The sequence below is a fragment of the Camelus bactrianus genome, chromosome 9 (genome assembly GCF_048773025.1).
Source record: "Camelus bactrianus isolate YW-2024 breed Bactrian camel chromosome 9, ASM4877302v1, whole genome shotgun sequence".
Taxonomy (NCBI): Eukaryota; Metazoa; Chordata; class Mammalia; order Artiodactyla; family Camelidae; genus Camelus; species Camelus bactrianus.
Window position 1 is genome coordinate 46,850,142 of NC_133547.1, and position 576,716 is coordinate 47,426,857.

General features: G+C 38.9%; 3 protein-coding genes and 2 non-coding genes across 10 annotated transcripts; 2 read left to right on the forward strand and 3 right to left on the reverse strand.

Moving 5' to 3' along the window:
• Positions 1–23,024: 23,024 nt before the first annotated feature.
• GDAP2 (ganglioside induced differentiation associated protein 2) lies at positions 23,025–90,041 on the reverse strand. Of its 6 annotated transcripts, XM_074370279.1 has the most exons (15): positions 89,873–90,039; positions 88,555–88,679; positions 81,920–82,163; positions 80,846–80,985; positions 72,339–72,492; positions 71,830–71,918; positions 67,624–67,700; positions 61,989–62,148; positions 60,261–60,417; positions 50,807–50,883; positions 50,002–50,078; positions 47,327–47,466; positions 46,972–47,026; positions 37,570–37,713; positions 23,025–33,479 (listed from the first exon to the last, which is right to left on the reverse strand). In XM_074370279.1, exons 3-15 carry the CDS (start codon positions 82,093–82,095, stop codon positions 33,432–33,434), a joined length of 1,494 nt encoding a protein of 497 aa, XP_074226380.1. In that variant the 5' UTR covers positions 82,096–82,163; positions 88,555–88,679; positions 89,873–90,039; the 3' UTR covers positions 23,025–33,431. The 6 variants fall into 6 exon arrangements, 4 of the variants coding, with proteins under 4 accessions (XP_074226380.1, XP_074226379.1, XP_074226382.1 ...); XM_074370278.1 differs by lacking the exon at positions 88,555–88,679; XR_012509201.1 differs by lacking the exons at positions 23,025–33,479; positions 88,555–88,679 and adding an exon at positions 41,952–42,086 and having other exon boundaries at positions 37,578–37,713; positions 89,873–90,041.
• A 45-nt stretch (positions 90,042–90,086) lies between these two features.
• WDR3 (WD repeat domain 3) lies at positions 90,087–120,007 on the forward strand. The gene is made up of 27 exons (XM_074370277.1): positions 90,087–90,207; positions 93,525–93,725; positions 94,708–94,917; positions 97,329–97,447; positions 99,019–99,097; positions 100,269–100,364; positions 101,275–101,388; positions 101,544–101,645; positions 102,099–102,196; positions 103,133–103,240; positions 103,708–103,938; positions 106,901–106,994; positions 108,889–108,990; positions 110,418–110,503; positions 110,670–110,805; positions 111,529–111,585; positions 112,601–112,701; positions 112,922–113,033; positions 113,173–113,307; positions 113,598–113,648; positions 114,213–114,278; positions 114,777–114,869; positions 115,365–115,412; positions 116,079–116,122; positions 117,773–117,901; positions 118,880–118,973; positions 119,257–120,007. The coding sequence occupies exons 2-27, from the start codon at positions 93,555–93,557 to the stop codon at positions 119,410–119,412; spliced, it is 2,832 nt and encodes a 943-aa protein (XP_074226378.1). The 5' UTR covers positions 90,087–90,207; positions 93,525–93,554; the 3' UTR covers positions 119,413–120,007.
• A 5,694-nt stretch (positions 120,008–125,701) lies between these two features.
• On the reverse strand, positions 125,702–317,901 carry SPAG17 (sperm associated antigen 17). The gene is made up of 48 exons (XM_074370283.1): positions 317,781–317,901; positions 287,913–288,053; positions 287,249–287,332; positions 260,354–260,485; positions 248,316–248,502; positions 246,560–246,754; positions 244,632–244,813; positions 240,258–240,419; positions 239,002–239,089; positions 238,687–238,799; positions 233,570–233,707; positions 233,221–233,334; positions 232,459–232,609; positions 229,183–229,410; positions 228,869–229,087; positions 221,570–221,631; positions 220,893–221,006; positions 215,457–215,611; positions 207,997–208,175; positions 206,336–206,427; positions 201,925–202,161; positions 200,328–200,439; positions 198,238–198,399; positions 196,957–197,070; positions 189,870–190,045; positions 187,782–187,899; positions 184,162–184,340; positions 183,419–183,578; positions 174,392–174,609; positions 171,625–171,769; positions 169,660–169,814; positions 160,269–160,457; positions 158,306–158,451; positions 158,071–158,201; positions 156,188–156,315; positions 154,461–154,643; positions 153,382–153,495; positions 152,814–152,859; positions 150,612–150,711; positions 150,343–150,390; positions 147,526–147,625; positions 146,676–146,778; positions 144,848–144,979; positions 139,160–139,296; positions 133,506–133,690; positions 131,504–131,564; positions 128,541–128,685; positions 125,702–127,348 (listed from the first exon to the last, which is right to left on the reverse strand). Exons 1-48 carry the CDS (start codon positions 317,868–317,870, stop codon positions 127,209–127,211), a joined length of 6,690 nt encoding a protein of 2,229 aa, XP_074226384.1. The 5' UTR covers positions 317,871–317,901; the 3' UTR covers positions 125,702–127,208.
• TRNAP-AGG (transfer RNA proline (anticodon AGG)) lies at positions 254,250–254,322 on the reverse strand. The gene has a single exon. It is a non-coding gene; the product is annotated as a tRNA-Pro (tRNA).
• A 243,834-nt stretch (positions 317,902–561,735) lies between the features above and the next one.
• Positions 561,736–561,842, forward strand: LOC123612679 (U6 spliceosomal RNA). Its single transcript, XR_006719968.1, has one exon. It is a non-coding gene; the product is annotated as a U6 spliceosomal RNA (small nuclear RNA).
• The last annotated feature ends 14,874 nt before the right edge of the window (positions 561,843–576,716 follow it).

Sequence of the window (576,716 nt, forward strand, 5' to 3'; positions counted from 1 at the left end):
AAGGCTCAACCAATCTTCTGAAGAAAACACCCATTAACCACTTCTACGCAGCAGAAACTATCCTGGGACCTTATTCAAATAAGACCTCAGACTAGGCATGGGATATTCTAGGTCAGAGACTGGTAATGTTTTTTCTGTAAACAGCCAGAGAGTAAATATTATAGACTTTGCAGACCATGCAGTCTGTCACAACTACTCAACTCTGCCCTTGAAGCATGAACGTGGTCATAGACACTATGTGAGTGAATGGTGTGGCTGTATTCCAGTGACGTTTTACTTACAAAGTGGTGGGCCAGGTTTGACCCATGGGCCACAGTTTGCTGACCTCTGAGTTAGATCAACAAAAGGCTGTCATAGAAAATACAGACTTGTGGTTGCCAGGTGGGCGGAGGGTGGGAAGGGATAGACTGGGATTTCAAAATTGTAGAATAGATAAACAAGATTATACTGTATAGCACAGGGAAATTTACACAAAACGTTATGGTAACTAACAGAGAAAAAAATATGACAATGAGTGTGTATATGTCCATGTATGACTGAAAAATTGTGCTGAACACTGGAATTTGACACAACATTGTAAAATGATTATAAATCAATAAAAAATGTTAAAAAAAAAAAAAAAAAAAAGGCTGTCATTACTGAAACGGTACTTCCACATTCCGGCAGGTTACCGGAGTGTCCTGGGTTCCTCTGGGGAACAAGGCTGTGGATGGTTGACCTTGAGGGCAGGAGGTCAACAGCAGATTAATAGTCCCAGACTGGCTACTGCTTTCAAGGCCACCCTGCTGAGGGGAGCAAGAGGACGGACTTACCAAGGGTGTGAGGGGATGGGGGAGAGGGAAAATGAGAATGCATGGTGAGAAAGGAACTCTGGGTCCTCTCGATCTGAGAGAGTGAGATAGAGAAGGAATTGGGGAGAAGTTGGTGGTGGAGAGTAAGACAAGTGGGTAGAGGGGGACGTCTGCTTTAGCCAATTTCCTTTGTCTGGGGCTAGAACTGGAAAAAAACAAAAACAAAAAGCATTGCTCTGGGACATAGCTCACTTCTCCCAGCAACTTCTGGACAAAACCTTCAACAGCTGGAGCTGGGTCAACCCTCAGCTGGTTCATGGTTTTGAGGGAAAAAGACCTGGTCCATTCTTTCTGCCCTCAGCTCCTGTACCCCATCCCCTAAAACTCACTAACACATACTTACTTTCAACTGAATGCAATCAAACAGACGGTGTGCTTAGAGGTGTCCCGGGGCAGACCTATCTTCCCAGACCTGCTTCTGCTCTCCACCACTGCAGAGCTAATCTTGAGAAGTTTTGAGTCCCCAGGATTGTCATGAACTCCTGCTGTGTGGGAGGAAATACTCAGTGATTTTTCCTATCTTATGCTTCTACTTTTTAGACTGCTGAGGATTCTGTTCTGTTTGCTGTTGACAGCTCCCAAATAATGGATGCTCAGGTCATGAGATGACTTCAGAAATGGCAGTCAGCTCGGTGACAAAAAGCAGATCCTTCCAAGGATGCTTGTGCCCTTGAACTTGTGGAGTTTTGTGTTGTGCCTGTAAGAGGACTTGGTGGATGGATGCATGGGGCATGTAGCCCCACAGTTAGAAATTCTGAATAAACATCGCACTAGAAGGAAGCACGCAGAGGCTAAGTGGCTTTGGGAGAGACTTTTCTTCCCTCTCCTGGTCAGGACTGTTTTCACACGGACACTGGGGAGAACGGCAGAGTGCTTAGGAAGGCGGGCTCTACAGTCTGATGGCCTGGACCCTAAATCCCTGCCTTGACACATCCTAGCTGTCAGTGACTTCAGGCAAATCATGTAACTCCTCTGACCTGTATTTCCCTCCTCTCTAAAATGAGCATACTAATAATATTTAACTGAAAGGACTGATGCGAGGATTAATTGAAATAATCTACGTGAATTGATTAGGATAATAAATGCTTCTTTTTCTTCTTTCCTCCCTGTTATTTTTCAATGGATGTGAGTCAAAGGATGCAGAGAAATTCTCATAAACCTCCCTGATCTACTCGTATTCTGGCTGCTTGAATTCTCCACTGGAGATTCCTTTGGAATAAAGGTAAATATCTGTCTAGAGATAGAACCAGGTACATCACTGCTGGACACTTACATCTCAGGGAGAGCTGATATGCTCCTCTACGTGCGTTTTTCCTCACTTTAACGGAACACTGTCACATACATTACCTTGCTCAGTGCTCACACAGTCCTGGAAAGTAAGGCTAAGAAGAAACTGTTCTCATTTCACCAAGGGAAGGATGAGTCACAGCGTCCAAGTCATCCTGCAGGAGCCTGGACAGAAACCAAGTGCTTACTGCACTAGGACAGTATTTCTCAGAGTACAGTCCAACGATGCTCCCTGCTCCAGAGGTTATTTCAGGGGTTTTGCTGAAAATGCACATTCCTGGCTAACTTCCACCTGAGACCTACTTAATTCTACTCATGAGAGGTGGGGCCTGGGAATCTGCATTCCTAACATATTCCTTGTAATTCTGCTATGTATTACAGCTTTGAAAATCATTGCCCCGGAGTCTCCATCAGTGGTCCTCAACCCCAGCTAAGCGTCTAGATTACCTGTGGGGGATTTACTTAACAAAACACACTCAAGCATGCCTGAGCCCCAGAATTCTGATTCGGTAGGTTCAGGGTGGAACTCTGGCATCCACAGTAATTCCAATTTCCAGCTAGACTGAAAGTTTCGAAACTTGGCTGCAAGTTAGAATGACTTGCACAGGCTGCACCCCAGACTGATGAAGTCAGGGTCTCTGGAGAGGGAAACGGACCATGGATGTTTAAAAGCCTCTCCCAGGTGTGCAGCCACGGCTGAGAACAAGCGGTCTAGATCAGGGGTCAGTGAGCTTTTTCTGTAAGGTCCATGTAGTACATATTTTTTGCTTTGTGGGCCATGTGGTCTCTATCACAGCTACTCAGTGCTGCCACCGCAGGGTGAAAGCAGCCAAAGACGATACACAAATGAAGGGGCGTGCCTGGGTTTCAATACAATTTTATTTACAAAATTAAATGGTAGGCTGGACCTGGTCCACGTGCCATAGTTTGCTGACCTCTGGTCTAGATCAACGCTTCTCAAACTATCTGTGGTATAGGACCATTATTTTTTTTAAAAAATTTCCATTCTGTGGTAGACTAGTTCTCCTGTAAAGTACAATAAAGGTGAATTATAACAAAAATAAAATTTTAAAAGACAAAATGTAAGCCCACTGATTAAGCAATTGGATGTCATAGCAATGTCAAATTGCCATCAAAATTCCTACTTACAATATTTTTTATTTATCTTGCATAAAAGGGCAACAAACATCTTAAGACTGATTCATCCATGAGTTGCACTGATAAAATCACAATAAGTTTTCTATTTAAGAAATAAAGGTGAACAAAGTCAGATAAATTAACTGGTGTGTGTACCTTCGCAGAGAAGGAACTTTTGAGTCCAACTTTGCAAAAGATAATGGACCTTGATTAGTGAAGAAGGAAAGAGAAGGCGTCTTACCTAATTGCCACTTAAGAAACACTTAGTAAAGTGAGCTGGATTTGAATCAGGCAGGGAAAAGCAAGTTTTATTTGTTAAACAGATGGAGAGAAGTGTGTTTGCCATCGTAAACAGAGCAATGCTGAAGGTCTCCTAAGTGAGAGCACATTGAGCGGCTTTGAAATCAGACAGGATTTGAACCCTAGCATTGCCACTTATTAGCTGAGGTGAGGCAATCATTGACTCTTCCCAGTGACTTCGTCTGTGAAGACCAGGATATCATCAACTTCCCAGGATTGTCGAGGGGATTCGAATTACACACACCAAGTTCCTGCCTTAGAACCTGGCACTCAGCAGGGGACAGTGATTGTTCCGGAGAGCGTCAGGCCCACGGAGAGAATGCCATCACTGCAGACAGGCGGGCTTGAGCACAAGTTCCCAGTCCCAACACTTGGGTGGCACTGGGCCATTTAAACCTCTGTGACCCTGAGTTTATCTGTAAAACAGAGACATTGATACCCACCTTTCAGATTACACTATGGATTTAGGGATTACAAAAATATGAAAAGTGCTGGTACCAAAAAAGTGCTACAAAGGTAGAAATTAATTTTTTTCTCATATAACTTTTTATTGAGCTATATTCACATATCATAAAACTCACCCTTTCAAAGTGTACAGTTTAGTAAGTTTTAGTACATTCACAGTGCTGTGCAGCCATAATCACGATCGAATTTCAGAATCGCTATTTTTATAGCCCAATCCCATTTGACTCAAAAACCCTGAGGTTGGCCTCTGCCCTCTCACACTGCTGAAGGCCTTACTGAGTGAAACTCAATGAGGGACAAACCACACCACACAACACTCAGTACCAACTCTCAGCTCACTCTTAATAGTGTCTTTCCAAAGCCTCACACTTGGCAGCAGCTGCTCCCATCTACTCTCTGCCCTCCGGAGCTCCTTCTTGGCCAGCTCTGCTCCTCACCTGTCTCCCTTCCTTCAGAATTTTTGTGATCCTTCCCTGATACATTCCGTGTGCTTTTCCCTGTTGGGTGATGTGTCCCATTCTTTCAGCTTCCTTAGTTTGTCACCGCCAGTCATGACTTCACTGTGTCGGGGACGGCGCGCTGCTCTCCTGAGATCTGTGCTCCTCTCTCAGAGTGAGAAGTTCTTGAAGGGGACCTCTCCAGCCAGAAACTACATTTCTCAACCCCCTTTTGGATCTGGGGTGTAGCCATGTGGAGTAGGTAGACTAGTCCTCATCGCTGGGAGGGGAGCAGAAATGACGTGTGTCACTTCCAGGCCAAAGTGATTAGGAAGTGAGTATTTCTCCTCTACCTTCCCTTTCCCTGCCTGCCAGATAGAGGCAAGGGAGTCCAAGGCCCAAGGGGACAGCTAAGCCTCAAGGAAGGAACACGGGACCATGAATCACCACATGGGAATCACCACTATGAAATACCTTATTGGGACTGATGGGACTGTTTTAGTCATGCTACTGCCAGTTGGAGGATTTGCTTATTACAGAAGCTAGTTTTGCCTTAACTAGTACACTTGGTCAGCCCAAAGAGACAAGAGCTCTTTTAACCTCAGAAACCCCCAGATGAAGATGGTTGTAAATATTATGATTTATATAGATTTTTCTGTCACATCTCTATGACTTTTATTACGTACCCGATTCCATTTAAGACTGGATGTGCAGGAATAATATTAAGATGCCTTTGTTGACAAAAAGAGATATTGAGTTGCTCCGCTGGGAGGATGCTTCTGGGGCAGCTGAAGAGAGCCTGCCACCAGCTGGGCCCATGAATCTGGGAGGCAGAAGCAGTTGACAGGCCTGTCCTTTCCAAGAAGACCCAAGACCTCATGCAGAGAAGACGACAGGAGACAGGCAGAGAGGCCTTCACACTGACTCAAGGAGTAGCCGCAGCAGATGAATACAGGGAGGGTGGCCTGCAAATTAGCACCACTGCCTCAGGCTTGAGAAGGCCTCACACGGAGGGTGGGATGGTGACTTGGGTAGTGACTCACAGAGACAGCAGATGGGCGGAAAAGAAATGGGGGCCTGCAGATGAAGCTCGGAAAGCCCAGAGCCTCAAAGGCCATCCACGACACTCTTACCCAAGTCCACACTCCCGGCGGCCACCGCAGCGGGGTGGGCATGGGGCAGAGCCTCTACTTCCTTATCTGCACCACCCCGATAGCCTTCCTTTTATGACATCTTTTTCATCCTCCAAGGCTTCCTTTCATCCCTCTGTGTCCTTATTTTATCTTAATGTTGGGTGGTGGAGGAAAAAAAAAAAAAAAGCACAGTATGTGAGCGGGCAGAGGATTTTCCTAGTTGAGGATGTAGACAGCCCATCTCCCACCCTCTCCTGTACGACTGGATGCTCCAGCCCAACTCCCAAATCACTTAGTCATGGTATCAAGGCTTTCATAAATCTTCATAAATGCATTTATCCATTTATGCATTTACCCATTTATGCATTTACTTGTTCACTTCCCAGACATTTCCTGAGAACTTCCTTTGCAAACAGTATGATGTTAGGTGCCAGAGGGCATGGAGAAATGAAGAGGTCAGCATCCCTGTGCTTAAAAAGGAGAACATGGAGAGAGACAAGAGCAATAGCTTGTGATTAACTCTATGTCCAAGCAGTGGCAGCAACCCTCTGGCGGCGTGCCCAGGAGGCCTGGGGATTTGATGGGACCTCAAGAGCTGGAGGCCCCTGGATGCTCTAGGGCTTGTGGTCAAGAAAGGCAAAGCCTTTGGCAGCGGCTGCTCCAACGCGCAGCAGGACTAGGGTGGAGCCCGCTGGCATGGTGTTAAAGTGCAACAGTGAGAGATGCCGAGTTCAGCTGGCTGCTCCGAAGCGCTAGGGAGTGGGCTCTGGCTGACTCCAAACAGAGAGGTCACCCACCCTTCTCCCGTCAGTCGGCTGGAATAGTCCCAGAACAGAGCAGAAAACCTTTCTTGGCCTTAGTTTTCAGGCCACTCATACTTCTTCCCTCTCTCCTCAGGAAGGAAGGCAAGAGGATCAATTTCCCATGGCCCAGTGGGTAGACAAAACCAGCTTGAAATCCACCTGCGTTCTAATCCTGGGGCAGGTCTGGGGCCAGGTCACCCAAGGGTCTGGGTCAAAGCTCCTAAGCACACAGAGAAAACACCTAAATATTGCTTCTCCAATGGTCAGATCCCTCCGTGTGAAATGTTTCCTTAGTGCACTTGTTAAATGATGCTGCTGGAGGGAGAACTGCCCAGGGTTCCCATACATATCCTCCACCATCCAGAAGTTAGCCCTCTGTTTTGCAGGTCTGGGAACTTAATTCCATCCATTCCTCATAGATAAGCAGGCTCTGGAGAGCTGGTTCTCTAAGTAAGAGCCTGAGTGATAAATCACATGCAGACTTATCAGTGAGGGGTATCAGGTAGGATCACTGGTACCCAGCCTTTTCTCAGAGCGCTCCTGGGTCATCCCGCTGTGGATGCTGAAGCATAAAGCAGATATTCTCCACGTGGACAAAAGCAGAGCACAGCTTCAGAGTGTCCTTGTTTTTAAGGGATAGTTTGTCACTCTAGAGTTCTTGGGTAAGGTGCCCTTCTGCACTCGGGAGACATTTCTGGATAAACAGCGATGGTTCTCAGAATTAGACAGCCCCCACTCTGGCACAGGAGTCACCGCCGTCTGTGATGCCAGCGTTGCCTCAGACACAGTACGGTACAGTTGAGTAGACAACAACTTTCTTCACAAGCTAGAGCTTTACAACTTTTTGTACATCGTGCACCCAGAAACAACAGCCATGTCTGTAGGGCGTACTGGGTGGAACTGACCAAGAGACTCCAGTCATCACCCCAAGTCCTGTTCTGTCACCCTAAGGTTCGAAGGAAGCAAACGCCCCTGCACGTCTTTGACTCATCGTTTTGTTGCGACTCATCGTTTTGTTGCCCATCCGCGGGCCTTAGCACACTTGTTGGAAGGCTCTGGTCCACTTCACGACCTTCTTCACCAGCTTCGGGAATGTTGAGTAGAGATGGTAAGAACTCAAGTCTCAGCAGTAACACACCTTCTTTTAGGATCGGATTCTTCTGATGCTGTGTCTTGGGGTATTTTGATTTTATTTTCAGCAGGTGAATTCTTCTGACCCTGTCACTCACTCCCCAAATCTGGAATGCCTTCTGTGGAGGATACTTTTATATTCCCTTCAAGGTTGATCCATCCAGCTGCTGATGCCTCCCAGCTGTGTCCCTTACTAGGCTGTGCCCGTGGCAGAGGACTGCCTGGCTCAACACGAAGGTCCCTCCCAGGGGCAGCTCACTGACAATGACTGGCTGATACAGTGATATAAAGGTTGGGCCCCCTTACTTCAATTGGAAATAATTCTGAAAGCTCACTCCAGCTCCAGAGTTCCCTGTGAGATTGTCTAAAGCCTCAGTTACAACCAGATGTGGGGTCAGTTTCTCCCTTTGACCAATCCTTATATAGAAACACACCCAATAAAATTCTGCATGCAATTCTCTGTCAACAAATCTGCTCAGGGAACCCAATCTAAGCCCCACACTCTTTGAGGCCTCTTCAACATTTTACACACATAGTGTCATCTACCTTTCACTATATAAAATGAGTAGATTTCTATAACCACACAGAGGAAATTGTTAAAAATTACTTGATAATCTGAGGATTGGTGAGCAGCTAGAACTTCTGGGAAAGGACAATAATTCAAAAGAAAGATCTGAGTTTCCCTGTGGGAAAGGAGGGAGAACCCAGAGGGACTGAAAGGTTATCTGTCCTTTACATCTTCTAGGACAAGTCGCCTTCTCTTTCTGGGCCTCACTTCCTTCATCCATCATATGGCCACGTGACCACCTGATTGCTCTGCTCACACTTTCTATGGTTCTATAGTTCTCTGTTTCTCTAAAGCAATGGTTCTCACACTTGAGCATGCCTCAAAACCTCTTGAAAGACTTGTTAAAACACAGATTTGCAGAGCCCCACTTCCAGAGTTTCTCATTTAGTAGGTCAGGGGTGGGGCCTGAGAATCCGCATTTCCCACAAGTTCACAGTGGTGCGGATGCTAATGCCGTCAGCCTGGGGTCCACACTTTGAGAGCTACACCTCTAATAGTATGGTAAGGGCCGTTTGTTCTCTCAGAGGGAAGAAGGGCCATTTCACAAATTATAATGTAGTGGCACTATTGCTCAAGAGACTTTAAAAGAGTTAATTCTGCTTCTTTATTTGCCTGGTGAAAAACTCTCTGTCAAAGACGAGCCTTCCCAGCCCAGTAGAGGCCCTAACCATCTAAAGCTAAGTCTTATGTGAAAAAGAGATCACTTTTTCCAGAGGAGACTACAAAGATCATAAACCAAATAGATTTGGATTTCTGGCAAGCGTCTCTAGGCAGGAGAAGGGAGGGAAAGAAGAAACTGTCTTTTGGAGAGGATCTTTCTTGAAGACCCTTGCCACCTGAACACGATCTGAGATGCTGACAGGGTCAGATGCCGAGTCTCACTTGTGAGCAAGAGCTCAGACTCCAGCCCCCTGGGACTCCGGGGAAAGCTCTACGACCTGCGAAGGCACGCTCCGTGCCAGCAAGAGTCTTCCGCGTAGGGCTGCACTGCTGGAAGCGCTCTCCCTTCTCTGGCCCTGAGCCTCGCCACCCAGTCTGTTTTTACTGGACATCTTGGAGGTCTGAGAGCCCAGGCGTCAGGGCACTTCCTCCTTAAGAGTGTAGCGTCTGCGATGCTGCGCCTGGGCCTGCCAGTTCCCATGCACGCCTCCAGGCCATGACATAGCCCTGCTGGCTGGGGGAAGGCAGGCTTTGCCCGTTCTCAGCGAGTATTTGGTTGGACAATGCCCCAGAACTGTCCTCTGGCTGGATGTGGGCGCTGCATGGGATCAGGAAGATCTTCAAATAAATCTCCCCTTTCCCCTCAAAGGCAGTTTACCCATCTTTAAGGCATCAGAGGATCTCAGGACTCTGAGGGATCTTTGGAGGCCATCCGGTCCTGCTCTTTCTCTTCAGTAATCGTAAAATCTTATTCATATTAACGATGATAACATTTTACAGTTGGCAAAGCTTGCTTTAAATGGTTCATTATATATGACATCTTTCCTCACATGCTACGCTGACTCTGTTAGAAAGCCGTGTTGACTCTTCCTCAAAAATACATCTCCTTTTCCATCTTTTTTGCTACAACCCTAGCCACCCCTATCTCTTCCGCTTCCGAATCTGCTTCTCCTTTTGCCCTCTTGCCCCTCCACCATCCACTTCCCACATAGCCATCAGAGTGATCTTTTAAAAATATAAATTGGTGGTGATTGCACAACATTGTGAATACCACTGAAATGTTTACTTCAGAATGGTTAATTTTGTGTTATGTGACCTTCACCCCAATTAAAAAATATGTCTGCGTGTACAAGTCAGAATCCACCATGTGTTGGCAGAAAACACCTTCAGTGGTTTCCCACTGCACTTAGAATAGAATTCAAATTCTTTACCATGAGGGTACTAGGCCTACCTGATGGGCCTTGCAACCTTACCTACTGCACCTCCCACCACTCTGTCACGCTGGCTCTGTTCACAGGCACACCGACTTCCCCCCTGTCCAAGCACTCGGAGTTCAGTCCTAAGAACCTTTGCCTTTCCCCATTCTATAAGGATGCTTCACCCAGATACACTCAGTCCAGAGGAGCCCCACCACTTGCTATCCACACTTTGTTTTGTATTTTATTCACATCACTACCTGATCTTGCCTTGTTGGCCTATTTATTGTCTGTCTCCTTCAACACCATATCCCCAGGGCCCAAAGTGGTTGACTCGCGGTAGGTGCCTTATTTTAAGGGATTGGCTCATGTGATTATGGAGGCTGGCCCACTCAGAAGCCGCAGTGTTGGCTGGCAGGCTGAGGACCCAGGAGAGCCGCTGATGCAGGTGACGTCTGAAGGCCGTCTGCCGGAAGTCTCCCTCTTGCTGGGGGAGGCTGGTCGTTTTGTTCTAGTCAAGCCTTCAACTGATTTGAGTAAGACCCACTCACATTATGGAGGGTCACCCGCTTACTCCAAGTTTACCAATTTAAATGACAGTTTCATCAGAAAACTCCCTCCAAGTTGACACATAAAATTAACCATCACAGGGGGCATTTTACAGGTGTTTGTTAATGGAAGTATCTCATTTGATCCTTGGAAATTCTGTGATGTAGGGATTACTCTTCATAGGTGTCCCTGGAGCAAGGAGGTTAACTGATCCAGGTAAAAACATAGAGCTGGCAAGTGGCAGAGGCAAGGCGAGCCCACTCTTCCACAGCCGAGTCCAGAGCCTGCTTTAACAATTTCCAGCGCGCTCTGTATGCACACTGTCTCGTGTGCCATGCCAGGTAGGACTGCATCCAGAGAGTTAAGGATCTCTCAGTTCTTCTCTCTGGAAGTTCTTCTTTACACTTGCAAAAATCCTCCTGCTAGGACAGTGAGCAAGAAGAGTCTGAGGACAGGTGTGGTGCCTTTCCCTGGGACTCAATGCACTTGTGTTTGTTGGGTCTTTTGCCCTTCATCCCCTTTGCTTCGACCAGGTCAATCAGCAAAACGCACAAGGGAAAGACCAAGCCACGTTCCCCCTCTAGCCCGTTACTTGCTCAAGTAGTTGCCACGTATCAGAGGCCTACCATACGTCAGGAAACCGGAAAGAGTAGGTTGGATTCACTCCCATCTTTCAGTCGAGAAAACAGAGGTTTGGAGGATGAGTCACTTGACAGGGTCTCAGCTTCTAAATAGCAAGACAGATGCAAATCTTGTCTGACTCCAAAATTACAGTCTTCTCACCATAACACAGGGCCTCTTAAAAGAAATCAAGGCAGTGACTCATTCCCCCTTAACTCCCTCTCCACTCTCTTCTCTTCCTTTGCCAAACTGAAGCAGTCGGGTGTAGTGGACAGACCACAGGTCCTGGAGAGAGAAGCCCTGGGCCCCTTCCAGGCTGTCTGAACAAGTTATTTGGTCTCTTCATTATTCTACAGTTAATTTGTGTTTAAATGAAGGAAACAGCACAGCCGTTCAGATGAAAAGAGGTGATGTCTGCGATGCTGAGAACTAGAAAGTGCTGAATATATTGGTGTTGTTATCATCTACATGTCACTTCTTTCTAGATCTGAAGTAGAACTTAACTTGCAGGAATCCTTTGCTGATTGACGTGAACCCCTTTAATCACTCGCTTGGTATATACGTCTTGAGTGTTAGTAATTACGAACTCGTTCTCAGATGAATCTGATGTTTGCTTTGTCTCTTCAGATGGACTGTTTACTAAGGCAGGGACTGAATTTTCTATTTCTGTTGTATCCTCTTACCTTGCCCAAAGCAGCGATCCTCATTTAACAGGAACTCAGTAAGTTCAGGGCGAAGGACTGACTCAAGAATGAGAATTTGCGGGGAAAGTCCAGAACTCATTTTGCTTACAGAGGGTAGGATATTTGATGAAGACAGGTCTGGTGAACCTAGAAAGCGCCAATTAAGTTGGGGAGATACGTCCCTATATGGATTAGTGAGAAATAACTGGGCCACGGAGAGGGGCAAAGTCCCCAAATCCCAATGCTTACGTGGTTTTTTGAGGGCGGATATTGGTTCTTTCTGTCTTAGAGTTGGCATGGTGAAGTGTAAAACTTACTAAACCAGGAGTCAAAATCCTGGGCTGCAGATTTACAAGTCATTTAACATCTATAAGTCAGTTTAAACGTTTGTAACATGAGAAGCTGAACTAGACTACTGTCAGGCTATTATCTCCACTTCAAAAATGTTATATCACAGACAAGAGGCTAACTTTCTTTCTTTTTAAAAAAAAATTTTTGGAGGTAATTAGGTTTATTTCTATATTTTTAATGGAGGCACTGGGGATTGAACCCAGGACTTCATGCATGTTAGGCACGTGCTCTACCACTGAGCTAAAAACTTCTCTTCTGCCATCATTGTATCATCAATTTCCACCTTTAACTTCTAATATTCCCATCAGGACATAAATAATCCATATAATTTCATAACCCCCAAATATTTTCCCCTAACATCATGGTCCCATCCACATTTTAGAAGGTGGTAATGTGCAGAGAGTCAGACGGCTCTGCCACCATCTCACCAATGACCTTGGGTGGCTGACCCTGCACATCTCAGTTTTCTCATCTATAAAATGAAAATGTGACACTAGTTAATCTCTCAAGTCCCTTTCCTGGTTAACATTTGATGTGTATAACATATTACCTCATGCTGTATATATCTGGCCAGGCACAGGGCAGAGCCAGGCTGCTCAAGAAAGGTGTCAGGCAAAGCAAACACCACAGGGAGTACAGGGACGGGGAAGAACACTTCCCTACCTGTGAAATGTGGGGGCCTGGGACAAGGACACAAATGACTGACTCCATCACAAAGAAGACGTAAAACCGCATAACTAAGGTTCCAGTCTCTAACAGAATGAATGGGTCTGTAATAAAGAGAAAAGCATTTTTCTGATTAATCTGGTCAAAAAATTTTGGAAATTATCAAAAGAGAATAAATAAGTCATCCCAAAGTATTATTATACAATTTTTTTTCTGCTTGTAACTACGCATTGAACTCTGGAATCTTGTGTCTCCACATTGAAGGCATTATTTTCCAGGCTACCATGGAAGAATATCTATTTCTTGTTTCATACTGGGACATGCACTTATTTGGGTGTTGGCCAAGTCTTGTCACAGGAAGGGTAAATGTTTCATGACAGGACCAAATACATAGTTCTAAGATCAAATATACATTCCCATTCAATTGCTAGCATATTCTTGCTTGCTTTGTGTAAAGCTTAACATTAAACACCTCAGTGCCTAAGGCGCCAGTTGTGAGGTCCATAAAGCTGTGTTGGGAGCCTGAGAATCTGAATTCCCATCAATTCCCACCACCAATTCACAGGGTGTCCACGGGGAACTGTCTCTATTAATTGGAAAATTGGAAACCTGGAGACTTCAACACTAGGTTCAAATCCTGGCCCTTCCACTAATGGGACTCAGAGCCTTAATTCTCTTTGTGCCTCAATTTCCTCATCTGTAGAGTGGGGATAATAAAAGATCTAGCCTCACACGATTCCTGGGAGGATCAAGTGTGTTCATATACAGAATCATGCCTGGAACGAGGTAAGGGATTATAAATACTGGCCATTATTTTTCACCTCACCACGCTACTTCAGCCTCTCCCCGCGGTTCTCACTGCCTCCTGACAATTTTAAACACCAAAGGCCAGAACATAGTTTCAGTAAACGCAAATGACCGGGAAGCCGAATTCAGGATGCTCAGAAATGTGACTTTAGGCCTCCACTTCTCTCAGACTCCCTGGTGTGTATCCTATGATCAGAGACCCCTGGGAAGAAAGAGAGCTCTGTCAGATTTTGTGCTTTGAGGTGGTCAGTTATCCTCCGATTCAGCATGAATCTTTAGGAAAACTCGCCCCCACCCACCATGTGATCCATTTCCACCTGCCTTCTTCAATTTCTTGTTAGTTCCTTTCCCCTTTGGTTGGTTCACTGGCACTGGTTTTCCTTTCCTACACCACAGCCCATTTTCCAAGTGTGCTTATGTGTATATAAGACAGCAGGGCAAATGCAGCAGCGATAAAAGCCTGAAGACACTGGCTCAGAGCATCAGATTCTCTCCTAAGAGGTTGAGAAAAGAGTGCAGAGCCTCTGGGTTTACCCCATGAAAGAAACTGTTTTAGGAACCAGGCAGGAGACTTTTTGTCAATAGAATTTCCTCTGGAAAATAGGGAGAATATGCATTTTCTATTTCTGGGTGCTTTCCTCATGCTTGGAGCTAAGAGAGTTAAAACTTCAACTCAGGAGGGTCCACAGGAATGCTCTTACGACATGTCAAAAATTCAGCAGTTAACATACTCCCAGGTCTGACTCTCTGGAAAATCTCTACCAGGTCACACCTCACTAGCACCATGACCAATCAAGGACATCCTATGCAAAGTGGTCACCATGGAGTCTCTCTGAAACAGCCTCAGATTCAAATAAAGCTCTAGTCTCCTCAGATGCTCATTTGGAACTGTCATACCACATGTCCCAAATGTTTATTGGAAAAAAGGTACTAAAACTGTAAGACAAGAAAGTACAGTATACCATTGCTGTCCAGAGGTCACCCAGAGCAAAGGTCAGGACTCACAATTCTCTGCTAAAATGTGTTTGTTTTCAATGCTTCCCAGCAAAGTGGGATTCTTTAAATCAGATAGTACTAATTCAGTACAAAGATGGCCAGACCGCCTGGCCTTCATTGCTGAACACAATGTCCTTGTCAACTCCAACTCATTTCATGACATATCTGCTTGAGGAATCTTGACATTTTCGTCACTTCTTCTATCTCCAGGTTGGTTGCCAGCCCTTGCTGACACTGCAGCGGGATGTAATTACCGACCGAAACTCACAGAACCTTGTGAACTGCTTCTGTTGCACTGTGTTCTCTTTAGGAATTTGCCTTGGAAAAGTCCTTGTGTTTATTACATTAGACCTGGGCAGGCAGAGGCCATTTCTAAAAGATATAATTCTAGTAAATCCTTATAATATCCAGAGTCAAAGGGTTGTTCTTGATTTATAAAGGGTGTGATGGTGATACTTTACTAGTTGGATCCTGTGCTTTACAGTTTACAGTTTATCTTCAGCTACACTTTGAGGTGATGAAGTGTAATTATAAGAGAATAAGCCTAGAGATTAAGGGCCAGATAGAGAAGAAAACTGAGAAGCTGGGGTTCAAACCCAGGTCTTCTAACTTCACAGCCCGTGTTCTTTCAGCAACCTTCTCCCAAGTTAAGTGCTATAATCAAGGAAGACAAGAAGAAAAAGAACATTCAGTTCTTAAGAATACACTCTTCAGCCTTTCTCTCTAAACTGGGACAGGCCTTCTCTCACTTGCCAAAGGATGCCCTGTTAGTGAAAATGTATCCATCATTTTTTGTCTTTACAAATAACTCATGCCATACCCAAAGCCATTTAGGTACTTAAACAGGGCAAGACGTGGGTTTTCCTGTCTCTTTCTCCTCCCTTCTCCACCCTCCACCAATTGTAATGCATGCCTGTGTAGATACAAGCCTAACTGGTTTTCATGAAAATATCACAGTATGAAGTCAAGAACAGCATTTAAAAATGGGCGTGAGACACTTAAATACTGCCCCCACCCCTGGCAACAAGCAGGCTGTTTTTTAAAATGTAGAGTAATCAAGGAGTACAATGTCCTGCCCAGAAGTAACTATAAAGGGCAAGGCTTCCAATTAATGTGAGAATCTAAGGCAGCACGTAGTCCAATCAGTCAGTGAAAAAAAAAAAAAACCCCACACATTTAGTGCAGGTGTTGTGCTCAGCACTGTGGATACTGGGATGCTGAAAACAGGTACGGCATGGTTTGCCCTGCTGGAGCGTACAGTCCAGGTGGGGAGCTGTAGTCTTTCACTCAAACCCACATGGAAGGTTAATAAAGCTCCTGTTGTTCCTGCAGCAATGTGAAGAAAATATTTTGTAGCAGGCAGCAGCCAAAGGCCTATTTGCAGAACTGGAGAAGACGGGCAAATATGATGATGACTGCAAGGGTTCCCCAAGTAGCCAGTAGGTAGAGAGATGGCGGCAGCAATAGAAATACAGCTGCTGGAGTCTACACTTCCAAGCTTGAACTTGGAGCAACTGCTCATGGTGACAAGTAACTCTGAAATTTGTTGCTGTGTGGCAGGAAGGTCACAGGTCTCTAGCAGACCACCTGGATCCCACAAGCATGATAGAGACAGCATGATGAGAAAGGATCCAGATAAAAACAAGGCTCTCCTGAGGCGTGTATTAGCCTCCCGATGGTGGTTTTCTGCTGTCAGAGGAAGGAGTCATCTGGGACGGAATCATCATAAACACAGGTTGGGAGTTGGCGGCTCCCCTTCTGAGGTTGGGCATGTGGTCCCAAAACACATTCAAAGGGTAGATGTTAGTACTTAGAGAAAGATCACAGAGTGCAACACAGGAGGTCCTAGGCAAGGAAGGCTCCCAGAATGACACAGAAAGTGGTGAGTTTCGCAGCAGTGAAATCACGGCCAGCCCTGATTAATTAGAAAGTCTGTATGTATGACTGTGAGGGGGCCAACGATTCTATGTGCTTGCAGACATTCGAATGTCAGATACAGGGCGGTCATGGAGGGTGAGGCAAACACATGGCACACCAGCTGCAACTGTTAAATTTCAGCGCTTTCTCCTGCTCAGCCCAGGAGGGCGCCCCAGTCATTCTCGTCACAGTGCTGCGAGCAGCAGTGACCAGAGTTAGTATCCCAAACATAATCCTTTGGCAACACTTGGACTAGGCTTCCTCCAGACCTCTCTTATGCGTGGGGAAGGACTTACTAACTTGTTACCAGGATCCGCAGGACTGAGAGGGAAGGGAGCTTTCAGGTAGCGCATCACATTTCAGCACGGAAAGAAGGACTGACAGAACAGGCACTTCCCTAGTCCCTCCTGGCTAGGGATTGTGTCCAGGTCCTCCTGTGAGAGAACTGGTCATTGATATCAGATTCACACTTGTCCTGCATGTTTGCAAGAAATTAGAACAATCTAATACCTCTACCAGGCTATAAGATGCTTGAAGTTAAGGTCTATGACTCTTGTACAAGACTGTATTCCTGGAGCCCAGGGCACAGTAGTTGCTTAACAAGTTTTTTTTTTGAGTAGGTACTTGTGTGTAAACTTGTGTGTAGTAACCCTTTAGTAGGATAAACACAATAGCGTGGGTTCAGCTGCTCACAGCTACAATTGATTCTTAATATTTATAGCAGTTATGCTCTATAAAGTTGCCACAAACACCAGATTAGTGAATCCTGAATTGTTGCTCCTAGAAGAAATATAAGATGAGGTTTCTTTGAGCCTCTGGTCACCATATTTTCATCCACCAATCAGTCCTTAATTTTTTTTTTAATGTGTGTTTCTATTTAAAGGTCTCATGTATATTATTGATTCAGTAACAATGAACTCATGGCCAACAGCACTATAATCACGCCTGAATGACGCTTTATCCAACACACGTATTTCCTCCATAAGGCACATCACAGCCTTCTCGATTTTCGGAACACAAGACAGCACTTCAGCTCTATACTGGGAGCCATTTGACACAGAGAAATCAACAAAGAGCAAAAATGCGAAACACATGGCACCAAATAGAACAGAAAGGAAATGTGTTTATAGCATGAGAACTGAAACGAGAAGGCACAGCACCACCTTGCTGCACTCAATTATTCTGCTGTCCTGAGGAAAACAAGGGACCTCTCTGGTATGATTAAAAAGAGCAATGGACCCAAAAGTTTACCACTGGGTACCAGCAGTTCCCCCAAAACACGGGGCCTGATTAAGAGCTGTTTTCGTCTGGGGATGGTTACGTAAAGATAGAAGACATTGGGAAGGTGAGTGTGGGACAATGTGGTTTACAAATTAAAACAAACCGTAAACTGCTATGTTTAGCAGGTACTTCTTGAGCCTTAAAAAAAAAGGCGCACTTAGAACAAACAGAAGATTATATATCAGAAAAAAAAATAAGAGATGACATAGGCTGGAAATAGCTTCAGAAGAAGTTCGGGAACATTCAGAGGTGGCTCTTAAGGACAGGCAGGAAGTGTCAGAGAATTCTAAATAACGCACCGCACTGAAGTTTTTGGATTCTGCTAAAGTGATGTGAAATACACGTGTTTCCTCTCTGATTCCTAGCCTGACAAGAGAGATACACTGAGGTGCACTTTACCTGAGAGTAGCTCCGTGGGGAGACAGTAAGTATCCATCAGTGCTCACTCTTTCTCTCTCTCTCTCTCTCTCTGTGTGTGTGTGTGTGTGTGTGTGTGTGTGTGTGCGCGCGCGCGCGCGCGCAGAGGGAGGGCAGCTGTCAGGAAGGGCAGGCACAGCTCCGGTCACGCAGGCGTTATGGCTCATTTTAGTTATTCTGAGTAACTCAGTATCCACCATCATAGAAGACTGCACAAAACTCCTAGCAAGGCTGCCTCATCACCTCAGAGACTCCCCATCGCCTTCCACGTCTTGTTGGCTTAGCGTAAGATGATCAGCTGCCACCTTCAGGTCTAGTATTTGGTCATTAATGAGCCACATTTGGGACCTGAAACCCAGTTCTCACTTATATCCACCTTTCCTGGAAAAAAGCAAAAATTATTAGGAGTTAATGTTAGGCTGCTAACCAAAGGAAAGATCATTTGGCTGTTCACAAAAAAGTATTACTTGGGGACCCACTGACTCAAGTCTTTCCTGCCCCTGTGGCTCATCAAATTGTTCCCAAATCCTGATTGACCAAGTGGTCCTCCTGCTCTAGAGCTTGCTCTTTTGATACCATAAGCACAAAATATTTCATTTTTTTCTTTTAAAAATTATTTAAAAGCCGACTACAAATCACAGACAGTTCAAGGAGACACTGGGAACACTGCAATGAACAAAATGGAAATGTTTATACCCCTGGTCATTCAGAGAGATATATGGTAATAAACAGCGCGATATTTAAACCAGAATGGTCCTGGCACTGATCAATCAGAAGAGATGCTAGCCATAGTCTTGGGGTGGGGTTCTGGAAGGGCAGGAGGTGTTAACCCTTTAGCTGCTTGATTGCGGGGAGATCCAGGGAAACTGGGGGAGGGGGTTGGGTAGCAAAGGGCATTTGGAAGGCTCAGGATAGGAGCTGTTTACCAACTCATCTGGAGTGTTCCAGTACGTTTAACAACTGATGTGGCCGAATATGAGCCCTCGGAACAAGTGCTACGGAGAAAAACTAAATGGCGTGACATGACCAGAGTATGAATAGAGTGATTTGTCCCAGAAACAGTGAAGAAAAATACTCAAGGTTTAGAATGCGATTTCTTCGAGGGGCTGCAGGGAGAGAAAATGGGAAGGGAGCAGTCCGTGTATGCAGTACCTTGATGTTTTTAAGTCTCCATGAACAATAGATCCTGTTTTTATGATATTCTATGAAAACAAACTTCCCTTAATCTTACTCCTTACCTGGAGTGAGTCATGATCTCCAGGTCCGGATGTAAAGGATAAGGGTCTGTAAAGAAGAGATGCTGTATAGGAGGAAATTAAAAAAAAGTACCATCTGAATCTAATAATGTTGGAATATTAACCCTCTCTCATCGACCAAACAGGAGGCCATGGGGTAGAAAGCAAAGTGGTAAGCAACGAACAAGCTGCAGAAGCAGCAGCAGGCCTGTTCTGAGTAACACACTGCATTCAGATCTGGCTGGCCTTTGGGCAGTAAGGAGACAGTGCCCTCACAGCTGTGTTTTGAAGGCAAAAAACTACATGTTAGTCTTAATAGGCTTTGGCTTCTCCCCTTTTCATGTTGAAGCAGCTTGGACCCAATAAAAGTCATTTTTAAGGAACGTTTTGAGAAAGTGATTTTTAAGGGAATCAAGAGCTTTAAAAAGTGTGCCCAGGAGCTATGAGCAACTGTGGAGAAGAAAACATTTTAGGCCTTGTTTAATGCCTTTAATATCATGATTTCAAGAACAGGAAAGAAACAAGACATCTCCAAGTCCTGGTTTCATACTTGATGGAAAGAATTATAATCAGTATCATTCAGAACATGTAGACAGCATCTCCTTTCAGTAGTTGACCAAATGTTTAAGGCAAGATGTCTCAGTCTGAGATTTAATATATCTGGAGAGATGGTCTAGAACTTTTTGTGTCCCAAAGATATCCTTGATCTTGAAGAAGACTAAGAACCACTGGCATAATGGAAAAGCTCCTTCATTCATTTATTTAACAAGCACTTACACAATGCCTATCATATACAGGTACTAGTCCAGGCACTGGGGATACTGCACCGAGCAAGGCCAGCGAGGTCCCTGCTCTCATGGAGTCTGTGTTCTATTGAGAGGGTTGGAGGATTGATGGGAGTCAGGACACCCACGATTAGACACCGGTATTGTAACTTTCAGCAGGTTATTTCCTCTGAGCCTCCATTTCTGCATCTGTAACATGTGGATCGTCAGAGGGTTGGAACTAAAATGATTCAAATAGCTGGCACAAAGGTATGAATTCAATAAATGATAATTATTCAACTCCCTTTACCAGGAGGAAGTAGGTACAGGTCAGAGAGCTATTACTACTTCATTTTTATAGATGAAAAGGTTAAGCTCGAAGAGGTTGCATGAGTGTGTGAGACAAGGGAGTGATTAACATAGCCGTGATCTGGACCAGCTAGTTGATAGTCCAACTGCCTCTTACTCTGCTTTCTCCACATGGCTTTTCCCTGATGAGAACTTTGCTGACTTCATCAGCTTTAAAGAACCGCTGAATTATTTAAAAAGGGGTTAGCAAAACTATGGCCCACTGCCTGTTCTTACATGGCCCTCAAGCTAAGTGTGAATTTTACGTTCTTAAAAATGGTTGAAAATAAAGAGAAATAGTATTTCATTATACTTGAAAATTATTTACATTCCAGTCTGCATAGTCTTACCGGAACACAGGCACACCCATCTGCGTAAGCACTGTCTATGGCATGGCTGCTTTCACACTACAGGCAGCACGGCTGAGGAGTTGTGACAAGAGACCATACGGCCCGAAAAGCCTAATACATTTACTATCTGGCCCTTTACCAAAAATGTTTGTCAACCACTGATTTCAAACGTCATTTTCTCTGGAAGGAGAGACGTATCAAATAACCCATACATCTTCTAAAATGGTAATGTGACATAACTTAGAGAGCCAAGTGCATCCGACACACTTTGATCACAGCAACTAGAATATTTAAGTAAGACAGCAGCTAATATTTATGAGAATTTTAGAACTAGTAAGTCATTGGATTCCACCCAGCAACTCTCAGAGGTAAGTACTATTTACATATGAAAGGACTGAAATTCAAGGAGGCTGGGAAGGGAGTCCAAGGCCACAAGGCTAGTAAATGGCTGAGATGCAATGTGAATTGAAGCCCATGCTTCTCTACACCAGACCGATGCCACGAATGGAGAGTCCAGCAGTTTAAGCAGCTTTGTATTGGTAGATTTACCCCATCTTCTCTGCCTTTCCAAAACCTATTCCCTGATATTACCTATGGTTAATTTCTTTACTTTAAGAGTCCCCCCACCCCCATAAAATGGGGTAAATACCTAGCTTTCAAGGTTATTCTAAGGATTAGAGATAATACATTTACGATGCCTGTTATCCAAATGTTTGCATAAGATGCATGTATATAGTAAATCGGCTGAGGCAACTCTGGGGGCAGAGGGAGGTGGTAGCTGGAAGAGAGAAAAAGACAGCTAAACACGTCCCCTAGTCCCTGAAAGGCCTAGTGATCAGCCCAAGGCTGCCAGCTGCCAAAATTAGGCAGCTTATCCTCCTGGAGAGGGTTTCAGCACCCACAGTGAGGGGAGGAGCCGCACACGCTGCTGCAGGTGTGATGAGAGGATGGTGATCCACCCGAGAAGGTCAGTTCCTCACAGCTGATGGACAAAAATGCTTGCTTCTATCCTGAGCACGGACCCTCCGTGAGACTGAGCATCAGCACGGGGAGAGGAAACAGCCCTCAGCGCAGAAGCGGGAGAGGCCGCGGCTGTGAGGCCAGGGAAGGTAAGTAGCTGTAAGTTGTCCTCCAGGATTCTCCTTTTGGAGGAAGGAAAAGGGGAGACTGAGGCAAGGAAAGTGCTAAGCCACTACTCTGAACACCTAGGGTGGTGACCAGGGGAAATATCTTCTTCCAGATCAGATATCAGAGCAATCTGGCAGCAAGAATTTCCCCTGGTCGCCACCCTAGGGGTGTCTCTTTCATTGACGAACAAATATTAATGACCGTTTCCTAGTGGGGGTCAGGCACTGTGCCAAGTGCTCTGACCAGATTTTCTCAAGTGATTCTCACACCCATCCTATGAAGTAGATATTGCTACTGACATTTTATGGATCTAATATACATACGGAAGTGTAGGACTGAAACATGATGCTGTACAGCAAAAATGGACACCACATTGTAAACTGGCTATACTTCAAGTTAAAAAAATAAAAGTACATTTTGCGGATGTGAACACGGAGGCTTAGAAGGGGTAAGTGGCTCTAAACCCAACCCAACACCGCTAGTTAGCTTCAGTCAGGACTTGAATCACAGTCTTTTGACACCGATTCCACTTTCCTTTCAATTACTCCTTAGTTGCCAGCCCTGGCTAGCGGCTTCTGTGGGTATTAATTTACTCAACAAATAATTACTGAGGCACCGTTCTACCAGCGAGTGCAACATGAAGTGTCTTAGAGGGAGGACACATTGCAGTAAAACCCAGACTCAGGAGGGAGGAAGGAGGGGGGTGGGAATGGGGAATGACTGTTAATGAGCACGGCATTTCCATTTAGGATGTTGAAAATGTTCTAAAAGTAGAAGATGGTGATGGTTATGCAACTCTGAGTATACTAAAAACCACTGAATGGTACACTTTAAATGGCTGAATTTTATGATTTGTGAATTAGATCTCATCAAAGCTGCTGAAGAAAAAAAAGGGAAGAGAAAATAACAATGAACATACGAAAAAAGGATGTACTCTGTAAGATTAGAGTAGAAATAGGAGTCTTTATATTCAAAAGGAATATACGGTAGGATTGTATTACAATTTGATTTTGGTACGTGTTACAATAAATTACAAACATAAAAACAAAACGAACAAAAAAACCCTCTTAGACACACAGTGGTCTTAACACTGTGCATTTCACTATTGTGAATTTGAGAGTGGGCTTCTTGCCTTTTCCCCACTTCTTGTCTAACACCCATGGGGGGTCATGTGAGAAAAAGTTGGACCACACCAACAAGATGGATTCCACAAGCGAGTGTTAGCAGCTCGTAGTTCTGGTCCTGTACTGAGTGCTGTACAAAGAAAACCACCATGCAGCATCTGGACTTCACTTGTCAAATGTGAAGTTTGTTTCCCTGTGGATTGGAAAGCCAGATCTAAGTGCACAGGGGTGAATACAGAGTTAGCCTTAGATATTCCTATTTGAACTAAAAGGTTAGTGGTTCTTGGCTTGCTCCTTTCTTTGAGTGAAGGCCATAAGAATTAAGGTCTTTCAATTTATTTCCCAATTTTAAAGAATTTGATGCGTCTCAAGCAAACCACCCATAACAACAGTAATCATAATTTAGTTAAACTGGAATTCTAAAATTATAATTTATTATAAGAGAAAGTGGAAAAAGTCCTGTAAGCTCATATTAGGAACTGACTTTAAAGATGCTCTTAAGTCCCAGGTTGTATTCTTAGAGCGGTACACATTAAGCCTTATCTCTGATAACTTTCTATACCGACCATAAAGAATTAAGAGGACCAGTATTAAAAGGATGAACTTGAGGCACTGAAGATCTAGATGTGCTTTCTAAATCATCACATAAAGCAAAAATTAACTTTGATGTGCATATATTAAACTTACTAAATGAATCATAAAGATTATACTACTAAAACACACTTCCAAAAAGGTTGAAAACCAAGTTATTTTCTGGTTGAACAAAATTATTTCATCTGCAAATATCTGATTTCTCACATTTAACTTAATCTAAGGTTATGATACACGTTATGACTAAAATCCCTTAAGAAGTTAGTGTCTCTCAAGGTTCAGTATATTAGCAGATTGTTTCTGGGTATATTTAAAGTTTATAGCTTGATAAGTCATTGACTGAAATCACGGCTGCTGTCTACATTAGGGTTTACTAGGACAAACACCATTTGCCGACTTAGGAAATGTTTACTTTATCTGTGCTTACTCATTTCTAAGGAACACTAAGCCATATGAATAAAAAACCCTCTCACCATTTCAAAGAGCTAAAGACCTTAGTGTGGTATCAATAAGGGTTGAAAGAGGATGAATTCAAACAGTTCAGAGAGCTGTATCTCCTTACAGTTATTGTTAAAAGTAAAAACCTAGTGTGAGAAACCATCCAGTGCTTGCTAAGTGCCAGGTGTTATTTAATATTTGTGTACATTATCTCTAGAGAGCTACCCCAACATCCAATTACTACCCATTTTACAGATGAGGAAGTGAAAGGATAGAGAGACAGCAATCTGGTTAAACTCATACCAGTAAGCGCCACAGCCTGCGACCCTCAAACCTTAATGTGGATGCAAATCACCCGAGGAACTTTGATAAAACGCAGAGTCTGATTCCATGGTTCTGGGGTGAGGCCTAAGAGTCTGCATTTCTAACAGGTCAACACTCTTGATCCCCTGACTTTAAGTAGTTAAGATATTACAAGACTCAGTAAAGGGCATCTGGATGCCCCCCTATTCTGTCTGCTGTAGAGGATATGCACATTTGGTGATGGAGGGTCTGGATACTGGGAGCTGCAGTTTACACTTGTGTCCTGTATGCCACACCATGGGAATTTCTTCTAGGCAAAGCTGTGATCACGTGCCAGTGCCCTTCCCTGACATTTAACATACCTCGAGCGGAACATTTCTTTCATTACAGAGTAATTCATTTCTACTTCACTGGAATATATTTCTTACAATTAGTTTTCTCTAGCACATAGTAGACTGCCTAAATTATTGCAGAAAGCTGGGCACCAAATTCCTATCCTTCCCTTCCCGGGCCCACAGTTAGACTGCATTCCCTACCTCCTGGCCTTGCAGTAAGGTGGAGCCAACGAGAAGTGCAGTCTTCTGTACTGTGATCTTGCTCACCGATTCAGGAACAAGTGAAGGAGACAATTTCTGTGCTGTAAAACTAAACATCAGAAAATGCGCTCATGGATAAGAATTTAGCTTCTCCTGCAGAGTCTCTACGCTTTGAATACGGAGCCGATTCTGGCACACCTTTGGCACTGGAGAGGGAAGCACTGCCGAAGTCCGTGCAGTTCTGAAAGTGGTTTAAGTTCGTCACATTCAGATCAGCATTTTCTCAGTGTTATTTGGTTTCCAAAGGGATGGTTTCTCTCTATCTCTCTCTCTTTCAGCGGAGGTACTGGGAATTGAAGCCAGGACCTCATGCATGCTAAGCACACACTCCACCACTGAGCTATACTCTCCCCCAACCAAAGAGGTGGTTTTAAATGCCGCTTTCTTGTTCAACTTCTCTGGAAGGAGGCATTTTTATTTAAGAAGTGGACAGTGAATGGGAGTGAATGGATAGTTGGGTAAAAAACTAAAATTTCACACCTATAACTTCAAATTAACATTAACCCCTCAGCCCTAAATAGTTTCACAGTCCCTGAATGAAGACTGATAACCTCTGCTGTTAGTTCACTAACTTGGCTGAGCCAAGTACAACATAAATAGAAAGTAAACGATAAGAAAAAAAAATCTGCTTTGGAGGACATAAGAGGGAATGTCAAAGTCAAGCAGCTGTGCAAACACAGTTAAACCAAAGAGTTCCAGCCATAGGTGGCAAGGTTGTCCCCAAACTACCTATACTCCCCATGATCAGGCTATGAGTCCAACCTGCCTTGACCTGCCAGGGCCTCCACTTCTTCATCTGTAAGATGAGAGGCTTCAGTGATTCTCCACTGCTTGAGAACCAATGCCCACTTCCACAATGAATTTTAACACCAACTTTACTATAAGAGGTAATATTCACAGATGATATAACCCACCTATAATGCTTGAAAAATCAACGTGATGTTACAAATTATAATATGCATTTCAATATGAAAATGCCAGACACATCTAAACTCGAAGATGTGATGAAATAGGCAAATGCTTTATATAGCTACTTACAGAGAATAAATTTGGATTCTAAAGAAGCAAAAAACCAGAGGGCATTATACCCAGATAGTAAAAGAAATATTATAATAAACCAGTCACATTTAATATGAGAAAGAGGAAAATAACTTGAAGGAGGGCTCACAACCCAAATCAAATAACAGACTGCTAAAACGAAGAAAATCAGGTGGAACTGGGCCATCTCTGTAAGATGAAGCCAGAATCATTTTCTTATGCTGTGATATGGGATGAGGCAGTGAAGTAACACAGACAGCCTATCTTTTATCTTGATAACCCACATGTACAGAGAGGCATGCGTTCATTGAACGTAAAGCTCTTGCTGATGGGAAAAAGAGGCTGGGTTGGAAAAGGAATCAATAATTTCCACAACACAGACCATTACCAGGCTTCTATATAAGACAGCATAAAGAGGGAGATTTTTATAACAGACTTTTAACAAAATTCAATGACAGCCTCACATTTCACGTGTCTTCACTACTTCAATAATTTCTGCAAATGTTTCAGTAAAGAGAAGAATTTTAATTTGATACATACTATCTTTCTTAATACATTAGTTCCTCTTAAAACTCTCTCCTGGTGTTTTCTCCCATCATCCAATTAGAGGAAAAAGCAAAACAATTTTAAAACCCAGCCTACAGGTAAACCTGTTCATTTTTCAGAACGCCAGAATTTTTCTTTTTAGAAAACTAGGAAAAGATAAAGGGCTTACTAGAAACTATTTTAAAGGAAAGTTAGGACGATTATTAAAAATAGGTTTCACAGGTGAAAATGAAGATGCTTGTGTATTATTTCTCAGACTATTCAGGAATATCTGGATAATATTAGTGGGAGGACAACCATTTTTCTGCAGAAAAGCTCTACCGAGATTCAGGGAGAATCTCATGTTCCCACTGGTTATAGACCTTGAATGGGCAAGAGAACATAATGCACAGGTGAAGCCTAATGAGCTCTATATTCCTTTGCTGGACCACAGCCCAGCATGACAGCCTTTAAAGGAAATTTACATTTACTCCGTGTCAGTTTGATTATTAACACATCACACAACCATCAAAAGGAAACTTAAGTCACTTCCCCTCCAAAGAAACATCATTAATTTTAATAAAATTTTTTGAGAAAATATAATTTAAGATGAAATAATTTTTTAAATAAGCAACTTATGTTGATAGTCTATATTAGATTATTGTTTATAATAGATGCAGAGTCAGACTTGGATTTGAATCCTGATTCTACAACTCAATACATAACACATATAAAGAGTTTAGCGAAGTTGAAGGCACAGGAAGTCCTCTAATGTTAGCTATTATTATTTCTAATCAAAACGATGGTAGCTGCCGTTTATAAACACTTACTATGCACACTTTATAAACATGGTTGCGTTTATTTCTCTTAATTATTCAGTGATAATTATTATCCCTGTTTAATACATGAAAACACTGAGGTTCACAAAATGTTGAGACGGTCACGCCCAAGGTCTGAACCCAGCTGTGTCAGAAGCCAAAGCACCGATGCTATTAACCACCATGAAAAATTCTTGTTGGGAAAGAGAGAGAGGAATTGAGAGTCTATGTGTATTTGAGGGGGTGGGGGAGTCCATGAGTTTACTGTAAGTATTAGACATTTTTCATGTTGATGAAAATATTAAAAAGTAATTAATATTCATGTTCTGAATTATCTGGATAACTGCCTTGAAACCAAATCCTGCCAGAACATTTCAGTGCCTAGGTTTGCACTTGCATTTACTTGCATGTTAAGGCTGGGTTCTGCTTTAGTTGTAGAAGGCTTGTGGAGAACAGAGGCTGACTTAATAGAGAAATGATGCATTCAAACTAGATGAGGACCAAATAACATCACTATGTGTGCTAAACAAATGAAAGTGATGGTCTACACAGAGGAAAAGAGTGGGAGAACTGAGCTACCACACAGCACATGGTAGTAGGTACATGCTGAACACAAAGAAACTGTCCTACAGAACTCAGCACCATAACCACATTACAAGTGACGGCTTCATTTTGGCAAAATGTCATCCTCCATCATATTTAGCTAATGTTATTTTAAAATGTGTTAGTTTTATAGTTTTGCTTGTGTCTGATCTATAATCTTCTTTGTGCAAGAGCCATAAACATGAGGCATTTCTATCTAGCTTTATCTTTATATGTCCTTGGATAACATAATAAATAAAGTAAGAACTGAGGAGCTAAGAGAATTTTTCCTTATTAAAAGGGGATGTGCATTATTCAAGTCTGAGAGGCACTGCTCTATACTGCACAGCAGGACACGTAACTTCTCTCTATCACCACCCCTGTCACAGGATTTGTAAGAGGATTAAATGAGATAATGAATTGTGAGTGCCTGGCCCGCAGAAGGAATTACAATGATAGTTCTGTCTCCTTTACCTGAAACAGGGAAGACAGGGAAGCTAGATATGGTCTAGGCTCCTTTACTCTAAGTGTGGCCTTGGGACCAGGAATATTGGTATCACCTATGAGGCTTGTTAGAAACTGCAAATCGTGGGGGAGGGGAGGGGTAAATAAGGAGTACAGGTTTAACAGATGTAAACTACTATAGATAAAATAGATAACCAACACAGATTTACTACATAGCACAAGGAACTATAGTTAATATGTTATAATAACCTATAATGCAAAAGAGTCTGAAAAATATATATTATATATAACTTAATCACTTTGCTGTACATCTGAAACACAATATTGTAAATCAACTACACTTCAATTAAAAACAAACAATAAAGAGACTGAGAATCCCAGGCTGCACCTCAGCCAACTGTTCCAGAATCTGCATTTTAACATATGCTCAGCTGATTTAATATATGCACATTAAAGTTTGAGAAGCACTAGTCTAGGTCTCCACAGAGAATGTTGACAATAAAATCCACTGCATTTTGTACTGGTCTGTAAGCTAACTTTGGTGATTAGAGAAATGCCAGGTGTAAACAGCCAAAAATACTGTCCTATCTAGGGTTTAATATAAACATTACCATTTTACTAACTGGTTCTTACTAACTGGCTGTATTTGCATCAAATGGGACCTTCTTTAAAAGGGAATTAACTTATAATTCAGAAAGATCAAAATATATTTTTAAATGCAAAATCGCCATAAAAACTTTCTGAATTTTGAATAAATTTTAAGATCACATCAATCAAAACATTGTTAGGTTGCCTCTGCCCAGTAGAAATTAAAATCATTTACATATGTTAAGCTTTTATTTAAATATTTTGGGCCATCTGGTTTGACAAAGTCTTGGCAAAGTTTGTGATGACTGTGTGCTTACTTAACAAAACACATTACCAAAAAAAAAGTATGATTGTATATAAAAAATATATTCGTTTTAACTGCTGAACAAAAATATCAGATCACATTCAGCAGTTATGATTTTGTTAGTGAAATTCACCTACAGAGTATCTACGCTTTTCTTCTTGAACTCAGAGGCCCTATACATTTAAGACATGCTGAATTTAAAAAGATTCAAAGATACTGTTCTTGGAAACAGAAATCAAAGTTAACAACTAATATCCAAGAGAGCCACTAATGTCTAAAATGAGCTTGATGCCATCTTTCTAATGGCTATTTTGGTATAATTAAAGCTTGAATGAGGCTATTTATTGCTCTGTGTTCTCTACATAGGGGTCATAGAAACTGCACTCAAAGAATGTAAAGCAGATTATTGTGTGTAAACATTTACATATGTAAATATGCGTATATATGTATATATATATGGTTAGTTAGACCTACCAGGCATTTCTTACAATTTCTGGGTCCATGATATGACCTAGATTGCAAGCAGAACGCTTCTTTACCCTTTATGGTCTCAGGCAATTGCAACCCAAGGAGCCATCCTATACTACGAGGTATGTTAGCGCCAGTACCAGTGAAACACTCTAGAGCGCGCTGATCATGATGACCGTAACTTAAGAGAACCACAATCCGAGGCTCACAGGCTGACTCCAGTTTTAGAGGTTTACATGATATCACGTAGTCCCTCTGGTCCTCGATATAATCAATCCACTGTTCTAGAGCCATACAATTCTTCTCCTTCCCGTACTTCAAATTCCAATAATTTCTGTTCATATATTAAGCAATTTAGACTCTATATACATACATACACAATGTATCAGGGGAAACAGAGTGATTTTTAGCTTATACTGATACTGCATTTTCTCACTTTCCTATTAAGTGCTGCAAAGAAAAGATTAAATCATTACTTCAATACACAATATCTAAGCAAACAAAAGACAGGTAAAAGTAGGCAAGCCATGTTTTTCTACTACATTGAGTACACTCATCCCTCTCTAGAAATGGGAACTATTTAAATTCTTTTAAACTTCACATCCATTTATCCTACCCAAAATACTCTAAAAATCCCCTGTTAATTAGTCTCAAATGACTGTACATGGATTACTTTGAAAAAAAAATACAATAGAGCATCAGCCAATGGAATAAGATATTTATCAAAGAAAAGAAAATCTTTAATATATGAACCACTTGGTTTTTAAGCCTTAAGAGTCTAACGGAGACTGAGCTTTTTTCAAGACATCATTTTTGCTATCAAGAAATAGTGAAATAGATGAGTTAAGAATGAATATAGATGAGTTAGGAATCCAATATATAAAGCAAAAAACATACTTATTTTAAAAATCATATTATGCCTTACACGAACCAATTCATGAATTAACTTTATATTTTGTGAAGTGTTTCTTTCTCAATTCAACTAGCGTTGGGCAAGACCAAAGTTTAATTCAGTTAAGGACTTGGTGGTGCTATGAGTTAACATCAGATGCTAGGGGTCATCTCCACTCCTTTATCCTCCAATGTGTTCTTGAAAGTGACATGTGTTACCCAGGCTATCTAACTCTTTGATGAAGGCAGATACGTACTGAATGTTTCTTAATCATTTCAATATCAAGGTCACTATGTTCCCCTCCTGGGATTTAGTACACTGAAACAACTTCATTACATAAAACCTCAGACAGCTATAAAAGCATAAACTTGATCCCATACCAAATTTAGTTTCACTGAGAAGAGCAACCTTATCTTTACTCACCGTTAAATTATAAAATGTAGGTGATATGTACCACCTTTACACCCTAAGACACCAATGAAACATTCTTGCTTGTGTTACTAACCATTAACATACTGGTGTGAATATAGCAAAGGGACATCCTTTCAAAATTATTGCTTATAAGAAACTGTACATATAAGTTTGCTTCCTTTCAAATAACAAAGTAGCTTATACCCCCTATTATCTATACAGGAAATGATTTGGGCCAAATGCCAATTTGAGGTAGCCAAGTACAGCCTTAACAAAGAAAAGCTGACATATTTCTACAACTGTTCCTATTGAAAAGATGCCTCAAATATGATCTAACAACCGAGTGGAGAAGATGAAGCTAATTTATCAGATTTTTAAAGGTCAAGACTCAAGGAGTACTGTTTGAGAGGAAGCTCAGTACCAGACATCTGACTGGCTGTGTAGACCTGACGACCTAGGGAACAGAACAGAAGTCTTAACAAATGAGGGTATGTAAGGAACAAGTGGTTTTGATTTCTGGCACAAAACAAATGTGTCCATTACATGCCAAAGACAAGACTGCTGATCTAAGAAATGTTAAGCCCCTCCTTGTTTACGTGGGAAAATAGAGGATGGGGTTAACACAACTAGAGGGGGATTTCTCTACCATAAATTAACAAAGGTTTCTTTCCTCTCCACTGAAGAATTCACTTGGGCATAGGGGAATGGGACCCTTCGAAGCACCAATCCTGAGCACATCAGAACACAAGAGCTCTTTTTCTTCTCTGAATTGCCAGTGTACATAGGAGGGTAAGGAGGGTGGGGGTGGGGGTGAATGTAGGAATCAAAAGGAATACAAAGACACCCAGCTGGAAATGATAATGGCTTGACCTTAATTCAGTAAGTAATGTTTTTAAATGGCTAACAGATGCCCCTTGTTAAGGTGTAGCCCGGGAGGAATAATAGGGCCAGAAGCAATTCTGGACAAAGTAGGGAGGAGGTCCTAAGGGTTGGGATTTTGCACTAACAGCTCTTGTCCCAAGAAAAGGAAGATCACTTGAAAGGAGCCAAGGACAAGAGGAGTGCCTTGCGGCCCTCCCTCAAGTATACTTATTAGCATGTAAAAACCAACTGAAGACAGTCCATCACACAAACTCCTAGCATTTTTCATCCAAAGACAACAAAAGCCCTTTCTAAATGCTATCCTCATGATACCTATGTGAGGTAGGCAGCATAATTCTAATTTTTATTCATAAACAAGCTAAGGCACAAATTAAGCCTGAGTGGCAAAAGGGGTCTGGAATTTTGTTCACTGCAACACACTTCCTTCATATTGATGCAAGCAACTCAAGACACACCGCTAGGAAATGTCCTTAGAGGAAGTAGACCTAAGAGCCAAACAAAATCATTCATGACTCTGGGAAAACAGCACTCTCTCTAAAGGCTCCCTGATGGAGTTTCAGAAGATGCTCTCCATTCAAGAGTGCGACCATGTGCAGTCCTGTTGAAGAAGGAGAACAAATCACCTATGATTATAGGAAAAAGGTTGAAGACACAATCTAGTTTTTCCCCACTTTTGAAACCGGAGCAGTGACAATCATAACAAATCACACAATCTAAGGAACTTCAGTCCTTAAATCTTAGACTTAACTGGTGCAGTAAAATTCTAAGGCCCATATTTTGCTAATGATGTTGATGTTTTTGATCAGACACATTTCTACATCCCTGATGCCAGGCAGTTTTCTTTTATCATAACCAAGTTATCTGTGTAAAATGCAATGCCAGGATCTGAAGCAAACAATGCGTCCGGTCAGCATACATTGGGTCTATATATTTTGAGAAACACTCAAGTACACGAAGAAAGCGAACAATGTTAAAGAGATGATGTGAACAATGTTGGTGGCTTGTCTAACAGAGAATCCAGTGTCCCTGCAGGAAACTGAAGATACTCAAAAGTTGCTCCCCAATTTCTATTAACAACTGTCTAAAAGTGAACATTTTCATTTGATACAAACATACAAATTTAAAATAAGTGTACAGTATAGAATGGCCTACCATTTTTGGATTGCTTATGTGCCAGAAAATATATAGTCAATAAAAAAATACCAGAGAGGTGGGGACAAAAGGCTCTCTGGATCTATACAGCAAAAAGGAACATCACTTCAGCAGGTAGTGATCTGCGGAGAAAGGGGTGTCCTTAGAAACCAGTAGCATTGAAAGACAGCAGGTCACAAATCTGGTGACGGGGGATAAGATGCATAATAAGGCCCATTTTCCTGTGGAAAGAAACAAAGACAAGAACTTTAAGTAGTAAGATCAATTTAACTGGGAATATAAAAGAAAGGGATTTAGAGTCAACCACACAGCGTATGTAAAACGTCTAGCATGTGCCTGGCCCTGAGCAGGCCCTCGGCCATCAGAGTAGTTCCACTGTATTCAATCAGAGCTGGTGTAATGTAGGCAGAGGTAATCAGATGGTAATAGTCTCAAAAAAAAATTACCATTCATTGAACATTCTATATGCCAGACACTTTAATCACTTTTCTTTCATTATCCCTTTTTATCCTCACATAACACCATAAAGTAGGTAACATCCTGCTTTTACAGAACAGGAACCTGAGGATCACAACAGATTGCATAACGCACCTTAGGTGACAGAGCTAGCAACCAGAAGAGCCTGAATTTAAATTTAAACCCACGTCTATTCAAATCTAAAGCCCAGATTCTTTTTTTTTTAGACTCTGTTGTCTCACTGTGTGCCGAATCTTTTGAGTTATGAAACAAAAATTATCATTGAGGAATTTAGTAACTATAACTGTTGTGGCAGAAATGAGTCTTCACGACATGCCTGAGTGGCAAGGCTTTTAACAATGATAGTTTTTAGGGTATTTAGTTCAAAATCAACATGGAGAATTAAATGTCAGAATTTTAATGTCAAATGTAGAAAGTAACAAATCAGCATAAGGGGAAATTTTTGAACCTATTTTGGCTAACTTTATCTTAATAAAAATCAAGACAGTTAGCTTTACGGTAGATGGACCCTAAATTAGATTTATGAGACTTAAGATTCATTAATTATTATTTAGGAAAATATTTCTTTGATGAGTAACTTGTTTTTCAGTAGACCATTAAAAAAAAAAAGGCCTAGCATTAATGTAAGGTAATAGTTAGGCATGGAGAATAAGAGGTGGGATGAGAACAGCATTGCTATTGCATAAATACGGTATATTTACATCACAGTTAAGGAGCATCAACTGCATCCAGTCTTGAACACAGCAGGTAGTTAAATGGTCTCTGAGTGACTAAGTGAATCAAAAGCCCTGCAACTCTTCAGAGCAGATGCTCTGGAGTAGAAATTGATCCTGGGACCATAAGCAGGAAAATAAGAGACTATCTACAAAAACCTTACTTTCTGACTATTAATCTGACCAGGTAGCAAAAAGATTAAAAAAAAATTAGGTAGAAAAAAATCCTAGGATTGGCTATATTTTAGGATGCTTGAAAAAAATTAATGAAAACTTTCTTTTTGTATTTCAGAACTTCCTGACAGTCTGTTGTACCTACTAATCACTCCAGTATCCTCAATATGCATGGAAACTAAGCTTAAGAAACATGCCTGAAGGTAGGAGGGTACAAGATTAACACACAGAAGTCAGCTGCATTTCTTTACGCTAACAATGAAATAGCAGAGAAAGAAAGTAAAGAAATAATCCCTTTTAAAATCGCATCCAAAACAATAAAATACTTAGGAATAAATCTGACCAAGGAGGTGAAAGACTTAAACATGGAGAACTACAAAACACTGACTAAGGAAATTAAAGACGACTTAAAGAAATGGAAAGATATCCCACTGGAAGAACTGTTACCAAGTAAATCTGCATGTGCTCTTCTTTGACTGTATTTGTAAGAACGCTGACCAGCTCCCTTTCTGAAAATGGTCTAAGAACCATTTTGATCTAGATGGATAAAAATTACCTTCTAACTACTTTCAAAGGTTCCTCTTAAATATCCTACAAAATTTACATCACTATTCTAAGTCATATTAGACCCAGAAAAATAGAAGCTTGCTGAAACTTGCCAACAACCAATACCACATCATACCTTCACCAAATAAAGAACCTACTATGGGCAAGGCACACTTGAACATGATAAAATAACTGACTCTACACTCATTTCCTTTTCTCTAGTCATATTTTTAATTCTTCCTAGCAAAGGAAAATTTTGCTTTACAAGGTAATATCCAATCACCTTCTAGACCTCCACCTCAATGTCCCATGGGGCACCTCAAACCTGATTGGTCACAAACTGAACAGACCACCTGTCTCTTCTCACCAAGCTCCCCAAAGCTTTTCCTCTAAATTGCCTCTCTGGGACGGGGGCAACTAGCTCCCAAAGAGGTCTCCCAAAGCAGAAACTTTGGTAGCCACCTCAGGCATCTTTCCTCCTTCTTCCCCTCCAATGGCTGGCTGCTCAGTCACCAAGATGCTGTGGATTTTATTTCCTAACATGTCTACTTCTAAATATCTCTAAGATCTTTAAACCCTTGCCATTATCATGACCACTTCCCTGGCTCTAGTCTCATTTCCCCTCCAGCTTTCTCTAACAGCCTCCTGCTTGTCTTCTTGCCTACAGCCTTATCCTTGACTAGTCACTCTCTACATTCTTTAGTCATCTTTCTAAACAGGGACGTACTGGCAGTACTCCCTGCAGAACACCGCCCCTCCGCTACCAAGCAGCCCACATACTGCAGCACAACATGCAGGGCTCCAGAAACTGTGACCGCCCTCTGCCTGCCCTTCCCACATCACTGCCTGACACTTTCCTTTGCTTCTTCCCTTTTCTTCTTCTTCTTTAAACTTTACATGCAGATGGCCTAATACCTCAATTTTAGAAAGCTCTAGTACAGGTACAGAGAGATGATCCACTGACCTAAGTGTTAGATTGTAGATTATTTAATTTAATTTTGACTAATCACATTATTAATCAGGTCTGCATTTGATATACAAAATATTGAAAAAAAAAAACTAAACACACAAGCAAAACAAAACAAACAAAAAAACTAAAACCAAGCTTGAGTATGGTGTTGATATTTAATGAAAGCCTACTTTACAGGCCCTTAAATATACAGGAAATGTGTTGACTTACAAAACAGTCCTCTGGGTTTCCTAATAAGTACATCCTGATTTATATATTTCTACTCCAGAAAATAAATGACAAATCCAGATGTCAGCTTTGAACTGTCATTCCAAATTTTTGGTATCAAAGTGTCTTTCAGTGCCTTTCAGATTTCTGGCTATCCATTTTTTAAAATATTAATAAGAGTGATGTACAGTTCAAAAAAATAATAAGGCCATTTTCTGTTCCAGCAATCTGTAGTAAATAAAAACTGACACTCTTTTTTTCCCGTCTCCCACATATTCAGCAATCTTTGTATTTATGATCCAGCTACTCCCATTACAAATCCCCTCTGCGCAAAAGCAAAAAAAGGAATTTTATTAAATATTAATGTTAAATACTTTGCTTTTCACCTAAAGGGGAACAGAAATTATACCTCAAGTTAGAGAAATGTTAGAGAGAAAACATCTTGTAGGATATTTACTGTATATACATTGTACAATCAATAGAGAATAATTCATTTCAAGCTTAATGTAACCTTCGGATATATCCTGATTCATGCATGAGGATACGTAATCAGCAACAATTACATAAGGAGACCGACAATCTTTCAGCCAAACATGTTTCTTACTTTTTTGTTTTTGTTTTTGTATCACTAAACTGATAATGTGAATAAATAGCATGGGAAGAGCTTTGATGGAAATCAAGAGTAGCCCTTTGCTAGTTTAAAAGATTCATAAATGCATCTATAAGTAATACTGTTAATATTATTGGTTGTATTATTGGTTGATGCTCTTAAAACCATTATACAAGCTTTTAGCAAAATGAAATTTTTACTAGAGTAAAGACTAAGACAGGCTACCTGGTTTACATTTAATGCTGAAAATGTCAGATACCAACAGATTCTTCTGGCTCTATTTATGCAGATGAAAAGCCATTCAGTCTTAAAATTAGGCAGAGGTATATCTCAAAGGTGGCAGAAAACTGACAACACAAGCAAGGATTGGCTTTAAACCCACAGCAGAAAAATCTTCCACTGAAACGTTTACTGGGGAAAAGTCCTCTCTTAGAACCAAGCATTTTCCTAAAGTTACTATAGGAAAAGAATGTTAAATGATACTATCATGTTAAATAAAACACATTAATTGCATTAATATTCTCTTATAATAAAGATGTTGTGCTCATAAGCATTGCTCTAATGAGATAGTTAAGATACTACACCAGGTGAGGGAAAATTCTTGTACTTCTTACCCTGGCATCATATTCAAGGACAAAAGGAGGGAAGTCGATCTGTTCTGGTGAGATGGCAGAAAAGAGCTGGTGGAGGCTGTCCACATGGTGGATTTTGTCCTTCAGTCCTGAGACAGAAAAGGTGGTAAAAAACCATGTTGATACCTGATTAATAGAAGGAAAAAAACAATTTAAGCCAGTCGCCAGAATACAAACACAATTTTGAAATTTATGTTAGATGATTAAAAATGACTTCAAAATTGAAATTGATAACAAAAGAAAACTTGTAATAAGTAGTGTAGGCTGAGGTGCATCAGTGACTGATGCAATCAGTTTAGTGGATTCTGAACAGCACTAAGAACAACAAAAAGAAACATGCTAGAGCAACAATTACTAGGGGATGGAGTAAGAATGAGCTCTGTTCACCAAGCGTCCGTTTCTGCTGAACGGCTATGTGCTCCCACACACGTGGTGGGCGGCGATGCAGCGTGACACGCGTCTTAGGGAGGTCCGTGGTCAAAACCACCGCATCACTTGATGGAATAATTGATTCGCTGGTACTCTGAAAACGGTTAGCATCGCCAAATCTCACAAACTCTTTTTGAATTTTTTCAAATGAGCTCTAAAATTTCTGCCAACATTTGAGACATTTATTTTTCAGCTGACACTTGGCATGCAGCCTGTCACAAAATAAATATTCTGTGGACGTGGAGCCACCTCTGTTTGTTTCACTTCACCACATGCAATCCCTCAATAAAAGGTGGTCTGTAAAATTTGTTGGTTCCAAAAAAAGAAAGAATTCTTGATAGCAAATAATACTGGCATCAACTAGGTAATAGCCTGAACTTACAAATTATTTTATCATCTCTCCAAACTGACATTCATAATTAGTCATGTTTACCAACGGCTGATGTAACAGTTCCAGGAGATAGGCACAATATTATTGCTATCCCCATGTTATTTACAGAAGAAGGTAACATGTGCATATGAATTCTCAGTGCACTGGCATAGTACACTCCACATAGATAACTGATTACATTATACAAATACAGTACATGCCACTTTGGGCATTGTCACAGATGTTAACCACGTTGTTAATTTCTCTTTGACAATCTATCACATTTTTTAGTGGTTGTTCCAGAACTTTTACATATTCTAGGTCCCTTCTTCATACTTACTTATGAGAAAAGGCGTGTAGTAACAAAGAGAACACTGCACTAACTTATCTCTGTCAGAATCTTATTCAAACTTCCAGACTCGGTAGAGACTATCCCCACCATTATTTCTCCCTTACAGCTCCAAACAGATTATCGCCTCTATTGAATTCGCATCACCTTGTGTTTAAATCTCACGTATAGCCCCTACTCCTACTTCATAGGAATATGTGTAGGTTCTTACATTCACTTCTATAATTTCCCGAATACTTGGCAGACCATCATAGAATAGCCTGAAGTTTTATACAGCACAGACAGAACCTAAGTATTTGATAAAGAATGAGAGTGAATGAAGAATATAAGGCCTATTCCACAGTGACTGTTATGGCCTGGGTCATTATTCTATTCTGGCTATACTAATGACTGGTATAAAGTCTCCAATATTAACATTACTGTCTATACTGTCTCATTTTACCAAGTTTATTTGGCGGGAGGTGGGGGCAGGAAGAAGCCTTGCTAAAACCAAGTGAGTTAATTTAAATCAAATTAGATAGTCACTTAATCACATACCCCAAAACCAGGTTTTTGTATCAGTTTTTTTTTCTTTAAAACACATGCTGCTATATTCCTAAGTGACACAAACTTCTGAAAACTGGATTAATAAGACTTCCAGATGAGGAGCGCTACAGCCAGCTAAGAGGCAGCTGGTAAACTAGTAAGAGCTATGGAGAGACCACGGAGATTGCAGAGGTTCTAGAAAGAGTTAAAGAAAGTCAGACTGAAGAGGCAGAACAGAGAAGAGCCTCGAGGACGCTGGGAGACGCATTTGTGCAGGGAGTTACACATCTACTGGTAATCTACAGCAGTGTGTACGGTTGTAGGTGACGCAGGGTAACAGTGATGTGACCATTCCTGATGGGGGCTTAGATTCTAGTAAAGGAGCAGCGTATAAGCATAACGACAACTTCTCAAGGCAGGAATTACTAAGTGCAGTGAATGGCCCAAAGAAACGTGTGAATGCCTGTCATAGGCAAGGAGCTGTGCTAATCTGGAAAAGGTGTAAAAGGAAGGGGCAGACTGGACCACGCAGGGAATTTGTATTCCACTGTACCTTACCTCAGGACCTTTTGACGTTGTGCTCTTTTAGTCCTGAAACCCTCTTTCTCAATTCTTTGCCTGGCTAAGAACTGTCCTTCAGAGCTCAGGGCAGAATTCACCTCCATGAGGAAGCTTTCACTGACCACCTCCACCCCAGGCTGGAGAAGCAGCTTCCCTCTAAGTGTTCCAACCAGACTGAGGTTACTCGTATCGCTGCATAGCTAACATCCTGTGAGGGAGCAGTCAGTGCGCTAACAGACTGCATTCCCCCGTGTGGAGACTGCCTTCTTCAATACCATATTCATAGGGTCTAATTAATACCCAACATGAAAAGCAAGGAATTCAGTATGTGTTGAAAGAAGTAGCAAATAGTTTCTGGACTTAGTACTTTAATACTATTTAGAGATGGTCTAATATTCCTTCATTCTGCAAGAGAAATAAACTGTACTTCAATCTGGGCCTTGGTCTCTCCATCTATATAACGAGCAAGTCAGACTTAAACGAGTTATAAAGTCCCCTTCGTTATACGATTCTATGAAAGGGCTCTTGACTATGCTGCACATTCTGACACGGTGAGGTGGTGGTGGTAAACTGGTGAGGTGGTGGTGGTAAATTGAGAGAAGGCTGGGTTGGGGAAGAATGGGCAGTGACCTTAGGCAAACAATCTTTGAAAGACAAACAGATTTTTCTGTCGTATTTTTTCCCAACATCTCCTTTAACTTCAGGCGTTAGCAAGAGAAAATTACTCAAAGTAGACAGAAGTGGAAACCTGGTTAAAAGTTTTCTGATCAGAGAGACCCAAGAGCATTGTCTTCAACTTCTTCATTTTAGCTTTATATAGCTCAGCTTTTAATTTTCAATTATTTACTTATAACCTATCATAAACTTTTTGTTCAGATAAACTTGTATTACTCATTATCTACTATTTAAAAAAACTGAAAATAAAAAATTTGAAAAAAGACTGCTATGCTATTTTGTGAATGCTAGAAATTCTTTTATCCAATTATTCACAAATGCAAAGCCAAGAACATGGGGTCACAAAACAACATAAACTAGGAAAAGATTGCTCACACATGTGTGCAACTCCAGTAATCTAGAGCCAGAATCAAAAGTTGGTTTAAATACTATTAGTTCACATTCTATTAGTAAACTTGAAAGTAGAAAGAGAGTACTGATTTATATGAGTAGTCAATTTATTATCACTTTGGGTGGAGTGGCCTGGAAAAGATCTGAAGAGGATGGAAATCAGAATAGTGTGAGTTGGATTGTTTTACTATCTTTTGGTTTCATCTCATTATTTTATAATTACAAACACTCCATTTATAGTTTTTGACTTAGGATAAAATAATGGTGGATTTCATGACACATGGGTTTTACTTTCTCAACCCTCCCTCATTTTATCCATCCCAAAATATTATGAAGAGGTAACATAACGGCTTTCACATCATACATCTGGTCTTCAGCCTCCGTACGACCTGCCATTTGCACTGACTCCTATCTGAAGCAATCCCAACGGGCGTCACAGACAAGGCTAGTGGTTCTAACACTGAAATCTATGTGGTAATGTCCATCCATGATGTTACGGGGGGACAGTTATTTGCTGACTAGAGATAGTGCAGAGAAGGAGGGGTTAAAGTCGGATCTGAGCAAACAGTGGTTATGTATTCTCATTAGTCTGGGACCAAGGAACACTCTTTGGATAAATCTGAATTTGTAAAAGCTTTTTTCCACTACAAAATTATGAAAAGGTTCAAACATTCACTAAAGTTTAAAGAATTTTACAGGGAACACTGGTATAGCAACCACTCAGACAATTATTAACATTATCCTTATTTCTGTTCATCACATATCATCTCTCTACCCATCTATCAATTCATCTTATTTTTTTGCTGCATTTCAAAGTAAATTGCAGACATCAGTGAACTTGCCCTAAATACAGCATTCATATGTCTAACCAGAGTTAAATGTTTGTTCAGTTTCTTTGCTATAAAATTTACATTTGATGAAATTCTCAGTTTTAAGTGTACTTTTGCTGTTCAGACAAACGTACACACTTGTATAAGCAAAATTCCTATAAAGATAAAAAAAAATATATTTTCATCACTCCAGAAAGTTCCCTCAGGCCCTTCTCCCCAGAGAAATTATCATAACTTTTTTCAAAGAGGTTGCACAAATTCACATTCCAACTTATAATGTAGGAGAATTCCAGTTGCTCCACATCACTGGTAGTATTTGGCACTGTCAGTCTTTTAAACTTCAGCCATTCTGGTGGCAGTGTAGTGATATCTCATTGCAGTTAAAAAAAAAAAAAAAAAGGAATGATTTTATTAAGATATAACTGACTTACAATAAGTTAACCATATTTAAAGTATAAAATTTGTTCAAGTTCCGATATATGCATACATCCACAATATCATCATCACAATCGAGAAAATGAACATAATAATCACTCCCAAAGATTCTCAGGGTCCTTTGTAATTCCTCCCTCCTGGCCCTCCTCCCTGTCCACTGGTAACCACTGCTCTACTTTCTGGAAAAAATCGTAGTTTGTATTCCCTAGAATTTTACTATGAAGGGAATCATACGGCATGTACACTTGTCTGATACACACATATATACATCTTTTACTCACCACAATACAACCACTCACGTTGCTGCATATATCAATAGTTCATTCTTTTTTTTTTTTTTTATTGCTGAGTGGTATTGTAGGGATATGCCAGTTTGGGTAACCGATCCTCCCAGTGAGGAGCACACAAGTTGTTTCTAGTTTTTGGCTTAATAAATAAAGCTGCTATGAGTATTTGTGTACAGGTCGTTGTATGAATACGTTTTCATTTGTCTTGGGTAAATACACGGAGTGGAATGGCTGGACCACACAGTAGGTGTATGTTTAACTCTTAAATAAACTGTTAAATTGTGTTCCAAACTTTCTGCAACATTTTACCCTCTGATCAGCCCTTGTATAGGGAGCTGCAGTTCTTCCACATTCTCACCAACATTTGGTATGGGCAGTCTTCTAAACTTTAGCCATTCTAATAGAAATGTAATGATACGTCATTTCAGTTTCATTTGTACTTTCCTAATAACCAATTGTGATGGACATCTTTCCATGTGCTTATTTGACATCTCCGTATCTTCTTTGGTGAAGTGTTCTGTACAAATCTTTTGCCTATATCTAAATTGAATTGTTTCCTTAATACCGAGTTTTGAGATTTCCTTTACATATCAGGTAAATGTTTTATTTACAAAGATTTTCTCTCAGGCTGTGGTTTATCTTTTTATTCTATTAACTATTTTCAAAGAGAAGAAGTTTTCCATTTTGATAAAGTTTAATTTCTTTAATGGATTGTGCTTTTGGTCTTATATCTAAGAAATCTTTTGCTTTCCTCATGGTCACACAAAGCTTTTTTCTCCTACACTTTCCTCTACACGTTTAACAGTTTAATGTTTTACATTTAGGTCTTTAAACCATTTTTAGTTAATTTTGTATGAGATGCAAGATATGGATCAAGTTCTTTTTTCTTTTTTTTTACATATGGAGATCCAACTGTTCCAGTACCATCTGTTGAACAGACTAACCTTTTCCCACTGATCTGACTTTGTGCTTTTGTTAAATATCAGTTATCCATATTTACATGAGTCTATTTCTGGATTCTTAATTCTACTCCATTGATTTGTCTATCTTCATGTCAGTACCTCACTGTCTCAAGTACTGCAACTTTGGAATAAGCTTTGAAAGCAGGTAGTGTTGGTCCTCCAACTTTGTTCTTCTTTTCCAAAGTTGTTTTGGCTATTTTAGATTCTTTGCATTTTGACTGGTCAATTTCTACAAAAAAAGAAAAATGCTTGCTGAAATTTTGGTTGGGACTTAATTGAACCTATAGATTTAGCAAAAACTGACAATTTAACAATATTAAGTCTTCTAATCCAAAAATGGAGTATATTACTTCATTTATTTAGGCCTCCTTTAATTTCTCTCATCAATGTCTTACAATAACATAACTTGTACAGTGTACAAGTCTTTCATATCTTTTGCCATATTTATCCATGAGTACTTAATATTTCTTGATGCTAATGTAAATTACATTGCTTTTTAATTTTCAATTTGACTGCTTCTTGCAATATATAATAATTGATTTTTGAATACTGATCTTGAACCCTGGAACCTTGACAAAAGTGAGGACACCATAAGGTTTTCTACATAAATGATCATGTCATCTGTCATCAAGACAGTTTTATTTACTCCTCTCTAATTCTAGATACATTTTGTTTCTTTTTCTTGCCGTATTACCTGGCTACAACCTCCAGTATGATACTGAATACAAGTGTGGATAGCAGAGCTTCTTGCAAAGACATATTAAAGACAAAGCCAATCCTTCTGTTTGTCTCCATTAAAGAAGAAAAAATTTCAGTAACTACTGGATGAACAAAAAAATAAATGAATGATGAGATTTTGGGAAACAGTCAAAAACTACTTCTTAAATGCTACAGAAAGAAAAAAATTAGCCACCTGCTGAGCATAACAAAATAGTGGAAAAGTTAATAATATTATCTGATAAGACCATGTAATCAGAACTCAATTGAAAGAAGAATGGGAAAGCCAATTAAAGTCATTTAATTGACTGTTCACACATTTTACCTTTTTTTTTTCTTTTTTTTTAAAGCCTGGCTAAGCAGTGTTTCCATAAGCACAGCACTTACTGTGCTGTTCTAACACTGAAGGACCAAAAGGAAATTTGCAACTTCTGAAAGAATTACTTAAAATACTTCATGCAAATTTTAAAGATGGTATTTCATGAGAAACAACAATTTTGTAAACTGACAAATCCCAAAGTGGAAAACATTCTCACTGAAGTCTTTACTCATCTCTTAGTTTTGAAATATAATGAGGATTTTCCACTACTCATCTTACTTAATTTCTCCACAGTGCTTAAAATAATAACTATTTCTACCATCTTTGATGCTTTTCCTATCCACTGGCTTCCACAGCATTAGTCACTCTTGGTTCTCCTGCTGCCTTTTAGATTATTTCTTCTTGGTCTCCTTCCCTGATCCTAGGTCTCTGTCATTAGTGTCCTCTTTGGTCTAAGTCTGTGATTTTACTCATTAACACATTTGAAGAGTTAAAACTCTATTTACTTCATGATGACTCTTAAATTTATATCCCAATCCATGATCTGATGACATGTGGGAGTCATGGATGAAACAGTCCTTTCTTTCACCCTTACTCATCTAATAAATCACTAAATCCTGGGTTTTTACACCCAAGTAACTCATCTTTTCTCCAAATTCCACTGATATATTCAGATACTTTTTTCTTTCTTTCTTTTTTTTTTTGGCCTAGACCGGGATTGGAAAACTTCTGCAAAGGGCCCTACAGTAAACAATAAATATTTTAGGCTCCTTATATTAACATTATAAGAAAATGTCACCAGGCGGGCTTGAAGGCACTTGGAACAGTGCTATACCGGAGGCAGGACAACATGAATATTGATCAGGAGGTTGCCGTCTCCTTTCAGGTAGAAGATGATGGTGGCATGAACTAAAGTAGAGGCAGTGGGACTAAAGACACAGGCGTAGAGCTGGACAATGGTGAGCACACAGAACTGATGCACTGTGGTGAGAGGTGGGGCAGCGCTAGTACCCAAGGAGGCCCCCTTGGTTTCTGGTTTAGGCACCTGGGGCAGCAGCGGTCCCATTTACTAAGACAGGGAATACAAAAACCTGTTTGGGAGTGAGTGGGGGAGGAGGACATGAGTGGTTCTGTTTTTAAAACGCTGAACTTCAGGGGGCTATAAGACATGTAAGCAGAGATGTCTGATCTGCAGTCCGACACGCAGGTCTGAACACGCAGGAATGATGATAATAATAGCTAGCACTTACTGAGTATTTATCGCATGTCAGGTAAGGTTTTAAGCATTTTACACGTTTCCACTAACTTCATCCTTCCAACAACCCTACAAGGTGGGTACTATCATTATCCCCGTCTTATAGAAGATGAAATTAAAGCACAGAGAGGCTACATAACTTGCATGAAATAATGATTTGTTAACTGGTAGAGCTGGGATTAGAACATACGTCAACTGAATCTCAAACCTGTGTTTTCAAACATTAAACGTTACTGCCTCTCCACACATATATTTGGGAGTGTTGTTGAAAACACAGGAATGAAAAAGTACAGAATGAAAGAAGAGGGCGGAGGATTTGGGAACAATAACACTCAAAGGATGAGCAGAGAAAGAGGGAACTGCAAAGGAGATGGGGAAGGCCTAGCTAGAAGCAGAAGAAAAACTAGGCAGAAGGTAAATTTCAAAGAAGCCAAGACAAAGTGTTTCAAGGAAGAAGTGATAACTGTGTTTAAGGCTTAGGGAAACTAGAGATGATCAGCAGTCTGAGGGTGAGCAGCTATTGTTGCCATACTGGGATCTGAACCAGACTGGAGTAATTTTAGGTGTATGCAAAATGGAGATGGTGGGCAGAGAACAGAGATTTCACTAAAAAATTTTGGTTGTAAAGGGGAAGAGAGATAAGTAGAAGCTTTATCAAGTTTAAAAGTTGATGCGTTAGGTCCAGAAAAATGGGAGATAAGAAAGAGCGTAGTGCTTGCTGAAGAGAAGTCTCTGGGAAATGGAAAATACACCGTGTAGACAGGACTGTAGGCTCAGGAATTAAAATGCCTAGATTTAAATGCAGCCTTTGTTACTTACTAGTTGCTTACCTTGCAGAAGCTATTTAATCTCTCTAAGCATCAATTTCCTTGCTATAAAATGGGAGTAACAGTACTATCTACTTCATAAACACATTATAATAAGGCTTCAACAAAACAATGCAAGGGAAGAACTGGCACAGTAAGTGCTTGGAAAACACTGGCTATGGAAAAACTGGAGCTCACCCTGAGCAAGGGCAGAAAAATGCCCAGATGAACAAAGAGCACAGAGGCAAGGACTGAGGGGCCAAAGGCTTATGAGAGTTGCCTGCAAAGATACTGGAGTTACATGGGACCAAAACATTAGGACCACGACTTGAGAGCACTTAAAAAGGAAGGGTAAACAGAGAAATTAGCAGTCACAATGATGATAGCAAGAACCGAGATGATGAAATATATCTTAATATGCAAGTATGTAGTACACTTAAATTCAAGATTTAACTAAAGAGAAAAATACCGTACCTTTGAACGAAACGTTGGATGAACAAAATAAACAGCCTTCAAATTCCTCTTGTACCTGATTCAAAATTTTTAAAAAAGGGTCAGTATAAGCCATGCCTAAAACCAGTCACCATTATGAACAAGTGATTCTTTTTCTAGGTGTTCAACAGCAGGGAAACATATGAATTTACTTTGATACAAAATAAGGTAGAGTGAAGAAAGGCCTTCTATTATTAAAATATCCAATCTATGTATGATAAAAATCTTTGTTACATGAAATATCCTTTCACAAAATACACAGCAATGTCTGCTACTGTTTCATATTAGGAAAGAAAGAAGCTGTTTTCCCCCTTCATAATTTGTGAAAATAACTAACTTGATATCAACAACATCGTAGAGTTTCTTCAGGAAGTCAGAGTCCAGGTGATTGTATTCGCTGGTCAGTGTGTGAAAATACACTAATACATACTCCTTCACAGCAATGTGATCCATTACATGGATAAAATATAAGAGAGCCTAAAAGAAAAAAGAATGAATAAAGGTAAAGACCATTTTGCACAGTAATCTGTATTTCACAGAGGCCAAGAGAGAAAAACCCAGACGGTTAATCTAATCTCTGCCCCAGGCGTCGCAGACAGACATTTCAGACTAATGAGTATCTCTTTCAAAAGACCTTCAGGCAAGTGAATCACGCCGGTGTTTAACTGCTCTCGAAACACTAGAGTATGATCCCTTTGTGTCTGTTTCTAAGTGTGGAGAACAACCAGTCTCCATCCTCTCAAACGACTCTTCATATACTCAAAAGAGTGCTTCAGTCAACTACGAGGTTTTCCCTCTCTAGGATAATGACAACAAAATCATTAGAAGTAGAATTTCTAGACTCTTAATCATTCTTGAAAATTCTGCTTTAAGTCAGTGGAAGTCTTTGCAATTTCTACTGAGGATGGACTCATGGCTGTCATGTAACCAAGAATTTCTATAAAAGGACACTGTAAGTGATGGCTCACTTTGAGGGCTAATATTCTTAGCATCTTTTATGTTGAGCTGAATGAGGAAAATGCGAACAGGTTTGGTGAGTAGATGGGAATGGACTGGACAGCACTTCTAGGGCTCTGACTCAAATTTAATGGAACCCGGATCACTTAGAGATTATCCCATTACAAGAACAGATTTAAGAGAGACATTAAACACAAAGCAGAGATACAATATGGGCAGGGCCAGCATGACCCAATAGTGCAGTATAAACAATGACAAAGAGGTAGCTAAGAGGTAACAGCTATCAAACAGGCTATTTCCCAATTCTTCCTCAGGGGAGTCCTTGGCATTAATATGAATGAACGAACATGGATTAGGATTCATCTGCTAACAAAGCAGAACAGAGGTGGGCACTAAGAGAACACAGTATCTTCCCAGTTGTTACCTGGTTTGGACCTCATAATGTATCTCATTACTTTATGTGAAATGATGAACATGCAGAACACCATGCAGTTACATACCAAAATCAAATGCAGAGATTTATGCTTCTATTGGTATTAATCACATTATTAATGCTGATAATGAATGCCACACGGATTATCAGCCGAGTTTCTCCTGTGTGTCTGTGTATTTTGATGATTATTTCTGCTCTTACTAGACTGTTTCTGGTCCCATATCTATCCACTCTCCACCTCCTCCACAGGGCAATTAAGATGCCTATTTTCAGCTTCAAATTCCTCACTTACATCTTTTTCATTATAAAGAAGCATAGCCACATGACAGAAAAATGTAGAAAACAAATTCTCCCTAAAACCATGAAATCCATTTTGAGATACTGACTTCCAGTTTTTATTTTAATGCTTAAACTCTCTGCCCCTCAATCCTGCACAAGGTCAGTGTACATACAATTTAATGTATCACTTTGTCTCCTACTGATATTACATCATAAACATTTCTCTATAGTATCTGCCTCTATCACCATGATTTCTAAGAGTCACAGAACATTCCATTTGTGGAAGCACAATAATTACCTGTTAGGAATTTAAGTTATAATTTTCTGTAACAAATAAGCCTGTGAATAACATGCCAGGTCTAATGCTTTCACAATTTTTTTTACCCAAACACCAGTGACCAGGAGACTAAGAGCTTAGCCAGATGCAATTACCCACTTTTGCACAACAGTGTTTTATCTTAAAGTTGTGTGTAATTTTTACACTTTTGAATACACATTGTTTTTCCTATGGCTAACATTTATTAAAGCGATCCTCCTCCTTTGTAATCAGTTTCTAATAAAACTGATGCTCTAGGAAGAGCTACATATTAATCCTGTGCATTCAACTGCCCCTTCCCAAGTGATCCAATTTGGGTAGTTTCAGGGCCTACAGCTATTTCCATACCTAGTACAAATACCTTTAGTACAAATTCTCAGGAACGGAATTACTGAGTCAATGGGGGTGACTACTTTTACAGTTTCAATTCATCTTTGATGACAATGATTACTATTTAAAAGTGACGGCTAATTTTGAGGGTAAAAAAAGATACCTCCTTTTAATTCGCTTTTTTCAACTATTAATCATGTTGAACATCTTCTTATTTTATTTACCAGTGGTACCATTTCTTCTTTTATGAATCATCTATGTCTGTCCTTTACCTCCAAATGAAGGGATTAAGAAATTATGACACCTGTTAACTACATCTCTGGTTTCATCTCTTCAGATAGATACACGAGAGTTAATATCTCTTTTTCCAAGAAAGGCAGAATTTGATTATTAGTACAGTTGTGATATAGAATGATTCTAACTAAAAACTTGCCAGTTATGTCATCTCCATAACAAAGCAGCTGCATGTCTGGAAATCACATTCCAGCATTTCAGGATTTCTGCTTCTTCCAGGGAGCAAACCAAGCCCCTAACTTACTGAAATGATGTGTGCCAACTTGCAGAGCCACAGCTGCCACTCCATCACAGACACACAGTTCTGCCTCATCTCATATTCTAAGCCCTGGTTCCAAATTCACATCCTACTTCTTTTCTTAAATCAACATTATTTAGGAAACAAAGCCTTTTTATGGCTTACCTTGTCCATATCTATTAGTGTTACAGGAATGTTTCTTCCAACTACCACCATTACCGTGCGACCACAGTTATCGACACCTACAAACAGGAAAGGGAATCAGCATCCAGAAACTTTATTCCAAGAGTATTGTTTGTCCTGGGCTCTGACCTTATAAAAATATTCCAAACAAATGTAAAAGATTGCAAACCAGGAACATAAGTTGATCAAATTTCATCTTCAGATTTCTTTTACTATGTGGCAAACATCACTTTTTTTGAGCTTCATAAAGTTTTGATGACTGTCCTTACTTTTAAGATGAGGCCTCTTACAGGTTTTAAATCAGGACAGCCAAAGGTAAGGTTGCAGGACAAAGACCTTTCTAGAAACAGCTTTTTGTTTAAGCTAACTACAACTTTCAATAAACCCAGGAAAAACTAAAAGGAACTCAAATCTGAAAATTAACAAGTACTGTCTGGAAAAGAAATATAAAGGGGGATCTGATAACTTTCACTGTCTCCATGATACATTTATGTAAGGTTTGAATTCTGCATAGCAAGATTATAGAATTTTTAAAAGTAGAAGAAATTTTAAACGATAAGAAAAAGGACATTAAGAAGAAATGAGGCTGACCAATGTATGACGATTAGCTGAAAATTTTATAGGTTGATGTTATTTTTAAGATCTTGATGGTTGAGTAAAAACTACTTTCATTAGTACAAAAACATTTTATTCATAGATAAAACGGACAAAATCAGAGAAAAATGAAGTTTCTAAAAGCATGGTCTTTAATCAGTAAAACAGTAAGTCACCACATCCTTAAACTCACCTGTTTGGTATAAGGCTTTTAGAGAAGCAATATCAGATAGGTCCTCAGATCGTGCTTGGCATAACCAGCGATTGTAACTAGAGAAATAAAGGATAGTATGATTATAATAAACCCCTGTAAATTAAATTTATAAATAGAACCTGACTTTATCTTTCTCTGTTCCTAAAGAACAGAGTTTTATCATAATGAGGAAGAAGTTAAAGAGGCTGTTACACTATGCAGAATCTCTACTTTGTGTTACTGATTAAAAAAACCCACAAACGAGTTACTGAGAAAGCAAAGTGTTTATACTAGACAGTTAAAAAAAAATCTTTTAAGAGCAAATGAAGACTATTCAGATAATTGGCTAAGATACCAAGTACTCAAAGTGACACTGTTTTTAAATACTATTATCTTCCTTTATTAAACAAAAATGCAAAGAAAGCCTAAAGCAACAGTAGTTCTCCACAACAGATGTTCACTCACTGAACAAAGACTTACTGAGTGCTTGCTACACGAGAGGTATTGAGAATACTTTAGTCAACAGAAACTGCCAGTCCCTCAGGAGTTTACTTTTCGGAAGAAAAGCAGGTAAGTATTGTACATGTTATGCTGGAGCACAAAGAAAGCAGGTAATTTTTTCTGGGAAGTCCAGGCTTTTTAATGATTGGCTAATCAAACTAGCCCTGACAGCCCATGTATCAACTCATAGAGATTACAGTTTGGCTTCGGCTAAGAGGATGTTAAAACTGGAAGAAACGTGAAAGGTCTCAGAGAGCAGAAGTGACCTGCAAAAGGTCAAATTAATCTCAGAGTTAGCAGCCAGTTAACGGTGGAGCTGAATTTGAAGTTGCACTCAGATCTCAGATTGCCGGGAAAGGTCAGCACTTTTTCTACTATTTCACATTTACTTTCTTGAACTTCAAACTGCCACTTTTTTTTTATTGTGAAAAAAGTTTTCAAGGTACCTAAATGCATGAGAAGCAACTCTGACGCATCTAGGTCACATATGGCAACAGCACAAAACATAAAAAAACTAAACCAGGAGAGAGGATACTTGGGTTCCAATCCTACCACTTTCTGTGCAACCTTAGTAAAAGCGTTTCACCTCTATGGACCTCAGTTTCCTCATCTGCAAAATGGTGTTTATGTAGGCCATCTTTCAGCTGTAAAGCACAATCACACAACGAAGGAAGTCTATTAATATGGACTGTAAGCAATAAGTTATATGCCCACTAGTTTCATGGAAATTGTTATTGTTTGTTAAAAAAACACACACACAGTATTGCATGGTTCTATAGTTTGCCGTTTTAAATTTAGAAATGTGCCCACTTATACAAACTGAATTAAAAGACAACAGCTTTTAATTTTAGTTTAAAAAATAATCTGCAAGTCAAGAAAGGATGTATGTTTATTGTAGTTCTCCCTATTCATACGTACTATTCCACACAGAGTACTATTTTCACACAGAGTCATTTCCTAGGTTATTTACACGAACTCCCCAATTGTCCTGCTCTCTAATTGTTTTATGATTAAGTCATCTCCACATCAAGACTAAATAGAATAACATGTCTTAAATATCTTACGAGCATCACAAGTCATAGCACAAAACATGTAACAGGAATCCAGTAAAAACACCTGTTAATTTCTATACTCTATTCGTGTACTCATCAGCTCATTTTCAAAGATTTACTGCATAAATGCAATGCCTGCATCACAGCAGGAACTCAAATCTTTGCTGAATTAAATAATAAACATGAGAATTACTCAAGGTATTTTGGAGTCCTGAGAAGAAGAATGAAAGGCCCTGGGCATCAGAGTTTAAGGCTGAATATACGAGATAGACATATTAAAAGACAATTAATGTTGCAACAAGACAGAATGAGACAAACAATCCAGCAGATGTCTAAACACTCTACCAATCAAGTCTGTATACTGAAAGGGGGTAGGGGTCAAGCTGGGGGTGGCAGGGAGGCAAGGCCCAGACCTGCTGTAGAACTAACCGCTGGCTTCTTCGTATCACAAGAATTCTTCTCTGTTAGACCCCAGGATAGGGACGATGTCTTAGCTGTTTCTATATTTCTAGCAAATCTCTAGAGTAATTCCTAATACTCAGTTAACTACGTGTTTCTATAAAGAAAACAATTTTTAAACAGGAACTCAGATGCACAAAATAGAATTAACCACCCTTGGTTCAGAACACTCTCTTCACTGGTACATGTGTGGTTCTCGTTAAAAACTAACCATCTAATGAGTTATTTTTAATGGAGTAAGAAGCACTCTGAAACCTGCCCAAAACAAAAGTCAGCACCGTCACAAAAACGTACATCTAACACATGGTCACTTCCCTCCAATGCTAGCTAGACCCTGACTCTCCTCACACATCATCTGGGATCTCAAGTTCATCATTTTCCTCCTTTCCTTTTTACATCATTTTAATTCATCTGTATGTACCCCTAAAAAGTGTTTTAGCTGTTTTTAACGATTCAAAAAAGAAAAAAGCTTATCATGCTGTACATAATCTTTTGGGTCTTACTTTTTTTTAACTTATTATATTGCTAGCATTCATCTATATTGTTGGGTGTCAATGTTGTTCATCTTTTTTTGACTACTCTATATCATGTGTTTATACTATATAAAAAGTATAGTTTTCACCTACTCTTGTACTGACAGGCACTTCAGCTGTTCCCAGGCTTTTGCTACTGTGAACAGTGCTATGATCAACTTATTTTACATTATCTCCAGGTATATGTGTGTATGATTTCTCTTGGGTAGGCACGTAGGAGTGGAAGTACTATTTTACAGGGTATGCTCAGTTTTAACAGATAAGGCCAAATCTCTTTTCCACAGTCTTGAACTAACTTATACTTCTATAAGCAATGAATAGGAGATCCTATGAATCCATGTCCTTGTCAGCGCTTAGTATCAGCAGGTGTTTCAACCTTTGCCAATCAATTGGATTTGAAAATGTATTTCATTTCTGTGGTTGCTAATGATGCTGAGATCCTGTTCATAGCATTTGCCCATTTTTCTATTGGGCTGTTTGTTCTTTTCTCACTTATATGTAGGATTTCTTTTTACATTCTTGATACTAATCACTTGCCAGTTGTGTGTATTGTAAATACTCCTATTTCGCAACTTGCTTTTCACTTTCTTTAAGTGTAATTGCTCCATTTTCTAAAGCTCTTTATTTTAATACAGTCAAAACCATTTTTTCTCTTATAGTCAATGCTTTTAATATCTTGTTTAAGAAACCTATCTTTTCTCCAAGTTATGAAAGATACTTAATCTATAACTTTTTCCATGAATTTTAATTTTTTTTTAAATTTAAGTCCTTAATCCAACTAAAATTAATTTTAGCCCATGGTGTGAACTCTGAAATAGTGTAAAGTCTAAAATGTCTTTAACCTTGATCTGTGATTAATAACTTGAGATCCCAGGACAGGCAAAATCCATATGAACATGTTTATGGGAGAAGGTTTATGCTTACATCAGACCCTTAAAGGCTTTATAATTTAAAAAAGGTTTAAAATTACTGCTGAGACACTGGTACTGTTCCAGTTTCTAAGGACCCTGAGATGAATTCCATTGCAATAACTCACAACTGCAATCTTCATCTGGTTTCTTGTTTTAATTAAGTGTCCCCCATTCCCACTATAGATTGTGTAAATTTGATTTGATTATTTACTCAAGTTTTCTTTTCTTTTAAGTCAGTATTTGGAAGGAGGAAATAAAACCAAAGGTGCCAGCTTTATCTCCTCATCCAATAGAGAAACTATGCTTTCCCTGTTTCCCTCATCTATTCAAAGAAGATTTTAAATCTTCTGTTTTATCTCTGATAAACTGCACCTCACTTTTTGCTGTCGTTTCTGCGTTTTATTTCAATGAAGATGTACTCTTTCATTCTAATCCAACAATCAAAAGCTTAAAAAACCCGCAAAATAGTTTATTATTTTCCTACAGCTTATTCCAAATAAACACATTTCTATTACTTGATGAGTAAAATATAATAATCATGAGTGAGCAGTCACACAAAATATATCATAATGGCAGCAAAAGTAGCCACTACAAGCTCACAAGGCAGAAATATTGAGCAGATAATTTCTCAATAGGCTGCAGTCAACTAATGTTGGATGCTGTCCTCACAAATCTAATACCAGGCAATTTCTTCTAGTCAATAAATTATCCATCTGCACAGCTGCAAGTTGAATGATGAAAACTTAAGCTAAATTACTCTTAAAAGTCCAGTAATTAATCCATTTGTGTACAACCAAGGAAAATTTCAGCTTTGGAATTAACAGAAGCTTTTCCTGACTTTATGCAACTGTCCCACACTGGACTTGGATAAAACCCTTGTTATATACTGTTATTGTACCTGTAATTTAAATAGATCTTTCATATAATAATTAGTTAAACGTTCCTCTCCTCTGCAAGACCCTATGATCCACAAGGCCTGGGACTGTATCTGCCCTGCATGTCACTTTCTTATGTTTCTAGCTCAACACTTGGCACATTAGTAAGGGCTCAACAAATATTTAATAATGAATCAGATAAAGTTTTTTACTGTGAGAAATGACATAAGAGTTACAGGCAGTTGGATCTTAAGCCAACCAAGGAACACTAACGACAAAGAAAAAAGCTATTATAAGATAATTTTAAGAGTTTTAAAAGCTGTATCTTTGAAAAGAGTATTTAGATTGCTTGCTAATTTTTGTAAGTAAGCCAATTTCTATCTTATGATACACCCAAAGTAGTGTCACAACTGGATGGAGGACCTGGAAACATTAATCATGAGTTAGACAATATGCCTATAATTATTTTAGATATTAAAAAGAATTATTACACAGAGACAAGGCAATGCTATGAAAGGAGTGCTCTAACCCTATAGCCAATCCATGTGACCATTAGTTTTGTTACTGAAGAAGAACTGAAGACTTTCAAAAAGATACTACTTCCTTAAGACCTACTTAAGTCCTAAGAGATACAAAAACCAGACTCAATGTGTATAAATAGAGCCTGATTTAGAAAGAGTAAGAGAAACAAAACTTAAAAACTACAACCTTCAGTCTTAAACATTTAGCACATAGCAGATGTATGTATGTAAGCAGATGACTTACAGCTCAGTTATAGTAAACTCCCAATCAGTCATCAGTTCTCAAACTTTTGAGTCTCTGTTTATGTTTATGTCAATCATACCTACCAATATTTACCACATTAGGAATAAACAGAAAAAAATTTTTTAATATCAATTTGGAAACAATGAAAATCTATTATGTGACATAAATAACTTTTCATTAACAAAGCTATATTGAGGGAGAAGAGTTACACTATTACATTTCTGCAAATCTCTTTAATTTCCACTAGATTCTCACATCTAGTCTGTATTTAACCTACTGCAATATCACACGTGAAGCAGTCTCTGGAAAACTCCACTGAACAATGTGAGAATGAGAATAAAAAGGGCAAATAAGTCTTAGTAAGATTATAAAAATAATTTTGGCTTCACAGGCTCCCTGAAAGGGTCTAGGTTCCCCGGGCCACACTTTTGACCTGCTGTTATTACTCTGAAGTAATCTGACAATCTTTTGTTTCAGATGTAACTCATCCCTCAAGGGAACTTAGTGGTAGAGGTACGAAGCCTCTGTTTCTTGGTTCAGGCTTGGGGAGTGACAGGCTGTGCTCTCCCTCAAGCCTGCAGCTATGTGTTGGCTGGATGTGCACGACAACCAGAGCACACCGTACAGAAATCCACCCTGACATGTGAAGGCAGTGCGGCTCACTCATGAAGTGCCAGTCAAGAGGGACCACCTTATTTACCTGTATATTTCAGTTCTAGAATATTATCCTGTACAGAGTAAATATCCAACGTTTCTTGAACTGAATGGAAACTGTCAACTGTGTGACTCATTTGAATCTCAAGATCATGGCCTTCTACCAACGAGAAGGACACACTGTACTCACATTCCTTCCTAGAACCTATCCCTTTACTGAGGACCCTTTTCCAGAAAGCATGGACTCAGTGAATATAGCTTCATTCTAATAGTGGCTTGAATTAGTCATTATTAACTAAAACAAATCTCCTTATTAAAAGGAGACAGAGAGACACAGACATACAAGTATCCAGTCCAAACATACACGTAAAAAATTCCATTTTATCTGTATCACTCATGGAGCAATGAAAAAGGCATGTGTGTGTGTGTGTGTACACGTGTGTGTGTGTGGGGGGGAGAGACAGAGAGAAGGGGAGAGGAAGAGAGAGACAAGAGAGATAAAGAGAGAACCAGGGAACTGATTTGAGAAATATGACAACAGTGTAGCTCCTGTATACGAATACAAAACTCGTCTGGTCCTTTCCCAGCTTCTCTGAAGTTGAGTTGTGTGGGTGGGCTGAAGGCAGTGGTAGAGAAGGAAGATGAGCTGCTGCGGTGGCCACCTTGAAGGCTCTTCCTCAATTAGCTGTAACTCTGGGCAAGCCACTCTTGGGGATCAATTCACCCTTCTGTAAATTAAAGGGATCAGACCAGATCAGGTACAAAAGAATCACCTAAGAAACCTTAGAAGGCAGATTCCTGAGCCCTTCCCATACAGCGTCTGACTCAGGAAGTACGGTGTGGGGCCTATGAATCTTAGCAAGCATCTCCGGTGATGCTAATCCTTACAGACTGCACAGACCACTTCAGAAAGCTCTATCAGATGATTACTACAATTCCTTTCAACAATAAAGCACTGCTGACAGACCACGGACCAGTGGCTCTCAAAGTGTGGTCCACAGTCCCACGACTATTTCAGGGGATGTGCAAGGTCAAAATTATTTTCATAACAATACCGAAACCTCGTTTGCTTTTTCACTGTGTTGAAGTTTGCACTGATGGTGCAAAAACAACAGTCGGGTGAAACAACTACTGCCGTAGCACGAATCAAGGTGGATGCACAGGCTGTGCTGGTGGCCACTGTGTTCTTCCTCGTCAGAATGCTCACAGAAGAAATAAAAGCCAGTTTTAGTTAGGAACATCTCTGATGAGGAAGTAAAAATTATTAATTTTATTAAATCAACCCTTGGGAATACATCTTTTTAAAAGTAACCCATCACAAAATGGGAAGACCACACAAAACTCTTCTGCAGACTGAAGCACGAGGCTGTCTTGAAGGAAAGCATTACATGTCTGACTTGCAGGCTGCACTAGCTGCTTCTTTTCATGCAACACCCCGTTTTTCTTCAACTAATGACTGGCAGACAAGTTGTGATTATTCAGTATGAGTATTTGGCAGAAGTTTTCTCAAAAATAAATAAAGTGACCCTGTCATTTCAAGGAAACAATCAACAGCATTTGTTATCAATGATAAAACTTGAGCTTTAAAAAGCTATATATAATTTTGGAAAATTTGTATCCATCACCAGAAGCTAAGAAGTTTATAATACTTAAGGACCTTTCTGATGAGATCAGTGGTCAAATATAATTTTTTGATATTGTGTAACATAATGTGTCAATATTTGGAACACCTGAATAATTCAGTGAGTCAGGATTTTCCAGAAGACCAATGCATCATGTTATAAAATCATGCTATTAATTCCTATTATAAAATACACTCGAAGGGCAGGGTAGAACACCACAAAAATTCATAGATATGGTTTGAGATTCCATATTACAACTGCACATTATAAAACTACCACTTATTAAGTTATGGTATAATATCAAAGAATATCCCCAAGTACTTGAAAAGGCCATAAAATACTCCTCACTTTTCCAATTATGTGACTGTGTGAGGTCAGATTTTCTTCATATAGTTTACCCAAAACAACATATTGCAACATTTTGAATGCTGATATGAGAATCCAGCTGTGTTCTATTAAGTCAAACATTAAAATATCTGCAAAAATGTAAAACAGTGCCATTTCTCACTAATCTAAAAAATGGCAATTTTTCATGAAAACATAATGGGCTATTTTTAAATGAATTAATAAATAATTTATCATATGATAAATATTGGTAGGTATGAGCCATGTAAAAACAAAAGCTCTTTGGCACTGTCCGTAATTTTTAAGCATGCAAAGGGGACCTGAGACCAAACAGTTTGAGAACCACTGCCCTCCCTAGTTGAAGAGAGATACCTAAACCTAGCAGCGCATGAATCATGATGTGAAAAAGTCTTAAAATGTATTAGTTGCCAAAGTCCCAGTCATGGGAGGGGAAGCCCAGTCACTGTGTTTAAAAAAAATGTTTGCCAGATGATTCTTACACATGGCCAAGTTTAGAAACCACTGAAACAAATCATTTGCTTGTGCTTGCCTTTGGAAAAACTGTTCATTGGTGCCCCCTAGTGGCTAATTTGCTTTTGTTTATAAAAATAAAAGAAGGAAGTGAAGAAGAGGGACTCAGGAGAAACAAAATTCTAATTCTGTAAGAGACTCCGAGATCATCTAGTCCAATTCCCAGTATATAGATGGAGACTGACAACCGCCGCACATCATTACAGTACAATGTGATAAATGCTAGGCTGTGCTTTGGTTAAGTACAGGGTGTAAGAAAAAGCATACAGGAGGAGGAATCGATCCCAGACTCTATTCCATCTATTCCAGCTTATCTCCAGAGAGACAAGTCTCCAGAGGCAATCACTTCTGATCTGACACCTACAGAATTAGTAGGAATTGAAGGATGAGAGTACTCCAGTCAAACGGAAGAAGTACCAAGGCTCAAAGGAAAAACAGACCATAATTTGCTCAGAATTAAAGAAAACAGTGGTGACCAATTTAAAGAGCTTGTTAAGTACCAGATGCTGTGCTAAGCTCATTATATTATCTTATTTAACATTCACAACAACCTTAGGAGATGTTACCCCTCCAAACAACCCTATAAGATAATGAATATTAACCAGTTACACTTTATGATTTTTCCTTTCCTTTAAATTGTTTTGAAAAGCAGCTAGCTTTCTGGACTGTTTGTTACTCCTTGGACAAGCTTACCCAGAAGTACAACAGCTGCTTTTCTTTATATTTCAAAAAAGATTTATTCAGAATTGCTTTAGAAAACACCTAAAAGAAACGGAGTGACTTTATAAGGTCCTTGGGACACATCAGGAAGAAATAGAGCTCTTTTAAAGTTCATAAAACCGTAGATCATGCTTTAATTACAAACACAGTAAAGCTAAGTGAAAACTTTGTAACTCGGCTCTTCCCTTTCCCTACTTTCTGCTTTTCGAACATAACCTCAACCCAGAGGCACTGCAATTGTAGTGGAAAGAGTAGGGGCTCTGAAATCAGATAAGCATCTGAATACCGACTTCGCCACATGTTAACTGTGACCACTGATAAATTAACTGAATTTCTGCATCTGCAATGTGGGGATAAGGTCCTCCTTCCTGGACCATCATGAAGAATAAATGAGAACACATTACACGTAGATCATCTAGCAGAGGTAGGCCCTTTTCTGTATCTCGTGTCTTTATGTGTCTGTCAGTGCAAAGGGGTCTGCCTTACTTTCTTTGATGCTGCTTCTGCAGGGCTGCCTCTGATAACTGTCCTTGAAGGATCAGTCTTCTTTGCTTATCGATATCTCCTTCCATTCGAGCAAAAGCATGAGAGCCAATGAAAGACAGATCAACTCCCAAGCCTTCATCCTCCTCTTCTTGGTTGTCTGTAACAAAAATGCTATCAATAGAGAGCTTATGGCAAAGCTTGACAGGAAACGCTACAAACAGACTGTGAATGCTGCAACAGGGATGAGTGACGGCACAAAAGTGCAAAAAACTGGGATTAAGGTTATTTTTTTGAGCACAGAAAACTGAAATCGGATTTGGGCATTTGAAGAACTGAAATAATGAGAGAAACCACCTGTCCATGTGCAATGGAAGTTTTAGGAAAACATGAAATCAAATCAAGGTGACCTAGGTGTAATCTTAGAAAGGAAAGAACAGAATATAATCATAAACAAAAAGATAGAAGCAATTATACTGAAGGTGGGTTTAAAGAGACGGATTACAGCACAGCATCCAATGAAAGAGAATTATAAAGAAAAATCATGTTTGGGATCATATATCCAGAAGTCTTTAAGGAGTGAGCACTTGATTGGTTGGCACATAACCTTCAGTCCTTTTGTCAGGTAACCCCCGAAGAAAGATGGGTGGACCAGCAGGGCAGAGAATGATCCACATTCACTAAAATATGTTTTGATTGTAAGTTAGCATTCCGATTTTCTATGCTGGTCATGCCTACATAATCATTCTGGTCCATATGAGTTACAGTTCTCAATACAACTTAACGTTGGCTTTCTGATTGATCCATATGAAATTCACTCTACGTTTGGCTAGCGGAAACCAGTCCCTTGGGAATGGATCATCTCTTTGTGTTTTCCCCACTGCCTTACCAGATCTGTTTAAAACAAACCAAAAAAAAATTTTTTTAAAGAAAGAAAACCAAACAAACAAAACCCTTGAACCATGAGGAGTTTCCCAAGGCAATGCCGCCACCTGAAGCCCTGCCTAGTGGGCCACCCAGCTGGGACTTCCTCACATCCATGTCACTGCTCCTTAAACTGTGACAGGCAAGAGCTTTGATGAGTCTGCTTTTAAAAAATACCCATAAATGAATCTGTACTCCCTCAAGCAAAGCTGATTTTACATCTATTTGAACAGATGCAATATCCTAACAGAGCTTCTATCTATGAGGCAATGATATCTTTCGAGACATAGATGCAAATCAAGCTCTCTTTGAGAGCGCTGGACAGAGGGGAACCTTTGGCTAATGAGTTAGTCTCACCCACTGCCCAGCACTGCCATCGCAACTGGTCTTGCTTTTCATCACTCCTTGTCATCCAAAATATATTTTATCCATGTAGGAAAAATTACATTCTGTTGTGGGGGTCACAACTGTGAGGATTTCCAAAGGATGCTGAGCACATTTCAAGGGTGCACTATCCCCACTGGAGGCTCCCGAAAAGTACCTGTGCCCCTCTCCAGCAAAGCTTGGTTCACAGACATTTTCAGATGCTAAATCATTTATCATTCCCTGCATTTAATTTAAATCTGAGTACTGGTGATAAAAAGGAGACGCGTAGCCCTCCGCAGGTTTTAACTTGATGCTCATCTAAAGGTGTTCATTAATAGAGAGCATCCCAGAGGTCAGGCTGAACTTCCTACTCCTTTGGTGGTTGGTGTTTATCAGTCCCTTGGCTTCCTCAAGAGGGAAATTAAGAAAAGGAGAACTCACCCTCCGGGGCACCAGGTTTCTCACTTATTCTAATCTGCCGTTCAGGTACCACAGGCTCCCCTTCTGCGTTTCCAATATCTGCAGGTAGGTATGGCAACGAGTGACTCTCCTCCTTCAACGACCTTGGGAAGTACAGAGGTAGCAGCTTCCGGTAAGTAGCCTGTGCGAGAAAAGCCAAACATTCTGTGAGAAATAAGGAAGTAATGAAGCAGGCGGCAGCAGCGCTCAGTACTGTTCCAGGCTGTGAAGACAGACTCCATCAAGAAAGAAGACCTTACCACTTCCAGGCTCAGAGCAGACGCTGCCTGGGACCCTCAATCAGTTCTCCTTAAGGATCAGGATATTACTGGTCAGTCAAGTTAACATAATCTCCCATCCTGGCAGTTCCAGGTCACTGAACCTGGAATGCGTAAGTCCTGCTCCGCTGTCCCCATCCCCTCCCTTCACCTCACTGATGATACTGGTCTCTCAAGATTCAGCTCAGGTGCTACTTCCTTAATCCTCAGTGTGCCATCCATCTGACCCAGTTTAGTTTTTTGAGATTAAAAAAAAAAAAAGTTCTTAACCCTTTGTGAAGGATTGCTGTCTCATGACTTTTATTCTTTCTTAGAGGTTTCCCAAATAACAAAGGCATATCTTATTTTTTAAAAATTAGAATAAAACTCATTCTATCTTGTAGTTTCCATATAGGCTGGTCCATTGGACCCATTCCTAAAGCCATGATACATCATAGACATTTAGTGCTCTTATTTTTCCTGTATCTTGAAGCATTTTGCTTTTCCATCATCCTAGAATTATTTTATCATTACTCATCAATTATCTCCAACTATACTAAAAAAGACTAAAACAGAATACTAAGAAACTAGATGAATGATGGACTTGGTTAGAAGGACAATGAAATCATTCCAGAAATCATTTCCATCAGTTTTCTTACTGTGTCACGTGCAACACTGTGTCATCTTTCATGTATATAAATATGTAAGGCATATAAGACTGGGACACTATCTTTGCAACCTTTTTAAAAAATTGAGATTCAATTCACAGACCATAAAGTTCACTCTTGTAAAGTATACAATTCAGTGGTTTTTAGTATAGTCACAAAATTGTGGAATCAACACCACTATCTAATTCCAGAATATTCCATCATCTCAAAAAGAAAATCTAAACTCATTAGCTAAGTCATTCTCCATCCCTCCCTCCCCCAGCTCCTGGTAACCACCAACCTTTCTGTCTGTATGGATTTGCCTATTCCGGGCATTTCATGAAAATAAAATACAGTATATAGTCTTTTGTGTTTAGCTTCTTTCTCTTAGCATAACATTTCCAAGGTTCACCCATCCTGTACAATGTATCAGTATTTCTTCTTTTTAACAGGTTAATAACATTCCACTGTATGCGTATACCACATTTTGTGTATTAGTCCATCAGCTGACAACATTTAGGTTGTTTCCACTTTTTGGCTATTATGAATAATGCTGATATGAATATTTGTGAGAAGTGTTTATGTGAACACATGTTTTCAACTGTATTCGGTATATACCTAAGAGTGGAATCTCTGTTTAATTTTGGAGGAACTGCCAGGCTGTTTTCCAAAGCAACTGCACAATTTTCCATTCTCACTGGCTATGTGTGAGGGTTCTGATCTCGACACCCTCACCAACTCCTGTTACTGCCTGTCTGTGTAATTACACACTAGTGGGTGTGAATTTGTATCTCGTGATTTTGATTTGCATTTCCCTAATGTTTAATGTGATGAAGCATCTTTTTCCCGTGCTTATGTCTTTTCTGAAGAAAGTCTGTTCAAAATTTTTGCCCATTTTTTAAGACTTTTTTTAAAAATAGCAGTTTAAGATTCACAACAAAACTGGGAAAAAGGTACAGAGACTTCACAGATCCCCAGAGCCCCCACAGATGCATAGCCTTACTATCAACAACCCCCACCGGAGTGGTACCTTTGTTACAACTGACAAACCTACACTGACACATCTAGTTACCCATAGTTTCTATTAGGATTCACTCTTGGTGTTGTACATTCTACAGGTCTGCACAAATGTACAATGACTGGTATCCATCATTATAGTACCATACAGAGCACTTTCACTGCCCTAACAATCCTCTGTGCTCTATTCACTGCTCCCTACCACCTCCAACCTCTGATCTTTTTAATGTCTTCATAATTTTGCCTTTTGTGGAATGTCACAGAGTTAGAATCATACAGGATGCAGCTCTTTCAGATTGGCTTTTTTCACTTACTAATATGCACTTAAGGTCCTTCTATATCTTTTTATGGCTTGATAGCTTCATTTCTTTTTAGTGTTGAATAATATTCCATTGTCTGGATGTATCACAGTTTATTTATCCATACTTAGGACATCTTAGTTGTTTCCCTTTTGGCAAAGATTAATAAAACTGCTATAAACATCCTTTTGGAGGTGTTTGTGAGGACATAAATTTTCAACACCTTTAGGTAAATACGAACTTTTGCCCATTTTAAAATTGGGTTGTCTTTTTACTGTTGAAATCTAAGAGTGACCAATTTATCCAGTTTTATTTTGGCTGCTTCTGTTTTTGATGTCATATATATGAAACCATTGCCTAATGCAAGGTCATGAAGATTTATACCTATGTTTTCTTCTAACAGTTTTGTAGCTTTAGCTCTTACACTTAGGTCCTAGATCAACTATGAGCTTATTTCTTTTACATGGTTGAAGAGTTCAACTTCATTCTTCTGCGTGGGGATATCCAGTTGCTCCAATACCATTCGTTGATAAGACCACTCTTTCTCCATTGAATTGTCTTGGCAGCCTTGTCAAAAATTCTATCACATTGATCCATATGTTTATTCTCATGCCAGCAAAAACAGTCTTCATTGCTGTACTTCGAGTAAGTTTCAAAATAGGTCAAGTATAAATCCTCTGATTTTCTTTTTTTTTTTCCAGGTTGTTTTGACCATACTGGGTCCCTTGCATATCCATGAGAAATTTGGATTCAACCTGTCAATTTCTATCAAAATGTCAGTTGGGATTTTGACAGGAATTTTGCTGAATCTGTAGAAATATTTGGGAAATACTGTTATCTTAACAACATTAAGTCTTCCAAGCCAAAAAAAGAGTATCTTTCTCTTTATTGAGGTCTTTTAAATTTTCTTTCAAAGATATTTGGTAGTTTTCAGTGTATAAGCCTTATACTTCTTTGGTTTAGTCTTAAATATTTGATTCTTTTTGATGCTACTGTAAAGGCACCTATTTTCTTAATTTCATTATCAGATTATCCTTTGCTAGTGTGTAGAAACACTATTTTTTATACTGATCTTACATCCTGTAATGCTGCTGAACTCTATTAGTTCTAATAGTTTTTTTGTGGACTTCTTACGACTTTTTTTTGTATATGTATATTTTTATTGAAGTATAGTCAGTTTACAATGTTGTGTCAATTTCTAATGCAGGATTTTTTATATACAAGATCTTGTACCTGTGAATAGAGACAGTTTTACCTCCAGTAAAATACTGAATAGAATTGGTGAGAGTGAACACCCTTGTCTTGTTTCTGAGTTTAAGCAGACAGATTTCAGCATTTCACCATTAAGTATAATGTTAGTTATGGGTTTTCCATACATGCTCTTTATCAGGTTGAGGAGGTTCCCTTCTGTACCTGGTTTGCTGAGTGTTTTTATCATGAAAGGATGCTGGCTTTTGCCCAATGTTTCTGCATCTAATGAGATGATCATGTGGTTTTATCATTCATTCTATCAATATGGTGCATTATATTGATTTGCTTTTGGTATGTTGAACCAATCTTACATTCCTAGGATAAATCCCACTTGGTGATGTCATATAATCCTTTTACATGTTGCTGAATTCAGTTTGCTAATATTTTATTAAAAACTGTTGCATCTCTATTTTTATGTGCAGCCTGTTTTTAACTCTCATTGGAAAGATTTGAGAAATCAGAATTTTTCATTTTCAGCCCAAAATAGCAAAGAGAATACAACTGAACAAAGATGACATTTCAGAATTATTAAGGAATCAAAAATGAATATAAAGAGAAAGACGGCACCACTTTACTAATGATGAAGTAAGACTGATCATATAAAGTGAAATTTCAGACACTGAGTCTTCAGATGACAATATCCTAGATAATTTTTTTGGAGGGGAGGTAATTAGGTTTGTTTGTTTGCTTATTTACTTACTTATTTATTTTTAAAGAAGGTACTGGGGGTTGAACCCAGGACCTCGTGAACACTAAGCCCGTGGTCTACCCTCCCCTCAACAATATATTTCTAAGGACAAAGTGGAAATACGACCTTCTGAATTAGTCACCACAGGAAGGACTTACTACAGAATTTTGCAATAAGAACCTGGACCTATTATTTTACTAAAAAGATGTGACAGTACTCTTTCATCTTTTTTGATGTTTGTGCAACAAAATTTACATAATACAAAGAGGTTTGTTATGTTTAAATTCTTACTGAAATACTTCTAAGCTTGTTTTTCATTATCCTTTTATCCTTCAATAAATTATTCATAAATGATTTTTTTAAAAAGTCTGTTGGGCCTGGATGATAAACGTTGATGACAACTTTTTTCAGGTATACTGAGAGTGAAGAATTTTCCTCTGGTCCCCTGGGTCTGGGTCAGGAGCCCTGATGTACTGCCACAGCACTGTGATGTACTCTCCCAGCACAGCACTCACCACAGGGTGGTCTTTGTTTATCTGGCTACCTAACTATTAGCCTGCAAATCCCTGAGAGCAGGATATCTTATCTTGGTATCTTACCTGCTATCCTATTCCACTACAATGTCCAAATCTCTAGCCCACACTTCACTCCTCAGCTTTCGACTAATATGAACAATGGCCTGCTGATCTGCTGAATTCACTGCTCCCCTATGATTCAACATGTTCAAAAGAGAACTTGTCTTCATCCTCTCTCCCCTACAACTTTTCCCCCTTTCTACTTGCTATCTCACTCGTGGCACCATTATTCAGTCACACAAGCCAGAAACCTAGAAGTCATCCTTAGCCGCCTTCTTTTCCCCTCCATATTTATGACTTCCAACTCCAGCTGAACTTACTAAATATTCTGTGAAATTTCAACACCACTAGTGCCCTTATTCAGGCCTGATCATTTCTCACTTGGAGAACTAGAACCCCCGATCATCTCTCTGAGTCACCAGTCTTTCTCCTTTGCAATCACCCTCCACACAGCTAATGTAGAAATCAGACTACATCATTTGCCTGCTTAAAGATCTTCTATGTTTCCCCACTGCATAACTGATAAAGTCTAAGTTCCATAGCACAAGGCACCAGGACTTGAGTGGTCCTGCCTAATTTTCATTTTTGCCACTCCTAGCCTTAAATTTTATGCAGTGCACTACACTCTTTATGCTATTCCTTACTTGTACGCCTGTGTTTATGCTTGTATGACTACTGTCATTTGCTCCTCCCTTGGAAAATCTGTCTTTAGTCTCTAATATAGTCTTTTTCAACAAATGACGGTAAACCCCACTGCCAAATACAAACATAGATAATTAGGATTTGCCTGCTGGCAATTCAGTTAATAGATAATGAAGACCCAAAGGCAAACACTTAGAAGTTAAAATAAGATTTAAACAATGCAAGATAACCAGCAAAATACCTCTTCAAGTTCAGAGACAGCAAATACTACTTTTTCAATAGTCTCCCCATGAATTTCAAGGAATCTCCTTACAGTGCCTAAAGGAAAACAATAGAAAGATTATTCAATAAATAAGAAATTACTTGTGTGTGTAGAAAAATCAAACTCTCGAAAGTTTTATTTTTTTTAATGGATCACTCCTCATTTCGTTCAGGTCTGTGCCCAATGATACCTTATCAGTAAAGCCTGCCCAGACTACCCCAGTTAAAAGCCTTCCCCTCCTCTGCTCTCCTACAGAGCAACTATTCTAGATGTTTTGTGGATTTTCCTGTTTATTGTACATCCCCTTTGCCCTCCCGGCACCATCCATTAGAATGAAAGCTCCACAACAGCAAGAGCTTTATTTTATTTACTGCTTTACTGTCAGTAAACTGTGCCTGGCCAAAGAAGATGATGACTCCAGACAATTCTCCTTTATTCAGTATACTCTTCTTATTCTCTGGGGTCTCTCTCTGACCAGAATGATCTAGCACAAGTGTCTTTCCATTCATTCAGTTACAGTATTAGATGTCCTACTCAGCCCTTTATCCCTGTCAAGATCCCATCAAACCAAAACTGAATTATTTTTTCTTAATTTCTATTTTATCCTAATTCTTTCTCTATCAGCTTCCTAACAATGAGACCTAGTGGCCTTTTCTCAGTCCTTAACTTACTAGAGATCTCTCTAGCTTTAGTTCTAAAATGCCCAAGACCCACCTTCTAAAAATGTTGCCCCCACATTTAAAATTTTATATATATATATATAATATATATGTGTATATATACATAATATATATATATAAATACACACACATACACACATGTGTTTATTCATATTTATAATTTATATTCTTTTTCCTCTGGAGCTCACTAATTTGATGGTTAGGTACTACACCAAATGCCAATGGCTCCCTAATCTTTATATTCTCTTTTCTGAACAAAATAACTGAATCCCTTACTGCCTACTGGGCAAATCTGCCCAGATAACCCAGACCTCAAACTCAACACGTCCAAACCTGACTGCCATCTTCCCCCCGACACCTGCTCCTTTACCTGTATTCCTTCTTTCAGTTACATAGCAACATCCAACCACTCACCTAAACTAGAATCCTGAATTTTTTGATACTTCCTTCACTTCTTCCTTTATCCTGCATTTACAATGGGTTATCATGCCCTTTAAATTCTATTGCTGATAGTTCTAAGAGCCATTGCTTCTGTGTTTCTGCTGCTCCCAGGTGCTCACTGCTTACAAAGACTTTGGCAATACGTTCTCAACTACTCTCATTTCTCTTTTCCAAGCCCACATACTCACTGATGCCTGAGTTATCTTATGTCACCCTCCTTACTGAACACTTTTTTGATGGCTCTGCACTGCTTATCGGTTAAGACTCAAAGTCCCTAGCACGGCTCTCCACACTCTGGCAACTAACCACCCCTCCACCTCTGCCTCCTACTCCTATTTCTAATTTTCCTCCCACACATCTTACGCTTTAGCCATTGGCTTCTTCACCGTACTGAGAACATGGCCCTTACTTTTGTACTACCCTACCTCTGCCGGCACGGTTACCTTTATCTAGAATACTATTCATCTACCATGACCCTCTCTTAGTGAACTCCTACTCATTTTTCAAGACCCAGTCAAAAGCCGTCTCCTCTGAGTAGAACTCCATCCTCCCCTGTGCTCCTCCTACAATCTTTGGAATAGCCCTCCATTTGTGAACTTCTCATAGCACTTTATAGCTAGACGGAGCTTTCTGAAGGCCAAGGAAGCTTAACATTAACACTACCAGGTCCTAGCACACCTTAGGAATATGGCAAGCAATCATTCAAAGTAACTAGTAACTAAATGAACATTTTATGTCTCTAGTTATCGACATATTGCCTGCCTTGTTCACTACTGTTATCTCAAGGACCTAACAGAGGTGACCTATTTGTTGAAGGACTGAACACATCTTCATGATTCTCTCTTTGTTAGGTGACAAATTTATTTTTCATTTCCCCCTCTATTCTGCTTTAATCATTTTTAAAAAATAAAATTTCAAAACAAGATTTTCTTCTATCCTATTTACTCTGACACGAAGTTTTAATGTTCACACATAATAGTTCCTCAGGATGTAACTGTGGAATTTCCTCTGGAAGACAAAATATGATGCCAAATGATAACCAGATTGAATTCTCTCTGCAGCAAGAGTTCATTCAGAAAAGCAATGTTGCGAAATGAAGAAAAAAAGAAGTGATACTACAGCTACAAGGTTTTAGGACTAACTCCCAGCTCAGTCCACACTGCTCCTTCCAAAGTTTCATCTGCACCTCACTTTTAGTAAAAACTCTTTAACTTGAGAGAATGACATCTGGGATGTTAAAATTCCCAACCTGGAAACACAACAACAATCCTGTTGTCTTTTTTCTCACCACTGTATCCTCTTCTATACGGCACAAGGCCTAATTACTTAGTCACTCAAAGTTTTGCGGCATGAATAAATAACCTGATAAATTTATTTCAATGTAGATGTTTGTTTAGGCTTCTTCTGGTGAAGAACTGAACTGCACATGAACTAAGAAAAAAAGATAAATGGTCTTGATATATTGCTTAAGAAAATACTACTTATGTTTTAAATGAAAAAAATGTCAAAAATAGTTTAATACATAAGAAAGCTTTGGAACTAAGGACTTAGAGCCACATCATTAGACTTGTTCTTGGCCCATATATGCTACAAAAGCATACAAGTAATTTATTTCCCAGATGGTCAGAAAGTATGTGAGCAAAGGGCACAACTGTCTATGCGTGTTTTCGTGTGTGTATTTTTTAATGAGATGTTATAGTTTTGTTATTAGCTTTACAGTGTAATAAGTCAAACAGGTCTTATAAAATACAAGTTAACGTGCTCATCTTTAAGCCATACATTTCCTTTGTGCTAATTAAATTGCTAGAAATTGTCTCATCAAAGTCCCTTATACCTACTTTTGATCTTTATCTGCTGTTACTATAATTCCTGCTCAAAGCTAACATCTCTATGGTACTTTATCAAGTGATTTATCTGGGGCCACAGAACTAGAGTTAGACTGGTAAAACTGGGACCAAAAACCAGTCTTCCTGACTCCCTTTCCAGAGACTTCTCTACAAAATGATTCTGCCTCTTTAAATTCTAATCCAAAGAAGGTTTAGCTCAAGCTATGAGATGACAGCGCACAGGCGAGGTGAAATCAGAGAAAGTTGAGCCCTGCCAAAAGCCTTGCCAGGAAGAACTAGATAAAGGCAGGAATTTGCTTTGATAAGGCACCATTAGAACACACACAGACTAGCTATAACATAGCAGCTTCCTACCGAAGGAGTTCTAACTCAAGCACAGTGAATTATCTAGTCTAATAGACAGGTTACAAGGCTTGGGAGTCAGAGGCCTGGATATATGTTCCCAGTCTGCATCACCCTGAGAATGTGATACATTTCTGAGCCTCTTTATTTGTAAAATAACACCATACTAACTAAAACACAGGGTTATTGAAGAAATAAAGTGTAATTTCTTTATTCCTTTTTAAAATACATATTTCTTGAGCAAGTACCGTATGTAAAGCATTCTTGTCACATGGAAGCATTGGAAATACAAAGATGAAAAGGTAAGATCTGTTTCTTAAGAATCTTGGTGTAAATATAATCTATATAAACTGTAAACTATAAAACACATAAATTTACTACAAAATCCTTGAGCAACAGGGATCTTTTAACATAGCCAATTATTAAATAAGACTATTTAAGACTGAACATGACCTCACCCTAAATCTACACTATATAATAATAATTTCACACATTCAAACATCTTTAAAAAGTTTTGGTGGATATAAGACTTCATCTTTAAATTCTAGAGACAGAAAGGGTCTTAAATATCATCTAGTATAGTTTCCCTCCCAAATGAGATGGTTTCATTCAGCCTTTGCATCAACAGTCAGATCTTCTAAGCCTTCATTCAGATGGATAAAACTATCACCTTAGAAAGTAAACCAAGAATTCTACAACCTGTCAATACAAACTTCCCTCCAGGGTGCTATGATCAGCTAATCAACAAATCTTCATTGGCTGTAACTAACTAGTGATAAAAAAAAAACTTTTTAAAACTCATTATGGACAGCATCCCCAATCCTACTAACGAAGTGCTATGTCAATTTATGTACAGTACCTCCAAAACTACTTACGAAGTGCTATGTGTGTGGCATCCTCTAAAGGATAACCTCGTTTTGCAGAATTGATGACACAGAATCCAACAGAAGACATTGACTGCTCTCTGCAATCAAACAGAAAACACAAAAATTACACTAAAAATATTTATAATACATAACTAATTAAAAAAATGTACCTTAACTGCTCCTTCCCTGTCCCTTCAACAACAAATCTACTAGAATAATTAACCCAATTGTACTATCTAATAATTATATTAATATCTAATTTAACTGCACCATGTGGGGGAAATATACTCTTGAGTAAAATGGGAATTGGGTAAAATGGAAACAGGTTCAATTCTCAAGTCACCCAAAACCATTCCTTTTGTTCTGCCAAGTTTGAGAAGACAATTAATTCTATCTTCAGGGTCCTCCTAAATTATCTAAACCTCTCAAAATTTGACTTTTATAGCTAGGCTTCCTTTTAAAACCAGGGCCTTTCAGCACAAGTGGCACGCTGGGCCTAGGAGACGCGCCAGCCGTACTTTGCCAGCTGAAGGACGTTTCTGTAGCAGCTGTACAGGGAGCTCTCGGCGGCCGTGCGATAGCGGCTCTTGTACTTAGGCCCCACTGTGTGAATGATGAACCGGGCAGCCAGGTTGAATCCTTTCGTCAATTTTGCTTCACCTGTCCGGCAACCTGGGGACAACAGAGAATATATAAGTTGTGGAGGTGTCGGGAAAAAAAAAAACTCAACAAAACAATGCATGAAACTGAGAAAGTATAAGAACTCTGAGAAATCTCAGTTAAAAATATGGATTGAACACCAACATTTATCTCTGATCCCAAAATGACAATGAAGCAATGCAATAGGTATAAAAACAGAGACGAAGAGCACGGGAGAGAACGTGAAGCAGGGAAGCATCATCAGAATTTCGAACAGTCAGTGGACTAGAAATAACTGACTTAGCAAAGCAGAGAAACCTAACTGTTTGCAGAAATGGGGTAACCGTTATGAAGCAAGCTAGTCTGTTCTGAAAGGCAGTGTTGGATTGAAGAGAGACTGCTCTGCTTCAAATCCTGAGTCCACTCTGTTCCTGCTATGACACTCTGGGCCAGTGCTTGGCCTCGCCATGACTCAATTCCCTACATAACGGGGACTGCAGCGGTGCTTACTTCACAGGATTAACGCGTTAATATATGCAAAGTGCATATATGCATTAGCTATTATTGTTGTTGTCATTATTACTGCAGAACAATAAAAAGGCTCAGAAATTGGAGGTCCTAAGAACTTCTAAAGGCTGTGATGTGAAGTGGGACTAAAAAGAGGAGGCTGAGTTAAAAGTTTGCATAAAAACACTCAAATCTGCAGCCACCCTGCCCCGAGCCAGCACAGCAAGGTGCTGACTTCTTTACCAACACAGCCACAGGAAGGTTTATTCTTGGGAGATGCTGAACTAGAGAGTTTCTGGACTCCAGAACCCCAAGCACAGCTGAAAAGAAGGGATTTAGTTAAGGTACTACACTCAACAGTAATAGTTCTAGCTCTCTGCTCCTAACTGGCTTCCAAAACAGACATCCATGCTTATACCCCTGGAAGATTCCTCTCTAGGAAACTAAGAGGCTCAAACCAAAGGACCTACAGATTCTGATAAATAAGGGATGTTCCTCCATCAAAACAAGATCCCTACTCATCATCTGCCTCAAGATTCACCAAGTAATAACCCGTGTCCACGCACACAAAACTTCCCAGTAGCTTCTCAGTTCCTCCCTCCTGATCACAGCTGACACTCAAGAATCACCAGGAAGTGAGGAAAGCCACTCACAGTGGGGCGGGCAGGGGAGGGGGGAGGCGTGAAACAAAGCAAGCAAGCAAACATGTATTTGGCAGTCAGTTTGCGGAATCACTCCTGAACATGTCCCAGGACAAAGGTCAGAAAGAGAACAGAATTTTAAGCGTTCTGGACACCATGGTTTTTGGAATCACACCTTTCTTTTAATAATTGTTAATAAAAGCGCAGAACTCTGGAGGCTGGAGTCACGCAATGTTCTGCTATATTGCTTAAATACTGCTACATTGCTTTCCAATCTTTCACTTGTTCAAGCCAACCTAGATTTTTTCTAACCTAAAGCTCAAATCCTGGCATCACTGTAAACATTTAAGACACAGTCCTGAAAGTACTCTGAATCCCAGTAAAATAAATACAAATTCATGGAATAAGTTCACTGCAGCCATAACTCTGTCCACCATGTCTTTTATCTCTGGCTACAACCTTTGCTAAGGAGCACTGCTGCAATGATAATCTGAATACCTGAGTATCAAAAATTAGTTAGGGCTTCCCAATTTCACTTATTTCTCTCCAAATTCTAACATCCATAGTAGAAAACACAAAAGCTGTTTTAATATTATAGCAAAAAGAGTACTATTTGTAAGAGAACAGAGCAAGCAAAAAACGTGTAGGTACTCCTATCCTATTAAAATGTGTTGTTGATGGTGGTGGTAGTGGTGGTGTGTGTGTATAAAATACATGTGTGCACATATTATATACATTATGTATTTTATATATATATATATATATATATATATATATATATATATATATATATATATATATATATATATAATATGCAGTTTTGCTGCTTGAACGTTCTATATTACCCAGTATTTAAGTGTGTGAGTTTAATAGCCTACATTTTCTTTATTGATTCATCTGTCAATAGACACTTGGGTTGTCCCCATGTCTTGGCTATTGTGAATAATGCTGGGGTGCAGATATCTCTTTGAGATAATGATTTCATTTCTTTTGGATACGTACCCAGAAGCGGAACTTCTGGATCATACAGTAGTTCAATTTCAAAATTTCTGAAGAACTTCCATACTGTTTTCCATAATGGCTATCCCAATTTACATTCTTACCATAAGTGCACAAAGGTTCCCTTTTCTCCTCATCTTTGTCAGCATGTAATCTCATCTTTTTAATAATAACCATTCTAACAGGTGTGAGGTGATATTTCATTATAGTTTTTATTTGTATTTCCCTGATGATTAGTATTGGGCATCTTATTACGTACCTGTTGGCCATCTGTATGCCTTATTTGGAAAAATGTCTATTTGGGTCCTTTGTCCATTTTCCCACCAGATTATTAGTCATTTTGCTTTAAGTTGTATGAGTTCACTTATATGTTTCAGATATTAACTCCTTATATCTGATATATTTGAAAATATACAGTTTGCAAATATTTTCTCTAATTCTGTAAGATGCCTCCTTTCTGTTGATTTTTCTGCTATACAGAAGCTTTTTAGTTTGATGTAGTCTCACTTATTTATTTTTGCTTTTGTTACTTGTGCTTTTCATGTCAAATCCAAAAAAAAAAAAAAAATCATTGCTGGGACCAATTTCAAGGAGCTTTCTCCCTGGGAGTTTTTTCTTCTAGGAGTTTTACAGTTTCGTGTCTTATGTTTAAATCTTCAATGCATTTCAAATTAACTTCTGTGAGTGGTATAAGACAGGAGTCACCCTACTCCAAAAACCTCCCCCATAAAAAAAAAAGAAGAAAAAGATGGTGGTGCAATTTCATTTTTCTCCATGTGGCTATCCAGTTTTTTCAACACCATTTGCTGAAAAGATAATCCTTTCCCCACTGAGTATTCTTGGCCCCCTTGTCAATTTGCTGACCGAATATGCAGGGGTTTATTTCTGGGCTCTTAATTCATTCCATCTGTCTAAGTGTCTGTTTTCACACCAGCACTGTACTATTTCATTATAGCTTTGTAGTATAGTTAGAAATCAGGAAGAGTGTTGCTTCTAGCTGTGCTCTTCTTTCTCCATTTGCTTTGGCTATCTGGGACCTTCTGTAGTCCCACATAAATTTCAGGACTGTTTTATCTATTTCTGTGAAAATACCCCTGGAATTTCAATAGGGATTCCATTCAATCGATCGTTGGCTTTGAATAGCATGGATATTTTAACACTATTCTTTCTATCAGTGAACATAGGGTACCTTTCCATTTATTTATGTCTTATGTCTTCTTCAATTTCTTTCATTAATGTTTTACGGTTTTCAGTGTACAGATCTTTTATCTCCTTATTAAATTTATTACTAAGAATTTTATTTTTTTTGATACTATTATAAATGGAGTTGTTTCCATAATTTCATTTTCAGGTAGTTCACTGTTACTGTATAGAAATGCAACTGATTTTTGCACGTTGATTTTGTATCCTGCAACTTTACCAGATTTGTTGATTAGTTCTAACAGATTTTTGATGGCGTCTTCAAAGACATTTTTTTCTATGTAAGATCAATCATCTGCAAACTAAGAATTTTACTTTTCTGATTTGGATGGATTTTATTTCATTTTCTTGCCTAACTGCTCTAGCGATGTTGAAGTATGTTCCATCTGTACCGAATATATTGAGTTTTTACTGTGAAAAATGGGTTGAATTTTGTCAAATGCTTTTTCTACACCTATTGAGAGGATTATATAATTTTCATTCTTCATTCTATTAATGTAGTTTATCATATTTATTGATGCATATGTTGAACTCCTTACATCCCAATGATAAATCCCACCTGATCACGGTGTGTGATCCCTTTAATGTGCTGTTGAATTTGGTTTGCTACTACTCTCTTGAGAATTTTTGCATCTACATTCATCAGGGATATAGGCCTATATTTTTCTTTTCTTGTAGTGTCCTTATCTGGCTTTGGTACCAGGATTATGCTGGCCTTGTAAAATTAGTTTGGAAATGTTCACTCCTCTTCAATTTCTTGACAGAGTTTGAGAAGAACTGGTATTAATTCTTCTCTATATGTATGCAGAATTCACCAAGGAAGCCATCAGATCCTGGGCTTAGCTCTGTTGGGAGGTTTTTGACTGCTGATTCAATCTCCTTACTCCTTTGTTCTGTTCAGACTTTCTGTTTCTTCATGATTCAGTCTTGAATAGGTTTAGTAGGTTGCATCTTTGCTGGAAGTTATCTATTTCTTCTAGGTCATCCAATATGTTGGATATAATTGTTCACAGTAGTCTCTTACAATCCTTTGTCTTTCTACAGTGTTAGCTGTAATATCTCCACTTTCATTTAGAATATTTTTGTCACTTTTTTCTAATTGTCTTTCTAGTCTCTGTTTCTTTTATTTTTGCTCTAACCTTTGTTATTTCCTTCCCTCTGCTAACTATAGGCTTACACTGCTCTTTTTTCTAATTCATTGAAGTTTAAAAATTAGATTGTTTGAGATCTTTCTTTTCTCTTAATGTAGGTATTTACAGCTATAAATTTCTCTTAGAATTTTTTTTTTTTTGCATCCCATAAGTTTTGGCATGTTGTATCTTTCTTTACATTTGTCTCAAGATAATTTCTGATTTCCCTTTTGATTACTTCCTTGACTCAATGGTTGTTCAGGAGCATGTTGTTTAATTTCCACATATTTGTAAGTATTTTCACTTTCTCTGTTACTGATTTCTAGTTTCACACCACTGTGATCAGAAAAGATATCTGATATTATTTCAGTCTTCTAAAATTTGGTAAGATTTTCCTTGTGGACCAATACATGATTTATCCGGGAGAACGTTCCAAGTATGCCTGAGAAAACTGTATGTATATTCTGGTGCTGTTGGGTGGAATATTCTGTGAGTTCATTTGGACTACAGCGTTACTCAGGCCTGCTATTTCCTTAATTTTCCGTCTGAATGATCTATCTAATGTTTACAGTGGGGTACTGAGGTCCCTAACTATTACTGCATTTTGTCTATTTCTCCATTCAGTTCTATTAATAATTGCCTTAAATACTTAGGTGCTCCCATGTTGGATGTATATATATTTACAATTGTTATAGCCTCTTGACAAATTGGCCCCTTTACTGCCACATAGTGACCTCCATCTCTTGTGACCAATCCTGACTGCAAGTCTATTTTATCTAATGTAATTATAGCCACTTCTACTTTCTTCTGGCTCCCATTTTCATGGAATATCTTCTTCTATCCCTTCACCTTCAGCCTATACGTGTCATTAAAGTTAAAGTGATTCTCTTATAAGCAGCATACTGTTGGATCTCGGGTTTTTTTCTTTTTCTTTTTTTATCTTTCAGCCACTCTGTGCCCTTTAATAGGAGAATTTAGTCCTTTGCATTTAAAATAATAATTGATAGGTAAGGTTTTACCAATGCCATTTTGTTAAACTGTTTTCTGAGTGTTTTTTTAGTCCTTCATCCTTTATTCCTATCCTCCTGTCCTACTTTATTTTTTATTTATTTATTTATTTATTACTGATATGCTTTAATTTCTTTCTCTTTATCTTTTGTATATCTATAATAGGTTTTTCCTTTGGGGTTACCACAAGGCTTACATAAAATAAACTGTTAGACCTGTAAAATGTTTTAAGCTGATTGAAAAAAAAAAAAACCTCATTTGTGATGCTATGTAAAGATGCAATTTGATACCATTAGTATTTCCAGTAAAAATAATGCATTATCACCCTGAGTCTAGTCAATTAAAATCCCAGGGAACTTCTAGTCATTCATTTATCAGCTACTAAAAGGAAGCCTTCACTGATCTTGGTACTGGGCACATGGAGGCCAATAAGACACATAGTTCCTGTCCTCATGGAGTTCAAAGTTTAATGGGGACATAATAATCATTACATAAAAAATTAACGACATTATAATTGTGTTAAGAGCACAAAAGAGAAGTACTACAGGCTGGAAGCATATACCACAGGGAGACTGCTCAATTCTGAAATAAAAGGAAACAGTATTTTGAGCAAGAGATGTAAGCAAAGACTTAAGAGTAAGAGTTGAGAACTGGAAATATAACAGCACATACAAAACTAAAAAGAAGCGGGATGACAAGGCAATGAGAGGTCACTTTGGTTTAAGTACGTGAGGAAGGCAAAACACCTGCAGACTCAGTTTAAGGAGTTACAACTTTATTGTAGGTGTAATGGGAGTCCACTAAATGGTTTGAAGTAGGGGAGCAATAAGAAGGGGTTTATAATTTAAAAAGCAAATGCTTACTGTGTGTGGAAAATAGATATAAGAAAAGAATGGATGTAGGGAGACTAGTCAGGAGGGAGGCAATGGCTGTAGTCCAGGCAGGGGCTGACAGCACACAGCCTAGGTTGGAGGCAATGGTGATACGGAGATTCAAGATACATTGAGGGAATGATGACAGACTTTGTGTCGGGGATAAGGAAGAGGGAAGTGTTAACCCTACAGTTTTTTGCATGAAAAATGGAGTAGGCGACAATACCATTTTATGGAGATAGCAAATACTTTCTTACATAAGCAGAGTTGTCAAACTGGGCTTCCCCATCCTGAATTTGGGTAATTAATGTTTTAAACTTACTGCAAGACTTTATATTTATCCCTGACAACTTTTTCACTTTTTGGCTCATACTTCCAGTCAGTTCAGATATTAAAAATCTTTATTCTATCATCCAATGTGTCCTGTTACTCCTCCCAGCTTTTTACAATTTTGGTAAGTCATACTTCATAATCATTTATTAAGCTGCTATTAAAAATGTAATCAAGCGGATAGAATTAAGTATTCAGCTCTTCAGTGCATCATTAATATTTTCTCTTCAGGCTGACACTGATTCATTAAACAACAAAACTGAGGCCCGCAGCTAGCTAGCACCAGCAATAACATTGAACTCTGAGGAAATGCCTAGCACTTAACGTCCATTGTTGAATTTAGTCTTCACGATATCAATTTTTTCCATCTCCAAATACTCACTGAGTTCCTGTTATGTGTCAGCAAATGAGGCAGGAACTATTACCACCATCCTCATTTCAGAGATACGGAAACTCAGGCTCAGAGGTGAAGTAACTGGTCTTAAGTCACACTTAAGTTAGTAAAGGACAGAGTTATCATATGAGCTCCAGCCTGGAGACCCTCAAATATTTGCCGTTAAAAATTGAGTTTTTATTTTGTATGCGTAAATTTTTATTATTTTCTTTTTTAAATCCATAAGTACGGCTCTAAAGTATAAGTGAGAATACACGCAAACACACACACAGAAGCCATTAGGAATTTTTCTAGACCAGTTTCTCTGTTACTTTTATCCAAGAACTTCCTAGTATTATCTCTAATACATTTTCTAATTTCCACATGTTCTTCACGGCATCGTGTTTTTATTGAGGGCTTCTTCCCACTTTTGCCATCACAGTCAAAGTTCAGTTTCTGGATCAGAAAATACAGTTCTTCTCTGTCTGTCCCTTCTTTCATGGAGTCAGCATTATAAATATTCCTGTTCAAATTCTAATATCTTTCTAGGTTAAAAACCAACTATTAGTGTTAAATGGTGGAAGTTCTGAGAAATGAATTTTATATAGGTGGGATTTGCTAATTACATTTTAAGAAAAACTGCTGTATTTCATAAATACTTTTTATAAAACAGGATGACTGAATTTCACAATATTCCCTTCACACCCAAATAACGATAACAAAAGGTTGCCAGGCTGGTAATTTAAGAAAATGAATGCAAATGAGGTAAACAAGATTCTGAACAAACAGAACTCCTCCTGTCTCCAATTTCAAATAAATATTCCCAAAAGAAGAATGCCCTGGTTAAAAAAAAAAAAAAGCAGCAAGCACAATGCAAACCCAGAATGTGTTTGCTCTTACAATGCACTTTGGTTTTGTCAATAAGTCAGTTTCAGAAGTACAACACTCTATGTCCAGGGGGTATACAAAAAATTCTCTATCAATATCAAAGCACAATAAAAATGTTTCAGTTTAGACAAAGAATAGTTGTTTTATAAGGCTTATCAGTGCAAGACAATATACAGCCAAGAAAATGCTACCAAAGTTCTACCTGACTATGATGATTGCTATGTTAAAATCCAGGGGCACGATAGAGGAGTTTTGCTGAGTAAAGTCTCAGTGTTCAGCTTCTAACACTTTGTGGGCTTTTCAAAGGCTGTTTTAATTTAGTTTAAACAACAAAATAGCTACATCTGCTTAGTTTTCTCACTTAAATGCCAACATACTTCTTCAAACATCAAAATAAACGTTTCCTAAGCAACAACATACCTAAAAAAATTCACTCACCTCTAAGTTTCTGTAGGTCCTCCTTCAAATCAGGCCCTGCAAGCATGAAGATACTGTCTGACACGGGATTCTTATCTGTAAGACTTTCATTGCTGGTATTCACAATAGCTGTACAGTTCAGCAACGCCACATCTCCTTTCCTGAGAAAACAGTAAGTAAATCAGAGCAAGTGTGAGGAAGAGGAGGGAGGCAAGAAAGCTAGTTTTGAACTCTTCCAAAACATTCCATCTTCACTCCCTGCACAATATTGGTTTGCTAGCTCACAAGCTTAAGCAATACTAAAAAAAAGTTGTTCCTTATTCAGAAAGACTAATATGGCCTCTCAGATGGATCTTGAACGCAAGTGCTCTAACCCTGAAACTCACAAAATCATCATATCATTCCTTTGCTTCTTTCATAAAAGATGGGTGTGAGGTGGGGAGTGACAGCTGACGGGTACAGGACTTGGGTTGATGAAAGTGTAAAACTGACCATAGCGATGGTTACGCAACTTTGTGAATATGCTAAAAACCACTGACTCATACAATTTAAACTGGAGAATTGTGTGGTATATGAATTATATCTCAATAAATCTTTTCTTAAAAAAGAAATTTACTACTCCTAATACATGCAACAACATAGATGAACTTTCAAATAATTATGCTGAATGAAAGAAGCCAGACTAAAAAGAGTACATGATCCCATTTATATAAAACTCCAGAAAATGCAAACTAACCTACAGTGACAGAAAAGTCAACAGGTGCTTGGGGATGTGGAGGAAGGGAGGGGCAGGAGAGAGGGATTACAAAGGGACACACAAAAACTTTTGGGGTGATAAATATATCCACTATCTTGATTCTGGTGATGGGTTCATGGGTGTAAACATGTCAAAATTTACCAAACTGTACACTTTAAATATGTGCAGTTTATTGTTTGTCAATTATACCTTCATAAAGCTTTATTATGTAAATGCGAAGGAATAGTTCAATAATGCTAGGGTTTACAAAAAAAGTTTAGAATAAATTATAAAAGAAAGAATTTAGAAGAAATTATGAGAAAGCATTATCATATGACATGATTTAAACAAAGAATTACCAAAGAACCACTTTTCCATTGATATCCTTATTATAAAGAAAAGGTGATCTAAGAGTCTCTTCCTGATATGTTTCAGCTGCAGAATCAGAAGCATTTAACTGATCTTCACACGAGTTGCCCCAGCTTGGTAGCGTATCCACATCCACAAACTGGGAAGGTGCACCCAACGGATCCATGGAACAGGAACTTCAGCTTGTTTTTTCCCCAAATTCCTCACCAATTCAATACACACTGGAGACTTTAGCTTAAGAGAAAATAATCATTTTAATAGAGAAGCACAGATACTACATTACTTCTATTAGAGCAAAAAACAAAACTCTACTGTGAACTGCTCCAACAGTACATTGTGTGATTGTAGTCACTTAAATAGTCCATTAAAAAAACGAGTATACAACAACGAAGTACTACAGCTTTTTTAAAACAGGAAGAAAGGGGGATTATTTGAGCACAAATTCTTTTCGAAGAGTTACATCCATGTACACAATCACATGGCCTACCAAGAAATACAGGACTATTCATTAAACATTCATTGAGAATCTGCTATTGGAGGGGGAGTGTTAGGTGCTGCAGGAAATACAAAGATAAATAATATGTGCAACTTAAAGAGTTCAGTCTGATGATAATATGGAGGGTGAAAAGCAGGGAGGTTAGTGCAATCAGGTAGTATGAGATAACAAAGGTTTGAACTACATAGAGAAACATATGGAGAAGAAGGCACAGATTTGAGACGCCATATACAAACAAAGAATTAACAGGCTTTGACAACCTATAGAACATAGTGTAAGAGACACTGATGTGGTAGGAGGTTGGTTGTACAGAAACGGAGACATGAGAAGGGTGATAAGACACATAGCATCAAGTACTACAGAGAGCTCATCAGAAATTTAACATGAGAAAAGGATACTTCATTTGCCAATAAGTCAGACAGCTGTTTCAGTAAAATGGTAGATTCATTCATTCAGTAAATCTTTGTAAACATCTATTATGTGTCAGGTATTGTTCCAGTCACTGGGGATACGAGAAAAAGATAATACCTGAGTAGAGAGCTAAATAAAGTGAGAGAGCAAGTCACATGAAGCTCTGGAGGGTGGTTCAGGCAGAGGAAACAGCAAAAGCAAAGGCCAAAAGGGCAGGGAGGAACTTGGTCTATTCCAGGAAGTGCGAGGAGGTTGGTTTCGTTAGAGTAGCATGAGCCACGTAATGAGTAGCAGGTAATGAGGTTGGTGAGTGAGGGAAAGGCCAGATGATCCAGTCTGTAAGCCATGACTAGTTCTTCAGATCTTAATGTAAATGAGGGGAAGCTATTAGAGGATCCTGATAAAGATCATGACTTAATAATACAAAGATTACTCTAGCTACAGTGAAATTGAGTAGGGGCAAGAATAAAAGCAGAGACCAGTAGAAAACAATTGCAGTAATCTAGGTGAGATGGTGATGAAGGCGGTGAGAAATGGGTAGGGAACAAAATGAATTCTGAAGGTAGGGTCATCAAGATTTTCTAAATGAACACGATGGGTGAAAGAAAAGAACAGAATTAAAGATAGACTTTCTGCTTGAGCAACTGAACAGATGGAAATGCTATTTACAGGGAAGGGGAAGACTGGAGTAGGTTGTGGTGTGGAGTAATAACCAAAGCACTTTTTCCCTCATTTGTTTTTGCATGTGTTAGGTTTGAAGTGCCCAATACATGCCCAAGTATTTATGTCAAACATACAGTTGGCTACCTGATGCTAGAGCTCAGAGGAGAGGTCAGGCTAAAGATAGAAATTTGAAAGTCTCAGCATATGGATGGTATTTAAGGCTATGGGAACTGGACAAGACCACCAAGAGAGAAAATGCAAATGTATAAGAGATCCAAGGGCTGAGTCCTAGGGCAAAATTTAGAGGCTGGAAAGAGAGAAAGTCAAAAAATGAGACAGAGAAGGATTGATAAGAATGGAAGGAAGAGCAGGAACGTCTGGGCAGCCTAAAAGCCACATGAAGAAAATAATTTAAGACAGGATGCTCAGGTAGGATCATCTAGGGTTAAATGCTACTGAAAGGTTGAGTAACAGGACTAAGAACTGATTAGTGGGTTTGGTAAGTTGGAGGTCGTTGGTAACAATGAACATACATGAGAGCAGATGATCAGGGAATGACAGCTGGTGTGTGAACTCCTTGAAAAGTTTTTCTGTGTGATCCTAATGTTTGCCGTTCAGAGTTAAGGAAAACAAGCATATCCTTCTACACTTGATTTCTTGGTGTTTCTTATGGAGACATAGGATGCTAACTGTAATGAACCATGGATTTGACACAATATTTTCATCCTTGTACCAACACTGTGTGGTAGGAAATGTGCTCATTTCAAACAATTTCAGAAAGTCTTTGTAGATTACACCATGATAAAATTATACCAGATTATTATTCTTTGATACTAAGTACTCCTTTGATATTATTTTGAAATAAAGAGACCAATTTTATCTAGAAGTTGGTGTTTAGTCCCTCCAATTGGCCTTTGAAACTGGAGGCAATCACAAGTTCTGTTGATCTGTTTACAAGTACTCAGACGAGAACTGGACAAGCTGAGTAGAGGACACATGGAGACTACGCGAATTTTCCATGGTTGAACTGCTTCAAGCTCAATGGAATTACATCCTGCAGAAATTCATAATTTCAAAAAATTAGCCACAGATTTTTGGCAACAATGACTCATGCTGAAATTTCTTAAACATAATACCAAAAAAATTCCATTGAAAACAGTTTTCATTTTGCAAACTGTCAAATTTCAGGACAAAATTACTTCTTTAAAATAACTTTTCTCTCTAACTCTACGGAACACTCACAGAGTATCTGAAAAATGCCAAAAAGTAAGAGGGGGAAAAAACTTTCAAGATTTGATACAGTTCCTTTTTCTGTGATAGGTAAAATCATAAAATATGTACAATTTTGAATCCAGTTTCTTCAGCATTTTAAGGTAAATATTTCCACATGCAATTACACTGTGAGGCAGAAGCAGGCAGTACAAAGTAAAAACTTGGGTTCTGTTATCAGAAGGCCTAAGTCTGGGTCTAGGACCCACCACCTAATAGTTATATTATCCTTGACTCTAAGCTAGGGTTTTCTTATTTCTACAATAGAAGTAATACACTCCTAGGGTTATTGTTAGGATTAAATGAGATAATCTGTATTAAAATTGCACAGCAGAACACCTGGCACAAAACATGGCACAATAAAAGTTAGGTGTTATAACTTTCTCAGACCCAATGTGAAAGTCACACCAGTGCTGAGATAGATACATCTTCACTTTGCAAAGACCAAAACACTCGCTGTCAGACTCTCTAATAAACCAAACACAAATTGCTGAATTAAGATACACTCTTATTTACTTCAGTGTCAACCCTTGTAATGACTTATTAATCCCTAACACTTAGATCAACCCAACATCTGTTTTCTGATTCCCCTCCTATGTCTTTAGAAAAAAGAAAATCAGAAATTATCCTACCTGCTGTCAAAACAAATGCATGTTTTCCTATGTGAGCTGGGCCCTCAGTCAACACTATTGGGAAATTGTTTGAGTCATTTTCGGACGACTCTCTATGCTATTCCACAGAGCATCTGTGATAGACATCCTCCAAGATGTCCTTCAATGAAACCTGCCTCCTGATATGAATCCCTTGTGTAAATGCCTCCCATAATGAATAAGGCTAGTCTGTGTACCCAACTGGACATTGCAGAAATCACACTGGGTGACTTCCAACAATGGATTGTAAAAGATGCTGTGGCTTCTGCAGTGCTCTCTTGGACTGCTTGTTCTGGGGAAGTTAGCTCCCACGACTGGGGACGCTCAAGTAGCCCACGGAAAGGCCCCTATGGGGAGAAATTGAGAGTTCCTGCCAACAACCAGCAACAGCTATCAGGCATGAGACTCGCTCACCCCGGATCCTCCAGCGCCAGCTGACATCTTGACTGCAACCTCACGAGAAACCCTGAGCCAGAACCCCATGAATAAGCAAGTTTTGAATTCCTGACCCGTCGAAACTGTGAGGTAATAAATGCTTGTTTGCCTATTATGTCCCAGGCATTCATTCATTCAAGCATTGTTAAGTGCTGAGCCTGTCTAATGGAAGAAACAGCCCCACAAAAATCACAGAAACATAATCACAGAAATAAACACATAGTTCAAATCTATGATAAGTGTGCTACAGTGAAGAAGCAGCAGGGACTGGAGAAGCAGGGAATGTCCTTTCCTGAAAGTGAGACTTGAGACCAAAAGTAGCAAAAGAGTTTTACAGACAGCAGAAAGGGTACACCAAGGTGTCTTAAGGTAGGAAAGACCCTAAAACACTAAAGGAACAAAATAGGGCCACTGTGGAAGGGACAGTGAGCCACAGGGGATTAGATATGCTACCAATGTGCTTTCTAACCCTTACAGCAATCCCACAAAGTAGGTATTAAGACTCTTATTTCACCGTGAGGGAGGGCACCAAGACCAAGATGTTCAGCTATCAGCTCAAGGCAACAGAACTAGTAAGTGGTAACTTGAGATCCAAATGGAAGACCAGCCGGCATTAAAATCCATGCCATTTCCATTACATCACATCACACTGCCTCCCTTCTTTTCCTGATGCTCTAGGAGAAGTCATAGTTCAACTTAACTTCTCTCCAAATCAAAATTTCTCAATCTTCACTCAATCATTCCAACTTCTAAGTGATTTTAGGGTATAAACCATCCTTTTAAGCCTGCCCACTCACCTTCATTTGATCATTTTACTGCACCTGACTAGCTCTCCTCTAAGAGAATGTAATAACATCAACGCTCCCTTCACATTTGATCTCTCCTTCCCCTGTCTCCTATTCTCAAAATTTTTTCCTATCCCATTTCTTTTTCAGAGTAACAACTAAACTCCTCTTTCCACCATGTAACTTTTTAAGAGTAATCTGTTTGCCAGCTCTACTTCCTTTTCCTCTGTTTATTCAACCCACTGCAGTTTTGCTTCCATCTCTATAACAATACTAAAACTGCTTAGCCAGGAGGTAATCAAATTTTAGCTGCATCTACTATTGATTACTCCCTCCCTGAAATTCTATTATCTTCTTGGACAGCATACTCTGCTGGTTCTCCTTTATCTCTAATCATATCTTGTCAGTATAGTTTGTTGGATCTCCTGCCCAGATCTTAAAAGTCACTGTGACTCACAAGACAACTGGATGTTAAATCAAGTAACAAGTAATATTGAGAGATATTACTGTAGGGCAAGGTTTAATGGCATTATATGAAAGTGCCAAGGCACTGAACGAAAGATGAATTCTTTTTCAGCTCCATCTCTTAAAGAAATGTATTTTTTCTCACCAAAAAGAGATTTAAATCTCCCTTTTCCCCAACACAAACACCTTGGCAATAAAGCAAATGGAGCAGCAAAGCCAAGTTCAGCAGGAAAATCTGATTCCTGATCCTTAAGAAACAGTGGTTCTTAGCATTCTTGGGGTCACAGACCTCTCTGAGAATTAGATGAAAGCTAAAAACTCTTTTACTACCCAAACTGTGAGCACATGAGCTCAAACAAGCACAGATCTGGAAATAAATCTGAGAGGATTCCCAGACTCAGATTAAGAATCCCAGTGATGGAAAGAATGCAGAGTGCTCAGCTGAGGGAAGGCAATAGTAATCTAAGCTACAGCCAGAATTTTGGATAACATTAAAGAGAAGCAGGACTTTCCACTGCAGATCAATAGATCAGTTTTGTATTTTGAACAGGTTCATAAACAAACACAAAACCTTAGTAAAAAAAGTCTCCTGAAGCAAGGCATTTACGTCCCAGGATCCAAAAGTTTACATGGAACAAACAGAAGAATCCAGAATCGATCAGATCTACTTCCTTAGCCATAAAATCATTTTTGTCTGACTAAAGAGAAAATGATATCATTTAAAAGAGAAAAATAAGAACTTTAAATCTGTCTACTTGTGCTTCAAAATGCTTACACTGATTAGACAGGCCTGCATAAAAGTATAAAGAGAGTTGGTCCATGTTTCTGACCTCCATTAATTACCAGCTCTAAGCACTGCTTTTCTATAAATTATCAGTTCACCATTCTTTGTCTTTGTATTTGTATATTTAAAACTTTAGGATAAATTAGATATTTCTGCACAATATCCCTATCCCAACACCAAATCTATTATACTTAAGAATCACTCTATGCAAATAAAGAATGACTTTTTTTTTTTTAAGAAACCTTCTTAGATGGAAAAACTGAAGCTGTCAAATATGTGAACAATAAATACAGTATAACAAAAAGATTTCTAAGCTAGGTCATATCTCAGGTCATTTAACACCATCATTCAAAAACACCCATGCACATGCTCTAATGATGACTTAGTAGTATCACCTTCAATATTAAAATAACTTTACTATGTTTCAGTTATAATATTAATACATTGAGCAATTTGAAACTTAAGAAACTACAGACACACTCGATGATGCATTATCTTAGCACTCAACCACAGTTGCTCTTACACCAACTTTTATTAAAATTATTTTTCCATCTGTCTTTATCCCTCCCCTTATTTAATAATGTTAAATTATTTTTTCTTAAAAAGGTAAAATCATGACTCGTTCAAATGCAAAAATGAACATGGTTTAAGATTTTAATTAACTCACAAAGGAATCAGCCAGATAGTAGATAAAGGGAGTCCCAAGATCATATACATTAATCAGGAATGTCGAAATAAATGGACATGAGGCAAAACTTCCACGGAGCCTCTAAGAGAACAGAATTTTCATGTCTATGGACAAAATTATTCAATATTAATATTAGTTATCTACAGTTTACACAGCTATGTACATTCCTTAGACTCAGATAATCCAAGGGGTGTTGTCAAGATGGAATCTAAAGTTTTCTACTGAAGCACACATTTTCCCCTCATATACACACATTTTTCATATATATAATAATATAATGCACATCATCTATAGGCGGTATTAACCATACACACTCACCTAAATGCGCCCTTCCTCATCAGATTTATTGAAATAAATTGGTTGCCACAATTTCCTCCTTTCTCATTCATCCAACCCACAGTAATCTTGTTTCAAAACACTTACACTGCTACATCTATTCACAGTCTGATCGTATCCATTCTCTACTATTGCAATTTTCTTGACTATGGAAGACTAGCTGAACATGCCTTAAAAATTCAAGGAATGTCTGAGGAGTGTCTGAAAAAAAATCAGATAATGTCTAATTGCTAGGTTGACTGCAGATACCTTGTACAAAAAGTGGAGGCAAGGGCTTATTTCTTTTATATAGCTATACGTTAATTTTAATTTTCCAGCTACACACATCAGAACTCATTTCTGAACACTTCTATGCAGCCCAAGAATAAAATCAGACGGAATTGCAAGAGAGAAAAGCCAATTCCCGCTTGGTGACAAAGCACCTAAAACCTCAATTACCAAGCAAGGAGGAGTCAGCCCTGGTCACTTCCCCCTCAAGCTTTCAAGGAGCGGAAACAGAAAGCCAGAGCAATGTCACTCCAGGGACTGCGGGGATCCAGACAACTCAGCATCCTGGGCTCAGCGCCCATCCAGCCCTGATTCGAGCGGGTCTCGGTCCGTGGGACGTCCAGTCCACACGGGCGACCACACAGACTCGACTCTGGGGCTATAACCCGCAGAGCTCCCGGCCGCCCTATTTTCCCTGCACCCCAGGCGCGCGCCTCCTCAGGGGGCTACGCACCACTGTCCCTAGTGCCCGGGTCTGCCTACCCTCTGTCTTCCGGTGGGTAACTCGACCCTGACAGCGCCTCGGGCGAAAGAAACCCAACCAACAGCGGGACTAGAAGAGACAGGCTCACTCTTGCAGAGAACGGACCCTCTATGCCCGCACCCCAACCTCGGCTGAGTCCCGCGCGCCTCCCGCCGCGCCCCCGGCCCGCTCCGCCCCGCCTTCCCTCTCGGCCTCCGTCCCGCCTCTCACAGCACTCCGGCGGTCCCATCCGGGCGGCAGGCGCGGCCGGTTAAGTTCCCCGTGGAAAGCGGCCGAGAGGCATCCCCGGACAACCCTTGCCAGGGGCTCGGCGGGTGAGGCGGGCCAAAGTCCCGGGAGGCTGGGATGATCCGCCGCAGGAGCCCAGGGCTGCAAACCTCTGGCTTCCGCCCCAAGCCGGCGCTCACCAATCAGAGCCTGGATTTTACGTCATTTCCCCCCCGAAGGCAAAGGGAACGTCGGGCGGAAGAGGGTCCGTGAGCGGACCCGGAAGGGGCGGGCCCAGTGGGCGGGTCCAACCAGCCCGGAGCCTCGTGGAGGCCTAGGTGAGTACTGTAGGTGCGCGGCAGCCGAAAGCATTTGATCGGCTCCTACGAGTTTGTCTGGTTCTGGCTGAGGCCTTCGTGGTGCCAGCAGCAGACGAAGCAGAGGGGACTGGGGCCAGGTCGCTAGGGTAGGGGGTAACCTGAGCTACTGCGCGCGCCCCACCGCTCCAGGGAGCCGCCCGCGGACGCAGGAGGCTGGCGCGTGCGCCTGCAGGGCTAGCCTGCGATGCTCTCGCGGCGAGGTGGGTGTGCGGAATTCCCCCTCACCTTCTGACTGAAGACTCGGTTTAGGGACGTCTGGCAGGACTGTTACCGCGGCCCAGCCTTTCGGTGCATCATGGAAGCAGCATGTTTGGGGAGGAGGGGCTTTGGGCTAAGGAAACAGGGATGGTAGGGGCGCAGAGGAAGGTTAGGTCTTGCGCTCTCTCTTCAGAAAGTGTCGAGATACATGCACGTGGGTCAAAGTGACGAGGGCCAAGTTGTATGGAAGCCATTTGAAGTATTGAGGCAGTGGAAAACCCTGAGAGAAAACCCTGAGGGAAATGGGCCTTAGGGAGTAACATTGATTAAAATAGGTAGACGGGAGAGTGCTTGTTACTCTAGGTGGGAGGAACCATATGAAAAGGCAGGACAAGGAGGGAAACCAACTAGCCTGACAAGAGAGAAGTTTATTCAAGAAATACAGGACAGATACGTTGAGTTCTTGGGAACTGCAAACAGTTTAGCCCTTTCAACGGCTTTGGGGTAGGAAGAATGCATCTGAAAAGATTAGTCAGGCAGCAGTACTATTTTTAAATGACAAGAATGAAAAACACAGAGACTGAGATCCTACATAGAAAATCAGTGCAGGAACGCAGTGATAAGGAGCTGGAACAGAAAATAGTGGAAAGAGAAAAGGATTCTATGTCAGAGGAACAATCAGGCGAAGTTTTAGATAAGAAAGAGGCAGAAGCAAAGACAAGTAGTTTAGTGGTTAAAAGAAGGTATTTTTGGAGTTTGGCTTGATTGGAATCTGGTGTTGGCACTTAAAACTAGCTAAATGACTGGGTTAGTATTTTACATGTTTGTGCCTAATTTTCTTGTCTGTAAAATGGGGATAAGAATTGTACCTACCTTGTAAGGTACTTGTGAAAAAAATTTTGTGCTTAAATTTACAATATACTAGGTGCTTTTTGAAGTGCTTTACATACATTTATTCATTTAATTAACTCAACTGCTATATATAATTAAACAGCTGTATATGTTTACACTTTTAATTCGTTTATAATTTAATGTATCAGTTACCTTATAGTAAGCACTCTTTAAGTCTTGGCTGCTAAAATAATTTTATTAATGAGCCAAAGGTTGCTACAGGGTTTTGAGCCTGAATGGCTTGAAGAATTTTGTGTCTTCAAGTTAGGAAAAAAATGAGAGGGGTTCAGGAAGCAAGGTGGGTTTGGTTTTAGACACAGTAATGTGATGCTACAGGGTATTTGGATGGGGATGTCTAGTAAGTTTTTGGAACTGTGTAATTAGTATTCATGCATGTGGGCAGGACTGGAAATAGAGATGTGGGAGTCCCTGAGCCTGCTGTATGAAGCCTCCAGGGAAAATACTATGGAAGGAGTTGGTCAATGGCAAAGGACTCCCATGAAAAACAAATACAGTTAAGGGGCTGGGGCTAGAGGAAAAAGATGAATTGTGAAAGAACTGATCAAATGGCCAGGGCTAAGAGCATTATCACCATGTTAATATTACCTTTCCTTCATTTTTAGCTGGCTTTATGTTGGTTCCTAGGAGAAGAAAAATGAGGCCAGTTAATTATCATTAAAAGAGAATATTACCATCGAGTTGGCATTGAATATTTTCCTGTTAAAGTAGACTAAAACAACAGATTGTAATCAGAAAGAGACCCTGTAGCATTAAACCAAATAAATGAACCACCACCAACAAAAAAAACAGTGCTAAGAAAAGCTGTCACTTGTGTTTAATAAGCTTGTGTTTTTTAAGTTGCACAGGTGTTCTGGGGTATACTCATATTTCCATAGCAACAGCTGACAGGCTAATTAACTTAATCTGCTTCATCTGTGATCTCTTTTTAACCCATAACCATTGTTTTCAGTGAATTTGATACTTAGTGCAGGCGTTACCAAACCCAAATTGCATCCCCTTGTCTGTGGGCAGTAACACTGGGTTGTGGTGAAGGAAAGTGCAGTGTTAGATTGCAAGGCCAAGCAAGAACAGGCAACCAATGCTTAAAAGTCCAGAATTCTCACCCCAACCTTCACCTCCACCCCATGACTTTCAGGGAAAGGTTTTTAAAGACAGAGTGAGAGAGAGGGTAGTGCGTGATCAGCTTGTGGGCGGTCTTCTGATTGGTTAGTGGTGAGGTAATAGGGATTCAACACCATCAACCTTCTGGTTCCACCTGATCTGGGGTTTACATGCTGGTGGTCTGCATGCAGTTAACTTCTTGCCACCTGGGGGGTTTCAGCATCTGCAAAACAGCTAAGGATGTGGCTCAGAATATTACCTATAGCCCTTGAGGAACTGAAGTTCCTTGGCTTTTTCTTGCCTGACTGTTTTCCTTTGTTTCTGCATTTTTTTTCCCCACGTCTCTGATTAAATATGCTCTTTGGAACTTGGGGAAGGCTTAGGGTGCTAAAGTTCCCTTTAGCAAAACAGGCGGGTGGAGGACGTGGGGAGTGGTCTGTCCCAGGAAGGCCCCATAGGATTGCACTCTGTTAAACAGGAACTATTGCATCTTTCAAAAATAATGTGCCGAATTGCAGTACCATTTTTTGGCATGTGCCAGGAGGAGGTGGCTGCCCTGATTTGGAAGTCAAGGACAGACCTGAATGTATTAGCACAGTAGTTCTCAAAGTGAAGAACCGCAGTAGCAGCAGCATTTGGGAACTTGTTAGAGATGAAAAAGCTTGGGCCCCACTCCAGACCTACTGAATCAGAAATAGACACTGGGGAGGTGAGGTGGAGGTGGTTCCTAGCAATCTTTTCATAACTATCCCTTGGGCAATTTAGATCCGTACTGGAGTTTGAGAGTTGCTGTTATGGAAGGTAAGTGCTCCAAGATCAGGGATTTTGTTTTACTCAACACCGTATCTCTAGCATCTAGGTCACTGCCTGTCTAATTAGTATGTTTACAGTAAGTGCTCGTTGATAAATGTTTTCAGGCTCATGCTGTCAATCTCAATGGTAAAAACTTTGATGACAGTGGAATGGGCAGAAGTGAATTGTTTAGCTGCATCGAAGCCAAATGTTTGCTAGCCTAGCAGATCCAAGGTACCCAAAGAACTAAATTTTCATTGTTTGATGCTCAGCTGCCTCCCTGTGGTGTCGGACGTCCGAACATGGGACTCACCAAGCAGTACCTGCGCTATGTTGCCAGTGCCGTCTTTGGCCTTATCGGCAGCCAGAAAGGCAATATTGTCTTCGTGACACTTCGTGGTGAAAAAGGACGCTATGTGGCAGTACCGGCCTGTGAACATGTTTTCATCTGGGACTTAAGGAAAGGAGAAAAGGTAAGGCAGAGAGAAATCACCTGGGGTGATACAATACTGATCTATAGGTATTTGAGGATGGAGGCAGGAGTGAAAGAGCTTTGCTTTATCGTACACAGAAGTTTTTATGTGTGCGCGCCTAGAAAATTTTTTTTCCTTTGGGTCTGGCTAACCAAGTATCAGATTCTGTTGTGTTTTTCTGCACTAAGTTCTGAAAACCACAACCAAATAGAAGCTTACCACTTAGAGATCTGTTTGCAGTGATGTTTCTAGATCATGATTTGTGATTGTTATTCCCAACATGTCTGATTTTTCTCTGCTTTGCCAGTTCTCAGTTTTTCAACTTCTACTTGCCTTCACAACCAGATATAGAATATTAGGATTTAAAAGGAATATTGCTCTGCTATATTGACTGAATCGTTTTCTGAATTATACAGATGAGACCCAAGGGTTGTTAAACTAGCCTTTGATACTTTGTGTGACTCTGAATTCCCTAAGCCTACCGCTTCTGCCAAACCAAATACCAAGATTTTGATCTTGTCCACTCACTTTGTGACCTCCAAGAGGGTAATGCTTTTACACGTACAGTCCCCCCAACCCCAGAGTCCTTTGGGAATAAACCACTTCAGCATTCTAATACCATGCAGGTTGGTTTCTGAGCTGGAGCTCAATTAAAGCAAGTATGTGTTTATTACCCTTTATGGAAAGTCATTTGATGTTGACATAAAATAAGATCTTAGTAATATATTCCATTGCCTGAGAAGTTTTTGCATGTATTATGGTGATGTAGAGCTCTGAAGAAAATTTTACCGTTTCTTGAATGTTTCATTAACCTCGTACAGATAATTTATATATTAAAGAACTTGAGATAGAACGCAAATTTCATTATTATTCATAAGAGTGCTTTGGAATTACTGATACTCTTTAACTTTAATTATTCTTACACTTGTCCCTTGATGACATGCTTAACTCCTCTGCATTGTTTTGATTCTTATTATTTCAGATCCTAATCCTTCAGGGGCTTAAACACGAAGTCACTTGCTTGTGCCCCTCCCCAGATGGGCTGCACTTGGCTGTCGGTTATGAGGATGGGTCTATTCGAATTTTCAGCCTCCTGAGTGGAGAAGGAAATGTGACGTTCAATGGACACAAAGCAGCCATCACTTCCCTGAAGTATGATCAGCTGGGAGGCAGGCTTGCATCTGGGTCCAAGGTGAGACCTAGAATTAGGTGCCCAGATCTAGTAAAGGAGTGTAAGGCTGATGTTGAAGCAGGTTGTTCACAGAAACTGTTGGGTGACACAGTGGGCACTTGGACAAAACAGCATAGGTGGTAGAAATAAAATGAGGATGAGTATGAATTGGGAGGTTCATTTCGTTTCCTGTCATAGTCTCTGATAAAAGCCTGTTAAATACAGGAACAAGATGAGAACGCCCATGACAATGATTATGTAACATCATTGTGGACCTGCTACCCAAAATAGTACACAAGTGGGGGAAATAAAACAGGTTGGAAAAGGAGAGACAAAATATTGATTCTTGGCCTTTCATTTCTGTAAAATCAGTAGCTTTCCTACAGCTCAATCTTCAGTTAAAAAATATGATGTGAGTGATCCATTTACAATAGTACGTCAAGTAACAGGCACAAAAAGACTGTGAGACGTTACCGAAGAATGTTACAGAAGATTTGAATAAATAAACACACCATGTTCTTGAATGGGAAGGCAAAGTACTGAAAAGATGCTAGTTGCTTTCTAATTGGTTTATATAGTTAAAGCAATTAAAATAAATAGCCCAAAGGTTTTTTTTGTTGTTTTTTAGAACGTGACCAAATGATATATAGAGGCAAATATGGGAAAACAAGTAAATAATAAAGAGGAGAATTTGGGGAAAAAGTAATAAAAGGGTTTCAGATTTTTTTTTTCAGGATTTGTTTTTGTTTTTATTTTTGTTTTTGTTGTTTGAAGTTTCAGATATAAAATGCATTATGAAGTCATAATTTATAATGTATTGTATTAACCTGGTATCAATGCAAAAATGATTATTGCAACCAAATGAGAATCCCAGAAACAAATCCACTTAAGATTGCTACTTAGTATATTTTAAAGATGACATTTCTGGCGAGTGGAAAAGGGATGGATTACTTATAAAGTGGTAATGAGATAATTGGCTGTGTGGGGGGAAATTTTAAGCTAAAGCTTTACCTTCTGCTGTGTACCAAAATGAGTTATGGGTTAAAGACTTAAATTTTAAACCATGATAATTTAAGTAAACTAGAAGACATAAATACTTACCTGATACCAAGGTGGAAAAAGACTTCAAGCATAGCAGCAAGAAAAGAAACTGTAAGGAAAAGATGACTAAATTTGAATACTTAAATTTAAAATATTTGTGCATTAAAACAGTATAAGGAAGTTGTTAAGAGAATAAATCATGAGTTGTCATCACAAGGAGAAATTTTTTTTTCCTTTTTTTTTTCTTTTTATTGTATCTGTGAGAAGATGGGATGTTAGTGGAACCGTTTGTGGTAATTGTTTCAAAACACATGTAAATCAAACCATCATGCTGTATGTGGTTTTTTTTTAATTAAAAAAATTTTTTTCCAGCTTTATTATGTAGAATTATTACAGTTCAACTGCACATACACATTATATTGAATGTAAATACATATAAACAGTATACTGCACATTTTTTTAGTTTTTTTGTACTAATTATTGTTTCTAAGAACAGATTAGATCTTTGTGTGTGTCTTAAACTTACACAGTGATGTATGTCAGCTATTTTCTCAATAAATTTGGAAAATTAAGGAACAATGAAAAAGGGAAATATTTGATAGTTCCAGTATAAAAAGGATTAATATCGTGTCTTAATAACCTACAGTCAAGTAAAGGAAGATGAGAGACATGAATCAGCAGTTCAGAAGAGGTGCAGAGTGGTCAGTAATCACCACGGAGCATGTACAGAATTTCTCACTGGTATTCAGAAATGCAAATCAGCATTGACACAGCATTTTCAACTTGTGAAATTGGTGGTGGTTTCTGAGTAGCTGAGCATAACCAGAGCTAAAGGGATGGGAAGATTGGCCTTGTCACACATAATCCCTGGTTGTCCTGTAGGCTGGAGATGACCTTGATGGTGTGAATTGCACACTTAAAACAGAAATGGCTTTTAACTCAAGAATTTCCCTTTTTAGTCTTTATTCTGATCAGAGATATATATGAAGATTTATGTACAGGAATGTTGAAACAGAAAAAAGGTAAAATTATGATATATCCTTAAGGTTGGTTATTATGTGACCATTAAAAATGAAACAAGCCTGGAAGGACATGGAAAAGTGGAAATAGATTAGGTGAGAGAAAGGGAGAGGGTTATAAAATGATAGGAATAGCGTCATCTCAGTCAGCTGTGTATATACATGAAGACTGGGACCAGACAAAATAAATGTGGTGGTGAAGTCTGGGTGGGTGATTAATTGGTGTTTTTCCTTCTGTACTTTTCTATATGCTTTCCAAATTTTCTGTAAGGACTACTTACCACCTTTGTAATAAAAATAGTACATCCAGTTGTTTTTCAAGTTAGGCCTTATGTGATAAAGAAAATTCTTCTGTATTGTTTGATCCTTTAGGACACAGATGTTATTGTGTGGGATGTGATCAATGAAAGTGGTCTCTACCGCCTGAAGGGGCACAAGGACGCCATCACACAGGCATTGTTTCTGCGAGAAAAGAATCTGCTAGTTACCAGGTAAAGAAATGACAGTTTCGTTTCCAGTTCTTTTTCCAGGTGAACTCATCGGGGAGGATTTCAGAGAGGGAACTTGCTCCATTCCTTACTCGTTGCTCCCCCCTGTGCTCAAGCTCCTGTGCTGCTTGCCTGCTGCTCTCTGCTCGCTCTCCTTCCCTCCCCTCCCAAACAGTGTCATCGACACTATCCAGAGGTATTTTAGCATTTTTTAAATTCTCTTGTATGATTTGTCAGTTTTTTCCCCTGATACCAGCTTTTTCATGTTCCTTAACCTTTTGACAGACCTTTTATAGAATGAGTTGTCTTTACTTTCTGGATCCCTAGAGAGTCAGGAAAAGCAGAATACAGAGCAGTGGGGAGATGTGAACACCTGATGTTTGTTTCAGCCTACCTTTGGAGAAGAGGCATACTCCATGTCAAGGCCTTCTGAACATCTGTTAGGCTGAACGAGTTGAAGTTTCCAGTTGTGTGGGTTGAAAATCATGGGTCAGATACCAGCAATTTCATATCATTCAATCTAATGGTTATCATTCCTAAGGAATGGCCACCCGGGAGAACTTGGGATCCTAAGTTGTGCCGGGCAGTAATTAGAAGCCCCGTAGTGATGACCCGGAAGGGACTGTGAAGGAGCAGCACCAAGTGCTGTACCAGTGGTGGATTAGTTCCCATGGGATAGGACGCAGGGACATGTGTGTGTCCCTTGTTCTGGTAACACGCTCTGTGAGGGAGTGGCTCTGCTGGAAAATACACACGTTACAGCTCAGGGAATATAAGGGGAAGCAAAAATACCCTGAGGTGAGATTATATAGAAAAGATTTTGTAAGCCAGGTTTTTGGTTTTTTTCCAATTTTGTCGTGAAGCAGGATTGTACTGGATTTCATATTGGTGGAGAAGCCGGGCACGGGCATTTGAGGCACGAAGAGTGGAGCGCGCTGGCAGGGAGATGAAGAGCCAGACAATGGGAGGTTCGGGGAATGGTGCTGAGGAGCCTGGTTTCCATATCTCAGAGACCTTGAGCAAGCACAGACTTAGAAAATTGAGACTGTCTGACTGTAGTGTATTGGTGGGAACAGGAATAGACAGAGACCCGATAAATTACTAAAATAACCCAGGCAATAGGATTTAAATTCAGGTTTGTGTACAGAAACGGACTGGAAGGAATCAAGACTTAGAGACTTCCCAGAGGAGGCATTTTCAGGACCTAGTGACTGACTGGACACGGGAGACAAGGGAGCAGGCGAGATCTAAGATGTTTCTGTGCTAGACAGTATGAAAGAGGGTTGATGCTCTGGTCTTGGAAATGACAGGCGACAGATCCGGTTCTGTGTGCTGCTGCACTCTGAACTCAAGGCTGTTTTTGTGCTTACAGATTAAACACTTTATTGTCTACCTGAGAGGAGCCACATGGAGAGTTAGGATTCTTTACTTTTTGAAAGAAGGGTCAGGTACCATAGAAGCATTAGACATCACTGCTGTATATTGCCTTTTTAAGGCAACAGATGAGTCCTTGATCTCCCTGTTAGTTTAGTGATTCTTCCTAATAAGATTTTTTGTCCTGTTTCTTCTTCCAGTGGGAAAGATACGATGGTGAAATGGTGGGACCTGGATACCCAGCACTGCTTCAGAACAATAGTTGGCCACCGAACTGAGGTACCTGTAGGGAGGTGGGCCCAGGGAAAGAATGACAAGGCGAACAGGGAAGATGGTTTCTTCTCTGCCCCTTCATGGCTCTGTTTTTGCTGCTAACAGTAAATCATCGTCTACTGTCTTGAGAGAAAGAAGTTGGTGTGGTGGACGAAGTGCCAACCATCAGAGCAGATGGAGCTGCTCTGGCATTTAGTAAGAAATTGGCCTTTGATAAGTTTTTAACCCATGAATATGGGTTTCCTCACTTTTAAATTGTGTGTCCACCTTTATGATCGTAGGGAAGTTTAATGATAACTCTGTGTACAGTGCCTGGCCTGATGACAGGTAAACAGCAAATCACAGCCATCATGATAGTTACCTGAACATAGATCTGTTCCATAGAGATCAAGGAACGTTCTACATCTTTGCATCCTCCTTTGTGCTTTGTTCACACCAGGCTTTCAAAAACACATGCCTGGCATTGAGGGGAGGAACAAAAAGGAAGGGGATTAAGAGGTACAAATGTCCAACTATAAGATAAGTCATGGGATGTAATGTACACATAATACTGCAACACCTTTGTATGATACGGACGGGAACGGGTCTCTTGTGATCATTTCACAATATATAAAAATATTGAATCACTATGTTGTATGCCTGAAACTAATAGAATATTGTGTGTGAATTATAACTCAAAAAAATACATACATACCCTAGGATATATGAGAGTATCATGCCTTAGAATTAGTACAGAGGAAGAAGCAAATTAGGTTCTGTGTTGATTTACAGCAAAACTATTGTTTTCATTGCTTAGCTCTTGGATATTTGAGGCTAAAAAGTATGGTTTGATAGACATGAATGGAGCACCTTTTATTTGCAGTGCGCTGCTGAAAGCAAAGAAGAATCAGACTTACATCCTCACTGGAGGGGCTTCCAGTTATGATTTATGCTGAACAACTGTCATCTAAGTTTGCGGATAGGAGACGACAGAGGAACTGCTGGCTGTCACATATGCACAAGTTCTACTAAAAGTGGGCTTTCTCTTAGTGTATTTTGAAAGGGTTACCTTAATATTAGACTTTGCAAGAAGCCAACAAGAGTTCACCACAGTACACGTAAACTTTTGGACTGTCAGGTCCTGCATGCTGGAATCCATTAACAGTCAAGTTCATTTGACTCCTTTTACACTCTGTAGGTGTGGGGGCTGGTGCTGGTGTCCGAAGAAAAGCGACTCATCACGGGGGCCTCCGACAGTGAGCTGAGGGCTTGGGACATAGCTTACCTGCAGGAGGTAATTACTTTTTCCTGGTCATGGCAGTGCCATGTTTTAGCAGTTTCACAGGCTCGTTGAATTTAGAATCAGATGTAATTAGTGAGTCCTTCCTATAGTACCGGAAGGGATTTTCCCTTCACTAATAACCTACGATTTCTAAACAGTTTTTTCCTTCGTTCTTTGCTCCATTGCCCTCATTTGCACGTGGAAGGATAGCTTTAGGCTCGCAGCTTCTGGTAGTGCTCGTGTTTTAGTTCATAGGGCTCTCTGCCTCATATTCCGTGACCTTTGGGTGTCCATGGATGGACTTGGGAATATCTGTATCCCTCTTCCCTCAAACAAAAATCTTACATAAAACTTGTGCACGTTTATATAAATATGTATATTCTGAGAAGATCTATAACTTTTTCTCAGATCCTTAAAAGATTTTCTGTGGAAAAAAGGGTAATAGACCTTAGGTTTAGCTGGAGTTAGGTGTGCGGAGTTGCGTCCAGTAGGCATTTTGATGAGTTCTACGTTAGTAGGCCAGGGTTTATCTTTTCTTTACTTAAGGAGAAAAATGTAGCCTCTCATGCAATGCCTTTGCCATTCTGATGCCCATTTGAATCTTTCCCTCTAGAACATGGTAGGTTCACCTGAGAAGGTTTTAAAGTTAATGGGGGTCATCACTTTTTCACCTTGTTACAATAGTCCTTACACTATGGAAAGTTTTTGGAGCTAGTGTAATGAATAATGTCCTGCTTGCACTTGATGGAGTCAATTTTTAATATATTCTGGTGAATGTGCTGCCACTGAAGAGGTTTGATCAGAGAGATCACAAATAGAAGTTATCAGTGGCCATAAGGACAGGTTTCTAAGTCATTAGGGTTAGGAGTCACCTTCTGGAGCACATTATTTCAGCTTTTATTTTCCCATTTTTCTAAAACAGATTGAAGACCCAGAAGAACCAGAGCCCAAGAAAATCAAAGAGTCTTCCCCGGGAATACAGGACACACATGAAGCAGAGGACGGTACCCTTGAGATGGAGGAAGCTCCTGAGGATGTAATTCATTTTGTTTCTTATCTTCAGTTGAGTTGAGTGGTGGGAAAGTGTTCCTTTCAGGGAATATCACTGTTACCTGCATTTTTTAGAACCGTGTCTCCACAGGGGTCAGCAGAAATAACTATCCATCTTCATCTTTTCTCTTGCTTCTACAGCGCATCCTTACGTGCAGAAAAGCTGGTTCCATAATGCGGGAAGGAAGGGACCGAGTTGTGAACCTTGCAGTCGACAAGACAGGCAGGATTCTTGCTTGCCACGTGAGTGCCAGTTTTAGGAGAAAGTAACAAGGACCAGGCTGTTCCTTTCAGAGACTTGTTCTTCTCTTTCGTTCCATGTAGAGATGAATTTTTGATTCTGTTAAGAATTCATTATATGGGACTGTGTGCACCAATACTCCCTAGCTTCTGTTAGCGTAACAACGATAATAATTAATGATTATTGTTCTTATTAGCAAACATTTATTAAATCTCTGCTCTTCTAAGCAGTTTAAAAGCATTAATTTCTTATTCAGTCTTCAGATCAATGCTGTGTACAGGAAGTCGTGTATCCCCACTTTAAAGATGTGACAGCAATCCCAGAGAGGTTTAGGTGTTCATGGTAATACAACTAGTAAGGGAAGAAAAAGAAACATTATTGATTTGTTTTTACTGAGGAAAAGCTAAATTACAAATTGCCTCTCCTGGACTCACATCAATCTTTTGCCTTTCTAGGGAACCGATTCTGTGCTAGAAGTATTTCGTATCCTTTCCAAAGAGGAAATTCAGAAGAAAATGGACAAGAAGATGAAGAAAGCTAGAAAGAAAGCAAAGTGTGTTTTCGTGATATTTACTACTAGTGAAGTAGCCTGGGTGGGCCATATAAAAACTGGTAGAAAAACCATGGCTTCTCTAAGGGATTATGTACTCTGTTTCCAATAACCGTTAAAAGCTAGAGAAGATTTTGTGGCGTGCCATTATCCAAGTTTTTAATTTCTACTTTTTAGTACAGGTAACGTATTCCTGAGCCTTGCACTCAGAGCCATACAGGACCAGAAAGACAGTACAGATATTTAAAAAATGGCTTCTAAGTGACTTAATTCGCAGAGGCTAGCAATGTGTCTTCAGTGACAGCAGCCTATACAGCAGGAAGCTGACCTTTGGGGCTGTGAGAAGGAAGACTGGTTGGACAGTTACTGAAGTTTGGGGGAAATACAGCCTTAAAATAAGTCATTATAATTACGGAAATCAGTTTCTCAGTGGTTGAAATTTACCAAGTCTCAAAAGAAATAGTCATCTGATTTTTTTTTTTTTTTTTTTTTTTGCCAAGGCAAATCTTCTAAGACCTCTGGTTTTTTTTTGACATGGTTGGATTGATAAGTGCAGGTTAATGGATTTTCTAAAAAGTTCTGAAGTTAGAGAAGTTTACCAGAAACACTCCTGTGGAGTAATCTGAATGATAAAGACTTGTCCCAGGGAATTTCATGGGCTGTTGCATTCAGAATCCATTTATTGAGGGTACTCATCAGATGGAATAATGCTTTACATTGATTGCATTCTGGTTCACAAAGCATTTCTACACACTGCATTGTTTCATTCCGATGGTAATCCTGTGTGGTTAAGTGACTCTCCCAGGTTCACATAGGTTGTTGGTTTTAGACCAGAACTTGACTCAAGTACTAGTAATAGCAAAGCTGCTTCTAGAAGAGCAGTAACAGCGTGATAGTGTTTTTTTTTTTGTTTTGTTTTGTTTTGTTTTTGCCCCCTAGAGGAAATTCTTGCAAAGGTGAGGAGGAAGACCTTGAAGTCAGTGTTGAAATGACTCTGCAAGATGAGATCCAGCGGGTGACTAATATCAAAACTTCTGCCAAAATCAAGTGAGTAAAATGTAGTATCTGAAGTGTTATAGAAATAGGAAGCTACAAAGTTGTTTTGGCTTTTTCATGCTATTTGTAAGCAGTGTCTACGAATTATCTGTTCGGAGACAGTGATTGTGGGACTCACTCAGCTCCCCCCTCACCATGGGTTCACTCATCTCATACAGTTCTTTCCTGCTGCCGATTAAAAGGAAAAATGTGCACCCATGTTCTAAAAGGATTTGAGGTCCCTTATTAAAAAGTACACACACCAGAGCAGCTCAGTTCCACTATCTGAGCCCAGGTTTCTTTGTCTTAAGATCCTGTACCTGACTGCTGTCCAATATTCAGAGCACTCTGATTTGTAAAATCCTTCATAATTGCTCAGACTTGGTGTAGATGGAAGGCATTGCAAGGCCTGTCTCCCAGAAAAAGCTGCCCTTGAGAGCGAAGATGGTTGCTACATTTACGTGTGTCTTCTCATGCAGGTCCTTTGATTTGATTCTCTCGCCTCAAGGCGAGTTAAAGGCTGTCTTCCTGCTGCAGAACAACTTGGTGGAATTATATTCACTGAGCCCGTCCGTGCCAGCGCCTCAGCCTGTCAGGACGAACAGAATCACCATCGGGGGTCATCGCAGTGACGTGCGGACTTTGTCGTTCAGCTCGGACAACATCGCTGTCCTTTCAGCAGCAGCCGATTCCGTTAAGATATGGAACAGGTTGGTGAAATGATGCTCTGTAGCTTTACCCAGCAGTGTTTTCTTCCCTTTCAGTTAGTTTTTAGTACTCTTGATGGTTAGCTGTTAGTTTCTTGGGGCCCTAAATACAGTTCTCTCAAAATGTAACTTCAGCACATTTTGACCATAGGCCTGTGGAGTTTAGAGTAGGAAAAAAAGGCCTTTTCACATTTGGTGCAAAAAAATGCAAGTTTATTCCATGTCTGAAGCTTATAGCTATTCTCAGCCAGAGAAAAACACAAATACGCTGCCTGCTCTCAATTCACATAGGCTCCCAGTGCTGTCCAGTAATCTTACCATGGCTTCTCATTCGTCACTGGCCTGGATGCTTTTCACACCTTCTCTCTCCTTACACCTCACACACCTCTAGCCTCTTTAAGCTGATGACTTTGCTTTCTAGTTCACTCAAGAAATGGAATCATCTAAAAACCATTCAGATGTTCCTATAACATATGCCAGTTTAGCATCTGTATCCACATAATCTGTCTTTCCTCCTGTGACGCTGGTGCCCCTAAACAAAAGTCCATCATGGCTTCTATTTCTTCTCTTTCCTTCTAGCAGTTTTCCTCCCTCTCTGCTGGATCTTTCCCATCGGCATACAGATACGCTGTAATATCTCCCGTCTGAAAGAGAACAGTAACCCTGTCTCATCCTCCTCTCTCTGGTTAGCTCCCCCTCCTCTGATTTGTTTTCTCCAGGCTGTCTTCCTCCGTCTCCCGTCAGACATTTACCCCCACCACTTCCCCACGACAGCTCCCGTCATCTCGTCAGTGGTCTGCATGTTTCTAAATCCAGTGACCTGTAAGCTTCATTTGATGCTCTCCTTGGATTGATAACGTCTCCTCTTTGAAACACTTTTCTTTGACCTTTAATGACTTCCTCTTCCAGCTGTTTTTTCTCAGATCCTTTTTAACTTTGCTGACCCCTGAATGCTGGGGCGCTTCAGGGCAGTCTCACTTTCTGTGACCTCTAGTCAGGTGGCTTTCTCTATTCTGGTGACACATAAATTTATATCCCTGGTCCTAGCCTCTCCCCGAACAGCAGACTCGTATTTCCAGATCCTTTGTATCACCCCTTGGATGTCTAATTAGGCATCTCAGACCTTTATGTGTCTGGACCGTACTTGTGATCTTCATTTCTCTGGGTCTCCCCACCTGCTGTTCCTACAGACACACCTCCCCATCTTAGTACATGATTGCTTCCTGCGGTTGTGCCAGCCCAGAACCTTGTAGCCATTCTTGATTCTCTTTTATTTCCCACGTCCGGTTCTTTAGCAAATCCTGTCATCTCTACCTTTGAAACTAACTGGAATTCAGCCACAACTCATCACCTGCCCTGCCACGACCCGGTCCAGACCATCACTCTCATCTGGATTGTTGTAGGAACTTCCTGTCCGGTGTCCATGCTTCCTTACTTGCCCCTCTGCTGTCTGTTCTCAGCACAGCAGCCAGTGTAAGCTTTTTATCCTGGAAGTTACAGCACTTCCACTAGTTCTGTCTCATGCGGACTAGAAGCCAGAGTCCTTACAGACCTTGTTCTCTTACTTCTTACTTCCCTTCCCTGCTGCTCCACTGGAGCCGCACTCGCCTTTCTGTTACCCCTTAAACACGACAAGAACGTGCCTGTGTCGTGGCTCTTGTGCTCTCTCTCCTTTCTGCCTGGAACCTTCTTCTCCATTCGGCTATGGGCTTTCTCCCTGTCATCCCATCAAATGACAGTCCTGCTATCCCTTTCCCGCCTTGCGCTCTTCATCCCCTCCCCCAGGGCTGGGTTTCTCCACAGCACCTGCTGTCACCTGATACTCCAGTATCTGTCTCTTTTCCAAAGGATGTTAAGCTTTATGAGAGTCGGCCTCTTCTGTTTTATTCAGTTATATCTCCAGCACCTAGAAGAGTGCCTGGCATTGAGAAAATGTTGAATGAAGTGGGCATTTGATACATATTTGTTGAATGGATGAGTGTTTATGGTCTAATAAAATGAACTTTATTTGCAGGGGTATGATACGCTAATTTGACTTGCAGTCCTCTGGGCTCACTTTTTTATAGTGGCGGGTCAGGCTGTCTTGAGCCCAGCAGATGCTTTTCCCAGCCCTGCTTTTGTAGAATCTGTTCCTTAGGATTGGGAGCCCCTAACCAAGAAAACAAAGTTAGACCTAGAGATTATCACACAAAATGAAGTCAGAAAGAAAAAGACAGATATCATATGATATAACTTATATGTGGAATCCTTAAATATGACACAAATTGGGGAGGAGGGCATAGCTCATCAGGAGAGCACCTGCTTAGCATGCAGGAGGTCCTGGGTTCAATCCCCAGAACCTCCATTAAATAAACAAACCTAATTACCTCCCTTCCAATAAATAACAAAATAGAAAATGTTTTATTTTTTAAAAAATCAATAAAAATTAATAACTTATTAAAAAATAAAATATGATACAAGTGAACTTATTTATGAAACAGAAACAGACTCACAGACATAAAAAATGGTTACCAAAACGGAAAGGAGGTAGGGGAGGGATAAATTAGGAGTTTGGCATTAGCAGATACACACTACCATTTATAAAATAGATAAACAGGGTCCTACTGTATAGCACAGGGAACTATATTCAATATCCTGTAATAAACCATAATGGAAAAGAATATGAAAAAGAATGTATACATGTATAACTAAATCACTTTGCTGTACGCCAGAAACTATCACAACATTGTAAATCAGCCATACTTTGATTAAAAAAAAAAAAAGCTGAAAAAAAAAAGCGAAAACAAAGTCAGGTGCCATTTAATATTTTCTCCCTTGACTAGAAGTCAAGGGTTATTCAAAGGGTTTGTCTCCATGTTGATCGCTCTGTGGCTAAGTGTGCACTGAACGTACCTGCTGACCTCTCAGGTGGACAAGCAGGTCCTTCTGACACGTGAGCTCTTCCTTTGTTCTTTCTTTCTCCCAGGTCTACCCTGCAGTGTATCCGCACAATGACATGCGAGTATGCGCTCTGCTCATTCTTTGTACCTGGTGATCGGCAGGTGGTCATAGGAACAAAGGTAAACAGACTTTTTCTTGGATTTGGGGGACTTCTCTACTCAGTATTCTTAAAGCTGTTTGAGAAGTCTGCTTCCTTTTTTATCATCTGGGAAATGTATTAGAGCCGGATAATATGAGAGGGTGTTAGTTCACTGCCCTTTTTTGAGGTTTACTTTTTAAGTTTCTTTTCTTTGTTTTGTTGTTGTTGTTGTTTTTAAATCAAAACTTATGTTAAATTGTGAGGAAGGAAATTAAAATCATGACCCTGAGATAATTGTCATTAACATTTTGTTGATCAACCTCTTTCATGCATCTTTTTATATGCACATACGTAATTGTGTTGTGAGAAGACTAGTGATAAAATACATTAAGTACGTGCATCATGCTTGGCAGATGGAAGCATTCAGTAAAGACAGACTGAGTGACCAAGTGCTCGGCTGCTACTCCGGTTGGGAGATTACCATGAGGGAATGAGCAGACATGGATCTGGATTCAGGTTTTCCCCCTTTAAAATGGGTAATTTCGAGCAAGTCACGTAACTTCTTTAGTGTGATACCTTCTCTGCATAATAGGATGATGACACTTGATTTTTGACAGAGGCTCCTGCCCCAGATGGGCCTAGGTTTGAATCCCAGCTCTTCCACTTCCTAGCTATGAGACATCTGGGAAAGTTACTTAACCCTGTAAGCCTTGATTTTTTCATGTAAACAGAAGTCAGTAACCTCAGCATATAGCTAATAAGAGCTGGTTAGCAGAAGTAGCAGTAGGAGGAGTAGCGGGAATAAAATGGAATGAGGTCTATGGAATGTTTGGAAAAGTGCTTTGCAAGTATTTGTCATTATTGTCCCCCTAAACCAATGCCATATGTGCATGATTATTTTGTTAGGAAACCTATGTTATCATAATGGATGTTTTTTGCTTGGCAAAAAGCATAAAATAAGCTGGAGAAATTTTAGGGTCAGTGTCAGGGAAAGAGCATGAAATTTCAGTTAAAAGTTTCCCTCATTTTTTATTCACTCTTTCAACAAATGTCCATCCACGGTTTGCTATCGGGAAGACACTGCAGATTGCTTCCCAGACTGTCCAACTCAGGTCCAGTCCCCAGCCTGCTCTCTCTGCTGGGCAGTTACCGTACGTTATCTCGTTTAATCCCCACACAACCGCTGGAGAGGTTGGTGATATAAACTCTGTTTTACAAATGGAAAAACAGGCTCGTGGGGACAAGTTTACCAAGAGTCGCAGAGAGGCAGCCCTGAGACTCTTCATCGTGCTCTCTTCCCACACACGTGCACGAGCTCATCACAGGGCGGGCTTTGCCGCTGTGTGTTCTGTGCCGGCACCATGACCACAGCATATACAGCGTTCTAAATGGGAAGCTTGGCTGATGGTTTTCTCAGCTACTGCATTTTTTTTTTTTTTAAGTTGACTGCCCTCCCTAGCATGGTGGGGAGATTTCTCTTTCTCATTGTCAATGTATTGTAGAGGAAGAAACCAAAGCCAGATGGAGAAGAATTGGTTAAGCCAACTGTATTGTAGAGGATAGTCTACTTAAAGGATTACGTTTTAAGGGTTTTTAAGTTTCCCATGTGCTGTTATGTTGATTCTGATATAGCCCGTGGCCATATTTCCCTTTTGAAGTTGGGGAACCAGTGAAAGTACTGGCAAGAGTCCAGTACCACGAGGTGGTACTGTTCCATGGTGGTACAGCACAGCAACCCTGGCAAGGTTAACGCAACACGTCAGCAGGGGATTTGACGTTTATTCACGTGGGAAGTATAGAGCATGGAATGTGGGAGCCATTTCCTGAGCAATGGGCCATGTTGTCGCTGCTGGGCTATGAAATCTCTTCTAACCCGTGTAGATGTGCATCGTGGAGGCTGTGGGTGTGCTGATCTCATTTTGCATCTTCCGTAGACAGGAAAGCTGCAGCTTTATGACTTGGCCTCAGGAAACCTGCTGGAGACAATCGATGCACATGATGGCGCTTTATGGTCCCTGTCTCTCTCTCCGGATCAGGTAACTACACCAGGAGTCAGGGTCTGGACTCCAGCACCCTGGCTGCACTTCCTGTGTCTTATATGGGGTTCTGCTGCTGCCTGACAGAGACTTCTCTCAGATTCCTTTATAAAAAGCTTGCTTTTGGTCTGATCTTCAGACATTACATCTGGCTCCCTGGCCTGTGCCTGATGGTATGAGTAGCTGTCATTTTGACTTGAACTTCTGGTTCAGCTGCTCTCGGTCATCAGCTGCACGGCCTCACGTTGCTCACCCTCGTGACTTTTTACCAGTGTTTGTGATACTCCTTAAAAGGAAATATTTTCTTGGGCATCATAATGCAGAGGGTCGAGTAGACTTTTCTTCTCCCCTTTTCATCCACAATCCATGACTGTATAAGTCTAGAGATGTTTAGTAAATACGTGAGCCTTTCCAAGTCAGCAGCAGTGTGTTTCCCTTCAAAGGAGTCACGCTGGAAGAACTGCGTACTTACTCAGGGATGGTGCTGTTGCTCAGAACAGTGTGAGATATTTTTAGATGGTACTTTAAGAGATTGTGGCCCATTTATTTGAATATTCCCAATGGTGACAAACCTTTGTTCATTAGAAGTAGGTATTTGGGGGGGGGGGGGGGCGCCGGGGAAAGGAATCTGGAATTTAGACTAGGTAATGCCATTTGGGGTCAGAAATGAAACAGCATTTAACATTTAAATTTAAGTACTACTAACACCTTGCATTTGTAGAATGTTCTCTTTTCCAAAGTGTTTTCACATCCATGATGTCATTTATTAGTATTTATACAGTGGTTTTATAAACTAGGTAGTCTTTATCAGAGAAACAGCACTAAGGGTCATTATAAGGCCTTTCTCTGATGTTACAAATCTCTGAAATGGCAGACTAGACACTTGAGATCTAATTTTCTGACTCCATGTCCTCTGTACTTTATACTAACACTCCAGTGTGATAAGACCAATTTTCTTGATACTGGAAAACAGTTCTGAGCATATTTAAGCAGGGACTTGCAGGAATAAGTTTATATGCCATTCTAAGGTAAGTAACTTTGAATAAACTTATCTAGCTTATCCAGTCTATGTGTACTTGTCGAACGATTTTAATACTTCACAGCAAATTATTTTGATTGTTGCCTTCTTATGTGGAGTAAAAATAACCCATGGTGTCCATTGGGTCTTCATTCCTGACGCTGAATAAAAGTGTAACTAGGACCTTGGTCATCATCTGACTACATTTGTCTCTGCTGGTAATTTTCAAACAGATCTGTGGCAGCAGCCCCCAAAGAACAAGGAAAGGGGTTAGGGAGAAACCACATTTTTCTTAATTCTTATCCCATGCCATTAAATAAAAATGGTCTTTTGCACTGTTTTGATGTGTCTTCTTATCAAAGTTTCTATACTAAGATTTTTTTTAACTGAAATGTCATTTGATTTTCAGCGTGGCTTTGTGACAGGTGGGGCTGATAAATCTGTCAAGTTCTGGGATTTTGAATTGGTGAAAGATGAAAACAGTACCCAGAAGAGGTGAGTAGACATTTTTTATTTGTGACCATTTTTTGGAGTGAAAAACGGAACCACTGAATGGGCTTTTGAGATGTATGTTTCCGTTGAGCTCCAGAGGGTTTTTAGAATGTTTGTCTGCCTTTGTAGAGGACTCATTATTTTTCCTCGGTACTTTCTGTGATGCTAGGCTTTCTGTGAAGCAGACCCGGACCTTGCAACTAGATGAAGAAGTTCTGTGTGTCCGTTACTCTCCCAATCAGAAGCTGCTGGCTGTGTCTTTGTTGGACTGCACTGTGAAAATTTTCTATGTTGACACTTTAAAGGTACAATGGCTATGCCTGTGAATATTTTCTTTCTGACTGAACTTGGGTTGAGACTATAAAGAAGTGGCCTTGACTATTTCCAGCAGTAGTATGTTTCTAAAAATTTATGTGCAAATCAAAACCGGCACAAGTACCCTAGGAAGGCTAGAGTTTTAAAAGGCTCCTTTGGTTCATAAATTTTGTATAAAGCAAGTTGTATTTCATATGTTCAGAAACTCCGCAGACAGAAAATCCTGTCGGGGCCAGTAGTTGTAAGCATTGCTAGGTGTGCTCGGCAGTCACTCCACACTTGGCCGTACATCAGGATCATTTGGGTTGCTCTCAGAAATATAGATTCCTGGGCTGTACGCCCAGAGTCTCGGTAGGCCCGGACTGGGCCTGGGAACACAGTTGTGAAACAAGTGCTCCAGAGGCTTTACCACTGAGAAGTCCAGAGAGGACCCCCGCGCCACGTTCTGACTGAGGCAGCGGGCTCCTGGGGCATCCGCGGCCCCGCTCTGCGGCAGTGTTTTTGGCAAGTGCGTGCAGGGTTTATATGCTCGACATAGGGACAAGCTGCCTTCAGTGTTCTTGGTCATTGTCTTTGAAAATACAGACCTAAAGCAATCCACAACAGTGTTTAGCATTGTATTTTAAAGTTCTGTTTTAGATATATATGTCATAAAATTATGCCTAAATTTTATAGACAGATGTGTTATTTATATCCTTTTTTTTAACGTCTAGTTTTTTCTCTCACTGTATGGACACAAACTGCCTGTTATATGCATGGACATCTCATATGTAAGTAAAATTTAAATAGTGTCTCAGTAATGAGTTGTCTTTTCTAAAGCACTTCCTTAGTTCTTGGCTTGATACCTTCATTTTAGTGTTTATTTTTTCTGTCTGTCGTATAACTGACTATCCTAAAAAATTATCAAATAATCATACCGTAAATATGTATGTATTAATGCATTTAGAATATTTTCACAGACACCTGGATTAATCCTCATAACTAAACTCCCTGTGTTGGACCCCTCAAATGGTTATTTCCTTGTCTAAAACAATATAATTGGTAGAGCACCCTAAAGTATGAGGGACTTTCAAAAAGGCATCCCCCTTTGTTCTGAAGGATAACCTTGGTAAGAAAAATGGAGTTTTGCAATATTTATGGTATCTTGTACTATGCATACTTTTAGTTTCTTGACCAAAATCATATTTTTGCAATGTCTAGTTACGATTAGGAATGGCATTATATAGTTAAAAACAATGTCTAGTGTGTATAAAAGGAATTGGTACTGTGCTCTGTCTGTGATCAGTGCATTAACAGAATAAACTGGTGTCAAAAAATACTTTAGTTTTCTTATTATGTTGACAACCATTTGAACCAGGTGCCAAAATAGGAAGGAGAAGCAAAAAATAGTGATAAGGAACGTGGCATAAAAGGCAAGGTCATAAATTCTAGTAGATTCTTTCCCAGCCTCCTTCCTTCCATCTTTTTCCCTCTTCTCTCCCCATAAATCCTATGACAGAGATTAGAGATTCTTTGCTCTATTTAATAAAGTAAACAGACAGCCTACATCAAGACACAGCACCGCCCTGTATAGCCACAGAGTTCTTGCTCACTTAACAAGCTTTTTAAGTAGATCTCTAGGTAAAAGCAAAGATGTATGTGCTCTTGGTAAAGAGATGAAGTTAATTTGGGGGGCACTGCTATTAATGTTTTGAAAGAAATGGGGTACATGTTCTGGTTAGCTTTTCTCTATCTAATTACAGAGTTTCAGGTAATCAGGTAATGTTTTACTTCTCGTCCTCCTAGGATGGAGCACTAATAGCAACTGGCTCTGCCGACAGGAATGTGAAAATCTGGGGTTTGGACTTCGGGGACTGCCACAAGTCTCTGTTTGCGCATGATGACAGGTGGGTGTCGCCTTTTCAAAGGTCTCCTGTTGCGTCACCTGTCAGTTTCATTTCCCGGGAGCATCTGTGTCAGTTACTTAGTGTTCTCACGTAGTCATAGAGATTCTAAAATGTAATCAAGATACTCTAGAACTAATGGTTCAGAAGCTATTTATGTGCGTAAGACTCCTTTTAATAATGTGGAATTTGATGACATTTGGATACTTCTGTCACGTTTCAGTGTGATGTACCTACAGTTTGTCTCCAAGTCTCATCTCTTCTTTACTGCTGGGAAGGACCATAAGATCAAGCAGTGGGATGCGGACAAATTTGAACACATACAGACTCTGGAGGTAACCTCCTACCTTCTTTGTTTGCTTAGTACTTAAGAACTTCTTTTAAGATTGAGTGTTGATCGCCCACTAACATGAGTAGGTGGCGGTCTGTGAATAAGGGATTCTTACTCGGGATGTTTTTGCTCTCTCTGCCCAGGGGCACCACCAGGAAGTATGGTGCTTGGCTGTCAGCCCCAGTGGAGACTATGTGGTGTCGTCATCCCATGACAAATCTCTGAGACTTTGGGAGAGAACAAGGGAGCCTCTTATTCTTGAGGAAGAGAGGGAGATGGTAAGGACTTCGGGCTCGGTTACGAGTGTTCTGTACTGGTATCTGATACGCTGCCCCAGCCGGACTTTTCTGTCTGATGCTGCGACACCCCAGTCACTGCAAGTCCAGGGGCCTCCAGGGGACGTTTCCAGGACTGCTGACACCACTTGGGCAGCCAGAAGGAGACAGATGCTGTTAGGGGGTTGTATTTTGAAAGAAGCAATTTCTCACTATCTCATTTTACTTCACATAGGAACCATACTTTTTTTTTTTTTTTTTTTTGAAATGAATTTGTATCTGTCTCTTGGCAGCAAAGGGAAGCAGAATATGAGGAGAGCGTGGCCAAAGAAGAGCAACCAGCAGTAAGTGAATCTTTTGGGACCCTCAGATTGTGCCCTGTAATTATCCTCCTGGAATTTACTATGATTTTGAGAATTTCTAATGGAATTAGAATTGGGGTTAGAGGCTGAAGTCATCAGTGGCTGATATGGGAAGGAATCTGTATAGTTCTCCTTAATTTAACTGTATATCCTGATGTTATGGGACAAATGATTGACCAGATTTGGTATAGAATGACTGTCATTCTGGCTTTATTTTTTAAGGAGCTTCAGGGAATTATTTCACTGTAAAACAAAAGTCAGAAAAAATTTGAGAAATTGGGCATTCTCCTTACACATGTGTAGAGCAAGATATTCTTATGATAGTGCATATAAATATTTAATATTTAATTTCAGATTTCTAGGTGAAATGGATTGCCCAAACTCACGGTGTCTGGCACTAAGTACTCAGTTAATGTCAGCTGATAACAAACACCATGTTACCATTGTAACAGAGTCATGCCTGTTCTTTTCTGGACGTAAGATTAATTTATTGGCTCTTCAACACCTGTCAACAATGATGTTCAAGGGTCTCTTTGTTTCTGGCAGGTTCCAGGAGAGACTCAAGGTGACAATTACTTCACTGGAAAGAAAACTATTGAAACAGTCAAAGCGGTAAGTTGATATAGAATGTAGCTTATCAATTTTAAATAGGATCCCAATTTTTTAGTAAAAGTCTGTGTCAACCAAATAGCCCTTTTGTGGCAAAAAGTTGATGGAATTTATAGATGGAGATCATAACCTCTGTTCTCCCTCGGAGGAGGACTAAGGATGGGAGTAGTTTTGAATCTGTTTAATGAGTGCATGGTTTCTGGAAAGGAAGGCTTGATCTCCTGAAAGTGGCACCTCTCGGGTGTCCTAGGAGCTCCCTACTCAGGGTGTCCCCACACCATCTCACCTGAATCCACGACACTTAGTCTCCTCCCTGTTAATTAGAAATGAACAACCAAAGGCGTCTTTAAATGCTGTTTGGCACACTGCTGGCACCACTTTATTAAACTGATTCAAGCAGTCTGATTTGGTAGCACTCAGTCAGGCAGGCCTTCCACTTGCAGTGCTGAGGGATGACAAGTGTATTGTGATGGTTTCTGTCCTTTGTCACCATCTGTGTAGGCTGAGAGGATCATGGAGGCTATTGAGCTATACCGAGAAGAAACTGCGAAAATGAAAGAACACAAAGCCATCTGTAAAGCTGCAGGGAAAGAGGTAAGGGAGCCCATTAAGTTACGCTCCGAGAGACATTTATAAATAGAGACAGTTCCTGTGGGAAAAAACCATCATTTACGGATTTTTTAACTCAGATCAGGAAATGAGATAAATGGAACAGAATCTTTTCTAACTGTAATATTAGAAAAAAGGAATTGAGAAACTGGAAGGAAGCTTTGTCTTAATAAAAAGCAAAGGCTAGGAGGTTTTAGCTTGAGGTGACTGTTGTATTCAGTTAGAAACTCAACTTTAGTTCCTGCTTTAGTTTGGGATGCAGGGTAAGCATTTCAGATTTCTAGGTGAAATGTATGGCCCAGTCTCATTTGTAAGCACTATTGAAACTAAAAGGTTTGATCATTCTTTTATACTATTAAATAACTTAATACTTTTTTAAGGTCTCTCTTAAAAACTGCACAATACTGTTATCGCCCTGCCTGTGGTAAGCACCATGAAAGGCTTGTTTTTTAATGACCTGACTTAATAATTTCTTCATAGGTTCCTCTTCCCATCAGCCCGATCCTGATGGCTTATGGCAATATCTCTGTGAGTAGAACGTGTAACTGACGGTTTCCCCTTGGTTATTCTGAGGTTCCTTTAGGCACAAGAGAGGAAGTGAAGAGGCATTACGATTAGAGGATGGGTGTACTGGGAAATACTTTGCCATTAAAAATCTCTCCTGAATGTTGAACTCCTCTGGGATATTTTGTATTTCAAAAGGGCTGTTTTAGTATAACTTCCAACTCATCCTTTTTGGTTGGACTGAACTGGCATTTTTTTGTTTTTTAGTGCTTATTTGTGGTTAGTATCCAAGGCCCTCTGAAGATTCTCTTCATTGAAATTAAGTTTTTGGAGGAAAAGTTGATATAAATCAGTCCAGAGGAAGAGAGAGGGAACACAGTGGGACAATGTATGCTGATCTAGCGATGTTAATTACTTACTGCTCTACTTGCATGTAATACTGTGAGTCAGGGGGTCTTCATTAATAGACAGGAACCTGTCCTGACTGACAGACTGAAGGTAATGCAGTTGGTGAGTGGCAGAGCGGGACTGTGAGCCCAGATCTGACTCAGTCTAAGCCCATGCCTTGTGGTGCCATTTTTAGAACATGGTTTCTCGTGAGAGATCGATCCCTGGTTTTTAAGAGGTGGAAATTAGAGCGCTCCAGTTGATACCAGGAGTGTCGCTAATGCTGTTACACTTCCTTTACAGCCTTCAGCTTATGTGTTGGAGATTTTTAAAGGAATCAGGTCAAGGTGAGTCCCAGCACACAGTCATTGTCACTTGGCAACTAACAACATTTACTGAATGCCTAGTTGAACGTGAGACAAATAAATTGATGTTAAAATTGACGGTTATCTTAGAGGTTTAACTCTGTCAAAACTGTGATGGAAAATAATTTATTATAATGTTATTTTTGAATTAGAGTTAAGAGGTTCCTCCTAAAATATGAAGTGATACATTTTTAAGGACAAATGAAAGGTAGTGCTGCTTGGTGAGGAAATCGTCTGTAATTCAGTCAGAGGTAACAGCTGTAACTTTGCTGTAGTCTGTTTCCTTTGGCTTCCTTTCTGTGTGCATACACAACTGCAATCGTACTGTATACATTTTTATATCCTGTCCTTTTCACAGAATATTTCCTGAGCATTTGCTCATGGTAGTAATATTCTTTAAAAACACATACTGAATTAATTCAAAATATTCCATTGTACATATAGTTACTGCTGGGTGTTGCTTTTGGTGTTACTGTTGCTTCAGTGAACACCTTTATATATGAATCTGTGTTGTTTTCATTGGTTATTTTTCTTAAGGGTCCTAGCAGTCTGATCAATAGCCATGAGCATTTTAAAGGTTTATATCACTGAGTTACTTTCCAGAGTGCCTGTACTGACTTTTACCGGGCCTTAAAAAATTCTTTTTGCCAGTTTGAGAGGCAGAAGGTGGTGTATTGTATTACTTTCGTTTTCGGTTGTTAACAAAGTTAAAATATCATTGTATTTGTTGGCCATTTGTATCTTTTCCTGTGAATTTTTAGCTACTTTTCCTTTCTTGTGCTTTATAGTAGTTTCTATTACTAGTTTTTAAGAATTTTTTGTATCCTTTGTCATTCATTTTTGGATTAATGTTTGTTTATGATTTATCTTTTGATTTCAAGTTTGACTTAGAGTTACCATTTTTATAACAAATCTTAATACCTAAATGTATCCCTTACAAAAAATAAACAAGACTTACCTAAGATAATGAAACTTCATGAGAGATGTGAAAGAAAATTCAGATTAATGGATGTACAGTGCATCCCTAGATGGGAAGATTTCTGTGTTTTAAAGATTTGTTTTGTTTTTAAACTAACCTATAGGTTTGCGATTCCCCATTGAAATCCTCTTGAGATTTCTAATTGCAATTGATGAAATGATAATAGAGCTAGCTCAAGGAAAGTAAAACAGACCGAAACCAGAACAAGAGGGAGCTATTCTCGTAGATTAAAAAAACTAAAAAAATAGCAAAATTAAAACAGTACAGGTTATTGTCAGAATCAGTCATCAAAACAGACTTGAAAGCCCTGAAACAGACTCTGTATATAAAAGGACTCAGGAGCTGGTAGAAGTATCACCCAGAGATGGAATGTTCAACAGAACACTTTGGAGCAGTTAGTAATCTGAAAGAAAAAAAGTGAGCTTCTCCTACCCGGCCATGGACCGAAATGCATCGAGTAGGTCAAAATAGTAAATACAAACCAACCAAAACATTGACAAGAGAGAACCCCCTAGAACATAGATAAATACTTAACTCTGGATGGGGAAGATCTATTCACGTATAAACGTAGAAGAAAGAGATAGGAGGGAGAAGGTTTTAAAAGGGACCCTGCTGAGAAGCGTGGCGCTGTTAACGGTGACTCTCCCCCTCAGTGAGCTGGAAGAGGCCCTGCTCGTGCTGCCTTTCTCTTACGTCCCGGACGTCCTTAAGCTCTTTAATGAGTTCATCCAGCTGGGCTCTGACATTGAACTCCTGTGTCGGTGCCTCTTCTTTCTCCTCAGGTAACGTGCTTTCCCCAAAACACCACATCTCATCAGCCCGACTGCTCCAGCAGCTGCGCTACCTGAAGCTGTTGACGCTGTGGGATTAAGAAATGCGCTTTTTCAGTTTCAGGGACTGTCACACAATTTCAGTGCTGCCTGACATAGGTCATTTCCTGTCCTCTGGAATCAGTCTTGAAGGCAGGGGCCACTGCCTTGCTCGGGCTTGCTCCGGCCGGCACCGTCTCCAGTCTGACGTAGCAGCTCTGCTTCTAGTCAGTGCGCTGAGCCCCTCGCTCAATTGCCAGTTTGTCTCAGTGTCATTTCTTTTTAACTACTTCATTTAAATGGCTTGGTTTTATTTTCATAGCAGCATTTTAAGGAGTAGTCAATTTATTTCCCAGGTCTCTACAAGGGCATATATAGACGGAACTAAGAAACATAAAAAAAACATACTCTATTCTTATATAGGAAGAATTCTTAAAAATATGTAATGCTTAAGAATATATTATTCCTGTCTCCTACTCTGCCCCTAAGTCTCCAGCTGTGATATCAGAGAACAGGAACAGAGACAAACTGAGTACCTTAAAATGTGATTAGGAAGACAGGCTGCTCAGCCAATACCAAATAGTAAGAAGAAGAAAACGGATGTATTTGGTGAATTGACTTATTTTCATGATTCTTAGCTCTTCATCCCTTTCATTCTTTCAGTATAGTAGTGAATGAAGAACAATGATGATTCAGTTGCCGTATTTCCAATTTATTTTTTATTAAATGTTAGGGTAGTATTTTAAAAATTGTCACCAGATAGAACTGAATAGTAGAGAAGAAACTTCTTTAGCTTTTTTTTTTTTTGGCTGGAGGCATTTCTATATGCTCATGATTGATGAAATGAATTTTGTTTTTTTTTATATTTTGTCTCTTCGCTGGTTCTAGAAGAACCAGGTAGAGCCAAAACCACTACTCTTTGTGACATGCCTGGTTTTATTTTTCTATTAGGATTCACTTTGGACAGATCACTAGCAACCAAATGCTTGTGCCCGTGATTGAAAAATTAAAGGAAACAACTATTTCAAAAGTCAGCCAAGTCCGGGTGAGTATCTGTGTAGAGCTCGAATAAGGAGGGCAAGTCCTAGTGTGTGTGTGACTTACAGGTAGCAGCATGGCGTACCGCCTTGTCCCTGGTGATGACCTGACATAGAGGTGTACTTAAGGCTTTTGTGGAACTGATGGGCATAAGAAAAAAAAGAGGGGGACACCGCAGGCAGAGGATGAGTAACGACACAGGAAGCGTTGGTCCCCCTGACTCGCACGGGCTGCTGTACTGAGCGGAAGGGTGAGGGCATTTGTTTACTCTTTTCTGTATTCCTCCTCAGGATGTTATTGGCTTCAACATGGCAGGTCTTGATTATCTGAAGAGGGAATGCGAGGCAAAGAGTGAAGTTATGTTTTTTGCCGATGCTACCAGCCACTTGGAAGAAAAGAAGAGGAAGAGGAAAAAGAGGGAGAAGCTGATCTTAACATTGACTTAGAACTGAAATGCGGTGCCTTTTTCAACTAGGACTTCCAAACTAAGCAGCGGTAGAGTTGGTGTCACCTCTGAAATAAATAAGAGGCTTATCATGTTGCAGAAGATCCCAGGATGTGCTTCCCAGCTTTGCCGGAGGGAATTCCAACATAGGACTGTGGGCTCCACCTCCCTGAGGGACACAGATTAGTTTGAAATTTCTCTGTGCTCCTATGGTGAGCCCTGCAGGAGTCGTCCCCTTTATATTAGCAGGAGCAGAGAACTTTTGTTTTACCAGAGTTGAAATTAGTATTTCAAAGTTTTTATTTCTTTGATGTCAAAAGACGTGTTCGGTAATTGGTTACCTCTTTTGTATTAGGTTTTACCGCCTGCTGAGACAGTCAGGTGCCTAACTGATTGTCCTCTGCCCATAAATGCAGGCTCTTGGAGGGACCATCAGATCATCTACAACAGCCTCCTTAAATTGAACTTGCAGTTTGTTTTATCTGTATATAAAGAGATCCTAATTGCCAACTGTTTATATTTCTCTGAATATAGTTGTTTCTAATTAAAAGAGTAGTCAAGCTGAGAGGCCCGGCTGGGCTTCCAGGTGACTGATACATGGTGTGTATGTTTCTTCAAGGCAGGGGTGTGGGGAGGTGGGGACGTTTTAGGACAGGAAATTGACACATACCTTCGGGACGGTGCTTTTCTTTGTGGGAAGTTTTTAAATCCCTAATTCAGTCTCCTTGTTTTGGATCTGTTCACATTTTCCTTATCTGTCCGAGTTTCAGTAGTTTGTGTCTTTCTGAGAACTTGTCCATCTCATCTCAGTTACTGTGTTGTTGTGCAGCTGTGTCCTTGCCAGTCTCAGAGCTGCAGTCCTCTGTCCCAAACCCGAAGTCTGTCATTGCTCCTGAGTGTAGCAGTTGCTGAGCCAAGAGGTAAGGAACTGAGTAGCAGCAGTTTTTGAACAGAATGAGAGTAAGGAGAATTTTGGCTTAGGGTTCCTGAGGCTTAAATATGAAAAGGCAAGAGAATAGACAGTACGGTGGATTCTGGGTGCTGCTGTCCAGTCTGAAGAATAACCTTCCAGGCAGCTATTCCTGCCCCCAGGGACAGAGGAGTTACTTGATTCTCAAAAGATACCTTAATTCCTGATGAGAACAAAGGCTGAATCCATATCCTGTTTGTGCTTCTTGTTCCTCAGAACAGAAAGAAATTGCAACATTTTCGATAGTCTGCAAACCAGAACAAGTTCCAAGAGGGTACTCTAAATGTGTATGTCATCAGTAACTTTCTATTTTAAAAGTGCTGCTTTCCTATAGCATTGCCACTATTTAAGGCTGATCAGAGTGACAGTCCTAAGATCTAAAGGTGCCTCTGCCTTCTGTGTTATGCTAACCAAAGAGAAGGGGAACTTGCGAGAGCTGAGGAGATACGTACAGTAAGGAACTACTACGCCACAGCCAAATACTTGAAACGCCTTAACCTTCAACTTTGACGGTTAACAGATGAGTTAATTCTGAGCCAGGCAGATTCCTATTCATTAAATCAGCATTTACTGGTTTAGCCAGCCACTGGCTACATACAATCCTTTGTACTGAAACTGTTTAATGACTAGTATCTCTTGCAAATGATGCAGTGTTACCTGTGGATGCCTGTAATGCCGTAAAGAGGCCTGTGAATGGTTTATCAGGAGTATAATTTCTAAGCTTATTTAAAATATAAATATATCAGTCTCCATATGTCTATATATGTTTATTTTAAATGAGCTTAGCTGTTACACTCCTAATAAGAAGTACATGCCTAACAAGTTCAAGGTCCCTGGCTGGAAGTCAGGTGCTTAATGTACGAATTGTAGTAATTCCTTCTCAGTGACAAGTATCCTAAGTCATATCTCATCCCAGAGAAGCCTAGCAGAGGACCTAGGACAGTAAGCAAGGAGGCAGCGGTGTCTCACTGGGCACAGGACGATCTCCACGGTTCTGCTCACCGACACCAGAGCAGCGTTTCCAGGCCAGAGCAGACGGGAGCTTAGGAAGAAGCCACCTGGCCTACAGCGAGTATCTCCAGTCCCCCCTTTCCTCACCATTTGTTTCTGAGGTGTTACGGGACTCGAATGCTCTGATGTGACACGCCACTGGCCCGGCCCAGCCCTTGTTGGGGCCGAGCGCTTGTTGTTCCCTCTAAATGCAGGCTGGCCCTAAACTCTGGCTCCTAAAGAAGAGAACGCAGCAGAGGTAATAAGATGTCTCTTCCAAGGTTAGGTTCTAAAACACCCTGAATTCTGCCTCGCTCATGCGTTTTCAGGTCTTCTTGATTTTTCTGGTAAACATAAGCTTCTGTGTCGTGAGATGCCCTAGGGGGAGCGCAGCCTCCAGACAACAGCTAGGGAGGGACTGAGGCCCTCCATCTAATATCCTGCAAGGACCTGCATCCACCACCACTGCTGAACCAGAGTACCCACTGCTCTGCCTGGATCCTGACCCATGCAAGCCATGAGATAAACGTTGGTTGCTTTAAGCTACTCAGTTTGGGGGTAATTTGTTACATAGCAGTATCTAACTAATCCTATAGAGCACGTTCTATGGAGCAGATTACCTCACCTTGTTATGTTTCAGATTCCTCATCTACAAAATGGGCATAACGCTGCCTACACCATAGTTACTATAAAGTACTTACCACTGGCTCAGAGAAAACACAGAATACATTACTTTTGTTACTGTGTGAGATATACCAGATAGAAAACTACAGAATAACTCCAGTATATACATAAACAGAAAAGATTAGAAAGAAGTAACATTTTAGTCTGTCAGATATTAGAGAATCTTTATAGTGTTTATCTTTAATAAGTACAGTGGGCATCTTTTAATCTCATTAACTCAATATGAACAAAGAGGTATAAGGCAACATCACAAGATATTTCTTCTACTAGATAGATTCATGACATTACTTTTGATAGATTGGTTCCAGCAGGTATTATGAATCTATCTGATAGCTATTCTGTAGTTTTCAGAATTATCCAACTAGAGATGAAAAACCACTACTTCTCAGTTTGGGATAACTTCTGAAAGTCATAGACAAGAACTAAGATAAACCACACCTTAATCAGTGGTTCCCAAAGTATATTCCAAGTCCCTTAGGGGTCCTGAAGACTCTTTCAATGAGTCTGCAAGGTCAAAAATATATCAAAATGATGTGTAATAGATTTAATAGTGTCCAGAAACTCAGGTCCACCCATGACACCTATGAATGTGATCTTATTTGAAAATAGGGTCTTTATAAATATTATAATTAGCTAAAAATGAGGTCCTACTAGATTAGGGTGGGCAGTAAGTCCAGTGACTTGCCCTTAGAAGGATGCCACATGGACCCACAGGGAAGGAGGCCCCAAGACAACAGAGGCAGAGATTAGGATTGGCACGATGGCAGCTACAACCCTAGGAACACCGGGGATTCTGGCGACCACCAGAAACTAGGGGAAGAGGCATGGAACAAATTCCCTCAGAGCTTCCAGAAGGAACCAACTTTCGTAATACCTTGGTTTCAGACCTGAAGTGCAAGAGAACAAACACCTGCTGTTCTAATCCCCCAGCGTGTGCAGACTTGCTGTGGCAGCCTCCAGAAACAAACAGTGTGACCCCCATCAAATCGCCCAGGACATTTCCACAGAACTAGAACAAATCATCCTAAATTTTATATGGAATCACCAATGAGCCAGAACTGCCAAAGCAATACTGAAGAAAAAGAACGAAGCTGGAGGAATAACTCTCCCAGACTTCAGACAATACTACAGAGATACAGTAGTCAAAACAGTGTGGTATTGGCTCAAAAACAGACTATTGGATCAATGGAACAGAACAGCCCAGAAATAAACCTGTGTACTTACATTTGATTAATCTTTCACAAAGGAGGCGAGAATATACAATGGAGAAAAGACAGCCTCTTTAGCAAGGGATGTTGGGAAAACTGGACAGCAGCATGTAAATCAGTGACGTTAGAACACTCCCACACCACATACACAAAAATAAACTCAAAAGGGCTTAAAGACAAATATAAGACAAAACACTGTAAGCCCCCTAGAAGAAAACATAGGCAAAACATTCTGTGACTTAAATCATTGTAATGTTCTAGGGCAGTCTACCCAGGCATTAGAAATAAAAGCAAAAATTAACAATGAGACCTAATTAAACCTATAAGCTTTTGCACAACAAAGGAAACCATAAGCAAAACAAAATGACAACCTACAGAATGGGAGAACATATTTGCAAATGATGTGACTGACAAACGCTTAACTTCCAGAATATATAAACAGCTTATACAACTTAACAAAAACCAAACAACCCAATCCAAAAATGGGCAGAAGACCTAAACAAGCAATTCTCCAATGAAGACATACAAATGTCCAATAGGCACATGAAAAAATGCTCAATTATTGGTAATTATCAGAGAAATGCAAATAAAAACTACAATGAGGTATTACCTCACACCAGTCAGACGGCATCATTCAAAAGTCCACAGATGATAAATGCTGGAGAGGGTGTGGAGAAAAGGGAACCCTCCTACACTGCTGGTGGGAATGCAGTTTGGTGCAGCCATTATGGAAAACAGTATGGAGATGCCTCAAAAATTAAAAATAGACTTACCATATGATCCAGCAATCCCGTTCCTGGGCATATATCTGGAAGGAACTCAAATTTGAAAAGATACATGCACCCCAATGTTGACAGAAGCACTATTTACAATAGCCAAGACATGGAAACAACCTAAATGTCTAACAACAGATGACTGGAATACTAGCCATAAAAAAGAAGAAAATAATGCTATTTGCAGCAACAGGGATGGACCTGGAGATCGTCACTGTAAGTGAAGTAAGCCAGAAAGAGAAAGATACCACATGATATCATTCATATGTGGAATCTAAAAGAGGAAAAATGAAGACACTAATGAACTTTTCTACAAAACAGAAATAGACTCACATAGTAAACTTATGGTTGCCTGGGGGTAAAGGGGATGATCGGAAGGGATAAATTGGGAGTTCAAGATTTGCAAATATTAACTGCTATATATAAAATAGATAAACAACAATGTCCTACTATACAGCACAGGGAACTATATTCAGTATCTTGTAGTAACATATAACGAAAAAGACTGTGAAAACATGTATATATATGTATATGCATGACTGACACATGCTGTACACCATAAATTGACAGATCGTGAACTGGCTACTTTAATAAAAAAATAATAGCAGATTTTTGTACCAAGAAATTGGGTGCTGCTATAGCAAATACTGTAAAATGTGGAAATGTCTTTGGAATCAAGTAATGGGTAAAAACTGGAAGAATTTTGAGCTGCGTGATAGAAAAGGTCTGGATCATACCTTGAAGAGACTGTTGGTAGAAATAATGGACATTAAAGACAGTTTTGGTGAGGACTCAGAAGGAAGTGAAGGGGACAGTACAGAATACTTCAGCCACCTTAGAGAATTTCATATCATGAACAACGCTGGGAGAAATATGAACACTAAAGGTGCTTTTGGTAAGACCTCATGTGGAAACAAACATGTCATTGGATAGTGGAGGAAAAGTGATCCTTGTTGCAAAGTGGCAGAAAATGTGTCTGAATTGTGTTCTGCTTTTGAGTGAAAAGTAGAATTTGCAAACAATGAACTTGGATATTCAGCTGACGTTTCTAAGCAAAATTTGGAAGACATGGCCTGGTTTCTTGCTGCTTATAGTAAAATGCAAGAGGAAGGAAATGGTCAGCAGAAAGAAACCAGAACATGGTGATGTGGGAAATTCACAGCCTATCCGTGTTCCAAGGGATGCCGAGATGCGCTCTGGATAGTTCATCAAGGGTGCCGCCGGAAAACCCGGTGGAGAAATCAGGCTCGTGACACAGCCAACCATCTCAGCAGAAGCTCGGAAGAGAGATGAGACTTCCCAGGGAGGATCTGTGGGGACCTTTCAAGTCTACTGGTGTGCAGCCCCTGACGTCCATGGAAGACTGACAGTTTCTGAGGATGTTCTATCAGCAGGAACCCTGCCTGCCTGGCCTAGGGTGGGGGTGGGGGGACAGAGAGGAAATGAGGGAAGGCTGCCGGACCTCTGGGATTCTAGAAGCAGGAAATAGGCTGCCCAGAGGGTAAGACTATCCAGGCTAGGAACTGAGAGGGTGGGGCCAACAAGGCCCCCGAGGATCCAGAGGGTGAGACGGCGAAACCCCTGTGGCCCAGAGGGCAGATCAAGACACAGATGATTCTTCTGAGGCCCTGAAACATAAAATCTACCCCACTGCATTGCAAACACACTAGACCAGTGACTCCTTTATGCCTCCACTTTCTCCTTCTGGAATGGGAATGTCTGTCCTGTGCTTATCCCACCATTGTATCTTGCAAGCTGACAGCTTGTTTTCTCATTTCACAGGCCCACAGATGGGAGAGGTCACTAGGATAGGTCAGCAGAGCCTCCCCCAAACCTAATTTAGATGATGAGATGTGGAACTAACAGAGCTGATGATATTTAGATGAGATTTTGGACTTAGAGTTAATGCTGGAATGGGTGACGACTTCAGGGAATGCTGGATGGAGTGAGTGTATTTTGCGTGGGAGATGGATGTGAATTTTGGGGGTCTGGGGGAAGACTGTACTGAGTTTGCCCCCATAAAACTCATGTCTACCAGAACCTATGAATGTGACCTTATTTGTAAATAGTCTTTATAGATGCAATCAAGTTAAGATGAAGTAACGGCTGTTGCTCTTATAAGGAGAGACAGAAATACACAGGGAAGAATGCCATTGGAGACAGAGGCAGAGATCAGGGTGGTGCAGTTATCAGCCAAGGATCACCAAGGACTGCTGGCAACCACCAGAAGTTAGGAAAGAAGCGTAGAACAAATTCTCTCAGAGCCTCTGGAAGGAACCAACCCTGCTGACACCTTGATTTTGAACCTCTGGCCTCCAAAACTCCAAGAGAATAAATACCTGTTGTTTTAAGCCCCCTGATTTGTGGTACTTTGTTATGGCAGCCTCGGGAAACTAATGCAAGATGTTATTTGCCTTTTCCTCTCATTAGTGCATACAGTGGACTTTTCCAGAGACTATGTGATGTGTGATATGGTGACAGGCTGAATACAGAGCATATGTGATAATCCAGCCATGCTCTATTAAGCCAGACATTAAAGAAATTCATAAAAATGTAAAACAATGCTCCTCTTACTAAATTTTTGGAAAATGGTTATTTTTCATTAACAATTTATTTCTGTTAATGTACTGGGTTTATTATTTTTTAAAAAAAGAAATTTTAAAATTTCCCCAGTTTTAATTCTAATTTTGTAAATGTTGATAAATGTGACCCATATAAATAAAAGCTTTGGGGGCTCCTCAATAATTTTTAAGAACATATAAGGAGACATAAGTCCAAAAGATTTGAGAACCACTGGCCTAACTGAGTTCTCGAGTCCAAAAGGACATGTGCTGTTTCTTTTTGGGAGAGTCGCATCAACATCGAAAACAGCACTTGAGAATGAACTTTTAGAATCACTGAAGCAGGTGGGGTTTTTACTTCTTCAAGATTCTCTGAGCTTCATTTTCCTTATTTGTAAAGTGGGGAAAACATCTATTTTGTAGATGGTATGAAGATTAGACAGACAGTGAGTATAAAGGGGTAAGCTGTTACAGTTATTAAAAACAAGTATTTCCACCGGACTAAGAGGCTCATTGGTTCCTGGCTGTTAAGAAGACAGGAACAAACTCGAGGTCTAAGGCTGCAAATCTGAATGGGTGACAATCAAATTACCATTTATTACTTACCTGACCTACTGTGGAGAAATTTCACGGGACATGAAGACTCCAAGGGCAGAGGCAGAAATTGTAGAAATCCTCTGGACCATGGGGTTTTCTTTACCCTGGGGAAAATCTTTTGGTCTCTTCTCATAATTGCTGCTTGTTAAAACTGGTAAAATACTCATTAAGGACTATGATTTTCACGAACAAATGATTTGTATATGTAAACTCAGATAACATTTTAGAATTAGAATCTCTTCTCTAGCATCATTAGCTCAATTTTAGGTACTTTTCTATCTAATGCAAATTCCATGTGCTCAGGCTTAGGGGATGAAGTGTGGGTATTGATCTTCCGTGTATGTTTTTCTGCAAAGTGTGACTGGCCTTTCTATAGGAGCCATCAGTCACCATAATCAGGCCCCAGACTACATCAACATCATGCTTTTTTGGTGGGGAGGGGGATAGATATTGGGAAATAGTTTACGAACTACCATTGTTTACATTGGAAGTAGATTAAAAATCTAATAAAACTCTTTCCCCATCTTTCTGTGCCTGACAGGGTGGTCTCTGTAAGCAAGGAAATAGAAATTTTATTAGCATAAATGTAAAATTATTTAATTGCTGTGATCAACAGCAGGGTTTCAGTTACTTTGGATCACATCTAGGTGACTCGATAAAGAAGTTGTGCACATATACATACACACACACACACATACACAGACACATACACAATGGAATATTACTCAGCCATACAAAAGAATGAAATAGTGCTATCTGCAGCAACATGGATGGACCTAGAGATTATCACACTAAGTGAAGTTAAGTCAGAGACAGACAAATGTCACATATCACTTATATGTGGAATCTTAAAAAAATGATACAAATGAACTTATTTCAAAGCAGAGATATAAAGACATAGAAAATAAACTTAGGGTTATCATGGAGAAGGGGAGTAGGGGAGGGATGAATTAGGAGGGATTTGCAGATATTGACTACAATATATAAAACAGATAAACAATAAGGTCCTACTACATAGCACAGGGAACTATGTTCAGTATCTTGTAATAACCTATAATGAAAAAGACTATGAAAAGGATTATCTGAATCATTAGGCTGTACACCAGAAATACAACACTGTACATCTACTGTACTTGAATGAAATAAAATTTAAAAAAAAAAAGATGAATGAAGACAAGTCCTTGCCCTAAGAAATTTAACTCTCTGGTTTTAAAAATAGAATAAATGGAGTTACGGAGTGCAGATCTGAGGGGACTGGACAACAGCATTTTGACTTCTGTGTTCTCCTTACTCAAATGTAGTTTTTGCACTGCATGTGACTATTCAGATGGAACTCTGAAGGATATTTGCTTCCACGGGTAAGAAGAGGATGTCATGCTCAGTCATAATCTCAATATTGTGGGAGATGTGTGCTGACCCCCGGGCGCCGTCCTCTCCGACAGCCATGGCAAATAACTCCACTTGCAGCTCTGTCTGCAGACCAGCTGCCACCTACAAGACAACGTAGCTTTAGAATCAGGCATGAATGAGTTCTAACCTTGGTTTTAACATGACTTTGGACAAGCTACTTAAACTCTCTGATCTTGTTTTCTCATCTGTAAATTTGTCACTAATGAATGATTGCTGTTCCAGCATTTAGAAGAATTACTTCACAGATTAGTTAGGTAGAATTCCAAGTGGGACCCAGGATATGCTGCTGAAGGAGAGAAGCAGGGGCTATTTAGGAAAAAGCATAAGGAAACTAAATGCCAGGGTGCAGGAGGGGGCACTGAGGGCAAACTTTTATAATGTCTATAATTGTGCTATTTCTTGAATATCAGTAGCAAGTCTCTATTATTGTCATCCTTGCAGATAATGATACATACACTTACTCCAAGAGAAATATAAATTTAATCTTAAATTTAATCTAAGAGATTGGGTGAACACCACAATTTCCCAGCCCTGCACCTTGGTTTACTGTATTCCTAGTGTAGGACCTGTAACCTGGCCAAGCCAGTAGAGGGAGACAGAATTAGTTTAAATGCCAAACTGCTTAGATCTGAAAGCTACACAGACGAAGTTCATATCAACAAAAAAGAAACCTGATATATACAATGAAGACGCAACACAGCAAGGACTGGGCTTCTGGCCTTGTTCCTTGAAAAGAACACTAGCCGGGAAAGAAAGAGCGGTTTGTACTTCTAAGCTGCCTCTTGAGGAGGTGGGTTACAAAGAGGATTTGAGAACAGTTATCTGAAAAAAACAAGTGAGAAACTACCACATGGAAAGCAATTAGATACGAACGGAATTTGTTTTTTCTTCAATAGAGTTTTATAAATAATAGAGTGGAAAACTGTTTCAGTTTTTTCAGCACTGTGCTTGTGAACGTCTGCATGCTGGAAGAATTCCAACAGCTCTGTTTCTGAGACCTGGACCGTTAGCTCTCCAAGCCCAACAGTCAGAGCCGGGCTGGGGAGTGACGACACTCTGCACGTGGGGCGGGAGTACCGCCATCACACTGCTGCACCCTCCCTTGGAGGACATGCATTTAGTGTTGGCAATGAACCAAGCTGAACGGTGGCTAGATTTAGATACGAAGAAATCTGCAGGTTACATTTCTGCCAGAGCCAAAATCTACTGTTAAAGAGAAAAAAAAACAAACAAAATAGCATAGACTGAGCTTCAAAGAATACAAGCTGATTTTCTGGTACATAAAAGGTGGATCCAGCCGTCATTTTGGCATAATCCCTACTTTAAATGAGAAAGACTTGCGAACTTCTCAGAACAGCAGAAGAAGAGCTTGCTTTGACCATGTCTCTGCTTTATGTTGTGAAGGTTCTGAAACTTGGACATAGCACAGTGATGAAATGTTTCAGAGAGGTACTCATGGATTAGTGGGTCTAGTCCCCAGATGTATTTCTGTTTGGAACTGCAGCCTATATACCTCTGTTTTATAGATGCTAAGATATTGTAACTGGAAGAGGGTTAGGAATTGATCAGGTTAAGCTCCTTTCACAGATGAGGAAAACAAGGTGCAGAGGATTAACGAACACCACCACCGAGCTGCTTGGTGGCTTAGTCATGACAAGAAGCCAACTGACTTCGCGCTTTTCCCAACATACAAGAACTGTGGCTGCGTTAAGATCTTGGGCTTCAGTGAGCACTGTGAGCCGGTTATGGACCGGGATGCCCTTGCTCAGCGCTCTCACGAGCCCGTGCACACCCCCATCTGTGATGAACGGTTCACGTACCCACCAGACTTCTCACGTCATTCTGTCCCTCCATCACACATCTCTTGAGAGCCCACCATGTGCCCCGCTCTGTAAGCTTCTTATGTGTCTCACTCATTTCTAACATCCCCAGTACCCTGGGCATATGGGAGGAACTTAAAAGTATTTTAGTGAAATGAAAGGAGTGATAAATCAGCCAGATGGTACACTGACCAAGAAGTAAATATTAAGGGGGGAGGGTATAACTCAGCGGGAGAGCGCATGCTTAGCATGTAGAGGTTGTGGGTTCAATCCCCAGTAATTAAAAATAATCCATTTAAAAATAAAAATAATTCCCTGACGGGGAGCCAAAACAATAAAAATATAAATATAAATAAACCTAATTATGCCCACCAAATAAATAAATAAATAAAAGTTCCTTTAGAAAAAGAAAGAAATGTTAAGATTTACAAGTGTGGTTTTATTACATTTTGAGGCAACCTTTTGTTGGCATCATACTACACTTCTAAAATTATACTTTGAAGTAAGTGGCAACACACCTTTTTTTATACTAAACACCTTATTTGTAGGAATGTATCAAATAAAATCAGAGCAGGTTGACATTTTAAAATTTATATTTCCAGAGATTTTTGAAGAAATAAGACAGCTCGTAAATTTAAATATGCTACTATGTTTAAGTAATATTCTCCAGCAAATACCAAGTGAACAAACCAGATTTACATAAAATAAAAAGAATGAGATATTTATTTTTCCAAGGGATTTTTCACTTTGTAGAAGGATTTGTTACAGGATATCTTTAGGTTATCAGCTTCCCAAGTGTGTATTAAATCATAACTAATTTTTTAAAAGGTATATATTCTCATACAACTGTACAGAAATGCAGCATTGGGACAAGTGAAGTGAACTTCAGAAATGTTTCCATAGCTGGAAGTTAAACTCTATTTACACACAGGGCATGCTCATGGTTGTTACACAAAGTAAGTGACATCAAGCTTTAAACGGAACGGGTAGGATGACTTAAAAGGTCACTTCACTGGAAACACACACATATTCGTATGCACACACATGGACCCACACAACAGACAGAACACAGGACTTACAGGCCCAGGTTTGTAGGTCACTTTCAGTCCTGTGCTGGGAGGGGGCTGCTTCACCCTAAACCTACCAGGCAAAAAGATGGGAATACATTTATGTCATAACGAAAAACACGAGCACGAATGCACTAGGAAGTAATCAAAGCAGGAAGGTGTTAATATCCCCTACACAGGAGGGCGAGGTCCAGACCATTAGAAAAACAACATAATATTCAATTGGAAGAAGAATCTGGAGCCTGTTTCACAACTGCCTTTCCAACAGTTTTCATCGGCGTCAAACAGACTCCAACACGTTTCCACCCTTTGTTATCGGATGCTGACTAGCGCCTGGGGCCCGGGCAGAGTGTTGTGAATGTTTGGCTGGAGTGTGCATCGCAGCGTGGCCGCCAGCGTGAACACAAATGCTGACTGCCAGATCATTAAGCTGAAGAATAAAGGCTCTTTTGGAAAGCAGTGGAGCGTGGAAGCCAGTCTTGCTCTGTCGTGGTATGGGGTTTGCGTGTTTGGGGAGAAGAGAAACAGAAAAGGCTCAGAAAACGTTGGAGAAGTTGAAAAGCCCCGTGCTCACACGTGGTGCCTATTGATCACCTCCCCTTCCTGTGGTTTGCGGGTTCTGCCTGAAGGTTAAAGCCCTGGAGTAAATTAACGTGCCGAGGAAAGCCTACCTCCACGTCGACCGCAATCCCACACCCTCTACCATCAGCTTTGCTGTCTGCCCTGCAGCGGCTGAACTGAGCAAGCGGAGGAGGGAAATCTCTAACGCTAAAATTATGTCCTGGACTCACAGTATCTGCATGGATGAGTTTTAATAGTTTGAGGTTGCCTCTCGATTTCTCCCCACCCACTCTGTTGGCAACAAACCGAAAAACCAGTAACATCTGATCTGGTGGCCTGGGTCCCTCTCAGGTTCTTTCTGAGGAAGTGAATGTGATTCCTGAAGTTGAGGATCTGCCTCAACTGAAATGGGACAGTGATCTTTTCAGCTGGATGCTCCCGTAGCATTGCTCCATCTGATCTCCAATCCTGAGTCTAGAATCACAGACATGCTTGGAGGACTTACCACTTACACGAACTCTGCAACTGAAATAAACATTTATTCCATTTTTTTTAGAGGGGAAAAAAATCCTGCGTAATCCTGAAGTATGATTCAAAGTAGAAGAGAGGAGATTTTGTAACTGTGAGCTGTCTTGGTAGAGATGGTATATTGACCCAATGGGAAGGACCAATCTCCCACAAGAAGCAGTGATCACAGCTGTGTTGACAAAGCAAGGTGCTCCAGGGAACTGGGCAGGAGATCTGAGATCTACCTTCGCTGCAGCCTGTAAGACCTTAAAACAAGTTACTCAGTTTATCCCTTTGTAAGAGTCTCTACAAGCTCTAAAATCCTATTGGTTTTGACCTGAAAGTTAACGACTCATTCTTTCTAGTCACTGACTGCCAGATACAGTATATTTTCAATTGGGAGCACAGACTGTGAGTTAAAGTATTTGTTATTAATTCCAAGTCACATCATCAGAGTCAGAAAGACCCTGATGATTCAGGGTTAATTTTTTTCCTTTTTGCCTCAATTATGCAGGATTAATGTAATTAAAATCACATCGAGATCACAAAGTGCAAACAAATGGTACCTGGTATTAGAGTTGGTGGTGGATTTGAGAAACAGACTTTCAAGTTTTGTGTGTTATTTATTGTAACACGTATACAACTTCCCCTTCAATTTTTGCTAGTGCAGATCAGGTCTTCTGTTTCTTCTACTGAAGTATGAATAATAATTAATGGGAAGGCAAAGAAGCACTAAACATAGCTGAGGCTTGGTAAATACTGATTTGTTGAAGAATTAATGAATGGATGAGTTAGTGAATAAATGATTGAATGAATGATGTGGAGATTCAAGAGTTAAGGTGCACTTAACAGTTCAGTTCAATAAACATTCACTGAAGTAGGCAGCCGAAGAAAAGTCACAGAGTAGGGGAGGTGATCTGGGCAGAGTCTGGAGCCTTGACCTCACCTGCATAAGTCCACTCCAACATTCTTGAGCTTTACAGTGGTTGCATAGGTGTGTCCTTCTTTGAGCACTCCAAACTTCACTGAGGGTGGGAGAAGGTGGAATCCAAAAGGGGATGAACTTGCATTATTAATGGCAGCAGATGCAACAGAAGATGTTCTCACTCTTCCTCCAACAGAATCTTGCACCTTGTATTGAGGAAAAAGCAATGAAATATAATAAAATGGTTTTATTTTGCATTCCCAATATAAGAAAAAGGTTCTGCCCTAACCCACCCCAGGCCATGCAGCAAACCATGCAGGAAGCTTACTCTGTGCTCCAGCCAGCCTACAGCTACCACACAAGGCAGGGCCTTGCAGCCAACTGGGCCAGGACCAGCCCTGCCTACCGGCGAGCCCACAGTGGTAGGCCCTGCCACAACAGAAAGGCACATGCAGCCCACATAAAGGCACCCTCAAGTACACAGATCTTATGACTAGAGGGGAGCATGCTGCTGGGCCCATGGGACATCTCCTACATAAGCTGACTTCTCAAGATTAGGCAATGTAACCAACCTACATAACACCCAGAAATAAACATAGAGAGTTGGGCAAAATGAGGAGACAGAAATATGTTCCAAATAAAGCAACAGCACATAACCTCAGAAAAAGAACTAAACAAAGTGGAGATAAGCAATCCAGCTAATAAAAAGCTGAAGATAATGATTATGAAGATGCTCACTGAACTCGGGAGAAGAATGAATATGGTGAAAATTTCGACAAAGAGTTAGGAAAAAAAGAATCAAATGGAGCTGAAAAATACAGTAACTGAAATAAAAACTGCACTAGAAGGAACTGACAGTAGACAAGATGATGCAGAGGAATGGATCGGCAGTAGGGAAGGCAGTAGTAAAAATCACCTAAGCTGAACAGAATAAAAGAAAAACACTTAAAAAAAATAAGGATAGTTTAAGAGCCCTCTGGAACAGTATCAAACATACTAACATTTGCAATACAGGAAACCAGATGAAAAAGAGAAAGAAAGAGACAAAGAACTTATTGGAAGAAGTAATAGCTGAAAACTCCCTGACCTGGAAGAGGAAACAGATATTTGAGTCCAGGAAGTAAAAAGTCCCAAACAGGATTAACCCACAGAAGTCCATATCGTGACACATTAAATTAATTAAAATGGCAATGAAAATGACAAAAACTTAAAGATAAAGAGAGGATCTTACAGCAGCAAGAGAATAGCAACTAGGAACTCCCACAAGACATCAGCTGACATCTCAGGAGAAACTGGGCAGCTCAGAAAGGAGTGGCACAATATACTCAAAGTGATAAAAGGACAAACCCACAACCAAGAATACTATCACGGCAAGGCGATCATTTAGATTTGAAGAAGAGATAAAGAGTTGCACAGACATGCGAGAGCTGAGAGTTCAGCACCACTAAACTGGCTTTACAAGAAATATTCAAGGGACTTCCCTAAGCAGAAAAGGAAAGGCCACAACTATAAATATAAAAATTACAAAAGGAAAATATCTCACTGTAAAGGCAAACATTCAGTAAAGGTAGTAGATCAACCACTTTTAAAGCTAGAAAGAAGGTTAAAGGACAAAAGTAGTATAATTATACATGTGCACAAGGAGTAGTTAAGGGATATGCAAAACAAAAAGATGTAAAATATGACATCAAAAATATGAAATGTGGAGAGGAAATGAAGAGTTGTTACACTATGTTCAAATTTAGGAGATTATCAACTTAAAATTATCATATAAATGGCTATATGCTGTCATATAGGAATCTCATGATAACCACAAGCCAAAAACCTGTAACAGATGCACATATAAAAAAGAGAAAGGAATCCAAACATAATACTAAAGATAGTTATCAAATCATACAGGAAAAGACTAAAGGAAGAAGATGGAGGGAACAAAAAAGAACTATGAAAACAACCTGAAAAAAGCAACGAAGTGGCAGTAAGTACATACCTGTCAATAATTACTTTAATGTAATGGACTAAGTGCTCCAATAAAAAGACAAAGAATGGTTTAATGGATTAAAAATCAAGACCAATTATTATATGCTGCCTACGAGAGACTCACTTCAGATCTAAAGACACACACAGACTGAAAGTGAAAAGATGGAAAAAAGTATTCCATGCAAATGAAAACGAAAAGAAAGCCAAGGTGGCAATACTTACATCTACTTGCAATACTATTTGCAGATGACATGGTACTATATATAAAGAATCCTAAAGACGTTACCAAAAACTATTAGAACTTGGTAATAATCCATATCGTAATAAGAATTTGGGTTACACAATATTTGCATTTATCAAAAGTCAGCAAATACATGCCTAATATTTTTGCATTTTATTGTATGTAAATTATATATTGAGGAAAAATATAAGCAAACATTGAATTCTAGCTTATGATCTGCATGTTTGAGTATTTAGGGCTAAGTGCAGTAATGTCTGCAATTTACTTTGAAGTGCATCAAAAAACAAGATGGATTAATGGATAGATAGAAGGATAGATAAGTGATAAAGCAAGTATAATAAAACATTACTGTAGAATCTTTTAAAAAAAACCATACACACTATTAGAACTGATAACTTAATTCAGTAAAGTTAAAGGATACAAAGTTAACATACAGAAATCTGTATTTGTTGCATTTTATACACTAATAACGAACTATCAGAAAGGGAAATTAAGAAAACAGTCCCCTTTACAACTGAGTCAAAAATAATAAAATACCTAGGGATAAATCTAAACAAAGATGTAAAAGACTTGTACTCTGAAAACTATAAGACATTGATGAAAGAAACTGAAGATAACACAAATGGAAAGATACATTGTACTCATAGATTGAAAAAATATTGTTCAAATGACCATACTATCCAAGGCAATCTACAGATTCAGTGTAATCCATATCAAAATATTAAAGGCATTTTTCACAGAATTAGATCAAATAGAACTAGATGAAGTAATTCTAAAATTTGTATGGAAACATATAAGATCCCTAATAGCTAAAGCAACCTTGAGAAAGAACAACAAAGCTGAAAGTATCATGAACTCTGATTTCAAACTATACTACAAAGCTATAATTATCAAAACAGTATGGTACTGGCACAAAAAGAAACACACACACATCAATGGAACAGAACAGAGAGCCCAGAAATAAACCCATGCCTTTATTGTTAGCCAATCTACAACATAGGAGGCAAAACTATATAATGGGGGAAAGACAGCGTCTTCAATAAATGGTGTTGGGAAAACTGGGCAGCTCCAGTTTGATTATTTTCTCAAACCATATACAAAAATACTCAAAATGCATTAAATACTTAAATGTAAGACCTAAAACCATAAAACTCCTAGAAAAAAATATAAACAGTACAATCTTTGACAACATTCAATCAATCTTAGTAACATTTTTTTTTAGATCTGTTTCCTCATGCAATGGAAACAAAAGCAAAACTGAACAAATGAGACTCCATCAAAGTAAAAAACTTTTCACTGAGTGAAGGAAATGATCAAACAAAATAAAGGCAGCCTACTGAACAGGAAAAGATATTTGCAAACAATATATGTGATAAGGGGTTAATATCGAAAATATACCAAGAACTCAAACAACTTAACATCAAAAAACAAACAACCCAATTAAAAAATGGGCAGAGGACCTGAATAGACTTTTTTTCAAAGAAGACATACAGATGGCCAACATACACATGAAAAGATGCTCAGCATCACTAATCATCAGGTAAATGCCAATCAAAATCACAATGAGATATCACCTGACATCTGTCAGAATGGCTGTCATCAAAAAGACAACAAATAACCAGTGCTGGGGAGGATGAGGAGAAAAGGGAGCCCTCCTTCACTGTTGATGGGATTGCAAATTGGCACAGCCACTGTGGAAATCACTATGGAGTTTCCTCAAAAAAACTAATAGAAACTGCCGCAAGATCCAGCAATTTCACTTTTGGGTATTTACCTGAAAAAAACAAAAAAGCTAATTAGAAAAAATATACCCATACCAATATTCACTGTAGCATTATTCACAACAGCCAAGATATGAAAGCAACCTGTGTGTCCATTGATAGATGAATGAATAAAGAAGATGTGATCATATGCATAAATATATATCCAAAATATTACTCAGCTATAAAAAAAGAAATCTTCTCTTTTGTAATAACATGGATGGATCTAGAGGGAATTATGCTAAGTGAAATAATTCAAAGAAAAAGACAATCCTGTATGATCTCCCTTATATGTGGAGTCCAAGAAGCAAAATAATCAAAACAAAATGAAAACAGACTCATAGATACAGAGAATAAACAGGTAGTTGCCAGAGGGAGGGGACTGGGGGTGGGACAAAATAGGTGAAGGGGATTAAAAAGTATAAACATTTAGTTATAAAATAAATAAGGCACAGGGATGTAATATAAGAAATATGGTCAATACTACTGCAATAACTTTAACATGAGACAGATGGTTACTAGACTTATGATGATGATCATTTCATAATGTAACCAAATGGCAAATCACTATGTAGTACATCTGAAACTAACACAGTATTGTCTGTCAACTCTATTTCAATTGAAAAAGTTCAGAGAATTGAAAGACAGATAACTTGCTCAAATGGTAAATGAAAGAGTAAAGTTTTAAACTCAAGTTTGCCTGACAGTTTATGCTCTTTCCTTTGTGTCAGTGATTCTCAAACTTCAGCTCCCATCAGAATTACCTGGAGAACTGGTTAAGATATCAACTGCGGACTCCACCCCCAGAGTTTCTCGATCCGTACATCTAAGAGGGGGCCCATGAATGTGCATTCATAACAAGTTCTCAGGTGTTGCCAATGCTGCCAGTCAGTTAATCACACTTTGAGAACCACTGCCCTATGCCCTGTTATTCTCCAGGCTGGTAGCACTGACCTCACCTGGGAGCTGGTTAAAACTGCAGACTCTCAGGCCCCACACCAGAGCCAGTGAGTCAGAATCTGTATTTTAACAAGATCACTAAGTAACTCTTTAAGTTTGAGAAGCACTCCTATCACATGCCACCTATACACATGGCCATAAATTCTCTGATGGCAATGAACACAGTGCATGAAATTTCTAAAGGATAACTATCAAAACTTGACTGGTGGGCTCAAGGAAGGCTTCCTGACAGATGTGAGATGGAATCTTAATCTTAGAGGTTCTGAGGAAGGAGCCTGGTGCCTTTAAAGAACCACGAGAAGCCCAGAATGGGTGAAGTGTAGTGAGCTTGGGACAAGGTGAGGGAGCCTTGCCTTGTGGTCATGCTAAGTCATCAGGATTTCATCCTAAGAGTCATGAGAAAGGTGCCCAATGAGCCCCTGAGCCAACAGTGTGCTGGTAACCCGGCTCTCCAAAAAGAAGCTTGATCATCAGTAGCATTTGCCAATTTCCATGGTTTGAGCACTCCCAGCTTGGCTGATTCAAGCTAGTGACGGCTTAACCGCTGGCTCATAAAATTCCTCACATAAGCCTGTATGAGCTGGCTCCAGCAAAGCACAGCCTGGGTTTCTCTCTTTTGACTGAAGGCCTTCATGGTGAGATGGGAGGACACAGAGGCCGGAAATCAACAACTTGGATCAGCCAGGAATACATAAAATGTGGACTGACTCTGGGAAATGTTTCCATGTCTGCTTTACCTTTGCGAGAGGTTGAGACTTGGGCTTGGAACTCAGCAAATAGTGAGGTAGCCTCACTTTCTCTTTCCTGGCTTGTCCTGCCACATTCTGCAGCAGTGACTGCGTGGGAATTTTCAGGGGCATACACAGCTCTGATTCTGTTAGAGAGAATGTTGAAATTACACCATGTGGATACTGTTTTCACAGACATTCGGGGTCATACCAGAAAAGAGAATAACATAGAACCAACTTGGGAAATTTTCTCCTTTCCTTCTTAAAGAACAAAGGCTTCTTATTAACTCTGGGACTCTCTCCTTACATTTTACAGAGATTTTACCTAGTATTAGTCCTCACAATAACCATAAGAGGTAGGGGGTGCTATTAGCATCATCTTTTTTAAAGAAATGAAGAAAATCAGAGTCTAAGAAGTTGAGTGACCTGCATGTAAATCAACAAGGTACAAACTAATAAGGAAAAAGTCTTAAGAATTTCGTTTCAACTAGTAAATTAATAGTTTGAAAAAGTGGTGTAGTAATTACAAATTACGCCAGGGAAGTAAATCCTTAGATCACTAGATTCGGTGAAGGAGTGAGCAAAAGTAGATAATCTACACAGCTGTGTGTATTTCTCCAAATATCCAGGAGGTTTAAATAAGAATTGTGTTTAAGGGATTAGCAGATACAAACTACTATATATAAAATGGATAGACAACAAGGTCCTACTGTACAGCACAGGGGATTATATTCAATATCTTGTAATAACCTATAGTGAAAAAGTGTGTGTGTGTGTATGTGTGTGTGTATGACTAATCCCTATGCTGTACACCAGAAACTAACACAACATTGTAAATCAACTATACTCCAATAAAAAAAGAAATAAGTTTTAGATCATCAAATTTAAATATCCTTTCTTGAGGTTCTAAATGTATCTCTAGACTTCCCAGAAGGCAGAGCCTGGGTGCTGCATGGAACCCCTGACCCTCCTCTCACTGGATTGTTGCACAGATAAACTAAGATGATCTAAGTAGAGAGATCTGGCACAGTGGCCAGTGCTGAACACATTTTCATTTCTTCTTCCTTTTTTCTGTTTCTAAGGTTAATTAATTTTGATTCTTTACGAAAAGCTCTCTCTCCCTGTTTTTGCAATTTATTCTTAAAGTTGGACTCTTTAACCTAAAAGAAAAAAATTCACACAACTTTCTTGTTTCAGTGTTCTAAATGCTAACATTTAATTTCATCCATGCCTGGAGGGAATTAAATAAACTCACAGATCTGCCAAGGTTAAAATATTGACGTATTTATGCTAAAGGTATATAAACAGTTAACAGCAACAACCATAATATTCCAATGGGATGACCATAAAATAAACTTATTTCAAGTAAAAAGGGAACAGAGAGAAAGGAATAAGCTAGCAGAAGTTTTTTTCTAAGGTTTACAACCATCATACCAGATCTGAAGGATTTTTGGAATTTTCAAGAATACATATATATGTATATATGTCTGTGTATGTATATTATGTAAATATTATAGACATGTAAAATATATAAAATGTATAAATATTTATATATTATAAACATCCTTTCTTGAATTCAAATCAAGAGGAGAAAGGGAAGGGAACCGATACTTGAGTGCCCACTGTCCACAGGGGAGCACCACACGTATGTTTTTATACAGAGCATCTCAGTTCAGCCGTCTGAGCTGAGGGTCATGGTGACTGTAATCTTGTATGCTCAGCACTCACCCCACTGCCCACCTCCATACTCACTCCTACCACACATACTTCTGGTGCCACAACATCCCTGACCCCGGACATCAGGATGATAAATGACCCATATAAGGCCAACGAGGGCCCTTTACTGGGATATTTCCACTGAAGCTGACAGGGGTGAGTCCACCTTGCCCATCAGGTTATGGATCTGGAAGAATCAGAATCCTGGACCTCTGTGGTCCTGTCCCTGCCACATGGACATTACCTGCCTTTTGTATGAGAGGATAAAACCAAACTGGGATGACTTAAGAATGGGGCAAGATGGAGAGAATGAGGACGCCCAGGGACAGGCAATCGGACACAAACACTCTCCTGAAAAGCCTGAGTGCCTGCATCACCCCTGGGCGAGCACCAAAGCCACTTCTCTGTGGTTTGCTTTTGAGTACTAATAAGCAATGAACACCCCACTCCCTGGCTTTTTTGTTATTGTTTAATGAGTTTGAGTTTCAGTTCTCAAGTTGAAGAGTCTTAACTAATATAATGGTAGTATCTCTTTTTCACATATGGGGAAACTGATGTTAATTTTATTTACAAGCCAGAAATAGACTCACAGAAAACAAACTGTGATTACCGTGGGGAAGGAGGAGGAAGGGATAGATTAGGAGTTTGGGATTAACAGATATACATTACGATATATAAAATAGATAAACAATAGGACCTACTTTATAGTACAGGAAACTATATTCATTTCTTGTAATAAGACGTAACAGAAAAAGAACTAAAAAAATGTATCTGTATGTATATGTATAACCGAATTGCTTTCTTGCAAACCTGAAACTAACACTTTAAATTAACTAAACTTCAATAAAAAATAAGAGTAACAACAAAAAAAACTTGTCCAAGAAACTGAAAAGTGGCAGGGCTGGAATGTGTCCCCATGTGTGTCAGATTCCACCAGGAGCACACTCCTGACAGTGTGAGATAATAAAAATATACATTGGTCTCTGCCTCTGGTTCCTGGCACAGCCTTTCTAAATCCCTTGTAATTTTCTGAGTGGTAAGAGTACTAGGAGCATCTTTGTTTTAATATTTGGTCTTGGACCCTGATTCCTGACACAGAGCTTCTAAATCCCTTGGAATTTCTGGGGTGATAAGAGTGTCTTTTGACCTAACAAAGTGACTCTTGGTGGGCTCCTGAAAAGCTTCAGGATGGGGGCTGATCACCAGAAAAACTAAGCCATGAACAGAAGCTTGGAACTTTCACAGCTCCATCCCCATCCTCTGAGAAGGAGAGAGGACATGGAGACTGAGTTAATGATCAACCATGCCTGCGTGATGAAGCCGCCACAAAAATCCCTTAAGTAGTGGGTTTGGAGATCTTCCAAATTGGTGAGCACATTTACATGCCAGGAGCATGGTGCACCCCACCTCCAAAGGCACAGAAGCTCTTGTGCTAAACCCTTCCAGATCTTGCCCTATGTACCTCCTCATCTGGCTAGTCATCTGTGCCATTTATCAAATCCTTTATATGAGTTCTGAGCACTGTGCTAGCAAAGTCATGGGAACCCCAATTTACAAGTGGTTGGCCAGAAGCACAGGTGACAATCTGGACTTCTAATCGGCATCTGAAGTGCAGGGGGTAGCCTTGTGAGACTTAGCCCTTAACCCACAGAGTCTGTTCTAACTCTGGTTAGTGTCAGAATTAAACTGAATTGTAGGACACCCAGTTGGTGTTGCAGAATTGCCTGGTGTGAGATAAACCCACGCATATCTGATTGCAGAAGTGTTCTGAAAGAGTAGTGAGTTTTTCCTGGACAACTACCCAGTGTGTCCTAGTTCATCTGTGCATCCTAATCCCCTGGGCTGACTCTGAAAAAACAGAGATTCCCTAGCCACATGCCAGACAAACCATATTTTAGACCAGAACAGAATCAGAATCTCTGGGGGTGGAGCTCAGTGATCAGTGTTCTAACGTACGTATTCCCTTTGGTCACTGTTGCCTACAGGCAACCATCCTCACGACTCGATGTGTCTTCTTTGTATTCTTACCATATGTGTATCATTGTTTTATAGGAATGCATTTTACCAGTCTAATGTGTACCAAATAATCACTCATACTATTATCATTAACAGTAAATACTGATCGGGAGTTTATCATGAGCCAGGCACTGCTGTAAGCATTTTACATATGCTAACTAATTTAATCCTCACAACCCTGTGATGTATAAACCTTTACAGAAGAGGAAACAGGAAGATACAGAGAGGTTCAACAGCATGGCCAATGTAACACAGTTATTATATGAGGAGTCAAGTAGAGCCTTATATAAGTTATACACACACACACACACACACACACACTTCATTATATAAGACATTGTATAATTATATACATCATTATATAAGTCATAAGCTATTTTCACTAGGAGTCAGATAGAGCTTGAGCTCTGCCCTATACCATACTGCCTCCTACAACAGATGGATTATTATCCACTGAGCCTACCCAGGGCTTCTCCAGGATTGGGGGGTGGGGGATTGAGGGGCTTGGAGTCACAGCTGGTCACCAGCTGATAAAGAGGTATATTTAATATCTGAATGACTGGAATGGTCTTACTAGTGGTATCATCTGAAATTACTGCAGGTCCTGACCAACTGAAGAACCAGTAATGGTTCTCTGTCTCTATGCTGAGGCCGACTATACTATTTATGCCTGAGAACATTTTTGTTTGCTTTTAGGTCCTCTCAGAGCATGATTTTATTTACTTGGCTCTGAGCATGGCTTCCCAGGAGGTGGAGCGGACTTCTCTGCCGCGCTGACTTGGAGCTCAGCTGCAGTTCTTGCTTGGACCCATTAAAGAGTGTGTGAGCGGCGGCCAGCTCTGCGCAGAGGCTGAGGGCAGCAGCAGGCGGTCCGTCCCCTCATCTTTCCAGAGCTGTGCCTCTCCCCAAGACACTCTCCATACATTAAACTGTTACATTACGTGACAATATTTATTATAATCTGAACTCCTCTCATTGATTTGTTTCCTCATTTATTGTCTAGTTCTGCCCATAGTATGTTCAGCTCCCTAAGACTTTGGCTTCTTAATTGCTGTATTTCCATGCCTAAAACAATGCCTGGCATCGGATACACAATGAGCATCGAATAAATTACCTCCTAAATGAATAAGCCTTATAGAAGAGATAAGTTTTAGGTCAGGAAGGCAAAAGTTTTCTGTAAGATAAATCTCTTAATTTACCCATAAATGTGGCAAGATGCTCCCTTGATAAGAGGGAACTAAGACACATAGTCAGATTCCCATCTGGCTTCCCATAGGGAACATGACCAGGAATCAAGGGGCGCAAATTTATCCACACAATGTAAATTAGTCTGTTTTTCTTTCTTTCTTTCTTTCTTTTTTTCTTTTTACCTATCACATTTAGTTGAATTAACTTCAGTGAAATCAGTGTAGTGTGACCTCGTGAGAATTAGATATTATTCTATAGTATTCCATACTTCAATTTCTGCTACCCCAATGAGATGATGTGCTGTGTAAGACAGAGATTACATTTTTTTTTCTCTTCCAGCACCTGCAGACCAAGAAAGTACTGAAATAATAGGTAATTCTAAGTCCAACTACCAAATTCCTGGCTGCTCATAAAAAGTTACCAGGTTCCTGACCTTAAGTAAATCACACAAGCTCTTAGAACCATGGATAAAACAAAATAATGTAATAAATGAATCAAAATAAAATGAATGAAATTAAAATAATAAAATAACAAGTCTAAAAAACCTGTCATTTCTTTCCTTCAATCTGGGTCTTGTCATTCTCAAAATATTTTCTGAGATGCTTTGAGGTGCTAAAGAAGCCTTGCAAAATTTCATAGGTCCAGGATCCGTGCCCCTCTAGAACTCTTTCTGGAACCACAACCATACTCCCAACCCCCAGTCCCATCTCTGGTGCTCCAAAAAGACATGATGTTCAGTTTTGGGAAGCAATGAGATAAAGAAGATGACTGCCATACCGCTGGTAGATGTTGTTACATCTTTTGTTTGTTTCTGGCTAGCAGATTCCTTGGTATCCACAAGGTCCTCTGATTTTGGAAGATTAAGCATATCTGAGGATTCTTGTTCTGCAACTTTATTTGTCTGGGAATCTAGAATAAAACCCAAAACAAATATTTTAAACTGATATTCTGGACAATAATGATACAATGACTACTAATGTTTATAGTCTTCTTTACAGTGAACAAGGTGCTTTTCCCCTCAACCCTCTTTAGAAAGACTAAATGGAAACAAACCATTAAGAGGCTGAGATTCTTCAGTATATGATGCAGTGTTTGCCGTGAACAAACAGGGAGACACACTCCCTGGGAGCTAGCTGGTTCTTTCTGGGCCTTAAGATTAACACAGTAGTTGTCATTTTGTTGGGTTATGAAACAGAGACCAAGTAATTTGGTCTACTTTAACTGGCAAGAGTAACTGAGATGCAATTTTTTTTTTTTTTACATTTCCAACCTTAAATCTATTTGTTACTATGAAACTGTAGCTCTTTATTAAAACGTATCCCAAAGAAATCAGCACAATAGGAAACAAACTTTAAATATTTGTTTAATATTTAAACTGGGGATGCAAATACGTTTCAATTTGTGTGTGTACCCAAGCTGGTTAAATGGTGTGGCTGCCCGCAGGACTGTGCTGAAAAAAATGGGGCCTTGCCCCCTTTCAAGAGGGGCTAGGCTCCACTGGTTACTGTCATCTGCCGGGGTGCAAGTGGCAGCATGAGCACCCTCCACCTTCATCCCTGACTTCACCCCATCACATTTATAAGACTTGAGCTTCACTCCGCAGACTCTGTGGTAATGAGATGTTTTCCCTGGCTGTGCTCATTCCAGGCAGCTGAATTTGTGGGATTATACTGTACAGCAGAAAAATCCCTCTATCTGAGTATTTTAACTGCCAGGTTTATTACAGAGAAGGACTAAATTTCATTTCATCCCTAAGTTCTTCAACATGCATCTCCTGAAATGAGGATATTCCACATGTCCACAACACTACCGTCACACCCAGGAAAACATCCAGCAATTCCACAGTGCCCTCTAATATAGAGTCCCTTAATCAAACTCATGCAATTGCTCTAAAATATCTTCTTTTAAGGCTGTTCTTTTCCTCAGTTCAGCATCCACAACTTATGCATTCCAAGTAGTTTTTATGCCTCTCCTGTCTCTTTTAACACAGAACCACCACCCCATCTTTTTCCTTTTAATGACATTGACTTTTTTGAAGAGTCCAGTTGTCTTATAAACTGTCTACATTCTGGGTTTGTCTGATTGTTTCTTTTTGGTTCAATTCAGGTTAAGGACTTTTGGTGAGAATTCTGCACAGGTCCTAGGAAATTCCTGCTGCGTTATATGAGAAAGCACCTAACGCGAGGTTGTCTCACAATTGGTAGAAGTCTGAACACTTGGTTAAGATGGAAAATGCCATCTCTCTCCATTGTAAAGGCACATTCTCGTCCTTCTAATTAACAGGTAATGTGTGAAGTGATACTTTGAAATCATGTGAATGATCTATTCAGCAACCTTTCATAACTCCCATCATTTTTAATTAGTCAGGTCTTCTGAACGCTTTCCAGTATATTTTAAGCACCCAAGATGGAAACTAAATTTTATTTACTTCTCAGTTTCCTCATATAACTGAGACAAACCTGTAATATACTGGTCACAGTACGTTATGTCATTAGCTATTACTGAGGCAAAAAGTGGAAGGAAATAGTTCTGTTCTCAGAGGCCACTATTAGATATTCTTCATTTAAGCATGTTAACAGGATTAAGTGCTACGGAAACAACTTACCTTGAGGAAGATCGAATGTACTTCGAACAGCTGCCTTGTTTGCATCCTCGTCTTTCTTTGTAAAAGGAGGCAAGTTTTTGGAAAGGGAGTCCAGATAATTAAACTTCAAGGAAAAACCAAAGACTTATTAGACTCATGCACGGCTGAAGGGCAACTACCACTTGCCAGCAGGCTAAGCTGGCAAGCAGTGATGCAAAGCACGCTTTTTAAGGCCCTGAAAATACAGTTTGCAAACTACAAGTTTTTCAGGAGACTGGTTCACTCAATTCTAGATTTTTGTTAATTAGTCATAATTTCCTATCATCTCTTGTCGGGCAGCCTCTGGTTAATAATAGCATCTGGAATTTTCATAGAAACACAGGGAGTTCTAAACACGTGAAAATACTCGCTTTGCTTGAGAGTGTCCAGGTTTCATAGAAGAGGAGATGGTTGCCCTGCCTCTGTGAGCTTCCGAGAACTCACAGTCTCTCAGTGTTGCCTCAGCAGCTAAGGGGTGAGGACATTTTAACAGAATAAAAACTTCAAAATGGGATTTATCAGAGGATGATCATCAACAGGGGGAATTCAACCTACAAAAAGGGGGTGCTTGAAGGAGATGGGAGAAGGTAACCAACAGTGATGATGCAGGCAAGGGAGGCGAAGCTGCAGAATCACACTGCAGGGAATTTCTCTCATATGCTTATGAGGACATGGGTTTAAACAGTATGGGTTAGCCAGTGCGGTTGATGGGTTGGCGGTTGAAGTAGGAAAGAAACAACATCAGGAAAGGTAGGTCACATTAATAACAAAGGCATTGCATTGACTTTTATGAAGACTCTTAATTCCATTGTTGTTAATTACATTCAATTACCTGAGACTGATACAACTTGCTCAGTTCAGATTTGAAGTAGGGTGATACTACTTTGTTCCTTATTTCCGTTAGATAATTTTGTGTTTCTTCAATTTCCTTCCTAGTTGATATTTCCAGAACAATGCAAAAGAAGACAGAGTTTTTTAAAATGTTATTTGCTTGTGTTTTACCTCTCAATCCCACAGAAAACGGAGATCACTAATAGTAAAACTGATAAGAACTTTAACTTGGGCATTTAAAAAGAATTAAAAAAAATTTTTTTCCTCCTAACAGAGGCATTGGGGATTGATCCCAGGACCTTGTGCACACCAAGCATGCACTCTACCACTGAGTTATAACCCCCACCCCGACTGAGCTACATCCCCCACCCAACTCAAGCTTTCTTTTTTTCTTTGTTAACTTTGAGTTCATTCTCTACTTCTTCTAGAATCAGGCACATTTCCTACCTCAGAAATCAGACTTTTATATAAGACAGGAAATAATGATACCAGTTGGTCTCAAAAGGCTACAAACCACATGGTTGCCCTTTTGGCATGTCTTTCCATTTCTCTGAGTTTTAACTGCCAGCTAGTCTACTGATTTCCATAATTTCAGCAGCAGTGGTAGCAAGTAAACTAAAACCTGGGGAATGGCTTATGAAGAATGTGATTAGTGATCACAAAGTAAAATAAAAAACAATCATGATAATCCTACTAACTATCTTTCCAGAATGGGAATTGCATACTGGGGAGGCAATTTTGCAGCTAAAAGCTACACTTGCCCGCCTTCCCTGTATAGTGGGCTAGCCAGTGAGAAGTAAACTGAAGTCACTGGGTGAGGCTCCAGATAGCTTTTAAAAACGGTTAGCTCAGCAGGAAGGCTTTCCCTTTGCTCTTGCCTCATCTCTCTGTCTACTTCCTAAATTATGAATGAAATGAATGGAGCTGCAGCAGTCATTCTGCAACTATGAAGCAACCCTGAGGATGGAAATCATGTGCTAAGAATGATGGAACAGAAAGAAGGAATCTTAGTTCCCCATGATGCTGTGGCATTGCACACTACGGACTGCCCACTTTTGACTTCTTCCATGTAGAAAAAATAAACTTCTTTCTTATAAAGCACTGATTTGGGCATTGTCTGTTAATTGTAGCTGAACCTACCCCATCTGAAATAGTTTTCATTTTTAAGTGCTTACCGCGTGCTTGGAACTTTGCAAAGTACTTTACGTTTAATTTTATAGTAACTCTATGAGTTACTATTATTATCCTCATTTTACTGGTCAAAAAATCAAGGTGTAGAGAAATAACCTACTCTAAATCACATAATTAGTGAGAGGTGAAGTCTGAATTGAAACCCAGGTTGCCTGCCCCCAAGCCCATGACCTTGGTAAGTGCACATGCATGTCAGGTGGTGGTGAACTGACAGAGAGCTTAGATATTAGGTGGTCTAACCGTTCTCACTTTATAGATAAGCAAACTGAATTCTTAAAGTAAATTTTACTGAAGTAAAACAACCAGTGGGCATCATACAGTCTGCAAGTAATCAAACTGGAGCTGACTCTAGGTCTGCTGGCTCTAAGACCAGTGCCCTTTCTCTTATCTGAGACAGCCTCTCTGGAAATACTGGCTGCATTCAAGTATCATCTTATTTAAAAAATTTCTCCTGAAAATATCTCTACTGCCTCACTGGATTCATCAGTCTCTGGCAGCCTGGCTTTTGCCTCCCACTCTCCTAAAACTGTTCTCACCAAAGAAATCAATAACCCTTCCAAATGATAGGCCCAAATTCCCCTTCTCATTCTCCTTTCTGATTCTTCCATGGCGTCTGACACGTGGTGACCACCTCCTAGATCCTCAAAATGTTCTTCTTCCTTAACCCTCCTCCCCGATCCATCTTCCAGACTGCCATCCCTTCTCTTTCTAGGACACCTATCTAATTATGTTTCACTTCCTTCTTCAAAAACTTTGGTTGGCTTGCCATTACCTACCTATGGATTAAAATTCAACATTTGTTAGTTTCAAAATTTTTTAAAAATGTAAATGGAGAACACATGCACATAATTCAAAAAGCATAAAAGAATATGTAATGAAAAGGAAGTCTGTCTCAAGTGTCCCCCATCCTCCCACTCCCCCCCGCCCCAGGCATGCACTATCTCCAGGCTCTTAGAATCACTTTCAAGGAGAGTCTCTAAGAAAGCATATACCCTCTAGTTTGACCTTGCATAGAGGGGTGGTCCCTGAGACTGAAGGTCTTATCTCACCACTTCTCCAACACACTCCACAAGGTAACCAAGACATTTTTATTAAGAAGCGTATTCATCTTGGGAGATATTCTGGAGAGGAGCCACACAAATGTGTACAATAGTGCCATCTGTCCTACGATACACTCAATAAATATATTTGGTTTCCTTTCTTTATGGCGAGAGAGCTGGGGTTGGAAGACTCAGCTCGGACTGAAAGGAAACTGAAACACATAATGCTTACAGCGCATTCATCACGTACATTATAAGAATCCTTGAATGTTCATGACTTTGCTCTTCGTTAAGTTCGAGAACATTTCTTAGTCTATTCGAATTACAAAGGCACAGAGACTTCCTGAGAGCTTCCTTGCTTAGGAGAGAGAGAAGATCTACCTAATGGTCAAACGGGCTTCACCAAAGGCTAATAACATCACTGCACAAAAGATGAAGGACCCCCGGGCAGAAACACAGCAGAGGTTTAAAGAATAGCAGGGAGATGGGACGATAGGATCTTTCAATGTATCCCATTCTAAAATTCTATGACTCCACAAAACTGGGCCTTTTCACATGCTTATGTGTATGCTTCAGGAGAACATTACCTCTTTTGGGCTATCTTTTCTTTCCAGCGCTTTACTGTTTCTGTGTGCCTGTGTGAAAGGAAAGGAAAAAGCATGATAAAAAAGGCAATGCTCTCAGCTTACAAACAATGAAAGAAAAACCACCTCTACGATACATTGTTAACAGTGTGGGAGAAGAAAGGCTGAGATTCCTCAGTGTAGTCCCCCCAGTGTGACACCTGCCCCTTCCCCCAGCTCCTGGATCATTGTGTGCTGAAGACTCACTGGAACACATTATTGGGTCAGCTTACCTCCGCTTCTTTTCAAAGACATCTGTGTCGAATGTTTCTGGTGGACGTTCTGGTGTATTAGCCAAAGACTGATTGAATAAATCAGTTAAGTGGGCTGCAACTTAAAAAATAGATGCTTTAAATTTTTATCCTCACTTCTTTACAGCACAACACACAATCGGTACCAAATGACTCATTTGAGATGTTTTCTAAGAGATTACGTTCAATCTATCAAGTGTTTACTAGAATTTCCAGGACCCAGCTGCCATATAATAGGAAACAGGCCTCTGTATGAAATATCCTACGAGAGAACACACATCTTACAGTCAAAATGTAAAATGTAGTGACACCTTATTGGTCCTACATCATCAGGGGAGTCCATGTTCTACCTAATTGAATTTCTTCACATCTGAAGCACCAGAACTTAAAAAAATTAAACATTTTATAGAAATCGGTTTTCTAAAAAACGGTATCTAAGGATCTAAACCTAAGGATCTGAATATAATATCATGGTTGTTTGATAATTTGGACAGTAATTCTCAAAGTTTATGCCATAGAACGTGGTCTCGGTGGGATGTTAACAGGAGATAAAAGTAAAAAGGTTCCATGTGCCATGGTTATATGAGCCAGGGAAACACTGATTAATACAGGACTAAGTATGTTTCATTACTGTAGGACTTTTCTGGACCCTTCATTAGTTAGTGTGCATTGTGGCTGTCTGAGAATATAAGGCAATGCACAGCATTATCCAAACTTGTTATTTAAAAAAACTTTAATTTAATTCATTTATTTTAATTTTATCTTGGAGGGGGGAGGTAATTAGGTTTATCCATCTATTCATGTTTAGAGGAGGTCCTGGAGATTGAACCCAGGACCTTGTGCATGCTAAGCACGTACTCCACCACTTGAGCTATGCCCTCCCCTCTACCCTCCATCCAAACTTAATTTATCATAAAGCTCTTTTTTTTCCCCTGGAGCTATCTCATAGACTAGTGTTTCAAGGAAGTGCTTTGGGGACTATTGACTTAGGATCACCACTATTAATAATTCAGGAGCAGCTGTAAACATGCAGGACTCTGTTTGACACCTGCATCCGTTTGTCTGTTTGAAAAATAAGCTTTTTGTCCTTCACTATCAGGCAACCTGCAAATTTATCTCTACAGTCCTTGTTCCCTCACACCAGAGGTTACAAACTCAAATGCTACAACACTGGGTTACCAGATAAAGTATAGAGCATCTAGGTAAATTTGAATTTCAGATAAACGACAAGTCATTTTTTAGTATAAGTATATACCACGTTATTTTGGGACATACTTAGAGTATAAAATATTTGCTGTTTGATGAAATTCAAATTTAACTGGGCTTTCTGTATTTTTATTTGGGACATCTGGCAACCCTAACACGAGAGGCTGCCTAGGCAAAGGAGTGAGCACAGAGTGTAAGGACAGGGGGACTCTGCAGGTGGGATGGAGTCTTCCGTTCACAGCCGTTCTAAGGGGGCAGCTGCCGATCACCTCCAACACGTCATCATGTGACACCAGGGCAATTCAAGGAAAGGAAAATTCAGATATCCAAAACAATAGAAACGGCTGTGCAAGCCAACACTGTGGGGGACACAGAAAACTCATCTGTGGCCTGAAGGGAGCCAGTGGCTGCCAGTTTCTGACTTTTGTCATACGGTCAAAATAGAAAAGAAAACCCAAACCACCAAGTTCTCCGCTGCTTGTCTTTGTGAACTATGAAACCATATAACCAACTTTGTTAGGGCTGTATAAATCCTCAAATAGATGTGTTTTCCAAAAGGAGACTGTTTTACTGTGGAAAACGGTACAAGGCTTTTTTTTTGGTGACAGCTGTGTCGTTGCTCCAGAGTTCTCTGAGTCTGCGTGTGTTGGGGGTGGAGTGTAGATTGATTAATTGTTTCTTTTCCGTATGCTTGCTATGTTCTAAATACAAGTTGAGGCTAACTTAAAAGACAAATGTCAACTTTTTTCATTCACCCTGTGATAGTTAAAGAGGAATTAGAGGCCATCATGGTTTCAAGGATCTTACAATTTGGGCAGGAAAAAATATATAAATAAATCATCACAACACATCACGGCCAATATGACAACAGAAATACATACACGGTACTTTGCTATCAAATGAGAGAATGAGAAGTGTATTTAAAACTGTTCCTTTGACATTTGCAGACATTTTGCAGAAAAGATTAAATGTAATTACCTTCAGTAACATGACTTTTTGTAGTTTCCTCCATTTTAGGGAAAGACTGAAATGAAAACAGAGAATTCCTTAACGGTGATGAATATATTACATACAAAATTTACTTTGTTTAGAAGGGTTCTTTATGTGCTCTAATTGATCTTTTATGGAAATAACCATAAAATGAATTAGTTTTTTAATGCCGATACAGAAAGTTATTTGATTTTTTTAGTTATTTTTTAATTAGCAAATTTCTAAAAATGGAAATCATTTTAAGTGTAGAAATTGCTCTTTCTTCCTTCCTATTTCATTCATGAATTCATACAACACTGCAACGAAAGTCAGTTTCTTCGAAGACAGTAAAAATTTTATTTAAGAGCCTTTAGAATTATTTATGATTTAAGGAAGAGCCTAAAAAGCATTTGGAAAATTTGATACATATAAAAAGTCAGAATTCCACAGAAATAGGAAATTATAAGGAGGGAAATGCTTCCTGGAAGTGGCAGACACAGCTATTATTTATAATATTTTGTCTTGAAGCATCTAATACTGAGTAAAAGCACTGGCGTACGAAACATTTCCTTCTCACCATCACTAGCTTGAGGAGATCTGCTGCATTGCCCCTTTCCTCCTCGGTTCTGTAATCTTTAACTGTCATTTCCTGAAGCTCATCTTCTTTCTTTAGAATATGGTTTATATAATCCTAAATCGGCAGGATAAAAGAAATCAATAAAACCCAGAAATACGGTAGCGAGAGTTCCAAATTGTCAACATCAACCTGAAATACTACAAAAAGGTTAAGAATATGTTACATTCACAATGCTCAGCAATGGGTTATGGGTTAAACAATCTGGAAAGCCTTTTCCTTATTATGTTAATAAGCAAAAACTTGACAAGTCCCAAAGTACAGCTCTAAGAGCCACAGCACATTAGAATTGTATGAAGACCTCAGAGAGGCCCGGCTTCTAACTCAGTAAGTAAAATGGGCAGAGTTGGGTTAGATGATTTCTAGAGTCCTTTCCAGGTACATTCTTCATGATTCTATGAATGTAAGTTGCTCAGTCCATGCTTTGCTTCCAAGAGAAACAGACTTTACTTTTTCCATCAATATTTGATCTGTTCCCATATATAACGGTCCCCTGCTGTATGCCACGTGTGAGTATCTAACCATAAACAGAGCACATACAGTACACGTTCTGAGAGAGCTGGCACACTGGACAGTGTAACTACACCTATGACAGTTACACAGTTTACACCTGTACATAGCTTGTACAGTTCACTACATACTTACAAATTCTTAGACCATTTCTCAAAACCAACAATCTTTTTCTTCCATGGACAAGTATCAGGTTAATCTGCAGTTCTATTTTTTCAGAGGTTACTAGGTCAGTCTTCCATATAGTGAGAAAGGAGGAGGATTACATAGCAGTCACAGAGAAAATGACTTGTCTTCTCAATGTCTCTGGGGCCTCAACCCTCTCTGTATCTTATGGGAACCAGTAAGGATTTTCTGCCTCTCAACCTCCTACCCACAAGAAGATTGACAGTCACGTGTTGCATTAGATAAATATCAGTAGAATTACATAATTTCAGGTTCCACAGGAAACCGAGAGGACTGATTTGCCCTGTTCCTGATTCTCTGGGGTCAGGGTACCCGAATTCCTTTACCTTTAGGGACATCTGCAGCTTCAGTTTCACCTCATTCTTTATGACCTCGTGCTGGATGAACTGGCGTATCTGGAGCACATCGGGGCTTTTCAGGGTAGGGGCTGGGGCGCCCACTAACTGCTTGGACCCAATGTCGAGGCCCTTCCAAATCTGAGTGCCAAACGGAGGTCCTGGAGTTTTTTTCTGTTAACAAAATCAAAGAAAAACAACCATCAGAGAAATAAAAATTTTTTAACATTGTTATTTTTTTTTCCACTGAGGACTTATTATGTAACATGATGCTAGGAATCACCTGTTAGGGAATACAATGATGAAAAAATGATCCCTGTTCTCAAAAAGGTTTGCACATATAAGGAAAATTGGGGACAGAACTGGGCAAGTTCTCCTTTTTCTATGTGTTACCAAGAATAAGGCTATTTTAAATTCCTGTTGCATGATGTCTCCTGGGATAGCATTTAGGGGATGCTCAGCAATGCTTTACCACGGTAACACAGCAGCAGCCTGGTTGTGCCAAATGCGTGTAACTGTTCCTTAATAAATACCACAGGTCACCCAAGACATCTGAAAGCCATCTTTAACTTTCTGATTCCATGTTCATTTGGACCTGGAGAGCTTCTTTCAGAGAGAAATCATCCCACAGATCTGAATGGTCCTTGAGCTCACTCCAGACTAAGCATGCCTCCAAGGTGCTCCCAGGACCCTCAGGCAGGAATGTCTGCCTGGAGTGGACCCACGTCTCTGTGTGCTCCTTGTGACTGATTTTCAGGAGTGGTGTGCTTTGATGCTATGTCCTGAAGTGTGTCCGATGTCGGGGCCACTCCCCTGGCATAGAAATTCACAGCCATAGGAGTTGCAGAGGAAGAGAATGAACTTCCTCCATTAATCTCAGATGTGGCATATTACTTCTCATAATGCAGTACTTTCAACTTGGATATACTCTTAGCAAACTATTTGGAGTGGCCTTTTCATTTTTTCAGATAAGGAGGTAGAGATCCAGTATGACTTGTCCCAATCCCACACTAATAATTGACAGAGTCCAGGCTAGAATCCAGATCATCTTCGTTCCCTGTGTTGATTATAGTCGCCAAATTAAAATATAGGGCTAGGAGATCTCTGTTTTCTTACGTGCTCATAATGAAAACTTAACACTAATATCGCTCTCTGATCATATCCATGCCTTCACTAATTTAATAATTTAACATTTTGACAGTATACTGGACATATTACATAAACTGCTTTCAAAATGAAACAGCAAACCTTGCAAAATGTAGGGCTTCATGATTCTTGATCAAGATAATTTCTTTCATCCTTTAAAAAACCTTAGGTGGGGCTTCTCTAAACTGATGCAATCATAATGTTTACTTTTTAAATGGCAGTTGCAAATTCCCTCTAATACGTCATATTATTCTTATATACTCAGTTTGTGTATCACATAACGTCAGTAATTACATTACAGGAGCGGTGTAACATGAGTTACTCAGACTAGATATTTTTATATTATTGGAGGATGTTCAAGCTACAAGAAATAAAACTGAGATCAGCTAGTTAGGTAGATTGCTCTAAAATCTACAAATGTTAACATCTTCAAATATAAAACTCCTTGAGCTCATTAACAACTTACGTAAGAATGAAAATATGTGAATACACAGGAGAAGACCTGGACTCCAATCCATGGACGGATGGATGGATATGCAAATACAGTTACTTGAAAGCAGAAAATGTTATACCTCCACTGAAGGAAATGTGTCCCATGTCCTTGACTGGAGATTCGGAGGAACAATCGTATCTAATTCTTTCTTCATGAGCCAAGGTGACGCTTCATGGAAAGGGCGAAGGACAGTGATGCTCAGGGCACCTGGTTCACAGAGAGTTTGTCAGAGGATAATTTCTCTATTAAAAATATTCTGAGAAATTCAGTAGGTATTCACCACGTCCAATAAACACCTTTGACAAGCCAGACACAGCGCTTATGCTCAAGGGCCTTACAGTCTTAACCAGAAAGGAGAGGCTTTAATCACTGGAACACCTAGAGCCTGGATTGAGATCACCCGAAAGTATTCATTGACACCTGAATGTCCTTCAGAAACCATAGCCAAGTCCTGTCAGTTCTCCCACTAAACATTTCTTGACTTCATCCACCTCCTCCCTCTCCACTGACCCCCACCTTAGATTATTTCCCTCAGGGGAGCCTGTTTGAGACTCCAGCTACAACTAATGTTTCTGCCCGTATTTACTCTGTGAATGAACCTTCCTCCGTGGTCATGGTGACGATGATGTCCGTCCGTGATGTGAACTCTCCTTGTCCTGCCCACTGCTCCTGGGATAAAAGTGAGTCCTTAATGTTTTCCCACCTCTGCCTCAGCTTACGCTCTCCTCCCTTCTGTCCTCTGTCTACACTGGCCTTTTTCCCTCTGTTCCCCAAAGCTGTAAGCTTCCTGCTTGGCATCCTCTCTTTCAAGAAAGCTCCTCCTCCTACTTTAATTAACGCCTACTTATCCACCAGCTCTTGGCTCCAATGTCTTTCGGGAAGCCTTCCAGACGATGTCAGGTTCATCTGTTAGGTGCTGTCTTAGAACCTAATCCTTTACTTCATGGACCTTTCACCAATTTATAATCATACAGTTGCTTGTGTGACTATATAATTAATGCCTAGCTCTCTCACTAAACTCTAGGCTCTATGAAAGCAGAGTCCATTGGATTCCTAACACCCAGCCAGTATTTGGCACTTGGTGGGCTATCAAGCAGATGCTAGTTAAACGACTGACTCATAAAGCAATTTGAGATGAATTCTTATTCTCTTACAGTTCCACACGTGCACCACACAGTCAGAGCTCCCCACTCCCCACGTTCACAGAGAAAGAGCAAAGCTGATTATATCACGCATGTGGTCACAGATACAGTAAAAGATACAATTGTTACACAGATGCGGGTATATTCATAAATGAGCACAAAATCTGTCCCACAGACCAGACAAAAGATACAAAGGAAACACACACACAAACCTAGACACAGCACATTGGCTTGGTACACAGATAACATGAAAGTTTTTTTTCCTGCGTTTAAATACACGTTACATATACAATAGTTCTTACTCAATGTAATATAAGTCTCTAATCTTCAGTTACACACTGATTTCTCTGAAATTGACTCAAATATGTAAATACCCAATAAATATATAATATCCTATATTTCAGGCTGGTGTTCTAACTCACAGATCAAACGTACTTTCTTTTCTTATTATATTAAATTCATCAAGGCAATATCTTCAAAGTGACAAAATATGGGCTTACAAAAGATACCTCACTTTTGTTTTTTCCTACCAAGATGAAACAAACACATAACTAGGAACCTAGATACATAATGAAACATACCTAACGTACGTGAACACAGGTACCAATCTGCTTATAGGTCGGGGAGGGACCAATTTGCATAGGTTGATGCTTAAAGTGTGGTATAAACAAACCACTGCATAAATAGGCTGACATAGCCCGGTGGAATGTAGAGTTGAAAAGCAAGCAAAGGGAAGAAAGCAGAGATGAGGCGGGGTAGATGCGATGAGGAGGATGCGAGTTGGTACAGGGACCCAGTGAGTTCCAGGCTGGGTCCCTACCTGGCTGCTCCTGCACGGGCTCCTGAAGAACCACAGTCGCTGATTCTCCATATGCCAAGGAGAGGCATTCTTCTATGTCACTGTCTCGAAGAAGTTCCACTCCGGATCCATCAGCATAGACGACAAAAAACCTATTTGAAGAAATAAAAATCTAATCCCTTGACATATTCAGCTAAAATGCTCCTTGAATTTGGAATTGAAAACAAAACTCAGGATATTATTTGTATCATATTACCTGGGGACATGTTCACCATAGATTTGTAGGTGATTCTTACGGAGGTGAATAGATGATAAAGTATCATAGCCTTCAGGTTTTGAATTTAAATCATCTTCCAAATTCTCTTCAGGCAGGACAGTTGACACGGTACCATCAACCATGACCTAAGGGACACAGTATATAAACAATTAAAAGTAAAAAAATGCTATAAAGCTTACATTTCGATTGATCTCATTTGAGAAGGCAGGTGATCAGGTGGTATACTCAGAAAATCAGGGATATTTATTTGTAAGGTATTGTGCACTGAGTATAGTTAGCATTAATAAAAGTGACAACCTAGGAGCACATCTCCACTTACAAACGGCACCTGGACTGTGAAAACGAACTAGAAGATGAACCGGAATACACTCAGAGAGGGTGACTAGGACGGCAGGGGACTCACAACCTTATCTTCTGAGGATAAGTTCAAGGAACTGGGAATTTAAACACAGAGAAAAGGCTATCCATGTGGGCAGCTGTCTTGAAATATTAAAAGAGTGACAGTATGGGAGAGGTTTATGTTCTGTGATTCTAAGCACAGAATTAGGACTCACAGGTAGACTACACAGGGAAACAGACTGGGTATCTCTCTGAGAACTGTTCTGGCCATTACTACCATCTAGATAGGGCATGGCTGTCTCCAGGAGGGAGTGCAGTTCAGGCTGACAGGCCACTGAAGGGAATGCCCCTAGAAGAGCATCAGTGCCTAGAAGAATGCTTGGCTTGGGTATTTCAACTTAGTGAGTCTGGGCTTTAAGTCTCAATTTCAAGTGGGAAGGGGAGAGCTCAGTGGTAGAGCACGTGCTTAGCATGCACGAGGTCCTGAGTTCCATTCCCAATACTTCCATCAGAACAAACAAACAAACAAACGAAAGTCAATTTCAATGCACTGTCCATTGAAACCTGTTAGTAGCCCGAATTTATGCTATGAAGAGTCTCACTTACTTAGCACAAAAAAAACTAAGTTGGATCAGGGCATATCGACATACCAAAGTCAGGGACTCTGGGGTAGAGTTCCAAGTCTAAAAAATAACTTTGCCACCTGCTTGCTAGCTAACACATGGAATTCCACTGTTGGGTGAGGAGTGAAAAAAAAAAAAGGTACCAGAGCAGGGGCTGGCAAACCTTTTCTGGTCAAGGGCCAGACAGGGAGTGTTTTAGGGTTTGCAGGCCATACAGTCTCTGTTGCAGCTACTCAACTCTGCCATCACGTGTGGAAGCAGCCGTAGACAACACATAAACAAAGAAGCATGGCTGTGTTCCAACAAAACTTTCTACAACAACACTGGAATCTGAATTTCCTATCATTTTTATGTGTCATGAAATATTTTTCTTTTAATTTTCCCAACCATTTAAAAATGTAAAAACCATACTCAGCTCGTGGGCCCATATAAAGACATGGCCATGGTTGGCCAACACCTGGCCACAGGGACGAGAGGAAGGACAGAGAAACAGAAGACAGAGCTCTACCATCAAAGAGCTGAGCACCTCTCTGGGCTCGCCGCCTCCCCATCGTCAGCCCTACTGGACCCCTACACTAACTGATAACTTCTCACCGTGGATTCTCTGCCTCAGCAAACAAACTTGCCTGCTGCTCCACACATAGTCTCTCATTTTAACCCTGATACAGAGCATTCTTACATCATTCCTCTTTGCTGGCATTGTTTTTAGTCGTTAAGTAATGTTGTTTTCCCTTTTGTTCTAATTATTTATTTGGCTTTAACATTTCAACCACCCCAATTAGGTGCTTGCTGTCCCCTAATGAAGTACCCTTGAGAATGAAAGATACTGACATTCATTACTGCTTGTCCCAGGTCCTGGCAGTAAGTGGATAACTAATTCCAAGGCAGCCACAGGAAAAAGTGACAGGGAAATTCTCCAGTGTGAAGTATCTCCACAGCGAAGACACAGCCTCTGTCCCCATACTAAGGATGCACTTTACCTGAAAGGTGTTTCCTTCAGGATCCATGACCTCGCAGATAACCTCTGATGTGTGCTTCATGACATACCTGCTGGCTCTCAGCTGCTCACGTTTTTGGAAAGGATGGTACATATCACTGCTTGATTCATGGCAATATATAGCCGAACAATCCCTATCAATATAAAGACAGCCTGTATTTGGAGGTAACACCTGGAAGGGTAACAGAAGGAGAGAAATGACTTAAAATTTCCTGCTCGATTTGAGGGATTTGGAAACTCATTTTAGGAAAAAGATTACCCCTAGATCCCAGCCACAACTTCCTGTGTTTCCAGGAAGAAAACATGGCCCGAGAGGACTTAAGCTTTGGGAAGATGACTTGATAAGGAGGCAAACTGAATGATCAGGATGTAACTGCTCCCTAGTCTCATGTTTTATCTACTCACTATAGTACCTCTTCCAAGTAATTGCCTTGTTCCTTCCTATTTAGGATGTTTAACACAGAATATTAAAAAATATTTTCACTTAAGTAAACACACTTGGCCCTATCCAAAATGTTTAGAATCCTTTTATGTTCTTGGGCAAGAAGTATCTCCAAGAGGGTCAAAAACTATGGGCCAGATGCATTTAGAAACTTTTATTTATCCTCATTTCTCTGGTGTTTTTTTTTTTCTTCCGTCTTTTGCCTCAACAAGTGACATTTATTCAAAGAAAAAAAAAAAAAGAAAAAAATGACAGGCTGTCCATCCGTTGGCTCCCTTCCCACCCCTCTCCTGCTACTCCTCAGACCCCCTTCAAGGGTTAATCCCCGCCTTAAGTAATAGCTTTTGTATAATGACTTCTGGTTCAGATAAACTCCTTTGTGAGGTATAATTCACATACCATAAATTCACCCTTTTAAGGTGTACATTCAGTGGATTTTAGTATATTTAAAACCTTGTGCAAACATTATCACTAATTCCAGAACATTTTCATCATCCCCCAAATGACATTAGCAGTCACTCTGCATCACTCCTACCCCTAACCCCTGGAAACCACTGATCTGCTGTCTCTGTGGATTTGACTATTTCAGACATTTCATATAAATGGAAGCATGCAACATATGGCCTCTTGTGTCTGGTTTCTTTCACTCAGCATAATGTTTTCAAGATTCATCTGTGTTGTAGTATGTGTCAGTACTTCATTCTGTTTTACGGATGAATGATATTTTATTGTATGGATATACCAAATCTTGTTTATTCATGAATTGATGGACATTTCAGTTGTTTTCATAGTCTCGCTATTATTGAAAATGCTGCAATCAACATCTGTGTACAAGTTTTTGTGTTTTAATTTCCCTTGGATATCTACCTAGGAGTGGAATTGCTGGATCATATGATAACTCTATTTTTAACTTTTGGAGGAATTGCCAAACTGTTTTCCAAAGTGACTGCACCATTACACATTTCTACCAGCAATGCATGAGTGTTCCAATTTCTCCATATCCTCACTAACACTTGTTATTATCTTTTTTTATTCCAGTCATTTTAGTGGGTGGGAGGTGGTAGCTCATTGCAGTTTGATTTGCATCTCCTAGTGACTGATGACGTTGAGCATCTCTTCATGTGCTTATTTGCCATTTATATATCTACTTTGGAGAAATGTCTATTCAAATCCTTTGCCCACCTTTACAATTATTAGTTTTTGTTGTTGAGTTGTAGGAATTCTTTACATATTCTGGACACTAGATTATTATTAGACATATGATTTACAAATAACATCTTCTATAGGTTGTCTTTTCACTTTCTTCGTGGTGGCCTTTGAAGCACAAACTTTTAAAAATTTTTGATAAAATTTGTGCTTTTGATGTCATATCTAACAAACTATTGCCTAATTCAAGGACTTGAAGATCTGTACCTGTGTTTTCTTTTAAGCTGTACATTCAGTGGGTTTAAAGAGTTTTATGGTTTGAGCTTTTACAATAAGTCCTTGCTGCTTTTGAGTTCATTCTATGTATGGTGTAAGGTAGGGATTCAACTTTATTCATTGTTTGTTGAAAGCCTATTCTTTCCCCTGTCGAATTTCTTGGCATGTTTTTAAAAAATTTACTGACCACAAGTTGACAATAAATGAATTCTCTGTTCCATTCCATTGGTCTATGTGTCTATCCTTATTCTAGTATCACACTGTCTTGAGTATTGTAGCTTTGTAATATGTTTTGAAATCAGGAAATATGAGTAATCCAATTTTATTCCTCTTTTTCAAGATTGGTTTGGCTGGGTAACTTGAAGTAACAAAAGAATTTTATCTTATTGATTTTTACAAAAAAGGCAGTTGAGATGTTGACAGGGAACATGGGGATTACTGCCATCTTAACAATATTGTCTTCTATAAACTGAAAATAGTATATCTTTCCATTTATTAGGTTTTCTTTAATTTCTTTCAGTGATGTTTTGTAGTTTTCAGTGTAGAAGTCTTGTATTTATTTTATTAAATTTATTCTTAAGTATTTATTTCTTTTTGATGCTATTTTAAATGGAATTTCTTCATTTCAATTTGGATTGTCCATTATTAATGTATAAAAATACAACTGATTCTTGTGGATTGATTTTATATCTTGCAACCTTGAATTTTTTAATTAGTTCTAATAGTGTGTGTGTACACTATATTTCTGATAGATTGTATTCCTTAGCATTCCTTAGAAGTTTCCTTTTATTCCTAGTGTATTGAGTTATTTTCTTTTTAATCATGAAAGGGTGTTAGATTTTGTCAAGTGCTTTTTCTGAGTCTATTTATAAATGATCATGTGGCTTTGTCCTCTATTCTATGGTATATTATATTGAGTGATTTTTGTATCTTGAACCAACTTTGCATTCCTGGGAAAAATTCCACTTGGTGATGGTGTATAATCCTTTTTATATGCTGCTAGATTAGTTGGCTAGCATTTTCTTGAGGATTTGCATCTATCTTCATAGATATTGGTCTGGAATTTTCTCACGATGACTTTGTCTAGTTGTGGTGTCAGAGTAATACTGATTTAAATAATTAGTTGGGAAGTGTTCCTTCCTCTTCTATATTTTGGAAGAGTTTATGAAAGGTTGTTCAGTGTTAATTCTTCGATAAACGTTTGGCATAATTCACCAATGAAGCCATCTGGGCCTGGGCTTTGCCATGTGCCAAGTTTTAAATCACTAATTCAATCTCTTTAGTTGTTTTAGATTTATTCTGAGATTTTATATTGCTTCTTGAGTTAGGTAGTTTGTGCCTTTCCCTAAATGTAGCCATTTTATCTAGGTTATCTAATTTGTTTCTGCATAATTGTTCATTGTATTCCCTTATAATCCTTTTTACTTCTGTAAAGTTGGAAGTAATGTCTTCTCTTTCATTCCTAATTTTAGTAATTTGTGTCTCCTGTCTACCTACCCTCGCTTTCTCTTTGTCTGTCTGTCTCTATAAGTCTAGCTAAAAATTTGTCAAATAAAACAATTTCTGGTTTTATTAATTTTTCTATTATTTTCTATTCTTTCTCTTATTTCTACTCTAATCTTTATGATTTACTTCCATATGCCTGCTTTACATTTAGTTTGCCTTCTTTTTTTTCCTAGTTTCTTAGGATGAAAAGTTAGGTTGTTGATTCAAGATCTTTTTTAATATGGGCATTTAAGCATTTAAAGCTATACATATCCCTCTCTGTGTATTGCTTCTGCTTCATATAAGTTTTTGTATATTAAAATTTTTATTTGCAGTCATCTCAAAGTATTTTTAATTTCCTTGTGATTTATTCTGTGTTAATTTTCACCTATTTGTGCATTCCTTTTGTTACAGGCTTTTAATTTCATTCCACTGTGGTGGGAGAACATATTTTGTATGATTTCAATCCTTTTTAATCTGCTGAGATTTGTTTTGTGGTGTAACAGCAAGTCTTTCCTGGAGAATGTTTCACACACGCTTGAACATAGTGTATTCTGTTGTTGAGTGGAGTGTTCTATAGATCTCTAGCAGGCCTACTTGGTTTATTCTGCTGTTTAAGTCTTATTTTTGTGTTGATCTTGTCTATTTCAGATATTGTCTAGTATCTAAAAAGTACTTAAGTCTCCAAATATTACTGTTGAATTGTCTATTTCTCCTTTTAACTATGCATTTTAAAATGTACAATACACAGCTCTGGAAATACTCATTTGTTTTTGGGCTCTGTTGTTAGGTGCATAAAATGATTATAATTGTTATGTCTTCTTGACGGAGTAATCTTTTTATCATTATAATACATCCTCTTTGTCTCTGGCAATATTTTGTCGTAAAGTCTGTTTTACCTGATATTAGCAGAGCCACTCTGGTTCCCTTTCTCTTAGTTACTGCAGGTATATCTTTTTTCATTCTTTTACTTTTAACCTATTTGTGTCTTTATCATAAAGTGTATCTCTTGTTGACAGCATGTAGTCATATCATGCTTTATGATCCATTCTTCCAATATCTGCCTTTCAATTAGGTCGTTTAATCTATTTATATTTAATGTAATCACTGGTAAGGTCAGATTTGCATATTCCAATTTTCTACTTGTTTTCTATATGCCGTACATCTCTTTCTCCCCCTTTATTCATCCATTAGCATCCTCTTTTGTTTTAAATAGATATTTTCAAGGGTGTCATTTTAACTCCTTGATTCTTTGACTATTTTTGAGTTATCTTCTTAGTGCTTCTTGGGGATTACAAATAACATCTTAATTTATAACTGTCTAGATTGAATTAATACTAAGACTTGCAATATTACACAAAATCTTTGCTCCTATATAGCTCTACCTCTCCCCCTTTTGTTATCATCAAAAAGTACATTTTTATACATTATAAGCACATAGGTACACTTTTGTAATTGTTGCTTTATGCAGTTGACTTTTAGATCAAAGAGAAAAAAAAGGTCACAAACAAAAATACATGTATACTGTCTTTTATGTAGTTACCTATATAGTTACCTTTAAGAGTGTTCTTTATTTCTTTGTATGTATTTGAGTTACTGTGTAGTGTTCTTCCATTTCAGCCTAAAGGATTCCCTTTACTTTTCCTTGTAGGGTATATCTAAGAGCAGTGAATTCTCTCAGCTTTTGTTTTTCTGGAAATACCTTAATTTATTCTTCATTTTTGAAGGATAATTTTACTGAATAATGAGTTTTTCGTTGATGATATTTTTCTTTAAGCACTTTGAATATGTCTAGACTGCCTCCTAGACTCTATGGCTTCTGATGAGAAATCAGGAGATTCCCTCATATTTGATGAGTCTCTTCTCTTGCTGCTTTCAAGAGTCTTTCTTTGTCTTTTGTCTTTAGTTTGATTACGATCTGTCTAGGTGTGGATCTCTCTTGAGTTTATCCTATTTGAAGTTAAGATTCCTTTATGGGAAGATTGTTTCCATCAAATTTGGGAGGGTTGAAATCATTATTTCTTCAAATAATCTTTCTGCCTCTCTCTCTTTTCCTTCTCAGGCTCTCATTATGCAGAAGTTGATATGCCTGATGTTATCCTACAGGTCTCTGGGGCTCTGTTCATTTTCATTCATTTTTCTCTCTCTCCCTCAGACTGGTTAATCTCAATTCATCATTTTCAAATTTGCTGATTCTTTCCTCTTACAGCTAAAATTTTACGTTGAGCTTCGTTAGTAAATTTTTCATTACAGTTATTATGTTTCTAACTCCAGAATTTTCTGTTTGGTTCTCCTTCTTCGCTCTCTTTTTTTTTTTTTTTTTTTTTTTTGGAATTTCTGCACTTGGTGAAGCATCATTCTCACATTTTGCTTTAGTTCTTTACATAAGATTTCCCTTAGTTTTAAAAACATATGATAATAGCTGACTTACATTTCTCTGTCTACTAAGTGCAAAGTCTGGGTTTCCTCGGGGATAGTGTCTATTGATTGCTTCCTCCCTCTCCACCCCAGTTTAGGGGCTGTAATTTCCCTTTTTCCCCCATGTCTCATAATTTTTTGTTGAAAACTGGACATTTTAAGTAGTATAGTGTACAATTCTGGAAATTAGACCCTTGCCTCAGGGCTTGTTATTGTTGGTTTTGTTGTTGTAGCTGTTTGTTTAGTGATTTTCCTGAACTCTTTCTTTAACATTTACATTTATTGTCATGTGCAGACCTAACATGTTTGTATTGTTGCTCAGAGGTCTGCTCATAATTAGGCAGATGTTGTCTTAAGTAATTAAACTAATGCATCTATCAGCCTCTGCTGAGGGCTGTTTGCCTAGTGAGGTATTTTTCCAACATTCCAGCAGCAAGTCTGCAATCCGACCTTAGCCCTCACTCCCTGCTTCCGTAGAGCCTCTCGATCTCGGCAAGAGTGAAAGATCAAGGTTTTCTGAGTTCTTTTATGGGCATTTACATAGCCCTGCATGTAAGTGCGGCTTTCTAGAGTCCAAGGAATATGTCAGAGCTCTTCAAAGCCCTCTATGGACTTCTCATTTCCCTTCTTTCCCCTTTAACTATTTTGTTCAGCCTCTTGTTTGTTACTGCCACTTCAGACAGCTGTAACGTTAAATAATTACCTCTCTCTGGGGAAAAGCCTGTTTGTAGGGAGTAAGCTCAGAGTTAGACCAAATAAAGACAACCCCTGAAGGTGGAGGTTTCCAGGGAACTGCCAGACAGGCCAAACAATGACAATATTTTGTGATGGAGCTTTTGAGGGGCTCCAAATTTATTCTTCGTCTGTCAGTGCTGGTTTTCATAGCTATTATGCACATGAAGGTGATTTTCAAGGATGCTGTGGAACTGGGGGAGGGGAGAGGAATCTGGCTGTTCTGCCACAGTGTCAGTCTTTCTTTCCTTTTTATTTAAATAAACAATGCCCAGATTATTGTCATCCTCTGGTTAATTTCCAGACCTCTGAAAAAGTTGATTTTGACAATATTTCCAGTTTTCTAGTTGTTTTTAAAGAGAAGTAGATTTTTGGAGGTCCTTACTCCACCATTCTGGAAGTTTCTCAGATAGACTCTTCCACATTCCCCAGGCCCAGAGAACCCCATTGGACCTTGACTAATTCTGAGGCTTCTCTGTGGTTTCAGGCACATTTTAGAGAAGGCACCGGTGATTGGTTAAATTTGCAATTTTCCCGGCCTCCATTAGTCCTCATCAAAATGGACCCAAATTGTCAGAGACCGACTCTGTAATTTACCAAAAGCCGCTCTGGACAAAAAAATGATTGCCTATAACTCTCAGAATTAAGACACACACCATAGGTAAAGCAACCATGTACAAAAGCCAAAAAGAAAACCTGGTAAGAAGGACGTGCCTTGCCTTCTAGGAAGGTATCCTAGAGAAACAGCTATGCTGAAGCCTAGAGACTCAACATGGCAAATACAGCAATGACCCCTGTGCATACATACATATGCATACATGACCCCTATGCATACATATATATGTGTGTACATTTGCTGCTCCTGCTGTTATTGTTAGTGACTGTCTTTGATTAACCGGATACGCAGTTAACAAATCAAATTCCCATAATATTACACATTTATACTCCTCAGAGTTTACTATAAAATTTGCCTCTTCCAACTGATTTCACACTGAGTAGAGGACAAGCCACCCTCCATCAGGATGTTTGTTTATGGTATTGCTATTAAAGCCAAGGCCTTCTGAAGTCCTTTTCTGTAGGATTCTTATGAATGCTTATTACATTTGTGTATTTTCCCCAAAGGAGTCAGGATCAGACTGGTATAGAATAGTCAGAAGTTCACTCCAGCATGTACATACACACGTGCACGTGCGCACACACACACACACTCACACACCTTTCCCCAGAAAGATAGGAGGTCTTCTGGTCTAGGGAAATGGGCTTCACCTCCTAGACCCAGGGACAGAGGAAGATTTCCTATGGGAGGAAATAAACCCATTACTTGTTTCTGAAACCCTCCAGATGGGCAGAAAGTCCCACCCTCACTTTTGACACATTATGGTCATAGAGGATAACAACTGTTACACTCACTTTCTCTTTGAGGTTTTGATTAATCTTTTCCAGGGCTGCCAAGGCACAATAGTGGCCAATATTTCAAGCTCTAGCTCTCTTTTTCACACCCTGCCTGAAATTCAGCCTCAGTCATCACACTGCCCAATGTCCCCATGCTGGTGAGGAGGTAATGACAGGTGGGCCAAGGCCAATGGAGGCTGGGTAGGAGGTATTTTTGAATGGCAGCTTTCAACTCTATAAAACTACAGAACTATATATAAGTGTTCCTAAGCTTACTTGGAGGCTTTTTTTTTTTTTTTCCAGTTGGGAGCTAAGACATGTGTGTTTCTCAACCAGGAGCCATTAAAGTTCATCCTTTCTTGGCCTGTGTTTCAGGAGATTGGGCAAACAAGCAGCGACTGAATAGTGTCAGACACTGAATATCTCCAAGTTGGATCTCTTTTCTGTTACGTCTCTTCCTCCAGTGATAACTGTCATTGGTCCTAAAATTCCTTTGAACTCATAGCTGTAACCGTTAGAGTCTGGGGCTTTGATAAAAATAAGGCAAAGCTGGCCTCATCACTGAATCTTAGTAGGACATCTGGTACCAGAATCTGTTAGGACACATGGTACCAGAACATGGACGCTGCCTAAAAGAACGGACATTCAGAGTGCCACACAGGAATAGCATTCCTCTCCATCTGCAATATATCATGGTCATCTCTCACTCTCAGCATCTTCCTTGCCCCACAAGGATCTGCACTGGATGAAGAGGAAGGAGGATGACACCAGGAGAGATGGGAGGGATAAACTGGCTCCAGCAGCTTTCACAGTAATGAAGGTTTGTCACTGACGTCTTTGTCCATCATCTTTCGGCTTCATGCTCTCAGTATCCTGTGACATTAGATGTGACACACTAGCACTCGTGTCCCTTCTCCAGCAAGGGGAAAGACCAAGGCAAATCCTTCTGAGACTGAAGGGACTGCAGGCTGACCCAGCGTGGGGTTGTGTTTAACAGGGAAATGCAAGGAGGCAGAGGAGTTAACGGTGCTTCTCCTCATCGCTCCAAAGACAGAGCTGTGCTTCAGCTGGCTGACTGCCCTCTCAGGACCACACAGAGCACATGCACCCTCCCATCCTGCGGGGACACAAGGTAGCAAGGGGACAGTCTGGAGGTGGGAAGGACAGGAGAGTGAGAATGAGGGGAGAGGGGGCAGGAGCTGAAGCTGGTCTGATGGGGACAAGCCAGCACTGACTGCTTCTAAACCCCACTTTGCCCACACCTACCATATAAAGGATCCCCAGCAAATTCTGGTTTACAAACTTGAACCCCAAATACCCCAAAGTATTGAAAGACAAGCAGGACAATGTTTTTCTGGAATGGACTGTAAAAAGAAGGCGAATAAATTTAAAAAGATTGCAGATGTTCACTGCCACAGAGGAATGGGTTTCCTTCATTGAGTGGCCACTCACCTCTGGCACTCCTCATCGCCCCCAGACCTACCTGGTATGTTCCCTGTGGCTTTGCAATGATAGACGTCCCATCCCCAAAGGTGGCACAGCAGCTACTGTCCTCGCAGTTGGTGATGACAGTGGCGTAGTGTGAGTTTTCTATCCGCATGCACTTCACCTGCCTGGTGACCGTCCGAGGACCTTCGGCTGCAAGCAAATGCAAAGGAAGCAGGTCTGATAGGATGCACGCGTCCGCCTGCTGACTCTGCTCCTGGACTAGGAGTTGAGATCTGGGGCTGAGAACTCACTCCTCAGGGCTGGACTGTGGGCTACTCTATGTCAACGTAGAGTAATTCTTCCAGAATATCTCTTTCTACTTAATTTAGTGTGCTGTTTTGTTCTTACCAGTCTTTTTATTTTGAGAAATTGAAAATACCCAGAAAAGCAGAAAATGTAATTTAACTATTTGTAGGCTCACCAATCCAAATTTACACTTGTTAATATTTTGCCATATTTGCTTCATGTTTAATATGTCCATAAGAGGAAAAACTGCAGATCAAGTTGAAGTTCACTTTTCTCTTTATCTCTGGGTTTATTTCTTTTTCTCACAATTTATTTTTATACTTTTATATAAATGTATGTATCAAAAACAATATATGACCTTTTGTGTGCTTTAAATTTGCATAAGTTATACATTGCTCTATGTAACATTCTATACATCTTCTTTCACTTAATGTTTGGTGACCTTTAGCTATCTTGATGTATACATGTGTATGGATATGTGTATGTGTATGTACATGCATGTGTGTACTTCATGGCTTTTAATTGCTATATAGTATTCCTTTGTAAGAATATACCATCTTTTATTTTTCTGTTCTACTGTTGATGGACATTATGTTTTCCCAGTATTTTTTTTTTTTATTGAAGTATAGTTGATTTAAAATGTTGTGTTAGTCTCTGGTGTACAGCATTGTAATTCAGTTATACAGACACATATATACATATTCTTTTTCATTTTCTTTGCATTATAGGTTACTACAAGATATTGAATATAGTTCCCTGTGCTATATAGTAGGACAACGTTGGTCATCTATTTTGTATGTAGCAGTTAGCATCTGCAAATCCCAAACTCCCAATTTTGTTTTCCCAGTATTTTCATATTATACTTTAATATTGTGATGCAAGTAGCATTCCTGTGCCTGTTCCCTGTGCAAATGTACAAGAGCGTCTTTCTCTATAGACCCAGGAGTAGAGTTAGTGCATCATACGATAGGCACATTTTCCATTTACTAGATATTTTTAAATTGCCCTCCCAAGTGGCTCTTTTAATTGTCACTCCAACCGGCAGAGTATAAAGGTTCCTCTTTTTCCATTCACTTGCCAATTTTGTTCCACTTGATTTGGCAATGAAGCATTTAATGTATTAAACAAATAAACTCTGGAATTAAAGACAAGTGAGTCAGGGAGTAATTTTTCTTTTAAAATCTTGTTTAAATTTAGGTTAGGAAATGTGGTAGGCTTTTAGATAATCTGAACAGATTCCAGTTCATTAGCAGCAGCTGCCGCTTGCTTTTCACTCACACCACCCTTCTGATAAGGAGAGTTATCACAAAGATCTGAAGGAGGACTGACCTGAGGTCACCTATTTCTGCAAATTAGATTCCTTAAGGATCAAGGGAAACAGGTCTGAGATCTAACGTCCAGGACAGTTGAGTCATGATTATTAACTTTCAGTTGCTACCAATCCAGGCTGTAGGTTTTTAGTGGTAAAAATGGAAAAGGCATCATTACTGTCCATCAGCCAACTAGCCCTGTGATCACTTGCATGTCAGCTGAGGATAAAGATCATAAAAAAGGGCCTCACAGGCCCTGCTCTGGACAGCAGCAGTATTCTCTGGTTCACCTCAGTTCTTAAAAAAATTATTTTTCTCGTGTGTTTCCAACAATCAGTGAGGTTTCTACCTGTCTTATTCTAAAGACATAAAATATTGTCATCTAGTTGAAAAATAAAACTTACTTGTTTCTTGATCATCCAGAGAGATAATCTGATCTTCATAAACTTGATAAAAGGTTGTGATTCTGGTACCATCAGCATGATCTACTATCCGGGTACCGTCTTTCATTTCAACGATGATCACTTTGTCTTCTCGAGTTGTCATAACCTGGACATACAAAGGCAGAGTGCCATCACTCGGTCAGGTGGTTAATTCCAAGCGTGCTTATTTTTACTTCCCACTGATCACCATCAAAGTCTGCTTATTTATTTATAAGTGAAAGTTTTATCTCATCCACTTGGTCTAACCTTTACAACAATCCAGGGAGGCAGGAGATGATATCCCTGATTTGCAGATGAGGAAATTTAGGCTTAGGGAAGTTAAGAAACTTGCTCAGGGTCACTTGGCAAGTGCCAGGGTTGATGCTGGACAAAGGCTGTCTGACTTCAGAACTGATGTTCCTTCCACCGTTGCATGTTTGTGAGTAAAAAGTGAGTATCAGGACTGACCAGACCTAGGTATTTAAGGGAAAATGACGCCAGGTCCCCGTGTTCTTGGAAACTACAGGTTTAAGGTAAACATGGCTGAGGCTGCTGTGCACGCTATGTGAGTCAGTGTACAGGTCTCGGCCTCGTGTCATCAGATCAGGAAGATGGGTGGGGGACAGAGACTTCTGTGTGTCAAGTTGATCACCCACCACAGGAAGCCAAGTCACCTTGTCAGCCCAGTACATTCCAGATCTACTCCAATGCAATCCACTGGAACGCCCATTTAGAGCACTGACTGCGTGCTGTGAAGTGTGACAGGTGCCGGGGATAGGTATACAATGATGAACAAGACTGACGTTTAAATCCCTAACCTCTAGGAGTTATAGGCCAGAGGGAGGTCACACATTACAGAAGTTGCCATTCAGGGACCATGAGTGCCTTAGTGAGGGTTCCCACGTGGGCTGGCTTCCCCTGAGGAAGCAGCACCAGAGCCTGGATTTTGTGTGTCGGTGCAGGGGAGCAGCATGGGTGAAAAGCTTGCTAGACACAAAAGACCCCAGTGAGCAGTAGGCAGAGGGGTGGGAGACAAGCTGGAAGGTGAATGACCAAATTGGGGAGAGCTGTAAGCCACATGGAGGACTTCAGCCTTTATCCCAAGGAGGGCAAAGCAGTAATGAAGGGTTTTAAGTATGTCGACTAGAGCGGGAAACACAGGAAAAAAGGAAAAATTCAGTTAGTCTTGACAAGTACTTCAATCTGAGAGAACAATCAGATCATTATATATTGTAGCTAAATGGTTCACCAACGAAGGTCTGAACCCCCAGCTGTGTGTGTGTGTGTGCAAGCGTGTGCGTGTGTGCGTGTGTAGATGTGGTGGACGTGGAGATGCATGGACTGATCTCCCTTCAGGATGGGACTTGCTGCCCAGCTGCGGGGACGGCACTTGGCAAACTGCCTCCAGGTTTGAGCTCGTCCAAGCACTGCCTCAGCTGCAGAGATGCTTGGCCTGACTCACACTGCTTCAGGTGAGCTGTGTCCAGTGACTGAGTGTGGCAGGGGGTCCCGATCTGGGTCCCGCTCCCAGACTTGCGACCCTGGGACAGATGATCCTGGCTCCTGAGCTCCTGCCTGGGGACCACGGCTTTGTCGGGTCTGCCCCACAGCTCAGCTCCCTCCGCGGAACAAGGCGGCTTCCTCCCTTTCCTTTCACAGATGGTGTCCCTTATAAACACCTTGCACTCCAAACTCTATCTCAGTGCTTGCTTCTGGAGACCCCAATTGGCAACAATGTATTACAAATTATATAATGCATATTTAAATTACTGAATATTTTCTAATTTGGAAGGTCCTAAGGGACATAAATTTCTCTGAAGAGTCCAGAGGGAAGTGAGAGAGTTTGCTAGTTAGTTTTTTGACTTGAGTGTCTAGGGCTTTTGGGAGCAAGTGATAATTAACTTTTAATCTTTTTATGGTAGGCATAAATCACTATATTTGAAAAAGAAGTGCATGCTGATTATTATTTTAGGTTCTTACCTTTGGCACTCTCAGCCAATGGTTGCTATAGCTATGGATATCTACCCCCTTACCTCCCCAATGAGTACGTATAACGAGAAACACTGCTGTAGAATGCGGTGACTGAGAGCATGAGCTCTGCAATTAAGCTGCCCGAGTTTAAATCCTGGATCCACAGGTGGCTGGGTGATTCAGGCAAGTTGTTTAACCTCTCTGTGCTCTAGTTTCCTTATCTGCAACATGGAGCCAACACTAGTATATTCTTCAGAGATGTTATATGGATTAAATGAGATAATGATGATAAGCTGGTTAACACTTCATGTGGTCACCAAGTTAGCAGTGATAAATGCTAGCTCTTTACCTAGTATAGATATTAACGTATTATCATTTAGAATTAGTCAAACATTTTATACCACCACATAACATTGACAATTTCTGGTCACCACAGGATGGGAAAATCATTATTCTTAGTGTTGGTAAGAACACAGTAGCAAAAATATATACTGAACACCTGATAGCACTTTATCTGAATTAAAGTGAGTTATATGAAGTGACAAAAAAAAAATCCTGAGATGATATGCATTTTAAGTCTCACAAAAAAGAACTAGCAAACAAGGTAAGCGATTATGAAATTATTTCAGAAGTAGGCTGGAGAAGAAAGGAAAACACATTTGGTTACATAAAGGAATTTATCTCAATAGCAAGCAGGCATTTTGCTTTTGACCAGCAGCATGTAGTTGTGGTTGCAAACATATTAGAAAAATTTGCAATACACAATAGTTTGCCATACCGTGCCATTGACAGGATCCGTGGCCTTAAAGGACAAAAATGGGGCCAAGTCTGCTATTCTTTCTAATCCTTTGGTGCCAATCCGATTTCCTTGAGGTGTAGTTGTAAACCAGGTGCCTAGGTGAACCTCCACGGGAGTTACTGTTTGAACTGTTTCTGGCGGGGGGTCATGGCTTTCATTCTTATGTGCCACTGTTGACTGATTCTTTTGACTTTTTCCTGTGGAAGTTCAAGTAAAATCAAACACAACAATATAACTATAATATCAATGGTATAAAATTACTCATTAAGTTTTAATATAGTGTAAGCTACCTCAGACACTGTGGCAGAGAAATTCTAAGTGGCATTCATCAAATATATTATTTTTCAAGAAGGTCTTAGCACTTGAACCTTGGCTGGCTCCCCACCACCTCCCTACAGACATGCGCATGCCGACACAGCTCACCCTCTGTGGCACGGTGCCTGTTCTGGTCAATTTCTGTGCACTTTTGAGTCTTGCTTCTATATCCCTGGATTCCAGATTTGGGGTCCCATGGCCTGGTTTTGAAAACCTACATTTTCTCCTGTATATGTGTCAAACTTTCAGATTCCTTCTTTTAACTTATTATACTCTAGCATTTCAATAGATTCCTTTCTTCAGTCCTGGATCTGGAGAGCATTACCATCCAAGCACACCTTGGCCTCTCACAGGGGAGAGGGTTTGTACAGTTTAATTACTACACTGATAATCACCTGATACACAGACCCCTCTCAGTCTCGTCCCCGTCCCCACCATTTAATTGGAACAGGAAGATAACTGAAGAAACCCACGGAACTCTGTAAATATTACCTCAATTCCTCTGTCAAGGTAGATTTACTCCATTTACATGAATAATAATGAGTATTCTGTGGACAAGTTTTGCTAGTGTTGCCAAGCCTCAACTACAAGGTAAACTCAGACTAAGAAACAAATTGCAAAAAAGGTAGCAAAGGATTGCTGCCTCCAGGAAGAGCCTTTAGATTCAGACCATGAAACATGCTTCAGGGCGTGGATCTTGGCCTCAGGTGCAGAGTCAACTAATGGGAAGAACGAAAGAGGACAGATACATTCAGCTAAGCATTTCCATTGCCCTAAGACTTAATTTGGACCTATTTATATTTCCAGAGCATTAAAAGAGAACCGAAAAATAGAACTGTAGGAATCATTTAACATGAGGCTCAGAGAGCCAATGTGATAGAAGTAACGGAAGTGAAATAAAAGTTCCTAAATATAAATCTAACTGGAATTCTAGAAGAAGAGGAGAAAGAGATGGACCAGAAACAACATTTGAAAAGATAATTGAGAAAATTCCAGAACCAATGAAAGATACTACAAATTCAAGAAGCCCAAAGTATTCCCACTTCTATAAATAATAAGAAATCCACACCTACTTAAATCATATTGAAATTGTAATAAAAAAAGAAAATATTTTAAAGGCAGTTAGATTGTCTTCTAAGCAAAAACAATTAGACTAACAGCCACTGTTTCAAAAGCAAAATTGGAGGAAAGAAGAGTATGAAGAATATTGTCAACATATTGAGAGAAAATATCCGTTAATCGAGAGTTCTATACCCAGCAAAATTATATTTCAAGAAGGAGGGCAACATAAAGACATTTTCAGAAAATGTCTCTTGTACAACCAAGAGGCTAAAACCTCCAGTTAAAACACAAAACGGTCGACTTTAATTTTTACAATATGCTGCTCACAAGAGATGTTTTAGACATAAACCACATAAGGTATGGAAAAAGTTATACTGGGAAAGAATTAAACAACAGATGATGTAGCTATAATAAAATAAGCAAAATCAACATTAGGGCAGAAAGATTCCTAGAACAAAAAGTCATCGTTATTTATAACTTAGATGATCGATTTCTTGAATATGTGTGAGCACATCTGACTGTCTTTCATGATTGGATTACAGCATTCTGTTGATTCTTATTTTGTGGCTGGCTTTATTCCTTTCATAACTATGTAAGTTTAAAAAGCTAAAGCTATTAACTGTTCTTAGAAACAATGAACAGCACATATATGCAAATTTAAAAAGGTATGTGCAGTACATTGTATACATATATTTATATGCAATATATTGCACATGTGTAGTGAAATTGCATCAATTTTACCTAATAAAAATGAAAAGTGAAAAAAAAGTCATTGTGTGCTGATAAAAAGTTAAATTCCCCAGGAAGGTAACAATTCTAAATTTGTAAGGATCTAAAATCATAGCCTTGAAATACACAAAGGCAAATCTGAGAGAACTATTAAAAAACAGAATTATTTCAGATCTAAAGAAACAAAGATTAAATTGTAAGGAGTGCAAAAGGGGCTGTTCTGCTCTCTCAGGAAATTTATAAACATTATTTCTGCTGAATAAATTGATATTGTACATTAAAACATCTGTAACATAGAATAACGATTGTTAAATTTTGACATGTGGGGCAAATATGGCCCACTCTCTTGCTTTTGTACAGTCTATGAAGTAGTAATTTTTTGCACGTTTCTACAGAATTAAAAAATCAAAAGAAAAATATTTTGTTATGTATGAAAATTATATTAAATTCAAATTTTAGAGTCCATATATAAAATTTTATTGGAACACAACACAGCATGCTTATTTGATTATGTGTTGCCTAAAGCTACTTTCATGCTACAATGGCAGAGTCAATATTTGTGACAGACCATATGGCCCACAAAGTCTCAAATATTTACTACCCTGCCCTTTATGGAGAAGTCTGCTGAACTGGGATAGAAGTGGGATAACACAACTAACAAGTTTGATCTAATAGATATTAACAGAACACTGTACTCAATAACATCAGGGTATATGCCCTTTTCAAACATATACAGAATTTAAAAAAAAAAAAGTGACCATAGATGAGGCTATATCTCATGTTTCAAAAACTTCAAAAGATTAACGATCAATTATAAAAAGAACTAGAAAAATTTCATAGGTGTGGAAAGTTAGAAACAAGTTTAAATAACTTGTGGGTCAGAAGAGAAATTAGAAAACGTTTAGAACAGAAAAAATAATGAAAATAGTAAATATTATTTCTTGTGAGGTGGGAGCAGCAGATCTAGAATGGCAAGTCAGCGCCTTTGAAAATCCACTCCCCCCTCAAATCAGTGAGAACACTGGAAAAGATGATCGAAATTAACTTTTTCAGATCTCTGGAAATAAGTCAAAGGATTGCAACACTTGGAGGAACACTTCAAGGAAAACATCTGAATTGCAGTAAGAACAAGGGGTTTGTGGTGTCAGAACTTAGCCTGCTCCCATCCTCCACCCTTCCGCATCTCCAGCTCCACGGGAGCCTTGGACTCGCAGTAGCTGTGAAAACCAACAGCCCAGCAGCCACTAGAGGGAGCAGGTGGGCTTGGAACTCTCCCTAAACCCCTATTCACAGAGAACTGTCATTGTTAGACTTGCCTGAAAATGCTCTAGAAACCCGCCCTCTGACCTGAGTCAGAACCAATTGTGAATAACCTTTTTCTAGGGCCGTCGTTGAAATAATCTAGGACAATTGTTTACAGTATATCTTCCTGAGGCAGCAATACTAGTTGGGGCAAACAAGAGGCTGACCAAAAACTGTAACAGGAAGAGCTAAAGCATGATGTATCCATAGAGGGCTTTGAAAAACTCCGACATTTGCCTGAGATTCTAGAAGGCCACAAGCAGGTCTGTACCCATGCCCCGGAAAGATCTGAGAAATACCGAATCTCTCACCCCTGGCTGACCTGAAGGCTAAAGCTAGGTTCTAAACTTCCAGAGTGAAGAAGGTGGGCCCCCAAAGCACACAAAACCCCTTGGCAAAGGCTGGGAGACTTTTTAGTTTGCAGCATTTAAGGAACTCTGTCCAATCACTAGCTGACCACTAAGATAACTGTGCGTAGACCCCAGTGGCCACACAGGACAAAGGAAACTGATTTTATTTAGTAATGTCACTAAACAAACAGTAATATGAGCAAGAGCAACAAATGCTAGGGGTGGGGATCTTATTTCCAGAGTTGCCATGAAATGAGAATTTAAATCTTGAGAGAGGTATCCTGAAGGACACAAGTTCAATATACAAACATCAATTGTACTGATACGAATGAACAATCCAAAAATAAAACAGTTTTGCTTCTAATAGCATCAAGAATAAAATTCCTAAGAAAAATTTAACAAAACAAGTGGATAATTGTACCCTGAAAGCTACAAAATAACACTGGAAAAAAATAAAGACCTAAATAAATGGAAAGATATTCCATGTTCATGAATTGAGGGACAATACCGTTAAGATGGCAACACTATCAAAATCTATCTACATAAATAGTGGAGTCTCTACAAAAATCTCAGCTGTCTCTTTTGCAGAAATTGATAAGCTGATTCTAAAATTCATACAAGAATGCAAGGGACCCAGGATAATCATAATAATATTTAAAAAGAAAAACAAAGTTGGATGACTCACAGTTTCCAGTTCCAAACTTACTGCAAAGCTAATGCAACCAAGACAGTGAGATGCTGGCATAAGGTAGACATATATCAGTGAAACAGAATTGAGAGTCCAAAAATAAACCCTTCCATTTATGGCCAATTGATTTTTGATTTAGATATCAACCAATTCAATAAGGGAAATTATCGTCATTTTAACAAATGTAAAAGAACGAATTCAGACCCTTACCTTATATGACATATAAGAATCAAATCAAAATGAATTTAAAAAATGCAAGAGCTAAAACTATAAAACTCTTAGCAAAACAAATAGGACTAAATATTTGTGATTTTAGATTTTTCAATGGTTTCTCGTATAGGATGTCAAAAGCACAGGAAACCAAAGAAAAAAATAGATAAGCTGGACTTCATAAGACTGGACTCCATCAAATGACACCACCAAGAAAGTGGAAAAACAACTCACAAATCATACATCTGATAAGAAGCTTGTATCCAAAATATACAAAAACGTAACAACAAAAGAACAGAAACTTGGGGAAAAGATTTGAATAGGTATTTCTCTGGAGAAGATACACAAATGGCCACTGAGCACATGAAAAGATGATCAACATCATTAACCATTAAGGAAATGCAAATCAAAATCAAAATGAGATACCACTGCATACCCACTAGAACGGCTACAGACAGACAACAGCAGTGTTAGCAAAGATGGTGAAGGAATTGGAAACCTCCATACCTTGCTGCTGAGAATGTCAAATAGTTCAGCTTCTTCAGAAAACAGTTTGTCAGGCCCTCAAAATGCTAAGAATAAAGTTATTATGTGACCCAACAATTCCACTTCCAGGCATCTACTCAAGAGAAATGAAAATACATGTTCACACAAAAATTGCTACAAAAGTGTTCATAGCAAATTTATTTGTAATTTTCAAAAAGTGAAAACAGCTCAAATGTCCATCAATTGATGAATGGATAAACAAAATGTGGTATATTTATCCAATGAAATATTATTTGACCACAAAATCCGAGTACTGATAAATGATATAACATAGATGAACCTTAAAAACATTATGCTAAATGAAAGAAGCCAGTCACAAAAGGCCACATACTGTATGTTTTCATTTATATGAAATGTCCAGAATATGTAAATTCGCAGAATCAAAAAGTAAGTTAGTGGTTCTAAGGTACAGGTTGGGAAAGGGGAAATGGGGAGTGACTGCTAATGGGTACTTTTAGGGAGGGCACTGAAGAAAACATTCTGGAATTGGATAATGGAGATGGTTGCACAGCCCTGTAAATATACTAAATTTGATTATTTTAAAGGATGAATATTATGGTATGTGAATTATATTTCAGTAAACCTGGTGTTAAAATAAAACTCATGAAATGAAGCTAACACAGTACCCTGAAGGAGATTTATAGCCACAGATGCTTACATTAGGAAAGAAGAAAGCCTAAAAATAAGTGAAACATCTTAGATAAATTAAAAAAAGGATAAAATAAACAAAAACACATGAGTTTTTGTCAGGTAGGTAGCAGCAACATAGTTGTCACTTTCCCCTCTTCTCATTCTGGAAATCATATGAAGTAATCATAACAATGAAAAACATCCAGAAATCACATTTGTAGAAAAACTAGGGAAATCCCCAAGGTCCAGCTGAACATAAGTGCTCCCGAAAGCAGAAATGAGAGAGCAAGCCCACAGGTTCAGATGTTAAAGTGTTATTAGAAGGAACAGGGTGTAGGTCAATGTAGTAGCGAAAGGACAGGATTCCATCCTGGGAGAAGCTTGGGTGGGCAGTCTTTAAAATGAATAGAGTAGGATCCCCCCTAAAATGGAGAAGGAAGATTTGGAATGTGCCAGGGACAAGGACTGAGGTGGTCTTTTCATGGCAGGTTCAGAAAGCACTAGTGAAATACAACCTCTAAGAATGAATGTATCTAAGGAAACAACCCAGTCTAAAAATGGGTGAAAGATACCAACAGACACCTCACCAAAGAAAAATGAATATACAGTTGATAAGTAAGTATATGAAAAGATGCTCAATATCATATATCATTAGGGATTAAAATTAAAACAATGATGAGATACCATTACACATCAACTAGAATGGCTCAAATCCAATGACCGACAATGCCAAATGTTGCAAGGATGTGGGACAGCAGGAAGTCTCATTCATCACTGATGGGAGTGCTCAATTGTACAGCCTCTTTGGAAAACAGTCTGGCAGTTTCTTACAAAGTTGAACATATATATGCCAACAATCATGCTCCTACGTGTTTATTTAAATGAAATGAAAACATGTCTACACAAGAACCTGCAGGCAAATATTTATAAGCAGCTCAATTCACAATTGACAGAAACTAGAAGCAACCAATATATTGCTCAAGAGATAAATGGATAAACAAACTACTGCACATCTATATGATGGAATATTATTCTGTGATAAAAAGAAGTGAGCTGCCAAGCCATGAAAAGACATGGAGGGATCTCACATGTATATTAATTACTAAGTGAAAGAAGGCAACAGAAAAACCTGAATACTGTCTGATTCCAATAATGTGACATTCTCAAAATGGCCAAACTATGTGGACAATAAAAAGATCAGTGGCTGTCAGAAGTTCTAGGCTGGGATGACTCAGGATGGAGAAGAGGAGCAGGGTGAATAACTGGAGCACAGGGGATTTTTAGGGTGGTGAAATTGTTCTGTATGATATTCTAGTGGTGGATTCATGATATTATGCATTTGTCAAAAGTCATGGAACTGTATATAACACAAAAAGTGAACCTGAATGTAAACTATGGACTTGAGTTAATAATAATGTATCAATATTGATCCTTCAACTGTAATAAATGTACCACATTTTCAAGATGTTAAAAATAAGGAAAACTGTGGAAGAGAGGGAGTCTCTGGGAACTCTCTGTGCTTTCTGCTCATTTTTTGTGTGAAACTAACATTGATCTAAAAAAAATTAAGTCTGCTCGTTTGAAAAGAAAAGGCTGTGTCACCTCAGATGGAAGGGCTGTGAAGAAATCTGAAACACCATGCTGGAGGAAGAAGCCCTTTGAAACCAGGTAAGGCAGTGAGAGGAGTGGGCATGCAGACCATCCTTACATCAAGTCCTCTTGTATCAACAAGAGAGTGAGCCATTGAGCTGGGAAGTTTGGAAAGCTCTAAGGAGACTTTCATTCACTTTTCCAACCACGAACCTTCTGCTACCACCCAAGGAAAATCCATTTCACTAAATTTTGAGTTACCAAAAAAGGAATTCACTTGGCGCCCACACAAGGTTACTGGATGCTGTGGTGAGATGTGTGAAACTGAGAAAAAAAGACTGAATCTTGGTCTCAGATCATTAAAGTCCTATGAGAAATTGAGAAATATTTGTAATGCATGAGAGAGTTAGTTAATCTACGAGTTAGTTGCCCAGACTCAAATCCCTGCTCTACCACCTCCTACCTGAAAGACCTCAAATAAGTTACTTGAACTCTCTGTGTCTCAACTTCCTCATCTGTAAATTGGGATTATTAAAATACATACCTCACAGGGTTGCTGGGAGGATAAGCTGATTCAACATTTTCAAGTATTAGGAATTGTGCCTGGTACACAAACACACATCTCCTACATATAAAGATCTCTTAAAATGAAAATGAACATCCTAACAGCAAACCAAAGAAAGATGTAAACAGAAAACTCACAAAGAGGAAAAAAAAAGCAAAAAACGACTTTAAATGTTTAATCTCACTGGTAATCGAAGAAATGCAAATTAACATAGTAGTAAGATACATTAATGGTCTATCAGATTGAGTAAGATGAGAAGAATGACAACAAACACCCAGCACTGGCCAGGGTATGAGGAAGCAGACGTGTTCACACTGTGGTAGAGAAAGGGCTATGAATTGGCAATGTCTCAGAGGAGAGCAAGATGATAACACAGATTATGGCAGATGCTACTGACTGCTTACCCAATTCTTCTCCACCTTCTTGTTTCCCTAACAGTAGTGCTCATCTCCTGGGAAAAAAACAAAACTATCGGATGCTGTTTTCCCAGCCTAGGTCCCCTGGCAGGACTAGTCAGTGAGACACAAGAGAATATCTGCTGGGGTGGGGGTGGGGGGCTGGCAAGATCTGGAAACATCTTCCTCGCTAATACAAGAGAGCCTCGTGAAAACTCTCTGTCCACCCCCTCTCCTTTCTGCTTTGGAAGTTACGATACGAGGACCTCATGACTAGAGCTAATGTGGACTTCTTGCAACTTCTAAGGAAAACAGAAAGACAGAGACGCCTACTCAGGACCTTGATACCACAGATCTGCTCATCTGGCTCTAAAATAGTAGTCAGCTAATGTAATGTCGGAGTACATAATGACATAGGAAAATGTCCGCTATTTATTACTAAGAGATAAAGCAATTCATGAAACAATGTGTAATGCTATGATTCCCAGTGAAATTCATATATATATATATATGACTATCTATGAATCTATTCAATAGAAATAGAAGAGTGATAATAATATTGAACATTGGTTAAGCACCTGGATGTACTGAATCCATTATAAACTGAGAGGCTTCAGTGATTACCTTTCTTTGTGATTACAGCCTCCGACGGTGCTGTTTCCGATTTTTGCTGAGACACCGTGTCCATCAAGTCCCCACTGGGCGGGCTTGCTGGCACTTCAGCGGCAAGACAAACAGGACCTGAATCGGGACTACTGCTCACAGTCCCATCTGCAAAGAGAATCTGAAAAAAAAAAAGACAGAAGTTTGGCATTTTCAGAAAGGAGGAAGAGACTGATTAACGACAGTGTGTCAAACTGAAATTGGTTAAAAATCATTCAAAGAAAAGTATTTGCAAACTTCTGGACCCACCAACATAAAGCACGTTATAGAGGAGCAGATTTGGAGCTCAGAGACAACAGATTCATAGCCAACACAATAGTATTACTTTATTTTCCGTTTACCTTCTACTTCGCTTCTTTTCTTTTTATTTGCTGTCTTTTATTAGATTGACCTCTTTTATGTTTTCCCATCTTTCCCCCTTCCCTCTAGGTAATTGGAAAATTACTCTATTTCAATCTTTCTGACTCCATTTAAAACTTTATCACATGTCTAAATGTTTAGTTTCTATCAATATCTATCTAGTATGTAGAGTATCTAAGGTAGTGTTTTTTCTTCTAACGTTATTCTTTGTCATTTTAAAGCATCATTCCATTTTCAAATGAGTTGCTTCTCTTCCCTGTCATAATACTGTTCCTTATATATACAGCTTGGCTGTATTTTCCTTTGCAGCAGGAAAGAGTAACTTATCTAACACATTCTTTTACCTGCGTGGATCCATCCAACATGTATTTGACAACAGTGCCTTGACGGGTGATGACTCTCGATGCCTCTTGCTCCAGTGGTGGCATCACCGTTTTGTAGAACTCATAGTACTTCACCTTCTGGGGGTAGCTCTGTCGGACCATGATGTCCCAAGTGGGGTCCTCATCTATAACATATTGATCTAAAAAGAAAGAAAGAAAGAAAGAAAGAAAAGAAAGAAAGAAAATAAAGAAAGAAAAGAAAGAAGAAGAAAGAAAGGAAGAAAGGAAGAAAGGAAGAAAGGAAGGAAGAAAGGAAGGAAGGAAGGAAGAAAGGAAGAAAGGAAGGAAGGAAGGAAGGAAGAAAGGAAGAAAGGAAGAAAGAAAGAAAGAAAGGAAGGAAGAAAGAAAGAAAGAAAGAAAGGAAGAAAGAAAGAAAGAAAGAAAGAAAGAAAGAAAGAAAGGAAGGAAGAAAGAAAGGAAGGAAGAAAGAAAGAAAGGAAGAAAGGAAGAAAGGAAGGAAGGAAGGAAGAAAGGAAGAAAGGAAGAAAGGAAGAAAGGAAGGAAGGAAGGAAGGAAGGAAGAAAGGAAGAAAGGAAGAAAGGAAGAAAGGAAGAAAGGAAGAAAGGAAGAAAGGAAGAAAGAAAGAAAGAAAGAAAGAAAGAAAGAAAGAAAGAAAGAAAAGAAAGGAAGAAGGGCTTACTGTGAACTGGGCAATGCTGTGTGGCTGGGATTTTATCTTCCTGCTTAATTTTTTTTTCTTCATTCTATTGTCTACATCTGAATAAGAGGGCAGTTTTCATGACACATGGCCCGAGTACTGGTTCTCGGCTGCCTTTCTTACAGTTGAATGTAGTAAGGCCATCGACAAGGACTTAGTAGGTATGTTCTCCATGTGAAAGCCACTCCCTCAAATGATGTCCAGGATATTTCAGGGCAAAATTAGGAAGGGAGCAGAGCTATGCTGCCTTAGATGTTCTCCTTTCTCCCCATTGGTGTTTTTCTCTCACCTTTGAAGAAGCTTTTGCCGCTAGATACACATTGCTCCCGCCTGGTGTTCCCTAGTTGCCTGGAGCTCAAAGGTGAATATACTCAGGCTTGCCCTTCTTAAATCATTTATCATCTTTCAAAGTTAACATAATCCCCTCATTTCTGATCAAGTCCAGATTTTTTCCTCAGAGTTCTACTCTTCGCTGGCAATCAAGGAAAAAAGCACCTAATATATTCCTCAAAAGAACATACTGTTAATGAGAATCTCTGGCACACAACAGCTACTCGGTTTTTGCTAACTGAATCTTTTCCTCTTCTCCATTTATAAAGTGGGTTATTAACAAGAAATGATGGCATTTCAAGGACTATAATCGGGCTGATGGGAAAATATTTTGGAATAAGCTTCATGGTATCCTTCAAGTCACAGAAGTAATAACTGTGATAAGATAATAAACATTTGTTGAGCTACTTCTGTATGTTAAATACTTTGTATATGCATTTTTATCAGCCCACCTCAATAACCCTTTTAGACACGTTCATTTTCCAGAGGTTTCAGGTGAATAAATAGAGGCTAACTTCTCCAAGGTCACACAACTAGTCAGGGTCAGAGCTGAGATAGGAACCAAGTCTCTGTGCGTAACTATTTTTTTATGCTGTAAAAACAACCCCTGCTACCATGACCAAAACAAAACAAAAACAAAAACCTAACATTGGAATAATGTGCTCCAGATTAGAAAGTATCTTCTCATTTAATACTTATAACAACTCTGTTTAGTGGATAACATTATTTTGTAAATGAAGAAATTCAGGTGGGGAAGGATTCCAAGGTCACTCTGGAAAGAACTCTAGACTAGGTTCTTTCTTCTTACACCATGTGACCTCCTTTCCCTTGCCCAAGGCTGACCCTATGAAGAGAGCTCTGCTTTGATTTATGTTGTAATTATTTTCAAACTTGAATTAGGATTTCATAATATATGGAGGGTTCCAGAAAGATTCTGCATTCCAGGCAGAATTATTATTAACCACATTGTCTATTATGACATAAGAATACACATATCATACTAAATAATGGGGTGGGAAGGGATAAATTGGGAGTTCAAAATTTGCAGATACTACTATATATAAAATCAACAAGAAGTTTACACTGTATAGCACAGGACGAAATTGACACAACATTGTACACTTACTACACTTCAATTTAAAAATATCTTAAAAAATAAAAATAAACAACAAGGTTCTCCTGTGCAGCACAGGAAATTATATTCAGTATCTTACAGTAACCTATAGTGAAAAAGAATATGAAAAGAATATATGTATGTATAAATATGACTGAAACTTTATGCTGTACACCAGAAATGGACACAACATTGTAAACTGACTATACTTCAATTTAAAAAAGACAATTAACAGAAAAGACAAGTGAAACAAGTATCAAGTTGTGGTTTAATAACAGGATCAAGCAAACAAGCAAGTAAATAAGTATGTCCTCGAACTTGAAAACAGTATCCCTCTCAGTACACTCATAGCATCTTCGACTTCGGTAGCCATCGTTAGTAGTACACGCAGTCAGAAACATCACAGAAACCTGGACCACTAAGAATCCTTGGAGATAGAAATAAGGGTCCATGCTCTATTTTTAATAATTCAGAAAGCCTAATGAAAAGAAATATTCAATCAAAATAGATCAACTACATCATTTAGTTTCTTCTCATTTGGCTGGCAAGTAAATACAACATTGACTTATTTTTCAATAGGCATAATTTTTATCTTCAATAGATACACTTTTCAAATATGGGGTACATAAGGGAATTATAATAAAGAAGATATTTGGCTATGAAAGGATAGGATCCACTGATATAATGTAACATTTGCCAGACAGAGAAACATGGTCCAGAGACAGTAAGTATTCAAAGGGCCATACAGCTAATGAGAACCCAAGTCCCCGCTCAGTGCTTGCTTTGTTGCATCTCCTAATTCTACTGCATAGTGGGTCTCCATTTAAATGATACTCACATCAACCACCAGTGTGGATTCCTTCCCCTTATCAGGTTAATTAAATAAGTCCTACTGTAATTATTTATTCATCTTAATAGGTTAGGAACAATGTACAGACTCAACAGAAAAAAACAGATTCTATAAAAGTATATATACTGATACCGAGGAACAAGACTGGTTTTCTTCGTCCACTTAACCTGCACTTATCTCTACCTACTCTGTCCTTTGTTTTGATCAGACCAGCAAAGTTCTGTGCGTGCAGCCCTTTGTAGAGGCAGGAACACAGGGCCACGCAGTGGTTGTTAAGAGCATTGGCTTTGTCACCACTGGACCAAGAACAGCATTTTATCTCTGCCACTTAGGGACTGAGTGACCTGGGGGAAGTTACTGAACCTCCTGATGCCTCAGTTCCTTTATTTTGTGAAATGAAATTATTAGGACTTAGCTTATGGTAGTTGTATTTTGTCATGTATGTTAAGTACTTAAATAGTGCCTGACTCATAGTAAGTGCTCAAAAGATGGTGGTTATTATTGTTATTAGCCTACTGTTTATCATCAACAATAAGTATATTTAACTGATAGGAAACCATTTCAATGGTGATTTAAGTCTGTATGACTTATTTCCCCCCTGCCTCCTTGACCCCCCAGCCAGCACTCACCTGGGGACTCTTGCCCAATGAAGGTCACCTGGAGCCCATTGGGGCAAGACACGTTCAGGTTTTGGAAGGTGGGGACATAAAGAGTCTCTTGTAAAACAGGTTCTGGTTCTACTTCTTCCTGTAAATAATTTAACATGTGAATAATTTCCTGTCATTTTCTAAATAAGCTATTGGTTCACTGGGACTAAACAAGGACTTGCTGAAAGCTGAGAATATGACTTGTCCATGACTAGTGGGCCCTGCCATGGACTCTAAGGATGCATGAGTCTCTACCTTTGTGCAATTTCTATTTTGCTTGTAGAATGGCATCACACATGTGAAACAGCTAAATAATAGTACCAAATGGTTGGCACATCTTTCCTCAGAAAAGGGAGATATTGGAGTTAATGAGAATAATTAGGAAAGGATCATGGAGGAGTTGGGGCTTGAATTTGGCCTTGAAAAATTGCTCTCTGTTTGCACATGTAGGTGTAAGGGCTGACCAACATCCCACTGCCTTCAATGTCGAATTCTTACTGTTTTGATGCTGGAGACATTAGGCTACTGGCATATGTGTCTTTATTTTTCTACAATGAGCATGCATTGCTTTCTTAGTAAGTCAAAACAATAAAAGGCAATAAAAAGATTATTTATAAATTAATGAGAGTTTGGGTGCATCTACTTAACAAAGTCTAATTAATTTTATGCTAACTGTGCCTGAATCCCTTGATTGGTCATGCATTCTCCAGGATGAAGGTTATTTGGCTACTTTCAAACCATAGCTGAAGATAATCATTTCAGTTTTTCCAACTGGCTCTCTTAGTGCCTCGCCACTAAAATCTGTCCAACTGATTCCCTAGTGCTGGACCTTTAATTTATTCTCTCTAGTCTTCTATTGTTGATCATTTAGATTGTTCTGCCTTTGTTACTAACAGAGAATGAAATCTGGATAGTTGGCTGGAAATCAAAAACACAAAGCAAAATTAAGAGGAGAAAACTCATGAAATTCTGTAGAATTTTAACAATAGTGCTCAAAGACACAAACATCCCATGACAAACCTGTCATTACACTCAAAACCAGTGACTACCCCCCACCCTTCCATTATCATCCATCTGAAAAAATGCTGGGTGGACTGATTGGTTTGCCACCAAATTGCTTTCAGCTCAATTAATGAATTACTGGGGGCTATTTTGCTCAATACTTGAACATTTTTACTTAACAAGGGTCAAGTACCCTAGCTTGAGAAAACTCATCTAGTAAAGCTGGGTAAATATGGTGCAAAGGCTTAACAACATTCAAACCCCATAACTTTTCAAGGATCAGGCTTTGAAATCCAGGTCCCCAATCACTTCTGAACACATTTTTTTTCCAATAAATTGAGGATTTGTACATTGTACAAACTGTACAACTGTACCTGTTAATACCAAGAGTCGAGATTTTATCAGGAGATTCCTTTGTGTCCCTCTTTCAGAAACTATTTTGATCTGTATGCTTCAATAAGTGTCCATTAGGAAAACGTTTGTGTGTGTGTGTGTGTGTGTGTGTGTGTGTGTGTGTGTGTGTGTATTTGCATATGGTGGAGGGTTGGAGGCAGGGGGTGGCTACCCTTTAACTGGAAGTGGGTTGTCCCATAGTCTTGCTGAATTCTTAGCACACCAATATCTAAGCCCCAACCTACCAAATGGAAGTGTTTCCACTATTTAGAGACCCTCCTCTTCCAGTTGTTGTTTATCTCAATGGAACCAAATAAATGATTGAAAATAAGGAATAGTAGGAGCTTAATCAACCAAAAGCCTAAAGAACACCCAAGATCTAATATGGGAAAATGGCTAAACTAGTTAACCATTAGTTGAACTAATGGTTGAATGAGGTTGGGATGAATGACCTGAGACAGTCCATATATGACAGTATATCTCCTGGTATGGGGATCCCACTCCTGTGCCCAGATCTCTTCTTTTGCATTCAAAATGGAAACCTCAAGGAGTGTTCATATATCTACAACAGTAAAATACATGTACTGTAACAACACTATTGACATAACTCATGAATTTAAAAAAGTTAACATTGAGGCAGAAGCAGAGTTGGGGAATCCATGGTGATCCCTTCACCTTTTTCTCTTCCTTCTTTGGGTGTTCCTCTTCTTTCAGGGATTCTTTGTGTTTTTCTTTGCCTTTGGTTTTCCCTTTTCCTTTGCCTTGGGGAACAGTCACGATAACAGGAATTACTGTTGGAGCAAGTGCTGATGGGATATTCAACATCGCTTCCAAATCAGGATCCTTCTCCTCTATAAAGAGAAAAAAAAGCAAACAAGTAAATCAGACATTTATATTTGATGTGTTTGTTATATAAAAGTTACATCTCAAACATTTATACAAGTCAGCAATTTTTACCCTGCTGAGTAGGATTTATCAGCTGGATAGACTTCAGCGGTACTGCAGTTGATATGAAAATCAGAATTGTAGTTTAAAAATCTGAGGCGCTGAATACTTTGATATATTTGATTGAGTCATTATTTCACGTTTTTGCCTTCCCAACTAGATTATAAACCCCTAATGATACAGCAGTAACCATCTCTTCATTTATTTGAGAAATATTTATTGAGAGGCTCTTACATGTAAAAAGTGTGGAGCAGTGGACAATAATGAAAAAAATAAGGGACTTTATCAAGCCAATGTAGTTTAAATAAGATCTGCACTCAAATAGCTTCAATACAAGGACATATTAAATAGGAACATGATAAGGGATACAAACAAGAAAATTTAGAAAAGAAACAGATTTCTAGTTGAGATGAAAAAGTTTTCTTGTAGAAGACTCATTTTATTCTGGGTTTTAGTGGACTGTCAGAATTCTAAAAAGGGAGCTAATCCATGGAAGAATTACATCAGAGCCTTTGAGCATCCTTTACACCTTGAATTATATTCCCCTTTGGGTTCCAGAGTAACACCACCACCTGGATTTCCTCTCACCTCCCTGGTCATTTTTTCCTCAGTCTCCTTTACTGATGCTTCCTCTTTGTTATGCCCTTAAATATTTATTGTTAGGTCCCAGGGTTTTTCCCCTTACCATTACAGTTGTTCTCAACTCCAGCTGCCCATAATAACTATTCATGGAATTAAAAAAATAAATATTCTCAGCCCCAGCCTTGACCTATTGAGTCAGACTCTGGGGATGAGGCCCAGGCATTTGCGTCTGTGAAACACCTCACATGACTGTGGTACACAGCCAGGGCTGAGCATCTTTATTATCTCTACTAGATCTGAGTATCTTGGTCACTACCGGGGCTCCAGCTGTCACCTCTGTGCTAATGACTCCCAACTGTCCATCTCAAGGCATGCCCTTTCTTCTCAGCTCCAGCTCCATATTTCCAACTGCTTTTAGACATCTCCCCCTGCTTGTGGTACTGGAGATATTTCAAAATCAGTAAGTCTTGCCTCTTCCAAGCAGATAACCCTCCTAAGTTCATTCTGAACCTCAGTTAACACCATGACCAATCATGCCCTTTGTTTCTCAAGTTAGACACTGAGAACATTTGCATTTTCTCTTTCTCACTCACTCTATACATTCCACCAGTCACCGAGCCCTCAGAAATTTCCCTCAAATCATGCCTCTCCTATCTGTTCCTATCACCTTAGTTCATATTCTCATTATCTCTTGCTTGATTTTTTTTTGCAGCAGTTTCCTAAAACCACCACTTCAGTGTACTTTCCAAACCATCACTTTAATTATGTTCCTAAAATAAAATCTTTTCATGTCACTTCCCTTCCCTTATTTAAAAAGCTGCGGCACACATTAATCTTATAGGACAGACCATGCTCACTCTCCTCCACTCCAATCACACTCAACTTTTCATCCTTCTGTAAAGACACCATGCTTTAACACAACTGTGTATTTATACAAATGCTTCTTACTATCTAGATTCCCCTGTCCTTGTTGCTTTGTCCAGAGAGTTCCAACTCATCTATAAATAAAGTCTCATCTCAGATACTCTACTTTCTCTCTGAAGTATTTTCTAGCTGCATCCAGTACTCAGTTTATGTATGATTTCTAGCACTTATGCAATCATTTCACTATTAATGGTTTTTTTCCCATTAGACGATGAGTTCTTCGAATAGACGTAACACGGTTTTATTCATCTTTGTGATTCAGTGCCAGCAAGATGCCTGACCCATAGGGAGTACAGCATATAAATAAGTGAATGGTGTCCAGTTACAGGCAACTGGAAACTCCCGCTCTCATCCCCATTCAGTTACTCATTCAGTGAATATTTACTGAGTACCTATTACCATGAACCACAAATTGGGTAAGCAGTGATGCATGAGACCACAGGAACTTGTAATGGGCAGCTCAGATGAAGGGAAGCTCAGGCGTACAATGTCATGAGTTAAGTCTGTGATGGGGAAGTACAGAGCATCATGCGAACCCAGAAGAAGGGCATTTGACACAAAGACCCTCCACACTGCTGTACTTTTCCTTCGGTATCCATAGGGGACTGGTTCCAGGACACCCCATGGATACCAAAATCTGTGGATGATCAAGTCCCTTATATAAAATAGTGTAGTACTGATTTGTATATAACCTATGGACATTCTCCCATATACTTTAAGTCATCTCTAGATTACTTATAATACCCAGTACAATGTAAATGCTATGTAAATAGCTGTTAGGCTGCATTGTTTTGGGAATAATGACAAGAAAAAAAAAGTCTGTACATGTTTGGTACAGACCCAACCAAACCACCATCACAGGCTTAACTACATGGAGCATGTCAGCAACAATGTAAGATTCTCTTTCTTTCAACACTTAGATAGATTACTTTTGTTTAATGACCCCCAAAGAGAAGTACATAGACTAAAACACAGAACATTGAAAACACAAGTACATGTAGAAAATATAATCATAAAGAGAAAATATAAATTCATTCACTCATTCTCTCTCTCACACACACACACAGTGTGTTAACACTCACCCAAACCCTGCTTCTTCTCTCTTCACTACCCTTGTATGGTGATGACAGTGACAGTGATGGTTGCTGTTTGGTGCCTATAGGGCTGATGCAGTGAGGCGATGAGATGTGTGGCACTGTAGGCAAGTGGTGAGACACAAGGCTAAATTTAAGCCTTCTAGCAGGGTATCAGAAGGATCATCTGGCCAGAAGAATGGGGCTCCAGCTGCAGACACTGACTCTTTGGAGGAGGCTTCATAATACTAATGTCAGGATGTCTGGAGGCTGAGGCTGAGGGTCTTCAGGTGTTGAAGGTCTAGGCTTCACAACTGCAGAAGCTTTGTTAGAAACACTGTTATAGGAAGCTGCTTCTTCCTTTCCTTTGCCTCGTCAAACAAGCCTTGCAGTGGTTGTAGGCACGTTGTCACACCTTGGGTGACATGGAGGTTTCAGTCCATCAAAGGATCTTACTTGAGGGTCATGTCCTTTAACACTGGCACCTGCTGAAAAACCACTGCAGTTTTTCAAGTGTCCAAATTGATGGGTCTGCTTCTTCTAAATTTTCTGCATCATCACAATCATCTGTAGAAGACTTCAGCAGATCTTTGAGCTCCTTCTTGGTGAGGGTTCCGCTACGCTCTTCTATGTGTTCCTTGATGTCATCCTAGGTGACATCAGAGAAGCCTTCCCCGCCGCCTTCCCTTGCAACATTTCAGATATTCCCGACTTCTGCACCGACAGTGGGGAAGCATCCTGGAATCACTGACTACCTCACGCCGCACGGGCTTCCAGCACGCACCGACTGTCTCAGCTCTGGGGCGTCTGCCGCCTCAGCGGTAGGCGTGAGGCCACTGTGACTGGAGAGCTCTTCCACACAGCCTCCGTGCTGCAGTCAGGGTCAGCACAAGGGCGGCAACAACGTCGCGGAAGGCGAAGCAGGTACACGCTGCGTTAACGTACTCCCTGATGCCCGGACGGAGGGGCTGTAGCAGAGACGGGGCGGGAGGAGGCAGGAATGGCGCTTCCACTTTCCTGTCGCTGAGGCAGAGAAGTTGAGGATGGCTGGGAGCATTGCCAGTTGTGAGGAGCACCTGGAGTGGCAGCCCCTTCCCTCTGAGGTATTTCTTCACTTCAGGGGTGAAGCACTGGTGCAACCCTTCCCAGAACGAGATGGCCATCACCCAGGCCTTCTCGTGCTGCCAGAACATGGGCAGGCCACTTGTGGTTTTGTCCCTAAGGGCCCAGGAGTTGTTTACGCCTAGATGAGGCTTGATCCCGTGACCTGCTGCATGGCCGCCCAGCACCACGGTGAGGCGAACCTTCGGGGCCTTGAACCCCAGGGCCTGCTTGGCACTCTCACAGATGCAGGTGTGGTTGGGTGTCTTCTTCTGGAACAAGCCTGTTTTACCACAATTGAAGACTTGCTCTGGAAGGCAGCTTTTCTCTTCTGAGAGTTTCTGGAACTCTTCTGGGAACGCTGATGCGGCCTTGGCATCGGCTGATGTCTCTCTCCCGTGATCTTCAAGTTCTTGTGGGCGCAGCCCTTTACCTAACAGCCGCCTCTTAGTGCCCTTCCCCTCGCTCTCCTCCACCCCCTCACCGCAGTGCTCAGAGAGCCGCAGTGCTCCTTCCTGCATAATTTTGCCCCCAGCAGGGATACACTTCTACGACACGTCCCTTAGCTGCACACATAACGTTTCCTCAGTCTCTGTAAGCGCTTCCTTCATCACGAACCAGAGATCTACTTCTGCCATTAGAGGCGCATCACTAACACCTCCATGAATCTCGGCTTCTCTCTGCTTTACTGTGGGAATGTCCTCTTCGCTCTCAGTGACCTCACATCCCCTTCAGCAAGCCACATGCCGCTTCTCACAAGATCTGAGAGTTTTACTTTCTTGTCAGGAGACAGCACTTCCTGTTCCCTCTCAGCCTTTGAGAGGTTGCTTTGACCACTTAAATGCTTCGCGGGAGCCATTTTTTCACACAAACAGAGCGTGCACACGAGGAGCAAATGAATGAGATGCGAGGTGAATAGTGTCAGGCAGTGAGTGCTGGAGGGAGAAACGGAGGGAGCAACTGCGCCCACACATCACTTCCATCACGTGGAGTCAGCAGAGTGCTCGGCATGTGGCACATTGCGGGGCAAGTTTTTGCTTTTTGGAACTTTCTGGAAATTTTTTAAAAGACTGTTTTCAGTCTGAGGTTGGTCTAATCTATGAATTCAGAACCCGTGGTTACGGGATACGGAGGACCAGCTGTACTGCACAGTTTGCTTTTCCATAAACGTGTCATGCTTTTATACAACAGGGCTTTTGCACATGCTATTTCTGGTCTCTAGAAGTCCCCTCCTTTGATTCTTTGCCTAAGCACTTTCCACGCACTTTCCACTCACCTCCAAAGACCCAGTTGACACGGGTGAAGCATTTCTCAGAGCGGGTAACCTGTAAGCTGAGACCTGAGGGGTGGGAGGAAGTTAACTGTTGGAAGTGATGGTGTTACACAGCAGCAGAGAGAGCTCTGAGCAAGTGGACAGTGTGAGCAAATGTCAGAGGTAAGAAAAAGCACAGTTTGTCAAAGAACAGAAAGGCACAAAAAGAATGGTAGCCAAGAAGCAGTGATAACCTAAATGCCCTTTGGCACATGAATAGATAAATAAAATGTGATGTATACATACAATGGAACACTACTCAGTCTTAAAAAAGAAGGGAATTCTGTAATGAACAACAGGGTGAGCACATTATGTCCAGTGAAATAAGCCAGTCACAGAAAGACAAAACTGCGTGATTCCCTTATATGAGGTTATCTAAAATGGGTGCATTCATAGAATAAAGAGTAGCATGGTGGCTGCCAGTGGCTGGGGAGAGAAGGAACCTGGAAGTTACTAATCAATGGGCACAAAGTTTCAGTTAAGCAGGATGAATAAGCTCTAGAAAGCTGTGTATACTGAATTAAGAGGGGAGACTTGGACTGCAAATTTGTTTAGCCATTAGCAGATAAAAATTCTTACATATTAGTATTACATGCATCCTGAAGGAACTTATAATGTACTTTCTACAGACTCATGCCTTCAACTTTTTTTTATACACAGAAAGTAAAACATTACTTATTATCTACCCCTATAAACATTTTCAAATGCAGTCCTTATAACCTGAAATCAGGGACATTTGCTTTAAATGGAAAGATTATATGTTAATTTAAGGACTAAACCAAGAATGAGGAAATCACTTAGGAAATGGCAGTAACATACTTGATAGAGAGTAGTGTGTAAATGTCTTAATCTAAAACAACGGTAACCTTGTTCAGAAGGGGTATGGTTGTTTAGGGATGTGTTTGATCATGGATTTTAATACGTACTCTGTTAGGCACCAAACCACTTCTCCAAGTGCTGGATTAAAAATAAATTAAATACAAAATTACAAGTCAAAACTCCAAATAAAGCAAAAATGCTAACAAATTTAATGGGCTCTCTAACTCACTACAGTACTACAATATCTGGCACAAGGGGAGAAAACAAGATTATAATGATCCATGCAAATGATGTCTCTACAGAAATGGAAGTGCACAGTAAGGGAGACAAGGGGGTCCCCGTGCTTCACACACAGGTTAAGGCGGCCCAGCACAGGGATAACCTTTTGATTTTACAAAGCTTTTTTTTTAATCTGTTGTGGTTAGACCCCTGTAAAACGCATCAGAACCCACAAGATTTCCTAATTGGTTCCTGGTAAAGTGACAAGTTATTTTGTGGTTTGTAAGGAAATGGCTTCCAGTTGGAGAATTTGTTTATTAAAAGTGTGGTAAATAAATCCTTCAAGATGTCCAATGAATGGCTCCTTTAAGGTGAATGTTCTGAAGCACCTGGAGGAGTTCCACCATCACAGGATTCACAGAAATATTATTCTGTAGGAAACCAAGAGGAATCCCCTTGGCAAATCCTGCCTTTTTTTGGCACCAACTAACAGACTTATTTTCGTGGGCTAGTGAACAAAGATAACTTATATGTGTGTCCATGTGATTATATATATATGAGAAACACTCTTTAAAATGCCAAACTGTTGTTATTTTCTATGTATGAAAGATTACATATGTACATACATGCACACACACAAATACATATTTACATACACATATATTCCCACTGCTCAGGAAACGAGGGGCATTAAATCAGAACATGTGTGTCTACAAGTGAGCGGACTGAGGATGGGCAGACGCCCTTGGTCACGGGACCCTTATCCTTCCCGCTGTGTTTATTTCACCTGGCGCCATTCCACTCGGTCCATAGGAACTTATGGAGAGGCAGATTCCGTTTTCCAAGGTGGCAGAAAAAGATCCAAACTTGCTGACAGCTTTATTCTCTGCATTTGATTCTTCTAAAAGATAAAATCAAATCAAGGAAATTTCCATTTTATCAGAATGAAATGTAAGCAAAACTCACTGTGAAGTGGAAATCATCTAAATATGTAAAAACATGGATATGATTAAGTAATTGAAATATGTATATATAGACACCAATGAATTATTATAAAAATCATTTTAAAAAGCCTGTTTTTAAAGCATATTTAATGAATAGGAAACTGCTCATAATGATAAAGTAAGAAAAAAATACAGTATGAATAGTGGTTACTGATGGGGTGGTAGAATTACGGGCAATCGTTATCTTTTAAAAATTTTCTTATATTTCCTAATTTTTACACTAAACCATATATTTTTATAACAGGTAAAACCAAAAAAAAGTAATTTTAAAATTTCTGTTTCTAAGTTCTTGGGTACATTCAGAGCTGTCAAACAGTGTATTCTTACCTTGAGTTTGGAAAACATTGTGACCATAACTAAATTTATTAGCAAGATTTAATTATTGAGCTTCTTACTAACTTGAGTCCAAAATATTTTAATTAACTCTTCTCCATCTGCAGGTATAACCCACAATGAGTGAGAAGCAATTAACCTCCCCAGGTGGTGTTGCCGGGAGACATTAAATGGCGTTATCAGAAAGTTTCATGGTGACTTATCAGTGGACATCCACTTGGAACTCTCACCTACAAGCAGGGAGAGACCATTCGGGCCAAATTTAGGATTCTTCTCTTATCCTTGGAACTTAAGAAATTTGATACTAGGTGACAGAGCATAGAAAGAAAACCTTTCATTTTGTAGCCAGTATTGGAGAGAAGCCAAGACATTCAGTAGGAATCATGAGGACTTGAGTCCTAGAGACAGCACTTGGTATGGTGCATAAAACAAAATTAAGCCAGAATGGATGTTGCAAACTCAACATTGCTACATAAAGGTAGCCAGGCTAGGGAGACTCTGCATGACAGCTGGAATCAAGGGCTGGGTGCCTAGAGGAGGCAAAACTAAGTAAGGTATAGATGGGCTATGTATGCAATGTACATACACATTACATTAGGGAAAATGGGTACAAACACAATGCAGAACACTTCAGTTACCATCTGAACAATTACACATACTAAGTGCCCGGGACGGGTCTGATGCAGTGCTCAAGTATTGACACCCAATGCCACAGAAATGCAGCCGCTTACTTGTTTCAAAATTCTGTCCTTCCTCTCTTTCTTCTTTCTCATCTTCTGAAGAATAATACTCTTCATTTTTTTCTTTTTTTTTTACAATTTTCTTAGGGTCTCTCAAATGAATTATAAAATTGTGCTTGTCCTTTTCCACTTTGACTTTGATAAAAGTTGGACCTGGGATAGAATCATGGGATAGAAGGCAGGCTGACTGTGATGCCCCGTTTTAAGCTCTTTGACAAGACCTCTAAGTCATGCAGCATAGAATTTAAGCCAGGGATAGGAGTATCTGGGGATATCAACATTTTTATAAAAAGATACCCAAAAGGAATAAAGTGATGGAGGAATTCCAAGAATAAATAAGTAAATACACAAATTCCAGGTGGGCCAGGGAGATGTTTGCAGATTTTCTGCTCGCATCAAAAATCAAATTGGAGAAGGGAGAATGAATTGGCTAAGCTAAGATATATTTATACTCAACTTTATGATTAATCACATATGATAGTTAATGTGAAAGGGTTTTGCAACTTACAAAGAATTGTATAAATGTTAGTTATAGTATTTTCATTAGTGGGAACATACAAGAATTTTCCAAACAATGCATTCTCTCTTCTAGTGCTCTGACTCATCATCTCCTTTTCCAGCTTTTTACTGCTTTTTTTACCCAGCCTTTTCTTTTCAACTTTCATTGAACTGTCATCTCTCAAAGTTGATAGGATTAAGATGAAAATACTGTACTTGCTATGAACCATTTGAAACTTACATACATTACATTCCTATGCAAATCTTGATAAAGGTGAAGAACAGTTATTGAAAATAGAACACGGCATTATAAGACTTGAGTCTGGTGCTCTTCTCAGTTATCTGGTCTAGAGTCCCATTTTCAATTACTACTAATTGTACCCTCTATCCAGGGATGATAATCAAAATATTAAAACATGGTAATATAAATAAATATTTATAGCTATGTATTAATAAAAATCCCTTTCATGTTTTAAATAAACAGTCTTTATATAATAAGATGGTCTGGCATTTGATATAAGTTGTACCACAAATCATTCTTTAAATAATCTGAATAACTTGCAGCCCTTTGTATTTTAAAGATCATTGCTATGATCTTTTGTCTGATGTGGCAGTTACTATCTAAGGATGCTTGAGCCATGATTCCACATAGAGAACAGCATCTCACTCTTGCAATGATTTCCTCATTAAATTGATGGTCATTTGATGACAAGATGGGAAGAAGGAAGGAAGGAAAATTAAGAGAGGGAGGGAGGGCTGGGGGAAGGATCAGGGGTGATAAGTGGTGAGCTGGCGTCACAGGCAGAGTGTGGGTGGGAGGAGCCCACGGTGCCCTTTGCTGGGTTGCATCGTCTTGTGGACATTAAATAGGATCCTGTTCCTGTCCCCTCCCCCACTGACTCTTCCCAGCTCCCAGAGACCACTGCTCCCTACTGGACAATAAGCTGTCAAAGAAGCCCAGGTCCTCAAATCCATCTTAAGGGAGTTTTAAAGCACAGTGAAAAGAGAAGCTCTGCATGACGTCCCTGATAGGTTCCTGAGAGCCCAGGTCTGCTCTTAAGAGAGAATTAAGCATTTCCTTTTTCCAGACTAGGTCCTCCACAGCTCATCTGTAAGATAAGAGTCCTCTTCTTCTTAATGACCTGAACCCAGAGGCCTTTGCTCTACAGCTAAAGTAACTGCATATTGGCAGCAGGCCCCCAGGCTCTGTGCTCCAGAAACCAAACCAGGAATTTGCTCCAAATTCACAGTACGTACTTGGTTTCTGATGTAACACTGCATGTTGTAATTAATATTATTAATAATTGCAGCCACTATTATTCGACTTTCTAATCATACAGAAATATTTTAACAACTGGAATGTCTGTGTTACTGTGTCCGAGCTAACCTCTCAGTGGGCTTGTGCTTTGCAGAGTCAGTCATAATGGAAGTGTGTGGAGTCTGAGAAAGGCGGATGTGGGATGTAAATGAGTCTCAGTGGCACATCACTACTCTCAACTATCACTCAGGAGTGCAAGGCATCAGCTTGATCTGAAATGGGTTAGTAGCTTCCAAGCTATTAACCAGCTGCTTTCCAAATGTACCTTTTTCAAATGTTGTCTTTTCTACTTCAATCCTCCCTCCATCTGAAGGATACAGATAATAATTTGTTCCTGAGATGTGGACGGGTGTATCTCCCATATTGTATCCACGAAACTAGAAGAGAAAAAACATCATGCTTGGAGTGTGTAAAGGCAATTGACAAAAGTGAAGTCATCAGTGTGAGCCAACGAGAGGTGCCGTAAGCTTAATTTTTGCTAAATGATTTGTCTGTCACTTTGCAGACTCAGAAACCACTGTCCATATTATCCTGAGCACCTCCTGTGGTGTTATGATGACAGGTAGGACGAAAGGCGGTCCATGATTTTAAACTCTGTTCATTGGAGCATCCTCATGACCCAGTGCAAATCAAGTCACTGGACTACTGGCAAGGCAGGGCGAGAAGGAATCAACTTTACTTTCACTGGCTGCTCATTTTCTGTTTAAAGTCAACTGAAATATTGAGGAGTTCTAAATTTATACATACAGAAAGAAGGTCATGTGTGTGTTAAAGACATTTTTTACTCAGTGTCACTAACAGCTCCAGGAGATGCTGGTGCGTGCTAAAGCATGAAAACACCTGGCTCAGACTAGTAACTAGAAATAAAGGGCTGTTACATTTCTTAATTTCATTTTTCCCTCATTAGGTTTTCCTCATAAAACTGCTTGAGGCGGAGACCAGCAAAAGGAAGTTTTTACAAAAGCAAGCAAGCAACATGGGTGCCTATAGAGAGGCAGCCCCATGTACTCAGCAAGTCCTGCCATCTGAGACAGAGAAGCCAACCTTTGTGTCCACTACTGTAACTGAGCAGAACCCTGTGGGGCCTTCCCGGGACAGACCCATATCCTCCGCTTTAGTCCCTTTCTGAAGGACATAATGGTATCTGATTAGTCACTTTAGAGATGCTAAAACCACCACCAAATGGAAGAAATGAGCTACCTGATGCCCATAAGCACTGAGCCTCCAGACCTCCTGGTGCCTAAGGATTGATCATGTTAACCCCCGTGACACTGCCCTGTTATCTCACCATCAACCCATCAGAGAGCTGTGCATGAGCTCTTTACATACCCTGGGATTCCCCCACCTCACCTTGCCTTTAAAAATGTTTCGCTGAAACCCATCAGGGAGGTCAGGGGTTTTGAGCACCAGCTGCCCTGGACTCCTTGCTTGGTGCCCTATAATAAAGTGCTCTCCTTCACTACAACCCAATGTCAGTAGGCTGGCTTTACTGGGTGTGGGCAAGCAGACCCATGTTTGGTTTAGTAACGCTCTGACCTCTCAGAGACGCTTATTCATATATACCTAAGTGAATGCTTACGTGTCAGATGTTCATCTTTACCACCCTTAGTTAACCTAGCTTCATGGCACTCAAGAAAACTGGCCTGGGGGTGTTCCTATCTTGGTAGTTGGCCACAAAAGAGATCCTTGGTGTAAGAGGGTGGAATACAGGTCTGAGATGATTTATACTGGAAGAAACCCCGAGGCCTCCATGGTGGCAGTGAAGACGGGGAACCTGACGTTTCCACAGAAGCTGTGTTTTCCCCCAGACAACTAGGAATGACCCAAAGGGGTTTTTTTTTTTTTTAGAAAATTGCTTTTACCGTGTAGACAGTGTCGGGTTCTGGTTCCTGGAGGGGCTCCTCTGCCATTTCCGGGATCTTTATTTGCTCTTCCTTACTTTTGTCCTTTGTGAAAGATTTTCTATTGAAATTCCTGTCTTCTTTTTCTGGCTTTTCCTTGCCTTTCTTTTTACCAGCTTCTTTACTCTTCTTTTCTGCTTTTTTTTCTTCCTTTAAGCGTTCTTCTTCTGCTAATCGATCTTGTTCTTCTTTCCAGGCCTGCAAACACATATAAAAAATTTAATGGGATTTTTCTGGCAGTTCGAAATTTGTAGATACTGACAGGCATATGCAGAATAGATAAACAAGATTATACTGTATAGCACAGGGAAATATATACAAGATCCTGTGGTAACTCATAGCGAAAAAGAATGCGACAATGAATATATGTATGTTCATCTAAAACTGAAAAATTGTGCTCTACACTGGAAATTGACACAACATTGTAAACTGACTATAACTCAATAAAAAAATGTAAAAAAAAAAAACCTCTCAAGCTTATGAGAGACAGAGAAAGATAGAAAAACCATTTGATCCAAATTGAAGGAGACTTAAGAGATATGACAACTAAATGCAACAATCAATTTTGGATTGGCTCCTGGGTGAGATAGGAAAAATAAACAGTTGTCAAAACACACACACACACACACACACACACAAATTTAATAGGATTTTGAAACAAAGTTGATCCCATTGAGGTTCATTCTGGAAACTGTTTCACATGGTTTTTATAAGCGGTGTCTTTGACAGATCAAAATACTGAGCTAGAAACTGTGTCACTCTTGATTCTATTTCTCACACCCCCTGCCAATTCTCTTCACTGCAGCTTTTTTCTCTCACCCTCTGTTGAAGTTTTCTTTAGTTCAGGTCTTTTTATCTTTAGCCTGAACTGTTAGGTATCAACCTCATAACTGGTCTCCTTGCCTCCACGTGAGTCCAGGCCCCAATTTAGTTCCTAAACATGGTTAATCAGTAGTATGGTAGACCATGTCAAAGAAACATTCCTGGGATAAAACAGTTCCAAAATAGATAAAATAACAAATCAGCATTGTAATGCACGGGAGGACTGGCAGCAAAGTAAAACATAAGAGAAAGCACTAATCTAATGAGGAAAGGAAAAACTGAAAACAGCAGTTTCCCAGGGTTATCTGCCCATCTCTGGCAGCCTAGAACTTGGGTTTTAGGGATTTATAGGGACTAAAGCCATAACCTGGGAGATCAGACCAGAGACCTCTGAAAAGGGCAGGTATTTTTGTAATGATGCTTTCATTGAGTGAACTAGAAAAAAATCTTGCCCCATAGAGTAAGATCATGAATTTTAACCTTGACTCTTGAGTTAAAGCAGGAGTGAAGTGGGTAGAATGAAGGCCGCCCCTGAGAACTCCTAGCCACAAGTCTGTCCTCACATAGATTTGTAGCCAAAATGCGCATTAACTTAAAAATATTCTGAAAAGGCTGGAGGCTGATGTGAGTTCACAAAGGACAATCACAAAATGTGAGGAAATAAGCCAAAATCAAAAACCTGAAGGAGGAACTGTGAAATTACACCTGCAAAGACTGCAGCTATTGGAACTATCAAACAGAGAATGTAAAATAAGTATTCTAACATGCATCAAGAAAAGGAGGCATCAAAAGTGTCACTAAGAAATGAGAGGATCAAAAATAATAAAGTGAGTTTGAATGCCCTCTTGGAAATGGAATAAGAGTTTTGAAAAGGCAGTATTTGAATAGATAATGGCTGAGATATTTCTGGAGTTGATGAAAACCACTAATCTTAACATTTGGGAAGATCAATGACTCAAATCCAGGAAATAACAGTGGTGTGCTGGCTGTGACTTGGCTTTTATTGACTTGAAAGAGTATATTGTTAAATCTTCAGGAATTCTGTGAGCCAGTTGTTAATCACAGCCATTATTAAAATCAAATGACACAAATGCACAATTAAATAACATTAAAAACAAAGGCAATAAATACTCAAAACTTGCCACTTTCCTAATTAATTTTGTTACATGTAACTATTATCTATGCCCTTGAAGTTATCAGTGTAAATTGTATGTGTGTGGTAGAAATACAGTGGTGTGCTACAGCACACTGCTTCCAACTCCGAATTCAGGGACATCATATTGGTAGCTTGAAATCAGCCATGATTGGAGTATTTATACTATGGATATCAGCAAATGCTATAAATCAGGGATTGATTATTTGTTGATCCTCTAGACTTAAAAATGTACTGGAGAAAATGTTAATAATACAGATTAAACTTAAAAGTATGTTGTGTTTGGAGCCGTTAATATTGTAACTAGCACAAAGACACTGAGGAACTATCATTCCAGTATTTAAAAACTATTATCTGATTCAGCAAAGAGGCTGCTCTTATCTTTGATGAATAAGTGAGATACATAGATACATCCCTTTGTTTTTCACTTTTGTCTTACCTGTTCACGTCAATGAAAGTATCAATCAGCATTCATTTTGGAACTACACTTGTTTGTCAGTTGCAACCATAGGCTGGCTAAGGATATAAGAGCTTGGTAAAAAATTGATGAAAGCATTCCGTGAGAATCAACTGGCTAAATGGAATTCACAATAAAGGGTATTATTTAGAATAAACTTTATCTATCTATAGACTTTTTTTTCTCTAGAGAATAAACTTTATCTATCTATAGACTTTTTTTTCTCTAGAGAGCTACTGCTAAATATTCATCAGCACATCACTGAATGTTTTCAAACCAGCTAGAGAGAAAGAGTAACTACTAGTAGTACAGAAATAGAATGTATACATTCTAAACCTTTCCTGTCAAGGGCCATATAGTATTTTAGATCTATTGGGTCAAAAGGTAAAAACAAGGACATTGGGTAGGTATTTATGTAATGAGCAAGAAAAGTAATTTCTGCAAATATTTTATTAAAAAATCACTGAGTACAAATTTCCCCCATAATAGTCTACTAATAAGAAAAAAATAATTCTTTAGATGGGGAGAATAACATTTTACTTCATTACGGTTAAGATTAGTGTTCCCTATCATCAAATTGATTGCAAACGAAGAAAGAAAATAACCTCAATACAAAAGAAAACAAGAAAAAAGGAAAAAAGGATCCTAGAAAAGGGAACAAAATAGAAGACAGATTGAAGAAATTCCTAATATAGTTTATCAGAATAGATGTAAATGGCTTCCACTCTTCTGCTAAAACAGAAATGAGCCATGATTTTTTAAAAACTGTTTTAATTCTTATTGTACTGAGATGTAATCAACTTACAATGTTAGTTTCATGTGTACAGCAAAGTGATTCAGTTAAACATGTACATACATATATGTATATATATTTTATGTATGTGCATATATATACTTTTTTTTCAGATTCTTTTCTATTACAGATCATTCCAAGAAATTGAATACAGTTCCCTGTGCTCTACAGTAGGCCCTTGTTTATCTATTTTATATATAGTAATGTGTATCTGTTAATCCCAAACTCCTAATCTACCCCTCCCCACTCCCCCTACCCTTTCCACCCAGTAACCACAGTTTGTTTTCTATATCTATGAGTCTATTTCTGGTTTGTAAATAAAATCTTTTCTTTCTTTTTCTTTTCTTTATTTTTAGATTCCACATATAAGTGACATCATATGATATTTGTCTTTCTCTATCTGACTTACTTAATATGATAATCTCTAGGTCCATCCATGCTGCTGCAAATGGTATTAGGGATGGCATTATTTCATTCTTTTTTATGGCTGGGTACTATTCCACTGTATATATATACCACATCTAGTTATCTGTCGATGGACATTTAGGTTGTTTCCATGTGTCGGCTATTATAAATAGTGCTGCTATGGACATTGGGGTGCATGTGTCTTTTCAAATTACAGTTTTCTCAGGATATATGCCCAGGAATGGGATTGCTGGATCATATGGTAAGTCTATTTTTAGATTTTTAAGGAATCTCCATACTGTATTCCATAGTAGCTGCACCAATTTACATTCCCATCAAAAGTGTAGGAGGGTTACTTTTTCTCCACACCCTCTCCAGCATTTATCGTTCATGGACTTTTTAATGACGGCCATTCTGACTGGTGTGGAGTAATAATGCCTCATTGTAGTTTTGCTTTGCCTTTCTCTGATAATTAACCTTATTGAGCATTTTTTCATGTGCCTACCAGCCATTTGTATGTCTTCACTGGAGAATTGCTTGTTTAGGTTTTCTGCGCATTTTTGGATTGGGTTGTTTGCTTTTTGTTATTAAGCTGTATGAGCTGTTTATATATTCTGGAAATTCAATTATTCCCAAAAGTTTAGCAAAAAAGATCATTTCCTGTCACACTACACAAACCCTCTAGCACAACATAATTTTGAAATTCCGATTAATCAGTTTCATTTATTTTCCCTTGGATTACCTTGAGAGAGCCTTCTAAAATAAAAGGAATCTTTTCCTTCTCTTTTTCTTTTTCTTGATCTGAGATCTCTGTTTTGCTCATTCCTTTGTTGCCTATAACCAGAGGAAATTAAACTTCTTAGTAAAACTCTCTAAAATAAAGTTTCATAGGGGGGACCAGACCTCTGGGTGGTAGGGGATCTCCATTCCTTCATCTCTAAATTCTTTTTTTTTTTTTTTTTTTGCCATCTTTGGACTGGACATCTGAAATGGAACCGAGCCCTTTCAGGGATGAGCACCTCACCATCAGCGGTAGAAGTACATTCCATTCTCGGTGTGTTAAGATTTGGCAGCTTTTACTGAACTGGACTCTCTCTCACTAGAGTTTTAACCTAATTCATTCTAATTTAATCCCTTAAGGCCACAAGAACAAATCTAACTTTTCCTTTCATACTGAAGCCCTCTTCTTGCTGTTCTAGTGATTCTGCTGTGAAGCTTTACAACTGTCCTGACCTGAGAGGTCTCAAACTGTTTGCAATACCTAGCAGGTACATTCCAATCCCAAATCAACCATTTACTGAATTTCCACAGACATCCAGTTACATAGTTATTAAGCTTTTGGTTCTGCTCAGAAGCAGAAGAAAGAAAAGGTAGTCAACCCACAATTTTTCCTACTAGAGGCAAGTACGGCCCTGGACACAGTTGTGAGAGGGCAGCCCCACCTGTCTTTTGATACAGTTCCATGCAGCATTCCAAGTACTTACTGCTGTCCTGCTGCGTCCCCAGCAGGAGGAAGGCCAGGCTGATGGATGGATTATCTAACCATTTTGGTGAAAGGTGAATGTGGCATCACTGACTTGGTTTTCTAAGTTTTACTTTAGAATCAAGCCAAGAACAGATTCCTTGGTAATCAACAGAGGTTGCAGACACTTTGGAAATTACATAGCTTTGCTTCTTTATAAGCAATCACCCTCAACTTTGGTTATCAGAAATAATAAATATTATTTCACGCAGAATCTGTTCCCTTTGCACAAACCCAGTAAAATATCTTTATTTTCCTGTCGAATTACCTCAGTGTTTCACTTCTTTATCAACTATCTGTCCTCTTTTGTCACCCTCTTCTCCCTTCCCCTGACAGCATCAAAGCCATGAAAACTAACAACAAAATTCTAAAATACGTATTGACATAACATCCTGTCGAGTCCCTGTCACAGGCCCCCAAGAATCCCTTTTTTCATTTTTAGATCACAACCCCCAGTTAGTCTCGGGACTCCTCTGTTTACTCCTCGGCTGTCTGAATCTCATTTTGGAAGTCATAATTATTCTAATGGAGACATACTGACTCTGAATTTACTTCCTATATTGTCAACATGTCTTAGATAGGGAAACCTATCAATCCCAAAATATAGACATCTGGCACTTCCCTAACATCACATTTGATCTGAACATATCGAATCTTCCAGATCTGGGAGGAAGTGGGGTCAATGTAAGACAAATGTCAACGTAAAACAAATACTCTCATGTTTGGAATGCAGCCGTTCTATTTTTTAGGGAAAGTGATGAGTCACAGAAATTTTGTGGACAATTTTTTTTAATCCTGAAATATTCACTGTCTTGATTAAATTAATAAGTAGGAGAATATCTTTGGACTTTAAAAAAATGTAAGTTCAACTGGTTACTTACTTTTAGATTTCTTAACAGCATAAATCTTGCTAGAAGAAGACATTTTGGTACCAGCAGATTTCATTTCCAGTTCATTCTTGGTCCTCATGATTTCCTCAGCCATTTTAGACTCCTGATATATTGCTTCTTCTTTTATGATCCAATCTTGAATGGATTTTGCAACAAGTTCCAAATAATTCCTTAAAAAGCCAAAGAACAGCCAGTGATAATGAGTTAATACTAGTTAAAGTCAACAAATGTTTAAGATACTGATTGTGCAAATGAACTTTTCAAAAATGAACTGATCCTAAATTGCCCGTAAAACAAATGTAACAGATTCAGATATATCCCAGATATATTTTGTACAAAGAAGTCATATACAAAGAGCCAATGAACATATGAAAAATGTTCAAGACATGTAAAATTAAAAATTAGATTATTTCTACCCAGACCAAGGATTAAAATGTTTGATAATACCAAGAGTTGATGACAGCTTGGAGAAACAGTCACCCTTAACATTGTTAACTGGAGAGTAATATGGTACAATCTCTTTTTAGAGCAATTTCATAACACAACAGGAACTCTCTTAATATTGACCGCTAGCTAACTGAGTCACGGGATTAGCTGAAACACTCTGTCTTGCTAAAAAACTTACTGGCCTTGTGAACACGCATGTCCTAAATACTAAGCCCTAAGCAGCTTGTACATCTATGTACACAGGATTTAGTAATATTTGTTCCCCAAATCATTTATTCTATTTATATTGATTATTATAATTGTTTTTTAAATGTTATGTACACTTACAACACATAGGTTTTACAATTTAAGGTTTGACAACACAGAATAATTTTCAGACTGTGTGAAAGCAAGAATTAAGTTTTGAAAAAAAATAAAGCTAGATGAATTCTATACTCAAGTTGCTTCACAATTTCCTTTAATTCTTGATTCCTTTTAAAGAAATAAACTGCAAATTGTAGACTATGAATTATGGGTACACATCATTCAAAAGGTAAAAGACATCTTAAACTCAGTATGTCCCCAAATGAACTCCTGATCTTCCACTCTAAATTGTACCCATCAAAGCCCTCTGGAGTCTCAGCTGATGGCACATCTACACTTATCATCAGGTCAAGCTGAACAGGTCCAATGCCCTGAAGTTATCTTTGGCTACTCTTATTTTCTTATGTTCCTCTTTCAATCTGTCAGGAAATCAAAAGGATTTTTTAAAAACATGTATCTAAAGTATATCCAAAATCTGATCACTTCTCACTTCCTTTACTGTTATTGTCCTTGTCTGAGCCACCACCACCTCTCACTAGGATGGCTGCCAGAGCCTCGCAACTGGTCTCTGGTTCCTACCTTTGTCCCCCTGCAGTCTGTTTTCAACAGAGCAACTAGGGAGATCCCTTTCATCCTTAAATCAGATCACGTCTCTCTTATGCTCAGGACCTTTCAATAAATCTGCATTTCAAATAAAACCCAGAATCCTTACTACTGATCTGTGATGAGGGAACACAGATATGTATACCTTGAATGAGATGACAAAATAAAGAACATTTCAGCATCCAACAGTTCAGGAAATTTGCCACCCACAGATACTTTCTTAAAGAATTACTCACAAACGTATTCCAGCTTTCCAGCTGCATTTTTTTTTTTTTAAATCCAAGAAAGACAACATGGGATATAAGTAAAAGAGTTGACCACAAAACACAGAAAAATCTACAATTAAATGTAGATACCTATTTATGCTATTTATTTGTGATTAAAGAATATTATTTACAATTGGAAATAAAGATTTCTAGGCAATTTCTAAATGAGAGGCAGGGGATTTGTTGGGATTAAGGGAAAATATGTGAAAGATTTTAACATTTTCTGTGAAATAATATTCATTAACTCCAGCTATTAGATAAAAAGTTTAAATACGTGATTTAAAAGGGTTAAGTGTAACCTCTAGAAGAATATAAATACAATGTATGACTTTTAAAAAACTCATTTCCTATGCTAAGAATAAACTAAGGAGATCGAATCTAACAAAAGGAAGGAAAGGGATTAATCCTGAAGTAAAAATATGTTTATATAAAATTAATGGTAAGAATGAGGCCAAACATATTACCAATAAAAACTATAGTGAACAGATTAGATAATTTAAAATGTAAAATTCTTTAATGCTGTTATTAATTATTATTAAAATATTTTAAAAGACAGAAGGTCTCAGAGTAGCTGAAAAAATTCAAGCTGATATTTAAAAGAGAGGTATCTAAAAATCAAATTGATGCAGAAAAATAAAAAGGTGACAGATGGCTGATGAGGTAGCCAGAAGTCATCTGGGTCCTTGATATCTTTTGAGTAGCTGCACTATCCCTGAGACGTTGTCCGACTACAGATTTTTTTTTTTTTGCTACAGGAGAAAAATAATACCCTTTTTAGTTTAACCATTGAAGTCAGTTTTCCATTAATGTAGTGAAATGCCATTCCTAGTTGACATGCAAAATTATTGAGAAAGGTATATTAGTAAATTGTTATATAAAAGAGAATTTCCAATATTAGTATCAAATATGGTTAAATTCAAGGTGAAAAGCATTAAAGGGAACACAGACATCTTTATCATGTTGATAAGTTACAATCCTTTATGAAGGATGCTTCTAAAAATAGATTCAAAAATAAATTCATGCATACACACATACATACTCAGTACACATGCAGAACTGACAGGAAGGAGAAACAGACAAAGTTATACTCATAAAGACAGACGTGAACATGTCTCTCTCAGAAATGGACATACGTTATGAGAACACTGTTTAATTTTATTCTAATAGACTGGAAAATCTAGATGTCATGCATGATCCCACAGAAAAATACAAATTACCAAAAGTAATTGAAGAAGTAGAAAACCTGAAAAGAGAATTAACTTTAGAAGGACTGAAAAAAGGTCATAGATAACCTATCCTTCATTCTTCTGCCCTACTATCTCCCCCATTCGTCCCTGCTAGCCAGCCCCTAGAAATCCACTAATTCTAAATGGTTTTCCTTGTGAAGTATCCTTACCCTTCGCAAAATCATGTACTACATTATGGAAGCTGCTGTGTGTGTGAGCAAAGGCTTAGCAACAGGGCCTTGGGAAATGACCTTGTAGTCCAACTTCTGACAGTATTGTTTCTTTGTTTGTTTTGGAAACTCCAGTTAAGATAGAGGTGGAACGTGCTGACTGCCATATGTGCTCTGAAACCTCCAATCTGTGGGCCTGCAACTTACTGAGGCAGCTGAGAGCTGGCCTGTAGCTCTTGGTAGGAAACTGAGGCTGTGGCTTCCCTGGGTGTGTGTCCCGTTTCAGCAGGCGTATACAACCAGCGTGAGTGGGGAAAGGAAAAGAAGTGGTGTGCTGGGGTGGCCACTGAGCCCCTGGGTGAGATGAAGATGCTAGTCACACTATACTTCCTTCCCTGTAGTCTTTCCTAAAGCTGAGTAAAACACAGGATGGGATTAAAGCCTATTGTGCTACGCACGCAGTTCTGATATTTGAACCCACAACCAACCTGGAGAACTAGGTCATAAAAATCATACGTAACTGTCAATGTTATCAGTAATGTTAGTGTAACACTGATACATCTCTAAGTGATATATTTTACACATTTGGGGAGAAGATTATAAACATCATTGATCTGATGAAATAGGTTCCTGAGAGAGAAAAATTGTAGCTATAAGTGATGTATCGAACTTATTAAGTTAAAATGTAGGTAATAAATCAACATGTTGGGTTTTATTACTTAATTTGGGATATCTGAAGCAAAGCATGTGTAACATTTTTTATCAAGGTTTTCCTTGAAAAGGCACGGTTTTCCTTTGGTGAAAAGTGTTGATGTAAATAACAAACCTTAGGGTTTGGCATTTTGGGGTACCCTATAGTTTTTGTTTCTGTTGTCAAGGTATCTTTTTCTTTTATAACATTAAATTTTCTAATAATTTCTTGTGATGCACAAATGTGCAATTAAAAGATAAAATCTCCAGGTAATTTCTCCCATTAATTCACATTTTTCTATAGATCATTTGGGATTTTCCTGTGTAAATAACAACCTAAGCTATCAATAATGACATTTTCTTCTCTTCCTTTTCAATTCTTACACTTTCAAGGTATTTTTATCAATTTATTTTGCAAATTTAGATCTTCATTAAATGTTGCTTAGAATTGGTGATAGTGGTTATCTGTTTTGTTTCAAATTTTACAGAGCATGTTTGTTACACTTCTCATTAAGAATGATGTTTACATCTTAGTAACTTCAAAGGCATTCAAAAGACAATGGAATAATTTTTCCAATGTGCTGAGAAGAATTTACTTGTCAATCAAAGATTATATCCTGAGCAAAATTATCCTTCATGAACAAGGTTAAAATGCAGACACTTTCAATAAACAAACCTGACTTTATTACCAAAGATCCTCACTATAGGAATTCTTAAAGCCTTTACTTTAGGAAGAAGGGAAAATAAAATAGTAAGCATATGTTAATTCACACAAACACTGGATATAAAAACAAAAATGATACAAATTTGTGGGGTAAAAACATGAAGATAGAACTAAAGTCTTAAGACCACAATAACAGAGGCGACTACAATGAAACCACAGATGACTGCTAAACAACCATCGAAAAAAAGACTAGAACCTAGCAAAAAAAATCTTCAACTGGAAACAAAGAGGGAACCACAGCGGGACGGTAGGAGGGGCATGATCACAATATAATCAGCCCGTACCCCCAAGGTGGGCGACTCACAAGCTGAAGAATAATTCAGTCGTGGAGGCCCTCCCACAGGAGTGAGAGTTCTAAGCCCCATATCAGGCTCCCCAGCCTGGGGTTCCAGCATTGGGAGGAGGAGACCCCAGGACATCTGGTTTTGAAGGCAAGTGGGGCTTAACTGCAGGAGCCTCACAGGACTGTCGGAAACAAAGACTTCATTCTCTTGGGAAGCGTACACCTATCCTTCTGAAATGATTCCAAAAAATTGCAGAGGAAGGAACACTTCCAAACTCATTCTATGAGGACATAATCACTCTGATACCAAAAACCAGACAAAGATATCACAAAAAAAGAAAATTACAGGCCAATATCACTTATAAATATAGATGCAAAAATCCTCAACAAAATACTAGCAAATTGACTCCAACAATGCATTAAAAGGATTATACACCACGATCAAACGGGATTCATCTCAGGGATGCAAGTTTTTTCAATATCCGCAAATCAATACTTTCTTATCATGCAAACCTGGAGTATTTATAAAAACTAACCACATATTAAGCAATAAAGTAGGTCAACACATTTCATAGCATCAGTATTCTATAGAACATGTTATCTGACCACTGTATCTTGACATTATAAACCACAACAAAAATGTAACTCACAGCCAAATGTTTAAAATTAAAACTCACATTTCTATGCAGTCAATGGGTCAAATAAGGAAACATTATGGAAATTAGAAATGAAAGATAAAAATTCTATCAACCAGATATTTTGTGGTGCTGCTTGGTGGCACATAGAGATTTTGCCTTAAGTGCTTATAAAGCAACAAACAACAACTCAAAATCCTGGGATAAATTTCTAATTTAAATTAGATAAAGAACATCAGATTAATCCAAAGAAATTCAAAAAGGAAATAAAAAAAATAGAGATGAGAATATGATCAAAAATAAAAAGGAGAAAGAATCAAGATCAACAGCTGATTTTTATAAAAATCAACAAAACTGGCAAACTGTTGGCGAGATTGGTCCAGAAAAATGTAGAGAAATCACAGATTAAAAATATAAGGTATTAAAAGGAATAAAGGTAGATATGACACAAAGAAGCAAAAGCATATTGTAATCAACTTTATGCCAATAACTTGAAAACAGGTGAAATGGTAAATTCCTACAGGAATAGAAAGTATTAAGTCTATTCAAAAAATAACTATATTCAATATTCTGTAATAATTTTTAATGAAAAAGAATATGAAAATGAATATATGTATATACACCAGTAATTGACACATTGTAACTGACTACATACACTTCAATTACAATAAATAAATAAATAAAAAGAAAACCCAAAGAATCTAATAACCCGACAGAAGCTGAATCAGTAATTAAACATCTCCCCAGGTCCAGATGTTTTTTATCTGCAAGTTTTACCAAATGCCAAAGGAACATATACCTTAGTCTTGTACAAACTCTTTCTTTATAGAGGGAGAACATCCTCCCATTAATTTATGAGGCTAATAAAATCTCAGTGCCAAAGCCAGACAAGAACATTTAAAGAAGGGAAGATGATAGTTGAATCTTACCCATGAATTCAGACACAAATATCCTAAACAATATATTAACAAACCAAATGCAGCAACTTACAAAAAAGATAACATAATGGACAAACTGGATTTTCACAAGAATGTAAGGCTGAACACTAGAAATTTAGCACTTTAACCAATTAAAGAAAAGGAAAAAAAAAAAGGACACCTAAATTGATGTAGAAAGATCATTTGATATGATTTAATAGTCATTTATGATTAAGAACTCATAGCAAACTAGTCATAGGAGGAACTTCTCTAACCTGATAAGGAGTATTTACATAAACCCTATAGCAAAAAACCAAAAACATACTTAATAGATGAATATTCAAAACCTAGAACAAGACAAGTATGTTCTCAAAATCGTATTGGAAATCCTAGTCAACAAAGAAATAAAAAGTGTAATTACTAGCAATAAAAAAAACCAAAGAAAAACAACAGTTCAAGATATGAGCTTGGTGTACCTATTATGTGCCTTAATTTAAAAAAATCATTTTATAACTTTAAAATGTGTGTTCCTGCGTATATATATATATGCATGTACACAACCTGTTTCCCCAATTATTCTGTCAGTCCATGTCCATTCTACCTTTCTGTATCCCTTAGGACTAAACCAATGCTATACAAAACATAAATACTGAATATACATTAGCTAGTATTGAAAAATAATTAAATGTCATTATTATTAATGAGAAGACAGAGCAAAATCTTAAGATAGCAACAAAATAACTAAGGAGCTGGAAAGAAAAAAAAGAAAGACAATGATTCCTATAGGTCTCAGTTTTCTGGGAACCTGACTGCATATGCCACTCAGTTGCCCTACTTTTGAGTTTTCCCTAGATGAAGTGGAGTTAACCCAAAACCAGAATGCAGAATTTCATGTTTTGTTGTTTCTACTTTAAATGTTTCAGAGGCTTTTTATTGGAGTCTAGATCAATCCAATATAGTTTAATAATATCCCCATTAGACGCAATGGGGCAAGGAATGGTATCTGTCTTCTTCAGTAGAATAGTTTCAATTCCTATCCTAGTGCCTGGCATGTAGCAGACATTCAACTTGATGAGCTGAATTGAACCTATAGTACCACACAAGTGCTTTTATCAAGTTGAACCACCGAGCTTCAGCCAAGGAACTGAAAACTAAGTAACTAACAAGCTAACGAGATAGCTAATTACCTGAATCCAACATTGGAGTGAAGAGCAACATTCCAATATTCACGATGCAGACGTTGGAGATTCATTGGATTATGAAAGACTAATAGTAAAGAGTTGTCTTGGGTATGGTGATAAGAATCAATACACCTATATTGTTGATTGGCTTCGTGAAGAACCTGAAAACCAAAATAATTCCATTGTTGTGTCTTTTTTCCCCAAGAGAAGGGTCTCGTGCTGGGGCATTTCTCTGCCCCTTTCTTTTTCTCCCCTTACCGCCATGAGGTTAGTCAAGGTGAGAACATAAATGGTAGATATTTGGGGGGGCATTCCAGCAACTCTTACAGAAAAACAAATACAAGGCTCTAGGCATACAGGCATTTGCTCAAGTGTTTTTCATTAAGGCTTGGAGATAATAGTTACAGTCTAGGAGTTAGTTACTTAATGTTATCTGTGCCTTCATCTAGATCGTCTCATTTTATCATTATAAAAATCCCAGATAAGTAGGTAGGATTATTTTTCCCATTAAAAAATATTAAAAGTTGCATTTTTTTTCAGCATCAGTTGTGGCCAAGAGAAAATAAAAGACCTGTCCAAGAATACAGTACCCCTAAGTTCTGGTGTCAGGGCTCATCTAGATGTCACGTTTCACACCCCACACAGTGCTCTCCACGACACCACGCTGTATGTAGTACAGAGACATGACCTGAGTGGTCTTCTGGATACAGATTGGTCTACATGACTTCTATCCCTGACCTTTCCCCAAACATTCTATCATCAGCACTGCAACTCTAGCCCCAAACAGAGGGGCACAGTGGGCAGCTCGCTGTCCTATTGCCTTTTCCTTATGCCAGTCAACATAAGGAAACAGATCCATCGGGAAATAAATCAGACAGCTGCGGGTTTTTGTTTTTGTTTGCGCTGTCCATATCAATCTAGTGTAGGCAGATTTCTATTCTCTACCGTCTGGATGATCTAAAGGCATGGAATTGCCTATTATGTCAGGAAAGGACTGTTTTACTTTTGCTTTCAATTTTACACTGGTAGCATAATCAAAATAACACATTTACGTCCCCAATCTAGTCCTCCACATGAGTGTCTTTATGAAGTGGCATTTAAAGCTGTACATCTGTTCCCTGAGAGCCAATACAAGAAAAACACACGTGGTAAATATCTTTGCATTTTAAAAACTTGCTGTGTAGGGCACTAGCCATTACTTTACTTTTTTTTTGAAAGGCAAATTCCTTTCAGACTTTAAATCCAAAAAACAAATATGTTTATCTCTGATGAACGTGTATTCTTCCTTCTATTCAAGAGCACCACAATCTTTCTGTTTCCACATTAATTTTGACTGATAGGATATACGGCACTAAGCTTCTCAGAGCTGAAGTTGTTCTCAATCAATATTTGATAAACTTTCATATATTTCTTCTTCTTTTTTAAAAACTTGGCCTCTACCTATTATTCTGTGTTAATATCGTTGGTCTCATTAACTAATTTTTTTGTTAATAATGAAGACCTACTATGTGCCAGGCTATGTATAGGTTCCAGGAAAACAAAATGAACTAGATAAGATTTTTCTCTAAAATCTAATCAGGATTTTTATAGAGGATTCTAGAGTTCAGAGAGGTGTGTCTAAGAAGATGAAACTGATGGAACATCTGATATGTAGAGAATGGATCGAGTCAGGCAAGAGTGGAAGCAGGTTGATGACTGGGAGAACATTACAGTAGATCAAGAGGATGGTAGCTGGATTAAAGCAGCAGCAGCGGAGATGGTAAAGAGCTTGAAGATACATTTTGAGGTGTTCCCTCAAAACCTTGTAACGGATCAGACATTTGGGACAAAGGAAAAGCTGAAATAAGGAGTAGCACTTAGCCTTTTGGCAGTGGTGACGTTTCCTGAGATGGATGAGGGGAGAAACATGCTCGGGAAAATTACAAGCTTCCTATAGGACACTGAATTTAAGATGCCTATCAGAGATTCAAGTGGAATTTGGAGGTAGGTACACTAAGATGGAGCTCAAGATAGAGATAGCTTGGAAGATAAAATCTTATGAGACATCAGGATTAGACATATATAATAGATGAAATAATTAAAAGAATATTTGCAAAGGCTTTAAGATGATTCAGGCCTGGGACTTGAGGCACTTCAATACTTGAATATTAGGTGGAGGAGAAGTATTCAACAAAATTTCAAATGGAGCCCTGAGGAGGAATCCAGTATGGTGCCTTGGAAACCAAGAATGAAGAATGTTTCACAGGGAAATGATTGGCTTTGTAACTAAAAAATCAAGGAAGATGAACATTCATTAGGTTTGGGGGAACAATTACATGTGACCTTGAAAAGTGAAGTTTCATGGAGTGGTGAGGACAGAGATAAATCAAAATAAAAACGTCTGAAATGAACTTCCAGGTAAAGATGGAAGATTAAACACATGCAGTCCTTAATCCCCTCACTAAAGGAACAGTAAAATTTTTGAGTTTTAATATTACAAAGTTAAAGGCCACAGAAGAGGCAAATGCAACAACATTTGACAAGCTGGAAAGCAGAAGGATCAGGGGTAACTGACTTAGCAGAACATACAAAGCCAAATCCTAAGATTAATTTCAAGAGAGCAGAAGGAAATTTATGTGTGTGCAGAAATACAAGAAGGTTCTGGAAATGCCATGGAGTGAAAGGGGCATTGAAAACAGGAAAATTAGTCTTTTAAGAAGCCATTAGGGCCCCCAAAAGCCCTCAACAGTTCTGAGCAGCCAGCGGACTGCCCATCTCCCATCTCAGCAGAAGGGTGACCCACATAAAGTGACCCTGTGGATTTAAAGGCACACTGAGGGAGAGATATACCCCAGAAGAAAGAGAATTGTGTAAAGTCTAAATTGGCATGGTCCAACAGAAATATAAGGTGAGCCACAAATGTGAGCCACATGTGGAATTTTACATTTTATAGTAGCCATATTTTAAAGGCTAGGGAAAAAAAGGTAAAATTAATTTTAACTATTTTATTTAACCCAATATGTCAAAAATATATTATCATTTCAATATGTAATCAATGTAAAAACTGTCAATGAAATATATCACTTTCTTTTCCCACTAAGTCCTTGAAGTCTGGTGTCCATAGCACTTACACAGTGCATAGTGTACTTACAGCACATCTCATTTTAACTAGCCACACTTCAAGTATTGAGAATCTACATGTGATTGGTGGCTGCCACACTGGACAATGAGGATCTAGAGACTGAGTGGTAAGAAACCTTAAACTCCTTCCCTCTACCACTTAGCACCCAAAACCCTGACTGGTAGGTTATATTTTGAAAATAGGAGATTAGATCTTTTTTTTTTTCCTGGAGACTCTAAATGGCCCAAGAGTACAGAATTAATGTATCAGCACTGGCAGGTCTCCCAAGGAAACCCCACAGCCAAATCACCCAACAACAAAGATCAGTTTTTGACAACTTCCCCCAACCCTGGACCTCATGCAACATTCCTATCAAATTTTTAGTGCCTCATTATTAAGTTACAAAAGGGTAAATATCATTAGATATTATTTCCCAATATGAAAAATTGAAACAAAAAAAAAACTTAAAGAAAACTTTAGGAAAAAGACACAATGCAGGGAGAAGACACTAAGACTTCAAAGGAGTTTAATATCCTCATAGAGATAAGAGAAGATATGGTACCAGGGACTGTGAACAGATTGTTCTATAAAGGTAATTTGTAAATATAAATAGAACTTTAGGAAATTAACACTGTAAAAACAGACACAGAGGACTCACTAGAAGAAGTGGAGGAAAAAGCGCCATATTTCCAGAATAAAAAGAAACACTGTTGGAAACTAGGAGGGTAAAGATAAGGAAATTGGAAGTTCAGTCCAGGAAGTCCAACATCTGAATAATAGGCGGTTCAGGAAGAAAAACTAAAGAAAATGGAGGGAGATGATAATTAGTAAAGTTATGATTGTAGGACATTTCCCAAAATATAAAGACCAGAGTTTCTGGATTATACTGGGCTCCCCAGTACAGTATTCAGGAACAGAACCACATACCAGTGCCCATCAACAGGGAATCCAGACCCTTAGGAAAAACAGAAAACCATCAGAGACTCATAAACAGGTGATCACCAATCAGAATTTCACTGGTTTTTTTCTCAAGGACCATCTGGAAAGCTAGAAGACCACTGAGGAATGCCTTCAAAATTTTGAGGGAAAATGTTTTTAACTTAGCATTTTACATAAAGACAACTGACAGTCAAATATAAGGGTACAATTAAGACGTTTTCAAACAGCCAATGCCTCAAAAATTTACCTTTCATCTATTTTAATTCAGGAAGCAACAGGAAGAGATGGTCCCCTACAAAAAGAGTATAACCCAAGAGAGAAGATGACATGGGATTCAGGAGACAGAGTATCCAACTGGAAATAAAAGTAAAGTTGATACGAGACTCTGGGATGATAGTGAAGGGAGAGCCCAGGACCACAGCTGTGCAGGAGACCTGAGGGCAAGCAGCAGTGCAGAGCACACAGGGAAGGCATCACTTAGACAACAAAACTGATAAAATATCTGTTAGGTTTGAATAATAATTTAGACAACTAAATTAAGTGACAAAAAAAAAAACAACAGGTAAATACCTTGAAGATTTTTACTTCTGGGAATTTAGGCATAGGGGTGGGAAGGAGTGGCTATTTTTCATAAGACTCTTTGTAGAATTTTTTGGCTTTAATAACATGTGGATGTAAAACTTTGATAAAAGTAAAATTGAAATTAGCAAGACAAAAATATAGGTTTTGGCATAAAATGTAAAAGCAACAAAAGCAGCCAATTTTAGCATTAACTTATTATGTTGCATGGTGGTTCTGGGGCTGGATTTCTTGGGTTCATATCTTGCTTCTCTCACTTACCAGCCATGTGACCTTGGGCAAAAGTTACTATTGGTCAAGGTGCCTCCGTTTCCTACTACTGATACAGTTTCTACTTCAGAGGATTATTGAAAAGATGATATAAGCTAATAATATATATTAATCATTGACTGGCACATGGTAAAGTACTCTATAAATGTCAGCTATCACAGCTTCCACTGACCTGTCAATTGCATCAGAAAATAGTTTGAAATGTGAAAACGGAAGAGAACTGACAGGCAAAATGGGGGAAAACAAGGTTGCTACCCAGTAATGCTTTACTTTTATTATTATGGGTTTTTTTTTTAATGTGTAGCAGTCATGCACGTATCTTTTTTTCTTAAGATTTTATAAAAAACATCCTTTTAGAAAGTGTATTTCAAACAATCTTGGGCACGCATAGCTCAATCTGGGCATTAACTCATTTTATAAATGAAGTAAAATGGGAATATTGATCTGAACGAGATCTAAGCATGACCTGGAAGTGACCTAGAAGTTGCAAGTCACACCACGCCTCCCCAGACCTATACCCGACTGCCTTCCAGGGACTCACAGTCCGTTAATACCTGAAGTAGGACTTTCGGTTTAAAATGTTCCGTGAAACTCCAGTCCATCAGACTGCGTTGCTGTGTTTTCTTTATGTCCTCTAAGTCCGCTTCCACAGTCATCTTCTTGGGTTTCTAAGAAATCATAGGAATACAATTTCAGCTTTGATTTGTTTAAGTTCCAAGTGGAGCCCTCTTGGACTCCATCAACTAACCAGCATGCACTCCGTCTAATTGGGGAAATCTGCATATGTAGAAACCCATATGGCAACATTTTAAGAGAACTCCTGCCAGAAAGAATACGCCTTTGACTTTTTTTTTATGGGCAACATAATCTAAATATTTTTATTGTTAGGTTATACTCTTCTGAGTTCTGTTAGCAATTATAAGCAGGTTTTCTGAACTCGCTTCAAGACAGCATTAGTTCTACACGGCTGTATGGTCAGCAGGTGTTCGTGAAGTTGCCAAGCCACACTGTCTAGAGAGGCGCATGGAGCTGGGAAGTTTTGCTTGAGCGGCTAGTGGAATTAACTCCTTTCTCTCCAGTTGGAGCTGGTCTGGGGATGTCTGAGTAATCCCTCTCCTCTAGCATCAGCTTTCTCCTGCTAAGCGTCTCTCTCTGCCTTTTTTTTTTTTTAAGTTCAGTTTTCTCAGATTATCTTACTTGCATTTACACTTCTAGGACAATAATTTCTTACCTTTTCAAGAGGGTCAGCATTTGTGAAGGTTTCATCTTTGATCTCATCGTTCGTGGTGCACTCTGCAAATCAAAGACACCAACATCCAGTTGCATTTAGGCTTTGTTCTTCCCTTGGTCAATGCTGTGCCTTTTTGTTGCCATATGTTCTATGTTTCTGTGCTGAAAAGGTAATTCCTGAAAGGCCTGTTTGATGCCTCCAAAAAAGATGTTTGTGTCAATAATTCTAAATCAGTGTCAACCTAGAAAAGTTATACTAAAGCCTTTGAAAGAACCCAGCTTCCTATCCAATACTCTCCTAAATCATGTATCAGATAGGGTGCCTTCAGGCTGTATGGCTCACTTCTAGCAGTGTACCTTTTTCTTTCCCAGTTGCAAATATTTACTGATTAAACTAAACCAACTGTGCAGTATACACTGTCTTACCTTGCTAGCGACTACCACAAAGCCTTTTCAAACTTCTGTGGTTCATATCTTGTGGGTGCTAGACTAGGACAGTGGTAGAGGATGCACGGAAAGGAGAACTACCAGATAAATGCACCTCCTGTTTGAAAATGATACTAGTCATCATCCTGTAAAGTGTTTCTTCCATTTACTCATCATTTATTAATTTATGACGCATTTAACGGTCACTGGCAGATTTATAGATGGGGTTTAAAAAAGGTAGTGAAATCAATGGCTAGCTGGACTCCATGGACCAATATGAGTCATACACACCAGCTCTCCTTGTGGCCAGAGTATACTTAAATGATACCTGTGATTGTGACCTCCTCCTTGGCTTCTGCGCAAACAGCCATATAAATGGACAGAGAGGAAACAGATTCATGCTGTTGATTTCTGAATCGCCATGCTTTACTAATTCCCAACAATAACAAAAGTTACATAGAAGAGTTCGATGATGTATAAGTTTAACGTGGATAAATAGATGTCTTTCCTGTGAATGTCTCAGAAGTGCTAATACGCTCACGTGACTGCGAATCTCTAGCAAGGAAGTGGATAAAGTATACAGCATACTGCAAATCTGACCAAAGCAGTAGAGTGGGGGATGAATCTTGTTAATAGATCTGTCATGCTGCTAATAAACAGCCCATCTGACTTTTTATCATCTTCAGAGCAAATGAACCCCCACAAGGTCATAGAGGAAACGGCTCCAGCCTAAGTCCCAAACACATCTCCTGCCACTCTCCCTTGCTCTTTCCACACCAGGCTCACTGGCTTGCTTGTTGTGTCCTGAAGTTTTTGAACTTGCTTTTCTCTCTGTCTGGCATGCTTTGCTTTTACATAGTCACCTCTTTCCAGCCCTTACTTCATTCAAATTTTTGCTCAAATGTCACCTCCTCAAGAGCCTCTGCCTATTATCCAGCTTTATCTGTAATCAAAGCACTTATCAGTGCCTAATAATACTTGTTGATGTCTATCCATCTCACATATGAGTTCCTGGAGAGTAAGAACTTTATCTTATCTTTCCTAACGGTACTCTGAGCACCCAACACATGGGAGAAACTCGGTAAAATTTTTTTTTGATTGAGAGAAATTTACATCATATATTGAAATAAATATCGAGCCAGAGAGAGAGACAGCAGAAACATGTAAGAACTACAACAAACGCTTATTTGGGGCAAGCTTAAGATTCAAGTTTTCATTCTGTGGCAAAGAGATCCGTATCTGGGCTACTGCAGGGAGTAGTCAATTACATCCAAGCAGGATAGGTCAATGTTTTCCTTTCTTTTAGGAGCATAGCTACTTATATTTTTGCTACTAGTTCCATCTCACTTTGGGCTGGTGAAGGGGACAGCAAGAATGTTCCATTTTGATTTAGAGAAAAACTATATAAAGTCAGTTCAGTTCGGTATTCATATAAATACAGCCACTCAAAAGAAAACTCAGGCCAACTCTAACTCTAAATAGACCATGATGTCCCATGTGTCCTTGAAGCAACTGATATGAAATCTGTGGAATAAAAATTATTCTGTTCTATGGGCTGCCAGATTTCTGGGAGATGTGATATTCCCTCGTGTGTCTCCAGTTTAGAAAATATGTTCTAAAAAATTGTGCATTGGTTATTCTGTCAAAGGAGAGAACAGTCTAAGACTAATCTGAACTCTTTATTTAATGGTAGAGTAGAAGTCATTTTTTTTTAAACTTTCTTTCTGATTTCTTCGACCGCATAATCCTTTGACAGTGTGATTCAGTAGTTTTTGACACATCTGGAAATGGATGCATTCTCATCCCTTTGAAAAACAGCTTTCCTAATCTGTTTTACTTTAGAGATAACAAGATCCCTCTGCAAAGCAGTGACTTTATTAAAAAAACACCCAACAAGCATAAAGGGCACATCTAAACCTATAGCCTCACGGTTATCAACTCTCAGCTTTTTCATAAATATCCAATAGGCCCTGTCAAGTTCAAAACCAGTCTCAGATGGAAATCTAGTGTTTGGTTGAGAAAAGCACAAATATTCAGCCCTTCATGTCCAGGAACAGACTTTTATATGTATTTGATGCTAAGAGGGGTGTGCAGGAAATACAGGAACAATTTCTGCTTTGTTTAAAGAGATTTAAAGTGGCTGCTTTAGAAGTGTGACTCAGAGTTAGGGGGAAAATGCAAAAAAAAAAAAATTAGCAACAACAACAAAAAGTTCCCTTATATATAACAGCCTCAGTGAGGTACCAAGCCTCAGCTACCCTCCCTCATCCAAATGTAACAGCTCCTTGATGTGGGCCAGCATACACTCAGCAGAATCCCTTATAGACCGTGGGTTCAGCTCTTAAGATTGCTTGGCCTCTAGGATATTTTATAGCATTTTCAGTCCTGATGATTTAGGGAGTTGCTATAAACAATTACTTTGCACCAGGATCCAGAATGCCAATTTATGGGGTTTGACCACCAGGTGGCAAAAGCTGCCTGAGGAAAACTATATACCAACTGTTCTAAAAGACAGAACAAAACAAAAACCAAGCAAAATAAGACCACCTTTCCCCACAACAAACAAACAAAACAAAAATTCTGCAGCAACATGGATGGACCTGGAGATCATTATTCTAAGTGAAGTAAGCCAGAAAGAAATAAAAATACCATATGATATCATTCATATGTGGAATCTAAAAAAAAAAAAAAAAAAAAAAAGAGGATACTAATGAACTCATCTACAAAAGAAACAGACTCTCAGACATAGTAAACAATCATGGTTACCAGGGGAAAGGGGGCAGGAAGGGATAAATTTGGGCGTTTGAGATTTGCAAATGTTAATCACTATATATAAAAATTGATAAAAACAAATTTCTTCTGTCTAGCACAGGGAACTATAGTCAATAACTTGTAATAACCTTTAATGAAAAAGAATATGAAAACAAATACATGTATATGTATGCATGACTGGGACATTATGCTGTACACCAGAAATTGACACACTGTAACTGATTATATTTCAATAAAAAAAAAAAGCTCCTCAGGTCTTATATTTATATCTCTCCTGGCTTATTCTGGCTCTACATTAACTCAAAGAGAATTCTTTGTCATACATTTATATCCTCACAGGACATACTAACACCATAACATCTCAGGTTAACTTATTTGGCTTAATTTTTTGTGAGACAGACTAGTAGGTAAGGGTACTTAGAACAGAGAAATAGGGAATCTGCCCTAATGGAAGGGAAGGAGGAAGGAAGAGGAGGAAAGAAGAAGGAAAGAAAGATTCAAAGGCAACAAAATTAGGCTATCAGCATGAAGAAGAGACTATGAATATGCCTAAACCATTAGATGCAGCACAAGAATTTCTGGAACTAAGGAAGCCACAAGACACAGTGGAGGAAGCACTGGTTTGGAGTTAGACAGCTCTCTGTTGGGATCCTGACCTCCTACTTGTATGTGGTTGAACAAATTACTTAACCCCTCTGAGTCTTTCTTTCCTTGTCTTCAGTATTAGGCTAACAGTAGCTCCCTTATAGGCTTGATGTTTACATAAAGTATTAGTCATATACGCAAAATATCTTAGCATAGTGCTTGGAATATAGGAGGCAATATTAAATAAATGTTATCTCCTTCCCTCCTCTGTCCCCCTCACCCTCACTTATCTGCTCTGCTAACAGACAAGCAGATTTTCTCTAAGTCCACTCCATTGATGGCTTCCCCTTCTACCCTCACTTAAATAAATGAAAATGGTAAGATGACCATTTAGTCAATATTGACTTAACACCTGTTCTTTTATGGCACTGACCATTTTTTAAGTGCTTTTTAAAATTATGAAATGTAACAACACAGAAAACTGCAATGATGTATAAATGTTTGGTATGATGAATCATAAAGTCCCAGCACTCCAGACACCTTATGTGTGTTCTCTCACTACTACACTTTTTTTTTTAAATGAAACTTTCATATTATTCCTGATTTTTTTGTGTGTGGATTATTTTGGGTTCGCGACACACACAATATTTACAAATCCTAACAGTTTTGTTTCTTCCTTTTCAACCCTTATAATTTATCTCTTTTTCTTGTCTTACTGAGTTGGCTGGCATCTTCAATGTGACACTGAATGTGAGTGTTTATAGTGGATAGCCTCTTGATCAAGGGAAATCTTTCAACTTTTCATCTTAATATATAATGTTTATTATAGTAATTTAAAAAATTTCTCTGGTAGAGAAACTTGCTTTCTACTGCTAATTTCCCTAAATTGCTATAGAATTTTAAGTGCTTTTTCTGCATCTATTGAGATTATGTATTTTCTCAGTGTGTTAATTGATAAATTATATTGATTTTTATGTATGTTTTTCCTTCTATTCCTGTTATAAAAACTTGTTTTTGATTATTATCATTTTGTATATTGCTAAATCAGTTTGCTTATGTTTTGTAGGATTTTGGTGTATATATATTCATGAATAAGTTTCATTTATAATTTTCTTTTGTTTTTATTTTGTTATTCTTGACAGTTTTATTACAAGGCTTACATTACCTTTATGAGTAGGAAAGGATACCCTGTTTTATTTCCTGGAATTAATTTTTGTTAAGATTTATCTTGTTAACTATTTATTTTTTGAGTGTTTAATATCACTAGTCAATGAGATTATCTGAGTTTGGCATGTACTATTTGGGAAGATTTTTAATGATTGATTTGATTTATTTAAATAGTTCCAAGACTATTCAGATTTCCTATTTCTTCTTGAGTGAATGTTGTTAAGTTATACATTTCTAGTCATTTTCTCATTTTATCTTTAGACTTAGTGGAATAAGTTGTTTATATACCCTTTTACTATCTTTTAAATTTCTATAAAATCAAGTTAAGTCCATTTCTTTACTCCTAATGACTTTTTCTCCTGATGTCGTTATTCATGCTTCTTCTTTGTCATTATCTTTCATAAAAAATTTCTCTATTTTAGAAGTCTTCAAAGAACCAAACTTTTGCATTATTTGTTCTTCCTATTGCACCTAAAATTTCCATAATTGCTTTGTAGTTTGAGAACAGACTCAAACGTTTTGGTATGTGAACATTTTGTTGAGACTTATTTTATGATGCAGTATGTAATTATTATTTTTGAAATAAACATACTTATGCCCTATAAAAAGCTATAGTATTAAGGAGGCCTTGATATAGGCATATGGGTAATTGTAATAAATGGTAGGAAATGGTCACTGATGCCAGAAAGGAAGTGAAGATTAGTTATGAGCATGGGAATGCTAAGGGAGGCGTTACCAAATGAACACCTCTGACAAGGCTTCATGGAGATGCCAGTGAAACCTAATCATAACCAAAAAGGGAACTCAAGGTGAAAAGTATCAAGGGGGCAGAATCACAGAGATTGAAAAGAGGAGCCTGCCCAGAGGAAAGAGGGCTTCATTCTGTTTGGCTAGAGCATGGGATAAGTGAGCAAAAGGGAAAAAGTGGAAAGGGTTTTGGAAAAGTAATTTGGAACTACTGAAGAAGCATGTAAAGCAGGCCAAGGAGTGGATTCTGTTTTGCAGGTAGTAGGGAGCCACTGAAGGTTATAATTAGAGAAATAACAGCTGTATTTTAAGTAATTAATCTGACAGCTGTGTGTAAGATAGCTCAATAAAAATTTAGCCTAATATTCTTCTATGCATCTATACCTTCTAATGTAACAATATTTATGATGCTTTATTCTAGGATGAGAGTAATCAGCTGAGCCATATGGAGGAGGAAAGGGAACTGATGTTCACTAAGCACTGACTGGGCAGTTCATTATGTTACTGCAGGTAATTTTAAAAATAATTTTTGATATAATCACAATAACCCTGTGAAATACTGATGATGAAAGTTTTAATTATGTTCACTGTACTATATTTATGAAGGCAAGAGTGGACTAAGAGGCCTTATGATATTTTAAAAAACAAGGGCTGAAATAAAGATTTACTCTACAAATATAAATGCTAGAGAGGGTATGGAGAAAAGGAAACCCTCCTACATTGTTGGTAGGAATGTAAATTGGTGCAGCCACTATGGAGATTCCTTGAAAAGCTAAAAATAGAGTTACCATATGATCCAGCAGTCCTGCTCTTGGGCATATATCCAGAAAAGATGAAAACTCTAATTCAAAAAGATACCTGCACCCCTGTGTTCATAGCAGCACTATTTACAACAGCCAAGAAATGGAAGCAACCTAAATGTCCATCAACAGATGAATAAAGAAGATGTGGTATATATACAATGGAATATATTGCTCAGCCACAAAAAAGAATGAAATAATGCCATTTACAGCAACATGGATGGGCCTAGAGATTATCATACTAAGTTAAGTAAGTCAGACAGAGAAAGACAAATACTATATCACTTACATGTAGAATCTAAAAAAATGGCACAAAAGAACTTACTTACAAAAAACAGAAAAAGACTCACATAGCAAAAAAAATTATGATTTCCGAAGGGGAGGGTGGGGGGAGGGATAAATTAGGAGTTTGGGATTAGCAGATATACACTAGTATCACAAAACAGATGAAAAATAAGGTCCTACTGTACAGCACAGGAACTATATTCAAAATCTGGTAATAACCTATAATGGAGAAGAATCTGAAAAATTATATATATATATGAATGAATCACTTTACTATACCTGAAACACTGTAAGTCAACTATATTTCAATAAAAAAGATAAAATGAGGACTCACTGAATAACAATACTCAGTAACAAAGCTTAATTAACCAAATAATTTAGATATTAAACAGTTTTTCAGTTGAATTAGGGAGGCATTTACATTTAAATAATGCATCTTGAATTTTTTTGGATTACAGTTCTATAATAGTGTCTGTACACACACGTGTGTGTGCACACACACATACATGTTTACTTACCCAAAGGCTCAGTATGGAGCTGAGACCTCAAGCTGCTCTCCTGCTCTGACATTTCTCTATTATCAGAGTCTAAGGATTTCTTATTATCCAGTTCAGAATGCTTCAGATTGTTAGTATCAGGCTGGCTAGGATCTGAAGGTTCTTTGTTGACCATGTCATCTTGTGCAGACGTCAACAAATTCTGATCCAGAAATAAAACTCTGTCTTTGGCTTCATTATCTAGGCAGCGTAAAGAGGATCTGTAAGGTACAACACTAGACAAACGGACAACCACACAAAGCAGGAAGGTCCTTTGCTCCTTCCAGGCGGTGTACCTGATCGGCGTTTTGTCTCTTGGGTGCTCATCTTCGTGATGTATTGTTGCCTCATCTGCTTAGCGAATCTGGCAGGGTTGTCCCATGGTATGTTGAACTCTTCAGAATCTGTCCCATACATCATCCTCGGAGGCTTCAGTTTCCCTTCTTTATCAACCTCAGAGAGTTTCAGGCTCTCAAAAGTAAACACTTTGAAGGCTCGCTCTACTTCATTCCAGCTCAAGACTTCTGTAAGAAAGCAGGACCGGCGCTGCTAGGAATGCTCTTTATTACCACCCGGTTCGGGGCTGACAGAAGGGTAACCAGGGGTCAGTCCACCAGAATGACATAGGAGTCACTCTGTAACGGGTGTTGACCTGAATTTAAATGTGGACTCCACAATTCTGCCACAAATATCAAAGGTAACTAATAAGAAAGCTACACCATCAAGACATAATTTATCAAGATAATGCCACAAACTGCTTCACAGTTTAATGAATATTAGGTGTCCAGATTAATTTACCTGGACTTTCCAGGGTAACATATTGGTTGAATATGCTGAAAATTTGTCATTTTTAAGCAAAAGTGTCTTTTGCTGCTGTTGTAATTTAAAACAGAAAAATTACTCATTTGTGTCTAACATAGGCTGTTATATTCAATAGGCTTTTCTTGTCACTCAAGCTCAGAAAAGGCCTCTTTCCACCCAATGAACTGGCACGATGCTTTACATAATTTTACTTCAAAGGTTATCAGCCTTCCAGGGGCTCCATTAATTTGTGTATTCATTCTTCTATAGCATTTATTCATACGTTCACTTACTCTTTGTATTCGGTGTGTTAGGCTTTGCCATAGATCCCTGAGAGTCAAAGAAAAGATCTGGTTCCTGCACTTTAGAAGTTCAAGACAGAGAGGTGGGAGGTAGGAGTTAACAAATAATGGTGGAATTTCACTGAGGAAAAATGAAATGTTTGTGGCAGGTCGATGAATCACAGGTCACCTCCACTTTCTCTCCAACAGAGATGAGGGCAGTGGGAGGGTTCCTTTTGGAAAAGCCATGGGAAATTCAGAAGAGAGATAAGAAAAAGGTAAAAAATTACAGGATTAAGGGAAGTTTGCTCATTCATTCATTTCACAAGTATTTTTTGAGCACCGACTAGTTGTCGGTGACCTTAATAAAAGCTGGGGCTACAGCAGTAAACAAATCAGTGAACTGATGATCTCATAGAGTCTTCATTGTAGCAGCTGGAGACAGTGAAGGGTTAAGTGTACACTGTACCAGAGATGATAAGAATAAAGCCAGGTGAGGGCATAAAAAGTGAGAACAGTTGGGGACGGGCTTCTATTTTTAAAAGGTAGTCAGAGAAGAGCCCTCTGAACAAGTAAAGCAAAAATGGGAAAGAAGGTAGGGGGTCAGATGGGTATCTGGGAGAAAAGTGATCGAGGCAAGAAAAGCAGCGAGTCAGAGACTGAGGCAGGGGTGTGATGGCCTTGCTCAAGGAACCACAGTGAGGCAGGTACTGACAGAAGGCAGGGGAACAATGAGAGCTTGACAGAGGATGAGCTCAAAAAGTGGGTGGCAGAAAAGTTTAGACTTCAACTTTGGGAAATGGGGACTCACTAGAGGGCTTTGAGCTAAGAAGTAAGAAGGCTCATAATCTGACTCACATTTTAGGAGGGCCATTCCCATGACGGTGCAAAGCAAAGACTGTAGGTAAAAAGCCTGTAGACCAACTGGAAAGCTACTGAAATAGTCCGAGTGAGAGGTGATGGTGGACGGGCCGGGATGGTAGTAAGGGATGTGGTGAGACTGGCTGTGGGGCATTAAAAAAAAAAGAGGAACCAAGGTTTTGGTAGCAAATAGTTGTCATTTACTGAAATAAGGAGAACTGTGAAGGGACAAATTTCAGGGGAATCAAGAGTTTGGTTTGGGATCTGTTAAGCCTAAGGAAAGGGAAAATTGGAAGGCGAGGTGGAGGGACAAGGGCTTGGGATGGGGACAGGCGAGCAGGATAGGTGGGAAGTTTCAATGGTGCCAGCGAAAACAAGAATCCTGTGTAGTATACAACACGAGGACTGACACCAATATTTTGTAATAACTGTAAGTGGAGTGTCACCTTTAAAAATTGCATAAAAAAGAATATGTACATATTTTCCTACAAAAGACAAAAGCAGATGTCAGCATACTAATCATGCTCTTCTTATCCTTTGTTTCTTTTCCTTTTCTTTTTTTTTTTAACTCAATTATCTTGGAAACTGTTCCGTATCATGATATAGGTGCGCCTCATTGCTGTTCATCTTGTACCACCTAGATGTCTGATATTTTAATGAGAACTTTTGATGGACACTCAATTTGTTTCCAGTATTTTGCTACTGTAAAAAAAACAATGATTCAACAAATGTACTTGTTCATATAAAAAAAAACAAAAAACAAGACTCCTGGGCTGTGTGTAGACCTGAGGTGAAATGAGAGAGAATGAAATCATATCACAAGGCAGGAGGAGAAGAGGAGGGGGCAGGATTCAGGTAAGAGCCACGTGTACTCGGGACATCAGGATGATGCTCTGTGAACAGCAGACATGACACTAGGCTGCAACCCACATTTCCTTGAGGTGATGGCATAACCAGGTTAAACGTTTTGGCTTTTTCTATGTCTACCCTGAATGAAAAAAAAAAAATCAAAGGAAAAATCAAGATAAAAATATTTCATAATTTGCTTAGAGTTAGAAATGAAATGAGGAGAATCTGCACATGTTTTCTCTTTTCTCGGTCAAATCAAGATGTCTGAGTAGTCTCATGTCTCTTCTTGTAAGCAGGAATGTGTCTGCACACTGCCTCAAGTGAAAATAGGATTTGTTTTAGGAACTGACTGTCCAGATCACAAAATCCCAGCGACCTCTGCAATGAGGAGCCGATTTTAGCTGTCCTTAATGACCCCTCCTTCCACCATCCTCAAGAGCAGAAAATGGCCCTTCCTACGTTGAGAGGAGGTTCACTAGAATCAACACTCTCAGAAACAGCCCACAGGGGGCGCTCTAGTCTCCCCCATTCACCAGGATCGAGAGATTTCCCCACTCATCTCCAGTGATGTCAATGAGGGGATGCGGGGTTGGGAGGCCAGGAAGAGGAAGAAAGAAGACATTATTCAAGATAAGAAAATTATAGTCAGTCAAAACACCCAGCTCAGCCTCTGCGAGGTTTTTCAATAACCAAAATATTTTTTGCAGATGGGCCGTAATGGTCAGAAGCACCTTAACTCTAAATGAATGCATGTAAGCTGTGACAAAGCAGTGTCCTTACCGCTCGTACAAAAGTGCATGAGCTCATGAATTGTAGCTAGACGCTTCGTGCTGTTCCGTGGCGGGGGCAGAGGGAATTCAAGGAATTCCCACAGTGGCAACTTGGACTGCATCTCCTGCTCAATTTGAACCGGGTCAAAATTCTTGAGGTCCTGATGAAAAAGAGCAACATGACAGAAGACATTAAAATAAGCTGTCAAGCGCCTTATGCATATGGAGAAGGCAAAACATGATACCTCTGCTCTCATTATTGGGGAACAGGGGAAATCAGTGGTAATGGGGGAAGACAAACTGTTGGTATTTTGCTGAAAGTCAAAAAAAAAAAAAGGCTAGTTCTCATTTTGCCAGAGATTCTTGGTGCACAGAAATGACGGCTCCCTCATTCAGAGTGACAGCCTGCCAAAGTCTCAAATATATTCATCTCTCCCTTCTGAGATCCTTTTCTGGCCTCTGCTAGTTTTTTTCATATTAGCAGATATATAAAGTAAATTAAACTACAAGGTTTTCATGCAAATTTGGTGTAGCCACAATCAATTTAATGGTTAACTGGACCATTAAATCTACTTAGGCCAGTTTTCTTTGCTGGCGTAATTTCTGTCTTATCTATTTCCATTTTCTGAGCTCTCACTTTGCAAGTGGGTATCCACTCGGTGTATTACTTTTAATTAGCAATGGTAAAGCTAATTAAGATTTCCTCAACTGAATCATGACAAATGAGCTGTCTTGCATCAGTTATCCTCGGGGTAACCTGGTTAATTATTACCTTTAGCACGTACTTCTTGTGGGCGTGGGCATCATGATAGTTCAGTAGGAGAGGGGCTTTGGGTACTGGTGTGCTTTCATTTTCTTCTTCAGATAAAAATAGTTCATGGAGGTTCTATTCAAATTAAAATAATATTGATTTAGGAGGAGGGTATAGCTCAGTGGTAGAGCTAGCATGCATGAGGTCCTGGGTTCAAATAAATAGATAAATAAACCTAATTACCCCCCCCTCCAAGAAAGATTAATAAAAAAAATAAAATATTCTTATAAAAATAATAATTTTGATTTAAAGAGAGAATCCATACATTTTCAAAGCATGCACACTTTGGGGATTTCTCATGCCATCTGACCTTTTTCTCCCTCTCTGTCAAGCAGAGAGAGGGCAGGATGGACACAATGTGAGTGGCGATCCTACGGTCCAACCCATCTGCTCTGGGAGGCGGCTCCACCAGACTGGGTGGGACAAGGTCTTCTTCACTTGCCACAACCTGTTGATGTAGAGTTGGGAGAAGTTGGTGTAATGGTCAGCTCTTTACTGATACTCGTGTATTTCCCTTGTTCTTAGTGAAAAACGAGGCAATTTCTACCAAGAAAGGATCGTGATTACACAAAGTGCCAGGATAATCACCAACAAATGCCCAAATAAAAGGAAAAATGTTTATGATCAATACGTTAAAGGATATATAATTTTAATACATGCATTAGACAACATAAAATACAAATGGTAAACAAGAAAACTGACCATGGTGGAAACCAAAATAATACTATTAATATAATTTTTCTTAATGATTTTCTCTTCAAGCATTCAAAACTGTGCTGTCACATTTTGGAGTCAATAAGCATCTACTGAGTGCCCATAAGTCAAGCACTATGTGGGGCATCCTCACATACACTACCTCATTTAGGCCTCACACTAATACTGCTGAGTAGAAATTATCTTCTACTTCACAGAAATGCAACTAAGGAGTGAAATTAGGTGATGGACCCAAGCCCAAGACTACTTAGTGGGAAGAACTAGGGTTCAGGTTAAGCCCTCAAGACAGAAAAGTTACAGATGGTGAGATCAGTAAAGGGTAACATTCTCCTTTATAGGAGGAAAGTGATGTCTAGAAAGATTAAATGCCTTGTTCAGTTTTACATGGTAAACAAAAGAAGTTGAATGTCATCGAGATGGGCACCTAATTTATAATTTTTCTCTTCATCTTAAATACTGAAATCACTCTCTGTGATTTCACATCCCTCTACAGGATTTCTCAACCTTGAAACAAGACATTTTGGATCATATGATTTTGGTCATGGGGGCTATGTTGTGCACTATAGAATGTTTAGCAATATCCCTGGCCTCTACCCATTTGATGCCAGAACCCCTCCCAATGTGGCAACCAAAAATACCTTGACATTGCCAATGTCCCCTGGGAGGCAAACCCCCCTGTTGAGAACAATAGCAAAATTGTCTTGTACTCTTTATCATTTGTCAACACCCTACTTTTAAAGAATCATTCCTGTCTCTACTTGCTATCTTTACCATCTCTTGGACACACTCCAATCACAAAAGACCATGCAGAACTGTTCCATCTCTGAAATATTACATTCTACTATCCTCTCCTATAAAATCCCACCCAATTTCTCTTATATTTCAATTTTTCATCCCTCTATTCTTAAGCATATATTCAGCCAACATGTATCTATTATTGGAGCCCTCAGGCACTGAGCATATCAACTGTCCCCTTTGGTGCCTGGGAAATAGTAGATGGTTAAAAAATGTTTGCTGCTTTTTTTCTTTTTTAACATTTTTTATTGATTTATAGTCACTTTACAATGTTGTGTCAAATTCCAGCATAGAGCACAATTTTTCAGTTAAACATGAACATACATAGTCACATTTTTTTCTCTGTGAGCTACCCTAAGATCTTGTGTATATTTCCCTGTGCTATACACTATAATCTTGTTTATCTATTCTACAATTTTGAAATCCAGTCTATCCCTTCCCACCCTCCGCCCCCTTGGCAACCACTAGTTTGTATTCTATGTCTATGAGTCTATTTCTGTTTTGTATTTATGCTTTTTTTTTGTTTTTGTTTTTGTTTGTTTTTTAGATTCCACATATGAGCAATCTCATATGGTATTTTTCTTTCTCTTTCTGGCTTACTTCACTTAAAATGACATTCTCCAGGAGCATCCATGTTGCTGCAAATGGCATTATGTTGTCGGTTTTTATGGCTGAGTAGTATTCCACTGTATAGATATACCACCTCTTCTTTATCCAGTCATCCGTTGATGGACATTTAGGCTGTTTCCATGTCTTGGCTATTGTAAATAGTGCTGCTATGAATATTGGGGTGCAGATGTCATCCTGAAGTAGGGTTCCTTCTGGATATATGCCCAAGAGTGGGATTCCTGGGTCATATGGTAAGTCTATTCCTAGTCTTTTGAGGAATCGCCATACTGTTTTCCACAGTGGCTGCACCAAACTGCATTCCCACCAGCAGTTAGGAGGGTTCTCCTTTCTCCACAGCCTCTCCAGCATTTGTCATTTGTGGATTTTTGAATGATGGCCATTCTGCCTGGTGTGAGGTGATACCTCATTGTAGTTTTGATTTGCATTTCTCTGATAATTAGTGATATTGAGCATTTTTTCATGTGTCTTTTGATCATTTGTAGGTCTTCCTTGGAGAATTGCTTGTCCAGGTCTTTTGCCCATCTTTGGATTGAGTTGTTTGGTTGTTTCTTATTAAGACGTATGAGCTGCTTATATATTCTGGAGATCAAGCTTTTGTCGGTTTCATTTGCAAAAATTTTCTCCCATTCTGTAGGTTGTCTTTTTGTTTTACTTATGGTTTCCTTTGCTGTGCAGAAGCTTGTAAGTTTCATTAGGTCCCATTTGTTTATTCTTGCTTTTATTTCTATTGCTTGAGTAGATTGTTCTAGGAGAACATTTTTAAGATGTATGTCAGATACTGTTTGCCTATATTTTCTTCTAGGAGGTTTATTGTATCTTGTCTTATGTTTAAGTCTTTGATCCATTTTGAGTTGATTTTTGTGTATGGTGTAATGTTTGCTGCTTTGAGTTGAGTTGAATAAAATGAGGAAGACTAAGATAAATAAAATGACACTGTAAGCCTTATAGGGCTGTTGAACTCTTAGAAATGTACTGATATAAAAAGACTACTGATGTTTCAAAAGCCTTATGGGGTAAATAAAGGGAAATATGAGGGTGTGCACCTAACTGGTTAGAAAGCTAAAGCAGTCAGCAAACATAAAGATGTATACTGGAGGTAACAGAGGTGATATGTTCTAAAAACATTTTAATACTTGGCGAGATAAAGGAATATGTTACATACATGAAATAAGAACAACAGGCAGTTCTAAAAAGAAGTTAGAGGATTGATAAATTTAAAATGTTAGTGTTGAAACAAAACTTCAATAGCAGCCTGGACTCCACTGAAGAAATGTATTAGTTGGAAAGTAAGCTGGAATTCCCAAAGGGGTAAAACTGAAAGAAATTTTAAAATATGTGGAGGAAAAACTAGGAATTCCAACATATATCTAATAATAATCAGGATAAATCAATAGAAATACTATCTGAAGATATAATTTACTTGAGCAAATACATATTCAGAGTCTACTGTGGGTGAGGTGTGGTTATTGTGTGCTGAGCAGAGAGAACAAGACTAGATTAGGTCCCTGCTGGCATGGAGATTACATTCCAGTGAGAAGGAGGAGGTAAGACATAAAGCAGATAAACATATTTTTTAAAGATAAGCATGTCAATAGGCAAATAAAGCTAGATGAAGTGGTACAGAGTGCTCTGTGTTGTTGTGGGCCTTCCTTAGTTTAGGAGGTCAGAGAAAGCCTATCTCAGGAATGCCCTTTCATTGGGGACTGAGTGACAAGGAGCAGCCACCAGGCAGACGTGTGAGAGCAAAACCTTCTAGGAAGAGAAGTCAGAGTAAAAAACTAAAGTGAAATTGGTGCATATGAGGAAAAAAACAGCAGATCTATGTAGATGACCAATAGTAAGAGTGTGCTAGAGTGTGTGTGTTGTGGGGTGCAGGAGATGAGATGACAGAAACAGCCCAGAACCATATTTCTAGTCTTTATGGACCAGTGTAAGGAATTGTGATTTTACTCAGAATGAGATAAAAAACCAGACTGTAATTCTTTAGAACTTAATGACAATGATAAAACAAAGCCATACTTATACATTGCCTTATGTTATCAATTATAAAGAAAACTCTAATAAATGTCAGGAAAGAAAACCAGATTACCTACAAAGGAAAAAGGATCAGACTGACATCAAACTTTTCATTAGCAACATTAGGAGGAAGACCACAACACAGCAAGTTATCCAAATACTTTTTCATTTAGATGGACTAGGTTCAAAAGCAGTTTCTGCCACTTACTTACTACTTGGAAAAGTTACTTAACCTTTTTATGCTTCAGTTTCCTTATCTGCAAAATGGGGAATAAAAATAGTTCCTGCTCCATAGGGTTGTTCTAGGATTAAATGAGTTAGTTAATAACAAACTCTTTCAAATGCATATGTATCACTCTCAAGAATTGACCAGGTGCACCAGGTCATACAGGAAGCCCAGGAAATCAAAAAGCATCTTTAACATGCAGATCATGCAATACAATTTGAAACTGACAATAAACAGTGGAAATTAAAAGATCTGGAACTGAATACATTGAAAACATCATGATGCAGCTAAAGAAATACTCAAAGGGAAATGCATAGTCTTAAGCAAAGTGAAAAAGACTAAAAAAAATGAGATTTCAATTAAAATGAAGTTTAAAAAGTAGAAGGAAGGACATAATAAAGATAAATGAAGAAATTTATAAGTGAAAAGGAGTGGATCCATGATATAAAATGCTGGTTCTTAGAAAATTGCTGTTTCATTGAAATCCGTGATGAAGAAAGGAGGGCACCCAAAAAGAACACCAGTCATAGGAAAGGAACATAACCAGATACAGAGGGAACTTAAAAATGCATATTAGTAGACAAAGAACTTTTCTGATACTAAAAACACAAAATAAAATGGACATACATACTAAAGAACATGACTGATTAAAATTGGCCGCAGAAGTTGAAAAATCTAATTGAATCCAAAAGTGTGAAAGAAATTTTAAATACATTTGAAGATCATTAGCTCCCCCATCCACCTGTCCTACTCCTCTTTCTCTTTCATTAAAGTGACACCACATAGTTTTAAGGATGTCAACCAAAACTTCCGGGAACGTTACATAAACTGTTCCAGAGCATAGCGAAAGAAAGAGGGTTGAAACTGATAAAGCAAACTTTAGTTTTATCTAAAATGTTCTAATCTTTGTAAAGAAGAATGCTTTCAGATATTAGGAGTGTTTTTTTAAAATAGTATTTTTTTTAAAATACAGAAGCAAAGAGAGATGAAGACACTGACTCAAGGATGCCCACCTGGGAAAGAAGCTTCAGCGTGCATCCACCTACCTGTTCCAGCATACAATGCAGTACCAAGGGCACGGAAATGAATTCCTCTGGAATTGGATTCAGTAAATCGTTGTAATATCTCATGTCTACTTCATTTGTGATGATGGACGCCACTGTGAAATATACAAAACACCACTGTTCAGTTAAGATGTGTTCTCTGTTTCTTCCATCAAAATTTCATCCACAAACTCAAACTATGATCATGCACTGATAAATGCAGGATCTGTAGGTAGAGAGAGAGATGTGAAAGTGACAGTCATTCCTTAAAGCACCAGCTCCTGGTGCTGATGCTCCAACAACAGGTTTCATACATGCCTGGTGGTGGTGGTGGTGGAGGTTGAGCCTGAGGTTCCTCATATTGTGTTTTCTTCTTTCCAGGGGTTGCAGTGGCAGTTTGTGGAGGCTAAAAGAAGGATAATTAAAAAGAAACACTTGAAATACCCAGCTGAGAGATGCTTTCATCAAATGCTGGTATGATGGAATCTGATGGGATTCTGAGATTATATGGTTATGTTCACACCATGAAACCATTTGCTGATATTAGGATCAAATAAACAGGTTTTGTCTCAGGAAGGAAAGAAGTTAACGGGTACAGACACTTGCCAGTTTTTCCTAACAGAGCCCACTGAGCAATTGCCAAGAAAGAGATGGGAAGATGGGACACTGAGTCAAAAAGACTTTTCTCCCCAGGGTGACTAGCAATCATGCCATTCCCCCTCTTAGAATCCTTCAATGGTCCCCCAGGGTCTTCAGGGTAAAATCCAAACTCTTTTGAGCTCAGCACCAAAGGACATTCTTGCTCCTGCCTTTCCAGCTCATATTGCTGCTCTCCAGTTTGCAGTATGGCCTGGGAGCACTGCTCTACCCCGTGGTGTGATCCTGGCTTCTTTCCTTGGACCTCCACATCCTTGTGCGTCTTGGCCCCTTTCTTGAGAATACCACTCTGTCCCTCTCCCCAGTCAGGCTTTGCCCGGGCAATTCATGCTCAGCCTTCACCACATCACTTACCCTGACTCCGGCCTCTCCACCCTGCTCTTCTTGGGATCAGGCCAGGCACCGTATTTATTGCTTCTACTGCATTCTCAGCTTCCTGTTCTCCCAGCATTCATCACGCTAGGTTGAAATCACCTTTGGCTTGACTGCCATCCCCTTTAAAGGGGATGTCCTCAGTGAGGACAGGGGCTGGGTCTTGTTCATTACTGTATTGCCAGCACCTGGCTCAGGGCTAGCACATGGCAGGTGCCAAATAAACATGATGATTCAGGTATCCGTATCCCTCCTTGTTCCAGACGTTCTTTATTGCACCACGGCTGAAAGTGGGTTCTATCATCACCTCTGCGTGTGGCAGATAGTCAGGGAGGCTGGTAAAGCCCCCGCCACGTGAATGCCCTTTGACGCTGTGCCTGGGGGCCTTTCCTCGATCCCACCCTCCCCCATGAAACCCCAGCAGGTAGTGTTCCCTTGCTACCAGTATTTATGTGATTTTTTTTCCCTCCATGTTTTATGAACGTGAAAATTAAGTTGTTCAGTTGATCGCTCAGCACGCTGAAGACATCCAAGCATGCGCCTACCTCAGAAATCAACGTAGCTTCTAAGACAGGTTTCTCACTAACCACCTGCGGGACGTTAATAAGCTGCATGTTTTCCAAATAGCGCTGGTGCTGCCTTTTCCAGTCCAGGCTGTCGTACATCAAACAGGCAATATTTTCAAAAATCTCGGTGCCCAGTTCCAGCTACAGGTGAGAGAATTCGTGATGATTAGTTATTAGTTTCATATTGCTGGAATCCGAAGTATGGTTTGAATCTCCTTTAGAGCCAAACCTATTACTTTTTACAGGGAAGTGCATCCCCGGCTGGTCCCCAAACCACTGAATCCCAGCCACGGGGACTGAGCCTTCATTTGTGGGGCCCTTCTGGCCCGTCTTGTTCACCACAAGGCAGACTGCTTGCTCCCTTGGGAGAGGCTGTGGCTGCCGAATATTGTAGGAGCATAATGAATGCTTCAACATAGTGGAAAATGCCCTATTCATTCATCTCAGCAGGGTGGACTACTTTTTAGGTATCTCAGTTCCTAAAGCAACACACTGGATATGTGGTTTCCTTGTCCTCAGCCCAAGACAGGCTGTGGATGAGCTCTTACTTGGTGACAGTGGAAATCACCTGCACAGCTTTGAGCACCATCCGTGTAAGTACTCGGCAGTGCACGTGCAATCAGTATTTCCTCCTTGCCTCCTCGCCTCTTTTCCTTCCTTTCACCTGTGCTACCTTTAGGGAGGAAAAAACCTGGAAGGCATACTGATAGACTACTACTACTACTACAGTACCCACGAGCTGTATGGTCTGGCAGGCAAGCTATAGATCAGATGCTTCTCTTATCCGGGCTTTCATTTCCGGAAGTAGAAAAGCACTAGGTGTGTCTGCTTGAAAGCAAAGAAGGATTAAATAAGCTCATCCTGTGTCTGAATTGAAGCGGTAATAGTGAGAAAGCTTCCTGTAGGGCCAGTGAATCACAGTCTGGCAGGAGTCCAGGGAAGTGCCTAGCCTTGACTATCACAGCACAGCTGTCAGTCTGAGCTTCATGCATCCACACTAAGAGGGAGGGCTACGGTGAGGAGGGTATAGCTCAGTGGTAAAGCGCATGCCTAGCATGCACGAGGTGCTGGGTTCAAGCCTCAGTACCTCTGTTAAAAAATAAGTAGTTAAACAAAACTAATTAGCTACCTCCCCCAAAAAACAAAGCCTAAGAATTCTTCAATTAAACTTCAACCTGATAGTTTTTGCCAAAATTCTGGTATATAAACACGTTTGTTTGTATTTATAAGAAAAACAGTAAAAATCTTCTGCCCAATTATCCCATAGTTCATTTAATTTAAAATCCAACAGCAAATCACATGCTAAAAGCCAGAAACCTATTTCAGCAACCAAAGTCTTAACTTGAGATGTTGCAGATGTCATCCGTGAGCAGTCAGCATGTCTTGATGGGCATATATTTGATGTAAAGCTTTTGTTACCTTGGCTCAGCAGAAATACAGTCTGCTTGTTTGTGGCCAAAGGTATTAATGCTTTCCTTCTTCCAGAGAGGAAGAAGACAACTCGGCTGGCTCCTGGCTTGGATATGAGGCCATTATCAACTTGCATATAGAGCTGAGAGCGAGACACCATGGATCTACACTGTGCATTTAGTCTCCTTGTAAATAGAAATAGGTTTGTTGTTTGTATATTTCTTAAGTGATCCTGAGTTTAAAATGAATTCTGATCTTCAATATTGAGTCCAATGGCCTTTTCTTCTGGATCCCAACTCTTTTACTGAACTGCTTTCAAGGCTTCCTTTCCCCATCACCCTCAGTGCCAGGTTGTTCACTCACAAACCATACCTTATAGAGGCATACCTAGGCTCTGAAAGTCTCCTGCAGTTGAACCCAGATCACAGCCCTGGCTTGAAGAAGAGGTTCAATAAATACCTATCAGCAAAGTGGCTGACAGAAGATCGGTGTGTGCAGGGGGGAAGCACAGCCCTGCAAGTCTCCTGCGACAGCTGAATGTGCTCATTCCTGACAGTTACATTCATGGCCCCACTAGACACCCTGGACGTTCATGTTCAGTTCTGAAGTCAGGAATGTTCTACCATACCTAGTATTTCAACTTAGCTGATAATATTTTTTCACCATGAAATTTTTGAACTTTAATTGCCACTTAAACTCTTCCACTCTACATTTTTAAAAAGGAAAATAAAGCCACATTCGCTTTCTTAAAAAAAAGAACTGATTAAAATCTTCCAATGAACAGAAAATGGTTAACCCTGGAGTAGGAAACAGGATGCTGGGAACCATGCTGGGTCTTTTGCAGCTCCAACTGTGTGCCTTGCTGTTCACATCTACGTACAGATGATGCCATGGAATGTCTTTGACCTCGGGCTCGCTGTACTTCAGCTCTTCTCAGCCTATGCCTGAAGGGTAAAGAAGACACACAGAAGGGAGCGGAGCCAAAGGTTCTTGGTTTGAGGTGGTTTTAGAAGACGTTTATTATTGCCTCCTCTGAATGATGATTCAGGCTGGGATCTCTGCCCTATCGAATCAAAAGTGAACACATGTTCTTGACAAGGTATGAAGCCAGAACTTGGCCCAAATGAGAGGAGGACTATTTCCACAAAACTGAAATTTGTGGATGTGGGCTTTTGCTAGGCATAGATTTTTATGTTCCTGGTAGAAGAGCTGGTCTGTTATAGAAGATGAATAGAAAGCTGCCTTTGAGATGATGTTTCAGGATCCCAGGGGTATAGCCTCTTCCTGAACATATCACACATTTGCTAGGCATAGTCTAGAATTACAGTGAAATGGGATGGAATATTCACAGCACGACATGACTTGGGATGTCAGTGTTGCTGGGATGGGGAAACGCAGCCCAGTTTCACATGGAGCAATAAAGGACAAGTGGCAGTGCAAGCTCGTTTCTGAGCTCGGGTTTGAGAGGCAGGGGAGTGAAAGGCGAGGTGTGTAGATGAAGCAGTGGGAGGAAGCAAAGCAAAGGGAGTCCGGAGTAACCAGTTTTGCCCACCACAAGCTCTGCCTTCAGCACCAGCTTTTCTAGGTTCAGCTTTGTTTCCCGCGTTGAGGTCAAAGACAATATTTATGCTTACCGTTGGCAAGGTATCCGACTTAAGTATTCTGTTGCTACATGGTGACATCTAATGCCTTCTGTTGACAGTCTTTTTAACTGCAACTAATCTGTCCATTGTTACTTATTCAAATCCTGTCCATCATTCAAGTTTCAGGTCTAGGCCCCCTTCCTCAGTGTCTTCACTTGCTCCGCTAAGTGCACACCCATCTCAAGGTAACGGAATCAGGGACTCTTATGGTGAGAAATGTATGTACTCCAACCCACGGCCATGGGCAGCCTACACTTTGGCTCAGAAACTGTTCCAGGCTTTGATCTCACTCTCTTCCTCTTACACAGTCAGATTTGGTTTTCTGCTTGTTTCATGGCAGCTACCCTCAGTCACCATCCACAGACACCCATCCTCTACCCTGCTTTTCCCAGCCCCCTTCAAGGCAGCCTCACTGTGGTCCCTCTCCAGGACTCTGCTTTCAGTTCAGCCCCTTTTGATGCTGAGATATATTGCCCTGCAAGGGATTCAATGCTCCTGGACTCCTGTTTGTTGGGATAGGGGGTCAATTAGAAAGAGACCTGAGAGGTCTCTTTTTTAGTAACAGGAATGCCTGGATAGCTTCCCCGACATCCAGGATAAGTAGTTGCTCAACATTCTTTTCAGAAACACCCCCGTATATCTAGCATTTGCTACTTTTCAAAGCATCCCATTTCTTCTTTTTCTGAATGAACAGGAAACTCAGAGTGTGCGTCATATAACAAAGCACACAGATGTGTGGCACCTCGAACACTGCTTCTCTGATCACGGTTTTGGTCCTGCCTCTCTGCAAGCACCTTGACAGCGGGGGCCAAGAAACACTCTCAGCAAATGCCTGCTAATTGTTGGGGACAGATCCTGTTAGGATAGATCCTGTTGGCCAAATATGTTTTTTAAAAATATGATTTTGGCAATATAAGCAAGGACCTAGAAGAACAGTGCTTTGAACTGATATGTAAAAAAAGAAAGGCAGTATAATCAGACAAACTGTAAAATTCACTATTTTCACAATGAATATATTACATATTAAGACTCTACTGTCACCAAATAAAATAATTAGCATCCTCTATCTTCATCGACATCTTTTTCTTTTGTCGTTAATTCACACAGAAAAAGCTGAAGAATCGGGCTATACCCATGACTGGGCATTCAATGTGATCATTGTCTTGAAGGTAAGAGAGCCTAGCACAAAGCCTCTCTATAGTCAGTGATCAAGAAGCATCTGTGAAATGAATGAATGGGGTAAAGGGAACCACAGCGCCACATGTTCAAACCACTCTCTCTCACTAACACACGTACTAACCAACATCTTGCCATCTGACCAGTCGGAGGGAAAGTCATCAGCCTTGACCATGTATTCAAGCCGAGCCACATCAAAGAGATTTGTTTCAGGTCTCTCATTATTCAGGATTGGTTCCAAGTACTTCCAGAAAATTTCAAGTTCTTTTATGGCATGCTCTTTCTTCAGTTTTTCAGCTTCTATATCTAACGAGAGCAACATGTTTACATTACAAAATGAGACTGCCGAATTTCTTCCCACTTTAGGTGGACGTGGTGAGTCATATGCATTGTAAGATGTCTGTACAGTACCAGAAAATGCATATAAAGAAATGTGATTTTCTTCAGTGTTTGAACCTGGACTAGATAATTAAATAATCAGAGGATTTTACTTCTGGAATTGATATTAAATATGACATTAAATTTTCCCATCCTTTCATTTTTAGAGTTGAGGCCCAGAAAGATTATGATAAGGTCACACATTTTGGGAGCTAAATATGGTTGAAATTTCCATCAATCTTAGATGGCATCTATATAGAAGCAAATTTTTTTGCCAAATCACTTTTTGAGTATTTTAGTGTTTGCTGCATAATTGGTTAGAAATGCCATTGATCCAGTTCTCCTTCCCACGTGGCTAAAAACAGACTGGATCAACGGTTCATGCTTCAGTTAACTTTCAGTCCCACTGAAACAGCTGCCAGCTTCTCTGGGCATCTGTGCTCTGACTGTAAAATAATGCCAGCTTTCCACAAATTACACTTGAAAATTTGTCTCCCACATTTATGTTTATTCATCTACAACTAAATAGGTTCTACTAAGATTTCATTATTCTCCTGTGAAGTCTCTTTTTCTATGGTTTTATTTTTACACATTAAATATTTTTCCTAAAGAGACTATGGAACTTACACACCATTTCCTCACTGGCTTCAATAATAAGTTATTTAATGTTACAACTATCCTTTGAGAGCGTCAGGAGTAGCTGGGTTTGAATCTCAACTCCTTTACTTAATAGCTGCCTGTAGACTGAGAGTCATTTTTGGTAAAATGGAAATAATAAAACAGACTTCCAAGGGCTGTCATGGAAACTACATGAATCGACACACTTATAGCCTTGAGCACTAAGCCTAGACCCAAGGCACGTGCCCAGTAAATGATAGTTATTATGATTATTGGGGTAGCCATTTCTAATTTAGAACAGCAATTTTTAAAATGTTGTGTTACAGAGATTGGGATGTGGCTGCGTAGGTTACAAAGCACTGCGCAAAGGATATTATTAATCAATAACAATAAAAGCAACAGCATATGGGAAAAAGAGCTTGGACCTCTAGGTCACACGGGCTTACACTGAATCCTAATTCTACTACCTGAAGTACACAGCAGAGTTTTGTTCTCATCCCACAGAGGTAGTCTAGTCCAACCCCCTGAGGTGAAGACCCCAAGGCTCCAAATGGCAGAAGAGTCCTGTGGTTGGGCCTTCATCCCACAACTTCCTAGTCTAAGGCCTGGAAGATAAACACCCTCTCTGATTTATCACAATAGGCCAGCAGCAAAGCAGAGCAAGAATCCAAGGCTACGACGTCCCTCGGGCCATCTGCCGACTGTGGCTTCCGGAAGGACAGATTATCTGCAGTTGATCCATCCAGCTCCTGCTTTGGGGAAAAGTTCTAGATCAAATTTTCCTGAGCAATGTAGTTGGATCACCAAGTCTTCTGACCTGCAGTCTGTGTTCTGTGTAGCTAGCTACGCAGGGGTGTAAACACAGGGTGTGATTGGAATTTGTGAAATTTATAACCCCTGGCTAGCGCAAGCGGCATCAACAGCAAAGCAAAGTCTTGAAAGGACTGAATAATGTATGTATTGTATCACTATGTTTTGGACAGAAAATCGTCTTTGTACTTTGAGGACAGCAGGCAATATTCAAGGACTCAGTAAGCCGTGTAATGGACCACATACCTTCTGGCTGCAGAAAACTCTCCTGTTGCTGGCTAACTGTTGCCAGGTGTGTCTGCAAAGGTTCATAATTCTCTGAAGATATTTTAATCACGCTGCTTATGGGAATGCCAAGCTCAGTCATAATCGCTAATAGCTGAGGGTTGTTGAAGCCCACAACGATAATGTAGTGCTGGGCACCGTCATCTGGCTCATCGTCTGTTCAAAATACCATAAAAGAAGAGCAGCCATCATTGTAAAAGAGAACAGGTTGCGCTCAGCCAGTTCAATTGTTCTATACATTATGCATGCATTTATCCTCCCTCTGGCTTGCCAGAAACAGTCCGGTTGGCTGGAATGCAGTCATGTAGGCTGGTTTTCATTATTGCCCTTCCAGGAAGAAGGCCGTGGTCGGTTTACAGAAGATTAAATCACTTTTGCAAATGAGACAGAGTCGTAATCGGAGGACAGACATACATAGGGCCTGTCGTCATGGAAAATGTGTGCTTGGGTTTTTGTTAAAAAAAAAAAAGAAGGAAAAAGAAAAAGTTTAGGCTGTAAGTTTTCTTGGTTCTAATCTCTTTTGAGCAACATCTGGCTTTACTCCTGAATTACGAGTAGCTGCAGCTTTGTGGTATTTTATAAGTAGAGGTGTTTACAGGAGAGGGAAATACTGAATATGAGCATGCTCCCTACCAAAGCATTCTGTATATTTATGTCAATCAGTGTGAATGCTATGTCTTATGCAGCAACTATGTATTTACTACATTCAATTTAAAAAATGTATATTGTGCACTTTCCTAAAATTTTTCTCATTTTGCCCTTCTGTCACTGTTTTGTTAGTGTTAAAACATGAGTTTATAGTAATTAATATGATAATATCTATCATTATATTAAATTTATATTATCATTATTAATATATGTAATTAATATGTTTATATTAACGTGAGATTATGCGGGGTGAAAATAATTTTCGGACTTTGATCAATACAAGATGGTATCTGAAAACATCACAATAGGCCATTAAGATCAATTTTACAACAGTGCAAGGATCGCACAAACTTTCAATCTCCAAGCAGTGATTTTTCTTCAATTACTAAAATAAATCTGTATTGATATTGCCTATGAAATCCATAATATAACCTATCCTAAATCTAGCGAGTTGAGAGCAGAGATATATTAGGGGAGTCAAACAGGAAATGGACGTGACGGCTGCCATCTCATTTAAATATGACGCAAATGACAACAGTAGCTCCTTTTGGGTTCGTGGGAAGGTGGCAATGAATTACTCATGGCTGCCCAGGTCAAATCATTTTTATGTCAATAATCTAAAATGAAACAAAATTCTGGTGGCTCTGCCTAGGACAGACTGATAGTGGGAGAAGCTGAGGTCAGGAAGCTACATGCTCTGCATGATTAACTGGTCTGGTTTTATCACCACTGTGTTTCACTCAGGGCAATAATCACTTTACACTGCCTTATGAGTATGTTCCCAGCAAGACAGTCAGCAACTTGGCGGCACAATCAGCTCATTATTTCATCTGTTACCTGCACTATGTAATGTGCCTATAGCAAGTCACATGGCTGAATAAATATTGGCTCAAAACATAAGCGAATTACAAATAGAAATATTTCTCTATTAGGGTGTCATGGGGGATATGTGATTCATGGTCTTGAAGAGAGTGAAAAGGCTGAGGAAGATTAAACATAGTTATTGGGATGATTTCCCAAGTGACTCTGTAGGTCATAAGGCAAGAGGTGAAAGGAACATCTTACTGACCAATGTAATGTTTGCAGTCGTCCTCCTCTCCCCTCCTTACTAACTGGGTGGTCTTCTTCACTGCTGAGTTTGCCTCAGGCGGATCCTTTCCCTTTCCTTTGGCAACCTTGGCACCTGGGGCCTTCTTCTCCTTGGGAGATTTTGCTTTCCCTTTATCCTTTTCAATCTTAAACCTGTCTTCGAGCACCTGGAAAGAGAGAAGACTTTTTCTGTAAATCATACAGTGTGCAAGCAATGGCTTTTATCCTGTCAGGTGAATGAATTCTTTATTTCATCCAATCACTTCTTTACTCATTTATTCATTCTACAAGCCAGGAGAGAGGAGATCCCCGGTGGAACCCAAGCTGTGAGAGGGCACATCTATACACGGGGACTGGAGAGGCGGATGCTAGGAAACTGTCACACAAACAGCTTTCTGGAAGGGAATTTATCCTAAAGGAGTCAAGCCTGGCCTAATAAACACCTCAGTTGGTGGTGGGCAGGGCGAGTGGTGGATTCTGAGTACACTGTGGTGGCAAGAACTTAGGTTTATCTAATAGCCTAACCCCAGGGGCCCCTATCTGCTACTACCAGAGACAGAGGAGCTGGAGTGATAAACAGTTTTTACTTAAGGTGAGCAGACTGTTCCGAATTATCTTGTTAAATCTGAGATGCTCCTGAGATGACAAGGAGGTGGCTGAAGACACACGTTCTCCTCTCAGAAGAGAGGTTTGGCTGGAGTTAGAAATTCAAGTATGGGTAACACAGAGATAGTAGTTAGCTGCATGGGAAAAGAAAAAAATCCCCTGGGGTAGGAGAGCTCAAGAAATATGAGAACTGAACCTGGAACCATGATGGAAACTCTAATACTTACAGATCGGGTATAGGAGGAGATGCTGGCAAAGAGAAAAGTGGCAAAAAGGTATGAAAAAATATAGAGTGTGCAGCTAGAGACCTGGAGGACTGAAAGCATTTGTTGTTAGGGGTGACATTATGAGAGAAGTTATGGTGAAGTGTGGAGGAGTAAATAGGAAGTAACAGTAGGAGAACAATTTGTGTGGACCACCCGTCCGAGAAGTTTGGTGGTTAAGGGGAACCAGGGCTCTGAGACTGTTCAGTGGATGGGTGGGCAGAAGGGGAGTATGAGGTCAAGCCGTCTATGTATGTGTGTGTGTATGCATGTGTATACGTAAAGTAAGGAGGTGCTGTGTTTGCAGGCTGATGGAATGATCCAGGAGAGAGAGAGATACTGAAGACACTTGGGAGACTAAAGTCCTTGAGGAGGCAAGATAAGATCAAGAGAATGTGTCAATAACTGGACTTTGATAGGAAGAAAGGCAATTTCTCAGTTTAATAAGAGGAGCAAAGAGGGGATGGATGTTCAACATCTATTCATGACAAAAAAAACTTTTACCAAAGTGGGTATAGAGGGAACATATCTTGACATAATAAGAGCCATTTATGACAAACCCACAGCCAACATAATATTCAATGGTGAAAAGCTGAAAGCCTTCCCTCTAAAATCTGGAACAAGACAAGGATGCCCACTGACACCACTTCTATTCAACATGGTATTGGAAGTCCTAGCCACAGCAATCAAACAAGAAAAAGAAATAAGGTATCCAAATTGGAAGGGAAGGGGCAGAATTTTCACTATAGGCAGATGACATGATACTGTAAGACTCTACACAAAAATTACTAAAACTGATAAATTCAACAAGGTAGCAGGATACAAGATAAACTTAAAGAAATCAGTTGCATTTCTTTACACTAACAATGAAATATTGGAAAAGGAAAGTAAAAATATAATCTTTTCCAAAATCACATAAAAAAATACTTAGCAATAAACCTGACCAAGGATGTGAAAGATTGAGACATAAAAAACTATAAAACACTGATTAAGGAAATTAAAGATGACTTAAAGAAATGGAAAGCTATCCCATGCTCTTGAATTGGAAGAATTAGTATTCTAAAAATGGCCATACTACCCAAAGCAATCTACAGATTTAATGTGATCCCTCTCAAATTACCCAGGACATCTTTCACAGAACTAGAACAAATAATCCTAGAATTTATATGGAATCACAAAAGACCCAGAATTGCCAAAGCAATACTCAAGAAAAAAGAATGAAGCTGGAGGAATAACCCTCTCAGACCTCAGACAATACTACAAAGCCACAGTAATCAAAACAGTGTGATATTGGCATAAAAACAGACATGGATCAGTAGAACAGAATAGAGAGCCCAGAAATAAACCCACACACCTACAGTGAGTTAATCTTTGACAAAGGAAGCAAGAATATACACTGGAGAAAAGAGAGCCTCTGCAGCAAGTGATGTTGGGAAAGCTGGATAGCAGTATGTAAATCAATGAACTTAGAATACTCCCTCACACTATACACAAAAACAAACTCAAATGGCTTAAAGACTTAAACATAAGACAAGACACTATAAAACTCTTAGAAGAAAACATAGGCAAAGCATTCTCTGACATAAATCTTAGCAATGTTCTCCTAGGGCAGTCTACCCAGGCAATAGAAATAAAAGCAAAAATAAACTAATGGGACCTAATTAAACTTAAAAGCTTTTGCAAAGCAAAGGGAACTATAAAAAAAATGAAAAGACATTCCTATGGAATGGGAAAAAATATCTGCCGACTATGAGACTGACAAGGGCTTATTTTCCAGAATATACAAACAGCTATTACAATTTAATAACAAACAAACAACCCAATAAAAAAATAAACAAACATTTTTCCTGTGAAGACATGCAAATGGCCAATAGGCACATGAAAACATGCTCAATATCACTATCAGAGGAATGCAAATCAAAACCACAATGAGATATTACCTTATACCAGTCAGAATGGCCACCATTCAAAAAAAAACTCCACAAATGATAAATGCCTGAGAGGGTGTGGAGAAAAGGCAACACTCCTACACTGCTGGTGGGAATGCAGTTTGGTGCATCCATTATGGAAAACAGTAGGGAGATGCCTTAAAAAACTAAAAATAGACTTACCATATGATCCAGCAATCCCACTCTTGAGCATATATCCAGAGGAAACTCTAATTCAAAAAGACACATGCACCCCAATGCTCATAGCAGCACTATTTACAATAGTCAAGACATGGAATCAACCTAAATGTCTATCGAGAGATGACTGGATAAAGAAGTTGTGGTATATTTATACAATGGAATACTAGTCAGCCATAAAAAAGAATAAAATAATGTCATTTGCAGTAACATGGATGGACCTAGAGATCATCATACTAAGTGAAGTAAGCCAGAAAGAGAAAGAAAAATACCATATGATATTACTTATATATGCAATCTTTAAAAAGGACACCAAGAAACTTATTAACAAACCAGAAACAGACTCACATAGAAAACAAACTTACAGTTACCAGGAGGGAAACAGCAGGGTGGAGGGATTAATTGGGAGTTTGGGGTTTGCAGATACTAACTACTACGCATATAATAGATAAAGAACAAGTTCCTGCTGTACAGCACAGGGGACTATACTCAATACCTTGTAATAGCCTATAATGAAAAAGACTATGAAAAGGAATATATATTTCTTCAGTGGGGAGGTAATTAGGTTGATTTATTTGGTTTTTCAATGGCGGTACTGGGGTTTGAACCCAGGACCTCTTGCATGCAAGCATGCACTCTGCCACGTGAGCTATACCCACCCCTATATATATATATATATTTCTGAATCACTATGCTGTACACCAGAAATTAACACAACATTGTAACATTGTAAACTGACTATACTTCAATTTAAAAAAAGAAGGGATGGGTAGCTGGATGCAAGTGCAAAAAAGAGAGAGGTCTTGATGGTGTTGAGGAAATCTCCATTTTTTCAAGTGAACGATGAGGCAAAGTTATCAACTCAGATTGGTCAGGTACGAGGTAGGAGGTTTGAATAGAGAAGATAACATCACAGAAAGTGAGGGAGCAAGCTCACTGAAGAAATAGGGTTGAACTCTCTGCCAGTGTTAAGCTTATTGGAAATTTTGAGATTGTTAATTTAAAAGGAAACCAGTGCCCTTGAATCCACTCAGCTAGGAGGCACTGGTAAGACTGGTGCAGGTGCTCTCAGGGCCACGCCTGGGATCATGGTGAGTCCACTAGAGTGGAAAACCCTGTGCAGCTCTCTGGCGAACAGCTAGTCTTGCCACAGAGAAGTCCCAACCTGTCCATCAAAATCCACCAGAAACCTCTACAACTATCATTTTACATAAAATCTCAGGGTGATCTCTAGAACTGAAAAGAAGAAACCATTTTAGATTAAATTATTCTCCAGTTCACCTTCCTTCATTTCATTCACCTTTACACAGTCATTCAGATTCCATCATTTTGAAAAAAACTTCCTGCGGACTGTAGACATTTATGCTCTCATAAGACACACACGGTCCTATAGCCCTGTGGGCCCTTGTAGGTGGGGCACGCACACCTGTGCAGTCACATAACTCTCATCCCTTGGGAGCCTCTGTAGCAAACACTGGGGTTCTTTAAGGTGAGGGACTCCCTGAGCCTTTCCTCCTGCAAGGTTTCCTGAGATCCTAGAGAGAACAGCGCTGACAGCCAAGATTTCAAAATAAGAGGTAACTTAGCAGTGACTTAGTTATGTAGTGTGATATGTGCTTTCCAGACATCATCATCTTTAATTCACAAAGCGACCTGCAAAATGGTTAATTTTATTCCCACCGTATAAATTAAGACACTCAGTTTGCCCTCAGACACATAGCTGTGGTAGAGACACAAGGAGTGTCAGTGACCCCAAACCTTAAACTTGTTTTATTTCTATGGTTTTCTTGCTAGTCTCCGTGTTAGACGCCCTCACACCTCCTTTTCCACACCGGTCTGCCCTCCCTCTACTCTGTCGTTCCAGGGGCTGAAAAATGCCAGCTGGATGCCCTTCTGTTTCTCCAGAGAACTTCATCTTCCTCAGCTCCTCTTCCCCTAAGTACCCTCTTCTTTCCCTTTCTTTCTTTTTTTTTTTTTTGTCTTTGCATTCCCTTAGCAAAGCCAAACTTGGTATCCTAGAGACAAGCATCTATTAAACTAATTTCCATTAACACTGAAATTATCAATATTTATCTCCTTCCTTTCACCAAAGGATTTTTAAAATACTTATAAACCCTGATTTACTTCAAGTATCTTTTTAAATTATAAAAAATAATCATTATTGAAAAATTGGAAAATATAAAGAACTTACATAAACCACCATAATCCCACCATCCAGAGGAGTAAAGAAGCTAATAATGTATTCTTTCAAATTATGTTAATGCATAATTTTAATGTAATTATTATTGTTGCCTCTATACAACCTAGTGCTCTGCATTTTCCATTTAACAGTGATGTATCTTCAATTGGTAGAATTACAAGAACATTCCAGAGCAACTATATAGGTTCCTATTCTATGGTCTTTTGCTCAAACTTAAAGAACTCAGAGGGAACTCTTGCCAATTCAAGTCAAAAATTTAGGAGGCATGTATCCAAAAGGCCCCCTTTTCTGCCATGGTTGGGGAACACACGGTCCCCAGCATCTGAAGGGAGAGTCAAGTTCATTACAGAGTACATTTTCTTTAAAATGCAGTGTGTGCAAAAAGCATCTGGATACCGCCTCCTGTGAGAAAGCTTTGGATGGGCACAGAGGTTTCTTAACCAGTTAAGCTACGTAGCAGACGTGGCGCTCTTCTCTTAGGGACAAACAAAAAATTTATGTGTTTCACATACTCAGTAGAGTATCAAGTGACACCTACCCAGAATCCTTCATCTTGTTATTCTCTCTTTTTAAAGGGAAAAATACAAAATTCTCCTTCTCTGGAGCAGGGCAACCTAGTCATTTGACAGTTCAAAATATTTTAGATGGTATTTTACTTCTAAATTACTTAAAACTATATCTTTTTCTGTAGGGGGAGGTAGTTAGGTTAATTTATTTAATGGAGGCACTGGGGATTGAACCCAGGACCTCATGCATCCTAGGCATGCACTTTACCACTGAGCTATATCCTCCCCCCACCAAATTACTCTTTCATATCAACATCAAATACCTCAACGGGTATTCATTCTGTTGTTCTTCACAATGAAAGGGAGGTAAATGGTAAAAGTCAGTGGAACTGATGGTAAATACTATACATCATCTTGCTTTTATGGTTAATAGTCCATCTATATATTTGTGCATAACTTTGTGTTTCATGTATGTTCTATCATAAGACTTCCACAATAATATTGTTAAGGATATAGATATGAAAAGATGCTCATGGAGATTAAATGACTAAGTCACTCCATTATTATGTGGCTTTTAAGAAACAAGGTCTGTCTTCTGAGGGCTACTCAGTTCTCATTCAAGGTATCACTCCATCTCATAACAATCTATTCTGTTGGTCACAGATGTGAAAGGATAGTAGATGGACTGAAAGAAATGTATGGTGTCAAGTAAGTCTGAGGTATAGTAGATTAAACATAATTAAACAGATTTGTTTTCATGAAACTCCTCCATCTTTAATAAGTTCAAAGTTCATTTGAACCAGGGGGTCATTTATTATTTTTTTAATGGAGAATGGGGTCTTTCAAATGGTTGTAGAACCTATGGTGGAAACACAAGGTTGTGGGAACATTTTGGGGCTCAATTAATCCATTTCTATAAACCTATGCTAAGGAAATTAAAATATGAAGAAATTTATATGATAAAGTTGTTCATCATAACACTGTTTATTATGAAAAATACAGAAATAATGGAAATGTTCAATAATAAAGGAATTTTAAGAAAAGTATGGCAGTCAATAGACTATTACCCAGCCAATAATTATGATAGATGTGGATGCTGTGATACTGAGTAAAAATGATGGTATATTTGAATTGAGAAAAAATGAATTAAAAAATTTTTACAATGATTACAGCTATGTAAAGAAACAAATCGACAGAAAGAAAGGAAATATACCAAAATGTTAATATTGATTGTGACAGAGTTACGGCATTATAAACATTTTGTTTTTTCTTTTCTATATTTTCTGTTTATTCTTTGCCCTCCCTGCTCACGTGCCAAATAGAAAATATACTGCATGGGGTTGAGTTAGGAGCTTGCCTTTCTAGAGAGCTGCTGATGTGCAGAAAATGTAAGCCTATGAATGTACTGGGTTCACTTGGCCAAATGACACAATCTTTAGAACCCTGTAGAAAGTCCTGGGGTGCCACATTGCCACTTCAGGGTGAATTACTAGTCCACAGAATCAGAACGTGGCCATGTCTCTGTGTGGTAGTGGTGAGGGGATGGGTCTGATGTCTATCTGATGCCTGTCTCCTGCAGAATCCTACGTGATTTAGAGGTTTTAGCACCAATGCTATCCTATCTCAGCATCCAGAAGGGCTGAGGATGTTTGGAATAATTTCAGAAAGTCTAGTTTTAAAAGATTCCCCTAGAGACCAGCTCATTTCTGGGCAGGGCTTGGGACTGGATAAGAAGTCAGGATTCCCTTGGGAATTGGGAGTTGGTTGCCTAGTTCAGAGGCCTGTGTCTTTGGTGAGCTTTGTTTCTTTCCTTGACCAGTTCCCCCATGTAACCTCAGGATGTTGTTGTATGCAACGTAATTAGCAAGTTAGTAGATCCCATTTGGTCCCATGAGGGAACATCTCTGGGCAACTCTTCACTGACTGTGAGTCAAGAGCGCCATTTTGCATAATTATTGAGACACACTCACAAGGGGTATGTAAGTGGTTAAAAACATGGTTTTAGAGTCTGAAAATCTTGGATTTAAATCCTAGCTCCACCTCTGAGTCGCTTTGGCCTTGGGAAAGTTACTCAACTTTTCACATCCTCAGTTTCCCCATTTGCAAATTGAGAAAAATATTCTGTATCTTGTAAAGTCATTTAAAGGATTAAGTGATAAACATACATAAAGAGCTTAGTATAGTGCCAAGCAGACAATAATGCTGGCTAATTTATTATTATTATTATTATTATTATTATTATTATTATTATTATTATTATTATTATTATCTGCTGTAACTATAGAAACTTATATTTCAAAATACTACTCTATTTGAAATATGTGTGTTCCTTTACATTTTTCTTAAAGTCTGTAGAAAGGTTTCATTAATTAGTAGCATCCCAATTAGGCAAGCATTGCTCTGTTTTACAGGCAAGCCAGCCAGAGAGTGATTTATGACTGACTCTGAAATGCTGAATTTTGTAGCTCTTTAGATCCAACAGTTTTGTTGGTAGTATCCTTATTTCGATAATCCAGCCTCAAAGAATTCCATCCAGTTAGCGAAGCAAGTTATTCCTTTCCTGAAACCACACGGGTCCCTCTAAACTGAGTTTCTGCTCTTCCTCTGTTTGATTTCTTAAAATAGTTTCTGAAGATTTTAACCACAACTGAATCAAAACTAACCAGCCTGTGATTTCCTGGTATGTCCCTATGGCCTTTCTTTTAAAACAAAACACACATACAAAATGGCATTACATTGGCTGGTGTCCAGTGTTTCGGGGTTTCTACTGGAGTAAGCTAGAAAACGTCTGTGAAAGTTACCCTAATTTCTCTTCATTGGTCTTCTGGAGCAGGCTCTGGGTTGTTTGGGCTTCATCTTATCTTATCAAATGTAGGTGTTTTTAATTCTGAGTTGCTTTAAGAAAAGTTTACCACTACCATCTGTCCATATTCTTTACTGCACTTCTTCCGTCTCTTCAATTCTAGAACATTGGAAAATAGGCAACTTGTACTAAGTGTGTAAGCCAGAAAAAGAAAGAACTCTTCTGCTTTTCTATAAAAGATATGCTAAAAATATCCAAGAAAGTATGGGCTGGTTATTTGAATTCACAAATTAAAAGCACAGTTAGAATATATTTGGGTCTTTTCCTAAAACCTACGCAAATGTTCTGAACTCAACTCAGAAGCACAGAAGACTAGATTTTGTTTGGCTAAACAGCCAAAGGGTTAACTTTTTTTTTGGTATTACAGCCATTTTTAATTTGCTTGATGATTAAATGTTTTCTTTTAGCTGGATTTTCAATATATTTGGAATATTTTGATTCACAATGAAGTGTTTTGGTTTTTTAAAATGTTTCTAATTAATATATAACATGAAAGTTGGAGTTAAAAAGGATTAAAAATGTGAATCATAAACTGTAGTCTTCAGATGACTAAATTAAAACAATGCAGAATAAATGTTGAGATAATGATGTGTGCAAGGAAAATTCATTTCTAAACAAAATACTCCCTTTTTCAGTTTATAATACAATCTAATTTGTGACTAATTGTATGAAAGAGTCATTTAGAAGTTCTGAACTGCTAAAATATATTTATAGAAATACAGTATATTTTCTTCATTATATGTGTATTTGGAAGTAATCAACAAGATGTTTACACATAGATAAAAGTTTTCATATATATTCAACATATTGCTATTAGAGACAGGAATCTGTCTCCCAGAAACCTAGGAGCTAAAGGCTTCGAAACTATTCTTCTAAGAAATACCTTCCCTTGTATTATTTTTATAATATTAATTAGCCAGAACACTTTCTGCACGGACAAAGCAAATGCATGTTAAGCATAGCCCAGATTAAAGTGTTATAAATTATGAAAATTAGTGGAATCAAAATCATATTTTTACTGTATCTGGCTGGTACTGGAATGATATTATTTACCATTTGTTTTTTAAGAAAGGTTTTGATTGATTAAAACAGGATCAAATATATCGTATACGTTACATCTGTTTCACTGTGGAAAAGGGGCAGGGGCCTAATTATATTTGTTGTTTTTGTTCACACCTTCTCCCTGGTATTTTCTTTCCTAGTATTGCTATGGATATTTTTTAAGCATTCATTTAAAAAAACGCAATTCTAAAAATTCAACATAGAAGATACGAAAGGTACTCTGGGTCTCAGAGATGTAAGCAATATGATTACTATCTGGGAGAAAAACATAGATTTCACGTTGATGTTGAAAAGCTGAAAAGATAGTCCCTCCTTGCAGGAATCTCAGAATCTTACCAGGGGTTCAGAAAAGAGAAAAATTGGGTAAAATCCTCCTTTTATTTTCTTCATTTTCTGATCCACAGTATGGTGTCAGTTTTACATACTTTATATTTATTTTGCTGTCTGCAAAACTCCCTGGCTGACAAGCATTAACCTCAATTGTTCCAACTGACCCGCTGGGCAGTGTTGTTGAAATGAACATAGATTATATCATCCCTCAGACAACACCCTTAGTTTTGCCTTTACCAGGAGTTTTTCCTGGAGAGTACTCCATTCCAATTAGTTTTCATCAATTTATTTAGCACTTACTCGTATGGTTGCAACTCAGAGATTTGGGGCTGGTATTTTGGGAAACCAATCTAATGAAGACATCAAATTGGATTATGTAATTGTTAGCTCTTAATTGCTCAAAGAGTTCTCTTATGCTTCTATTACTTTTTTATTCTTATAAACCTAAAATTCAACTCCAATTCCTTAAGACTCTTGAATTTTCAACACATAAATTAAGATTATTTGCATATCTTCAGAACCTCATAACTGTATTATTGTATCATTCACATTTCAAAGAAATGCTGAGCAAAATAGTGCAGAAATATTTTTATACTGTTTCTAGCTTTAAAAATTTTCCTGATCTGCCAGGATATTCCATTTATTGCTACTTAACATTTGTTAACTGAAATCTGAAACCTACTCCTGTTACAATTACTGACCTAAAATAGGTGGCAAACAAGTAAACCGGCACTCAGCACGTTACATATATTTGTAGGCGCTGCGGAAAAGCACAAAGCAAACAGGAGGTGCAAGAATTTTTGCAGGACTCACAGTCTACTTTTTATAATTCAGATTCCCATGTGACATTGGAATTTTAAAAAGGCAAGAGAAGATGTTTCTATACTAGTTTCGAATTTTCCCATTTTTCTTCTGCCAAGTCTTAACGTCCCTGAGTATTTCTTAGGGTACAAATCTCCTACATGATGGAAAGAGCTTTAAATAGACAGAAAACTATGCCATCAACTGTGTTCATTATGAGTAGAATTTTTCTGGGGACAACATATATCACCCTAATAAGATGCTATATGGGGAATCTCTCTGAAAAACATAAAACCCTCTATTATAAATATAAGGGGGCATTATTATTTTTTCCTACAATTATGCTGTCAAGAGTTCAATTGAAATAGGAAACTTAGACTTGGGGGTCTTGCAAAGGGGAAGAAGGTATTACTGGAAAACGTTCACTTTTCTCTTTCTTCTTCCACGAGTTGGTTTTTGCCTCTTCCGCTTAAGGGCATAAAGAAACAACTGACTTATAAATCCATTTCATACATATGTGTGCGCACACACATGTACATTCAGAAGCATTTGGCTTTCCAAAAATGATCCGGAAAATAAGAAAAGCATCTCTTCTTTTGACTAAGGATAAATAGCAAATGAATTTGAAACTGGCCTCATTTTGCTAAAAGTATTTTAAAATGTGTTTTTCAGATGAAAAAAAAATGAATCTTTGGGAAGCACACAGATTGATTTCCATAGGAAAATTAAATGAAAAATCTACAAGTGAAGAAATAATCAGACATTTAACATGGGAGTGGGCGTGATGGATCACTGCTGAAATATTTAGATTATTAGGAAGGTGACGCTGACGGAGCTTATTATTTTATTAGGTACACCTACTGAATAGCGTATAAAGTATTTTAAATAGTTAGACCCTGACTTTGCGGGGTTTTTCACCTTTTATATTTACTTCTCCTGACTCTGTGTCTCTCCTTGGTTTTCTTCTTTGTTATTAGCATACAAACAGACAACCACAAAAACCACCTCAGCCACATGCCCTGGATATTGTCAGATTTCTGCATAAGGGAACTTATTTTTGATGGGCTTGTCTTTGAGAAAATGTTAATTCCTCCAACAGATCTTTAGATAGGCTTTTCCCTAAAAAGTTGAGGCAACAGTTAAATGTGCTAGGTAACACTTCGTGGCAGGCTTATAAAGAGAGGAAGTGCCCCCGAGAACCTGGCTACGGTTCACTCGCTAATTGCCGTCTTTAGAAAACCCACCATCGCCCGCCCAGTACCTTCTTCTCGTTTTCCCGTCGCTGCTGGTCCTTAAATTTAATCTGGAGAAGCTGAAATTTCAAGAGTTTCCCTATCAGTGGTAAGGTTAATTTCTCTCCGCTGTCCATAATTGCTTTTGCTGCCGTTAACACCTATGAAGAAACACAATTATTAGCAAAAGTGGCGTTTTATAATCTTTGGCACAGCCTGCCAGTGATGAAAAGATGAAATGGTATTTTGAGTTTTGTAATATTTGTCTTACTGCAAAGGTGCCTCATGGCTGGCCAAAAAAATTAGGGAAAAACGCCCCAATGCCGTAGAGAGAGGCATTTATCCTCTACTCTAAATGGATTGGGTTGTCTGAAAATGAACTTTTTCCAATAAGGCGGGGAGCGCTTCCCACAATGGTGCTAGACTCAGACTCCCAAATGAGGGTAGAGGAGAGACAGGCAGGGCTCCACGTTAGGATGACTGGTGGGTCAGTTTTATGCTACAGAAAGTCTGTGTTTGGCGTAGCCAATACTCCAAACTGTCAAACGCTGAATTATTAGGATGTTATAAATTAAAGAGGGTTTTATGATAATGGAAATGGCTATATTAGCAATCTTTTATTTCTTGGTGACCAAATTCCAATGAAAGATAAAAGCTGTTTGACACAGAGGCGCCATGTGAATGAGGCTCCTGCCCTACCCCCTTGCAATTTAATGTTGATCCTGTTGGTATGCGGCCTAATTGGGGTGAAATAAGGTTATTGAGTTTTCTTTGGGTGACGACAGCCACTAGGAACATACAGCTGTATTGTCCAGATGTGTGGCACTGACAGCCTGTTTTATAACTGTGCTTTTTACAGCTTGTTTCCCCTAAATTTCACACAACTCTCTAACATCTGGGCCCTTTTCCTTGGAGCCCTATAACCACTTTATTTACTGCAAAAAAAATAAAATCATGTAAAATATACCATAAAAAGTTGTTACGTGTTTCTTTTTATTCATGTTGTCTCCCTAATAAAGTTCACCTCAGCCGGAAGCACTGTCACAAAAGTAATCTAGTCAAAGCGTCTTTCGACTTTTGTTTTTAAGCAAGCATCAGACTTATTTATAACTGCGGGATGAATTAGGTGTTACTAAAATGTTCTGACGTGTTGCTTTTCTCCCCCCTTGGAGCAATTACTCCTCCGGGCACATATGGTGTCAATTTCAGAGCCTCCGTCTCAGACAATGACGGCGCACACCGCATCTCATCAGGCTGCATCTTGTCTGAGCTTCGTACCAGCTCTTGGTCAGGGCTTTCCTGACCGATCCGGTTCCTTATGACCGTTCCCTTTGCCAAGGGAAATAGCTGAAAGAAAGGGAGATGGCGATTTTGCTCCTAACTGCAGAAGGCCCTGTGGATTATCATATGCCAAAATGTAACCGGACCGCCGCGAGACCACATCGGGGTTTCCTGCAGTGCACTGCATGCAGAAGGGGAAATCCAGGGAAAGGATCCCTTAAGGATGCTGGGTCTAAAATCCAAAGTAACGCATCAAATGTCAGAAGGCTTTGCGTGTGTCTAAGCAAACACCCTCCATGAAATGGAGCTCTTTGTTTTTTACCGCGGTTCTCCTCCTGCTAACACGATTTAGGGAAGGGGACATGATGGCTGTGATTTCTGGGAGCTGGAAAACATAAGGGTACACCTGCAGAACCTCACCATTTAATGCTGACCAGATTCAACAGAGGAGGGGATCCTAAGGGGATAGACAGTCACACATAAAATGAAAGCTGTCCAATCGGGTCCAGCCTCAAGGGTAGGTGTATTTGGTTTGAAGTGGCATTTTTCAGTACCAGCTAAACAGTGTGCTGACAGTCAGGTTTCTTCGTTACATCTGGTTCAAAATATACAACTCTGGGCTCTTTGAAAGCTCACAGCAGTCTAGTATGGGCGTTTCCCTGTGATACAAACATAGACAGCGTTGAAGAGAAGTCAGCACTAGCCTGGGTCTCTTCTTGATGGCCTGTGAGAACAGGATATTTACCTCTGTCCAGGGGGTGTGGGAAGCCTGCCTGGCGTCAGGGTGATGGATGGGGTGTCTCTGGAGATGCTTTCTAGCTCCATGTCCCCAGGAGTCTACCCATGTTACCTCACTGTGTTAAAATGTACTCAAAGCACAACAAAATGTCCCAAGAGAAGGGTATTTCGCAGGCCATAAATGTTATTGGCCCATCTAAAACTGTCTGTTGAGAGTTGGGTTTTAAACAAAAATCTGGCACAGCATCAGAATCTCAAGGATACCCTACTGTGAAATGGGGAGGTTAGGAGATGCTGGGTACTCGTGTTCTCATGGACACAGAGTGAGAAAGAACTGTGGCCGGGAGAAGCAGCCCTGTGGAGGGCCCAGAGGAGGCTCCCTCCTCCCTGAACAGCCCCGGGCAGCCAGATAGGGTGGGTTCGATGGCGAGCCTTCTGGAGAGAGGCACAGCCGGGCACGTGCAACTGGGAGCAAGGGCAGAACCCGTCACGCGTGTCCTTCCCCAGGGATGCTCGGAGGAGACGGCTCCCACACAGGCCATTTTCTTTCTGTGCCTCCCCCCAAAGGGAATGATGGCACGACTCCCCGGGATAATCGATGAAAAGGAAAATCTCTACTGAATTAAAAGTCTCAGACTGAACATTTTTCTGGTATGTGGGTCATTCCCAGGAGAGACAGAAAAAGAAAGATGTTTATACATTAATTTCTACTGAAAATTCTTTCTTCCCACTTGCCATAGTTCACAGTTCCACCCAGTCTGCAGCCAGGAGGTGGTCTCAGATGAAAAACAAATCCTTAGAATCCTTGCTTGAAGGACAAGTCTTCAAGGGAAGGGGGAAAAAAAAAAACTGCAGAAGAGACAGAATTTAAGAGGAAGTGCAGCTTCTCACATAACATTCCAGAAAGGCTCCCCTTTCCCTGCCTTACTTGTATTAATTGAAATAATACTCAAACCTTCAACCTTCCAGCATTGCAAGGGTTACTTGTCCAGTATCTAGTTAATGTGTGTGCGTCTCTCCGTGTGTGTCTATGTCTGTGTGTGTGCTGCGGAGACAAGCCGACAAGGGTCACAGGTCTTGGGAGGATGAGGGGTACAAGAGAAGATAGGAGCAGTGAGCTGGCTGGGGTTGAGAAGTAATTACAAAACCCCAAGCTTCCAGAACCAGGCAGAAAAACAGCCCTAAGTGGGTTAAAACTGCGTATTCATCAAGCCAAAATACCAAATAATTGAGCCTGGCATGAGTCAGAAACTTAAAAAAAAATGAGTCTTACGGTCAAATGAGACTCGTTAAATGGAGAAAAACTGTTGCCAGGCAAGACCTGTATGTGTCTCCTGGACCTCCTCAGGCCAGGCCTTGGGGCTGCCAGGGCTGGGGGGAAGTCCAGGCCAAGCTCCCCGAGGGCTTCAGTCCTGGTGCGGAGGAAACACAGCTTCGGAGAGAGCAGCTGAGGCAGAAGACACATCTTTGTTTTACTGTGTGAAGATCTCATTTTGAGGCTGGATGCCCTTCGTCTGTTAGGAGGAAGTTTGTGATTCTGAGCACACTAAGAAATAAAACATTTCCCTCTTTATCACTGACCAGGCTCGAAGACTTCCGTCATATTTACTATCTAATGATCTGATCCAACAAAAATATACCAAAGGAGCCAAATTCTCCCCTTGCCTGGGGATCAGGCTCACCCACGGACACTAGTGCCCTCCCTTCCCCTCTCCTGTCCCTCCTCTCTGTGGATGCTCCCCACACTAGTGGTAAGCATGGCATCTGTCTGGACAAATACTTAGACCTGCTCCACAGACGCCTACGAAACCAAACAATGCATGTGTGCAAGTGCGTGTATATATATATAAATATGTATAAACATGCATGCATACGTATATGTGTATGCATGTGTACATATGATAAACAGATGCAGATAGATGATAGATAGATAGATTATAGGTGATAGACAGACAGATAGGACTTCCACGAGGTCTGCAGCTCTGCTGCCTGGTTTCCCTGGTGTGCTTTTAAGTAGATACATGGGAGCAGCTTGAATCATTGCTTAATTTGCTGCATGTTCAATCCAGGTGAGTTCTGAGGAAGGGTAACGATTTTGGATCTGCATTTCTCTTGCCCGGAACAAGCCAGGGGAAGGAGGTGGTGGAGGAGAGGAAAAGGTGTGCTTGTGTAGGGTGGAGAAGGGAGGGGTGGTGGGAGAGGGATGGGGTGAGAGAAGACTTTCCTTCCAGGAGCTCCAGTCACCAGTTCTTCCCCCCCCCACCCAAAATCTTTTGGGTTCAAGGCCCTCCTTGGGGGTCCATGGGATTTGTAGCTGTACAAACGCACAAGATATGGTTTCACCTTTACCCCGTTATCCTTGGGTCAATGACTTAGGGTTGGGTTGGATATGTAAAGATCTCAGCAAATAGGAGCAGAATCCATAAACTTGACTCAGTCCAGATCAGCACAGGGCTGAGCAAACAGGTCTTTGACATGCAGATCTAATTCTGTTTGTTAGTTCGTTCGTTCATTCATTCATTCATTCATTTGGCATCACATTCTTTTGGTTATCTCATTTCCTTAATGTATGACTGAGTGCAATGGTTCCTCATCATAGTAAAAAGTCTAAACAGTATCAGAGGATGTAAAATGAAAAGAAAATGCTCCCCAATCTCCTCCACCATTCCATTAACCAGTCGTGGTGTAACCTTAAGTAATTTCATATATATATATACACACATACACACACACACACACACACATACATATATATATATATATATCTCCTTTTATATTTTAATACAAATAAATATATCTCATATATATCTCATACTTTCATAGTGTCAAGTGATTTGTGTTTTTACATCCAAAGTTATCTACCACGGCTTTCTGTGCTGACATGTATTGCTTATATATGTATTTTAAAATTATTTGCACAATCTTCTACTGTATGGGTGTTTGGTCATTTATTTAACCAGTTTCCTATTGATGGATATTGAGGTAATTTCAGTTCTTTTCTATTAAGTGCATGTGTATTTTAAGTATCTACCGACACTTCCAAATTGATATTTGAAAAGTTAGCAGCATTTTTGTTCCCACCGCCACTACATGAAAGGGTCTGTTTCTCCACTGCCTTCATTAACACTGTATATTCTCCAATTTTTCATTGTCTGTATCAATGCTGACATATCTTTCTGTGATCGTGGCAATGTTCTTTATCTGTCCTGTACAATAAAGTAGCCACCAGGCACTGGTGGTTACTGAGCACTTGAATATTTCTAGTGTGATGGAGGAACTGAATTTTACATTTTATTGATTAATTGATTAAAAGTCAAATTTAAATAGCCACATATAACTAGTGGTTACTGTTTTGGTCAGGGCGTGTCTGTGTGATAGTGAAAAGTGAAAAAATTAATATTTCATTTAAAATTATGTTCATTAAAACAACAAGGATTTACTGTATAGCACAGGGAACTATATTCAATATCTTGTAATAAATGATAATGGAAAAAGAATCTGAAAAAGTATTTCTACATATAACTGAATCACTTTCCTGTACACCTGAAACTAATACAATATTGTAAATCAACTATAGCTTGAAAAAAATAAATAAATAAAATTATGCTTATTTAATCATCCCATCACTTTGTCCCTTTGGTTTTTACTCCAAAACTGAAAGGAAAGATATCCTATTTGGCACCATCCTTGGCAAAGTTGACTAACGTAGGAAAAGCGTACATACATTTCAGTACATACATACTAATAATTATCTACTCAGATTTACGTAGCACTCAAGGTGAAAGGTAATGGAAATCTATGACTTCCAGGCAAAGGCATTTTTTTTCTGGCCCCTCAAGAAATTTGTAGAGCTGAAGATAAACGGGGCTGATCTGAGGAAAAATTCAGAAAGATACAGAGTGACTTTTTGCTTTCTAAATCCCTCCTGTCACTAAAATAGAAAAGATTTAAACTGGTCACTCACTTTGAATGAATTTTACTCATACCAGGGAGTAAACTGTACTTAAAGATTTTATCCCTTAGTTATAGAATGAAAGGGACTGGCAACTGCTGATGCAATTCCAAGCAATAAGTAACAGGCGTGGCAACTGAGAATTTAGGGCAGAATAGATATTCTTTCTCACCTGAAAGCTCGCAGTGCCTAACTAAGGCTGGCTCTGAAGGTAAATACAGTTTCGCCTTTGTGGAGCTTGGAGGCTGGAGGGTGACAGCAGCCTTGCGGCCAGGGCTGGTTTCCTCTGCACCCCACGCTCAAGTTTCACTGCCTGGAGTTGCTATTATACTCCAGGACTAGGTCATTCAGAGGAAGGGACCTGAAGGGAAAATGCAAATACCCTTTGGACCAGAGTCAGAGGAGAAGCATCTGAGAAGGTGAGTGGGTGGGTGGGTGGGGGAGAAAACCGGTGAGATCGTGGCTCTGTATTGTGAGAGAGGAATAAAGGCAGAGGAGACTGCTCTGGGGAATAAGACCTAGGACTTGGCTGTGTGTGATCGTGTCTGCGTGTGTGTGGTCATGTGGTGTCTGTGCGTGTGTACATGTGTCTGTGCACACATATGCCTGTGTGCATGCATGTGTGTGCATGCCTGCACAAGACTACGTGTGTTTATGTGCTGACTTTGGGGATGATTAAGATTATTAAAAGATACTCAGTTTGTAAAAACATTGTCAAAACTGGGATGGTAGATATTGAAGAGTTAATAAAAAGGGAAGAATGCTAACATCATTGGCACCTTAAACATAATACTGCTATTTACCACTTCTAGCTAGTTATCTTGTAGAACACAAATTATGTTTATTATTAAATACATGCCAGATTAAATATATATAATTCATTCATCAAAGTAAATGTGCCATCTTCAAAGTTTGTTGCTTGTACACTCTGCTTTTGTCTTATATACGCTGTATCTGCTTGTAATATGAAAAGTCAGAGGAACTAACCTCTGCCCCAGTGTATGTACGTGCATGTGTGTTTCACAAAATTTTCAATGTTTAGAATGAAAGACTGCTTTAGGTGGGCCTGATTCTGCTTATTCGATACAAAGGATGGACAAGCACGTGATTTGCAAATGACTGAAAAGGGCCAATTATATGGAGATGCTTTTATATGAAGAGATACTTGTTGGGAATTTTAGCTCCTTTGGTACAAGGGATGATGAAGCGGCTGCTGAAGCCGTAATGACTGATGGGCAGTGCAATGCAGTGCACGGGCTGCGTCTGTATTCCAGTCTTCTCAAATACTCTTGGGTAGCCTGGGGCAAGTCACTCAATTCCTTTAAACTTCAGCTTTTTAAGCTGCAGCAGGGTTTCTCAACAGTGGTACTATCGGCATGTTGAGCCAGGGAATTCTTTGTTGCAGAAGGTTTCCCTGTGCACTGAAAGATGTCTAGCACGCCCCCAGCTACCTGCTGTGACAACCAAAGGTATTGCCAGACATTGCCAAATTTCCCTGGGGGACAAAACTGTCCCTGGTTGAGAACCACTGATGTACAGAAAGAGAATACGAACAGTGTTGATCTCACAAGACTCATTTGAGAATTGAACGAAATAACGTGTAAAAAGACTCAACATGGTGAGTGACAGACGCACAGGAAACCTTCATTAAAATTAGCTGTTACTCTTGTTGTGCTTCTATCCAGGGCAGGATTGGAATTGTAATTCTTGAAGACCTTTCGGCTCAAGTTAGGGGAAAGGGAAGAGGCACGAAGTGATGTGCATTTGGGCAGGCAGAAGGGGACCTTAATTTATTATCAGCTGGTGGTAACCTGGTTGCACCTTTCACTTACCCCTGTCTCTCCTCTGACAAGGACAGACAAAGATCTATTTTGGGAAAGCAGACATATAAAGAAAAGGTGTAAAACCCAATTCTGTTATGGTGCAGTGTATAATGGGAGGTGGCAGAGAAGGAGGAAGTTTGTTACTCTTCTAAAATGAGACGGAGGAACTATATAGGCGTCCTGCAACTCCTCAGCCTCCCTCCAGTCTCCTCCCCGCTTCATTCCTTCTGCACTTACTGAGTGCCAACTATATTGCAGTCATTGCATTACTCGATCCTTTACATGTCTAGTCTATCCAGTTCACATTCTTTAAGTAATGAATAATTTCCAATAAGGCATAATTGGAAAAACAGCTGGAAGGAAAAAGGCAGCAGTGAGAGCAGGCAACAGAGAGAGACAGAAAAAGAGGAGAGAAAAAGAATAGGCATGACGGAAACGTATTTTCTCACTTCCAGCAGGGGAAAAGAAAATAATCAAGCAATATTAAGCTGTCCATACATAAATTTAAAGGTGACGGAAGATCCAGGCTCCATATAGATCATCCTGTCTGTCTAAAGCAAATGGAACGTTATGAAAGCGCTCAGACCACAGCTTGGTGAGAAGTTCGTAATGATGATAAATATCTGTAGCAGGTGACTCCTGGATCATTTTCAGCTGTCCATAATTAAACTGGTATCCATCTCTCGACAATGTCAGGGCTGTAAAATAATTCCAGTCATTGGACCCCTTACATCTGTGCTGAAATGAAATAATATTTGGCAGTAACAAGGAGTCACTGAAACTAAATAAACAACCCCTTTCAAGACTACATAAAAGTCGGTAACATAATAACATTTGACAGGGATTAAGACCTCTTTGGGGCTGTGAGGAAGTTTCAGAAGCAGCAATAACAAATACATGGAAGGTAGAACAGATCTATTCTTTAACAGACATGTATAATTTGAAACGTGATGAATTTCCCAGAGGAGATGTGCATTTTGAACATCCACTATGCACATGTCAAAAAGCACAGGACTCTGTCTTAGAAATGTTGGCTGGTTTCTATGTCTTGAGTCTGTTTCTCTTTTGTAAATAAGTTCATTTGTGTCTTTGTTTCTAGATTCCTCGTATAAGTGATAACATTATGCTGTATAACAGAAATTGACATAACATTGTAAACTGACTATACTTCAATTAAAAAAAAACGTTTGTTGGGATTACTCTTCCAAGGAAGGAAAAAGCAAAGCTTCCCTTTTCTATTAAGGAGTGTTTGTTACATACCTGCAAAATATATAAGGCCCTTGAAGCTGAATGTGACAGTATACAGAAGGATGATATAGAAAGCTCAGGTGTGTATTAGCTTTAGGTGTGTGTTAAGAACACATGATTCTACTGTCATGGCAAATTTTTTTCTTTTTTTAGATCAAGCTCTTGATGCTCCTACCCCTCTGAAGTCATCATTCTTGGTTCTTTTGGCTTGTAGTGAGAACTACCCCTGAGCAACGCCACGACTTTTCTGCACCCTCCCGAAGGGATTTAACTCTCCTGTATTGGAATTATTTGTGCTCAGGGTTTGTACCCTCTAGGAGCTCGGAAGGGAGGGTCCTGATCTGACTCACCTTTCTGAATCCCTTCACAGAATCTGACGCATATGTCATTCAATAAATATAAAAACGGTGTCTTTGGAGTTCTTTCTTGTTTGACTCGAAGGTGAGTGTTTTCAGATGCCCACAGCTACCATTACAAAGCTCCAGGAGTCGACTGCACGTAGGAGTAGGTTCTCAGACTAACACATGAACGGTTCCAGAGCACCATGAGACACCAGACCAGGACTCTCTCCACACTTGCACTATATCCTAGCCCCTCCCCAGTCTCCATACCCAATCCTCATCTTAGCTGCAGGGCTATAGAGCTTTTTAGCCCAAGTTTTTATGTTTGAATACTCTTGATACTCTTTAACTAGTTTTGTCTCTTCCTGGTGCCTCCACTCCAAACAGCTGAGCTTCTTTCTCCCCGCCCTGAGACGGGGAGACCCCTCCGTCCTAACAGCTCTGAGAGGTGGTAGAATAAGCCACTTTGGCATAAGGATGATTTTGAACTAAAGGCACTTAAACAGCAAGATACAAAAAGGACATTCTAATCTCTTCTTAGTGAAAACTGGAGATAGAAACTTCCACGTGAAAGATGCCCTCCCCGCCCCAGAAGGAAATTAACATCAGCATCCCTGATGACAAGAAGCTGGGAGGAGAGAGCTCTCTGCAAACAGACCTTGCTAAAATCATTCTTACCTTCTTTTCGCCTCCCCACATAGTTCTGCTGCTTTTTCACTCTGCCTCTCTCAGCTCAACCTGACATAAAGGCCCATACTTTTTGCCATTTCTTTGGGAGTGAGTTTTCATTTCCTTAAGAGGGCTGCCATGTCAGGTCAGGTAAAACACATGCAAACTTCTGTGCTTTTCTCCTGGTAATCTGTCCAATGCCAATTAAATTCTCAGGCCCAGCCTGAGAAGAACCCTGAGGGTAAAGGTTAAGAGGTACCTCCCTAAATATAGCTCTGTCTCTTGTCCCCTGGCCCGAACATTGTGTCTTAGAAACTTCCTCATTTCCTAGCCTTCTTCTCCTTAAATCCTAACCCAGTCTCCTAAGATCCTGCCTCAGTCTGAGCGCAGGGGCTGATACCCTGCCAGTCACTGATCAGCCTAGATATCAGAATATGGCTGGTCCCCCATCTCCCTGCGTCCCAACACTGGACCACTCAATGTGGTATTTGCCATTTAGTTAGGATTCCACTCACCCGTCACCTTTCTTCCTTCCTAGGAGAATCTGACCTTTTTTTTCAGGCACTGACCCCTCTCCCATTCAGCTCATGTGCTTCAGGGGAAATGCAGCTCCAGGGGTGGACCCTTTTGCACCAGAAATAATCCTAATCCCCCTGGTCCAGGACTGGTTCATGATGAGCACGTGACCTAGTTCAAGCCCGTGGGACGTGAGGAGTGGTTTCCTAGGGCTGCTGGACCCCTTGTCCTCAGTTCTGACGGAGCTGCAGGAAGAGGCTGCAGCCACCCCACGTCCGTCGGAAGAGGGAGCCACCCCACAGATGCAGCAAGTGGGGCTGGAGCCCGGGGGCTAAGCTGACCCTAAAACCTGCCTAGGCTTCTGGTGTCTACAAGCCAGTACCCTCCCTCTTTGTTTAACCTAGTTTTCACTCTTTTTTTCTTGTGAATTTAGAAGTCTGGTGATCAAGCTGGTACAGATATGGCGAGATTCATGCCTTCAAATTAATAGAGACCTTTTTTTAACCCAGTGATTATAAGGTGTGTCTCCCAGATCAGCAGCATCGGCACCACCTGGGAACTGGTTAGACATGCAGATTCCTGGGCTCCAGCCAGAAGTGCCTGGTGTTCTCCAGGTCTGAGAGCTACTTACTGCCTTCCACTTTCCTCTGTGGCCTTTCATAGTAACATATTTAACCTGCATATTATCAGCACCCTTGAGTGCCTTTTCTTAGTTATCTGTATGGCCTTAATTTTTTAATATTTATTTTTTTAAAATATAGAATTACCAAGCTGCTCATTTCACAGGAGAGCCTGGAGTGGGATTTCTGCCAATGCCCTGCTGGGTAAAGAATGTATTCAGTGTGTCGGCTCCCTCCTCTTTTCCCCTCAGTACTCTGTTCCTCCACAATTATCAGAGTTGTAGTGTGTCTCTAGCTTGATTTTGTTCTTCAAGGCTATTGTTACCTCCTTTCAATCTATTCCAGCCCTGTTTCATAAAGAGTCTTGTTTCATAAGTTTCCTCTGTTCTCTCCTAATCTTGTTGACTCATTAGTTATAGAGGAGGCATATAGAGCCTTGAGGTCTCCTGGCTGGCTACTGGGAACGCCCTTTGTGAGCAGATGATGTGGTGCAGTTTCCCATCAGTGTTCCTCTGTGTGCCCTGTGGACCGCCTGCCCCAGAACACCTGGGACTCTAAAGATACTGATTACCTGGGATCTACCCCCAGAACTACCAAATCAATCTATGGAGGTGAGGGCCTAGGAGTATAAAGTTTTTTGTTTTTAATTCTTATTTCTTTATGGAAGTGTAGTTGATTTACAATGTTAATTTCAAGTGTACAGCAAAGCAATTCAGTTATACATATATATATTTTTTTAAAATTCTTTTCTATTATAGCTCATTACAAAAAAATTGAATATAGTCCCCTGTGCTATAAAGTAAGTCCTTGTTGTTAACCTATTTTATATATAGTAATGTGTATCTGTTAATCCCAAACTCCTGATCTATTGCTCCCCACCACCCCCTCACCAGTAACTGCAGCTTATTTTCTATGTCCATGAGTCTATTTCTGGTTTGTAAATAAAATCTGTATCTTTTTTTTTAGATTCCACATATAATCAACATCATATGCTATTTGCCTTTCTCTCTCTGACTTACTTCACTTAGTATGATAATCTTTAGGTTCATCTGTTGCTGCAAATGGCATTGTTTTATTCTTTTTTATGGCTGAGTAGTATTCCATTGTATACATGTACCACAGCTTCTTTATCCATTCATCTGTCAATGGACATTTAGGTTGTCTCCATGTCTTGGCTATTGTAAATAGTGCTGCTATGAACATTGGAGTGCATGTGTCTTTTTGAATTAGAGTTTTTTCTGGATGTGTACCCTAGAGTGGCATTGCTGGATCCTGCAGTGTATCCTGAGCTTCTGCAGGGCCCTGAGAATGGCTTCTTTCTTTTTGTATCCCTTTTTGTATCATCTAAAATCTGCTTTGAAAACACTTAAAGCAAACACTCCCTGTTCTGAATTTAGACAATAGTGGGTCCCCTCCCATTATCATGAGAAATCTGAAAATTAAATTACATAATCATTTCACATTAATGAATTCCATAGTCACAAAACATGGCCAATAAAATATGATTAAATGCTCAATCTTATGATTTTTGCTTATCAAATTGACTAAAATACAAAAACACAATGTTGAAGAGGGTGTGGTTAAATTGGAACTGTTAGAAGGAATGTGAGTTGGCACAAATTATCTCAAATGAATTTTGACAATGTGTGTCAAGAGCTTTCAAAAGATTTATATTCTTTGACCCTGTAATTCCACTTCTTGAAATTTTTCATAAGGAAACAATCAGAGTTATAACTATTGGTAAACAGTCTATATTTAGCAGAAGGGGGAGTGGTTAAATGAATACTTGAATAGAGACATGCTTTCTATTATATAGACACTGGATATGGCTTTAGAAAAAGGCTAGTGCCATAATATGGGAAGAGGATATGACAGAAAGCATACATAATTCAGATTTTTAAAAAAGAAGCATACATCTCTGAATGGTGGAATATTCTAGAGATACTTAAGTACCTACTACTGTATGGGCTATGGTCTTTCTATATTTTCTAAATTTTCTACAATTAACATGTATTGCTTTTATAACAAGACAGTTAAAAAATTATATATACAATGTAAATGCTATACAACAAATGATTGTTTTTTAACAGTGCCACCCCTCCACTTTCCTGCAGAATTTTTCCTGCATGCTGATCTTAGTATCTTCACCTCAGTTTACTTTCCTGCTCAGAATTCCTCAATGGCTCCCATACCAAAAAGATAAAGTGTTCACTTCTTAGCAGAGCATAACGAACCCTTTACGACCTGGCCTCGACACCCCTGTGCAGCCTCGTTCCTGCCGCTCCTTCCACTTTCCCTCCTATCCGTCAGGGATACCCACTATCTGGAGTTCTTTGGTTACGTGGTGCTGTCTTACATCTGCCTTTTTTGCATGGGCTGATTCCTTTTTGCCTAGCATTCCCCCCTCCTTCTTCATTACTTCATAAATTCCCCCATTCAGCTTTCAAGCCATGTTCCTAAAGCCAACCCCTCAAACTTTAGAAAGATTTAGGCAGTGCTCTGTGTAGTCAACATACCTTTAAAAACAACTCTGTTATTATAAAGTAATAGAATACGGTAACGTGGTATTAGAACAGAATATGGTAATAGACTCATTCGGTAATAGAATTTTAACAGAACACGTCATCATACAGGAATAGAATTCCTCGTCTCCGTATCTGTTTTCCAGGTTGAAGGCTAGAATTAACTCTGTGATTGGCACATTGTAAACAACCAATAAAATACACGCAGAATGAAAGAATCAGCACACAAATCACACAGACATTCACACACGTTCTGCGGGTTGTTTCCTGTAAAAGGTCGCAACAGGCGGGTGTGGGCTGACTGCAGCCAGCCCTTCTCTCGCCAAACCAGTGTGCTCAGAGGCTGGGAAAGCACTTGGCACTGATTCACTAATTTAGAAAGTGACTGGTGTCATGGGAAGTGCCTGATGTGCCAAAGAGACTCATTCCACCAACCCATTGCACAAACATTTATTGCATCTTGCCAAAGTGCGAAAGTCAATGGCTTTTGTCTCCAAGTGCACCCCTGGGCATGCATGAGACTACTCAGGAGGAGAGCAAATATTAGAACTCCTGATTATGTTTGTCTTTATTCTGTGCTTTTTAATTCTTATTTTTGAGGATGTTCTATGATATTTGTAATACATTTGTATTCTGGTACATCTCTCTCTCTGTCTCTCTCTGCATACACACACACGATGTTCGTGAACAAATGCTCGATTTCTTTAACTGACGGGATATGTGATCAGAACAATTTGGGATTGCTAGCCTAGAGCACGGGGCTTTTACTGATGAATAACACATGTCCTCTAATGCTCAAGCCGTTCACCACAAAGGAGAGAGAGGTGGATACAAACAAACAACCACACCATGACACAGCAAGATGAACTTTGCCTCCAGGAATCCAAGATTTCACAAAAGAGATGGCATTTGAGCAGGGTTATTTGGCTGGTAAATGGGAACATCCCACCCTGAATTTTACGTACTTCTATTTAACTCAGTGCACTTTGCACTTACTGAGGAAGGAGTGAATTAAGTGCAAAATGGATAAAAAGGAATGAGCTAGAGCTGCTGCAACACTGTGGCTCACCAGCTAAAGAAATGGGGGGCCGTGTGTTCAGTTACAGCACGAGGTAGATGTGCTTTGATGCAGAGATTCTAGATTGACCATCACTTCATCATGTCTGATCAAGATCTACTCTGACTTTTTATCTATTCAAAAACCCCCAGGTCCCAAAAGCTCTAGAGAAAATCCTCAGTTAACTTCTACCAATTCATATTTTATTTTCCCTGTCTAATTTAATTTATTGTTGTATTTACAACTTTGTGCAAAGGGATTAGTATCCTAAGTGGGGAACATTTTTAGCCCAGGGAATGATGCTAATTACTGATGATGCCTAATTCAACCATCTGGAGCCAAACGTGTGCCCACAGTCTGTGTTTGGTGCAGTTCTTTTAAAAATTTTAAAATAAGGAGAAATGCTTTCTCAGTAGCAGCTCTATATAAAACTCCCAGAGAGCTTGCTCTTTTATTTAGATGAATTACTAAGTAACTTAACATTAACTGTCACCTCCTTGACTGTTGGGACTGTCCCGAAGAGCTTGAAGTAACAGGGTGAGCCCTGAATTTGGAGTCAGAATGCCTGGGTTCCAACATGGGGCTCTGACATTAGCAGCTGTGGGTGTAAGGCAAGTCACTTAACCTCTTTGAGACTCTTGGTTCGTTTGCTACAGGAGAAGTTGTAAGTCAGCCTCACAAGGTTGTTGGGATCAAATAAGACATTGTGCGTGACACTATTTTGTCCTCTAAAAGGCATCTTCCAAATGTGAGTTGTTGTTGTTATTCTTGTTAATAAGGTCCCAGCAAAAAGCACTGCCGGTCTGAGAAATGTCATGTTCCTTAAAATACTGATTCAAAAAAAGACTGACTGAATGCATGAATGTGGAAGAGGTTTAGTTTCAACAAATTCACTCAGTGGTGATGCAGAAATTGCTTCCGGGGACTTGGATCATTATCCTAAGCCTTGGGTGTTGCTAACTTTTCCCCCCACTCTCCCTGCACAAATGGACATTCCCTTAGAGTCCAGCCTTTATTTCCGATAAATAAACGCATGCTGATGGAATAATGGTATAACGGGTTAACATTCTGAAAATGCAGTTTCATTTCATTTAAACCAGGGTTTTATGGACACTGTGCCTGAACTCAACAGGCAGTTGTGGGGGCTATTTTTGGACAGGCAGAACTTCCATCACCTCTTAAATCACATCACACGGCAATTGCCTGCTCCACCTACACACAGGGCGGGCCTGCATACATAAAACAGGACGCTAGCCCAGGGGGACCGAGAAACTCTTTCCCCCATCTGATGACTAATACTTGTCTCTGCTTCCAGAAAGCCAAAGCACCATATGCAAACTTTACCAATCCAATATATTTTCCTTTGCTTGCTCCACAAAATGGGGGGAGTGTGTGTGTCTAAATGTGTCTGTGTGTCTGCATGTGTGTCTCCAGTGATTGAGGAATCCTGAAATGAACCTCTCTAGGAAACCCCTGACCATGTTCTGTGGATGGTTTTGCACAGGGAATTGAAACAAGTTGGCAAGAAGAAGAATTCTTTCTGCATAATTCAAAGCAGACATTTTACTAGGGGAAAAGCAAATCAGAAATTTGCTGTCAGTCCTTGAAATTTTATTAGTTACAAAAAGTAATATACTAGCCCCTCACATTAAATCCAGATAGGATCTATCCTTTTCTTCCCCCCTCAATGGGATTCCTACAACGAAACTTTGAGAAGGTAATACAAGACTAGCGCCTCATAAATCCACACGACTCAGCAGTGGTGGCTTGTGACTATGTCACATGTTATTAGTCTCTGCTCTGTTCTCTGCAGCTCCAGATAAATGAAAGGATAATATTATAAGACTTAAGAATAACGCAACTAATTACATGTTCCTTCTGATGAAGATGATGATCTAATTAAATAGTTCCCAATGAGTGAAGGAGCCCAGAGTGAGTCTTTTTCATATAAATCCTTGATAAAGGCTAAGGAGAAGAATGATAAACTTGTTCATCTTCGAGTGTCTGGTGTAGTGCAAGGCACTAGGCAGTGCATCCTATTGGCCGTGCTCACTGTCAGCATCCCAAAAATTCAGAGTTATGAGCATTGTAATCCAAATAAGGATGAAGCTGAAATATGTAATTTTAAAGGAAGAGGCTTATTGAACAATTTTATTTTGTCCAGGTAAGAATTTTTGGAGGACTGGTTTCCTAGGTCTCAAACCTCTCAACTTGTAATTATGTATTTTAATGTATTTTTTAAGCAATAGAGAGATCATATTTTAGCTCACTTACATTATCATGCTACTTCATTAGGTCTGAGGGTGTTTTTCCTTTTCTTTTTTTTTTTGGCCAATCAGATTTGTGAAATAGAAGAATGGATTCATTTTAATATACAAATATCTATCTAAAAGTCACTTACTCAATTTCTATCTAATTTCTATCTAATGGTCAATCCGCTCATCTTTAGTTTGGTATTTCTTCTTCCTTTCCTTGTTACCAAAAATTCGAGGAAAGAGTTAGAATTTCAGAAATAGAAGTCACACTCAAAATATGCAGAAGCATGAAAATTGTTACCACACTTCAGTTCCAGCCATACATTCTCTCCCTCTAAGGAAGCAAGTCTTTCTGTCTTTTTTTGCATCTTTGACTGTTTCAGTGAGTGCTCTGCCCCTCCCTCTCCCCTCTTTCCAACATACCCTGTCTGGGGACCATTACCCTTTTGGCTGAAAGTTGTGAACAATAGGTGAGGTCAGCCACAGGGCTCAGTGAGGAATAGGCTCAATTATAACCAGGGATTAAATATATACCTTTTACATCAGACTTACTACAAGGTATTAAAAAGTCCTGAAATAGCAGGAAACAAACATATTGTTTACAACATGATCAACTAGGAGCTATTGAGGGCGGAGACCACGTCTAACTCAATCTTGGCCCGTCATCCAGCACGTAATAGAAACTTAGTCAACGTCTGCTGAGTGAAGAGTGAGCTGGGATGAATGTCTGGTGTATCCTTTAGCCCAGGGAGATGCAAAAAGAAGATAACACAAAATAGGTTTAGAGGGCTCTAGGGCATTGGTTTTTCAAACTTTTTTGGACCTATATTTATAGCAGAAAGTTTACATCACAAATTACACACGTACACACACAGATGCAACCAACTAAATAACTGTGTAAACTACTGGGTCGTCACCCACAGTTAAAAACCCATCATACGGGATATGGAACCAATAAAGAGAAAATGGAAGAGCTCAAAGCTGCTGGGACCCAGAAAGTGCTACTGACCTGCTATTGTTGAAATGATCCTGTGTGTACTGCTGTGGGCTTTACCAGCAACTCTCGCTAGTTCTTCCTTCAGAAGTTAATTTTTTCAGACAACAAACCCCTTTTCAATACTTACTTTGTACCAGCACTGTGCTAGGCACGTAAAAACACAAAAAATGAAAGAGACTAAAAGAAAATCTGACTTCTTTTCTGACATCTCCTCTTAGAATCTCTCTCAGACATACCAAATTTAACCTATCCCAGACGGTACTTCCCAATTTCCCCCCACTTAAGTCTTCTCCAGTTTTCTCTATATTGGTAGCTATTTTGACTCAGTTTCTCGAGTCAGAACCCTGCAGTCCCTCCCTCAGCCCTCACATCTCACATGGGCACCATCCTGATTGATTCTTCCTCCTGAAACATACTCTGCATCTGCCTGCTCTTTCCATCTCTTCCCGGACATTCCAGTGACCTTCTATCTGATCTCCTCCCGCCCCCATTCCAATTGATTCTTCACTCTGCAGCAGGAAAATATTCTGAAAAAGAGCTCAGATTGTGTCACTCTTCCCTTTAAGAGCCTTTATGACTTCCTGTTTCCTAGGAAGTAAAACTGCAAACTCTTTCTTAACAAGGACCTACCAATTCCTGCAGATCTGGCCTCTGCCCACCTCTCTCTCTCACACTCTCTCTTTAATTAGGTTCCAGGCATGCTGGCTTTTTCATTCCTCTGATAGGCTGACAGCTTTCCCTCCTCCCTCAGATGCTTTGCACATGCTGCGCCCTCTGCCTGAATGTTCCCCTCCTCTTTACAGTTGGCTCTTTTTCATCTTTCAGTTTATTTCTACTTAGTCTAAAGTATTTTCCCATGTAATTCCTTCTGATTTAAAGCAATCACCCCAATTTATAATTGTGTATATATCTGTTTGTTTATCTGATTTTTGCCTAATGTCTGCCTTCCCCATTCAAAGGTAAACTCTGCTAGGGCAGGAAATTCTCTTTTTTACTCACCAAGATAAACTCAACCATTGATTCAGTAGATGACAGACACTCACATATTTGTGCAATGCATGAAAATAAAGCATTTCTTAAGCCTTAGTTATTGAGTATGACTTGATGATTTAGCCAAAGCTGTGTACCTGTGCACCCATGGTTGAATGGATAAATGAAATGCAGTAGATACATATGATGAAATATTACTCAGCTGTGAAAAAGAAGGAAATTCTGACATATGCTATAATGTGGATTAACCTTAAAGACATCATGCTTAGTGAAATAAGCTGGTCATTAAAGAATAAATACTGTATGATTCCACCTGTATGAGGTATATAGATTTGTCTAATTTTTAGAAACAGGGGCTAGGAGAGAAGGGGAGTGTGGAGTTGTTGTTTACTGAACACAGAGCTTCAATTTTGTAAGATGAAAAGGTTGTGGAGATGTGCTGCATAACAATGTGAATATAGTTGACATTACTGAACTGTATACTTAGCAATAGTTAAGATCATAAATTTTATGTTTTTACCACAATAAAAAATTCAAAATTAAAAAAAAAAACAACTGGCTCAAAGATGTTTCTATTCCTTTTTGCTTCCTAAAGTACAAAACTACAACAATCACTGGGACTAAGAATAGAAATTAAAAAAAATAACAACCTTACCTGTAATAGCTAAACCTTATTAAATAGCTAAACCTTGTTAGACACTCTTGGTCAAGTCCTATGCTAAGTATTTTCTATTTACTATCTCATTTAATCACCACTACAGCTTTATAAGGTAGATACTATTAGCAACACCAACTTTACAAAGAGAGAAGTGAAGTACAGCAGTTGTGTAACGTGCCCAAGATCACACAGCTAGTGAGGAGTGGAGTCAGCGTACGGCCCGGGCAGTCTGGTTTGGATCAGAGCATCCAGCTCCTGGGCACACATCTCAGTACGCTAGCAGAAGGCACTCTGGAGGTGAATTTAGCTCTCCCTAATTAGCTTAGGATCTCAGACCGACCTCTTTCTCTCTGCACCTTCATCTCTAATGACTATATGTTCACTTTCCTCTCATTTCCCATCATTCTATCTTCCTTCTCCCAAGGGAACGGTTCAGTCACCTTAACCATATAAATATTAACTGTAGGAATTAAAAATTCCTATTGATCCAAACATTTGGGCAGAAGCTCATGAACATGGCTCAAAAATACCTGAAACTGTTCAGCACCTTCATCATCTGCTGATACACCTTCACTGATTTCGCCTGAGTAGTATGGAAAGTAATAAACATGTCACAGAACTACCGAGGGGTTTAAAGCTTAATTCTAAGTATGAACAGTAGCTTGTGTTCAACAAATGTTAAACTACCACCCCCACTTGTAGAATCTAAATCGTTTATCCTTAATTTTTGTAAAAGACAAGCAGAAGGAGAGGCGGCTTCCAGATCAAAGAGCTATTTAAACTCTTTGAGCTGCACTTTCATCATTTGTTAATTACCACCTGGCAAGTCGTTGAGAAGATTAGGCTGGCTAATGTATAGGACGCACCCAGCACACAAAACTTGGCATAAACTAAGTGTTCAATAAATGGTAACCATTATTATTACTGTATATAAGGTGGATTATGCACAGTCTTAGATACAAGAATAGAATGAGATGGTCTTCCTGATTCCTTCGCCAACATCCTTCCAGTCGGGCTGGGTGTGACCTGTAACATGTTGCCGAGGCTCCGGCTCCGCCCCAGCCAAGGCAGTGATGGCCGCTCTTCACCAGAGGAACCCTGTCTTCATTCGTATGGCTGCTCCTCCACTGATCTGTGTTGAAGAATCCTCGACTAGATTCCTGCCTTGCCCATCAGTTCTCCCATTGATCAGAGGTCCCAGCAGCATCCCAATCCTCACATGGTGTGCCTTTCGTGGGTCCTCAGCTTTGGGTACCACTCCTCCCCGGTGACCACCTGCCTCCTCCTGCACCGATGACTACTTGCCATGTGGGCTTAGGCAGCTGCCTGTGCCCCAGGGGGGAAAAGAGCTGGGGGCATGATCTGGATGTTTTTGAATACCTTTGCTCGCCAGAGTTGTGCTTCTCTTTGAAAACAGAACTCCAGGTCTCTGACGTGAGAGACAAACGTGTTCGCAGCGGATCCCTGACCTCTTGCCCCTCAGTGACTAGCAGGGCTGCACCTTCTCTGCTGGGCTTCTCTGGCCCTTTCCAGAACACAGAGGCTCAGGGTTGATAACCCATCCGCCTGCTCCTTTTCCCATCTTGACAAAACTCATTCCACTGCAACTCTTCATAACCCTGTACTCTATAAGCATTTCTAGCACTGAGATTTCTCCTCATTTTCCCTTCTTTGGGTGAGAAATGTCTCCAAAGCCCAGATTTTGGCACAATAACTCCTACATTGTTTTTATAGTCCCAGCGTTGTACTTCTTTGTTACAGCTCAATGTTCTGAAATTTTGTTCCAAGTCATTATTTCACATTTATAAATATCAGGTTGTATTAATTGGTCCCAGCTTTAAAAATGTTCCATCTGAGGTTATTTTGCTGCTATTTTGATAGTGGTTTCCAAACCTGGAGCTCCAAGGCCCTGATGTGGGCCGTGTTCTGCAAGCATCCCTGAAGGACTGATGCGGAACGGAAAAGATACGCAGACCCTGGGCCTCGCTGTGTTCTTTGAAGACCATACCAGCCATAATAGCTTCAAAGAATTTCAGCAAGTTCCTAAGACATGACCTTCCCTTTCCGAAAACCACGTTGGCCAGGCTTGCCTTAATCAAGCTGTGCTTTTCTAAGCATCCTTTGACTTGATCTCCTGCAGCAGTTTTTAATACTTTCCCTACAAGTGAAGTTAAACTAACTGGCCTGTAATTTCCTGGCGTGTCCCTGAGCTCTATGAAATAACGGCATTAGGTTGGCTACCTTCCAATTCTTCCCGAATTTTTTGGTTTTGTTTGAAAACGCAGCATTGAAAAGCCCAAAGAATGCTTCCTGTCTCACTTTTCCCTTCGTTTCTTCCATGACATACCGTTCTTTCTGTTCCCAGTAGACCTGCCATTTTAATAACTTCAAACCTCTTAAATGTGTTCATGTATTATTTGTTCCTATCTCCGAAGCATGAGTTTTCCATTTTTCATTTTGACAAGGGCCACCCCCCAAAATAAGGGCTTACAATTCCTATTGAATAGACTGTTACCTCGAGGCACTGTTTAAGAAATGAGTTTCATACTAGGAATCTGGAAAAGAGCAGCAACTAAATAATAATTAAGCCTTACTTGTGAGTTATTACAAATATATGGTGGGGAAAGAGCTGAGAAATATCTCTACATGCCTAGAAGAGGAATCAAAAATGGAAATGTACATCTGGGGATTCTAATCCAATGTACTAGCAAAGTGTCTTAAAAATGTGGTGAAACTAATCAGATCTGAAGATACAAAATTTGCATCCTGTGTCTGTTTTAGCTGCATTTGGTTTACTGCTATCAAATCTATTATCACAAAACTCTTCCCACATTTCATAATCTCCCAGAATTATCTCCTAAAGGAAAAGCCCATTTTAATTTAATATTTTAATAAAAGGTTTCATTTTTTTTACTGATATGGGTAAAGAAGAAAATGAATAGTTATTTGTATGTGTAAAATTGCAAGGTATCACCTAATCTTTAGGATTGTCCAAGTTCTTCATTGCATAGAATTGACTATTCTTTGACATAAGCGAGCCATTAACTAGGACATAAAAAACCTTTATCCTTTATAGAAGACTTTTATTTTAGCAGGCTATTTTTGCTTGTTTGTTTTTGTGAAAAGACCTGATTTGTCTTTTCTGAATAAGTCACAGACAGACACACAAACCACAGCCCACGTGCGGATGGAGGCTCATTTCCAGGTAGGGAGGCTCAGTGATCACCATTATGAAATGAGACTACGGACTGGAATCTGAAACTTTTAAGACAGCTGAGTCTGATTTCAGATAAGCTGGGTAAACCAATCCCTACCCAACTGGTATTTTTTTCTGTCGAATTTATCAAAGCCACAATGTCAAAGTCTGACAATGTTACATCTCTCTTACGCTCACATGCCACGTATCAGATTGAATCCTAAGCAGGAGAATCTTTGCACGCATGATACACAAAGACCTCTCTCATGGGTACCGTTTCCATTGGCTCTGAATGACTGTTAATATTTTCCTTCCTGGTTTTGGTCAGGACTGCGTTTACCTGCAAATGAACAGGTTGGATTCTCTGTGTGAACCAGAAAGCGCACACACACACACACACACACACACACACATATTTCTGCATATTTGGAGAATAAATTTAAGTGCAGGCCTGAACCTTAAAGCATGGATTTTTTTCCCCGGTGTTTGCAGGATTTTCTCCTAGAATTCCACCTTTGGGATATTCAAGTTGTAACTGAAATATGTACAGGGCTTATCTTCCCTGTTTGGTACTTACTGTACCACGTAATCACACATTTAGTACACACGCATTCAGTCTTCTCTCCCACTCCTATGCCTTTGCATGAGCCGTTCCCTTCTCTTAGAATGCCCTCTCCCAGATTTGAAAGTCAAGACCTATCCATCCAAGGGTAGCCAGTCTCGAGCCCAGTGACAGAGCACTGGGTTTGTGGTAAAGTGGGTAAATTTGAGGCTATGTATTTAACTGTGGTTAAATCCAAGCTCTTCAACTTTCTAATCAATAAACTTCCTACCTTCTCTATGCCTCCATCTCCCTCTGTGTAAAATGGGGGTATTTATTTCCTTTTGGAATTGTGATATGAGTTAATTGGGATAATATATTTAAAGGATCAGAATTGTCAGCCTCCCTTTCCTTTCCGTTCCAATGCCACCTTCTCGGCAAAGTTCCTCTGAATCTCACCCCTCCCCAGCCCACCCAAGCTAATGACGACCCCATCTCCTGTGAAGGCCCAGAAGGCTCACTCCCTCATGGACTTCACCATTTTCTGCATTGTGTTACTCAGTTTAACAAACATTGATTGAATACCTACTATGTGTCAGGCTTATATATATATTTTTTTCTTTTTTCCCCCTAATTGGTCCTTAAGCTTTTTGAGGTTAGAGCCTTTATAACATTCATATTCCCCTCCCTCCACTGTCTAGATAGTGTTCAACATTTAGTGCTTGAACAAGAATGTACTTGTTCATTGTCTGGTATTTGGTAAAATACCACTATTTGGCAAAACTGATTGCTGATAATGCCGGCAATATCTGTGTGTCTATTCTCATATGGGTACACAACCTCAAGTAGGATTACAAGATGGAAGTTATGCTTATATGTGATGCCTGTGCACAGAATTATAATTATCTTCATCCTCATCTCTAAATACGACGACTGTAAAAACCACTGCGATTACTACTAGAAGAGTGGCGTGGTAGCTAACATTCCCGGGACTAGACACAAAGGTGAATCCTCTCTTCCCATTCCCATATGGGTCCTTGGGGTCGTTCCTGCTAGAGCAAAACTCGTGTCCAGAAAGAGAAGGTGAATGCACACGTGGCTAGCTACGTCTCTGTGGAATGACATTAGCACACATCTAAGCAGGTTTTCAAAGAACTGTGGTTTGTAAATAAAGCCTCTCATATATACAATACCATGGCCAGATGAAATTCTAAAGTTTCAGGGGAAATTACCCAATTTCAAAAGGAGGCTGTGTGTGTACACAGCACCAAGCCATCCAAACGAAAGCTTGAGCAAATCATTCAGGAATGTGGTCTTTGCTAGCCCAGACATTTCAAGTCGTTATTGGAAATATGTAATGTGGTTCTGACACTATTTTACTACTCGTGGATCAGCTGCACTACGGTGAAGTTTCACTTTAATTCTCTGCTCCGAATCGACCGCAGGTTAGGAAACCAGAAAGCCAAGCTGGTTAGAACTGTGTTTAAAGTAAGACGACCAGGCTCTGATTTAAGGCCAATCAGAGGATCCTGTGAGTAGAAGTCAGTGTAAGTGCAGGGCCTTTATAATATCTATTTTGAGTTCTCCCTCCTCCAAAGCTCTGTGATTTCCCATGTAACATAAGCAACGTTGTTAGATTATCTTTTCTTCTCTCATTGCACAGTTCCCGTTGAGAAGGACAACGTTTAAGACTTCCTAGCAGGCTGAGGAGTTCACCTGTGGTGACGGTCCTAGTTGCTACAGACCATGCAACACCTGAAGCGGAAACAGTGTCACAAGCAGGCTGTCCACGTGCCTTGAAAGTGCAGAAGTCCCACAGGGCTTGGCGTCTGGGCCTCTTCCATGGGGCTCTCAGCAGAGCCTTGGGAAGAGGAGCCAGAACAGGTCCTACGTGTGGAGGCACTAAGGCTGGAAAAATGCCCGTCTTCTCCAGATGTGCATTCTGTCCTTGACTGATGCTGACCAGGAGCCGGATTTTGTTTTATGTGGGTTTTTTTTTTTTTAAATCAATGTTTTCTACAGTGATTGACATTCATGCATGCCTGGTGCCTGCCGGGTCCAATCTCTGTGGTGCTCATTTTGCCTTCCCTTTTCTTCTGGAATCATTCAGAAAAGGGGATGTGAGCGGGTGTGGGAGGCTTCTTGCCCAGATGTGCCACTGGAAGAATGTGGCAGAGCCAGATGTGAAGTGGACCTCCCATGAGTGAAGGGTACCCGGAGTCACAGCGCAGATCGGAGGGGAATGGCTTTCTAAGTGCTCTCTGGATTCGTAACATCATGCTAGCCCACATCCAAGTCAAAATGCCTGTCCAGATTAAATGTCAAAACTGCACTGTTATCATCTTTGAGTTTTCCTGAGCATCTTTGAAGAAGAAAGAGTCTTTTGGGGGAGGCTAATTGATCCCAGGCCTGAGAATTGGACATGGGTTTCTATGGCTCCTTCAGAAGAAAACTCCCAGTATCTTAAATCCAGGTATCACATAATGTTTCAGCCGGGGCACACACATGCAGAGCATCAGAACAAAAGCCAGAGGCACAGTTATCTGACATCCACAGGGCAGGATGAGTTTTCTATGGTAGTGAGAGTAGTGGTAGCAAGAGTTGATGCTACAAAAATCTACACTATTGTTGATTATAAATAAATCCAGTGACACTCGTGCAGATAGCACTCAGGCAACACCACAGAGCCCATTATGAAATCATCCAAGAACTGAGACACATAAAAACTTTATTAGTCATCCCAGAAATAAAGTGCAAACAAGTTCGTCTTGAGAGATCCCCAAATCTTTATGCTTTCACTGGGCAGAGCCATAAAATGGTGCCTGACAATTTTAAGTGATATTCTAATTGATCACTGGATTTTTACAGTTGCTTGTAAGCTGTAAGTTGGATATTAACAAGGCAGGATTAAGAGGAAAGCCCCTTGGACTGAGCATGTGTTCTAAGTCCTTTGCACAAACCCACCGGTCAGCCAGGCCAGACTTCTGCATGGACCTTTTTGAAATGGACCTTTAATCTGAAGATCATTGTTATTTCCACACCAATTAGAGCAGAATGTAAAATGTGCCCCAAGTTCACAAGCAGATGGAAAATTATTCCAGTTGTCTCTCTGTCTTGTGCAGGAAGTACTTTCTGGGCATTTTTACATTGTTTCTTTGGTGAAACTAACACATTGTAATACAATAATAACACGGCCTCCTTTAATACCATCACATACTCCGTAATTACCATGAATAAGTATGACCCAACACTTTGGTATATACACATTTCTGCTTTATAGTCTTCAGTTGGATACAGTGACGGTACAGACAATCCGGGACAATTTTGTTCCTAAAGGGGTGTTGTGTTAAAAGGGAGGCAGATTTTTTTACATGCCCACCATCAGGAACAAACAGCTCCAATGATGAGCAGGGATTTGCTTTCAAAGACTGAATTAAATTTTTTAAAAAGTGACTATACGATAAGTACATCAATTCTCCTTTTCTAAAAATTACCAAAATCAATAAATACATTCACCTACCTCATAATATAAGGGAGCATTACTGTCTAGAGGTTTCTTTGCCTTTTTAGACGGAGTTTCAAAAAGTGCACTCAATCCATTGATCTGTAAGAAAATTCATCGATAATGAAACAAAAAGGCTCACTTAAAGAATCCTTAGAGATATGTAATTTTGAAATATCTTGGTGACCTATCAATGAAGGGATAGTCATTGATTAGTTCAATTATTTTTAATCACTTTGGTAAGCTGTTAGTAAATCGGACAGAACTTTTCTGTGTTATCATTCCCCTCTAAACCCTGACAGCTACGATTCTCTGTAGACTTCCTTCTTTCAGTTAGTTATGGACTTCCTTGGAACATTATTCAACAGTTTTGTCTTTTACTGTTACTGTATCTTTTAGTAAATAATTCCTAACGGAACCTCACATGGAGCCGGCTATGACTTCAGACATTTTTGTTGAATGAATGAAGGTGGAATGAGCAACAATCACAGAAAAAAAAAAAATAATTCTTCCAGATTAGATGATTCAAATTGATTCCAACTAAGTGTTTATATATAAGTCATCCACCAAAACTTACCAAACAGCCCAAGAATGTGATAGTTTTCTTTATTTCATTATTTTATTTTATCACTTCAAGGGAAAAAAAGTCTCCAAGGAGCTTAGAGGGGGAAGGGACATGTACCTTCTGGAGAATGTCTTGCCACGAAACCACACTGAAGAGTCTGCGCTGAGGGGCTTGGACCGCGAGGGTGAGGGCTCGAATGAGAAGCTCGTCCTCAGTCTGGTTTCCAACTACAAAAGCAATGGAGCCCTTCCAGTCGTTCTGTTGCAAAACCAGAAGGAATTAGATTCTACGTACTCCTGGCTAGGTAATTTTGTCTCAAAGGCTTCCATTGAAAAACAGGATAATTGTCCTATAAACCCTACTTTAAATTTAAAGGCAGCGGACCTTGTAGCATATGTGGGTTTTTGATTCAAGCAGCCGCAAGGCGGCAGTATTGTGCCAAATTTCATGCAACTTTACCAAAAAGCAATTTTCTTGAGAAACTAGGTCTTTTATTTTAAAGAAGACTTTTTTTTTTTTTAATGACACACTTTCACTAGAATGCTATCCAAGAATACATTGGTGTTTGGAAGCAACAGTTCATTCATTCGTTACAAATATACATTAAGATATAATCTCGAATGCAGGGATCTTTGTTCTTTTCCTTGATGCATCATAAGACTCTAATGCTAGGAACGTAGTAGGAGGTCTATGAATATTTGTTGAATGTTGGGTAATATTGAGTGAGTTGCCAAGTGGGCTTGTCTATAAGGTAAAATTCAATCCCGAAGTTTTTGCAAAGCACAGAACTAGAACACATCTTTTCCTCCTAATGTAACATAAGACTCTCATTGCTAATTCACATACGAAGTTCTTTCTACTCTCAAAAAATAGGCTGCAATATTAAACTTGTCCATGAAAGTTTTCATCAAATAATTTAAAGAAATAAGTTACTAAAAACAATATTCTTATTCAGTAATCCCTTTTTCTCTGTCCATTATAATTATAATTTCTTTTGGGCAGAAGCAATTCTCTGGAGGAGATCAAGAATGGAATTGACCGAATTTCCCATCATGTGGTGCTGAGGAAAAAGCCAAAAGCATACAAATCAGGCCTAGTGTTTTCAAATACTCATCACCTTATGCGGAGATGGACCAAGCAAACATGGTAAAGACATCAGGAAAGAGAGATAAATGTAAGGGAGGGTACTCTAGCCAAGGGACCTCTTTTACTTTCTCCATTTGTACAATAAAGGGCAACAGCTAAGCTTCCCTCTGACTCCACTCCAGAGATCTGATACAAATAGAGTAAAATTCCCCCTTGGTGGATTCCAGAACCATGTCTAAGACAATTTGGAAAGATTTTATACAAATTTAATGAAATACATCATTTTCTGTGGTTCTCTCTGGTTTCTGTCCAGTTCATAATCAGGGTAAGGCTGGAAGTAGGGTACAGATGGGAGCAAAGATGGTGCGAATTCTTCCTTATCATCAAAGAGTGATTGTCCTGAAACTTCTCTTACTTTTCTCCATGGAAACTCACCAACTACCTAACAAAAACCCACCCAATTTTCAATGCTAAACCCCAAACAAAAGCCACACATAAAAGCATAAAAATGTATATTTAATCTACAAAGTGTATATCTGTGTGTGTGAATGTAGGCATGTGACTCTGTGCTTCCCTCTGTGATACTGAGTTTAAAATCTTTTTTTGTTTGTTTACTAATTTACCGTTGTAAGACTGATCATCCGTTTTGTCAAGTATCCTGATGCAGAAAAGCGGGTGTGATACTTAGAATGTAATCTTTGGAAAAAAATTCCACAATCACAAAACGATCTTTCCTGTATCGAATGCCTTTCTTTTCTCTTGCCTGCTCCCTCAATCAAAAACTGCAACTATGCTCATCCTCAAAGAAGAAAAAGCTCTTTCAGTCCATGATAAAATAGCCATGGTTCCTGAACAGACAATACCTTCAAGTTCCTGTCAGTTACACTTTCTGACACTGAAGACTTTAATGAGCATTACCCCTTCTCCCACTCCATCCTGCGAACTTCCTTACCACTATTGAAAAGCTAGTGGTTCATTAGTGTCTTCTTTTTTCAGATTCCACATATTAACTAGTATATATAAAATAGATGAATAACAAGTTTCTTCTGTATAGCACAGGGAACTACATTCAATATCTTGTAGCAACCTATATATAATGAAGACTATGAAAACAAATATATGTATGTATATGTACAACTGAAACATTATGCTGTACACCAGAAATTGATACACTGTAACTGACTATACTGCAATTAAAAAAAAAAAAAAAAAGCTAGTGGTGACAAGAAATGGCTGCCTTTCAGCTCTTTGGGGGACAATCCAGAAAGAAGGCATCGCAGTCCACCATCTACCATTTAGTATCTGGTATCTAAGGCAGGTGTTGACTATTTTAGACCAGAAAAACTGGGAGGACAGGGGGAGGAGGAGGAACTAATAGTTATTGAAATCTGCCATGTGCCAGGCATATGTTATCTTGTTGAATCCCTAAGTAATCCCTTTAAATAAGGGCATTAATACTTTATAGATGAACAAACAGAGGCCCAACAAAGTTAGACAACTTGTTCGAGGTCATTTTGGCAGAAATACATGGGGACCACATACCTGGCTCACAATTTTGTGATCATTTCAGAACAGTTTTGAGAGCAAATTTTGGAGTCAGAAACTTTTCATAATTCTTAAATTGCACCTAACAGCTACTTTGGCCACCATAAACATAATAGATAAAGATTTACATCACGTGTTAAAAATGTATAGAGCCTTCAAAAATAGATTATATATTAAGTCCTTAAAATGTCCAAGACTGCTTTTTATCTTTGATCATTTTTCAAAGACTCAGAGTTTAAGGAAATTTCCCAAGGTTGTCTCTCCCCAAGCCTGCTGCTATTGTTATGTTGCTCTAGGATGCATTTTTTAAAAATTTATTTATTTAAAAAAAATTTTTTGTGGGGAGGGAGGTAATTAGGTTTATTTATTTACTTATTTTTAGAGGAGGTACTGGGGATTGAACCCAGGATCTCATACATGCTAAGCATGCACTCTACCACTTGAGCTATACCCTCCCCACTAAGACACATCTTAACACAAGATCTGTTCCTCTGTCCTTGGCACTGTACTGAAACTTCCGGGCTCCCTGCAATCACCCTGAGACGGTTCACCTGCGCTAGACCAGATCCAGATTTATTTAAGTGCAGAGCTGTCTACAAGGCCCACTGGGAGCTAGACCATGTCTCTCCACTAGAAGGGATCTAGAGAGTACAGCTGAGTCCCCCTTTCCCTTCTGTACTCTCGAAGCCACCAAACTCCTACTCCAAAAATTAGATCTGTTTGGCAAAATAAGACCCATGAAGGACTTTGTCAGAGTCACGGATTAGTATCTAATCACATTGCCAGAACCCAGCTAGGCATGAAATGGACTGATCAGACGGTAATAATGCAAGGATCGCCTACAGCGAAGGATGCACTCATGGCCATGCTGCACTAGGGGGCAGCGAGATGCCAGGAAATGCACAGTATGTTATAATGACCAACGTTATCATGTATCTAATATCTGTATCTAATTAGGAAAATGCATTAAATAAATGACACTCTGCCAATATAGTTTTTGAATCTTTTTTCTTAGTATTTCAAGATAACTGTGGATTCTAAATCTCTCCTAACTGGCAGCAGTTTTAGAAACAGGAAATTGTTTTGGAAAAAAAAATTAGACACAAATTAAATTTGGTAAAATATGATGAAAATACATCCCTTTACCCGTATCCTGCCCCGACATGCAGTTAAACACAGTCCTTAGATTTGAGTTCACAGAGCAGCAAAAGAAACTGAAGGCAGAGACAACGAATGCTGATCGTATGGGAGAAATGAAAACACAGCGTGCAGAGCCTGATTCATCACACCCGTGAGTCCCGCAGTGCTACTACCTGTGCGGGAATTAAGACAGTTCAGGAAGTTTGGGTGTAATTAGGAGCAGAAGCCTAGAGAAAGAAAACAACAATCGTTTTAGGAAAACTACACTGGACATATCCAACAGTGAAGGAAGAGGGTTTTAGTCTGGCACACCTCAAACATCTTAAGAAATAAAGTCAGCTTTCATTGCCTGGAGACATGCACTGCACAGACTTCTGCTGAATCTTGCCCTCTAGCAGTTACTGATAAAAGTCATTCAAAGGATGGAATGAAGTCATGTATGGATACAATCCATTACCTTTTATTTACTTTACCAGCCTCACCTAATTTGAAGCCTGGCGGGAGGGCGTCCTAACCCAAACACTCACACTCTAGACTCCTACGGCAAGAAAGGACTCATGTAAATGCAGAAAACCTGGCCAGCTCACATAAACTCACTGTCCCAGAGACACAGGGTAGATTCATAACTATTTTTCTTTCATATATTGCAAATTCTAGCTTCCGGACGATGAGAATGAGATCACTTCTTTCTATTAGCATAAGTCATCAGCTGGAACGTGGAACAGCCAAGGCAGACAAGCACGCATGCTCTCTCCTGCTGCCTTTGCTAGGGGGTCTGTTGCCCTGGACGACCAGGGGTGAGAGTCCCACAGTCCTCTACCCAGAACCGATCGGAGCCTGTTGAGCTCTATGAAGCAATGGCATTTAGCACCCTTATTTGGAGAAGACGTTATAAAAGCCCCAAATAAAATTAATGCAGTACTGAAAAAGTCAGGTTTTGTTAAGAGTTGTTTAACACTGTGCAGATATGCGAACCTGAACTTTATGTCAATACTCTGTTGAAAGGATAACCTTTTTGTTAAGGAGATTTACTGCCAAATGGACAGGGATTTGTGAATGTCTTTCTCATACCGGGTTTTTCCTTCAAAAGGAGTCTTGGATCTCCATCAGCAAAGGAGTGTTAGTATGGGCTGTTGGCCAGCAGAAGAAATATTTTTATTACATTGAACTGGCTGCTATAATCGTATTTGTTAAAAAGACATTCTAACTGTGAAATAAGTTGGAAATATAAGTTAGAAAATGGGTACATGTCGTTAGATAACAAACAAGGACAATACAAATGACCAGGATATGTATTTAGCCAACTCCTTCGACTGTCTTTATTAAATCAGTTCTTAGGATAGATTCTTCTTTAATTACCGGTTCCTCACAATTTATTATAAAGCCTATAGCTGGATGGGTCATCAGCATGCTCTTACAAGTGCTCTTTATTTAGGAATTAGTTCATGAGGCTGTCACATTTTCTCAACTACACTGTAAGCTCTTTAGGTCAGAAAATTGTTTTATGTGCTTTTGTAGCTCACCATGCTCAGCAATGAACAGAAAATAGAGCATGGCTCTCTGCGTAAAGTAGCTGTTGATCGACAGAGAAGACGCGTGGACTGAGGATTTTGACCCTGGGAATCATGAAGTGCTAGAACGTCAGGATACTGAGCAGGGTACACAGTGCACAGCCTTGACGTCCTTTAGGAGGAAGATGGAATGTATCGGATCTAACGTGGTTCACATTAGGGGTCAGTAACAAAGATTTGGAGAGTTAGGTCCTGCCAAGCCATTCATCTGCTAAGACACATTTTTCTCTTGACCATCTCAGGAGTCCAATTTCCCACTCAGGATCTGAGCACTGGGGCCATTGTTGTGGGAGGTCCCCAGCTCCGCTTGCCCACAGGTGACAAGGCTCCCTTGGTGGCCTCTTGGAGAAACACAAGTAATTGTGGCACAATGATTAAGAGCCTGGGCTTGGGAGACAGAATGCCTGGATTTGAATCTTGGTAAACCAGCTGTGTGTCCTTGGGCAAGTTACTTAACTTCTCTGTGCTTCACATATAATTGAGGGTAACTACAGTACCTAACTTTGGGGATTGTTGCAAAGATTGAATCCGAAAATCTATAGAAAGCCTTTCTGAGCACAGCACTCAGCAATTATCAGAGCCATCACCATGGATATTGTTTTGGGGGATTCTGTTCGTGTTAGTCATTGCAACAAACATGGTTATTCCATACATGCTGTTTCAAGTGTGGAAAGCTTATGGGTGAACCAAGAAAAAGATCACACAGAATATCAACAGTTGCATCATGAGAAACAGCCCATTTATAAAATAATTTTCTCTTTGATAACAATAAACTTATTAATATATTTTAAAATATTTTTGGTCTTTGAGACAGAGGGCAAAGTCATAAACACAGGATATTTAAAATCATACAGGTACAGAATTTTCAGAGCTGTGGGAGAGAATGTGAGAGTGTGGCAGGAGGGGCCTTCAAATCATTTTGCACCCGGCGCAGTTCTATCCGAGACATCAACTCATCACCACCTGTGAAAAAGACATCGATTGAATTAAACGAAGAGTATGGAGGCTGCCTAAGGAGATGATAAGTTCTGAGGGAGCCACACTGAGGACCAGACACCAGACTCATTTTCATTACAGATGGGGACCTGCTTCCTTGGTTTAAAAAAATAAGAACCTGGATCAGGTGTTAGTATTTGGATCGCAAATATTGATCTGGTTAATCTTACGGCTCCAGATCTGAAATACAGATGTCAGGTAAGGCTAGATCGTAAACACAAAAGCAAAGTGGCTGAAGTTCTTATTTGATAGAGCACCTTGGTGTACACCATCTTCCCAATGCAGTGGGCTCCCTGACCTGCTGCTATATTCTGGCTTCCCTGGGCCCCTTACAGGTGAATTTCCAGAATCCCCCACCCCTTTTCCTGGATAGAATGAAATTTACCCACATCACCTCCTATTCAACTCAAGAGACTTGAGAGTTGATTTTGCTAACTGGATGAATAAATATATCCCAAGGATTTAGTGAAATAAAAAAGTACTTTTTAAAATTTTTTTCTGTCCAAGCTATCTACATTTTCAAAAAGGAATCCCAATGACTCTCGGACTAACTCAGAGGATGTCCTGCTGATGGGGTGACTTAGGCAGTGCACAGGGCCAGTGGAAAGGCTCCCTTAGAATCATATCACCTAGACAACTTCCTACTTTGCCTGTGTGCCTGGCATATAGTAGCATTCAATAAATGTTCTTGAACTTAGCAGCCAAAACCACACACTAAAGTGAATTTTTACACATGTTTAGTAGGGGAAGGCCAGCTATGTGGCATTTTATCAGCTACACTCAGCACTTTGGAAGGAATCATGTCTCTGAGTCACTGAGCATTTGAATTAAAGGAAGAGCATATTCGTTTGATGTTTAGGCAATACCATAATGTCTTATATTCATTGATGAGAACTCAGCCATCTAGAAGTCTAGAAACATCTTTACTACATATGGACACACTGTCTGGTGTTTCTTGTTTTCGTGACTGTTATATGTGATTGCTAATTAAAATGACTGAAGTTCTGGTGAAAAGAGCAGAACTCTGAAGTGGTATCAAATTCTGCCTCTGCAGTTTCTTAGCCAAGTGGCCTTGCATCTATCTTGGTGACTTAGCTTTCTCATTTATAAAAATGGATCTAATAATACAAACTTCCAAAGGTTGTTGCAAGTCTCTAATGAACAAATACATATGTAGAAGCATTTTGTAAATTGTAAAGCTCCAAGCAAAGGTAAAATATTAGTATCTGCAAAGCTAAGATTCCAATTTTCCTTAGAAAGTTCTGCAAAAATGAGTTAAAACAGGTGATTATTTCTGGATAGTTTGGGCTCCAAGCTTAGGCTATTTTGGTTGTTTTCCCTTTGTTTTTCAGAGTCCCTGGCCCATCCCAGCAATCTAGCACATGAGCCTAATTCGGTTTTGCTTCATGCATCAGAGTTTTAAGACAGCTATTAAAACACCACATGGAAAAGCTTTGCAGGGAATTCTACTCCACAGAGAAACCACAGAAACCACTACACACCTTAACTATCTCCCCACCCACCCCCCTCAAGAGTTGGCTAAAATTACAGCTCCATTCTGTTAGTACAATCCAACCAGTTTTATTGCTTGGAGCAAAATCTGAGGTCCAAAATGAACTTCAGAACATAAAAAGTAAGGCAAACCTCAAAAGGAAACAAGCTTCTTTGGGTTTTCAAACAAATATTACATATCAGAGGCATTCTTCTAACGGAGGAGACAGAGCGAAGCCAAGAGAAGTCCTGCTAATTGCTCCACAAATGTAAAATTGGAATCAGGGACTCACCCCAAAGAAAGGAGATCTCTTTTCATCATCAGATGTTAAGGCTACAACCTTTCATCAACTCCCTCCTCAGACATCAGACCGTTTTGTGCCTTCCTTGAGTTCCTTCAGTGTTGAGTTACTATCTCCCACGTTAAAAATTAAGATATATTGTCAAGACTCAAGATTAGCTCAGTAGGTACCCTTTGTTAGCCCTTTTATTTTGTTTTTTCCCCCCACCTACCTTTCTCTAACTGAATGCCATTTATTCCCTAAGCATTGTGATGGAGCCCACGAACTTGCATAGCCTTGGCACTGGGGCTACAGAAAGGAAACAAAACCACCAAACCAAGGCTCTTTCTAATGAGCATCTATGCCCCTAGCTGCTGCCTGGTTAGTGACATCTCACCTATTATTTGTGTACTACACGGCCATGATAAGAGTTTAATTCTCCACATCCAACTTGAGTGTGCACAGAATATCCAAGGATACTTCTAAGACTGTCCTGATGACAAGTACTCTGTCCTGTTCACCCTCAAGTTCAATTAAATATCCAAGAAATGCCAATAGTTTGGTAACCAAATCAGATCCCCCATATAGTCTCTAAAACTTGGAAGCAGAACAAAAATTCTTTGTCTGACAAATGTTTTGACTTTGGGATCTAAAACTATGTTCTTCAAATTATGATGTGGGAAAGAAGGGGCACCCAAGGACGGTCCTAGGGCAGTGTCAGATCTTCTAGATACCCGGGTTTGTATCCTGCTAGGAGGGGGTGAAGAGTCTACCAGAACAGTCCCCAGGGGTTACAGAAAAACTAGGAGCATGTACCTTGAGCCAGAAGTGTGGTAGGGAATCTGTGCCCTGCCTCCATTCAATTAAAAAGAAAGGAATAGTTCAACTCAGCAAGCATTTATTACAGTACTATGACTAAATGTCTGCGATGTAACAAAATGTAAAAGATACACAAAAATGACTAAGACAGAAGTTGGAAAGTGAGCAAAAAGTGCTTACATTTCTAAAGAAGTCCCTTAAGAGGCCTTTTCTTGTGCAGGCTACTTAACCACATAGTTACTCTGACTGGCCTATCAACCCAGTTAGGATATGTTACTCTCCAGAGCTGGTTCTGTTTCTGTGCAGCAATCCTGACTTTTCTGGCTGCTCAGGACCCGAGTTGTTTGGGGAAGACAAGAGATGGTAGAGACCTATCTCTGAGTGAGGAAACTGGGGTAAGACCTCTAAATCGTCAAGTGAAGGGTTAAAAGTATTGATCAATATTAGTCAATCCTATCAGTCAGAATGGCCATCATTAAAAAGTCCACAAATAATAAATGCTAGAGAGGGTGTGGAGAAAAAGGAACTCTCCTACACTGTTGGTGGGAATGTAGTTTGGTGCAGCCATTAGGGAAAACAGTATGGAGATTCCTCAAAAAACTAAAAGTAGACTAACCATATGATCCAGCAATCCCATTGCTGGGCATATAACTGGAGGAAACTCTAATTTGAAAAGACACATGTACCCCAATGTTCATAACAGTACTATTTACAACAGCCAAGACATGGAAACAACCTAAATGTCCATCAACAGATGACTGGATAAAGCAGTTGTGGTATATATACAATGGAATACTACTGAGCCATAAAAAAGTTTATTCATTTGCAGCAACATGGATGAACTTGGAGATCATCATACTAAGGGAAGTGAGCCAGAAAGAGAAAGAAAAATACCATGTGATATCACCTATATGTGGAATCCACAAAAAGGACACAAATGATCTTATTTACAAAACCAAGACAGACTCACAGACATAGAAACAAACTTATAGTTTGGGGGTAAAGGGGACGAGAAGGGATATATTGGGAGCTTGGGATTTGCAGATACTAACTACTATATACAAAATGGATAAACAACAAGGTCTTACTGTATAGCACAGGTAACTATATTTGATACCTTATAATAACCTATAATGAAAAAGACTATGAAAAGGAATATATTACTGAATCACTATGCTGTACACCAGAAATTAACACAACATTGTAAATCGACTATACTTCAATAAAAATATAAAACAGATAACAAGTTTCTACTGCAGAGCACAGGGAACTATATTCACCATCTTGTAGTAACCTATAATGAAAAAGAATATGAAACAAATATATGTATGTATATGTATGACTGAACTATTATGCTGTACACCACAAATTGACACAACATTGTAAACTGACTATATTTCAATTAAAAAAACACGAATCAACCCTAAAGGGAGGGCAGATTAGAATATGGGTGGGTGTCTGAGGCAGAACCTGAGACTGTCTTCTAAGAACATGTGCAGTTCCTTTCATATCTCTACTCAGCTGTCTGTGTTTTAGGGAAGGGTTTCATAGGAGGTGGACAAGAAGGTGAGGTGGAGGAAAGCCAGGAGGGAAAGTGTCACTGAAACCAGGGGAGGAGTGGTGTATGCCGTTAAAGGCAATTAAAAGGTCACTAGTGACTTTAGCAAAAGCAGTTGTATTTGCTTGAAACTGCTTCCTGCTCATTCCTCCCCTCCTGCAATTGTATATACCTTCATAATTCACAGATTTCCATTACAATATGAACCTCACATGCTTTAAGGACTATTTGACAAAATATTCCCAGTTAATGATTATGATAAATTTCAAGCCCTAGATCTGGTTATGGTGATTAATTTTCTCCAATTACATAGGTGCACAGAGTCTATTTATTGGTTACATAGGGGCAATAATTCATTATAATTATTCCTCTCCTATTGATTCCCTAATATAGTCCTTACAATAGCTCTTTCAATAGTGTAATGAAAAGGCCACTGGATTTAGAATCAGAAAGCCTGATTATTAGTCCTGATTCCAACCACACAGTCTTGCAAAAACACTCATATAACTCAGAACCTGGACCTTAGCAAAATAATACTTAGAGCAGAGAGTCATTCACTCATTCAACCAATGTTTACTGAGGAGTTACTATGTGCCAAACATTGAAATGGGCATTAGGAATTACTATCCTTAAACAGTTATCAGCCTGGGGAAGAAAATCCACAAATAAAGGCAAGAAGAGATTACAGTTAGAAGTATTTCATAAGAAGGCACTGTACACAGTATCCATTTCTATTATTATACTGTTTACTCTAATTTATTCACTCATAATTGACATTTGCTATGTGGGTACCTGTGCTACCCTGGAAATGGAGGATGCGAAGATTACTAAGATAAGGGAAATTGAGGAAATGAACTAAATCTGTTATTTCTCAACACGGTTAGACTTCAAAACATAACGCTGAATTACAAAAAAGAAAAATCACAGAATTGTTAAGCACACTATGGAACCATTTGTGTAAATTTAAAAAATTATACAATAAACAATACTATATAATATTCATGGCCACAGATAAATAGCTACATAGGCAGGCTGAGAGGATATGCGTCAAATCCATGACAGTGCTGGCTTCTAGGAAGGGAGAGAAAGGAAAGGAACAGGGGATGAGGGTAAGAACAAAGCGTTCTTCCGTGTGTTTTTCCCCCCACATTGTGTATTTTAAAAATACAAAGACAAACAAGCAATTGTCCTGATGGTACAAAATGTGCTTCTTATATTACCCTTTGTGCTTTTCTGCATTTAAAAAGATACCGGGCAGAAGTCTCTGCTCTCAAAAGACCCACGTTCCAGTAAGGGAGACAGATGTATGCATGGTCATAGTGTAAGACGGTGTGCGTTTTACTAGACCGCGTCTCTCCTGTGTTTTATCTCCCCGCCTCATGGGCAGATGCCACTGGAAGAAACAGTGGGAGGAATTTGTTGTGTCTCTCGATTATCCACTTCCTCCCTACACAGTGGCCCCATCTCTACCTCCTCAGCAGAGCACCTCCACCTCCTCTAGCTCAGGTTTCCTCCCTTTTCAGGTTTTCATCTCAGTACAGCCCTTTCGCCATCTCAAGAACTTGCTCCTTTTTCTTGGGCTGAGGTAGAGATTCTGCTCCTCCTTTCAGTTTTGTCCTAGAGCAAATGGCCCACCTTCCTCTGACCTCTTCTTAGAGCTTTGGCCTCTCATCCCTCCTCTCTCTCCCTCTCCAGTTTTCAGTCCCTTCCTCCCCTTTCCTCTCTGTCCCATTTCACAAGTACTTAGCTATCTTCACCTAATCTGTCTCTCCCACTAACCGTTTTCCATCTGATCTTCTTTTCTTCAGTCAAACTCCCCCAAACAAGTGATCTAACTCTTGACTCCCCATCTCCTGATAGACCACGATGCCTTTAAATCCTGCAGTCTTGTTCCCACTCCCTCCCTCACCACCACCACCACCACCACCACCACCACCATTCACTCTATTGAGATTACATCCTTGAAAATCACCAGTGGTGTCTTCATCACCAAATATGGTTGACTTGCCCTAATCTCCCTAGATCTCTATTGGTGGGAGGCATCCACTGCCACTGTGTGTCCACCTCCCTGATCCGACTTCTCTGACACCACTCTGTCTTCACTCTGTCTTTTATTGCTTTGTCTGTTCCTTGTCTGACCATCAGGCTCTTTCCTTTCTTTCCATCTCATAAATGAGAAACTTTAGAGATTCCACAGCATTCCGTTCTCCTGGTGCTTTCTCTCTGTTGGATATTCTACCTACTCCCATGGCACCGACTATTACCTCTCTGCTGACAACCCCTAAACTGGTATCTTTAACCAAGGACTGTGAGCTAGAGTCCGTATTTTGGACCCCTTGGTGAACATTTCTACTTTGATGTTTTAGCATCATCTCAAACTCAGCACGTCTAAAAGCTGAGTTCTTTACCTCTCTCTATAGACCCTAAAAACATAAACAAAATCCCCCCATTAAAAACAATAAAAATCATCTAAGTTCTTTTGGCTAAATTTGTCAGCTTCTGAGACTTTCCATTTTTTCCCAGTCATCATGACTTCAAATCCTCTCCCAATCTCCCTTTGGATATAAAATCACAGTTACTGTCTTTCCAGAACTTCTTGAGTCTGTCACTTCCTTTTTATTCTCATGGTGACTCTCCTAGACCGACCTATAACTACGTCAACTCTGGACCTACTGAAGATGTCTTCTGCAGGGTCTATTCAAGCCTCCAGCTTCCTCCATCTCTAACCTATTCCTTTCTGTAAGACATGAATCCAATCATTTCACTCTTCCCTCACAGAAAGTATTTTAACGTCTAACTCTTAGACTCTAGTGGAATAAGACAGAGTCCAAACTCCAAGGATTGGAATTCAAAGTCCTTTACATTCTCTTCCCCACATATTTTTAACACCACATCACCCATTCATTTTCTAAACTCACTTCTCTCAGACAAATTGATCTGTGTAAATTCCTGAGCCTAAATTTCGTCATGTAAATAGGAATGATATTTTGAGTTTTTGTGAGGATTAATCATGATAGCCTGTGTAAAGCACCTAATACAGTGTCTAGTTAGTGGTTAACTGTGTATCACAAGTATGTCCATGGGTTTTCTCAGCTTTCTGCTTGCTCAGCCTGGTTCTTTTATACAGAATTCCTTCCTTCCAGGTGAAATTCCCGCTTCATCTGTGACTCCTTCCCCAAACATCTAGCCCAACAGTGATCTCTACGTCTCTGCTTGCCTATGAAAACTCGTCGTCAGTACTATACTAGTAACACAGAGTTTCCGTTTGTGGTCACAGTATTAACGTACGTCTTGAGCTTCAGTGTGTGTCAGACTCGTGCTAGTTAAAGCACAAATCTATATACAGACCAGACCCCAAACTCCCGATTCAGTAAGTCTAGAGCGGGGCCTGAGAATATGTATTTATTTTAAGTTCCCAGATGATGCTTTTGCTTCTAGTCCAGGGATCACACTTTCAGAAGGACCGGTGTATATTTTCTCAGATTAACTCCAGGTGACAGGATGCTGAATTGCCCCTTTTCCCACTGATTCATCCTCCCTCTCTATGCAACCCAGGCAGTGCTTTCATATGGAACTAGCTAATGTTTCTTAATGGAAGTTAATCACTTACTGAAGCTGTAGGCAAACTCCATATTCACTAGCTGGTTGCACTCAGTCTTAAACTATTCCAAAATAATTAAAAATCTGCCAAAAGAGAATGCCTCAGTGATGGCAGATAAACAACATATTATTTATATATAAAGAAAAAACACATTAGATATAGATATAGCCAGGCAAGCTTCAACTCTTCATGTGAGTGGAGAGGTATATGGACTCCAGGAATTTTAAAAAGGAAAATTATTTCTATTTTCCTCTGGAATGCATTTTTAAAGTTATATTTTGGGATAGGCCCATCTTACATTTTGGAAATTCAACATTCTTCAAATAATTTCCATATGAAAATATGTTTCTGTATCAAGGACCACTCCGCTGTCTCCTCTGAAGCCTTGTGATAGATTGGGGGTACAGGGGATTGGAAGGAAGGTGTCAATAGCAAAAGAGGATAGAGGAAAAAAAATAGGGAGAACTTCCAGAAGATAACAAAAGGGCAATTCTGTCCACAAACCCCAAAGATAATGGCTGGCAAGTTAGTAACTGCCTATTCCCCTCCTGGCTCACCCACACCTCAACTACTCCTGCGTTCAAGACAGAGACTTCTGCTCCACAGCTGACCGTGTTTAGGGCGTGGAATTAACCTGTGGGGAACACCTATCCTAAGGACTTACATAAGGAACATCCAGGAAGGCATCCATCTTTCCTAGCTTGATTTTATTTTAATCCCACTTTTTTCCAATCCAAACTGAACAATCCAAGGTGAACAATCTTTCCTACTGAATTAATTTAAAACATTGTCAAGTACAATTTTTTTAAGATGCTCGTTTGTTTGACCAAAAACTTTCATTGATCAAATTAAGTTAGATCATTTTAAAGACTTTTTCTAGCAGCTAAATTTCAAAATAGAGAGGAAACTTTCAAATTCCTTGATTTTAGAGGAACATTAGCTTCTATAAAATAAAAGTAATTAGAGGTGGTGAGGAGGTCTACAACAGGAGAAAGCAAAAGAAAGAATCCTGCCAAGGAGGTTGAGAGCAGACTCTCAGTGATGCCACCAGTGGACCCACTGGGACATGCTGGGTAGGATGAGTGGATTTCCTCAGCTACTTTGAAGACGGTACTAAATGAGGGTACAGCCAGAGGTTCAGTTCCCATATGGATGTCATGTGACCCAAAAGTCTGCTCCACATGATCAAAACCTTTGGTCTCTAGACATGACTGCTCTTAATTACTGAATATAAGAGGGACTAAGCAAAAAAGTTTCTTCAGAGGAAACAGAACATCACTGCTTTAAATATAATTTTCAGAGTACATCCTTCTGAGCAAATGTGACACCTTCATCACAAAGAGTAAAATAACACATCCACAGTTATTGCCATTGCAAAGGTGGAAGATATGGTCATAATAAATCATTTTTCCACAGACATTTTCCTAGCATTCTCTACTGCTTCACCTTACTGTTACAATAACGTGTGAATAACGAAATTCTCTTTATCCTTGCTCAGCCTTCTAAATATTTGGTGTGAAGACAGAGGTGGCTGAATTCAGTATTCCTCGCCTCAAACCAGTTTGATCAAAACTCAATTATTAAATACATATACAAAGTAATAACCATTTTTAAGGATCACATGATTTTTCATTGGTGTTTATATAATTTGAGGGGGTTTCCTCTCCATTTCTATGAATATATCCTTCCTGAAAAACTGTTACTGTCTGTACCACCCAAGGCCACACACTATAATTATGTTTAGCAGAAGACACAATAAGAACAGCACAAAGAATAATGATTTGAGGGGTGAGGACAAGGGGAAGCCAGGAGACAGAATTTATTTAATTTTAGAAAGCATCTCACAAGTTCTCCTATCAAAAATACCGAGTTGCCATGGAGTAGAGATGTTTTGTCACGGGTAGGTAACTGGTTTAAAAACAAAGGTGAGGTTAAGGGCACAGTTCTTTGGATGGAGAAGTGTTAACAGAGGGGAGCCCTGGGCATCTTCCCTGCATAGGTCTAATTGACCTGTTTTATAGAAGAAATGCAAATAGATAATAGTGACATCTGAAGTTGCAGAGTTCAGTACTGGAAGATTTCTTTCATTGACATTTAGTTTAATTCCTTCATTTTGCAGATGGGAAAAAAAAATCTACGCCATGGAGGAGTGGTGAAGGTGGCACAGACAGCAAGAGGCATGTCCTGATTCCCAGACGATGGGCCTTCCTCTGCCACCTCGCCTTACCTTCATTGGCAGATGTTGTGACAACGACACTATGCCAGGGGGACAATTAAGTACCTCAGGGAGATTTCACAAAAGCTTTCTGATTTGAGCAAGCATATACATCAGATGAGATTCAATGTGGGAAGTATAAGTAAGTATATTAAGGAAAACATAATCCAAACTCTAGTCAGAAGTTCAGACTTTGATGTCAATTATAGGAAAGGTACCTCTATGTACTGCTTCCCCATAACCATCAGCTTACTGTGCTGCAGTTCTATTGAAAGGCCTTGGCTCACCATATTCAGGAAAAAAATGGGAACAAAATAGAAAACATGTGGTGGGAATAACATGATTTAAAGAAGGGTGGTTTTGGTATAAATAACAGGAAGAACAACCACGTTTGTTTTATCATTCCTCCAATTATGATTGACTGAGTATATTCCAGGCACCACATTCCAGAGAGGGAACTCACCATGACTCACCAGATCACTACTTGACCTTGAGAAGTTCACAGTCAAGTGAGAGAACAGATCCACCAACAACTCTAATAAGCATGGTAAGTACCATCATCACGGTATGTATAAGCACTGTGGGAACGTGGTGAAATGAACATCGGAAATCGGAAGTCAGGGATAGTTCCGTGGAGGAAGCACATTTGATTAGTGACTTTAAGAATGAGAAGTTCAACAAGTAGTGTTCGAATTTCTAAAAAGAAATTCTATATACATGAAAGCACACACTTGCCTAGAAGGTTTGAGTTGTCTAGTTGTTAGGGGTGACAGTGGTTGGGATAAAGGAGGGAAGATGAGGCTGGGATGGATCTGGGAAGATTGTTAAGGGCCAAGGAATTCATAGTAAGGGTGGAGACGGAAGCAGGAAGTGACATGATCTTATTGGTATTGCAGAAGGACGACCCAGGTGGCCGTGCAGAGGGTACATAGAGGGGAGAAGAGGCGGTGGTTCTGATAGTCACTGAGCACACAGAGGTATGCCATCTTGGTGGCTGAACTGAAATGAATGCTGGTTGGTGGATAGAATAAAAGTAACTGTGATAAGTAGTAAAATTAAGAATGTAAAATCCAATGTAAACTTAGCACAAACTGATCATTATAAGATGTTAATTTGATCTTTGATACCTGAGCTTCCTGGGGTTGTAACATTAAGGGAACTTTCACAGCATAGTCTGTGGTCTGGGCTGCATCTGAAGGCAGCAAATGTACAGGGCACATCTTTTCCTAAGCACTCTGGACTTTCAGGTGATCCCTGGCTAATCATCATCCCCAACCTCAAACTCTGCTTTCGACTTGATTCATTTTTACTTTTATTTTAATTATACTGCAATCCAATTCTTGTGTGTATTGTTTTTAATACTTGTAACACATACATTATGTTTATAGAAATTTATAACATAAAATGTTTAAAATGTAAATCCACAGTGAAGAGACTTCAAAGTCTGGATATGTTGCTGAATTTTTTTTCAAGTATCATGAATAGGTCAGTATTCTGAATTTTCAGGAGATCAAAGAAGAAAAATATAAACAATCACAACCCAAGGCACGTTCTGATACTGTGCAAAAATCATTAAAATGTTTACAAATAGTTAGTATTTCTAAAATGTAAAACAACATGATTCTTTCAATATAAAAATTTGATTAATTAAATCTGATTACTATTGCAAGTGATATAAATGTTGGATGGAAATGAAGCTCACAGTTTGTGTTGTTAAAAATTGAGTAGGCAAACACTTTTTAAAATCAGAATGGCAAATACGTTTTGTTAAAGCTCCTTATTCCAAAAAAGGAAGTCTGCCATCATTAATGAAGGAAAATTTAAAGAATATAATATAATCATTTTCATGCATTAAAATATTTGAAATAAAAACTTTTCATCAAAATGTGTCATTAAAGTAATTGCAAAACATTTTCAAACACATCATCAGAGCTTTTAACATAATCTATTATGTAGTTAAACACAAGTGAGCATTTTTAGACATAAAATACTTAGCTGAACTTCAAAAAATAATATATGGCTGTACCACTGGAACGCAGATTTATAGTTTTGACTGTGGCAAAGCATTTATCTACTGAAATGAGAAAGCAACCTTTTGGAAAATGTATAAATCAAAAGTAGTAAAATTTAATCACTGTTGATAAAATTTTAAATGTTTCATGTAAAAGTGTTTTAATAATACCTCATTTGCAAAAGCCAATATGCTAAAGACAGTTACATTTTTTGTCGTTGATCTGGTGGAGCTGGATGGAACAGCACCTGCGATATCTCAAACTATTTCAATAGGCTCCAAGAAAAATGGCTTCACTGAGAAGTATTTACATGAAAACAGGGCCAGAGTAGTGAAATGGAGAAAGTCTGGAGTTTCAGCCCACAACTGTGAAAAAAGTTCCAAATGTTTTGTTTTGGTCCTAACTCACTGTATTCAATATATGCAGCTGGTGCAATAAAAGATGCATATCAAATAAGTCAACATAAATACTTCTTGGTAAGTTTTCTATTTACTACCGTATGTTAAATAAACACCAGAGATAATTAAGTAATTCATCTGAAGGGAGCTTGGGGTTGAACATTAGACAAATATTAGGGTCCCAGTGGACAGTCATCGTGCTAGAACTGCAGCCACTGAGTGGAAACCATGCCAAGCCTTGTGTGTTTCTTTTCATGTGAATTGTGAAGTTGGAGTAGTTAGCATTTGGGAAATGAAACTGACTTTTAGTGATTTGTTTCTAATGAAATATTCTAACAGAAATGTCAACTTCCTTTAGCTTTGTAAGAAATAAATGAAAATTTGTTGCCCATGTAAAATTAATAAAACAAACTAAGAGAAGCAGAGGATATACAGAAACACAGAAATAAATGGTACAACTTGAAATAAAACAAAATAAAGTATCAGTTATAAAAGAAAAACTATTAGATTGCCTAATACATTATATAAAAATGGGTTGTTATTTTATGATAAAATGAAAAGTATTAACCTCTTTCAACTTTTTCAATCCTAAAATTTAGCCACACTATGTTTATAAACAAAGTGGATTTGGGATGATCAAACATTTATAAAATTAAGCCAACTAATTAAATATGACATTTCAAGAAATGGTTTTGTGCCTTAATTGATAATAGATACATTAAGTACATAAAATTTTTAGACATTATTATGAAGGCCAGAAAAATTTTAAACATAATTATTAAGAGTTCAAAAGTTGAAAGAGCTTTCAGTATGATGAACAATATTGTTGCTATTAAGAGAAATTACGTGTAGAGAACTACAAATTACATAATGACTATGTATGTAAAAGGAAAGTTATGGGATGAGCCTAAATACATTCCCCAAGTCACCTCATGGCTCAGACAGGGCAACACTTAGTGTGTGAAAGCCATGTCAACCAAAGACTGCACCAACACTTCTGAAAACCAACAAATGATTTTGAAACCACTAGAAATATTTGATGAGTGGTATGTACTAAAAATTATAGCATCTAGCAAGGAGTTGTATAAAGTACATATAGTTTTATTTTTATTATGCTTTAAAAATGCGATTAAAATTTTTTTGATTTGTATGTTGATTTACATACAACTGTGAGAGTTATTAGCATATTTTGAAGTTTCACCCTTGGCTGAAAGAGACAAGAGATGTTAGAAGGCTGTTGTAACAGTGTCAAAAATTACAGGAGGTACAAAAGAAGGAACTAAAGTAGAGAAGTTGGAGTAATAGGAATCGCTGACCAATTTTATTGTTGGAAGATTGGAAGACGATTTCTAACTTCAGTGAATAGGATAGTAGCAGTTTTGAACGTACTGAGTTTGAAAAACATGAGTAACATTCATATGGAAATAGACAAAAGAGTAATAATAAGTATTTATATCAGACTAAACGGGGTTCCATACTCTTCCACATACTTTGACTTTCACACCACTCTAATACAGCACTACTACTGATAAGAGCTCCTCCTTACTGAGCACCAACTTGTCCTTCATTCATTCAAAAGTGGTATTTGAGCCCAATATATCAGGTGCTGGTGACAGATCAGTGAGCAAGATAAATCCCTGCCTGCGTGGAGCTTACATTCACATGGAGAGAAAGACATAACATGATATGAATGTGAAGTAGAAGGTCAGGAATGGAATCAGGGTAAGGGGATAGAGTGTAATGATGTAGTTGACACAGGGTGATCAGGGAGGGCCACATCTGAACAGAAACCTGAAGGAAAGGAGGGAGTGGCTCACAGGAATATCTTGCGTGGAGTCATTCTAGCCCAAGGGCACAGCAAGAGCAAAGGCTCAAAGGTGGCAGTGTGCTTTCTGATGGATTTGCAGATCAGCACAAAGGCCAGTACGGTTACAGAGGACTGAGTGCAAAGGTGAGTCATACAAATAGTTGGAGTGGTTGGCAGAAGCCAGATACATGGGCTGCAGTGGAGCATCTGGATTTCACTCAAAGTCTGGCGAATTAAAAGGTCCACTCTGGCTACTGTGTGGAGACAAGATTCCAGAGCAGCAAGAATGGGAGAAAAAGACTAAGTTGGGACGCTCTTGAGCTGTCTATAGCTCAGCAAGAGATGGTGATGGCTTGGACAATGGAGTCGTAGTGGGGGTGTCCCAAAAGAAAAGACTTAAGATCTATTTCAAAGGCGGAGCCAACAAGACTCTGTAGAACTGGATCATGGGGTTCAGAAAAGGAGGCGAAAACAATGAAATCAAGGTTTCTGGCTCTTGTGACTCGCTGGGTGAATGGTGACACCTTTCAATGAGAAGGTGAAGACTTGGCAGAGAGCAGGTTTGAAGAGGAAAATCCAGTTTGGGTTTGGATGTGTGAGGTCTGAGATAATATGTGCTAGATGCCTTTAAATCCTCTCAACAATCTTTTTAATACCTGCAAGGGATGTATGACCACTGTTTCTGTTTTACGGATACCGAAACTAAGGCTCTGAAATTTTCTCATGATCAGTGGGCTGCAACAAATTCTGGAGCTCAAAAAAGAAAATAGGCCAGGAAACTGAGGCAGTAAAAAACAGTCAATGAATTTAATTCAGTAGGTATTTGCTGAAGACCACGATGTACTAATCACTATTAGGTACTGTGGCCAGAAGGGAGAAAATTAAAAATGTTAACCTTTTGCTACCCTCCAGGAGTCTATAGGGCTGAAAGAGAATGCAGATACAGTAGGTAACACCGAAACTGTTGGACTACAGCTCAAAGCAGGACAGCATTAAAAAGATAACAATCACTGAAGTAGTTCAGTAGAAGGAGAAAAGTCAGTAAGGGTCAGAATCATGTGGCTTAAGCTCCCTTCTGGAAGATGTAAGAGAAGGTTTTAATGAGAAGGAGTCGGATGGAGGCAAGAAGATCTTTGGGCCAGGAAACTGCATGGGAATAGTCAGTATGCCTGGGGATACTACAGAGACCACTCAGCCAGAGTAAAGGCAGATAAAGATGAATGAGCAGAGAAAGACCAAACAAGGCAGGGCTGTGAAAACCCAGGCAGAGCATCTTAGATTTTATCCTGTGGGTAACTGGGAGCCAGTGATGGTTTCTACGGCTAGAGCTGAAAACATGGTCAACATTCACCATTTCTTAACTAACATTTTCCTAGTATGTTGCCAAACTCATATGGGTCACACTTACATTTGACTTATATTTAATATTTTTCATTTGCAATAAAAATGATCACATATAACTTCTAGGTAGATATTTTGACAGGCGAACTCTCTGGTTCCAAACTCACTCAAATAATACATTTTTGTCCAAAAAGAGAAATTATAATGTGAGGTTATGAAAAGTCCATTTCCCTCTTAACATTCTTCCTAGCAACTCAGTTGTTTTCATTGGCCTTTATTAAAACAACCTTTGTGTGAACTGGCAATTTGTTTTGTAAATATCTATGAAAGCATATTTCAGAAAATAGAGTAATAAAAACCAACCCAATTTAAGAAATATGCTTGCTGCCAGACATCAGTCTTCAGCTCGTATTATGAGTATTTCCAGTAAGTCTTAAATACACATTAACATGAGAAATAGCTTACTGTTTAAGATCAAAAAAGTAGAAAAATCCTTCACTGCCTCTCAAAAATTATTCAAGGGTTCTGTCCAAAAAAATGTATTTCCCTTTTGATAAACTGCATTTGTAATGGTTTCAAGCACTTCAGTTCAGTTGAACATCTTCCCCTAAAACCTACTTAGACTGTTTATTATCATCCTAGTATCTGTACACTTTCTAGCTTTATTTAAGAGGTCTGGAATAGTAACAGTTTAGCAACACCTAGCTGGAACCCTTATCTATGTTCCAAACTTTTACAAGATAACAAGCTTTGTTCAAGACTCCAAGGAAATTCTATCACTATTTTTCAAGTGTGCACAACTCAGTTATTGTCACTCAGCAATGTTTAGGAAGAGAAAAATATTATTCCTCCACTTGAAGCACAATACGAAGGAGACACTGCTAACTCAATGTTCTAAAGAGCTTTCACTAGAATGCCTCGGGGCGGGCCGATGAAATATCTTTGAGAAGTGGAATGACACTGCTGCATAGGTCTTTTGGGGGCAGTGTCACAATCAGCTTATGTATCTATTGTGATGCTTTTTTTCTTAAACTGAAGTATAGTTGATTTAAATGTTGCATTAGCTTCTGACGTACAACATAGTGGTTCAGTCATACACATATGCATATTCTGTTTCATGATAGGTTATTACAAGCTATTGAATATAGTTCCCTGTGTTATACAGTAGATGCTTTTTTTATATAAATGTTTCCTCTTCCTTTCTCTTCTTGTAGAAGAGAAAGTCTACTCATGGTCCTGGTTTCTACAATAAAAGTTTCTTCATATTTCAAAGTAAATCAGTGACTTAATTTCATATAAAGTTTGAGTGTGGTTGTATGTTCCTAGAAACATGCCAGCCGTTATGGAGTAGACAGTAGGAGTACCAGATATGATTTTTTTCTGTAAAGCAGCTCACATTATACTGGTGCTCTATAAAACATTAAATGATAGCAAATAATGCAATGCATTCTTCCAACTAAGGACCAGGTTGTGAAAGACAGAGGCTCGAGCCAAGGTGAGGGAAGATAAATGTGGGTTAGGGCACTTAGGAAAGCTTACTGCAATATGTGGCTTTATGAGGCCCTCAGAGAGTGGGCATGACAAGGACAGAGGTGGAAGTTCATTTCAAGCAAAGAGACTAATAAGAGTGAAAGAGCACGATGGAGGGAGGGAACTTATTTATTGAAGGATTATTAGCTGCCAGGTGCCACAATATTATTTATGAAATTAAATAAATATCATTTACTCTCCCCAGCAAGTCTCTGAGGTGGATATTATCATCTCCATTTGACAAAAAGAGGACAAGACTCAGAGAAGGCAAGACACTTGCTCTAGGCCACCCATTATGCCTTTCAGAATCAGGACTCAATACCTTGGTCTACCCGGTCCCAGAGCTGGGGCTTTCTCTAGCAGCCCCTCGCCTCCTTCATGTGTCTGTGCTTCTGTGAGGAGACAGTCTTGCCCACAGCAATTCAATCTGATGGTTAAATTGGGACCAGATTAAAGGGGCTCAAGAAGCGAGGATGATTAGGTTTTGAGATTACAGATGATCACTGACAGTTTCTCAGGCGGAACATGCACAATGGCGTGAGCAGGGTTTAGGAGAGACGAGTTGGTCATTTTGACAGCTGGGAATAGATGATTCTATAGTGACTTGAGGTATGGTGTTCTTATAAAAATTCAGGGGTCAAAAGATGCAGGCCTGGGCTAGGATGAAGTCATGAGAATAGAAAGGAAGAGATGGAAGTAAAAAAATGTCAAAGGAAAAATTAAGAGGACTTTGAGGCTGGTTAAGTAATAAACCAATGACTCGTAGGCGAACTTTAGTGACTGAGAATTATAATACCATTGACAGAAATTGGAAAGTTGAGAGACGGGAGTGGTCCACCTTCACTGATGAGCCACATTTTCCAGGTAGCAGAAGGAGTCAATTCTCTGCACTTGTTAAAAAAATAGCAATTTTATATAGCCCTTGTGTTAAATTTGTTTTAAAATTTAGTTTAAAAATATTTGTTTTAAATTGCAAGGTCTATATAAAATGCTACAATTATCATATCATAACTTATAGTTCTATTAAGGAGGAAGGATGGACTAGTGAGAAAACCCATGATCTGGTCCTTCACTTGCCAGATCATGGCATGTTTTTGGACCAGACCTTAAAATGCTTGGATCCTCAGTTCTACAAAAAAAGCAGCTTAGTCCAGATACCCTGGGAATCTAACCTCTGAGGGAGTATTGTAAAGGGCAACACTATCATGTATAGCATTAATTTGGGTCTTTGATGTAAATATTATTATTTGTTTGAAAAGGGATAAACATACCTTGAAAATGACTATATAGAAATTAAAAGCAAGAGCTCATGAGTCTTAGTAAAGATCTCAATACATTACAGTAGATGTTCACAAATATTTTAATATATGTGGATATTTATATTAAAAGAAGAATTGAAGGCTTAATCAAGAAGCAAAATCTTAATGATAAGTGTAAGGCAAATGACAATGAGTGTCTGGTCCCTTTAGTTTGGCATCAGGGACTTGAAATCATCATTAGAAAATGAAATCAGTGAATTGGAATAGTGAGGCTGGCTGGGTTAAGGGGTGCGCCATTAATTTTTTTTCTGATTTTCTTTTTAGTATTTTCTGTGGTGGGTCACAGTAAGTGAATGAAATAATTGCTGTGCCAATAGTCAGTCTCATGAGTTATGGCTGCCTTCTTGCTACACATAAAAATGAGACCTTAAACTAGGAACAAATGAAAAGAAACAGCCATCCTCAGATAACATGGAAATATGAAAATATTTAAGAATTAACATTAGCAAAATCTCAAACCAAATTCTATCTGTGAGATACCTACTCAAACAAACCAATCCAAACATACTTTTGGAGAACTCTTGAATTCTGAAGAACATATTTGGGACAAAAGGCCATAATACCTTAAAGAAATTTCAAATGTTCTTTGGCTTCTGAATATTCTCTCTACTGGTATCATGCTGTCACTTAACATAGGTAACACTGTGAGGTGTCTCCCCACTGTATTAACACCAAAGTTCTGACCATAACACACAATTGCACTTGAAGCATGTAGCTCACTCCTTTTGAAGCCATGTGACAATCTTTGAGGTCTGGAGGGAATGGCTACACTGTCTGAACAATTTTGGAAAATTTTCCTATATTTTCATGAACAAAATTTCTATTAATTGCCCCTTTCCCAGCATCACTTGCCATATAATAGGCTTGGAAGAAATGGAAAAATCAGAATTGATTACAAAACCTCGTAGACCACCATAACATCAACAAGAAGAACAACTAGGAAGCTCCAGGCTCTCTGTCCTTCATAGAAACATTAGAAAAAGAACCAGAGACTAACTTAAACAACTGTACAACAGCTCTGAAACCGGTCAAAGATCTAAAGCAACCCAACAAATGCCCAATCAAGAGAAAGCCATATTCAATATGGCAGAAAACTTTGTGGCACTCTTACTCTCCTTTGCCCCACTTTTTCTGCATTCAATGGAGAAAGGCCAGTTTTTTTCAATAATTGAGGCTGAGAAAACTGGAAATCCACATCCAAAAGAATGATGCTGGATTCTTACCTCACACCATATACAAAAGTTAATTCAACATGGACCAAAGACCTAAATGGTAGACGGAAAAACTAGAAAACTCTCAGAAGAAAACAGAGGGGGAAATCTTCATGAAATTGGGTTTGGCAATGGTTTCTTGGATATGACACCAAACGGATAGGCAACAAAAGAAAATTTAGATAAATTTAACTTCATCAAAATTAAAAACTTTGTACATCACAGTACACAGTCAGAGTAAAAAGGCAACCCACAGAATAGGAGAAAATATTTGCAAATCATGGATCTGATAAGGGGTTAATATCCAGAATATATTTTAAAAATTCCTATAATTTAACAATAAAAAGCCAAACAACTTGATTTAAAAATGGACAAATGAAGATCCTTAGCCTAAAAGTACATAAAAAATGCTCAACATCAAAAATAATTAGGGAAATGTAAGTCAAAGCCACAATGAAATATTACTTCACACTCACTAGGATGTCTATTACATATAGATATATCAATAAAAAACACAGACTTTCAAAAGCATTTCATGAGGACGTGGAGAAATTGGAACCATTGTGCATTGCTGGTAGGAATATAAAATGGTACAGCTGTTATGGAAAACAGTATGGCTGTTCCTAAAGAAATTCAACATAAAAATTACCACATGATCTGGCGATTTTATTTGTGGATATACACTCAAAAAATTGAAAGCAGGAACTCGAACAGATTTTTGTACACTCATGTTAATAGCACCATTATTCACAATAGCCAAGAGTTGGAAGCAACCCAAGTGTCTGTCAATGAATGAATGGATAAATAAAATGTGGTCCATACACACAATGAAATATTATTCAGCCTTATAAAAGCAAGGAAATTCTAATACATGCTACAATCTGAATAAAGCTTGAGTACATTATGCTAACGGAAATAAACCAGTCATAAGAAGACAAATTCTGTGCGATTCCATTTACATGTGGTACCTAGAGTAGTTAAATTCCTAGAGACAGAAAGTAGAATGGGGGTTGCCAGGGGCTGGGAGAGGGAGGTATGGGGTATTATTTAATGGGTGTAGTTCCAGCTGGGGAAGATGAAAGAGTTCTGAAGATTGGAGGTGGTGAGGACTGCACAACAATGTGAAGATACTTAATGCCACTGAACAGGGCATTTTAAAATGTTTAAAATGGCAAATTTCATGTTATGTATATTTTACCACAATAAAAAATACAAATGAAAATATCTTAGACCAAAATATTTCCAGATAGCACTTTCAGTCACTGAGGTGCTTGGGTTAATACCTCTTCCTCTCACTGGGTCAACAGAGAGGCTGCCTTGACAGCTGCATAAAAAGATTTTAATTTATATGATCCTATAGCATCCTTAACTTTCTCATGCTGCTAGAGATCATAAATATGTCTATGTCACATACAAGCCCACACTAAGATGCATTTTTATAATCTTGTACCTAAATACTTCCTACTTATCTAATTTGAGGTGTGACATTTCACATATATTAATAAGCTAAATGTTTGGTACGTGGATAGCAAAGTTAGTAAATGACCATTTGATTGGCAGAATTAATTGACGAGTAATGTTCACCCAGAAGCCGTCTAGCCGGCATTTCTCTCTCTCTCAATTTAAGCGCCCCAAATTTTTTTAAGGAATATATTGGTCTCCTTTCCTAAAATAACTGTCCTCCTTCCTTCTACTGGCTCAAATCTACCTACTCTTCAGAGCTCAGCCAGCAGCAAGTATGTTACAAAGCCCTTCCTGACTACCGCAGCCCACTTCCATCTCCCTGACCTCTGATCTCTAATCACTAATCACTTAGTGCTTAGCGGTAGACTGCCTTGTAGTATTTGCCATCATTTTATGTTTTAGAACGAACTAAATTGTGCTGAAAAATCGACAATTATTCTAGCCTGAAAGGACAGCCCAGAATAGTCATACAAGGTAAATTCACTGAAGCCAATTTGTGACCTTGTTTATTCTCTGTAAAGTCTAGTGCAGCTCAATAGGAACATGAGTTCAAAACTACTTTTGAAAAGAGTTACTTAATCAGCTAATTCTCAAAACTGGCTTATGGAAGACTGGGAGAAAAGACTTTCCTCTCCTACACCCCCAATACACACACAAAACACACACAGGAGCATATACATATACAACCAAGCGTTCTGGATCATAGTTTGCACAAGAAACTCTGGAAACTGAAGCAGTAACATATTTTGAGCACCATGTATGTGCAAAGCACTTTGCTGAGCCCTGTGGATAGGAATTCACACATCTACAGTCATCTTTAATCCCAATTCAGAGTCTATTACATTGGTGGTCAGAGCATGCCTCTAAGAAATGGACTTCGGGGTTAAGCTGGGAATTCTCCTAGATGAGATGAAACCAAGCTGAGAAAAAAATATGAGAGGAGGTGGAGGGTAGTTATCTTCCTCCTGCAATAAAAGAATCCCTGTATTCCAACATACTAAAGAAGTTTACTCCTTGTAGTTAAAACTCCGTATTGCCTTGAGTTCAAATTCTTTCTATTACTATCTAAGATTTATTGAAATTATATATTTTAAGCAGGAACAAGAAAGCTGAATATTATTTCAGGTTTTCAAGCCATTAGGAAAAATAGTGCCTTTCGGTTTTCCACTCAACTAGGAAAATTATAGCTTCATATTTGCAACACTAAAGCTAATGCAATGTCAGCAGCTCCATCAAACTCCGTTGTTCAGCAGTTTATAATTCAAGCAGAAATGTTCACTCCAAGCCCTAACTTGGCCTACACAATTTCAAAGAAAATGGAGAAAAAATTATTTTGGCTAGTGCTGACTTCTAAAAGCAAAAGGGAGGGTGCTTTTATAGAGTATTTTAAAAAACATCTTTGAGAATTTGAGAATGTAACTGGGAATTACTGAGTTGACATCCTTCATTCCTAAGGTTATAGAAATAACCTCAAATTCCATGTAAGCATCAGCAGTATCTTAACTACTTTTATGAAATGCTTCATATGGTAAAATTTCATATAAGACATATGACTGTTTATAGGAAAAAAAACAACTATAGTGGAAAATAAGGACAAATAGGTAGAAATTTCTCAGGAGGGCATCATAAGGCTTTAGATATATTTTTCCTTTAAGTACTAACTCTCTTGTGTAATGTACACACACACAGAAAATGAAAACAAGATTTTTTTCCAGCTTTTAAAGTATATTGGAATGTCAGGCTGGAATTCCCAGAATCTAGCTTCCTTCTTCCAAATGCTATCTTGGACTTGGAAACAACTTAAGTGTTGAAGTGGATTTCTGGCAGCAGATGACAGGAGCTCTTGGTCTGCCCAACTCACTGGAGGTAGAAGAGTGAGAGTGGGGGGCTGGGGGAGCTAGGCAGTTCTGAGATGGTAATTTGAAGTCGCGTGGCAGGTGGGTTACAGATAGCCTTTGTGTCATCCTATAGATGAGTCTAGGAGCCAACCGCTCATTACTCTGATCTCCTACAGTACCTTCAAATTATATCGAAACTTTTGATATTGTAGCACCAAGGCATTGCATGAGAAAGTCAAGCTTTCCTATCTGTAGATGGCTCGCTTGTATTAAATACGTTGATACTTTACACACTCCATGTCTGTTTTCATACAGCATTTATTCAAGACATATGCGCCTGGCTACAGATGATTCAACAGGGTTTCTTCGCTCTGGATAAGTCAGGAGGAAGGGAAGAGTTTATAAAGACAACTCCAGTACAATCGTGGAGTGCCATCTGGATGACTTCACTGAAAAGGATCGTGAGGTGTCAGAACCACACCTGCTCTCTTCCCTACAAGCACCTTTCACCGCCCTCTGAAATCCACGTCCCCTGTCTTCTGCCCCTAATGCTCACTCTGTGAAGCTCTTCCTGCGGATGGGGCCCTGGGTAGTTTTGTGAGAGAAACCGTCAAGCCTGAGAAAGCGGTACCAGGTATAGTTTTCAGAGGGGGCAGTGGGGGCGTCTGGAACAGAGCGCGAGCCTGGCGGTGTTGCCTGGAGGGTCTGGCCGGGCTGTAGCCTTGCGGGGGGCAGAGAGGATCTACGGGGCTCTGGGCATACCTGGTTGAAGTGTGCAGCGATGAGCGACGGTTCCCATAGCTTAGAACCGGTGGTGGTCGCCGTCCCGCCTTTCTCTTTCTTGGGTGCCATGCAAAGAACAGGAGGAGCGTCGGCCTCTAAACTGGCCTCAGGCCCGGACTAAGCGTCCCCGCTGCCATAGTAACCGAAGCCACGCCCAGTTTCTGAACGAATTTGCTCCCCTCTGCCAAACCTGTTCTGAATCCTCTGGTCAACCGCTTCCGTCGTCATAGCAACCAAGTTTCCCAAAGCTGGCGGCAATTTAGGGCCAGGACTCCCCGACCCATGCTTAAATCTTAGGATTTTCCAGTGGGAGCACTGTGTAAATGGAGGAAGACAGGATAAGCTGGTCAGGCTACCCTCTTTTACTCAATTCCACCCTCTGCTGCTTCTTGGAGTCTTCTGTGGTCCGAGGCATTGCCTAGAAACTCAAAATCCCTGAAATCCTGTCCACAACTCCTCCACCAAGATTTCTTCCATGCTGAAATAAAGAACTGACCCCTTCAGAAGACAGCCCACCTGCTCTAATCTGCCCAAGATGCCTCACTAGGGGAAGCCACATTTGTCTTTCGACTGCCATCCTTTGCTCTGGTCTCTGTTCTGCCTCTCGGGGCCTTACTAAACAAGTCCAATCACTCCTTCACAAGATCCTTTATTTAACTGTAGTCAGGATTGGTGTCTTTCTAAACCATTTTCCCTGCCTGATTAGCCCCAGTTCTTTTACTCTGTCTTCCACTGCTAAGTAGAGTCTTTCTTTTTCCACTTTTCCCACCTCCAGCACCAACTTCTAAAATATCCTGATCAGAGTTCCCAAAATAATAACTATAGTAATAATAATAATGGCAATAACAACAACTCTTGTTTCTTGAGCACTGATTATGCTCTATACATAGTTACACTATTTACTTCTTATAACACATTGTTCCAGGTCCCGCAGTGTATCATCGATGGCACCAGAATTAGAGTCCAGGATGATCTGAGTCCTAACTCTAGTGTGCTTAACATTCCACACTACTACCTGCCGCTGTTTTAGGTCTGCTAAAATGAGAGATGCCTGTCTTTTAGGGCTAGACTTTTATTTGCTTTTTTTGCAATAAGACAAATTTGAGGACACCAAGCGCATAGAGCCCAACCAAGGTGGATGTCTATCTCTTTAGTCCCTACATAATGCAGGACTGACCAGTGCCCACCAATTCCTCCCAGCCCTGCACTTTACCTGGAGGTGAGGTGCTTCAATTATCCCTAAGGGCCAGGATGCCAGGATGGCTAAGGTGATGCATGTGACCCGCAGCTTAACTTCATTCAGCACAACCTTATCTTAAAGCCTTCACTTCTTGTCATAAGAAAAAAACATCTGATGATGCATAGCAATGCCACAGGGATCTTGCCAGAAAGAAATTTTCCTGAGGGTTACTCGAGCAACCACCTAGGCTGCCACTGATTCACTGTCATAGAATTTTCTTCAAAATTTAGTTCTTTACTAAAACCTTCTTGATAAGATAAAAATGGTCTTTGGATTATGACTCGAATATAATGGTGAATCTCTTACAAAGAGAAAAAAAATCAAATTATCATTGATTACCTCATTCCAAATTTTGATCATAATTTTTCCTACAGGTTTATACTGTTTGGGAAAAATGTCTTGTGTTTCTACTAGAAAAGCAGTAAAAAGTTTGCTGGCCTTCCAGTTAGTTTTTTTTATAAAAAATTAACTACATGTTTATGCATGCCATACTATTTACCAATTTTCTTTCTTCTTGAATGTGAAAGCATATTTCAAAGTAAAACATATTATGTACAATCAGTTCAGTCAAATCACTAGCAGATGATTAATAAAATAGGTTGCACTTAAGAAAGAAAATCAAAGGAGCAAAAACAATGAGAGAAAAGTAAAATTGTTATTTTATAATTGCAGAGAAAGTGTCACTAACTATGTCTTACAAGTTGTAACTTCCAACTTGTAAGTTACACCTCCCAAGCATTATTCATTCTCTTCCCCTATCTGCCCAGATATTGGGGTAACACTGAAAGCTTTGAATCTCTGAAAGACAGCTGTGACACAAAGGTTCTGAATTCTCCCTTTCCCTTGAGTTTCACCCTGCTTTCTCCACCACAGGCATTTGCTTGAGACTATTAAGTGGATGAGAAATAGGTTTTTATTTTCTTAAGCTGCTGAAACGTAGAGCAGCTGAAGTTACCCTAACTACTCTACCATTTTTGATAATTTTCATTTGAGACTCAGCTTTTAATAAATCTAATATTAGCCAGGCTTCCCAAAGTGGCAGGAGAAAACAGCCCTGTTACTTTCAAGTAGGCAGGACACAGTCTAAATATTGTGAGACACACAAAGATTTAATCCTTGCCCATCAAGAGACTTCATCTAGTATTACTGACCAGATCTCACCCTTAGCTTGACTTCTACCTGCTTATATAGTACGTTCTTTCACTTCTTCATCAAGTAAATAAACTTCTTACTTTAAAGAAGTAGTTTGCATATTCAAGTAATATAATACCCTAGTGTACTCATGTCATATACACTTGTGAAAATATTTGCCCATTTTTCAGCAGATGAATGAAGATTCATTGCTAGACATCTATACACACAAATTATAACTTAGAAAACAATTTAAAGAATTGACATTTTAAAGTTCAAAAACAAAGGTTTCGGGATGGAAGAATATACTTTCAGTATAATTTTTTATAGTTTCTTTTGTAAAGTTCTACCAGAATAAATTTAAATATAGGTTTTCCAAAATTGATTTAAAGAACTGAAAATAAAGGTTTTATTATAGTATGCTTTTTGCCTAGTTTTGGCCTGTTCCATTATTCGAGAGAAAGTGGGACTCCGGATAATTTATGAGACAAAATGGGAAGACATTATACAGTAACCAAATTTATAGGGGGTTTCATCTTAGAACTGGTCTGTTTAATTTCAGAAAATAGGTGTGAATGACAATGTTCATAGTTTTAAAAAGCAAAAGTCATCCAGCTAAAAGAGGACCCTGCCAAGAAGAGAAAAAAATGCATTACCATCTGTCGTACATTTGTGCTTTTTTGGTATAATAAATTGTTTCCCCCACTAAATATAAGTTGAAACTTTATAAGCATATACTTTACTACCTAAATTTTCCCATATGTCAGTGGCTAAAACAAAACTATACTATTTGGAGCTCTTTCTTTCACACTGGCAGGGTTACTCCTGGTTTGTTTGATTTTGTATTTCCAGGAAGATTTTGCATTTCGTATTATTTAGCTCACCCAGGATTGCCCACTTTGGGGATGCACTGTTTCTCTGGGATACTATGATTACTGAATAGTTATGTTTTCACGTTTTATACTTGGATCTTGGAGTGTTCGGTGAACTCTAATTCAGGTGTAAAGTCTCAGGCATAATTTCTCACACCTGAAAGGGTCTAGCCAGCTACTGATGTGTCCAATGCATCCACTGTTACCAAGTAACATCAGGAGCTACGGGCCCGTTCACTTCTAGGCCAAGATTTCAGGTTTTCAAAGTGCATTTAGCTTCAGCAACCTGCTTGCTTCAGCTAAGAAGGCCTCACAGATGTCCACGGATTTCTCAGACTGGCCTCCTTCTGCTGAGAACACCTTTCACTATATGTTCGTGTTACTTACCATCATGATCTTTGTGACTCTAACCTTCCAAATAGAGTATTATTCTGCGTTGTCCTGGAGTTTCTACAGTGTGTGATAAAGAGGGCTTGATGCCTTTCAGCTACAAGGTCCAAAACATATGGAGAATATTACACCTGCACTCAATGATCAGCCTTAGCTTCCTATTCAGTCGTGAGTGCAATTTCAAGTGTTGACTTTAATCTTTAAAGCCCCTCATTGTTTAGAAGCTAGTTACTCCAGGTATCACCTCTCTCCCTATGCATCATCGTGGCAATTACAATCAGCTGCAGTGCTCACAGTTCATCATCCCCTGTGCACTGTGCAGAGCCTGAGGGATCATTTTCTAAAGAACAACTTCCCTAGGAACCCTCTGTTTCTGTCAATGATAAAAGCAGTATTCAAAGTTTACAGTTTTGGCCCTGACTGTTGTGTAGTGTAACTGTAGGTCTCTGGAACCATGATTAAGGCTGTTGATTTAGTTTTTATGTTATTTTATGTAATTTGTGGCCGAGAGTTTAGAATATCAATCTACTTTTTAATGAATCAGGAAAATAACAGTTGTATACATTAAAAATAGATAAAGCTAAAATTCATCTGTTTCACATTTGTTAGTGTGGGAGTTTTCACTCTAGTGTTCTCTCACTCAAGTTTTTCTTTGAATCTAATTTTAAATGTCTTCAGTGAAGGGATTTGCTGCAAATCCTTTGGGGACGATTTCAAAACCCATAACTCATGGTAAGTCATTTCTCTAAATGCTTAGCTGAATGTCTGATTTCTTAATGTTTTATCAGACGTCTGTTACTTATCCATTTTGCACGTTAAATAGTAACTTTTTTTTTTAAACTGTGTACCAGGTTCAGAATCTATGGTTAAGGTGAAGCTACACCAAAGCATATTATGTCAGACCGTGGAGCAATGTTTTGGAGAGAAAAGATGATTGGCGATTTAGACAAACAGTGGTGTTCGTCACCTTTCTTACCTCTCTTCCCTCAACTTCTCTCTTTCTCTTTTCCAGCCTGACCCTCTCTGTCCCTGAACCTTCCTAAAAATGTGGGTTACCAGTAGGAAGATGTCTGAATGATTTCCAAAGGAGTTTGTTTCTAACTGTGATCTTGTAACTCTTAAATGCAACTGCTCAGTTACCTTTTCTTTTACATGCAAATTATTGTTTCCATGAATGAAGTTTACTTTTGCTGGCTTCCAACTTTTGTGTAACATTCTGGTGTCAAATGAGCCCAAATCAAGACTATTTGTAGGCTACAACACTGCTGAGAAAAGGGGTGTTGTTCAGTTGGACTAAGAGGCTTCATTTCCTTATATTCCAAACTCATAGATCATTTGTTTATCCAACTTGTAATGTGCTTGCTGAAGTTTCTTCTCCCCTCCTAATGTAGTATTTTATACCTTATCCATCTCTCTGAAAGAAAATAAAACTATCTGATTAAATGCCATTTTATTTCACTGGTTGATTGGTGCTGTTATTTATAGAGATAGGAAATACTAGAAGACGAAGAAGGGTCTGGGAGTGCGGTGATGAGGAAGTAAGGGCTCTGGTTGTAGATACATTCAGTTTGTATACCCTTGAGACATCCAAACATGTAAAGAAGTCAGTTGGCTGTGTGGGCCTGGTGCTCAGAGCAGGGGAGACATGGGTGAGCCATCTACTCAAATGCAGCAGTCGAGCCTGAATGGACGAGTCTGCCTGGAGACATCACCCAGTGAGCAGGGGAGCCAGGCCCAGGGTTGAGCTTTAGGACTCCCACAGTCAATAGCTGTGAAGAAGAGGCTGGGCCTGCAAGTGGCTGTGTGGCCAGAGAGGAAGGAAGAAATCCCAGTGAGGGCTGCGTCACTGGAGCCAAAGAGTCGGGGTATTTGCAGAATGAGGGATTGGTCAGCAATTCCGAATGCTACTGAGGATCCAGGTAAGAAAGACCAAAAAATGCTTGCTGGATGTAGGAACGAGGAGGTCAGTGGTGGTTAGCTACTTTACTTTGAAGTCTTTGGAAAAGCCCATTGATAGATGAATGGATAAAGAAGATGTAGCAGACAGATATACAATAGAATATTACTCAGACATAAAAAATGAAATCTTGCCATTTGTGACAACATAGATGGATCTAGAGGGTATTATGCTAAGTGAAATAAATCAGAGGGCAAATATCATATGCTCTTATTTATATGTGGAATCTGAAAAACAAAACAAAACAAAACAAAACAAAACAAAACAAAAACAAACTCATAGATACAGAGAACAAACAGGTGGTTGCCAGAGGGGAAGGAGGTGAGGGGGCAAAATAGGTGAAGGGGTGATTAAGAAGTATAAACCTTGAGTTATAAACTAAATAAGCCACAAGGATGAAATATACAGCAGAAGAAATATGGTCAATAATACTGTAATAACTTTGTATGGGACAGATGGTTACTAGACCTATGATGGTGATGATTTCATAATGTATGCAAATGTCAAATCTCTATGTAGTACATCTGAAACTAACATCATATTGTACATCAAGTATATTTCAATTTAAAAAAAAAAAGAAAGAAAACAACAGTAGGGTTCATTTGACTGCAATTCCTATACAGGTAATTTTTATTACTGTTTTGGGGTCTAACTGTGGTGGTTGACTTCATGTGTCAACATGACTGGGCTAAAGGATGCCTAAATAGCTGATAAAACATTATTTCTGGGTGTGTCTATGAGGCTATTTCTGGAAGAGATTAGCATTTGAATAAGAAGACTGAGTGAAGAAGACTGCCCTCACCAACGCTGTGGGCATCATCCAATTGATTCAGGGCCTGAATAGAACAGAAAGGCAGAGGAAGGACAAATCTGCTCTCTCCCAGAGCTGGGACATCCATCTTCCTCTGCCCTCAGATGTCAGTTCTCCTGGTTCTTGATCCTTTGGGTTTGGACTGGAACACCACTTGCTTTCCCAGGCCTTCAAATTTCAGACAGCAGATCATGGGACTTTTCAGTCTCTATAATCTTATGAGCCAATCTCTCATTTTTTTTTATATCTATCTGTCTATATTGCTATATATCCATATTGATATATATCTCCTATTGGTTCTGTTTCTCTAAAAAGCTCTAGTACATTAATCTTTAAGAGCACATTTTTTAAAAAGTTACATTTCCTATAGTTTTATATGCAGTGAATTCTTTGAAAAACCTATCAACATGCAGCTTTATTGTGCGAATTTTATTTGCTATCTTTTTTGATATCTATAAGCATTGGCTTCTATGTGAAGTATAAAGAAGTATTTACAACCATGGCACTTTTTGTGTTTTTAAGAAGTTTCAGAGGGGATTTCATTGAAACCTAAAGATTCTTTCTAGTAAGAATTTAATAGAAAGGAAGTCATCTTACTGAAATCTAATTTAGGTTTTGTGAAGATAGTCTGAAAAAAGAAGAAAGATTCTCTAATATTAAGGGAAAGGTCCTACACTCAATTTCTGTCGCCTTCCAAATACATATTCTCAGAAAACTTCCAATGAAAGCCTCACCTTATGGCTGATGTAAGTGTACATAAGGAGAGAAGATGAGGAAAAAGAAAATGTTTGAAGTCAGATGTTAGGAAGAAAAGGAAGATGATAAGAAAAGATTCATTCAAAGAAAAAATAATTTCAGCCAATGCACAAGTCAATCAGCAGAACAAACATTGCTTCTAAAGGTCATATTAGAGGCTGCTTCCTCTGCCTCACTCTGTTTCTGAATGCATCTATTCAGTTCTTCACCATTTCCTCTACGGAAGCCAGCCATTTCTACCCTCGCCTACCAAAATAATGGTTTCATTGACTCTTTCTTAAATTTCAACTCTTTACTATATTAAACAAAACCAAACCTCATTCTTTGTCTGTTATGCTTTGATGTACTTCACTTTATCTTTTGTGCAGAGCAGTGCCTTCTTTATGCCCTCATAGTTGTTTTTTTGTTTTTTTGTTTTTTTCCTTAGGCTGGCTGTACTCTCCAGGCTTCTATTTTTGTTCACAATCAAGTTATACAATTTGTCAATCATCCACATTTTAAAAGTTTTATGATTGTTTTTGCATAAAAGTATGTACTCCACCTGAGCCAGCCGTCTTAATCCTTCAGAGTGTGGCCATTTGTCTCTACTGTACTTTAGGGTAATAACCATTGCCAATTTATCCAGCTCAGTAAATTCCTCATTTTATTGAAGTTGTTTTCATAAAGCTTAAGTTACTCACATGTATGCCCATAATCTCTCCTTCCTCCCTCTTCACTCTGGTAGAAATGTGGAACCCTATTAATATATTTGTTATCATAGTTTCCCAAACTCCTCAGCATTCGCTTTTTGCCTGGCCATACCCTCCTGCCTCAATACAACAGAGGCTTATTAAAAATCAGAGAATCAAATCATAGTCCTGAGAGGCACTTCCAGAAATCCTCTTGGACTGAGAGGACAAAATTCTTTCTCCTGAGTTCAATTCCCTGCTCCACCCCTTGCTGGCTGTGGGACAACCCTGTCCCAATTACTTAGCCCTTCTTTGCTTTTCTTTTTGAAATGGGGATAATCATGTTTGCATTACTGGGTTGTTGTGAAGATTAAAGCAGTAGCTATAACTGCTTAGCACAGACAGTTCATGGCAGACACTGTGCCCTCAATACATGTTAGCTAACATTTTTTTAAATAAAGTTTTTACTTTCAAGTAGTTTTAGATATACAGAAAAGCTGCAAAGATTGTGCCCAGTGTCCCCATACACCCCACACCCATTTTCCCCGACTGTTAACATCTTAAATTAGTACAGTAAGTTTGTCACAATTAATGAATCAATATTGATATTCTATTATTCACTAATGGTTTTTAACCTAACGTCCTTTTCCTGTTGTGGAATCTTATCCAGGAGGCTGTATCCCACCCAAGACATCTTGTCTGCTTTGCCACCTAAAAACTTTGATAATTTCTCACACTTTCCCTATTTTTGAGGACTTTGACAGTTTGAGGTGGTTAAGATATTTTGCAGAATGTCCCTAAATTTTGGTTTGTCTGATGTTTTTCTCATGCTTAGACTGGGGTCATGGGATCGGGGAGGAAGAACTAATGATGTCATTCATATGACATCGAATGAATGAATATATGTATATTCATGTACGACTGAAGAATTGTGCTGTACACCAGAAATTGACACAACGTTGTAAACTGACTATAACTCAACAACAACAACAAAAAAAGAACCACATCACGGCATAGCAAGGGTACCTGCTGTCAACACGACTTATCAGTGAGGATGCTAACCTTGATCTCTACTACAAAGTGTCGCCTCCCCCAACTTTCCCTACTCTATTCTTCAGAAGGAAGTTACGATATGCATCTGACACTTAAAATATAGGGCATTATGTTCCACCTGCTTGAGAGGGTCAGTATCTGTGTCAATATTTGAAATTCTTCTCTATCAGAAGTTTTCTACTCTCCTCCATTTATTTATTTATCCAATCAATCATTTATTTATATCAGGAAGGATCATAAATGTTTCCTTTATCCTTTGGGTTATAATCCAATCCTACTTTATTTTGCTGCTTAACTGGCGTGTTCCAGCTTTACCACTGGGAGCTCTTTCAGCTGGACCCTGGGCCCCCTCGTCATACTTCCTCACTGTTTTGCTTCTTCCTTTGAGCACGCATTTACTTCGTGGCACTACAAGACGCTTCAAGTTCGTGTTGCATACTCCTGGCCCAGCCCTAGAATCAGACGTTTCTCCAGAGCCCTGGTTCCTTTTATTGGAGTATCGTATTAAAAACCCAATCTGGGGATTTGGCATGCTCTCTGCCACTGGAGTGTCTTTCGTTTTTAGGCCCACTCAGTCAAAAGAATTAAGAAATAACACATGTATATATACACATACACATATAATTATTTCTATAAATACCTCTATTACACATGCCTCTGTTAAAGTAAACATGAGTTCATAATAATGTTTATTTTTACTACTCCAATCCAATATCACAGTTTCTTCTAGCCTGTTAAGTTTATTAGCAATTCATTCATTCACTCACTCATTCATTCAGCAAATTTTGCTGAGTGTCTATTATATGCCAGGCCTTATGCCCAAGACTGAGGAATAGAAAATATGGTGGATGTTATTCCTACTCTGTTGTGCCTTAGAATTCAGGAACAGCTTAAATTTTTACTTCAGTTCTTCGGTACTACCAAGGATTGACACCGCTGACAATAGTCTATTTTCACATCTCTGTTTTTTCCCACCATATTTCATTCTCCCACTTTCAAGATTGTACTACCTTCTACTGACCATCGAGTTCCCTCTCTACCCTCATTTCTCTTCTCTCAACTCCTTGTCCTCTGGGATTTTCGCCTTTCATAGAACACACACTAGCAAAAAAGTGATGTAATATGATAAGTACATTACTCTCTCTATTCTCAATCTCTTTCACATCTTATTTTTGATTATAAAATTCCTTGAAGAATGATAAAGTTACTGCTAAGTTGCTCTGTCTATAGTGGCATTTTATATTGCTACTGACATGTATGAATTTGTATGTGATGCTTCACAGAGGAGGTCCCACATGTTCACCTATTGCTGTCAGGAACTGGAGGCCATGAGCTATTCTACTATAGGGCCACTGATTTTAGTGGCTTTCTTTGCTGCTTACTAAACAAAAATTCACTGACATTTTTATATATTGTTATACTTAGTAAATATTTTAATTCTTTTATGTTAAAGTCAACCCAATCCTTCTCACGACTTGAGGGAAAATAAGATTATCTCTGTCCATGAAAGAAACTCACTTATAATTTTCTTTTCCATACTGTCCTAGTTTTATTTTGTTTTGGTAACAAATTATACTAAATTTGTTATCAAATTTAGTAAAATGTAAAATGCACTAGGTAGTATTTTCTCTTTTTCTGTTTGCTGATGGAGTTTGTATAAGATTGGAATGAATAGTTACAAAACTATATGGGCCTGGTGATTTTTCTTTTTTTTTGGTAAAAAAATATTTAACTACTGATTTGATTTCCTTAATGGTTTTAACATTATTTAGGTTTTCTAGCTATTCTTGAGCTAGTTTTAGCCAGTTATACTTTTTAAAAAACGTTTTCATTTCTTTTGTTTTAAAATTAATGATATAGGATTGTTATAATATTCTTCCATTATTATTTTTAATCACTAAAGAAATATAATTATATCTTTTCCTTTATTCTGAAGGTTGCATATATATGCCTGCTTGCTTTTGTATGGAGAAATTTTTCCAGGGATTTGCAAATTTTATTAGTCTTTTCTAAGAATGAGTCTGAGATTTTTAAATTCTTTTTATTGTTTGATTTTTATTTTATTATTTTTTGCTCTGTTATTTCCTTCTATCTTCTACATTGTATTCTGTTATTCTCAAATTTATAAAGTTGGATGTGTAGTACATTAATTTAACCTTTTCTGTTTGCTACTGGAATTATTTAAGCCCTCATATTTCCATCTAAGTACTATTTTAGCTTTATATCACAAGTTCTGATAAGTAGTATTTTGTTATTATTATATATTTTCTAATTTTCATTATAATTTCCTTTTTACCCATAGTTATTAGAAATGTGATTTTATGTTTCTAAATGTATGGATTTTTTTCCCAGTTTTGTCTTTAATAGTTGTTTTTAACTTAATTGTATAATGATTAACTTGTTCTAAATGGGATTTATTCTTTGAAATTTATTGACATACTTTTTGTGGCCAAATCTGTGCTCTACTTTTGTAATTGTTTTATGTGTCCTTAAAATGAATGACTATTCCTCAATTGTCCTGTGTAGAGATAAGATTGAGCTTGTATTTTTATTTTTTTCCATATTCCTACTGCTATTTTTGCCTGGCTAATCTATCAATTATTTAGAAAGGTGTTAAAATCGCTCTCCTTGAGGGTAGATTTATAAAATCTTCCTTGAAGTTTTATCAAATCTTGTTTTACATCCATTGAAGTGGTATAATTTGATTCATTTAAGTTTAGAATTATTATGTCTTACTAGTATTTTCATATTAGTGATATTAACATATCACTAATTATTAGTAATATAAAACTTTCTACTATTATGTAGTGATTCTGCTGCTTTTGAAGAATGATTTTTGCCTTAAAGTCTATTATTTTTTATATTAATAAAGCTGTTCAAACTTTCTTGTGGATAGTGTTTGCCTGGTTTATTTTCATCTTTTTCAAACTTTTTGTATCCTTTTATTTAATACAAGTAACAATTTAAAAAATTCAGTCTAAACATTATGCTGTACATCCAGAAATTTACATAACATTGCAAACTGACTACTTCAATAAAAAAGGTTAAAATTAAAACAAAAAACAAACAAAAAAAATCAGTCTAGAAGTCTAAGTTTTAGAGTATATACACTATTATTACCAGCTTATTTAGGTTTTTTTCTACCATATTATTTTGTACTTTCTTTTTGTCCTGCTTTTCTAGCTATCTGTGTTTTTTTCTCCTTTCTTGCTATTTTATTATTATTATTTTTATTTGCTGAGGTTTTCTTGATTATTTCATTTTCACCCTTTACTAATATGCAAGCTACACACTTCATTTTTATTCTTTTAGAGACCACTTAAAAATTCCACTAACCCCCTGTCATTTGTACATTACTGTTGGCCAGTATTTTGTTCCATTTTATCCTCTCTCCAACAAGATCATCAATGTTTGTTTGCTTAGATGCTTAGATTTACCTACTATTTGGGTTATTCCTTGCCCATCATTTCTTCTTTCATTTCAGATCTTTCCTTTTCTTTTGTGTAATTTCCCTTCTTTGTGTGGTTCAGTTCAACCCTTATAATTTACTTTAATGATTATCTGAGGGATATAAAATATTTTAGATTTTATTTGCATGAAAAAGACTTTATGTTACTAAGTTCTTAAAAAATATTTTCATTGGCATACAATTCTAAGCTGATGATAACCTCCTTTCAGATGTTGAAGAAATTACTCTCCAGTTTTCTGATTTCCATGGATGCTGACAAGCCAGCAATAAGTTTATTTGTTGTTTCTTTGTGTGTAGCTGTTACATTCTCTCTGGCTTTGTTAGGATCTTCTCCTCATCTTTGTTTCTCTACAGTGTCACGACGACGTACCTAATCATGATTGCTTTTCTTTTATCCTGCTTGGGATACATTCTACTTCCTGAATCTGCCAATTAATATCTTTAATAAATGATGCAGATTTTCTCAGCAGGTATGTCTTCACATATTTCCTCTCACCCACTTTTTTCCTATTGTTTTCATTTGAAACTCCAAGATCATTCATTTGAAACTCTGAGTTTGATCTTCTTATTCTATCCTCATGTTTATTACTTCCCTTGTATTTTCCATCCTTGCTTCCCTTTACAGGCATACCTCAGAGATATTGTGGGTTCAGTTCCAGACCACCACAATAAAGCAAATATTGCAATAAAGTGAGTCACAGGAATTTTTTTTAATTTCCCAGTGCATATAAAATTTACAGTCACACTCTGCTGTAGCGTAGTAAGTGTGCAAAGTATTACGTCTAAAAAAAGTGTGCATACCTTAAAAAATACTGACTGAAAAATTGTGCTGAACACTGGAATTTGACACAACATTGTAAAATGATTATAAATCAATAAAAAATGTTAAAAAAATACTTTTTTTGCTAAAAAATGCTAACCATCATCTGAGCCTTCAGCAATTCATAATTTTTTGCAATAGTAGCATCAAAGATCATTGATCATAGATGACCATAACAAATATAGTGATAATGAAAAAGTTTGAAATATTGTGAAAATTACCAAATTGTGAGACAGAGGCACCAAGTGAGCAAACGCTGTTGAAAAAATAATGCCGACAGACCTGCTCAACACAGGGTTGCCACAACCCTTCAATTTGTAAAATATACAATATCTGAGAAGTACAATAAAACCAAGTGCAATAAAGTCTGGTGTGCCTAAACTTTCAGTAATTCATTCAGATTTCTCCTGTAATACACGATTTCTCTCTTCATCCATGTCTAACTTGCTATTTAACATTTCATTAAAAAAATTTAGTCCTAGTACACCCATATGAATTTTTATTTTTCAAATGTTCCTGCCATACTTTTTTAGTGTCTTATTCCTTGATCTACTCAATATTCTCTTGTGTTTCTTTCAACATAGTAAGCATGCTTCTTTTACACTCTTACTTGATAATTCTACCATTCGAAGTATTAAGTATGTCTGAATACGTCTTTGCTGTTTCTGGTCTCACTCATGGGGCACTGTTTCTTTGTGCACTTTATTATTATTACTTTCTTGGAGTATACAGTAATATTTAAGGCCTGGGTCTTGGAGTATACAGTAATATTTAAGGCCTGGATTGAAGGTATCTTTCTCTCATAAGCGTGTGTACGCTATTTCTAGATTTGAAGTTTTCTGGATCACAAAACTACAGACCGATGAGGGTGGGCCTGCAGTTTTACAGTCTCAGGAGAGATTCAGTCCTCACCCTCTGTCAGGGCTAAGACAAGCAAGTTCCTTTGCTGTCATCCTCTGTGGATGGAACTGATGTCTGCACACACTGGGGCCCTCTGCTTCACCAAAGGTACACCCCCCTGTGGGTTCAGCTTTAGGTGGGGGTCTACCCTCAGTGACCCACCGCAAGTAAGCCCTAGACGTTCTCTCTAGTCCCCCGGCCCCTCCCACGATTGTCAGAATGAAAGGTCATGATGACTGTGGCGCTTCCTTACCCTCCCGATTTCCTGTTTTTTCTGTTTCTGGCCTCTGAGGATTCCTCTTCCATTCCCATCAGCTCAATAGTATACTTTAACATATTCCAAATACAATTTTAGTCAGAATTATATTCCAAATACAATTCCTCTTGTTCTTCGCTCTTTCCTCTCTCTCTTTTCCAAAGACAATTTTAGTCAGAATTTTAAAGTTTGTAAGGAGATATTCCAAATACATCTAATATTCCAAATATAATTTTATAATATTATAAATTATTCCAAATACAAATTTAGTCAGAATTTTAAATTTTTTTGTAAGGAGAAGGTTGTGCCCTGTATTTAGCCTATCATACTGCTGGAAGTATTATAATCTACTGTCAAATGACGTCTATTCTAGAAAGGCAGCTTTCAAAATGAAAGTGCAGCTGGTAATCTCTCTCCTCTTAGATTATCCCACATTTAAGAATTCCTGTCTGGGAAGTATATTCAGCTTCTTGTGATAACATATAATGGAAAAGAATCTGAAAAGAAAAATATACATGTATGTGTATGTATATTTATAACAAAATTGTACACCTGAAACTAACATTGTGTATCAACTACACTTCAATAAAAAATAAAGAAAGAAAGGAAAAAAGAATTCCTGTCTGACCAGTTGGTGGACGTCTGGTAATTCTGCTTCAACATATGCAGCCTCGTTAGTATTTATGTCTTTTAGGAAAAACATTTTTTATGTTAATACGTTTTAAGAATTTGTTTTCCCTACATTGATTTTTATTCTTTGCTTCTCTAAACTAAAAATGAACTAAACCTGTTCAATGATAGAAACACTTGAATATAAAGGAGAGAAACTCTACAAGGTGGTAAAATCTCTAAAAAACAAGACCACTGGAGTGTTCTCAGGAAGAGCCAAAGGTATCGTCCTTTAACCTAATCCCCTCTCAAACATTTTGCAAAGTAGTGTAAGCCAAAAATGCAACAGAAGGATCTTCTGAGAGTGAGACCGAATAAATCTTCTAAGCCTGGAATAAATGTCATTGCAATCAAAGGCATTGTCTACCACATGAGAGGGATACCGAACACATATGCAGAGCATAGGAAATCCTCCAGTCAAAGGTCACACGTTAATAGGCAACAAACTGTACAAAATCACTTACTGGGGGAAGAGCACAGATATAAAATGCAGATTTGAATGGAACCACACCCTGCATTTACTCCCTTTTTCCTGGTGTACGAGGCCCTCTATTGCCCTTGGGAAATGAACAATGCACTAAGAAATATTAAGGAGGGGCTTTATGGATGGAAACAGATGGAGTGGGCTGCTGGCAGTATAACGGCTCTGTGAATTGCATTTCTTGAGCATTTTGAAGTGGGAGAGAGCAGAAGAGGAAAGCACGAAGAACAAGCTGAAGGAGGTACGGGGCTTAGGTTTTCAGAACAGAAACAGTAGTTGTGGCAACCATATGGAGAGATAACTGGGGAGCTTATTCAATGAGGGAAACCAGCTCTGGCTTGATTCAGAGTCCCTTTATAATTGCAGCTCCCTCCACATTTATATTCAGTGACAATATGGAATAATGGAAGATCTTCATATTCAACTTCCTATCAAACGTCCTTAAATAAGAAATATCTGACTTTCCTCAGTGAGCTACATTTCCAGTGCCCACTGAGAAGGTGATGTGGAAGGATCTGCTCTGAAAATGATCTACTTGAAAATTGCAAGTATAATAAGAATAGTTTGATACTAATGAAATTCTACTTAGTAGCCCAGGAAAGGAGAAGGGGTAGATATTTTTCAATTTTCCAAGTTAAAATTCAGAAAGTTACCAGTTTTATGTGAAGTAGAATTTTTTCTACTTCATTTATCTTTTTCATTCTCATCAGAACCTTCAGATAGACATTTGTCTGAAAAGATGACGTGTACTTTACACAACTGAATCCTTGCTGACTGGAATTCAAGCTGAAATGAATGTCTGCTGCAACTTTGCTTTGCAGAAATTCAGAATAGTTACATTCAGCTAAAATATCCAATCCAGAATGTCGTGCTCTCAAATCAAGAGTTAATCAGTCCCTCTCAATGCATGGCATATTGTCACCATGATTCTGATTAAAATAATAATTCTGATCATGGCTGGTAGTTACGAGAAGGACACATTTTTGTGTTTGCAGAGGGATACAATCACCAAAAAGGAGACAAAATGATTGTTTCTTACTTCTGTAATTGTTCCCACAAATATTCTGACAAATATTCATGTACTCCACGGTATCAAAAACAGAGTGTAAGAAGCCTCTGAAAATCAGCACCAGCCCAGCGACTGGCACACGTACACATCAATGAATGGTAGCCATTACGGGTTTCAGTTTCATTACTATTGTTACTGGCTTTATACAATAGATTTTAGCAGTAACTTGTAACATCATTGTGCCGACAGTCTCTGATTGACAAACACCAACTCACTCATACAAAGCACCCGTGGCTGTTTGCCCTACTTTATTCTGGCCACTAATGCCTCTGGTTCATCTGCAACATTAGATTAAAAACCTCACATATTCTAGCTCCCCTCCTGACCTCTCCCCGGCAATGGAATATTTATCTTATTTTTCTGTTGCTGAGGGTGTCGCAGTGTTAGGAAAGAGTCCTCTTCCTTCTTCAGCCCAGGAAAGGAGACGGAATGGATGTTTTCCAAATCTTCCAAGTCACAATTTAGAATGTATTTCCCTTAGAAACAAAGTCCCAGTGGAAGTAACCAAATAACTCAGCGACATTCAGGCCTGTAAGATGCTCTCTGTGCAGTGACAATAAAGAAGCTAGCCAGTGGGAGGAGCACGTAAAGCTGTCCACTGATTCAGAGCAAGGAACCCTCAAACCTGGCAACTTCAGAGAAGAGCTGGAAGGACTTGGATACAGAGAGAACATTATAGAGTAAGGCACAGGTGAAACCTCAAAAAAGAAGTCTATGGTGTGTGTCTGTGTGTGTGTGTATTCGTATGTGTATGTGTGCGTGTTATGTTGGTCAGTTGGGGTGGGTTGGGGAAGTCCAGTAACAAGACCAGTAAGATTGGAATCAAGTGTGTTAAAGACAGGTAGGATCTGAGGTTGGGAGTGAGTGTTAAGCCAGGTTACTGAGGTTCTCCTTAGAAAATTTCAGAGATGTGCATCCTACTGGCCTTGACTCCTGGATCTTGAATCTCATCAGGTTTTCCAATAAATCAGCCTAATCCCCATCCATAGGTTCAGTCCTGACTCATGTCAAGGAACGGACAGTCTTCTGGGACCTCTGATTCTAATTATCAAGTTTGACCCTGTTCCTGGTTCTGAAGCCTGCCCCTGTGCCCTGATCCTCTCCGTATTTGGGGTTCTAGCTTATTTCCCATTCCTGGCTTCTTGCCTTGTCCAGATTCTACACACTAACATCTTCCTCTCATGCTGTCATCCTTCCTCCCTCTTTGGCTTCCCTGGTCCCCTTTATCTCCCTCTACATTGGATTCCTTCCATGCGAGCTAGGTCCTGTCACTCATACTGGAACTCTTTCATACAGATTTCTTTTTGAAAATACTACCTGTAACTCTGCCACCGTGGGTGCGTTTGTGACATTTCTCTTGCTCTCTTGTCTCTGTCTGCTGCTTAAGAGATTATAGCTGTGTGGAGCTAAATTTTTATTTTTTCACTGCCTTACTCTAGAAGCTTTAATAACCTCCTCTTCCTTAGAGTGTAGAATCTAAGTTCCCAAGACTGGGAGCAACTTTTGAAGAGAAGATACCATGATTTATTCATATTTATTTATCCCTAGGGCTTAGCACATAGAAGGTACTCAGTAAATCTTTACTAAAGGGATGGATTTTTGTTTGCTTTGTAAATCTTCCTCAATAACCTGGCCTCATTCTACCCACCATTTCTTCTTTTTAATACACACACCATATAATTAGTTAATAAATCAAACCCTCTATATACTATGTTTTTTCCCTATAGATATATCCCTATGATGTTTAATTTATAAATCAGGCACAGTAAGAGATTAGCAAAAATAACTAACAATAGAATAATTATGACAATATACTGTAATAAAGTTATGTGAATATGGTCTCTCTTGCTCCCAAAATACCTTTTTGTACAAATTTAATGCCTTTTCCATCTTAAGCAACCTCAAGCTTGACTAGCCTTAAGCAACCACAGCACATGATTTTTTTCTCTTCCCTTTTAAGTCAAGAACTTCCAACATTTCACTCAAAGGAAGCACTTTATAGCTTCTCTTTGGCAAATCCAAATTGCTGGCATCACCACTCTTGTGCTTTGCGGCCGTAATAGGCTTGAACACAAGCACTGTGACACTGCTACGGTCTGATAATCGAAACCACAGACAAGGGGGGAGCTACCGTACAATCCATTTATGTCTGAGTTACACTGGAGGGTATGCGTAGTGTATATGCGCCAATTTCTTACTTTTCGGCCAAGTGATTTCAATTCTATGTTGTAAACAAGCAGTCCGTTATGATGTTCATCACACTGTGTTTACAGTAGGTGGGAAAATAATCTAAATTTCCACCAATAGGAAATTGATTAATTAATAATGGTCCATCAATATGATGAAATACTATGCACCTATTAAAATGATGTTTCAGAAGAGTATTAAATTACATGAAAACTTTTCAAGGTATATTATTAACTACGAAAAAGCAAGTTACTAACATAGTTTGTACAATCCGATCTCAAGTTTATGTGTGTGAACTGGTGTATCTTAGGGGCTAAAAGCACATTCTCAGGAGTTAGGCTGCTTTGATTCAAATCCCATTTCTACCACTTAATATGTGTGCAGCCCGGGGCAAGTCAGCGTCTCCTCCCTCAATTGTGCTAAGTGGAGATGGTAATTGCGGCAATCTTGTGAATTGTTCTGAGGGCTAAAATTAAACCACATAAAGTGCTTTGAACAGTGCCTGCTCACAGTGTTTATGGAGTAGAAATTAGCTATTCAAATGGCCAAGTACACAGGGAGGGAAGTCTTATGGAGAACTTTGGAGAATCCCAGGAGGGAGCTACTTGGTGTTATGAATAGAGCCAGGTGGGAGCCATAGCAAAGAATGAGGCTCACCATACCTGAGTGAAAAGAGAAGGGACCAGCACAATACTGTAAATCAACTATACTTCAATTAAAAAAAAAAAAAGGAGAATGAGGGCACAATCACATCTCTGCTAGAGTGGGGAGCATCCTGGGTTGAGTATGGGATGGTAGAAGTCTTGTCTATTTTGGAATCAGAAAGACCTGGGCTCAGTCCTTATTACCCTGATTACCTAATTACCCTTTATCCCCTTCACTCCTCTCCCCTTCCCATTCTTTCATTTATTCAGAAAACTTTCTGAGTTTGTTGTAGATATTATGGTAAGCTCTGGGAACACAAAGTTATGAGAAATATACTCTGCACCTTCAAGGAGGGCAGGGTCTGATGGTGGCAATGGTGACCTTGCTAGATAATCACAGAGCAGTGTGCTCAGTGCTTTGGCTTAGATATTCCTAAGGGGCTGCAAGAGCAAGAGGACGGGTAACTAGACCGGCTTTTGTGATGAGGTGGTCGGTAGTGGGGCATGTGGGGATGGGGTGCTTCCCAGAAAAGGGGCCACAAACTGAGTCATAGGAAATTAAAGGCAGATGAAGATGGGAAGCATGAACAGAACATATGATGTACACGGAGTGAGACAGTAGCTTGAGGAATGGAAAAGCATGCCATGTAGTGGGAGAGGTTGGTGTCCATGGTGGGGCAGAAAGACAGGTGAACAGGAGCCAGACCCTAATGGGCCTGGTGTGTTAAGATGAGGATTTGCTTCTATTCTGAAAGCACCAAAACCTCTGAGGAGCTTTATATCCTTGAAAGTCATGGAAAGTAACTGATCAATTTGGGGCAGAAAGCATCCGAATTATTTCTGTATTTGGCTATGTGATCTGGGGCAATGCAATCTTTAGGAGCCTCATTTCTGTAAAATCTGCAAGCTGATTGTACTAAAGCCTACCTTGTTGGGCTGTTGAAAAATGAGAGAATGACTACAGGGCACCCAGTACAGTACCTGGGCGTATAGCTGCAATGTGGTGGATAGCTCCAGAAACCAATTCAGGCTTGGTATGTAAATCAGAGAGAATGCCAGCCTTGAAATAAGAATTTGACTTTGGTTCTGCCCTTTCCTGGCTCTGTGACCTTGAGGACTCTTGACTTCTCTGAGCCTCTTCTCACAAGGTACAAACAGTATCGCCCTCACCACATGAAGTCCATATCGTTCTTGCCATAGAAAAAGTTCCCAGTACAAATTACTTCTCGCCTCTACTTTTTTTCTCTAACTCTTTCTGTCTCTCTTTGTTCTTTTTCTTCCAAGGCTACAGGCTTTTGTAAATTAACTCTCTGCTTCATGAGGAAGAACACCCCCAGGTGGGATGTGGGACCCTGACTCGTAATCCACATACCAGGAGCGTCACCTGGAGGTCCCCGCAGCTGTGGGATGTTGCAGGAGAGGCACTGGCCTGCCTGCAACGGAGGGCGAGTGACTGTGTGCACAGAGCGCGACCTGGCCCAGGCACCCGCTGAGCTGTTCCTTGAAGGCTGACACAGGTGTAGACCAAAGTCAAGGCCTACATCAAGGAAAAGTATTACCACATGTTCCCAGATGGAGACTAAAGGAGAGAGGGTTGCTCATGGTGAGGTGGGGAGGAGGGCAGAGGTGGGAGTGAGGAACTGGGAAGAGGAAGGGGGAGAAACATAAGAGCTGCCAATATAAAGAATTCATTAGAGGAGAGTCATGTTGTGACCTCCAAGATGAAGATGAGTGAAAATTCTTGTATGATTTAATATTCTCTGGAAATATGCCAAACCACACGCTCTCCGGGCAGAACTGCGGTCTTTCACCTTAATTTCAGGGAAGTCCTACTCCCCGTTACTCTGCACACTGCTTCCTTAGTCTGAGCTTCTTTGTAACGTGCTGGCAGGGTTAGAGGCAGAGGCTTGACTGAGGCGGCAGTGATAGAAGCCTGGCTAATGGTCTGCACGGGGAGGGGAAGGGAAGGGAAGCGTCCTGGCGGAGAGCCACACAGGCCATCAGGCAAACTTACCTGTGGGGACAGATGTGTTATCTGTCCATATCAGTCTTGCCAGCTCCCTCAGGTCATCAGATGAGTCCAACGGTTTTGAAATGTGGGGAAAAAAAAGTATTAGAAACACCTTCTTAAGACCTCTTACAAAGTGATGGCACCCCTTTAGAAAGGAAAAATAACAAACCAAAAATCTGCTCTAAAATCTAATCCATAAAAAAATATATCTGCTCCAGTTGGAAGTTAGAATGGGGTCCTGGGGCCTTGCCCACTGGCTTCTCTCCCCTTACGTAAATCAGTCTCTACGGACATCACAGAGAAAGTGTGAACACTGTGGTTTCAGTCCAACTCCTTCAATTTGTGCATGAGGAAATGGAGACCCTGGAGATGAAGAGACTTGCTCCTGAGCACCGGTAATTAATTAGGGGCTGAGACGGGACTAAAATCACATTCCTCTGGTACCTATTTCAGTGCATTTCCCCAGCCCTAGACTCACAGCTCTTTGCTTTCAGAAGAGACGTGGTTAAAGTGATGTTGCGTCTAACCAGCTAGAGATCCAGGAAGGAGTGGGGGGGATTCGAGCAACCTGACGCCCTCTGTTCTTGGAAGCCCTAGAGGAGGCCTCCACACCTGGTTCTCTGTGGATTTAGGCAAGGGTCCCTGGAAGCCCCCAGGCCTCCTGGGCCTAGAAGATCCCTGTCTCAAGGAGTCTTGGATTCTGAGGAGCCACCTCCTCCCAGGAATGCTCTGTGCTCCTGGACCTGGGCTCTGGGCTTTAGACTCAGTCAATGAAACCTCAAATTGCTAGTTTATTGCCGAGACAAGCAAATTCATAGCAAGTTGCTGCATCTCTCAAGTGTGGCAAAGAGGACCAGAGCAAAGCCTGCCTGCCTGGGGTTTTGTTGAGCTATGTCTCCTTCCTAGTCTCAGAAGAACCATCGGTTTGGCACATGAATATTTACTAATAGTAAACAACAAACTGTTATTTAAAGGTTCTTGTTGAGCTTCTGATTCTCCCAAGGCATCAATCTCCTTAACCCTGCTGGGTGCCCTGAACAGGGCATGTCCTGACCCATCAGGAAACACGGGTGCCTGATGAAACCGCCACAGGTGCGACAAGACTGCGGTACCGACCACACGTTCCACCTGCTCCCGCACACCTGCCAAAGCCCTTGCATTTAGGTGAGGCCATGAGACTAGTTCTGACAAATCAAACATGAGCTGAGATGATGAAGGCCTGGGGGCAAATCTCCAGGCTCGCCTTCACTGCCACCAGCCCTTTCCAGGTGGTGATGCCTCATCAGTCTGGGACCCGGGTAATTTTGATAAGCAAAGCACCCTCCTATAGTGGACCCGTGCTGGGCAGGCGTCAGGAATGAAACATAAACCTTTGCTGTTTTAAGCCACTGAGATTGCTGGGCTAATTTGTTATGTAGCATAACCTAGTTAATCATGGTGGATATGGAGGAATTTGGGTTGGAAGCAAGGAACGCCTGAAGACCAGCTCTTGGAGGAGATACACTGAAGACTTCTCTTGAGATCAGGCAGCTGGTGTGCTGGGACTGGGGCTTAGAGAAGGTGGCTTAGAGAAGCTGACTGCGCACACCTTTTTCCGGTTCTGCATTCAATGACATCACCTTGGTAACTTGTAATTGGCTGCCATGGGAGTACTGACACCACAGAAACTGGCAAGTACTGCAAATCATGGCATTTTTTTTTTTCACCTGGCAAACTGGCTGTTAAACATTTATCAGCAGACCAGTGGTTTCAATTCGCCACAGAGAGATTCAAGATGGGAGTAAGAAATGGGACAGGAAGATCTTCAGTAAATAAGAACCCCCTAAGGTCCTTAATTGTTTCATACTTCCTGTAAAGGGAAAATTTGGTAGAGAGATGCCCTGCTAGATACGGTTTTCCTCAAATCACATAACAAGCAGTAAAATAAACTTTTTGCCAGCATCAGAATTCTGAGCTCATTTTATTTCAACAGCTGCCTTTGCACAGGCTAGAAATGCCAAGGTCATGTTCTACTGTTAATCAACAACACTTAGCAGCCTCCTGTACCTTTGGGATTTTCGAGTGAAGCAGCTGATAAGGAAGTTTTCAGTCTGGCTTTGCTACTTGCCTGCATGTAACCTGGAGAAGGTTCTCAATTCAGCATTATTTTTCCCCCAGCCTTCTATTTAATTTATTTTTAATATATTTTCCAATGTATTCTAAAGTATAGTACAAGTGGATTATTTACAAAACAGAAACAGACTCTCAGAAAACAAAGGGGAAGTCAGGGGGAGGGGTAAATTGGGAGTATGAGATTAACAGATACACATCACCAAATGTAAAATAGATAAACAAGGATTTACTGTGTAGCACAGGGAACTATATTCAACATTTTGTCATAAACTATAATGGAAAAGAATCAGAAAAAAGGAATATATATATATATATATATACACATACATATATGTATAAATGAATCACTGCTGTATACCTGAAGCTAACACAGTATTGTAAATCAACTATATTTCAATAAAAGATAAAACATATATTTTCCCATGCATTTCTTTCCCCTTTCTCATCACCCCTTTCTCATCATTATCCTTCTTCATAAATACAAAACAAATAGATTCAAGTTTGATTTGTTTGGAGTTTGATGTTAAATTTCAAAGCCTAATGAATTACCATTTTGTGAAATGATATTTAGTATGATTGCTTGAGGGTTCCAAGGATGCAGGATCTAATTCCTTAATATTTTACCTATAATTTCATGTACAGAAATAAAGTACCACGTAAAGGAGCGCCTCGCCTTGACTGCACACGCGTGACAATCCCCACTCCTTACAATACTCATGGCCTAAGAACTTTATAGAGAGGTGTTCTGGAGATGGGCAATGCTGTCTGTCCCCTCCTCTCCAGAAGCTGAGAAAGGTCTTGCTTAGTTAGCTACATAGTATCAAATTAGTAAACACTCCTCTAGTTGCGTTTTTACTTCTTTGTAGCATCTTTCCAGTTGTTCAACTGCGAAATGTGGGTGGCCTGGAGAGGGGAGGCTAACATACTGACTTAAGAAAAACTTGACTTCTTTATGTTATAAGAAGGTACAAAATCATTCTGATCATCGTATTACATTACTGGGCTTGAATATTAAATACCATTGGTGAGTAGCTTATGTTTCATTGCACAGGCAACTCATATCTGCTAAAAATAAAATACTAGGATATTTTCCCAGCTTATGTCATTCTGAGAAACAGTCCTGTCCTGACCTTCATGATCTCAATTTCTTCATTTGTAAAATAAAGGGTTTGACCTGATGATTTACGGGGTCTATCTCAAGCCCAACTTTCTTTGATTCTACAGGTGGGTTGTCATATCAGAGACAAATAGGGCTGAAAGTATCTTCATTTATGCAAAACACATTAATTGCCTACTAGATATCAAGCACTGTGACAAGGAAAGTTATACAAGGTCCCTGCCCTTGAAAAACTTAGTTTAATGGGGAATAAAAACAAGTAAGAAGCAATTACAATACAGCAGAATCAATGCTACAGTAGAAGGGAAAAGTGGGATGCAAACGAAGGAAACAGGAAAGGGATCTAATCCATTCAGGAGGAAGGAAGGTAACAGGGATCAGGAAGAAAGTGATACTAATTGTAGGGCTGGAATTAGGGTGAGGCAAGAGGCACCTATGGTGTAAAATTTAAGCAGGTGCTCACTCTCAGGGTCGCACACGTGCACTCACCCTAGTCCCAGGCCCTGAGTATATGATCTGACAGTATGTTTGAGCTTGACCATTAGGAGGATGATAGAAGCTACTGCAGGTAAAGGGAACAGAATGTGCAAAGGCTCAGAGGCAAGAGACAGAAATTTAGGAAATTGCGAATGCCTTAGTATATGCTGGATTTGGGAGGAGAGTTACAGATGTGAAAGTTATAGATGTGGAAGATGAGAGGTAAACAGGGCCAGCTCATGGAGTATCTTGAAGAATATGTTAAGGCATTTGGACTTTTTTCTTGGGTTAATGGGTATTCAACAGGGAATTTGTTTTTAGGGGGTTAGTATGACTAGACATGCTTTTTAGAGTACTCTCTTTGGCTGAAGTGCGGAGACAGTGATAGTTAGGTAGGGAAAAAGACTGGTGGCAGACAGACCAGTTGGGTGTGGTGGAGATGGGGATGGAGAGAAGCAACCTAAGCAGCTTCTAGAGGCGTTTAACAGAACCACCTGGGGCTGATGACTAATTGAGTAAGTTGTGTGTTGAGAGCAAGAAATAGGATGCTTAGGGTTTCTGGTTTGAGAAAGTAAGTGGAAAATGGTGCTGGCCACTGAAAGATGGAGCACACCAGAATGAGGGTTGAGAGGGAGGTGAGGAGCTCAGGCTGTGACTTGTGGGTTTGAAATCTGACGGGGGGAGATTAGGTGGTTGGGTGTTTTCTCAGCAGAGAGACATGGGTGTGGGTGTGGGTGTGGGTTGACCAGCCATCCGCCCAGGAGTGATAAGGTGAGTGTGGATGGATGAAATGGCCCAGTGAGGTAGGGCAAAGTGAGAAAAGAAGGCCGACAGGGTATTGAGACCTCCTTGCCACGTTTCAGTAGAACTACTACAAAATACAGGAAAACCATTACACATCCAAAAAAAAACAAAAAAAAGCACATCTTCGGAGCCCTCCTTGGGCGTGGAAGGGTAGGATGTGTAAGCAGTTGTGAGGCTGTGCCTTTGCCGCAGTGGATTTCCAGAGTCACTAAGGAATTGTGTTAGTCTGTGGTTACAAAGACTTTGTTGCAGCTGGTGATTCTGTCTTCTCCCTGCAAAGGAGGAGCTTGGGGGCCCGCTCTGCCTTGTGGTTTTGGAGAGCACACCACTGCTCATTCCTGAGGAGAGGGGGGAAATCGGGCAGATTTAAATTTCTCTTTTCCTCTAAGTTGCAAAAGCACAAAATTAGTGACTTTTTTTGGATGGTCCTGCCGAAATGTTCACACTTGAGAGAAAATGGCTTTCTCCAGGAAGTAAGTAATAAATCTCTCTCACCAATGGAAGTCGCTACATCCTGAAACAACAATCGTCAGCTGAAAAGGAGGAAAAAAATAAAACATTCCTTCCCACCATGAAACTCTCTTTCTCCAAACACGTGTCCCTATCAGACTATAGTGAGCACCATTATGCAGACATCTCAGACTCGTTCAGGACTTGCCCAGAAACATAATTGGCTGTGACCAAATGACCATGGCAAACTGCCCAGAGTGTGAAAATGTTCAGTCGGGGTCATTGCTGGAGGGGCTCTGCTGTGTAAGGCAGGTTGAATGAGCAAACCAGGCCAAGTGCACACAGATGTGGCCAACGTTTAATGTGAACAGAGAGTGGCTGGGGAGGGGAAGTGGAGGGAGATACTTGGACAAGTGCCCTTTAAATCGTTTACATCTTCATCTTGCAGGCTGTGTACGTGTGTGTGAAACGGCTGAATGTGCTGTGTTTTGTCCTTTACCTGTTTTGCCCTTATTATAAGGCTTTCTAACTTTTTCCTCTGTCCCCAGTCTTGCTTCTTTCAAATCCATCTTCCAACTGTCACCAGAATGAAATGTCCCCCCAGAACCTGCTCCAGACTTTTCCAGGGCTTCCTGCTCCTACCACTGTGGGTCCATACACCCTGAATGCAGAAGGGAGGGCATGCCTGACTCCCAGGGGACTAGGGACAATTCTCTCAGAAAGGAGAAATCTCACTTTTAATTTAAAAATTCAAGGGAACTTTGATTTACTCCATAATACAGTCATGGTTTTTTTTAATAAAAATGATTGTTTTTAACTACTTATTACTTATCATTGAGGAAGAGTTAACACTCCAGGAAGACGCACCATTCTGTCCCCAAAGCATGTGTGTCCCAGCTTGAGAAACTGGGCCCTGGGGGAACCAGTCCCAGCTCCTATCCAGGGCCCCTTCAACCCATCTCCTTCTACTTGAAATTCTCCAGATTAACCCAAAGCAAATTCCTCCATGGAAGTGTGGCCAGGTCTTTATTTTCTGATTAACTGTGCCTTAACACAATCTGATTTATAGATGAAGTCATTCTATTTGATATTGAAATGGTGTAGCACAGAAGCTGGGAGAGAGCTAAGCAGTTCTAACCTTAATTTCTTACTCCATCATTTATCAGGTATGTAACGACATGGAGCCTCAGTTTCCTCACCTGTGAGATGGGAGTTGTAACGGCAACTGCCTCATGGGGATGTTGTGAAGATTCAGCGAGTTGTCTGTAAGGTATACAGCACATGCCTGTCACGTGGCAAGTGTTCAATACATATAAACAATTATGCTATGGAAATAATTTAGAGGTGATTCAGATACACAGTCTGTCCTCTGTATCTTCAGATTTCACATCCACAGATTCAACCAATTTCAGATCAAAAGTATTTGGGAAAAAATCCCCAAATTTAAAAAAAACAAAACTTGGATTTACTGTATACCAGCTTCCATTTACCTAACATTTACGTTGTATTAGGCACTATAAGTAACCGAGGGAGGATTTAAAATATACGGGAGGATGTGTGTAAGTTATATGCAAACACTTGGGCATTTTATATAATGGACTTGAGCACTGAAGGTTTTAGTATCTGTTGGGGGTCTTGGACACAATCTCTGTGGATACTGATGGAGGACTATAATTACAGGCACTAAATAATCACAGATAAATACAATTGGGTTGATTATATTAGGCAATTTGCAGGAATAAAACAATTTTGAAAAGGTTACTTTGCATTGTGCCAAATGATACTTCAAGACTACTAAGACCTAGAATGTGAATTAAGGAAAGATTTCAGAACTCATGATAAGTATTTATTTAAGAAATTATAGAATCACGTCACTTTTTTAGTTATGTTCAGTTCTGGTGTGCACACTATTTTGACGTTCTGTGTAATACAGTTTATTGTACTAACAGGGCTTTCCCCAGAGCAGAAATATCTCAAAAACTTAAGGAAAGAATATAAATAAATATGAACATCTGGTAGAGGAGCTGAAGCAGATGTGCAGATTGAGGTACATCAAAGACAAGTTCATTACTATCTTGGTGACTGACTAGCACTGCATAATACAAACAACTTATAGAAATGGAATTAATGGCCCAGAGGTGTCAGTTCATGTAAAAATATATCCTGAAAGCAAGAAACATTATTTAAACCATAAATGATTACCGTGTATGTAGTTAGTGCTCAGGTTGATAAAGGGCATCAGTAGAAGATGCATTTAAGACACAGAAATACCAAGTGTTTGGTTCTGTTTACAGGAAAAAGATTTCCTTGAACGTGGAGATAAGAGCATCTCTGAGAGATGTTCTCATGCAGCTCTGCACATACTGGACAGATTGTTGTTCCCAAATTGATAGATTACATGTGGTGATTAACTGGCACACTTATTGCTATTGTGCACACACAATTATGTGTCCAAGGGACTGCAGGGCAAGAAGGATCATGTGACATGCCACATTTTAATTCAGGGAGCAGTGGAATGGCCTTATTCCCAGAATGATCCTGTCTGATGTCATGTAAGATATAATCCTAGACCTTCAAGTCTGAGGTCAGAAAACTGGACAGAATAATAATAAGACTTCAGATTTATTGATAATAAATCCAAATATATTAGTTTTCTTTGACATCCTGCAAGACAGGAAAAGGTAGTGTGCCTGTGGCTTCGAGTAATCTCTCTACCATCTTACTGATGACTTTTATAGATTCTTTCTGAAATCCTTACAGGCAAGTTATGCAACAAGTACGTAGATGTGGGAAGTCTTTCTTCTGATGGTTTTGAAGGTGACAAAAGGTCCAAATCCTGAACTTTGGGCAGGTGGAGAATTATCTTCAAATGCAGAAAAATAAAAGCCAGCCCCTCAGTGTGAATCCTGCAAGTTCAGTGTCACGGGGTTAGCCAAAGAGTTTAAACTCCTTCTTCAAATGTCATAATCTGACTGGGAAGGCTAAGCAGAGTCTTCAAAAGTATTGAATAATATAGTTGTAATCCAAGTAAATCTGGGTACCCAGAGGCACAAAGCAGGATCCCTAAGTACCACAAATAAGACTCCATAAAACACTGAAATACAACAAGACTTTTATTGAAGGTCTCTTGAACAGGGAGCAAAGGAGAGATTTTTTAAAATTAAGAAAACTTAGGAAAATCTCCTTTACTTATCTCTCTCTACCAAACTCGAGACCAGCTGGCTCTCCTATTTAATTCATCACCAGCCCCTCCTTCTCACCCTCTTTTTCCCACTTTCTGGATCTTCTCTTGTGCATTCAGGATATAATAATGCTTTTCCTCATGTAGCATGACCTTAGCATCTCTCTGCTTTTTAAGTTCTGCCTCTTGGGTTGTGACTGTACTCAGCACTTAATAAGGGCTCAACAATCAAGCAATGAATGCAACTGAGGGTGCTCCTTGGAAGGGGAGAGAAGGACAGCATGGACAAGACTGGGGGTTTTTCTGTGTTCATCTACAACATTAAGATACCATTTATTAAAACAACCGAAGAAATGCCACAAAGTCCTATACAATAACTGCTAAATGGGTGGCCTAGGCCGACAGTTAGAGATCTAATTCTTCCCTCTTAGCCACGGTGATCAAGAAAGAGTTGATGGTCAAGGTGAACAGGAAGTGAGTGAGCCTGGACTGGGGAAGAGGAAAGACCTGAAGGATTTTGTAGGTAATCAAATATTTTAAGACTATATCCGACACATTATGCATATAAGCTCCTTGAAGGCAGAGGAATTTGAAAAATTCTTGACACATACACTAATAGGAAATACATATTTGTAGAACGAATATAACCTGCATCTGTGGAATGGATATAATATGTGAAATAAATTATGTTTGTGGAATGTGTAATTTGAATATAATCTTAAGGAAGATCTTAATCCTAAAATACTCTGTAGAGCAATGTTTCCCAGACTTTTTGTACCATCACCATAGAAAGAGATGTGTTTTAAATTTGTATGTACAGTCTCCGCACATGCAGGCATGCACACTCACACACAAGTGCACACACACATAAAGCACATAAGGTGGAAGTGTTACAAAACAGGCTTGAGGTGCACTGCTAATTTCTATCTATGCTGGTCTGTGGCAAACAGTGCTAATTCCAGACCCAATGAATAGACTCCACAGCCTCTAGCGAATGGAGACTAGCAGTTTAAGATATAAACTGCTCTGCAATAGAGATCAAAACAAAAACAAAATAAAACAAACAAACTAAAATGTACATACAAACCGAACAGTATAAATGTGTGAATTTGCCTGGATATGACAATAACTAGCCTGTGGATCAATTAATATAATGTGTGACCCTTGTAAGGCCATTTAAAATGTCTTAAAAATAGGAACAACTATAACCACAGTAAAACAAATGCAAAATAAAATATATTGTGTAAGCCAAACAAAGCTGGTCCGGGCCTATTGTGACCCACAGTCAGTCAATTTGTCACTTCTGCTCTAGACGGCAGAATGCAATTCTAGAAATTTTAAGTAAATCACAAATGTCTTAAAACTGAGGGTTTAGTTTCACTCTTAGTCATTGAGTTTCCTCATCTACCTTCAATTTCTTCTCTCTTCAGACACGTGAGCAGTGATCAAAGGAATCTGACCTTTCAATAAAATAGAAATGATTAAAGTTTGAAATGATATGGCACAGATCAATTTATCCAGTTAAAAGCTACCCACTGACAACTTTCCCATTCAATGGCGTATGAGTTTGCTGTTGTCATTAGCATCATTATTATTCTGTCTACAGCCCATATTTGAAAATATTTGAAATTTCAATATCTGAGTTTTCCCTTGTGATAAGGAGGTATCTTTTCTTTCTTTTAATGCTCAATTAGGGCTCTCCATGATCTCCAATTCTGCTTTCTTGTCCCCATATATATCCAGAGGCTGGTTTTTATTTTGCAACGAAATAAATTTTAACTTAAAATAATTTCCACACCTACTTTGTTTAGTTAAAGAAGAGCTATGAAACATTAAATTTAATTTATGAAGCCTTCTATTTGCGTTCCAGTTCTCTGCACATACACACTGGGGTAATGCTATGTCTCTATATGCCAACGACATTAGAGTTTCTGGCAAAACTCAATATGTAATCAATTATCACCTGTCACGAGTGACTTTTAAGATCCAGCCAGATATTTTAGAAATACCGCTTAGCTCCACGGAGAAGGGAAATCTCCCTCTGAAAGTGGTATAGCCCTCACCCTTAAATCTCTTATTCAAAGGAGTTTGGACAACTTTCAGCTTAGTCAATATGAAATAGAGTCCAGCAACTGAACATCTTAAAAAAAATTTGTGCTATTTCAAAACTGCTTGACGAGTATGCCTGTTGCTTAGAAATGATAACAAACCTTTAATCATTTCTCTTTCTCTGCAGGGGAGCAAAACTCTTACACGCACTAGTTCCCAGGCAGCACCTCTTTTTGCCCCTTGCCTCAATGCTCATTTTGACTTCAAATTCACCAAATGAGAACAACTGGAATCTGCCACCTAGGATTTCAATAGTGTCGTACTTTCTTTCCCTTTTCTTTTTCTTAATTGATTTTCTCAAAGACAATACAAATCAATCATTATCCTACCAGCCAGAGAAAATCACTAATATTCCAACAAAACAGCTTTTCTTGGCTTAAACACACATTTTTATTTTTTCAAACAGTATCAGATGGCTTTGTGACCTGCTTTTCACCTAATTAATAACATAGTGTGATAATCACTTTATATCACATTTAATTGACTCCTAACTCTCTCTATCAACAGAAGGAAGCTGTAATGTGGAGAGTTTCCACATCCCCCTGCCCCAAATTACACAGATTTGCAAATGTAGTGAGAGAACTCAGCTGGTCCACGTCCATCAATATTTATTCTCTCAGCCTCACATGCTCATCCCTACATATTCAGCAAGTACCCACCCAGCATCATGAGCCGTTCGACCCCACTGTGTGTAGTTTGGGGAACCAGTGCTAATGATTTGAAATTGATTATGCTGAGACACAAAAAGCATAGCCTATTACTTGGTGACAACAGCACCTTCCTGCCAAGAGAGAGGTCAGAGGATTACTGTTTTTAACATAATCATTGTCATAACACCAAAAAATTGAGCAGCTACTATGCGTAATTTATTTCCTGAATAAATATGCTGGGATTAACAGGTGAGTTATAGTGGTCAAGAAGCAAACGACTCATAGATTAATGCTAAGCTCACTGTCTTGTCTGCAGTAGGTACCTGATCAGTGCTATCAAGGCACAAGTGATCTTCCTGAACAATCTGGATACAAATAGATAAACTTCCCCAGTTTCAAAAGCTGCCTTAAGTTCCCTGATAAGGAATATACTATGAATCCCATTGTCTTGCATTGCTGGGAGGGATCTCTGAAAATGACTGCATCTGTGCAAATTGATCCCCAATGTTGAAGCCACCCTATCCTATGTAAGGGGCCTGGAATGGATGGTCAGATGATCTCTTCCAGCTTCAAAATCTGAAATGCCTCTGGCCTGCCTTTAAGGGAACAGGCTTTCTTAAACCTCCAGGGGGCAGCCCCATACCAGTTGTTATGAGGGATAGGGTTGGATCTTGGGAGGAAGAGGGTAGAATTTCTGCCCCTTGTTCAGACAGCCAGCAGTGCCCACAGAGAGATGCTGACATGGACATCTGCATGAAATTCATAGCACCTTCCAGGGACACAGTGTGGGGTGGAATGAGTGTGGGGCAGAGATGAGCCATCCTTACTGGTGACTAAACAGTCAAGGCTCTTCACTGAGCCTCAGTTCTGACACTTATAGATATTTTCAGTGAGTTCTTGAGAAGTGTAGGAGTTTGTCTCTACAAAGTGACCGCAGGTGAGTGATCATGTCACAGCAATCTGTTTCCCAGGGCTTGAGGATAGAAAAAACATGTGCATTCACTGTATACTTGTATGTGTGTTATTAAACTTGGGAAATTAATAAACACCATTCAAATATCTGTTTGACTATATAGCTGCAACTCTCTTAACTGTCCACGACTCAATTTATGCACTCAAGGCTACATCCTGCAAACATCCCCAGCATCCAACATCTTTCCCCCAAAAGGGGAAAAATGCAGATTTAGATGCTTATTTTTTGTTCTTGGATATCCTGCTAAAAATAATCTCATTGCAAGCAAAAGAAACTCATTCGTGTTTCTGAATCACTAATGAGATTAGTGGAGGAGAATCAAAGTTTCTCCCCCCTCTTGGTGCTTGGAATCCCAGTTCCCAGCTGTAGGAGAAAAACACCAAGCAGAATATCAAAAAAAGGTGGATAATAATCATTCCAAAATCAGATCTATATAGAAGTAACACCGTACTTTGCTGATAATTTAAGGTGACACAATGGTTAAATTATTCTCATTCCTCAAGCCCATTTCACTGAGAAAGGCTTCCTAGAGGGACGTCCTCATTTATGAGTTTCAAGGACTGTCAGGGCTGCCTGAGCAGTAGTTGTGTGTTTCACATGGACACACACAAGCACACATACTTGCACACACACATACACAACAACTTACTAAGGTGGTCCCACTCAAGGAATTCAATGGCAGGGAAGCATCCGCTTGATGCTATCTTGAAAAGAAAAGCACATAACCAGCGGTCTAGAGAAAGGTCAGCTCTCAGAGGGGACCTCTCTTGGAAGATGCCTCAGAAGAGCAGCTTTGACTTCATAAATCCTGAGGTAACTAACATGTGCACCCCACAACTGCCCTCTCCCGGATGGAAGCCTGTCCAGCTAGTCTAGGAGGTCTCCCCAGAGAAGGAACTTAAAGAAGTGACAGCTTAGCAATGGGTTCCCAGGCTGGGCAAAGTGAGATTTAACCTCGCAACTATTATAACTATTCCTAAGTTGAAAGTTCATCCATCTACGATGTTGTTTCATAACGTCATTTTAGTAATACTACTTAACACTCAAGCCTTTGAACCCACTGTGTTATTTAACCCTCACAACTACCCTGCTATGACGATACTATTGACTCCATTTTCCAGAAGAGTAAACTGGAGTTCAGAGTGTTTAAATATCTTGCTCTATGTCTCACAGGTGGAAAGGGGCAAAACCTGACCTTGAGCTCAGGCACCTTTCACGCTAAATCTCAGGTTCTTCCCCTGCATCATCCTAAGTGCCCATAGGCCTGTCGTGAATATAATTTCCTGGTAGGCTGCCACAATGTGTACATGAACATCAGACAAAGAATGGCCATGAAATATGATTGATCAAACAAAGCACATTAAAAATTATCCTCACCACTGTATCATCCCCCCTATAGCCATACTCAGCCGACACTCTAGAGCTGTTATCTATGCTCACTGTTAGTGTGTTGAATGCACAGTGATTCCTCAGGATTCAGATAAACAGTCCCTGCCCCACCCACTTACTCTGCCACCATGGTTCCCTGGACCCGGAACAGCTGAACCCACCTTCCACCCCAAACATGGCCACTCCCACCTTGGTATTAGAGACTGTCAGGATTTGTCTCTTCTCTCCCCACAGCCCTGCAGCTCAGTCACACAGGAAATCCAAGACTCCCAGGTCATTCCTAGAGTTCTACCCCAGTGTAGTCATGGCCAATAACCATGGCTACTCCAGATCTCATTTCAAGTGCTCCTCTCCATGACTAGTACTTCCTTTCTTTTTAACTCATTTTAGTCTCCTGTCTCCAGCAGTTCCCCAAGTCCCTAGAAAGCTACAAATCTACTAATTCCCACTCCATGTTCACTGTCAGTCATCCTTCCTTATCTTATCTTTTTCCTACCACCCTCGATTCCATGGTTCAGCAGTATAATCGTGACCTTGTACACATATTCGGCCCTCTCATTGCTCTTTCCCTTCACTATACTCCTATCTAGCAAACCCACAATTTTAATTAAGCCAGGATCTGACTACTCCATATCATTCCCATTCCTGAACATAACTGGGGAAAAAGCACTCAGCCTTATGGATGGAGCTCACATTTAAGCCATGACCACTTAGTTCAGGTGGGCCCCGGTGCTGCCCAGCAAGTCTACTCTACTTCCTTTTCCCAGTCACTCCACCACTCTTCTAGGTGACTGCTTTACCTCTTTTCCATTCTTCCTAAACCACTACCATCTCTTCCAACTTCCCTCTTGGCTATTACTTGGCTTCTTATTTCAGGAAGAAAACACTAAATGAAGGAAACTCTGTACATCTGTTCCCCTATTGTCTTCCTTCCATCTGCTTCTTATGGATGTGCTAAAACCACCTATATATGCACTCGAGTCACCTCTTCTTCCCTACTCGAGGGCATCTGCTATGGGCTGAAATGTGTCCCTCCAAAGTTCAGAGGTTGAAGTCCTAACCTCCGTTCCTCAGAATGCGACTGTATTTGGAAATAAGACCTGCAAAGAGGTAATTAAGGTTAAATGATGTCATAAGGATGGAACCTAATCCAATATGACTAGTGTCCAGATAAGGGGAGAAGATTAGGACACAGACAGGTATAGAGGGAAGACCCCGTGATGACAACAGAAAAGGACAGCCATCCACAAGCCAAGAAGAGAGGTCCTCAGTGGAAACCAATCCTACCAACACCTTGATCTTGGACTTTCAGCCTCCAGAACTGAGACAATAAATTTCTGTTGTCTTACCCACCCAGTCTGTGGTACTGTGTTATGGCAAACCAACACACACCTGAAATCCTTTATATTTTTCCTGTATCGTCAACAATTTCCTTTCTACTAAACTATTCACATCAGCATACGAACAAGCTAAATACTATATTCCATGGTTAAAAACCAAACAAACCCCTGCCCTGTCCTCACACTGCCTTCCAGCTCTGCTCCTTTAAGTTTTCCCTATTTCACTGCCTCCATTTTTCTCCTCTTAGGCTCCTCTAAACCAACTCTAATTGGGCCTTCAGCCCCATCACTCCATCAAAACAGCCTCTTCCAAGTTCAGCAGTGACCTTACATTGCCAAACTAAGTGGGCCTTTCTCAGTCCTCATCTTGCTCACTTATCATATATCTGACATGACTTCTTTCCAAAGAATTCTCTTGGCTTCTGGGACTTCTTCTTTCTCTTCTTCTTCTCTTTTCTTCTTCTTGTCTAGTTAGATTCTGATCTGTCTCTAATCACCTCTTTTCTGTATTTTTCTCTTGCTTCTCCTGACTTTTGCTACCTCTTTTTACATTATGGTTTCCGTGGCTCAGTTCTTGGATTTCTTCCCTGACTACATTCACTCTTAGGGAAAATCGCATTCTAGTGTCTTGGCCTCAAAAGCAATTTCTGTGCTGATGGCTCCCCAATTTGTAACTTTAACTCAGACTCCTTCCTGAACTACAGACTTCTCTATTCAGATGTCCATAGCCTTTTGAACTTGACTTGCTCAAAGAAGAGCTCTTGATTTTTGAACTGTCCTCCAGTCTTCCTCCTCTTATCTTCTTCCTCATCTCATAAATGTTGTTCCTGGTTCTCAGGGCAAAACCTTGGAGTCACGTTTATCTTGTCTCTTTCAATCACATCGCACATCTAATTCAAAGCAATTCCCTAAAGAGTCTTCCTTCAAATATACCTGGAATCCAACCACACTTCAGCACCTCCACAGCATCCCAACTGGTCTGAGCCATCATCCTCTATCCCTTGCACTAGTACAGTCTTCTAGCAGCTTGCTCTGCTTCCATCCTTGCCCCTAATGATCAGTTCTGTAACCAAAGTGGTACTTTTAAAACTTGTCAGTCTATGTCTCCCCCATGCCCCGACAAATCCTTAACTAGTATCTCATTTCACTCAGAGATGATCCAAAATCTTTAACACAACCTGGAAGTATGATGTGATCTGGTCCCTTGACACCTCTGACTCCCTGTCTCCCAGGCTCCCCTTGCCCCCTCTCTTCCCCTTGCAAGGGTTGTCCCTGTTTCTACAACATGCCACAAAGCCTCTTGATGTAGGGCCTTTGCACATGCCATTTCCTCTCCCTCTAATGATCTCTCACTGACTATCTTCATAACTCTTTGTCTCCTTAGATCTTCCCTGTACTCTGTCTAAAATTGCTCCTCTCTCTTTTTCTCTCTCTTAATCTCTACCTCTCCCTCTCCACTCTGCTCTTCAGAGGGCCCATCATCATCAAACTTTTTACGTATGTGTTTGCTGAATGAATAAAAATATATATCTAGATATTTATGAAAAGAATTTTGGTATATTTATTTCAAATGATTTTACAAAAAGAAGAAAAATTTCCTGCAATCTCATTTCTCTTAATGATTGTTGAGAAATTTGTGCTTGGAAAAATAGCCCCTGATGCACTCCCCAACTTTGGTAAAAACATTATTTTGAAATATAAAGGGGACACAGATTCTTTGTTATGGGCAAACTCCTACACACTTAAGAAGAACTTGAATGAGAAGGAATCTAAAGCTAAAGGCTTATGTTAGTGCAGAAATCAAACTAAGTTGAATGATATTCAGGAAACAACTGAAATATTTAAACCTTTTTTCAGTCTATAGTAGAAAGGAAAAATAACAGGTAATGTCTCCTAGGCTTCATCCTGCTGCTCAAAGTCTTCTATGCTACTTTCTAGCTCCCCCTGGATTTGTTTTACTATGGATATACAATAATAGGGAATGTTTTGTAGATAGATGCTTGCTTTTACTAGATTTGCAATAAAAAAAACTGAACAGCGAAGCAGAAATTTGTAGTAGCAGTAGCAGGAGGTGGCACAGGTGAATGCAGGCAAGGCCAACACAAAATTAGCAAGCATCATTTGTGTGGGCCTGGGGAAAGCTCACTGCACAGTGACTTGCAGGAACATTTTAAGTTGGGGAGTTCATGCCAAATTAAGAAATTACTAAATAGGAGAGCAAAATACTTACAGAGGAAAGGAGACATCACTTTCTAAGATGATTCTCAACTACTGTTAATGGAAATGAAATCAATATGGATTTGTCTACTTCATATTTAGAGAAGAAGTGTGCATTCTGTATGTATGTCATAAATATTAGCAACGAAAAATCCCACGGAGTTAAACCTTATGACTAATCACCATCAGTCATTGTTACTGTCTTTTTATTGAAAAGCCAAAAAGAAATCTCTTCGGGTGACCATTTACTTTCCAAAGTTGTACGCATACGTTCAAACTCACAGTCTATATACATTAAATATGTACAGGGTTTTGTATGTCAATTATATTTCAATAAAGCTGTATTTGAAAAGGAAAAACCTTAGGGTTGAATGTGCTTTCCTAAAACACATTAATAGTAATCAATCTTTTGAATTCCATTTAAAACTCTATAGAGTAGGATAAAGGTCTGGCTCACAAAGAAAATATTTGATGACTCAGATTATTAGTTAAAAGATTTCTGTCACTTTAGAAATTTGGACTCTAGGGTCATCTTTTTTTTTTCTTTGTAAATAAAAAGTATTTACAACTTCAATGAAAATGCATAAATAATGTTTTCACTATAACTTCACAAACAATACAAAACCATTTTCTATTTATTCCTCGAAATGCTCCACTGGAGCAAAGAAAATAATTGGTTTCGCCTGGTTCCTTTGAATGAGGCAGAAATGACAATGGTTCCTAATCCTTTCTTGGATATAATACCAATAGAAAGTTGGAGAAAAGGAATCCATTCCTTAAAAAATATTTCCTTAAAAATACCCTCTCCTGGAAGTCCTCTGCATAATGAACAGTAACGATAAAGGGCTATAATAACACGTAGTTTACATTCATATATTTTGTAATTTACAAAGTCCATCAATAACTTTTTGTCAATTGATCCTCATAATAACTATATAATAGATGGTTTAGATACAGTTTTCAGACAACAAAATTTAAGTTCTGCCAGCTTAAGCTACCTGTTAGAGAAAGAGAAGTAAGCAGAACAAAGTTAAAATCCATACTTACTCTGTTTATCTGTAGAGGTTGCACCCCAGTAATCTTCCCACCTATAATAAAGTCAGTTAAGAAGATACAAGACCTGAGCTCGTGTTGCCATCAAAGTGTTCCAGGGAGGCAGGAAGTAGGAGGAACAGAAAGACTTTATTCCTGAGGCAGAAGCCCAGATGGGAATTCCAAATCCCGGGGTGGCGGCAGCATGAGGGCAAAGTGGATGGAGTTGGCCGGGGAAGATACTTCAGGAGAGGTATTTGCTCTCTGAAACGTTTGATTTTTCGACGTGACCTCAAAAGCAATGGAAAACCATTATTCAAATCCTGTCTTTCATCAAGTTTCAAGTCTCTGAGATCAACAACTGCAGGGCTCTGACTTTCTACTTCTAGCTTCGGATACGGTATAAACATTCGTTTAGAACTTCCACCTCCCTCTGACAAAGTTTCACAGATGAAGTGTAAAATTGAGACTCTGGCTGTTTGCGCTTATTAAAGGCCCCGTGGTACCTTTTACAAGAATTGGGTGATTAACATTCACAATCTTGGCCTACTTCCAGCAAGGAGAAAGAAACTGTGCTTCGACATTGCCGGCTTGCCCCTGTAGATTCCACTGGGTGGACTGCACAGAAACATGACACAGGGACTGAGCCCCTGGTAGACAGGTCAGGGTAGAGAGGCTGTGAGAAACCCATTCTCACTATGTTTTAATTTAGGACATCTGAGGACCACCTGGATGAAGGAAACCAAATTTACTCCTGCCTTCAAAGGAAGGGAGAATCAAGGCTTTAGGAGTAATTCACTTCAATCAGTTTCAACTTCACTTCCCTGGGCTGTTTTGTAGACCCAACACTTTTCTCCTCACTATGAAGGACCCTGGCCTTAGGCTACGAGGAGATGCATTTTTCGGAACACCTGGCGGATGCATAAGTATTGCTGTGTCTTCGTTCTTGGTTCTGCATGGTGGTTTTAAGGCTAAAGTATCACGCCCATATTTTAGCTTGGGGATAGATGGCACAAAATAAACAGCCTCGTGACTAAGTTATTGCTGCAAGTGTGGAGGAGGGGAAGAGGGCAGGAGGAGCAGCAGAGAAATTTTGCTCAGTTTTGCACGCGCTTTGTATTTCAAACCTTTTGTATTTCGGCATGCACACCCTTAGCAAAAAGGTGAATCACTCTTAACGAAATGCTTGGCGAATATCAACTGACCCTTACTGAGTGGCCTATGAGTTGAGTGTAAATGAGTCTGAAACATGTGAGTTTCAAGGTTCACAAAGCAAGGGAAAACAATATGTAGGGCATGGAAAGAAGCTGAGCATTCTCCTAGGAATAAAGTAACCCCTTGGCTGCAGTCAGTAAGGTGTTAACAAAAAAACACGTGCAACACTAAGGTTTTGACTTTGGAAAGTGAGTGGTCACTAGGAGAGAGTCTAATTTGCAGACAGTAATAAGAAAGACTGAGGGTGGTCAGTCAGGGGTTTAACTCCCGTAGCTCTTTCATTGCCAATATTTATGAAATTCATCCAGAAGGCACACTGCATCTCTAAAGATAAAAAAAAAAAGTGGAAAAATCTACATTGCTTAAAGTCTCAAACCATGTTTGGCCCTAAGGCTACAGAGAGGGAGCAGAGACAAAAGTTTGGAAACTTCAGTGAAATAAAAGGCGAGGTCAGGTTTGAGGATTAAGCCATTGCCACCCATGCTTCTTCGGCCTATTTACTTTAGGACGAGGTCTCGCTATTCCTGATTCTTGGAGGGGATTCTATTTCCTTTCATTTTCCCAATCACAGGTACTGCTTACCACCACTTAAGCCAATAACTCTCTAGATCTTACCCAATGTGACCAACTTCTGGCAAAGTCCCTCTGCGTTCCTCTTCTGCCGGACTTTAGGCATTTTTAACTATTTCAAAGGCCAGAAGAGGATGCAAATATGTGGCAAGACATTAATTTCTCACAAACTGGTTGCCACTAAAGAAGAAAAACTACCACCACCACCAGCAAGAGGAACAAAACAGGCCCCCAAACAGCTGATTTGGTCATGGAAAATCTGGAATATGAATGGGAACATTTGAGTAGACAGTTACAGGCTGGACAAAATTAAAATGTTTTTCACACGATTTCTCTTTTCTTCATGTTCCAATATTCTAGTGAAAGGGCCAAGGGAAAGCTTAGTTGAAAAACTGGAGGGGCATCTATCTTGTGTGCCAGAGAGCTAGCATGTCCTATTAAAGCTCTACTTTTGGTGGCTTAATTAATTCATCAAATAGATATTTCTTGGGCAAACACCATATTCCAGGCACTATGTTAAGTGCTGAGAATATTATGAGATGCAAAGACAAGACACCAGACTCTGAGAAGAGAACCATTTGGGATAGGCATGGGCACCAGGCAGCTCGGAAACCTCCTCCAACGAGGTCAGCAGAAAGTTGAAAGCAAGAAAACAGGATTTTGCCCTGCTCTTCCCTACAAGCAACAGCTGTGGCCTCTTGCAAAGCAATTAAGCCTGTGGCTAGGATTCCAGTCTCATCTCATCTCAGCAGCCTCGTAGCCTTGGAATGGCCTTGAAGGGAGACTCTTAATCGATTGCATTCCTTTGTTTTTTCCTTGGCATCTCAGATGGTGGCATTCCCAAGGCTGATTAGCTCCAAGTCCCTCCCCTATGAAGTCAAAGCCACCATGGAATTTCCATTAGACCTGAAAATTATCCTGATTTAAAACACAGATGGAGCCTATAAGCCATCGTCTAATCATACTTAAGAATGAACTGGCCTGAGCGGTATGTTCATCATTCCTTTAGCAGTAAAATTATTCTGAAATATATGTGTCACTCGTTGTGGACAATCAAATAAGCGTGATGACAATCTCATCTAGAATTAAGTGCTGCACAGAATTTCAGAACTCTGATGCTCAATTGCTGTGTCTTTGGGTAAGCCTCTTAACCTTCCTCCTTCTGTTTTTTTCTTCTTTGTTCTCTCTGTATCTTTGATGTGCCAACCTTTAAAACTGGACTTGGGGTGGAGTAGAGTGTAGGGAAGGAGGGAAGGAAGGGTCTACAAAGATAAAGAGAACCTGCCTGTGCTCTGTAGAGGAGCACAGTCTACTGAGGAAGCAGACTTTAGAGCCAATAAAGAGAGCACACCACTGTCACCAAGGGGTGTGCAGGGTCCTGAAGGGGCACAGAGGAAGGAGACTCCCTGCTTCTGGTAGACCATGCAGGCCATTCTGACAAGGTGTCCGAGTGGTGTTACCAATGCGCTGCATCCTGAGGGATGGATGAGACACTCCCTGCACGGAGAGGGGGGAGGGCACTCCTAGCCTTGAAAAGGGGTGGTGGTCTTTGATTCTGCTTGCCTCTCAGAACTATATTGAGAACAGATACATAAAACACAGCAGATTTGGGAGCCCAACTCCTCCATGAGGTCAAAGCACTCAAACCCCACCAGAAGAATGATGCCACTTCAGTCTTCAGAACTTCTGGTGGCTTCTCTGCCCCAGGCCAGTAAATGCTTGTTAATATTTTTGCCCCTGGCAAGTGAGAGAAGACCCGCCCACAGTCAGCTTCTAGATCCTCTCCTGGCTCATGCTGATGCTGGGACTGACACAGCCTATGACAACGATGGTTCTCAGAGCTGCTGTGGGAGGGACCCAGGATAGCGCCCAGGGGTAAGCACCACCCTCGTAGGAAGGGGACCACCTTCTCCCACCATTACAGTGGGAGGCCTTTCTCCCCCAGCTTTCTAGAAGTGCGCTTAACTGCTCTGTTAGCTCTAAACACTCTTCTCAGTAAGAGTCCCCGCATGGCCCTCAGGAGCTTATAGCTGTCATGACATGCACTGCCTGTGTATGCACAGCTGCCCTGAGGAGTGGGGGCACATCAGTGTAAAAGGGACATGCAGGCATTATTAAGGCGGTCCGAAGCATCAGGGCTGTAGGGGTTTTGTGCCTAACCAGTCAACAGTGAAAAGGACACATACCAGGCAATGCCGGGTAGGCCCTGACGTGGGATTCACAGCTATGCCAGGCACTGGGATCCTATGAAGAGTCTTGCAAGCTAGAAACAGGAATTCCACCCATACTGCACCCAGGCCAGGTGCAATCCCCGGGCTTCTGCTTCCGCACTGATGGCGTGACAGGGAGGGGCGGACTCAGACCACATGACTGGTTCTTCAGAGCTAGATGTGCTAGCCTGTGATCCTCTGACTTCACAATGTGTGTAAGGCTCTCCAACCAGAAGACCGCCGTTACTACACGGGAGTGGGGATTTTAAAAGCTGATGTAATAGCATGTTATGTAAGAAAGGTGTTACATTTAACAGGCTGTATTGGTGAGTACACTAGTCATCTTCATAGACAGTATTACCAATTTTAATGACTTTGTTGTACAAAAGCAGGGAAGGAAAGTCACAGGGAGATGAAGTATGATGCGCATTACTCACAATGGTGTAGTGCTAAGGTCCCCCCTCCCTCTTGCCTGTTACAAAACCCACAGTGGCCTCAAGAATAAGCAGCAAAGAAAATACAGGAAGCAGTAGGATTGCTGGTTTATGAGGCAAAAAGATCAGGTTTCAGTTTGGTTCTTTTTTCCCTTTCTGTTTTGTGACCTATAGTATGTTGTCATTACTTTTAGGGCCTTAATTTCCGTGGCTCTCAAATTAGGGGTAGCAATGCTATCTTCATACTGACATCGTAGGGACAACTTAAGAATGACAGGTGTGCATTAAAGGCTTTTCTGAGATAAAAGGTGCAAAGGGATGGCTCACACTGTGCCTGGGTGCTGGTGGGGTCCATATGTTTGCTGTGGTGAGATGTTTCTCTGTGAGACTGTTGTGTGTGAACGCAGTAGGGCCCGTGGCTTGTAGAAGCTCCCCAATCTCTCGATGTTGTTTTAACCCCAGTGGGGAGCAACCCCCCTCTCTCTTGGCTGCCGTCTTGACTCATACTGCCTGAGGACCTTGGAGCATAGGACCTGGACTCAGCTTGGCTTATTCACCAGGGCAGGCATTCAAAACCTCCTTTCCTTCTCCCCATCTCCCATCAACCCAACAAATGTTTCTGAAGCCCCTGCTACGTGATATGGACTGTTCTGAGCAGGCAGTGGCTGCTCCTATGGATTATACACTAGCATGGGGAAGACAGGAAACCAATTTCAGATAACTGTCTATGTGCAAAGAAGAAAATAAATGGGATGATGTGAGAGAAAGTGACTGGGGGGTGGACTATCCCACCTACAGAGATTCAGACTCTGGAGGCCCCAGGTCGGGTGCAGGAATCTGCACTGTTAACCAGAAGGTCAGGGGATTCCACTGCAGCTGGTCCCTGGACAACCCTTTTAGCATCACTGCTCTAGGGAATGTTCTGAGTGCATGGCCCTCGGGGTCGTGGTCTCCTCTGTGAGTGGTGGGAGTGGAGTGGGGCGTGTTTCAGGGTGAAGGTTAACTGCTCTGTATGGATTCCCACCTGAAGCTCCCTTTCCTGGCAGCCCTTCTCACCCCTAGCAGCTGCCTTCAGTGCAGGGATGGGCCTTGCCACCTGTTGGCTACACCCTCACACTCAGAGGATTAATGTGTCCTTATCTGAAATGACAGAAAGAGGAGGAGGGGGAAGCAAAATTGTTAACATGGTTCTCCTTATCTCTCCTCTCCCAGATCCTTTTCTGATCCTCCCCTTCCTGGATCCTCACCCCACCCCCCCACCCCCCAAAATCAGCTATGAGCAGCTGCTGGCCTCCTGGCCTGATGGGCCTCCTTGCCAGCTGTCTGACGTCACACATCAATCTTCCATCTTTATTGCAAATCTCTACTGATCAAATTTCACATTTCCAGGACGCTGGCCATAAAGGCCCTTTCTCTGGTATAATTAGTAATTAGAGGAAAAATGTTAGCTAACAGACATTCAATCCCCATCTGTCAACTGAGGAAATTTCCGTTCAAGTGAGGCCTGACCACTCCATCCAGGTGACAGACCCCTCACGGTCTGCTCCTCTGAACTGAGAGGTTCTAAGGGGATGAGAGAGCAACGTTTCCAAGTGTCATTTGCCTGGACACATCTCTCTCTGTTTCTGTACAATTTAATTCATAATTTAAAAAAATTCCTTCTTCTGTTCTCTTATCTTCTTTCCCACACTGCGTTTAATATTAAGTCAATGGAAACATTATTAAAAGAAGTTCCTCTTACTAAAGCAGACTTCCTAGGCTGTCACTGGAACCTCCTGATTCCCTTCTGAAAGGCTGGCCGCAGCTGCCAGGTGGTCAGGGAAGGGTCATATCTGTAAAAATGGGAGGTAGGAAATGCCCTTCGAGAGGCCGAGGTGATACCTGTGGACTTGCCTAAGCGGGGACATCTTAGCTGCCGGCAGTCTTTGCTTGTCAGTTGTTCCTGTCACTTACAAAAGGATCTCATGAAATAGTCCCCATACCTATGCTTTGCAGAGGTTTATTTATTATTTAGCTAAACCTGGGCCACTGGCAAAGTATACTCCACGGATACTCCGATCAAACACACAAATAAAACTCCCTAAATAGAATGTGTCTAGAGAGAGACTCGTGTTGGTGGAACCACACACTAAGCTGGCTGGATTACTGCTGACGCATCGACTTCGTGAGGACCTAACCACAGAGGTGGTTCAGAGGCCAGTCATCAAGAAGGTAAGAGGATTTTAGACCTTGTCACTTGAAGAATGGTGGAAGAATTCGAAGATTCAGAGACGAGAGGCCTCAGAAAGAACCTCCGTTGCTCTCAGTTAAATGGTTCGCTCGCAGTAAGAACGTGGCCTCATTGTGCAGTACTCAGAAGTCAACATGGGATCACAATTATAGGGAGTGGCGTTTTAGCTTCATATACAGGATTCGAGTCAGAAGATCTGGGATTGAATTCTGCTCCTTCCACCCATCAGCTGTCTGTCTGATGGTGAGTAAACTTCTTAACCTCTCTATACCTCAGTCTTCTCATCTGTGAAGTGAGAACAGTAACTACAGCTTAGGGGGTGGTGAGCACTAAGTGAGTTCATACATACAAAGGATTGCAACAGTGTCTGACACACAGTGAGCACTGGCTGCCTACGTAACACAGGAGATGTGGCACAATCACGTACGTGGTCAGGGAGCTCGACATAGCTCAAAGCATGTCCCCCAAAACACAGGACTCCCTGAAGATGCCTCATGAGAAAAGAGTTCTCAAATTCAGTCGGTGGATCCCTAGCCTGGAGATTCATGATACATAGGGCAGTAACAAAATGCAAGTTACATTTGTTTAATCAACTATTTCCCATTTACTTCACCATGGAATCCTCCTTTGGTGGATAGTGAAATACTGTGTTTCACGAAACACATTTGAGTAGAAGCTGAATGACAGAATCGGCCAATCAGCTGTGCTGGTGGGAGAGTGGCTCCATTCTGATAGGCAAGGTAGATCTGATTTCTGCAAAGAGCTTCTACTGATAAAGCATCCCGTGTTTGACGGGAGCAAGTGAGGCACTTTAACAACGATACCAACAGTGTGGAGATGCCATGTGCATCACTTCCCCAAGTTACTCTGTCTTGAAACAGACACAAGCTTCAGAAGTAAGAGAAGGCAAGAAAACAAAACATTTTTCTTTATTTAACACTCATAGAAAGAAAGACATTTGCTTATCTCAGGCCTTGTGATAAGCCATGGAGACACAAAGATGACTAAGACACCATCCCTCCCCTCTGATGCAGTGATAATGACAGCAGGAGCTGAGCATGGAAGCTTGCAATCCCCTCTGATCACTGCCTTAGTGGAAGTTTAGAAATAAAAAGCCCAAGAGAACAGACAGGAGGGAAAACTAATTCTGTTTGAAGCAGAGAGGTTTCTGGAGGTAAGAGTGGCTTCCACCGAGATCTCCCCAGTGAGGGAAGAAGAGGTACGTATTATAGGTGGAGACGTGGGCCAGGGGGAGGTTAGTCATTAGAAAAAGGAAGTCCAGGGAGAGGGACCTGGGGGAAAGGCATCAGAACAAACACAGAATGAATTTATGCTCAAAGAGAAGAAGACATCAAAAGTGACGCCACATTTAGAACTGCTGGGTTAAGGGCTTAAGAATCAAGAGCTCCTGAGGTTTCAAATTTACTTTTACTGCTAGAGAAATCACTTTAATCAACTACACCCTTTTTTGAACTATTTGAGTCTTGGCTTCATTTGTAAAATGGGGGAGGGATGGAATAGATTTCTAAGACCCTCCCCTCTTCTCTAATATTCCATGATTCCACGACAGTTTATAAACTGGGATTCACCATGCTTTAACGTTCCTATCTTAGCCTGATGCCAGCCAGGCCACTCAGTAAAATTTTAAAATCTTCATCTTAAATCAACCACCTTTAATTACCTAACTATTCGTTTTGTACTTTCTTTGCCTCATTTTTTTTTCTCATCCCTTATTCTCAAAGAGAGAGACTTGAACTCAGAATTCCAAGTGTAGCCTCCCCTAGGGGTACACAGATCATCCATCTTTTCTATTCACTGGCATGATGGTTCAGTCTCCAGCTAACTTTGTTGCCACAAAACATTGCAAACTCATGTGTTTCTGGTTACTTGCTCCCAAATACATTACTTTGCATTTTTCAAAGTTGAATCCCATTTCACTTTTTTCTACCAATATTTCTATAATCTCTTAATATCATTCACGTGTTCAGTGCCTGCCCACACTGGGGTCTGCTTCTTTTCGCTTGGTAACATCTGCACGTTCTATTAATCTTTTTTAAAGAACACTGGGTGTAATACTTTCCCGCATGTCTTTTGCCTATTTACTTCACAGCCCAATGCCTGGGGTTAGTGATGACACTCAGATCCCAGACTGTCTTTGCCTTTCAGTCAGAAACATCATTTTACAAATGTAGTTTAAACAGTCTAAATGCTGCTTCCTTATTTAATAATTGCTCAGTTCTTTGAATTTTAATACCATGTAGTTGGATGCTATTATTAAAATAAAACGATTCAATATCCCCATTTTACAGATGAAGAAACAGGCCCGGAGAATTTAAGTGTGCAACTGGCAGGGTCGGGTATGGAAGCGCTTAAGGTTCTCATCTACCAGACCAGAAGTGCAGAGAGCACATAAATGACCTGAAGGTGCTGTAGGAAAGACAAGGAAAGGGGGAGGAATGAAGAAGGAGTATTGTTACAAATTTCCCTGCTCTCAGTAGAGCTGCACAACTTCGGTGCTGATCTAACTCAAGCCCCGCGAGTCTCACTCGTCCCAAGATGCACCCACCGTGCACGCGCCTGTGCCCTCTTCCTTTTCATGAGCCTCTAAGAGGCCTGTAGGTGGGTAGAGCTCATCCATCATCAGCAACTAAGGAGACGTGTTCCAATGAAACACAATGTTCAATATCCCTTTCCTCTTTTCCCACCTTTGGTCTAACAGTATTCATTTTCAGCCAGGTTCCTTGGATTCTTCTCTATTCTTCATCAGCCTTCAAAAATATTATAAGTGGTTTCTTCCATACACTTTTTCATGCCCCACATTGTAGTTTATTGTTTTCTCCTAATCTTTGTACAGTTAGGATTTCTAAACACCCACAGAAATGATTTATAAATCATCTTACTTTGAACCATTTTTATGGCTTCCTAACTTATCATTTGCCTGAATTGTGCAAGAGGTCTAAGGGTTTGATTCCTTATTTTCTGTTGCTTGGTCATTACTCACAAATTTAGAAAAATGCTTCTTTTTTCCCCCAGAGTCTTCTCACATCATGACAATCATAAATGAAAAACCTTTATTCTTTTTAGATTATTAGGCTAGCACTAAGTCATTCTGGTTTTTTTCTGCCAAATTTTTTCTCCAAGTTTTGACTGAGGCTAGGTCTACATGACATCAACATGACATCAAAACATCCAAATGAAAAAAAAATTCAGTTGAACCACTCAGATGTTTATCTGCCAAATCCAGATGTTTGGCAAGTGTGGATGATACTTCTGATAATGAGTGAGTCCCCCTAAGTCAGCATTTTCCTTTTAAAGCTTTAATTAATAAAGACACAGTTTGTCTATGAGTGCTCTACAAAGAATGGTAGTTTCTGATGGACTCAACCCCTGTGTGTAAAAGAACCTATGACTCACTAGTTTGTCCAGGTTAGGATGAAGTCGCTTGTCCTACGTGGAAGTGATGGGCTCGTTAGCATGAAGAACTGGAGGTCAGGCAGTGGGCAACTATCCCGGCATAAATAAATGCAGATGCAAACAAAAATTCAAGGGAGAAAGAATCAGGAACTGAAATCTTCCCTGGCTGTAGAATTCTGGTAAACATTTCAAGATATCCACACTATTCAATTCTTTTGGTTTGCATAATTTGCCTAACTTGTCCCTTAATATAATTAAATGAAAAATACCTATTTTGCATTTAGACATTACTTGTCATTCTGAAAGATTTGTAACACTGAACGCATGGGGCCTTTTACATTCTCTCAATATTCTAGTGGAAAGAGTTTTATTATCGATCAAATAACTAGAGTGAGGCTTAGACAGCTTCAACATAAAAGGTGGAAAACATTTGAAGACTAGAGCTGGGTGCCTAGGATTATAGATTCAAGGAACTTTAAAGGTTTTTTAAGGGAAACTCTCCATCCAATGCTTAAACCTGCTCCCCGCCTGGCACATTTGCTAAGAGGTACCCAGGCAGTTCTAGAGACAGGGAAGGGCCTTATTACTTATATTTTTCTTAACATTTTCTGACAATTCTATGAAGCAGGACTTATTTTTAATTTTCCCAAGAATCCACCTCTCTGTGGCTTCCATTCCCTGAACTCTGACTTCCTCCTTGGACCCCAGAACAAGTCAGGCTGTCTTTTTTCCATCACTGATATCTGAAATAATTGATCACATCATTTGTCCCTTACCACCCACTTGTCCTGAAATTTCAACCAAGACTTCTCTTCTCCAGTCACTTCTGCCCCTCCTGTCACAAGGTCTGAGGTTCTTCCCCGCGTGCGTCCCAGGTGGTTTGTGCTTCTCTTGAAGCGCTAAACACAAGGAAGGTCATGCTCTGAGGCTCCCCTCTCCTGAGCCACTGACTCCGCCCGGGTCTGGCAGCATTCCACCGAGGTGGGAGGAGGGCTCACTGGCCAAATCGAGATGGCGTGCACCCTGGTCTGTGTTTCACCTCAGAGTTCGTCCTCACCTCAGGGGCCTGGTTTTTCAACGATGAACAGAAACTAGAGTCATGTCAAGCCTCCCTCCAACTTAGTGAACTGCTCCTCCCGGCAGCAGCCACTACCTCCCAGCATCTCTCCTGGCTGGGCTCCAGCACAAGGTGAGGGCTCTGAAACTTCTATACAGCACTAAATAGGTCAGGGGCTCTGACAGGTACCCCGGACCGCCTAACGATGGAAAGTCTGACCTGGCAGGCAGTTAATCAGCAGCAAGGATCCTGGCGCTCAGGGCCGAGTTGAGAAGCAAGTCCATGCTCCCTCTTTGGGGTGAGGTGCGGGTGGCCCCCTTTTCTCACCCAGGCTTTCTTCACCTTCTAGCAGCCATTCTTGAGGCCCCAGTGGCAAACCCCCCAAGTAAGAACGCAGAACTCCCCTTCCACCTCTGAGCCTTCCTCCAGGTACAGCATCACACTACCTGGTCCAGACTTGAAACTTCTCTGAATTGTGGTTTGTACCACTCGCACTTTGGGTTTATTTTTTAAAAAGGGTAAAATTTCTGCCTTGCACTGTGACTATAAAAACCGTTAACCTAATTTTCCAGCTGAGCCAATTTCAAATTAAACGGCTTTCGTGTCAGGAACATCAACATCTGGACGAGACTCTAATAGACCCTGCAATAAATCAGCAGCTGCTGTGGGTAAAAGGCCACACTAATTCCAGATTCTCTGCCTGGAAAACACCGAGACAATAAATTACCACACAGATTCTGTACCAGCCACAAGGGGTTTACGTGGGAGAGGGAGGGAAGGCGAGCAGGACAGTCTTGGGTGGCAAAGTTGACAGCCTCCCTGATGTTGCCGCTAGCTGGAATGAGCTGATGGCGGTGCAGACCGGAGGAGACCGAGCAGCCTCCGTTCTCAGTCTGTGCCCCTTCACAGCAGAACCCAGCACATCACCGCAGCCCCAAAACAGACCAGATGGGCATTACTGGTAAAGACTTGATGAGGGAGGTGGTGGGAAAGAGAGTTTACATCACAGACTGTCCAACAAAGCATCATAACATCCTGTGTAAACATCTCAGCCAATTCCCAGGAGTCCCCTGTGGCTCTCTGGCCACTTCGTCTTTCCTCCCTCTCTGGTCCTCTTAAGGGTCAGCATCTGCCTCTTCCTTTCCTCCCTGGCGCCCACTCTCAGCCCTACCCTGGACCATCCCAAGGTTTCTCTCCACCCTTTTCTTATACAGAGCACTGCCACACCTCAGCCTCCAGCTGGCAACTCCATACCCATGGCTTCGTGTTGCAGGCTAAGGACTCTTCCTAGGGTCCACACATCCTAGATGGGTGGGACAGGGGTGGGGGTAGGGTTGTCAGTACCAAAACACTTCCCTAGCCACAAACAATTTCTCCCCGACACACAGGTAAATTGTTTAGGACTGTATCAAACACACAGTATACGTATCAAAATGGTAGAGTCTAACATTGCTATTAAATATTATTATTTTAAAGGGGGAGAAAAATTCTGATACTCATTTCTGTTCTCATTAGACTTGAAATTTACATAAAAGACACTCGATTTTCAGTTTTAAGGACTCCAATTCTTTGTTGTTCCCAAACTTTGCTGTTCAAAAGAATAATCTAGTAAAGCCCTCACAATGGTTCCTGCAAGACTTCAACTCTGGAGATCCAGTCAGGGACCAAGGAATCTGTATTTTAACAAGCTCTGCAGGTGATGCAAACGTAGGTGGTCTGTGACTCACCCTGGAGAACCACCGTCTCAGGACTTCCAAGTTCTTCCTACTGTCAACACATTCCTTCATCCATCTGAACTGCCAGCTCAACCTTCCAGAAGCCCTGATCCCATGTGTCTTCCTTTGCAGTGTACCTTCCTACCCTGGCCACCCTAACCTCTCTCAAGTCTCACCAGAATGATCCCAAATCACTCCTAACCACCCGCTCCAGTCCTGCCCTTATCCTCTTACTGTGACTACTCAAACAGTAGCCACAGAGGCATCTTTAAATAATAAAATTTAAGTATTTCTCCTCAGCTCAAAATCCTCCAGTGGTTTCCAATCTCACTCAGAGTGAAAGTCCTTACATTTACTTCCAAGGCCTGCGAGATCCAGCCCAGCCATCTCTCTGGCCTCATTTCTTACGACTCTCGCTCCCTCACTCTGTCCTGAGATTCCCTCCTCTTTTGGTATCCGATGGACAAGGGCCATAGCCCTGTTAGGTTTCAGTATACTGTGCTGTCTTCTGGTTCCTGAAATCTCTAATCCTGGCTGACACTGAGTAGTAGCTCCAGAAATCTTTGTTGGGCCAAAGTTGCAAGGAGCAGGAGAAAACCACTGGTCTATACAGCGGTTCCATACCACGTGGATACAATGCCTGTCACTGGGTTATAACAAGCCCGGACTCTGCTCTGTGTTTCAGCGTTAAGGACATCGTTGCCTGCATCGTGCAGGCTGCTCCTCTATGGAAAGCACAGCGAGAAGGATGCTCCTCTTGAGCAGTTGGTTTGTCCTTATCTTACAGACACAGTGACTCCTGTAATTGATTAGCTTTCCTTTTATTTTGTTCTGGTTTCTAGGAGGCTGAGTCTGATTGCAGCAAATATGGAGAATATGACCTTCATGTTCTATGTTAATTATTTTCTATGTTAATCATTAATCATCTACTTGTCCTACATCTGTTTTTCTTTCTTCATTAATTTTCTCACTTTAAAAACTCTTTGTAATCTTCCTGAAATCCTTTTAGAATAGGGCAGTTTAAATAAATAATAATCTTTACCAAAACAGGTGTTCCCACTATGGTCATCACAACACCAGCCACTATCTGCAGAGAATCCACAAAATCCAAGGGCCTAGAGACACAGGACTTTCCTTCCTGAGGGAACAAAGAAAACAAGACCAAAGCGCTTCTGCAGACTGTAGCTAATAAGTGGTACTAATGCCCAGAAGCCCACCCAGAAGCCTGAGAAACGTGGGTAGACTTCCCAGGGCACAGTCAGCGCTCAGTAAGACAAGCCCCGCCCCTGCCTGAGTGTTTTCATCCTGTGGATGTAGCTAGATGCTCAGCTGGTCCCGACTGGTACAGCTGTCCCCAGCTGGGCACGGTACTACCACATAAGCCAGCAGCTGGGGAGAAAGAGGCACTTAGCTTAACTATCTCTGCTCAGAAATGCCATCAGCTTTAAAAACCTCTCTGGCAGAGGGAAGTCTCCAAGCCCCCTGGGCTCATTCACTCATTAGCTAATTTCCCACCACGATTCGGGCACTGTGAAAGGAAGCCTAAGAAACACGAACGTGGGTGATGCACAAACTTCAAGGCAAGCAAAGTGAGCCTGGTACGGAACCAGCCCGAAAGTAAGGCGAAAAGTGTTAAACGTGCCAAAAAGAAGCCTAATAAGTAAGCTGCTATAGGGGCTGAGACGAGGGGAGAGTTCCTTTTAGCTAAGAGATCAGAGACACTTTCACAGAGTTTAAACTGCAGCCTGAGTTGGGCAAAATTTGGACGTTGCAGGCAAAGGGAACTGCAGGAGCAAAGCGATGGAAGTGTTTAAGTGCAGTTAAGCATTTGAAGAACAGTACTTAGGTCAGTCTGGCCGGGCGGAAGTTGGGTGAAGGTAAGAGATGGTAGGGGATGAGGCACACGGTGGGATTGGTAAAGGGGTTGCGCTTAATGGGAATTAACCCCCATCACGATGGTTAGACACGAGAGACGGAAATTCTAACAAGACAATTGCCAAAATAGTCTAAGCAAGAGGTAACACTAGGAAAAGACGCTAGCGATATTTCAGAGAAATGTGAATAAATGTGAACAAAGGTACTGTCAAAAAGACAGATGTTTTCAGTCTCTGCCTTACACTACCTCCTCCCCATGGCTTCTACCCCATCTACACTTTCACACAAATCTGCAAATAATTCCCCTTTGCTTGTAATCACCAATGAAGCTGGTTGCTCACAAGTTGCCCAACTTTCTTCCTTGGATATTCCCAAAGTAAACTCAGGCATTCAGGCAGGAAATATATTGGAGAAAAACTGAAAGAATTCAGATAAATTTTTATTACTCTTTAATAAGTCACTTAATTACTTCAACTCTTTCTTATAGACAGAGGCTGAGTGCTTCAAAGCAGGCCTTCCATCATCCCTGACCCAAATGTAACAGCAGTGCAGAGACGAACGTGGCCTTGAGCTCCCATGAAAGGTTTGCTACCACTGAACCTGGGAAGGGATGGATCTTTTCCTTCCATGTCTGTGCATTTACACACACTATTCCCAATGCCAAGAAGGCCCTTCCCTGTCCTACCCAACATGCTGAGCCCTCTCTGCCCTTCAAACTCAGCTCACCTTTTCCTTTCTTGAGAAGTTTTCTTTGACCTCTTATCTCAGTTAGATGCCTGTCCCTATAATCCCAAGGCATCCAGGTTTACGTCTATCATAGCATTTGTTCATCCATTTCTTAAACTAGTATTACTGTATGACTATCAGACACAGGTACCATGCTGGGTCCTGCATACATCAGAATTAATGAGACAAAGACTCTGTGAGTGTATATGTATACACATACACACACACACACACATATATATATATATACACACACACTCATATATACTCTGCCTGGACAAAACTGGCTTGGTCATTTCTGACATGGCCAGGCTTTTTGGCAGGAATAGCTGAGCAAGCAGTAAAGCCAAAGGTGCAGCCCTTGATGGGCTTGTGGTGCAGGCCATTTCAGGCAGATTTCTCCAGTCATCACAACACCATGGGTTAAAGGAAGGAAAATATTGATGTTTTATTGAATTACTTCTATAGGTCAGATCATGTATCACTGCTGTGATCTAAACAATGAGCCGGTGCAAGAGGAATGCACAGCTGAGACTGATGAGATAAGCCTTCCCCAGCCCTGACTCCTCCAAGAGTCAGTAAATTGCTTCCTTTATTTAATTACAAATTAATTGAAAACACTCCCATGCTGATAAAACAATACTAGTCCCCCGATTTGTTGATAATAGCCTAATCCTCCTGTAATAGTCCCACAGACACCATCTCATGATTATGTCATCAGTTTTACACTTGCAGGGTCTGGATAAATATGGCTGCTTGAGGTTCAGGAAAAGGATAAACATGCAGAGAGGTACACTTTAGGAAGGCCAATTTCGAGGTAAGTTTGGTGTCAGATGGTTCTGGGTCCATTCCCAGTTCTGCCAGTCACTAGCTGGGAGGCATTTTGGAGACACTGAAGATGAACAAATACATAAAAATGTCTAACACTGGGCTTGTCACATAGTCCGGGACTAATTAATATGTTAGCTGTGTTCTTTTTCTCTCCTCCTCTATGCAGTTAGGGGAACTCAGGCTTTTCTTATTAGTTCAGAAGGCCATCTTATTCCCAGGAAGTCAGAAATTATAATGATACCCTCTTCAGCATCCAGAGCCCCTTAGCAGTCTGGTCTTCTGTACCCACCAGGACAATTTGCATCCCACGGTCACTCCTTCCTGCTTACTATATGCTTGCTTATGCACCATCACCAGATTGTCCCATTGTCCCATCTTTTGAGAGTGAGCAGTGGATCCCATTATGTGAGGTGGCTAGCAAAGGTCATGTGTTGGGGAGACTACTCACTCCTGGGTAAGGCTATTAGCAAAATGTTACTGCAATTAAGGACAGGCACTCATAATAGAAAGTGAAGCACTACTTACAACAGCCAAGATATTGAAGCAACCTAAATGTCCATCGACATACGATGTGATAAAGAAGTTGTGGTATATGTACACAAAGGAATACTACTCAGCCACAAAAAAGAATAAAATAATGTCACTTGCAGCAATGCGGATGGACCTGGAGATTGTTATACTAAGTGAAGTAAGTCAGAAAGAGAAAGAAGAATACTGTATGATATCACTTTTATGGGGACTCTAAAGAAATGAGACAACTGGAGTCATTTACAAAAAAGAAACAGACTCACAGACATAGAAAACAAATTTGTGGTTACCACATGGGGAGGAGGGGTAGAGGGATAAATTGGGAGTTTGGGATTTGCAGATACTATTATATACAAAATAGATAAACATCAGGGTCCTACTGTATAGCACAGGGAATTATACTTAATACCTTATAATAGACTATAATGAAAAAGAATATGAAAAGGAATACACACACACACACATACATACATATATATAAAACTGAATCACTATGCTGTACACCAAAAATTAACACAACATTGTAAACACTATAAACCTTGTATACTTCAATTTAAAAAAAATTAAAAAAGAAAAGTGAAGCAGCATCCCAAGGCATAGGACTCATTTTAAAGAGCAAGTAAGAATGAGTTAAGGATAAAGTTCAAAGGATTCTGGAGGCCAGGCCATTTATTTACTAGGATAAGATGGTCTCTATTAAAACAAGAATCATCTCCCCGTTATTATCATCAGAATAATAAGATTCTACCAAGATGATGAATTAATTTTATGTATTTTTATATAAAGCAGAAAGTGAGATGCTTTATTTCAGAGAATGAAATTTTGAGAATAGGGCAGAAAAAAATCAGATATTGGCTCTGCCTATATTAAGAGAGGTAGGGACTGGTCTCCCACAGTTTTCATCAAGAAGTAAAAAGAGTACATGAGTATGTCCATAAAGCAGAGAGGTGGTACACTGCTATGTGACTGGCCCAGAAGACACCAAGGATTCATTGTTTCAGAGTTTTCAGACCACTTTCTACTTTCTTTCCAAACCTCACACTCGCAGACTCTGGAAGAAGGCCAAGAGAGGAAGGAAGTTCTTTTTCAAGACAGAATCACAATCCTTATTATGTGTTCGTATCATTTTTGCAGGAGTCATTTTTGAGACTGTTTCATCACAAAATAAATTGGTGTGGGAAGATGGACAATACTGAAGTAAACCCTTCGTCAAAAACAAACAAACATCTTAAAGCAGGAGTTAGGGACTTAGAGAAGTGTCTTGCCACGGGGCCACGAAGAATGACTTGCTCTCTTAGCAGCACGTGGCTACACCCTCTCACTGCATTTTTCACAGGTACGTCTGGCACTGCTCTAGGCTTGAGAGCTTTGAGGGCAGTTTATAGGTCTTGTTCATCTTTGAATTTCCTTCACCCAGTGAATGTCTGACACATAGTAAAAATCAGTAACTAGTTGCTTTTATGAAACAACTGGAAAGAGAAAAAAAAAGAAAAACAAAGGAAAAGAAATTATACAACGAAAAATTCTTTCAATCACAGAAATACATTTGCTTCAAATTTAATCAGAAAGTAAAAGCTGATTTTGCATGTATTATAAGAAAAGACAGTATTTTGGGATCTGAAAGTGGGTAAGTCGGTATCACCTCATACAACTATTTAAGCTACATACAGGTATCTCTGGAGTCAGAGCCACAACAACTCGCAGCCTAGTGCAAACAATGGTTTCACCCAGGTGAAGATAAAGTAAACTTCTCAAATTCAAAGCATGTTTCAGCCAAGCCTATCACCCTGACTGAGGGACTAATTTGCTGTAGTGAATCAGATCATCTAATTGGCAAAGCCAAGATAAAATACTGATGGCAGATTTCAGCAATATAGATGTCTGCTGGATCTTATCTTGCTAAAACTAGAGAAGCACCAGATAAAATTTTGATTCAGATGACATGCTGATAATTTCATTTTTATTTTGCAGTGTATAGAAATCAATGGAGGCACTGAGTCTAAAGTTTCATTCTGATCAATCAAAAAAAATGGGTTTAGGTCAACTAGAATGTGTTCAGCCACAAGTATCTTAGTATCTTTTTTAAGGAAATGCATTAGCGGACATACACGGAAGAGCAACAATAGGGCAGATTTCTCCCTTGGTTCAATCATTGACTCAGTGTTGTCATCAATTTCTGGCATCCTCTTCTGCTGGATGATTGGCCATATCACTCTCATCTTCAGTCTAGTTTCTTTCATGGCAACAGAATGGCTGCTGGTAGCAGTAGGGTGTACTTTCCTTTTCACATCTAGTGGCAGAGAAGGAAGGGCCTTATGGTGCCTTCTTTTAAGACAGATGAAAAAAATTTTCCCAAACCTTAAGCAAATCCCCTCTGACATCTCATTGGCTAGAATTAGGTATTTTACTCATTTCTAAATCAATCACTGGCAAGGAGATGGGATTCTCTAAGACCCATCAGGTCCATCCTTGAAACCAGGAGTGGGGACTGCCCTCCCTAAGTCTTATTAGCAGCATAGGAGAGGGAGAAAGACGTCAACCTAGCCATACACACACACACACACACACACACACACACACACACACACACACACACACACACACATATTCCTAATATATATTATATATTAGGAAATCAAAAGAGAGTAGGGAAAATAGATGCTGAGGTGGCAAACAAGAGGGTCTCTAAAAAGCAGAGCTGGACCAAATACACATTTTGACAGAATCCCAAATGGTCAGGAGTTAAAACAGATATGTGGTTAAAATCAAGACTTGAGTCAAATGTTGTCATCATAAAATTGACTTCTGGTATAAGAATAAATTAGAAAACTGCAAAAATTATTATTGTAATACATTATTCACAGTATTATGGGCTCATACCCACAGGAAGGTGAAAGGAGCATTATGTTTATTTAAAAGCTATGTGCAAAAGGACTGCCTCTCACTTGCCAAGCAGTGGAACTGAAGGAGGAGAAGTCTCCAAATCCTTGGAATAGATGATAGAAAATTCAAAGCAACGAGATGATGGATGGTCTAACTACTTCACACATGGAGTAGGGCTGTCTTTAGGGCATCAAACATCAATTTGTCATTACCTTCCTACTAACTAAACAGAGGGGCACCATGAAGCATTCTTTTAAGAAATAGTGCGTTATACACATTCTTGATGGCACAAGAGATGATACTGTCTGGAAAAATGTGGACAAAAAGTGATTTAGAGGAGTTGGACTCCCAGTTGTGGCTAACAATTCTTTTGCTTCTATTTTCCTTTTTATTTAAGCATAAGTGTGATTGTGATAAAACTATGCCTAAATTACTCTAAAATTGATTTTAGTAAGTATAAATAAACATTCTAAATGATAAGAAAATATTGGTGGGGTTAAATTTAAAAGTTTGACATTATAATGTAAGAGCAATCCATTCTCTTGGAGGCGTTAGCTCTTAGATGACGCCTGAGGGACTACTGCTCACTTGTGATATTATATAGGTACCCACTACTAACTAAGGTCAGTGGAAAAACAAAATATAGTTGGCAAGCTCATGTTAGAAACATTTGCTATCTTTCTAACAGTAACTAAGATGAAAATATACCTTTTCTTTATCTCCTGAACTTGAAGATTTGGCCAATGATTATGATACAGTCTTGCTGAAGCAATCCCCAACTGAAGCTTTGTGCGCTGCTTGAAGATACTGAGTGTTTTCAGAAGCAGACTTAACTGGTTCTTATTTTTATTTTTATTTTGAATACTTTTGCAATCACTTATTGCTTTTCCCAAGCACTTGGGGTTCTTTTCTTTTGATCTACTAATGCAGCAATAGAGCTGAATAACAAGATTTCAAGATAATTACATCGCTCTGGCTTTTCATTTATACCTGCTTCCTTGGCAGGCACACAGATGTTAAAATCATAGCTGTAGTTGAGTAATAGGAGGCTCTTCACCACACGATTCATGAAAGAAATACTGAACACTCCAGGCACAGCATTTGATGACTTAGCATCAGGCTCCAGCAAACTACTTTCTTTAAGCCATTTTTATTTTCGCTAGGTTCTGCGATGTAAGCACTGCCATTTACAAATTACAAAGTTCAGGCTTTTGTTGTTGGAACAGACTTTTTAACTTCTACTGGTTGTGATTTATTTTATTTCAACATTTTTTTATGTTCCAGGTACTTATCAAGTCAGTTGGCTGATAACAGTGACCCACAGTCCTTCTGGATCAGTTTGTGCTTCTGTTACATTCTGTTGTGCTGTGACGTCTGTCTGAACACCCTGCTGAAGGGTGTGACTAAAATTTGTGACTCCTAAATTGCTTCCCTTGATTGTTCCATTGTTAATGACAATTATATGACATTTTCTCAATCTGTAATTATTTCTTCAGTTAGACTTACTATGTTGTTAATTGTGTAAGACCCCAAAATCTCCTGGCAGAAGAATAAAGCAACAGTGTGGTTTAATTCATCTTTAATCTACCATTCTGTGAAAAGTTAAGCAAGACTGTTGTTTGCATTTGCAAAACTGAGCAGTGTGAACAGTTATCATTAAAAGTGCTGCAACTTTGTCATGTAATTAGATTTTTGTTTGACTAATGTGTCAGATTTTCTTGAACATTAGACTTAAAATAATAAATATATATCACAGCATTCCTAAACATACACAAAATATTAACAGTAGGTGTTGATTTACTGCATCATTTCTACATTAAATTCTAATCATCTCCAGGATTGAAAAGGCACTTTCACTATGATGAGGAACAGTTTTTCTATCTTAAGCAAGCTGAGGTTTCATAACTGGGTCAGGTTCAGAATACGGGCCTCAGGGGCTGTGACCATCTAGGAAGTGTATGCTGGTGCCACAGATGATCACGAACAAACTACAGGACATCCTTTTGCCGTCTTGGGAGATTAGCCATGACTGGCTGAAAATATATGAGATGAAGTTACAGTTATTTTTTCAGCAGAAAAGTGAGACCAGGACAGAGGACTTCTGTATTATTACATGTAAGATGATACTACCACAGGCACTGATGTGCTGCTGGGTCATCTCCTTCATGGCCCCTCACTCAACAAGACTTCAAGTCCATATACTTAAGTGGGATCAAGTTCATATCTTGTGTTCCTAGTTTCAATTTAGCCTTCTCTCTAGTTCTGTAACTATATTCAAAGTTTATTACCTGATTTAGGTAGAGAGAAGTCCAAAAACCCCACCTGGACTGTTTTCAATTAATTTATTTGATGTGTATTTGAATTCTTCATTCTTTTCATCTTCTTGACCAGTTCTGGTCATAATTATAAAGACATTTTAATGTCTTTACATTTAGCTCTGGCCAGAACTCTAATATTCCACTGAATTGTGAATTTTTGTACTTTGGCTCTCCAGTCAAAACTTTAAAGACAGAAACCTTAAAAATTAAGGAAGCATAACTCCTAGGCAACTGAATGTTGCCAACAATATATTTTCTTCTTCTTTGCAAATGTGTAGTCTGTATTCTAGAAAAGACACACATATTCCTATTGTATTTTGTGTAAGAAAGAACAATACTCTTTTTAGTTCATCTGGTCCCCTTGACAAAGGAAAGATGTTGATGTCAGGCAGCTCAATGTCAATTTACCAAAAGCCAATTCCCTGAAAACCAATTTGCCAAATGGCTAATTGACAGAATTGCTAATTAACTAGATTTACTTGCCATTTAAAAATGATTTATAATTTTTATAGTAATTCATAACAGCTTTTGGAAATTTCTGTGAAGATGTTTTGATTGATTTTTACTTTACATTCACAGTAGTGTGCTGAGGAATGTTCAATTTGTTCCTGCCCAAGACCCTGCTGTTGTAGCTGGAGGGAGCTATGACACATTAGAGGGATCCTCTGCAGTGGAAAAGTCTGGGAAGAGAGCCAGCTCACAGCTTAGACGGGGCTGTCGATTCTAGAAGGGGTTGCCTGTGGGAGGGCAAGGAAAGAAGACAGAGGGACTGGTGTTGAATCTACCCTCGAATATATTTTTTCATTTTTAAGCTTTATTGAGGAATAGCTGACATAATAAAGTGCACATATTCAAAATGTTTAACTCTTAAAGTTTTGGTATATGTATATACCTATGAAACCACCACTGCAATCAAGATCATGAACTTATTAAAAAAAGAAAGAGGTATTCTAGAAAAGAAAAGAAAGAAGTGTTCTGCCCCACCCGCCCAAAAAATCATGAACACAGTCATCACTCCCACAGTCTCCAATTATATATACATATGAAGCCATCAGAAGTCGTCCTACAGATCACTGATATTGTATCCATTTTTTCAAATTTTTTCTCTCTGAGTTTCATTCCAGATAGAATAGGTTGAATATACCACCTGTGACAACCATAGGGTTAAAGAATGAGATAAGGAGACAAGTCTAAGGTAAGTCCAAACTTTCCGTTCTGGAAAATCGGGAAAAGGGTGACAATGTTAAGAGAAATTAGGAGTCAAGGGAAGCAGGTCCAGATGATGACCAAACTCCTAAATGAGAAGATTCTTTTCAGGAAGACTGAATCCGGGAAGCATCCTTGCAAATGCAGTCTAGTCATGGAAGGTCAAAGATAGAGTTAGACTGGGGGCACCATCAGCTCAAGGGTGTCAGGGAGGCTAATTAGGATGAACTGGGCACTGAATCCCAGGGAGGGCTCATACATCTAGGGGACACAAAATGTACGGAAGGTGTTTCGTAGTTTATGACCTGTCTCCAAATGAGAACGACGCACACAAAAGATGGAGCAGTGCAACGAAAAAAGCACAGGCTTTGCTGCCAAGTAGACGAGAGGGTTTGTGCCAGCTGGCCTGCCATCTGTAGCCCAGACCATGTCCACTGTGTCACCTTAGGCAAGTTTTTTAACCTCTAATGTTCAGCTTCTTAATTTAAAAATGGATTTTATAATAGATAATCACAAAATTATTGTGCATATTAATCAAGGTAACAAAGCATGACCGTGAACAAGCTTGCCTTGGGGGATATAAAATCATAAAGCAACCCTTTCCCCCTTGTTTCCTTCTGTCCCTTTAATTTTAATCAGTGAGGCAAGTTTTCCCCCTACCCCTTGAAGAAAACGCGAACAAATCCCATGTATTTGTCTGCTATTGCTGCTGTAGGTGGCTTAAAACAACACACATTTATTATCCTATAGTTCTGGAGGTTAGAAGTCCTCATGGGTCAGCAGGGCTGTGTTCCTTCTTGATGCCCTGGGTGGGGTGGGGGGGATATATTTCCTCACTTTCTAGTTTCTACAGGCCACCTACCTCCTTGGCTTATGGTCCCATTCTCTGTCTTCAAAACCAGCAGTACAGTACCTCCCAATCTCTCTGTCCCTCTGCTTCTGTAATCACATTGCCTTCTGTGTCTGTGACACTCCTGTCTCTCCCCATAAAGACCCTTGGGATTACACTGGGCCCACCAGGAAACTCTAGCATCATCTCCCTATTTCAAGATTCTTAACTTAATCACATCTCCAAAGTCCCCTTTGCTGTTTAAGGAAACAGATGCACAGGTTCTAGGGATCAGGGTATGAACATCTTTAGGGGGCCATTATTCATCCTGTCAGATCCCATTACTTCTCCAGTTGCTCTCAGGTAACCCAGGTGTTCCATCCTTTCATGTCACAAATACAGTTTCAACTCAGGGATTAAAAAATGTAGTTTCACGTATTAATCAAAGGTAAACTTTAAACCTGACACTTCTGCTCTCCTGCATCTACTGCCTCTCTGAGCAGGAAGTACCGGCTAATTTCCTCTTTCCTCATGGAATCTCCTTCTTTTCTTATCAGTGCTTCTAACATCCCCAGTGTTACAACAGAGGAGAGAGGGCAGAGGTAAGACAAATGGGAAATCGGGGGTGGTGCAGAGTCAGCAATCTGTGGACCTGGAAGACACTCAAATGATTCTTCTTTCCCGGATGCTTCTGGAAGTGCTTCGGTGACCTCACCCCCAGCCATCACTACAGCCCTGTCACCTCATGTTCTTCCTCTGTGCACTAATACTTGATTCCTGCATAGTCTAGAGGCATCTACCTCTGGTTTCCCAGCTGTTGAGGTCCTCTTCCCCCTCCAGGAAGTTCGCTCCAATCCCCTGGTTCACAGGAAATGCACAAGGTGTCTGCCCTGATTCTGGGAGTGTTCTCAATTCCCACTCTATAGTCCCTTACTCTGTTTCAGCCAGCCTCTGCTTGTTTATATTCCTCAGATGTGGCTCAACCACAAAACCAGTATGTACCCCGAAGATTACAGGAATAATATTACGATCTCCAATTGGTCTCTTCAAAATCCCTCTCTCTGGATTTGGGCTTAGGAGATGGTACTCTCATCCCCCTCTCCCTTGGAGAAGCAGGATGGGAGACACACAGCACTGCTCTCTCCAAAGAAAGTCTCTTCAAATATGTACCTCTTGACCTCTTATAACCTTGATGTGAGTGAGTAATTAAGTCCTATAAGAGTCTTTGAGCATGTCCTTTGACAACTGTACGAATTGGAATGAGTTGCTTCTCAGCGTCTCAGCGTCAAGTTCCATTTTAGCATCCTGTTCCATTTGTCAAACAGCTACCACAGTGTTTGACATAGAAAAGCACTCAATAAATGTTCATTTCCTTCCTTCCAAGAAAACAAGCAAAGCATAATTGCAGATATATAATTAAATTAGTCAGATGTTTTGAGATTTTCCAGATGGAAACACCGAAGAAGGTGTAAAGCACTATTCTGAGAGAAATGTTCATTCTCTCTCTTCATCTGGGCAGCCGGCAATCCTCTGACAGGGAGTGCTGACACATCCTGATGTATCTTTCTCTGGGACCAATTTTGATGACAGGCAAATACAATTTGACATTATTCAGAGCTGTAAAATTCCTCCTTTCTTCAGGAAGCATGCTCATCAAACTGATCATCTTGGTTGGCTCTTCTGTGCCTTTTAATAGTTAAAAAGCACAGCAGGTGAAGTGAATTTTTAGTATGCATCATTCATCGACACCACTTACCTGGAAACTTAACCTGTCGCTATACATATGGCGCGCTATGATTTAACTGACCCCAGATGAGTAAATTACATCATTTTGCAGTGCCTCTGTGATGGGCAATCACAGAACCATGAACGGTTGGATAGTCAATCTAAGTTTGCTGGTGAGATAGCTAAGATACAGTCTAAGGTCTGGTTATTTCACTCATCTGATACCTGAATTGGGTGGGTCAGCCAGGGCTTGAACTGATCCTTTTGGAAGGTCAATCCATTAGTCTGCTGGACATTCAAGAGCAACTGGACCCTACAGCCCTCTGCTTATATCAAAGCTGTCAAAACCCACCTCGAACCTCTGCATGTCTCCACACAAAATAGGAAGAAAAGACTAAAAGAAAAGACTGAATGGTCAGCCAGCTGGGCTTTTCCTAGCTTATTTCTCTACACAGACTGATGGAGTTTTTTCTATAGAACTTCAACAGTTATCTACCAAGATTTCAACAAATCTTTAACCTGAGTCATCATTTATATGCACATATAATTCTGGAAGCTTATTAATGGGGAGGCTGCATTTTCCTTTCCATCTTATCTTGTCATCATTTTCCTATGAATTGAATGTCCATGCTGAAGAGTCTTAATTTTCTTGGATTAAATGGTTGGATGTGGAATAATGGGAACAAGGAGTATACACATCTTAAAGATTTTTAAATGTATTTCCCAATTGGCTCTTATCCACTTTCCCAGATGTGGGATACAGGGGGAGAGGTAGGAGTGAGTCTTAAGAGCTGTCAGCAGTCCAACATTACAAAATGGAGTTACGCTCTTTACTAAAATTCACCCCTGATGTCTGTCTGGTGACTCAAATGTGCTGTTTTTCATTGAATTGAATTTGAACGTGTTTAAGTAGGATATTAGCACACTCTACAAAGCTTGTGAGCTGAAGCCTGCAAAAGAGATGAAAGTTCCATTGAATGCTTTCTTCAAGAACCTAGCATCATGTATTCTAAGAAATAAAATGAGCGCCTTGATCAGGATCAATAATGTCTGGCACTCTGAGGGAGACAAGGACTGTCCTGATGAGACCTCGTGTTACAGCTGGCAACTGCCACCCTAATGGCAGAGAGCATGTGGCTTTCTTGAGAATAACTAGCAATTTTCCTCCGAATTACTCTCCTATTAAATACACTTTGGACAAGATGATGATAAGTGTTTAAGTCAATCTTTAAAAAGATGATTTGCATGGTATCTGGTTTATAGTAGGCATGCAATAATTATGCAGGGGAAAATCCTGAGATTCAATGATTCTGTAATTTAAAAAATTAATGTTTGGTAGTAGACATTTCCTTAGGATATAGAAGGCATTACCAGTAATACTTGATACTAACTACATGTAACTAATTTGAATAAATTGGTAACATGGCCTCTTCTTGCCTCTCTCTTTCTCCAACTCACCCAAAGAAACATATCAGGGCCAAGAATGGGCTTGAACCTCTGCTCTTACAGTTTTGATTTCTTCCTCAGTTACTGTAGGTGCTGGAGACAGTTTCAGACTGAATTCAGTGAAGTGAAGCAGTGCTATTTTTGTTTTATTCTACATATCTTTCTTAAACATCACTCAGTTGTAAGTTTTTTCCAAAGAACCATGTCTTCTACCATTACATCCCCTGTTCCTAGCACTTTGCCCTGCACTCAGAAGGTGCCCAGTAATGTGAGAAGATGACAGCCACTGAAACTCTTGGGAGGCAAGCCTGTCAATCAAGTTTCCCCAGCAGATGAGCCCAGAGCTTTTGCCCTTGAGCCTGTGGCCTTGGGCCAGGAAGGTTCTACTGTGCTGCTGTCAAGTTTTCCACTGTGTCCTCAGTTCAGCCCCAAATGGCTGGTACTGCTGTCCTCACACTATTTTTAGTCATAGATCGGTTATCCCTGACACGCAGTGATGGGGATTAACAAAATGCGCCCATATGCATCCCTGAAGGCTGAGCATGTGTGTCCCCCAGCCCAAAGTAGTTTTGGGCAGTTCTGGGTAGGATTAGCAGGCTTAATTTTTTTATTGTCTCCTTCTACTGTGCCTGGCAGAGAGAGATCAGGGCCAGAACCACTTCTAATCTGTTTAAGGAATTTAGTAGGAGGCTGTTCTTAACACACATCAGATCTCGGTTTTGCCACATTCAGTACTTGCAGCCCCCACGGTGGCCAGGTGAGGCTTCCCTTCTGCCAATGGGAAGAGGCCTGTTGAACTCCATCCTGATTTTACAAGAACACAGAGTAATAGGTCACACTGTGGGGATGTCCCCACCAATCTCTCATGTGGCGAAGGTTCCACATGCCTGGGGCAGGGAATTTCAAAATGCCCAATGCCAGCTGGGAAGGCTGGACATGACAGAGTGAACACCATCGTAATCACATCATGTCCTGAAACTTCAGCCCTGATTACTCTCATCTTTATCCTCTTTTGACCTGAGATGAATGCAAGGAATGGTCTTTAAATGACCCCGTTGTTTTCAAACTCTAGTACAGTGTTTGACTTGGACTTCCCCAGTGGCAGCAAATCACACCAGCTGACTCAAGCTTGCTTGACTTATTTATTTAATTACTTTAATTTTGGGGGGGTTTCTTCACTTCATGAAACGACCCTTGATTTTTATAAGGGTGAGGTAAACTTAGGACATTCAAGACTTTATGTGAGTTTTTATAAAATCAGTTGTGTTACTTGAGAAGTCCTTTCCTGCTTGGTGCTTAAACATCTGTGTTTATTTCATGGCCCCTCGTGTTCTCTGCAGGGACACTGTGTGTGGTCAGCTTAGGAATACTGGGCTGGGGGACAGGAGCTTGACATGACTGTCTCAGATCTTGCAAGTTAATGCCAACATTATTTTAGGATCCTTATTCAGAAGGTTAGAATCTCTTGGGAGATCTCAAAAGCTGACCTGCCATTCCCCTGTCTGTGCAATTCCTTATTTGCTGTGGTTGTCTAGGGTTCCCAGCAGGAAAGCAACTGGAGCCAGTGGTTTCAGCTATATGTAAGCATTTTTATTCTTTTACCATCCTTTCTGCCACCCTGCCCCTGCCTCCTTCCTGAACTGTTCCCTCCACCACGATGTCAAAGTAAAATAGTCATTGTCATCATGTAAATAACAACTACCCCCAAAAAGGAAGAAAAAATTTAGCCAAAATCTTTTTTGCTAATTAAGCAATAATTATTTATTGAGTACCTAATATATGAATAGCAACAAAGGTTTTGTCTGCCTCCTCTCCATGAAAATTCTTTAAATGTAACTTTTCCTACTTAGGATTTATCTGTAGATGAGACCTTGTCCCACACTTGAGATAAAGTTCTGGCCTGGGATGAAGGGTGTACTACAACTTGCTTTAGTAGGTCTCTCTTTCAGCATTAAATAAGGAAAAGGGACCTTAACTCCTCGTGTAAAATCTTCTGCTGAGTGACTGCGCCCAAATCAGCCAGGGTACTTCTTAGGCAGTTTCTGGACTCAATCTCAGCCCAGCCACACACTGTCCTTATCACCACGCTCCAGGGTCAGACAGCCTGACCCCTCCTATTGGCCATGGCCATGGCCATGGAAATACTTGGTGCATTTATTTTTCCAGTTTCCTGCTACCTGTTCCCAAATCTCTCTAATAGCACCTGTCTGTCCACCTACTGACCTCTCCCATGTCTCCCCTGCTTGCAGAGCTCTGCAGAGCCCCCATCCTCTCCTCTTCCTTCTGATCTCCTCATCTTTTGGGAATTGGTTTCCCATTTTTATGTCCCTGGATTAATATAGCCTTGCTCTCATACATCTTTGGACCCCCTGGTACACTGGTCTTTGCAGTCAATCTGATCCCCCACTATGATATCATACCATGATAGCTATGGGGTTTTTAAAACCTTAAGGTGCTTGTGACCTAGGTAGAAAGGTAGGATAATTTTATATGAAGATTGTGTAGGACAACTGAGCACAAAATTCTGATTTTCTGCTTTTACTAAGAGTTCAGAGAGGCAAGATCTTGGTGAGGACTAATACAGTAGAAACAGATTGAAAGAGCTGCATGGAAAGCAGTTTGGAACCTGAAGAATGGGTGGCAGAGTGCAGAGGAAAGGTGTTCCCGACAGAGATGAAGAGCGCGAACTAAGGCGCAGAGAGGTAGGAATAGGAACGGCATGTCCAACCTGTGCAAAGCGACAGCACTGGTTAGAGCCGGGGCGGGGCCTGCAGCCGCTGTGGAAAGGTCTCAGTGCTCTCACCTGGACATCTGAGATAAGAGATGCTTCCTTCGCTTTTCTCATCAGACTCTCCAAACAGAAAGAAACGGCACACAACACAGTCTTCTTTCCAGTCCTCGGATTTGTTTCCTGTGGTCAGAGATCCAGAGAGCACATTCTTTTAGGGAACTGTCTGTCAAAACTAGGAGTAAGTGAGACTCGAAGCCTTGGCCAGAGATAAGCCTCTTGACTGCCCGGGGGCCCTTGTGAGATTTCCTCCTTTATCTCTTCTCAGTGAAGTTACTGTTTTGTTAAGCATATGTGAGAAAAAAGGAGTGGGGGACAACTTAGATATTCAGCAGTAGAGAAACACTGAGTCAATTCTGATTCTTTATGGAATGAAATATTATGCTTCTGTAAACATAAAATTTACCAAAAATAATTTAAAGACACAATGATGTTTACTATGTTAAATGAAAAAAGTAGGATTCAAATGTGAACATTTACTGTGATTTCAACTTCGTAAATATTTATATTGACAGACATTTGGCAGAATAGATTAAAATCACCTGAGCCTGACCGCTCCTGGAGGGCACAGGATTTGAGAGAAATCTGAGAAACTGGAAGAGCCTACCTGAGGGCCCTAGAGACCTCAGCTGAGAGGAGGAAGAGGACAGAGAATGTCTGTCTTCATGGCACAGAGACTTGGCAGGCCAACAGCAAACTCTGGAGTCAAGGATTTGAAGGAGAAAGTATTACTGCATCCTTGGCTTGGTGTGATGACAAAAGGCACCAGTTTTTAATGCACAGGTTGACACTGGAGCAGATCGAAGTATTTGGTTGGAGCTGGGAACCCCCTGGTATTCATGTTTGAATCACTACTCGATAAGGAGCATTCAGAGCTGGTTTGCTTTCTGAAATGTCACAATGTCACCATACAGAGACACTTACACCAACACTCTCGGCCAGGTATGCCATGGATTGGTGATAGCCCTCAGGTCCTGGACAGCCCACAGCTTCCATAAATCAGTGCTAAGTCATGTAATCAGATGTCTCCACAGTGTCTGCATGATACCATCCCAGGAATCCAGCCCAGGATTCTCCTGTAAGCTGCGAGGGGTTTGGGTTTCCCAGGGAACACAGTGTCCCCTCGGCTCCTCCACTGTGAGTGCCAGAGACATCCTCCTCATCATTGTCTTTTATGAGTGCCTACTATGTGTGAGATGCTTTACAGATATTATGTTTAATCTTCTCAACAGTCCTATCAGAGAGGCATTATTACCCCAATTTTATAGGAGATGGGATTGAGACACAGTGTGATCAAATAACTTGCCAGAGACATAAAATTAGTAAGTTTGAAACTAGATGTCTGTCTCTGTCCTTCCTGTGATCTTTCAACTTCTAACTTGCCACTTTGTGTGTGTGTGTGTGTGTGTGTGTGTGTGTGTGTGTGTGTGCGTGCTGTGTATATGCAAGTGAGAGAGACGTCCTTTTGAGTTTGAGTATTTCTTAATTCCACCTATTTCCTGGCACTGGTCTATTTTTCAAATGTTTCTCTCCAACAACATACAAAAAAACTATGTATCTTAGTTCTTATTTGTCTTTGTATTAAGTGAGTCCTAGCCACAAGTGGAAACTGGATTGAAAAATAATGATAATTTTTAAGACTAAAATTTTGGCTAGAAAGCAAAATGTGACTTCTAGCCTCAGGAGGACAGAAAAGCTCATATGTAAGTTAAGAGCAACCTATGATTAATGCTAAAGGTACAACAAACAAACTTCAAAAGTCCCTCACTTCACATCTAACAGAGCCCATGCTCAGACCCTTTGATTCCACTGCTTCTCTGACATGCAGGGAACCATAACTTGGTGTCAGCACACTCAGCCCACAAGCTGAAGAAGCGAGGCCAGATCACTGTGTATCCAGTAACACTACATCCTCGTCCCTCCCTCTTCCTTTTCTTCAATAAATATACATCTAAAGGCAGGCACCATGCTAGGGAACAGCAGTAAATAACGAACATAATAAGCATGGTCCCTGATATCACTGGCGGACAGAGACAAACGAGGAATTAAGATACAGAGTGGTAAGTGCTCTGATCAGGAAAGCAGAGGGTGCTCAGGGGGACAGATATGGTCAGTGAAGGCTTGCTCAACCAAAATACATCTGAACTGAGACTTGAAGGATGAGTTAACACTAGCCAGGTGGGGGTGGAGAATGTGAAAAGTCTGTGAAAGCCTCAGCTTAGCTGTCTGTCTCATTCCATCTGCCCACCACTTGTACATGAGTGTGGCAGAGGGGCTACTGGGTTTGCTTTTAACTTTTTAAATTAAGAAGTATCAGAATTCAAGGAGTATCAGAATTCCTATGGTCTCTAAGAATTTCACAAAAACATTGAGATTAAGGGAAACTCCACAGAGAAATCATAACCTCAACTTGGAGTCGCTACCTGGGGGGAGTGCAATACCAATTTCCTGGAAGGGGCTCGGGGCCCACTGAGGGAAAGGCTAAGGGGTGAGGTTTTTATTCTGTACCTCATTTCCCTGCTACTCGGGGTGCTAGGCTCAGTCTAATTTGGGGCTGTGACTATGACCTCTGCCACAGAAGAGGACTAGAAAAATAGCCGTGGGTTGACCTTGATGGTCAGAGCAGTAGTAATGCCAGCATGAAATCAGACATGGTTTATGACAGCTCGTTTTCGCCACTTAACTTTACAAAGAAACTCCAGTTCAGGGTACGCCATCTTCAAAGACAGCACCTGAGGATTTAGACACACTGAGTGTTTGAGTCCTGGTCTAATTCCAGGGGCAGTGTCAGGGTGAGGTGGACCAACTTTAGGTTGGCTGAGATTTCAAACCCCTAACCTGTTGCTAAGGGTCTAATATAAGAAACTCAATATTGACACAAGGCTCAACGTAAACTGGCAGAGCTTTAAAAATGTTATTAAGAACTCTTTCCTGATGATACAAAAGTTCACCATTTCATGAAATTCTTTTCCTTCCTCTTCCTCCCTTCTCTTTTCAAATAATAATCCATAAAAATGTATCTCATAAATTGAATGCTTAGTATTCACCACACATAACAGGAGCTAAGGCTCACCCTATCAATAATTCACATAACTGCTCCACGGAGTAGATATTATTTCACTGATTTTAGAGATGAGGAAACTGAAGTTTAAAGAAGGATAATTAACATGCTTATTACAAATGGACACACAAATAGTCACACAAATGGAAAGTGTCTAAACTGGGATTTGAACCCATTTTGTCTGAATTCTCAAGTCTGTGCTACTAATATTGAGCGATTACAATACACATATGGGCCGCAGCGTCTGCCTGCTGTCCTATGCGCCTTCTCTGCTGAAGGCCAGGGACCAGCTTTCCTAGTTGTCTCTGCCGACGGCACTACGCACAGCATGTGGCACATGGTAGGACATCAATAAATGAGGGGAGGCCTGCTCTAAATTTATCCCTGCCACGCAAAGTGCAGGATTTTGTATCCCTCTGCAGCTCATCTCCTGAGGACAGGCCTTGCTGCTATCCCAGGCCTGAGCACCCAGAACAGGGCGCTCCCTGTCAGGGTGACAATAGGAAGCAAGGGAAAGGAAAGCCATAAATTAGGCCAGGGTAGTGAGGCAGAGGAAAATAGATACAAACTGCTGACAAGATTAATATGCAGTTGACGGGAGCACTTTCACACCAGAGTGCCAACAAATAAACACAATTCAGAGAGCTCATCCCTGCCTTACCAGAGGAGGCAGATTCCTGAGCCAAAGAAAGGGAGTGAACGAGCAAGAGAAAGAAAGAGAGGCCTGCGTGTGCACGGGCCTGGTCTGCCGGGAATTCAGTCAGATGGCTGAGGAACGACGTAAGCAGCAGGCCCTGCGATTATCCTTTTTCTGACCAAAACCAGGGAAAGGAGAAGCAGCGCCAGGTCCTGCCGGGCAGGTGGGCGCGAGGACACAGCAGGAAGGCGGAGGATCGTGGTGCCTGCCCTGGGCACGGCCTGCCCTGGGCGGCCTGCCCTGGGCTGCCAGCTAGGTGTCATTTCTCACAGGGTCAGCAGACCTGCGGGCACTCTGGCTGGACTCCTACTGGGCTGCCTCACTCCCTGTGGTAATGAATGGGACCTCCGCAGGCTTCAGCGGAGTACCCCAGAGATGAGAACCAATTCTTCTATATTTTAGTACGTTGAAATATATGAAATTGCCATTTCTGAAGGTCAAGAGTGCTTGAATATTGGCAATTCCATGTGGTTCAGGGTAAGAGTAAAGGCAAAGATAGTCTTCAAAGCCAGGACTTGATTTTAAAATTGAGACTCTTAACCACTATGCTATATGGTACCTGTAACGGAGCAGGACCCCATGAGTCCTTCCAGGGTCAGACCTCACCCCCATATCCTCTGCTGTAGCTCCTCTCTGAAGCACCCAGATAACAGTGTCCCATGTATATTTCCTGAGTTTTTCAGATGCTAAAAACCACCACCAGGGGGAAGAAATTAACTACTTGATGATCAAGGGCAAGTGGCCCCCAGACCTTCTGGCGTCTGCGGGTTGACAGTGTTGACCACCTTGTTATCTCAACATCAACCAATCAGAGAATCATGCATGAGCTGATCATGTACCCTGCAACCCTCCTCCCTTACTTGGCCTTTAAATATGCTTTGCTGAAACCCTTCAGGGCGTTTGGGATTTTCTTGGGCGTGAGCCACCCAGTCTTCCTTGCGTGGCCCCTGCAGTAAACCTTTCTTTGCTCCAGACGCTGACTTTTCTGTTTGGCCTCACAGTACATTGGGCACACAGACTAGCCTTCCATAACACTTCTGCTGAGTAATTTTCCTTGCTTGAACATAAAGTCCAGACATCAAGCTTGGCCTAAAAGTAATTTCACGATCTGATCTTTGCTTAGCCGACTAGCTTCTTTCTCTGCAGCAAGACTAAACTTCTGACTATTCAACTGTTACTTGAGGTTACTGATTCTTTATACAGACTCTTTCCTCTTCCTGGAATACTCACATCCACCTCTTTTCCCCCTGACGTATCATCCCATCCTTCAGGCTTTGCTATCTTAGCACTTGATGTGCTATTCTGGAACTTCGACGCAGTGAAGAACTGTTGGTCTTGTGCCCTACTGCTTAGTGTCTAGTTAAATGCCTGACAAATGGATGGACAGATAAACAAATGGATGAGTGAATGAATTACATGTATCAATACCCCCGACACACACACACACACACACGCGCGCGCGCGCTCTCTCTCTCTCTTTCTATGGCTAACTTGCTATTCCAAATTAAATAATTCTGTCTCCTCATATAGATGTCCAGTTTCAGGAAAATCCTCTTGACTTTGGCTAGCACCCTGCTCCAGAGTTCAGTGATGCATAAAATGTCAGGCAAGAACACACGTTAGAAAATTCAAGAACATTCAAACATACCCTGAGGACCTAGCTCAGCTCTTGGTTTTACATACTATGCAGTAAGTTTCTCATTTGTTGTATTGTTTCTCCTGTGGAGCCCGGCTTTCACTGGCAGAATTTTCCAGAAGCACCACTAAAATAAGCACATAAAGCCCCTTGGAGGCACTTATCAGAACTAATTATGGATCCTGATGCTGGTCATAGACGTTAGAGCTATTATTGCTGATGATTAGGAAAAGCTCAAGTTATTTTATATATGGTTTATTTAGTTGGATTATACATAACATCTTTCCCCTGAAGAGAAAGTTATGGAAGAAATGGCTTAGCAGAGAATCATTTCTGAGGATCAAATTTGCTCCCTCCTGTTTCTACTAAAGCAAGTTTGACAAAGGTCTATGCCATATAGACAGAAACTTTTGTAAACTACATGTCTGTATAAACATTTACTGAAACTGGACAAAGGAGGTGTCAATGAGCTCCCTGACAGTAGACGCCCAGGATCAGACGGGATATTATATCAGGGATGTTGGGATGGGCACTTCTGGACTAAGACACTTTTAACAGCTCTTCCAACCACAAGACTTTATGATTCTATAGTCATAAACTCTACACCTATCCATTTTTGTTGTTAGTTTGGAGCATAATTTTAATATAAATATATACTATACACATTCATAAATACATTTAAATAGAATCACATTTAAACGGTATTTATAAACTATTTTAATGACAACAGTATATTATGAATGTATCTCTGTATCAATCTATTTTTCCGTAACTTTGTTTTTAGTGGATTTATAGCTACATTCCATAACTGAACCAATATCCTGATTTTTAAGAGGAGTGGTTTCCCCCCTAATTTTGATGTAAATAGCAACAATGACTCTCTCTTCCGAAATTTTTGTGAATATCCTTAATTATCTTATTTAAATTGTGAAGTCAGAGTGTGTCACATTTTTCAGGATTTTGAGGACTACTGAGAGACTGCCTTTCAGAAAGATGGTATATTTTATACCCCACCAGCAGTCATACCATGACTCTTGATCACAACTTTCTGGTGATATAAATCTGCCACATGAGAAATCCCAGGAAACTGGGGTTGCCTATGTTAGACCCTCTCCAGGACAGTCTCTCCTCTTACAGTGCAAGAGAATTACAGGAAGGCAGGAAGCACACTCATTCAAGAAATGCACGGACTTAAGAGTCAGAATTTGGTTCCCACTGACTCCCATCATTAAACAACTTTAAGAGAGTTATTAACCTCTCCTAACTGGTTTCCTCATCTGTAAAATGACAGATTCTGCCCCAGAGAGTGTTTTTTTCATGAAGGTGATGTACAGAAAGAGCGTAACAGAGCAGCAGACATACTGTTTTTAACCGTTAGCCAATATTTCTATTACACTATGTCTAGTCACTTACTCCTCACAACTCTATTTCCTAACTGTGAGTGGAAGCATGAGTTGGGACGCTTAAGAAGGGAGAAAAGGAGACGAAGGACTCAGGCTGGTCCAGAGAAGAGCTTTTAGGGTGTGGAAATATGTCTTTATCTTGCTGGGCAGCCTGCACCCTCGGAGCCTCTAGAATTCACAGCAGCTGGGGAAAGCCCTCCGCCTGCCAGCCTTGATTGGGGTTTCAGTGGTTTTGCTGCCTGTCCCCTCGGCTTGGTCTGACAGCAGCTCTGCTGACCTTGAGGGTCCAGGACATAGTGTTGATCCCAGGAAAGACAGTAATAGTTTTGCTGACAGATACTTTTCAACAGCTGTATGGTATCTGGGAGGCTGAGAGAAGAGGTGGAGGAGAGTGACTCAGGGTTAACCCCTTCTTGGCCCCAACGGTATTCCCTTCCCTTTGTAAGAAACCCCTTGTATTGATGTCATTTGCTTTGCCTTTGAGAGTTGGCATTTCTTTTTAAACAGACTCTCTTAGTCATCTTCTTGCAAAAGCAAAGTAACGTTTAAGGTTTAGGAACACGTGGCACAAAATTTTAAAGCATTTCAAAACATTGTACTTGGGAGATTACAGAATAAGGGAACACTCTGAAAATGACAAGACCCTGAAATGCCCTGGGATTCTAACATCTTGCACTTTCAAGGCACGTCTGACCTGCAGAAGATGAGATACAGGGCCTGAATGTGGGAGAGTGAATGTAATTTATTTTGTTAAATTTCATTCCAGTTTTCACAGTCGATAACATTCACATGCGGTTTACATAGTTATTTTCCTATTTATTAATCATAATATATGTGGTATCATAGCCAAGGCCTCTTTTAGAAAATTATTACAGTGCTTTAAATGCATGACATTTTAAGTGCTAATCCACTGGGACGTTTTATGATGTTGAGGGATAAGGCTAACAACCGCTTGCAAGCTGACACTGGTGTCAGACTTTGCCTTTTGGCTTTGTATATTTTAAGGGCAAATATATCTAGAATGTCTCAGTCAGTATGATAAACAAGAAATAGATAAGGAGATTCTACAGAAAATTATTTAGCCTATTCACAGCAAAAATTCAACAGTGAGACTACAACTGTATTCATTTTGTTTTTATATACATTTACTGAGAACGTTACGGAAATGCAGAATTTAAGCATTCTAGGGACTACTAAGCACTAATCACCTATGAGGATCTCTGCCCTTGAGAAACTGTCCCCAGAGACAGAGCCCAGATCACTTAGAATTAGCTGTAACACACGCAGCACGTGATGATCTGAACTAAATAACAAGCAATGGGAGGGCTTAGGGGATTAAGGTGGCAAAGAGGAAGCATTATTACAGTCCAGGCTTTGTTGTTAGATTTTATCCATGCTCTGTCCCTTATTAGCTAGGTGACATATCTACTGTATTTAATCTCTCTGGGCTTTATTTGCCTTATCTGAAAAATGGGCATACCTAACTTATGGTGTGCTGCTGCAATTGTATGTGTAAACCTGTACTGCATAGCACAGAGCAAATGCTTAATCAGCGAGAGCTTACAGTCATAGGTAAAGTTAAAGGGGGTATTTTACAGAGGTACCTGGCTTTGGAGAGATGTAAGATTTGAGCTGGACCAGATATGGGGAGAGGACGTTCCAGGTGGCAAGGATGGCATTATCACTGGTGTGCAACGGGACGAGAGCATTCTGGGCACCTTTAGAAACTGAGACTTAGATTGACAGCTTGGAATGTAGGGTACACAGCTTGGAAACTGAAACTTATCCAAAAACACTTCAACTGATGTCATCACTGTAAGATAGAAAGGTAGTCTGCGAAAGCTGATAAAGGGCCTAGACTGTCATGTTAAGAATTAGGGGAGGTTATTTGGTTATTTGGAGATAATGGGGAGCTCATTTGTGTTTTAGGGGATTACTTTAGTGACCTGGAGGCTGGACTATAGGTGAAAGGAAGAAATTAAAAGCAGGCAGTTCCAATACTCAGGCAAAAGTAAGCCCAGGGCTAATTTTTACTACAGAAAAATGAGAAATATCACCTTTGGCTTGAAAGGACTGTTTTTGAAGGTAATGTTGACTGAAATAAAATCACACAACCTAAGAGTTGTGAGTTAAGTTTTATTTGGGGCAAAATGAGGACTATAGCCCAGGAGACAGCATCCCAGAAAGCTCTGAGAACCTGTTTCAAAGAGGCAGGGGGAGAACTCAGTATTATACAATTTCAGTGAAGGGGGGACGTGCAGTCAAACAGATGTTACCGTTAATGATTTTAATGCTTTTCTAGATATGAGGAGATGCAAGAATTGGGGTCATAAAATCTTCTCCTGAAAATATCTATCTGAAGACCTGTTCAGACAGTTTTCCCAGAGCACAGAGTGCCTCATTCCTGGCCTCCATCCTGAACTCCCTTCAGGGTGTGCTGGAGGTCAGGGGCCACAGAGGCTCAAGATTTAATCCAAGCAGAGTTAGACAGCAAGTACCAATGTGATCCAGTCTTTGTAGAGGCAGAGAGCAAGTGCCAATTTTTAGTTAGCAGTAACAGTCACTAAGCTTTGTGCAATATGCTCTTTACTCTTATGGACTCACTCACTCCCCCAGGGGTAAGGTGATTTCCCCCCCTTCACTTCACATACCTGCCCACAGACAATTGCTTGTTCATATTCCTGCTTTCTAACTTTGTCATCCTGAGAACACCACCAAGAAGCAGACTCTAGGCCGTGGGTTGCTGAGCCTGGATCACCTCAAGTGGCTTACTTTCCAGTACAGAAGCCTGAAACCTCTGATTTGGTAGGTCTGAGGTGAATCCAGGAAGATTCTTTTTTGGCAAGTTCCCCAGATGTTTCTATAAGCAGCCAGGTTCCAGAGCCACTAGATTTAAACTAGCTCAGCAAGCCTGTTTCTCATTCACTTTTGCATCTACAGGACCTATCACATTATCTAGCCCCAAACAGGTGTCCCATGAATATTTAGCACACAGAACTGAAGTGTTATAACAAGTGCAGAGAGACACTAAACTTTAGGGAAATAATAGCTGCATAATGCCTAGTTGGGAACCCAGGGCAATCTTTGAAAAGAGCAATTTCTGCTTCTGTTCTGGTAGGAGGCAGGGCTGGACGCCTAGACTGGAGCTTTTCTTGACTGACTGCCCTGTAACACGAGGCCTGACTTTGACCTGAGAGAGCACTGGGTTTATCAACTTGCAAATTACTAAACTACTGTTCAGGAGAAAGCAGGTATTATCAGAGAACTGTATTTTTTTCAGTGAGAGGATTACAGTCTGATTTCCAAAGTTAGTATATCCTTCTTTGTAATTAAAGAAATACAAATGACACAGGGAAATATATACAAGATCTTATGGTAGCTCACAGAGAAAAAAATGTGACAATGAATATATACATGTTCATGTATAACTGAAAAATTGTGCTCTACACTGGAATTTGACACAACATTGTAAAATGATTATAAATCAATAAAAAAAAGTTTTAAAAAAAGAAATACAAATGAAAATGAAGATACTTCTAAGTTACTACAAATACTTGTTTAATGTTAAGAACTAAGGCTATTAAAACTGTGATGAGCTCACAATGACCCAACCCCATTTCGAAGAGCAGTTAAGCCTTTTGTACCAAGATCTCTAAACAGTTCATTTCATTTGACTCAGTGACTTCATGCCCATGAATACATCTTAAAATTATCTGAAATATGGAAAAAAGACAACTGCACAAAGATGCTGACCACAGAGTAACTTATATTGAATCAACTAAAAGTCCTACAATAAAGGAATAGTAAAGTAAATAAACTGGTGAAATTTTAGATAGCCATTAAAAAACGATGTGAGGTTTGGTGCTTTCAGGGGAAAAAGCTTATGATATAATGTAAATGCAATAAGTTAAGTGAAAAACTTTTTATACATTAGAATTACAGCTACATAAATAATAAGCATAGTTATAAAAGGCTGGAGGGATGTGCAGGAAAATATTTCCATTGTTCAGATGGTGGTATTATGAGTCATTCTTCTCACTCCTAAAATTTACAGGTTGGCTGTGGTACTTTTATGCTTCAAAAATTAAAATATAAAAAATTAAATTAAAAAACATACATATTCACAAACGCATACTAAAGTAGGTGACTGGATCATAGTCACTCAATGAACCGGTAGTAAAACTGAGGAGGCAAGACTCTTGATAAGCCAGCAGAGTACAAGTCCCCTTCCTCCGTCCCTGAGGGACCACCACACTGTTTTATGAAAGAATGGCATTTGGTTTTTGTTATACAAACTACTTCCGAGTTTTAAAACAAAGCAAAACAAAAAACAAGTTAACAAGAAAAAAAATTCCCCAGACAACCCTATTTCTCCTCCCCACTACACTCCACAGGACTTATATCAGGAGAGATTTTTTTACTTATTTTTTTCTCTTTTGGAAAGTCCTTTCCTGCCTTACTTGAAAATGACTCATATATGTACTGCCCCGATTAGTATCTAAATCTTGGTGGGCTTTTCGGAGACATGTAGGAGGAAGAAGTTTCTGGGACAAGTGTGTAATGTTAACTAAGGTCACGCTTGCTGTTGGTGGTGATCTCTCCCACATGACACGGTCCTATTTTTAACTGAGACAATTGGTGAATGACTCAGGAAGACCTCTGAAGCCAAATGGCAGCTGAGAGGAATAGAATTTGCTATTAACTGAGGAGTAAATAACTAATGCAGTCAGCTGAAACTGTCCGTTTTCTGCTTTAAGTATATCTGGCAACCTAATAATGCTACAATAAACCCAGTTTAAAAAGTCTCACTCTACAGCAGATAAATGTGTGTTGCTAGTTAAATACTCTTTTTCCTCCTGTTCAGAAAATAAGAAAAATACTGTATGATATCACTCATAGGTGGAATCTAAGAAAAAAAAAAACAGGACACTCATCTACAAAACAAAAACAGACTCACAGACACTATAAACAATCTTATGGTGACCCAGGAAAAGGGGGTAGGAAGGGGTAAATTTGGGAGTTTGAGATTTGCAAATGTTAGCCACTATATAAAATAATAGATAAAAAAACAAATTTCTTCTGTATAACACAGGGAACTATATTCAATATCTTGTAATAACCTTTCATGAAAAAGAATATGAAAATGAACATACATATGTACATGCATGACTGGGACATTATGCAGTATACCTAAAATGGACACACTGTAACTGACTGTACTTTCAATTAAAAAAAAAAAAGAGATTAAAAAAATAAAATAATTACTGTGGGGAAATAATTTTGGAAAATGGTGAACAATTAAACTTTTTGAATGTTCACAAGATAACTTTGTACAATGAAGACTGTTTTTGAACAGATTTCAGTGCAGATTATTCATGCAGTGAATGGGGGTAGGGGAGGAAAACGTATAGAATGCTCCAAGGAGCGCACTCTGGGAAACACTAATCTAGTGTGATACCCTCATTTTACAGATGAGAAGAAGAGAGACCTAGGGTGTTCTAATAACTTGCCCAAGAACACCTAGCTGGTAAATGCAAGAACTGGGACCAGAACTCTGCTGCATTTTCCCAGGGCACCAGATTATGTCTATCTTCACACACAGGCCCTGCGTATTATTACACAGAATCCACAATAGATTGTCATTAGATCTACAATAGGTGTGCCAATTAACACTGTTACTATTATTCTTGTATTTAATTGTCTAGTTAAAAAACTTCAGTCTTCTCGTGTTCTCATAAGTCCTATCTGTTACAAATACATCTGTTACTCTTTGAATGAGAGGTACTTTATACAGACAGGTCATTTTATTATTATTATTAAGGACCTATGGCTGGTAAATCATAGAACTGGGGTTTGGGACAGAGCTTTTACTGCCACATTACACTCTATTTCTGAGCTGATTTTAAAAGCAGTGAACCCCTTTGTGGTAATTAAGGGAATTTCAGGCTGTGGTTGGCCAGAGGAGACCTGCCTCTCCTAAACCTAGGTGAAGTGATCCTACAGAGGGAGAAGGGAAGAGGCCATGTCCATTGGTGCAGTGATGGTAACCAAGATGAGGTTAACTTTGAAAAAGCACTTTAACTTGTGTTATCTCAAATGACTGTTTTAAGTATCCAAGGTTTGGTTTCACCCCAGTGAGCCAGATGCAGGATCCTTTGTCTAGAAAACTATCATTTTGCAGCCCCATTAAAGCCATATTGTGTCTCTTTTCTTTCAAAATCCCATCAGTGTGGAAGAGCTCACAGGTGTGAGGGTGTAGCTGAGAATAAGCAGCATGTCAATTTCACATCGCTTTGCTTTGGTAAGACACAACCTCAAGGGCAAACTCAATGGCACAGTGTCTCAGCAAGGGCTTTGGGTTAGGGCTTAGAAAGGTCACGTGTCTTACTTTCAGCAAGGTGGGGAAAAGCTGAAAAGCAGGTCAATAACTCAGCTGTAAGAAGACTGGCTGCTTCTAGGCAGTAAGTTGTAGGGGCTAGGGTGCATGGGGGTGGGGGGCACTCTTAATTTAGGTCTAGAGTCATCGTTATGTATTAAGTGCCTGTAGACTTTTGTCTAAATTTTAATAAGCTACCTATATGTTTGGCTGAGTTGATTGAATCCACCTGAATAATTTCCTGCCTATTTCAGCAGCATTAATCATATGTACTGTTTCCTGACACTTTTACTAATGTGGTATAGGACATGAACAAAAGCTGTAGTTTCATTCTTTGTGCTCAGCCTAAAATATCCATATGTACTCATATGGATGACTGGCACTTGAAATAGAGAAGAAAGTATATATTTCTATTTTAAATGGCCATGAGGTAGGTAAACTGTACTATAAGGCATGTTAGGAAAAGGACTAACTGAATAATCTAACTGAATGAGAGCAATCAAAAGATGCCTCTTTTAATCCTCATAAAAACACCGTAAGGAAACATATAAAGCTCAGAGAGACTAAATAACTTTTCTTAAGATCACATAAATAATAAAGATGACTTCAGAATTCAAATCCAGGTCTGAATTATTTCCACTCCACCAAGCTCTGGGAGACTTAAACTCTTCTGAGCCTGGCTTTTATCTTTCAGTGAAGATTCTGCAGACACTTCAGAGATGCTCAGGGCCTCGGATGATTGCTCCAAATGTCAAGTATTGTATTACAGATAGATGTATTCACATATACATCTATATGCATAATATGTATTATATGATTCTGTATTTGTACCATAAAACTGCTCATTATCTACTTTCATAAATAGAAATTTGTATTACAAAGAATTTTCAGCATGGACAAAATTCTAGAATGTTCACCCCAGGTGAATGAAGGTGCAATACTAACTCAGAATTTGATAGCCTTTACAAGTTACCGTGAGACCTTTGCCTTCATTTGTAAGGTTAGGATAACAATATTTGATCTTATTTGTGATGCCATAATGAGGGATGTTATGAAAGTACTTTGGGCTCACATGAAAACAAAACAGATCTATTATGGTAAAAAGCATCCCATGAGTTTGTCAAGGGACCAGTTTTTGCAAATTTCCCAACCTGGTAAACTTCTTAGGAGTCATGAAAAATGCATATAAAAATGGGGATTAACATTTTGAATGTGCCTGTAGAAATACTTCATATGGGAAAACGTCTTAGTGGTTTTATTGTGTTGAATAAAGCCAAAGAAGGATTATTTTTACATAAAATCTCTCACCTAACTAGGACCACCTGGTGTACAATTATGTCCCATAAACCAGTGATGTCCCAAATCCCCTTCCAAAACAAAAGTCACATTGCTGAGGTTAATTCTAATTAGGAGGCACAGTCAGTTCTCCTTTCATACTCTGGGGGGCTGCATGCTGCAATCTTTAAAATGTACAAGCCCAGCCACTGCTTGGCCACCTAGCTTTCCACTATCTTTTCTTTTCCTGGCAGTGAAGTGATTGTTTAAAAATCTTACCACTGTCTTGAGCTTCTCAAAGAGCAGTCTCTATGCATGTTGACACCTAATGTGTGTAGCTGGTGAAAAGACTTCAATTTTACTGAAGGACTTCTACTAGCTACTGTGAATTTCTTGGTATAAAAATGCCACAGCATTAGCAATGACAAATTAGAGGTTTGTCTGAGGTTTCTCTTAATAAACAAAAATACTCAATTAGATACTTCTTAAAGCAGTTAAAAAATCTCTTAAAGTTTCCTTTGTACATCTGACAAAAATTATGTATACTCTACCATGAAAAAATGTATCTACACATGTTTTCAGGTGGCCCTTAGTCTTTTGAAAGCCCATCACTCCATTGAGAATTCCTGTTTTACAGTGCCTATCCATGCATACAGCAAGAATATGCATTTGCAACATTATTATCAATAACTAACATTTATACATATTAAACTTGGCATAATGTGGTGAAACAGTCAACCTCAAAGATCTAAATGTTTATATTTAAAAAAGGGCAAACAAAAAAATAAACAAATGGGACCTAATGAAATATAAAAGCTTTTGCACAGCAAAGGAAACCATAAACAAAATGAAAAGACAACCTACAGATTGGGAGAAAATATTTTCAAATGATGTGACTGATAAGGGGTTAATTTCCAAAATATACAAACAGCTCATACAACTCAATATAAAAAAAAAAACCCAATCAAAAAACAGGCAGAAGACCTAAACAGACATTTCTCCAAAGAAGACATAAAGATAACCAACAGGCACATGAAAAGATGCTCAACATTGCTTATTATTAGATAAATGCAAGTCAAAACTACAGCAAAATATCACATCACACCAGTCAGAAGGGTTATCATCAAAGTCTGCAAGTAATAAATGCTGCAGAGGGTATGGAGAAAAGGGAACCCTCCTACACTGTTGGTGGAGAAATTGATGCAGCTATTATGGAAAACAGTATGGAACTTTCTTACAAAACAAAAAATAGAGCTACCATATGATCTAGCAATCCCATTCCTAGGCATTTGTCCAGAGGGAACTCTAATTCGAAAAGATACATGCATCCCAATGTTCACAGCAGTACTATTTACAATACGCAATATATGGAAGCAACTTAAGTGTTCGAATGGATAAAGAAGATGTGGTATATGTATACAATGGAATATAACTCAGCCATATAAAAATGAAATAATACCATTTGCAGCAATATGGATGGACCTAGAGAATATAATACTCAGTGAAGTAAGTCAATGAAAGATAAATATTATATCACTTATACGTGGAATCCAAAAAATAATACAAATGAATTTATTTACTAAACAGAAACAGACCTACAGATACAAAAAATAAACTTTTGGTTACCAAAGGGGAAAGCAGGGGAGGGATAAAGTAGGAGTAAGGGATTAAAAGATACATTACTATATATAAAATAAACAACAGCGATTTACTGTGTAGCATCAATCTCTTACAATAACCAAAATGGAAAAGAATCTGAAAATATACATAACTGAATCACTCTGCTATATACTTGGAACTAATACAATATTGTAATCAACTGTACTTCAATTAAAAAAAGAGGGGGAAGACTGATTTCTCGTTTAAGATAGGTTTGTAAAAATCTGCAGAGAGGAGTCTCTTACACATTTCCTCTGTTTGTGAGTACCTGAGCAAATATGAGTATGTGTAGGTGGGTGTGCATATGTATAGTTGTGGGTGTGTATGTGTGGGTAGGTGTATGTAGATTTACCAAGTATAACATTTTGCTATATTTACTTTCTCTTCATATATATGTATATATGAATATGAACACTTCTATATTACCACAACGTCATTATCACACCCAAGAAATGTAACACATTCAAATTTCTGCCAATTCTCTCAAAATGTCCCTATTGATATCTTCCTAAATTCCAGAATCCAGTCAGCTATAACTTACTGCATGTAGTTATCTCTTTAATTTCCTCTAACTAGAAGAGTTTCCTGATAGCTTTTATTTGTCTTTCATTCACGTTCACATTCACATGACATTCACATTTTGTCTTTCATGACATTCACATTAGTACAGAGAAGTTGTCTCGTAGAATGCTCCACAATTTCCTTGTGATCAGATTCAAGGTAAACCTTTTTGGTAATAAGGATCCCCACAAATGATGTGGGAACTCACTCTTAAGCACAGTTCTTGCTGTTTTTGGACAACTCACAAAGAACATACTATCAAGTTTCTCACCCTTTAGGCATTATTGAGTTAAGACAACATTAATCGCACATAAGGTATCACACACACACAAAGTACACACTTAAAAAGATCAGATTCTTTTAAAATGCATCTATTTTTAAGGTTTGCCACAGTCCCCATGAGGATATTTTGGAAGGGAGTATGAATCCACTATTTCATTGGCCCCCGTCTTGGAAGGTTTTCATTAAAAGGGAGGGGTTCAGCAAGAGGATTAAGGTGTCTGCAGGCCTATGAACCTTGGTGATAGAAAACCTGAAATTTGTAGAGGGTCAATGGGAACAAAGAAGAACCTGATCAAAAGAAAGAAAAAGGCAACGAAATCAGGGAGAAGCTGAGAGAGGTGACGTGGACCAGCGTAGACTGACAGATTTTCAAACTCGAATTCTAGCTGCAGTTTAGTAAACTTTTTGGTAGTTTATTAGGCTATGCCTTTGGAAAACTGTATCTTCTTGTTTCTAAGAAATAAAAAAGGGGGGGGAGGGCTTGAAAAGCCTTTTGGACAGAAAATAGCACTGAAACAATATTTTGATGAGTTAGTGCTAAATGAATTAGAAACATGTGGACTGAATTTCCCTTGAAATACAAATGGATTGAATAATTAATGGAAAAAGCACTTGGCAAAATGTACTTGAGGTTTTTATTGAACCAAAACCAAAACATTTGAAAATATTTTGAAATATGTGAAAAGTACAATATACATCTGGATTTGCCCAACCCTAGTAAGAACGCAGGAAATATTATTTTTATTTAACATTTACATGATAGCTATAGCTGCAGTGTGCCTCAACCCTAAGGTATTTCTTACAACAGCCCTGTGGTCTAGGTCGTAATTATTATTTTCATTTGGGGCAAGAAATTCACCAGCACTCACACAGTGGGCTTTACATACAACCTTCTATTAGTCTATGTTCTTTAGAGAATTTTGTTCGTAGAAACACTGGACCAGCAGACACAAAATTTGGGTCCAAGTCTTGGGACTTCTAGTGGACCAATCACATTGTATATTTTCTTTGTAGATTTTATCATTATGCAGTTTCTCCCTTTTCCCTACTATTTTGACTTAAATATTATTATAACCATCACCATACCAGGTTTCTTTGGTGACTATTTGCCAACTATATCTGTGGTAGGAAGAATATGCATCTCCCAAAGATGTCCCTGTCCTAATCCCTGGAACCTGTGAACACATTATATTACAAGGCAAAGAGAAATTAAGGCAGCAGATGGAACTGAGGCTGCTAGTTAGATGACCTTACAACAGGGAGATTATCTTGGGTAATGTAATCGCAATGATGCTTACAAGTCAAAGTGGGAGGCCCAGGAGAGAGTCAGAGAGAGACTTAATGACAGGAGAAAAGTCAGAATGATGCGATAAGAGGCAGACCCAACCAGTGTTGCTGTCTTTGAGGACGGGGAGGGAGGGTCATGATCCAAGGAATGTGGGCAGCCTCTAGAAAATGGAAAAGGTAAGGAGCCTCCAGAAAGGAACGCAACCCTGCCTACACCTTGATTTTAACGAAGACCCACGTTGGATTTTTAACCTTACAGAACTGTTAGATAATAAATTCATTTTCCCCTCAGCCACTAAGTTTGTGGTAATTTGTTAAAGCAGCAATAGAAAACAAATAAATCTTATCAGCATCTTTCATTCTGAACCATTCTGTCCATCTTAACTGTGTTTCTCATAAATAATATTTAGCTACTTAAAAAAACCAATTTCATAATTTTTGTCTTTTAGTAGCTATGCAATTCCACTCACATTTCTTGTGATTCTTGATCCACTAGTATTTCTGCCATAGTATTCTGTCTTTTTTCTATTTATTTTTTATTTCTTCTTTTCTATCTTCTGTTCTTTAATCACATTTATTATTCCTTTTCCTACTTTACTGAGTTTAAAATTTTATCATTTATTTATATTATTGTGGTGGTAACCTTACATTAATAAACTACTTTTTATTGAACTATAATATACATACAGAAAAATGTATATGTAATAATTATACAACTACATGAATTATCATAAAATGAGTACAGCCATGTAATAGTCAGGTAACAATCATCAAGAAATAGAAAATTCCTCATACCCCAGGAGACCCCCAGTGTCCCTACCAGGCACTACCCCTTCCCTCCTCCTCAAAGGTAACCACTTGTGACTTCCAATAAACCAATAAACTAGTTTTGTTAGTTTTAGCACTTAAAAAAATGAGATAATAGGGTATATATGCTTTCTTGTGAGTTTAATCTTTGTTGTTATGAAAGGCTGTATTTCATTCATTTCCATATAGTGTCATACGTGCATCCAAAGAGATGCAAAAAAGAATGTTGATAGCAATATTCATAACCCCAAACTGGAAACAACTTAAATGTCTAGCAACAGTAGAGTGGGTACATGTATCTTGGTACATTCATGCCTTTATGTTTTTCACATGCATAATTAAAGTTAACCAATATCTTTAGTTTGACTCTTTCATGTTATTATTGCCTAGAATTTTAGTTCCAAATTGATTTAAACCTAATTCCCATTGGTCGTTACCACTTTTTAAACAGATACCAAATATTTAGATTTAACAGCATGTTTACCAATCTCTTTGCTTACCTGTACATCTTGGTTTTTTCTATTCTTTCCTTCCATATTAAATTTTCATTTTGCTAAACTGTATCTTTTATAAATCTCTTCTTAGCATGGATCTGGGAGTAGTAACAGTAGTCTTTTTATGTCTGAAAATGTCATTTTTATGCTCATTCTTTGAGGATGTTTTAACTGCTTATAGAATTCTTGGTGGATTTACTCTTCCTCAGCCCCTTTAAGATACTTACTCTACTTTAAACTTGCATCTGCTGCCATTGTTCAGAATTATTCTGTCATTCTACTGCCATTCCTTTGTAAGTAACCTGTTGTTTCTGATAGATTTTGAGGGTTTTAATGCTCTACACCTAACTAGGTGTGAATCTATCTTTATTTATCCTGCTCAAAACTCAAGTGTGCTTCTTCAATCTGTGGAATCACATCTTTTTTCGAGTCTGAAAAATCATATCCATTGTCTTTCAAAATTTTCTTTTTCTTCTTTCTCTTGTTTCCTTCTGGAACTTGAATAAACAAAATTTCAATTCTTTCTTTTTTGTCTCTTTATTTCTCTTTTATATTTTCTGCCCCATTATTCTTTCCTTGCTGATTTTCTGTGTGATGCCCTTGGATGTGTGCTCTAATTCACTAATTTTATCTTAAGCTGTATCTAGTTGTTATTTAAGCCACAAATTCAGCTTTTCATGTCAATGACTATATTTTCCATCTACAGAATTCTAATCACTTATTTCTCAAATTTACTTTTTCTTTCTTTTCAAAATATTGTTTCTCCTTTAAGTTGAATTATTTGTTATATCTGTGTGACCATTTTAGACATAGCTTTATTCAGATTGTTGTATTATCTCTAGTTTGTGGTGTGCTGTCTCTTGTAAGTGTCTGCTGTCTCTCCTGGATGCTAATTTAATCATAAGATGTACCATTCTTGTACTTTAACATCATTTTCAGCACAAAATACATTCTGTTGGAGTTTAGTGTGTCTGGGGATGTGGGAATGCCCCTATATACTATTCTCCATGACTTCCCTGGATTCACTCCAGTTTTCAAGTTAATTTCTCATTTTGAGGTAACTTTAGCCATATGGTTTCATGAACCTCATACCCACATACTGTATAAGCCTGGGTTTCCAGTTCTCATGTATTTTCTATCTATAGTTCCAAGTGGATTCTAAACATCCCTGCTGCTCACTCTCTCCCTGGGCCAGACTCCTGAATTCCTCTGTGCATTTCTCAGTGAATTTCCCTCTGGGTCCCTCAGCATTTGCACCATTTCTTTGATTTAAGAAAATCAAGAAATTCTCTCATCCTTTCTGGCACCTGGAGATTTTCATTTCTTGATTTTGGCTCTATATTCAACTGTCCCTGCTGTATTTGGGGGGTGGATTTGATGCGTTTGATGTGGGAGAGATTTTTCAAATCATCTCAATCTGGCTGACTGATAAGAAGTTTGGACAAATCACTTTCTCTTGACATCACATCCCTCAAAGGTAAAATAGAGCAGATTATACCTGTTTTATGGAATTCTTGTACTATTAAAATAGAATCATACATTTAAATTTTCTTTTCTTTTCCACTGTAAAACATCATACATATATGCTATGAGAATAAATTAGTATGCCAGCAAACTCAGGCTCTCTGGACAATTACTTTCAATAATGCAGTCACGAAAGTATGTGACTCTCTCGAAGTTAACAGTTCAGTATTCAAATGGCTTTATCAGTGCTGGGGAAAGAAAAGAATGGCTTTGTGAAGGTGTGTTTGAGGGTGGGAGATTTGAGGAGATCCTTTCACAAAATGTGATACAATTAGGATTATTGCCATAGTGACATCCAAAACAGAAAAGGAGTGTGTGTTAATTTTATTTGAGAAAAAGTCAATACTGTTACTGGAATAATCATCTCATACTTGTATAAAATTTTCATTGGTCAAGTTAAGTATCAACGTGCTAGACATTTTATAAATTACTTGTGATCCAATTTACAGAAGAGAACTAAAACTTAAGACTGCTTCTCATGGAAATGTAATGTAAATAACACTGTCCTCAGAGTACATAGCTGTGAAAACAGAGGTCCAAGGGCTCAGGGCTTGTATAAGGACTCACCCTTATAAGGGGCAGAGCTGCAAGGTACTCTGTGCCCTCTTCTCACGAGTGTCTTTTCCAATGTAAATGTATACACTTTTGCCCTTATTTTCTGTGCTGTATCTTGTACAGACCAAGTCTGGGATTTTAAGAAATAATTAGTATCTGTCTTGCTCTTTCTGACCCTGCTAGAACCATTCTTACTGTCTCATTTTTTCTTATTTTTAAAAATTATATTTTGTGTCATTGCAATTAATCTTTATCAATACAAATGTTTCTAACATGGAAGTACCCATTTTATTTCCCTAGTCTGTCTTTTGGTTAACAACAGTTACTGCATACATTCAATCAGCCAATGTCTGTTGTTAACTTCCCAGCAAAAGTCTTATCACATTTTCTTACACCATATACAAAAGTAAACTTAAAATGGACTAAAGACTTAAATTTAAGACCAGAAACTGCAGAATTCCTAGAAGAAAGCATAGGCAGAACACTCTTTGACATAAATCATAGCAATATTTTTCTTGGATCTGTCTCGTAAGGCAAACAAAACAAAAACAAAAACAAATAAATAGAACCTAATTAAACTTAAAAACTTTTGCAGAGCCAAGGAAATCACTGACAAAATGAAAATACAGCCTACTGAATGGTAGAATATATCTGCAAATAATATGACAGACATGGGGTTAATGTCCAAGATTTATAAACAGCTCATACAACTCAATACCAAATATATATATATTTGAATATATAAATAAGTAAATAAATAACCTGATTGAAAAATGGGCAAAAGACCTGAATTGACATTTTTCCAAAGAAGACATACCGATGGCCAGCAGGTACATGAAAAGAAGCTCAACCTAGCTAATCATGAGAGAAATGTAAATCAAAACCAAAATGAGATATCACCTTAACCTGAGAGAATGGCTATCATTAAAAAGACCACAAATAACAAACATTGGCCAGGCTGCGGAGAAAAGAGAACACTTGTACACTGGTGGTGGGAGTGTAAATTGGTGCAGCCAATGTAGAAAACAGTATGAAGTTTCCTCAGAAAGTTAAAAATAGAACTATGTATGGTCTAGCAATTTCACTCTTAGGTGTATATCCAAAGAAAGTGAAGACACCAATTCAAAAAGAAACATGCACCTGAATGTTCATAACAGCACTGTTAACAATAGCCAAGACATGGGAGCAAACTAAATGTTCATCATCAGATGAATGGATAAAGAAGATGTGGTATATATGTACATACATAAATACATAATGACTGAGTAGTATTCCATTATATATATACTTATATGTATAATGGAATACTACTCAGTCATTAAAAAGAATAAAAATTTTGCCATTCACAACAATATGGGTGAACTTGCTGGGTATTATTCTTAGTGAAATAAGTCAGACAGAAAAAGACAAATACTGTATGTTATCTCCTATATGTAGATTCTAAAAAATAAACATATGAATGAATATATAAAAACAGAAACAGATTCACAGATACAGAGAACAAACTAGTGGTTACCAGTGAGGAGAGGAAAGGCGGGGAGGGTTAGATAGGGGTAGGGGATTAAGAGGTACAAACTACTGTGTATAAAATAAATGAGCTACAAGGATATGTTGTACGGTACAGGGAATATAGCCAATATTTTATAACTTTAAATGGAGTATAATCTATAAAATTTTTGAATCACTATGTTGTACACCTGAAACTAATATAATATTATAAATCAATCATACCTCAATAAAAAAGGGTCATGGCCACCAGAGGCCTTAAGACATTTTCACAGCCTCTTAACATTGTAATATATTAGAAAGCTACTGCAGACTCTTTATTTTCTCCCTACTGCAATGCATTACCCACCATCATAAGCCAAACTCTAATACTGTATTCAAATCCTGGCTCTGCCACTTACTGTGTGACCTTGGGAAAGTTGCTTAACCTTTCTGTACCTCAGTTTTCTCATCTGTAAAATGGAGATAACAGTATCTGTGTATAGGGTTGCTATAAGAATTATTTAGAATTTGTAAATAACTAGAATAATGTTTTCTATGTATGTGTTTATTACATAAAGTGAATGGAAGCTCCATCTTTCTAGACTTCAGCCACCAAAATCTGTTAAAGTCAGGGTTGGGTTTGGTGATCCCTAGGGTCCTCTTCAGGTTTGACGTGCTTCAGTCTTTTGCTAAACATCATAACTGGTCTGAATGGGTGTCTAGACTGACCTACTTCTCCAGGGACGATCATAATAGCATCTCTCATTAATATGCTTCAACAACCTAGTTTTCCTTGGATTCTAGTAAATCTAATTTTTAACTGTGTATGTAAATACTAGATATTGGCCAGAATTTACTTTTTTGTCCAAATAGAAGTCTGGATATAATGCAGACACAGTCTTTAATTCAAAGCATTTTTTAAAGCATTTTGGCTTGAAGTACCTAGATGTTTTTCTACTATTATTGCTGACGACTTATTTTTTAAGAGGTTACAGATGTTACAATCTTTGGGGTTATTTAGGTAATATGGCATTCCATTGGTTGGAAATAGGTTAAACAATCACTTCTCCCAGTATGTGATAACAGAAGCACAGACTATTAGAGCTAGTGTGGCCCTACGGGTCATCTAGTCTCATCATCCCATTTTACAGCTCAGGATATGAAGGCCCAGAAGGAGAATGGCTTACTGGTCATGTTGCTAGTTGACCAACTTATCTTGAATGCTCATCTTCTGACTGAAAAGATGGTGCTCTAGCCAGAAAGATGGTAACTAAAATGCATAATAATGACTTTGAAATATCGTGAGATCCCAAATCACCTCTGTCATACCAAGTAATTGAAATTTAAAATTTTAGTACAGTTTTGGTATTAAGAGTATTTGGTTGTGTTACATTCTCCTGAAAATCAGTGATTCATATGTTGTATAATGCAATTTCTTTTAAATAGTACATCCTACTAATTGGAACTTTGCTCTCTAACTCCAGAAAACAGGACATTTAATGCAATTTTTTTTAATTTTTGGAAGTGATGTTAAATACTAATGTTAAGAGATAAGATATGCTGGTCTTAGATTTTACTGAATTTGATAAGCTATTTAAGAATCTTCACCATCATCATCAGTTGCACTTCTTGAGTGTACCAAGTAGCTTAAAGCTTTATGTTATATACTAACACAAGGTCTCCTCTTTCAATAGAGGTATGAATGCTAAGGATGAAAAAAATCAGTTATTATGGTCACTTTGTTTCAAATTGAGGTGGATTCACAGGATACTAAGCTTAGAGAAAGCCAGTGCTTCTTTCCTCTTTCTCCTGGAAAGCTCACAGAAAATGCAGGCAGAAGAAACTTTAAGGAGATAATTATGCTTCATAAATAAAGGGAGGAATACTTTGGTAGAAGTTAGGTGTGGGATTATTCAGCTTTGTAGAGTAATAGTTTCAATAGGGAGATGAGAACAAAGGGCCAGAAGGTAAGCAGGTTTCCTTTATGGAAAGAAACAGACAAGGAAACAGGCAAGAGGAGACATGGAATTGAAGAATTAAGCCTTGGGGTATATTTGGAAAGAAAATCTGATGCTAATGAATGCCTAAATCATTCAGGATGGATGATCTTCTTTTTTCTCTTTGATGATTTATAGAGTCTAAAATCTCTTTAGTCCACTCCAGTATCCAGATCGAAATTTCTTTTTTCCTGTTCCATAAGGATCTCTGGAGTCCCAATTATCTCTCTTCTCCTTTAGTGCTTGATGGATAAGGCAAACAAAAGAGCATTATCATCACAGAACTTAAACTTGAATTTGTTTAAATACTATGAAAGTAATACAATCACTTTTATATACCATGAAAATACATTTTTCTTTCTGTCTCTTCCTTCTCCTTGTCTTCATTGTCAAAATTTTTAAGAATTAAAATATTCACAGGCTAAGCTGGCTCTTCTTTTGAAGAAATTACAGCAAGCAACATCTAAAAAACTTTTTTTTTTTCCTGGAAGATAAACATGGTTTCATGCTCACTGCCCACCTTGTACGAATTGTTCTTCCAGGTTTTGGACTTTGGAGTCAGTGGAAATTCACATGACTAGGTTGTGTGTGTGTGTGTCTGTGTGTGTGTGTTGTTTGGGGGTGTGTGTGTGTGTGTGTGTGTGTGTGTGTGTGTGTGTGTGTGTGTGTGTTATTTAAGGAGATTCTCAAATCTAGGAATAGAACAATTTATAACTACAGAACACCAGGACGCATCAACCACCACAACTGGTCCTCTCTTTCCAAAGCCTGACTGCCTGTGAATCAGAGTTTCCCCTTTTCAAGTTTGAAAGAGTAAATAGTATCTGTCTCTCCCCACTCCCAGCCAGTCTGGCAGTCATCTGACTCACCAGAGGGCCACAATTTACTGGTGGAGAGTCTGCTGGGATGCTCATGGGAGATTTGCCAACTACTGGATCACACTTCTCAGATGCTGCCTCTGGAGAGCTTGGTGGCAAGGCTGGTGGTGTTTGTACTCTTCGGCTGTGCCTGGAGCTCTGAAGTACAGAGGCAGCTCACAGGTGATGCCAGGAGTTTCTTGCAAAAGGGTAACCCCTGAGCACTGTCACTCCAACCAGAAGTACCCACCTCCAAACTACAGTTACTGGCTAAGGGGAAGATAAAAATAAACACAGTGATGGCAACACAGCTGCATCAAGCATCTGGGTGATTATAAAAAATGAAGCAGAGATGCTTCTGTCTGAGTTACGAGTCTTAACAGCATTAGTGTAGCATTGTCATCTGCAGATTCCCTTGCATCATCCAGTTCGGAACACCTCCCTTCAGCTGTTGGACTAGGGACAGATAGGTAGATAGACAGACAGATAGGTAGGTAGGAAGGTACGTAGATAGATAGATTTAAAGATAGGTTTCTATTAGTAACAGAATGTGTTGCCATTTACCAGTTGTGTAATGCTTGGGCAAGTTAGTAAAGGTTACTCTGTTTTAGTTTTCTCTACTGTAAAATAGGATAGTGCTGGTTTGTGCTTTAGAGTAATATTTCTCTTTGGTCCAAAGCTAGGAATGAGTTCATATATGTAAATTATTTAGAACAGTATCCAGCACATAGTAAGCATGTAATAATATTCTTACTATTGTTTAAATTCACGGACACTTTTAGATTTCATAGCATTCTGGGTTCAAAGGCCTATGTCTTACTCAACTGGGTATCCTCAGCACTCAACATAAAGGGAAATAACAGGTTCCTCCAGTGCTATGCTTAGCGGATCATTGCCTGTGGTAACAACTTCTTTTGCAATTTGGTCAGGAAAACATTATTATCTGCGAGAAATAAGGAGCGAAGCACCCCAAAGGCAAGAGTTCAGCTTTCTGCATTCCTCAGCTGTACCCTGTATTTTCCAAAAATATATCGCTTATGTGCTTGGCCCCTTCAAAACATTTATTTCCTCTTTCAGTCTGATTTTTTTTTCTTTCCCATACAAACAAAGTTTGGAACTCCACCAGCACAGATCTGAGTTCCTCTGCCTTACCAGACGTGGGAGTAGCACAATGATAACCCTGGCACAAGCGGCAGGTTCTCAGGCAGAGGTGAATTCCCGGGGTTCTACCCTCGCCATTTCCCGGCTCCTGAGCAGGGATGTGAAGCACAATCTACAGCAGACAGAAGCCCAAAGGACTGGAGTATGAGCCAGAGTGCTGCTCTCAGCTTGTACTCCCGTATGCTAATCACAGAAGTGTTCGCGTCCCTACACTATTGCTAACTCTGCGTAACAGCATCTAATCCTGCTTTTATTAACTTGTTGAGGAAAATGGATACCTTGCTGTTTTAACTAGCATTTTTAAAAAACTCTGTGAGAGTGAACATTTTTTGTATGTCTATTTGTCATTTTTATTTCTTCTTTTTTGACTTGTCAGTTCATATGCTTAACCCACTTTTCTACTGATGTTATCATGCTATTTTTATGTTCTAATCTGACTTTGTTGTCCTTGGTCGTTTCCTGACAGCTAGATGTAAAGTTCCATTCTCACCAAAAGCTCTATCTGTTCTCAGAAAATTATCTAACAATTGGAGACAGGCCTCTAATTACAGGATTTTCTTTCAGAAAAGTGCTGGGTGTGACTTTCTATTGACTGTCTACTTTACAACTCTTTAGGAGCAAGGGTTACGATGAAAATTTTTGCCCAGTAGGGATGCAAATAATCATTGCCAGGTAAAACACACAAGTAAAAGGTTTACAGACCTGCTGGACATTAACCAGCTTTGTATCTAACCCATTAATTTATTACATTGCCCATATATACTCAGATTCTCAAACAGGCTGAAGACCAATTTTAGGATCTTACTGGATCCCTCATTAAGCAATGCATTAAATAAAATCTTTGGCACATGTTCATATTGTATTTGCCTGAGAGTCATGAGTTAACCTTTTCAAAAATTGTATTTTAACATCATTGGCTTTGAAAATTTCTCCCCAACTCTACCACCATTCATTGCTTTTACTGAAGACAAAGGAGTTTTAAAGTTTATATTCCTAGAATTAGGAAAGACAGATGTTGATCCTGTCCCTACCCTCCTAACTTGTCTCACTTTTAGGTTAAAATTGAAAACTCCAAATCAAAAGAATCCAGCTCATGGTTCTTCTTTTTTTAACTGAAAGTACAGGGCTCCTTCCCATGAAGCCTGCCAGGACTCACAAACCTAACATTTCTGTTTCCAGGTGGCTGCGGTGGAGTTTTTACAGCCCCACTTTCCATCTCACTCAGCTTAATTTTAATGGCTGCCTCTTTCCGGGGGTCTTAGTGAACTGTTCCAGGAAGGGTTATAACCTACATTAAATAATAATCATTAAAAAAGAAAGATAGAGAAAATAAATTCCTTCTGTTTACACTTCCCAACCAAAGGTCACTGCGAATGGGCTTCTTGGCTGATTTGAGACAGACATTAGTTACCCTCATAATTTCTTGCCTGGATTTTCTGCAACTGCCTCCTAAGTGCTGCCTCAGCCTCACATTCCACTTCTGCCTCCCCTCACAACCACCAGCAAATACATTCTCCTTCACCACCAGTCTGATTTTATTTAGAAGTAAATCTTAATTAAAATCCTTCAGCGGCTCCTCTCACAGCTGCAGGGTGATAATGCAAGCCCCTTCGTGTGACTGACATGGCCCCTCAACTCCGATCTCTCTCCACGCGACGCACCTGCGCCTACTCCTTTCTTTCCAGCCGCTCTGACTTACCCTGATGCCCCAAGCGCTCTAACACCTTCACCCATCGAGCATGCTTACTTCTGTCCAGGATGCATTATCCTATTCTCCAGTTAATTCTGGTCTGTCTCCTGAGATTTAGCTCCAGTTCTATCTTTGCTAGTAGGCACATCCTGAGAGCCCTGCCCAGGCTGAGTGAGGCTAGCCAGTTTTTTGTGCTCCTCTGGCGGAGCCCCGCTTCAGCTCTTTACACACTGCTTTATAATCATTACTTTTATTCTGTGCCATTCTCAGGGGACTAAGTTTTATTCCTTTTTGTGTCCCTAGGATTTATCCCCATTGTCTTAATCCGAGGAGTGCACAGTAAGCATTAAACGTACGACCTCATGTTATGAATTAAACTCTTTTGCAACAAAGAAGTTCCTTAAGAACTGCAGGGAAGTTTTAGACATCTTTAAAGAGCCCTAAATTACTATCAAATTGAAATTTTTTAAAAATGTGAAAAAATCTCATTCACCTCCTTGTTCCCTGAATATTGACTGAGCCTCACAGTGTAGGCAGTGCTTCCAGGGAAGTCACAGGACAGAGGTGCAGAGTATCTGACAAATCTGCTTGCATGAAGTACTTCAGGGAAGAGAGAGTATCTTCGGTTTCTCTTAAATCCCCTACGGGACCTAATATATGGCTAGCCATTGACCAAGAGCTCAGTAAATACTTGTTGTCTGGTTGGCTGTTTGAAATATATACAGTCTGTGCTGCCAAGAAACTCTCATTCTAATTTATTAAGTGGTGACAAGTTAGTGATGCAACACAGAAATTTGGGGATTATATCATAGCAGCGTAGCATGGTAATTTGGGAAGCATCTTAATGGCAGTCATTTTGTCCACAGCCACAAGAGATTGGGCCAATTCATCTGCCTCATTTACACAATAACATTCACTACTAAAATTTTAATTTTTTTTTTTTTTTACTTTTTCTATATGACATTCTGTAGCTTCGACACTTAGATATACAATGACTCACACCTCCAGCTTTAACCTGCCTTAAACGATAGACGATATTTCTGACCACGGTACATCCAGTCTTGGCTGTTCGGTCAGTACCTTGCACACCACATGCCCAGATACGAGCTCACTGTCTGACCCTTCCCCTCCATCCTCTCTCTAGGTTACTGGCCGCTAGGCTTTCTGTCATTTACTACTTTGTGAGTGTGGATAAACTGCTTAAACCCCCTAGGCCTCAGTTTTTCTAATTTGTAAAATTGCATAATATTAAGTTACTACCTCATAGAGGTGCTGTAAGGGTTAAATGAGTTACTATATGTAAAGCATTTAGAGTGGTTCCTGGCACGTTCTCTCAATGATTATTTGCTGGTATTATCTCTCTTACTTAGCCCCATAACTTCAAAGTGACAGAGCTGTCCTCACTACCGCTCTTTCCTGCATCTCCGTATTCATGGTCATTAATTTTTTTCCATGGTCATTGATTCTTTTTCCATGGTCATTAATTCTTACATTCTCCTTTGTATTGTTTCTCTCTTTTGTATTAATTCTCCTATTGTCCAGTCAGGAAAACAGACACCACTCTAGCTGCATCTAACAGAGAGGCTGTAATTTAGGAAATTGGTTTAAGTAGGAAATGGAAGAGCTGAGAAGCAAAACAGGGACATAAAACAAAAACAGGAAGCCACTATCATCCCAAGGGCTAGAAGGACAATGGGACAACTCTGGCTTCCTCCTCCTCTCAGTCTCCAGTTTTCCTCCAGTGCCTCTGCTTGGCCAAGCCCATATGGAAGCTATTCAGCAGATGAGACCAGGAAAGGAAGATAGTTCCTTGCAATAAAAAGCAGAGCAGAGGAAGGCACAGTTACTTAAGTCCTATCAGCTCACTCTGCCTCTGTTACTGTCTTTGCCTCTATCTCCTGCCCCTGTTTAGGCTGTCATGACGTCATGCCTGGATTGCCTCCTCATTGGCCTTCCTGCCATCAGCTTCTTCCTACTGTACTATCCCCTCCAGAGTTATCTTACTATAAAACAAATCTATGCATGCCATTCTGACTTAAAAGCTTTAGTCTGCTCCCCATTTCCCATAGGATAAAGCCTAACATTTCTATAGTAAGACCCTACCAGATTCTTCATTCTCAGAATCCAAGTTATTTTAAGACAACAATGGTTGAATAGAAGCTATTTCTTATGGTTTAACCTAAAAGGTCTCTTGTTGTATCTGCCATCATTACTATTACTAGAAATTGACACTAGTCCTTTTCATGCTCCTTAACCTGCCTGGAAAACTTACATGTTTTTCTTTTTTTCCCAAGAAACACCACCTCTGAACAGTTCCATGAGCCTCTGGAGTTAGCGGTCCCTTCCCTCTGTGCCCCTCCTGCATCACTCCCCAGCTCCATTCCAGCACCTTTCCTGTCACATCCAACTGTCTGCTTGCTTCCTCGCCTACTGACTCCATGCTGTTCCTCCACATACATTCTTCCCAAGCACACTGAGCAGAACGTAGTGGGATCTCTATAAATGGTAAATGGATTATTAACACTGCACACACTCACTTAGCTAGGATCTGCCTGGCTGAATGTTCTGGGTGGCTTGCTGCTGGAGTCCTGTGAAAACTGCTGTGAGGGCTCCAGCATCCCTTCCCTCTGTCAGACCACATGGACTGGCAGGGTGACTTATTTCACCAGCTCTTCGAGCCAACCGAGGGTGCACACCATGAATGGAGATTCAATTTGAAAATTACTTTATGTCCATCATTTACTTTTCTTTTTTGCATCTTTTCTAATCCTCTGACGCATAAATTCTCAAGATACACCTGGCCGTGAAAACACAGCCACCACACACTAGGGGATCCTCAGCCTTTGGCTGATAAATTTAAAATATTTTTGGTATGATGTTTTTCAAGGAGCAGAAAATTTCTTTGATATGGTAAATGCAGTCTAAAATCAGTTCCACCTTTTTGGTTTGTATCTTTGGCTTGTGTCATTTTGCCAGAGTCGTCTGAAGTAAAAATGTTCATGCTGCTACAGCATTAGACAGCTAACTTTTATTTTTCAAAAGAGGAACAGGGAGTATGTTGCAATAATTTTGTGCTGGCTTACTGTGCCTAGTTTGGATGCAACCCCCAAAGCTGACAACATGAACTTTGTGTAATCTTTTCTTTTACATTGTGAATAATCTAAGCAGACCCATGAAGATCCTTGTGCCTCTGAAGTGTTTGCTGGAGACGTCACTTGAAAGTGAGTTAAAACTGGATTGATTCACAGAGAATAACTTATCTAAGTCTTTAAATAAATGAATGCATGGAAGTTTTAGGAACGGAAGGGAGCAATTCCACCTTTGCGACCAAGGGTAAAGGCAGTTCCCACTTTGCTCCTACTGCTGACCCACGGCCATCCATCTGTAAGACTGCGTAGTAAGCACTGCAATGGAAGCACAACCAAGACGAAGCAGGAGCAGCCTGACAAGGTGAGGTGGAGCTGGGGACAGGAGAGACAGGATGCATGTCAAATGAGACAACAATTAAGATCTTTTAAGATAAGAAGACACATATTAAGCGAAGAATTTAGGAAGTGGCACCATCTTTTAGTGTATGTGCTGCCCAAGCGAGCACTAAGTGGCACCATCTTCTAGTTGTGACAGCAGGCTGGATGAGGTGATTTTATCAGAGATATGTCTGATTCGGCTGTTTCCTTTGTTTTCCCTTGAGCTGTTTGGGAATTTCCCAACTAGAGAATGAAAATGAATACTGGCAGCAGTGATTCCACTTTTAAAAATACACGTTTAGTATATGAAGACTTTGAAGGAAATAATTAGCACCAGTCACTCACATGTCTATTTTTCCTTTTCAAGATAGTTTTTTTTTATGTACATGTCTATATCTTCAATAATTTAAACATTTCTCAGGCCAGGAACATGATGGTATCCATTTTTCTACTGAGAGTCTTGTCCAGTGCCTGACACATGGTGACATTCAAAATATGCTTGTGGAATGGACTACTGGACATACAAAGAATGTATGGAAATCATACACATGGGGTGAATTCTGAAAAAAGATTCTTCCTTGTTCTGATTTCTGGTATGACAAAACAAACAGGTGAATGATGTGAGAAGAAACATTTCTTGGATTCTTCCCTGAGGCCTAACTATGACCTAAGTTACTTCTTGCAGGACAAATACAAGTAAAGAATGTCTAAACTGTATAAAGGTGTACATTTAGCCAGGGATGGGGGTACCAAGAGCTTGATACTTAAAGATACAGTGTTCAAGAAAAACTGGATTGATAAGCAATGAATGGATCTAGAAGATGAAGGCAGGAAAGCAAAGGACAGAGTGAGTCACATCCAGATAAACAGGATTAGCTCAGAAGCTAAAAAAAAGTCAGATTCCCTATGAGGCCAACCATTCGTACACAACTTGGGAGCAGGTACTCTAAGGGGCCAAACCAGACAGGACAGAACTGTGAAAATTAGCCACCAACTCATGGCAAATTAGGCCTCTATCTACGCTAGTGCTTCTCACTGCTCTTCATATCAAGACACACAGAGAAAATGACAATGGAAGTGTCAGCACACCTGCAGCTCCTAACTACAAAATGGCTGGAAGCTCTGTTTTATTTACTTACTCTGCACAGTTTGTCTTTGGAGTCGAAGGTCACAAATAATCAGTTCTGAGTGTCTTAGACAAGTAAAGCTGCTAGGTTTAGGGAAAATGACTTTTGTCTGAACATGTATTTCAGTGAAATATTATTTGTGGTAGAAACAGAACAAACTCAATTAGTGACAGAACAAATGCTAATTGCTACTAAATGCAATCATCCATTTGAGACACAGAAGCATGGCATGACTGATACAGAAAAGCATCTTTACGGACTGAGTTTTTACCCACAATTTTCTATTAATTTCTATGTTGACCACAATCACCAGTTAGTATTCATTAAATTTTCATGGTAGGCAATGTTCTAATCTTGGGATTAATGGTGAGAAAACACTGAGAAAGCCACAGCCATTCTCAGCATTTAGAAAGTACTAACAGAGTCTACAAAGTCAGGTGGAAAAAAAAGCTCGAGATTTGCAAATGCTAACTGCTATATGCAAAACAGATAAACAACAAGTTTATTCTGTGTAGCACAGGGAACTATATTCAATATCTTGTAATAACCTATAATGAAAAAGAATATCAAGACAAATATATGTATGTATATGTATGACCGAAACACTATGCTATACACCAGAAGTTGACACACTGTAAACTGACTATACGTCAATAAAAAATCATTCTAATTTTTTATTAGAAATATTATATTATGATAGCTAAAGCCATCTCACAAGTCCAGACATTTGATATACAATATTTAGTTATGTGGCTAATCCTTTCCCAATGTAGATAAATTCTAACAATTATTGAGTCTTAAATATGTAATTCAGAATGCTAAGAGTATTGTCAGGAGTATTTCTGTAAGTTAAGTACTATTGCTAGCCTCATTTTATAAGTAAGCCTAACAACAGTTCTCAAAACCACATACCTAGAAAGTGGCAGAGCCCTAACCCAAACTCGTATTTCTCCAGTTCCAAAGTCCATGTTTTTATTACACCATGCTGACTTCTTTCTTCCAATACAATAAAATTTTCAATTTGATTAATTCATTTAACACTCAACAAATACATGCCAACCATCTTATGTGTACAAGACACCAGGCTAGCTTATTTGGGTATGAAGATGAAAAAGATATGGACCCTGTCAGGTTTTGTGGGGTCTGAAGCTTATTTAATTTGGGGGAAAAATAATAGATAAACTAGTAACATACAAGGTAATAGAGCTACAAAATGTAAGATAGCAAGTTAGGAGAAGGAGGCCCTTGGAGGAGTCCAGAAGGTTTCACACAGGAGCTGACCATGAAGCCTGAACAGAGCTTGGCTAGAGGTAGAAAAGCAGGAGGCTCTTGTGGCAGAGGAAACCAGTTGCAGAGTCTTAAGAGATGTGCCAGAGCCAGGGCATCGCTGGAGGGACTGCAAGTAACTCACTATGTCTGAGGCTGAAAATGTATCTGGAGAAGGTGGTGGAATGACAAAAAATAAGGCTAAAACAAGGAGGCAGCCAGAGGCCAGACAAGAAAAGATGACACCATGTTAAGGAGTTTAGACGTGGTCTTACAGGCACTAGCGTGTGACTGAAGATTTTTGATCAAGGCATCAGATATTTTTCTTTTTGAGGTACAGTCTTGTCAAGCATAGAGCAGAATGGGACAGGGCTGGAGGGAGTGTAAATAAGGGGGAAATGAGGAGGATCTGACTCAAGGATGGAGAAAAGAAAACTGAAAAGAAAAAACATTTTATATAAGTACAATGGAAAAGGGAAGGCAATCAGTAATATTCTAAGTGCTCATCCTGATCGACTGAATAAATGATCATATATTTCCTGACACTGAAAATTATATAAATAAGTATTTTAAGGAGAAAACAACAATATGAAATATAGTTTTTACTTATAAATTAACATGTAAATTCATAGAAGATATCAAGAAAAGAAAGAGAGAGAGTTAAGAGAAGGATAAATATAAACTTTTTGGTTGATGAGCTAAGCAGGTAAGAGAGAAGAAAGGATCTAGGCTGATTCCCGCATTTCTGCCTTGGGTGGACACCCAGATGCCAGAGCCACAGCAGAGGAAGAGAGGCTTTGGGGGAAAGGCTACCTCCTTTCTTACATCAGTCCTGACAGCGGAGTATGAGCATCTGGAGGATATTCAGATAGAAAAGTCTAGTAGCAGTTAGATATGCGAATTCTAGGGATCAGGGAGAAAGATTTGGTCTGGAGGTTTAGACTGGATAACACTGCCTGCCTTTGTTATTTGAAACAGTGTGGATGCCGTGACAGGAATTGTCTGTACAGTGTGAATGGAAGAGGACAGAGGGCAGAGCCTGGGAGAAACAGGTATTGGCAAATGGGGAGGTAAAGGAGTCTGTAGAAGAAGTCTGGGAAAAAAAGTACTTTTCACTTCTTAAATATTCTCTGAGTTTGTTAGTGTCTTTGAATAATCACAAACAAAATTTCATATTTCCACCTTAAGACTCTTTATTCCTTTTCTTACAACATCCTCCCCACACCTTGCTCCAAACATATTTGGACTTTTGCCTTCCTTTCCTACACTTACTGAGTGATCCTGAGCCATGCTTGCTCATTAGAATCATGGGGGAGAACTTAAACAAATAACAAATAATGGGACCAGTGCCTTAGATCAGAGATTCTGCTTTCTTGACTCTGGATAGGTCCCAGGACAACAACAGTTCTTTAAACGTCTTCAGAACATTTTCCTGTGCAGCTAGTGTTGAGCAGCTCAGGTGATCATGTCCAATCCCACAACTGGGAGTAACAACAGTAAACTAAGGATTTTTAATTTCATACCTCCAGCCTTGACCTCTTCCCCGAGCTCAAACAATATACATTGCTGTTCGATACTTCCACTTCTAATACATATTTCAAAATGACATGTTCAAAATAGCATTGTTGGTTTTTTCCTCAAAACTATTTCTCTCCCAGTCCTCCCCATCTCAGTAAATTGCATCATTTACCTACTCAGGCCCTGAACCCCGAAGTCATACTTACTTCCCATTTCCCTTCACATTCTATTTCTAACCCATCAGCAAGTCTAACTGCTTTGCCGTCCAAGTATTTCCTGACTCCATCCGCCCCTCACCATCTCAAACACCACAGCCTGGTTCCACACGACCATCACTTCTTATCTAGATGACTGCAGTAGCTCCTGTATCATCTTTCTGCCCTCACTCTTATTCCCTTAAAGTCAATTATTCACACAGCTGCTAGAAGTGGCCCTAGTTATGATTCAATTTAAAAAACACTGGTTAGAAATAAGAGAAGCCAATAGAAGGTCTTGTCTTCATGCACCCAGAGACTGAGCACTTCCCAGTTTACCTGGCAAAGCCAGCCGTTGGACTAAACTTGACACTTCCTCCAGCCTGCTTCACCTCACGATGCCTTCAAAGTCTGCATTATAGCCTGATATCCAAGCCATTCCCCATCTCCCAATTCTAAACTTCCAGCTGCTCACTTACATTGGAGCCTGCCTCATATACTCTTGCAGCCTTGAAATAGGACTTAAGATTTCCATTCACCTTGGGACTCGCTTAAACTAGTGGCCCCTCAGTTGTTTCTCACACTTCCTTCTGCCTTCCACGTAGCCTCAGAGTACTTCAAGGCTGATCTGACCAAACTATGCAGTAGCCTTTTAAGGGTCATTCAAGAAGGGCTCCTAAGTGAAGAGATCCTTGGTTAGCTTGCTCCGCTGCCTCAAACTGTGACACAAAGCTCTACAGGGGAGAGGTGGAAGGGAGGAAGACAGTTAGTAGCTATTAAAAGCTGTATTAGTCAGGATTCTCTAGAGAAACGGAACCAGTAGAGTGTGTGTGTGTGCATGTCTGTGAGCGTGGAAAAAAGCAGAGATGGAGAAAGACAGAGATTAAGAGATATATATACATGTATATATGTGTGTATGTATGTGTATGTATGTGTGTGTATATATATACACATATATATGTGTGTGTGTGTATATGTATATATAAATAGAGAGAGAGAGAGGGAGAGAGTGAGGAGATCTATGTATCTATATTAAGGAATTTATTTACATCATTGTAGAGATTACCAAGTCCAAAAAATACAAGGTAGTCCAGCAGGCTGAAAACCCAGGGAAGAATTGATGTTGGGGCTACAGTTCTTAGGTAATCTGTTGGCAAATTTCCTTCTTCCTTGGGAGAGGTAGGTTTTTTTTTTCTATTAAGGCCTTCAACCAATTGGGTGAGGTCTTCCCACATTACGGAGGGTAACCTGCTTTATTCAAAGCCTACTTATTGAAATGTTAGTATCATCTAAAAATACTTTCACAGACATCTAGAATAATGTTTGACCAAATATCTAGGTACCGTGGCACAGCCAAGTGGACACATAAAATTAATCATTACAAAAGGCAAATGTCATTTGAAAGAGGTAATAAACCTACTAAGTACATTACACATGCTTCTATGTAAATTATACTGTTCCCATCCAAGTCAGTAAATGCTCAAGTACTTTCTCATGTTACTTTTTATTTTCCCAGAAGATGTTTTACAAACTATTACGTATAGGTACATCATAAGGAGCTTTCATTGAGGAAAGTAACTCATGGTTCCCAAGGAAATAAGTGAGTAGACAATTCAAAACATAGTCATAAATTTCACTCTAGAAATTGCTTTTTCGGTATTACGGTAAGTTTGCTTCAAAAGCTCCTCGGGAGAAAGCTGCTGAAGGATGTGAGGGAGGGATACTATGGATGGTCACCAACCTGTAATTCCCTACAAACCCCAACCTTTATCTATCTTCTTCCCCATTATCTCCAGCACAGCATCAGGTACTTTGTGGATGTTCAATAAATGTTTGTGAAAGGAATAAGTGACCCTACAGGTTCTCAATTGAAATTGTTTTTATCTTTTGTACTCTGTGTATGGTACCTCTCTCTGGGGCAGCAAAGCGTATGACTCTTGTAATGTCTCCTGGATCACTCTCCCCGCCCCCCCCCCCTTTTTTTTAACCAATATAGAGTGATGAGGGGAGGATCACACAAGGTATAGTGACAGCATGTATAGTGGCTGGTCTGGCTCAGTTCACATTCTGGTGCCACCACTTACTATTTGCATGATCCTGAACAAATTACTTAATCTCTTTGTTCTTCAGTTTACTCGTGTAAAATGCGGATAATGATGGTACTTATCTTACAGTTATGGGGAGGACTACATGAGAATTCACATGAAGTGACTGACAGAGTACCTCATATATGGTAATGTTGTTAAATATCATCATCATCATCATAGCCATAGTATGAGAAGCGGTGAAGAGCAGTTGTTACAGTGCTTTTACTGTTGTTTAATTGAATGTGTCTTCAAACATACCTGTACAGACTTATCTCTTTGTTTTGGGGTAAAATCACTGGTCTGGTGAGTTACTTATACTTAAACACAGTCTTCAAGGCTGACATCATGACCCTAAACCACTTCTCTGGCTGTGATCCATATTCTCAGCTCCAAACACTGGATACTTCCTCAGATCTGGGTGTCTCTCTAATGTCACGAAGGAAATAAGATTAGACACTTTGGTCATTTTTCACACCTTCACTATACCTCAGTGATTTTCCTGTTCCTCCTAAGGTGACATTAGCTAAGCTCAGCAGGTGTGGAGAGAGTTGCCCTTAGTTTTTACAATATTTTACTGTTATCCCCCCCATGTCATTTAGAGTTTAGAGTTAGTCTTAGGAGGACATTGCTTGGTGTCTGGGGGCCAGTGCAAGAGGCAGGCTGTTGGTGGTCACCAGGACCCAGGCTTTCTGGGGAAAGGAAGGGTGTTAGCCAGGTGTCCTGGCCAGCTTCCAAGTCTGGCTCAGTGAATTTTACCTCCTGAATTCCCCCCTGTCCTTTCAATTGGATATGGTATTCCTCTTGGCTTCCTGTCCCAAACTGAGGTCCATGGGATTGTGGTGTGGCTACAGAACAGCTGCTGCATTCCACCACCGAGGTGCTGTGCATGGGTTCCAGTGGTAGATGAAGCAAGAGGCTTATGCACAGCTTGGACAAAGTATCAGCTTGCAAAATATTTGGGAACCCTCTGGGATGAAGGACTCTGAGCAGAACAGAGATGCTGTAGTGGTGACGTGCACTGATTCATTGCTATCTCCAGGAATGTCATGGGCCTTAGCAGTGTGGACCAGAGCCCATGTGGTTACTTGTCTTGCCAGCCTGAGAGCCAGTGTGAGAGGAATGGCTGCATGGTGTTCACAGCAGGATGCTGTGATTGACAGGAGTGGGAAGCCCCAGGGGTGAATTTCAGCTGCTAGGCCTGGCCAGGTGGGAGAGGCCTCCCATGTGTGCTGAGATGGGGATAGGGGCTTCTCGGATATCCAGCCCACTGAATTACCTTACATTTCAGAATTTATATTTTTTGGTGGAATGCTAATGGCCCATAACTGGGAGGAATGTGATAAACACAGTAATGACAACAATGAAATCCTACACATTGACAGTGAAATCAAAACACTTGCCTGGTGTGAGCCTCCCATGACTACATACGGGGAAGGAAAAAGAGAAAAGCAAAATATTTGAAGTATCTAACTTTATGACAACAACCAGGGTTTTACTCATCAAAAAAAAAAACAAAAAACCTGAAAATATCAGCTTCAAGTCATGGGAATAATAGAAAGGGGGTATTCTGTACATTTTGGGAAATCTCAGACCTGACATTGCGCAGAGGACCAGCCTCCCCCACTATTTCACACATTTCTGAGTCTAGCCTAGGATTTCAAGATTAATGCCCCAGTGGTTGTGGAAGAAATGACCCGGTGATTACTTGTCATTCATATGACCGTGGAGATTGGTTTTGGGAAAATGGACCTAATTTGTTCCAATGAAGTCAGGCAATAACTTGAACTTGAACCACAAATATATGAAAACTCCTGGAACTATATATATTTTCTCTCTTCTTTCAGCATCCTTTTCTTTTCCCCATAGCCCTCCCGGCTTCCTTTGTTTTCTCTATTTGCTCCAACATTCCTTTCTTCTATGCACTTTGTTTCACCCCAGTCCCATTTTCAGGGAAGCAGAAAACAGTGATTCAGGTAGATAGTGAACTGGAAAAGGCTCTGTTCCTTGTTCCTAAATCAACCCTATAGAAAATCACAGAATCCACAAGGAAGGTAGATGTCAGGAAGACTTTTAAATTTTTTAACACTTTTAAAAAGTGTTAGAAGTCACTGAGAAGATTGCCCTGGGGGCAGAAGACTTGGGAAGAGGCAAAACAGAGCACTGGGGAATACTTAAAATCTATTCTTTCTTCTCTGCTGTGTTGCTTTGTGAGAATGCCTGCCCCATCCCTTCTGAATCTGTCAATCTTGAGTCAACAAGGAAATTCAGGTCAGTGCCAAAAGCCCCACTGGTGAGAAAGGCTGCCCGGAAGTAGATACTCCCTTCTTTAGCCCCTTCCTCTCAAAACCTTCAGGACTTACCCTAGGAGAACTATTGCTTCCCAGAATCGCTTCTTGTGTCCACTCCCATAAGCCTAATCACATGCCTCTTCCCCAGAGTTCTCTGTCTCATACTTTAAAAATTTTGCTCCTTCCAGACCCGGGACCAACCACTGAAGCCCCTTGTCACAACTCGAGTCCATGAAAGCTGTTATCTGAAGCCACTTCTCCTTCCATGCAAATGAAATCACCAAATGTAGAAGTGTATAGTTCTGCATGCTGGGTACTTCTCTTCACCACTACTTCTGAGACTTCTCTCAGTGCAGCTGTAGTGTGACAGTAGTCCATTTTCGGTATTGTGCCAAGTCACCTGGGAGCCTGAGAGCCTCCCTCCTTTTTCAGTCAGTTGCAGAGGTCTGCATCACCATGCAGGCCACGGCTGAGGGAGAGGAGTCCACGGGCACTGGGGAGGGCTGAACCATTTGTTCAGGTACTTGTCCCTTCTTGACCTTCTCAGGCCCAATGTGAGAGGCTCTATTTCCTTTGTATAATGGACTGTTGCTTTCTCTTCACTACCTGGTGGATCTTAAAATACCTAGGTCATGGCAAAATGTTCTGGTCACATAGTCACTTGCTGTCCACTGGTCAGGCTCTCAGTCTCTACTAGGGCCCAGAGCTGTTTATCGAATTGGTGGGTAATGTTTCAGAGACATGACTTGTTCTAGAATTCTAAGAGTCCGCCTTGAACATCTCCTAGTGTGACTTGCTGGAGGCTCCACATAGCATCCTTATCCAGTACCCCAACCACCTCAAATACCTCCAGCACTGCCGCTTCTGCTGCAGTTACAATGCCCAGCCTGCAAGAGGACCTGCTGTGGAGGCTTTTCTTGCTCTGGGGAGGACTCGAAAGTAACATCCTTCTGAGATCTGATAAATGAATTAAAATATTATTCCCAAGTATGATATATGCTATACTCCAATTTGAAAGAGAATTACTAAGCACTGTACTGTGCCTCTTAGTGGTGAAGAGTGCAAGATGCAATAATTTGTACTTTACCATGGAGAGGATATACCATCATGCCCCATACCACGGCACCCCTAAAAACTTCACTGATGTGGAATGCTCCTGAATTTAACATGAGGTTATCTCCAACCCTCTGACTTACATGTGTCTAGTTAGGGAATATACAACCTGCTCACTACATTCAATTTCAGCCTCAAGGTGATTAAGGAAATGCAAACAAGATGAAAGTTTTCCCACCTACGATGCTGAAAATGTTTACAAAATGTTAATGATTTACATTTCTTGAGTCTTCCAGGATTTGGGGACCTGTCACTCCTAAGAGTTTTTGATAATGAGAATAGAAACTGGCACATTTCTGTAGGCAGTATAGTAACATCGGTAGTTGATGTCTGTGATGTCTGTATACATTTATATGTATGTGTAATGTATGTATTTGTGTAGTTTAACGATATATATATAATGTGTGTATATACACATAAAACATAAATATAAAATCTGTGTAACTTCTGATCCAATGATCTCATTTCTCTGTCTTTATCCTTAAGAAATGTAAAACAAAATGCATGCAAAAGGGCTTCCATTGTAGCCCTATATATGAGATTTGAAAAAGGAGACAAACTGAAGGCCTACTAATAATAACTTGCAAATAATTTATAGCACATACATAACTTCATACGGTGAAATATTATGCCACCTCTGAATATTATAATGTAGTTATCTGACATGCCAGAGTAAAATAAAGATCATTTTATAAAAAAGTCACTTCCTCAGGAAGTCATCCCTTACTCCTTAGGCTAAGTTAAATTCCCTACAAAGAGCACAGCACCCTGGACTTCCCGTACCACAACACCAACTTCTCGTGAAAAGTCTTGCTGAATATCTCTCTTTACGTTTAGTAAGCTTCAGGACAGGGGTTGCTTATGCCTTCATCTCAGTTCTTAGAACTGTGCCTATTAGAGTCAATTAAATGGATGTGACTTTAATAGTATATTCCCATTTATGTAAAACGTGTGCACATTTGTTTAGAGAGAGATGCTTAGAAAGGATGTTCACTAAAACACTAGCAAGGCTGTCTCCAGGGGGTAGGTTTTGAGTAATTACTATTTTCTTTTTTATTCTCTTCTGTGGTCTATGAACCTTTAAAATTAGCACCAACCATTTCCCACAAAACAATTAAAATCATTCCACTCTCATTTATATTAACACTCATAAGTATTTCTGATGCTAGTGCTTTTCTCATAATAAAATATATTTAGTGTGAGCCAACATTTAGTACGACCTAACACACTGTCCTTTCTCTCCCACACAGGGAGTGACGATATCAGACCAAAGCAATGACACCAGGAAACAGTAAATCCTGCTAAATCACTTCTCCTCTGTCACTGTCGCTGCCAGATTAGCTTAAGAGGTTCTCTGAGTTGGCTGCTGAGCCATCAAGGGGGTGGGTAGACCACCATGTATTCTTTATTGAAAGTACATGGTCTTTAAGAGTCCGTCAGAAATCCAAACCGAAAAGCTCTCTCATTCTTTCACCTATTCTATACTCACACCTGCAAAACAGAACCTAAGTAGCTATGTCAGTCAGGACAAGCGGGATTATGCTGGAGTAACACTTTCGGATCCTAGTGACTTATAATGACAAAGGTCTAATTCTCTTTCTCACAACACATCTGTCATGTGCTGGCTACAGCTCTTTGCGTCATCCTTACTCCATTCACGAAGGATGGAACAGCCTCTATGTGGAGTAGTTCCTTCACCCCCGGGAGATGGAAAGACAGAAGTGTGATATTGCATCCAGCTTTTAAAACCTCCTCCCCAAGAAGTAACATTATTCTACTCAAATTTTACTAGTCAAAATTTTCTATATGCTCACACAAAAAAATTCTATATGCTCAAAAGGAGAACCAGAAGTACTTGTTTTCTGGCAATAACTATCACAGTAGCATAGTCTTTTACACACTCAAGTTAATTTTAATTCACCACCTTATTTCTAGGTCATGTTAACCATGAATTCATTAAAATAATATTTTGAATGCTTACTGCATGGTTCAAGGTTGTGCTATCTGCTAAGAATATGGGGCTTGATAGATGCATCATGATCTTTTAATAATACATACTTCATCACATGTGATCAAAAAACCTCATACATCTTCTCAAAGCAGCTGAGGATACTAGGTTATAAATATGGAATTGTAAAAGAAACTTAAAAGCCTCTGCTTTGTGTTTTTCTTTAAAGTGAAATTGCCAAGAGAATGGGCCAAAATATAGGGCAAAGAGGTGTGAATTGGAATTACACATGTTGCATGTAGAGAACAAAAAAAATGCCAAGTGCCAAAAGGTCCATTTCTGGCAGATGTGTGCAATGGAGCAAAGCTGGCCATTCTTCGTGACGGCCTCCCATATTTTCACTTGAGATGAGAACCAGCCTTCACAGCCAATGTACATCTGGTGATTCAAATGCAGAGGGTAGGGGACCATGTTCTCATTGGAGTCTTGAGGAACAAAATCTGAAAGATGGCTAAACATTTCCTTTTCACTCCAGATCAGGCCCATGCCATAGACCTGGGTGCACCCATACTTGGTCACTGTCTCAGGCTAGAAGGCTCTTGGCAGGAGTACAGCAGCCATGTTTTCAGCCTGTGAAAATTCTCTGGTACAATGGAAACTTCTGCTAGGACAATGAATAAATTCCCACATGTGGCTGGGAGGCCACTTTCCCAAAAGGCTGGTACACATTTTCTGTTAGAAGCGTGATGGGTAGGAGGCTTGGGTAGCACTATGTCCTAAGAAAGTTATGGTTTTGTCATGGATGTAATGAGATATGTTGAGTCAACTTACGGTTTATTCATGTACTCGATTACGTGGCAGTTCTACCCAATATTTATGCACCCTGTGAGGGACTGTGGTGGAAGAGATGCGGAATGGGAGTGAGGATTAAACCCCAGTTTTTGGCCTTAATTCCCACAGTGGGTAATGCTGTTCCCTTTGTCAACATCGGAAGACTTGCTTCTCAATTCACAAATGATTGCACAGCTTCATGACTTGATGAGTATGAACTGCCCATTTTTTAAGGACAGAACGTTCTTCTCTTTAAAACTACATGAGAATGAGATGCCGATGGCTGCTCTAGGATTTTTAATGGAGATAACTAAGTCCTATAACCATATAACTCTTCTGGACCACTATCACCCACCCTCTCTTTTGCCAAGTTGACTAAAGGACACCTAATTTTTCTTCATCAAAACACCAAGTGTCCCAGAAAAATTGAAATTGTTGCTAAATGAGAACCAGCTAAAAAGCTGAGGCCAAAAATTGTTGGCAACCTTCATGCTGAATTCTGCAGTTTGCACATTGCAGGCAGCCTGTGGGTCCTGAGGCTGTGGCAAATAACAGGGGAATGTGACTCTCTCCCAACAGAAAGGGCCTCTGCCCAGTGGTCTGGGCCCTGGGCCACTGCTGAACCTTACTGCTGCTCCCAAGGAAAGCTCTCTGTTTCACCCACAGATGGAACCGTTATGATGTCGAGAATACATATTTACTAAATTAGTTTTTCTAAGCATGAAACAGGCCCATGAACTGTGTCTTTACTCCTCATGATTCACAATGGTGAAGGCTGTTTTCAGTATCACTTGCCCCTCACGATGCTCCTCTGTGCTCTTCCAGCCCTCCCGGGTACCAGGTATGTAGGTGGGTAAGTGGTGCCGTGGCTTCCCAGCAAGGCTCCCTGCAGTACCCACACTCTGTTCCCTTCCATCCCTTCTTTCACTTCTATGCACAGGTCCTGGTCTTAGAGCTAAAGTGGCCTGCCCTGCTGTGATGAAGTGGATCTTCTCTATGCATTAGACATTAATCCAATCTGGTAGCTCAAAGTGGTAACAGTTTACTCGAATGATACCTTTGTATTATAACAGAGCTCTTTCAGATATGGAGATTTTTGTGTTTGGGATTAGGAGAAAGCGCCAGGACCCTTTCAATCAAACCACAAGGGGGCTGCTTTTCTACCTCACATTTAGGTTGGCACTGCACATAGGTGAGGCTGAGGAAAGAGAACTCTGCGGTTGTTCCCGGGCACAGGGCTCCCTATCGTGAGCACGTTCACTTTAGTTAGTTGCTTCGTGAACCACACTGGACACTGTCTCACAGGAGCCATTTGGATTGTACTACAGATCCTTCCCTGCACTGACTACTGTGAAAGAGGTATCAACATTTTACATAGCTTAAGGAGGGAATTTGTTTCTAAACCAAGCAGACCCACGGGACCACTGTAGTGTTTTGTTTCTTGTGTGCCCATCTACAAACTTCCCTTTGCTCTGTGGGATGCCTTGCTCAAGGAACCTGGCACAGGAATACCCTGCCCTGATATCTCCTTTCTATTATACTATTGTCCACCCTTTTTTGCATTAAAGTTGATTTGAGATCTATAGCTTGGTCTTGGGATCAACTTAATATGAGGATCAAAATCAACATGTGACAATATTAAACAAGAAAGACAAAAAAACCTGCCAAATTCATTAAACTTTTCATTAAATTCATTCAATTTTCAGGTTGCAAAGTTTTATTTTAGAATGACATCAACAATGTAAAAAACTATGTATGTGGACTAAAGATTCTGAAATATTAGTAAAGCTTATCACTGGGTGATTTGGAACTTTATATTACTATTTCCTTTTGTTTCAGAACAGGTTTATGTTAAAAAAGAAAATACATGTTCCTTAAAAATAAAAGGCATTGATGGAGTTATGAGAGCTTTATTCCAGTCCTGGCTCCATTAAAAATGGATTTTAAATGTAAAATAGTTTATTTCAATAAGACTATTTTAGGATTCAAGTGAGACAATGGGTGCAAAAGCTCTGTAAAAAATACAAAGAGATTATAAGAGGTCTCTCAAACATCCCCAGTGGCACATGGCAGCAAAGGCAGAAGCAACACCTGTGCTTAACTACCTGTCCCTGGATCAGGGGCACAGGGTAGGTACTGGGTCTCAGAGAAAGCAGGAGTCTAGGACTAAACTATAAGGTCAGAGAAGGAAATGCAAGGTTTACGTAGGGCTGCATTTCTTGAGCTCACTTACTCTCTCCCTACCCTTGACAAGGTTGGTCCCAGAAAAATGGACCCCAGCTGAGACTGCAAAAAATGAGTTCTCAGCCATGAGATTGGAGAATTGTGGGGAAAAGGCAACCAGTAGATCATCATAACATTTTTTAAAAAAAGATAATGATATATTGCAGACAGATTCCATAAATGTATTTTAGCTTAGCAGGACTCTCATAAAGGCAATTTCAATACTTATGTTTTAGGACATGGACCTGCCTTTAGTCTGTAAAATAATGAGCCATGCTATGACAAATGTACCTTGGCAGTCTTCTTAGACAGCAGAATCCCAGTGGCAAGTGTCAGCAGGATCAGCAGGTGTACAAATGATCCAGGGATCACACGAAGCAAGGGATCCACCTGGCAGTTTTTCATCATCTAGAAAAAACAAAACTACTGATGAGAGTGGGGTGTGGAGTATGGGGGTCTGGGAAAGAAAAACAAGCTGTAGGGCTATGATTCATGAGGCAGGATTGCTTAAAAGGCCAGCTTGAGGAGCAGCACAGTCTTTACTGCACACGGTAAGGAAAGGAAGGCAGTCCACTCGCTGGTGCAGCATGCTCCCCCACGTGCTTCAGTGAGCCCATTAGCAGCAGCACCACCAAACTCAACGTCTACACAGCACTTTTCCTTCCCTTTCCCTCCTTTCCATGGGAGGATGTTTCCTCAGTCTCGTTTGGCTTTAAAGGACTAGGAGCCATTCAAACTTCCAAGCAAAGGAGGATTTCTGGTAAAACTTCCACAAAGAACTCCCGAGAAGCTAAGAAGAGGAACTGCAGGTGAGTAAGGCTTCAGCAGCAATCTACTCAGTACTAAGGCAAAATGGTCTTTCAATTCATCACTGCATCCATATTTCTTTCTATGCCTATTTCTTTCTATACTTTGATCTCTCGTTATACTTCCACTGCTTATTCACAGCTTCTGGGTCTTCAAATTTCAGCAAAAACATTGCTCTGCCTTATCATAAGCCACCTGGGATGTGGATGGGAAAGACTTGCTTGAAAGGGATGTGACCAGGACAGTCAATAACTAACACACATTTTGTTCATTAAAAATTGCAACCAACAAAGGGGAAATTAAGAGTCAGGAGAGTAGAGACTCCATAAGGACAAGAACTATTCCATCTTGTTCACCATGGTATCCACAGTGCCTGAAACAGTGCCCAGAATATAGCAGTTCAGTGGGTTAAATGAAGAACTTCAGAAAGCATTTCATGCTCATCCTTGTAAGCAGAGTACTGTTTCACAGTAGAAGATAAGGATAAAAGAGAACTTTAAGGATTAGAATCCCTGCTTTTCTAACTGAAAAAAAAAATGTGTCATGCAAATACAAGTGTCAGAATTGAGTTGAATTCTGATACAATGGATCACATAGATACAATGGATTTATCAGTAATGATCCTAAGAAAAGCAAATTCCATACTTAATGGGACAACTGAGAAAAGCTTACTTAAGGGATTTTTTTTTTTTTTTTTACTTAAGGGAAACAAACAAGGGATGGTGTGTCACCAGAGAGTTAGCAGGAGGCCAGAATGTCATCATTCCTAGATGATCTGAAGACACAAAAGGAGAGAGAAGTTATTAGAATGATTAAGAATCTGTGACTGCAACTAGACAGGAGCTGTGGCCTTTGGCAGATGTACCTGGGAAGCTGGAAAAATAAAAACCTTGGCTTAATTCACCTTCAACCAGATTTCTTCCCTGGGCCTCCCACTGACTGACCCCAAATCTGAAGATAAAAGTCACGCAATCTCAAGGCAATATATAAAGTGACTCTTCTGGTGCGTAGGGCAGGACAGAGAAGGATGCAGAATATATCATACGAGGGAAATAGAACACATCTAGAAAAGGGGGGATAACATGTTATTCTTTCGGTGTTCTGAGACTCAGTTTCCAATGTTGGGAGGTTTTTCCTCACACCAAAAAGCAATTCTCAGACACCAGCAGAAAGTCAGAATTCAACTCAATTCTGACACTTCCTACCCTACTCTATTTAGAGACAACATCAGATTCCACAGGTTCAGTCACACAAGACTGTCTTCTCTGGCACCCTCCTCACCCTTCCCCACCCCACTCGCCATCCAACTTCAGATACCAGTCACGGGCTCAGGTTATGACCTGTGCTTCTGACCAACTGGCTACAGAGTTCTACAGAGCTGAGGTTCCAACAATCCCCTCCAACTCAGGATGCCAAGTGCAGGTCCAGGTTGTTACCTGTATTTCTGACCAAGTGGCTATAAATCAGAGGTTCCCATGACTTCCTCCTTGGGTTCAGTTAATTTTCTAGAGTAGCTCACAGAACTCAGAAAACATGTACTGGTTAATTATAAAAGAATATAACTCAGGAACAGCCAGATGGAAGAGAGGCAGAAGGCATAGTATCGGGGGGAGGGACAGAGCTTCCACGCCCTTTCCAGGTGAGCCACTCTCCTCAAATCTCCACATGTTCATTAACCAGGAAGTTCTCTGAATCCCACCATTCTGGTTTTTATGGAGACAGACTCATGACACAGGTTCGAATGATTAATTCACCGGCCCCTGGCAACTGATTCCATCTGCAGCCCTTCTTTTCACCTTGGAGGACAGTGAGTAAGATCAAAAGTTCTAACACTCTAAGCATGTGGTTGGCTCCACTGGCAATCAGCCCCCAACCCTGGGTGCTTTCCAACAGTCACCTCATTAACATAACAAAAACACCTTTACCACACTCAGCATTTAGTAAATTCCAAGGATTTGGGGAGCTGGAAACTTGGAACTATAGAGGAAGACCAAATACAGGAGAAAAATCATAATACCTTATATATCACAATATTGTGATTATTAATGTGATTTTTATCTTTTCTGCTTTATTGCATGTGGTTAATTCCTTTTTCCAGCCAGAAGCAGACTATTACAGCAGAGATGCACATAGAAATAGGCCATCCTTTTGCTCCCAATCTCAAAACTGATCTTGCCCATGGGGAGTAAATAATCTTGAGAGTCTGGTTTTGAGAACAAAGAAGTTCTTAATTCTAAAAGTTATCTGTATAGTTAAAAAAATTAATCTTACATGTTGGAATGCTATCTTTTGTCATTATCAATAATATAGATAGGAATAAAATTTTCTTCCAATAGAGACTGGCAAGAGAACAGAGGAAGAAACAGTCAGATAGAATTCTCACTTGTTAACCCCTTCCCTGTATAGCTGAAGCATGAGGGAGGACATTGTGGGAAAGGCATCCAGGTAGATTCTGGGGGAAATCTCAGAGTCTGACAGAGGGAGGAGGGCTCAGTTTTAGGTGTCTCAGAGCATAGGCAGAGAATATTTGTAAGCCCTGTGGCAAAGAGTAGTAATTAGCAATAATAATACAGAGAAAAATTAATGGTGCCCAGACAGTGGCTCAGAAATGTGTGAGAAAGGTGTCCAAGTGGGTAAGCCAAAGGACAGCTTCAAAGGGCCCAGTACAATTAAGTGTGGTGTACAGAAGTCTGCTGCAACTCTTAGGGACCCCCCCAAATCAGAAGAGGCTGAGGGCGACATGAGTGAGTGAACCACCATGACAGGAACCTTATTATCTAAGGCTGTGGTAAGGACTGTAGAGCCCAGCCTCACGCTCTAAAATGTAGATTCAACCACTTGCACCTCAGAAAATACCAGCACAAGAGACCCAGGGTCAAGACATGATCAACCAGCCAACACCAGAGTCCAGTGAAGGACACAGAGGAGAACATAATGATGTGAGCCTCTCCTATCTCTGTGAGAACATAGAAGCTTTGTGTGTGTGTGTGTGTGTGTGTGTGTGTGTGTGTGTGTGTGTGTACACACGTGTGTATTTGCATAATACATATATATCATGACCAGCAGAGTGGCGAATGGAGAGAAATCACTACTTTCTCCTTGACAACCTGAGTTAACTAGAAAAAAAATTTTTTTTTAAGATTCAAAGTTTTCCTAATTTATTTTAGTTGGCAAGTTAAAAACTGTACTCCACCAGCACCTACCTTCCCTGGAGAAAGAGACAGGTTTGATAAATATTTAGAAAGTAAACATACCTGATTAGATTGAGATGATGGAGAAGATGGAGGTAAGATTTCCAACTAGCTTTATCATTGATTGGACAGTGAAGAGACCAAAAGAGAGAATATAGAAGAAGTAGCTTATTTGGATAGGAAGATGATGAGTTCAAACACAGGTATGTTAGACTGACTGCCTGTGGGACATCCAGACACCCAGATGGATAAAGACAATCAATCAGATGAGATTAAGGCTTAAAGCAGAGGTCTAGGCTATGATTATAGACATGACAGTAGTTAAATAGCTATAATGAATAGTTGCCATCAAAGAGTACTTACTTGTTGGCAAACCGCATGCAAAGTACTTTGCAAATGTTGACCAATCTGATGGTTACTCATAAAATAGTTACATTCAGGTTCAGAGAGGTTCAATTTCCTACATAAAGTCAAACAGCTAGTAAATAGTATAGCTACAATTTAAAGTCCATTTTTATTACAAACTCACATTTTATGCAATACCCCCAGCCCTGAGAAACCGTAAGAGCAGACAGGAGGAATGAGGGGACTGGTGGGCCAAGGGTAAATACCTGTGAAGCACCAGTATTTAAGGTCTGGAAAGAAGAATAGGTGGCAATAAAGGAGCAAGAGGAAAAAGCCAAAAAAAAAAAAAAAAAAAAAACCCCCAAAAAACAAACAAAAAAACAAACCAAAGAAGAACCAGAAAAGTACGCAGATGCACACACCAAGATAATAAAATTTCAAGTCGGAGGTCAGAATCATGGCTGTCAAATTCAACAGAGAGAAACGAGGCACGCCCAGCAGCAATCCACCATAAGACAGAGGTGGTATATCCTAGACTGAGCTTGAGTATGACTAAAGAACACAACCTAAATGAGCAAGAATCCCAGACTGTCATTTTTTTACCTACCATGGGTGCACTAGCACCCATCTCAGCTCCCACCTATGGCTGAAGGAGGAGGAAGAAAAAGCCTGAGCTTGGTTAATGCATGGATGGCTTGATACATACACAGAAGACAAAACTGGATGACAACTGGACTACAGCTTCACTTGGGGGTGGCTTGAGAGAAAGTGGCAAAGAAATCTGCTCAAGAGACTGAGCTTTAGATGACGTACTCGGTCATCTTCTTTGGTGGAATGAAAAGTGTTTCTAAGTTAGAATATACATGGACTAATCAGTAGTATTGAACAGCCTGATCAGTTGTGCAGGGGCCTGAAAGGAGAAAGACTGAAACATCAAAACAAGGAGGCTTGAGATGGAGGCATACGGATAGACATGTGAGAGTCAACACAAATGTGAAGATCATTGTATCATGTGTTAATACCCATCAGAAAGCATCCATAACAGAAGAAGCTTCATAAAGATAAAATGACTTGGCCAACAGATGTTAGACAGATTTTGTTAGCAGCCACCTTAGGGCTGCCAAGATGAGCATGCAAACCAAGTGGCCATGGTGGCAAAGACGAAGGCGAGGCATGAGTCATAGTGAACACCCACTTACAAGGCCAATATAATTGTACCTGCCTCTAAACTTAAACCTTGCCAACAACAGAGACCAATATTGAGACCTCAAAATGTCGCTATACCGTGAAGAAACCTTAAAGGCAAGATGGCACCAAAATAATAGACAATTTCAAGTCAAAATCAAGACTGTCAAATGCAGCAGAGAAAAATCTGGCCCCTTCTGTCCTATAAGGTCCAGCAGAAATAGACATCTATTCCAGGTCGAGTTTGGTTGACTCAACCAACACCACAATGTGGGACTTACACAGTGTCTGGTCCATAGGCATGGAACACCACCCAAAATCCCATCTGGTCAGGGAACACACTTTCCACTGAAGGAGGGGTTGATATGGGCCTGTGATCATAGTTCTACTTATCTTTTCACATATTGCACCACCTGAAAACTGCCAACCTGACAGCAGTGGAATGACCTGCTAAAGATACCGGTGATAGGCCTGGTCACAGGTAACATCCTGAAGGGATAGGGTACCATTCTTCAGGATGCAGAATATGCACTGAATCAGAGTCTTCTGTGTGGTTCTCTTCCCTCAATAGGAAGTTTACTTAAGTCCATGAACCAAGGACCCCCACTTACCATCAGCTAACAAGCCACTCTGTGCTTCTAACCCCTGCAACTCTGGACTCTGCAGGATCAAATGTCCTGGTTCCCAAAGGAGGTGCAAACTACAGCTGCTACTTAGGTACTTTAGGAACCTTGTGTTCAGAGACCAGGAAGCAAGAAGAGGAGTCATCATCTTGTCAGGGCTAACTGAGGAGTTAGCATTATACAATGGGGACAGGGAGGAATGGAATATGTGTGAAACTCAAGTGACTCAGTTGGGCACCCTTTGGTACTCCTATGCTCAACTGTAACTGTGATTAGAGAATGCAATAATGCAATCTGAGAAAGACATGGTTACCAGGGGCTCAGACCCCCAGAAATGAAGCATTCGGTCATCCCACCAAGTAAGCCGTGGTGGCAGGTGAGAGTAAGGAAATCTGAATGGTGAGTGGAGGAGGGAAACAATTGCCAGCTGCAGTCCCAGGACTAACTGCAGCAGTGGGGCTTTACTTTGTTCTGCTGACCTCCCTTTACTAAGTTTTCCACAGAGCCCTGAAGGAGCTGTTCTTCCCCATGAGTGTACAGAGAAGTGGATCCGCATGGCACAGGGTGTGGATTATAGCAGACATGGAGATAAGCTGCTCTGACCTGCCTTCGAGAAGGTACCACCAGCTTCCAGGAGCGTGGTAACTGATTGCTTCCAGCTCTTAACTTCTGTAGGATCTGCCGTCTTGAGCAGAAGACTCGCTAGGCACTCAGCCAATGACTGAACAAGTTGGTAGTACATGTGCCCAGCCTATTCTGCCCAAAGCAGCACTTCTCTGATGGTCAGTCTCTGCTGTAGAGCTCTCTGTTCTGCGGAGACTTTTGTCAGGTTTGCATTGTGGTCTGAGAATTTCCTTGCCCAATCCTGCCTCCTCCCTTTTTCTTTCATAAGTTTTACTTCCCCATAAACCTTCTTTATGCCTAACTCCAACTCCATGTCTGCTTCCCAGAAAACTCTCCAGACAGGAAGGAAGGTGACCTATCTTCTGCTTCCTGCCTTCTTGAGTAACCACCCATTAGATATTTGCTTGGAGGCACGCAGCTCTCTCTCTCATTCTGCATTCTGCTAGTGACTCGGCTTGTGACTTGGCTTGTACCACAGGTCTACAATCTCCCTGGGTGAATGCACTCAAGAGTCCATTTTCCAACCTCTCACTTGCCAAGATAAGTCCCAAGGTCTAAACTGGAGAAGTAGCAGGAAGCTACCTAGTCCTGAGGACCCACCTTTGTTTTCTAACTTATGGTTACCTGGGAATCTTGTCCTGTAGGAGTTACTGGGTACTTACTTATTTTTAGAGCTGATACATTGACCATCGTTTGTTTTATATTTATTATCAACTAATTTAAGGGAATGAAGGAATAAATTAGTTGGCATTCCAAACTTCCAGCAGTAGACTTGAGTAAAACAAGCTCTTTTGTGGTGTGTGGTATCTTAGGAACTTCAGATCAGCTTGCTGAGTTTGGATCAAAAGTCCTCTTAATAATTCAAGAGCAGTTAGCTTTTGGCTCACTACCTAAAGGGGTCTCATCAGCACCATTTCATGCTCAGTACTGGGATTCCTTAATGTTCTTGCTTTCTCTCTCTGCCTATTTTCCTCTTTCTCAGCTATCAAGGAGAAACTCCCAGTGAGAGAAAGTGTTAGAGTGTTCTTTTCTTAGGTTTTTTTAAAATTTTTTTATTGAGTAATAGTCATTTTTCAATGTTGTGTCAAATTCCAGTGCAGAGCACAATTTTTCAGTTATACACGAACATACATATATTCATTGTCACATTTTTTTTTTGCCGTGAGCTACCACAAGATCTTGTATAAATTTCCCTGTGCTATACAGTATAATCTTGTTTATCTATTCTACATTTTGAAATACCAAGTCTGTCCCTTCCCACCACCCGCCCTCTTGGCAACCACAAGTTTGTATTCTATGTCTATGAGTCTATTTCTGTTTTGTATTTCTGTTTTTATTTTTTTAGATTCCACATATGAGTGACCTCATATGGTATTTTTCTTTCTCTTTCTGGCTTACTTCACTTAGAATGACATTCTCAAGGAACATCCATGTTGCTGCAAATGGCGTTATGTTGTTGATTTTTATAGCTGAGTAGTATTCCATTGTATAAATATACCACATCTTCTTTATCCAGTCATCCGTTGATGGACATTTAGGCTGTTTCCATGTCTTGGCTATTGTAAATAGTGCTGCTATGAACATTGGGGTGCAGGTGTCATTTTTCTTTTCTTAGTTTTCTTCTCTGCTCAGAAGGCAAGAAGCAATTGCCTTTCACTCTCATTCTCAATCTCACTTTCTCTTGAACAGAAAATTTGCCCTCTTTGTATCACTTTCCAGTTAATGTAAAAACTTTATTATGCTTTCTCTAAAGTATCCATATATCATCCAATATGAACTAGTTTGAATATACCTAAAAATTAATTTTGCACACAAATTTAAAGTGGTTTCATCACCATAAGAAAACTTGTGAAGAGAAATTTGAAAGTCCAAACAGACAGCATTTATTAATTTACCCTCCCTCAAAGATCTTCATTACCCATATACTTCATTCACCAAATGCAAAACAACTTCTCTCTGTCTCCTTCACATTCCCTCTCTCTCTAGTCAGTAGCAAATTCCTCCTTGGCCCTTCTGAAACATATGGTGGGCAATGGAGAGGAGGAGGGAGAGAAAGAGCTTTGCTTCTGCATTCCAACCATCTAAAGAGTTTCTGCTTGGATATTTCCACAGCATAAAAAAAAAATCCACTTACATCTGTGTTCAAACTATACAGAAAATATTCTGGAGTTGGAGTGGGAGAAGCCCACTATGGAATATGCAGAGAGGAAACAACGTGTAAAGTTGAGCAAATTTTACTGAGTCTCACCACTTCAGAATTTGGTACCTAAATGAAATAAATATTTACCTGTTTTGATTTGTATAATTTTAATTTCCAAAGCAGTATTGATTTACTAGCAAAAATCAATAATTTATTATTTAACTTAATTTTAACTCTTTTAGTTTTTCTTCTTTTAACCTTTATAATGAACTGTAACAATTATATGGAAAGGTGCCTTGCAACATACATAGAGAAGTATATAAGCGTACACAGAAATGGATATAGCTTAGAGAATTTTCACAAAGTGAACATAACCAGAAAGTTCTTGTATGCCTGCTTCATTCACTGTCCTCCTACCCAAAGGAAAACCACTATCCTAATTTCTAACATCACAGGTTGGTTTTGTCTGTTTTAATATTTTATATAAATAAATCCACACTGTATGAATTCTTCTTTCTTTGGTTGCTTTGGCTCAACATCATGTTTGTGATCTTTGTCCACATTACTGCATGTAGTAGATAATTTATTTTCATTGCTGGATGTAATGGTAATGATCATATATAATAACTGATTATACTACATTAATTTATTTCCAAATTTGTGTTTTTACATTCTTTACATTCCATGTCTTTTGGTGTGTATATGGACATACTTTTGGGTATATATCTGGGAATGTAATATTTGTATAATTAGGTATGTAAATAAACTTTAGTAGAAAACGAAAACCAGTTTCCCTACCTGGTTGTACCAATTTGCATTCTTACCTCTAAAAAAAGAGATTTTCAGTTATTCCACACCTGAAAACTTTAGTCATTCTGGTAAGAACAGAAGGAGAGGAGAGTTTGGGGCATAAAATACTGAAGTAAATAATGGCTGAATGTTTTTCAGATTTCATGAGAACTGTAAGTTTACAAATCTAAGAAATCTAATAATCCCCAAGCAGCAGAAATACAAGGAATATCACACTTAGGCACATCATAATTAACTTGCTAAAAAACAACAGGAAAATATTAAAAGCATCCCTTCCCCCAAAAAAGATACTTTAAAAACAGGAAAACAATAATAAGAATTACTGCTAAATTGTCAAAGGAAACAATGAAAGACAAAAGGCAACAAGAAGACATCTTAAAATGGTTAAGAACCCAGAATTCCATATCCAGTGAAAATATTCTTCAGAAATGAAGGTGGAACAAAGACATACTCAGACAAGTAAGTTCTAAGAGAATCTGTGGCCAGTAGGTCTACACTGTAATAAATACTACAGGAAGTTCTATAGGGAGAAGCAAATGGTAGTAAATGGAAACTCAAATCTGCACACAACATGAAGATTTACCAAATAATAAACATGTAAATAAGCCTAGAATAATTTTATGTTTCTCCTTCTTGAACTGGTTTAAAAGATAACTGACAGATTGAAGTAAACCAAAACAGACATATAGACCAATGGAACAGAATAGAGAGCCCAGAAATGAACCCACAAACTTTTGGTCAACTCATCTTTGACAAAGGAGGCAAGAATATACAATGGAATAAAGACAGTCTCTTCAGCAAATGGTGTTGGGAAAACTGGACAGCAGCATGTAAAACAATGAAGCTAGAACACTCCCTTACACCATATACAAAAATCAACTCAAAATGGATTAAAGACTTAAACATAAGACAAGATACAATAAACCTCCTAGAGGAAAACATAGGCAAAACATTATCTGACATACATTTCAAAAATTTTCTCCTAGAAGAAATAAAAGCAAGAATAAACAAATGGGACCTAATGAAACTTACAAGCTTCTGCACAGCAAAGGAAACCAGAAATAAAACAAGAAAACCTACGGAATGGGAGAAAATTTTTGCAAGTGAAACCGACAAAGGCTTGATCTCCAGAATATATAAGCAGCTCATACGACTCAATAAGAAAAAAATAAACAACCCAATCCAAAAATGGGCAAAAGACCTAAACAAGCAATTCTCCAAGAAAGACATACAAATGATCAAAAAGCACATGAAAAAATGCTCAATATCACTAATTATCAGAGAAATGCAAATCAAAACTACAATGAGGTATCACCTCACACCAGTCAGAATGGCCGTCATTCAAAAATCCACAAGTGACAAATGCTGGAGAGGCTGTGGAGAAAGGGGAACCCTCCTACACTGCTGGTGGGAATGCAGTTTGTGGAGATTCCTCAAAAGACTAGGAATAGACTTACCATATGACCCAGGAATCCCACTCCTGGGCTTGTATCCAGAAGGAACCCTACTTCAAAATGACACCTGCACCCCAATGTTCATAGCAGCACTATTTACAATAGCCAAAACATGGAAACAGCCTAAATGTCCATCAACAGGTGACTGGATAAAGAAGAAGTGGTATATTTATACAATGGAATACTACTCAGCCATAAAAACCGACAACATAATGCCATTTGCAGCAACATGGATGCTCCTGGAGAATGTCATTCTAAGTGAAGTAAGCCAGAAAGAGAAAGAAAAATACCATATGAGATCGCTCATATGTGGAATCTAAAAAACAAAAACAAAAACAAACAAACAAACAAAAACAAAGCATAAATAAAGGACAGAAATAGACTCACAGACAGAGAATAGACTTGTGGTTACCAGGGGGGTGGAGGGTGGGAAGGGATAGACTGGGATTTCAAAATTGTAGAATAGACTACATTGTATAGCACAGGGAAATATACACAAAATGTTATGATAACTCACAGAGAAAAAAATGTGACAATGAGTGTGTATATGTCCATGAATAACTGAAAAATTGTGCTGAACACTGGAATTTGACACAACATTGTAAAATGATTATAAATCAATAAAAAATGTTAAAAAAATTATAATATATTATAGAGTTTATATCTATAAACAGAAGTAAGATGCATGACAGCAACTGTACAAAGATGGGAAAGAAAGCAAGATATATACTGTTGTAGGTTCTTATATTCTGTGTGAAATGATAAAATATTAATTCCCAATAAACTGAACTGTTGTTAGATAAAGGTATAAAGAGTAAATTTAGATCAAACATTAAAAATAAAAGAGGTATATCATATTAAGTGAAGTAAGTCAGACAAAGACAAATATCATATGATATCACTTATTTGTGGAATCTAAAAAGAATGATACAAATTGTATTTACAAACCAAAATTAGACTCATGGACACAGAAAACAAATTATGGTTACCAAAGGGGAAAGAGTAGGGGAGGAATAAATTAGGAGCTTGGGATTAACAGATACACACTAATACATATAAAACAGATAAATAACAAAGACTTACTGTATAGCACAAGGAATTATATTCACTTTCTTGTAATAACATATAATGGAAAAGAATCTGAAAAGAAAAAATATATATGTATGTGTATGTATAACTGAATCACTTTGCTGTACACTTGAAACTAACATTGTAAATCAACTACAGTTCAATAAAAAATAAAATTTAAATAAGAGGTATAAATAAAAAGCCAACATATAAAATGGTATATAGTAACAATTGCTCTGTTAATTTAAAAAGGGAAGAAAATAGAGAAAAATAATAAAGAGAAGAGAAGAGAAATTGCAGACCTAAAGTAAAACTAGTAAACCTGAATTAAACAATATATGAAATGTATGTGAACTACACATTCCAATAAAGGATAGAAATTGTTAGACTGAATAAACAAGCAACATTCACCTATACGCTATTTATAAAAGCTGTACTTTAAATAGAAAGACAGGTTAAATGTAAAAGGAATACAAAATAAACACTATGCAAATCCTAATCATTAGAAAGCTGGAATGGCTATAGTAATATGAGACAAAGTAGGTTTTAGGCAACGGACAATTATCAGAAATAAAGAGGAAAATTTCACAATGAGAAAAGGGTCAATCTACCAAAAATATGTAATAAACCTAAATGTACATATCAATAATTACAGAACTTCAAAATGCATGCAGCAAAACTGATGGAATCAAAGGCAGAAATAGACAAATCCACAATCAGAGTTAGTGATTTTATTTTCTAGGTAATTGGTAGACAAAAAGATAAAATTCAATAAGGATTGTAGAAGATTAATCCATTACTATCAATCATTTGATACATATAAAACTCTGACACAAAATATAGAAAAAACATTATTTTAAAGTGCCAGTGGAATGTAAACCACAGTGAGATTATATTCTAGGACAAATCTTAATAAATTCCAAACAACTAAATAATGTTGAGTATGTTTTCTGAAAATCAATGATATGAAATTACAAATCAGTAACAATAAAATTATCTGGAAAATGGCCCAACATTAAGCAGCACATTTCTAGATAAATCATGAGCTAAAAATAAAACTAATGAGGGAAGTCAGAAAATATTTCAATCTGCAGGATAATTAAAATACAACATATCAAAACTTGTGCAATGCAACTAAAGCAGTGCTTAGGAGGAACTTTTATAATTTTAGATACTTGTGGAAAGAAAAGAGAAAATATTTTAAAATAAATAAATTTCCCTCTAAAGAAGTAAAAATAAAAGAAAATTAAACTTATTAGAAATAGAAGGAAGGAAATTAAACAGATAACAGTGGACATACATGGCATTAAAAATGGACAAACAATAAAGAAAATTAATGGAAAAAAAAAACCCTGTCTTTGTAAAGGTCATTTAAATTGGTAAAATATTAGCTAGGCTGTTCACAAAAAGAAGAAAGAGAAAGAAGACACAAATTACCAGTATTAGGAGGGGCTAAAAAAGATAATAAAGGAATATTATCAACAATTTTATGCCAATACAGTTGACAACTTAAAGGTAATAGCAAATTCCCTTAAAAGGTAAATACTTAAAACTAAAAAAGAAGAAATAGAAAACCTTAATAGCTTTATAACTACTAAAAATTAAATTAATAATTAAACACCTTCATAATTAAACACACACACACAAGCTTAACTGGTGAATTCTGTCAACACAAATTTAAAAATTAATCTAATCCTACCACCACCTTCATAAAGTAGGAGAGAAGGGAACACTTTAATTCATTATTCATTCATTTCAGCATTGCCCTCTTTTAAAAATCAAACAAAAATGTTAAAACTAATATACTTCATTAATACACACTCAAAAATCTTAACAAAATATTAGTAAACCAAATTCAGCAAAATATAAAAGAAGAACATAGCATGATGAAGTGAAGCTTATCAGAATAAAGGACAAAACCATATGATCCACCTATGGATGAGGGGAAAAATATTTGACAGAATTCAACATCCAGACTTGTAATAGATGAAATCTCTCTCAACAACGGTAGGTAGCATCTATTAAAAAATCTATAGCTAATGTTATATTTAATGATGAAAGACCGAGCATATTCCCCCTAATACGGGGGAAAAGGCAAGAAGATATGCTCTCTACTTCTATTCAAAACTTCCCTTAAAATCTTAGAAAGTACTATTAGATGAAGAACAAACAAAACAAAAAGCAAACAAAATAGAAAGAAATAAGTTAAAGTACCTTTATTTATAGATGTGCTAGTCAGGTACACAGAAAGTTCTAAGGAATCTATGAAAAAAGCTACTGGAACTAATAAGTGAATTTAACAGGATCACAAGAAATATGATCAATAATCAACAATCATTCATTTTTCCTATAATACTAATAAAAACTTGGAATGGATAATAAAAAAGTATCATTTATGGTATATTAAAAGTCATAAAATATTTATGATAAAATATATGCAAAATCTATTCATATAATTATGCTGCTGAGAAAAATTAAAGATCTATATTAATGAAGAAATATAGCATGTTACTGTATTGAAGGATTAAATATTAAAATTTCTTCTCTCCCCAAATGATCTACAGATTCAACCCAATTCCAATGAAAGTCCCAGCTGCCTTTTCTGTAAAAATGTCCAAGAAATCCCAACATTTATATGAAACACAAATAACCTACAAATAGCCAGAATAATCTACAAATCAAGAACCAAGATGGAGGACCTACACTACCTGTCCTTAAGTCTTTTAATAAAACTACAGTAATTATTAATGCAAAGATGGACAAGCTGGTCAGTGAAACACAATGAAGAGTCTAGATAGAGACCTACAATTATATGGCCTATGATTTTGTCATAGTCAACAAAGCAATTCATTGGGGGAGAGAAAAGGCATTTCAATAAATGACACTTAAACCACCGGACATCCATATAAAAAATAAACTCAAAACTTTTTCACACCACCCAAAAATTGTATTCAAGATAAATCATTGCCCTAAAGATAAAAACTGTAACTATAAAGGTTCTAGAAAAAAATTGGGGGAATGTCTTCAAGATTTTTGTCTTGGCCAAACTTTCCTAGATCAGTCTTATAAAGCACTAACCACAGAAGAAACAAAATTAATAAATTAGACCTCTTCATAATTCAAAACTTTTGCTCATCAAAATTCACCACTAAGAAAAATAACAGGTAAACCACAAACCAGGAGAAAATGTTTCAATACATACAGATTAGAAAGGCCTTTTTTCAATAATATAAAAGACAACCCTACCAAAATGGGTAAAAAATTTAAATAGGCACTTCACAAAAAGAGATACAGAAATGGCCAACATGTAAAAAAAATGTTTATAATTATTAGTCAGTAGGTATATGCAGAGTAAACCTAAAATAGACCACAGACCACTGGAATGGCTAAAATGAAAAAAAGATTTACAATACCACATATTGGAGAGTCTGTAGAAAAAGGACTCAAACATTACTGAAGGCAATGGAACAATCATAGTACCACTTTGAAAGAAATATTGGGCAACTTCTAATATAGCTAAGCTATACCTACCCTATGATTCATCAGTTCCACTTCCAGGTATTTATCCAAATGAAACAAAAACACATAACCACAAAAAGTCTTGTATGAAAATGTCATAGCAGCATTATTCATAATAGTCAACTGAAAACAGCCCAAATGTCCATTAAGGGGAGACTGTATAAACAAACTATGGTATATTCATTCAGTGGACTACTACTCAGCAATAGAAAAAAGGACTGGTACATACGAAAAAATGGCTGAATCCCAAAATTATGCTGAAGAAGCCAAAGAGTACATACTATGTGATTTCATTTATATGAAACCAGAAGACAAAACAAACACATGGTGAAAGAAATCAGAACAATGGTTGCCCCTGGCAAGACAGAATTGATAGGGACAGGAGTGAACATTCTAAGGTGATTGAAACATTTCCACTTTTGATAGGAGTGGATTACATAAGTACATGTATTTGTAAATACTTAAACTCACAATTTAAGACTGTACATTTCACTGAATGCTAATCATACCTTCATTAAAACAATGTAAAGAAATCTCTCACTTGATTGTAGGTTTACTATTTATTTTTTATTTTTTCAATATTTGCTTTCAATTTTTTTAAGGCCATAATAGTTAGGAGTGTATATATAGATATATATCTATCTATATATATCTATATATACACATATACATATACATATATATCTATTTATGTAACACATATGTGTGTGTAATGTTACTGATGACTTTGTTTAATCATTGAAAAATATTTCTTTATTTCTATTTTTAATTTTTTTTTAATTTTTAATCTTCTTATCCTACAAATAAAATCCATTGTCTGTTTATTGCAATCATTCCTCTGGTTAGTGTTTACATATTGGCATTTTCTATCCTTTTAATCTTTCTGTATAGTCACATTAAAAGTACATTTTATAAAGAACATATAGTTTGTTTCTTTTAACTTCAGTCTGATAATTCTATTTTATTAGGGAATCTTGGTGCATTTGCAGCTGATGTAAATTACTGATATATCTGGCTTTCAGTCTATACCTTACAATTTGTTTTCTACTAGCTTCGTAATTTCTGAGTTCCTTTTTCTCTCCTTTCTTTTTTTAAATTAATAATCCTTATTTTTTGTTATCCTATAAGAAATTATTGGAAAAAGTTCTGTAATTGTTCTATTTTGTTTTTAATTATAATTTTTGTTAAGAAATACTTGAAGCATACAGTTGGTAAGTAAATTCACCTATCAACTTTCTAAAATCTGAACATTTTGCTATATTTGATTTAAATCTTTATTTTGAATTTTTAAAGTATACATACAGTTGAAGTCTCCTGTGTTATTTTTTCTTTTTAAGTATGTACTGCTGTGAAACACAGTTTCTATGAAAATGAAGTGATTAGGGAGAGTTTCTCTCTTATAAAGAATTATTTCAAACTTCACGATTTTCCAAGAGGAATAGTTGTCTCTTTTCCTCAATGATGAGGAATACATATTATATAAATTACAAGAGCTACCTCACCCCACTGAGCATGCTTCATTTAGTCATATTTCCTACCAAAAGGAAGGCAACAGAAAATGACTGTTCCAGTTATTGACATAGAAGAACATAGCACTAACACTGAGCACTTTAAACAAATTTCCTGCTTGCCTCTTCGTTTGGAGTCTCACCATTCTCCTTCAATTATTTCCTACTCCAGAGATTCCATTTCTCTATCAAGGAAACTTCTTTAAAAAGGAACAGAGCTGGAGGCAATAAGCTGTCCCCAAATATGGTTGTCTTGTATATGAATTTTTAGTTTCCAAAACCCCTTTATTTACATAATATTAGTGAACTCTCAAGACAATCCTGTGAGGTAGGCTCAGTAGATTTCATTCTACGAATTTTATAGATGTGAAAACTGAGAATTCCACAGAAATCCTTGCTTAACATCAAGCCCACTAACTGAAGAAACTGGGATTGAAACAAAATTCTCTGAAGCTCTTTTTCACTAACCAAATTTTAAGTAGACTTTGCAGAAGTCAGCAAGATGTGCCTTCCCTGCAGTCCTCCTAAACCTAACTGAAACCTCTGCCAAGGCCAAGCCCTCAGGCTTCACAGCCTTCTCATAGCTGATACCCACTCCCACACCCACAGCACTTCTCTGCACTTGCTCCTCATTCTGGCACCCCACACCACACACCCACATGCCTTTTCTGGTACCCACCAATGCTTAACAGTCGAGCTTCTCATTCCCTTGGGGTTCTGTTTTATGCTAGGTGTCAGGCTATAACTTAATAAGTTGATAGCCATAGGCCTTTTTATTACCACCTTGTACCCAGAATACACACTGGCATTCTGAAGGTCGTGGAGACAGTCAGTAACCATGGTGACAGACATTTTAGTGTCAAAAGAACAGAGATGAACAGGAACATAGTTCAACCCGGTTGGGTAAAAGACCCATTAAAAATAGTGGTAAAAGACAGTAATTATACTCTGTGAACTTGGAGCCCCAAGGAAATGGAAACCAAGTTACTCCGTGCCCACACCCTGTATGGCTCTCTATATTGTAGGCTATTTGAAAAGCTGAATGCCAACTGAATGGAATCTGTTTGATAACGTTGACCTCTCATTCTTTTCAACCTCCCTAATGCCTCAAGGTTGCCAACCTGGGAAAGATATTACATCTTATTGTTTTACCAGCCCTTAGTTCCATGAGTCCCTAGTTACTCCTGTAAAGCACTGAGGCTTCTGTCCATTCTTAGGCTTCAAGTCCATGTCTCTGGAGGTTTAATTTAATCCCTCGTAAAAAAAAAAAAAAAAAAAAACAAGCTACAGAGAAAAATGTATAAATGAGTATACATGACTCCTTGGCTCATAGAAGAAAAACCTTTTCAGCATCACCAACTAAGGGTCAAAGAATACATTAAAAAATAATATGACCTCTGTGTAATGAATAAGCACAATTTCTTCTTTGACAATTAGCTCTGAATCACATATTCTTTCCTGTTAAAAGTTTCATACCATGACAATAAACTGGAACTAATTTCAAGTTTCTTCTTCCAAAGATCCTCCTATGCCTCACCCTCAACCTTTTCTTTGTCTTTGTCCCATCCTTTTTGTCTCTTTTTCCACTCTTCAGATTGTGAACTTCCTTCGGTAGGCTGTTTTTCTGTCAGTTTAGATTTTGTTGAATGCCCAAGAGACTGATGTAATTCTGACAAGTACTGATGGATTGAACAAAGTCACTAATCACTAAGTGAAAGTTATTCCAGACAAAAGAGGAAGGAAGTTGAGAGGAAAGATGGGGCAGAGGGCCTGCGAAGAGACAGTAGTTTTCTTACTCTTGACAGCAGATTTTAGACAAAACAGCTATATGTAAAATATGGGTGTGATGGAATATACTAATTGCTGTCATCAGGATTTCAGATGCACTTGAGAGTTGCTAGAAGAAGTCCTGACATGTAGAATTATCAGGAATCCCCTCTTAAGAAGAGCTAAGCACTGACTGTAAAGGTGTATACAGGTCAGACCTCAGGATAGTGCCCACTGCACCTTTATCCCTACTATCCGTATCACAAATTTCTGGCTCTCTCATTATCCTATCTTATGGGAGCACCAGTTTAGGGTGTCTGCCTCTCTACCTCTTTTCTATCTGCCTAGTAACTAAGGACCACATTTGTTGATGTCATGTTAACATTAACCATGATTTAAAACTCAATACTATGTAATTTTGTAAAATTATAAACTGTTGAGCTTTAAAATCATGGGCTTTTAGCTTGCTATTCACCTACTTTAGAATAATGGGTTAAGTACTGTTGGGTTTTCTACATAAATCTAAGTAGATTTTCCATTTTTTAAAGCACACATAGAATTTTTTTTTAAATGATCGTATATTAGTCTATAAAGCAAGTCTCAATAATTTCCAAGAATGAGTACAGTACAGATCTCAGTCTACCATTCAAATAAGTTAAAAATCAATGATAAAAAGAAAAAAAATTTTTAAACCCACTTCTAAATAACAGGTTAGCAAAGATATAAGAGAATTTAGAAAATAAGCAGAATATAGCTGAAGTAGAATACAGCTAAAGCAGTATTTATAGGGAAATTTATAGCTTTAATATTAATGCTTATATTAGAAAATTTAAAAATACTAAAAAGTAATGGGCTAACATACAACTTTAAGTCAAAGAATGACAGAATAAAACTGAGATGGAAGAGAAGTTTTAATAAAGAACACAAATCAATGGAAAAGAAAACAAAGAAGCCATAAAGAAAGTAAATTAAACCAAAGCTGACTCTTTAAAAAGATTAACAAAATATGAATGACTCTCTGATGATAAGAAAATATTGAGACCATAAAGAAAAATGACAGAAAATGCAAATAAACTCTAGTTAAATGAAAAAGGATATACTATAGATACAGCAGAAATTAAATGGATGACAAATCAATTTGATCCTTTCAAGGTTTATTTTGATTCTTAAGGGAAGATCTTGAGTGATCTTTACTCAAGGGATAATTTAGTCCTACTTAAGTCATTGTTTTTCCGTAATCTTTACTGAATGTTTCATATATTCAATGAGATTTTTCCACAGTGACTGGGGGGACTCAAATGATTATCAGTCCTGAGGAAGTTCTGCAATTGTCAGTCTTACAGTTAACTGATGCTTCTTCTTCTTTCCTTGGAAGTTGTTCTTTCCTGGCTTTGTGGCATTTCAATCTATGTAAGCAGAGATCAGTATTCAGATAAATACTCAAAGAGATCCCTACTATCCTTTTGATCCCTATGAAGACTTTCAGAACTTTTTCTTAGTAGATCCCTCTTCGTGAAGCTACTGCCCTAAATTCCAGCTTCACTGATATCCTTGAACTCTATTCTCTGTCTCTTCTACAAGATTGTTGAATGCTACTTGGGTGTGCGATCCCCACACCACGATCGGGTAATATGTGCAGAAAAAGCCTATGTGATGATAGGATGCATCTCACTTTTTTCCTTTTCTCAGTCCTGTTGTCCACCATCTATAGTAGTTTCCTCTTTTTCGGTCCAGTTTTCTAGTTGTTTACAATGAGAGGATAATTGAGATCATTTTGCTCTCTCTTGGCTGGTAGCAGAAGTCTATCATAGTTATTTTAAATTCGTGCCTGCTAATTCCAGTATCTGGATTACTGATAAGTCTGTTTCTATTGCTAGATTTTTCTATTGATTATAAATAACATTTTATTATTTCTTCACATGTCTAGTAATTTTGCTTATATACCAACAATTATGTGTCACATTATCCAGACTAGATTCAGTTGTTTTTCCTGAGTAAGTTTACTTTGTTCTAGAAGTCAGTTAAATTACTGGTGGATCCCTTTTATTCTGTGATGGCTTGATTTTAGACTTCATAAAGATTAGTCTTTATAAATTTTCCCCCTTAGTCTTAAAGTCAATATTTTAGTCAAAGGACATAATTGTTATGCCTAAAACACGGTCATTCCGTGGTTTCTATGGAAAGTCCAAGCCTCTCTGTCTGGACTCACACTTTAAATCCTTGGCCTCCCCTGCACTGGAAAGGCTGAAATCTCTGCTCAGCTCCACCCGCCTTCTAGCTACTGATTTTAATTTGGAGTCTTCCCTTGAGCATGCACAATTCAGGAGTCAGTTTAGGATTTGAGAAGAGACGATTTGCAGATTTGGGGGACTCTCCCACTATGGCACATTATTTTTTAGATGTCTCTTCTGTTCTTTGTCTCCTCAGGTCACAACAACTGCAGTCTTCTCTTTGAGTTCTTCCTCCTTAACACCACATGGATTGGGATTACCCTCAGAAGAAAAGCCTTGTAAGTGTGAATCTCATCAGCAGGGTCCCTTCTCTCAAAGTTCAACCTTTGGTCACTCTCCAGTGCTTTATAACAGTGGATTCTTATATTTTGTGCAGAGTTTGTAAGTGCTCTTGGCAGTAAAGTTAGCCTGATGAATGCTACTCCACCACTATTTGAACCTGGAATCAGTTCTCATGCTTGACATGCTCAGAAAATGATATGCTTCTGATGGATTTTTAAATAAATTCAGTAGGTAAAAAACAATTTTATTGCAGCATATTTAATATTCTAATACTTCTTTCTTCCAAACTTACATGTCTCTATTGAAACCCTATTGTCCTTCAAAACTTTGAATCTACTACCCCTTGTCTGAAATATGCCCTGATTTTTAAAAAGCTATTCACCAGGTACTGATAAGTGTTTAATAGACATCATTTTTTTCCCAACCTTCATTATGATCTAAAAGGGAAGTAGTATTTCAATCCTCATGTTATAACTGAAGTCAGCTCAGAGAGAAAAAATAAGAAACCTGGGATTTGAACCAAGTATTCTGTATATACTCTTAGACATTATGCTGCTGCCTGTTGGAATAACTCTCTAGCCAAAAGTAATCTCTCTTTTCTTTAAATTCCCTTAGTACATTAAATCTTTTTGGCCATTAATCATACTCTGCTTCATTACTGAAGTGTGTTTCCATTCCTCTCTAGGCCTTGAAGTCAGAGGCCATATCTTATTCGTGACCTTTCATGAAAAATTGTAACACAAACTTGGATTCAAATCCCACTCTCTTACTTACTGGCTAACCTTGTAGAAATCATATAACTTTTCTAATTTTTTTCCAGTCGTAGAGTGGAGACCATAGCACTACTTATGCTTATTGTAAAAATTAAGTAAGAGAATGTACTAGACTCAAGTAATCATCAATAAGTTGTAGCCAGTGTTATTAAAGTTTCTTGGAGGTGTTTTCTGATGTAACATCTTATTTAATCACCACAACAACAATAAAGTCATTAGTATCTTCATCTTCCAGAAGAGAAAACTGATACTTTACAGGGGCAGTATACTTTCAATAACTGTTTCTGACTGAATGACTCTCACCATGGACTTTAAATGCCTCTCCAGACACACAAGATTCTTGCACTAATAAGGAACTCTTGCCCACCTTCCCCCTTACATGGGGGCAAGGTGAAAGGTTGGGTAGCAGCTCTCAAATCAATCTTGGAAAGCGAAAGCAGTTGACCCTTTGCCAGCATTCTCTGGGCTAATTGACTTCCCGCAGTGAAACCTTTATTTTGAAACAGGACTCCAGAGCCACCACTGGCTAAAAAGACAAAAATAATGTCGTTAACTCTGTTTGTTTTGCTTGGGATAAAGTGTCCTGAACTCATAACAAATGTCCTCTTGTTAGCAAATGGAAAGGTATAATTAAGACGGCTTTTCCACCACTTTTAACGAGCTTTCAGTTTCCTCTCTACCTCACTCTCTCATTTTTTTAATGAGATACCAATTTCCTCCTGCCCAGCCCTCACAGATACTTTAAGCAATAAAACAGACAGCTTTGATTTTCGTCTTAGTGTGAAGTTTTGGTATTAATTGATTCATCTGTGAACTGCGCCACACTCTTCTTATGCTAAATGGCCTGTTAATCTTTAAAAATTAACAAGATATCTCAGGCCAAAATATGAAAGAGAAAGGGGAAAAAAAATGAAAGAGAAGGAGGCTGGGGAAAGGTAAGAAGGCTTCTACTTAGGGTAGCATGGAAACATTGATATTTTCATCTTGCCTCCTTTAACTTTAGCATCTCCTGGAAGGAAACACAGGCCCACAATGAAGACCTTTTTTTCCTGGTTTTCTGCTACCTCCCCCCAATTAAGATCCAAGTGTAACTCAGTCTGCCCAAACAAGGAGGCTGGTTGGTCCTGGCTGACGTAAATAGAGACCTCACTGTGGGGCCAGGAGCAGCAGGCAGCTCTTGGAAGATGTGTAGGTGGTGAAGGGCAGAGAGAAGGGCCTTTCTAAAGGCTTTAGAATCAGCCCAGCCCAGCCTGCTGCCTGCCATCTGGAGAGAGGCAGGCTTGGCAGATTTGGGCAAAAAACTGCTTATTTATGAAAAGTTTTTTTAAAAATAACTTTAATAGTTCTTTAAGACTTTCAGAAATACTGGAGCTGAGTACAAAGATTAGATTTGCACTCAACAAAAAAACTGTGTACCCTGTTCTGTATGTTTTGCCCCTCCTTACCAAAGACTCCACTCCGTACTGTGAGTTGGAAACCATGTGACTCTATTAAATCAGATTAACTGTTTCTAACACAAAATGCATTTGCTTCCACCTTTATCTGTGATTGCACTTTTGTTTCTCCTCTGCATAAACAGCTTTCTAAATCATCATCATAACTATGCTTCACTTTTTAAAAACTGAATTATTGAGATACAATTTACATACTGTAACATTTACCTATGTAATGTGTACAATCAATGGTTTCAGGATATTCAGAAGTTGTGCAAACATCACCATAATCCAAGTTTAGAACACTGTCTTCATCCTAAAAAGAATACCCTCAATCCACTAGCAATCACTCCCCATCCCCCTCCAACCCCCAGTGCCAACTCTAGGTAACCACTAATCTCCCTTTCCAACAGATCTGCCTACTCTGGACATTCCATATACATTGAACTACACAATATGTGGTCTTTTGTCATAGGTTTCTTTAAAGTAACATAATGTTTTCAAGGTTCACACATGCTATAGTATATATCAATATTTCATTCTTTTTTATAGTTAAATAATATTTCATTGTATGGATATACCACATTTATTTATCCATTCAGCAGCTGATGGACATTGGGCTTTTTCCACTTTTCAGTTGTTACAAATAAGGCTGTTGTGAACATCCAGGTTTTTGTGTGGACACATGTTTTCAATTTGAGGGGTAGTCAATTGCTGGATCATTTGGTAACATCCATGTTTAAGTTTCTGAGGACCTGCTTTTCTTTACATTCACACTATCAGTGTATGAGGGTTAAAATTTCTCCACATCTCCTCAACACTTATGTCTTTGTTATCGTAGTTATCCTAGTGGGTGTGAAGTGGTCTCACTATGGCTTTATTTTGTGTTTCCTTAATGGCTAATGAGCATTTTTAATTGGGTTACTTGCCTTTTTATTACTAAATTCTAAGAATTCTTTGCATATTCTACATATTAGTCCTAATCCAATATGAAAGTTTCAAATATTTTCTCACATTCCATGAACTGTCTTTTTACTTTCTTTTTTCAATTGAAGTATAGTCAGTATAAAATGTGTCAATTTCCGGTGTACAGGATGTTTCAGTCATACATATATACCTTTTTACTTTCTTTTTTATTTTCATTATAGGTTACTACAAGATATTGAATATTGCTCCCTGTGCTATACAGAAGAAATTTGTTGTTTATCTATTTTATATATTGTAATTAGTATCCGCAAATCTCAAACTCCCAATTTATCCCTTCCTGCTCCCTTTTCCCTCTGGCAACCATAAATTTGTTTTCTATGTCTGTGAGTCTGTTTCTGTTTTGTAAATCAGCTCATTTGTATCTTTATTTATTTTTTTAAGATTCTACATTAGAGTGATATCATATGGTATTTTTCTTTCTCTTTCTGGCTTACTTTGTTTAAAACGACTGTCTCCAGGTCCATGCTGCAAATGGCATTATTTAATTCTTTTTTATAGCTGAGTAGTATTCCATTACATAAATATATCACAACTTCTTTATCCAGTCATCTGTCAATGGACATTTAGGTTGCTTCCACGTCTTAGCTATTGTAAATAATGCTGTTATGAACATTGGGGTGCATGTATCTTTTCAAATTAAGAGTTCCCTCCAAATACATACCCAGGAGTGTGATTGCTGGATCATATGGTAAGTCTGTTTTTAGTTTTTTAAGAAATCGCCATACTGTTTTCCATAATGACTACACCATACTACATTCCCACCAGCCGTGTAGGAGGGTCCCCTTTTCTCCACACCCTCTCCAGCATTTATTGTTTGTGGACTTTTGAATGATGGCCATTCTGACCTGGGTGAGATGATACCTCATTGTAGTTTGATTTGCATTTCTCTGGTAATTAGCAATATTGAGCATCTTTTATGTGTCTATTGGCCATTTGTATGTCTTCATTGGAGAATTGCTTGTTTAGGTCTTTTGGGTTGGGTTGTTTGTTTTTTTGTTGTTAAGCTGTATGAGCTGTTTATGTATTCTAGAAATTAATGCCTTGTCAGTCACATCATTTGCAAATATTTTCTCCCATTCTGTAGGTGTTTTTTTTGCTGTTGTTGTTTTGCTAATGGTCTCTTTTGCTGTGTATTTAAGTCTTTAAGCAATTTTGAGTTTATTTTTGTGTATGGTATAAGCAAGTGCTCTAACTTCATTGGTTTACATGCTGCTGTCCAGTTTTCCCAACACGACTTGCTGAAGAGACTGTCTTTACTCCACTGTATACTCTTCCTTCTTTTGTTGAAGATTAATTGACCATAACTGTGTGGGTTTACTTTTGGACTCTCTATTCAGTTCCATTTATCCATATGTCTCTTTTTGTGCCAATATCATACTGTTTTGATTACTGTTACCTCTGTACTATTGTCTGAAGTCTGGAAGGGTTACTCTTCCAACTTTGTTCTTTTTCTTTAGTGTTGCTTAGGCAATTCTGGGTCTTTTGTGATTCTGTATAAATTTTAGGATTATCTGTTCTAGATCTGTGAAAAATGTCCCAGGTAATTTGATAGGGGTCACATTAAATCTGTAGATTACTTTGGGTAATATGGTCATTTTATGAATACTAATTCTTCCAATCCAAGAGCATGGGATATCTTTATATTTCTTTAGGTCATCTTTAATTTCCTTAATCAATGTTTGGTAGTTCTCCACATATAATTTTCACTTCCTTGGTCAGATTTATTCCTAAGTATATTTTTTTGGATGTGATTTTAAAAGGGATTGTTCCTTTACTTTCCTTTTCTGATATTTCATTGTTAAGAGTCTTTTTACTTTTTTGATGATATCATTTGCAGCACAGAAGTTTTTAATTTGATGAAGTTCAACTTATCTATTTTTTGTCACTTAAGCTTTTGGAGTCATTAAGAAATAATTCAAGGTCATTGAGATTTATTCTTACGTTTTCCTCCAAGAGTTTTAGTTTTAACTCTAAGATTTATGTCTATGACTCACTTTTTGTTAATTTTGTGTATGCATTCTTTTGCATGTGGAAATCTGTCTGTCCCACCACTATTTGTTGAAAGACTTTTCTTTCCTCCTTGGATTGTTTTAGTATCCTTGTTGAAAATCAACTGATTATAACCAGAAGGATTTATTTCTGCACTCTCAATTCCAATCAATCTATATTATCTATCATAAGCCAGTAGCACATTTGGGTCCTGCAGCTATGTATAAGCTTTGAAATCAGAAAATGTGTGTTCTTCAACTGTGTTCTCTTTTTTCTGTTTTGGCTATTCCAGGTTCCTTGAATTTCCATGTGAATTCTGGTATCAGTTTACCAATTTCTTAAATAGGGAATCCGAGATTTTTACAGACATCATATTTTAGAAGCATTGCCATTTTAATATTATTAGGTCTTCCAATCCATGACCATAGGATATCTTTCTATATATTTAGATCTTTTAACTTTCTCCAATAATGTTTTGTAGTTTTAAACTTCTTTCCTTAAATTTGTTCCCAAGTATTTTCTTCTCTTTGATGCTATTTACAAATGGAATTGTTCACTTAATTTCACTTTTGGATTATTCACTGCTTCTGTATGGAAATATAATAGATTTTTGTATAATGGTCCACTTTCTTGCAATCTTTTGGGACATGTTTCTTAGTTTTAACAGTTTTTTCAGTGAATTCCTTAGGATTTTTTTCCATATATGATCACATTATTTACAGAGATAGCTTCACTTTTTTCTTTCCAATCTGGATGCCTTTCATTTCTTTTTCTTACTTAATTATCCTGAATAGAATCTCCAATACAATATTGAATAGAAGTGATAAGACCAGACTGGTTTTGTTCCTGATTTTTGTTGTGTGTCTTTCCTGGAGGTCTTTCATCATGTTGAAGAATTTTCCTTCTATCCCTAGTTTTTGTTTTGCTTTGTTTTGTTTTAGTAGTTTTATAATGAAGGTGTTGTATTTTGTCAAATGCATTTTCTACATCTATTGAGTTGACCATGTGGTTTTCATCCTTTATTCCATCAGTAAAATGTAGGTCATTGATTGATTTTTGTGTTCCTGGAATAAATAATGGTATATAGTCCTTTTTGAATGATGCTGAATTTAGTTTGCTAGTATTCTGTTGGGGATATTTGAATCTATATCCATAAGGGGTATTTGTCCATAGTTTCATCTTCTCGTGGTAACTTTGCATGTTTTTAGTACCAGGGCAATACTGACCTCAAAAAATGATGTCTGTTTACATTTTCTATTTCTTCTTGAGTGAGTTTTGGTAATATGTGTCCTTCTAAGAATTGTCCATTTTATCTAAGTTACCTAATTTGTTGGCATCAATCATTCATAGTATACCTTTATAATCTTTTTCATTTCTTTAAGATTGTTACTTCTTTCATTCCTGATTTTGGTAATTTGTTTGTTTCTTTTTTCTTAGTCAATTTAGCTAAGTATCTGTCTATTTTGTTGATCTTTTTAAAGAACGAACTTTTTGTTTTATTGGTTTTCTCCATTGTTTTTGTATTATGTATTATTCTCTACTTTTAATATTAGTACTTTAGTTTAAAACACACACTTACACCTAGCCACTTTCAACTCCCATCCCAGGTGTCCTCTTCGCTGATATCTTGTATTCCAAGTCACCCAAGCTGATGTCACCTAGAGAAATGTGTGTTACACTAGGAGTCATGTCCCATTACTGACAGTCTCTCAAAACAACCATACAGCCCATCTGCACTAAAGAAAGGAAGAGAAAAAAGGGAGAACTGGGGAAGACAGAATAATTTTTTTTGTGTGTGCGGCTTTTGCTCCATGACTTTCAGAACTGCTTCCTGTCTTGTTCCTTAACTTTATACTTGGAACCACTTATTTGATTACCTGATTCAACTATTGTCCAATACTGGGAATGCCAAATACCTGGCATGGATACTATCTCTGTCCCTTGTCCATAGAACATATTAATAATCTTATCATTTTTTCCTAAGCTCAAATGTGGCCTTAAATTTCTCAACATAGGAAGATTCCACATAACCACTACCAAGACCTATAAATCAATGATTTCAATCCTAGGCATTTACACAACATAAATACATATATATGTTAACCAAAGACACATACTAGAATTTTCACCTCAACACTATTATAATAGGCCCAAATAGAAAACTACCAAATACTCATCAAGAGAATACTGCATAAATATGTATGGTATCTTTACACAATGGGCTATGATACAGCAATGAGAATGAACACTCTACAACTACACTGGACAATACAAATGATGCTTACTAACATAACAATGAACCAAAGAAACCAAATATGAAATAATATATACTGTAGAATTACATCTGTATATGGATTAAAACCAAGCAAAACTAATCTATGCTATTAGAAGTCAGGATAATTGTTACCCTTAGGAGGGAATTGGAAAGAATCATGAGGGTGGTTTTGGGGGGTTACTCAGAATATACTGAGTTTGTGAAAAATCTTTACCCTGTAGTCTTGATACAAGTATTCCTCTGTATGTGTATTATATTTCAACAATATGTTAACAGTTTGGTTTACTCACCTCCCTAAGTAGATTGTGAAATCTTCCAGTTTTCAGAACCATATTTCTATTTCACCGAATCTCCTTTGGATTTAGGCCAGTGATGTGGACACAATAGAAACATGTTTTCTTTACTTATTTGCTGTTCCTGCTCTATATTTCAATATTCCAGTCCTTGTTGAAATCCCACTTCTTGGAATATGGCTAGTAACTGATTCTGTAATTATCCCCTATCCACATAGTATAATAGTTCTAAAAATCTTTAACTTATTCCAACCCTGGCTAACTTCATGGTGTCCCTACTCACATTGTGGTTCCTGTTTTTGACACTGCAACTTACTTGCTTTGCTGCCAGACCTTGATAAATGGTGGGGTTAGGACTACTCCCTGGCAACCCAGATTGGACAAACTGACTTGAAATACATGAAAGAAATAGATTTACTGGCACATGAGTTTGTGGCATATCTAGAAGTCATACCAGTCACATGTGGCTCAGCCCCTAAACAGAACACTTTTTAAGTAGTCTCAAGTGCTACAGGGATTGCCATTCATGTGAGTAGCAGGGCTACTCTCAGTATCTTTTGAGTTGAGGCTTCAATGTCTTTGAGTACTGTGTGTTCCCCTGCAGTTTGATATAACTAAATCTAAGTTTAGATCAAGCTCAGAGAAGTGAATTGGGTCAGGTAACATAGACTGAACTATGTTGTGATGACAAAAAAATCCCCAAATCTCACTAACTTACAACAAGCATTTGTTTTTGCTCAAACTATATCCACTATAGATCACCTGTGGCTCTGCTCTACCTTACCTTCTTTCCAGGCTGAAGGAACAATACTTTTGAGAGATACTGCTAGTAGAGATTGGTATTGATATTGGTAGAGAGAAAAGAGAATATTGTGTTACGGCTTGTACACTTTTTCTCAGAAGTGGCACACATCACTTCTGCTCATATTTTATTGGCCAGAGCAAGCCATATAACCAAGCCTAACATCAACAGGGAAGGGATGGATCATCTTTACACAAAGAGAAACAATGAGTATATACAACAATCTACCACAGCAGTAAAGCTGAAAGGAAGACAGGGACGGATCTCTCACTCTCCGTTAATTTATAAACAAATGAGGACAATAATTGACATCCCATATTCTTCTACTCTCAATTTTAGCTCTGGTATTTTTAGCCTGAACAATTATGGTGAGAACAAAGACTAGACATAGTTCAACAAAAACCATCTTTGCTGCAACCTTCCGTTGACCTTTGTAGAGTCATCCCCCCCCCCCACACCCCAGCTAATGTAGAAAGATGGAGGCAGGTGTCTTCCTCAAAGTATCTGATTGATGCAAGTGGGAATGTGTTTCCTGATGTACCTGGATCCATTTATAGAACTACCTTCATCTGGCACAGGTATGTTGTCTGAAGAATTAGAATAATAATAGAAGACAGACCCCTGCCAGGACTATCCTAGACTCTGCCCTCAGTTTACAGAATGAATGGGGACAATTACTATTCTCTGAAAATGTCTAAAGATTTCCTCTGGAAAAAAATATTACAGAGGGAGGGATGAACAGAAGAGCATAAAGGATTTTTCAGGCAATGAAACTACTCTGTATGATACTACAATGGTGGATATAGGTTATATATTTGTCCAAACTCATAGAAAGTACAGTACCAAGAGTGAACACTAACCTATACTAATGACTCTGGTTGACAGTGATGCTTTAATGATGGTTCATCAGCTGTAACAAATGTGTACCACTAAGGTTGTGGGGTGCTGATAGTGGGGGAGGCTCCACATATGCAGGGGCACAAGGTATATCTGAAATCTCTCTATCTTCTGTTGAATATTGCTGTGAACCAAAAACGGCTCTAAAAATAGTCTATTAAAAAGATATAGAAATCTTTTGCTAGTTATTGAAATGGCTGAATAGAAGGCCAAAAAACGTCTAGAGACATGCTCCCTAAGTTAGAGGGTGGCTTTTGTTAATAAGACAGGAGTCCTCTGGCCTATCACAACAGAACTGGTCAACACTGCATCCTCCAGGGAGTACCTAGAGGCCACTGGACACATAAGCACAATTCAACACAGAGAACTTCTGGTTGGTTGGAGCAAATGAATTGAGCCACTACTGTCCTAACTAAACAGATCAGGCTCTACCTCAAAGCTGCAGAAACAACCAGGTGTCTAGGCTGAAGGGTGCTGAGTGAATCAGTTGGATTTCGATTCCTCTTTGATTCCAAGTGCACGAAAGGTCTGTCACTGCTGGTCACTGTTTGTGGAAAAGAAAGAGAGGGTGGGGTTGAAGAAGGAAAAAGGAGGCACAAAGCCCTTCCTTAAATTCCTCTGAAAGGAGGGTGGTGGATGAAGAGATGAGGAGGAGGGGGAAAATTACAGAAACAAATGTGTGCCCAAGATCCATCTGGAAGCCAGATACTCAGTGTGTGGGCAAAAACTCTCTTCTGTTCCAGGTGCTGTCTCTGGTGGCTGTGTGGCTCATAAAGTCTACCCCTCCCTTTCCCCAAACCACAAGCCATTCCCACCCCTCTGCAACTCCTCCAAGACACATAATTTAATGTCTGAAAAGAAGTTCTAAGAAAGCCAACTAATATCATTATTTTCCCCACCTATTGTCTCAAGAAGAAGATTATAGATCATATAATCATAAGTTGTTAGAACGTGAAGGGAGTTTACAGTAGTAGTATAGGGAAAAAGAGATAATGGACAGATGTGAATTTCAATTCTGACTCCCATTCATGAGCTAAGTAAACAAATTATTTAATTTCTCCAAAACTCAGTTTTCCTAATTTGTAAAATGGTGATAAAAACAATGTATCATTCTTATCTTGTAACCATTCTTTATTCATTCATTCATCTGTTCATTTAACAAATATCTATATAATGTTTACTATATACAGGACACTATGCTGTGAGGTAGGCATTTGGTAGAGAACCAAGGAGCCATGGTTCTTGGCCTCATGAAGCTTCTATTCTCTCTGCTTGAGAGGACAGATACCAATAATCAAATGAATAAATAAATATATGTGAGTTGACGTGAAAAGGATCTTTGAGGTAGTAGCTTTGGGGCTGAGGTATGAGGGATGAGTAGGAATTAGTGTAGTTAAGAGAAAGAAGTAGAGTAGCAATGGGGTAGGGTGATAACTTGGGCAGAGGGAACAATCTGATGCTGAGGGAACGATCTGTTCAACGGTGCTGAGGAATGACTGAGTTTCCACAAACAGTCTGAAGAACATGAACAAAATGAAAATAATGCCACCAGGTAGAGCTAAAAAGGAGAAAGAATGTGTAGCCTAGTGGACCACTTAATGGATTTTGTACTTTATCTTAAGTGAAACAGAAGCCAGAGAAGGGTTTTCAGCAGAAGAATCGCTGTTAAATATTATGTGTAAAACATGATTTAACAGGTATTTAATAAACTGTTTTTGTAAAATACATAAAGAGTGTGTTTGTGGAAAAACATAGTAGTCTAATTCTTTCATTTTTAAGATGAGGAGTCATAAAACCTATCACATGATTCCAGAATGGCCAAAGAGAATACAACTATGACAATGCTGAGTCCTGAAAAAATGTTTACTTGGATTGATTTTAAATAGAAAATCTACTGGGATTTAAATAACTGATGGTGTTTAAGAAAATATTATCTGACATTGAATCCAGAAATACTCTCCTTGGAATGGCCCAGGGGTCATGGCATTAGACCCATGGAGAAAATATAATCCTTGCACAGGGCATGACCTTGTAGGCAGTTTACCAAATAAATCACAAGATACCCAGCTAAATTTGAATTGCAGATAAACAACACTCCTTTAGTGTAACTATGTCCCAAATATTACATGAAACACACTTATACTAAAAAAAATTGTTGTTTATCTAAAATTCAAATTGGGCATCCTGTAATTTTATTTGCTATGTCTGGCAACCCTACAGTTTATAGGAAGCATTAGTCACATACTCATAATAAAGTTGATTTTCAACTTTTAAAATTGCTTTATAGGTGAAACACCAAATACTTAATATTTATAAATCAGAATGTAAATTTTAACAACTTTTCAGTGAAAAAGAAAAGGCATATTGGGTGAAGGGTGAGCTAAATGGGGGGAAGGAATTTTTTTAAAAAGAAAGAAAGGCATAGAAGACAGAAGATGAGGGAGAGAAGAGAGCGAGGAAAGGTAGAGGAATGGTAAGGGCATTGGCGTCTTTATCTTAAGTAGAAGACAGTTGCAATATTGATGTGCATTACATGATCCATTCATTTCAGTACTCTTTGTACCAGAAAAAGTTGTAAAAAATTTTATTATCACATTTAACTTAAGGCACAGATACCTTATTGCTTCTGAGTGGCCTTTTTTTCACATACTTTTCTAAGTCTGGTTTGTACTACCTTAAGAAAAAAGGAGCACCCCCAACTTTATTAACTGCTTCATAAAGTAGTTCACTAAAAGTCATCTTTATCCAATGCATTTGGGACAGTAGTTTATCTGTTGGCCAAAAAAGCCAGTTAAAGTGAGAAATCATAAAAAATGATATACACATACCTTATGCATTTTATTATAATTTAAAACATGTGAATGACTATTTAGATGTCAATCTTTTGATGCAAGGCCAAGATCTTTCCTTTGAATATGAATCCTGGAGTATGAGTTCTGTGTCGAAAAGTTCTGGGCAAAAGTACCATCTCTCATTTCCATTTATAGTTTCTATAAAATGTAATGAGAATTTAAGGACACTTAAAGTAACCTGAGTTCAGAAGCCTCCTGTGCTTTTACAAAAATTCCTCCATCTTCTACATTGTCTTGCCCACAGTACTTTTTTATGACTTTACTGAATCTTTCCAAAGTATTCAATGTAACTTCCTATAGGAAAAAAAATCCCCAAACAACCTTATTTTTGCATTCATACTCCATTAATTTTAATGCTCTTTCATTACATTATAGAATGATATAATCAATAAGACTGGGATATAATGGGCCAACTTTTATAGCAGCATCAAAATCTACTTCTTTTACTTTTTTATGAATTGAGGTGAAATTCACATTCTGTTTCCCAAAGGCAGTTAAGGCTTCTTAGAGGCTATACTATTGAGGGGCAAAAAAAGAGATTAAACAATTTCTGAAGGCCAATTTCACTCAAAGTTTGTACCATGTTACGTATACTGATGTTATTATTCAGTTTCTTAAAATGTGACAATTTTGATTTCCTAAATTAGCAGTGCCTCCATGGAAAGGTTTTATATTTCTTACAGCTTGATTATTTCTTCTTTCCTTTATACCCTTGAGGATGGCATGGGGTAAGGAAGAATAACCCACTTATTTAAGAGCCTAAGAAAGTTCCTAGGAAGGTAAGTGGCAGGTCCTACCAGGGCTAAATTTTCAGATAACTTACTATATTCTCAGTTCCTTCAAGAAGTCTATTTTCACGAACGTGTAACCTTACTTTCCAGGCTACATTCAGCCAGAATGCTACAATAAAGACATAATCACATTAATGAAAACTGTTTCTATTTAGTTTTCTTCACAGAATTATAGCAATCCTTTCTATATCCCTTGTCAATCAAGAACATTCATGTCTTAAAGCATAAAATTCCTTTTTGCTTCTAGAATTAAATTCAGTTTCATAGACCAGGTTATAGTCTCAATTTTTCTTATCCATAAATATAATGCTTTCCATTAATTTATAGAACTGAGGTTACATTGGGTTGTTTTCCTTATGACTAATTTTTAGTAAAGCCAACTTTTTGCAAGTAACTGGGTATTTTTTACCTTCTTAGATGGATTTTCTGTTTCTAAATGTTCCTTTAAACTGAGAAAAGAGATTCATTGTTGGAATGATGGATTTTGTTTTTTGTTAAAAAAGACAGAGTGCTCAGGGTGGGGTCTGACCATTTCCTGCCCAAAAACACAACTTTAAAGATCAGTCACGTTAAAGCCTAAACAACCTGACAAGATCACTTTAAAGGCAACAGCAAATAAAGGTGATTCTCAACAGGGGGCTTAGGGAAAGGTAGCTGGGTTTAATTCACCCTTAATGAACAGGCAGTTTCTCCTACTGGTAACACGGCCTCAATACTGGAGCCACCAGAGCAGGCCAGGACACTCCTCAGGAGAGCATGTTTCCTTAGCTAAAATGAATGAATCCTGGTGCAGACTTAAAGGGCTCCAAGTCTGTTGAAATCCTACCCTTCCTTACAAACCCAGATTAAAGGATACCTCTTTCCTTGACTGAACAAGTCTGAATTGACTTTCCTTTTCTGAAATCCTACTACATTTGCTTCTATTTATTTTAATTCACTTAGATTGTACTTTATTTTTTAACTAATCTGGCCTCCCCACTAGATTATAAGCAGTTTGAGGAAAGGATCCTGTCTTATTTATTATTGTATCTCCAAGGAACTGTGCCAGGAACAAAAGGTATAGGATAAGACAAAGATGCATTAATTCTTGAGATCACAGTCTAATGGAGGAGACTAATCTCTAAATAAACGTTTGGAATGCAATTTGCTAATGGTTATATTGAAAGTCGATATAAGACAACATAGAAACAAAGAGAAAAGAAGTTGTTTATGTTTTGAGATGTAGTAAAGCATTCAAAAAACAGTATTACACACATACATACTATCTCAGCTAAGCAAACTGTATGAACTTCCAGGCCTAAACTGCACCTATATATACACAGAAACTTGAGGTCTACAGGTGACACATTTTGCAATGTCTGAAGAGCTCTCTACAATCCTTCTCTGGAAAGTACTCCTAACTCCCACTTCAGACCATATTTGTAACTCTGACCTCATCCCTTAGCCCAGGGGTGATCGGCCCAGGGGAAGGCTCTACCTCAAGGTGGATCAATCCAACATGGAGTACTGAACGTTGTGGTGTATTGGATCCACCATACCTACCAACATTTCTCATCTTATACTACTTTGGATACAATCATAGCATGCTTAGGTTCTTTAAACCTGTACTGAGCAAAAAATTACATTCTGGCAATAAACTTTGCTAAATAAATCAATGGGATCAATATTAAAAATTTACTGGGCCCACACATTTATGGTAAATTAATCTATGACAAAGGAGGCAAGAATATACAATGGAGAAAAGATAGTCTCTTCAAAAAGTGTGGCAGGGAAAACTGGACAGCTACATGTAAAAGAATGAAGTTAGAACATCCTCTAATACCATATACAAAAATAAACTCAAAATGGATTAAAGACCTAAATGTTAGAATTGAAACCATAAGACTCCTAGAGGTGGATAAAAGAGAACCCTTGAACATTGTTGGTGGGAATGTAAACTGGTGCAGCCACTGTAGAAAATAATACGAAAGTTTCCCAAAAAACTAAAAACAGAATTATCATATGATCCAGCAATTCCACTCCTGGGTATATATCCAAAAAACCCAAAACACTAATTCAAACAAAACATGCACCCCAAAGTTCATAGCAGCATTATTTACAACTGCCAAGATATGGAAGCAACCTAAGTGTCTATCAACAGATGAATGGATAGAGAAGTGGTGTATGTGTATACACACACACACACACACACACACACAAAATGGAATACTACTCAGTCATAAAGAAAAATTAAATTTTGCCATTTGCACATTTGCAGCAAGCTGGATGGACCTGGATGGTATTAGGCTAAGTGAAATAAGTCAGAGAAAGACAGTATGTTATCACTTATACGTGGAATGTAACAAAACAGGAACCAACTCACAGATATAGAGAACAAATTAGTGGTTACCAGTGGGGAGAGGAAGATAGGAGTAGGGGATTAAGAGGTACAAATTATTATGTATAAAATAAGCTACAAGGATATGTTGTACAACAGATAATATAGCCAATATTTTACAATAACTATAAATAAAGTGCAACCTGTAAAATTGTGAATCACTATATTGTACACCTGTAATTCATAGTTTATATCAACTGTAATTCAATAAAAAAAAAGAGAAAAAACACAAAAAAGCCCACAAAAACTTACTGGGAAATGTCCTTATTGAATGCCTATTGTATGTCAGTGGCTATCAATCAGCCAATAAAAGATAAATGAGATATAGTCCCTTCCATCCTGGTCAGGCATGTAGAGAAATAATTACAATACATGGAAAGCTACTATGTGCATGAAGCAGCAACAGGAGCAGAGGGAAGGTCTAGCTCTGCTTAGATTGTGACCCTCTGGATTTACGCTACTCTGAGCTTCACTGACCTCCTCCTAGACACAATCACAAACTAGGAAAATATTTTCAACAAGATTGGGTGTTTTCCCCCCTCATCAAAATGTATGAAAAGAAATCTGCTTCATGTGAATTCAGGTTATTAGATTCCACAGTCAAATTTATCATAACCTTTCTCTGTGGGGTTGTTTTTTCTCTTCTTCATTTTGGGCTACTGGGCAGAAACTGAATAACTCCAGTCTGTTCTTTTCAAATCCTTGTGGGTTGCCAGACCTAAGGGACAGATCTCCAATAAGGAACCCCTCAAAGGGGGTGGCATCACCCACTGAGGGGTCTTCAGTTGGGAAACTCGGACATGACAGAAGCTCTTTCTGGTCCCTGTTCTGCCATTTGCTCTGTTTTATTGTAATATGAGCTTCACTGAGGCAGCTGGGGTATGTGTGTTAGCAGCTAACAGGGGCAAAAGCTGGCTCTGAAAGGAACTACTTCCAGAGAGGAGATCCTGTTTCCACCATTACCACTTTTCTAGGACTTATTCAGCACCCAGGCTCCAGGAAGATTTATGAGCTGCTTAAAACGTTCATGTTTGCTTACTGCTGATCATTGGAAATTCAAGGGTGAGAACTGGATTGTTAGCAGTCAGGGAGCCCTCTGTTCCAGGCCCATGGGCTCTGGACACCCCCTTAGGTTTATCTCTCTATGCCTGCCTTCACAGCTTCCCCTGAGGCACATGCCACAGATTTCCTCCTGTGCTTTACTTGAATTTGCCAAAATTCAGTAAATGTGCAACAGATTGGGAGGGCTGGAATATAACTACATAACCTGTATAAGAACACATATTTGTGAAGTAGTTTACGGTTTACAAGGTACATTCACATATATTATCACCTAGTTCATTTGTTCATTCATCCAATCATGCATTCATATATTATATATTTATTAGACATCCAATGTGTGCCAAGAATTGAGTCTTGCCCTTGTATTTTACCAAACAGATAATATTGCTTAATTTCTGTGGACTTACATTTAATTCTATAAAATCTATTTATTTAACATTTTTGAAATACCTCAGCTGTGAAAAGCATTATGCATGGTATTATAAGCAGTATGTGTGGAAAATACCAAAATCAATAAATTGGAATTAAGATAATGAAGATATGATCTAGTGAAGGAAACAGATTTGTACAGAAAAGAAAAAAAAAAACGCAATGAAGAGGGGAGAGAGAATTGAACTAAATAAGGAATCTCAGCTCCTAGGTTTTAAATTGGAACAAAGTCTGATGTTTAGGTCTGGTGGGACCCTTTTTCAATTCGGACTAGGAAGCACAATCAACATTAATCCCAAGACTAGTGTAAAGGAGGTTATGCAAAAGAGCTTTTAACATCAAGTGTTGGAGCAGAATAGCAGTTTTAAAAACTGTACTCCATAGACCCATAGTTATTCTGCTTTGCGGCTGCTACACACTAGAGCAGCTTTGCTTTTTTCCTTCATTCACACTGAACTTCGGTAGTAAGCTTTAATTTGAATAAAAGGTTCTAAAGTTAAAAAATAAAAAAAGCAAGAAAATAAAGGAAAAAAACATTGGACTAACTGGCCTCCAGAATCCTGTGACTGTTTATTACCACTATGTTAGTATATCCTTGGAATATTTAAATTTTAGTAAGAAAAAAATTACATGAACATTTCTTAATGAGATTCTAGACACGACGCTAGAGAAGATGCGGGGTGAGGTGGAGGGGAAGAGTACTAAAAACTTCAAAGCCCTCCAAACAACCAGCCTTGCGGCCCACAGTTACTTAATCCTGGTCCCAATCTCATGCACTTAACACTTTTTAACGATAGCAAGATAGATTAAGATATACCTCACCTCGGGTTAGAATAGCGCTTTAACTTCTCTTAATTGTCAAAGTTCCTTACATCACGGGCTCTGCTGAATGCTTTTAGAAATCGTGGAAAGCAAAAACACCTGCCACTCGTCAAGCAGGGCCGGCCCAGGGTCTGCACCTCAGCATCCGGGAACCCGGGCGCCTAAGGCTCACGGGAAAGCGGGCGTTTCCAAGATGGCGGCCCACAGACGACGCCTTTCTTACCGCGGGCCCGAGGGGGTGGTGCTCTGCGCGAGGCGTCGGCGCGCGGCCGTCCATCTGAAGCCAGGTCCCAGTTATCCTGCACGTATACACTCCTGACTTCCAAGAGATACCGGGAGGTGTGAATAGGCGCTTTCTCGGATATGGACAGTGTATGAATACGTCATTTATAGGGCCGCCGGGACCTCATGGAGTTCATGAGCGCGAACTGTTACTCTCGCAGAGCAAGCGGCCTCCCAAAACAGCGACTGCAGACTGCATGCTGAGAACCAGGTAAGTTTGTTACCGAATTAGACGAGGGCCTCGTCTTAGGGCCCTAGCTAAAGCGAAGCTCCTCTGGCTCCTGCAGGGGTTCTTTCCTGCTCAGGTTTGCGCGGCTGCTGATGAAACTGGGTTTGGTGCAAGCAAGACAGGCTTTTATTCCATGGCCAGAGAATGGAGAAGGGGAGTTCGTGCTCTAAAAGCGGCTTCTGGAAGGGAGGAAACTCTGGGACTTTTAAAGGGTAAGAAGCAAGTTCATCATCAGAACCGGAGAAAAAGGCAGAGATGGCTGGGAACAGTCTGAGCATGTGCTGCCTGTCAGGCTCCCTTGCATACGGTGCAAGTTGTGCCTCGCGGAGTACCAGTTCCCCATTTGGGCAGGGATCTTAGCATGGGAATAAAGCAAAGGTACCTTTTGGACATCTCCGGGTTTTGTCTGTGCAGGCACATTCCTGTGCTCAGGTCACAGTGGGTTCAGTCTGGTTTTGTCATGGGCGTTAGTGATATCCTGTTGATAACAAAAAAACTACCCTGAATGATTAAAAATTTTCTGCACCTGGGGCCTGGGCTGCCTAGCATGGGTAACAAGTTCAGTCCTGACCCTTCTAGAATAAGTGAAATATTTATTCTCTGGGTCCAAGTTTAGCCTAATTTTCTTGTTCTACATGCTTTTTCTGGAATAATATGCATGCTTTTTGACTTCAGCTACGTTCTGAACCTTTGACGAGCAACAGAAATTTTCATCTGGTTGCCCCACAAGTGTGCAAATTCAAATATGCAGAAATTTCATATTGGTTTCTTTTCAATGCAAACTACTTCTCACTTTGAATTAGAGACCAAACATTGGTCTTTAGAGGTAGAAATTTCTTCTCTCCCTCACCCCAGCCCATCCATTTAGGCACTAATACCTGGGAAGTCTACCTTAGAAATGTCTCTGAGATCCTCGTCTTTTACTTTATTCATTACTTAAATTTGTATTGAGCACCAAAAGGCTTGGATAAGACCCAGCCCTTTTTACTGTTGATCACATTACCCCAGGATACAGACAGAAATAGCAGTTGCAGTCTAGTGTGAGAGATCGTTCAGTAGCACAGGGTGCTCTGGGAGGGCAGAAGAGGAGGTGTCTTTTTTTTTTTTTTTTCCTGTTAGCAATCCCAGATTATTGTGGATGTTCCGTGAATCTTGTTGAATCAAACCAAACTGAAGTGGTGATCTGTATTTTTAGTCTTAAAGGGTGAATTTGTCAGACAGACAACTGAAGGGTTGCCATTCTAGGCCAAAGAAAGAGTCTGTCTAACATAAAGAAACGTTAGTGAGAAAGAGCAAGATGATTGACATAGTTGGAGGGGAAGCTGTTGGAAATGAGGCTGGAGAAGTGGGCAGAGTCATGTGTTTCTTGTTGGTGGGTGTGGACTTTAAAGCAAGGGGAGCACCAGCATACAATAATTTTCGGCATGGAACAGAACTGATAAAATTCATCTAAAATGGTGTATGTGTCAGTAGGTGGTGAGGTGGAGGGGGAATGTTAAAATAGTCTATCATAAAATAGAATTTATGAGGCAGACATATTGAGACACTGGTAATAAATAGGATGGAGGTGGTGGAAGAAGGAGGGATGGAAGCGTCTGGAGGAGACTTTGGAGTTTCTGACTTGGTCTTACAAGTAAGTGGGCCACTGCCTTAGTACATGTCCTCCCCTCTTTCTGGTGTCATGGCAATCTTCTAACTGGTCTCCCTTCCTTTAGTCTTTCCATCTTCCTCACTGAAGAAAGTTTATTTTCCGAAACCTAGGAATTATCAGATGACCATTCTGCATAAGGCTCTGGATTGATGCTCATTGCATACAGCACTAAAAAGTCTAAACTCCTTAGCTATAGTCTTCTACCCACTATTCCAGCCTCACTCCATGCCACACCTTCTGAAATCTTCACCCCATTATCCTAGCCACGCTAAGCTGCTAAATATATCCCAGGTGTGGTCTGCATTCCTCTCCTTTATGCCTATACACATGTTGTTTACTCTGCTTAGAAAGCTCTATCCTGGTATTGTCACCTATTCTGTAAAAAATTTCCTTCCCCCTCTAGGCATAGTAGGTCACAACCTCTCTTTGCTCTCTATTCTCTCTCACTGTCACTTTTTTTTTTGTTTTTTGAAACTCATTTAAAGTGTACTTCACTTAGTGTTGAATTATAGTGTCTGGATCTGTTTCTCACACTATCCGTTGAAGTTTGAAACTATTCAGTTATGTATCGTTATATTTTCATCATGGTTTATAGAAGGTGCTTCGTAAACTTTTTAAAAGTGAATTTAAGAGCTCTCCCCTTAGAATTATCTTTTCTGTGATTGCCCACTGTCACCACTAAAGAACGCAGAGGAGGGAGAAGAGAAGCAGCAGAAGAAAGAGAAAAGTAAGATTTTCCCTTGGATAAACATCGCATTGGAGAACAGGTAGCAGGCTTGAGAGTTTGGGAAGGATTTTTTAAGGTCTAGACTTATGAAAGCATGAATATTAGAATGTCTGGGGTGATCAGAGTTTGCTTGTAAAACAAAACAATACAAAACCCTTCTTATTCCTCAGAACTATAAGAGGATGTATTTTCAATCAAAGAAGTTTCTCCCGCTCAGTATCTCAATTTTAAAGGCTTTGATACATGTGTATGTTTGTGTATATGTATCAGAGAAAGAGATGGAGGGATGTAGGGAAGGGGGAGAGAAGCGTGAATGAGCAAGTGATTTTTCCATTTTTTACAGACTTATTTGTGAGTACATTTGCCAATCTCTTTGTATGTGTTTGCATATTGTTTCCATATGTTTATGTGGGTGTGTTTGTTTATGTGGGAGTGAACTATAAATATGTGTGGTTTTCCTGTGTGAAGTTATTCACTAGAATATTGTGTATATGTGAATGTAGGTAGTGTACCAGTGTATTAGGTGTATCTGTGGGATATTGTGAATTTTGAAAGCATGCTTATAAACATATATAGGATTTTATCTTTTTTTTGTTGAAGTATAGTTGATTTACAGTATCGTATTAGGATTCTATCATTTATAGTAAATTTCAATGTGTAGTGATTCTCAGTAATCTCAGAATTTACAAATGAACTTCTAGAAGTAATAGATATTGAACGCATACAATGATGCATGGGTAAATCTTTAGTTTTTTTCTTTAAAAATTGTAAATATTACAGAAAAGTATACAAAGGAATTGTAGAAGCTGAGGGTACCAAGACAGTTTCCATGGTTTCCATAGCTTCTTGATTCTTTGGATGGGGTTTGGGTAGGGTGTTCTGTAAGAATTAATGACTGTTGTCCTACACATGCAGCGGTGACGCCAGCCCATCTCTGCTCTTCTTTGCACTTCTAAAGTAAACTAGCGACAGTGAAGAAGGGCTTAAGCCTGTGGCCACTTAGGACAGGAGGCTGATGTGAGTCTGTAACAATGCCTAAAAGACAGGGGGTGGTGGGTGGTGCAAAGACAGTGGGCTTTAGAGTCATTTGGAACTGGGCCTAAATCAGCTCTGCCACTTCCCAGCTGTGTGGCTTTGAGCACCTGACTCCACTTCTTAAGTCTTAGTTTCCTCAGTTATTCAATGAGGTAATAATACCTACCTCACCTTTAAAGGTAGTCGTGAGTAAAATGCTTTTTATGGAGTCTGGCAAAGAGGTAGGAGTTCAGCAGATATCAATGCCACTATCAAAAGGAGTGATCAATATGTAAAATAATGGCATTGAAAGAGAAGTGCTCACTTTTCATTTCCCTGAGGTCAGCTAGGTAAGAATTCAGGAGTGAAGACTCTGAGCTGGATTGGCTGGGAGGTGACTGAGAAATACATTAAGCCAGGTTGCCTGAGAATAATACTTTCAAGGGACTGTAGCCCTGTGAATGATGAAGAGTGGAGAGGTACCATAGTTAGACTGTGCCCACCTCTCAGAAGCTTCCCGGAACCCAACTTTCTGCCTCAGTCCCAGAACTCAGCCCAATCAGGAGTTGGAACAGAAAGTGTCTGTACCTCCCCCACCTTTATAGGGCCTCCCTAAAGGAAAACAGATTTGAGCAGAGGCACTGCATTGTGAACAGGCTGCCCATGCTTCTAATCCAAGAGTAGGCTTTATTTAGGGGAAACAAAAGAAAACTGGCCTAAGACCTAAACAGGAATGTGTGTGAGCTCTCTGAGTCTGGGATTCAGCAAGTATCTTGATTCCTGCAAAATGGAGCCAGTGTGAGCTCAGCATGGTACTTAAGGCCAGTATCATATTTAATCAACTGATTCATTAATTACTTTGAGAAGAATGAACACTTAATTTCTAATTCATGTGTAGTTTAAAAGGGGGAATGCAATCCATATGGTTCTGATTCAATTACACTTATATCATCAAAATAGACTGTCTTTTTTTTAAAAAGCTATATCTTGGCCAAGAAATTCAATGAGGCTTTTTAACAAGCAGTTTAAGCCTTATTTCTTAAAAACAGGAAGTCATATTTGACTTTGGGTAAGCCAGTTCCCTCTGGACACGTTTTAGAAACGGCTAAGTTTTGGACACCTGCAGATTTTAAGTTGGTTTCAATCATATGGAAACCAGTTTTTTGAATCTCTGAGCAAACTATCTCAGACCAGGTGTGTGGTGACCATATTGCTCATCAGTTAAATCTTTGCAAAATCCCTCCGCTGTGTGTAGTGATATGTTCAAAAACACCTCTGACCCTTTCTTGCTGCTGCCTACCTACTATGTGGTCTCAGGCAAATCCCTACCAGCCAGTCATTTTAATTCCACCAGTTACTTGAATTCTAGGAGTCTCGTATGTTCAGTGCTCTTCCCTCTAAGGTTCTTTCCAGTTTGAAAATGCACTGTCTCTGATTCTGTTATCAGCACACATTTAGAACCACTGCACCAAGGTACTGTTGCAAATCCAGGTTAAAATACTATACGAGAACTTACTAACCGTCTGTACTTGGACTTACTAGTTATTTGACCTTTAGGAAAATGATTAAAACTCTAGGTCTCAATTTTATCATCTGTAATTATTTGAGATAATATGTATTAAAGGGCCTACAACAGTACCTAGTTCAGGGTAATCTTATGTATCTTTATTCCGTTGTTTCCTCTCCCTCCTTCATTTCTCTTCCTTTCTCTCCTTTTCTTCTCTTTACTTCTCTCTCTTTTTTCCCACTTCTTGTCTATCACATTTTTACCTTTTTATAATTTTACTGGCTTATGCAACTTATTAAAAGATTTATCTGTGTGATTTAATCTCCTGTAGCTGGTGAACTGTTAGAGGAGTGAACAATTACTCCTATTTGATGATCACTAAATTGCCTCACCAAAGATCCCCAGAATGATCATTCCTACGTTGGTGCGAAGGCTGGGCTGGCCTGTCTGCAAGTATAAACAGCTGTGGAAAAACAGACAGGTAGATTCTGTGAAAGAATTCACCTTTTTACCACCTTGAGGTTCACCTTGTAGCTTTAAAGTTATCACGTCACCTTACTTAAGCCATAAAACATGGATTCTTGGTGCTAGTTAAATTCTGTGAGTCTTCTTAGGGTAAATTTGTGTTTGAGAAAAAGTCATGCTAACACCCTTATATATTTCTAGCTGTAACACTGTTAAGGAAATTTAAAGAAAATCAGAAAATTGAGATTCAGACAGGAGATCAATGAAGCAAGACTTACTGTCCTTCCATGAATATTCTACAGATCATTTTGAGACTATATTTAGGTTGTAAAATTTAGAGCTTCTGATGCCCAAATTATTAAAAGATGTGTTGATCCTACAAAATGTGAATCAGGACACTTTTCAGGGGTTAAATTTACTAAAAAGACTTTTTTTTTTTTTTTTTTTTTGCCCTTTTAGCAGCTCCTGTACCTGTATACTGTAAAAAAAAAAAAAAACAAAAAACCATGCCAGCTGCACTTTCCTGTCAGATAACCCATATAGTTCAGAATTCACTTTAGACTCTTCATGTAGGACTGCCTTTTGAGTCATGCTTCTCAAACTTTAATGTGCATGTAAATAAACTGAGGATCTTGTCAAACTATAGATTCCAATTCAGTAGGTCTGGGATAGGCCCTAAGATTCTGCATTTCTAATAAGTTCCTAGGTGAGGCTGAGGCTGCTGGTCCACAGACCATCCTTTAAGTAACTACGTCTTAGATAACTAAGCATTTGGATCAATTTGAATCTCAAATCACATGCTGCATGACAGGTGTGCTTTCACAACAATGTGAGCCTTAATATCTCTCCGTAGGTGGGAGAGGTGGTGGCCTATGGCCTTCCTTGCTTCAGGGGAATTTGTTAAGAATCTACAAGATCATCAGTGGCGCACAAAACTCTTCTCTTTGGACTTAAGTATGTTTCTCTCTGGCCTTTGCTCTTGTGAGTTTAAGGAGAGAGAGCAGACCGAATATTTATATGTGCTTGGTGCTTTGGAAAAGGTCACAGCTGCCAGTGTTGCTAGCTCCTTCTCTACAACATTTCTGCTGAGCCACAGTGGTACAGCTGAAGGGTCCTCAGCTTATCCAGGGGTCAGGAAGTTAGCACTTGTACTGTGTGTTAGGTCACCATCTCTACCCAATGATGCTTGTACACAAGTCCTATTTAGATTATGATTTTATTCAAGAAATTTTAGTAGGGGATGATGAGAATAATACAGATTTACTAGTATGACTTTAGTCAGTATCCTTCTCTGTAAAATGGGTAATAGCAATCTGCAGGGTGGGTATAAGAATTAGACATTTTTGGAAGTACCTGCCAGAATGAATGGTAGATATTACTATTGAAATTAGTTATATTTGTCATTAAGCACACTCTGATATAATAATTTAAGGCAGCTGGGGATAGTGGATGAAGCTGTTTGTTATTCAGACCTAATACACTGTATAGATTTGGCCAGAATAAAGATAATGAATGAATTATGATATTGAGACTTTTAAATAATTTATTGTATCAGTGCTTTCATTACAATTGCATTTAAGCTCATTCAGTATACTGTATTAACCAGGGCTTTAAAAAGCCTCTTTAAAAGTTAAATGATAAACATTAAAAATAGTTCATATAATTGTGAGTTTTATAATTGGTGAATGTGCTTCTAAAATGTGGTTACCAGGTGAAAGTAGGTAAGGGCTATTTGATTTGCTCCTAAGCCCCTTCCCAACACACCTTTTAAAGCTGGAAATAAGTAAAACTCTGAGGCGGTCGACATACGCTTCCTAATCAGGTTTGGAGTCACAGCATAGCCTGCAATGGTGTCTGCCCCATTAACTCTGCCTTGTTAGTTTCCCCGAAAAGTTTTTGGGGTAAGAAGGACATCTTGGTGCCTTCCTTAGTTCTCCCAACAAGGCCATAGTAGGAAAACTTCAGCTTTGTTCACTGTGTTATCTGTTTGCTTTGCTTTCTTCTTCCTCCATAACTTTCCTCTCTTTTCTTCCCCATGTGATGCAGGAGAGGACTGAATGCTCCCTCACTGATCCATGCTGGTGCAAAGGCCCTGTGGTCCACTTGAAGAGATTAAGAGGCAGTAAATAAAACAAGTGGGCTGGGCATTAAATCACTTGATGCTTAGTAGAAACAGATGTAGTAGAAGACTGGACTGGGGCGGGGCCTACATGCTGTATACTCATAAGGCAACTCAACACCCTTTACTCTGTTAAAGACAGCTGTAATCAGGGAAAGGCTCTCCTGCCCTTGGCCCCTCCTTATCCTCCTATGTTTTCACAGGTACAGTTAATGCTTCTCAGAAAAACATGTTCTTTCATGCTCTGCACTTACCCAACCTTCTTTCATAGTCTCCATCTATGTTTTCTCTCATTTTTTCCCAAGGACTGTTTTATTTAGGACACTCTCTTAATTTATTCAGTTCAGTAAAGTGAAGAAGGAAACAGTTGTCAAAATGACTTTTTGTTTTTTAGTTTTAGAAGTTATCAAATCACTCAAACTATCACATAAAGGCTCTCCAAGCTTTTTAGTTACCTTAGCTTGTCTGTGTGCATGCCTTTGTACACAAATAAGTTCATTTATGTAAAAGTGAACAAATGGCTTCTGTGCTTGTTTATATACACTATTTAACTGAGGTAAAAATACTGAGTATATATTTGGGTATGGAATATACTTATAAATGGTTTGCTGTACACATTTGCAAGTAGCGTTTGTCTCTGTATGTCTACTTGGAAAGTGCTGTTGACTGGAGAATTCATTGCCTGTGGAATTTCAGAGTAGGAAGACAGTCTTTTTAAAAATGACTCATTTAATACTTGAACCCTTTGTATGACTTCCTTGTCGTAGGGTTTACCAGCCAAGTCTTGAATACTTCAATTGCCAGGGAACTTCCTATCCATCCAAGCTGTCTCTGTTATTTACTGATTGCATTTCTTCACTTGGTCTGTGTATTTCATATGTGGACATATTTCTTAGCTGCCTATACATGAGGCAGGGTTCCTATCTGTAACTTGCATAGTTGTTAGCAGGTCAGGGTTCTGCCTCTGAGAATCTGGGCATCACCAGCAAGTTGTACACAGGACAGTCATCTCTGCCTGTGTGGAGGGCCCTTTTGGGATCTGTGTACCCACTGTGTGGATCTGAGTCTGAAGACTGCCAATGCTTGTGGATTTCTCTCAGGTCCTTGAGAGATGCTCTTTAACTCTACACTTGGAATACTTCCCTGCTCACCTGCAGTACTTTCTCAGCAAGCAAGGAGAGCTTTAGGGCAGAAGCACAGGACACCAGGTTCTTGAAACCCCTGGCAGGGCCTTGAGGTGAACCCACATTCACAGTTGGGATGGCTTCCATTAACTAAAATACTCACACTTGTTTTCGACAACAGTTCTCAGGTTAAATTTCACCAATTGCTATTTTGGGTAGGGAGCTATGGCAGAAATGTCTCCAGATTCCAGGTGGCTGTAATGCCTCTGTAAAGCCACCTTTCAGCATGCTCCATTTGCTGTACTTTCAAGGACTCAGCTGTGTTGGTGCCTTTACAAGATTTAGCCCCAAAAGGCAAGTGGGGACACCTGGGAAGGGCTTTAGAGGCGAGGAAGCCCCTGGGACAGGCCACTCCAGGAATCTCCCTGCCTGAGTTGACTCATTCTTTGATATGTGGAAGCAACAGCAAGGGGTGGCTTCCAAGTGCCTGTCTGTTGATGATGGATGAGTTTGGCCCTACAGCCTGGGGAACAGATAGGAGTCAGCAGAACACAGATGTTGCAAGGCAGCCAAATTAATCTTCAGTGGGAATCTTTAATGGGAGTGCGAGTCGGGCACTCATTAGAGTACCTAATGGCCTAACCTCATTGCAAAGCAAGAGCTAACCTTACAGAATGGGTTCTGGCCTAAAACCTTCCAGGTCTTGCTTAAGGTTGAGGCATCAATTGATTCACGTGTGTGAGGATTTCTTAAAAACCTCTTAACCATGGGGGAAAGATTTCATAGGCAAGGAGCATGCATTGTTTGAAAAATCCACTTTCTGCAGCCCTTCTGGGAGAGCTGGAGCTCTGGATAGTGGACAGTTGAGCTTTATCTGATCAGACTGAATCAGGTACATGTATATATAGTATAAGACAAAGCAAGAATCTAATCCTGTAGGAGGCCTTGGGTGAGAAGTACCCTCTTCTGCAGAAATAATTCCAGAGAAACATGCCTTTCATGGGTTGGGGAACTGAAGTTATTTTATCTTCTCATTAAGAAAGGCTATATGACAACTGATTAGATTAAATTGGCTACTTGGCAGTGTAGAAATGTGTGTAAACAGTTTTTGACATAGAGACGAAATGCATCTTGGGTAGTTTTTATTCTTCTGAATTAGAGGTAGTATCTTGATCTCTGCATTTATTTCTAGAATTACAAAACTTTCAGGAATTTTATTTACAATTCTAAGGGTGCCATGGAGAAATGGAGAGTCTGGTGAATCAAGCCCTTCTCTCAGTAGAATTTCTGAATAAATAAGAAAGGGATATTGAAGGGAGAGATTATTACCATAAATGGGATCAGAAGAAAAAAGTGTATAACAATTAAATGTCTCACACCAGATACCTGGCAAGCCCAACAGAAATTAAGGTTACACATCTGATCCAGGGAGACCTAAGCTGATGAAAGGCACTGATCATGCACTACATAGTGGGTGTTCAGTGAATGTTCATAAACAGGCTGTCCAGAGACAAGAGGCAATGTGCATAATACCAAATGCATGATATTTGGAGGCAGACATGCCTGTTTGGAACTTCTGTGAGCCTGAGATAGTTTTCTAAGAAATAAGCATAATGATAGTCATCTTTCAAGGCCATTGGGAGAATTTCAGATCTAATTTATAAATACTTGACAAGAATAAGCTTATTCTTGTCAGGTGTAATGATGGATAATAATACTAATGGTTACTTCTGTTGCTCATTGTCATGGAGCAAAGTTTAGGTCTGAGGAGTTTTCAAGAGAGTGTCAGGGCCTGGGTGGTAATCTAAACTTTCATCCCTTTCCCCAGAAAATTAGGAGATATAAGTGCCATCCCCCACAGGAAATTTGGTAGAGAACGTTGCACATCTCTTCTACAGATGAGCTGTCCTTGTCTAATGTAGCCATTTGTTAAATTCCCATAAATAGAGTTGAAACCAGCACTCTAGGAGAAAAAGGAAAAGAAAACAAAATGAAAAAAATTGATGGAATTGACACACAAAGAACTAAATATCTACTATAAATACTGTCATGGATTTAAAGGGAAAATTTGATCATGAATAGGAAACAATCTCAAAAGATAGGAATCTCAAAAGAGAAATGGGGACTAACAAAATGAACTAAATGGAAATTTTAGAACTGTAAAATACAATATCTGAAATGAAAAATTTGCTGAATGGGCTTATTATCAAAAGAAATTATCAGTAGAAGAAAATACTAGTGAATTTGAAGATATTGCATTGGGAACTAGACAAATCAAAATACACAGGGATAAAAAAAGGCTGACAAGCAGAAACAATGAGCAGAGCCTTTAGTAACTTATGGGAAATAATGAAATAGTTAAACATATCTGTAACTAGAGAAACAGAAGGAGAGGAGAAATAGATTGACAAAGGGAAAAATATTTTTAAAAATTAATAGAATATCTTCCAAATTTGTTGAAAGTATAAACTCACAGATCCAAGATGCTCAATGGACCCCCGAGCCATATAAGCAGACATACAGATAGACACACATAATAAAATTGCTGAATACCACTGATAAAAAGATCTTAAAAACAGAGGAAAAGACACATATGACAGAAGAACAAAAAGACTTACTAATAACTTCACATAAGAAATGATCGAAGCCAGAATATAATGCAATGAGATCTTTAAAGTACTGAAAAAAAGGGTCAACCCAGAATTTTGATTCCAGTGAAAATATTCCTCAAAGTTAGGGTAAAATAAAGACATTTTTTGGTTAAACAGTGGAGGGATTTCATTTCCAAGAGACATGCATTATTAGAATTATTAATGGAAGTTTCTCAGAGTGAAGAAAAATGATACCACATGGAAATTGAGGTCTACAGAGAGTACTGAGAATAGCAAATATGTGGATAAATATAGGAGACATTTTTTTCATTTCCTAATTTCTCAAGAGTATTGTCCCATTAAAGCAAAAATAATAATGTGGGATTTACAACATGTCTAGAAGTAAAATACATAATAAGAACAGTAATGTAACACAATGGTAGATTCACTTTGGAAAACAATTTGATGGTTTCTTAAAAAGGTAAACATAACCTACCATATGAACCGTCAGTCTCACTCTCAGTTATTTGCCCAAGAGAAAATAAAAATGTGTTTTTGCACAAAGACTTATATTTGTATAGTCATTGCAGCTTTATTCATAATGGTCAAAACTTTGAAACACCTCAAATGCCTTTTTACCTAGTTAACGGATAAACAGTAACGCATACGCACACAGTGGAGTACCAAGGAATGCACTGTTGATACACAAAAAGCAATGTGGGTAAATACCAAAATCGTAAGGCAGATACAAAAGACCACCGTATGATTCCATTTATATAAATGTCTAGAAGAGTTAAAAAATATAGTGTCAGAAAATATATTAGTGGTTTTCACAGGACAGGGTTGGCAGAGGTTTGAATGCAAAAGGTCATGACAGAACTCTTTGAGGTAATGGAAATATTCTATTTCATGATTATTGCGATGGTTTCATGATTATATACATTTGTCAAAAATCATTGAAATGTACATTGTAAACCACTGAACTGTATTTTATGTTAAGTATACTTTAATTAAGTCAATTTAAAACAATACATATATGAAAGGAAAAACTTTCCTATACCTGTATGTAACCCTCAAGATTTTTATATTTTATTGTAATAAAATGGTATTTAAATTTAAAACTTGAAAGGCAGAAATATATTGTTATAGTTATTTTCATGAAAATGCAGGTAGCTACTTGATAACACAGCAATTTTAGAAAAATGTGTGTGATACATTTATATAATGCACAGTGTGGAAAACTGGTCAGGCTTTAGGAGCAAAGGTTGACAAAGTAACTGTGGGGGGCTTGATTCCATTCCAAGACTGAGAGAAGAAACAGGATTCCTGAAGACATTTTTCTAACTTCCCACTTAAATGATTGGGCCTGTGGCCCTGAATTCATAGTTTGGCTCCAATAAGCAGCGTAAGGAAGACCCCAAATAAAGACAGTAGGACATCTGTCTTTAGTGAGTGAGAGACGTAGCTTGATGATGTCCAGAACTGAGAAATTTTCTGGTGAAAAGCAGAGATGACAGAATTCATTGGGAAAGGTATGTTAAGGTAAAGGAAGCTTTTTTTAAGAAAAAAAAAAAAATCCATCCTCACTGCCTAAGTCACTGGAAATGCTAGCTATCACACTGAAGTTCTTTCATACTGCTGGTCCAATTAGGCTGTAGTCAGCCAGCCCTACATGTTCCCAAAAGTCACCAAAAACTTCTTCAACAGGCAGTGTGCAACAAGTTTTTGCTCCATGGTTTGTTGGCTCGGCAGTTGATGCCTCAGTCACATCCAGAGTCTTGAATTTGCTGTGGGCATCGCAACCTAATTTTCCCTCAGAATCTCTGCTTGCTGTAATCAGGATTGGGGTTTCAGCTTCTCAGCAGCCACAGGAAGTCACTAAAGACAGACTCTGATGAGAAAGGCCCCAAGGAATGTGAGCCTGGTCTAGCGCTTAAGAATGATCTCCAGGAGTGCACAATCTCCAGGAGTACTGAAGTGCCATCTCTTGGGGGAATTTGTATTTGATCTAGAAGCAGGCACTGGATAAATATTCTGATTTTTCCTGAGAAGGATATGGGTGAAGGGTCAAATCTAGTGATTGTAAAACCAAGTAAATAATCTCTCTGTGATAAGTTCAATCATTTGTTCACTTAATCAGCAAATATTAGTTAAGTGACTCCTATGCAAACCTATACTGTAGAAGGAAAAAAGACAGTGTCCCTGTTCTGAAAGAGCTAAAAGTCTTTTTAGTAAAATAAGAAATGCTTTCTTGAGAAATTCAGTAGCTATACGTAATAAAAATAATAATAGAACCATCAGATTGAGTCCCATCTTCTGCCCAGTAACATAGTGTGTTTGCTCTGAGGGATTGTGGTCTCCGGAGCCTCCCGGGTTTAAATCTAGAACGTTTCCTAACTCTAGAACAATGAGTGGCACAACTCATAAGTTGTAAGTTCTGTTAAAGTATTTGTTATTGTTATGTTTTCTTTTATAACTGTTTTCTGAGATCCTCAAAGCAATCCTGTTAAACAGGGATAATAACCCCTCTTTTATAAATGAAGACCTGTGGTTCACAGAGGTAGTGAGTGATGGAACTGAGGGAAATTTCACTGTGGACTGAAGTAATCAGAAAATCTCAATGGATGATGTAGGATTTTACCTGCACTATTAAGGATGAAAGGATTTCCAGTATATGGAGAGAATAAAGAAAAATATTAGAGACTGAAGACACAGTATAAGCAAAAGGAAAGAGGCAGAAGTAAATATGAGGGACAAATAATCCATATTAGTTTGAGTTGAGTTTTTCTGCAGGGTAGGAGTAGCTAGTAAAGATAAAATACGAAAAGTAAGTGTAATTTAATTTGTAGAAAGATTTGAATACCAAGCTCAAGAAGTTTAGAATTTGCCCTAAAGAAAGTAGAGAGACATTGAATCTCAATACTTTAGGATTAGAATAACCTTAAATGTTATCTCATCATTCTTCCTCCTCTTTATTACCATCACCGGCTTCAGTCAGTAGAGCAAGGGTTATTAACTTCTGGCTTCATCCACCAGAGACAGACTTCTTACCTTGGTTGAATTTTGGTAACATCAGTGCTTACTGCCTCACAGTATCTCTCTCATGATTTGGAGACAGTGTTCAAACTAACATCACAGAACTAGTGAGGCTTTGAGCCAGCCCCCTCAGATTAAGGATACCTGGTTTGAGGCCTTTTCCTTTAGCAAAGTTTACAGTATTAATGGGAACGAGTTTGGAAGGAAGAAAAGATAGACAAAGGTAAAATGGAGACATGGGAAGGACCACTTGGAGGTCCTCTTGCAATAAGAAAACCAAATGGCTGTGGGTCTCTTCTAGGTAAAATGTACACGATGTAGTTAAAAATACTGTGTGAAAATACTGTTTGAAGAAATTCCGTGAGGAAGGGATGCCAAGCTGTTACGAGGTGAATTGTGTCTCTCCACCCAAATTTGTATGTTGAAGGCCTAACTCCTAGTATCTCAGAATGTAATCAGATTCAGAGTTAAAGTCTTTAAAGAGGTAATTAAGTTAAAATGAGGCCCTTAGGGTGGGCTCCATGCAGTTATAGCAGCCCTAACAAACTAATACGTAGGCCTTGATACCCTAGCACCATTGGTGGCACTGACTGTAATATGTAACCTAGACCAAAGTGTTTGCTGGCACAGGGTGGGGAAAAAAAGTAAAATAATGCTGGAGTGAGGAGAGTGAGGGAAGATGAAAGTAGAGATCCTTAATGAAAAAAAAAAAAGTTATTATGGCCAAGCACCTCCTACTGAAAAAGTCCTCTCAGGAACAGTACATGTAAACTCTAGACAAAATAATTTAAAAATTCAGCTGAAAGCACTGAAGATGGACCAAAAATAGACAGTGGGAGAAATGTGATACTTCTCCATCCAACAGATGGTACAGGGTAAGTTTCCTATTTTTATGGCTTTTACAAAGACAGGCCCTAAGCAGCAATGTGCAGGACAGCCAGAATTCTGATAGAAAACCTGCAATTTTATTGGCTTGAATAACCAGAGGACAGAACTTGGAGCAATCATAGTTACTGAAAAGCGAGGGCAGAAAATTCTGGAAAGAAGTCCAAAGAGAGAGTATTTCTAAACCTGTGGATAACTTCTGGCTTAATCTCTGGCTGACTCCTCCTGAAGTGTGCATTTGAGGGCAGATTCGAAGCAGCTCAGTGAAAGGAAAGACAAAAAAAAAAAAACTGACCTGAGATTATTTAAGCTGCCACTCACAACCAGGAGACAGAATTTCCAGTATAAGTCCAGTTAAGTCAAGTGTCTGCTAAAGCACAAACACACACACATACAATCAGCAGTCTTGTGAGGAATATAAAAGAATCTAATGTCTACAATGCTTTAGTCATAATGTCCATGATATGATGTAAAATTGGTTGATGTACAAAGAAAGAGGAAAACCTGACTGATAATCAGTGAGAAAGACAATTAGTGGAGACCAACCCTGAGATGACCCAAATGTTGGAATTAATAGACAAGGATTTTTTTTGTATTTTTTTTTATTGAGGTGTAGTCAGTTTACAATGTTGTCTCAATTTTTGGTGTACAGCACAATGCTTCAGTCATACGTGAATATACATATATTCATTTTCATATTCTTTTTCACCATAAGCTACTATGAGATATTGAATTATTTCCCTGTGCTATACGGTATAAACTTGTTTATCTATTTTATATATACCAGTCAGTATCTGCAAATCTGGAACTCCCAGTTTATCCCTTCCCACCCTCCTCTCCCAAGACAACTGCAAGTCTGATTCTATGTCTGAGTCTGTTTCTGTTTTATATAAGGTTCATTTGCCCTTTTTTTTAGATTCCAGATACGAGTGATATCATATGGTATTTTTCTTTCTCTTTCTGGCTTACTTCACTTAGAATGACATTCTCCAGGAGCATCCATGTTGCTGCAAATGGCATTATTTTATCATTTTTTATGGCTGAGTAGTATTTCATTGTGTAAATATACCACTTCTTCTTTTTCCAGTTATCTGTCGATGGACATTTAGGTTATTTATATGTCTTGGCTATTGTAAATAGTGCTACTAAGAACATTGGGGTGCAGGTGTCTTTGTGAATTAAGTTCCCCTCTGGATATATACCCAGGAGTGGGATTGCTGGGTTATATGGTAAGTCTATTTTTAGTCTTTTGAGGACTCTACATACCGTTTTCCACAGTGGCTGCACCAAAGTGCATTCCCACCAACAGTGTAGGAGGGTTCCCTTTTCTCCACAGCCTCTCCAGCATTTATCATTTGTGGACTTTTGAATGGTGGCCATTCTGAAAGGTGTGAGGTGATACCTCATTGTAGTTTTGATTTGCGTTTCTCTGATAACTAGTGATATTGAGCATTTTTTCATGTGCCTCTTGGTCATTTGTATGTCTTCATTGGAGAATTGCTTGTTTACGTCTTCTGTCCATTTTTGGATTGGGCTTTTCTTTTTTCTTATTAAGTCGTATGAGCTGCTTATATATACTGGAAATCAAGCCCTTGTCAGTTTCATCTTTTGCAAATATTTTCTCCCATTTCATAGGTTGTCGTTTTGTTTTGCTTATGGTTTCCTTTGCTATGCAAAAGCTTGTAAGTTTAACTAGATCTCATTTGTTTATTTTTGCTTTTATTTCTATTGCTTGGGTGGACTGCCCTAGGAGAGCACTGCTGAGATACATGTCAGATAATGTTTTTCCTATGTTTTCTTCTAGGAGATTTATTGTGTCTTGTCTTATTTTTAAGTCTCTAACCCATTTTAAATTTATTTTTGTTTATGGTGTGAGGGAGTATTCTAACTTCGTTGATTTACATGCAGCTGTGCAGTTTTCCCAGCACCATTTGCTGAAGAGACTGTCTTTATTCCATTGTGTGTTCTTGGCTCCTTTGTCAAAGATTAATTGACCAAAAATTTGTGGGTTCATTTCTGGGCTCTCTATTCTGTTCCATTGATCCATATGTCTGGTTTTGTACCAATACTATGCTGTTTTGATTACTGTAGCTCTTTAGTATTGTCTGAAGAGCTATTCCAACATCTGCATTCTTTTTCTTCAGTAATGCTTTGACAATTCTGGGTCTTTTGTGATTCCGTATAAATTTTATTATGATATGTTCTACTTCTGGTCCTGGGTAATTTGATAGGGATTTCATTTAATCTGTAGATTGCCTTGGGCAATATGACCATTTCAACAATATTGATTCTTCCAATCCAGGAGCATGGGATATCTTTCCATTTCTTTAAGTCTTTTTTAATTTCCTTGATCAATGTTTTGTAGTTCTCCACGTATAAGTATTTCACCTCCTTGGTTAGATTTATTCCTAGGTATTTTTTTACTTTGGGTGCTATTTTAAAAGGGGTTGTTTCTTTACTTTCTTTTCCTGTTTATTCATCATTAGTGTAATGAAGTGCAAATGATTTTTGTACATTAATCTTGTATCCTGCTACCATGATGAATTCTTTTATTAGTTCTAGTAGTTTTTGTCTGGAGCTTGTAAGGTTTTCTATATTAAGTATCATGCCGTCTATATATAGTGACAATTTTGCCTCTTCTTTTCCAATTTGGATCCCTTTTATTTCTTTTTCTTGTCTGATATCTGTGGCTAGAAGTTCCAAGACTATGTTGAATAGAAGTGGTGAGAGTGGACAGCCTTGTTTTGTCCCATATTTTAGTGGGAAGGGTTTTCAGTTTTTCACCATTGAGTACTATGCTGGCTGTAGGTTTGTCATAAATAGCTTTCACTATGTTGAGATGTGTTCCCTCTATACCCACTTTGAATAAGTTTTTTATCATAAATAGGTGTTGAATTTCATCAAATGCTTTTTCTCCATCTATTGAGATGATCATGTGGTTTTTGTCCTTTCTCTTGTTGATGTGGTATATTACATTGTTTGATTTGTGAATGTTGAACCATCCTTGTGTTCCTGGGATGAACCCCACTTGATCATGATGTATAATCTTTTTTATGTGCTGTTGGATTCTGTTTGCTAATATTTTGTTGAGGATTTTTACATCTATGTTCATCAGTGATATTGGTCTGTAATTTTCTTTTTTGGTAGTGTCTTTGGTTTTGGTATCAGGGTGATGGTGGCTTCATAGAATGAGTTTGGGAGTACTCCCTCCTTTTCAGTCTTCTGGAAGAGTTTGAGAAGGTCCAGTATGAGTTCTTTGTATGTTTTGTGGAATTCCCCAGTGAAGCCATTCTGGTCCTGGACTTTTGTTTGTAGGGAGGTTTTTTTATTGCTAATTCTATTTCATTTCTAGTGATTGGTTTGTTTAAGTGGTCAGTTTCATCTTGATTCAGTCTTAGTGGACTGTCTGTTTCCAGAAACTTGTCCATTTCTTCTAGGTTATCCATTTTGATTCCATATAGTTGTTCAATAGACAAGGATTTTAAAGTAACAATTATAACTATGCTTAAGAAAGGAAATGAAAATTTTCTTATAATGAATAAAATAATAGAAAATTCATAGCAGAGGAATTAAAAAGGAACACAGTAGAACTGAAAATGCAATACTCAAAATAAGAAAAATTTGCTAGATGGGCTTAAGAGAATGGAGATGATGAAAGAGTCAGTGAGCCTGAAGATAAAGCATCCAAGTTGAAGAACAGAGAGAAAAAGTTTTTTTATGAAGCAGAGTAATGAAAAGACCCTGGGCGACCTGTGGGATTATATCAAGAAGTCTAATATAAATGTACCTGGGGTCCTAGGTGGATAGTTGAGAAAGACAGGAGTGCAAAAAAAAAAAATATTTGAAGAAATAAAGATATTAGTTCAATAAATGATTCATATATTATTCATTAATAGTGGCATACCTGGGATGGGGCAGGGGAAGCAATCTCTGGGTACAGCCAGTAAGGGAGTCATTTTTTTAAGATAATTTGTAAACAAAATAAAACTTGTTCGAAGTTTATCTGCTTTTCATTATCACCATGTGCTCACAATTTTAAAGATCAATGATAAAATAGTTCTCACAGAATTCCTTGTTGGTCCAAGTTCTAAACAACTGCTGTGGTTAATGTTGATTTTTAATAATATATATTTAAGCTTCTAATTAGCACAATTTTAAACTTAATTTTTAATAAATATTGTAGTCCATAAAGAAGTTAATTTGGACAATTCCCAGTTGTATGCTTAGCCTTTAACTCAGACTCAGCTATATTTGCTCATTCCAAGCATAAGTTAATAAAATTTGAATAATTTGAGTACACTTTGTGTACAGTTTCATCTACAAACCTTATAGTACAATATATTCCTGCATTTAAACTGTAGATTCAAAATAAACAATAAAAGCATTGTGATTATAAAAATTAGGAAACAGAATATAGTTACTGCAATTTTGTTATTCTGTATGACCACATAGAGTTATTATTTGTGTTTAAAATTTAAACAGTGGAATAGAATGAAAACTGATGTGATATTTTTCTTTGGAAAGTACAAATTTTACTTCACATGTGAAATTTTAAAATAATCTTGGAAAATATTTTAAAAATTGCAATATATTTCTCTTTAAATTATTAACTGTTTGTTTTTGAACTGAAGAACAAATCAAGAAAATGAAACTTTACTCCAGTGGCACAATTTAGTCCTTGTATAAAATGGCCCTTTTGTAGACATTTTGGTTGTATTAAATTTCATTTACTAGTTATTAGACAGTTATTTCCATAAAATACTTTACACAAGATTTTAATGAAAGCATCAAATTTAAAACTGCCAGGTTAATATAACAGCTACTGAATTCGACTCTTGAGTCCTACAGGAATTTGAAGCACCTTTCAGTCATTTGGAATATTGTTCTAAAACAGCAACTGTTTAATAATTTTTTCCTGAATTTTAAAAAATAATTTTAAGTTAAAAAACTATCAACGTGAAAGGGCCAGAAGCCAGTGGAGCTCAGCAAAGAAAACTTTTTTAAAAGCAAATTAGGCAATTGCAGCAAATGTCTGGATCTCCTTTGAAATGTGTAATGCCTTCAACATTGCATAGAGTTTATGAAAATTGTGAAAGTGCAAGCTGGCACATCCAAAGCATGTACTAGACACAACACAAGATTCAGGTGACACAGGATGAAAGACAATGAATCATTTTCTATAAGCATTGACAAAGAGGAAGAGAAAGGAAATGTTAGTGTCAACACTGACAGGATTTTAAAAAATGTAGAAGAATATGGCACTAGTAAAGACAAGACTTTAATGCAAAAGAGACAGTGAATGATATTTTAATCTATATTGATATTTCTGCTTGGTCAGTACTATTTCCAGATGAAGAGAGTTAATCCAGTTAAAAAAGGAAGTGAACCTTTTCAGAATAAATATGGACCTTTCTCTATAGTTCAAAGAAAAGGAGAAAAGAGCAAAGGAAACAGTTAACACTTGACAACTTCATGATTTTATAAATCCTTACCAAACACTGAAAAAAAAATGCCATTTTTTCCAAATTGAAGTAATTATTTTTGGCTGTAGACTGTGGATATTGGGACAAATGAACATTCAGTCTTGCAACTGGCTTTAAACCTGGTAGACATTAAATTCTAAGGTCTGGGAGATATCTGAACAATAGCTCTCCTGCTTTTTTGACCATTATTATTTATTTTATTTAATGACTATTACTGGAAATTTTATCATATAGAGGAGGGAGTGTCAAAAAGGATTCACTCAAGGTATCAAATATGCTGGATATGCCATTATTCATTAATAATAACATAATCATTGATTCTTCTAAAGTGATCATTTTGATGATAGATATATGAGTGACTTGCTGAAGTCATATTTTTTGATGACTCTTAGATTTCCAAAATCCACAGATAAGCAACAAATAGTAAGCAAATATAAAAATTGCTTATTCTTTATATAAACCAAAATAGTATAATAAAGCAAAGTAATGGCACCATTTTATATATATAAAACTAGATTTTTCAAATTGTTGTTATTATATGTAATGCTGGTAAGACTAGCACTTGTATATATTGCTGATAGTAGTAAAAATTTGGACACTGATAGGGCAACAAATAGAAAAAAGAAAGACTAGTCAAACATCCATACATTAGGCCCAGGAATCTTAAATTTTACACATGGGAGAATGTGTGTGTGTGTGTGTGTGTTTGTGTATACACACACACATACATACATACATACATACACACACACATACATGTAAAACACTGCATGTGTAAATTACAATATATAACATTCAGATATACCATTGTTTATTCTACTCACCTATATTTAGGAATTTAGGGTATTTCTCACATTTTGCAATTACAAGCGAAGCTGTAATGTTCACATTTATTTTCATATTGTTGGAGGGGCACTTTAAGGTAAATTTCCAGAGGTGAAATTATTGAATCATAAGGAAAACACATATCTAGCAGTGTTAGATATTTCTAAATTTCCTGCCAAAAAGGTTTTTTCCAATTTGCTTTCCTATCAGCAATGTATGACAGTGCCTATTTCCCCAAAGCCCTGTAGGCAGAATGTTTTGTCATGCTTTTTCATTTTTTACAGTGTTACAGGTGAGAAATAATATCTGTTATAGTTTTTGTTTTGTTTTACATTCAGGCTATCACACATTTTATTAGCTTAAAGTCAGAGAACAACTTCAGAGTTTTTTTAAATTGTAAAATACATAAAATATTCCATCTTACCATTTTTAAGTGTACGGTTCAGAGTAAAGTTTATTTATTTTGTTGTGCAACCAATCTCAAAAACTTTTTCATAATACAAAACTGAAACTCTGTACCAATTGAACAACTACCCATTTCTCCCTCCCTAGAGCCCCTGGAAACCGCCATTCTGCTTCCTATTTCTGTGATTTTTGACTACTTTAGATACTTTCTATAAGAGTCATCAGTATTTGTTATTTTCTAACTGACTTTTTTTTCACTTAGTATAATAGCCTCAAAATTCATCCATGTTGTAGCACATGTCAGAATCTCCTTCCTTTGTAATATTCCATTGTATGTATGTAGCACATTTTGTTTATTCATTCATCTGTCTATGGATACTTGGGTTTCTTCTGCTTTTTGGCTATTATGAATAATGCTGCTATAAACATGAGTGTACAAATATCTTTGGGACACTGCTTTCAGTTCTTTTTGGATATATCTATTGAGAAATGAAATTGTTGGATCTCATAGTAATTTTGTTTTTAATTTTTGGGGGAACTGCCATATTGTTTTCCATAGCAGCTGCAGCATCTTACATTCCTATCAACAGTGCACAAAAGTTCCATTTTCTCCATATTCTTACTGGCTATTTTCTGGTTTTTGTTTGTTTTAGTTAGTAGATAGCCTAACAAATGTGAGATGATCTGCATTGTGGTTTTGATTTGCATCTCTCTAATGATTAGTGATGTTGAACATCTTTTCATATGCTTGTTGTCCATTTGTACATCTTCTTTGGAGAAATGTCTATTTAAGTCCTTTGCCCATGTTTTAAATAGGGTGTATTTTCGTTGTTGTTGAGATATATATACATATATATATTTATTTATTTGGTGTACATATGATTTGCTAATATTTTTTTCCATTTCTGTTGGTTGCATTTTCACTCTGTTGGTTGTATCATTTGTTGCAGTTTTTCAGTTCAATGTCGTCTAATTTATCTGTTTTTACTTCTATTGTCTGTGCTTTATGTATCATATTCAAGAAATTATTGCCAAATCCAGTGTCATACAGCTTCCCCTATATGTTTTCTTCTGAGTTTTACAGTTTTAGCTCTTAGGTCTTTGATCCATTTTTGTATATAGTGTAAGGTAAGGGTCCAACTTCATGATTTTGCATGTGGCTGTTTAGTTTTCCCATTACAGTTTTTTGAAGAGATTGTGCTTTCTCTACTGAATGGCTTTGGCATCCTTGTTGAGAATCATTTGACCATATTATTTCTGGGCACTCTAATCTGTGCCATTGGTCTATATGTTTGTCTTTATGCCAGTACTACACTGTTTTGATTACTGTAGCTTTGTGATAAGTTTGAAAGTCAGGAAGTGTGAGACTTCTAACTCTATCCTTTTTCAAGAATCTTCTGGTTATTACAAGTACCTTGAGATTCCAAGTGAATTTTAGCCAAAAATGTAACTTGGATTTTGATAGTGATTGCATTAAGTCTGTAGATCACTTTGGGTAATATTGCTATTTTAACAATATTAAGTCTTTCAGTCCATGAACACAGATGTTTTTCCATTTAGTTGTGTCTTTAATTTCTCTCAGCAGTGTTTCATAGTTTTCAGTGTGTAAGTCCTCTCTTGGGTTAAACTTATTCCAAAATATTTTATTCTTTTTTGATGCTATTGTAAATGGAATTGTTTCTTAACTTCCTTTTCAGGTTGTTCACTGTTAATGTATAGAAAGAATCACAACTGATTTTTTGTGTGTGTTATTTAGAATTATGTTATTTTTTGAAAAGTTTTAAATTTAACCTAAATTTTTTTTCATTTATTTTTAAATTTCTCAGTGGGAGGACCTTTTCATTTATTTTCAGATTACAGTTTTTAAAACACACTACTAGATACCCTAATCAAAAACGAAATCATAATAGAAATTCTAATGCACGCTGTGAAAAACAGCATATGTAAAAATTTGTGGGATATATCTAAGGTAATGGTTAAAAGGAAGTTTACAGATTTGCCTGCTTATAATGGAAGAGAAAAAAGCCTGAGAATTGTTGTACCATGCATATAACTTAATAAGTGAGAAAAAAAAAAGTGAGAAGAAAAACAACAGAATACATCTGTAGAGTAGAAGAAAAGAAATAATTTTGTCAAAATAAGGCCAAAAAAAAAGAGAAAGAGAAAAGGCACAAATATCAGACTTTGAGAGTATAATCTGACTACAGTTGTAGCAGGGATGAAAAGATAAAACAAAATTTTGATTTTCTTTAACACATTTGAAAAGTAGTGTAATATTTAATTCCTAGAAAAAATATAGTGTTAACTGTATTCAATAAGAAATAGAAAACCTAAATAATTCTATAACCATTTAAGAAATTAAATATTATTTTTAAAAACATCCTACAATGAAAATAAAAGGCCCAAAATTTTGTAAGTAACTTTTACCAAACATCCATGGATTAGAAAATACAAATACTACAAAACATCTTCCAGATCATAGGAGGAAAAGGGAAACAACTATGGTCTAGTATACTTTTGATATCAAAACCAAACCAGAAGAGTTTAAAAAATGAGAAATAGTACAGGTCGTAATCACTCATGAACATGTATGACAAAATCCTAGACAAATTATCAGCAACTCAACTTAGCAATGCATGGAAAAAAGTACACTATGACCAAGTAGTGAATTTTCCAGAATTCAGTTTAGTTCAAAATTGGAAAAAAAAAATCTAGTGATGTAATCCACCTCAAGATAAGCAAGAAAAATTATATGATTACTTTCAATAGATAGAGAAAAAATTTAAGAAAAAGAAAATAAAAGCATAAGAAGTTGAGGGGAGGGAAAGACACAAAAGTGTTAGTGGTAGCAGATAATATAACTTTATATAGAAAACAAAATCTAAATATGTTAGCAGAAAAAAATAAGTAATTTAACTCCTCTCTTACACAAAAATCAGTTTTATGTGGATTATAAATCTAAACATAAATAAAAAATAGAACTAGAAAATAATGTAGAAGCACCAATCATAAAAGAACAAAATTGATAAACTGGATAATGTTAAATTTAAGAACATCTGATAATCTAAACACAGCATTAAGAGAATGAAAAGGTAAGCCACAGATGAGAAGATATATACAACATACATAACTAACAAAGGAGTTTTATCTAACTTGTCATAAATATCTACCATAGGTGTCTGGTATACAAAAATTTCAATCAATAAGAAAAGTAGACAATTCAATATTAAACTGGACAAGAGACCTGATTAGACATTTAACAAAATAGATTATCCAACTGACCAATAAACATATGAAAAGGTGCTCATATTTACTGATAATTAAGAAATTGGAGGTTAAAATCAAACAAGGTACCACTACATATCCATCCAAATGGCTAAGGTTAAAAGACTTAACAGTACCATTTGATGGTGTGGATGTGGCACAGCCACAATGCTCATATACTGTGGGTGGAACTGTAAATTGGTACAACTACTTCAGAAAACTCATTGACAATATCTGCTAAAGCTGTGCATACCCATGCTTTATTACCCAGCAGTTCGAGTCCTATGTATATACCCAACAGAAATATGGTACGTTTTCCAACAGATAGATGTGAAAATGTTCATATTGATAATTATTGGTAATATCTCAAACTAGAAATAGTACAAATGTCCATCAACAGTAAAGTGACTAAAACATTTATAGTATAATTCATTTAAGAATATATTTCATATCAATGAAAATGAGCAAACTATTACTAAATGCAACAATATAGATGAATATAAAAGACATAATACTGAATGAAAGGAACCAAACACAGAAGATTACAAGCCTTTTGTTTCCATTTATATGAACTTTGAAAACAAGCAAAACCAAACTACTGGGTTAGAAGTTAAAATAGTATTTATACTTGGTAGGGTAGAGTAGAGTAGGGAATAGTAATTGGAAGAGCTATGGTGAGAACTCTGGAGGTCTGGCATACCTTCTATTTCTTGACCTAGGTGGTAGTTACACAGGTGATCATTTTATAATAATCTATATATTTACATTTTATACACATCTGTGTATATGAGTACCCTTTACAATTAAAAAAATGTTTTAAAATAGCCAGATAAACAAACTTGGAGGCAAAACCTAAAAATTTTAAAAATCAATACAGTAGAATTCTACAGAAAACTTTATTATACAAGACTCAAAATAGGTAAATGATAAAAATATCTGATAAGTTTTACACTAAAATTAGAATTATTTTTCATCAAAAGATGCCATAATTAATATTAAAAGATAAGCCACAGACCCAACAGAGATATTTGTAACACAGAACTGAAAAAGGATTAGCATTCTGAATATATAAATAAGAAAACAGACATAGAACCCAAAACAAAACCAGACAGAAGACATAAGCAGGTAATTCATAAAAAGATATATGAATGACCAGTAAGATTTCTGAATGTACTCAACCTCATTAACAATCAGCAAATGCAGATTAAAATAGACTAGCCAGAACTATAAAATCTAATAATTCCAGTTGCTGGTGTGGATATGGAGCAAAAAGAACTCATACACTATTGGTGAAATCATAAATTGGTATAATCATTCCATTGGTAGACCCTTTTGCATTATCTGATACAGTTGAAGATGTATATGTACACCATGATCACTAATTCCACTCCTGGAGATATTTCTTGAAAAACTTTGAAATGTGTACTAGAGAACATACACAAGCAAATCCTATAGTAGTACTGCTAGTAAAATAATGGAAATAATCCATATGTACATGAATAGAAGAAAAGATAACAATAATGTTTATCCATACAATGGAATATTACATAGTGGTGAAATATAAAGGGCTGCCTTCATCAATGTGGATGAATCTCAGGAACATAACACTGAACAATAAAAAGCAAGTAACTGAAGATTACTTAGGATTATTCCACTAAATAAAATTTAAGAAAGAGGCAAAACTAATCAGTTTATTATTTGAGGACACATACCTTTGTGGTAATGATATAAGGAAAAGTGAGGATATGATGAAACAAGAGACATCATGATTAGCTTTCAGAAGGGAAGGGAATATAGTCAGGAAGGGACCCACAGGAATCTGTAGGTGTTTGTAATAATCTGTTTATTAAGCTGAATGTTTGCTTATTATTATTCTTAAACTCTACATATACATTATATATACTCTTCTGTATGCGTGATAGATCATGCATTGCATTTTTGGGGACCAGTAACAGAAGTTAGGAAATCAGCTATGTTGCCGTTCCATTTGACTGGCAGTAGCTCATGTTGAGCTAGAATATTGATAGAAAAGAGGAAAGAGAGATAGCTAATAATCAGTTCTAGTTTTCAGTGTTGTCATTAAGATTTTATTTTGTTCTATGTCTTTTTAGATTATTTGTAGGAATGAGGAAGAGAACACATCATGAGTTCATGATCAAATGCCATTTCATACTGAATTTTGATTTTCTCATAATCCTATGCTGTTAGAGTAGGGGCAGATATTGTCCATTTTACCTGGTAGATTAAGAAACTGGGTTGAGAGGTTAAAGCAAATTGCCTAGGGCACACAACTAATAAAGGTGAAAGCCATCCTGGACTTCCCTTTACACCCACCATTTTGCCTCTGTGTCCACGCACAGAATTGTCAGCAACTTCCAGCATTGCCAGCACTCAGGCTTGGAAGCACTCAACCTGCCTCAGTCTCTTCGGGGGCCTCCTCTGGGCTGTGAGGGTGTGATATACTGGGTACAGTGGAGGTTAAGTATCCATTTCCTCTGAATTTCTTCCCCTGAGCAGCCTTTTGACTTAAGCCCCCTGTTTTCCTGAAGGCTGAGGCACTGGGACTACTGATGATCTAGATATTTAAAGGTACATTTGCAGAGAGGAGACCCTTTGCTGATCTAACGAACAGCTTGTGAGAGTGGGGGATGGGTGAAGGGGCTAAACCTGGAGCAAGTGAATGATAGCTTCATCAACTTGACATTCCCTCAGGACCCACCACCTACATAGGGGTTCTTTCCTGGCTATTTCCCCACCAGATGTAAAAATTATTAAATATATTTGGCTAGAGTTTCTTGGGGATTCTTCTTTCTCAATTCTTTTCTTTCCATTACTTCCCTCTCTGCCCCCAGTTTTTATCCTCATTTTTATTTTCTGCTCTCACATGAGCTATAGCCAAATGGTGTTTGGATTTGCTCAAGTATCAAGGCACAGAGAAGGAGCTCCTGTGAATCTCAGTCCCAGTGCTGGGTGCTGAGGTATTTCCCCAGGAGCCTACAGCATTCTGGGCTGAGCCAGACCCAATAACAGAGGTGTTTCTTTCCCCAGCAATTCATCAGTCCAGTAACTCTGGACTTAGAAGAGACTTAGAGCCGGCTTAGAAAATTCTTCACAGCTTAAAAGAATTCAAGCAGTTGACTAGTTTGCGGATAGATTTACAAAACAAAGTGGAAATTTGTCACAGGAGTTTTTCATTAGATTGTGCTCAAGGACTTGAGGAGAAAATAATAAGTGAACCAAGGTCATTGAAGGAGCCGGGGCCTTGAACTACTGACCATATATGCTGTATGTCCATATACTTACGTGCATATGCATAAATGTATATGTGCATATTAGTCATGCATACTCCTGATCTATACACTGAGATTTGGAGACCCTAGATAGCCCCTCACTTGCTCTAAAATCTATTTATGAGTGGCTTTAATATCTGTCTCTGATATTCAAAAGTTGTTTCTATGGCTTAGTTCTTTGAATTGTTAGAATTCTATTGTTAAAATGCATTTACTTCTGAAAGAGGCCTATTAACCACAAGTATTTGTTGAGCATTTTACTATTTACAATCACATTTACACACAGTGCCTCACTTAACTCAAAATAACCACTTTGTTTTTCCTCACCATATTAGGAGGATCAGGAGTCTTAGAAAATTATGTTTCCAGTCCTGAGGTACAGGAGGTAGAATTCGAATCTGATCTTTGACTTTAATTCTGGTCATTATTTCTTAGTCCCCCTCCTAACTATTAACCATTAACTGTCTTAGCATAATTTTATTACATATGGTCTGGAATGTTGTCTTCATCTGACCTAGGCCCCAGCCAGTCCCCAGAATCCATTCAGGGCAATTTTTTACCCCCTCAAAGTTGCTGTGTAGCTCACTTAGAACAGAATTATTCTGGGGGAGGAGGGGTTACTGTTAAAATTTCAGATTCTTGGGCTGTCTCAGGCCTGCTAATTCAGTTTACCGGGGATGGGAACCTGCTTTTTTAAAACCAAGGACACAGGTGAATTTTAAGTGTTCTAGACTTTGATTGCAATGGTTTAGTAGCCACATCGTCCTTTCTGGGGCCACCACCATGTACTTCTTCTAAGTTTCTGGGACTCTGACTGCTTGGGTGAAATGGGTCACAGTCAATATAGATTCCTGAAGATTGCTAGTTGGAATTTGATCCATCAGCCAAAAATTTCTTCCCCATCCCACCCAAAATGTAGGATTTTATTTTCCAGCCTCGCTTAGAGAAAAGGCCAATCATTGTTCTCATTCTGACTAATTGGAGACAGTCTAGCCACAAACATCCCACTTTGTGCCTTTTCTCTTCCACAGGGCTTGGGCAGGGCTGCAGAGAAGCTTCTGGAGGGTGGCCTGGGTGGGACCCAGAGGAGAATAATTACACTGCAACGCCTTCTGTCATTAAGTCCTAAGTGGAATGCTGAGTTGAACAATGGAAGAGGTCTCTGCTGTGCTTGAGAACATTCTTGTTATTGTCTCAAGCCAAGGACTTGAGTGTCAACTGAGATTCTTTTATGTCTGTACTTTTTCACAATTTTTTGGAATTTCCTATGGTCTGTACAGTAATGGCAGTTTGCTTACAACCTTGCAGTTGGCTGCCCTCAATTTGTTTCAGCTGGTCTGGGGAGTCTTTGGGTAAACTGAGTGGACTACAAATAGAAAAGACTCTTGTTTCTTTTTATTTTCTTGGAGAAGAAAAGAAGGTAACTGTTGTCTCCAGTATATGGCAAGGGGTCCCAAGTTTCCTACCAGCAGCAATACCTTTCTGTGGTGGTAGAATGTTACTTTGAAAACTTTCTCTAAATGTAAACCCCATGCACAAATATTAATAGTAGTAAACGTTTATTGAACATTTATTTAATCCAGTCGCTGTCCTAAGTGTTCTGCATGCATTTTTTTCATTTAACTTATCAATAACTCTGTAAGTTAGTGGTACTGTTATTATTCTCACTTTATAGATGAGCACATGGAGTCTTAGAAAGTTGAAATAACTTGGCCAAGGTCAAATACGTAAGCATTAGAATGGTGATTTGTACCAGGAAAGTCCAGCCCCAGAGCCATGTTCTTTTTTGCTATAGCCTATGTCCCTCCTGCCATGTATAATTTCTCCTATAACACAATATACTGAGATTTTAAGACTTTATTTTTCAAGATGAGAATATTGGTTTGATTATTATGGTGGCTATATTTTTTAACTAAAAATTGGGAAACTTTGGAGGGATATAGGAGTCAACATTTTGAATTGAAGCTGTTCCAAAAAAGGTTAGGTTGAAATTTCTCATATCTCATAGAGACCACACTGAGGATACCAATCAGATCCTCTCCCTTATCTCTTTAATGAAGGACTTTCATGTGTACATCCTCAGTGTGTGGCACCATTAATAAAACATATAGTTGGGGTACTTAACAAATATTTATTGGATAAATGAAGATAGTCCTGTCTTCAAAGAATTTCTGATCTAGTAAGGATATTAAGTCAAACGACTGTAATACATTATGTTAAGTGCTATATAGCAGTAGCTGGTACCCGATGAGCCTGTAATCAGTATACATTGAGGAAACAAATGAATCTGTAGGCTGAGTAGGGGTCTTTAGAGGATAAGGTAATGATACTCAGAGGCATTGTCACCTATGATGGGACCTTAAATATAAGTAGGCATAGGCCAAGTGAAGAGGAATGGGAAAGCCATGCCAGGCAGAGAGGGCTGAATGGGCAGAGTAGCAAAGACAAGAGGAAAAACACAGACAGTGTAACAAATTCCATCCATCCAGTATGTTTGGAACATAAGTAACAGTGGAATTTGGAGAAAAGATGGTAAAGATGAGGCTGACAGGCTGAGCAGAATAGATCGTGAAGGTCTTTTAAGCTGTGGAGCTTAGACTTTAACATGACTTCTGTGGAGAACTTTTGAAAGATATGTAGTAGGAGAATGACGTAATAATTGTGGTTGTGTAAGTGTATGTGTAAACATGCGTGTTTAATAATCTCTATATAATTTACTCCTCATCATGGGACCCACTCTTCACAGCTAATCTTTTCATTGCTTTGAGGACATAGTTACTAAAGAGCCAAGGGAGGTCTTAAATACTATGATAAAGCAGGGTTTCTTAATCTTCCATGTTCAAGGGATTACCTGGGAATTCTGCTTAAAACTGTATCCTGATTCGTTAAGAGTGTACTAGGTCCTTAGATTCTACATTTCCAACAAACTCCCTGGAGATGCTGATACTGCTTCTCAGACTGCACTTTGAAGTAGAAGGTACTAGAAAAGGAGCAAGACAGTATCTCAGAAAAAAATAAAATATGTTAATGAAAACCAAAAATGGGGGTAGGGCATAGAATAAAGGGTATATAGATAAAGGAGGTGGATTTGATGAAATAAAATTTAGGCAGATGGTAAGAAAGACTAAGAAAAGACTAGATTACGGAGGCACATCAGGAAAATAACATGGGGGTACCTGCTCTTAGCTGATGGCATAGAGATGAGAAAAAACATTTCTAGAAGGAAATGAAGGGGGGGGGTACTGACAGCAATGACTGTAAGCTGTAATTGAGAGCAAGTCTGGAATAGCTAGTGCACTGTTTCTCAGATTGTTCTATAGAATGCCAGGACTATAGGAATTTAACAAGTGTTTTTGGCAAAACCTCCATAACCAGGTAAGTTTGGGAAATGATGTTAAGCAAAGTTAAACTAATTTCTACAGAGCACTTTTCCAAGGAACATCCTTTTCTTAGTCTGTTTGGATTGCTATAATAAAAATACCACAGACTGGGTGGCTTATAAGCAACAGACATTTATTTCTCACAGTTCTAGAGGCTGAGAAATCCAAGACCAAGGTGCATACAGATTCAGCGTCTGGTAAGGGTTCAGCTTTCTGGTTCATAGATTGCAGTCTTTGGTCATTTTCTCACTTCAGCAGAGTAAAGGGGGAAGGGACCTCTCAGAGGCCACTTATATAAGGGTCTCTGTTCCTTTCATGAAGGCTCTACCTTCGCGACCTAATTACCTTCCAAGGGCCCCACCTCCAAACACCATCACATTAAGGATTAAGTTTCAACCTAGGAATCGGGGATTGGGGCCGCAAACATTGAGTCACAGCAATCCTTTTCACAAGATATCTAACATCTCAAGACCTAGGATTTTCATTGAGCACAATATTAGAATACCTGATCTACTGAAAAAGACCCTTGGATTTGGAGTAAGGTCTTGGTTGAAGATCCATTTCCTTGGCAAGTTACTTAACCTCTCTGAGCTACAGTGGCTTCATGGATAAAATGGGCATTACATCGTCAGTCTCTCAAAGCTATTATGAATACCGAATTAAGAACAGGAGAGTGTAAACTTCCAATATGATATTGTGCCTCTTCTTTTACTATTTACTACAACTGCCTCTTTTTTTTTTTTTTTTTTTTTTTTTTTACTATTTACCTTATCTTGTACAGTATTTTATTCATTGGGATTCAATCTTCAATGAAAGAATAAATTAATGAATTAATTGATGTTAGAGGCCAAGAAACTCCCTACAGGGACATAATAAGAAAAATGGCAGTTGATTTTTTTCTGGGAAAGGCAGGAGTTGTGCAGAAGCCTGTGAAGGATGTGGCTTGATATATGGTTTATCTGTCCTCCTGTTTTTTGTGTGCTCTTTTATTGCTAAAGCACAGAAGACAGGATCTAACTTTTAGAAGAATATCATTATTTGCAAGGCAAAAAATAGATACTATTTGAACAGGAAAAAAATTGGAAAACAAAATCAGCCCCCATGTTCCGATGGGCAGGCCAGTGTTAATTAATTACAAATGAAATTTAGGATTGTTCACAACCCATCCTATGATGGTGAGTAATACATTATTTTGACCATATGAATATCCAGCTGGAAAATTAATCCTTTTCATATCTGAGGGTGTGAAGATTCTCAATGGACCTCACCATATTTAGGCATCTTAGGAGAGTGGTTGAATATTACAGGTGGAAGACAGGAAGGAGGTAACTTATCCATAATTACTTAAAGCCTACATTTGAAGTTTGAAACATCTGGATGTTTGCACAGCAATCGATTATATATTTGGTAGTTATGTTGCAAAGTGTCTAGCCATTTGAAAACATCTGGATGATTGTTCATCCAGATGTTCAGCCTTGAGAAGATGTTTGACAACTGCAAAATATAATTTTCTAGTTGCTTGGTCTGCATTTTGCTGAATTTTTAAAACAAGTTGAATAGCTGTTTTGTATCTGTCACTGGCCTGGCTTCAGACTGATCAAGTAAGAACAGGCTTAGGGATAGAATTTGTAAGTCAGTGTTTGAACTATCCCACCTTGCTCAGCAGCAAGGTGTTGTTCCTCTTCTTTAGTTTACTTGGTGGTATTGAGCAAGAATATAAAAGAATTTGCAGAGTTTAGAGGGGGAGATAGTGTGTGATAATGGAGACAACACTGCGATTGGGAATCAAAAGACATGAGTTCAAACCCAGGCTGTATCACTTACCAACTGTATAACCTTAAATCTCTGTATTAACCTCTTAGTAGCAGTTTGTCTTCTATGGAATAAATGTAATAACAACAATAACTGATCTCCCGCCTTGAGGTTTGTTATGATAATCAAATGAGATAAGAAATGTGTACGTTTTTGCTAATGGTACATATTTATGGATATGTTTCTGTGTATGGGAGATATTAGTGCTCTTGTTTCTATTTCCCTCCAGATAAGCACAGTTAGTACTATATGTGCCCAGGTTTGTGTCCATATGAGGAATTAAAAACAAGGCTGGGAAACAAGAAATTTAAAGTAGAAAAATGGGGAGTGTGGCCAAGATGACAGAGTAGGAAGACCCTGAACTCACTTCCTTCCATGGGCACACAAAAATTACAATTCCTTACAGGGCAACCATCTAGGAAAACAACTTGGAGACTAGCAGAAAATATTTTTCACAATTAAAGATACAAAAAAGGAACCACAATGAAACATGTAGAAGAGGCAGAGATGCAGCATAGTCAGGACCCTCACCTGATCCACAAATGGAAGGATTATCACAATCACAGAGCCCACTTTGGGCTCTCCTGCCTGGGGACCTGCATCAGAAAGACAAGCCTCCCAGAACATTTGCCTTGGACAGCCAGCTAGGCTTCCATTCAGGAAAGCCAGGAGGCTATAGGAAACAGATACTCCATTCTTAAATGGCACACACAAAATCCCACATGCTCTGAGTCCTCACACAGAGGCAGTAGTTTGAAAGGAGCATGGGTCAGACCCATTTGCTGATCTTAGAGAGCCTCCTAGAGAGGCAGTCTGTTTGAAGTTAAGCCAATCTACTGATACCAGGTTGTGGTGAAGGAGAGTACAGCATTTATTGCAGGGTGCCATACAAGGAGTCTGGTGCAACTAGTGCTCAGAACATCCGAACTCCCTGATGGGTTTCAGCAACACATTTTTTAAAAAATATTTTTATTATACTCAGTTTACAATGTTGTGTCAATTTCTGGTGTACAGCACAATACTTCAGTCATATAGGAACATACATATATTCATTTTCATATTCTTTTTAACCATAAGTTACTACAAGATATTGAATATAGTTCCCTGTGCTATACAGTAGAAACTTGTTGTTTATCTATCTTACATATAGTAGTTAGTGTCTGCAAATCTCAGTCTCACAATTTATTCCTTCCCACCCCAGCAATGTATTCTTTTTCTTTTCTTTTTTCTTAACCTCTTAATCTCCCTCGTCTATTTCACTCACTCCCTGATTCCCTCCCCTCTGGAAATCACCTGTTTGTTCTTGGTATCTATGAGTCTGTTTTCATTTTGTTATGCTTGTTTGTTTTGTTTTATCAGATTCCACATGTGAGTTAAATCATACAGTATTTGTCTTTCTATGTCTGGCTTATTTCAATTTAGCATAATAACCCCTAGGTTTATCTGCGTTGTGGCAAATGGCAGCATTTTATGCTTTTTATGGCTGAGTAATATTCCACTGTGTGTGTGTGTGTGTGTGTGTGTGTGTGTGTTATTTGTTCACCTGCTGATGGACACTTAGGCTGCTTTCATATCTTGGCTATTGTAAATAATGCTGTTTTCCATAGTGGCTGCGCCTATTTTCATTTCCATCAACAGTGCATGAGAGTTCCCTTTTCTCCACGTCCTCATCAGCAGTTATTATTTATCTTTTTGATAATAGCCCTTCTGACAGATGTGAAGTGATATCTCATTGTCATTTTTTACCTTTTTTCTCTTCAGCTTGGGTGATGTCTTCTACTCTGTCTTCCAGTTTGCTGATTCATTCCTCTGTATCAGATATCTCATCTACTGTTGATTCCTCCTAGTGTACTTTTTACTTTAGTTACTGTCTTTGCAATGCATTTTTAAAGGCAAAGAAGAACTCATACCAGTCCTTCTCAAACTCTTCCAGAAGACTGAAAAGGAGGGAATACTCCCAAACTCATTCTATGAAGCCACCATCACCCTGATACCAAAACCAGGCAAAGACACTACCAAAAAAGAGAATTATAGACCAATATCACTGATGAACTTAGATGCCAAAATCCTCACCAAAATTTTGCCAAATAGAATCCAACAACACATAAAAAAGATACATCATGATCAAGTGGGGTTCATCCCAGGGACACAAGGGTGGTTCAACATATGCAAATCAATCAATGTAATACATCACATCAACAAGACAAAGGACAAAAACCACATGATCATCTCAATAGATGCAGAAAAAGCATTTGATAAAATTCAACACCCATTTATGATAAAAACTCTCATGAAAGTGGGTATAGAGGGAACATATCTCAACATAATAAAAGCTATATATGACAAACCTACAGCCAGCATAGTACTCAACGGTGAAAAACTAAACGCTTCCCACTAAAATCTGGGACAAGACAAGGATGCCCGCTATCACCACTCCTATTCAATATAGTCTTGGAAGTCCTAGCCACAGCAACCAGGCAAGAGAGAGAAATAAAAGGGATCCAAATTGGAAAAGAAGAGGTAAAAGTGTCACTAATGCCAACGACATGTTACTATATATAGAAAACCCTAAAAGGTCCACACAAAAACTACTAGAGCTGATCGAAGAATGCAGCAAGGCAGCAAGTTACAAGATTAACGTTCAAAAATCAGTTGCATTTCTGTTGATTCTAATGATGAATCAACAGAAAAAGAAAGTAAGGAAACAATCCCCTTTAAAATAGCACCCAAAGTAATAAAATACCTAGGAATAAATCTAACCAAGGAGATGAAAGAATTATACACAGAAAACTATAAACCATTGATAAAGGAAATTAAAGAAGATTTTAAAAAATGGAAAGATATCCCATGCTCTTGGACTGGAAGAATCAGTATTGTTAAAATGGTCACACTGCCCAAGGCAATCTACAGATTTAATGCAATCCCTATCCAATTACCCAGGACATATTTCACAGAACTAGAACAAATCAATAAAATTTATATGGAACCATCAAAGACCTAGAATTGCCAAAGCATTACTGAAGAGAAAGAAAGAGGCTGGAGAAATAACTCTCCCAGACTTCAGACAATACTATAGAGCTACAGTCATCAAGACAGCATGGTATTGGTACAAAAACAGACATATAGACCAATGGAACAGAATAGAGAGCCCAGAAATGAACCTACAAACTTTTGGTCAACTAATCTTCGACAAAGGAGGCAACAATCTACAATGGGATAAAGACAGTCTCTTCAACAGATGCTGTTGGGAAAACTGGACAGCAGCATGTAAAGCAATAAAGCTAGAACACTCCCTTACACCATACACAAAAATAAACTCAAAATGGATCGAAGACTTAAACATAAGACAAGACACAATAAACCTCCTAGAAAAAATACAGACAAAACATTATCTGACATACATCTCAAAAATGTTCTCGTAGAACAATCTACTCAAGCAATAGAAATAAAAGCTAGAATAAACAAATGGGACCTAATGAAACTTTCAAGCTTCTGCACAGTAAAGGAAACCGTAAGTAAAACAAAAAGACAGCCTACAGAATGGAAGAAAATTTTTGCAAATGAAACCGACAAAGGCTTGATCTCCAAAATATATAAGCAGCTCATACGACTTAATAAGAAACAAACCACCCAATCCAAAAATGGGCAGAAGACCTAAACAAGCAATTCTCCAAGGAAGACATACAAATGATCAATAAGCACATGAAAAAATGCTCAATATCACTAATTATCAGAGAAATGCAAATCAAAACTACAATGAGGTATCACCTCACACCAGTCAGAATGGCCATCATTCAAAAATCCACAAATGACAAATGCTGGAGAGGTTATGGAGAAAAGGGAACCTTCCTACACTGCTGGTGGGAATGCAGTTTGGTGCAGCCACTGTGGAAAACAGTATGGAGATTCCTCAAAAGACTAGGAGTAGACTTACCGTATGACCCAGGACTCCTGCTCCTGGGCATATATCCAAAAGGAACCCTACTTCAAAATGACACCTGCACCCCAATGTTCATAGCAGCACTATTTACAATAGCCAAGACATGGAAACAGCCTAAATGTCCATCAACAGATGACTGGATAAAGAAGTGGTATATTTATACAATGGAATACTATTGAGCCATAAAAACCGACAACATAATGCCATTTGCAGCAACATGGATGCTCCTGGAGAATGTCATTCTAAGTGAAGTAAGCCAGAAAGAGAAAGAAAAATACCATATGAGATCGCTCATATGTGGAATCTAAAAAAAAAAAAAAAACCAAAAAACAACAACAAAGCATAAATACAAAACAGTAATAGATTCATAGACATAGAATACAAACTTGTGGTTGCCAAGGGGGCAGAGGGTGGGAAGGGATAGACGGGATTTCAAAATTGTAGAATAGATAAACAAGATTATACTGTATTGCACAGGGAAATATATGTAAGATCTTATGGTAGCTCACAGAGAAAAAAATGTGACAATGAATATATGTATATGTTCATGTATAACTGAAAAATTGTGCTCTACACTGGAATTTGACACAACATTGTAAAATGATTATAAATCAATAAAATTGTTAAAAAAAAAAAAGGCAAGGGGCATCTCAAGGTATGTGGTCAGCTCATGCACAGTTCTGACTGGTTAATGGTGTGGTAACAGTGGTGTCACAGGGGTTAACATTGTCAATCCTTAAGCATCAGTAGGTCTGGGGGCTATGTGCTCATGGTCATCAAGCAGTTGATTTCTTCCATTTGGTGGCAGTTTTAGCATGTGTAAAACAACCCAGGAAATACACATAAGATACTACAATCTAGGTACTTCAGAGAGGAGCTGAAGCAGAGGATATGAGGGAGAGGTCTGTCCCAAGATGGCCCCATAGCATCCTGCTCGGTTACAGGAGGAGGCAATTGGGGCTCCTCCTGGGGATGGAGACACAGGGAACAATCATTTTGGGGATCTCATTCTACCATGGTGACACCAGCATTGGCCAGCACCACTATGGAATCTTCCTCCCAGTCTATCTGTGCTTGGGGGTTCCCACACACCAGCATGTCAGCATCAGCCCTGTACCCCCCAGGCTGCAATCCCAGCCACTCAGGAACCTGGCCCTGTCAACCAGTGCACTGACAGCAGCCCTGTTCCCCTCAGGCTGCACAGCCAAACATATGCAGAGCTTACCCCTGCCCTCCACTGGACCCACAACCATCACATGAGGCAGCACTTCGCAGCCATTAGGGCCAGGGGTTATACCAGCGCATCAGCATAAGAACAGTACTTGGCCCTATCACAACAGATGGTGAGCAAGCATCTCACTTAGGGGGAATCACTAGATTATACAGCTCTAGTGACCAGAGGGGAACAAGCTGCTGGACACCATAGGATACTCCTATATAAGGCCACTTCTCAAAGACAAAGAAATGTAACTAACTGACCTAATACATAGAAATAAACATAGAGAATTAGGCAAAATGAGGAGACAGAGGAATACATTCCAAACAGTTGAAGAAACAAGACAAAACCTTAGAAAAAGAACTAATAAGCAAACTGGAGATACTCTAATATAAAGAGTTCAAGGTAGTGATCCCAAAGAGGTTCACAGAACTCAAGAGAGAATGGCTGAGCACAGTGAGAATTATAAAATGAGTTAGAAAATATAAAGAAGAACCAGACAGAGCTGAAGAATATAATAAATGAAGTAAAAAATACACCAAAAGGAATCAAGAGTAGGTTAGATGACACAGAGGAATAGACCAACAATCTGGAAGATAAAGTAGTGACAATCACCCAAGCTGAACAGAAAAAATAAAGAGTTAAAAGAAATTAGGATAGTTTAAGAGACCTATGGGACTACATCAAGTATAAGAATATTTGCAATATAGGAGTCCCAGAAGGAGAAGAGAGAAAAGGGGCACAGAATTTATTTAAGAAATAATATCTGAAAAATTACCTAACCTGAAAAGGAAAACAGGCATTCAGGTCCAGGATTCATGGAGAATCCCAAACAAGAGAAACCCAAAGAGGTCTACACCAAGATACATTAAAATTAAAATAGCAAATTAAAATACAGAGAGAATCTTAAAAGCTTCTAGAGAAAAGCAACTAGTCACATAAAAAGGAATTTCTATAAGAGCATTAGCTGAATTTTCAGCAGAAAATTTGCAGACCAGAAGGAAGTGTCATAATATATTTAAAGTGATGAAAGGAAAAAACCTACAAGCAAGAATACTCTACCCACCAAAGTTATCATTCAGATTTGACACAAGAGATAGAGTTTTACAGATAAGCAAAGCTAAAAGAGTTCAGTAGCATTAAACCAGCTTTAAAAGAAATGTTAAAGGGACTTAACTAAGTGGAAAATAAGAGGCCATGACTGGAAATATAAAAATTATGAAAGGTAAAATCTCACTGGTAAAGGCAAACATAACAATAAAGGTAGCAGGTCAGCCATTTAAAAAGCCCGCAGAAAATTTAAAAGACAAGAGTAGTAAAATCATCTACGTCCACAATTAAGGGATACACAGAACAAAAGATGTAAAATATGACACCAAAAACATTAAATAGGGAGATTCAAGGTTATTAGAATGCATTTGAACTAAGATTATGAACTTAAATATATATATATTTAAGTTCATATTTTTATTTATTTATTTATTTATTTATTTATTTATTTATTTATTTATTTATTTATTTATTTATATATTTACATATAGGTTGATATATGAACCACATAGTAACCACAAACCAAAAACCTATAATAGATACATATAAAAAAGACAAAGAATCCAAATATAACACTAAATATAGTCACCAAAATACAAGGGATGAAATCAAAAGAGAAAGGAAGGAACAAAAAAGAGCTACAGCAGATTTCTGTGTGTTAGTCTTGAATCCTGTTACCTCATTGAATTTGTTTATCACCTCTAGAGGTTTTTGTGTGGAGTCTTAAGGATCTTCTATATGTAGTATCATGTCATCCTCATATAGTGACAGTTTTACCTCTTCTCTTACTATTTGGATACTTTTATTTCTTTTTTCCTGTCTGATTGCTATAGCTAGAACTTCCAGTACTAGTTGAATAGAGGCAGTGAGAGTGGGCATCCTTGTTCAAGATTTTAGAGGGAAGTCTTTCAGTTTTTCACCATTGACTATTATGTTGGCTGTAGGTTTGTCACAAATAGCTTTTATTATGTTGAGATATATTTCCTGTATACCCACTTTGGTAAGAGTTATAGAGAAATCTGTTGCATTTCTTTACAATAACAATAAATATCAGAAAAGGAAAGTAAAAAAAAAAAAAGTCCCTTTTAAAATAGCATCAAAAAAATAAAATACTTAGGAATAAAGCTGACCAAGGAGGTAAAGACTTATATGCAGAAAACTACAAGACACTGATTAAGGAAATTAAAGATGATTTATAGAAATGGCAAGATATTCATGCTCTTGGATTAGAAGAATTAATATTGTTAAAATGGCCATACCACCGCCAGCAATCTGTAGATTTAATGCAAATTACCTAGGATATTTTTCACAGAACAGGAATGAATAATCCTAAAATTTACATGGAATGACAAAAGACCCAGAAATGCCAAAGCAATACTGAAGAAAAAGAATGAACCTGAAAAGATAACCTTCCCAGACTTCAGACAATTCTAAAAAGCTGCAGTAATCAAAACAGCATGATATTGGCACAAAAACAGACATATGGATCAATGAAACAGAAAAGAGAGCCAAGAAATAAACCCACAGACTTCTGGCCAATTAATTGTTGACAAAGGATGTAAGAATATACAGTGGAGTAAAGACAGTCTCTTCAGCAAATGGTGTTGAGATAACTGGACAGCTGCATGTAAATCCATGAAGTTAGAATACTCCCTCATACCATACACAAAAATAAACTCAAAATGGCTTAAAGACTTAATCATAAGACAAGACAGTGTAAACCTCTTAGAAGAAAGCATAGGCAAAGCATAATATTCCTGGAAGAAAACATAGGCAGTATACCCTCTGACATCAGTCTTCACAATATTGTTTTATTTTGCTCCTCAAGCATAGTAAACAAAAACAAAAATAAACAAATGGAACTACATCAAACTAACGAGCTTTTTCACAATGAATACGACTATCAACAAATTGAAAAGGCAACCTAGTGAGTGGAATAAAATATTTGCAAATGGTATATCTGACAAGTAATTAACATCCAAGATATACAAAGAACTGATAAAACACAAAATTAAATAAACAACCAGATTAAAAATGAGCAGAGGACCTGAATAAACATTTTTGCAAAAATGGCATACAAATGGCCAACAGACTCATGAAAAGATGCTCAACATCATTAATCATCAGGGAAATGAAAATCACAATGAGATATCTCACACCTGTCAAATGGCTATATCAAAAATACAGCAAATAACAAGTGTTGGTGTGGATGTGGAGAAAAGAGCCCTGGTGCATTCATTGTTGGTGGGATTCTAAATTGGTGCAACCACTATGGAAAAAAAGTATGGAGTTTTATCAAAATAATTAACAATAGAACTGCCATATGAACCGGCAACTTCACTTCTGTGTTTTTACCTGTAGAAAACAAAAACAGTAATTTGAAAAGATATATACACTCCTATGTTGTAGCCATGATGTTGAAGTGAACTAAGTATCTGTTGATAGATGAAAGGATAAAGATGATGTGGGATACATATACAGTGGAATATTACTCATCCATAAAAAATTAAATTTTGCCATTTGCAACAATTTGGTTGGATCTAGAGGGTATAAAGCTGAAATAAGTCAGAGACAGATTTACCATATGATCTCACTTATATGTGGAATCTAAAAAACAAAAAAACCAAAACAGACATAGATACAGAGAATGGGTGGTTGCCAGAGGGGAAGGAGGGTAGGTAGGTGAAATAGGTGAAGGGTTAAGAGGCAGAAAAATAGTCATGGGGATGTAATATAGAGAATAAGGAATATGGTCAACAATATTGAAATAACTTTGTATGGGGACAGTTGGTTGCTAGACTTACCATGATGTGTAGTTGATTTACAATGTTATTTTCAGATGTACAGCAAAGTGATTCAGTTATACATATACATATATATTTTCAGATTCTTTTCCATTACAGCTCATTAAAAGAAATTGAATATGGTTTCCTGTGCTATACCGTAGGTCCTTCTTGTTCTTCTACTTTATATATAGTAATGTGTATCTGTTAATCCCAAACTCCTAATCTGTCCCATCGTAACCTCCACTTTCCCCCTTATGTCCCTGAGTCTATTTCTGGTTTGTAAATAAAGTTTGTATTTTTTTTATATTCCACATATAAGCAACATCATACGATACTTGTCTTTCTCTATCTGGTGATCATTTCATAATGTATGCAAATACCAAATCACTATGTAGTATACCTGAAAGTAGCTGAATATTGTGTGTCAACTACATTTCAATATTAATAAATAAATAAAATACAACAGAAAAAATGAATATGGCCTAAAATGATAAACATTGTTAAGAAATTCTATACCTAGCCTGGAATTTCATCTCCCACTCTTTTAGTCAGTTAGGTCCTTTGCCTGTGATCCTTCTTCACTTTTCAATTCTGGCCTTTTAGAGCTATTCACTATGCTTGAAATACTCTTCCTTCATGTTTCCACATGTTCAAATTCTGTGAATGTTTCATGTTATATCTAAAATGTCAGCTTTCCCTTTGAATGTTGTATTCATCCTTCTACCTACTTTAAAGATCTAAGTTTAGGAGAGGGTGTAGCTCAAGTGGTAGAGCACATGCTTAGCATGCAGGAGGTCCTGGGTTCAATCCCCAGTACCTCCTCCAAAAAATAAATAAACCTAGACCTCCCCCCTCAAAAAAAAAGTTTGTTATAAAGATCTGAGTTTGAAACCTGAATTCCACTTAATAATTGTGTGACTTTGGCCACTGTAATTATTCTCTTCAGTTTTGATTTCTTGAGTAGGAAATACCACATCTTATAGAATGAACTGAGAATTGAGTGAGATAATGTATTAACATCTGTTAATGTTAATACATTAATAATTAATATCTGTAGATAATCCATTAACATCTGTTCTTTCCAAACAGACTTGTTCTGACTGTCAGTGTCTCTAAAGAAATACTTTAGTTTCTTTCTTTAGTTTTTATTTTTATCAATATGCATTCTTTGAAAAAAAAATCAAACGGCACTAAGGCTTATAAGAGAAAAGAGGTACCTTGTCCCCGTTTCTCCCAGTATATTACATCCAGTGGTGATCCCTTTCAACTCTTTCATCTGTTCCCTATGTTGGACTCCAGATTTCTAATTACCATCCTTATATTGCCATTTATTGGTTTTTCAGTTTTAGGTGTAGTCTTCCACTGGCTTTTCACACTGAAAAATGAAGATTACCTCTCATATCTTCTTCCCTGATGTGGATATATTTGCCTTCCTCAGTTCTCATAAAAGAGCTTATTATTTGGTACTAGGACTGTTAAAATAGTATTCACAAGTAAGCTAAAAAAGAAGACAATGCTTTTATTTCCATTCTTGACCAATTTTTATTTTCCTGGAGTTAATAACTTTTATTTTTTAATATCATAGTTAACGCCATGTACTCTTTATGCTTTCTTTTCTAATTTTTCTTTGAACTTCCTTCGGCCTTAGGACAGTCTTCTTTTACGTGGTGGTAAAGTTTAATAAAGTCAGATGTAAAATGTACTTTGATTTGCAGCTGTGCTCTTATCAAGCTCACATTGCACTGATTCTCCGTGTCAGTGTGATGACATCAATCTACATGTCATCTCAAGAATACTTGTTGGATGGCATATGTAGAGCTTTCCTTATTAACAACCGCAAATTTTTAGATTTTTAGGAATTAGTTTCCAGCTCTCCAAAAATGTTACATCCACTTTCTTTGTATCCATTAACTTGTTTTGGTAGAACAATTGTCTGTCAATTAGGTCCTCTACATCTATAAATCCATCATATAGTGTATTTGTGGTTCCTAAGATTTCTATCCCCTTGTGTATATGCTATTTATAAACCCCTCACCTTGACTACTATGTAGTTCACTTCTATAATTATGTTATATGACAAAAGTGAAAGGAATTTGCAAATTTAAGTAAGGCCCCAAGTCATTTAACTGTGAGTTAATCAGAAGGAAAATTATCCTTGGTGGGCCTGACTTAATCAGGGAAGCACTTTAAAGGGACTGGGACATTCTGGTAGGCCAAGATTCAAAGTGAGAGAGACACTTTCCTACGTCATGAAGAAGTAAATTGCTGTGTTGCAGAGAGGGCCACATTGGCATATGACAGCTGGCCACTCATAGGAGCTGAGAGCAGTCCCCAGAGAATAGACATCAAGAAGGTAGAGACCTGTGAGTTTGGATAACCATGGCCTGGCTGGTACCTTGATTTCAGACTTGTGAGACTGAGCAGAGGACCCAACAATATGTGCTTGATGTCTGATCTACAGAACCGTGAGACAATAAATGAGTGTTGCTTGAAGCCACCAAGTTTGTGGTAATGTTATGCAGCAATAGAAAACTAATGCACTATTTGCATCTAAAAGGTCCATCATTTTTAAACACGCTGAAGCACACTGACTGTCATCATAAATGAAAGCTCTCTTTTTTAAAGAAAATTGTTTTAAAGCACAGAAGTTATTTGAACTTACGAAATCTAAGTTGAATTCAAAATAAGTACAGTTTTAGCAAAGAAATTGAAAATGTTCTATTTAATTTGACGGTCCTTTTATGGTGACTTTATTTTTTTAGATCTAAAGCAGTTTTATTTCCAACAGTATGAATTTTTGTCACAACCTATGTAACACAAACAAGTCGGGTGCAGTTAGTTCATCCTTTTCTAGACTCTTCATGGCCTCTTCAAAGATCATCTGACAATTTTGGAAAAACAGCATATGAATTTCTGTTTTACTGTAATTATTTTCTCCATTCTCATCCTCAGTTTATTCCTAAATTAGATAAGAATATTATTCTTATCCCACACTTTGAAATATGATTTTACTTCAAGCCAACATTGTAACATCTTTTCCATGGCTGGCAACAATGATAGCCATGTTGTAGGCACATGTCTAAGAAGGCTATCTCCACCTTCCACAAAGTCAAATATCTCATTAAGTGCTTCTGCACACTTTACGGAAACTTCAAAATGGCCAAAACCTTTTATTATGAAAGTCTCAGTATCACTTGTAAGCAAATCATTTCCTTTTTTAGCAGCGTAAAATATTTTCATTTTCTTCAGAAAAAAGTTAGACTGAGTGGAATTTGCCAAAATCTACATTTGCACTGTCTGCCAAGTATGCAGATAGATGAGCAATGTCTAGTTTGTATTTTGACAGTACATCAACAATTTTTTGTTTCATGTTTTCTGTAGTTTCATTAAAATTTTTGTAGAAATCAAGAGGACAATTGGAAACTACTTTTTCATGCTTCCATATGAATTTTAGAGCTGTTATTTCTATTTCTATAAAATAAAAATTCCACGAAATCAAAATATTTTGGTAGGATATAATAGAATCAGCTTTACACTGTAGAGGGCTAACAAAACTTCCCCATTTTGCTTTTGCCTCCTCTTGAGACCCAGTATAATGATAGTAATGGAATTCTCTTAAGCTTAAACTCATAACCATGAATAAATGTGAAAAGAGATAATGAATGAGATATGTTAACAAAATTTGGAGAGGTTGAAAGTGGATGGCCCAGTGATTAGAGCAGAAACTCAAATATAACAGGAGAGGCCAAGATGAAGCAGCAAATCAATTTACGCCCTTCAGGTAGAAAATAAAAGGAACAAAGGACTGCAAATTTTGCTAAAAACTTTTCCAGTAAATACCAAGAATGTCAAGCTGTCATTCAGCTGCTCTGCTACTTTGTTTTTATTCCTGAGCATCAACATAACCATTGTATTTGTCTTTCTTCAAATATATTTAGGGAGCTTCTTTGAAGGTGTTCTGGAGTTTTGCAAAGCCTGTTAGGTTGCGTTGTTTTTGTGTACGCCCAACTTGCAATTTTTGACAGGCTTCTCTGTTCTCCTTGGAATCCTCAGATTTGCCTTCCAGTTCCACTCGAATGGATATTCAAGAAAGTGTAGGCTTGTTTTGTTGTTGCCAATATCCAGTCAAGTAATGTAGTCCTCCGCCTATAGAGTCCAGGCTGTTCCACTTACAGATCAGTGTCAGACACACTAGTTCTAAAATGCATTCTGAAGTAGACAAATAGCCAGATAATTGAGTGGTAAATAATAACAGATGCCTAGAGGTAAGACAAAAGTTAGAAAAGGCAGTTTGCATTGGGATTGGCAGGAAGACATGTTTCATAGGGCAGGGATTGCTGAGTAGGGGCATACCAAGGCACAATGATCCATGTAAACCAGGCCAGGCCAACCCTTGGAGACTTACACGATAATTGAAGACTTAAAAAAAAAAAAAAATCAGTGGAAAAAAAAAAGACCACCAAAGTCTTTGAGCAAGGTGAAGTGCAGGAAGAGAGAAACCAACTCAAATTTGACCTCAGGCTAAGAGAGCTAAATTCTTTGCAGGGATATATTTTTCTCTGCCTCCTTGAAATGTGCTATAAGGTGGATCAGAGGGGAAAAAGAAAAGCAATGGACATCACTTAAGAGACCTGGTTTTTCATATGGTTCTACTAGTAACAGGCTGTGTGACCCTGACCAAGTTCCCATTGTCAGCTTCAGTTTTTTCATTCCTAAAAGGAAAAGGATATACTCATAAGATCCCTGAGCTCTGGCTTTCTGAGCTCTCTCTCTCTCACCTAAGCATCCCCAGTAGGCTTGGGTCCATAGAAGGAGAGTCTCACTCACTTTCCCCAAATATAGTGAGAGAGCATTTCTATAAGCAGAGATGGATATGAGAGTGGGTTTTTTTGGCATAATTTTAGTCAGTAAGTTCAAATACCCTATTATTTGTTGATTACCATCAGCCTACTTAGCCTAACATTGAGAATAATTGTACACAGCAGTTGTTTGATACTTACATGTGGAATGAATGAATAAATGGAGGCGATTCCCACATAAACACTCCTATGTGTTTCCCTGGTACTTCATAGTGTACGCTTGTACTCAAATTCAAATGCAGGCACAATTATTTATCCACACTCCTTCCCATTCCTTTTTCTCTTAGGATCTTCTACTGTCTTCTAAGGAAGAAGAAAAACTGTGTTGTTGTTTTTCTCTTTAAAATGCAAAGATAATTATATTTCTCAAATCACCAGACAGACCCTGAAATGAATTCTCTTAACTAGAAAAGAACATTAAACAAGGAGGAAGAGAGGAGTAAAATAGTAAATCTGTTCTTTCTCATGAAAAGCAAGGATGTATCTGTGTGAACATAAGTCTTCATTTCTCTAGGGTAATGGCCTTTCCAAGGACTTGTACCATTTGTGTTCTGTAGAAACTAAGTTCTTAAGCTCAGTTGAATACTTTCAGCCTGATGGGGCATTTAGTTTATTGAACACAAGATTGGGCCTGTATAGGTGAATGAATAAAGGCCATGTTTGGGTAAATGAGTATTTTTAGGTTCTGAACTCTTGGGAAAGGGTAATGGAATATGGATTTGGGACACGGGTGATGGCTGAATCCACATTTATCTTATTTAGCTGAGTATGGAATACAGTTAAATCAACCTCCTTTAGGCTCGTTTGTGCAAAGACTATAATTACATCGTCTCTTCCCAGCCACTGTACACTGGGCTGTATCTACAGAGTTGCAGGTATTTGTTGTGTGCTTCCTATGTATTTGCAAGATGTTTATAAACATCCAACTTTTTCAGGTTTTATCCTGTTTGGTATGATATAGAGGCTTTTTTTTTTTTTTATTTTCTTCTATTTCCTAGGACCGTGTTCTAAAATTCTGTTTTATTCCTTGCCAGAGTCATCTGGATATATAGAGAAAGTAGGAACTTACAGGAAAGGTACATTCTGTTCCCTCATGGCACTGCTAACATGTATGAAATCTATGCTATTAATGTTACACAAAGTCATGGTTTCTAAAAGACATTAGAATTCACTAATCCATCAATTTGTTATCATCCAAGGAACATTTATTGGAAAACTACTATATGCATCACTTCTTAACTGAAGCTGATAGTTAGACCTTCTTTTTGAAAACTTGTCATCTTTCAGGCCTTCTGCTCAAATATCAACTTTTTAAGTCAACTCCTTGATTGCCAATGTGAAGAACTGTCATCACACTCCAAATACAGCATTACTTTTTTAAAAAATTATAATATAGTCAAATTGATTTTTATTGGGGGGGGGTAGTTCTTTGAATCTTACTACACGTGTAGATTCAGGTAATCACCACCATCAGAGCACAGAACAGTTCCATTACCTCCAAAAAAGCTCTGTCATGTTACTCCTAAAGAGTATTAAACTCGTTCCACCCCTAGCCTCCAACAACCATTGGTCTGTCCTCAGTAGACTAACTATAGTTTCGTCTTTCAGAGAATGTCATAAAATGGAACCATACATAGTATATAACCTTTAGAAAATGACTTCTTCCACTCAGTATAATTCCTTGTCGATTCAGCCACATTGTTGCTTATATAAATAGTTCATTCTCATTTCTGACTAGTATTCCACTGTACAGATGTACTAAAGTTTGTTTATCCATCTACCTGTTGAAGGACATTTGGATTGTTTTATTTGATTATTATGAATCGAATTGGTATAAACAATCTTGCATAGGTTTTTGTGTGAGCATAAATCTTCATTTCTCTAGGGTAATCCCATGAGTGGGATTGCTGGGTCATTTGTTTAACTTTATGAGAAACTGCCAAATTGTCTCCAGGATGGTTGTACCCTACTGCATTCCTACCAAAAATGTATGAGAGTTTCAGTTGTCCTGCATTGTTACTAGTACTGACTTGGTGCCATCAGTTTTGTTTTTTGGGGGTTTTTTAGCCATTCTAATAGATGAATAGTGGTATTTCATTATGATTTTAGTTTGCGTTTCCCTGATGGCTAATGATGTTGAACATCTTTTTATGTATGTAACTATTGTCATCCATATATTCTCCTTTGAAAGATATGTCCAAGTTTGTCTCCTTATTATTGAGTGTTGAGATTCCTTTATATATTCTGAATCCAAGTCCTTTTTTCAAATACATGATTTGTAAATATTTGTCCTAGCCTGTAACTTGTCTTTTTATTCTTTTAACAGGATATTTGGCAGAGCAAAAGTTTTAAATTTTGAGTTTCCAATTTATCAGTTTTTTTCTTCATGTATCTTGTTATGTGTCATGTCTAAGAACTCTTTACCTAATTCTTGGATATGAAGATTATCTCCTGTGTTTTCTTCTAAAAGTCTTACAGTTTTACACTTAGATCTGTTATTCACCTTGCCTTAGTTCTTCTTTAAGATATGAGGTACAGGCTGAGGTCTATTTTTTGCATATGGATGTGCAGTTTCTAAACTATTTGTTGTAAAACTGTCTTTTCTATTTGTTTTTGTACTTTGGTCAAAAATAAAATGGTCACATCTGTGTGGGTCCATTTCTGGACCCTCTGTCTTCTTCCATTGATCTATGTGTCTGTCCCTTTGCTAGTATGATACTGCCCTTATTATTATACCTTTACAATAAGTCTTAAAATTAGGTAGTATAATTCTTCAAACTTTATTCTTCTTCTTGCAAATTATTTCAGCTGTTCTAGTGTCTTCTTTCCACATACACTTTAGGATTTGCTTGTTTATATCTACAAAAATCCTGCTAGGATTTTTATTGTAATTGTGTTAAATCTATAGATAAATTTGGAAGGAACTAACCTCTTTACCATGGTGAATCTTCCAATCCAAGAATACAGTATAACTTTCCATTTAATTAGGTCTTTTAAAATCTCTCTTGTTTAGTGTTTTGTGGTGATTAGCAAACAGATCCTGTGCATTGTTAGATTTTATACCTAAGTATTTCAGATTTTTTTTGAGCTATTGTAGGGCATTTTTTTAACATTTAATTTTCTAATTTGTTTATTTTAGAATGAAGAAATAACACTTTGCAAAACTCACTTATTAATTCTAGGTTTTATTTTTGATAGAATCTTTGGATTTTCCATTAAGACAGTCATGTTGTTTAGGAATAAGGGCATTTATATTTCTTTATTTCCAATCTGAATGTCTTTTGATTTAGTTTTCTTGCCTTAGTGCATTGGCTAGGACTTCCAGTATAATGCTGAGTAGTAGTGAGAACAGGCATCCCTAACTTTTTCCTGATCATAGTGGAAAATCATTGTCTTCCATCATTAATTATCATATTAGCTGTAGGGTTTTTTGGTAGATGTTCTCAGATTGAGCAAGTTCCTTCTGTTAGTAATTTGCTGACAGGTTTTTTTTTAATGAATGTTTGATATCGGTGTTTGATAATGTTCCACAGTGAAATCACCTGGGCCTGGAGGTTTCTGTTAAAAGATTTTAAACTACCAATTCTGTTTTTAAAAAGGACTATTTAGGTGATTCCATCTTGAGTGAGTTTTAGTAGCTTATAGTTGTGTCATACAGACCATAGGGTGGCCCCCAGTGCTGCCTGCCTTCTTGTGTTCACCCCATTATGTAATCCAGTCCAAGTGTGGGCAGCACCAGTGTCTTCTGTCTAACCAGTAGAGTATGGTAAAGGTGATGAGATGTCATTCCAATAATTAACTTATGTTATGTGGCAAAGGTTGTCAGTCCTGTGATTACATTGTTGTGTGGCTTCATCTTAGCAGGCTTTTTCTAGAGACTCTTCTTATGGATTGAATTATGTAAGTGTCCATGTTGAAGAAGTCAGCGTGGCAAGGAACTGCAGTGGCTTCTCCAATCCAAAGGTGGCCTCTAACCAACAGTCATCAAAAAACCAGAGCTGTCAGTCCTGCAGCTGTAAGGAAGTGAATTCTGGCAATAGCTTGAATGAGTGTGGAAGCATATTCTTCCTCATTTGAGGAACGGAATGACGATGAGAATGAATGAAATGTCCATGAGAGCTCATCACAAGTAGTACAGACACAGGCGAGCACCCTCAGGCATTTGTAGCTTATAGTGTTGCTATCAGTAGGCTGAGACCAACCCCAAACACTTTGAAGCCCCATGAGACCCCAAGCAGAGGACCCAGCCAAATAATAAATATCGTTTTTTGCTGCTAGGTTTCTGTAGTTTGTTACACAACAACAGAAAACTAATGTAGTGGTTTTTGAGGAACTGATCCATTTCTTGTATGCTGTTGAATTTATGTACATAAATTTGTTTTTAGGATTTTTAAATGTCTGTGGAGTGTATGGTGATATCCATCTTTTACTCATGATAGTAATTTGTGTTCTTATTTTTGCTAGAAGTTTATCAATTTATTATTCTTTTTGGAGAATCAGACTTTGGCTTCATTGATTTTTTTCTGTTATTTTTCTGTTTTCCTCTGCTTGCTTTGAATTTACACTTCTTTTCTCTTTTCTTCAGGTGGAAACTTAGTTTGATTTGAGGTCTTTCTTATTTTCTAATAAAAGCTTTTAATGCTATACATTTTCCTGTAAGCACTGTTTTAGCTGTGTCCCACAAATTTATATATGATGTATTTTTAATTTCATTAAGTTCAAACATTTAGAATTTCTTTTGAGGTTTTCTTCTTGACTCATGGGTTATTTAGAAGTATGTTGTTTGACTTTCAAGTGGTTAGAGACTTTTCTGTTATCTTTTTGTATTGGTTCCTAATTTAATTCTATTACTTTCAAAGAATACTTCCTATAACTACATTCTTTTAAATATGTTAAGATGTAATTTATGACAGAATGGAAGTAGGCTATGAGTTGGCCCTTAAAATGTGAAATTGTGGTTTTGAACAGGTGTAGAGAAAAATAAAAGGAGAAGTTTCCCAGCATTCAAACGGTGTATATGCAGCAAAGGAGGGGCAAGAATTATTTTGAAGGATATAGACTAAAAGTTTATCTGAAGCAAAAGGCTCATGTAGAAGAGGTACTGGTAGTATGCAGTGAGACTAGAAAGATAAATTGAATCTAACTTATGTAGAGACTTTAATAACAGGCAAAGGTATTTAGATTTTATTCCATGGGCAAAAAGAAAGTAATAAAAGTTTAAAACAAGCAAACAATATGATCAAAGTTGTAATTTAGAACCATTGCTATGACGATTGAAGGCAGGGAGACTAGTTAGAAACTGTCTATATCGGGAGGTAATAATTTAAGAGTACGAATCAAAGAAGTGATAGAAGCAGTAGAGGAGGTGACCTGTATATGTAAACAAAACCTTCACTGATGAATTGGTTCAGCTAGAGAGTGCAATTCAAGGAAATGGTGGGACCCTTGTCAAGAGACAAGGCAGGTTTCTCCAGAGCATGCAGGGAAAGACTTAAGCAATGTTTCTTTCTGAAAAGTAAAACTCCATTTTTAACCTTTTTGAGATTGAATGTGACTGAACACCACCCCCCATTTCTGTTCTTTGGCTCCCCAAGCCCTATTGCTCCAGGGGCTCTGACCTTTCCTTGGTTGCCTGGCATCCAGGCAAGTTCTTAGCTGTCAAATTTCAATCCAGGTGGCCTCCATAAATATCTCAACAGAATTTATTTTCTTTAATTTTCTTTGGCCTTGCTTGAGAATTTGCTGATTGGGAGACTGTTTGGAGACCAGTATGCCCAAAGATGGATAGCCACATCTGCTAACCATTTGGATTAATTATTACACCTGTGTCATAAAACCTGCATTAATAAAGAGGTGGCAAGGAAACTCATACTGCAGCCTAGACAGGACCCTCATTCCTTCCCAGCATTCCATCCCCATCAATGGCATTCTACCATCCTATTCTCCTGGCACACCACCTGGAGTGTTACAGGTTACTTCCTCCAGTACCCCCATGACTAGTGTGTGTGTCTAAGTCCCCCTACTTCTTTATCTGAAAAACCTTTCAGAGTCATCCTTTCTAACTCTTTCTAGTCTATATTCTAGTCTGAGCTTTCTCTACTCATATGACACCTAGAATATTACAAATCATCCCCCTTGCCAGCTGCCTGCCCCTTCTGTCTGCCCTCTATACAGTAGGCTCTTCCTTCTCAAACATTTTGATCAAGTTACACTCCAGTGCTTTGACTGGTAAGTATGAATCTCATCTTTGATCTATTGATATAGGCTCTCAGAAATATACATGGATTTCTGTTGTCTTTTTCTTTTTAATCAAATACAAATGCTTCATACTGGTCTTTAATATTTTCCATCAACATCCCTCAGCATTCTTTTTCTTATTTATGATTGCTCTTTAACCCACAATTACTTTCTGCCCCAGCCAAGCAAACTTGCTTGTTTCTCATGTGCACTAGTGTTTGATTTTTGGCTGTTGGCTGCTTCAAACTTTAATCATGTACAATACCCCTGAGTACCTTCCCCCTTCCTTTGCACCAAGTTCATCTGCAAAATGCTCTCCAGTAGTCATTTCTGACTCAGCCTTCAGACCCCAGTACGTGGGGCCCATATTAACAAGGGATCTACAGTATTATGGAAAACTATTGAGAAACCAATACGTGAAAGTCCAGAGTAGGTACTGAAAATGAAGAAGGGAAATAGCCTTTGTATCTTTAACCTAGGCTGGGACTGATGAAAAAATACCGGCCTTCATAATGTATAAAAGTCCGTGGCAGTTTTTTTCATGTTGTAGAGCCACTTAACACATTTGGGGAAGTGAAGGAGAAAGCAGACAATGGCCTAGGCAGTCAGATCTGGAAAATCAACTATGTAATACCTATCATCTCATTTATTGACAATCTCATGTATATTTATACAGAGATAGCTAGAGATGGGTGAATATAGATATGACATGTATCATATATATGTGACATATATCATGCAATATAATACATGTGTATGTGCATGTGTGTGTGTATATATATATTTACACACAATGATATAGGAGGCCAGGAGGAAGCAGAAAGAGAAAGAACATCAGTGTGCCAAACAGCCCTCAATTCCCAATGTATTTAAATTCTTAAAACTGTTAATGTATAATTATAGAGAGTGATGATGGAACTTAATTTTTTTGAAGTCAAGAATAGATGACTTAATAGAATATTGTAGTGGGATACAGAACTTCTTTTAATTTTCCCTTCTCTATAGTTTACAGTAGAGTATATCATTTAGATAATGACATTCTTATGTAGAGTGGAGATGGAAATCCTTTATATTAAGAGAAAATACACAGCTCTGGCTAATTCTGTTTCATACTGAGAAAGTGTTGTCTTCCCTCCTCTCCTCCTCACATAGTTTTTTCCTTTTTTCACTTTTGCATCTCTGCCCTCTCTCTTCCTCATCATCCTTCATTCTATTTCTCTCCATTCCTTTCTAGAACACATTGCTCTTAAATGTAAAGGGGAAAGAAAAATCATTAATCACACTGCAGGATACAGTGCTTAGATTAGATGGCTGTAGTTGCTGAAGGAGGTCTGTTTAGCATCAGTCGATTTTTCATTTCCTTTCATGGGGACAGTGGGCAGTTCTGAGTCCCTGGGGCCATCGAGCATGAATGAAGGTATTGAGTGTTCAGGAGGAGACAATTAGAATCAAGTGCTGGAGCTACAATGGCATTTAAATTAATCTAGTACCTGGACTGGCATCCTTCAGCCTCTCCTCTCCTTTCTCTGGCTTAAAGATACAGATTTTATGGGCAAGGCATTAGTCAGTATTAACTCTGCATTGTCTGATAATGATTCCTTCCCACATAATGTATTCTCCTCCTGAGTTGAAACTTGCCACTCTACACTTTCAAAAGGATTGAAACACATGACCAGTATACCCAACAGGACATTTCCTGAGGTCTGGAACAGCAGAGGAGGCTAGGAAGATGGGCTGCAAACTTTTAAAAATTGGAGTGAAATCTCCATTGTCTTGGAGGCCCTAGGAGATGAAGTTCCATCAGAGTGGAAGACTCAAGATTATTGCTATGTTTTGAAACTACATGAGGCAGGAGTCTCAAAAGATACATTTGAAATCTCTTCAGGGTAAAACTGAATCTCATATAGTATTTCAGGGCTCAAACTCACCAGGCTGTTAATCAAAAACCAGTAATATAAGAAAAACTTGTTTATCTCAGTATATGCAAAGCATTTGATAAAACTAAACACATGTTTATGTTAGAAACTCTCAGCAAACTAGGAATAAAAGAGAATTTTAATCTGATAATGGCCATCTACAAAAACGCTACAGATAGCATAGTCAATGTTGTGACATTGTTTCCTGTGATGTCAAAAACAAAGCAAGAGTATCTGTTTTCACTCCTTTCATTCACTATTGTACTCCAATGTAATAAGAGAAGAAAAAGAAATAAAAGATATAAAGGTTGGAAAGGAAGAAGCAAAATTGCTTTTATTCATAAATGATGATGTTTTGTACTTGAAAAATCTCTAAATCTACAGTTTGAATTAATGAGTTTATTTAGCAAGGACATTAATGGTAAATTAATTGATGTAAGATAAATATACAGAAATCAATTATACTTCTATATCCTATCAGCAATTTGAAAATGGATTATAAAATACCATATACAATAGCATCAAAAGTAAATACCGGGCACAAAGGTAACAACATTGCTGAGGTCCAAATAAATGGAAAGGTAGTCCATGTTCATGGATTGAAAGATTCATGTTAAGATACCACTAATTACCAAATTTGTATATCACTGACATCTAATTGCTTTAAAAGGTTAATAAAATTGATAAGCCCTTATAGGGTTGATCAAGAAAAAAACAGGTAGTGAGTTACAATTACAGGAAATATAAGTTGTCTAAACTCACCTAAAAGAAATTTTTAAGTAGGATTAAAAACAAATAGCCATATTTTGTTTATCTGAGATTAACCCAAATATGACACAAAAATGACAGCTGTTTACCAGAAGAGGAAATCTAAATGGCCATTTAACATACGGAAGGTTGTGTAATCTCACTGTTAATCAGAGAAATGTCAATCAAAACAATAATGAAATGCCACCTCTCAGGTGCTTCTTTAAGTATTGATGAAAATATGGGGAAATGCCTAAGTCCTAAGCATAACTAGTGGGAATATAAATTTGCAAAACAGTATGTCAATATGTAGTAAAGTGAAAATATGCATATCTATGGTTCAGAACTTTACACTATAATGTTAGAGAAAACTCTGGCACTTGTGCACCAGGAAACATGTTTGAAGATATTCAGTGCATCACTATTTATACTGCTTGATAATTGGAAAGAAACCAAATGTCAGTCAATAGCAATGCATATAAATGGTAGCATAAATGGTGACCTGACCTCCTGATTTGCCTGGGATAGTCCTAAGATATTTCTATTATATTGGTGTAATTATTAATTGAGCCTATTTTAATTTTCAAAAGAGGCTTGCCTTGGATAATAAATTATATAGTCACTCTAGATATATCCATATAATAAAATACTAAATAGTTACTTAAGTGAAGTATTTCACAGTATGTGTTAACCTGGACAAATCTGGGAAAAAAGCATAATGTTTAGTGAAAAAAATCAAGTTGCAAATAGATAATACAGTCCCTCAATACCATTTATGTAAAACTTAACAACAAAAAGCAATACTATATATAATACAAAAAGCAATACATACATATATATATATACATATTCATATACATATATATGATAATATGTATTTATATACAAACGTGTGATTACAGTTTTTTTTTTTGAAGATTTGAGATACAAATGTCAAAAGGACAGCTTTTGCTAAATCTGGTTATTTGCTGTATTATTGAAATAATTTTATAATTTGAACTGCTGGTGGTCCCAGTCATCTTTAGTGCTTTAGAAAATGCTTTTGCTATGGGAGGGAGAGTGGGCTGAGTGAGCTTTAAGGTATTGTTGAATCTCATAGTTCCACAAATATAAAAGCCTATTTTCATTGGAAAATGAACTGTCCTTGCTTTGAGGTCATGTAACAGCCTGACTTTGAACAAACCTATGCACTTAAAAAAAAAAAAAGAGTTAGAGGTGTTGTTCTTGAATAGGTCTGAAGCTTGGAAAATATTTCTTTAACCATTTTCCATTACCATTTCCATTTCCATACAACTAAAGCAAGCTTCTGTGTTTGGTTAGATCTGAGAACACTCTTTGGTGTCTGATCTGACCTGACCAATTGATAAAAGGAGGAGGCAGTTTTTACTGGGGTGGAAATTCCATGTTATTAATCATCTGATATGATATGTTTATGTCTGGGGAGTTCACAGGTGGAGTTGTGAGCCTTCTCATAGATCAGAGATCTGAGAATGACTTGTGATGAGCATGTTTGTTGCTAAGGCAGGTGGGGCTTCATTTTAAAACAAGATGGTTAACAGCTGCACTCTGAACTTGTCTCTTCTTGCTTATCGAATTATTTCTTTTGATGTAATTTGGAAAAGTTGAGGCTCTCTGAGCATAGGGAGTACCTTGGGCTAGTCATGAGCAAAAGAAAAAATGTCTAGTGTGCTTCCCGCCTGGGGTTATCAGGCCTGGGTGACCAAACATTGGTGTTAACCTGGGTCCAGGTGAGATTGTAAGACGTGCAGGTGGCAGTGGTGAAGCAAGAAATCTGGGTCAGTGCTCCAGGCCTTTCTCTTCTCAAGGGCCTAAGCTGTTTCATCTAGTGTAAAGCTTAGTATGATAAAAACTCCAGAATTGTATAGGACATTGAAGATAAACTCCCACCTAATTCATAAATTATACCACCTCTATACAGATCCAGTGCCCAACATCTTCCATAATATAAATCAAAGGATGCTTCCCTTTTTAGCATCTCACTCAAAACAAAGCACAGGACACACTTTATTAAATATAATCAAATTTTACTGTATTAAAGTGATGATCATAGGAGTATTTAGAGTCAGACCTTGGGTTGAATCCTGGTTATACCACTTGCTAGCTTTATATCCAAGGGAAAGGCCTTGAACCAGTTTCCTCATCTGTAACATGAGGTTAAGTGTGCTAACATTTATAATTATCCCTTGAATCATCTTACTCTAACAATTTCGTTGTACGTGAGTCATTATCCTTAGTGTACCATCTGTACCTCATTTGTGTTTGCTTTTTTGTAGCATGTAAATTTTTATCCCCAGAGAGCCAACTCCATGGGATGGAGTACATATCCTCATTTTCCTTAATTCATTCCTCACCTCTGTCATCTATAGTGCATATCTGATTTGCACTGAACACTCAGTACAGCAGGAAATTGCTAACCTCAGGCAGTATTTTCGTGGCACAGATGGCATGCTTCAGGATCTCCATTTTAGGTGCATCTAGTTTGCTGTGACTTCTTTATTCTATACTATAAGTGCATATCCAGCTAAGCAAGGTACATCTTAGTTCTGCATTTTTAAAGAAAATATTTAAAAAGTAGGAAGAGGAAATAGAGTGGTGGAAGCAAGTACTTTTAAAATAATAATTATGGAGAAAGAGAAAGGGGTGTGGGTGGGGAACAAACCAGTTCTGAAATGTATCTGCCAAACAGAATCTGGCCCTGAAAAAGGTTCAGAAAAGGTAGGAGTACTTTATTTTAGATATTTATGTATTTTAACGTGAAAAATTTCCAGTATAGTACATACTTTGTCAATAGAAAAGATATTAGACCTGAAATACTGATTTATAGGACATTAATGACATACACTAAAAATATCTGATTTGCTTTTTGTCAAGAAATCCTTTATAACATTTCACTGTAAATAAAAGAGACTTGTAAGGCAAGAATATTGAGGGTTAAGAGGTGAGATATGGTATGTTTTAGTGGTAAACTAGTTATTCTGATGATTTATCAGTTCATTCTTTTAACCAATTTCTTGTACTTCTAAATATCCATCCAAACAAAAATAACATGGGCAATGCATATGAATTCCATTTTGATTCAAAGGCTGGAGATGGATGCTGGATATGAGGTAGCCAATGCCAAAGGACAAGTGTGTTATATTGGAATGATAATTAGATTTAGTTTCAGGAGACACAAGTATATGCTCCCTGTTCTGCCACTGGCTGGCCAACTAGCTAACAGTCAAATCGATCACTTATGTCTCACACATAGTGGGCAGTCTGTACGTAAGGGAAAATATTTTGTTAGGTGTTTTCGCAGTATCCAGTTGTACCCTGTATTTCTCTACTACATGTTCACATTTTTCTTGTTCACTTGGTAATAAAGACACTTTAGTTGAGCGACTTGTCCAAGTTGAAGTAAGTCAAGAGAAGTCCATTTCTAGAGTTGCTAAAGACCTTCATTCTAGTCCTGATTTTACTACTTACTATCTGGTAGGCTTTAGGTATCTGAATTCATACTTTTGAGCCCTAGTTTTTACATCTGTTAAATTATTATCAACGTAATAATAATGCATTACAAGGTTGCTGATAGAATTGAGTCTACCAATTACCAAATGAGCACTGACTACAAAGATTAAAGAAGATGTACATACATAATTCTGACACAAGGAAGATGGTGAAAATATTATAAAATCATGCTCTATGGGATTATAGGAATGTAAGTAAAGAGATATGACTTTCAGTTGAGGTAATCTGGAAAGGATTCATAGAAGAGGTGGGATTTCCATTGGGTCTTGAAAGATAGAAGTGCTATCAAACAAAAGGAGTATTACCTTGTAGAACGGTACAGACCAGTGAAAGTGTACGTTTACTTTAGAGAACTGCAAGTATATGATCAGCCCTTTAAGAATTGGCACTTAATTGGCACTTTGTGTGTATCTTGTTCGTTGCTTATCTCTGGACCTAGCACAGTGTTTAACGTAATGCAGCGATGACTGAGGTTTACTTATTATTTGATCATCACTTTACCTGTATTATCTATTTTAATCCTCTTAATGATGATATAAGGCAGAATTTTATTCTCCCCTATTAGAGATAGGAAAATTGAAGCTTAAAGACATCAGTTAAACTTACCCAAGGTCATGCAACTAGAAAGAAGTAGAGCAGGGGTTGGAATTAATCCTTACACTCTACTGCCTCCCCAGCTAGTAGAGGGGGAGTAGAGGAAGTTCGGTCTTTGCTTGAATTAGTGCAAAAATGATACGTTTATGTATAGAGTAAATGGGAAAGTGTTTTTAGAATATAGCAAGGATGGGGACCAAGCTCTGTAGGACTTTAAAACCTGCCTGCATATAGCTAAAACCACTCCGAAGAAGAAACAGTCCAGCATCTGATCATAGGTGGACTTATAATGTCCTTTTATTACTTTTTTCTTTTAAAGAATTCTAGTCCAGAGCCATGAGACTTCCATCAGGACTGTGACACTTTACAAGTTATGTGACCCTGGGGAAGACAACCTCCCTGGGCCTCAGTTTCCTTGTTGGTAAAATTAGAAGACTGGGCTTAGTTATTTTAAGTCCCTTTCGGCTATCTCATCCTATGACTTTATGATTTTAGGACTTTACTCAGTTTCTGCCATATGATCTGTCTATCTTTAAGGCAGTCTGGCTGCATAATCCTTGGAACTGCCTAATCCAGCTTTCGGCCCCCTATCTGCCCAAGTCTTCAAGTTTCAATATCACATATAAATATAAGACTGACTTTTCTCATCCTTTTTTTTCAATACACATAAAATATCTTAGAAAATGAATGTCCACCAATATGGGAATGGTTATATATGCATGCTATAGAATATTATGTAGCTGTTTATAATAATAAATTGGTTATGTGTATCATGTATGGGTTTTTATGGACAAGAATCTTTTTTCTTTATAAATTTCTATATAGTTTGACTTTTTACAATACACATTATTTATTTTAATTAAACTAATATAGAAAGGAAATAATAACCTTAATGCTGAAGAAAACTTGCTTTTGCACCCTCTCTATAAAATACCACCCCTCATTTTCCTCCTTTGATACTTTACCTCTTCCCCTCTCCCCACGCAGTCACTGCTTCCATATACTCTTCACCAGCTAAGCAATTTTCATAGAGGTTTACTTAATATTAGCAAAACACAATGCCTCCTCACCACACATTTTTCCAGATAGCATAGTTTCAGTGTGCTGTTGAATGCGCTTTTTCAAAAAATCCTCCGAGAGCCTGACCACCACTCCTTGTCCCCACGGAAAGCCCTCCTCAGTAGTGAACTCCCACTGCAGGAGACCAGTTTATGACATTTTCCGCTGCTGGCAAGGTATCACTGGGATCATGTGTGTGTTCATATGTTTCAAAAGAAATCGTCTCTTTGACATTTTTAGAATAGTAAGCTATCCTTTTTAATGTTTGACCCACAGAAAAAACCTGGGAATGTTATTGCTATCCAAATCAAATCCTTTTGTGGCTCATAGAACAAAAGAGAGAGAGGGAAACATAACAGAAGAAATGCAGGCCATCACATTTTTTTTTTCTTTTTGGTAACATCTGATATGTTGACATCTTCAAGGAAATTCGGGGCTATTTGAGTATCAGAGTTTTAGGATCTCAAAGTTAAATGAGAACTTAGAAACCATTCAACCCAACCTCTGTATTTTACAAATAAAGTCCAGAGAGGTGAGATTATTTGCAAAAGATCACATAACAAGGTAATAATAGAGCTGGAATTACGACCTCCATCTCCTAGATGCAGGGCTCTGGACGCAGGTAGGCCTGATTTGGGGTCTTGGATCCTCCTCTTTGTAGCTGTGTGACATTTTGTTTCTTTATCTGTAAAAGGGGGAATATAATAATGTCCACCTCATGGAGTTGTTGCAAAGATTAAATGAAATAGTGCACATACAAGGCTGAGTACAATTCTTGGGGCACAGGCAGTATTCATAAGACATTAGGCTTAGTATCCATTCAGATTTTCCATCCACTGTGTGTATTTTCTTTGCATTTCATCCATTACCTCTCTTTCCAGTGCATTTTATCTTGTTCTTACATTCATGAGGCAACACAAGGCCATCCAAAATCATCCTCTTACATCACTGTTCTGATCTTCCCACGCTTCTCATGGCCCAGATGTTCTCAGTCTTCAGCTGATTACATCCTGCTGTAAAGCTGCCAAGTCACTTCTGCCTTAGAAAAAGCAAATACAACAGAGTCTTTGGAGCAGCCTAGGCCATGATAGCAGGCTGTCAAGATAGCTTTCTTATCCAAATTATCTATGAGCTGACACTTTTTAGCCTAGAAGTGGTTGAGCAAGGAAGAAAGTTAGTAATTGTGTAGAACTTTGCTCTCCAACACAGTAGCCACTACCCACATTGACTGAATTAAGATCAAATAGTACTAAAAATTTTCTCCATCTTACAAGTCACATTTGAAGTGCTCAATAGCCCAGTGTTGCTAATGGCTATCATATTGGACAATGCAGATTATAGAACATGTCCATCATTAGAGAAAGTTCTATTGACAGTGCTGAAATGTAACAGAATCTTGAAAAAGCAAATCATGGGAGGAAATTATTAACTAGAGCCTATCGATAAGGGTCATTATAATAAGCACAAAACAAATCTTAAGGAAAAGTGACCTTAGAGATGCAAAATGATTAAGACCAAACCCATGTGACAAAAAAATATATATCTTGAAATAATGAACAACAAAAAGAATGGGTCCATCAACAGAAAAGTGGTTATCAGAAGATAGTGGGCTTCAAACTCCTCAGAGCATCAGTTGGTTCATGTCCACAATGAAGGTGTTTTCTATAGTCCCTTCTTTGCCCGCTATCCTAGGATTGTACTCTCCAAGGGGTATTCTTAGTATAAGACAAAGACTGCCAAGAAATAGAGGGTCCTGAGATGACCATTCTAGAAAACTGAAATGTCAACATAAGAATTTCCTTTAGAGTTGAGGGGGAGGGCTGAAGAGTGTTGTCTTGGGTGTGTTCTCAGAGCAGCCTGGAAGAGAGCTCAGTAAGCACTTTGGTCTGCATACACTCAGAGCTGCAAATTCCTTTTTCTAAAATGATCTTAATTTTCTTTCTCTTGGAAAAGGCTGAGGTGGTGTCAGACAGAAGTCAGACTAATCCCCTTCTACAAATCCAGATGGGATCCTGTTGTATGTCAGTCAGCTCAGGTCTCCTCCACTTTTTTGGGACCCCTATTGTAGCAGAAGTGCCTTACCCCCTCACCAGAGCACACAATCCAGGTGTTCATTCCAGGGCTGCCTCAGACATAAAATCGTAGCATTTCCCCCCCCTACTAGTAGTCCATCCCTGATAGTCCATGACTGTGGGCTCCCATCCTTAATCTGTGGAGTGGCAGAATGCACCAGACAGCTCAACTCACTGTGCCTGGTGTTGAGTCTAAAACTGAAGAGTATGAGATATTTTCCTATTTGAAAGCTAACAAGTTAACTTGCAAAGTTATACAAATACATACACACACCCATTTCCAGAAACAAAAAATCTGTAAATCAGGGATGAGACCTTTTATTTTCTCAAAGAACATCTTGCATCAGTCTCCCATGCCACAACTTGTCACATGGTGAATATACTGAGTCAGATGTACTTGCACGTGCAGCAGGGTGTGCATTACAGAAGAGTTAACACTGATATTTTGAAACTTGGAGCTTATATAGGAGCTACTAACACATGTGACCCTCCTCCCCTCCACAAGGAAAAAGAGAGAGAGAGAAAGAAGGGCATTTGCTTTTTGCTCTAGAATGTAAACTGATCTCTAGGAAGAGGAGAAGAAATCTCCAGCTTACCTTCACCACCATGGGATGTAAATAATTGGCTCTAGGAGAGAGAAGACTTTAAATCCCTCTAAAACAATACATAATCTTCAACTTCCAAGACTTATTTGGCATACAATAATTTTTAACCAAAGTTTCCAGAAAATTCTTTTCAGTAGTACGTCCTGACTATACAGAAACATGAAAATATTAAAAGTGGATCTGTACTACAGGAATACATGCTCCTTGTAAAAGAGTCAAATAGTACATAAGTATATGGAATAAAAAGGTTAGTTTTCTTTTCCACTCTCTCCGTTCCCATGCCTCTCCTAGAGATAACAATTATTGATAAATATTTGTTTATTCTTTCAGAACTTTTAATTTACTATTCATATATATGGATTTTTTTCATACACAAATGGACTCATACTAAATACACTTTTCTATAACTTGATTTTTTTCAAGTATTAGAATTTAGGATCTTTTGATGCCAGTCCATTTTATCTATCCCAGTCTTTTCATCAATACCCAGTATTGCAGTGCATGTATACATCATATATTTTAATGTATTATAAGTATATCATTATATAATATAATTTATCATATATATAATATATATTTAACCATCCCCTATTGATGAACATTTAGATTTAGATTATTTCCCACTTGTCATTATTATAAACATTGCTAGCAGGGAACTTTCTTTGTACGTATAACTTTGTGTGTGAGTATATGCTTGTGAATATTTTCTATAGGACTAGTTTGTAATAGTCGAGTTTCTGGATCAAAGATAAGGCAATTCAATAGATTCTGCTAAATTTGCCCCTAAAAAGGGCAACAGATGGAAGGGAGGATTCTGGGAAAATGGCTGAGAGGAAAGCACCAGTAATTTGTCTCTCTACCTAGGCAAAGGTACTAGCAGGATCTGTCTAATGTAACTCTGGAGCCTTCTGAAGGTTTGTAGTTTCCAGGGGAAGACTTGGACAGTAAATTGTAGTGAAATTCCATCAATTTCAGCTCTTATCTCAGAAGAGGCTAGATATCCCCTCCCTGCCATCAACCTCAGGGCAGACAGCTGGGTATGTGTACCTGGAACAGCCTGCAGGAACCAGGGTAGGTAATAAGGATTCTATTATACAAATATTGGAGATCTGCATTCTGACTGCTGATTGCATCTGCACCTCCATGATCAGAAGCAGCAGAGGCAGACAACTCTGTTGCAGCTCCCTCCCCTATTGTTACAAAACCCTCCCTCTCCAGCTGAAGTGATTTACAGAGGATTTAAAAGAATGGCAGCCTTCTTCCCCCCCCCCCCCCCCCTTCTGGAAGCCTGACATTAAAGACTAGGATATTCAAAAGCATTTGCATACACAGGGGAAATCAGAAAGTCAATGTGCATGCTCAGGGAAGGGCACAGGCTCAGAGAAGACCTGACAAAACTGTAAGTTTATATCTCAGGCTGATCATCAGCACAGAGATCATCTACAGCAATCAACCTTTTTAAAAAGGCTAAATGAAACAAAACAAAACCCAGCAAACCATAGGAAGGAAAAGAATCTAATTTCCAGAATCACCATGACTTTAGATTCAAGTGTACAGTTTTCAACAGAAATTACAGAGCATACAAAGAAACAAGAAAGTATGTCCCATTCAAAGGACAAAAAATAAACCAACAGAAATTGTCCCAGAGAAAGATCAGATGAGCACCTCACAGACTTAAAAATAACTTTTTTAAAGCACTTGAAGAACTAAAAGAAGACATGGAAAAAGTCAACAAAATAATGTATGGACTAACTAGAAATACCCATAAAGAGTATAAAACCTAAAGAAAACCAAAAAGAAATTCTAGAGCTAAAAATTAAAATAATTGAAATAAAAAATTCACTAGAGGGATTCATAGGTAGATTTGAGCAGGCAGTGAACGAATCAGTGAAATTGATGATAGGATAATTTAAATTATCAAGTCTGAAGAACAAAAAAATTCTTCAAAGGAACACAGCCTAAGGAATTCGTAGGACATCATCAACTGAATCAACACAGTGGGGGCATTCCAAGAGGAGTAAAGAAAGAGAAAGCAGCAGAGAGATTATTTGAAGTAATGGCCAAAAACTTCCCAATTTGATGAAAGACATGAATATAAACATCCAAGAATCTCAGGGAACTCCAAAGAGGATGCATTCAAAGACACCCACACCAGGACACATTACAATCAAACTATCAATATCCAACGACAAACTTGAAAGCAGCAAGAGAGGTGACTCCTAACACACAAGGGACCTCAATAAGAATACCAACATATTTCTCATCAGAAACTTTGGTAGCTAGAAGGCAGCAGGACAACATATTCAAACTGCTAAAAGGAAAAGAAAAAGAATCTGTAAACCAAAAACTCTGTACCTGGAAAAAAACTGTCCTTCAAAAGCAAGGGAGAAATTAAGATATTCCTAGATAAATAAAATATAAGAGAACTCATTAGCATTAGACTTGACCTTCAGATAATGCTAAATGGAATCCTGCATGTTGAAGTGAAAGAACACTAGACAGTAACTCAAAGCCTTACAAAGAAATAAAGATCTCAGTAAAGATAAATGCATAGGCAATTATAAAAGCTACCCTAGTATTATTGTAAAAATGGTTTGTAAATCCACTTCTGTTTTCAATATGATTTAAGAGCCTAGTACATTAAAAAATGTATTAGTCTAAAAGCAATTATTATGTAATTTTGGTTAGTAACTCCACATTTTGTTTACTACAGGACTTAGGAGACTAATGTGTTATAGAAAACAATTATTAGCATATGTTTTGGACATGCAGTGTATAAAGATGTTTTGTGAAATCAATAACTGGAAGGGGTGGGGATAGAGTTGTACAGAAGGAGAATTTTTATGTTATTAAAGTTACTGGGGTGGGTATAGCTCAGTGGTAGAGCACATGCTTCACATGCACAAGGTCCTGGGTTCTATCCTCAGTACTTCCATTAAAAAAAAGAAAAGAAAAAAAGTTAAGCTTGTATAAATTAAAATTAGAGTGTATAAGTTTAGGATGTTAAATGTAATCCCATGATAACCACAAGGAAAATAGTTATAGAATATACACAAAAGGAAATAAAAAAATATATTTCACTGCAAAAATCAACTAAATACAAAAGAAAACAGTAATGTAGGAAATGAGGACAAAAAAGCTATAAGACAAGTAGAAAACAAATAGTAAAAAGTAAATTCCTTCTTATCAATCATTAATTTAAGTATAAATGGATTAAATTCTCCAGTCAAAAGTTTTTTTTTTTTAATACATTCCACCAAACAATCATCATCTACGGATCAAGATACTAAAGTTAAAAAATCCTGAGGTCACCTCCTCGCACAGACATACCAAAATTACAACTCATATAGAACAACAATATCTCAAAACAGTCTGAAGATTAGCAGAACAGATTTTCTACAAAGAAAAGGCCACATCAAGACTAGGAAGAGGAAGAGAGACACAGTCTAGTCAGAACCCATACTCCAGGTGTGGCAACTCACAAGTGGGAAGGGTATCACAACCCTGGAGGTCCAGGGTTGAGCAGCAAAGGGTCTGAGCCCCACTTTGAGATCCCCATCCTGGGGATGTGCACCACAAGGACAAGTACCCATAGCTTCGAGCTTTGGAAACCAGTGGGGCTTATGTCTGGGAGAGCAGAGGGCTGTGGGAAGCCAACACTCTACTCTTGAAGGGCTCATACACAAACTAAGGCAGCAGATTGAAAAGTACCCAAGTCATATAACAAAAAGAGTCACTGACTAATTTTAGGGCATGTTCTGGAGGAGCAGGGATCTGGTAGGGCTTTTTCCAGGGACAGAAGCGCTGGTGCATGCCATTTGTATTTTCTCTCCTTCCATGTAGCTGGCCCAGCACTGGAGGGTGCCATTTCTGTCACTCTTCATCAACTTAGCTAACACTTTGCACCCTGCCCTAGTTTTTCCCCAAGAACCAGCCTGCCCAACCCACCAACCCCAGCTGGCCCTTCCAAAGTGGTTCCTACTCCACCTCACCTGGCTGAGGTCCTAGCCAGCATGGGCACCTCTCCAAAGCAGCTCTTGCCCTGCCCCACCTAACAGGTACCTCTGGCCACCACCAACACCTCTCCAAAGTGGCTCCCACTCTGGGGGGGCCAGCCCTACCCCACTTGGCAGGTGGCCGCAACCAGCACAAGTGTCCCTCCAAAGCAGCTCTCACTTGAGAGGGGCCAGTCTTGCTCACTGGCATGCCCAAAGCATTCATAGTCAGGCCTCATAGACAGGTGGTTTGGGGATGAGCCCCACCTACCAGGAAGTCCACAGCAGTCTGCAGCCCAGTCACAATAAGAGGGTGCATGCAGCCCACACAAAGGATACCCAGAGAGCACCTGGCTCTGGTGACCAGGGAGAATTGCACCACTGTGCCCCACAGGACGGCTTCTATATAAGGCCACTCTTTCAAGACCAGGATATGTAGTTTATATACTTAATACGTAGAAACAGAGTTAGGCAAAATAGGGAGACAAAGGAATACCTTCCAAAAGACAAAACCTCACAGGAAAAAACCAAATAAAACAGATTTTTTTAAATTACCAGATGAAAAGTTAAAAAAAAACATCATAAAGATGCTTGCTGAACTTGGGAGAAGAATTGGTGAACTCAATGAGAACTTAAAGAGACAGAAAATATGAAAAAGCACAAATCATAACAGACGAGTAAAATAACTGAAAAATATGCTAGAGGGAATCAACAGCAGGTCAGAGGATGCAAAAAAACAAAAGTGATCTAGAAGACAGGATAGTAGAAATCACCCAGTTGGAACAGCAAAAAGAAAAAAACAATTTTAAAATATGAGGATAGTTCAAGGGACTTCTGAGAGAATATCAAGTACATCAACATTTGCATTATAGGGAGCAGAGAAGAAGAGAGAGAGAAAGGGACAGAAAACCTATTTGAAAAAAATAATGGCTGAAAACTTCCGGGGGAAAGAAACAGACTTCAAAGTTCAGAAAGCACAGAGTTTCATACACAATGAACCCCAAGAAACCTGCACCAAGATACATAATTAAAATGTCAAAAGTTAAAGATTCAGAGAGAATTTTAAAAGCAGCAAGAGGAAAATAATAAAAACAACAACAACAACAACAACAACAACAATGTACAGGGTACCCCCGTGAGACTATCTACTGATTTTTCAGCAGAGCATTACAGGCCAGAAGAGTCTGGCATTATGTATTCAAAGTACTGAAAGAATACTCTACCTGTCAAGATTTTCAGTCAGAATTGAAGGAGCAATAAATAGTTTTTGAGACAAGTAAAAGCTGAAGGAGTTCATCACCACCAATCTGGCCTTACAAGAAATGTTAAAGAAAAAGAAAAGACCATAACTACAAATAAGAAAATTGTGAATGAAAAAATCTCACTGGTAAAGACAAACATATAGTAAAGGTAGTGGATCAACCACCTACAAAGCTAATGAATATTTAAATACAAAAGTAGTAAAATCATCTATATCTACAATACGTAGTTAAGCACTACACACAATTAAAAGATGTAAAACAGGACATTAAAAAAAAGAAAAAATATGGCAGAGGGGGTAGAAATGTAGAGCTTTTAGAATGTGCTTGAACGTAAGGGACCATCATATTAACATAGACTGCTATATACATAGCTTGTTATGTATGGACCTCATGCTAATTGCAAATCAAAAACCTCTAAGAGATACACAAAAAATAAGAGGAGTACAAGCATAAGACTAAAGGAAAGCATCAAATTACAAAAGAATAGAACAAGAGAAGAAAGGAAAAGAGAAAAACTGTAAAAACAACCAGAAAACAGTCAACAAAATAGTAATGAGTACATACCTATTAATAACCACTTTAAACATAAATTGACTAAATGCTCCAATCAAAGGACATAAGAGTAGCTGAATGGATAAAAAAGTGACCCATCTATGTGTTGCCTACGAAGGACTCACTTCAGATCTAAGGACACAGACAGACTAAAGTGAGGGGATGAAAAAAGGTATTCCATGCAAATGGAAATGAAATGAAACTGGAGTAGCAATACTTGTATTAGACAAAATATACTTTAAAGCAAAGACTGCAACAAGAAACAAAGAAAGGGATTACATTATGATAAAGGGATCAGTCCAACAAGAGGATGTGATCCTTGTAAATAAACATCCATCCACTTAACATAGGAGCACCTAAATATATAAAGCAAATATTAGCAGACATAACGGGAGATATTGACTGTACTACAATAACAGTAGTGGGCTTTAACACCCCGCGCACAGCAATGGATAGATAATCCAGACAGAAAATCAATAAAGACATTGGCCTTAAACAACATACTAGATCTGACTGACTTAATAGATATAAAATATTCCACCCCAAAACAGAGTACACGTTCTTTTCAAGTACACACGTAACATTCTCAAGGATAGACAGCATGACAGATCACAAAATAAGTCTCAGTAAGGTTGGAATCATATCAAATATTTTTTCCAACCAGAACAGGATGAAACTAGAAATCAATTACTGGAAGAAAACTAGAAAAAACACAAACCCATGGAGGCTAACCAACATGCTACTAAACAACCAATGAGTCAGTGAAGGAAACAAAGAGGAAATCAAAAAATCAAAAACCTTAAGACAAATGAAAATGAAAACAACATTCCGAAATCTATGAGATGCAGCGAAAGCAGCTCCAAGAGGGAACTTGACAGTGATACAGGCCCAGCCCAGGAAACAAGAAAAATCTCAAATCAACAATCTAACCTTACACCTAAGGGAACCAGAAAGAGAAGAACAAAGGCCAAAGGTAGTAGACGGAAGGAAATAAAGATCAGAGTGGCAATAAATGAAATAAGAGACTAAAAGTAAAACAGAAGAAAAGAGCAATGAAACTAAGAGCTGGTTCTTTGAAAGGATAAACAAAATTAATAACCTTTTAGGTAGACTCATCAAGGAAAAGAGAGGCCCCAAATAAAAGCAGAAATGAAAGAGAAGTTACAACTGATATCACAGAAATACAAAGGATTGTAAGAGATTACTACGAACAATTATATGCCATCAAACTGGACACCCTGGAAGAAATAAATTCCTAGAAACATACAGTCTTCCAAGACTGAATCAGGGTAAGACAGAAAACCCGAACTGACCAATCACTAGTAATGAAACTGAATCAGTGAAAAGACCAAAAACTCCCAACAAAAGTCCCATACCACACTGTTTCACAGGTGGATTATACCGAACGTTTAAAGACTAGTTAATACCTTTCATTCTCAAACTATTCCAAATAATTGAAGACAAAGGAACACTTCTAAACTCATTCTATCAGGACAGTATTACCCTGATAAAAACCCAGATAAAGACATTAAAAGTATTATACATTATGATCAAGTGGGATTTATTCCCAAGATGCAAAGATATTTAAATATTCACAAATCAATCCACCACATTAAGAAAACAAAATAAAAAAAAATTATGATTGTCTCAGTAGACGCAGATGTTGACAAAATTCAACATCTATTTCTGATAAAAACTCACAACAAAGTGTTAGGGAACATGCTTCAACATAATAAAGGCCATATATGACAAACTTAGAGCCAGTATGTGAAAAGTTGTGAAAAGCTGAAAGCGTTTCCTCTAATGTCAGGAACAAAACAGATGCCCACTATCACCACTTTTATTCAATGTAATATGGAAAGTTCTAGCCACAGCAATCACATGAGAAGAGATAAAGGTATTCAGCTTGGAAAAGAAGAAATAAAATTATCTGTGTGTGCAGATGATGTGATCTTATATGTAGAAAGCCTTAAAGATTCCACAAAAAAGTCAGAACTAATAAATTCAGCAAAGAAGCAGGATAAAAACTCAGCACACAAAAATCAGCTGCATTTCTATATACTAACAACAAACAATCTGAAAAGGAAATTAAGAAAACAATTCCATTTACAACAGCATCAAAAAAGAAAATACTTAAGAATTAACTTTACCAAAGAGATGGACTTGTACAGTGTAAACTACAAAGCACTACTGAAAAAATTAAAGACATAAATTAACTGAAAGACATCCATCTTCATGGATTAGAAGACTTACTGTTGTTAAATGTCAGTATTATCCAAAGCTATCTACAGATTCAATGCAATCCCTATTCAAATTCCAGTGACATTTTTTACAGAAATAGAAAAATTTATTCTAAAATTCATAGGAGTCTCAAGGGATCTAAAATTGTGAAAATAATCTTTCATAAGAACAAATTTAGAGAACTCAGCCTCCTGATTTCAAAACCTACTACAGAGCTACAGTAATCACAACAATGTGGTATTGGCATACAGACATTCATATAGACCAATGCACTAGAACAGAGAGCTCAGATATAAACCCTCACAGATATGGTAGAATGATTTTTGACAAGAGTTCCAAGACCATTCAGTGGGGAAAAGGAAGTCTTTTCAACAAATGGTGCTAGGAAAACCAGGTATCTTCAGATGAAAGAATACAGTTACACTTCACACCATATACAAAAATTTGCTCAAAATGGCCAAAGACCTAACTGTGAAAGCTAAAACTCTAAAACTCTTAGAAGAAAACATAGGACAAAAGTTTTTCAACATTGAATTGGCAGTGATTTCTTGTATATAGGCAACAAAAGAAAAAAAATAGACAAATTGGACTTCCTACAAATTAAAATTTTCTTTGCTCAAAAGACACTATCAACAGAGTGAAAAGGCAATCCACAGAATGGAATAAAATATTTGAAAATCATATATGTGATAAAGAATTCATATCCAGAATACATAGAGAACTCCTTAAACTTTACAACAAAAACAAACTTAGACATAAACAACCCAATTCAAAAATGGGCAAAGGACTTGAACAGACATTTCTCCAAAGAATATACATGAATAGCCAATAAGCACACTGAAAAGATGCTCAACATCACCAACCCTTAGGGAGATGCAAATCAAATCCACAGTGAGATATCACCTCACACCCATTCGGATGGTTACTGTCACAAAAACAAAATAACAAATGGTGGTGAAAATGTGGAGAAACTGGAACTCCTGTGCATTGTTGGTAGGAATGTAGAATGGTGTAGGAAAACAGTGTGGTAGTTCCTTAAATTAAAAATAGACTTATCATATGATCCAGTGACTCTACTTTTGTGTACATACCCAAAAGAATTGAAAGCAAGGTCCTGAAGGGTATATACGTATACCTATGTTCATGACTGCATTATTCACAACAGCTGAAATGCAGAAGCAATCAGAGAGTTGATGGATATATTAATAAGCAAAATGTGGCATATACAAACAATGGAATATTACTCAGGTTAAGGGAAGGAAAGAAAATTCTGATAATGCCCAGTATGGAATAACCTTGAGGACATTATGCTCAGTGAAATAAGTCAGTCACAGAAAAGACAATGCTCCCTGATTCCACTTACACAAGGTACCTAGATTACTCAGAATTAGAAAGAATGGTGGTTGCCAGGGCCTGGAGCTGGGGGGGATTAGGTGTTATTTAATGAGTACAGAGTTTCAGTTTTGCAAGATAAAAAGATTTCTGGAAATGGAGGTGTTGATGTTTGTACAATATGAATGTACTCAATACTACTGAACTGTAACAACTTAAAAATCGTTAAGGTGGTAAATTTTATATGTATTTTACCACAATAAAAAAAGGCGGGGCAACAGATGTTTTCCCAATACTTTCATTTATACTTGATCATCTTGCTGTATTTAATTTTGTCAATTTGATTGGCCTTTTGTTTTCTTATAATAGGAAAACATTATGCCCATGCCCTTGAAAATGCTTAATGTTATTTTCATGGGAACCCTGGTTCCCAGGGATTACCCAGTTAACGTGCTGTTTTGTCCCAGCTTCCAGAACATGTCCAGATGTAGCAGGGAATTCCAGTTCCCACCTACTCTTGTCATTTCTGAGTGCCCTTCCACACACCGGCCTAAACGCCAATGATTTGCACGGCTGTGGGCTGGAGTCCCTTCTACTTCGATGTTCTAGTTTTTCCTTTCATATCCAGTGATTATTAGACACCATTAGTCCCCAAATAGTGAATTTAGTCAGGGGTGACAAAAGGCCAACTCAGATGCTCTTGAGATATATCAAAGGATTAAATAACTGGAAACAAAAACGTTGAAGGCATAATTAAAAGAATTTAAATTTGCTGAACAACAATGAACCCAATTAGTTGCTCGTTTTCTCCTCAGACTTCTTATATATTCTCTTCTGTTTCACAATCAAAGACTCTAAGACTTCAGCTTCTTGGTGAATATTACCAGCAGATCAACACTCACTTAGAATCCTGTTGTTTGTGGCTTTATCTTAGGTATTTATAAGAAGAAAGTTTCCATCTTAGGCACCTTTGAATTCTTCTCGGCACTGAGCCTAGTGCCTGATACATACTCAGTTTTCAGTAAGTGTTTTTTAAAGGAACATATGCCCTAGTTAAGACACATGTTATATGTCCTGGCTATTTTTCTGATCTGGTTTGATGTGTTTAAGTACAAATTATCTAATTTTCCAAAATCTTCTTGGCAGCGCCAAAGATTTCCTGGGTCATCTTCTTATTTTGCCCTCTACCATAGGCAAAGAAAAAAAATTATAAAAATTTTAAAAATAAATGAATAAAATACAATACCCTTATGCTCTTTTCTTTAGATAACTGGGCATTTGTGGTACTTAAATTGCCATTTCTCCTTTTCCCTAATTCTGGCTAATTTTTATGCATTTTATTGTAGATTCAAATCTGCAAGAGAAAAAATGCTGTGTTGTTCTTTTTTTAAATCTGCTTTTCATTTTAATCAGCTTCTTAAATACCTGGAGGACTAATGTGGGCCACCCAGAGGAACACTATCTGAAACCTACCAGCAGCTCATGGAAGTGTAGGATCAATGGTTGACACGATAGTCCTGAGTTATTATTCCATCTCTGCCATTACCTGGCTGTAACACTGAACATGTCACATAACCTCCCTGTAGCATACTTTCCTTGCTTGCGGTATTATGAAGCTCAAAAGAAATAATGTATTTTAAAAACTCTGTGTTTGGAAAAATATAAAATGTAATGAAAGTATGAAGCATTGTTACAAACAAACTTTGGAGTTTTACAAATTAAACAAAATCTTATGGGTCTTTGTGACCACCCACATTGCAATCTGGGAAGGAAAGGAGAAGTTCTTTGTTTTGATTTTGTTGCTGCATTCTTTGGCAAAAGAGACAACTTGTCTAGCTGCTAGAACCGTAATAAAAGTAACAATAGTAGCAGCAGTCTACATTTTGCAGTCAACTATCCATATCTGTAAAATATCTCATACCTCTAGTGACCAATAGTTAAATTCTAACATTAAAAATTCATGTGCTTGGTTCTCCCCTACTTACCTCAGATTGTGTGCTAAGCATATGGGACAGCAGATTCGAGTGTTTAAATAAACAATATGGCGAAGCAGAACTTACATGACAAATGCCATCTCCCCCATTCCCCAGATAAAACCCTCATGATGACTGTGATAAGCATAGAATACTTACAGGAATTCTCCCTAAGGTAATTAATTTTGTGGATATTGCTGTAAGGCACACTTCCTCATTCTCAGCTTTCCTGAGATATCTGAAATAACAGACATCTTAGGCTGATCTGTTTGGATTGCAAATAATAGGAACCGGACTCAAAATAGCTTAGTCAATAAAGAGATTTTACTGACTTGGTTGTAAATCCAGGACTAATTTTAACATTGGCTATTCTTGTGATAAAAAATACTTTCTCGTAATCAATTCAAGCTACCAATGTGACATTACCAAATGTGGAATTGGGAAGAAAGGTGCACAATTTGCTTTTGAGAACCAGTTCAAGCCAAGTCTGGCACACCTCTGCTTATATGCTAGGCAGGTGCTGTTTGTCAAAGGTATAGAGTTAAGTAAAACATGGACCCTCTCCTATCACACAGCATGAGAAGGGAAGAAGCGGCTTCTTAACTTTTATTACAGCATTCTTTAAAAACTTGCCAGATGCCAGGCACTCAATTCCATTCTCTATTTGTTATTGTAGCTTAGACTCTGAAAACAAACTGCTTGGGTTCAGACTTCAGTATTATAATTTGTTTAGTGTTTGATTTTTGAGGAAGTTACTTAATCTTTCTGTATCTTAATTCCCTAATCTATAGAAAGGAGATAGTAATAATACTTGCCTCATAAAACTGGGGATGAAGTTAACTGATATATGTAAAGCTTTTAGAATAGCTCCTCTTTCATGGGGAGTACTCATCAAACGTACACTGTTCATACATTATTACTGTCACTTTCTCCTCCTAACAAAAGCCCTTTGATTAATGTGTATTGTTATCTCCAGTGAAGAAACTGAGAGGGTAAAAGATTTGCCCAAAGACAACCAGAATACAGCTAAGCTGTCATTTGGTCCTGAGTCTGTCTAACTCCAAGTCCCATACTTGCTCCATGTACCACACTAATAACAACAGCACTCTTTATCATGTGCCCATTCTGAACCAGAAGCTTCAAATATATTTTCTAATGTATTCTTCAGAATAGTACAGTGGATTCGGGTTTTCTATTCCAGTTTTACAGGTAAGGAAACTGAAGCTCAGAAGGGTTAATTAATTTGTAACACCATAGAGTCAGCTGGGATTTGAGGCAAGTCTACTAGATTCATAGAAAGTTATTCTTAATTGTTAAATGACCTACAACTATTTTTCCCATCATTTGGAGCCATGTTTCTTCACTTTACCCGGAGACGAGATGTGGATCCTGGGTAATGTGGAGAATTCCATGTGAGAGATAGGAATCTAATGCATAAGAGCAACAGAAGGAAGAGGGAGAGATTGATTTTTGTTTTTTGTTTTTCTTATTGCAGGGTCAGAAAGTACTTCATAGAGGTGGCACATTAACTATATTTGTTACATGAATTTTAACAGATTGATGAAGGTGGGGAGTGCATTTCTTATAGAGGAAACAGGGGGGAGGAGCATAAAGTCTTGCGAGAGGCATTATGGGATGAGCAGCTGAAGATGGAAAGGTCAGCCTTTGTCACTAGGAAGCCCAGAAAGTTTCTGAGAAGGGGAATTACACGAACTGGCCTGTATTCAGAAAAACAAGGCTTGTAGTAATATGTAGGATTAACTGGAGATAGAGAAGTCTGGAGCCAGTAACATGAGTTATATGTTTATGCAAGAGATTATGAAAGCCAGAATTAGGGTGGAGTTGGAGAGCAAGGGATAGCTGAAAAATACTGAGAAATATTAACAGGATTATTCCCCACTAATGAAAAACATAACTGAATACATAAGCTCCTGGCAGCACTTCAGCCACAACATTTTAATTCACTGCATCTTTACTGAGCACCTGCTAGAAGAGAGGTGTTGGATTAGGCAGTGACAGGAATATAAAGATAAATATGAAAGAATTTCTAAACAAACATTTATTTGTCACTTACTATTTGCCATGTACTATTCTAAGCATTTTACATGCATTATCTAAGTTAATCTTCACAACCATATGCAGTGATTACTGTTATTTTCTCCAATTTATAGATAAGGACACTGTAGATCATAGAGGAAAAATAACTTGCTGAAGGCCACACACAGACTGACAAAGCCCCATGCTGTATTCCTACTGCCTAGCATGCTCAGGAATGACCGCATTAGAGCAGGCCAGACAGGTGCAGCAGCTTCTTAGCTGGTCTTCATGCTTCTGCTCCTCCCTCACCCGTCTCTTCCTACCAACCAGAATGGTATTTTTAAAAACAAACATAGGTTACTGCCTTGTTTCAAATCTTACTGTGGTTTCCCGCTGCACTTAGAATACGGCCCCAAGTCCATCCCTGGGGCCACCCAGTCCTGCATAACTGGCCCTGACCACTGACCCTTATAGTCTAACAATACCTACTTTATTTTGGGCTCTGAGCTTCTGTAAGCACTTTCCCACCTCGGGGCCTTTGCAAATGTGGTTCCCTCTACCTGAGATCATCTCCCCGTTCTTCACCAGCTAAAATTCTTCTGTATACTTTTTTGGTTTTGTTTTCGTATGTACTGACTCATCTGTCATCTGAAGCACCATGCTGAGCCATACTGGAGCCGGAGACAAAAGGAAAGATGATAATATTGATCCTGAAATGTAATCTTCTGATTTTTTTTTTCTATATGGAATTTTTTCTTTTTTAAAAAATATTAGTGATCTTGACGACTGATTTTTTGGCACCCCCTTAAAACCTGCATCAGAGACAAATGTCTCCCTCCTTTACCCCTGTCCCAGCCCTGGTGATCTGTCTCCCACTGAACTGCAGCCTTCGCAAGGGCAGGGACCATGTCTGTTTTGTTCACTACTGCATCCACTGTGTGCAGCAGAGTGACTGGCATAGAAAAAGCAACAAATGAAATTTATTGAATGAGTGAATGAATGTTCAAATGTATCATCTTATTTCATCATCATCATAATACTGTATTTGGGTATTCTCTCTGGTTTATAGATGAAGAAACTGATGCTTAAAAATGTTAAGTAACCTGGCCAAGATGAGTACACAGTTAATTAGTACTTAGCAAAGCTGGAATTGGAATCCAGCCTCTGACTTTTAGATCCAGGGTTCCCAGTTCACTTGACACTGCCCTGATAGTGCATTCAAACAAAGGCAAATAGCATGTATCAGGGCTGTTGCAGGAAGTTCTGGGTTATAATGGGAAGCTGTATTTGTTGATTTACCAGTTTTCTTCAGACTTAATATTCTTTCATTCTGTCATGATTCCCATGTACAGTCCACGGGCTTTGATGGTGAATAGAACTTGGTAACCTCAGTGTACTCATCTGCAAAGCAGGAATAAAAATACAGACTGTTTTAAGCATTAAGTAAGACGGTATGTGTCAGTTGCCTAATACAGTGTTTGCCATAAGGAGGTACTGAATGCTATTAATTTTAATAATAAACAATTCAGGTGAAAGAAGAACCCTGGAATCTGAAAGCGACATGACTTCTCCTTCCTTCTGCTTCCATAGGAGGTGCCAGATCTCTAGCTGGAAGAAGACAGTTAGACACTGTGTCACTTCTGTACTTTCCTTCCTGATGGGATGCAGGTCCCTCAGTCCTGTTTTGAAGTTGAGAGACTTAGGCTTTGAAAGTGACAGAACCAAAACCAGAAACAAGATGTCCTGATTTTCAACTAACACTTCTGCCTCCAGGCTTTTCTAAGTGGAACTAATTTCCAGTAACCTCCAACCAAGCCTTTCCTAGCCCTTGTCTCCTAGTTGGCCGACGACCTGATACTTGTTCCTCTCATCTTACACAGGAGGTCTTTGGTAAAAGCAGAATCATCTATAAGACATCTCCACATGGAGAGGAGGGAGAAGAATGATGTTTTATCTCGTGACAGTAAAGTCAGACGGAGTGTTTCACAGGAGAGGGTATGGTTTCAATCAGCCAAGGGTGCATGTGGGAACCTCCTGGCTCCTCTCTTTCACCTTTTCTTATGCCAGATTCTTACTCCAAAAAGGCTGAACCAGGCCAGTGATGGAATTATATCCAGTGCAATACTTGTCCCTGGGGTCAACTTCATAACCTCTAGAATGGTGTGGCTCTCACAGCAGACACCCAATAAACACATGTTGAGTGACTGATAAAACCTAAGTGTATAATGGACAACTTTACACACATGCTCACAAATTTACAGGCCTCTGGTATGAGGCATCTGTCTTCAGATACTTTCTCCTTTGAATTCCCTTTCATGTTTTTTCTTTCACTTTCTTGGTTCATTTGTTTTGCCCCCTTCCCATCTTTACACACACACACCCCTACACACCTCAAGATCACAAAGGTGCGGCGACATAACAGATCAATTTTATTTACACTGAAAGCAAACTGCAGACTGAGTGTAATGTACCATACCAGAATTTCCTATTCTGCCACTAGTTCAGTTTTTCTACAACTGTAAGCAAGGCTTGACTGTGCTTGCTCCGTCTGAGCTAGACAGTTTACTAGTCTGTATCTTTCTAGAATGGGTTGGTGAGGCACACTAGCTATTCAGACCTAAGTGAAGCGCACAGAGGATCAGATCCTGAGACTAGAAAGTAAACAGAGGGGAAAATGGGGTGAGAACCTGTCCTGACAAAGGGTGGCAATATAGACTGAGGGCAGAATGGGGCAGAGGCGGCACGGAGAAAGGGTAGGAAAGATAGGGCACTTACCCAGCTGCCACTGCTAAAAACAGTGTGATGTGATAGACGAGGCAAGAGACTCACCATGTATTTTATGTCACAATGAATACAAGTACCCAGAAGTCATGGGGATGTGGTGAAGGGTGTTTAAGACAATGTGAAAGGATATACTGTCAGGTGGGTAGACACAGAAATGAGGAATCCTCTGTATGTAAACACTGAGGAGTCCAGATAGACAGCAACTTGGAGATCTGCCAGTGAATGTAAGTAGCTGTGCCCTAAGCCACAGAGACTGGCACTTGATGTGGGGCTGACGGGTGAGAGCAAGGCATGCCCCAAACTAGGCAGGAAGTGCGAGGTAGTTGATTTTACAAATGGCCCTTTTGCAATGTCAATTTTAGCTCATGCCATCAAGAGGTCAGATCTGTTCTCCATCCATTGATTCTCTACCGATTTGACTTATTTTGTCCAACATGTTGCAATTAGATGCTTAAAAATAACTTTCTCCTTGGGGCTTGTCTTATCTCTTACTGTTTGTGGAACCCCAGCCATCACTACCATGTGAAGATTCCCCAGCTAACCAATTGAATGATGAGACGTTTATGTCCCTGTCATCCTTATCACCCAGCCAGCATACCTCTGCCAGCCATCAGCAGCAGAGTCATCTAGTTGACCAGCAACTCTTTGCAGCACATGAATGACCCTGACCAATACCAGAGGAAGAACCACCCAGCAAAGCCAAGTCCAAATTGCCAGCACACAGAATTATATAATTAATGTTTGTTATTCTAAGTCACTAAGTTTAGGAATGGTTTGTTTCATTATACATTAAAAAAAAAAAAAAACTGACATACCAAGGTATCAGATGGGTTACTAATCCACTGATATGGGAACAAGAATTTAGTAAACAGAAGAACTCAGCTTGAGGAACAAAACAGGAGGCCAGTAACAAAACTTGAGTAAACAGGACAGGGTCTCAGAAACACAAGCAAATTTGTCAGATTCTGAGACTTCACAATTGGGCTGAGCAGCCTTAAAAGTGAACACGTTTTAACATCATAATGCACACTAAAATTTGCAAAGTGCCTCCAGGGTCAGGTCAGGATTATTGTTAGGAACTTGATTTTTAAATGTTCCTACCCATCTCTTTTGTGCCAATTACACACAGGAACTATTCCAGATCTTTTCCAAATGCTTCAGATCTTAAACCACACTTTGTTTTTCTTACTTTCTCACCCGATGACTTTATTTCCCATGTCACAAAGCAAACCGAAGCAAGCAAATGAGAACTCAGTGTTCTGCCACAAAAGATGCAGACTTAACCAACTTCATCCAGATTTGCCTCCATCTCCCCAACATGATGGAAGCAGTATTTTCCTTATGCCTGAGATTAATCATCCTGCCTGTGCTCTAGATCCACCTAGACAATTTCTAACACTAATCTCCTTTCTTCCGTATCTTCACTGGTTTTCCTTTGACTCAGTTTTTCCAATCAGAATAGAAACAGTCCAGTAATTTACATTTTACAAACCCTCCCTTGTTCCACTTTGTTCTTGTGACCACCTTATCTTTCTTCCTCTTCACTCTCAAGCTTTGGGAAAAAATGGTACACACTTACTGCTCTCCTGTGTCCTTCCCTCATTTAGCTTTTAACTTTGTTTCATTTTTTTGCTCTGCCCTCAACACTCTATGAAATTGCCCTCACTCAAAGCTGGGGACCAAATTATGCCTGAAATATCCAATGACATCCACCATGTTTCTTTGTGATGACGTGTGAAAGGTTATGATAATCTGTCAGACATTCTGGTTGCTCTTAGGGTTTTGTCCTGCAAATGATCTACAGCTTCTCCAAGCTACAGGATGTATGCTCAGTCAATTATTTATTAGGAATTATCATCCTTGGTTTAAGAATTGAAAGGGATAAACTACAAGACTAGAATTAGATTCTGGTTAATGAGGGATCTATATGGTACTGAAGTTCTTTATGTCTGAGAAGTCTTGCCAGAGGTTACCTACTGAAAGGAAGGCCGTATCAACACCATTAGTCCAAAAACAGTCATTGGGTCTGAAGTCCAGGAGATCAGTATATATGGGAGGAGAAAGAGAAAGCTGCAGTCTAAGTTATCTGTCTGGGAGTTAATCACATCTAGGAAGGCTTCTCCACTGGAATGTGGAACCTAGCAGAAGCAAACACTCTCACATGTACAATTTTACTTCCCACCTTGCTAGTGTCACCCTGTCCTCCCGTTTATTCAAGTTCTTGTTATTGGCCTGGTTTATTCTAGAGAAAACTAACTTGCAATCAAACCTAGCAGCAAGAGATAAATGAAAGCGGAGGCTCTCTTTGTTTCCAGCTTCTACAATTCAGGAAAATATGTATATGGGGAATGGGAATGGCCACGAGTGGTAATAGACTACAACCAGAAATAAGTATTACTAAATATTAAAAAACGTAAGTTAAATAAGTAAATGTAATGCACTACTGTTACCTAATAAAAGAAAAAATCTGTCCAATAATGAAGCAGAACTCACATTTATACTGAATACAAGGCACACGCCTAAAATAAAGTTACTGAAAAAGATTGATAATCAAAGACTAAGTAAATATATACTAGTAGATGCAAAAACAAAAAAAGAAGAAAATGGTTTTATTTTAACACAAGATTAAATACAAATTTAAAAACATTGGAAAACAAAGAGCACTTTATAATGTTAAATGTTCTGTCAACAATAATTATAAAACAGTTATAGCAAATAATTTAACATCAATATCTTAAAGCAAAAGCCACAGGAGATAAAGAGGAAACTGGTAGAAACAAACTAGTAAGGAGACTTTAATTAACCTATCTATATAATTCTCACCATGACAGATCAAGGACACATAAAACAGTTCCCAAAATTAACCAAATATTATGCCACAAAGAAAACTTCAAAAATTCCTTAAATAGTTTACAGATTATATTCTCTAAACACAATATAGTAAAACTAGAAATTAACACCAAATCAGAACACACGAAAAATCCTACCACCTGGAAATTAAAACTCTTTTTAAGAAATTCTTAAATAAGAGAGAAAACCCGAATACAAAGAAAAAAAATTTTAAAACCCAGAAATTCCTAAAATACTGTATATCAAAACTGGAATAGTAAATAAAACAGGGCTTATAAGAAAACCCATAATCTTAAATACATTAAAAACAATAAAGAATAAAAATATTTAACCTAAAAATTAAGGAAAAGAAAACCTAATTTAAACAGTGGGAAGCAGAAGGAAGAAATTGATAGAGAAAAGGCAAAAAATATGTGAGCTAGAGAATAGATAATGGATAAATAGAAGAGGTAATAGAAAAATAAATTCAAAGCTGACAGTTGGGAAGAAAACACAGTGAGTACCACTAGCTAACAAACTGAAGAAAAAAGACAAAACAAAAAGCACAAAAAAATCACAAAATAAGCTTATTGTGAGGATATAATCACAGACTTAAAGGAAAATATAAGATTATGTATTCTTTGCTTAATGTTATATAGACAGATTCTGAAAACTGTGATGGACATTAGGTAGGAAAATATAAATTATAAGATTATAAGATGTATCTAACTCTAGAAGAAACAGAAAACCTAAATAATATCCATAAAACAAACAAACTGTCAGTGAACTACCCCATCAAAAAATACTCCAGATCCAGATGTTTTCACATATGGAAAGTATGCCAACTATTTAAGGAGCTCCTAATTGTTCCTGAATGTAGAAAATGTACGCATTTTATTAAGTGTTACATTGATATCAAACATGTCAAAGATTGCCTAAGAAAACGAAACTATAGACCAAACTAATATATTAACATCAGTGCAAGAATCCTAAATGAAATACGTAACAATATAATTCAGGTGTTAAAGGACTAAAAGCTAGATGAAATTTATTCAAGAAATGCAAAGAAGGTTCCTTTGGACTAAATCTAATATAATTTATTGTATCAACAGTTCAAATGAGAAAAATAATAACATAATAATGTTAACAGTTTTCTAGTGTGTCCCATATAGCAGGCATTATTCTAAAGCACTTTACATATATTAACTAGCTGTCTTCATAACATCAATATGAAATAAGAATCATTATTCTCTTCATTTCATAGATAAAGAAACTGTTATTGAGAAGCATTAAGGAACTTCCCCATGATTATACACTTAGTGACAGAAGCACTTTCTGGAACCCAAGCAATAACTGAGTTCAGACTATCTTCCAAACCGTTAGGGGTACACTGTCTCTCTTTCATCATTTTCATAGATGCTAAAAAACAACACCGACACAATTCAACATCTATTCCTGATTTTAAAAATACATTCATGTGAGATGACTATTTCTTTAATATGAAAAATATATTTATATTCAAAACACAGGTTACAGTTAATGGAGAAACCACTGGAAGCATTCCAACCAACCAAAGTCAAGAAAAGAGGGAAGAGTTTATTCTTTTGATGCTATGGTAAATGGAATTCTTTTCTTAATTCCCTTTTCAAATAGTTCCTTTTTTACCTATAGAAATGCAACTGATTTTTGTATGTTGATTTTATATCCTGCAGCTTTACTGAATTAGTTTATTCTAACTGTGTTTTGGTAGATCTTTAGGTTTTTCCACATATAAGATCATGTAATCCGCAAACATATAATTTTACCTTTTCCTTCCTAATCTGAATTCCTTTTATTTCTTTTTCTGGCCTAAAAGCCCTGGTCAGCACTTTAAGTACTCTTTTGAAGAGAAGTGGCAAGAGTAAGCATCTGATCTTAGAGGAAAAGCTTTAAACCTTTTACCACTGAAAATGTTACCTGTGGGAGTGTTGTAAATGGCCTTTATTTCATTGAGGTACATTCCATTTATACCTAGTTTGTTGAGCATTTTTATCATAAAAGGGTGTTGGATTTTGCTAAAAATGTTTTTTTATCTATTGAGATTGTGATCTTTCATTTTAGTACTATAGTGTATCACACTGATTTACATATACTGAAACATCCTTGCATGCCAGAGATAAATTCTACTTGATTATAATGTATGATCCTACTAATGTGTTGTTGAATTAATGTGTTAGTATTCTGTTGAGGATACTTGCATTCATTTTCATCAGGAATACTGATTAGTAGTTTTCTTTCCTTGTAGTGTCTTTGTATGGCTTTGGCATCAGGGTAATGCTGACCTCATAAAGTGGTTGGGAAATGTTCTTTCCTCTTCAGTTTTTTGGAAGAATCTGAGAAAGTTTGGCCTTAATTCTTTTTAAGTGTTTGGTAGAATTCACCAGTGAGGCCATTTGGGATTTTCTATGTTGAGAAGTTTTTCACTGATGATTCAACCTCCTTTTTCATTATTGTTCTGTTCAAATTTTCTATTTCTTGAATTAGAATTACTAAAAGTCTTGGTAGGTTGTATGTTTCTAGGAATTTATTTTTTCTACATTATACAGTGTATTGTCATATAATTGCTCATGGTATCTTCATGATCCTTTCTATTTCTGTAGTATCAGTTGTAATGTTTCCTCTTTCATTTCTGATTTTATTAATTTGAATATTTCCTCTTTTTTTTAGTTAGTATAGCTAAAGACTTCTCAAATTGATTTTTGACAGATCTTTTCAAAACACCAACTATTTGGTTCATTGATTTTTTCCTATTATTTTTCTGGTCTCAATTTCATTTATTTCTACTCTAATTTTTATTGTTTCCTTATGCTAATTCTGGGCTTAATTTGTTCTTTTTCTAATTGCTTGAGGTGTAATGTTAAGCTGTTTATATGAAATGTCTCTTCTTTTTAAATGTAGCTGTTTATTGATATAAACTTCCCTCTTAATATTCCTTTTGTGACAGGTAAAATACTTGTGTAATGAGAACTATAAAACATGTATGAAAGAACTGAAGAAAAAACAAATAAAAAGAAAGATATCCTGTGTCTGTAGATTGGAAGAATTATGTTAAAATGCCAAACTTTGCAAAGCAACCTATAGATTCAAATGCTATCCCCACCAAAATTCCAATGGCTTTTTTTTTTTTTTTTTTACAGAAATAGAAAAAAAATCCTAAAATTCATCTAGAACCTCAAAAGACCCAGGATAGCCAAAGTGATCTTGAGAAAGAAGAACAAGGCTGGAAGTATGACACTTCTTAATTTCAAAATATTTTACAAAGCTACAGTAATTAAATTAGTAACGTACTGACATAAAAGCAGACATACAGACAAATGGAACAGAATACAGAGCCCAGAAATAAACTCATGGATATACTGTTACTGATCTTTGACAGGAGTGACAAGAACGCACAATGGGAGAATGTCTCTTCAATAAATGGTGTTGGGAAAACTGGGTATCCACATACAAAAGAATTAAATTGGACCCCTACCTTAAACTATACACAAAAATCAATGCAAAACAGATTAAAGACTTACACTTAAGACCTGAAACTGTAAAACTCCTAAAAGAAAACGTAATAGAAAGCCTCCTGACCTTGGTCTTGGAAATGATTTCTTAGATATGATGCCAAAAGCATGGGCAAAAAAGCTAAAATAAATTTGTGGGATTACATCAAACTACAAAGTTTCCACACAGCAAAGAAACCATCAGAATGAAAAGGCAGGCTACAGAATGGGAGAAAATATTTGCAAGCCATGTTTGATAAGGGATTAATTTTCAAAATATGTAAGGAATTCCTACAAATCAATAGCCATAAATAAATAACCTAATTTTTAAAATGATTAAAGGACTGAACAGACATTTCTCCAAAGAAGACATGCAAATGGCCAACAGAAAAGATACTCAACATCATTAATTACCAGGGAAATACAAATCAAAACTACAATGAGATGGCACCTCACATCTGCCAGGATGGCAAATGAAGGATAAGTGTTGACAATGTTGTAAAGAAATAGGAACCCTTATACATTGTTGGTGGGGGAATGTAAACTGGTGCAGCCACTATGGAAAACAGTGTAGAGGTTCCTTAAAAAATATAAAATAGAACCGCCATATGATCCAGCAATCCCTCTTCTGGGTATATATCCAAAAGAATTAAAATCAGGATCTCAAAGAGGTATCTGCACGCCCATGTTCTCTGTAGCATTATTCATAGTAGCCAAGATATGGAAAAAAACCTCAGTGTTTATCAATAGATGATTTAATTTTAAAATGTGGTATGTACGTAGCATTGAATATTAATCAGCCTTAAAAAGAAAAAAATCCTGCAATGTGTAACAGTGTGGATGAACCTTGAGGACATTTGCTAAGTGAAGTAAGCCAGTCACAGAAGGAAAAATAGTACATGATTCCATTTATATATGAGGTGTCTAAAACGGTCAAAGTCATTGTAGCAGAGAATACAGTAGCAGTTGTCATGAGCTAGGGGGTGGGAGATTTGGGAAGTTGTTATTCAGTGGGTATAAAGTTTCACTTATGTTATTAAATAAGTTACAGAGATCTTCTCTACGACATAGTGGCTACAGTTAACAATAGGGACACAAGGAAGCTCTGGGAGGTGTTGGATATGTCTCTTATCTTCACTGTGGTGATGGTGTCGTGGGAGTTTGCATATGTACAAACTCTTCAAATTGTGCACATTGAGTATATGTAATTCTCTGTAATCAATTATACCTCAATAAAGCTATTTTTAAAAAGAACAGAGGAGTCTTCACATTGGTAGCACATACACTAAAACTGAAACAATACAGAGATGATTATCATGGTCCCTGCACAAAGATGACATGCAAATTCATGAAGCCTTCCTTCCATATGTAAACAAACAAAACAACAACAAAAAAAGAAGAGGAGGATGCGCATTATTACCACAATTATTTAACATTGTCTGGAAGTAGTAGAAAACTCAGTGAGACAATGGAAAGAAATTTGCAACATAAAAATGGGAAAGGAGGAAGAAAATGATCATTATGTGTAGATAATAAAATCCAAGATAATACATTTTTTAAAATTGTAAATAATAAGATAAATTCAGGAAAGTAGTAGGGACCCCCTAGACCAGTCAGTACCAAGTCACATGAGTGACCAGACAGGAGACCAGCAGAACCACCCAGCTCAGCCCAGTCTAAATTGTCAACCCCCAGAGATGTGAGCAAATAAAGTGGTTACTGTTTTAAGCCATGCTGTGTGTGAATGGTTTGTTATGCAGCAATAGATAACGGACACAGTATATGACTAATGTGGTCTATCAAATCAGTGAATAAGAGGTTCACACTTTAATAAATCTATTTGGAGAATGGACAATCATCTAGAAATAAATTAATCATACCTTACATTTTAACAGGATTAATTCTAAGTGAAGAACATATTCAGATTAGAAATATGAAACCATCAGGTCCTTGAAGAAATCATGGGAATTTTTTACAGCAGTGGGAGCATGAAGAAGAGCATTCTAACTATATACTAAACACAGAATCAGAAAATCAAAGATTTATAAATTTAACAACAAAAAAATTATATCTTCCTACATGGTTAGAAAATCAAGATGGGAAAAAAGAATCAAGACAAATTATAAACTGGGGGGAAGTATTTTCTACACCCATCACAGAAAAATGGTTAATTTCATTGATATATATAAAATGTAAAATTATTATTAAAAAATGAATAGATCTGATAGAAAAAATGAACAAAATGATTTTAATATACAGGCCACAGAAAACACATATAGCTCTTAAACATATGAAGATGCATAAATGTTTAATAATGGTAATAAACGTGTTATTTAAAGATTCATTACTGTACTATATTTCACTTAAGTTGTGCAAAGGGCAAGGTTTGATAATACAGTGTACTGGTAACTGGAAAAACAGCGACTCTCTTAGATTGCTTTTAGGACTGTAAAGTGATAGGAATATCCATCAAAATGATAAATACATACAGAACTTTGTTTCTTCAGATTTATCCTATACAGAATTATTTGCATTGTGTGAAATGTACATTAAAAGATAGTAATTTCAGCATTTTTCTAATTGAAAAATATTAGAAAAGACCTAAAACTTCATCATTAGGAGCCTAATAAAATAAATTATGGTATGGTCTTAAAATTGAATACTTTCTAGCTATAGAAAAGGAAAAGGAAGGTCTTTATATACTAATAAGGAAGATATGCAAATCTATTATTAGAGATAAAGCAAAGTAGGGAACATTCAGAATACTACTTAAAAAGAGAGACTTTATTCACGTGTCTGCTTAATACACTAGTAACAGCTACTTATAGGAATGGAACTGTGTAGCGAGGTAACAGGGACAGGAGGATGCATTTTCACAGCACACTACCTTATGCTTTTTGATTTTTTAACCATGTGAATGTATTACCTGGGTAAATTTTAATTTAAAGAAAAATTATACATAATATCATAAATAAGTATGTATATATAATGAAGAGAAAAGAATATGGAAACAAAAACAAGATGCTCCAGAATAAGAATGATAGGGTAGGTGGGAAGATTTATCTTTCTCTGTGTCGAGAGTTTTAGAAAGACAGAATTATTAAGGCAGCATTGTATTGCTTCAGAAATTAACAAATGGATCAATGGACCAGAATAAAGAGTCCAGAAAAAGATCCACAGCGACAGTAATGTTTGAACTATAAGAGAACTAGCATTGCAGATAAGTGGTGCTAGAATACTTGGTTCCCACACAGGGAAAAAAACTTTGAAACTGGATCTCTATCTCCCATTTTATATATATATATATATATATTATTTTAATATATATATATACATATATATATAAAATGTATAAAATTTTATATATATATATGTAATTCCAGATAGATTAAGATTTTCATGATGTTGTGATAAAAGACAAGTTTTTTCAGAGGACCAAAAAATCTAAGTCCAAAGGGAAGAAACTGATACATTTGACTACATTAAAATTAAGAACTCTAGTTCATCAAAATTCAAAATATAAAAGACTTAAATATAAGACAAGACACCATTAACCTCCTAGAAGAGAACATACGCAAAACATTCTCTGACATAAAGTTTTAGCAATGTTCACCTAGGGCAGTCTACCCAGGCAATAGAAATAAGAGCAAAAAATAAACAAATGCGACCTAATTAAACTTACAAGCTTTTGCACAGCAAAGGAAACCATAAGCAAAACAAAATGACAGCCTACGGAATGGGAGAAAATATTTGCAAATGATGCAACTGACAAAGGCTTGATCTCCCGAATATATAAATAGCTCTACAACTTAACAAGAGAAAAACAAACCCAATCCAAAAATGGTCAGAGGACCTGAACAAGCAATTGTCCAATGAAGACATACAAATGGCCAATAGGCACATGAAAAAATGCTCAATATCACTAAAGATCAGAGAAGCGCAAGTCAAACTACAATGAGGTATCACCTCACACCAGTCAGAATGGCCATCATTCAAAAGTCCACAAGTGATAAATACTGGAGAGGCTGTAGAGAAAAGGGAACCCTCCTACACTGCGGGTGGGAATGTAGTTTGGTGCAGCCATTATGGAAAACAGTATGGAGATTCCTCAAAAAACTAAAAATGGACCTATCATGTGATCGAGCAGTCCCACTTCTGGGTATATATCCAGAGGGTACTCTTTATTCAAAAAGATGATACATGCACCCCAATGTTCAAAGCACCACTATATACAATAGCCAAGACATGGAAGCAACCTAAATGGCCATCAATAGATGAGTGGATAAAGAAGAGGTGGTATATTTATACAGTGTAATACTACTCAGCCATAAAAAAGAATAAAATAATGCCATTTGCAGCAACATGGATGGACCTAGAGATCGTCATTCTAAGTGAAGTAAGCCAGAAAGAGAAAGAAAAATACCATATGATATCACTCATATGTGGAATCTAAAAAAGAAAACGAGGACACTAATTAACTCATCTACAAAATAGAAACAGACTCACAGATATAGTAAACAATCTTATGGTTACTGGAGGAAAGTCGGTGGGAAGGGATAAATTTGGGAGTTTGAGATTTACAAATGTTACCCACTATCTATAAAAACAGATTTTAAAAAGTTTTTTCTGTATAGCATAGGGAACTACGTTCAATATATTATAATAACCTTTAATAAAAAAGAATATGAAAATGAATATATGTATCTATATGCATGACTGGGACATTGTGCTGTAAACCAGAAATTGACATTGTAACTGACTTTTTGATTTTTTAACCATTAAAAAAAGTAAAAAGCCAAGCGTCAAAGACACACACACAATCTATGAATCAACAAGAAAAAGACAAAAAATGGTCATGTCATAAACTGTGTACAGAAGGGGAGATATTTATAAATGATCAATAAACATATAAAAAGGTGTATTTTTACTAATCAAGAAAATGCACATTAAAACCACGATATATGTATGCTCTTATGCTCACCACTTGTGTCCACTTACGTTCACCAGGTTGTCAAAAATTAAGTTGTCAGTGATTTTGGCAAGTCTCTGGAAAACTGAGAACTCATATATTGTGGTAGCAGTGTAGTTTGGTACAAACACCATGGGACATAGTTTAGCATTATCCAGCAAAGTTAAAAGAGTGCCTACCCTACAAAATAGCTATTCCACTCCTATGTACGCATCCTTGGGAAACTTGCCTTATATTCTAACAGGGCAGGTGGATAAGAATGTTCATGGCAGAACTGTCCTCAACAGCAAAAGCTCAAAATGAAACAAAAACAAAGAAACGAAAAATAGCAAATGCCTACATATCCATTTACTGAAGAATTTGCAAACAAACTGTAGAACAGTGTCTAGCAGTGAAAAATGAATGAACTATCCAAAACCTAGCAACATGGATGAATTGCACCAATAATGTTGAGACAAGAAAGTTTCATTTTAGAATTTATGTGTACAAACAGTCCCCTACTTACAATGGTTTGACTTACAATTTTTCAACTTCACGATGGTGCAAAAGCAATACACATCTGGTAAAAAGCATACTTTGAATACTGAATTCTGATCTTTCCCCAGGCTAGCGTATATATCATAACAGTACTCTCTCGTGATGCTGGACAGAGGCAGCAAGCCTCAGTTCAGTCAGTCATGCAGTCACGAGGGTAAACACCCAACACACAACATTCTGTTTTTCCACATTCAGTACAGTAGGCAATAAATTACATAAAATAGTAAGTATTTTATTATGAAATAGGCTCCATGTTAGATGATTTTGCACAACTGTAGGCTAAGGAAGTGTTCTGAGCACATTTAAGGTAGGCTAGGCTAAGCTATGATGTTCGTAAGTTAGGTGTATTAACTGCATTTTCATTTTAGGGCATTTTCAACTTATGATGGGTTTTGGGGATATAACCCCATCATAAGTTGAGGAAGACCTGTAGTAGAGAAGGAAAGTTGATGTGATCTGGGAAGGGAGCAGAAGCAGCTTTAAAGGAATTGTTGACAAATTTTTCATATGTGTATATATATACATACACATACACACATACCATGTGGTAGTTTTTTCTCTGTCTAGCTTATTTGACTTAGCATAATGCCCTCCAGGTTCATCCATGTTGTCTCAAATGACAGGATTTTATATTTATATACACACATACATATATATAATCAAATTTTCTTTTTTTCCATTCTTTCATTGATAGACACTTACTCTGTTTTCATATCTTGGCTATTGTAAATAATGCTGCAGTGGCCATGGGAGTGCATATATCTCTGATATCCTGTTTTCATTTCTTTTGGATATATGCCCAGAAGTGGACGTGCTGGGTCATATAGGGTTCTATTTTTAATTTCTTGAGGAATCACCATACTATTTTCCATATTGTCTATACCAGTTTCCATTCCTAACAACAGTGCAAAAAGGTTCCCTTTTCGCCACATTTTTGCTTGCATTTGTTATCTCTTGTCTTTTTGATAACAGACATTCTCGCAGATGTGAGGTGATACCTCGTTGTGGTTTTGATTTGCATTTCCCTGATGAAGAGTGACTTTGAACAGCTTTTCATATACCTGTTGGTTATTTGTATGCTTTTGTGGAAACCTGTCTATTTAGGTCATTAGACCATTTTTCAATTGGGTTATTTGGGGTTTGTTTTGTTTTGTTATTTGCTATTGGATTGTAAAAATTCCTTATATATTTTGGATATTAACCCCATATTGGATATGTGGTACACATATAAGTTGTCTTTTCACTTATTTACTATTATTTAATGTTATTTTTGCTAATACAGAATATTTATATCTGTTATCAGTAGGAAATGGAGCTATAAAGACAAGACTGTCCCTTAAGCACCAGATGACATGTGAATTTTATTCTATGGGAAATGAGGGGGTGATTGAAACTTTTGGAAGCATGTTACAATTGGGAAAACTGACCCTGGCAACAAAAATCTTCTCCCATTCGGTAGGTTGCCTGTTCATTTTGCTGATGGTTTCCTTTGCTGTGCAGAAGCTTTTTAGTTTAATTTAGTCCCACTGTTTACCTTGGCTTTTGTTGCTAAATATATATTTCTTTTTAAGTTGAGTGTTGGGGACATGGTTTTCGTTTATTATTATCCTTTGAATCACATATAGCTATATGCTCACAAATTGTTTAATTAAAAATAACATTTCCTGCACCCCAATATTCATAGCAGCACTATTTACAATAGCCAAGACATGGAGACAGCCTAAATGTCCATCAACGGATGACTGGATAAAGAAGATGTGGTATATTTATACAATAGAATACTACTCAGCCATAAAAACTGACAATATAACGCCATTTGCAGCAACATGGATGCTCCTGGAGAATGTCATTCTAAGTTAAGCCAGAAAGCAAAAGAAAAATACCATATGAGATTGCTCATATGTGGAATCTAAAAAACAAAAAACACAAACAAAGCATAAATACAAAACAGAAATAGACTCATAGACATAGAATACAAACTTGTGGTTGCCAAGGGGGCAGAGGGTGGGAAGGGATAGACTGGGATTCCAAACTGTAGAATAGATAAACAAGATTATACTGTATAGCACAGGGAAATATATACAAGATCTTATGGTAGCTCACGGAGAAAAAAATGTGACAATGAATATACGTATGTTCATGTATAACTGAAAAATTGTGGTCTACACTGGAATTTGATACAACATTGTAAAATGATTACAAATCAATAAAAAATGTTTTAAAAAATAACATTTAATGGCAGAATAAAAGTCCCAGGAATTTATAAACTATTAGAGTTATGCAATGGTTCTGTACAGGACTTGAGACAAACTAAGAAGGCCAGACGGTAAAATATTTGTTCTTAGGGCTGAGTGGAATCAAGTAATTAGATAGCAAATTTTATCATCAGTTTATAGCTCAAATCCTGACCTATAGTAGACATTTTATGTCTGATGAATGAATAGATGAATAAAAAGAAGGGATTAAAAATTCTTAGGCTGGACCTTTAAAATTGTAGGCATCATTTTATAACTAATGGGACATAAGGCTTTAAGAGAAGATGATGAAATTCTTTGAAAATGTCCCCTGTGGTATATATGCTACTAAAAATACAGAATAATAAGATGCTTATAATTGGAGGGAGTCATGGACATAACGAAAACAACTCATCGAGTAACTTAATCTGACAGCCTTGCAGCACCCACATAGGCATACAGCTTAATAGTAATTTTATTCATATAGCAGATTAATTTTAGGAGTATCCTGTGGGAAGATTCAATCTTCGTAATAAAATACTTTGTAACATATTCCTAGATGTATAGCTCTCTTATGTAGCATTTAGTATTTTGTATGTGTAAAATGCTGTCAAATACTTTGTATCAATTACTTGTAAAATTTCTATGATCCTATTCATATTTCATAGTTGAGGAAACCAAAAACCAGAAAGACTTAATATATCACCATGTCACACAACTAATTATAGAAATATTCAGCTGAGCCCATAGGCTGCACTAAAATAGCAGAGTTAGGTACTCACAATTAAATGACCTCCGGTTCAGGATACACCATATGTGATCTGCTTAAATTAACTTGAAGCTTATGGCCCAAATGATTTATCAAAGGGAGAAATCTAGAGGAAATGTGTCTTTGGAATCTGTTACCATGTTGTTCCCACAGCCATCTCCCATGTTTTTTTCCTCCCTAGTCTCTCATATTCCTTCGCTGTTTTGGTAGCTGCCTGCCATGTACCATGCTCTCCCAGAACCAGGCTTTCCCGGCCACACCTCAGGCAGACAAACCTACTATTCCTTTTCTGCTCATCCTTAACAAAACGTTTCCCATTTCATACCATAATCCCTCAGTAATCTGACAGATAGCTAACTTTTATCCTCATTGTTGATAAAGGCATCGTTTTTTGTTTTTTGGGTTTTTTTTTTTTACTGTGGTTTCACATATCATCTCTCCCAGGAACATTACCATCTCAACAGATGATGATGCTAGATGATTAGATACATTATGATGAGAATTGACAAACTTCCCCTTCCCCATCTCTGCTAAAATCCAGTATCCCTCCTCAGCTCCCCTGAAATGCACTTTCCCTATCTGTCACACATACGATTCACATTCTAGACAATCTCTTTCAGACAGCACAATTCCTAGTATGTGCTAGAAGCAGCTATTCTTCTGTAAGGAAAGCACTTAATGGTTGGCAAAGTGTTTGTACCAACTCTGGATTCTGGCAACTCTCATATTTGTATGATGTATTTGTCTGCAGTGTCCAGGCATAAATACTCATTTTCAGGGCTAGTCTTTCATGCAGCAGAGGAGTTATGATTCACAGATGCTGGAATGTCCTCCCTGCTACACACACAGCTCCCTGATTGCCCTTCCCCCATAAAGCCTGAAATGTTACATCACTAAAATTTCATTCCTTTAGGCTGAAAGAAACACAAACATATTCCTTGGTATTCATGGAAGAGGTAGCACCTTGTAAGTCATTAAAATCTAAGTACTCACTATTTGATTGTTTTTCCAAAGGGCAGTGGCCAAGAAGGCTCCGTAGGGAATATGTTACAATTGAGGGGCATTGACCTGGGAAAGCCTGAGGTTCAGTTTCAGGTATGGAGCACTGCACAGGCCACTGTAGTAAAAGCATTGAGCAGAGAGATTCAGGAGGAAGCAGGAGACAGTCTGCCGTCTTGGAAGCCTAACAAAGGAAGGGATGCACTGCTGAACGGCCTAATGGAATGGTCCCAGAGCCTGATACTAAATACTCTTAAGACCCAGTGCCGTCCTGTGCACCTGCTCAGCACTTCCTAGGGGTTCAGAAAAAGGACGGTATCCAGTTTCAAGGGGTTAAACAATAGCCCAAATAAAGTTTAAAAATCATTTAAAAAAAAAAAAAGTAAAGTGATGCAAAAACAAGTTTTAATACCAGGAGAGAGGACAGAGTAAGATGTGAAAGGTAACCCTGGTATAGCTCACTTCAGAATTCTTCGCCCTGCGAATCAGCTATTTACTGAGTGAGCACTGGCAGTTGCTGTGCCAGGTTACAAGGGAAATCCACAAAAGGTGAGAATATCTGATAAAGCATGAGTGTCAATCAGTGGTGGAGACAGTGGAACTACAGAAATTCTGAGGAACGATAACTCTTTGGGGGCACATGTGTTTAACGGAAGAGTAAACATCTGAGTAGAACATCCAAAATGCTTGAAATTATGTTAAGAAGAGGAGGCAAGCAGGCAGCCTGGAAAAAGGAAGTAGGCGAGCAAAAGCAAGAGAGGTAGCAGAGCGCAAGCTGTCTTCAGGTGGCAGAATGAGATGCTGTAGAGGTGATGGTACAGTTTCTAAGACCCTCTGGGGTCTGAATTTACTGCTTAGGTCAAATTACAGCTCTCCCTTCGGTGACCTTGACCGAAACATGTATCTTCTTCACGCTTCAATTTTATCATCTGAAGAAGAGATAACAATACCTACCTAATAGGAATACTGTAAGAATAGAAAGGAAAATATGCATGTAAAATGTTCAGTACAGTGATAAGATACATCCACTTTATAATTTTATTTAGTATTATTTAATGTTATTTTGCTAATAGAGAATATTTATATCTGTTGTCTGTAGGAAATGGAGCTATAAAAAGCAAGATAAGTTACTTACACGCTAAATGATAATATGTGAATTTTATTCTGTGGGAAATGAGGGAGTGATTTGAGCTTTGGAAGCATTAATTGGGGAAATTTACCCTGGCAGCAAGGTACTGGGTGGATGGAAAAGGATCTTAGAGACTAAAGGAAGAGAGATTGAATGATCAAAGGCTGCAGCTGACACATGAGGTAATACAGTACTGAGCTAGGAAACGATGGCAGAAATGAGAAGGAAGTTATAGGCTTGAGGGACATCGTGAAAGAAGGAGAGTGTGTGGTTGTCTGTTTGAATCTAGAAAGGAAACCAAAGTTATATCTGATATTTTGAGCCTCAGTGACTAAGATTAATATGGTGCCATAATAAAAAGCAGAAAGTCAAGATAAAAAGTGATTTAGGGAAGAAGAGGGAGAATAATTGGTTCAAAAACTATGGGATTTAAGTGAAATGTACTATAGGTGGCTCAAGATATAGAATGAGAGCTCAGGAGAGAGCTTAGGCTGGAGATGTGCTGACTTTCAAGCAATGGCAGACAGCAGATTGATGACTTCTCTGCAAGCAGAAATGCCAAGGTAAGAGCCTTCACTAATGTCTGAACCTTGAGGATTATGCAGATTTGGTCTTTGGAAGAACAGCATTACTTTATTCTTGCTGTGATTATGCTGTTACAGAACTATTACTAATGAGGCATAAATTCATCTTTTTCATTCACTTATTCTTTCATTCATTTGTTCATTTATAAATATTCATTATACCATTTTTTAAAGGTATCTAATGCTCAGTAACTACTTGATGAATGCATGCAATCCATGGTACTATCAAATCTCACATAAAAGCTTATCTGACAGTCCTACAGACCATCCTCACCCTTGGGGTGAGCACTGCATGGAGATCTGTGTGACAGCCCTGGGGCCCATAGCACCTTGGCCTTGCACATTCAGGCTGTGGCTCTGCAGAAATCTGATAGCCCTTTTAAAGAGCTTCTCTTCTCTTTATGACCACGCACTTTCATTCAACATTTACCAAAAGTATTTTGACTCCATTACACCTTGTGTAATCAACAACCAGATTAGGAGTGTGAAGGGGACAGGCTGCCTCTAAGGGTCTTACTTTGCAGCCCATGATCCACAACTCACCCTTACTCACTTTGGCTGGAGCAGCTCCCTCGTGGGACAGTACTTTCCATTCTAACACTATGAACTGAGTTTGCAAGTAGTGTAAAATCGCCAGCTAAACACTGCTAGTTAGCTCACGTCTTTAAAACAAAGCAAAACCCTACAGCTAATTGTCCTTAACTGCCAAAGCCACACTGAGGCAAAGAGCACTCTGTACCCTTTCCCACTTCCCAAGACCTACCCCCATCCTTTCTCCACCATCTCCATGGCGACCTCTAAAACAAGCCGTTACAATCCTGACATGGCACCAGGCTGACACCTTGGGCTGGGATTTAATTTTGAGTTATGACCGTGTTAGGAAAACATATGATGTGGCCGTTTGCTTACAGAAAGAGGGGGGGGAAATCATAAAACCCTCTTTTTTTACGAGCTGTCGCTTGATTCGTTCCTGGAGCCCCAAGTAGCAAGCTTCTAAATCACTGTGTGCAGCTGTTTTGGCTTCTTGGAGCCCAGCAGGTGTATTGCTCAGCCCGGCTGCCATCTCCCTACACTCACATAACAAATAATAACGTCTTACACACACCAGCCATCCATCAGAGTTACTGCTGGTCCCTGAGCGGCTTCCTTCCCTCTTCCCCACAATCCTTTATCCTCCTCCTGTCTTTCTTCTCGTTTTCTTTTCTTTTCTTTTTTTCTCTCTCTCCAACAGTAGACATACTCCATCAGAGGATTTTTTTTGGTCACACTTTCTGGATGCCTTTAATTGAATAACCTTTGACTCTTCTGGCAAGAGGAGAGAGGAGAAAGAAGACAAAATCCACAGCAGTGTTTATTTGTGTTTAAAAAAAATAAAACAATAGAAGTATTGTGACTAGTGAAATCAATTAGTCTTCCTAAGCAGTGTAGGCCCACATCTGGTGTGACTTAAGTTAATGTAAGAGAAAGGGCTGGAGAGGCCCAGAGACCTTGCGTTCTCATTTCAACAGGTGACAGAGAAGGCATAAAAGCCTAATAATATACTACAAGTGCAGATACAGTGCGGTAAGTACTGGGGGGCTTGCCTAGGAGGTAAACATCCTTGCTTGCCCATGACAGCCAAATAAATGTTCCTTCTTAAGGCTGACCATCGACTTCAGGGAACTGAAGGGCTGGGTTCCAACTTGAGAGTACTCCAAAGGGTCAGCCAGCCCATTTCCCAGGGAAATGCAGAGATAAGAGCTAGGGCTCCTGAGATTTGGTGGTGCGGCAAGTGAAGACAGATCTGACAAGCTGTAGACTCTCCAATCAGTGTGGGTCAATTGAAAGAGGGCTGTGGCAATGCCAGCACGGTGATTATCACACAGTGGAGGCTGCTGGGTGATTCAAACATACGACACAAATTTTGACTTTCTAATTGAGTTGCTAGATTTAACCAATCAAAATGTAGGGCACCCAGTGAAATTTGAATTAAAAAGTTTTAGTATTTCTTATGCAATTTTTAGACATACTAAAAATTTATCTGAAATTCAAATTTTATTGGGTTTCCTGTACTTCATTTGGCAATCCTACCTTCTAGGAACTTGTATTATTTTTTTATTTTTACATTTTCTATTGAAGTATAGTTGATTTACAATGTTGTATTCATTTCTGGTATACAGCATAGTGATTCAGTCATATATATATACACACACACACACATTTATTCATTCATTCATTCTTTTCCATACTCTTTTTCATTATAGGTTATTACAAGATACAGTTCCCTGTGCCAAACAATAGGACCTTGTTTATTTTATATATAGTAGTGTATATCTGTTAATCACAAATTTCTAATTTATCCATCCCCCTCCTTTCCCTTTTGGTAATTATGTTTGTTTTCTATGTCTGTGATTCTGTTTCTCTTTTGTAAATAAGTTCATTTGTATCATTTTTTAGATTCCACATAGAAGTGATACAATATGATACTTGTCTTTCTCTGATTTATTTCACTTAGTATGCTCATCTCTAAGTTCATCCATGTTGCTGCAGATGGCATTATTTCATTCTTTTATATGACTGAGTAGTATTCCATTGTGTGGAATGCCACATTTTATTTATCTGTCTGTCAATGGACATTGAGATTGCTTTTATGTCTTGGTTGTTGTAAATTGTGCTGCTGTGAACATTTGGGTGCATGTACCTTTTTGAATTTGAGTTTTCTCTGGATATATGCCCAGGAGTGGGACTGCTAGATCATGTGGCAACTCTGTTTTTAGTTTTTTTAAGGAATTTCCATATTGTTTTCCGTACTGGCTGTACCAAACTACATTTCCACTAACACGGCAGGAGGATCCCCTTTTCTCCAGCATTTATTATCCATAGACCTTTTAAGGATGGCCTTTCCGACCAGAACTTACATTAGTACTTCATTCCAGACATCATTTTGGCATAGATCCATTTTTCACAAAGTGTGTTCTGCAGAACACCATGGGAAGATACATATAGTGGTATCCTTCCCTTGGAAATTTATAATACTTTTTAACAAGTTAAAGAATCTAGGGAATTTTGTAGTAACAATGTCTAGCTTTTCTCTACCCAAAATCTGCTTAATTTGTTTGGTTATAGAACAGCCTTTTCAAGAAGTACCTATTTACACCCAGCAAAACTAATTGAGTAACTTAGCTTGACATATACTGGCTTAATGTTTAGATACGTTTATATTCAGTCGACATGATTTCACCTTTTATTTAAATATTAACTGTCTTATTCTACATGTATTGTATTATAAGCCATCTCAAGCCTTTCTTTAAAATATGTAACAAATAAGTTATAAAGAAATAAGTAACTAAGTACCCTGAGGTGGTTGACATGTATCACATAAACAGTATACAAAATACTTATGAAGGTCCTGTGACTCAGAACATTCAGAGAATTTTGGTTTTTAAAGAGATCTCTTGCCCTTTTCTCTCTCTACAACAGTGTTTGTGTCTGTGAGGGGGCCACTCCCCCAAAACACCCTTCCCTTTTCTTTCTGCCATTGGCTCCTGCCCCCATGATAACCTCTCACCTGAGTGGGGAGACTCAGAAGGTGCTGGCACTCCCTGTGTCCAGTCTCTCCCAGGTGTTACTTTATACCCCAGACACAGCTGAGTTTAGCAAGACCCCAGGCTTGGGAGTACATTACATATGTAGTACTTTGAGACCCTTCAGGGATAAAGGGGTTGGGGACTATGTGAATTATTGTTCTAACAGTCGCAATTATTAACTTAGCCCTCAGGCAAGACCCCCTTGGTACCTACCAATCATTCCAGCACAATATAAATCTATTTGTCATAGAGAAATCTCATTCCAAGGCGGGGGAAGGACTCCCTTATTTATCCCAAGGCTGATGGCAGGTACCAGGAACCTGAACTGACAGGATAGTCCATGAGTATTTTTATTTTTATTATTTTCTTAGACCAGTTTCCAACAGCTGGTCGCCAGTTGCCCCCTAACATGGACACATAAAAGCAAATACTCCAGCGCTGTGCCAGCCAGGATCAGAGAAGAAACACGGCCCTCATAAATCAAGGCTGCACTGCTCTGCAGCTTTAGCTCAATGAAGTGCATGTGTATGGGATAAAGGGGACGAGCTTTGACTGGAGGGGAAAAAAAGAGTGCTCCTCCCTCACAGATAAGCCAGCACCAGTTTAAATAAAGCTTTTGTTATCTGCTTAGTCTCCCTGCACCAGTCAAATCATTCAGTCAAGACCACATGTTACCATGGGTAAAACATCCTAGAGTCTAGTCCTGGGTCTTTTTTTTAAAGAGGAGCTTGATCCTTATTTTAGCTTCAGAGAGGATAATCTCTCAAGAAAGCAGAGCAGAGGATATCTGAGTATGGTTCATTCCTGACCCACTGGATGGCAGTTCACTAGAGAAAGGGAAGCAGATTTGGGGCTGGGTTCTAGGAAACAGAGAAGGAAGGACATATCTAAGAAGAGGGAAGACAGTAATAAAGGGGGGAAAGTAGAAGGAAAAGTGAAAAAGATACAAGCACCCTGCAAATGGCTGAACTTCCATTTAGTACAGAGGAATAACTTTTCAGGAACCAACTCATGTGACATTCAGAAAACACCATATGCTAAGTACTGAGTCTCAGGATAAACTCTGAGAGTTCAAGAGACCAGAACAAATGCCACAAAGACAAAGGAGGTTTCAAAAATGGTTCAATATCTGGAAATCAGTCAATGTGATACACCATATTAACAAAACAGTAAAAATCACATGATTATCTCAGTAGATGCAGAAAAATCTTTTGACAAAATTCAAAATCCATTCATGATAAAAACTCAACAAAGTTGGTACAGAAGAAACATACCTCAACACAATAAAGGCCATTTATGACAAACCCAGAGCTTAACACCATACTCAATGGTGAAAAGCTGAAAGCTCTTCCCCTAAGATCAAAAACAAGACAAGGATGCTCACTCTCACCCCTTCTATTTAACACATGATGGATGTCTTATCTGTAGCAATCAGACAAGAAAAAGAAATAAAAG

What these genes read in the sequence shown, in the direction of transcription:
- GDAP2 (XM_074370278.1), bottom strand. Translation starts at nt 82,095, where the DNA reads ATGGATCCGTTGGGTGCACCTTCCCAGTTTGTGGATGTGGATACGCTA. An exon ending in AACGTCCTTCAGCTGGCAAA is followed by an intron (nt 71,919 to 72,338) that starts GTACGGCTGGCG and finishes GTTTGATTGCAG; the next exon opens with AGAGCAGTCAATGTCTTCTG. An exon ending in AAAAGCCTTATACCAAACAG is followed by an intron (nt 50,079 to 50,806) that starts GTGAGTTTAAGG and finishes TCCTGTTTGTAG; the next exon opens with GTGTCGATAACTGTGGTCGC.
- WDR3 (XM_074370277.1), top strand. Translation starts at nt 93,555, where the DNA reads ATGGGACTCACCAAGCAGTACCTGCGCTATGTTGCCAGTGCCGTCTTT. An exon ending in TCCGTTAAGATATGGAACAG is followed by an intron (nt 103,939 to 106,900) that starts GTTGGTGAAATG and finishes TCTTTCTCCCAG; the next exon opens with GTCTACCCTGCAGTGTATCC. An exon ending in TTGAGGAAGAGAGGGAGATG is followed by an intron (nt 113,308 to 113,597) that starts GTAAGGACTTCG and finishes GTCTCTTGGCAG; the next exon opens with CAAAGGGAAGCAGAATATGA.
- SPAG17 (XM_074370283.1), bottom strand. Translation starts at nt 317,870, where the DNA reads ATGGCACCCAAGAAAGAGAAAGGCGGGACGGCGACCACCACCGGTTCT. An exon ending in TCCACCACCACCACCACCAG is followed by an intron (nt 238,800 to 239,001) that starts GCATGTATGAAA and finishes TATATTTCACAG; the next exon opens with TGGCGTCCATCATCACAAAT. An exon ending in GCAAGTTGTATCAGTCTCAG is followed by an intron (nt 146,779 to 147,525) that starts GTAATTGAATGT and finishes TTTTCCTTGAAG; the next exon opens with TTTAATTATCTGGACTCCCT.